The 576716-nt window shown below is 39.8% G+C and overlaps 1 protein-coding gene across 1 annotated transcript; it reads left to right on the forward strand.

Moving 5' to 3' along the window:
- The first annotated feature begins 30679 nt into the window (after positions 1-30679).
- Positions 30680-392604, forward strand: LOC136863040 (uncharacterized). Its single transcript, XM_067139358.2, has 8 exons — positions 30680-31036; positions 68782-68871; positions 197201-197426; positions 305188-305376; positions 312238-312242; positions 364554-364686; positions 374516-374695; positions 390487-392604. The coding sequence occupies exons 1-8, from the start codon at positions 30680-30682 to the stop codon at positions 391719-391721; spliced, it is 2415 nt and encodes an 804-aa protein (XP_066995459.1). The 3' UTR covers positions 391722-392604.
- The last annotated feature ends 184112 nt before the right edge of the window (positions 392605-576716 follow it).

Genomic DNA, 576716 nt, shown 5'->3' on the forward strand with positions numbered 1-576716 from the left:
CGCCTCCTGAACTTAAGATTGTGGAATAGAATGCTGATATGAACAATTGGCATTTAAATGTAGGCTACTTATAGGCGAGAAACCTGCATCATTCAAAAAACCCATTTTCCAGGATTTGTTAAGAAGCGTTGTTAGGTGAAGGGACATCAATTAATTATTATTATTATTATTATTATTATTATTATTATTATTATTATTAGTAGTAGTAGTAGTAGTAGTAGTAGTAGTAGTAGTAGTAGTAGTAGTAGTAGTAGTAATCAATATCCGAATTTTAGTTGAGTTAACAATGTCAGATGAACTCTTCTTAGAGGGATGTGTTAGCCGAGTGGCATAGTCATTGGCTTCTCACCAAGGCGGCCGCATTTCGAATCCCGACCAATGGATGTGGAATTTTTGGAATGAAAACACGTTCCTGTGGGTCGGAATCCACGTAAAATGGAAGTCGTATGGTTATGATCACGGTACCGACAGTCGCGTAAAATTACAAGTTTGCATCGTTAGAATTATGCTTATGATACTTTCTTTATTACTTTTTATCCTACCGGGCGGGTTGGCCGTGCGGTTCGGGGCGCGCAACTGTGATCTCACATCCGGGAGATAGTGGGTTCGAACCCCACTGTCGGCAGCCCTAAAGATGGTTTTCCGTGGTTTCCCATTTTCACATCAAGCAAATGCTGGGGCTGTACCTTAATTAAGGCCACGGCCGCTTCCTTCCCATTCCTAGGCCTTTCCTGTCCCATCGTCGCCATAAGACCTATCTGTGTCGGTGCGACGTAAAGTAAATAGCAAATAGACTATATATCGTCGCTTCACCGGTAAAAGGTTGTAATCCACAAAGCTCTTCCTATTGATTATTCTCCTTAAGACTGGTCACGCCTCCCAGCCACATATGGTTATGCAGTCCATCAGAACAAATTTTGTTGTGTTCATTTTCCTATTCCCATGTGTAAAGGAAAATTAACCTTACTGTACCGTACTACACGAATGTATGCTTGCATTACGGATTTACGCACTCCTATTGTATAATGCATGTTAGGTTCATTTTCGGTTACTCGGCGGCATAGGAAAACAAACACAACGGACATTGTTCTGATGGGCTGCATATCCATATGTGGCTGGGAGGCGTGACCAGTCTTAAGGAGAATAATCGATAGGAAGAGCTTTGTGGATTACAACCTTTTACCGGTGAAGCGACGATATATATACGTCAAATATTGTGTTACGCATAACTCATAACAATATATAACGAGGATATATTGTATGTCCTATACGTCAATATAACTTATATGGAAAATGTCCATATATTTTCCAGAAGATTTTTCTTACCTATATTTTGAGCATTTTCACAATCTTTCATATCGTTTATCCAGTCCTTTTCATTGTATACTGCACTGGCATTATCACATTTTTTAGAAATATCGATTTTAAAACTTTGATACCTACTACTTAAAATCTCGAACCGTGCAGAGCTTCATCTATTCTTAGCTTTTAAGTATTTTACTTCTTCTTCTACGTTATTCCTACCAATCACTTATCTGCAGCTAATGATCTTCATTTCCTTAAACGTATATCTTCAAGCCTCTGTGTAGACTTTCAAATCAACATCGGGCTGTTGAACCAGGTGCTGGAATTTTTATTAGGCCTATCTCCAGATAAAGGGTTTCTCTGTTTGATGTCTCACTCTCCAACCAGAGTATAGTACGTAGGCCTATCTGACCAAAACGTACGCCTTGTTCACTCAGTGCGAGAATTCATTCAATGAAAGACAGGCAATGCCTTTGAGTGCTACAAAGTTAGGATATTAATTATGAGAGGTGGAGTGTGGTATACACTGTTGCTAATCGTCGTGTTCATTTAGATTAGGATTTAACTTCTAATCGCTGTCCGGACCCTTGGATGAATGGTCAGTGTTCTAGTCTTCGGTTTAGAGGGCCCCAAATTCGATTCCCGGCCAGGCCGGTTATTTTATCCGCGTCTGGTTAATTCCACTAACTCGGGGGCTGGGTGTTTGTGTTCGTCTTAATATATATAACACATATCTTCATTCAGCACATTACATTACAAACCGCCGCACAAACATGCAATAATAATAATAATAATAATAATAATAATAATAATAATAATAATAATAATGGCTTTACGTCCCACTGACTACTTCTTCGGTTTTCGGAGAAAAACATGCAATCCTCGACATAGGGTTGGCGTCAGGAAAGGCATCCAGCCATAAAACTGGGCTTAATCCAGACAAAACGCCGACCCCAAGTAATTGGTAAAAGGCCAGAAAGAAGAATTTTATTTATAATATCTCCACAATGTACATAAAAATATCATTGTCTGAGAACGTCTGAATGTTCCTTATTTAGTTTAAGAGGACAGGACCATTAGCACTGCGTGCGAAATCCTTTGCTTTATCACTGTTTGTTACAGTTGATATTTTAGTTTACTATTTCGCTGGGGTAGATATCTCCCTCTGTGGAGTATTGGTGGAGTGCCGGTCTCAACCTAACAGAAGTAGTCGAATTTTTGAAGGTTGACACATAGTCCATTCGACACTCCATGTCGTACGATGACGTATCGTCCAAGAGTGTTTCAGCTTCTCTGCCATCTGGTAGAGTACAATGCAATGTCGAAATTGACACAAGGGCTGTCTAAATGGTATTACATCAAAATCTCTGCAGACAGTAACCAATTTATAACAATAATAATAATAATAATAATAATAATAATGAAATGAAATGGCGTATGGCTTTTAGTGCCGGGAGTGTCCGAGGACATGTTCAGCTCGCCAGATGCAGGTCTTTTGATTTGACACCCGTAGGTGACCTGCGCGTCGTGATGAGGATGAAATGATGATGAAGACGACACACACACCCAGCCCCCGTGCCAGCGAAATTAACCAATTAAGGTTAAAATTCCCGACCCTGCCGGGAATCGAACCCGGGACCCCTGTGACCAAAGGCCAGCACGCTAACCATTTAGCCATGGAGCCGGACATAATAATAATAATAATAATAATAATAGTCTAATAAGAATAATAATTTTACGTCCCACTAATTTAGACGGTATTATTATTATTATTATTATTAATATTATTATTATTATTATTATTATTATTATTATTATTATTATTATTATTATTATTATTATTATTATTATTATTATTACTGGAATGAATGTGAAAAGAAAATAGGGGAGAAAACGTACAGTACTCTCCTACCACGGAGAATGTCTTCGGTGAGTTTCAGTACCTGTATTGGCCATTCATGAAATGGCTTATCGCATTTTTCCCATTTCAACTAAATGAAAAGTAGCATTTTTCTCATGGACCACTACTCTTTCCTTTCCATTCTTGCCATAATCGGTTGCATGTCCACATATCGATGAGGACACTATAACAACACAACCTATAAGAACTGATGATCATACTGTCACAATCCCTTAAATAGAACATCAAAAAGAGATGTTAAGCTGGACAAACTCTGTGTTATTTCAACAGGAGTAGGTCACAAGCCGGTACCAGCAGTCATAACTCAATACAATACTCTTACACACTCATCAAAATTTATAGCCTACCCACTCGCCCATACTAAGTCACACAATTCACAGTGCACTGAACCCGAGGAATAAAAGTGTACGGTGAGAAGAAGTCTAGAAGGAGAATATTTAAGGTATTCTTTCAATTTGCGACACTTGGAACTCACTCCCTGCAGTGCAAGATCTTTCCTCTAAAAGCTACAAACGGGAGACAAAAAAACCTTGCAAGGCAATTTCGCGCACACTGATGTCCACAATGTAAATCAGAGGGTATACGGCGGTTTGGCTAGGAGAACTAAATTTTTTCAACTTAATATAATTTTATTCATTTTTCTTCGAGGAAAAGTTCAAACAATACACTCTGTTTACATGAGCATTGTATAATGATATAAACTTAATGTCAGTAAATTTTCTTTTCTATTGACATTTTTGTATATTTTCAAATTGTGAACATCTAAGTCGGAGGTTATCATTCTTTTATTATTATTATTATTATTATTATTATTATTATTATTGCTAGAACTTGACAGATGGTTGCACTCGTCACTGGCTTCTCACGACGGCTGACGCGGTTCGAATTCCGGCCTAAGTATGATATATTTCTGAAATGTGATATCACGGCTCTTTGATTCGGATTTCACGTGAAACTGGAGTCCCCCTTTCTATAAACACGATATCAAGTATCGCATAAAACAAGCTGTTATTATTATTATTATTATTATTATTATTATTATTATTATTATTATTATTATTATTATTATTATTATTATTATTATTATTATTATTATTATTATTATTATTATTATTATTAGAAGATGAAGAAGAAGAAAAAGCTTCTCTCTTGCTGGACAAGAACAAATTCTATTGCCATAATATTCCTAGTCTCGGTACTAACTGGAATAGAATGGTTAGCTCAATGCTTGGGTGCCTTTCAACACAGAAACTATCTAGCACTGATTTTTGCTGTAGATGGAATGCGCCGCTGGGCATGTACCTCCCCAAATGGAACCTTATGCTGATACATGTAGTTTCCTCGTAAGACTGTAAAAAAATACGCAAACAGACTAAAATATTATACATATATGGGTAATAAAATATTTATCTCTACCAAAAGTAGTCGGTGTTTAATCCTTGTTCATGCTGTCAATAATAATTTAATAATATAAGTCATTAATCATCACAAGTAAACTTGCCTGTTCTTGCATTTATAAGGTTAATATCTAACTTATCTTAACTTAAACGATATTCTAATGCAATTTACCACTTCATCGTCTGATATGTTGTGTATCAATTAATTGGTAAAACAACATGAATTTAGTTTTCGTAGTAAAAATACAGCACATGTAATTATTGCCCGCCACCACCGAGTTGACATAATTTGGTTCTGGAAACTGTATAATTTCCTCTTACATTTCATAAGAACGTAAGTACCTTAGGAGTATGCCAGTCATTCAGAAAGTTTACTTTTGTTTCAGTAATCTTTGTTATAATTTAATTGCTTCCTAATTTATAGGCTGCCATTACGACGAACAAACTATCTTACAGTACATGATTAAGGTTACGGAGAAAATATTCACATTGTGGTTTACATAGTCTACTAATGAAAAGTGTACATATGATTTCTCATTGCCTGAAGGGAGTTCTTCAGCACCGGGAGACTTACATCTTGCATTGCTTGGTTACTTACACCGAAGTGGGCACTAAAGTAACAAAAGAATCTGGGAACTGTCCCTCTGCAATCCCACCAGAAGCCCCATAATGGTAACGTCTGTAAGGTTATAACTTACAATACATGTTCATGAAATGGTACACCATGAGCTCATAAATCTTCTTTCCTTGGTCTCCTAGCAATTGCTGAACTTCGTAAATTTCTAATCCAACTGTGGAATCAGCTATTTGTTGAGCAGTCATCTGTCCAAATAATACACGGACGTCTCGCAGTTCTATCGCCATTCTTTTTCATACCGAATTTTTAAAAATATTCAGTTTCTGTAGTGATTGCAAGTGAACAGCAAACTTTCTTGAGGATCGATGGTTGCCTGAATATTCTGGAAATGTCACAAATGACACAGTTCAGAAAATTTAGCAGGAAGTTTCTGAATACATTGCAGCTATAACATAAATATTACTTTAGGCCTGCTTACCTGAGTGATAAACCAAAAACATCAATCGTAATGTAAGATAATAAACGATTGGTATAAATGTATTTCCTTTAGAAAGGATGCATCCCAAATGTTTTGATAAATGAGGATCATAATTCTCAAAAACAATAAATAATGATAAGTTATCTTCTCCTCACTGGCCTTTTCCCCACTTACTCAGGGTCGGTACTAGCTGTTGATCAAGCTCAGTTTTACGTCCGGATGCCAATCCTGACGCCAAACGTATGTCGAGGGATGTAACTTATTCACTATTGCATGTTTCTCCGGTAGTTTGCAGTGTGATGTTCTGTATGTACATGAAGATGTGCGTTAATATGAACATAAAAATACAGCCCCCCCCCCCCACCGAGTTAGAGAAATTAACAAGACGTAGTTAAAATCCCCAGCCCGGCCGACAACCGAACCTGGGGCCTTCTGAACCGGAGTCCACTATGCCGATCATTAAGTCAAGGAGCCGGATAAGTAATATGATTTTTGTTTTATTTGATTACAAGTTGTGTTACGTCGCACCAACACAGATAGGTTTTATGGCGACGATGGGATAGGAAAGGGCTAGGAATGGGAAAGAAGCGGCCGTGGCCGTAATTAAGGTACAGCCCCAGCATTTGTCTGTGTGAAAATGGGAAGCCACGGAATAAACATCTTCACGGCTGCCGACAGTGGGGTTTGAGGCCACTGAAAAATGAAAACACAGTACAGTCAGCTCGTATTCCGATGGAAATAAGCAAATTTAAGATGTTCAATATTGTGTTTTCGGTGACAGATTTGCTCTGTAAATCTCTTTGTTTTCATACTTAAAGAACTTCTGGTTCAGGTTCTGTACTTAAGATGGTTAGTAACCTTGAAGTCTCGATTTTCTTAGATTGAGTCTGAAAGAAAAATCAAAGGAGTAGGCCTAATGTAATTAACGAAGATACATTGGGATACTGAAAACTGAATTCAAACTATGTTATGGTAATTTAGTAGTACAGCTTTTGTAATAATAATAATAATAATAATAATAATAATAATAATAATAATAATAATAATAATAATGAGAAGAAGAAGAAAAAGAAGAAGAAGAATGCTTATAAACTTATGATCTTTGCGGTAACTCGGCGCTACCAAATGGGTAACCTACTTTATCCTTAGTGGATGTGGGTTTCCCAGATTTCCCAGCAGAGGGGATCTCGTCTTTAGGGAGAAATTGGTTACTGTCTTCCGAAGAAAGGCTGTAGTTCAAGATTACCTTTTACAATGATGCATTTCCGCCACCCGAACCTATTACGGTAATTTGTGAGTGCAGCTGATAGGCGCAGTGCTGCCAGGTAACCTGGATCCGCCGAGTGCGTTAGACTTCAATAGTACTGTACGGTAGAGCGAAACGAAGATGTGTGTGTGTGTGAGAGAGAGAGAGAGACCCTCGGGGCATGAGTGAAAGGGAAGTGGAGGGGCAGGGGAGGCGGGAAAGCAGGAGTGGGGGCGGCGACTTAAGGAGAAGTCCTCCCTGTCTGTTTTTCAAAAGATGTAGCCGTTTTATTATGCAGGTGTTTCTACTACGGAACGGGTGTCTTAAGTACAAGTTTCGATAGAGCGGCGAGGATTTCTGGTGTAATTACAATGTGCGTGTGAATGTGGTTCTTTCCATGGGCCAGGAGCGCCTGTGATTACAATGTTTCGGATAAGGGTGCACACGTGGTTAGGCAAGATAGACTATGCTCTCGTTTGGTGTTGGCATGTGCTGGATTTTATACTAATGATCCCGTAAGTATAAACACTAACACAATATTATTTTTATTGTATAAAGTGGCCTTTAAATGGTGTTGTCTGGGATTTCACTTGTAGTTATCACATGGTATATAAAGGGCATGTATGAAACTAATAACAAGTACATTACTCTTAATTAAACTATTGTACAAACGTAATGCTCCATAAAATGATCTGGTACATTCTACAGTGTCTTAGCCTTCGTGAATCACCTTGACGTTTATGAAAGAGCGCTGCGTCCAAACGTCCGTGCAAGCTCAATACTCGAAGAGATTCTTATTTTAGAAAGACATGGTTATTTTTATCAATTGACCATTGACAGAACGTGTGCCTAAGTGCGTGTTGATAGTGGTAACTATTGTGGTTCGTAAGAAGATTTAAATGACCTCTCGTTTTATGTAACATCATTTAAATGGATAAGCTCAGGTATTTTTCATTAATTGGAATGGCTAACTAGGCACGTGATGCAATAAAATTTATGAACAACATTGTTATTGCCACGTGATAATGAAGCGGTAAATGTTTATTTGCTATTTCCTGCAAGAACAAATTATAGGCTCGTAAAATGGTAACTCTGCTAGCATACACGTCTGTCACGTAACAAAGATTCTTTTAGGCACATTGTTGTTCCGCATTAGGTGTTTATTTATTCTCTGATCGACAGGGAGCCCCCAGTTTGCTCCCTAGCGGGGAATTCAAGGACTCTCTTATTAGTAGAATATATCTCTAATAATTATTTTCCTGAATGAGAGGTTATTCCTTGGCTTTAATAAGAGATTAATCAGCTATTGGTATAATAATAATTCAAATTAATCTTCGTTTTACATTTCAGCCAAAGCTGTGGCAATATTTTCTATAAGTGTTATTTTCGTATATAATTTTATGTCTGAGGAGTGTGCTTCATATGTATATATCGCTTAAATTAAATAGAACTCTTTCCCGTGAACCACTGCGATAAACATAAATTTTGCATTATGCAAATTAGTTTACATTGAAGACTGACGTAGGACCTATTTTTTAAAAAAAGCAGTATGATGCGCATAAATTAATGTACAATGTTTCCTCTTAGATATAAATTGTATTAATCCTGAACATATTCAACTTTTATCTCACATTATTAGTTCTCCACTGGACTGGACCGTAGAGAGAAATATGACAATGTGTATTTCCACGGCAAGGCCTCGAATTAAGTTGCATCACTGCGATGAAGTTAAACACAGACTTGAAAATTACTTTGTCATTGCTCTAGACTTACTTGGTATTTTTCAGTTCGTAGTTCATAGACCCAAACATATATTTAGGATATATGTCAGTGAAATGACTGCCTAGATTCCCTCACCTTGATCCATAGTATGAACTATGCTCACAGGAAAGGGTCATAATTTGCATTGCAAAGGGGGAAATCCTTGAACGTGCATCAGCTCTTTCTAAAAGTGAGAATAGAGAAACAAATTTGATCCAAACCGTAGTTGAAGAATTACATTTCTCAAAATATCTTGTTATCTAGGAGATTAGTGTCCAGTACAGACGAGGTCATAAGTATGTGTTGGAAATGTATAGGCCTATGGCCTTCGTTAGTTCTACAGACCATGAATTAATACGCAGTCACTGTTATCACTGAAATAATTTACCAGCACCTCACAACATTATTTGCTATGATGATCACTTTCCTGTATTAATATATTTCGCTTATGCCACTGTATATTTTCGGCATATTTTCAGTTAACTTTTTTCATGTAGCACTAAACACGCTAGGTTTTATTTATTTATTTATTTATTTATTTATTTATTTATTTATTTATTTATTTATCATGTAAATAGACGGAATTTTGAATCAATTAACTTCATAAAATTTCAAGACTAGTACCTGAAGGGCGAATATATGCTTAATTTAATAATCGTGATTACTATCGCATTCATTAACGTAACTACACGTGTTACATATTATAAATCAATCCGAGAGTTCATGTAGGTCCCTATAAGACCCCAAGCCACAAGGATTCGAAGGTCACTTGAATTAATTATACTATTGCATTCTCCTCACACTTCACTTACAATATTCTTTTTTAAATTCACACTTATAGCCAAAACATAATAAAAAATTACTCTAGGCCTACTTCTAATTCAACCCAACCTATTGGTACAACCCACCCCCATTCACTAAAATATTCTTACCGAAGTAAGGCCTAAATAGGCTTAAATTAAAAACGAGGTTAAATGGTTTGAAAAATTCCTTCAGGCTAGTATAGACTTTGAACTGTAGTTTCGTAGCACCATTATCTCATTTTCCCTCCGAATCAGTCTTACTTTTGTTACTCGGGTCTGCTGTTTTCCGTCGTATTAGTCTATTAAGTTTCCAGGGTCGCCGAGTCTCTTTCCTCAGATGATTTATCATTATAAGCCATACGAAATACTAAGTAGGTGCGGTAAATATATTGGAAAATATTGGGAAATAAATCACGCATCTCCAACAATTCCCCGTTACATTTCTTTATTTGCCGTCCATCAATATTCTCATCTTAAAATATTATTCATGTTTTGGTAATCATACAGCCTTCAACCATCAGAGTAGGCGCTACTGCACATAGGTTGTCTTTCATTGCATCCCTACTTTACATTCTACTTTTAGAGCAGATTCCATATTATTTAAAGACGATAATTAGGTGTCTCCACAATCCTTCATCGTAGATTTGGTCTCTTCTCCATCTATGCATCTTAAATTTAAAACTGGTATCCAGTTTCACCGTTTTCTTCTCCTTCTTCTTCTTCTTCTTCTTCTTCTTCTATGTCGCCCTCTCCACGACCAAATCCACTTGTCCTTTAAACCTTATGTTATCCATTTCCATCAGATTGCTCCTATTCATCAAGCTATTAACAGGGACAGTTTCATCCTACGTGTTCATTCCTTACCTTACCTTTATATATATATATATATATTCCATCATGAGTACTCTTACGAGTATTCCCTCCAATTTATACTTTTAATCACCTTCGTTCTTTTTTATTTCTGATAATGTCATCTTATGAATGAGACGAATTTTATCCAGTCAGATTTAGCTCGGAGCCGAGATTAAAACTAAACAAAGACGTCTTAATCTGTGAACTGACTTCGTTTTTGCAAAACATTATAGATCGTAACTGAAAACCCATCTTCACCACAGCTTGATTATTTTTTAAACTATTATTGTCTTGGGAGAAAACTTAATGTGCTTCAATTCGTCAGATTCTGCCTGTCCCCTTACCTCTGACTTCTAACCTGAGGTTACCTTACCCAAACCCTAATCCTCTGCTAATTATATTAATGTTTGAATCCACTTCATCCCTACATTACCTGTTTATTTCACTATATCTGTCCTAATTTAATCCACCTGTTGTTTTATGACGCTTAGCTTACTTATCATTCTATCTATTTACTCACCCAAAATCCTGCTCAAATTCTCTTTCTCGCCTCATTGAATTGTAATGGGACATTACCTAGGAAGTTACCACTTGAATGAGTCGGTTTTCATATTATTCCCTCATTCTTCCCCTGGGATGTCACTGTAGGTACAGTTTACTTTTCCAAAACGCTGATCATTTACCCTGTCGCTCCATTTTAAGGTTGTTTGCACTCTGAGAAGTTCCCTAACTCTCTGATATAATGCTCCTAATTTATTACCATCGTTTTACAAATGTCTTGTTGATCTGTGTCTTTTCTCTAGGTAGCCTACCAAATCATTTCTTAATTTATGCCACTTTATGAGCATTTTACGTTCCATGCTGTGTTGATTACTGTAGGCCTACTCCACCAGAATGTGCGTAAATTTCAGTCTTTTAGAATGAGATTGAAATGGTACATGCAGCTCACCTGAAAAGAGCTGCACCACCTCGGAATGAGGACACGAGTTTGCTTATTTTACTTTACTAGTTTTAAGACAGTGTGCATGTAAGACATACTCTTACTCTTCAGTATTGCATCCCTGTACGCTGCCTATTCTATTTCAAAGTTCTTAATCCCCTTACATATTTTCCGTGGGGACTTTCTTCTGACCATGTCCACATGACTCTAACAGCTTTGGTATGATGTTCTTCCACCATTATACGCCTACGGGAAGACGTCAATTTATAGTATGTACCCTAGAGCGATACCAAATAAGTCCTTTGAAAATTATCTAATGGTTGATATCGCTGTAACATTGGCCTTCATACCTCCATGGTCCTAACAGATTTCTTGAATTTTAAGTCAGTTATAATATGCTAAAAGTTTGCTACCCAGTATTCTTCAGCGTGCAACAATGAATGGCCATTTGTTTGAAAAATGAATTTGGATGACCTAATCCCATTCTGACAGCGAAATCCAGAAATGTAATCTCTGTCAGCTCCAATATCTTCCCCCAACTTTATCATTATGCTCTCCTACCAATGAATGTCATTTATTTTCTCAACATTAAAATCAGAATTCAGCATGAGACCTAGCATACTTCGTCCTCATCTGTACCTCCGTATAGCGAATGCATTGGAACAATCCTAGCCCATGTTAGCCTATGCCATCTACCTTAATTTACATGGCTAAGAGCAACTACATTGCGTGCAGTAGTTCTTCTTGATAACAATCTCACGCTCCTCTGTGTCCTACTACTTTTAATTCTTTACAATAACAGTCCCATCCTGCGATCTGACCAAGCCAATTAAATATACTTTCCATAAAGCTCACTGACACTGATACCACCCCATTCCATGCCATGCTTCATGGAGTCCCTGCGTTTTGCCAAATGGAAGTGGAACTCAGCAATAACCCTAATTGTTACTTCCACTACACACTTTAGTAAACAATGTAATGTTCCATAGACGCCTTCTTCGGCTCATTCACGAGTTATTCCCAAGTACTGTTCAGACATTGTTTCTGTCTATCTTTAAGTGGTCATGGCTGTCAATATAATGGAAGTAACGTGTGCGACATGTTGCATACGAGAAGAATTTTAGAAGTCATTCGGAATATATGTGGACAGCTACAGAGAAGGTAAGGTAAGGGTGTATTCTGCCCGAAGGCAGGTTCGAACCTCCGCAGAGGTGTGCCTGAGCCGGAGTTTACGCACGGTAGGGTGGCCAGTTCCTTTCCGCTCCTCCATTCCCTTACCCCCACCAACAGCGCGTGGCAACCCATCCAAATCTTGACCACGCCCAATGTTGCTTAACTTCGGAGATCTCACGCGATCCGGTGTTTCAACACGGCTACGGCCGTTGGCCTACAGAGAAGGCAGAGGACAAATATAGGAGAGAGAGAGAAAGGGAAAGAACGAAAAATAGTAATAGTTCGACTCAACTCAACGGTTATGAGTCAAATTTTATATTAAATTTCATTTTCTTTATCAGCAGTCACAATGAATTCTTCTTCTTCTTAACATCCAATATACTGATGTCGAATGAAGTCTGTGGACTATAGACTCTTTGATCATTTGTCTCTTCTTTCTTAATCTGTCGTGCCTACATGTTATACATGTTCTTGTTTGTTCTATGCATCAAGAGCTAGGAGCATTTTTTGGCCTTCATCTTGTCTTCATATAAACTGACGTAGCCAAGATCGCTACTTAATTTCATTTCTCTTACAACACCCGACATGCACACACAGTCGTATCAGCTCTCAAGTACAACAAAAATTACATCCCAATCTCGTCTAAATTCTCCAGTTCACTTAAAATGTTCAGAAGCTGAAGTGTATCTGTGTTAGTATATTACGCAACCTTCTCTCGCCTATATTATTATCTCAAACATCAAAATCTATGACAAATCATTGCTTGCATTTACTGTAGTAAAGGCGAGATTGGATTTTTAATCCTTATACACCCAAAATATTTTTCAGTACGGGTGTTGGAACCCTGCGCGTAGTTCTCACTGCACGAGTTTCAGATTCCAGTAAAACATTGTCTATGTATCTCAGATATATTTATTCTACCTAAATTAGTGAGCCCTTGGGAACTGACAACTATTGAGTACGGGAATGATCTAGGTAGATGAATTCCTTAGCTTGCCCCAACTAGAACTTTGAAATGACTCCTTAATGTAATTTCTTGCTTGGATCTCTTACTCGTAACCGCATTCTTTCTAATCACGAGGCCCTCACTCTTTAAAGATTCATAACATTAATTTCTTCAGGCAGCTAACTCATTTTTATCGTTAAAATCTTCATCATAATCAGCCATAAGAATAAAAGAAGAAAGAGAAACATATATCTGCTCTGACACCAGAAATGCCCAATCACATAAATTCAATGATTCGAGTTTGCACACTGTAACAATAAGATCTCGTTATCCAACTGAGAATGGAAGATATCTAGGCCTAGACAAATAACGAAGTGTGTCTTAATTTAGCCTCGATAAAATTCTTCATTCAATTTATAGCAATCGTGTGTCACTAAGTAATGGAACTAGAAATCAACCTTCGAAAATATGCACATTCACATCGCCGTGGAAGCAGACCTCTGCCAATCATTAGAATGGAAGCAACCTTTTCACTAGATAAATTTCAGTGTAGTCTTATTAGATCTAAGAGCTAATAGATCTTGTTCCTCTCATTGGTCCTACTGTCAACCTCTCATGGTTGACAGGCATTACATAAGGATTTTACAACGATCATGAAAAACATGGGCTACCTTGTACTAAGTAACTTACACACTGTGATGCGCCCTGAAGGTTTATCCCATTCGTGCTCACATGACTCTTCCCTCAGACCAATGAGCTCCAAAATAGTATTACTCTTTCTAAGAATAAAACATGTAGGCCATTCAGTCACCTGGTTCAGCCAGATTATGACCGTTCAGGCAAATTTCTTTCTAACAGGGTAGTAACATGTGAAACTGATATTACAGATAATTCACCTCGGTTGATGTAAGAACTCATGCTCCTAGGCTGTAGGCTGCGTCCATCACAACTCCCTGAATTTGAGACAATCTTCAAAGCCTTACTTTCTCTCGCATTTTTATTACAGCCAGATAGAGAGAGAGGCCTATAGAGTAACACCTATATTCAGTTCAATTCTCGGATCTGCAGCTCAGTTCTCTGAATCGAACTCTATAGTCATGCGTGTGAAATTGAGTACTATGTTTAACAAGAAAGCCATTTTAAATGATCGAATTTTGGCCTAGATTACTTTCAATGGACAGCCTAAATGTGGCTTTAGCCGGGTCCTATTGCTCCCATTCCACATAGATATTGGAAAGGTATCGTGGTTCAAATCCTAATCACCGACAGAGGTAGCTACGTTGACTTGGTCATGTAGCTGTGAGCTTTCATTCGAGAGATGGTGTGATCGAACCCCACTCTTCACAGCCCTTATGATCGTTTTCCGTGGTTTCCCATTTTCATACTAGGCAAACACTGGGCTGTGTCATAATTAAGGCAATGATCGCTTCCTTCTCAGTCCTAGCTTTAATCTACCCCATCGTCTCTTCTCCTTTTCAATGAAAATGAAATGGCGTATGGCTTTTAATGCCAGGAGTGTCCGAGGACAAGTTCGGCTTGCCAGGTGCATGTCTTTTGAATTAACGCCCATAGATGACCTGTGTGACGTGATGAGGATGATATGATGTTGAAGACGACACATACGCCCAGACCCCGTGCCAGCGAAATTAAGCAATCATGGTTAAAATTCCCGACCCTGCCGAGAATCGAACCTGGGACCCCTGTGACCAAACGCCAGCACGCTAACGATTTAGCCTTGGAGCCGGACTCTCCTTTTCAATGTTTACATAGAATAGGCGGTCAAAGAAATCAAAGAGGAATTTGGAAAAAGAGTCACTATCCAAGGAGAGGAAATTAAAACTCTGATATTTGCCGATGATATTGTTATTTTACCTGATTCGGCAAAATATTTGAAGATATTGATGAATGGTTTGGATACGGTTCTGGAGGAGGAGAACAAGATGGAAATAAATCAATCTAAAACACAAGTAACGGTGTGCAGTTGAACGAATTCATGCGATGCAGGAAATATTACATTAGGAAATGAAATCTTAAAGAAAGCAGATGAAAATTGTTATTTGGGTAATAGAAAAGCTAACGATGGCAGAAGTAAGGAGAATATAAAATGCAAACTAGCACAAGCAAATAAAGGACTTACTTACTTAAGAAAAGAAATTTGTTCTCCTCGAACACTGATATAGAAATTAGAAAGATTATTTTGAAGACTTTCGTCTGAAGCGTGGCATTGTATAGAAGTGAAGGATGCATAAAACCTATCTCAGAAAAAAGAGAATGTTAACTTTTGAAATCTGGTGTTACAGAAGAATGCTGATGGTGAAATGGGTAGATCGAATCACGAATCTGGAGATACTGAACTCAATTGGTGAGAGGAGCATTTGTCCAGAAAAGGATACAAAATGATAGGACACATCCTAAGACACCCAGGACTTGTTCAGTTAGTTTTTGAGGGAAGTGTAGGTGGTAAGAACGGTAAGGGTAGTCCAAGGCATGAATATGACAAACAGATTCGAGTAGATTAGAGTAGACAGGATAGGGCGGCATCCAGAGCTACATCAAACCAGTCTATGGACGGGTGACCCCAACAACAACGTCACCATAAAGACCTGTCTGTGTCGGTGTGACGTAAAACAAATTACAAAACGACCTAGCGAGCCCTAACCCTTTCAGCCCCAGTTTCCGTAAAATACTACACAAAACATTGGCATCAAATACTTCGTCCCAGTTCACAACTTTTGAAATGACCTGTATATGATCATGGATTTATCTACTTTTGCTCTTGGTTACAAAGTATCATCTATCAGGACTAGGGACACGTAGAAGAATCAGTGAACAGCAGCGTGCAAGCAAGGCTGAAGATATACCAGTTGAGATAATTCAAATTTCTTCAATTATATGTTCAGGTAAATGTTACTTGGTACAGAACACACATTCTTCGTGGATATACTGTATGTCACCATATGTACAACATATAGTCGTAAGAGGGTGCGTGAAAGTATTCAGTGACAACCTTTAATTAACTTGTCCACTCATTTTGTATCCCCCTAGGAGATTTTTTTTAAATAAAAGTAAATTTTGTAAGTGTTGGAATACTCTAGTCGGAAAGGGCTAAACAATTACAGTCTTTCACTCTGGATTCCACACCACATTATCACGGGGGTCGACCACAACTACTCTGACCCAAGAAATAATAACTTCCTGAGTTGTAGCACAAACGGACCTAAGAAATAGGATACTTGTCCCTGCTTAGAGCATCGCACCAACTCACTAATACTGTCCACACTTTCAATGAGAATGTTGTTCCCGAACTTATGAATGGAATTGGTGTGGTGATGGAAACATAATCGAAAGAATGTGATTATAATCTATAGTTAGTACTTACAACACTTCGTTCTAATCAGCAAGGGAAAGATTCACAGTAAATGTTTCAGTTTTCTAAATTTCAAAAACATCAGTGGAAGAATGTTGAGCTATGGGAAATAAATATATCTTCCTGAAACTTCTGCCATAGCTACCGAAGTTGGTTTGAAGTTCATCTTCCCTCCCCAGACGTCACATAATATTTCATTATTTATTTATTTATTTATTTATTTATTTATTTATTTGACTTTTCCAGAGGCGAAGTTTGGGCTCTTACTTTTGCAAATATTTCTTATTCGAAAAAATTGAATTTCAGGATTTAAGCTTTCAGTAATATTTTACCGCAATTTTTCGAAGTGGTGGTGTATTTAAAATTTATGTTTTGGACAGGTTTGAGAATATGTGAAGGGATTTAGAAATATTCTACGCTCCTATCCACACGAAGGAAGTCCTTACAATTTCCTCTATTGTGTATGACAAACGATATTGAAGGAAATAATTGCTTATTATAGGTTTAGACTGATTTGTTATCATTAAATGACGATGACTTGTTAAGCGACGATTTTGGTGGGAAAATGCGGATGGAATTTTTTTTGCTACTATTGGCTTTACGTCGCACCTACACAGAGGGGTCTTACGGCAACCTTGGGTTAGAAAGGCGCTAGGAGTGGGGAGGAAGCGGTCGTGGCCTTAATTAAGGTACAGTTTCAGACTGGTGTGAAAATAGGAAACCACGGAAAACCATCTTCAGAGCTGCTGACAGTGCGGTTCGAACTCACTATCTCCCGAAAGCAAGCGCCCAACTGTGCCCTTACCGCACGCCCATCTCGCTGGGTAGTATCTCCTTCGTGGCTGTACCGGGAGAGAAATTTGTTTTCAGAATGGCATCTTCTGCAACATCAGCTTACTCAAAATGACAAGGCACACAGATTTACTCACCGCACCTCATTTTATTGTAGGTCCTACTTACACTTCGGCCTATAAAAGAAATCACGTAAGCCAAAATGTCACAATCCACAGCTTCTTTTACATCATTGAACTACTTCCACTACCACAGGTCCCAATGTTACCCAGTTCATCGTATTGTTCCTACACTGCAATTTCACTGAGCTAGAGATCGGATAGGTCAAAAGCACCGAATACTTTCTCAAATGGCAGGCCGTAGTACCCAGGCAGCAGATATGAAACTGAGCTTTACCATTCTAGACTTGATAAAAAATCCCAGTCCTTGTATTGTATAGACTGTATATGCACATCCTATAGGACCTGTGTGTGGCTGTTCGGTCACCAGCCCAGAGGCTGGTTGCATCCCCAAATAGCACCATCAAAGGTTATGTGGTTATAGGGAAACCGCAAAAGCCGATGACGGTACAAAAATGAGATGTACTAGGCAAGATGAGGAGTGAGGTAGTTTGACATTACTTTCCTCTCTGGACCAGAATGTGGTGTTGCAGCACGATTGACCCAATGAGCAACGACCTTCATAACAATCAGACGCACTGGACATGCTCCAAATGTCGTTACTCAGCACTACCTATATCCCAGCAGCGACCATATTGTCACAGGCATGGATGACACTGGAAGTTCGGTGGAAGCTACATTTTGTTCCGGCCTGTGCCAAGGGACAGATGCAAAAGTACGGCATTCATCAAGACATGGCAGTAGGTGGTCTGTAGGACCTAACTTGCAAATAAAGGCAAGAACGAAGGTGCAAGTTCGTGTCTTCTAAAACATCATTGGACTATGCAACGTAGTCTCTTTTTTTTGCTATTTGTTTTACGTCGCACCAAATAAGACAGGTCGTACGGCAACAATTCGATAAGACAAGACTAGAACTAGGACTGGGAAGGACTCGACTGTGGTCTTAATAAGGCACGGCCCCAGTACATGCCTATCTATAGGCCTATCTATTGGTGATCTTCACCTGGAGAAGTTACAAATTTTACACCTAGAATCCTAGTCAAGTACCTTCTTCAACTTGACCCCATTCCTTCTGAATTTATTCAGTAGAGGCTGGTACCTTGTCTTAGCAGGAGCACTGGTTGTAGATTGTGACATGCATGTTCAGTATATGAATTACTGAATCATTGTAGTAGGAAACCTAACCACTAATTTGTAATTTAAATAGAATCAATGAAATATGAATAACTTCTTTGGTCCATGGCATTGTATATACTACACATTATGACAGAATTGTTAATTTTTTATTTCTGTAATTTCATTAAACAATTCTAATTTTAAAATGTAAGTAGGCATATCATTAAACCAACTGTTGAAGGAAATGATACTGGCATAAGCTTAGGAAATTTGACAACAAATATTCAACACACTCCAATACGCAATTACACAAAGAAATAGTCTCATAGACATACTCTTCTAATATTTTCCTTGCCACTTTTTATGTATTTGTTATTTAAAAATATATAGCCTACCTACCTAAATTCCTCTTACAGCCTACTTTCCATTCGAACAATGCAGTTATTTCCGACTGAGTTAGTTTCGTTATGGAGTGCCTCTTTAACGCCATTAGCAGTAATATTGACGTTAAATGAATTCGCTCCCTACAGGTAAAATGTATGAAGATATCTCAGATTCTCGACGATGCCAGTAACGAATATTTCTTACTTGTCTGGCTCCTCAATCCAAAATCATTTGCGTTTGTTATGAGTATCGCTTGTAGTTACACCGTCAGCTAGTACTCCATGTGCTCTGCTACTTAGCATAGTTATCCTTTAACACATTTGACTTTCTGCCACACTTCACGTGTATCAACTGTTAATACTGTTACCATTCATTCTCCGTAATGACATGCAAATATCCTACGAAATACATAACAATAACAGAATCTCCTCGACCGAATTGTCATGGCATTGTTTATTAAATTAACAAGTCTGGAATGTCTACATATTTCTGCTTGCTTTAGAGTCACATAAGATGTAAATTGTATTATAGGCTCTAGTTCTGCTATGGTTCGTGGTATGGGATACTGTAGTCACGTCCTAGGTCGTGAACCATGGACAACGGCTCACTGGCTAAGTGGTCCTAAGGGTCAAGATACCAGTTGCTATAGAATAGGACAGGGTATCTCGAACATATTCTGAGTCATAGCCCTCCTTGTGCTCAGGAGGCTAGGACTATACAATCAATCGATGGTCCCTAACCCGTTAGAGGAGGAATTATTACTAAGACTATGTGTAAATAAGGGTAGGACCTTGTTACACAGAATTTTCCGAGCACAGAACATTTTAAGCAAGCCTCGGACCTTGGGAGAAACGGAGTCCTGCTTCCATCTCTCAGGTGAGAACTTCTTGGAAACAACCTGGTGAAAGAAATGGAATTCGATGAGGAGCTATCAATAGAAATCGGTCTTATGGTAGAAAGGAAGAAGACCTGGCCGAGTCGGCAAAGGGTATAAATCTGGATATGTTAGCAGCGAGCGGAGATAACGAGAAAGAGGTAGGAGACTGTAAAATACTCTTAACACGTGTTAAAAAGGGAAGGGCAGATATGGGGTAGGACTGTTCATCACGAATACTACTGCACGAAATATAGTTTATGTAAATGCGCGAATGATTGGGTAGATTTTGCTGTTGGAGGAATTATGACAAGAATAGTCTCAGGGTATTCACCATATGAGGGTGCAGATGAGGACGAAGTTGGCAAATTTTATGAAGCACTCGGTGACATCGTAGTCAGGGTCAACAGCCAGGACAGGATAGTGCTAATGGGCGATTTCAATAAGAGAGCTGTAAATAGAACTGAAGGATACGAAAAGGAGATGGGTAAATGCGGGGAACATACGGAAGTTAATAGAAATGGGAAGCGTTTACTGAACTTCTATGCTAGCATGGGACTAGCAGTTACGAATACATTCTTCAAACATAAATTCACCGCTACACATGGGAGGGTAGAGGCACTAGATTCATAACAGTCTATATCATAACCGACTTTGAATTCGGAAATCTGTTAGGAATGTGCGCGTATTCCGGATATTTCTTGATGATACCGACCGCTATCTGATCTGTAGTGAACTAAGTATCTCTAGGTCTAGGACAGAGAAAGTGAAATATACCTGCAGACGAATAACGGAAGAAAATCTCCAGGACGAGGAAATTAGACAGAAGTACATGGATATGATTAGTGAAAAATTCCAAACAATGACCAGTAAGCAGGTTCAGGATACAGAAAGAGCATGGGTGGTATACAGGGATTCTGTAGTAGAAACGGCAAGTGAGTGCCTCGGAACAACTGTATGTAAAGATGGGGAAAACTGAACACTCTTGCGGAATGGTGAATTGAGTACAGATTGTAAACGTAAAAGGAAGGCGTATCAGAAATGGCTCCAAACAAGGAATGATGAAGTCGGGGAATTGTATGTAGATAAAGGAAACAGAGAGGAACAAATAATTGTTCATTCCAGGAAGAATTCGAGGGAAGATTTCTGTAATAACCTGGAAAGGCTAAGTCAAGTGGCAGGAAACCTTCCAGGACATTAATAAAGAAGCTTTGAAGGGGACTGTAAAAGGAAATGAATGATTTGGGTAAATCAAAGGAACACATAATAGACTCCATGGAATCACTGGACAGGTGGAAATAATATTGTGCAAATCTTCTCAACGTAAAAGGAAATATTTCCGTTAACGTCGCGAACAACCGAGCTCGCAGGGAGGAGGACAATGATCTTGGAGAAATTAGGCTTGAGGAATTGGAAAGGGTAAATGAACTCCACTGTCATACAGCAGCAGAAGTAGATGAAATTAGACCTGAAATAGTGAAATGTAGTGGGAGGCCAGGGATGCAATGGCTTCATAGAGTAATAAGATTAGCATGGAATGTTAGCAAGGTAACTTCTGGTTGGACGAAAGCAGTAATATTGCACCTGTTCATAGCAAGGGTACATGGAGGATTGCAACAACTATCGAGGTGCTACATTGACCAGTATATCAGGCAAGGTGTTCACTGGCATTTTGGAAGGGAGGGTGCGATCATAAATATAGCACAAATACAAATTTATTCTAAAACATACATATGTTCACCGAAGAATAGACATAGGTAACAATAAACCAAATAAAAATGTAGATGTTACTCATGGGGTAGATTCGGGCGATTCTGCCCTCCCTCGTCGTTAAAATAGTAAGCAACCAATAAGCGGATTTTAAAGAATATTGTTTGGTTTCATGGAAGAGGCGTAGTAATTATGAATGATACATGGAGTAATATGTAAGAGGTGAAATCAGCGTATACTACTTTCCAAGTTTATTGGGTAATTGTGCGTGAAAGAGAGAAGGGACGATAAGATTGCTCAAACGTACGAGTAGGCTACTTCTTACCATTCACGAATGCTCCATTGGACTAAACTCCATTATGTTCATGCAAAAGATAAGATAAACTCATGGAAGGAACTGAAGTATGAACCTTACTGGAACGTGTGTCTAGCAGAACTTACGGATAAGGCTTTTTAATTTATTATTTATAATTTTATTTAGGTCGCACAAACACAGATAGGTATTATGGCGTCGATGGGATAGGTAAAGACTAGGAGTGAGAAGGAAGCGGCCGTGGCCTTAATTATGGTACAGTCCCAGCATTTTTCTGGTGTGAAAATCGGAAACCGAGGAAAAACATTTCCATGGCTGTCGACAATTGGGTTCGAAAGAAAAGGATTAGGCCTGCATAAGTTTTATAATATGTTTGTGCCTTGATTAATGAGCTTTAGACCTCATACCAACTATCCTAAATATTCTTTGTGACATGCCAAGGGTCTCTGAGGTAAGATTTCTCTCAACACATTGGCTGCCAACAGTGTCGTCTTCAATATAAACTACAAAGGGTAACAATACTTGGCTATCGTGTCCTCTGACGTTGACTATGATGTATAATGAAAAGTATTATGGAGCAAGCTGTACGATTAAGGACTTAAAATCTAAATGATGAAAACCAAGCCCAGGGTATGAGTCTCGTATTGAGAATAAAAGGGCAAGAAAGAAGGAAACTCGTCCTCAGAAAATTGACTTGAAACTGAGACGCTGTGAATTTATTACATGTAGACTCAGAAATTTGGTAACGACGTAATGATATTCAAGGTGTCTTTTATTTTAAGGGAAATAATTGATCTCAATACAAACCAGTGCTCTAAGGAAAACCTATTATAATATTTCCCCGAAATATTTCAGGAATATCAAGAAATACTTATCATAGATGAACAAAAATTAATGAAACATCCATTGCATCTGCATTGCATAATTAATTTAGTTAATACAATAATAATAATAATAATAATAATAATAATAATAATAATCATCTTCATCACCATTATCATCATCATCATGTGTTTCACGTCTCTTCAACCACAGCCGGTGTAACAGACTCCAGAGCGCCAGAATTTCATCCTGAAGCAGGGTTACTAAAATGCCAATAAATTTACTAATTCAAGTTTCTCGCAGTTTCTCCTTCCGCCGATTTTCCCACGCCGTGGTGGGGTCGAGGTTGCATACTGTGTAGCACAAGTAGGCTTGGCTTTGTTTTACAGCTGGAAGCCCTTCCTGATGCAAACCCTATACGATATGGAGGGATGTATTCACAGTTGAGTGTTTTTATGCTGGTTGGTGGTGTAATGTATCATGTGCATGTGAAGAGGAGTGTGTTGGGATACCCAGTCCTCGAGCTAGAGGAATTAACCAGACATGGCTAAAATCCCCGACTGGGTCGGGAATCGAGCCCGAGACCCTCTGGAGCGGATGGGAGTCTCTCACAATTAAGCACACTTAAATTCCAGCTGACTTTGCTGAAACATTTCGTAGTGTTATATTTACAGTAATGTATTTTGTCATTTTGCCTCGAAATACCGGTGTGCGACAACGTTGTCGGAGAAATACTGACCCGCAACACATGTGTCACACTTAGAACCAAAATTCGTTGAAAGTAGTTCATACAATAACTTACTGAATCTTATTTGGCAGAATCTTTCGGGTCAGAATTCTAAACTGAAAAATAGCACATAGAGGCTTTTATAGGTGCTACGATGAATTAATAGCTCGAACTGAATCTTGCATTGTCAATCTGGGACTTAAAATAAGAAATTGCACCAGCATATTGCTGCATCGGATCCACACACAGGGTAACCATTGATCTTTGCTGTGTCGATGAGTACGATATTATATTAGAACTTCAGCTTCTAGCCCTATCATGGAACGTATCTAAGTATGGCCAGCTATGGATGTGTATAAATCGAAATAAAGATGCTAGCCTGTGTCATCGAGCCATCAAGTCCAAGCTGCACAAGCTGAAACAAGAGCATTCCTCCCGTCCCACTTCTCGGCTTATTGTTCGTCTTGTCAGGCTCCGAGGTGAAGATAGTGCCAACCCGTCTACTCACTTCATTGAAGGTCCTGTCGCAGCTATTCTATCTGTGGTCATCCTCCCCCAGTACGCTTTTTGACAGCCACAGCCAGACAGGTTAGGTGGGAGAAGGGAACGGGGGTAGGGGGAGGGGGAGGGGGAGGAGGAAGGGGGCGTTGCGCTAAGCGGCAACAACATAAACAACCGCAAGCTGGCACAACTCACACACACACAAATATATACTATATATATGCAAAATTTAGGAGAAATGATCTCAGTGACAGCGGTAACTTTTAGACTCGGCCGTAGGCTCGCTGGCTTTTGTAGCAGAGTGAAGGACTGCTCCAAGCCATGCCTCGGGTATTCCACTTACCTCTTGTTAGCGAATAAGTGAATTGAAATAAGAGGTGAATGCCAGTTGCCCAGGTCTAAAGTTCGTAGAACTCGTTATCTTTAAACCATTTACAGTAATTACAAAAATTTAAATCATGGGTGTTGACCGCCTTTAATAGTTGTTGTTTCTATGTAAAAGGTTGGGGCATTGCAGTCATCAGCCCAGTGTGCTCACAGAGAGTGTGAATTTTGTCTGATAATCTATTTCAGTATGTTTGTTACGGCGGGAGCATTCTTAATTAAGTTGGTCTAGGACAGGGAATAGAGTGGTAGTGGCCTTGAGAATGGTGCTTTGTTAGCCCTTACTAAAAGCTGGAATGAGAGACCATTGAAAAATTATCGACTGAAAAGTTTCGAAGTCATGGGTACACACACTGTTAACAGGAAAACATTGCGAGAAAAGTAGTTAACTCTACTTACCAATAAGTTCTTGTTGCTTCAGTAATTGATCACATGGTAATCTGCAGAAATCTGACTGGTAGATTAAATTATATGTTACTGTTCGCATTCATCAACACTTTTTCTTCCATACTGGTAAAAATGAAATGGCGTATGGCTTCTAGTGCCGGGAGGTGTCCAAGGACTTCGGCTCGCCAGGTGCAGGTCTTTTGTTTGACTCCCGTAGGCGACCTGCGCGTCGTGATTAGGATGAAATAATGATGAAGACGACACATACACCCAGTCCCCGCGTTATGGGAATTACCCAATTATGGTTAAAATTCCCGACCCTACCGGGAGTCTGATAAAGTTTTAGAGCAGTTGTTTGAATGTTCATTAACTCCATTCCTAAGGCCAATAGGATACAGGAATGGCCAAGTATACCTTATGAGAAGTCAATAAATGGGAAGAGAGGTATTTATACTTTTGTAATATCTTAACTTAGTCTTAAATCTGTATATCTCATCGTTTTAAAGGGAACAAACTAATATTTGCATTACATTTCTTAGTTACATGGCTTAGTTATAATTCTCTTCCTTACAGTCGGATTAGACCTAGTGGATGTGTGGAGGCCTCATAATCAAATATACAAATTTTCATTTAATCGCAATTCCCGCTGAACATTCAGCACTTCGCCTCATTTTAGCAGGAGACGTTATCTCAATAGATCTTCCTGACTTTCAACATATCATAACAAAAGGTTGCTTGCAAGATTTTTTCGGACCACACTGCTCCTTTATAGAATGTCATCAGTACTGGACGTTAGTAATTATTAACGACGAGGTTGAGGCAAAACTGAAGTCCTACATTACGTAGTTTTTAAGTACATTCTTTACATTTTTATGGGGAAATATTGGTGTTAAAAGTATATCTTTTCCGAACAACTTCAAGGAGAGATTTCCTGATCGCAAATTATACGAAAACATACTACAGTATAGTGTGTAATGTGTGTAGCATTTTCGGTAGATCAGTATAAAGTACGTGTCATTCTGGTGCAACAAGCTCAAATAGTTCCTACTAAGTTTTGACAGGAATGGCATGAAGTGATCAAACAGATTTCTCCTTGACAGTGTTGAAAAAATTACCGAGGTGTGACGTCAAATATAGGTAACATCTGTGTAGCACACACGTGAAGGCAAGAGGTTTAATGAGGCATTTCCGGAATATATTCCATTAACACTACGAGTAGCACTGATTTAAATACTTAAGGTTAATTCACCCTAAGGAAAAATGAATAAATAATTCTGTGAGGAATATTAGGAGCTGATTGACGTCCCAAGTCCGGATACTGGCGGTGCAGCTTCGGGCCTCCAGGTACGATCCAGACACCTGTTAACATTGCGTATGGGCCTTGTAGGGAGAAGTAAAATCTATTTTAGGGGCAAAAGATCTCTATAGGTCGACGCCCCGAACAAATAGCAGCATTTTAACTCTATTTTCCACTTTTAAAATATTTTAATGAATCAGGCACATTGATTAACGAAAAACTTGGAAGCAAGCTTTTAATATTCCTCTAAGAGCTCATTTTACCTGCCATTCAACCAACATTGAAATATTAAAAACCTCTTTCAGTTAGTTACAGGAACCAACGTTAAAGAAAGGTTTCCAGTACTTACGATCTAATGCTGAGGAACGTAATTATATATGTAACCAGCCAGGTTTTATAGCCTGAAATAAGATTTCTTCTTTCCCTTAAACCAAATTTCTTAAATACATCACCGATCTTTTAATCTCTGAAAATGTATATAGCTCTGCGTGTTTAGTCACGTGAGTACTCGCAACCAAATACAGAGAGATTCGAATTCAGGTCAGTCTAGCTAAATATTTTAATCAAGCCTTAACCCTCTGCAAAATGTGATTCAAAGGTATGTACGAACAATTCACAGTCTCCTGTGAGCTTTGTTCTTCCATTAGCTCAGTATATTTCGTTGACATTTAGACCCACTGTGAACAACGCATTGGTTATAAGTACCTAACACCGTTCATATCAGTTGATATAATATGTACATCATGTATATATTTATATGAATTAAATGAAGTTAATTAAAATTTCACTAAAATAAACCCGCTCCAAGTTCTCTTATGATACCTGAGTTAAGCCCCAGGTTGAAACTGAATAGATTTACATAAATAATTTTTGAAAAGAGAACCTAAACTGTTTGTTCTCCGAAAATAAGCCGTGTTTGGTAACTGAAATTCCCCTTTCAAGCCTTTCCTTTTGTCTTATATTCGATAGTGCATTTCACTTTGAAATGATTGTTGACTGAAATGCAAACACTTTTCATAATTTGCTGCTGGTACTAGTGCTTTATTTGTTATTTCTTATAGAGACAAATTCTTTACTTGTCTGATACATTTCAGGTTGACTACTAACACGGCGTTTTTTTTTATTTAAAGAAAGATTATTGCAATGTTAGTAACCACTTAATCATGCATCAAATGATAAGCTTAATTTGAAACAAACATGTCAAATTTTAAAGAAAACTAGTGTAATATTTTCCTTGAACATTGAGAGAATGATATTGAACAAAGGATGTGTACTTAAATGTAGGCGTACTCAACATTGTGTGCTCATTAACGATTTTGAGAAAATATTTTGTCCTAGCTCATATGATTAATTGGCTGAAACCTAGTAGAAACGTTTATCATATTCCCATTGTTAAAAAGTCCACATAGAAAGTCCGAAACGAGTCACAGTTTCCATTAAAATAAGTGTCTGTGCCTAAAATGGGATTTGGCACGTTTCTCCTGTCTGGAGAAGCATCGTGTAAAATTTCAACGTACACTTACATCTGCAGCTTTGTTAGTCAGGTAGTCAAATATTTTAACCTAGCTTCAAAGACGGTGCGCGCTAAGAGATAATAAATTTGAGAGGTTCGATTCCGGATCACGGTGTCCTTCCACGGCTCTTCTTTCACAGAAATGTAGTTTATTGCAAGGCCTAGAAAACCTATGCCATATAATTAATGTTACCGGTACAACATACAACCATAGACACGATAATGGTACAGGCCATAAGACTGGTTTCACAGACACTAGTCCACGAAACTGATGTTCGAGATGATGCCCTAAGTTACTGTATGTATGAGTAACAACCCACGACTTAAGGAATTACTCTTTCTGAATAGTACAGTACCTGAATATTCAATCTTGGGTTGCTCCGTGTTCTCCATAGCTATGACAAAGGACTAGTCAAGTCCGACCGTGCTCCCATTTTTGTCCACTTCGGGATGAGGAGCACAGTTTATATTTTATTGATTTCTTTACCTCTCACTCTTGGATTTGGTGTCAAAACCCGCTGTCACCACCAAAAGAAATATCACTCACTTTAGCTGTAAATAACGTGGATAAACAATTTGTTAACTTTTCTTATTGAGTGAGCGCAGTGAAGAAGAGCTCCAAGGCATTTATTTGTAAAAGTACGTTAGGAGACGCTGCGTCAAGAATAAGACGCTAGTTGATAGCAATAATGATGAGTGTCAAGTGATGAGGGTGTGAATGGGGAATCATACGGCAGTCTACCTTACTAGCGCCTTCTTTTTTTCTCACTCTCTTTACTGTTGGTCATCTACCGTCGTGGACGTCGCTTAGCGTCTCTCCCTCCTTCCCTCTTATTCCCCTCTTACATACCCCTCTCCTCCCTCTCGCCCATCGCACGATGCTTCCCCTTGCTTTCACTTCCCCCCTCCCGAAACTTGTCTCGGAGTGGGGAAAAGGGGTGAAAAAATCGTAGTATATGCGAAGGCAAGGCAACAAGGGTTTTTTTCTCCCCTTGAGGAAAAGGGAGGGAGAAAGGGGGCAGAGGGGAGGAAAGAGGGTAGAGGAGGGAGAGTAAGCGAAGCGTCGTGGAGAAAACGACGCCGAAGTCTTGTGAGCAACCAGCGCTAGACGCCGGCGCACAAAGTCGTAAGGAAAATATACCAGTGAAGAGGGATGGTGGGAAGGGAGGGGGAGAAAAGATTTTAGAATAGGGAGGGTTTGTCCGCGCACAGCGTCTAAGAGGGAATGGAAAGAGAGAATGAGATTTTGCTTTTCTCTCTCTCTCTCTCTGTCTATCTGTTCGAGCTCGTTTCCTTTCCTCTTCCTTTTGGAAACGAAGAGAGCGCGAAGGTTTCCTCTTCCTTCATCAGTTCGTGTGTCGCTCGCGGAGACGTCGGGCGTCGTTTTCTGGGGGGCGGCGTCGTAGTCGTCGAGCGTAGCGTCTAGTTGTGCGGGTGTAGGGCCAGCTAGCCAGAGGGAGGAAGACTTGTCCTCGCAAGGAATTTGACGGAGTTTGTTATAAGTTAGACGTTTCCTTGGAAGGCCGTATCAGTTGGCTCCTCGAGATCGACCAACGCACACACACCTGTGTGTCGACAATCTCTACCTTGGAACATAATTTCTCATTATTTTCGTAGAGTGCGCTCATTTACGACTTCGAAGATTTCTAAATATTTAGTACGTTTCATCTCATTTCTGAATATTTCGATAGTTTTCAGAAAACTTCTAGTTAATAATTATATCAAGTAATAGTTGAGAAACTTCTGAAATTATTTGACACATCGTGTAATTGTTCCGTATTAGAGTGGTTCTTGAGATATTCGGTGTTGCTATGTCGAATAACTACTTGAGAGTTGAGAGTGTAAACATGTGTTTGTGTGTGTTATATTTATGAATTCAAAACCTAAATGAAGAAAATTTCCCAAAATGTTTATTGCTAAGTGTTTAATATTCAGAGGTCTCTCTGTTATTGCTATTCAGTTTCTTTAGTAGCTTAGTTAACAAGTTTGACAGAACAGGATATTAATTTATTCGTTTCTATTTCACGGAATTAATATCGTTGTGTCTCTTTTCCACGTATTTTTCAGGTCCCTTGCTGTTACTGACATGCGGTGCTTCATCTGAAATCGAAATGATCAACCAGTGTGTTTCAAGAAAGTAAAAACCGGGGGTGACTGCTGTTGTGATTCATAGGAGCGCCGCTAGAGGGACGACCACCAATTGAAAACAGCTGGTCGCTAAGCAGAGGCCGGAAAAAAGGAAGGACAGAGACGGAGGAGTTCTTTTCTTTCCCAACCTGTACCAGTTGTCCTACCATTGTTCTGTTATCCTCGAGTTTATTTCAAGAGAAGATATCGAAGTTGTATTAAATCCTAATACGTAATTATTTTAAACGTGCAACTACATTTCCTAAAACTCGCGAAAGTGAAACTTCGAAGCGCGATATTTCTACATGTGATGCGTCTTCGAACTGAAATAACTGTGGCTTATTAGTGAAGAATGTGATTAGAATAACTAAACAACTCTTTACATCGAATGTGATAAATTATCTATTCATTACACAGCAAACAAAGAATTGTTCACGAACAAAGTTCATCATCTATGTAAATGTCTCGCAGAAGAAAGAGATCCCAAGACACACAGGAATTACCCAGTAATTAAGTCACGTGATCAACTTCTTACCTCTCTTTGAATCAACCTTCTGTCACTTGCCCTTACCATACAACTAACAATCCATTATTTACTTTACATTTCCAAAGGAAAAAATCCAGTTTTCCACATATCCCTATCTTGATAATATTATCTCCCACATACCAAACACAATAACAAAGAGAAGACACAACCAAGAGTAATATATCAAGTCCTATTTTTTAAAAATCCAGCAACAGTTTGTGGCTTTCAAGTCTGTACGAAACGCCTGTCAAGATTACGGACATAAGTTTGAACTCGATCCCAACCCCTTTGGATCTCCGAGCAACACCAGTGCCCGACCCCATGTCGGCCGAGGTCCAGCAGCAGTCAGCCAGAGCAGTGTTCAGAATGAACCCAGACTTCTGGCAACAAGCTCGGGGTCCCCCCGCGCTACCACCGGCACCGAACCTGGGCCACTCCTCGGCAGCAGTGGGCAACGCCGCCTCCGGAAACGGAGCAGCAGCTGGAGCCGGTCCTGGCCCTACACAAGGGGCAGGGCCTGGAGCTGGAGCCACTGGAGGAAACAACGGGCCTACACCAGGGGTCAACAATGACCCCTCCAATCAACTTGTGAACGTGCCCGGCGGTGGAGGAGGAGGTGGAGGACCCGCCTCACCTGATTCTAAGATGATGACAGAGAAACTAGTCAACGAATTACAGGTAAGAGTGCCTTCATCTGCATGCCATCATTGACAATAGTCTTGCTGTAAGAGAAAGACTCACATGTACACTGGTTCACTCTGTGTGTATCATTTACCCTATTGTTATTCTAGTTTATATTAAACAAATCGTGTTAAGATCTCTAGATCGTTAGTGCTGAGTTGTATACCTAACGTTCTGTTTAGAGTGTAGGACAGCGAATTTGTCGCAACTTGTTTCGTTTCTTTGAACACACGAAAGGTGCAAGTGAAATAACTAGTAGGCGTACAATACGACACTTACTAAGTCGTAAAGCTGACAACAGGACTTGGAACTGTAAGTTCAACCTTTCGGTATCAACTTTTTACCATTTTAATGAAATAACTGGGAAGAATACCGTAACATTTCTGAATATTATTTTAGATGAGAAGAAATAGGACTGAATTCGTTGAATGCGCTTGTGTAAACACTATACCCTAAGATGTTAATTCTACTGAATCAAACATTCTTCACGCTTTCTATCAATAATTTATGCGCCACGTGTTGAATAAGAAGCGTTGTGTTTTGCCACTATAGGAACATCTGTTTTTTCTCGGCTTCATGCATGTTACACAATGAATAGCCTACATGAAGTGTGATCGTATCCGCTCTGCAACTACCGAGGGGAAATGCTAAGCTGGTTTTGTTACACAGGGCACCGGGTGGACAACGCGAGTCCCTCGTCTCCGTCAACTCAAAGGAAACGTGCTCATTCTGTTCCGTTGTTCTATTTTAATCGACGTGGTGTAATTGTTTTACATACATACAGTGGCTGGATACCCTATATAATGATATACAAAGTTAATACTCATGTGTTTGTAATTAATCTTACTAGATATATGAAATCGTACTTGAATAATTCGCTGCCCGTACCCGCATTCCTCTTCTACAGCAGTTCACTTCAAACTTACCGCAGTGGAACCATTCCCTATTTATATCTGTTACTTATTAAATCATTATTAATATGAATTACTAGAGTCTTGTTTGTCTTGTATTCTCTATACAGTACACCATTAATCACTAGAAAATTCACTCCCTCCTAAGTCCACCACTACCACTGTTAGCCAATAGCTTTGTTTTCTCTACTTGGCCTATTCATCACTAAGTGAGTTTTAGCACGAAGTATTCTTGCTCGTTGCTGGTCCCGAATTTTTACTTCATTGACCCGGTATTTACTTGTGGACGATCAATTTGAGATTCATAAGCAAATATTTTATCACAGTCAACCGTAAATGAATTGACGAAATATTTCTCATCCTTGCAAGACATATCATCAATATCCTTATACTTATTATTTCAATCTTTCTGTGGTCTTGATAAGATTGCTGTTACGTGTCATTAAATATGTGTCGCATTCACATCCTTTTTCTAAAAACGACTGTTTATTTACCTATCTGTCTATCTATATATAGTTCTATCTTAACTATTCTCCTACCTGCATTATAGTTCTCTAGTGTCAGTGCTAAAATAATATGCTTGCAAATTATTGCAAGAATGTATCGCCGGCATACCGAGCCGTGACAAATTTAACACACGTTGTCATGAATGTGAAGTAATGTGTTATTTCTGTAATTCATAGATATGAATTTGATTGGATGATGCTAATTATTTATTGCTGGGGTAGCATCTCCCTTGCGATATTTTCATTCTCTTCTTTGTATCGTATGTAATTGATTTGCAAGGAACATACGATTTTTGTTCGAACTTTACTTTAATTAACATCGAATAATAGAAATACATTTGGCAAAAATTTGCAGGCTTATTAAATGCTTCCCATTTACGTTCTTAAACTTTCGTTCTAGATACCTGTATTTATTGCCTGTAGGAAAATTTGCTTGATATCCATATCCTATTAAATCTAAATATCGAAGTAGTAGCCATTAAGATACTGAAAGTTATGGTTTATTTACACATTGGTTATATCTCGTCGACTTGAGGGAGTCAAGTATTTTACGACGCATCATACAGACTAATGTAGGATAAAAAATATAGCAATTGATACGTTCGACAATTGTTTGTGCGCTTAATTCATCAGAGCCGGGTAAATATCTAACATTATGTTAATAAATTTACAGTTTCAATAATTTTTTTGCATATAAACTTTTGAAAGAAAGATATTATGTTTCTTATACAATGGACCAGATATATTCTTTGTTGAAAATACTTATGCCTATTTCTCTCCCACACACAAAGGACAATAGTAGGTTTACTCTCATTGTTCAAATGTCTCCCTTTAGTCTAAAAATTACACGTGCATTACACCGAAATCGTGTTTGTATGCTGAACATTAAGTTCATTATGCACTCTGTGACGAAGGAAACAGAATAATTCTTGACGCTAGCCAATATTTCATGTTTGTTACAGATATTTATATATCATAGGCCCTATTTATTTGAATAATTTTAGTCTGATACCCTGAAAGTATTGTGTTCTAAGTAGACATACTTTTGGAACTAAATACGGAATGAAGGCTAGTACGTAACATAACATATCACAGGCAAATATAGGGAAAGTTAGGAAAATCACGCAAGTTTCGGTGAATGACGTATATTTATTGAAATTTTTCACTATTTGAGCATTCTGAATTTGTAAATATCCTAACGTAGCACAGTATCAAGTATTGTTCTATGAAAATTACTGAAGGATGTGATTTGCTTATTTAAATTTTGCCACATAATTGGCCTTTCTACAATAAAGTTCGACGAAACAATGCATGATCTGTATTAGCAGATAATGCAAGACGCTGTCTAACTAAAGAACACTATGAATCGTTATCTCAAATATTTATTAATATTGAAGTGATATTTGAAAAATGATTAGATACAGGTCATAATTTGTAATGACATTGATAAATAATTCTGTTCCCATGCGTTCTTCATTCTACTGAACTGTGAAAGTCGTAGGAAATTGCAAATATTATAAGTTACAATATTACAGATTTCAGAGCAATGATATTCTACTGTAGGCCTACAAGCTTTTTTTTTCCAATCAATACTGATCTGCATTTAGGGCAGTCGCCCAGGTGGCAGATTCCCTATCTGTTGCTTTCCTAGCCTTTTCCGAAATGATTTCAAAGAAAGTGGAAATTTATTGAACATCTCCCTTGGTAAGTTATTCCAATCCCTAACTCCCCTTCCTATAAATGAATATTTGCCCCAGTTTGTCCTCTTGATGTCCAACTTTATCTTCATATTGTGATCTTTCCTACATTTATATTTTCAATTACAACATTTAACAAATCGTGTAACTGATTTATACTTCCATAGAAATTGCTTTAAGTAAAGATATTACTATTTTGCTAAGAACATGATTACATACAGTGTTAAAAGTAGTGTATGTGAATCGTTTTCACTTACGGGAATAATACTTCTTATCGTAATACCATCATGACATATGCGCTGAAACATTGTATAAGATAATATAATAATTCTCTGCTCTGGAACAGACATTCATTCCAGAATTTTTCGGTCGACATGGATGCAAATTTGTTAACTCGTTTGATTATTTGTTTGATTATCCGGATAAAAATTCTAAGAACACATTAGTAAGATCGTCCCAAGGTAGTTTCGTGGATATGTCAAAGCTATCACCGCTCTGATCTACTAAATCACTTATATTAGTGTTATCAAGTTCCATAATAAAATTAGGATTATATTTCTGTTCTTGATAAGAAAGTCGTACATAACCGGAGATAGACATACGGCTAATACTCCTAGAACATTCGTACTTTCACAAGAGGACAAGTAAGTGTAGATTATTTTAAATCATCAAGTATTTTCAAAATCACAGTCTAAACTTGTGTTTTTGTTTTATTTGGGCAGAGAAAACTTAGTTGTTACTTCAATAAATTGCGTGAAATGTTCAGAATTTGGGACACACCGAATCATCTCCCTAGTGTGATCGTGTGAGAAGTGATGTGTAAGATCAAGAAATTGAAGTATATGTATGTATGTATGTATGTATGTATGTATGTATGTATGTATGTATGTATGTATGTATGTATGTATGTATGTGTGTGTGTGTGTGTGTGTGTGTGTATGTGTGTGTGTGTGTGTGTGTGTGTGTGTGTGTGTGTGTGTGTGTGTGTGTGTGTGTGTGTCAATCTATCTATCTATCTATCATTTCATCCTCATCACGACCCGCAGGTCGCCTACGGGAGTCAAATCGAAAGACCTGCACCTGGCGAGCCGAACATGTCCTCGGACACTCCCGGTACAAAAAGCCATACGCCATTTCATTTTTTCAATGAAATAGGCCTATTAATTAAAAGGAAAGTAAGACTCTCTTGATTTTTTAAACGTATAGGCCTACTGTTCGTTGTGTATCATAAATTTGGATTAGTGCTGAACAAACGAGCATAACGAAGTTGGAAACTCACCAATGATCACTGAAGTAAAAGCTCTCTAAACATTCACTGTTTTAGTCAAATCAAGCTTAGAGCCACACTCTTTTAGTCAAACTACAGCCTGCAGCATAAAACAATGCCCCGTGTATATTTTACCTAGGCCTAACTGACTTACTGCATCGGGACTGAAATTCAACTTACCACGTAAAGGCCTTAATGCAACAAAATTTTACGTATCCTAATAATTATAAGTTTAAGAAAGTTACCTTTTAAAAATATTATGCATCATATTATGTTACTATGAACTCCACTAGATAGTCGATAATGTAGTAGGCTATTGTGAAAACTTGAGAGGATTATGTCAGATTTAATGAACCCTGGCAGTCGCAGAATAATATTTGAAGTCCTAAGCCTAAGCTGATAATAAGTCAGTATTTTGAGAGCAATACAAACTATGATAAATAGTCGTGACCTACGCCTAACATAGCAATTTTCTGTCTGTTTCTAATTTCAGCCTCGCCCAAATGGTGTGGTTTAATACACTGTATTAACTTACTGCATATAGTTTACCCTATGTTGTTTCTACTTGTGTATTTCTGTGAATAGTGACTTTCAAAACTGTCGAATTATTGTAGGCCTAATACACAACTACTGTAAGTGGCTTCGTCACCTCTTGTCTTCCTTGCTGTTAGTAACAAGCAGCGAAATGTTCTTATAAGATAAATTATACTCCCATATTCTTTAATTTTGGATTATTTCCCCACATTTCTGCACAAGTTAATTAATTTCTTAGGAATAATTCAGTCCTCAGTATTAGAAAATATTGCAAATACCTATGTTTATATAATAATACTACCCATGCTGGTGACGAGATTTAACACATTTCGAATAAAACATGAATCTGATGACAGCAGGAAAGGCAAAGACGTAAAATCAACAATAATTGGTCTCTGAAATTTAAAGCAATCGTATGGTTCTTCGGTGAATATATCAGTATTGTATTATTGAGATTAGCATCCGCAGACTACAAAGAACAGAGCTAAAACCATGAACTTCGAACTTCTTAGTACCAGTACTCGCAGACTGTCTGTCTCTTAGAATACCCAGTTTAAGGAAAGGGACAACGTTGATAATTCTTGGAGAAGAGTGAAATCATCGCAAAAATTCTGTCATAATTAGGATGTTTAATTAATTTTTATACTATTCATCATCCGTAGATATAACGCTCGTTTAGGTGAATTTTCATTTCGTTTGACTACAAACGGCTGATACAATTTGTCTTCTATTAGCATTAAGGCAAGAGTACAAAACATATAACGAAGATAAATTTAAGCTCGAAAATATACAACTAGTTAAATGGATAGAACATGCATTAGTGGAAATTGGAACTAACGTTACCTAAAACAAATGAATACATCACAGCCACAAGTTTCTTCCAGACTGGTCAGTAACAACATCAGTTCACATGTGTTCATACCACAGGTTTTGCTACCGACATTGAACAATAATTTCTAATGAAACTCGATATTAAAATAATGTTGTCGAAATTTTCCTGCGGACTTCATTCATTTCAATTAGTTACCGTACATTTGCGGCTGCACGGGTGAATTCTAGAGAAATAAATTCTTGGACTCACTGCGTTCAACAACTGTTCGTAACTAAAAAATAATTTCCGATCGTTGACCGTCATCTAACATATTGTGCCCACTTACATTTTTCACGGACATCCTTCACTACCGATGCAACCTTGGATCTAACCCCCCACCCCCACCATAACCCCATGGCACTGCAGCCCCTGAAGGGCCATGGCCTACCAAGCGACCGTTGCTCAGCCCGAAGGGCTGCAGATTACGAGGTGCCGTGTGGTCAGGACGACGAATCCTCTCGGCCGTTATTCTTGGCTTTCTAGACCGGGCCCGCTATCTCACCATCAGTTAGCTCCTCGATTCTAATCACGTAGGCTGAGTGGACCTCGAACCAGTCCTCAGATCCAGGTAAAATCCGTGACCTGGCCAGGAATCGAACCCGGGGCCTCCGGATAAGGGGCAGGCACGCTACATGGGGCCTTGAAAACACGATGTAAAACAGAAAACCTTCTGTACGTTCAGAATAACAATTCGTTCAACAGCAATTCGAAAGTTGTAAATCGCGACAAACAATATTTATTGTCGGAGAATAACAGCTTAAAATTAGTTAGTGAGAGAAAATCGTCTATTTCATAGCAGATAACAACAGCTTTGTGGCATAGAGTGAAGGTAGTGGATTTGAAAGTGACATTCTCCTAACAGGGCTTGAGAATCGTTTATTTGTATTAGGGAGCTAAACTTCTTATTCGCGATCCAAATTTATAGAAGAGTTGTTAAGACATGCACCATAATAGAGCTGGGAAGCAAAAGCTTAACAATTCAGTTCAAGGTTACAGCGACATTGAACGGCAACCTAGTTTAACTTATACACCAATATTTACCATCCTAACTACAGCAAAGTGTGCGGATAAGTCTTTATTTCACTTATTATACTTAAATAATTATAGTTCACATTGACAAGTAGGCCTACTGAGATCCCGCGTACAAAAGGTGCTCACTGGCCTTCAAAGGAATCGGCAATCACCTCATAAAAAGGACAGTCTTTTATTTTCCAGGCACAATTACGGGTTGCTGAGGGATTATTTCGTATTGGAAACGATCAGTTTTACACTGAATTTGAGCACAAAAAGAGTTTCTTCTTTTGTCTGAGGACAGAGTTTAAAAATTCGATTTCGTCATGAAATAATTCTTAATGTTTCTTGTGATAGCTCTCGTGAAGGTCGAGAAATTTTCAGCATAACACAGAAAACAGCAAAGATATCTTACAATATAAAATCAGAACATTTAAAGCAAATTTTGAAGAAGATTATTACTGACAGTTCGACAATACCTACCAAGGTGATCAGGTGTGCTCTGTGTGATAGACAATCAACACTTATTTCGTATTATATCGTCAGGGAAGAGAAGTTCATTGACACTAGTCGTGGATGCCAGAAATAGCTTATTCTTGTTACCTTTGGAACGAGCCTTATCTTCGCTGCAAAATAGAGTATGTTAAGATTCCATCAAATACTGTATAAGATATAATGGCATATTTATCTTTAGTCTTTCAACATCAGACAGTTTAATGGTTCAACACTAATAGGTTGTGGACACAAGTTATAATTACAATCATAGTTAGAATTCTGTACTTCTCTTCCCAAGTTTTCACTTCACCTAGGGATGCGTGTTCTGTAGTTAGGAAGCACTTCAGAAAACTAATCTCTCTCAGAAATCAATGAATCAATAAACTAATCAATTGTATGACAGTCTAAGACTCACGCTTACGACGCCATGATAAAATTAATACTAGAGAATAGTTAGAACAGGTTGTGCAGATAGGGGAGCGCAGCTGTGAGCTTGCATCAGGGAGATAATGGGTTCGAACCCCACTGTTGGTAGCCCTGAAGATGTTTTTCCTTTGTTTCCCAATTTCACACCATGCAAATAATGGGGCTGTACCTTAATTAAGGCCACGGTCACTTCCTTCGCACTCCTAGGCCTTTCCTATCCCATCGTCGCCATAAGACGTATCTATGTCGATGCGACGTAAAACAAATTCTAAAAGAAAAATAGCCAATGTATTCATTGCCAAACATACCAACTTTCTGACATAAATTCGGTGTATCCAAGTACGCTACAAGAGACATGATTACAATAGCATTTAGTTACTACTCCACATATTGAAATATACTTTAAAGAAAGGCTGTAAAAACATTCTTCAAACTGATCAACTTATTTGGATGTTTTAAATTGGCTTAGATTACAGTCATAAAAAATGTATTTTAAGATAACTTATTAGTCAAATATTCCGATATATTAGAATAGTTGCTTCCAAGTGGACACTATGAGCCTACACATTCTCGTTTACAAGGAAGGCCTACATGAGGATTAACTAATATACAAAAGACGGGTCAAAGAAATTTAAAATGAACGTTGAGAAGAGGATATACTTTTTTAAATTTTTTCTCTTTGTTTTACAATGCACAGACACAGACTGGCCTTATGGCTACGATGGGATAGGAGAGGGCTAGGTTTGGGAAAGAAGCGACTCTGGCCTTAATTAAGACCCAACACGAGTATTTGCCTGGTGCGAAATAGGAAACCTCGGAAAACCATCTTCAGAGCTGCTGACAGTGGGGTTCGAACCCACCATCTCCCGAATGCAAGCTCACAACTACGTGACCCAAACCGCATGGCCAACTTACAAGGTGATACATTTATATAATTAGGTTGTTAGCTTGCTATATTTTAATAATAATAATAATAATAATAATAATAATAATAATAATAATAATAATAATAATAATGTTATTGGTTTCACGTTCCACTAACTACGTTATGGTTTTCGAAAACTCCGAGGTGCCAGAACTTTGTCCCGCAGGGGTTCTTTCACGTGTCAGTAAATCGACCGATAAAACGCTGGCGAATTTGAGCAGGAATCGAACTTGCCAGCTTGGCTTGTTAGATTTCATCCATTCCAAATTTCAGTCGTCGTCTTAGGACATGAAGTAAGACTATTGTTGTACTATGTTACTTCTGTTCAATATGTGATCTCTCCGTTGCCTGTAGGTATAGCTGTTACGTCAAATGCAAGGGTTCGAACCCCACTGTCGGCAGCCCTGAAGATGATTTTCCGTGGTTTCCCATTTCCACACCAGGCAAATGCTGGGGCTGTGCCTTAATTAAGGCCACGGCCGCTTCCTTCCCACTCCTAGGCCTTTTCTATCCCATCGTCGCCATAAGACCTATCTGTGTCGGTGCGACGTAAAGCAACTAGCATTTAGCAATACAGGGAATTCATCAATTTCTTTATTTTCACGACAACGTTCGGCACCACTATGCATCACAGACTCAGAATCTCATCATTCTATTTGGATGGATGAAACGGACCTCCTCACACAGTGCTCTGACTTGGCGCCAAGATTTCTTGACCGGTCAGTGCTTTGACGAAGACCGTAAACCTAAAGTTGCAGAGGGGAAACTAACATTTAAATAGTCTATACAAAAGTTGTACAGTAAACAATGAGGATCCTCAGCAGTGCCACTGTCTGTGTGAGAAAGTAATTGATATTTTATAGTGGCTGATAAAAAGCCCATTTCTTATAATATATTTTCAATTTTAAAAATCGAAACGACGTCTAATTTCCAAACGATACTCTTACGTTAAAGTGATTCCGAAATCTTTGTGACTGATGTTTTATAAGATTACGCTAACACATCGCCTTATTGAACATGAAACGACCGAGCTCGATAGCTGCAGTCGCTTAAGTGCGGCCGGTATCCAGTATTCGAGAGGTAGTAGGTTCGAACCCCACTGTCGGCAGCCCTGAAAATGGTTTTCTGTGGTTTCCCATTTTCACACCAAGCAAATGCTGGGGCTGTACCTTAATTAAGGCAACGGCCGCTTCCTTCCCACTCTTGCCCTTCCCTATCCCATCGTCGCCATAAGTCTGTGTCGGTGCGACGAAAAGCAACTAGAACAGAAAACGTTTAAATAGTTCACAAATAAACATAACATTTCTCTTACAGCGGTACCTGGTATACTGTTGCTCAGCCCTGGTTAAACTTAGAAATAAATGTACTGAAGTCGACCTTATGGTTCACTGACTCATAAGGCTGAGCATAGATCCTAGTCGCGAATATAACAGATAGGTGCGCAGCTTCAACACATGTTTACTGAATTGTTTGATATATAGAAGGATCGATGTACGATTTACAAAATTACAATTCTGTTGCGTATATAACCTATATGAACAAACATTTACTGTGTAAAAAATAGAAGCAGGAAATTATATAAAATTTGTTACTTACCTGACAACTTCTGATTTTCTTACTTATTTCATAACAATTTCTTCCAGAATCTACATTTCTTAAATCATAGTAAAATACGACCAATTAAAATACTGTTTTAATCTAAAACGGTGATATTTAATTTGCAATATTATTTGTATGTTTAATCAATGTTATATTTTCATTACAATAAATCTCTGGGAAAAGACTGCTCCCAGTGAGTTTTCCAGATAGATCTTGGCTCCTGAAAATGCTTCTTTATTTTTGACATTCTTAATTTTCAAAAATTATTATTATTATTATTATTATTATTATTATTATTATTATTATTATTATTATTATTATTATTATTATTATTATTATTATTATTCATAATAATAGTGGTGGTGGTGGTGGTGGTGGTGGTGGTGGTGGTGGTGGTGGTGGTGGTGGTGGTGGTGATATTTCATTTTAGGGATAGGAACTTATTTTGGCCATCAGACCGAGCACTTACGTGTTTGAGTTCGGTCTTATAGCCTATATTACCGGGGTGTTTGGAGTAATGGAATTGCCATTAACGCAGGTCTGTGTTTAAAATAGTTGCAAGAAAAGTTTTCTTTTTTTCACAAACCTGGATCAGAAATGATTACCTCATCACTGATCACAGAAATCATATTGCTATTTTAATATCATGTCTGTCTTTTAAAGAACGCTAAGAATAGACGAATATAATTCGTACGCATTTTGTTATAGCTGTCCTAAGAAATGTGTCGAAAAGTTTCGTTGAAGATATTTTATTTGCCGTAGTTACGTTAAAACTAGGATACTTTGTACTAATTTCAATGTTGACAAAAGTTTTAGTCGCTATTGCCTCGTTGAACACCAGCTTACGGAGTGAAAGACCACAAATAATTTAATACTCTGCAACTTCGGTCACCTGGTTAAGGAATATAGTAGGTAAGAATTTGTCAGTTCAAGCCATTCAATGTATAGTCTTCCTGACTATTAAGGTTGAGGAACTGCTTGGATTTTAAAAAAATAGCCAGGTGGTGTACCTATCCGGGTGTTTCATTTGGTAGCTTTTCTTTCAAACTGAGTAGGCCTTAATACGATGGGTTTTAACCAGAATTTTAATGCATACTGTAATTTCACACTACTTTTGAGTGTATACCTTAAATTAGCAAGCCAGGGAGCTCGGACATGTAACATACTTCGTGAGACCAGATCCGGCTGCTATCTATTTTTCAATTATTGTTATTAACAATAATGTTATTGGCTTTACGTCCAACTAACTACTTTTACGGTTTTAGGAAACGCCGCGGTGCCGGAATTTAGTCCCACAGGAGCTCATTCACGTGCCAGTAAATCTATTGACACGAGGCTGACGTATTTGAGCACCTTCAAATACCACCGGACTGAGCCAGGATCGAACCTGCCAAGCTGGGGTCAGAAGGCTAGTGCCTCAACTGTCTGAGCTACTCAGCCCGGCTATTATTATTATTATTATTATTATTATTATTATTATTATTATTATTATTATTATTATTATTAGACTATTAGATGAATAATTAATACGAATTTTATTATGAATAATAATAATAATAATAATAATAATAATAATAATAAAAACCAAACCCCATGGCGCAACAGCCCTGAAGGGCCATGGCCTACTGAGCGACCGCTGCTCATCCCGAAGGCCTGCAGATTGCGAGGTGTCGTGCGGTCAGCACGACGGATCCTCTCGGCCGTTATTCTTGGCTTTCTATACCGGGTCCGCCATCTCACCGTCAGATAGCTCCTCAATTGTAATCACGTAGGCTGAGTGGACTTCGAACCAGCCCTCAGATGCAGGTAAAAAACCCTGACCTGGCCGGGAATCGAACCCGGGGCCTCCGGGTAAGGGACAGGCGACAGACACGCTACCCCTACACCTCGGGGCCGGCAATAATAATAATAATAATAATAATAATAATAATAATATAGGCTGCCTAGTCGAAGGAGTAAAGGCGGGCTCGGTTTACCTGGAAGGAATTTAGAAAAGAGATTTCCACCTGTACAGAGGCGTATGGGCCTGGAGTTCACCCTGTCTATGAAAGTACCGTGCATGGAGCTAACCACATTATACCACTTGTTAGTGTAGAGATTACGGATAATGGAAGATTTTACCTTACATTCCTCCGAGGGCTTTCATGGCCTGTACGCCTTGCTTTGTTATTATTATTTAAACAGTTCAATAGTTATATCATCGCTAAACCTGTGATCAGAAGTCACGAGTCTGTTGCTTTTACGTTTAAATGTTGTGTCTTATGCAGCCAGCCCCGTTGTGTAGAACTGGCAAATCTGCCTCTTACCTGGAAGCCACGGGTTTAATTCGTGGCTCATTTAAATCAATGAAGAACTCCCTGATATAGGAGACTATGCATCAGGTCAAGAAATCCTAGAAATACGACTGAGAAATTCGTTACGCTGACCACCTGAACTTCGATATCCCCAGGCCATCTGATTGGGCAGGAGTCATCTTGAAAGGCGCAAAGCTTTGTATGGGACTGACATTTAGGATATCAGACATGTTTCGCTTCTTAAAGAACTCCATTCAGGAAGTGTTAAGCAATATTGATGAAGTAGATAGGTCTTGATCTTTTCTTAACTTCAGTACTCAAAATAAAACTGAAGTTTTGTAGATGTTATCATTATGTCATGCCATCCCCGCTGTGTAGGGGTAGCGTGCCTGCATCTTAACCGGAAGCCCCGGGTTCGATTCCCAGGCAAGTCAGGGATTTTTACCTGGATCTGAGGGTTTGTTCGAGGTCCACTCAGCGTGATTACAATGGAAGAGCTATCTGACGGTGAGATAGCGGCCCCGGTCTAGAAAGCCAAGAATAACGGCCGAGAGGATTCGTCGTGCCGACCACACGACACCTCGTAATCTACAGGTCTTCGGGCTAATTAGCGGTCGCTTGGTAGGCCGAGGCCTTTCGGGGCTGTTGCACTATGGGGTTTGGTTTTATAATTAGGTAATGTAGCATTTAAAAATAAGAACGATCTTGTACCGCTGCATAGTGAGGTCCAAACATTGCAGAAGAACAAGCCGAGCCTCAGTGGCTCAGGCGGCCGCTCACCGCTGGGTCCCGTGGTTCAAATCCCGGTCACTCCATGTGAGATTTCTGCTGGACAAAGCCGAGGCTGGACAGGTTTTTCTCCGGGTACTCCGGTTTTCCCTGTCGTGTTTCATTCCAGCAACACTCTCCAATATCATTTCAATTCATCTGTCATTCAATAATCATTGCCCCAGAGGAGTGCAGTCTTCGGCAGCCGGCACAATTCCTATCCTTGGCGCTAGATGGGGGCTTCATTCATTCCATTCCTGACCCGGTCGAATGACTGGAAACAGGCTGTGGATTTTCATTTGATGCTATCTTAGATATATGTTGGTTTTTATAAACATTTTAACACGGGTTTTATATTTCTCATGCGGGATGGACATCCGACATCCCGGAGTTTGTCAAGTTTGTTATTATCACGCGTTTCGTGGGAACTTAGACTAATAATTAACTTATGATCTTTGTTCAAACCTAACACCTCTTTCTGCAGGCTGTACTTCTCAGTAATGCCACTGATCGAGAAAGAGTAACTGAATGGTGATGCGGAACACGACAATTTTTTTTTTTAATTTATTTTTTTTTACATTGAGTTGCCTGCCTCAGTAGCGTAACGGTCAACCTTACTACGTGTCATTATCGAATGTTCAGTTTCGATTCCCGGTACTGCCAGAGAGTGGCAGGAGTGCTGGTATGTGGCTCAAATGGTACACGCATCTGATCTTCATTGCGGATGTGCCTAAAAGGAACTGCAACACCTGGGAATAAGGACTCGAACTTAGTTTGTCTGGCTCCATGGCTAAGTTGTTAGCTTGCTGACCTTTGTTTCAAACGGTCCCGGGTTCAATTCCAGGCCGGGTCGGGGATTTTAACCTTCATTGTTTGCTTCCTCTGGCTGGGGGCTGTGTGTTTGTGCCGATTTTAGTATTAGAATTCTTCTTAGGTAGGGCCTCATCATCACAGAAGTTTAGATCGCCTACAGAGCGTCAACTCGAAAGACCTGCACCAGGCCTCTCCGAAAGCCATACGTTATTATTATTATTATTATTATTATTATTATTATTATTATTATTATTATTATTATTATTATTAACACAAACGTTATTCAGCTTATAATAAGTGTTCTGGGGTTACTGGTGCCATCTTGCCTCATTTTAGTTTTGACTGGCCGTTTAAGGCCGAAAGCCCTTCTCGAAGGCACGTGATTTATCTCGTGAAAATTCCAACCTGGAAACGACAGGGATTGAAACTCTTGCCAGCAGCTAAGTCATTCAGCTAATCACGCTAATCATGGTTAGCGTGCTGGCCTTTGGTCCAGAGGGTCCCGGGTTCGATTCCCGACCAGGTCGGGGATTTTAACCTTCATTGGTTAATTCGCTTGGCTCGGGGCTGGGTGTTTGTGCTGTCCCTAACATCCCTGCAACTCACACACCACACATAACACAATCCTCCACCACAATAACACGCAGTTACCTACACATAACAGATGCCGTCCACCCTCATCGGAGGGTCTGCCTTACAAGGGATGCACTCGGCTGGAAATAACCACACGAAATTAACATATTTAGGCCTATACTATTATTATTATTATTATTATTATTATTATTATTATTATTATTATTATTATTATTATTATTATTATTTACTCAGTAACATTGTTGATGATTTTGGTTCTATTTAAAATATTGTTTATCTCCAAATACAAGGATTGTCTTATTTAAATATCATCCATAACATTGTAAATAATTATAATAATTATAATAATTATAATAATAATAATTATTATTATTATTATAATTGTAAATAATTATTATATTATAATATTATAATTAGATGTTAGGCCCCTTTAAACAACAAGCAGCAGCATCGTCATCATCATAAATAATTATCTCTATTAGGGTATGTAGGGAAGGACATATTCGTAAGGTAATGTCAGTAAAATGAAATCAAGAAAAAGTTATCATCTTCTGTTTAGGCCATATTTCTTATGTGGCCCATAAATAATTTATTGTGCAAGCAAATATTAAAGGTGGTAGCTTGGAGAATTGAGTCTACGGTAACATTCCAACTTTCTCCGGAAGTAAGTGTCGAGAATCACAAGGCGAGAATATTTAAATTCCTTTAACTCGGTCCAGCACAGCTCCACTCAACATTAGAGGACACGTGGTTTATTTACATTCAGTATAAGAAGTAATCCTTTCAGATCAAGGGCGTTTATTCAGTATGTGACGAGTAATCGACATTCATTTCATAAAACACATTACTACGTGCTCTTTGCAGGACAAGACTGCTGCGCGGTAAGAAATCGGATTAAAGCTCTTTAAGCACCGCGCTGACGTAATCAATGTATAGTAGAACTGAATCGATTTTCTTTGCGACTGCACTGCTAATTACCTTCGAATATATTAAGAATAGCGACTGCTTCCTGTTAACATTTGAATCTCCTAAAGGAAATATAAGAAGGAAAAAGATATCATTACAAAATCTATAAAACATATAGGCCTAGTCCGGCTCCATGGCTAAATGGTTAGCGTGCTGGCCTTTGGTCCAGAGGGTCCCGGGTTCGATTCCCGACCGGGTCGTGGATTTTAAACCTTCATTGCTTAATTCCAGTGGCCCGGGGGCTGGGTGTTTTGTACTGTCTCCAACATCCCTGCAACTCACACACCACACATAACACTATCCTCCACCACAATAACACGCAGTTACCTACACATAACAGATGCCGTCCACCCTCATCGGAGGGTCTGCCTTACAAGGGCTGCACCCGGCTAGAAATAGCCACACGAAATTAATATATTTAGGCCTATACGTATTACTTATGTTCGAATAAATTACAAATGAAACCTATCATAAAAAGACTATGAATAAGTAGTTTACGAGTTACATCTTTAAAAACTGGTCATCGTATCATTGTCAGCATTCCATTAAGCATGAAAACTATTGAAAATTATTATTATTATTATTATTATTATTATTATTATTATTATTATTATTATTATTATTATTCCTGTACTTTTTCCCAGTTTATCGTAGTCGGCACATGGTATGGATTTGGCTCAGTTTTATGGCCGGTTGCCCGTCCTGACGTTAACCCTATGTGGAGGAATGTATACACTATTGTTTCTTTGCTATTTGTTTTACGTCGCACCGACACAGATATGTCTTATGGCGACGATGGGATAGGAAAGGCCTAGGAAGTGGAAGGAAGCGGTCGTGGCCTTAATTAAGATACAGCCCCGGCATTTGCCTGGTGTGAAAACGGGAAACCACGGAAAACCACAGTCAGGGCTGCCGACAGTGGGGCTCGAACCCACTATCTCCCGAATACTGGATACTGGTCGCACTTAAGCGACTGCAGCTATCGAGCTCGGTTACACTATTGTTTGTTACTGTGGTGATTGAACACAAACACCCAGTCCCCGAGCTAGAGGAATTAACCATACGCAGTTAAAATCCTCGGTCCAGTCAGAAATCGAACCCGGGTCCCTCTGAACTGCATGTCAGGACGATGACGATTCAGCCAAGGACGCGGACAAAATGTTGTAAATTAAGAACCAAAATTAAATTTTGGGAGGTGTCTAATCCACTCTGTTCACATTATCATGTCATCAGAAATGATCCTATCTGAGTTTATAAAGACTGAATCTGTATTAATTAGCTGCCTTTCATTGGCATATCGGCAGTCTAATACGTAGGGCCTACAGTATGTATATCTGCAGTCAGAATTTCTCTTGTTTACGTCGCACCGACACAGATAGGTCTTATGGCGACGATGGAACAGGAGAGGGCTAGGAGTAGGAAGGAAGTGTCCGTGGCCTTAATTAAGGTACAGCCCCATCATTTGCTTGGTGTGAAAATGGGAACCCACGGAAAACCACCTTAGGGCTGCCGACAGTGGATATATATTTGAACATGCATAAAAATCCTTCGTGCGAATACTTTAATTGATTTGAATTAATTAGCATAACACTCAAGTGGTTTTCTACAGAATATTTTAAAACATTTGTGTCTTCCGGATTTAAATTTCTCTTTCTTGGATAAGCTGGACACCCTACTAAGGACAACCCTTGGCTAAGGCTTCCAATACTTGAAATTTATTCTTTCAAATCGGTTACTAATAAAAATATATAAAAAATGCCCGGTAATTCAACTGACTTTTAATCTCACTGACCACTGTATTTACTATATAATTTATGTTCTATGATAAACCGCATAGGCCTATATATGTGTAACGTTTTTTCAGAAACTGCTTCAATTGGAAGTTTCATACTTCAGAGACATTCTTTATTAGTGAGGTTATCTTATTGTAATACCAGACTACGGAAGTATTAATTTTCCCTGAATGTATTACTTCTGATTGTGATGTCTCTCATATTCAAAATGCTGAAATTTACGTAGGATATTCTTTATTCAACATAGCATAGGAAGAATCAAATAATATATAGTCTAATTTATTTGAAATGGCTCAATTAAGGTGTGTGGCCGCCGATAAATATGGTACTTTTGAATGACAGAAATCTCAACTTCAGTTTTCATCCAAAATACAAACGCTAAAGATCAACGACCTTCTTCCCTCAACTGTTACTGTTTCTCTTAAAAACGATAATCGTATTTATTCGTTAATTTTGGAGATCCAAAGCCTATGTAAGAGTTAAATTTCATGTTGCAATAGGACTGTAATAAATGTTCTTAAATATAACCCGAGTCAAATTATGTGTTCCTCCACGGATCATAGAATTCTTCGCAAGTTGAAGTGTTGATGCAATTTACCTAAAAATTATTTTACAGATTACGAAGTGTCATTATTTAACTTAATGATACGCGACTGATCTCAGTGGCAGCAAACGTTAACGAAAATGTAAGTTACGCCTATACGTGTGTAAACAATAAGAAAAAAGACTTACATTGGTATAGGCCTATACTACAAGCCAACCGAAAAACATAGAATATAATAGTGAATCTTAAAGCGACGAATGGCTAGGAAGACCTTAAGACATCAGCTTGTCAGAAAGAGGGAAAGCTGCATTCAGGAGATAGTGGGTTCCAACCCCACTGTCGGCAGCGCTGAAGATCGTTTTCCATGGTTTCCCATTTTCACACCAGGCAAATGCTGGGGATGTATCTTAATGAAGGCTACGGCCACGGGGTTATTGTGAAGGTGACTTGAAATCTTTAAATTATCGTCCTTCTTCGTAGTTGAACCTCGCTATGGAGAAGGTAATGGACAAATATAAACATAATTGGCAAAAGCACATGGAAATATATCACGTGCCATACTTGTGCGGTTTAAGTGAAGAATCTTAATAAGCCTGATGAAGCAATACAATATGTTGCTGTACATTAAGAAGCGATTATATTTGACCGCGCTTGTTTCATTGTAAGTTACATGTGTGTAAGCTTTGTATATTTCACTACTTCCATGCCTTTCAATTATCCTGTGTCAAAAATTCACAAATATCGGTTCGTACTAATATCTGACGTATAATGAGAAAGTGTACAGACTTAGTCCGAGGTGTTCATACTACTTCGTAAAATATCCAGAGTCCACTGCGTTATCAGGGGTAGGCCTATAAAAATGTGACTCTATTCCGACGACCACGAAAGTGTCGTCACATCCATTTATAAAATCGAAGGTACTGTGTTCAAGTCCCATGGGCACCCAATTTTTCCACTCAAATTGATATTGAATGACTAAATTGATGATTACGTAGCATTTTAGACAACGTCGTAGTTCATATGTTCCACCTGTTATAACTTTTCTACCACCTATTTTCTACAAAACAAGTGATTTACACAAACGAAACATATCATTCAGTCTTGTTTTACACGCTGTTCATACAGATGTTCCGTAATGAGGTTCAGTTCACTTACGTTTATGTTCGCCTGTAAAATAGGAGGAATCAAAAAATGGGAAAATGAAACATATTGTTAGTGACAAAATGCTAATCATGTTACCCAAATATCTAGACATATCAGTGGAATAATATCATGCATGCCTTTCTTTTTGTGTCTTCAGATATTATGAGTGTATGTATGTTCAGCCTTCAGCCCTAAGGCTGGTTGGATCCTCAACATCTTCGCCATCAGCTGTCATAGATGGCCTAGGCATTACTAAAAAGGCGCACTAGGGAAATGAGGAGCCAGCAAAGGCATACGAATATATTATGATTATCCAGATATATTATAGCACCATAATGCTAGCGAACTGCTCGCTATGTTATAATAGTTTATTTAAATAGCAGGGAATATTTCAGCGAGTACTATTCTGTTTTTTTTTTTTAGATGTTGTTGCAGGTGTATCGATAATTATTTTTGGTCAGTATTAGAATTGGAGCGGGCCCCGTGGTGTAGGGGTAGCGTGCTTGAATCTACCCCGGAGGCCACGGGTTCGATTCCCGGACAGGTCAGGGATTTTTCTCTTGACCTGACGGCTGGTTCGAGGTCCACTCAGCCTACGTGATTTGAATTGAAGAGCTATCTGACGGTGAGACGGTCTCGAAAGCCCAGAATAACTGCCGAGAGGATGCGTTGTGCTGACCACACGACACCTCGTAATCTGCAGGCCTTCGGGCTGAGCAGCGGTCGCTGGGCAGGTCAAGGCCCTTTCAAAGGCGTTAAGTGCCGTGGGGTTTGGTATTAGAATTGGAGTCTCATCCCTGCAAATAAGGTGTCTAGAGTGAGATAAGAAACATCGCTCAAAAGACAAACATTATGGCTCAGGATCGAACCAGTCAACTTTGGATTAGTAATACTCAATCACCACGTGTCCCGGTTGCACACTTACTAACGTTAGGACCGCACGCGCTCCTGTTGGTACAGGTTCGGGTATAAGTGTAGCCCCTATTAACTTCGCGGATAGTTTCGCTGGAAGAGTGTTATTGCTATATTCTTCTGGTAAATAAAATGGTGTACGGCTTTTAGTACCATGAGGACATGTTCGGCTCGCCAGATGCAGGTCTTTTGATTTGACGCCCGTAGGCGACCTCAGCGTCGTGATGAGGATGAAATGATGATGAAGACGACACATACACCCAGCCCCCGTGCCAGCGGAATTAACCAATTATGGTTAAAATTGATGGGGATCGAACCCAGGACCCCTGTGAGCAAAGGCCAGCACGCCAACCATTTAGCCATGGAACCGGACATTCTTCTGGTAATCCTTGACGACGCAGCGTAAATATGACACTGTCGAGAAGGATGCGTCCCTCTCTGCAAGTTGTTCAAGTATTAGCGGCAAGGTGGCAGTGGTATCATGACAGCCACAGCGCAGGCGCATGTGTGCGTAAGTGCAGGCAAGCTGTAGTGGTAAACTACTTTTTCTGCATATTTTGCGCGGGAGCACTTGCGCAGGAGAAGAGCGCGGCATTGTGCCACTCCTCCGCCTGCATCACAACGCTACCTAGCGGCGAGCTGGTCAGCTGCTAGACGCGCACTGTGGCGTTCTTGGCGTATCCCTGATGCGAGAACACTTCGGCCGAACTGCAAAATAATAATAATAACTCGTATGCAATATAATACCACTGTACGAATATCAGCAGGTTATTATTCAGTTGGTCTGATTCTTTCTTTCTGTGACTGATAAGTGGTTTGCTTTTCTATTCAGATAACCTTAGCGACAATTGCGTGTGGTGTCTCTATCAACGTTACTTATCAATGTACTAAATAAATTAAATTGTAGTATAAAATGACGATAACTAAGTCCAGTTTTGTAGTAATGATGATGATAATTATTATAAATCTCATTGCTGTTTAGAACTGTCAATAATAATGATGATGATGATAATAATAATAATAATAATAATAATAATAATAATAATAATAGCTGGTCTGATAGCCAAGTGACATCACCACTGGCTTCTCACCAATGTAGCCATTGTTCAATCCCTAGCAATGTATGCTTGAATTAAAAAAAATGAATATGCACATCCTTGTAGGTGGGTCCAACTCTTTGGCTAAATGGTAAGCGTACTACCCTTCGGTTCTGAGAGTCTCGGGTTCGATCCCTGGCCGGGTTGGGGATTTTAATCACGTCTGATTAATTCTTCTGGCTCTGGGACTGGATTTTTGTGTCTATCCCAACACTTTCCGCTTCATATTTAGACAACACAACACACTACCAACACCACAGAAACACGCAATAGTGATTACATCACTCCACATAGGGTTGGCGTCAGGAAGGGCATCCGGCATTAAAACAGGACCAAATAACATGTGCGACGTAGTTCCTACCCGCAACCCCACAGGTGTGGGGAAAAGCGGTAGTAGAAGAAGCACATCCTTGTAGGTGGGATTCCCCGTAAAACTGGAAGTCCCGTGGCAGTGGTCAGAACAACAACAGTTTCCTAAAACTACTGGATTTCTTTGCTTCGTTTCTTAATAATAATAATAATAATAATAATAATAATAATAATAATAATAATAATAATAATAATAATAATAATAATAATAATAATAATAATAATAATAGAACTTTCTTCAGCTTATACCGGGCAGACCTATATTTGGGGTCGCTGGAACCACCCAGGCTCACAATGGTTTTGGCCGAGGCTTAAGGTCGGATGCCCTCCTTGAAGCCGCGTGATTCTTGAGGTGAAAATCTCAATGCAAGAATCGACCGGGATTCAAACCTTAGCTTTCCGGTTGGGAAGCCAGCTGCTAAGCCACTGAGCTAATCATTCCTCCAATAATAATCAGAAGAAGAAAAAGAAGAAGAGGTAATACCCGAGAGACATTGCCACTGATTTATCATTCAGGTGGCCGTGGTTCGAAAACGTGTAGAATTTTAAAATGAAACGTCACGTCCTATTGTTCAGAATCCGCATACTGTAATCACGATATTAATAATCGTATAAAATGGGAAGGTAGCTTAATCTGTATGTCTAATAATAATAATAATAATAATAATAATAATAATAATAATAATAATAATAATAATAATAATAATAACAATAATAACCATCATCATCAGAATAGAAGGAAGAAGAAGAAGCGAGGTTGTGATACCCAAGTGACATTTGTCGCTGACTTCTCAGTCAGATGGCGGTGGCTCGAATCCCTCCTAAAGACTCGTCCTACAAAGTCTTATCGTGGAGATATTTTGAAACGGTGTGTTTGAAATTGCCATGCTCACGCAGACTGTAGTTCTGACGTAAGAGAGGTAGTCTATTGATTTGCACTCTTCCAAGATTCAAGATTAGAAACTCAGTACGACAATGGCCATCCTGAGTTTAACACTATTCATAGTTTTCCACACTCATTTCAAATAAATACTGACATGGTACATTACTTCTAGTGCCAGAGTTCATCCCAAAACCTGTTTACAAAATAATTACTATTACACATCGTCGCTCCACCGGTAAAACGTTGTATTCCAAAAAGGAATTCCTATCGATGATTCTCCTGAAGTCTGGTCACGCCTCCCAGCCACGTATGGATATGAACAAATTTTGCTGTGTTCATTTTCCTATGCCCATGTGTAAAGGAAAATTAACCTTACTGAACCGTAGTGTAGGAATGTATGTTTGCATTACGTATTTACGCACTCCTAGTGTATAATGCATCTAAGGTTCATTTCCGTTTACTCATCGGCATAGGAAAACGAACACCACGGACATTGTTCTGGTGGACTGCGTATCCATATGTGGCTGGGAGGCGTGACCAGTCTTAAGGAGAATAATGGATAGGAAGAGCTTTGTGGAATACAACGTTTTACCGGTGGAGCGACGACATGCTTCTACAGGAAAACAATACCACAGTTGACTGGGAACAATTAAGTTATAGGTGTCCCTTGCCTCTAAGTCAATGAACAGAAACGTTACATAACCCAATTAATAACTGGAGATGAAGAAGGTAGGTTGGTTGTATACCCTCTCTTATTACTAGCAGGGCAAACTGTATTCTAGGCTTGTTATTTCCTCTGATTAAATTGTACGTTGCGAGGGGTGGGGGGGTTGAAATTAAATGTTTTAATTACCGGACGAGTTGGCCGTGCGGTTAGAGGCGCGCGTCTGTGAGCTTGCACCCGGGAGATAGTGGGTTTGCATCCTATTGTCGCCAGCCCTGAAGATGTTTTTCCATGGTTTCCCATTTTCACACGAGGCAAATGCTGGGGATGTACCTTAATTCAGGCTACGGCCGCTTCCTTCCAATTCCTAGCCCTTTCCCATCCATCGTCGCCATGTGTCGGTGCGACGTAAAATCCACTAGCAACCAAAAAAATGTTTTAATTAGAGAGCTTTTAACTAATTTGCAATATGTTTTACACCGAATCGACACAGATAGTCTTATGGCGACGATGGGACAGAAGAGGGCGAGGAGAGGAAAGAAATCGACCGTGGTCTTGATTTAAGTAGAGCCCCAGAAGTCGCCTGATGTGGAAATGGGAAACCACGGAAGATATATCTATCTCCCGAATGCAAGCTGACAGCTACGTGACTCAAACCGCGCGGCCATTTGCTCGGTCAGTCTTTTCTTTTTTTAATTGTTATTAATCGACTATGCTTCGCCATTACTTATGTTAATCTGGAATGACAACACCTGAAACTGTCCAAACTCTCAACTGGCCCATAGAGCACTTAAGTGTTTCTACAGAAAGACAAATCAACGCCTGTCACCGTGTTTCTCTCAACAACAACAACCAAGCGACAACCGGAGCTGTTCAAATGAATAGAGCTGGATGTTTACATACAGAGCAGAGTACCCATTACTGAGCATCAATCTCAAAATGTTTTGCCTCCTAAATACTTCGTCCCAATTAAGGAAGTAAGAAAGCAGATTTTCGAGACTTACGCTGCTTCGGCAGATCGGTGGTAGAGCGTCGGACGCCTGTTCGTGCGAGTTCGATCCTGGCTGAGGTAGTCGATTTTTGAAGGACTAGCTGCAACTCTATAGATGAGATTATACAGATTACATTTTTGTCTCTGTATTTTGTCGACGCGAAGGATGGATCTACAGGTTTCATTTTTGTGGAATTCAAACCCGCAGGAAATGACTTCATATTTCAAAATGTCACATATATTGACTGGTATTGGAACCCCGGCTACCTTTCTCAGAATCTTCTGGAATATTTATTGCTAGGCCTATAGTTGCTCCACTTTAGATGTGATAAGATTCATCATCCCCATGTATTTTTTTTTTGCTATTGGCTTTACGTCGCACCGACACAGATAGGTCTTATGGCGACGATTGGGACCGGAAAGGGCTAGGAGTGGGAAGGAAGCGGCCGTGGCCTTAATTAAGGTACAGCCCCAGCATTTGCCTGGTGTGAAAATGCATCCCCATGTATTACGCCGACATCAGTGGTACAGTGAAGTTAGTCATTCGCGAAAACCTTACTGCGATCGGTGGCATTTGAGGGTGGTTCAATGAGACAACATCGTATCGTTGGCTTCAGGCATGTTAAAGAAATTCTGTGAGACAATACTCCGACAACCTAGGATATTTTAAACTCCGAAGCAATTGACGGGAATTTAAACAAATAACTTTTTCTCCATTGGATTACCCACTAACTACTTGTTAATCGGTGTTTTTCTAACGTCTGTACCGGAATGTACTATATCATTAATTAATGGGGGATCATTTTAGAAAAGACTCAAGACTACATGGAACTAGCCCGGAGAGAATACGAGGAGAAAATTTGGGAGTAAGCAGCTTGCCAGTTACCGTGGCCTGGAATCGAACTACTCAACTTCGACTTTCTGGTTCCTTCCTGGAAAGTGTCTTGTAGCTGAATACTTGTCAATAGATTCAAGTAAATAAACACATCGGAAACATTCCTCCCATTGAATTTCATAAATTAATTATTTAAATTCACAAAGTAGTTAGGTCTTAAGTGTGGAATTGATATCGTTCTTTCTACTTTCCATAACTCTTACCTATGTTTTTATTTATGTTTGGCTTTTGGGCTGTAAGGAGCCTTGCAGCTAGCAAACCACAATCATATAGGACATAATAACAGACATACCAAAACTGAAAAAAACTGAAATACACATAAAAGGAAACAATACCTTCGAAAAATCCAACTTGTGAACCACTCATCAACGTAAAGTCTACTGTTAAAAATAGTCCTTGCAACGTTCTGACATCATTAAATAAAAATTAAAAATTTCTCACAAAATTGATTAAAAATGTAAATGAAAACACAACCGTATACAATTACTCATTTTAATACACTTAACAATATTGAAGAAATTTATTTTACAAGTGTAAATAAGACTGCCTTAGGAAAGAAGCAATTGCATTATAAACCTAGAGGTTGTTCGGGGAAAGTAAACCCTGAATGTTAACTGGGAACTGGAATCCCAACACACCCAAACTGTTAAACAACGATCGCCGTTGTTCTCGATAGAGGTTACACAAAATAAAATGTTATTTAAGCCTTGAATTGTCTGATTATCGCATGAATACTAGGGAGAGTCAATAACTCCAATGCGACATCATAAGTAGCTTCTAAAGCTTACGAACTAATATCCATAGGCGTGCGCCAAGTACCACATGCCAAGAAATGGGATGTTTTCCAATATTAGGGACATGTTCTTGAACCAGGTCTGTAGTGAGTGTGGTATTCCCTTAGGTTTTTTCTACTGTCCCAACTATCGCCGAAAAACTCCATTTACAGAATCCGACAGAAACAGTTAGTCCCGCAGTAACGCTACATAGCGAATGTGAAGCAAGAGACTGTTAATTCATTTTGTAGCACAATAACAACACTATGAAAGTCGTTTTATATTCTGAAAATGACTCCAGTTGGGTGGCCACCGTCCCCATAGAGTCGACGAACGAAACTATCTGTTACCTACACCAGCATTTCAGGTGAAATTGCCTTGGCCTCTTCCCTGATGTGGGGATACTTGTTGATAACGCTCCGCTCTTGAAGTACCCCCTACCTCTCTCCACACAGAGAGAGAGAGAGAGAGAGAGAGAGAAGTAGCAGGCAGTCAAATCAGGGAATTCGACACAAAAGCGGGACCCACGAATGTCCAAAGCTCCATTTTTACTAAATGGCATCCTTCCTGCTACAACCTGCCCTCTTCGGTTTCATCATGACAGCGGGGCCGTACGCACTACCGTTGAAAATAGTCGATTGTTTCTGCCAGACCCTATATCTGTACGTCATTACGCGGCTACACAACGTTCCTAATCTGAACTTGACTTATTGTAGGGTGGGCAGTTATTCCTTGCCCATTCCCAGCCACCCAGCAGCCCGACATCATTCGACCGATCATCCAGCCATACTGAACATGTCCAATATTGCTTAATTTCGAACATTGAACAGGAGTTTATGATTCGGAGCAACTCAACTGTAGTACCTTAAGCTTGCCAGTTTATTATTGATATTCACACCAGTACAGATATAAGAAAATAAAGATTATCAGAGATGTTAATACAAAATTCTCTAAGGAGGTAGGCTTGCTCACCACAATGTTCCCTGCCTTCTTCTGAAGTCAAAGTAACAACATCTACACCAATAAGACAACTTACATGACTGAGTTGAACAGATCGACTTGGAGCTCAATCTTACGTGTGGCTTGTCCAAGTTTTCCACACTCATTTGAATAAATTAACTTATTATATATTGTCCCGAGACATTGTTCTTGGTTATATACTGCACTAGCAGCTACCAAGGATTCGCTCACATGGATTTCGTTATTTGTTAAAAGTAAGCGTTATTCGGTACTGTTCTAAGTCATTGTCTGAAAAGCTTTAAAGTATAAAAACTCACCGAAGAATTAAGTTTCATTTACCACAGAAACTCTTTGTAAACCACGTTTGTGGCATTACCTTTTGGGGCTAAGATGACCATGCGACATAGAACTGTACATGTGAGAAACAGTCTTCTCTCAAGCCGAAAAAATACAGAAAATGTTCCTTTATTTTTAAAATAGATTCCAAATACTTATTTCCACGTCTGTAACATGTTAAGTTTATGAGATATCAGTATCCCATAAAAAATATTCAACCCCTGAATATTTCAAGCCCTGAAGATGGGTTTCCGTGGTTTCCCATTTTCACACCAGGCAAATGCTGGGGCTGTACCTTAATTAAGGCCACGGCCGCTTCCTTCCCATTCCTAGGCCTTTCCCGTCACATCGTCGCCATGGGACCTATCTGTGTCGGTGCGACGTAAAGCAAAATAGCAAAAAAAATTAAATACTTCTACAGTTCGGTGAGACGCCAAGGTGTCGGGATTTTGTTCCTCAGATTTTCTTTTGAGTATCAGTAAATCTACTGACACGAGGCTGACGTGTCTGAACACCTTGAAATACCACCGGACTGAAGAGGGTTCGAACTCGCCAATTTCTAAGCCCAGAAGCTCACTAGCTCCTGAACTGACATCACAAGCTAATGAACTGTTAGCCTACGTTACAACTGCAACAGATATTCCATGTGAACGAAACAGCTACAGTATAATAAGCTGTAGTAATGATGTTATTTCTGTGGTATTACGGTAGAACCCGACATGTCGAAAAAAAATTAATTTTCGGTTTTAATGCCAATATGGTAGATTTTGCAACGAAAAGTATAATGGCAAAGCCCGGTATGATTCTGTTGCCCGTAGAATGCGCTGTTCCCGATATAAGGATTCCAATATCTTCAGTAGGCCTACATAGATATTGAGGCAACCGAGTGATTTGTTCCCATAATCTGATGAGTAAATAAGAATAAAACTTGTTCCTTCTCTTTATTATATTCACTAATGTATGCCACTTCAATTTAGAGGTCACTGAAATACAAAATGAATTTCAGCGAGCTCGCCAACATTTAAAAGCGTCTCCTGAAAAATCAAGTTTTTTGACACATCGGGTTCTGCCTTTATACCATAGATTTAGTCTTACATATCAAACAGCTTCATATGGATCTGTTCTAATCAAAGGAATTTAAAGTTGTACTGCGGATACGTGAATCGTGGACGGATGGCACTGAACACAAGTCTAACATTTCAGTCATGCCAGTATATTTCTGCTGGCGGAAGTTACAACGTGTTCTATATTGAGCAGGTCAGGAGACCCCTTGTTGGTGATAAGTAAGAAAGCTAGTGCTGTACTTGCTGATATGATAACAAACTGCACAAAGGCAGGCAAGCTTGGTTCAGCGTTCGGTATAGCGACGGGCTGAAACAGCTAACACTTTATTCTGTCATGCACCGCATTTTATCAGCTTCTATAAAAAGAAACCTATTTTGCTGAATTAGCGAGATGGGACTGCAACTAAAGAAAAAGTTCTAATGAAGTGAACTTTTCATTTCAGGAATTAACACCGCAAGCAGTGGCTCACGCACTGTGTGAACGCTGAACAAATAGTTTTAAAAACACATTGTGTATGAAATTCTGCCATCCATACAAGTTCTCTGCCATAATCCAACGTAAAATCAATACTTTCATCACCCCCTGGCAGCGAACCGCCTCCGCCAGGCTGCTACACCATTTGTGTGATGCATTCAGATAATTATTTTTAACTTCACACTCCCTTTGGGTAGAGTTTTTCGTGCTCACAACAAAGAACAAATTGCGTGTGTTTCCAAACATTTTCCTTAATACTAATTCAATATGATGTCTGAATAAGAGGGTGGACTGGTTAGTTGAGACAGTAAAGATGTGCTTGGCTCAACCGAAAAAAAAAAGAAGTCGGTTCCATTCCCCGTGAGGAAGTCGAGAAATTTAAGAATCAGACTTCCACTTCTGGAGAGCCACATCGCCCTGGGGTTCACTCAACCCACAACAAAAAAGGGCACCAGGTTAATTGTTGGAGGGGAAAAGCAGTCACCCAGAAAAAATCGTGCTGCTTTCCTTTGGATCTTTTCCAGTTCTCGAATCAATTCATCTTGGTGAGGGTCCCATACTCTAATGGGAGTTTTGCGAGTAACTTATATGCCTTCTCCTTTAAATCCTTACTACAAATCCTAAATACCCTCATAACCGTATGTAGAAATCTGTAACTCTTCCTCGTTAATGATGATCTTTCCCTACACTAACGCCTAGTAGGTAGCCTACTTTCCGCAGTCGTTATACATTCACTCCCATCAAAACAATAATTAAAACTGAGGGGAAATTCCCTCTTAGTGAAACTTTTATCGCGACTTTTCACCCTGTCTATGAACAAACCCTTGTCTGCCGTCCATCTCACAATTTCGTCTAGGTCTTTTGGAATTTTGTCTCGCAGAAGTTATTTAACCTGTTGGAAGCCAACGACACGGAGTTTTTGCATTTAAACACCCTTAAATGCCACCGACACCTGTAGTGAGTACCAGAATGCTTACGCACAGTTTATAGGTACTGTTGTTGAGGAATTGTATTGGGTGTTATGCTGCTGGGAGGACGAAATGTAACCAAGGACCATGAAAGTGACTACGGTGTTGCTTCATTCCAAATCAAACCTCAGTACGGTGTTGCTTCATTCAAACTCAAACTTTGAGTAACAGCGCATAAATTTCTCAATTACTTATTCCTTAACTAGGATATATTCAATTGAAACACCTTCGCAGTATTGCACATAAGAGGTTACCTTACGATTTTCAATAAATTGATTGTATCAGAGGCAGAGTGGCCGATGACCTTAGATGTTAGGTCCCTTTGAACTACAAACAATATAACCCTGATTAGGTCTCATGAAATGGTCTAAATGAAAACACAATATTTTCAAAAATGAGTTCACACTTTCGTTTTAAATGATTGAACAAGGAACTCGTAACGAGGAATGATGGCAATGTTGGGTCCAGCGAGTGTTCCGACTACAGGCAGTAAGAACTCGTGCGCGAGCACCAACATCCGTGAGCAACTGCTCCTCAAGGCCGACTGGAGGTGCTGAAGGTGAAACCATCCTGTTGGAATAAGAAAGGGGGAAAGGTCCATTGTTGCCACAAACAGACCTGGTACGTTACCTCGGAAGGCAGTGTATCCCCCTGGATCTTTGAAACCGAAATCTACTTGAAGAATCAGTCTATCTTATAACTGTTGTTTTGGGAACCGGAGACGAGGTGGTCGCCAGGGCCTGAGTATTTGGTATGTGTGTGAATATGTGGGGCGAATAAACACTGAAAGTTTGTACCTGATAACTATATTCGAACAAGTGCCTGGAGTGAATGAGACGGAAACCTAAGGGAAAGAAGGAAGTCTCCAAATTTCGGTAACATTGCGAGAAATCGGGATTCAACCATGGAAATACCGATCAATAGTTCGACATTATTCAGTAAGATTGATATGTAGTTGACGAAAAGGAACAGGGCCATATGACCCTGTGGCATTGATCTCTGACTTTATGATGATGATGATGATGATTATTATTATTATTATTATTATTATTATTATTATTATTATTCGTTTTACATCCGCTCCATGTCTGAATGGTTAGGGTGCTGGCCTTTGATCCAAGGGGCCCGGGCTCGATTCCCGGCAGGGTCGGTGATTTTAGCCTGTATTGGTTAATTCCGATCGCTCGGGGGATGGGTGTGTGTGCCGTGTTGAGCAATAGAGTTCATCATAGTTATGCACCCCCCCCCCCCAATCACAGAGTCGCCTATAAGGGGTCAATTCGAAAGACCTACACCATGGCTTTCCGGAGGCCACACTCCATTATTTGTTTTAAGACCCACTAACTATTTTGTCCGTTTTGGAAGACGCTGAATGCCGAAATTTTCTCCTGCAGTTCCTTTACTGGCTGGTAAATCTGTCGACAAGAGACTGGCATATTTGAGCACAATCAAATACCGGACTGAACCGGGAACGAACCCACCAACGTTGGTTCATAGCGGCCAGGTCTCTACCGTCTGAACCACTAAGCCCGGCTTACATTACTATTATTATTATTATTATTATTATTATTATTATTATTATTATTATTATTATTATTATTATTATTATTATTATTATTATACCCAGGCTTTTTCAATAATTACCTGGGGTCGGTACTAATGTGGATTAATCCCAAGTTTAAGGACGGATGCCCTTTCTGACGCCAACTCTGTGTGGAGGGATGTATTCACTAATGCGTAAATCTCTGCTGGTTGGTAGTGTGGTGTGTTGTATATAAATGAAGATGTGTTGAGACGATCACAAATATACAGTTTCCGAGCCAGAGGAATTAACCAAACGGGACTAAAACCTTCGACTCAGGTGGGAATCGAAACCAGAACCCTATGAACTGAAAATCACTGCTTTGACTATTCAGCCAAGGAGCTGGATTATTATTATTATTATTATTATTATTATTATTATTATTATTATTATTATTATTATTATTTAATTCTTATAGCAGGAGAGAAAGTTATGATCCATTATACGAGGATCGCAAATAAGACACACAGAATGATGTTTAATTCCTGTATGGATGGGAGAAAAAAGGCGCAAGCTTCCTGGAAGGGTAGCCTGCAGACAAACGGACGTCTTTACTATCTTAAAATTCCCCACCGTGGGGCAATCGATCGACCAATCTGAATGCATTGTACAGTTGTTAGTCAGCCGGTTGTTAGTTTACATTATGAAAAAGGGATAGGCCTAATAACCAGTCTCTCGATATTGGCAGAGATCGATACTGAGGTACCGTAGTTCGTATTCTGAGTAAAGTTCTTTTCCCATAGTCGCTAGCTGTTGGCGTTCGATTTCCACCATCAAGCATCACCAGTATGTGATCCTCTTTACATTACTGTTGTTGTCGTGATTATAGCCACAGGACCTCCAGTTTTACATGGAAACCTGCCACAGGAAAATTATTTGTTTCATTTTAAAATTTGCATTTGCATTTGCTGTTATTCGACATACGACCGCCTTAGTGGGAAGGCCGTGCTATGCCACTCGGCTACCGCCCCCCCCCCCACACCCCCACCTTTTTGGAAATGGTTTTCCCATTTCATTTCAGGCATCTTCTGGGAAACTGTCCGCGTCTCGTCGCATCTAGTAGTAAAGTAGCCTATACTCATGAGGGTTTCGTCCAGATTGTGAACAAGTTGGAAATACTAAGTCGCCCAACCCGCTTAACTAGAAATGTTGACTTGGATATGAACAAAATTCTAATTTGACGGGCTGCAGAAAAATTAACCCTCACTTGGTACAAACAATTGGAATACTGGGTAATACACGCAAAAAGTTAAAACATGTAAGAAAAACTCACTTCTTTCCAAATAAAACGATTATTTCACTTATTTTGTATTATTTTGAATAATAATAATAATAATAATAATAACAAAAATAAATGTTCTAAAGGCTAATGCCTTGTCGATGCAACCACTCACTTCTTTCATTGGAATAATAATAATAATAATAATAATAATAATAATAATAATAATAATAGTAATAATACCGGGCCTTTGCTGGCAAGATGTTGTGTTTACACTGCACTATGTCTTCTGGTATGGGTTAGAACAAATTTGTTACTTTCATTGACCAGTCTCAGTCTCATCCTTGGCTTTGACTATATGAAAGTGACCGAGGTATGTGTGATGCTAGTAATACCATTCCTTATGCAGCCAGTCCCTGTTATGAATGGTGTGAAAATGTCACTCATAGGGTCGGTTGGTGCAGGCATTTCAGTGGGCTTGGCAGACTAATATGTAATAGCAACTTCTGGCTCGGTGAGGAAAGCAACGGGAAACTACCTCACTCCTCATTTCCCTAGTATGCCTCTTCAGTGACGCCTAGGCTATCTATGACAGCTGTTGGCGGAACTGTGGAGGATCAAACAAGACTTCGGGCTGAATACCCAACATACATACCGGGCGAATTGGCCGTGCGGTTAGGGGCGTGCGGCTGTGAGCTTGCATCCGGTAGATAGTGGGTTTGAATCCCACTGTCGGCAGCCCTGAAGGTGATTTTCCGTGGTTTCCCATTTTTACACCAGGCAAATGCTGGGGCTGTGCCTTAATTAACGCCACGGCCGCTTCCTTCCAACTCCTGAGCCTTTCCTACCCCTTCGTCCCCATATGACCTATCTGTGTCCGTGCGACGTAAAGCCGCTAGCAAAAAAGAAAATAATAATAATAATAATAATAATAACACTAATAACCTACAACTCTCACTAATCCACTCTAAACAACTACCCCTCTAGTTATGTTATACAGTACAATAAAAAGATAATCTTCTAAATGGTAAGATTAGGCCTACCTCAAACTAAATTATTAAACATTTTCAATAAGAAAATTATTTTTAAAAATATGGTTATGTTATCTAAAACATCCCAATGTACCGGTTAATGTTAATACTACTAGAACAAAAATTACATATGAGACTGTTTTGAAAATTGTATCTGTTTAATGTATCTCACGTCAACACTAATCTCTTGTTCGCAATCTGGACAGGGTGTATTTAGTTGTTCAAATCTGGACGGGTTTTGGCTTGTTCGCAATCTGGACTGTTCGCAATCAAGACAAAACCCTCATGAGAAGCATAAATTAAATTGGCCAAACTATATATCAAAAACTGTAGATCAGGTTGATTCTTAAATGCACCTTTATAGAGCCTAAATGTTATTAATTATTTAACCTTTTAACATTAAAACAGCGGGAAGAAAAAGAGAACCATAAGTTACGAATGTCGATTGAAAAATCTTTATCATATAGAACTTAAATTAAAAGAAATATTATTCTATATGACGTTTAAAATGTGATGGCACAGCCAATAATAATAAGAAGAGTACCGAGCAAGCTGGCTACGCCGTTTGAGGCACGTAGCTGTGAGTTTACATTCGGCTGATAGTGGGTTTGAGCCTTACTGTAGACAGCCCTGAAGATGATTTTCTATGGTTCCCCATTTTCACACCAAGCAGATGTTGGTGCTGAAGATTACTTCAGGCCCCGATCGCTTTCTTCCCAGTCCTAGCCTGTTCCTATCCCATCGTCACCCTAAGTTTGGTCTGCGTTGGTGAGGCGTAAAACGAATAATAATGATAATAATAATAATAATAATAATAATAATAATAATAATAATAATAATAATAATAATAATAATAATAAGTAAACTCGTATCCTCATCCCGAGGGGGTGCAGCTCTTTTCAGGTTCGTTCTTTGGTTGGTTGGTTGGTTGGTTGGTTGGTTGGTTGGTTGGTTGGTTGGTTGGTTGGTTGGTTGGTAGGTTGGTTGGTTGGTTAAGCATAAAAATGGTCCTTGTGAAATTACATGAGGTTAGGAAAAATTTGTTTAGATCTAGTTTCAGAGACGTGTGATTGTTATTTTCTCTCATCATTCCTTGTGTTTCGTTACGGGTTCAGTCCCGGAGAGTGTGCGGGTTGCCAAGATGGTGAAGATTTTATATAACAGTGCAGTACCAAACCTCTATGTAGTTCGTGAATCAGACCTATAGGATTCGTTTCACATCAAACTTCAGACTTTCAACAAATTATTCAGAGATATTCTGGTATTAGGTTACTGTATTTACTACGAAAATAGAGTACAACGCTATGCTCCTCACAATGACAACAAAATATCATCCTAGTAATTATAGGAGAGTGAAGGATTTACTGAATGGTAACCCGCCACGTTACTCTATACGTATTTCTACCTCAATGCGGAAACTAACACGATATTGAAGCTTTGCGTTATTCTAAAGATCTATCGCATTAAGCCACTAAATTTCCGCTGTGTATTTCATTGATGAAGGATAGATAAAAATGTAGAAATACATTACAAGCTAATTTCGTTACGAACTTTGAGCTGGAAATTTAACATTTACGTTCTTGAACATAATATCGTCGCTGCGCAAGCAATACCGAATATCTGACAATACTCTTTATATCCATTATTTTCCTTAATATTGATCACGCCTCCCAGTCACATATGGATATGCAGTCCATTAGAACAATTTTCGTTTTTTCATTTACCAGTGCTACCATGTAGAGGAAAATGAACCTTAAATACATTATAATGTAGGATTGCGTAAATACGTCTAGAAAACATACATTCCTACAGTCCACTACGGTAAGGTTCATTTTCCTTTACACGCCAGCACAGGAAAATAAGCACAACGAGAATTGTTCTGATGGACTGCATCTATATGCGGCTGGGAGGCGTGACCAGTCTTAACGAAAATAATGGATAGGAAGAGCATTGTCACATACACGGTATAGCTCGTGCAGCGACGATATAGTTCTCGTCTGTTTTAATATGATATATTCATATATCGATTGACCCCTAAAGTACAATACTTTGAGCTATTAATTAAGAGTATTCGACATCACCGAATATTTGAAAATTAATTCAATGGTAGTCTGTGAAAATTGAGCTATAATGTGGTGAACTTGTTCCGAATGAGAATTTAGCTTCAACGAACCGTGTTCCAATGATAAGTCACATTTTGATAGGCCTATGTAGTACTGTATATGCAATCAGCGATTTTATAGCTTCATTCCACTGCAATGTACTTTAATCCTAGGGTATTGCTTATTAGTGCCTATGTTAATTTGCAGATATTGGCCCATTTTAATTTATTTAAGAAGGATATTTCTCTTATTATTGATAGGCTAAGTATTTCTCGTGTCAGTGCAAGGTCGTGAACTCACAATATATAGTGGGTATACTGCAAAAAGTGACCAAGTCAAAAATTATTAAAACTTGAGATTAAATGACCATCTGTCTAATAAAGAGTATACCTAGAAAACTGCCCAAGTCAGTATCTCATTCAGCGGACTAGGAATAAATAACATATCCCTATACCGACTAATTCTGAGTAGCCTACCCAGAATATTGTTCAATAAAAATTGACTGAGTCAACTTACTCACTTTTACTTGCAAGTAGTTCTGACCAAGTCACTTCGGTCACTTGTACATGTCTAATACTTCAGTTTCAATAGGTGACTGGCATAACTTGGTCATTTTATGCAGATCTCAAGTGATGTAATGAGGTTGGCATACGTGACTTGTATTGAGCTGTTAGTGTAACGTTATGTGAGAGTTTGCGTGGGTAAGTTGTATTTACAATAACGTTAATAGAAATTGAAGACTAAGAGTCGGGCATAAGAATTGTTGGCACTTGCATTGAAAGAAACACACAACGATACTACTGAATTTAATTTCTACATAAATAATAATGCTACTCTTTTATAAGTTCCTGTTAGGTATTCTTTTGTAAAAGTACAATCATGAAGACCCCGAATTCAGACGTGATCGAACTACTGGTTGAGGTCGTCCTCCAAGTATTCCGGCAGAGTTTCCCAGTTTATACAACAACCACTTACCTATTTCTGCTTCCAAAAACGAAGATCTGTTTCAGTTATGCACAACCAAAGTTATTCCAGCCGAATCCCATGGATGATGCAAGTCCTTAACATTTGACACCCACACGAAAGAACGTGCTTCAGAACCGTCAAGCAACTAACCTCAAACGATTCTGATGAATGATTGTTTTGATTAAGAGTGTTCCATCAAAATGTTGACTGTTTCACTTTTATATTTGTGATAGTATTAGGTACCTTTCAAAATAAAATCTTAAGGGGAATTATATTTTGACAATTATGTTTGTTTAAATTTGACTGAACTTGTATTATTCAGTTGTGTTATGTCTTAGCTCTTGTTTTAGTAATAAGTTCCTTTTTGAAGCAAAAAAAATGTATTATTGAAAAGTTGTTTGTACATAGAAAATTAGACTAAATATGATAATATACATGCCAATATGATTGTATTTTCTCTTTCTCATTTGCATTATTAAACGAATGTATTCAATCACCTCAACTTCTTTTGTTTAGTAAACACTTAAGGAGTAAAATGAGACCAAGTCACATTACCTAAAAAATCAATTCGTGACCAAGTCCTTACCTACACTGTCATCCTTAAACCCATCGTCGAACGAAACGTTTCTTATTTCAGTATTAAAATATGTTATAGAAAAGTTATAAATTAGAAGAAAATATTTAAAACTTGATTTTTGGTATCGTGCGGAATTTTCAAATGCATTTTCTGAAAAAGTACATTATTTGACTCAGTCACTTTTTGTAGTATATGCACGATATGTTTTCCGATGAAGACAGATGAACAGAATTCTGTTAATTAGCATTATAAATTGTAAATTGCCTCTCAAGTTATAACTAAAGATAAATATACAATATTTAAGATGGTTTCCATGAATCATACTCCGTCCAATATTTTGTATCAATTTGAATAAGGTGGATTTTAAACTACTTGTGCCTGAAATAATCTTCATATTCCAAGAAATATTATAAGAGTCTTAATCACATCGTATCTTCCTGTTCTGTCAGCGAATACGAAGATCCTTTTTATATATATATTATAGTTGCTGAAAGGAGACCTACCATTTCGAAATGTGTTACATATTCTCTTTCATGTATTTTTCTCTTGCACATACTCTTCTTTTTCATGTAGCTACTTTGTGTAACTATATATCTATTTTTCAGGTTCTCTGCTCTTTGACTACTGTGGTTGGCCTTTGTAGCTCTGTCTAATGATTGACCGACTTTATTAAAATGATTTTCCTTTTCTCTGTTTTTCTCTTGTGCTTGCTTGGATTCAGCTGTCTCGTTCAAATTCCGCTATAAGCGACCGCACTTTAGAAGAATGCTGGTCGACCCTTCAACGAGTGAGTTGGCATCTCTTCCGTTGTGTATAGTATTCTTCCATTATACATATTACTATTATTATTACTATTAATACGATTATCATTACTCTTAAACCAGTTAGTTATTGTGTTATATAAGAGAGCAATGTTGTATCTGTAAACTTCGCAAACTTCGTTGTTGTGTATAATGTATTGCATGGCATGTGATGTGTGATTTTGTTCTCGTTGTAGTAATTTAGTGACGTTAAGAACTGTAGTAGTAGTTTGAATAGACCTTGAGTTGTTTCAGGGAATAACGAAGTAGAATTGTAGACATTTTTCATACTCAATCTTGTAGAATGTTTTGCTGGAAAAAGGTTTGCTCTACATAGTAAAATGTGATACATTTTTAGAAATGTTACCAATAGTTAATGGATGTCGAGTATATTCTGGACCTAGCTTTCGATAAATCGAGAGAGATTTCCGGAACCTCCACGACATCATTAATTGCATTGTGCGTTCTAATACAATGTATTGTATGAAATGTAGACGGAAAATATGTGGTAGAGCTGAAATATATAGCTTATTTATTTGCTATTAGTAATCAGTAGTGCAGGTGAGTGTGCATGAAAATAACTGTAGATGTCATAATGACATTACTTCGAATGGAAAAGAAAGCCTGTAACCTTGTGAATGGTAATCCTACAGAAAGTACATCAGGGATCGCTGTGGAATGTCACAATATTTATATTCCCTACGCTATACATTTATATCATATTTCTGATAGAATTAGAGAATAGTACTTCCAAGAGCGGTTTTCCTAATGTAATAAACGTTCTGCTGAGTAGATTGAATTTTAGTCGTATTGCTAATAGGTAATAGATACATAGTAATTCTAGATCTAACCCTAACCTAACCCCATGGCACTACAGCCCCGCCCTACCAAGCGACCACTGCTCAGCCCGAAGACCTGCAGATTACGAGGTGTCGTGTGGTCAGCATGACGTATCCTCTCGGCCGTTAATCTTGGCTTTCTGGATAAATCCTGATAGAATCATTATAGAAGAAGCTAGCTACTCAATTGTAATCACGTAGGCTGAGTGAACCCCGAACCAGCCCTCAGATCCATGTAAAAATCCCTGACCTGGCCGGGAATCGAACCCGGGGGCCTCCGGATAAGAGGCATGCACGCTACCCCTACACCACGGGACCAGCAATTCTAGATCTAGTGCTTGATAAAGTGCTAAATATTTTCCGAGTCTAACTGAAGTAGCATATCGCTTGTCTGTCCTCATGTGAGGATGTATGTATGTATGTTTAGTCCTCAGCCCGAAGGATGGTTGGATCATCAACAGCTCTGCCATTAGCTGTCATAGATGGCCTAGGCATCACTGAAGAGGCGTACTAGGGAAATGCATAGTGAGGTAGTTCCCCGTTGCTTTCCTCGCCGAGCCAGAAGTTGCTATTACATATCAGTCTGCCAAGCCCACTGAAATGCATGCACCAACCGACCCTATGAGCAATATTTTCACACCATTCATAACAGGGACTGGCTGCAGAAGGAATGGCAATACTAGCATCACTCATACATCAGTCACATTCATTTTGTCAAAGCCGAGGATAAAGCTGAGACAGATCAATGAAGGTAACAAAATTACTCTAGCCATACCAGAAGACATAGTGCACTGTAAACACTAGGTCCCACCAGCAAAAGGCACCATGTGAGGATTGTGACACGAATGTTTCCATCTCAAAGACATCTTACCGAATAGAAACCATGATTTTTAATGTCGAGTTGTTATATATATTTTTCACATCCCAAAGACATACATATCACCGAAATAAATAACACATTCGAAAGGTTTATCCTTTCTAGCAATAGACTTGGTTTTTAGTAGTACCTCACTATCACACACACAAAAAGCGAAATTCATCTTCAGTTTTTCACATGTCCATGCTAATTTTCTCACTAGATAGGTTTGTAAAGTAAACATGCGTACAAGCAAATACACTGTAAAAATAATATGTGAGACTACCATAATTACAATGTCATTATATGACTATATACATTACATCGCCTTAAGGGATTACTCTAATTTTTATGTATATTTCATGTTATAATTTGTCTTTATCTAACTCTCCATTGCCAGAGATCTGTGTTCGTTGAGTGTTGTTAAGTAGTTAGTCAATATATCCACGAATGTTAATATTTAAATTTTGTTAATTCTATAACTAGTCTATCAATTATTACCGAGTATATAATTATTATTTTGATAAGTGGTGCGAGGAATGGAACGGGTTCCACTCAGCCTCGGGAGGTCAACTGAGTACAGGTGGTTCGATTCCCACCTAAACCATCCACGACGTGGTATTCCGCACTTTTCCACTTCTCCTCCAGGCAAATGCCGGGATGGTTCCTAACTTAAGGCCACGGCCGCTTCCTTCCCTCTTCCTTGTCTATCCCTTCCAAACTTTCCATTTCCCAAAAGTCTTCTTTTCAGCATGGTAGGTGAGGCCACTTGGGCTAGGCACTGGTCCTCCTCCCCGGTTTTATCCCAACCCAATGTCTCACGCTCCAGGTCACTGCCGTTGAGGCGGTAGAGGTGGGATCCTTCGCTGAGTCCGAGGGAAAAATCAACCCTGGAGGGTAAACGGACTAAGACAAGAAAATATAATTATTATAATCAGTTTAACGATAAATCCTGATAGAATCATCATAGAAGAAAGGAAAAGTTTCTGTTAACAGAATGCATGAGAAATTAATTCCTTATTATGGTCAATGCATGGTAGAATAGTTAACTTTTAACTTTAATTTTAGAATGTGAATCTCTTAATGCAAATTTAATCTGGAAAAAGGTAAGTTTCTGTAATTTAATATATACCTAGATTTAAGGCTATGTTTCATTAAGTTATTATACTACTAAACACTTAATTCTGCATATTCCGTAAGCTGTACCTCAAGTTACTTGGCTACATGTAGCCTATAGTAACATTTTGTATGTAACTCATATTGTTAACTTACCACTGAATAGTTAATAACCTTCTTTTTCTACCGCTTTTCCCACTGCGAACTGTGACGCACATGTGGATTTGGCCCTGTTTTAGGGCCGGATGCCCTTCCTGACGCCAACCCTATATGGAGGGATGTGAACGCTCTTGCGTGTTTCTGTGGTGGTTGGTAGTGTAGTGTGTTGTCTGAATATGGAGCGGAAAGTGTTGGGACAAACACGAACACCCAGTGCCCGGGCCAGAAGGATTAATCAGAGGCGATTAAAATCCCCGACCCTGCCGGGAATCGAACCTGGGACCTTCTGACCATTCCGTCAATGAGTCAGACACTAAATAGTTAATAATAATAATAATGTTATTTTGTTTTACGTCCCACTAACTACTTTTACGGTTTTTGGAGACGCCGAGGTGCCGGAATTTAGTCCCGCAGGAATTCTTTTATGTGCCAGTAAATCTATCGACACGTGGCTGACGTATTTGAGCACTTTCAAATACCACCGGACTGAGCCAGGATCAAACCTGCCAAGTTGGGGTCAGAAGGCCAGCGCCTCAACCATCTGAGCCACTCAGCCCGGCTCACTGAATATAAAAGTTTATCAATCTGTTTTAGGAAGCAATCAACATCATCTTCTGCCGCTTTTCCCACACCTGTGAGGTCGCAGGTGCGAGCTGTGTCGCACATGTGGATTTGGCCCTGTTTTACGGCCGGATGCCTTTCCGGACACCTTAAGGACAATAATGGATAGGAAGAGCATTGTGAGATACGAGGTTTTGCACGTGCAGCGATGATAACGTAACGGCTGAGCTAAAACCGCGAATGTGACAATTTTCTTCCTATCCATTATTTCCCTTAAGACTGGTCACGCTTTCCAGCCACATAATTAGCTATTGATATGCAGTCCATCAGAACAATTTTCACTGAGTTCATTTTCCTATCCCAGCACATAAAGAAAAATGAACCGTACTGCACCGTACTGTAGTAATGTATATTTCCATGACCCACTCCTAAAGTACGATGTATTTAAGGTTCATTTTCCTTTGCACACGCGTACAGGAAAATTAACTCAACGAAAGTTATCCTGATGGACTGCATATCAACACGTGGCATGGAGGCGTGACCAGGCTTAGAGGAAATAATGGGTAGGAAGATCATTGTCACATTCGAGGTTTGGCCACAGCAGCGGCGATATGTTGAATACTTACAGTACGACTCCTTGGCAGAATGGTCAGCGTTGAGGCCTTCGATGCAAACAGTCCCGGGTTCAATTCGCGGCTGGATCGGGGATTTTTATCGCATCTGGTTAATGCTTTTGGCTCGGGGGCTGGGTGTTCATGTTTGTCCCAACACTTTCCTCACACAACCGGCATTGGGAGATATGATCATTTGCCCGAATAGCGACGAATTTCCACTGTGTTCATTTTCCTATAGTTGGGCCTACGTGTAAAGGAATATTAACCTAACCGTATAGTACTGTAGAGATGTATGTTTACATGGCGTGTTTACGGACTCCTACAGTATACTGCATATAAGGTTCATTTTCCTTTATACATATGCATACCAAAATAACACAACGGAAATTGTTCTGATGGACTGTAAATCCATACTGGGCTGGGAGGCGTGACCACTCTTAAGGAAAATAATGGACAGCAAGAGCACTGTGAGATACGAGGTATTGCTTCTTAGGCGACGATATGTGAAATGCCCTTCGTTCCTTCATTCGTTAGGGTTCACAAAATTATATATTCTAGTGCTATGATATCGAGGGATTTGAGTAAGGATATAAAGGAGAGGTCGTAGAAGTCACACGTAAAATCCGAACTAGAGTAAGGTTCCAGTGTATAGGACCCACACCAGGATTACTTCGTTCGAGAACTGGAAAATATCACAAGGAATGCAACACGAATATTTCGGGGTGATTTCCGTCAAAAGAGTAGCGTAATGAAAATGTTGCAAACTTTGGGCTGGGAAGACTCGGGAGTAAGGAGACGAGCTGCTCGATTAAGTGGTATATTTGGCGTGGAATGACGTTAGTAAACGAATACACTTGAGTGGTTTAATAATATGAAGATAATGTTGGAATTCAAGAGGACAAAATGGGGCAAATATTCGTTTATAGCAAGAGGAGTTAAGGAGGGAAATAATTTACCAACGGAGACGTTCGATAAAATTCCAACTTCTGTGAAAATATTTAAGGAAAGTCTAGCTAAACAACTGATAGGGAATCTGGCACCTGGGTGGTAGCCTTAAATGTAGTTGATTGATTGATTGATTGATTGATTGATTGATTGATTGATTGATTGATTGATTGATTGATTGATTGATTGATTGATTGATTGATTGATTGATTGATTGATTGATTGATTGATTGATTGGTCTAAATTTACGGGAAGGTGTTTGGTAATAATTTGCGTAGTAAATGATCTAGGTCCAGTGCAGTGCTGACTCATAGAAAGAAGCAGCATCAACAATTTATCACACACACCCTCAGAAGTCACGTTGGACAAACCTGTTTTCCGGAAACATTAATTTATCTTCGAAAACTTGCATATAATAACAATGATGAATAGGTAACCATAAACTATTCTCACATCGAAACACTTTCTGCCGGAAAATTATTTTGAAATCACCTTTCCTCTTTGCTAGTAAAGCAAAAGGAATATGGAATGCTTAAGCAGACGTATTTAAGACAGTAAATCGTGAGTCACACTACACAGACAAAATGATCGACTGACGGAACCATTCTATGACCCATTTCACACATAAAAAGACATAATTGATATGTAAAGGAAAGTTAAAACTAAATATGTTGAAATATGCAAGATATAAGTTACATTCAATTTGATAGGATACGTACAGTGATATATCCCTGAGACATTGAAAGTTACTATCAATATAAGGAGCACAGGATCTGACGGCGATGCTGACTTTTAAATTTTAGGAAGCAAGGCTGTTCTTATTCTGAAATTTCAAAGTGTGCCACATTATAGACACAGGTAGGCCTATTATCAAAATACATTCGGCATACAGGGAATACAGTGACTGTTGTAGGAATCTGTTACCGACTTAGTTCCATTCACCTCCGAATATTTTCGCAAAAATTCTTCCACTGGATTTCATTAGACAAATAGGCCTAATTCACATTGATGTGAACTGGAATCTGGATAAACAGGTTTTACTATTTTTTTGCATATATCATATGTGCTGGGAAAGTGCCTCTAAATGAGCCTTGTCTTCTGATTGAATGATATTGTGAAAAAACGCCAAACTACCTTAACTTATGAGAAAATTAACTCTTCAGCATCGTAAAAAGTATGTCTTCCAAGATGGAGGATATTTAATGGATATTAATGAAAAATATAACAAATTCTACACCTACCCAAATATGGGCTATATGTCTGTGAGAAAAGAACTCACTAGTTATTAACGAGACTAATGAGATTAATAAGACTAATTTCGGGTGTTCTGTACAGAAAAAATCATATCTGACATGAAAAAATTGTACTACATTCATCAACAGGGGCTTCTTTTCACCTGTAGTCTATATAGGTTATACTGTATATCTCGTCTAGTGGCTTATAAATCAAGTACTCGCTTTGAAGTAGGACTAGCTTTAGTAGCCTACATAATAAACGATGATGTATTGTCCTAGAGCAAGTAGGCCTACTGGGTAACAATTGCAGGACATATTACCTAAGATCTAATTTTACAAAAACTTGTAAAATAATGTGCAATGTATCATATCTTCCCATTCAACTTATTCTAGGTGGACTATTTCTGGGGCACTAGAGCCACGTTGATTCATTTTTAGTTTTGGACGGGGAATTAAGGATGAATGCTCATCCCCTGCATCTTATGATTCTTCAGATGAAAACTCCAATCTGGAATTGAAACCTTGACCTTGCAAGTGAAAATCCTACAGCTAAGCCACTGCGTTAACCACGCCCTGAAGATCTCCTTTTTCAGTAATTTTTGCATACAACACAGCCTCTTTACCTATAGTTCAAGTGTTAGATCTACATAAATTAAATGAGTGAAAATTAGTAAAATATTTTCGCTATTGCCACTTATTCAAGTTGTATTGTGACTCCTTGCACATTTTAACAAAAACAATATCCAATCAAGAAGAATTTTCGTTCCTTTGTATTAATTAAAATCGTACTCCCAAGCCAATGATATTAATACTACCACATATCGTACCATTTAATGTTGGTCTCATTCCAACGGTCTTATGCTAGAGTGCCACTGTACTTTCAACTTCCGCTGTCTGTTCTTCACGTGGTGTAGGAGGAGGCTTGTCCAACTCCGCCCCGCGCTTGTTCCCACCCCTTTCCTCACATGACAACCTGACTGTCCCTTTACCGAACAAAGGACGTTTCCCTTTCTTTTCTTCTTTAGTATTGTTTGATTAATAATTACGTCGTAGTTTTCGCTTGTGAAGCCAACCATGGCGAAGGAGGGACTAGAGGTGCAACACATGTGGGGAGGTTACGGCAAGGCGGTTAGGTCTCCTATTGGAAATCCCTACCTAGAAACACTAACACGATATTTCAAAGCAAAAATCTCGGGCTGCATGGTAGTTGCTGAGTCGCGGGCTGCTGTTCTCACGCTTCCAGAATCAAATGCCAGAGCAGATAATTGGCATTTAGAAGTGTTTATATGTGAGAGATAGGTTTAAATAGTAAGTAAATTCACGTTAAAGAATCAATCTTCAAGACAAAATCCTGTACTCCTGCACTTGTAAGGCTGCTGTTCGTGCAAAGGACGTTAATAATATATTATTATTATTATTATTATTATTATTATTATTATTATTATTATTAGTCTATTATTATTATTATTATTATTATTATTATTATTATTATTATTATTATTATTATTATTATTATTTCTGGAACATTGGCTGATTGGTCAGCGTAATGCTGTTCGGTTCAGAGGACCCCTGGTTCGATTTCCGGCAGGGTCGGAGATTTTAACTTTGAATGATTAATTCATTTGGCTGGGGACTAGGTATCAGTGCTGTCCCTAACCACCCTACAACTCACACACCAGATAGGCCTACAACACTATACACGTCAGATGCCGCCCACACTCTTCGGAGGGTCTACCTTACAGGAGTTGCACCTGGCTAGAAATAGGCACATTATTATTATTATTATTATTATTATTATTATTATTATTATTATTATTATTATTATTATTATTATTATTATTATTATTATAGATGAGATTATATTTCCATTTTAATTTAATAAAAGTAAGCTTTTAAAATTGCAGCTGATTAAGTAACAAGCTCGACGAGCAAAAGTTTAGGCCTAATAAGACAAATTACTTCATGGTGATGTACATCTTCCTTACCCTGTCCGTCAATTCTTCATGAGGTAGGCCCATGAGAAAAACAAAAAAAGGGACCGAGCAAGTAGCTGTGTGGATTGGGTCACGTATTATCAGCCTGCATTCGGGAGATAGTAGGTTCGAACCCCACTGTCTGCAGTTCTGAGGATGGTTTTCCGTCGTTTCCCATTTTCACACTGGGCAAATTCTGGGACTGTACCTTAATTAAGGCCACGGCCACTTCCTTCCCACTCCTAGCCCTTTCCTATCCCATTGTCGCCATTAGACCTATCTGTGTCGGTGCGATGTAACGCAGAATGCAAACAAACTTATATTTCAGTTTCTCTATAAGCAGTGTAAACTTTACGTATTATAAGTAACGAAGTCTCTTCGTGATAAGAAGGACTTGAAATTCGAAATCACAATATTCCCGTGCTTTATAGGGAGGATGGACTGGAGAATAGTTGGACAACAGAATGTACATTACTATCTATATCCCGTGGAGAAATTTGCAAGAATTAAAGAAATATCATAAAAAAACATTTCCCTTGTAAAACTGCCGTTGAAATTCACCGAATTAGTAACAGGGACTACACTTTTCATTGTCTTGCTGTTATTAGCATGGCTTAGTATAAATTGTTTTCGGTTTCACTAATTTGTAGTAACTTATCATTTATCACCAAAGTGAAAACTTCGTGCTCTTCATATGATGGACAAAGGACATGGTGCTTTTTTCTTGTGATGGAACTTATTTGGCTTTCGACTTTGGGGAATAGAAGTGTAACCGCTGTGCGGATAAAGAATTATCAAATATTATGTAGGTCTAGCTGTAGGCCTACATACTTGCAACATATATTTTCTATTAATATATAATATTTTGGAATATTAATTAGTTAATTAATATTATTGGCTTTACGTCCCACTAACTACATTTGCGGTTTTCGGAGACGCCGAGGTGCCGGAATTTACTCTCGCATGAGTTCTTTTTCGTGCCAGTAAATCTACCGACACGAGACTGACGTATTTGAACACCTTCAAATACCACCGGACTGAACTCGGATCGAACCTGCCAAGTTGGGGTCAGAAGGCCAGCGCCTCAGCCGTCTGAGTCACTCAGCTCGGCAGGAATATTGTAACAAGCGCTAATGAGTTAGTCTATATGTTCTTGTGAGCAGATGAACAGATATTGCTACGAAAATGCATGACCAAAAGCGAAATACAGTATGCAGAGGCCAAGGATAAAACTAGAGGACCATGATAAAATCCGATTAGTTAGATTTACAGATTTTGAAGGAGAGATTTAACAATGGCTGAGCCCATCCTAAGCTGGATCGTTCCATACATCATTTTCGGGAAGCTTTCCTCTTGAGTTTATTTATTTCGTATGACATGAGGATACATTGTTACAATTTGGTTATTAACTATATTTATACATTTGAGCTCATCAATATCTGCATTGCTGCTAAAGCTGAATGTCCAGTTTTGTTAGCCAACTCACAGCTTCATCACTGGCCTCGTGGATATCCTTTATTGTCCCACTGAATCTTCGGAGTGGGCACTCTGTGACGATATGTTGAACGGTCTGAGGCACATCAGAGCAGTCGCAATAAGGATCGCTGGTAATCTTCCACTTGTGTTTCCAGAAGTTGCATCTGCCATGTTGAGTTCTGATCCGATTAAGTGATGACCAGATTTTTCTGGGTAAGTTGAAACCAGGAGGTTGCATAACTGGATCCGAAATTAGACCTAATCTGTCAGGGTTTGAAGCTGCCCACCCATAGCGCCAGGCAGTGTTAGTATGAAATTCATCTTGGACTAGCCTCTTTCCTAGTAACCAAGAAGGTTTCCTAGATTTCAGCCTGAGATCTTCACGTAGGCAGTCTTGATGTATTGGTAGAAGAGGATTGTCACAGCATTTAACCCATTCTTTCTTCAGTGCCATTTGTCTTCGGAGATGAGGAGGTGGAATATTTGAAAGAACTGGTAACCACTCCAAAGGTGTGGATTGGATGGTTCCTGATATAGCCCTCATTGTATCGTTTAACTGAGTGTCTATCTTCTTTGTATGGGCACTGTTGAGCCATACTGGGCAGCAGTATTCGGCTACTGGGTATACTAACGCAAGTGCTGTAGTTCGGAGGGTGGATGCAGATGGGCCCCAGCTTGTTCCTGTGAGTTTGTGCAGGATGTTATTGCGGGTTTTGATCTTGGCAGATGTTTTGCGTACATGTTCGCTGTAAGTCAAAGATCGATCCAAGGTAACGCCTAGATATTTTGGATGAGGATTGAACTTCAGTATATGACCTCTGAATTGAACCTGAGGGGCATAATTAGCTTGTCTGTTGCTCAAATGAAAGCAGCTGACCTCTGTTTTTGTTATGTTTGGTTTCAGTCGCCAGGTTTTAAAATAATTATCAATTCTGCAGAGATCTTTAGTGAGTGTGGTTTCTGCTCCAGCAAAATCACTAGACTGGGCTGCCAAACAGATGTCGTCAGCGTATATAAACTTCCTAGCATTTGTTGAAGGTAGATCTGCTGTATATACGTTGAAGAGTAATGGGGCCAATACCGATCCCTGTGGTAATCCGTCACTCAGTTTGTAAGTTTTACTTATGTTGCCATGTAGGTGTACTTCAAACATTCTATTAGCCAACATATTATTCAGCAGGGTGGCAAGCGTCTTACAAGGGATTAACTTCAGGAATTTGAGGATCATTCCTTTTCGCCAGACTGTGTCATATGCTGATGACAGATCTACGAACACTGCTACGGTCTTCTTTCGATCTTGAAATCCCCTCTCAATATGGGTGGTTAGGGCTAACACCTGGTCGGTACAGCTGCGGCTTGGTCTGAAGCCAGCTTGTTCAAGTGGTATGTGCTCTAGGATTTTGGCTGAGATTCTGTTGTATATTACTCTCTCCAGTAGTTTGTAGCAGACACTTAAAAGGGCTATGGGTCTGTAATCTTCTGCATTGTCTGGTCGACTTGCTCCTTCGATATTGAGTGTTAACCTATAATATCGACTGTCCTTCATTTCAATGGCGGTAGAAATTAGAATCGAAAAAGATACGAGGCCAAACAGTGTGTTTTGAATGTGTTAGATGCTTGTTAGGAAAGAAGAGAAAGGTATGTAGGAAAAGTGAGGCCTAAAGTGTCCTGTGGATGATATCATGCAAAGACACAGTGGACGTAATTGCTATAGCCTATTAGATACGTCATAAACAACTATATTGGTATTTAGCGACAAATGGAATTACTAGAATAAGCTTCAAGGCTATATTTAACCTACAGCAAATCGAGATTGACCCAAAAGTGACACAATTAAAAGTAAAAGATACACTTCGGTAATTTTGCAGCAAAGCTTCAAATAAAAGTGGCCTATTTTGATGAGACAATATACGGTAAATGACAAAATGTAACAGTTCACTATAACGTACCTATAAATAATGGCAATTTTACAGGTATGTTATAGTGTACTGTTACATTTCATGTTACGACAAACTGAAAAACAAGTTATATTAACTAAGTCGACACTGAAAAAGAATGGCTTCATTCGTAACAAAATAACTCCGAAGAAGAGATGGCAAGAAGGTGTGTGGGATGTCAATGCAGGGTATGAAGGCATGAAGAAAGGATATCTTGGTAAAGAATAAATTAGACTAAAATAACAGAGCTTTTCTTTCAAAAATATATTTCCGAACCAGATTGCATAGACGCTAAGTGAACTGTAACTAGGTCTACTTCCCTACATGAAATCTTGAGCAGAAACCATGGTAAAATGATTATAAGTCCTAATGTAATTTGGGAAGTTACTACGGGATATTTTTAAGGCTGTGGAATATAATATTGAGTATCACATTGCAGTGAGAGGTATGTATGAATGTTGGGTATTCAGCCCGAAGGCTGGTTTGATCCTCTGCAGCTCCACCAACAGCTGTCATAAATAGCCTAGGCGTCACTGAAGAGACGTACTAGGGAAATGAGGGGTGAGGTAGTTTCCCGTTGCTTTTCTCACCGAGCCAGCCGTTGCTATTACAAATCAGTCTGTCAAGCCCACTGAAATGCATGCACCAACCGACCTTATGAGCGATATTTTCACACCATTCATAACAGGGACTGCATGCATAAGCAATGGTATTACTAGCATCGCTCATACCTCAGTCACTTTCATATTGTCAAAGCCAAGGATGAGACTGAGAAAGATCAATGAAAGTAACAAATTTGATATAGCCCATACCAGAAGACATAATGCACTGTAAACATTACATCTCGCCAGCAAAGACATTGAGAGGTATGAAAGTCAAGAAAATGTGTAACTGACAGAAGAGAATTTGCTGAGGTTAAAATCATGCCAGCAGCTTAAAGTGGCATTGTTTATTTTGATGTCTGTTTACAGGGGTTACATTGCAGTCCTATGTACTTACTGTGTAAGAAAGTTTTCTGATGTAGACTTAGTTACTGTAATTCAATTACTAATCCCTGCAAGTATTATTACTTGGTGGTGGAACTGGCCCATGCAGTAGATATGGACTATGCTGAAGACCAGAGTTTAGCGTAGGGATAGACTCTTCTGAAAATAATTTTCATTCGCACTGTTATTGATGTTCTTACGGCCTGTAATAATAATAATAATAATAATAATAATAATAATAATAATAATAATAATAATAATAATAATAATAATAATAATAATAAAACGCAGACGAAAATTATGGCTTTTGAAGGGGAAGAATCAGTGAGATGATAAGGCCTGCAATGAGAACTCAACGTTGGAACAAGTTGGCTCTTTTAAATATTTGGGATGCACAATGACCTACCTAGAAGAATAGGATATGGAGATCAAAATACAAAATTGCAATAGAGCATTGGGAATAGTTAGTCAGGCTTTCAAAACATCGAAAGTGCAAAGGAACTCAAGACTAAAGGTTTTAAAAGTTATGGCGAGACCCGTTCTCACTTACGGCAGCTAGGCTTGAACCATTCAGAAACAGAATGAACGAAGGCTTAGGACAGCTGAAATGAAATTTCTGATAAAAACCGCAGGCTGCAGTTAGATCACAAAAGGAATGACTAGGTAACCAAAGAATTGAAAATAGTTCACATATCAGCCAACATAATGCACCTGAATTGCCTGTTTCCAAGGGTGCAATACTGCTGTACAGATATAACTGCCTTCAACATAACCGTCGAATGGAAAGGTCCCTGAATACTGTGTATCACAAGGCAGGAGATCCATTGGGACACCCTGGAAGAGACGGCAAGAGACCGTAACAAGCCGCTAGGCCTAATATAGGAGAGGATGATGGTTTACGTGAATGCGTATGGCCTCCGGAGAAGCCTGGAGCAGGTCATTCGAAATGACACCTATAGGCGACCTGCGTGTCTGATTGGATGTGGCAATACCTATGATGAATTCTAACGTTGAAGGCGACACATACCTAGGCCACAAGCCAGAGGATTAATTAAGGTTATAAACCCTGTCTCGGCCGGGAATCGAGCCCGTCACCTCTTGACAAAAGACCAGCACGCTAACCTATTAGCCATGAGCCGGACAGAGTAATGATGATGATGATAATAATATTATAGGCTATTATATATTAAGTATAGTATTAATAATAGACCGACTTCCACAGTCGTTCAGGCTAAGATAGCCTACTTAACCTACTAATGAAATGAAATGGCGTATGGCTTTTAGTGCCGGGAGTGTCCAAGGACAAGTTCGGCTCGCCAGATACAGGTCTTTTGATTTGACTCCCGTAGGCGACCTGCGCGTCATGATGAGGATGAAATGATGATGAAGACGACACATACACCCAGCCCCCGTGCCAGCGAAATTAACCAATTAAGGTTAAACTTCCCGACCCTGCCGGGAATCGAACCCGGGACCCCTGTGGCCAAAGGCCAGCACGCTAACCATTTAGCCATGGAGCCGGACACCTACTAATAAAATGTGATCAAGTCAAAAAAACACAAGAGTTCAACTCCGAGCTTTCTGTATGACAGCATGGTGCCTGTTGTACTATGTGTAGAAAAGGATTTGGGCCATAGCCTGTGAGAAGAACATAATCGCATTATCCTGGAAGTGAAGTGGAAAACTGCAAAACCTACTACTACAAGTATGATCGACCAAGAGATTCGAGCACACTTGTGTCCTGAACTGATGTAGCCTACTGTATAGTGGTCACCATGGCTACCACTAAACTTTCTGCTCAAATTACTAAAAAGACGATACTGCTGGGAATTATTTTAATAAAGTTCAAGCACCAAGTCCACCTCATACGGCTAGCATTCTGAATATTGTTAATGGCTGAGAAACGCTCGTGAAGTAGGAAGAGGCGTGTATCGCTGTGATCAGAAACTGAGGTTAACACCTAATTTATAACACTCAAAATTATTCCAAGTGCCAAATATCGATAATAATGCTATGAAATTAAATAGTTAAAAAATAATTTAAGGTTTTACCCATTTCCTAAATTATTTAATATGACTGCAATCTTAGTAGAAGTGCAGGCCTTCTCGTCGTATACAAGCTATATATTACCAAATGAGTTGGAAATGCGGCACGGCTCATGTAACTGCCAGATTGCATTCGAGAGGTAGTGGGTTCGAGCCCCACATTGGTACCCATTAAGATAATTTTTCATGGTTTCCCACTTTCACACCAGGCAAATACCAGGTTATTAAGACCACGGCCACTACATTTTCTGTCCCATCACTTATCCCAACGTCGTCATCATTAAACGAAGAAAAGACAGGCTACTAAAAGCAAAGTCATCTCCACACAGGCCATGGAGATCCCTGGAGGAGTCCATAACCTCAGCACTATGTTAAATAGTGTTCTTAGGTCACCTCTTATCTCAGAAATTATCCTACATAGACTAAGTTGAGTGAATCTCAAGATTATACCCTTCTCCAGGATTGGCAATCACCTATCTGCATTTCTCGAATTGACTGGAATCGAACAAGCGTTGTTTCGAGTAAACCGAGCCTACATTGTCCCTCGTTTTTTGACACATTAATGCTACTATCTTATCTTATCACATATTAATTCAATATTGCAACTGAGACTTTTATAGAATTTATACATTTTTTTTTCAGTTCAGAAGAAGGTGGTCAGTCACCGTCCTCTTCCCAAAACTACTACACCCCCCCCCCCGCCACATGGCACTACAGCCCTGAAGGGCCTTGGACTACCAAGCGACTGCTGATCAGCCCGAAGGCCTGCAGATTACCAGGTGTGTGTGGTCAGCACGGCGAATCCTCTCGGCCGTTATTCTTGGCTTTCTAGACCGGAGTCGCTATCTCACAGTCAGATAGCCCCTCAATTCTAATCACGTAGGCTGAGTGGACCTCGAATCAGTCCTCAGATCGAGGTAAAAATCCCTGACTTGGCAGGGAATCGAGTCCGAGTTCTCGGGGTAAGAGGCAGGCACACTACCCCCTACACCACGGGGCTGGTCCCAATCCCACTACCTCCCCGAAATATACCACTACATGCATCCAAAGCTTGTTGAAGTACATTGACTTCGATGGAATACGTCACTTCTAATGGGAGCTTGATTAAAGAGGCATTTAAACATCCATTAAGCGACCAATTTCTTGAACGCATCGTAAGTCGAAGATTTTTGGCGTATTCCCGTCCTCACGTCCACCCACTCCGTAGCGACCAATAAGCAACTCCAAATATCCCCTCTTTTAGCACTCAGGAAATTAGCGAATGGGCTTTCAGCTTCTTTTATTTCGCTTGCCTGTGTGGAAGTGTCTACAGTGTTTGGGGGTGCAGCACGCGGTGAACTGTCAGCTGTGAAGTGGAGGGTGTGAGCTAACAGACAGAGAAAGTAAATGAGCACAATAACTGGTGGTGGGGAGGTAGTTGGGTGGGAGGAGGTGCAACGCACTGGTAATTTTTACCAAGGGAATGATAATCTGAGGAAACTGACAAGTGATCTCTGTCTTACTGCAAACTCAATTCCATGGCCCTTTTTAACAGCAAAGAAAAGCGAGAATCTTTGTCAAAGGTAATTTCGGTATACTATTATCTCCAAAGAAAAGAAATTATCCTTTCAGAAAACAAGAATTGAAACTCCTCGGTATTAAACATATGACACACTTCTCCTACCGCCTTTCTCACATCTTGGTGGGGTCGCGGAGGCTACGGTTTCGCACACGCAAACTTCGTCCTGCTTTGCGGCCGGATGCCCTTCCTGACGCCAATCCGATCTGGAAGGATATATTCACTATTGCGTATTTGATTGGTAGTGTCGTGAGTAGTGTATAATATAAAGAGGAGTGTATTTGTAATATACTAACACTCCGTCCCCGAATTAGGGCCTATAGGAATTAACCAGGCGCGATTAAAATTCTCGACCCGACCGGAAATCTAAATCGGGTCTTTTTGAACCGAAGGCCTCAACGGAGACCATTCAGCCAAGAAGGTGGACTCATATGGCACTAGACAGATGATAAAATATACCACAATAACGTTGGATAAAATATTCATTGTTTCGAGTAGAAAGTAGGAAGTGATTTCTTATTTCCAGCTCTATTTTCTATTCTCTGCTACGTCCTATGTGCCATATCACTTAAGAATCTATCTGTACACAACGTTTATTGCTTGTAAAAATTTTGAGTTATTTGCTTGTCGCGGCAAACCGGAGGACAAACATCCATTCTACATCCAATGCACCCATCTAGAACCCAATGTGCTGTATTAATTTCGTCGACTACAATTTGCGGTTTGTAGTCAGTGCCTTTGTGTTCTAAATATTCGGATGTCCGATGGAGTTCGAAATGCAACAATACTCCAGAAATAGTGCCTTATACAGGCATGGACGTTGACTTCATGGAATGAATCTACCTCTAAACTAAGAATGTCGCGAATCATCGTGAGGTGGAGTAGCCTTTACATTTCTTCATCGTCTCTGTAGACAAGAGCACATGCTCACCTACCCAAATACTGATTATACTCAGTTTTAACTTCGGAAGTCTGGTGTGAGGGATGGAATGGAGCTCAATCAGCCTCGTTAGATCAACCGAGGAGCTGTCTGATACGAGACTAAAATGTCGTTACGCTAACCACGGGTTTCTACGATATCTGCTGGACACTGGACTGGACAGCAGTCGTCTTGGCAGTCCAAACGTCCTTAGTGGCCTGTATGGCCCAACAGTTTGTTTCTTTTAATATAAGTTTAAAATAATCAGACAATGAAGGACAGAGAAAAGACCAAGACAAAAGTAAGAGGAAGATAGCGATGGCTTACTTCTAAAACCTCGTATCTCACAATGCTCTTCCTATCCATTATATTCCTTAAGGCAGATCACGCCTCCCAGCTGCATATGTGTATGCAGCCCATCAGAACGATTTGCATTGTGTTCATTTTCCTATGCTAGTGTGTAAAGGAAAATGAACCTTAAATACATTATACGGTTGGACTCCATAAATTGGCCATATACACAACATCACTACAATACGGTATGGTCATCATAGAAAAATGAACACAACGAATATTGTTCTGGTGGACTGCATATAAATATCTGGCTGGGAGGCGTGACCAGTCTTAAGGAATATAATGGGTAGGAAGAGCATTGGGACATACGAGGTTTTAGAAGTAAGCCATCGATAGGCTACAGACCTTACTGCGGTGCCTCAGATGCCGTATGACCATGCTAGGAACAGTGCTCTTTGGGTTTAGACTATTTATATCTATCAAGACCGGATCGTTGTAGGAGGAAATATTTCACTTTATAAGTTTACGTGAATGCTAGCCGATAGCCTGAAGAAATGCTACATACACTGGGGACTATTAATCTAAAGGAATGTGTGCCTTCTCTTTAGGTCAGAATTGTCCACGAAAAAGAGTTTTTGTATCTTAGAATTCAGCTGAAATGCGTAGATGAAATATAGGTCAAGAATATTAAAATTAATTGTATTGCTACGTACAGTATTAAGTATAATGTGAGTAGGCTATTATTAGGCTGACTCAGTACAACGGTTTTACTATTGAGCTTTATTTTACCTACAAAATGTGCCCTGCATTGTACCGGGCGAATTGGCTGTGCGTTAAGGGCGCGCAGCTGTGAGCTTCCATTCCGGAGATACTGGGTTCGTACCGCACTGTCAGCAGACCTGAAGATGGTTTTCCGTGATTTACCATTTTCACATCAGGCAAATGCAGGGGCAGTATCTTAATTAAGAACACGGCCGCTTCATTCCTACTCCTATCCCTTTCCTATCCCATCGTCGCCATAAGACCTAAGTTATCTGTGTCGGTCCGACGTAGGTTACAGCAACTTGTCCTGCATTGTCATTTTAATTTCGCGTTCTCTTGTCCTTCGGTATATTTTGATAGGCTGAATAATGATCTTAACTTTTTATATGTTCTATTGAATAACTGTGAATGATTATCGGATGCTTATTTGCACTTTAGAACATTTGAAATCGAACCTGCAGTTCTAAAGTCTATAGAAAGTGCTAAGAGAAGACTATCGAGAGGGCTGGCGAAACAAAAGATATTTAGGCAAGTTATGGATAGATTTCAGAGTTAACTGCTGTAGAAGGACGTAGGCTACAGTCATTTGACAGACCTAATGTTAACGAAAATATTTGAGAATAATCTTCAAATACCAACTCCATGTGATTATCATGACATCATATGTACCTGATAACACAATCCTGAGTGAGTAGATTTCCAAATATAGGCATATAGTTTGTTTGAAATAAGTCCAGCAGTTTTCCACTTTTAGGAATATACAAACACATCGATAACTAGACAGACAGACACTATAGTGAAAATTTCTACCTCATGTTTCCTCGGTGTTCAGTTACATTCGGTGGGGTTAATTTTCAAGCCGTGCGGAATATTATGCATCCTCTGATTTCGTCTTTAAATCAAGGATCTTTCAAATAACTAGGTCTGCGAGGGTGTCCGTCACTGGCTGCAGAGCATGAAACCCGTAGTAAATAGTAATTTTCTCCGTCATTTGAAGTGTAAGCGAAATTATAACAAAAAATATTTAAAATGAAGAGGCATTTCACATATAGTCTACGGATTTTACATATAATAAATATGTAAGAGAAAATTGAAAAAAAAACTCGTCCGGTCTTAGTACGAGCCCCCAGTCTATTCAGTGATTTTTAAATGATATGTGTTGCACCCATCATTTTATCGAAACGTACTCCTGGATGAGTGAAGTTTAAATATGAAGTTTGGTCGAGATCTATTTAGCCGTTTTCCCGTGATGGTGGAAGAAATAAACAAACAAATATACAAATTAAGAGACACGTAAGCTAAAAACTACTGATATGATCTGTAGTTGACCTAAAACGGACAAATATAACAAAATCTGGCGAAATAAATGATATTACAGACGGCGGACCCCTACATCTTTATTTAATTATGAGATGTGATAAGTTTTCGGTTCACCGAGCTCGATAGCTGCAGTCGCTTAAGTGCGGCCAGTATCCAGTATTCGGGAGATAGTGGGTTCGAACCCCACTGTTGGCAGCCCTGAAGATGGTTTTCCGTGGTTTCCCATTTTCACACCAGGCAAATGCTGGGGCTGTACCTTAATTAAGGCCACGGCCGCTTCCTTCCCACTCCAAGCTCCTTCTTGTCCCATCGTCGCCATAAGACCTATCTGTGTCAGTGCGACGTAAAGCAACCTGCAAAAAAAAAAGTTTTCGGTTCAACTGATGGGGCTGTTCTGTAACGCAGAAGACGTGATCAGTTGTCGTTTGAGCAGGAGGGGCTTTTCTCTAATGTAACTTATAAGAAGTGATCAGTTTTCGGCTCATCTCCAGATTCCTTCAAAGACAATATTTTTTGGCTGAGTAAGATAACTGAACAATTTTATAGGTGAATATCAGCAACACACAATGAATACATACGACATGATTAGAGAAAAACGCAACTAGGTACGGCATATGGGGGAGGGAGAGGGGATTGTGTATCGGGGAAGAATGAAATTCCCGATCTACGTCACGCACATACATCCAATACTAGGCTGTGCATGTTACTAAGAAGCTCCGAGCGTATTCCTCGATATTTCGATCGCTAGCAGTTGCAAGTCAACAAAGTAAAGTTCTGTATCGCAGAACTAAATCTCCGTCCTAGACCTGATTTTTTCTCTTTTCACCGCGATGTTTATAATAGTGCAAGATAAAGGTAAACCAAACAGTGTGTTACTTGAGAATATATTATTATTATTATTATTATTATTATTATTATTATTATTATTATTATTATTATTATTATTATTATCTTTTGATAATCTTGAGTCTAAATAACCGTAGAAAAGAGCCACGCTCTTCTCATATTTAAGGAGAGTCCAAACGATCTATGTATCTGCGATCTGTTTGTGCCATGTTAATTGCTTCTTTCTACCATGTGCTGCACACCTACAGTAAGCTTAGCAGTTTATATCGTTCTTGACATGGAATGGTATTCCTCTTCCTTTTTTTTCCTCATTGCCCTATCTTATCATCCCACCTATCCTGTTCTTTCTAGCAGCTGAATAGTTTGATATAAGAACAAAGACCTATGGAGAGACATATGCAAATGGCAGGCGATATTTACATTTCTCTCACTCCGCTGTGGCCCTCTATCCCCATATACTGTTTCTCTGTTCCTATTCTCCTGACAACTTTTGTTCTTATAGTTTTCTCCTTTACCGACGATCCATGTGATACAAACCGGTTTTTCTCTTGAAGCTATCGTCTATCTCGACCAGCAATGGAAGAAAAAAATAGTAGCAATTTTTTTTCTTCCAGACTTGGCATCATTTTTCTGCTTTCAGCTTTAGCATGCTTTATGCACGTGAATACTCTCGTCTGATGTTCCTACAGCAGAAGAGTTATGTTTATTTAAAAATAGAGAAAATGCACGCATTCTAAATCAGAGATCTTCAAAAACCATTTCATGCTTAATGATACACCACAGACAGTTTTTCAGATAGGTGTTGATTTTACAATCTCCTCTCTTTCTTGCCGGTTAACCTGATGGCCGTACTGTAGAAGCAGCTGCTGATGATTATGAAGATGAAGACTAAGTTATTTAGTAGGGTCAACTAAGATATTTCCCATTAATTAACTTATATGCCACTTCATTCAAATGAGTGCATTTCTCGAGTTTAGAATCACTCAATGTAGAGGAAATATATTCGATAATTGAGGAAATCCTATTCTTCGCATGGAAATACTTTATAGGACAACTGCCCGGCTTCTCAGCTGAGGATATTTGCATAAAATATTACATGGTAGTGTATAAAAAACATACTCTAGGCTCTTCCCTGTGATACACGTATTTATTCTTACAATAACAATTAGTGTAAAAATGAGTAGATATTGTAGAGCAAGCTGTTGATAAAACTGTTTAGATAACGTCAAAACAAAAAAACTCCAAGGCGCTGCAGCTCTAATGGACCTTGGTCTACCGGGAGACCACTGCTCAGCCCGAAGGCCTGCAGATTGCGAGGTGCGCATTTTCAGCGCAACTAATGCTCTCGGCCGTTATTCTTGGCTTTTTAGACCGGGGTCACTATCTCACTATCATATAGCTCCTCAATTGCAATCATGTAGGCTGAGTGGACCTCATATCACTCATATCCAGGTAAATTTCCTCACCTAGCCGGGAATCGAGCCCGGGGCCTCCATGTGAGAACCAGGCATGCTATCCATAGACCGTGGTTAGCCTATATAATGTCAGCAAAAGACAAATGAAAATGGTCAGTGAATAGTAACATTTAAAGTGTAAATCCAGACTTGCTGCAGAAATTATAGCCTATGCAAAATGTGTAAAACGTTTGACAAGTAATTAGATCCCACTAAGCTTTTAAAAGTTTGGTCATAGTTTCCTCAACAGTACTGAGTGTATGTTAACTATGCAAAATTTTGTTTAAGTAGCAAATGTCGTTGCTGGGCTGTGGTTCCTGATATTTCAATTTTACAAACATTTAAGGTAATTAAAAATCTCTCCCACATATATCTTCTTCTTGTTGTTGTTTTCCTACCGCTTTTTCCCACACTTGTGGGGTCGCGGATGCGAACTGCGTCGCACATGTGGATATGGCCCTGTTTTACCGCCGGATGCCCTTCCTGACGCCAACCCTATATGGAGGGATGTAATCACTATTGCGTGTTTCTATGGTGGTTGGCAGTATAGTGTGTGTGTTTGAATATGAAGAGGAGAGTGTTGGGGCGGACACAAATACCCAGTCTCCGAGTCAGAAGAATTAATCAGAAGCGATTAAAATCCCCGACCCGGTCGGAAATCGAACCCAGGACCCTCTGAAACGAAGGCAAGTACGCTGACCATTCAGCCTATCTCACATATATCAGGTCCCTGAATTACCATCCATTAGCCCTTTGACATCATTCTCACTGGAGGCAGCTATAGGTCTTTACTCTTTAATTGCCTTACTTTAAAAGAGAAATCCCATAAATGTATTTGAAATTATCATCCACGAGACGGAAAAAGGAGAAAAAAGAGTAGAATGAGAATGTAAGAGAAAAAAAAAGGTTGTACCATGAACTGTGAAGAAATGAATAACTTATATGATGATACTATTCCTCCTGGTCATTTTCTCCCAATTTCTTGGGGCCGAAACTTAGAATTTTGCCCAGTTTTACGGCTGGATGGTCTCCCAGATTCCAGCCTTATGTGGAGGGATGTATTCACTATTGCGTGTTTCTGTGGTGATTTGTAGTGTGATGTGTTGTATGGCAGTGTGTATTAACACAGACACAAACACAGAGCCCCCGAGCTTGAAGAATTAACCAAACACAGTTATATTCCTCGACACGGCCCAGGGTCGAACCCAGAACCCTCTGAATCGAAGGGCACTGAATTGACCATTCAGCCAAGGAGCCGGACACTTCCAAGATGGTAATAATAATAATAATAATAATAATAATAATAATAATAATAATAATAATAATGTCATTGGTTTTACTTCCCATTAACTACTTATACGGTTTTCGGAGACACTGAGGTGCCAGAATTTTGTCCCGCAGGAGTTCTTTTACGTGCCCTTAAATCTCTTTTTTTTTTTTTTTGCTATTGGCTTTACGTCGCACCGACACAGATAGGTCTTATGACGACGATGGGACAGGAAAGGCCTAGGAGTGGGAAGGAAGCGGCCGTGGCCTTAATTAAGGTACACTTGCGTGGTGTGAAAATGGGAAACCACGGAAAACCATCTTCAGGGCTGCCGATAGTGGGGTTCGAACCCACTATCTCCCGAATACTGGATACTGGCAGCACTTAAGCGATTGCAGCTATCGAGCTCGGTCCTTAAATCTCTTGACACGAGCCTGGCGTATTTGAGCACCTTCAAATACCACCTGACTGAGCACTTCTAAGATACCTTTACTGTTAGTAGTCCGAATTCAACGAGACTGAGCAAGAGAGCTGAGATGGGAAATATAAATAAGAGCAACCGACACGCGTAAATGCCAAAACTCCAGACTTCGCTCGGTTTCCGACCCTTTCATCCACGTTCCCCAATTTTCATTTTCATTTTCTCTCGCATTTGAACACTCTCGAATGCAATTGAAGTGCCGGGGTTCCATAAAAGAATAGATAGATAGATAGATAGATAGATAGATAGATAGATAGATAGATAGATAGATAGATAGATAGATAGATAGATAATTTATTTTACTTGGCAACGTTGAGGACTGTCGTCCCCTTAAACTTAACGAGTAAGCCTATTGTAAGCACACAAGTAGGACTAACATGACATCTAACTCAAATTCCTCTACTACTGTAGTCTACTAATCTAACAGGTCTTACACACAAAATATGTAGTACCCTATAACTAATTATTTATAAAGAAATTGGCATATTGGTTCTTACGTCCAATGCCTACGTAGGAAATATCAGAAATAATAACAATGTATTCCTATCCTCGCCGCTAGATGGGGCTTCATTCATTCCATCCCTGACCCGGTCGAATGACTGGAATGAGCCTGTGGATTCTCATTTTCAATAACAATTCAAATTATTTATCATTTAATGTTAAAACTTGGGATAAGGATTATTTCATTAGGGCATCACAGCTAAGTACTACTGCTACGACTTACTTAGGCCTGTAATAATATAAACGTTGATAATAATAATAATAATAATAATAATAATGAGGAGAAGATTGAAACTCAAAAACGCTTGGACGCAAGAAAGACAGCCCCAAAGTGAAAGGATGAGGAAGTTTCGGGAAGATAAGAAGGATGAGAGGATTAAGAAAACAAGTGCTAAGTAATGGTTTTCTACGTGCTCCTTAGAGGGCGAAACTCAACATATGTATAGAAGAATACCTGTTTTCGTTGCACGAGTTCGTCCCATGGAGATATTTTGAGCACGCTCATTTAAAGCTTCCGTTCTTTGATATCCTTATGACCTTTTGCAGAAGAAGGTTCCATTCACAGCTAGCCACAAGAGTGAAGGAATTGTTGGAGATTGAGGATTTATGTTTAGGAATAGCGAGCAGTATCATCTTCAGTGCTCTAATACTTTTTATGGTGTTCTGAAAGGCTGTGAAATATTTCGTATAGGTAGGCTGGGGAATGCAAGTTGAGGGTTCGGTATAATGTGGTCAAGATATAGCGTGCGTCTATCTTAAGATGTAGCCATTCGGGGTCAACGTAATTCTGAGAAACGTGGTCAGAAAATTTCAAATTTCTTATGTATCTACGTAAGCATTCTATGCCCGTTGTAGTTTATCTCAGAGTTCCGTTTTTGCATCTTTATAAACTAGTTCACAGTAGTCGAATATTGGAAGAAGTTGGGTTTTGATTAGTTTCTTCTGCAGACTGAATGAAAAAAGAGATTGAACTAGTTTAATGTATAGCCTATAGGTAATAGCCAAAAATATAAATTATAATTCAGATTTTAAAATGGAAAATAAAAAAGTGGCTTCTCATATGAAACCTACATGTGATTCTTAAGCTACTAAAAGCTACGTGTACCGGGCGAGTTGGCCGTGCAGTTAGGAGCGCGCGGCTGTGAGCTTGCATCCCGGAGATAGTGGGTTTGAACTTTACTGTCGGCAGCCCTGAAGATGGTTTTCCTTGGTTTCCCATTTTCACGCCAGGCAAATGCTGGGGCTGTACCTTAATTAAGGCCACGACCGCTTCTTTCCCATTCCTAGGCCTTTCCTTTCCCATCGTCTCCATAAGACCTATCTGTGTCGGTGCGACGTAAAACAAATAGCAAAAAAAAAAAAGCTGCATGTGGGATTTATGAAATGGAAAGTCACGTTCCATTGATTCGTATTCCATGTAAAACAGGAGGTCCCGTGGCTATGATCACGATATCAACAGTCATGTAAAACTACAAGGTTTTTTTGCGTTTTAATAATAATAATAATAATAATAATAATAATAATAATAATAATAATAATAATAATAATAATAACATTGGCTTGGAAATTCCTCAAAGCAACAAAGTAAATAGCCATTCCAAGCAAAGTTACATTCATACTGCTAGAATTATTATTATTATTATTATTATTATTATTATTATTATTATTATTATTATTATTATTATTATTATTATTATTATTATTATTATTATTATTTGAAGGATCCGGATTCACGCCAAGAAATGCCATTTTGGACACCAGGTTTTTTTTTGAAAATGACATGCAATTCTAAAGTCGTTTAAAGTAAACAAGACCGTACGTACTGACTGCCCTTGGAGACCACCCCCTAAAGGCCCTATGACTGACGAACATGTATGCATATCACCCCGGACTTAACGGGCTTAACGAACAGCTCTTTAGTTTCAAGGTGATAAAAAATGTCTGGGAGTTTCTCGGAACATTGAGGACAAAAGAGGGATCCCCCAACCCCTCCTTCTCCCTCCCTCTCTCTTTCTCTCTCTCTCTCTCTCTCTTACTTACGCTCCGTCATTCTTGCAGACCTATACAAAGTAAGAGAAGTTGTACAAGGGGTATAATTTTCTACTCAAGATATAAGATGTTGCGTCATACTAAAAACGCAGGGGATAAATGAATGAAGTGTTTAAATATTGTGCATATATGCTGAGTACGTCCTGTCCTGGAGATCTTTCTACGGGCTGACTCCAGCTTTTGTCTCAGCTGGCGCAAAAAAGAGTAACCTACCGAGAAGCCTACCCAACATACTTGAATTGTCATTATGAGAAAGCAATTTATTTGTGTAAAATAATGGCATTGACATCATATGCATATGAGCATTGTACACACACAGCATATATGTCCGTAGGAAATATGCAAATGTTTATTCATGACGATAGCAAGACCTTTGTTTTGAATTTTGATAATGTATGAACTGCCAAGACCAAGATAGCAGAAAAACAATTGAAAAAATCACCCTCTCTTTCTTCTATTTTGTGTCGGTCGTTGCACGCTGCATTTCTTTCTCACCCTTTCTAAGTTAGTTTTCTACCTGGCCTGAAACTCGTTTAGGCGGATATACAGGACATACGGGACATAGCAGGAAAAACAACAGACTGGCAATGCGCACAGATCTGACGTTTTTGATCCCACTGTCAGTAACAACCAACCTGGGTACAGTTCATACAGTCTGACTCCAGAAAATTCTGATGGGTGCTTTATTTCTGATCGCGATGAAATGCTTTAAGGTGTCTTAACTACATCGCCTGATGACTACGTCATCCATAACTGTAGAGATAAGCAGCTAATCAGGGTGACGTCCTAATCTTGCCCTTCTCGAGATTCGAACTACTCAACATTGTCTTCTGTCTTGACGCCACCATTACCGTAGAAGCTTCCCTCCCGGTTGGCTCGGATTTTAGGATCCCAACGAGGATGCATTCAGCTTCAAGAAGATAACTGAGAACCGAATTCGGTTAGAATACCACCTTCGGCCATCCTCGAAGTGGTTTTCCGTTGTTACTGCAACGCAAGACGAATGCCAGACTGCCTTCAGGTGCACAGAGCCGTTGACCTAACATTCCGATCTCCATACAGAACGGAGCACAGATTTCATTTCTATCATCCGATACGAAATGAGCGCATTTGTTTTGTTTTTGTTTTAATTTTGATATTTCATTTTATCAATTAAAGGCGCCCTACTAACAAATACATGCAGGTAGTGACCCTATATTCTTGTATATACTAATTGTAGTAATGAACTTAGTCCAACTCCTTGGCTGAATGGTCAGCGTTGTGGCCTTTGGTTCAGAGGGACCCAGGTTCGATTCCCGGCCCGATCGGGGATTTTAATCGCGTCTGATTAATTCTTCTGGCTCGGGGACTGGGTATTTTTGTTTAGCCCCAACACTCTCCTCTTCATATTCACACAACACATCACACTACCAACCATCACAGAAACACGCAATAGTGATTATGTCCCTCCATATAAGGTTGGCGTCAGGAAGGGCATCCGACCGTAATACAGGGCTAAATACACATATGTGTGACACAGTTCGCACCCGCGACCCTACAGATGTGGGAAAAGTAACAGAAGAAGAATAAGAAGAATTGCTGTTATGAACTCTAGACGTAGGCCTACGTTTTTTTAAGTCCTCGATCTCATTTAATCCTATCAGGTCCAACCCCAAAATATTTTCACCATTGTCTTCTCGTAAATTAGGGCGGTACCTTCAAGCTCTAATTCCCAAAGATTGGTTGTAACGAACCCTGTTGAATCACCCACTATCCTTATGACAGAGAAGACCTACCTATATTCTAGCCTTCTCCAGACCAACCCGTAGATTGCAAGTAATTTTGTGTTCTACTCAGCGAAACATGAGTTTTCGAGTTTTACCGGCATCATGGGGATATCATCGAAGAGATGATCTACTAACCACTAAGTTGATGGAAGTACAGGAAGAGGAAGAAGGGACCAATGGTATAAAGACAGACGATTTTCTCTTGAATGACTGGATGTTAACCTTGAAATTAATCTACACCCGTGTCCCTTATTGACCATTGCGGTCCTTCCCCGTGACCCGCTGGATGGCCTACAATTACTGGAGTGTTGCATAGTCAGCGTAACGACTCATTCACCCGAACTATTTGGCTTTCTTGGGCATTCTTCTGCCTCCCATAATAGACAACCCCTTAGCTAACCGCAAGAAACCGAGTGAACCCCGTCCCAACCCCTAGGTCCTGATCACAATTAAAATGCTTGGACGAGCCGGGAATTGAATGAGGAGTCGCCAGATTAGAAGCTACCCTTGCTCCACATGTTTATCATCAATCTTAACATATATGTCCAAAATTCAATAGGTAACTCGACTGAAAGAATTCATGCGAAAATACTTATTATTATTTAGTACGTAACTGACCCTGACGACTCAGGCATCTCCGGAGAACTTCATTTTATAATGCACGTTCTAGCGGCAATTAACAACAAGAAACGAATTCTTGCTCATTCTCATTACATTCTAGAAATTCTATAGTGTATTACATTAAAGAGTACGTAGGTTTGCACCTAGAATGCTACTAACTTTCTCAATCGCAATAGGTCCGTAACTGAGTGTGAGGATGCGATAAAGTACTACTTGTGATGAATAACGAAGTAAACCCTGCATTTTATTAATAATTTGACGCCTTTGTTACCTCATCTACATTTTCAGTATTCATGTACTTGCTATAATTAACTTCTCATCTATTCCTGCTACTTGGCTGGTGTTCTTAACGTTTCCCTTCGTAGTTTATGGGTTTTAGTTTGTTATCGTTTCGTTTTTGGGTTACAGTATCATGATAATCAGTTCCAAGGACTTCCTATGTGGACGAAATCTATCTGATAATCTATGTTGTTGTGGTATATGGACTAGTGCAGTTACTTACCAGAGTTTTAGATAAAAACCATACGGGAGAAAGGCAATGGGTGCTTCCGAATCTATTGAGAGTGGATAGGCTACTGTGGACAGTGATTCCATTCATGAAATGTCATGGTCATTCCTTAAAGATAAGCAAAGGAAATGATTTGAAGGGCTAGGCTGAGTGGCTTAGACGGTTAGAGCTCTGGCCTTCTGAGCCCAAGTTGGCGGATTCGATCCCAGCTCAGTCTAATGGAATTTGAAGGTGCTCAGTTACGACATCCTCGTACCGTTAGATTTACTGTCACATAAAGGAACTCCTGCGGGACAATATTTCGACATCTAGTTGTGTCCAGGAAGTAGTTAGTGGGACGTAAAATCATTATTATTATTATTATTATTATTATTATTATTATTATTATTATTAAGAAGAAGAATTTGAGGAAAATGCAGTGGTAAAAACGTGCTCATTTCCCCTGCAAGGATGTGGGTTCCATTCTCCGTCAGGAAGCCTAAACATTTAGAAATGAGTTTTCCGCTTCCGGTGAGCCCCTGGAGTTCACTTAGCCTACACCAAAAATGAGTATCAGATTAATTCCTGGGAAATAACCATAGCCTTTACCTTCCACTCCTCCAGGATATGGGAATAGCTTTACTTTTATTAACAACTAGGACTTTATGGCACAAGTCTGGCTCCAGTTCAGGCCTATTATTTTAAAACACAGATCCCTACCACAAAGCATCTTAAACATGAATCGTCAAGGAGTCTAGCCTAATTTATCCGTGATAACATTATCGCAGGAGGGCTACAAGCAAAATTTTTCTACTTGTTCCTATAGAAGAGTTCACTTGTATTTATTTATTTATTTATTTATTTATTTATTTATTTATTTATTTATTTATTTATTTATTTATTTATGGTCAGCAACAGCTTAATACAGAATTTAAAATATCTGTAATATCTACAACAGTTATTAATCTAAAATAAATATACTAATACACCTAATATAAACTGTACAATCCTGTATTTTAGATATTTACATAAACACCGATATAAACAAAGAAAAATTCACTTAAATAAAACAGAAGAGACAGGATAGAATAAGAAGGAAAATTAAGTAAAGTTACTGTATGTGAGCCGGCCCCGCGGCGTAGGGGTAGCGTGCCTACCTCATACCCGGAAGCCCCGGGTCCGATTCTCGGCCAGGTCAGGGATTTTTACCCGGATCTGAGGGCTGGTTCGAGGTCTACTCAGTCTGCGTGATTACAATTGAGGAGCTATCTGACGGTGAGATGGTGGCCCCTGTCTAGAAAGCCAAGAATAACGGCCGAGAGGATTCGTCGTGCTGACCACACGACACCTCGAAATCTGCAGGCCTTCGGGCTGAGCAGCGGCCGCTAGGTAGGCCATAACCCTTCGGGGCTGTTGCGCCATGGAGTTTGGTTTTCACTGTATGTGAGAAATAGCATGACAGAAGGAAGGATACGATAGGAAGATATCTAGGTTCCTGTTGAGAGATAAGGTATTAAACATTGCTGGAATACCTTTGGGTAAGAGAAAGGCGGGTGTAGGGAATACCGAAGAGGGTTTTCATTTTGGTACTACGTGAGGGGTTATGGGGGTGGAGAAGTAAACTAATCAGACGACCTAGACAGGGACCCTGGCTCTGACGATTACACAGCAGAAAGATTGTGCACAGTCAATGTGGCTGAGATTTTAAGAAGAAAATAAGAAATGAATCAGACTGGAGAGGCGTATTCGATAAACGGCAAGATACAGGAAACGTAGAATGCTCCGAGGGCACTTAATCTGCGATGTAGAGTAAACCAAGGAGTGAAATAGCACGTGAGGTGACGCATGCCGTGGACGGTGAGGCATACATTATTAAAATGCTCGATGAACACTATAAATTAACTCCCAAAAATGTAACAGATCCACAACTACATTATCGTGGACATGGATAGTGGAACTGTTGTCGAAATGTCATTGTCATCTCCATGTTCTGAGAGGACCATCGAAAGAATACTGCATTAAATTAACGTAGTCAGTGTATCATACGTCATGGCCTTACGTTGTTCCGTAGCATACACTACACTGAGATAAGTCAGTACTTCCTCGCTATGCCATACAAAATGAGTCAGCGGAATAAAGGGAGTAGACTTACAGTATTGTTTTTACCCGAATGCGAACTACAATCATCGGCAACTGCAAATAATTCAAGTAGAGTTTACTTCTTTTTTTTTACAACGACAGGATAACAATGAACGAAATCATGTAAGTCCAGTTTCCAACAGGTAAAGCGACTTGCACCGTTGCGTCCAAGTGTCATTATTAAATTTACCACTACCCACTTGTATGGAGCCAACAGTGTGACATGGAGGATCCAGTAATGTAAAATACCACTGATCGACCAAAAGTGGTATTCCACGGGTTTCTCCTAATCATGTAGATATAATCCATACTATTTATTTCTTACTAAATATAGTCTAAAACACCAGAGTGCGAATAAAATCAGGGTGTATGTAGGTTTTCATTGCCAATGTTCCTAAAATCAACCTTGCCAGGCTGAGTGGTTCAGACGGTTGAGGCGCTGGCCTTCCGAACCCAACTTGGCAGGATCGATCCCGGCTCAGTCCGGTGGTATTTGAAGATGCTCAAATGCGTCAGCCTCGTGTCGATAGATTTACTGGCACGTAAAATAACTCCTGCGGGACAAACTTCCGGCACCTCGGCGTTTCCGAAAACCGAAAAAAGTAGTTAGTGGGACTTTAAGCAAATAACATTATTATTATTATTATTATTATTATTATTATTATTATTATTATTATTATTAAAATCAACCTTAGGCCTATATATGGCTGTCGGTTTTGTAACCGTAAAAATAGACAATCCCCATGTCCGTATTCTCTATTAAAATAGGGCTTACAATACACATTCTTATTTCTTATTTTCCTTCTGAGAATATTTTCTAATTAGAATCGTCTTTTTCGGAGCGATGCTATCTCAGTCAGTGAGATCCGTGAACGTATATCTGCCAAGAGTGTATATTACTCCTGCTAGTGTGATCGCATGTCTTGGAAACGTCAAAGAATGACCGCTGAAGTGAAATTGGTGCTGTGATAGCGCGCCCTTTCCTTTAGACCTCCCTTCTCAGCGCCATTACCCAACTTTGGCTTCTCTTACAGTAATGATACCAGTGTACTTCCCGCCAAACTTTGCCCTAATAGCAGACCTCAAGTTATTTTCTCCTATAATGATATCGAAAGAAGTTTTCATGTCAATAGGTGTATTCTCCATCCAATAGTCTATGAGAAAACATTTCTCGGGAGGTAATCTCCACATATATCTATTATTTTCCTACAATACAAGACTATTTAACTACCGTAGTTGTTCTTCAACATTACATTTTTGCAATGCGTGTTTCTTTTTAATATTATTATAATCTCACAGTCAAGTAACGTGAAAAGAGTTCGAATGAGTGAAGAATTAGATATAAATGTATGTCTGAACACATTCATGCTCTCTGTCGTTTCTGCAAAAAATAAAAGTTGATTTTACTCACATCTTCAGACTCCTGTGGGTTTGAGTGTCTCAGATGGTAGAACACTGTCTTTCTGAACTCAAGTTAGTGGGTTCGATCCCTGAATGTGCTCAGATACACCAGCCTCGTGTCGGCAGACTTACTGTGGAACCAAGCTTTTGGCATCTCGGCGTCTCTGAAAACTAAAAATCAGTATCATTATTTCTTGTAAATAATAATTTGATGATATTTTTATGTCGAAATCAAAATTAATTTCCGAGGGTCTGAAGGTAATATTGCAGTGTTTATCCTCAAAATTGCATTTTTTTCTCTTCCATTTGCTTATCATTTTTGTGTCACATTTTTATCCCTGATACTCCTCTGTGACTTTCATTACCGACCGAGTGACTAGGTTACGTGGTACTAGCCATATGTAGCTGTATGCCTGCATTCGGTAGATGAAGGGTTTCAGTCCCACCGTTGGCAGCACTGAAAATTGTTTTGCGAGGTTTCCCATTTTCATTCCAGAAATACGTTAGGGCTGCGCTTTAGTTAATCATACCTTTTCCATCCTACAGTCGCCGGAAATCCTTGAAGTATCAGTGCGGCGTTAAACCCCTAGAAAAAAAGAAGTGTTTCATTTATATTTTCTTGTGAGTTATTTAAAAAATCACCTATATTAATGATTTGATATGCCGCATATTTTAATTTGGAACTTTAATTAGTGTTAAAGGACTGAAAAGCTCAACTTATTATTATTATTTTTGGAACAGTTACTTGAGTAATTGGCTGGTGAGCTAGATGTTAGGCCCATTTAAACAAAAAACAACTCTTAAGGAACTTCATAAACTAATTTGCACACACTGTACACTTCCTGACACAAACTTCAACTGAAATCTTGTACATAATTAATTCTGTACACTGTATGGACTAGGCCCTACATTTTCCCTTGATATTGTCTTTCTTCAACGACTTATTTGAATGATCAATTTTTGGGACGATGAGATAATGTGGTTTAAGATGTTACCCGTAATAGCTTGGCGCGATTTATTCAACAGTCATGAAAAAATAATTTTAGTGAGAGTAAAATGAATTTTATTAATTTATTTTAAAACGATTTTATGGAAAAGCCATCCAAGTGAATGGTTGTGGGTTAGCATTTCATTGCTCTCTCCCAGAGCCCAGGATGGGCGGATCGATAACTCAGCATTCATAGCAGCCATAAAAATGTAACATGTTATAGCAACTTATATGTGTACGAGATGTGAAATTCAATAGAGGCTGAATCCCATGGAAAATTCGGCAATCACTCGACTAAGGGTACGATAGAAAGAGAATTTAACGGACTTTTGAAGGAACAGATGTATCTTACTTTACTTCATTACGACTCTTTTAATTCGACCAGTTTTTAAATATCTGAAAACTTTCCCATCAGCTATTATCAAGCTTCACCGCACTGAGTAGTTCAGGCAGTAAAACGCTCTCCTTCTGAGTCCATTTTGGCTGGTTCGATCCTGGCTCAGTCCGGTGGTATGTGCTGAAATGTGCTCAGAAAAACTCTAACGTCCAAGATACTCGGCCCGGCATTATTATTATTATTATTATTATTATTATTATTATTATTATTATTATTATTATTATTATTATTATTATTATTGCTAGTTGCTTTACGTCGCCCAGACACAAATAGGTCTTATGGCGACGGTGGGTCAGGAAAGGGCTAGGGCTGGGAAGGAAGCGGCCGTGGCCTTAATTAAGGTACAGCCCCAGCATTTGCCTGGTGTGAAAATAGAAAACCACGGAAAACCATCCTCAGGGCTGCCGACAGTGGGGTACGAACCTACTAACTCCCGAATACTGGATACTGGCCGCACTTAAGCTACTGCAACTATCGAGCTCGGTATTATTATTATTATTATTATTATTATTATTATTATTATTATTATTACCGGCCCCGTGGTGAAGGACTAGTGTGCGTGCTTCTTTCCCGGAGGGCCCGGGTTCCATTCCTGGCCAGGTCAGGGATTTTTCACTCCATCTGAGGGCTGGTTCGAGGTCCACTCAGGCTACGTGATTACAATTGAGGAGCCATCTGACAGTGAGATAGCGGCTCCGGTTTAGAAAAACGAGAATAACGGCCGAGAGGTTTCGTCGTGCTGACCACACGACACCTCATAATCTGCAAGCATTTGGGCTGAGCAGTGGTCTCTTGGTAGGCCAAGGCCCTTCGGGCCTGTTGCATCTTGGTGTTTGGTTTTAAAAATTATTATTATTATTATTATTATTATTATTATTATTATTATTATTATTATTATTATTATTGTTTTTATTTTACTGTTATTAATATTATAATCAAGCTTCTCAAGCTTCGAACTAAGGACTGAAATTACCACAGAGTAAATAACTTACCAAAATAAATATTTAATTAGTTTAAAATAGTTGCCATGGGAACTTGCTTATACTCACATTTCTTGACTCGACAGCACGTCTCTATCCTTGATCTAGGGGTTGACACATTCTGGAAACAAATTTGGCAGTTACTGATTTTCCTAATTTCAGTGAAAAAGAATCAGTTATATTAATTTCAAGTCATCAGCTACGTGCGCCTTTGTACGTATAACTTGAATGGAAACCTTTGTTATAAAAATAAATGTAGTAGGGAATGTAATAGTATAGTAATGTATGGGGATAAGTTTGGATATCCCAGGAATTACCACATTATTTTCCTGGACTTCAATTCAAAAAAACTTGCAGAGAAATCAAATCAGGATAACTGTATAAAATTATTTCCGAAATTCGAATCAATTATCCTTGGAATCACAGTCCTGAGTATCTCCGCAGTGTGTCACGAAAAACGGACAAATTAGTAGACCTACTGATTCCGCCTGTAGCTATTTGCTGGTGGACATAATATCTTCACACTTGTCTCTTGGCACAGACCAGAGAATAATGAAGCTTTCACAGAAGTCTCAGTCTCATTTATGGCTGTGACAGAATGAAAGCTACTGAGGTCTGAATAGTACTAAGTAATGTCATTCGGAACACGACTCGTGACCCAGAGTGTTGCGAAAGGTCCTATTCACAGGACCATTCGTGCCGGACTGAGTGGCTCAGGCGGTTGAGGCGCTGGCCTTCTGACCCCAACTTGGCAGGTTCGACCCTGGCCCAGTCCGGTGGTATTTGAATGTTCCCAAATACGTCAGCCTCGTGTTAGTAGATTTGCTGGCACATAAATGAACTCCAGCGAGACTAAGTTCCGGCACCTCGGCGTCTCCCAAAACCGTAAAAATAGTTAGTGGGACTTAAAGCCAGTAACATTATTTTTATTATTAGGACCATTCGTGCTGCAATAGCACGTTCTGGCCTAGCGAGGAAAGCAGTGGCAAATTATCGTATTCCTCATCATTCCATATACGCCTCATTAGAACACCTAATCGATTTTTGTGGTTTCACTGTAACCGCATAAGCTTTAGTGGTGATTTTTGAGGACACAGCCAACCTTCTAACTGAAGACTTAAAGACACAGATCTACTAATAAGAGTCCTTTACATTTAGAGAACCCCATGGTGCTAGAGCCCTGATTGGCCTTGGTCTACCAAGTGACCGCTGTTCAGCCCGAAGGCCTGTAGATTGCAAGGTGACACATGGTCAATACGACGAATCCTCTCGGCCGTTAATCTTAATTTTCTAGACCGGAGTCGCCATCTTACCGTCAGATACCGCCTTAATTGTAATCACGTAGGCTGAGTGGACCTCCAACCAACCCTCAGGTCCAGGTAAAAGTTCCTGACCTGGCCGGGAATCGAACTCCGGGCTGGCACGCTACCCCTAGACCGTGGGGTGGGCAGAGTTAACTTGTGTCCTCGTCCCGAGGTGGTGTAACTCTTTTCAGGAACACCCACAATGGAGATGAGCTTCATGTAAATACCATTTCAACCATATAGCCTACCAGCCCTCCTGCCATTCTTAAATCTCTGGCAGTACCGGGAATCGAACCCGAACGGGAGCTAATAACACTAACCGGTACGCTACGGAAGTAGACAATAAAGGATACACCATCCCCAAAAGTTGCGAAGGAACCGGTTACCCCGATATACAGGACAGAGAAGGAGTGAGGGAGAGGGTCAGGTTTCGGTCAGTTTGGTCCTTCGTCAGGGACACCACAGAACTTGACATACCTCGCTTATTATTATTATTATTATTATTATTATTATTATTATTATTATTATTATTATTATTATTATTATTATTATTATTATGCTAGTGGTTTAACGTCGCACTAATACATCGAAGGTCTTGTCCGGCTCCATGGCTAAATGGTTAGCTTGCTGGCCTTTGGTCACAGGGGACCCGGGATCGATTCCCGGCAGGGTCGGGAATTTTAACCATCATTGGTTAAATTCACTGGCACTGGGGCTGGGTGTATGTGTCGTCTTCATCATCATTTCACCCTCATCACGACGCGCAGGTCACCTACCGGTGTCAAATCGAAAGACCTGCACCTGGCGAGCCGAACATGTCCTCGGACACTCCCGGCACTAAAAGCCATACGCCATTTCATTTTTTTTCATCGAAGGTCTTCACAAGAATAGGAAGGAACTAGGAATGGATAGGCAGTGGCCGTGACCTTGATTACGGTACAGCATTTGTCCTGTGTGAAAATGGGAGATCTTAGAAAATCTTCATCAGCGCTGCCGGTGCTGGGATTCGAGACCTCAATCTCCCACCGGCAATCTCACTGCTATGCGACCAGAATCGCGTAATGAGATCACTCAGTATTATTATTATTATTATTATTATTATTATTATTATTATTATTATTATTATTAACAAAGCAATGCAAGCAATCAAACAAGTTTGTAATTTTACATGACTGGTGATTTCGTAATCATAGCTACAGGACCTCGAGTTTTACGTGGAATCTGGACAACGGGTAGGCTACATGACTGTTCATAAATAATAATAATAATAATAATAATAATAATAATAATAATAATAATAATAATAATAATAATAATAATAATAATAATAATAATAATATACAAATTTGACTGTTTTCGAGAGTTCTTTTACTGTCAACAAATCCACCGACTAGAGGGTGCCGTATTCGAACACCAAACCCGTCGACGCGAGCTCCGAAGGCCAGCGCTCTACAGTTTGTGATGAAAATGAAATGGCGTACCGCTTTTAGTGCCGGGAGTGTCCGGGGACAAGTTCGGCTCGCCAGATGCAGGTCATTTGATTTGACTCCCGTAGGCGACCTGCGTGTCGTGATGAGGATGAAATGATGATGAAGACGACACATACACCCAGCCCCCGTGCCAGCGAAATGAACTAACTATGGTTAAAATTCCCGACCCTGCGGGGAATCGAACCCGGAACCCCTGGGACCAAAGGACAGCACGCTAGCCATTTAGCCATGGAACCAGACACAGTTTGTGATACTCATTCTATTATTATTATTATTATTATTATTATTATTATTATTATTATTATTATTATTATTATTATTATTATTATTATTATTATTATTATTATTATTTAGGTAACCAATCAAACCTGCGAACACTACGGCTACAAGTTTCAGTTTTCCTACCCGTCAACATCACCAGCCTCATTTATAAGCAAGAAGCAGTGAACCAGGAGAAATCTTTCCGGCACATTCTGCTTGTGGGACACCGTGTGCTGCTCTGTCTCACTTCCGCTGTCGCTTCCCCTCCCCCAACCTTTTTATTCATTTAACTCCTTTCAGAACTCTCGTCTTTTCTTACCGATGGAATGAAAATTGAATTTCATTTTGAAGTGATTCCTTTCGGTTTTCATAAAATTAAGTGGATAATATATTTTTATATTAGCATTCTTGTATCCTCTAATATTCGTGTAGACCGTGGTTTGTGTTTCAAATAGAATTGCCTCTTTGTGTGAGACTAATCTTACAGTTGAAGGCAATTGCTTTCCAGCCTCGCCTTTCTAATTAATACAACATTATGCTCATGAGTTTTCTGTTCCTTCTGACAAATTATTAAATTTGTAAGAGGTCTGTTCCATTTCAGATTTGAATTGTCTACGTCGGAATGACAATGGTTATTCGGCTACAGATTTGCATGTGAAGGAATATATTAATAATCCATCCATATTTGACGAGAACTGAAATATTCGATAGATTTAAAGAATTCTGTTCCCAAACACAGTTCAGGAACACTTGCAGACTACCATATTTTACTTCGTCCAATACGGCAAAAATCAACTGATATCAATGACTTCCCAGGAAATATGGATCAATGATTATTGCTTAAATAAGGGTTTTTCTCAAGATGTTTATACTGCTTTTGTCCGACGCGCGCACACACACACAACGAAAAGGATTATTACGTACCGGTATAATAGTTTTACATGTATACATGCAGTATATCCATATATACATGCATGGACTATTAGGCCTTTCAACATTTAGTCTGTAAGCATCTGTGTATCAATTAGGTGCCTCCACTCGCCAAGTTATTTCCAAGGAATTCCTGGCCTGTCAAATGAAAGTGGGACACCGTCACTCCCATAGGTCCAAGGCTTGCTAAAAAATACTTTTAAGTATGCTCGCTTAATTTCTGTGAAGTAGATTGTCAGCCTTAGTTACACATAGTTTCAGTGAGAATTTTCACTATATCGGTTTAGGGACCACCGGTAGATTGGATAATCCTTGATGTCATAGCGCAAGGAGGGCCACAACTCAGAATATATTCGACATGCTCACTCCTATTCCATAACAACTCTCAGAATCAATTTCTAAGTCACTCAGCCGGTGCCCATGGTTTTTAAAATACAATTTTAGGCTTTGGGAGCCATGCAGCCAGCAATCCACAATCATATACGACATAATAACAGACATAACAAAACTGTAAAACACTGAATACACATGAAAGAAAACAATACCTTCAAAAAAACCTGTGTATCACAGATCAAATTAAAGTCTTCTGTCAAAAATAGTCCTTGCAACGTTCTGACAACATTAAATAAAAATTAAACATTTCACACAAAATTGATTCGCAAATGTAAATTAAAGCACAAACATATAGTCTAAAATTACTCACTGTAACAGACTTAACAATATCGAACAAAATTTATTTTGCAAGTGTAAATAAGACTGTCTTAGGAAAAAAGCAATTGCATTACAAACATGTTGTTCGAGGAAAGCAAACACTGAATGTTAACTGGGACTGGAATCCCAGCACACCCAAACTGTTAAACAACGATCGCCTTTCTTCTCGATAGAGGTCACATCCAAATAAAATGTGATTTAAATCTTGAATTGACCGATTATCGCATGAACAGGAGGGAGAGTCAATAACTCCAATGCAACATAAGAAGCCTTGCTTACGGTTCATGTACTAAGATCGAACACAGAAGACCAGTCACTAATCTACTGAGCCACTGAAGTTTCCATAGCGAACTTCCGTATTGGTAGGGTTGTTTCTTGATGACGTTCTTTGGTCCAATTTGTTTAGGTGGGATAGCCATTAGGCATCGTGCCTAGGATTATAGCTAACGCTATGAATTCCAGCAAATGTTAGAGAAATGTTAATTACGGAAAATTGTGGACTTTACAAGACTCTAGCATATTGGTTCCATACTATTTACTACACTTTATGTAATATAACTTATGTCTGGTTGGTCCCTATCCATATTTTGACCCTGAGGTGGTGCAGCTGCTTTCAGATATATCCCCGATGGAGGCGGCAGCATGTACCTACTTACCAGCCCTCCTGCCAATATTCAATTTCTGGCAGTACCGGGAATCTAACCCGTGTCCCCGGAGGAGGGCAGGTATAGCGATGTCATTACACTACGGAGGTGGACACCCAGAACAATGATCTGGGTGGTGATCACTGGAACGTTCCTAATATGTTACGTTTACTACTACTACTACTACTACTACTACTACTACTACTCCTACTACTACTACTACTAGTCTACTAGTACTACTACAACTACAATTAATACTAATACTAATACTAATACTAATACTAATACTAATACTGATAATCCCACTGTCGGCAGCCCTGAAGATGGTTTTTCGTGCTTTCCCGTTTCCACACCAAGCAAATGCTGGAGCTGTACCTTAATTAAGTCTATGGTCGCTTCCTACCCACCCCTAGCCATTTCCTATCCCATCGTCGCCATAAGACTTATCTGTGTCGGAGCGACGTAAAGCAAATAATAACAATAATAATAATAATAGTAATAATAATAACAACAATAATAATAATAATAATAATAATAATAATAATACAAAATTATTTTCATTACCTACCGAACGACTTGGCTGCGCGGCGCATTTGAATTCGGGAGATGCTGGGTTCACACCTCACTGTGGGAAGACCTGAAGACTATTTTCCGTGGTTTCTCATTTTCGTGTCAGCCTGTCTGTACCGTGTACAGTTCTGGCCAAGAACTGTCTCAGGCGGTGCGACGTATAAAAAAAACTTCGTTTACCTCTCGGCCATCTACACTACATACTGTAGGTATGATATACATCATGCAGTCTTAAAGCAGCTTTAATGTGTAAAAATGACGTTTTCTAACACCAACATGCATCTGTTACGACATGCACATGCACACTTCAATAAATGTGTGTCTTTGTGCCGATTCAGCATCGTGCGGTCGGGAACAAGACCTACATGTGTGCAGTGTAACGCCAAACATCACTCTGTTATCGGTCAACGGCCTTCTTAATAGAATTAAATGTAGTGACGAGTTGACTGGCTGATCGCATAATTTTTGCATTGTGTCTGGGAAAGCGCGTCGCTCAGGGGTGTTAACAGTGACGTTAGTATCATGAACCTAGCAGATTAGATAGTGTAGGCTGCGAATGTATCACAGTCTTGTCATCATGTAGAGTTCTCTACTCAATCCTAACCTACCGCATGCTCTTGTCCGACTGCATAGTTGTTTATGCAGTCACCTTCTATTCTCACGGTTAGTGGACCGTAAATCTGAAAGGCTCATGTCAGTAGATGTACAGGCACGTCAACGATCTCAAATACGTCAGCCTCGTGTTGGTAGATTTACTGACACGTAAAAGATTTCCTGCGGGAATAAATTCCGGCACCTCGGCGTCTCCTAAAACCGTAAAATGCCAATAACATTATTATCTTATCAGAGCACGAATATTCCGGCATTCTCACGAATTATTATTATTATTATTATTATTATTATTATTATTATTATTATTATTATTATTATTATTATTATTATTGCTCGGATTCCCATGTCCTAAATTGGAATTATACTGTACATGCACTTACGTCCTAAAAATACCAAGGTATGACACGAAATTTTTGGAAATATTACGTAGAAGAAATTGAATATTGTCAAAACAAATGCGTAGAAGACACTTTATATTCACCAGTAATGTAATAATAATAATAATAATAATAATAATAATAATAATAATAATAATAATAATAATAATAATAATAATAATAATAATCATGTCTGCACCAGTTCCTATGTCCTTTGTTCAGACAAATATATTTTTTATTGGTCACAGTGGACTATTCACTCTAAAAAAATTCAATTAACTGAATTAATTTTCAGAAAAAATCGGAAATTGCAAAAGAAGACTCTTCCAATGTCATAAATAAGTCATATTTTGTACGAGTAGCCTGACAAAAGTAATACGAAACGCGAGGCTTCGATGATTTCTGCTGGCTCGACGTCTATTCTGTACAAGTTCTCTATTTGACTTCCTCTTGCAAGGTGCTTCTCGAGAGTGTTTCTTTGTTTCAGTGGCTTTTTACTACTACTGCTACTACTACTACTACTACCATCAATACTACTACTAATAATAATAAAAAATAATAATTATAATATTGGCTTTACGACCACTAACTACTTTTACGGTTTTGAGAGACGCCGATTTAACGGAATTTTGTACCACGGGAGTTTTTACGTGCCGGTGAATCTACCGAGATGGGGCTGACGTATTTGAGAACCTTCAAATACCGTCGAACCTGCCAACCTGGGTTCAGAAAGCCAGAGTTTTATCCGCCTGAGTCACTCAGCCTGGCCTTTTTTTTATTTAGCGTATGGCGTTTAGTGCCATGAGTATCCGATGATATATTCGGCTCCTCTGAGCAAGTCTGGATGTGAGATGATGATTGATGATGATGATGACGAGGTAGCGAGAGGGTGAAACCCTGAGTCAGCACATAGCTTACTCCCGTCGAATAACACAAGGCTTTACGTCTCCATCCGACCGACGAATCAACATGTACAGCCTTCACTCAGTATGAATGCTGCAGAGAGGTTTGGAATAAAATCCAAGTTTTTGGCACGAAATCTAGTGATTAGAAATTGTATACTCACAGGATTGAAATTAGTAGCAAAGCCTATCACACATTTCCGAAATGTCACTGAAGAAAGTATCATACTGCAGTCTAATATTAAATTGAGACTGAAACCTTATGTCGAGGCTCGTTTTGACAAACAGATGGCCTGCAGATACTTGAGTGACACTTAACTCCACAGTCTCAGTAGGCCTGCCAGGTTCGCTGCCTCTCATGCCAGGCATCTCCTTAAAAAGCTTTACAAGTTTAATCAGCCACGTTCCAGCTCTCAGACCAGGACTAAAAACATTGGGCAACAGGAGAATCGAACTATGGACAAGAGACGGAAACAGTTCATTACACCACGTGGTCAGCACAGATCACTGAAGAAAATTGAGCCGTAAATAATTAATGAGTTCATTTAAGCTTAAAAAATGTCATCCCTGTTTTCTATTTATTAGTGTTGAGGAATAGCACAGGTTCCTAGCTTAAATATAATCTCAGTCTTGATTGTAGTTCCCCCCGTCCCCCCCCCCAATTCATTCTTGAAAATATACTGAGATGTCGTCTTATATCTAGTCTTTCCCCGTTCCAAAAATCAACATAATTTCACTTCTCACACTCCTGTGGACACCACAGCTCAAACTGTCCGTCCGATTTCTCTGTCAATAAAGATACGATGTCCGTAAATTGAACAACAGAAGCGAGATATGCTGGTACTTCGTCAACTTCAAACGTAACCGGAGACGAAAAAAGGAAAATACTTGCCGACCTATTTCATGTAAGTTAAGAAATCTGTTGAAAATTGTATTATTGAAGATAATCAATCAATCAATCAATCAATCAATCAATCAATCAATCAATCAATCAATCAATCAATCAATCAATCAATCAACATTGATCTGCATTTAGGGCTCTCTCTCCCAGGTGGCAGATACCCTATAAAATTTTCATCTAAATGTAGTATTTTCTTAATGACTTCAAGAACTTATCCCTGATTCCTCTTCCTATAAATGCTTATTTGATCCAGTTTGTCCTTTTGAATTAGAATTTTATCTTCATATTATTATCTTTAATAATAATAATAATAATAATAATAATAATAATAATAATAATAATAATAATAATAATAATAATAATAATGTAATTGACTTGCGGCCCTGCGGCATAATGAACATCTTCATATTCAGAAGTCAGCCTAATTTGGGGAGCGGGGATAGAACCCACGATCTTATTTAGCACTACCATACTGACAGCCAGTCTCATTTATTGATTATATGGGATTTTTATTTGCAAGAAGACATATTTCAGCGTTGTGACATTGTAAGCCACTGATTTTAGGACCGTGTTATCAGTTTATAAAACATTTTTCAAGGTAGCATCCCTAGCGCACAATCGATAGTAAATTACCAAATTAATTTCAGTTTAATAACAGGCAATGGCGGTCAGAATGTGGCGCATCTGGTTGGTCCTGCTTTAGATCCAAGTCTTGTGTAGAATTTGGTGCGAACAAGAAAGAATCACTCCTCAATTCAGCGAGGACATTTTCGTTATTACTCTCGCCTGAAGAATGATCTTGCTTGTAAAAATGCCGGTTTTTCACGTGAGCTGTCGATTAAGGAGCAAAGGAGCCTGACTGTCCTCGACCTGGTCACTGTTCAGAATTATCCAGGTCGGGGAGTCTGGCTCAGCAAAGTTCTCATGGAACTGTCAGCATTTTCTGTTCGATACTTGGTCCTTGGAGTACAAAACTGTGCACTTCATGCAGCAATATATACACAAATAACCCACGATTTTGTGATATGTACAACTCTCAGCCTGTTCCTGTTTAATTGCTAGCAAGAGGAAACCCAGCAAACGACTTTTCCATACAGTACAAATTAATTATTGAGATTAACCAGTTGTGTCTGAGCTCTCAAGCATCACAGACCTTCTCATTTCGGTCTGCTGAGTCATCAGCCCGGAGGGTGGTAGGATCTTCAAACAACACCACCAAAGGTTATGCTGTTATAGGGAAACTGCAAAAACCGAAGAAGGCGACATAACGAGGCATACAAGGCATGATGAGGAGTGAGGTAGTTTGCCGTTGCTTTCCTCACTGAGCCAGATGTGCTATTCCAGCACGACCGGCCCTATGAATAATAGGTAACTTTCATAATATACAGATGCACTAGTCGTGCTCCAAAAGTCATTATGTGCTATTCCAGCACGACCGGCCCTATGAATAATAGGTAACTTTCATAATATACAGATGCACTAGTTGTGCTCCAAAAGTCATTACTCAGCATCATCCATACCTCAGGAGCTTCCATACTATCACAGCCATAGATGAGCATGGCATTTGGACTGAAGCCAAGAGATGGTTGCAAAAATGCTGCATCCATTAAAAAATAACACCATTTAAAATACCTCGTATCCGTAAAAAAAAAATGAGAAATGGCAAGTCTGTTAGGCCATGAAGAGCTATCTCGGGACTTTCCAGATCTGTACCATTCTACTCTGAACTACTGAAATGGAATTTTACGAAAACAGAAAAAAGCACATGTGCTCATTGTATCCATCGGTTCTTGACTGGAGCACGTGAGTAGGAACAATCTGAGGAAATCACACTCAGGACAGCCGCCGAAATTGGTACGACTCGAGATCGAAAAACTTAACCACTTGACTTAGGTAATGGTAAGGTGTGCGCTGAAGGCACGAGTTTGAACAATCGATCCCGACATAGGCCTATACACGTTTCCACTCTGTGTTCTGAGATCTCATCTGCTCCTCTGTAAATATTGTTTTACAGAATTCTTTTAAAAAAAATCGTGTAAATTTGTCAACTAAATTCTGTCCCTTCGGAACCATCCGACCGGTGAGACTCGTCGCAGTCCTCCGAGGCGATGACAGTTGAATGTTTATGGAACATTACCGGAATGCCAGTGATAAAACTCATTTCTACCAAAGAAATTCATATGAATCACAGATAATCGATTTGAACCCGGGATGGAACATTGAAACAATGGAAGTTTGACGCTTTGGTTGGTTCTGCTGAATAATAATAATAATAATAATAATAATAATAATAATAATAATAATAATAATAATAATCAGAAGAAGAAGAAAAATTGCGTATGGCCTTCGATGGGGTCCTACGTAAGGATGAAGTCTAATCTTGAAGGCGGCGCAAACTCTCAGTCCCCGAGCCAAAGAAATTAACCAATGAAGGTTAAAATTCACAATCCAGCCGGGAATTGAACTCGGGGCTCTTTGGTCCAAAAGCATGATGCTAACCAGTTAGCTACGGAGTCGGACAAAACTGATTTCCTCGTCCCAACGGGGTGCAGCTCTTTTCAAGCACATCCTGAATGGTGGTGAGTTGCACGTAGGCCTACCACTTTAACCGCACACCATCCTTCCTGTCATAGTTACATTTCTAGCAGTATCGGGAATCGAACCAGGATCTTCGAGAGCGGCAGCTAATAGTGATAAATGTTATTCTACAGAGGCGAAAAGAATATTAATAATAATAATAATAATAATAATAATAATAATAATAATAATAATAGTAATAATAATAATAATAATAATAATAATAGTAATAATAATAATAATAATAATAATAATAATCTGCTTCCATGCGATGTAACTGGAATGTAACAATTACAATTTTATTTCAAGGAGTAAATAACGAGCACAAAGTAACGATTACAAGTAAAAATTACTAAAAAAAGGATTCACTACAAGTAATTCGGTTACTTTCACTCAGTTCTGTTTATTGTTATTGAAATACGTTTGTAAAGTTATTGGTAGAAGCTAATCATTTATAAATTTGATCTCGAGAGAATGATTTCCTCGATTCACGGCACAACATGACCTGCGCATTAGCAGTCTGTACAACGGGCTGTAGCCGCGACTTTTCTAACGTTAACCTAGTGAGAGATGTCGCATTTGAGGTTCTGAATGTGACAAGTACCTCTCAGCTGAACTTCAGTATGAATGACTTATGCAAAGGTAGAATTTGTGACAGCTTGCTTCCTTGTTCGCCTTTATAAATTAAAAACGAAATACTCTTCGATAATTTCGTAATGTTGTTTATTCTGAGATACTTACATGAGGTTACTGACCCTGGTAGCTTGAATCTTGTACGACTAAACATAACTCGTGTTCTTAAAAGTTCGTCCACCCTCTCACACACTAGCACTCCTACCCTGACCTACCGTAAAGTTGAGGCAGGACCAGGCACTCTGCCTACCGTTTCGGAGGACACTCAGCCACAAAGAATGAAGGATAGAATACGCAAATGAAAGAGGGAAGGGAAGGAAAAAAGAAAGCAAGAAAGAAAGAAAGAAAGAAAGAAAGAAAGAAAGAAAGAAAGATGGTGTGAAAAGAGAAGACGAAAAGTTGGCTGATAAAAAAGCAAGACGTTTGTCACGTGATGTACGCAACTGACTAGCTCCCTCCTCCTAGCCGCGGCCTCTCCTCTGCCCCACGCCTGCATTCCCCCCTCCCCCTCCCCCTCCTCCAACCACTCTCACCGCTTCACATTCTGCAGGGTTAAGGAACATATACAAGGTCACTGCATGTTTGAAAGGCGTTTGAAAAGAGTGCAAGTCCCTACTGCACTTTTCTGCATTGTGTGCATGAATAAGCCAGCTTTTAGTGAAAGTGTGGTTGTTATCGAGCCAACAAGTGTATTAGATTAAAAAAGCTCTGCAACAGTGATTGTTGTCATTGCGGAGGGCTCTAACTTAAAATACCATTCGCATAGGCCTCATTCTATTCAGTGACCGGGTAAGTCATAGAAATAATCAGTGTGATATAATAATACCTATTGTTATGTGTGCAATAAGTTGTGCTAACCGCCGGGCTGAGGGGCTCAGACGGTTGAGGCGCTGGTCTTCTGACCCCAACCTGGCTCAGTCCGATGGTATTTGAAGGTGCTCAAAGACGTCAGCCTGGTGTCGGTAGATTTACTGGTACACGAAAGAACTCCTGCGGGACTTAATACTGGCACCTCAGCGTCTCCGAAAACCGTAAAAGTAGTTAGTGGGACGTGAAGCGAATAACAGTATTTATTAGTTGTGCTAACCTTGCGGAAGCCAGACGTACATCGCGCCCGTCGACTGAATATTCAACGCTCACTATGAATAATTCGTGAGCCAAGGAAACATTAAAGAAGGAAGGCAGTGCCATCATCTTTGCATATATGCAAACCTAAGGTGACACCGAATTACTCTGAGTGATCTTTCTTGTTTCCAATCGACTTCAAGTAAACACTGTTCCATTTAAAGTTATGCCAGGTTTGCAGGACAGTCTCATTGGAAAACATGCTGTGTGCATGTTTTTACCGCGCATAGTAAGCCTTGGCAGACTACGAAATAAGGTACTGACCTGCCTCAAGCGAACCCTGCATACCCAAGATACGAACTGTCTTGGGCTACGCTCTTTTCAGTAAACATTCGAGCACTGTCACGTGTCTAGAGCACGAGCTGAAAAGTGAAGTCATAACGGACCTGGTCGCATTTGCATGCGAATAGACATACGATTGGAAACTTTCTTTTCAAGCTGTCTTATCAGCAACTCACAATTTTATATCAGTCATGTCAGCTGTTGTAATATACTGTAATGAACAAATATCGGACTTTTAACAGACAATAACCATGAGATAGCATACTTATTGAATAATACTTCTACAGACTACAACATTTATTCAGAAAGCTGAAGTTTACCTCGGTTGCCTACTGACTTAGGCCTACTCTCATTTGCCGCATGATGATGCTTATCACAGTAAAATTAAGCTTAATATTTCAGTGTACTAACTCAACTAATTATACAATAAATTAATACATACATTGTCTTTTATTCCACGATTGTATACTTAAAGGTGTGGAAATGAATTTTATCAAACAAGCTTATTTTATGAAACTTCAACCATCAATTTATGAGCTACAGCACTTTATAACGAGATTCGAAATGCACCACCGTAAGTTTTGATTCTGAAACTCTTTCACACTTTCACCAAGATTCGAACCACAGCCACCTTGTTAGAAAAGCTAAAATCATAGTCACTATTTTGTCGTGACCTGAGGAGAAACATATAACCAAACCCCACGGCACATAACGCCCTTGAAAGGGCCTTGGCCTGCCCAGCGACCGCTGCTCAGCCCGAAGGCCTGCAGATTACGAGGGGTCGTGTGGTCAGCACGACGCATCCTCTCGGCCGTTATTCTGGCCTTTCGAGACCGGGGCCTCCATCTCACCGTCAGATAGCTCCTCAATTCTAATCACGTAGGCTGAGTGGACCTCGAACCACAGGTCGAGAGAAAAATCCCTGACCTGGCCGGGAACTGAACCCGGGTCCTCCCGGCGAGAGGCAGGCACGCAACCACTACAACACGGTGCCGGCGAGGAGAAACATATACCTGCCTTAAATGTATTATATATTCAGCTCTTAACAACAGCTGGGGAAGTTAAATCTCGCTGTAATTTACTTAGTTGCTAGTAGAACAAACCCAGATTCTTCACGGAACAGACATGTAGGTCGGTGTGAACAACAAATAACGCTCTTCCGTGTGTGGATTTTAGAGCACAAATTCTGGCAAATACATTTTTCGTCCATCAAGTCCGGCTCCATGGCTAAATGGTTAGCGTGCTGGCCTTTGGTCACAGCGGTCCCGGGTTCGATTCCCGGCAGGGTCGGAAATGTTAACCATCACTGGTTAATTTCGCTGGCCCGGGGGATGGGTGTAGGCCTATGTGTCGTCTTCATCATTTCATCCTCATCACGACGAGCACGTCGCCTACGCGCGTCAAATCAAAAAGACCTGCATCTGGCGAGCCGAACTTGTCCTCGGACACTCCCGGCATACGCCATTTCACTTCGTTTTCATTTCCGTCCATCAAAATAGCCTATTCAGTGTTCTAAGTGAGATCCATTTCTTTCAAATCTGGTCCAGATTTGGAGCCGGTTATGTAATATCATCTAGGATGAACACTGTATTGAAACATTCTATGTGAATTTCTTTAATTAACTATCAGTTTCATTTCCTTTAAATGTAATAGTTACTAAAATCCACCCTGGTTGTGAAAATAGCAGTTTGTATCATATGGCCATAATGAGCAACTCCTATTCAGCCGCTTGCACGCGCTATGTGAGATTATATCTTGTAATCAGAAATCATGGACATAATGCCTTTGATACCAGTGCCCTGTTATCAAAGAATAACAGCAGTTACGTACGTTAAGTAGATATTATTATTATTATTATTATTATTATTATTATTATTATTATTATTATTATTATTATTATTATGATTATTATTATTATTATTGTTGTTAATTATTATTATTATTATTATTATTATTATTATTATTATTATTATTATTATTATTATTATTATTATTATTAACTTCTAAGGGAGTAAACGTCGAGGCTACGGGATGATCATAGTTCTTTCGGAATGTTTCTTAATTGTGTTCTACTGTGGAACTCATTGCCCCCAGATGTAGGCTATACTGTAAATAATTTCAAATAATAGGCTACAACTCATTTTTGTGGAGTTAATTAACTACAATATTTCAGTATCATGGCTATTTACAGACGCACAGGATTGCTCTTTCATTGAGGACGTGTATGGAAATAAGTATTAGGCTAGTAGGTACTGGTACAACGATGTATGGGGTAATAGAAGTATGTTGAAAAATCAGATTTTCAAGCAATTTATTCATATACCGTAAATAAAGGATCTATTCTTTCATGGTATCTATGCGAATAGCCTCTTTTCCCGCAGGAAATATAAACTATACCTATGTATATGCCGGCCCCGTGGTGTAGGGGTAGCGTGCCTGCCTCCTACTCGGAGGCCTCGAGTTCGATTCCCGGCCAGGTCAGGGATTTTTACCTGGACCTGAGGGCTGGTTTGAGTGAGGGCTGGTTCGAGGTCTACTTAGCCTACGTGATTAGAATTGAGGAGCTAGCTGACGGTGAGATAGCGGCCCCGGTCTAGAACGCCAAGAATAACGGCCGAGAGGATTCGTCGTGCTAACGACACGACACCTCGTAATCTGCAGGCCTTCGGGCTGAGCAGCGGTCGCTTGGTAGGCCAAGGCCCTTCAGGGGCTGTAGTGCCGTGGGGTTTGGTTTGGTTTTACCTAGGTATATAAGTCTATATATGTCTCTATATGTCTCTACGGAAGCTTAAGTCTCCAATAATGAACATCTACTTACGAATTTTCTTCTAAAGGCTATCAACAATGATGAGCTAGAGAACGATAAAGTATGTCAACTTTAAAATAAATGAAAAATAGCCTATGTTACACAGATCAGCTGTATTAAAAAATTCATGTATTATAAAATGAAAAATATCTTCAGAAATTTTTAATAAGAAATGAGAGTCCTTTTTATTTAGTGTGACTATTCTAGCCGGGTGCAGCCCTTGTAAGGCAGACCCTCCGATGAGGGTGGGCGGCATCTGCCATGTGTAGGTAACTGCGTGTTATTGTGGTGGAGGATAGTGTCATGTGTGGTGTGTTTCAGGGACAAACACAAGCACAAACACCCAGTCCCCGAGCCAAGGGAATTAACAATTTAAGGTTAAAATCTCCCACCCAGCCGTGAATCGCTAACCAGCACACCAACCATTTAGTCATGAAGCCGGACAAAGGAAACTCGTGTCCTCATCCCGAGGTGGTGCAGCTCTTTTCAGGCACACCCCGAATGGAGGCGAGCTGCATATGGCCTACCCATTTCAACCACATACCAGCCCTCCTGCCATTTTTTGATTTCTGGCAGTACCAGGAATCGAACCCGGGCCTCCGAGGATGACAGCTAATAACACTAACCGTTACGCTACGGAGGCGGAAAAATGAGATTAAATAAATACATAGGCCTACAGAAAAATGTTGTTTCCAATGTGTTGGAGCATATATTAATAACAAAAATCAAACTTAATGGTTGTATATACGTTAAAAATCCTAGTTGGAAAAATGTTGCAACAATATAATTTTCGAATATGTGTATAAGACCGGTAGATATTACCGTTATTGAAAGACGGCAGCTTTTCAACGAAAAGGTTATTTCTGCTTCTGCAAACTATGAAGGCGAAGAGAGATAAAAAGTAACTTCTACATGGGCTTAATTATTCATTGTAGCCTACACACAGTATTTTGTAGCACTGTTGTAATACAACACCTTCTTATTCATTTTAAGTCTACTAGAGTTCTACGTGTTCACTTTCACAGCTACTGACAACTGCACGGGGAGAAGGTTTCCATCGCCCAAGAGTTATTACATGTAATGTTATTTTTCAAGTATTTGAGCATCATCCAAAATTTTACTTCATCCAAAAGAGTACAACTACTAAGGATAATAACTAACGTCCTCTCATTCAGGCTGGTTTCTGAATCAGAGAATTTTCTTCCTTCAACATGTTTGACACACTATTCCCGAGGATTTCTACGCAGAGTTTTCCATATGACATCAGTAGTATATCTCCCTGTTAGCCTAATTAATTCTATAAAGATTAAAGCTGACTAACTTAGAAACCCACTTATCCCCTAGGTACGCGAGAGAGGTTTATAAATCTTAATCCTTCATATTTAACAGGGCATTCTAAGGTCTGAAGTACGGAATGCACAGTATTTTCCATGTGGTAAATAATTAATTACTTGCTAGACTGACTTCGCTTGAGAAAAAGGTAGCCTATTATTTTATCATTTAATGTTTAACTCGTACTGTACTTAAATACTTTACAGTGAGGCTTTCAAGAATGGGTACAATCATTCCTTACGCCTACCTCAAACAAAGTCCGCCACCGTAACTTAACGGTTAGCGCTATTAGCTTCCGTCCTCGGGGGCACGGGTTCGATTTCCGGTACTGCCAGAAATTTCATAGTGGCAAGAGGGCTGGTATGTGGTTAAAAAGGTACATGCAGCTCATCTCCATGGGGACGTCCCGGAAAAGCGCTGCCACACCTCGGGATGAGGGCGCGAGTTTACTTAACTTCATACAAATAAAAGTCTTCTCCATACAGGCCATGAAGGCACTTGGAAGGATGGAAAGAAATCCGGATCCGTAACCTCGGTACTTTGTGGGGTAGAGAGGTTATCTTTAATCCCGGACACATTTGACCCCTGGAATTAACCTTCTACTGATTTTTGGTGTAGGCAGAGTGAATCTCAGGGCCAGGCAGCCCCTGCCCACCTCATACACGAGACTTATATCAAAGAAGAGGGTGAAGAGTAGCAAGCGTGGTTGACTGCTACCTTTGTTGCTCATGGCACCATGTGCGGCTCAGCTTTATTTCTCCTGGTTTGAAGAGTGATTATCCTAGACTCATGTGGAATTATGTGCATTATTGTGAAGGGTAACCACCCCGTTCACAAAAACGGGGACTCACCACATTGATCGAGAAAACACTTATAATAACGTCCGGCTCCAAGGCTAAATGATTAGCCTGCTGGCCTTTGTTCACAGGGGTCTCGGGTTCGATTGGTTAATTTCGCTGGCACGGGGGCTGGGTGTAGGCCTATGTGTCATCTTCATCATCATTTCATCCTCACTACGACGCGCAGGTTGCCTCCGGGAGTCATATCAAAAGACCTGCATCTGGCGAGCCGAACTTGTCCTCGGATACTCCCGGCACTAAAAGCCATACGCCATTTCATTTCATTTCATTTCACTTATAATAACCAACGAAGGAAGCCGTCGGTTAACTGTTCTTGGACCTTGAACACAGTCTAATCTAAGGAGATACCGGGGGAGTTGGCTGTGCGGTTAGGGGCACGCAGCAGCGAGCTTGCATCCGGGAGATATTATTTTATTATTAAAAATACATTGCAAATGGGAAATATCCCGGTGGCAATGGTTACTTACAGTAATGTAATAATAAAGTAAAGTTAACATAATTACCCAACAACAACCAACAAATAAACAAACAAACAAACAAACAAACAAACAACAAGAGTGCAACAAGCAAATCCAAGGAAAGAAAATATTACAAGAATTGCTACTAGTTTAACATTGTAAATCCATCATCATATACAAATTCACACACAACTTAAGTATTTCCAGTGTGTAAAACTACGGCTTACAATAGTGGGTTCGAACCCCACTGTCGGCAGCCCTGAAGATGGTTTTCCGTGGTTTCCCATTTTCACACCAGGCAAATGCCAGGGCTGTACCTTAATTAAGGCCACGGCCGCTTCCTTCCAATTCCTAGGCCTTTCTTATCCCATCGTCGCTATAAGACGTATCTGTGTCGGTGCGACGTAAAAGCAAATAGCTGAATAGCTCTTCTTTTCTCGTTGCAAGTCTTCAGAACTATTAAATCTATCACGTTTACTTTTCCTATCGGTAATTCTCGTGCTAGTTTTAATGATCGGAGAACTGATAATTCAAGACTAAGGGGTCCGTCCTTTGACATCCACGTCCAATGTTGGTTAACTATTTTGGATTCACAGGATCCAGTGCTTCAACATAGCTACCTATTCAATTGGTGCTTCAAATAATAGGCCTAATGAACAATATAACGTAATATTTCATTCTCGTATTTTATATGAAGGTGTGAAAAGTTTCTTGAAGTTTCATTCAACAATATTCTCATGTTGTATATTCAGAAGTTATCTACTTCCATTCCCGTGCGATCCAAGCCAAGCACCACGACAACACGTCGGTAACATTGTGCGAGAAAGGAATCCGAGAGGAGAATTCCTCCGGGTTCTCACATATGCACTCTAAGCAAATGCTGGATGGGAAAACTAAAGCACCATTTGTTCAACTATCTAGTTAAAATTACAGCTATAGGGGTTTTTTTCGTAAGTGCCTTAAAGTAGCACTAACACAACGAAGGTTCTCGACTACGCAAGGATGAGATAGGGTTAGAATTGGGAAGGCAGTGGCCGTGGCCTTAATTAAGGTATGGCGTGGAAATAGGAAACCACTGTAATTCATCTTCAGTGCCATCAATGGTGTGATTCGAAACCACCAATTCCCAAATGAATGCTCATGGCTATATGATCCGAACCGTGCGACAAAATCGCTCGGTGGTTCTCCTTCATAGCCGAGCGTGATAGGAAATTTTGCAAGACAGGATTATGAAGGAAAATTTTAATGGTTCCATCCCTCACTATGCCGACGTTTGGTAGCTAACCTCAAAATTATTTCCCCACACTTTTCCAAATACTAAATCTAGAATATTATTTCAAGTCTCGAGGCACCTATCCTAATCCAAGGTCCACAGAAACGGGAAAAGGATACTACGAAAGAGCTTCTCAGAGAGACTATAGCCAGCATATCAGAACTCAATTTCAGCGACAGAAACGTTGCAATGGGTAGCTATATGCATTACGAGAAAATTCCTCAAACTGCTTGCCAATATGCATTAGTACGTCCTCCTCGAACAGCATTGCAGGCCTGACATTTCTCAAGGGAACAATCATAAAGCTGATCTTTGACATCAATAAAAATGTTCTTCTTCTTCTTTTCTACTACCATTTATGCCACACCCTGTTGGGGTCCGGGTTCCCAACTGTATCCTCTAAAATCAGCAAAGGAAGATGGAAATTCTAACCTTGGCGTCCATCGCTGTGGCGATGATGATGATGATGATGATAATAATAATAATAATAATAATAATAATAATAATAATAATAATAATTCTGTCGTATAGGTTGCCTCGCTTCCGGCAGCACGAATGCAGCTATACTGTTCTATCGGACTTGTGTCACTGGATACGTTTTTTCTCACATAATCCTATCCAGTCATATTGTTTTCTATTATTTTTATTTTAAAGTCCCTTCGACTACTGCCAGCCTTAGTACTGTAGCCACCGTCTTTAGGTGCCAGTAAATCTACCAGAATGGATGTCCTATATTTGAACATACTTAAATAAAACTAAATGCGTTTGGGTTCGATCTCGCAAACTTGAACATAGAAGGCGAGTGCCTTATCATTTAGGCTACTCAGCCCATAAATCTAGCTCTCTGAGGAAAAGTATGGAAATCTACTATAGTGACAGTGGTCTAGTTACATATTTAGCGTGTTGCCGTAACTTTATGATGAACTTCGAGAACTAGAAGATAATATGACTGGATATGTGAGGGGAAAAAACCGTATCCAGTAACACATGTCCAATAGCACAGTAGAGTTGCATTCGTGCTGCCGGAAACGAGGCAACCTATACGACAGACGAGTATTTTGAGATGCATTTTGAAGTTTGTAAATAAACGTGAAACTAACATTCATATGTATGTATGTTGGGTATTCAGCCCGAAGGCTGGTTTGATCCTCTGCAACTCCGCCAACAGCTGTCATAAATAGCCTAGGCGTCACTGAAGAGACGTACTGGGAAAATGAGGAGTGAGGTAGTTTCCCGTTGCTTTCCTCACCGGGTCAGCCGCTGCTATTACATATCAGTCTGCCAAGCCCACTGAAATGCATGCACCAACCGACCCTATGAGCGATATTTTCACACCGTTCATAACAGGGACTGGCTGCATAAGGAACTAACATTCATACATTTTATTATTTTATAAGTTGGAATTCTAAGCGTATATGACGGATGCATTCGGGAGATGGTGGATTCGAACCCCACCGTCCCTGGTGATGGTTTTACATGATTTCTCATTTTCACGCCAGACAAAAACTGGAGCTGTACCTTAATTAAAACCACGGACGCTTCATTCACAGTCCTAGCCCTTTCCTATCCCATCGTCAGCAAAAGACCTAACTGAGTTGGTCTGATGATAAAACACTAGCGAGAATTACCTACATGCATACAACAAAATCAGAAAGGTAAACTTCGCACGCACTAATTTCACAAACTGTTGACCGTGAGGTCTCAAATGCTTTATATGAAGCAACAACAATGACCTTTTGCTTTTTTCTAGGTTTAATTTATTTTAAATTTCAGAGATTCTTCTTTATCTTAGCTGTAATCAGTTATTATTCTTATTCTTCCTAGCCTGTTTCACCAATTTATTGCGGCCGGACCTTGATGTGGATTTGGTCCAGTTCTAAGGCCGGTTGCCCTTCCTGACGATATATTCGCCGTTATGAGTTCTGTAGTGGTTGGTATTGTGCTGCGTTGTGTGTAGATGAAGAGATGTCTGTTAAGACGAACACACACACACACACACACTCCCCACCTAGAGGAATCAACCATTCATACATAACATTTCCAACCTGTCCGGGAACTGAACCCAGCACACTCTGAACTGAAGGCCAGTACGCTAACCATTCAGCCAAGGGGTCGGACAAGCCCTAATCAGTTGCGGGAAGATAATACAGACAGTAATATCGCAACACTAACTACAGTGGCGCAGGTTTCACTCCTAGTAAGCGCATGGAGCTTCAAATCATGAAGTCTATACCTGTAAATGAAACGAAATAGCAAGCAAGCACACTTGCAGTTGTACGCATCTTTAAAAATTATGATAAAATCCACACGACTTTACAGTTATAAGTTACCGAGTGAACTGGCTACATGGTATGAGTCATATAGCTGTAAGATTGTATAAGGAGTGGGTTCAAAACCCACTGTCGGCATCCCTGAATATAGTTTCCGACCTTTATTTCGGGTGAATGTCGAGGTTTTATGTTAATAATTATAACCGCCGTTATCTCCTTCCCTCTCAAAGAACTTTCCCCATCACCACGTCGGCATCGTCGAAAACCTGCAAAGGTTACGATAAACCACTAACCAGAAACAACGCTTTACGTGAACTCTGAACCGCAGAGAAGGGACATTTCAGTGACAATCTCATATTTATTCACCGGAATTTGAGCTACAACCACCTATGTAAAATCTACGGCTGATTAAAGCATTAAACCAATCATAAACAAGCCTGGTCCGCCTCTGTGGTGTAGTGGTTAGCGTGATTAGCTGCCACCCCCGGAGGCCCGGGTTCGATTCCTGGCTCTGCCACGAAATTTGAAAAGTGGTATGAGGGCTGGAACGGGGTCCACTCAGCCTCGTGAGGTCAACTGAGTAGAGGTGGGTTCGATTCCCACCTCAGCCATCCTGGAAGTGGTTTTCCGTGGTTTCCCACTTCTCCTCCAGGCGAATGCCGGGATGGTACCTACCACAAGGCCACGGCCGCTTCCTTCCCTCTTCCTTGTCTATCCCTTCCAATCTTCCCATCCCTCCACAAGGCCCCTGTTCAGCATAGCAGGTGAGGCCGCCTGGGCGAGGTACTGGTCATACTCCCCAGTTGTATCCCCGACCAAGAGTCTGAAGCTCCGGGACACTGCCCTTGAGGCGGTAGAGGTAGGATCCCTCGCTGTGTCCGAGGGAAAAACCGACCCTGGAGGGTAAACAGATGATGATGATGATGATAAACAAGCCTGTATTTTTACGTGACTTTTGATGTCATGTTCTTCATAGCCACATGACCTTCAGTAGGGGCGTGATAGCCGAGTGACTTCGTCGCTGACGTCTTACCATGGCAGACGTTTCGAATCCCAGTCAATGCATGTGGGATTTCTGAAATGAAATGAAGTATCACATCCCAGTAGTTCGGATTCCACACGTAAAACTAGAGGTCCCGTGACTATTAATCACACTGTCGACAGTCAAGTAGAAATGTAAGCATACTTTGTGTGGACATTTAGTTTTATGTAAAATCCGAACCACAGAAAAGGGAAAAGGATTCCCAGGTTGGGAGTATGAGCCCCGCGCTTGTATGGTCATGTGTGCTTAGACTCGAGATTTTATGATTTCAACACAAAATTCTGAAAGCAGGTTGTATCTTAGTATTGGACTGGATATCATCAGGGAGCCTCATACGTATACAGTAGACTAAGAACTGAAAAGTATAAGAGTAAAAAATTGTCATAGGCCTATATGAAATAATATGACATGAAATGTATTGTTCTATAATTTCATTAGACGGAAAGTATAGTCTAAAGACCATGCAAGATGTTTATACATGCTCGATGCCCATAGCAACAAACGAACTAGCCGGTACAGAAAGTATTGTGAGACTGCAGACATAGCCTAGGGGATCAACCGCTGAAGACGTCTGGAGGAGCTGTGCGCATGTGTGTGGAGAGACATAGAACATAAATCGAGAGAAAAAAATGTTCACGCAGTAAAAACGGGATGGAAAGGCTGTGGCTAGGAGTAAAGAGACTAAGAAGGGAGTACAGAAGGAAAGAAAGAATGAAAGAAAAATACAACGGAGGAATCTTACCGAAGGTCAGCCATTACAGACTGAAGAGGGGGCGGCGGGAGGTACAGAGTGAGACGTGAGACGTTCATGTCGCTGTATTGATACATGTAGCCCCAACTCGAAGTATTCAAATGATCTCATAGATCATACTCCCAGACAGTACACGAGTGAAAAAAAATCAATATCAGAATTTTGGCTAGTTCTTACAAACTGATAATGGTCCCGGTAAGCCACCGTATAACTGATTGGTACAAAGATCCCTGTCAATTTATAGTACGAAGCTAAGTAAGTGGGAGGATCGATCTTTAATTTACAGAATTTTCTTCAAGGAAACAGGCATAATACAATATGCTTGCATTCATGTTCTTCTTACTTTTATCAGTAGGCCTATAGGTCTTCTGTGGCGAAGAGAAATTTTTGAATTTATTTTTTTGCCAGGAGCAGGTTGTGTGCAGGCACTGGGGAGAGAGAAGAGCTTGACTGTATAGTAGTTGTTTCTGTAGGATCGATCTAAAAGTTACCTGACTCACTTCAACCTGATATTAGAATCTTCACATAAAATGACGAAGAAGAGAGTTGACTTCGTCCAGGCCATAACTATTTGCAGCAAAATGTGACCCACATTCAGGCGGTATGTTTATTTATATTGGAGAATATTGTAGAATACCATTCTGTGGAAATAGATGAGATTTTAGAATAATTTTATTCGAGCCCTTCATAGGATTGTGTCCTGTGGAGAAAGAAGTTTGTCACGTCATTCAAGGGGGGAAAACTGTGGGCTGTTAAATGTTGAGAATCACTGAGTTATACAGTGTGAAAGAATACACCTATAATCTTTTTCAGACGTTGTTTGTTGCAAGTCATCTACCTTCTGCGTGCAATAGACCTTAGACATACATCTGTTTTCTGTCTGTATTTTGTTTCGAAAGTATACTAAATATCCAGATCAAAATCAAAACCAATCCCACTGTCCATTGGCCTATTGACTGACGGCTGCCTTTCTTGCTACAGAACTGATTATTGTGCGAGGAATGACACAGATGACATGCCGTTTTTGCTAGTTATCGCCTTTGTTGGCGAGATGTAGTGTTAACAGTGCACTATGCCTTCTGGTATGGGCTATAATAAATTTGTTACTTTCATTGACATGCCTCAGTCTTATCTTTCGCTTTGACAATATTAAAGTGACCGAGGTATGGGCGATGGTAATAATACCATTTCTTATGCAGCCAGTCCCTGTTATGAATTATGTGAAAATATCGATAGAGTCGGTTGGTGTATGCATTTCAGTGGGCTTAGCAGATTGATACGTAATGGCAACTTCTGACTCGGTTAGAAAAGCAACGGGAAACTACCTCAATCCTCATTTCCCTAGTATGCCTCTTCAGTGACTCCAGGGTTATCTATGACAGCTGTTGGCGGAGTTGTGGAGGATCAAGCCAGCCTTCGGGCTGATACCCAAGAACAAAAACATTGCTAGTTAGTCTGGCCGGATCTGCTATCTTTCGGATAAGATATCCCCGTAATTAATTATACTCACGAGACTAAGTGAACCACATTCTAGACTTTCAAACTAGTTTTGAAAACGGGATTGTCTCTGGGACCAAACAAGGGGCTTCTTGGTCAGCAGATTACAGGGGAGCTGATCAAGTTTTAGTAGAATATTAGTATTTTACATTGAGTATATCTCAGGTAAAATATCGAGTTAGAGGTATCCCTTGTCTTCCAGTATTCCAATTTGGTCATCAGTCCATAAAGGTACATTGCTGCAAGTAAACACGAGCAACAAATTAAATGATGATGATGACGACGACGACGACGACGACGACGACGACGTTAATGACGATTCTTCTTCTTCTTCTTCTTCTTTTTCTTCTTGTAACGGATGTAACACTTTGATTAACGCTTTACAAATCAAACGAAGCTGTAGAACTTCTCTATGGGTTTTACCACCTGAGTAATTCGCATTCACTCGGAGCTGACTTATGAGATAGTCTGGGTCGAAACTGACCTGCGTGACTTAGTAATAACATTGTTAGCAAATGTGAGCAAAAGATCAGTGAATTGCGTTTTTATGATACAAACAAGGAACTCCCCTCAATCGTCACCCTAGATATCGAGATGAACCTCGGTGGACAAGAAGTACAGTTTATTCATATATTCCATGCAAAATTTCAGCTGCGCATGACTAATGGTTTCGGAGCATGTTCTTTTAATCGTTAAATAATTTGGATTCCTTTTTGTATTTAAAAATATTATTAGAAGCAATCTTAATTTGTTCAAAACTAACAACATATCTAAAACTTTTACAAATAAAGTAATATGTAAAGGAAAATGGACCTTACAATACCGTATTTTAGGGATGTTGTTTGCATGGCGAACTTACCTATTTCTAGAGTATGATGCATTTAAGGTTCATTTTCCTTTACACTTGGGTATAGGAATATGAACACAACGAAAAATGTTCGGATGGACTGCATATGCATATGTGGCTGGGAGGCGTGACCAGTCTTAAGGGATATAATGGGTAGGAAGAACATTGGGACATACGAGGTTTTAAAAGAAAGCCAACGAGTTAGTATTGGCCAGTAGTACATCTTATAGGTCTGACATCACTTCTTTACACTTCATTGGTACTTTCTGCTCCGCACTAGGTTTCTTATAATCTGGTAGAATGCATTTCCCTGTTATTTAATGTGCTAGTAAATTTCTTGCTTGCATTCGAGATATAGTGAGTTCGAACCCCACTGTCGGCAGCCCTGAAGATGTTTTTCTGTGGTTTGCTATTTTCACACCAGGCAAGTGCTGGGCCTGTACCTTAAGTAAGGCTACGGTCGCTTTCTTCCCACTCCTAGCCCTTTCCTATCCCATCGTCGCAATAAGACCTGTCTGTATCGGTAAGACGTAAAGCAGATTGTAACACAAATCTTGCCACGTATGTCTTGTATTTAAGCATTCAGGCCTTGATCCCACAACCTTGAGCGTAGAAGGCTAGTATTATTGTTAATGTTATTGATTTTACGTCCCACTAACAAATTTTATGGTTTTCGGTGACGCTGAGATACCAGAAGTTTGTCCCGCAGGAGTAATTTTACGAGCCAGTAAATGCACTGGCACTAGGCTAATCAAATACCACCGGAGTGAATTAGGAACGAGCCTGCCAACTAGGAGTCAGAATGCCAGCGCTCCACCGTCTGAGCTACTCAGTCCAGCCTAACAAATATGAACCTGCTCATAGCAGTGGTTAGAAAATTCTACTTGTGAATATAATATATTTTACAATACAACATGACTTATATCTCGTTTTGATGAATTTAGCAATAAAACAGAAATTAAGACAAATTTTTAGTCACTTACGGTTCCCATCACTTCACGATATAACCTCGTTGATGAGGCAGGATCACACTGTGTGTGTCTATAACATTTCGTACTTCCTGTGTGTTAACCTACCTAATTACGTTCATTTTTCTTCTTCCTTGTCTGTTTCTTACCAATTATCTGGGTTCGATATTTATATTGTGGATTAAGCCTACCTTACCTGGAGGGACCTTTTCGATAATGTTTCTTTGGCGGTTTATAGTGTGAAATGTTGTATGAAAATGACGATGTGTATTAAGACAATCACAAACATTCATCCCCCGACCTAGAAGATTTAAGCAGATGCGGTTGAAATCCCCGGCCTGGATGGGAATCAAACCTGGGTATTTCTGAACCGAAGACCACTACGCTAACCATTCAGCCAAGGAGCTGCACTGCTTAATTGTGATAATTTCTATTAATTAATTGGAAACTTTAATAATAATAATAATAATAATAATAATAATAATAATAATAATAATAATAATAATAATAATAATAATAATAATAATAATAATAATAATAATTTCGTGTGGCTATTTCTAGCCGAGTGCAGCCCTTGTAAGGCAGACCCTCCGATGAGGGTGGGCGGCATCTGCCATGTGTAGAGAACTGCGTGTTATTGTGGTGGAGGACAGTGTTGTGTGTGGTGTGTGAGTTGCAGGGATGTTGGGGACAGCACGAACACCCAGCCCTCGGGACAATGGAATTAACCAATGAAGGTTAAAATCCCCTACCCGGCCGGGAATCGAACCCGGGACCCTCTGAACCGAAAGCCAGTACGCTGACCATTCAACAAACGAGTCGGAAATAATAATAATAATAATAATAATAATAATAATAATAATAATAATAATAATAATAATAATAATAATAATAATAATAATAATAATTGAATAGTAATTTCATGTGGCTAATGCTACCTTGGTGAGCTGCGTCTTCCGTGTGTAGGAATCTACATGTTTGTGTGGAAGAGGATAGTGTTAAGTGTGGTGTATGAGTTGCAGAAATGTTGTGGACAGCACAAATACCCAGGCCCCGAGCCAAGGGAATTAACGATTTAATAATTCCTTGATCTGGTTGGGAATCGAAACCGGGGCCTGTAGGACCAAAGGCCAAGACGTTGCTCACTTAACTCTGGAGAGGAAATTCGGGGCTGAGAAATATAGAAGTTGCTGCGGTGTATGAAGTAAGGGAACAACTTGATTTTTTTTTTTTTTTTTTAGAGAGTTTTGACGATACTAACTTGGGACTGACCTCAAAATGATGCGAGAAAATCCTGGCATTTGTCTTGAGTGGCTCATTTATTGAAGTAGGTGATAGCGAAGGTCTGAGACGATGCCGAGACCGGTGAACAGTTGAGCAATGACTATATGTGACTGAACACTATCTCACGTGCATTTGCATTCGCATGAGTAATGTCTGCATGTGTGTGCTGGGAGAGCAATAAGCCTAGACTAGGGAAACAAAACATCGTTGCCAAATTGGCTAAACGTCTGGGGGAAAGATACATTCATCAGTGCCACTTCAAATCCCAAATCGATTCTAGCTTAATGCATCGAGTATAAGGTAACATTTTCAATGTATTCTTAACTATTTCATCTTTAGTTTAGTACAGTAATGAAGGGGATATTGCCACTGTTATTTCATTGCAAGAACGCGAGACTTCGCGGTTGACAGTGTGTACGTCATTTGCTAACACCTAAGATGTCTGCACTAGGGAGAATATTTGTTATTAATTCGGCCCGGGGTTGGGAAGAAAGCGACTGAGGGCTGCATGTTAGGTACCATCTCTGCTTTCGTTTAGAGATGAGAAGAGGAAACCTCTCTGCTAGAATGGTCGAAGGTTACCTTTCTACGTGTTGACGCCGATTTTAAATTCGTAGCAGAGCGGTGATTCAAACCCGGGGGGAAATAGGCTAATCACTTCGTAACTGCCGGGCTGAGTGGCTCAGACGGTTAAGGCGCTGGCTTTCTGAGCCCAAGTTGGACGGTTCGACCCTGGCTCAGTCCGGTGGTATTTGAATGTGCTCAAATACGTCATCCCCGTGTCGTTAGATTTACTGGCACGTAAAAGTACCCCTGAGGGACAAAATTCAGGCCCCTCGGCGTCACCGAAAACCGTAAAAGTAGTTATTGGGACGTATAAACAATATCATTACTATTTCGTAACTCTTAAATTGGTCGCGGGCCAAGCGGCACAGACGGTACACCTCTTGGCTTTCTGAACACACGTCTGTGGGGTTTCGATACCAGTTCACTTTAGGGTATTTGAAGGTGGTCAAATACGACAACTTTATGTCGGTAGATTTACCGGCACGTAAAAGAACTCCTATGGGACAAAATTTTGGCATCTCGATGTCTCCGAAAAGCACGCATTGGCCGGGATTCGAACCCCGGTCGCTTTATTGACAAGCCAGCGCCTATACCACTCGGCTACCACGCCCCCTTGACTAGAAGTAAGGTTAGGAAATGTATCGTATTACATGAATAGGACGTAAGAACAACTCTACTCAGGATGGCCGAACACAAGGGAGTAAAACTGACGTAATGGGAAGTATTTGTATTAATTTGTATGGGCATTGCAGAGTTAAAATGTGCAGCAATGGAGGTCAGTAACTGTTCTGTCGATTGCTTATCGCCTTGGTAGGAAAGTTGTCTGCTTTCCTTGGTCAAGGAAATTGTAGTCGGAACTTACCGCCATGACCGTAAGGAATAACTGAACGTACAGTAACTCACGTATTTGTAACGTGTGAATTAACCTAACAAATTTCATTTCAAGTCAAAAACTGCTTTACTAGTTGTCCTGGTTGTGGCGACAGTGTACGCCACATACATCGTCAGCAAGTAGGTGAGAGTTAACATCTGGCAGCTTGAGGAAGGTCAGCACTTTAAAGTGGTACCTGATACCTGTTTGCTGTCTCGAACTCGTGTTGCTCTTTTAGCGGTGGCACCATTCCTTTCCCTTCGCTAGATCTCAGAGACTTAGAACACAGCAGTTGATTTTCTATAGAACCAATTCATTAAGCATTCATAATCCTCCTATAGCCGGTGTCAAATGGAAATCGTTTTGGCCTCGAGAGGCTGCTCATCAGATCTGTCAGAATTGTCAGAATTAGCGGCTGCTAAGTAGTCGCGTTATCCCGCCCATTCAGTGACCTCCTCGGCAGAGTAAAGTTTTTTTTTTTTTTTTTTTTTGCTATTTGCTTTACGTCGCACCAACACAGATAGGTTTTATGGCGACGATGGGATAGGAGGAAAGGGCTAGGCGTGGGAAGGAAGCAGCCTTGGCCTTAATTAAGGTACAGCCCCAGCATTTGCCTGGTGTGAAAAAGGGAAACCACGGAAAACCATCTTCAGGGCTGCCGACAGTGGGGTTCGAACCCACTATCTCCCGGATGCAAGCTCACAGCTGTACGGCCCTAACCGCACGGCTAACTCGCCCAGTCAGAGTAAAGTTTAACGCTATTAGTTGCTGTTCTCGGAGGCTCGTGTTTGATCCACCGTACTGTTAGAAATTTAAGGTTGGCAGGATTGGCATGATCTTGCGTTTAGGGAACTTCTTATAATGAAATGCCGTGGTGCAGGTCTTTTGATTTAACTCCCGTGGGCGACCTGCGCGTCGTGATTAGGATGAAATGATGATGAAGACCGCACATACACCTGCCTAGTCCCCATTGCAAGTGATTTACCAATTATGGTTAAAATTCCAGACCCTGCCGGGAATCGAACCAGGGACCCCTGTGACCAAAAGCCAGCACGCTAACCATGGACTCAGGCACTCCATATAAAATAGTGTAGTGATAATAATAATAATAATAATAATAATAATAATAATAATAATAATAATAATTGAATCCATCATGTTAGTAAGTTGAAGATAATGAAGAAATCGATCTGTGTCGATCTCACTGTTGCAACTAAGATAGTAAGCCTTAGAGGTTGCCTCAAGGCCTTTTCTACAGGAAATCGTCGGCCCAGTTTGTAGGGATGGAATCTGGATGGAAAGTAATTCTCAAGAAATATGTTGCCATGCCGAAAAACTCTCACACGCCTTATGAAAAAGGCGATTGTAATTCTATGGGCATATTCTCAGCATGCGCGAGAATAGAATGGAGAACGGAATTTTCAACCTTGCATTTTCATTCAGAGGACAAATTAGGGCAAATATTCATTTATAGGAAGGGGAGTTAGGGATTGGAATAACTTTCCAAGGGAGGTGTTCAATACATTTCCAATTTCTTTGAAATCATTTAAGAAAAGGCTAAGAAAACAACAGATAGGGAATCTGCCACCTAGGCGACTGCCCTAAATGCAGATCAGTATTGATTGATTGATTGATTGATTGATTGATTGATTGATTGATTGATTGATTTATTGATTGATTGATTACCAAGAACAAGTGGCTTACTGAAATTGAAACAGACCTCCAGGAAATCAAAATCACCGAGGACGTTATATGGGACAGATGCACATTCCGAACATTAATCAAAAATCACCAATTTGCAGACACAACCAACACTAGAACCACTAACACCTGGACAGAAGAACGCAGGAAAGTAATTAGTGAGAGGATGAAGAGATATGGGAGAAGAAGAAAGTAAAACCTTCGGCTAAATTAGTTCAACAGGGCTCCTTAGTCGAGCACAATGATGTAATAAAAAATAAACATATAATAATAATAATAATAATAATCATAATAATAATAATAATAATAATAATGTTCCGCCTCTGTGGTGTAGTGGTTAGCATGATTAGTTGCATTCCCCGGAGGCCCGCGTTCGATTCCCGGCTCTGCCGCGAAATTTGAAAAGTGATACGAGGGCTGGAACGGGGTCCACTCAGCCGCGGGATGTCAGCTGAGTAGACGGGCGTTCGATTCCCACCTCAGCCATCCTCGAAGTGATTTTCCGTGGTTTCTCACTTCTGCAGGAAAGTAGCCTACTTAGTGAGACCTAACTTAACGCCACGGCTGTTTCCTTCCCTCTTCCTTGTATATCCCTTCCAATCGTCCCAACCCCCAACATGGCCCCTGTTTAGCATAGCAGGTACTGGTCCTCCTCTCCAGTTGTATCCCACCGATCCAAAGTTTGAAGCTCCAGGACACTGCTCTTGAGGCGGTAGAGGTGAGATCTCTCGCTGAGTACGAGGGAAAAACCAACCCTGGAGGGTACACGGATTAAGAAAGAAAGAAATAATAATAATCTTTGTTTTACGTCCCCGCTAACTGCCTGTACGGTTTTTGGATACGCCGAGGTCCCATATTTTTCCCCCAGGAGTTCTTTTACATGCCAGTAAATATACCGACACGAGGTAGCACTTTAAAATACCACTGGATTGAGCTGCGATCGAACCGCCAAATGGGCAGAGAAGGCCAGCGCTATATCGTCTGAGTCACCCATTCCGGCAGACGTAAAATAAACATGACGGTCCCGAATTCCCTTATCCTTCCTAGCTCCCTCTTCATACGGCTAAGTAGCCCCCTTGATGTAAACCACACACATTAAATATCTAATCTTAAATTCCAGTCTTTTCGATGTGAATTTTACTGAAACAAGAACCAATTTAAAGATGACGCAATATCATTACACATCCATTTTGTTAATGTAATACATTTTTGAATACAATCTCCCCTTCGGAGAACCATAGCATACCCGACGATTATATGGTCGAAACTTGAAGTAGTTTTCTCTTGTGAGAAATGGCATTATTCAATCAAAACTAGAAGGAGGTTAACTCGACTCAGAGAGAGAAAGAATATTCACTTCCCATGTTGACACAACTCTGCACCTGGCTGCGAGTGCTGCAGCAAACGGGGGGGTTAACGACATTCTATTTACGTTTCAGGGTAAATCGCGAAGGTCTAGGAAGTAATCGAAACATACAGTACGTTATATCGCCTCACTCTATGCTCTCATAATAGTTTATATAAGTAATACTTCGTTAATGAAAGTGGAGTCATTTTCATACAGACAATGAAGTCCCCGGGAGGAGTGGAATATAAAGCCTTACACCATTCTTAACCTTGGCTCTAAGTGAGATGGAGTGGTTAATTCTATGGTCAGAAGTTTTGCACCTAGGAACACCCTGACACTCATTTCTAGTGTAGAGCGAGTGAATTTCAGGGTAATGTGACCCTCCAGAAGTAGGCCTGGGTCTCGTTTCTAAACTGTTCTGTTTCCTAAAGGGAAATCGAAGCCTCGTTCTTCCAGGTGAACCGAGCCCATGTTTTCTGTCTCGGCTGAGTAGTTCCCTCTCAGTCTAATAATAATAATAATAATAATAATAATAATAATAATAATAATAATAATAATAATAATAATAATAATGTAATGTCGTATGGCTTTGAGTGCCGGGATATCCCAGGACGGGTTCGGCTCGCCAGGTGCAGGTCTTTCTATGTGACTCCCGTAGGCGACCTGCGCGTCGTGATGAGGATGAAATGATGATGAAGACAACACATACACCCAGCCCCCGTGCCATTGGAATTAACCAATTAAGGTTAAAATCCCCGACCCGGCCAGGAATCGAACCCGGGACCCTCCAAACCGAAGGCAGTACGGTGACCGTTTAGCCAACGAGTCGGACATAATAATAATAATAATAATAATAATAATAATAATAATAATAATAATAATAATAATAATAATAATAATAATATCCTAATAAAGACAAGGCATAGGTCTATAGTATTTAGAAAAAAGAAGAGGACTTGAATTTATTATTATTATTATTATTATTATTATTATTATTATTATTATTATTATTATTATTCCCAGGATAAATTTGGATAAGGAAACACTGAATTAACAGGAGGAATTCTCAGAACAACTCTGTGTCTGCCTAATAGTCAACTGTAGCCTGTAGTTTCCTATTGTCTATAAATTTTGAATGATTTCCGCATACTTCATTTTTATCCCCATTTAGGCAAACAGAAGTCGAAAATACGTCAAATATTTTTTTGTCTGTTTGTTATAACATCACATGTAAATGACAATGTAATTATAGGAAACTCCGTATTTAGGCCGAGAGATAGAGGGATTGAAATACACACCCGCAATTATTTTGTAAGTACTGGGTGGAGTGGTAGTTTAGAGGGAGATCTGAAACAAAATTCTCAAGTATCTGCATTAACATCAGTCCAATCGGAACGCTGTACAGGACTAAAGTTGTAGATAATTAATATTCTAGCTTTTTCGTCTTAAGTAATCCTTCAAAAGTAGTTATTATTATTATTATTATTATTATTATTATTATTATTATTATTATTATTATTATTATTATTATTATTATTATTATTATTATTATTATTTTACGACTAATACCATTTCCGTGCAGGAGATATCTACGATTTTCGATTTTTGTTAGATATTTTTCTCAAGTGCTTTGTTTTGTATGATTTTCAGCTACAAATGGGGAGTAGCACTGCAAAACATATATATCCACTGAACGAAAGTTTACGAGGGAAACAGGAAACATATTATATCCAAACCAGGCGAGCAATCAAGAAAAAGTAAATGTTCTACCTCATATTTGCACCCAGGAACTACATAAATTGACACAATTTATGAATTGGATTTTACGAAAAGCACTTCGAAATTTATACGAGTTGATCCGCATAGTATGATGATATGATTTTTTACTATTATGCTACATGGAATTTCTTAAATGACCAAAGTTTATTAAAACTGAAGGAAGTTATTACTTTTACAAAAAAACATATCGTCGCTTCACCGGTAAAAGGTTGTAATCCACAAAACTCTTCCTATCGAATATTCTCCTTAAGACTGGTCACGCCTCCCAGCCACATATGGTTATGCAGTCCATCAGAACAAATTTTGCTGTGTTCATTTTCCTATGCCCATGTGTAAAGGAAAATTAACCTTACTGTACCGTACTATACGAATGTATGCTTGCATTACGTATTTACGCACTCCTAGTGTGCAATGCATGTTAGGTTCATTTTCGGTTACTCATCGGCATAGGAAAACGAACACAACGGACGTTGTTCTGATGGGCTGCATATCCATATGTGGTTGGGAGGCGTGACCAGTCTTAAGGAGAATAATCGATAGGAAGAGCTTTGTGAATTACAACCTTTTACCGGTGAAGCGACGATATTGTGTTTTACAGATTTCCTTGGCTGAATGAAAAGCGTACTGGTCTTCATTTCAGAGGGCCTCGGGTTCGAGTCCCGGCCATGTCGGGGATTTAACTCCTTATTGTTGATTCCTCTGGCTCGGTGGCTGGCTGTTTGTTTTCGTCTTAATATTCATCTTCATCTTCGTGTAACATATTACAGTACAAATCAACACAGAAACACGCAATAGTGAATATGTCCCCCCATACAGCGTTTGGCAGTAGGAAAGGCATCCGGCTGTATGACTGGGCTCAATCCAACCATAGTGTCGGCTATAAGTAGTTGGGAAAAGGCCAAGAAGAAGATTGTATATTATAGATAAAAATATGGGTAATAAGTTACTTTTTAAAAATTCTCTAGGTTATAAGTTTACATATATTAAAAAAAAATAATGTGAGTTATGCGCTGTTATTAGAGTAGACGATGTATCGTGGTTAGACTGAGTGAAAGGATGGTGAATGTGAAGTATGAACAGAGAGTGCTGGAGCTGAGGGGTCGGTAATTTATTGTTGGCCAGGACTTCTTCAGGGTTTGTTAAATTGGCTTGGTTAATAGTTGTACAGCCCTAGTTTACATCAGTATGGACGTCTTTCTCTGTTCCGCATCGCAGAGAACTTCAGACATGTTGAAGTGAGAAGGAGAGACTGAGATAGAGGAATAGAGGGTTGACTACCCCCTTCAAGTTAGAAAATATACAAATTAGTTCCATTGCAATACAGTTGGTACTGAGTGCAAGTAATGTACGCAATGAACATTTTTCCCCTTGATCATGTTATATATTATACTCAAATAATTCTTGCTCATAAAGAAATTCGTTACAGTTAAAATGCGAAAGGCGGGGTGCTGTCAACGAGCTAGAACTGTTACCGTGCAAATACCGTCCTACCCGTACAACATTTCTTCTTGACCGGCTCAGTCGTGACTGAGGAATTATTGGGGTATCGGTGACACTAGAGTTAAAACGTATACTGTATTCTTCTTATTAGGTTTATTTCTTCAAAATAATCTTGTGAAGTGTAGTTAAATGTTGTGTAGTGCAGTGCAGAGTGAGGTTTTCGTACAAATCAGTAGCGCCATACTCACATGGTTAGGCTGTGTTTATAATGTTTCTCGAGCTGTCTGTGACTGAAAGTGCATAGAACAATTATTTATGCTAACAGGTTTACATTCCTAAGAATGTAACGATATCCTAGGAGACCGAAACAAACGAGTCTGAAAATCTTCTTGCCACACTCGCTCAACAAAGACATAGTTGTTTCCAACTTTCTCACTAGAGCCAGTATCGTGTCTCTCTTAGGAGGGTCGTGTAATCCATACTCTCTCCCGAACGTTCTTTGGGTGGTTACGATTGACTTCGTAATCCAATCAATTTTCACTAAAAACACGTGCTGAGGCAATGAGCACTGCATCGTCTCCAACTGAAGCTGTTTAATGGCACAAATAATCCGCAACTCGCCAGCATAACCCGTCGAAGACGGATATGAGAGCTAATAGTAAGTAAATACGATGAACATCTTTGAAAGCAGTTAGAGTACTGTATTAAAGATAATGTGTGCTTGGTTTACCTGCACCAGGTACTGACCGACAACTGCCCTCCTTGGCAATTTGATTGGGTCCGTGAGGTTAGCCAGTAGTGCCAGTTTACTACAGGGTGATTTATATAAACCGGCTGGTTTTCAAAATGACCCCATTTCAGTCTGGTAGCAGGGAGAAAGATGCTACTATGTTCCAAATATGAAAAAACTGTGTGAGATTCACTTACCAGCAGCAGATGTTTCCTGAGGACCCTCCATCGGTTCGTGCTTCTGGCAGCTCGCTGCAATATTTTCTTATCTATTCCGTTGATTTCAGTCAATTGGTCGATTTCGATTTCGATACACTTTATCCTTGAGATAACCGCACAAGAAAGAATCTTGTGTCGTTAAGTCCGGTGATCTTGGCGGCCATAAGAAGCTGCTGATCAAAGCAAGAGACTAAACTGACGTATGTCAAATGAAAAAAGCTCAATGCCGTATAGCTGCTCGACAAATTGTAGGAAAATGTCCTTGTACAGGTCTGTGTTCATCATATCCGAGAAGAAGTATGGACCCACTATTCGGTTTGCCGAGACTGCACACCAAATTCCGGCCTTCTGTGGGGGCAAGGTTTTTTCACAAATACTGTCTGCATTATGCGTGGAGCAAATGCCCGTATTTTGAGAATTCACATAACCAGGCAGATGGAACCAGACCTCACCTGTGAACCATGTTATATTCAGAATTTCCGGTAACCGTACAGTAAAATCCAAGAACCATGCGCAAAAATGGACTCGTTTATCATATCCGGCTCCTGCACCTCGTGAATGGCAGTCATCTTGTATGGCCGTAGTTTCTTTATGGAATACGAATATCTTGCCTCCTCAGACAAACGATGTAACGATATCCTAGGAGATTGAAACAAACTAGCCTGGAAATCTTCTTCCACATCTGCCAAACCAGATGCGCGATGCTTGCCAGACTCGCTCAACAAAGACATAGTTGTTTGCAACTTTCTCACTAGAGCCAGTATCATGTCTCTCTTAGGAGAGTCGTGTAAACCATACTCTCACCCGAACGTCTTTTGCGTGGTTACGATTGACTTCGTAATCCAATAAATTTTCACTAAAAACCCGTGCTGAGGAAGTGGGCACTGCATCATGAACGAATGAACAGTGAAACAACAAACAGTAACTTGCGTATTGTCGGCAAATGTTGGTAAGTGAATCTCCCTGAGTTTCTTCACATTTAGAAAGCAAGCGCGTCTTCCTATCTACTATCAGACGGAAATGGGATCGTTTTGATAACAACTAGGTTTTATAATGTTTTTTTTTTCAATTTGCTTTACGTCGCACTGACACAGATAGTTCTTTTGACGGCAATGGGATTGGAATGGGCTAGGAGTGGGAAGGAAGAGACCATGGCCTTAAGTAAGACACAGCCGCGGCATTGGCCTGGAGTGAAAATGGGAAGCCACGGAACACAATCTTCAGGACTACCGACAGTGGGGTTCGAACGCACTATCTCCCGAATGCAAGCTCACAGCAGCGCGACCCTAACCGGACGGCCAACTTGCTCGGTGCCACTTGGTTTATATAAATCACCCTGCATGTTTGATCGGCCACTTTTCCCTCAAATCCAACTTCAGTTTATAGTGGAATAGCGGATCGAATTCGGAGCCTCCCGAACAGAAGGATCACGAGGGTGATCTAAATGTACTCATAAGTATTTGAGGAATATACTCGAAGGGTTCAGAGGTAGAACATTTTGACTCTGTCAAATCATCAGCCGGCAATCCGACTGAATTATTAAAACCACTTTAATGAACATTCACTTCTTTTTTCTCCGATATAAGTAACTTAATGGCTTAATGTTTATACGAACGTAGTGCAATTTTAAAACCGCAAAAAAGAAGTTAGTGGGACGTAAATCCAATAACTTTATTATTATTATTATTATTATTATTATTATTATTATTATTATTATTATTATTATTATTATTATTATTATTATTATTATTATTATTATTATTTTGTTTATTTGCAGCTATCTAAATGCATATAGAGGGTGTAGGAACATTTTCGTCCAATAATAACACGCCATGATGAATAGGATGAAAACAATTAGAGGAACTCCCAATTTCCATCCAGATTTAACTGAGGCAAGTGATGTAATGTCCGAGGTCTCTGTGATCCAAACGCCTCGAAAGGTCCCCACTCCCTGAATGTTTAAACACAGCTATGTTGTGAAAACCACTTTTTCGAAACGACAAGATTCGTCAATAAAACAGATGGCGAATTTTGGCACGAAAACATTGCGGTAGGCCCCACGCACATTGTCGTTCAACAGTCATTCAACCACGTGGCCAGGCTCTATTTGTATTTTTAATTGTTAATACAGCATTTCTGTATATATATTATGCGACTCCCTGTCGTAACGGTCAGCGTTGAGGCCTTCTGTTCAGAGGGTCCCGTGTTCGATTCCCGGTTGGGTCGGTGATTTTAATCGCGTCTAGGTCTAATTAATTATTCTGGATCGGGGACTGGGTGTTTATATTTGTCCCAATAATACTTTCCTCTTCATATTCAGACAACACGACACACCACACTACCAACCACCGCAGAAACACGCAATGGTGAATACATCCCTCCACATAGGATTGGCGTCATAAAGGGCATCCGGTCGTAAAACAGAGCTAAATCCACATATGTGTGACACGGTTCACACCCACAACCCTGCAAGTGTAGGAAAAACGGTACAAGAAGGAGATATATCGACGGCTTACTTCTAAAACCTCATATGTCCCAATGCTCTTCCTACCCATTACATTCCTTAAGACTGGTCAAGCCTCCCAGCCACATATTTATATGCAGTCCATTAGAATAATTTTCGTTGTGTTCATTTTCCTATGATAATGTGTAAAGGAAAATGGACCTTGCCATACGGCACTGTAGGGATGTTGTTTAGATGGCGAATTTGGTACTCATATAGTAGGGCCTATAGCGTAATGTAATTAAAGGTTCATTTTTATTTACACATACGCATAAGAAAATGAACGCAATGAACATTGTTCCGCTGGACTGCGTATCCATATGTGGCTGGGAGGCGTGACCAGTCTTAAGGAATATAATGGATGGGAAGAGCATTGAGACCTACGAGGTTTTAGAAGAAAGCTATTGATACATATGATTATTTTACTACTGTATATAATTTTCTATATTCATTGTGAAGTAACATGCTGAGATGAACTCATGCATGTGAGACGAGTCAGAGGAACCATACACAGTTAAAATCCTTGGCCCAGCTGGAAATAGTACCCGGGGCCCTCTGAACCGAAGACTAGTAGGCTGACCATTCAGCCAAGGAGCCAGACAAATTGGAAGTTATGGGTTGGTTCCTATCCTGATTCCCTGTATTACCAGCAGTGATTATTGGACGCCATTTTTCCTTCATCCTGTAGAGTGTGATGCTAATATTTCATTACAAATTTGTTATTTTTGATAATAATATTACATTAACCAACATAACAAATTAGCTCTTTTTAATTCGGGAAAAATAAATCTCTATTCCAATTTTGATAAACCCTGATACACAAGGTACAATATATATATATACCTACAGTGTATTATGGAATAATGCCTTAAAGCAGTGGCTCTCAAACTGAGGTACGCGTAATCCTAGGGGTACGCCAGAGATTTTAGTGGGGTACGCAAGCAGCCTTCTGGGAAAAACGAAGAAAAACTGAAATATGAAAATAAATAAGAAGAAAAGTATGGATATGTGGTGCCACGCTTCGCTTGAAAATGTCACAAGGACTACCCCAGAAAACTGTGTCACGCCATGTTGGCACACCCATCCCATTGAAATTTTAATGGTTCGCAATTTCCGAACTCCAGAATTAAGATCGAAGATTATTCATCCTTATTCATTCATTTTATTTTGAGGCTAAAATCTAGCGTTTTGTGAAACTTTTGTACAAACAGGGTATCCTGTGTTACTTAATTATTTTTGTGTTATATTTGATCCAGACACAAACTCTATAATTTCTTGTGATGCATTATATATTTCATTTCATAATCTCGTCTTATTTACGATGTATATTTAAAAGAATGGTTTATAATCAATTAAAATCTCTAAATAATTAGCCAAGTACTCATATTTTTTAAACCTGTCAGTTAGGGATATTTTCGTGGGGGTACATTGAACTTTAGCCATGAGTTAGAGATACAATCTCATAATAGTTTGAGACCTCTGCCTTAAAGCAAGGCAGATTCTCGGAAATCTCAACCGAAATCTTGGACTTGTAAGTAGCCAAGCTCGAGGTATGTTCTTGATCGTGCCCTCTGAATTGTACTCCAGATATTAGGAGATCGCACATTACGACATAGCTACACTTTGACTTCCTGGTACTGCTAAAGATGGCGTCCAGCTAAAAATTTAAAAATGGGTGAATTACTGATTTCTTATCGTTTAGAGTGAGAGAGGTACTCAGTGAATGAGCGACCTAAGTCCATGCGCTACACATCGACTCACAGCTAGATTTCATCCTTACTATTCGCGATCTAAATTGAATAGCAGCTAGTTAAAACAGATGCACTTCTCTGAGTAAGTAAACCTGTTCTTCTGTTTCATTAACAGAACCTGAAATTATATCAGTGGATGGCAAATTTTTTTCATGGTGGACGAAGCTGGGATGTAGAAACTTTTACCGAATGTAAAACAAGAAAGGATCAGTGCGTTTAAATGGTTGTCTCTATAGTATATGAATAGGAAAAATGAATGGGCTCGAATCCAGTCGTCTGTCCTACTTCAAATGTTATGTCCCTTATTTTATTTTAATGATGTCCTTTCGTCGTTTTGTTTCCATTTGATACTTTCGGGGATTGATTGAGTGAAAGATTAAATTATTTGCAGCTTTGAGTTACGAGCTCGTAGAGTTTAACTAAAAATGAAACGACAATGATAGTTCTGATAAATTAATAAACCCCTTTACTTTTCCATCTCAACTCACTGCCTTTTACACTGCCGTCCTCCTTCTCATTACTACCAATACCTCTTGACACTGGGGCATGTTTTGTCTACTCACCGACGGCGGCCTTTATTGTTACGTAATCAGTGTAACGGATTCTATAGTCGTTCATCAGGCAAATGGAAATCAGGACCAAACATATCGATGGCTTTCTTTTAAAACCTCGTATGTCCCAATGCTCTTCTTGCCCATTATAATCCTTAAGACTGGACACTTCTCCCAGCCACATATTTATATGCAGTCCATCAGAATAATTTTCCTTGTGTTCGTTTTCCTATGTTAATATGTAAAGGAAAATGGGCCTTACCATACCACATTGTAGGGATGTTGTTTGCATGGCGAATTTACCCATTTCTACAGTATAATGAACTTAAGGTTCATTTTCCTTTACACGTTGGCATAGGAAAATGAACACAACGAAAAATGTTCTGATGGACTGCATACACATATATGGCTGGGAGGCGTGACCAGTCCTAAGGGATATAATGGGTAGGAAGTGCATTGAGACATACGAGGTTTTAAAAGAAAGCCAACGATATGTACTCCAACGAATAATTGTTTCCACTAGCTATTTTAGATTAAATGTAACTTACAATTCATTACTCAACCTTATTGCACTACTTCAATAGACTTCCTTACTAATTAATTTAACTTAGGCCTAATACCACTAGTCTCTATCATAAATTCATTATCAATCATTAAACTGTGGTCGGTACCGGAGATATTTTAAATGAATGTTGTAGTTTTACACAATCATGACAGAGACTACATCACTGCTCCTGCAAGCCAATGAAATCGTATGAATAACCGGAACTAAGAATACGCCGATAGGCGCAGTGGGCACAAAAATGTAATTGAAGTAAAATACAGAAAACCGAGCGTGTTGTCCGTGCGGTTAGGATCGCGCAGCTGTGAACTTGTATTCGGGAGATAGTGGATTCGAATCCCACTGCGGCAGCCCTGAAGATGATTTTTCGTGGTTTCCTATTTTCACACCAGTCAAATGCTGGGGCTGTACCTTAATTAAGGCCACGGCCACTTCCTTCCTACTCCTAGCAATTTCCTATCCCGTCGTCGACACAGATAGGTCTTACTGCGACGTAAAGAAAAATTATAAAATATATCGTCGCTCGACCGGTAAAAACGTTGTATTCCACAAAGCTCTTCCTATCAATTATTCTCCTTAAGACTGGTCACGCCTCCCAGCCACGTATGGATATGCAGTCCATCAGAACAAATTTTGTTGTGTTCATTTTCCTATGCCCATGTGTAAAGGAAAATGAACCTTACAGTACCGTACTGTACGAATGTACGTTTGCATTACGTATTTACGCACTCCTAGTGTACAATACATGTAAGGTTCATTTTCGTTTAATCGCCCACATAGGAAAACGAACACAACTGACATTGTTCTGATGGACTGCGTATCCATATGTGGCTGGGAGGCGTGACCAGTCTTAAGGAGAATGATGGGTAGGAAGAGTATTGTGGGATACAACGTTTTACGGGGAAGCGGCGATATAAAAAATATGCATACCTCTTATTTCCCATTCATCTCAACATTTTTGTGTCTAGCAGTGTCGCTATGCTGCTGGACATTAAAACGCTTTTACTTCCCCGAGCTCTTTAACGCAATTTTTCATTTTTACTGCACTTTCTATAGGTATCCTTATGCCAGCTCTATCACTGTTAATGTAACTACGAAGCCTTGAATACAAGCACCAAGGCAGACTAGAAGATAAGTCTCTGTTGTATTTCTTTGTCTCATACGAAGGGCGACATTCCAGTGGACGTAAGTATCCGCACTGCACGTCTTACTATAAAGGAAGTTTTTCTAAAACTGGTGATGTAAACGCAGATAAGATACAATAAACGTCAACAATTCAGCTTTAAATCCCGAGCTTCGTTTCGTCATAATATCACAAACACATGTGGGCTACATAGGATATCAATTTCAAAGTACAGTATATTTGTCCGTGCAAATTATAACCAAAATATGGCCCTGTTGTATGTATGTATGTTGGGTATTCAGCCCGAAGGCTGGTTTGATCCTCAGGAGCTCCACCGACAGCTGTCATAAATTGCCTAGGCGTCACTGAAGAGGCGTACTAGGGAAATGAGGAGTAAGGTAGTTTCCCATTGCTTTCCTCAATGACCCTAAACACTAAAATGACCAAAATGTGACCAAGACAATAACAAATGGTAAAATATGCATTCGGCCATATGGGTGTAATATGCCCTATAAAATAAAGCTAAACAACCAATTCGTGCTTCATTCCAACAAATAGCCAAAATGGAAGACGGTGAAAAAGAAAAGGCATTTCCTGAACATCCGAACCCTAATTATTAGGCTGATAACCAAGGTCTTTATACGAAAACTCAGCAACAATAATGAGGAAAATGTGTAGAACGTTGATGAGATCGTGCTGAAAATATTTTCATACTAGTAAAAACCAGGTAGGCCTATATCGTCATATTATGAGTACTTTCATCACTGTTGTCGCACATCGTCTTGGCTGAATGGTCAGCGTAGTTGCCTTTGGCTCAGAGTGCCCTGGGCTCAATTCCTGGCTAGGTTGGGATTTTAATCTTAAATGGTTAATTCCCTTGGCTCGAGAATTGGGTGTTAACACTGTCCCCAACTTTCCTGCAACCCATTACACCACACCCAACACTATCCTTCACCACAATAACGGGTCTCGTCGGAGGTTCTGCATTACAACAGCTGCAACCAGACTAGCAATATCCACATTATTATTATTATTATTATTATTATTATTATTATTATTATTATTATTATTATTATTATTAGGCCTATTATTACAATTTTGTACTTCGGACATTGACTGAGTGATAATGTGAAGTATTTGCTGCTTTGAGTTACGAGTTTGTGGATCATAACTAACATCAGAAAGACAAACATTCGTTCCAGTGTTTTCACTGACATTACGTCCGACTCGTTGGCTGAACGGTCAGCGTACTGGCCTTCGGATCAGAGGGTCCCGGGTTCGATTCCCGGCCGGGTCGGGGATTTTAACCTTAATTGGTTAATTCCAATGGCACGGGGGCTGGGTGTATGTGTTGTTTTCATCATCATTTCATCCTCATCACGACGCGCAGGTCACCTACGGGTGTCAAATAGAAAGACCTGCACCTGGCGAGCCGAACCCATCCTGGGATATCCCGGCACTAAAAGCCATACGACATTTCATTTCACTGACATTACATTCCTATTTCCGGGAGGAATACTTCAGTCACTACTGCTAACAACAGGAACAGTTATTGATTAAATACAAAAATGCAAGGAGGGTACGAAAGAAAGGTAGGAAGGAAAGAAAGAAAGAAAGAAAGAAAGAAAGAAAGAAAGAAAGAAAGAAAGAAAGAAAGACTGAAAGAAGTGCAGACTCAGCTGTTATTATGAACTATATGCCACTTTTGCACTTGCTGCTGTTAGATAATCGTTCACAGCATATGACCTTTCAGTATGTACGAGTGTATATGCATGTACGTACTGTATATATAGCCTACGACTCCTTTATCTAGTCGGTCAGCATTTTTGTACAAAGTGGAAAAATCAGAGAGAGCATTGCTTAGTGTGTGTGCTTCACTCGTGTGTGGTTCATTCAGCAGGATCGTAAACAGACGAACAACTAGTCTGTTATTAGCCATTTAACGCGAAGAATCACTTAAGTATCGTAACTCACATAAATTGGTTCTGAAGTCAGTTTCCGAATGGAAGGAAGTAATACTGTACTCTTAGGTTAGCAGTATTATGAACTCTTAAATATTACGTTGCACTGTTTCACTGTGCTAATATGTAAGCCTTGTCCTTGTTGGAACATGGCTGTGTCTCTGTCACTGATGCGTAATTAATATTTTTGTAGAAACTTTGCATTATAAAATTACATTATTACTTTGAGGAAATTATTCATATGAAATTGTCTTTAAACCAAGAAAGATATAAATAAGAAATGACCAATGACAGGAGCAGCTTGTTTTATAGCAGGAGTTTTTTGATAGTTTATTGCGCATAAAATAACAAAATAACGTTCAAATTAAACTTCAGTATAAATGTTGGAGTAAGTACTAATAATTTCGTTTGCGATAAGAGACACGAGAAGAGTCGAGACCCCATCACTTAGTGTAGAGCTTCGTTGTGGTAAAAATGTATGCGGCTGCAGCGGCGGCCGCGGTGGCAGCGGCAGCAGTAAGCGGTGAGATTATGTGGCGGCCTGGCCCGCTTGCCCCGCCATCTACCGACTTCCTACGATACTCACTAGAGAACCACCACGCGTTCTCCCACCACTCTATCGTACCCCCGCCGCCACCACCCCAACAGGTATGACACCGTATAGTAGCATTATTATTATTATTATGATTATTATTATTATTATTATTATTATTATTATTATTATTATTATTATTATTATTATTATTATTATTATTATTTAGGAAATATTTTTTCTTACTGTGTTGTGTTTAGAGAACTCATGCATCTAAGAACTCTTGGTAACAATATTTCGATGGTTTACTTCTAAAACCTCGTATCTCCCAATACAATTCCTATCCATTTTCTTCCTTAAGACTGGTCACGCCTCCCAGCCACAATTGGATATACAGTCCATCAGGACAATTTTCTTTGTGTTCATTTTCCTATGGGGATGTGTAAAGGAAAGTGAACCTTAAATACGTTAAACTGTAGAAGTGCGTAAATACGCCATGAAAACAACATCCCTACAATACGGTATGGTAAGATCCATCTTCCTTTACATATTATCATACGAAAATGACCACAACGAAAATTGTTCTGATGGATTGCATATACAGTAAATATGTGGTTGGGAGGCGTGACCTGTGTTAAGCAATATAATGGGTAGGAAGAACATTGTAACATACGAGGTTTTAGAAGTAAGTCGACGATTTGTATTATTTTGATAACTTTTCTGGTTACTTGATTGGTAGAATATTCAGAAGCCTATATTTCTACAACCTACATAATCTAATTATAACTTAGTTGATTATTATTATTACGGTATTGTTATAATAATAATAATTATCCTCATGTACAGCAGATGAGTACAGTGGATTATCCTTTTATGAGGGTTATTTTCAATTTTTAAGGTTGTTATTTGGTATTTCTAAGTGGTTGTTTTATTTCACTGCCTGTGTACAAAATAATAGAAAATAGTATATCTTGACAAGAATAATAGATGCGCGATAGTTGAGTTACATTTTCAATGGCTTTTCACTAAGATAAATGATGTCTGAAACCCGGCCAATGCATCTAGGAATTTAGAAAAAGAAAGTGATGACCCCGTCATTCGGATTCCATGCACAATTGGTAGCCTTAAAGTCACGTTAAACTAAATGTTGCTTTCGCTTGACAAAATCAATATTTTAAAATTCTAATTTGCAATCACAGACGATTTTTCTTTGACGTTATTTGTATCTTAGGGGTTCACTTTAAGAATTTACGTAAGGAAGAAACAACATGCGTTCAGATGTAAGACGTGAATTTGGAACTGCAGAGATCAGTATATCAACGGCTTACTTCTAAAACCTCGTATGTCTCAATGCTCTTCCTATACATTACTATCCTTAAGACTGGTCACGCCTCCCAGCCAAGTATAGATATGCAGTCCATCAGAACAATGTTCGTTGTGTTAATTTTCCTATGCTATTGTGTAAAGGAAAATGAACTTTAAATACATTATACTGTAGGAGTGTGTAAATTCGCCATGCAAACAACATCGCTACAATACGGTATGGCAAGATCCATTACACATTATCACAGGAAAATGAACACAACGAAAATTATTCTAATGGACTGCATATAAATATGTGGCTGGGAGGCGTGACCAGTCTTAAGGAATGTAATGGGTACTTAGAGCATTGGGACATACGAGGTTTTAGAAGTAAGCCGTCGATATAGTACATGATTTAGTCACACCCATATGTTACTCACATGTCACAAGTAAGACTTCCTAAAAGGAATCAGTCGTATACGGAGCGAAGCGAGTGGCTGCGTGGTTTCGGTTATGTATATGTCAGCTTTCATTCGGGAGATAGTGGGTTCGAATCCACTGCCGGCAGCCCTGAAGATGGTTTTCCGTGGTTTCCCTTTTTCATACCAGGCAAATGCTGGGGATGTACCTTAATTGAGGCCACGGCCACTTCCCTTCCATTCCTAGCCCTTTCCTCTCCCACCGTCGCCATAAGACCTACAATATGTGTGTCGGTGCGATGTAAAGTACGTTGCTAAAGAAATCCAGTCGTATTTCGGTAAATGTCTTACTGGAAAGAAGACCTAACTTCGTGCAACATTGCTTGACGAATTTACAAATGATGTATTTTCAAAGAATTATGTAACTGTTAGACTACAAATAAAAACTTTTAATTCCTTGAATTAATTAGTCTCCCGTAAGCCCTCACAGATGCACGGATGCTAGAAAATATGTTTCCCATAGATATCTGCTTTGAAACGATGAACTGGTATAATCGTTTACAGATAAAAGAATCACGTGAGAAGAATCATAAAAATGGAATTGAAGCCCAGGTTTCAACAAAGAAAACAGTACAGGTACAAAGCGTCGTTTGAGTGTTTCACCATCAGTCATATTAAATACATTCTCTATCATCGGTAACTAAATCAACGTAAAGGATTTTTTCCATCTAAATGGATGCTTCTCAGCCAATTCCGACAATATTATTCAGAAAATCGCTTTTAATAGCGACCCAAGTAATATAACCACCACCGAAATAAGACAAAATCAGACTACACGTAGTTAAAATAATCTCCGTCGTACCGCCTTTCAAATCCACAAATATAAGCCAATACATTTTCTGTAGATAGGACTATCTGCTTTCAAATCGTGAACTGGTATGATTGTTTGCAGATAAGGAAGGAGCCTAGAAAATAAATTAAAGCCTTGCCTCACTATCATACCTTTATTTACAAATAGGTTCTCTAGAAATGTTCCCAAAATTCAGTCATAAACACTTGGAAAAACAAACTACGCAAGAGAAAGATATAGCAGTGACAGATTATATCAGACATATTAACACATCGATTAACCCAGGGTTGATTATGGCACTTATCGTGTCTTCTTTAGAAACTAGTAGTGAAAATAATGAGAACTAGAGTTCGATCGCGGCGCAGTCCAGTGATATTCGAATGTACTCAAATAAATCAGTCCGGTGTCGGTAGATTTACCGGCACGTAAAATTACGAGGCTACGGGACAAATTTACATCATATCGGTATCTCAAACACTTAAATAAAGTAGTCCGTGGGACGTTAGACCAATAATATTATTAACAACAAATATATAAACAGTTGTTCCGATAACGTTAATTTATAGTCTACAAATTCCGGCCACTCAGTGAGGGCGCTAGCGTTCAGAAATAGGAATGAGAACATAATTGTTTAATTCTTTTTACATGAAAGGAGACATTTTCGCTATTTCATGAAAAATTAGCTAACCTATGTTCATTATTATTTAAGTACACAAAAGGAATATTTTCCATTGTACAGCTGGAGATACCACCTCCAGAGCTCCGAGAGTTAGAACGAACAGTGACTACTAGGAATAATTCCCCTTTACAGTTTATCAAACGAACATTTAAGATGAAAACCTGTTCAAGTTATGTGATTTATCAGAATTCTTTAATTTTGATGTCCATAGTCCAAGTGATGATGATGATGATTATTATTATTATTATTATTATTATTATTATTATTATTATTATTATTATTATTATTATTATTATTATTATTATTATTACCAAATTCCTAATACATATGTACATATTTTTTATTTGAAAAGGAATGGATACCGGTAATGAAACTTTTATGTGGTAGTCATCATCATCATCATCTGTTTACCCTCCAGGTTCGGTTTTTCCCTCGGACTTAGCGAGGGATCCCACCTCTACCGCCTCAAGGGCAGTGTCCTAGAGCTTCAGACTCTTGGTCGGGGGATACAACTGGGGAGTATGACCAGTACCTCGCCCAGGCGGCCACACCTGATATGCTGAACAGGGGCCTTGTGGAGGGATGGGAAGATTGGAAGGGATAGGCAAGGAAGAGGGAAGGAAGCGGCCGTGGCCTTAAGTTAGGTACCATCCCGGCATTCGCCTGGAGGAGAAGTGGGAAACCACGGAAAACCACTTCCAGGATGGCTGAGGTGGGAATCGAACCCACCTCTACTCAGTTGACCTCCCGAGGCTGAGTGGACCCCGTTCCAGCCCTCGTACCACTTTTCAAATTTCGTGGCAGAGCCGGGAATCGAACCCGGGCCTCCGGGGGTGGCAGCTAATCACGCTAACCACTACACCACAGAGGCGGACTATGTGGTAGTCAACCAATGAAAATAAGGAACACTTTTAAAAAAATTTCCTTCCAGCTGTAAGTTGCATTAGTTTCATGTAGGCTAATTGTTAAACTTGGTCAAGCAAAATATGCAAATAAATAAATAAATAAATAAATAAATAAATAAATAAATAAATAAATAAATAAATATATCACAGGGTACGGATAGAATTGCCCAATTAAATTTAGATCATAACCAGTGAATAAATAATTTGAGCCATGCTAGGCGTCTCAGGCGGTGGCTGGTTCCAACATTGCTCGGTTCGGTGGCATCTGAAGGTGCAAATATGCCAGCCACTTGTCAGTAGAATTAAATAAATAAATATAAATAAATAAATTAGCCGTATGAATCCCCTAAGGGCTATGGCCTCCTGCAATGCAGGGACAGTGCTCAGTTTAGCTCATCAGGTGAGCAGGTCCTGAAGAGCATTATTATATTGGTTAATCTGTAGTTTTTCATGATAACGTATTACCGCATATTGTACACTTGTGTAGTCTCACCCCCGAGTGAATGCAATTGTGTTTTTCTGGAACAACAATTCGCGAAAACGCACTGTTGCATTAATGACACGTGTACACTTTTATCCCAGGGAGGGTTCAGGTTGTTTCTAGGTAAAAGCGTAAACTTGCACTCTTCGTTCTTGCATAGCTACGGTAAAAAACTTCATAGAAGCATGACTTAGGCACCTCGGCGTCTCCCAAAACCGTAAAAGTAGTTAGTGGGACGAAAACCAATAACATTATTAAGAACTCTACAATCATAGTCAAATTCTCTAAAAATTTATATTGAAATTTGTCAATCCACAGAGAAGATTATGTACATATTTTTTGATCTGAAAAGGAATGGATAATGGAAATTTTATGTGGTACAGTAGTCAACCAATGAAAATAAGGAACACTTTAAAATTGTATGACCGGGCGAGTTGGCCGTGAGATTAGGAGCGCTCAGCTATGAGCTCTTATCCGGGAGATAGTGGGTTCGAAACCCACTGTCGGCAGCCCTGAAGATGGTTTTCCGTGGTTTCCCATTTTCATACCAGGCAAATGCTGGGGCTGTACCCTCATTAAGGCCACGGCCGCTTTCTTCCAATTCCAAGGCCTTTCCTGTCGCATCGTCGCCATAAGACCTATCTGTGTCGGTGCGACGTAAAACTAATAGCAAATAGCAAAAATTGTATGATTTACTACACTTTGAATGCAGAGCCAACAATATTCCATAAACGGTTAGATTTAGTAATATATGTTGGTCAAGTTAGTAATAATTCTTTCGTCTTAGGTTTATTAAGAATAAGATATAGGCCTGTGACAATGAAGGATTACCAAACTGAGGCGGTAATAAAGGCGTGTTCAGTTACTCCGGAAGGGCGTTGGTTCGGTTTCTCGTCAGGAAGTCGAGACATTTAGAAAGGAGATTTCAGCTTCTAAAGATTGAAATGACCCTGAGGTTCACTCAGCCTACACCAAAAATGAGCACCAGGTTAACTCCTGGGAGCAAAGGTGGCGGGGCATAGGGCCAACCGCTCATTTCCACACAGTGCCGAGGCTGTGAATAAGGTAGAAGCCTTTATTTCTACTCCTCCAATGCCTTCAATGACTTCGCTTTCTTTTGCTGTATGACCATGTACTCTCATATTGTTTATCGCTGTTATTAACCAGGTGGTGAGCTTGTCTATTACCAGGAGGACCTGGGTTCGACTCCCGGCCAGATCAGGGATTTTTATTAGGATCTCGGGGCTGGTTCGTCGTCCACTCAGCCTACGTGAGAAATATTGAGGAGGTACCTGACGGTGAGATAGCGGCATATGTCTAGAAAGCCAAGAATAACGGCTGAGGGGATTGATCGCGCTGACAACGAATCACCTCGTGATCTGTCTGCCTACGGGCTGAGCAGCGGTCGCTTGGCACACCAAGATCCATAGCCATGTGCGGCTATTATTATTATTATTATTATTATTATTATTATTATTATTATTATTATTATTATTATTATTATGGGAATACGAAAGTAAAATAAATACTGTTACATCCTCTTCTCTGATGAGAAGTCCGGTGAATTTATTTATCACTAAACATCATAATGTTTCGCAAAATATTCCACATTAGGCCTATTCTCAATATTTTCTTTTTATATTCGTCGTAGTTTACAAATATTCAGTCTGAACGCCTAGGTGCTACTAATGTATCTTCATTTCTGGCCAGGCGTCCTACCTTAATTACGGCAGAGTGATGGTGACCAAGTAACAGAACAGAAGATCCAATATCACAAGTATTTAAACCTAAGAATTTACTGGAAAGACAGTATCGAAGAAAGTATCAAAGTTCATCAGAAGTTGTGGAGGGGGAGAGCAGCTTATAACTGGGAAAGAAAGAATGAGAAAGGGGTAGCAATACATTCCTTTGATATTGGAACGTTTCAAATTATATTTTTTATTCTATTCTTTACTTATTTCTCTTGCCTTCGCTCCTCTCCCTCTGCTTGATATAATGTCTTTCTTTCTTTTTATGGCTATCATTTTAACGAGTTAACCAATGTACTAAACCGAAAGAAATGGGGCTGTCTTTCTTTAGCTCTTTCAGGGGGGAAATATCAAAAGAATTTCTCATGCAGTATCTTAAAAAAATCATAATGAAGACTCGTTGAAACAGGAAGTCATTTCCTTACTGCTTTAGATGCGGGAAATATGAGGCGGTGCAAATTATTTCTTGACTTCGATTAAATACTGGACATTTGTGATGGTTAGATGGAACTGGGATGGGGCGACAGGTGGGTCTGTGAATTGGTAAGTGGGTGGCTGGATGGCTGAGAGACCTACTTCCCCTTTCCACCAGCTCCTCCTCCTACTCCGCCTCTAAAAGCTAGTTATGCAACTTCCGGTCACGGTAAACGCCCATCTGTGCCAGCTTCGTAGATTTTTAAACATTCTCTTACCCGGACAGCAGCGGCACCTACAGCAAAAACAGCATGCAGGTGAATCTGCAGGACAACTGGCCGAGTGGCGAGAACAATAGCGCGATGTTATCGTCTTAGTATTATTTCATTCCCATCATGTCTCTGTCTTTGACATCAAACCATTCGTTCGAGAGTTTCAATTTTTCATTAGCATGAAGACATATATTTTACGGTTTTAGTTCCTTAGTTTCCCAAATAAAAGAAGTTTTAAGCGTGTGCGGGATTCTAAGTCTGTTATTTTTACAATAGGCTAAAGAAAACACCTTGGTAGTTCTCCTTTATTACTGAAACAACATGTGTATCCTAATTACTGACACAGTAGCCAATAAATTAACAGTTAAAATAATGAGAAAAGTACTTGAAATTGGCGGGAGAACTTTTGAAGTTTGTTGAAATTAAATGGCGTATGGCTTTTAGTGCCGGGAGTGTCCGAGGACAATTTCGGCTCGCCAGATGCAGGTCTTTTGATTTGACGTCCATAAGCGACCTGCGCGTCGTGATGAGGATGAAATGATGATGGAGACGACACATACACCCAGCCCCTGTGCCAGCGAAATTAACAAATTAAGGTTAAAATCGAACCCGGGACCCCTGTGACCAAAGGCCAACGCTCTAACCATTTAGCTATGGAGCCGGACTGAAGTTCGTTATTTACTTATCTTTCGGTTGTCTTTGAGTTTCAAAGGCCTTCACACTTCCAAAGGTTAAGGTTCAACTTCTCATAAGTTACAGTCGGTTAAAATCTAAATCTTACCTGTGTATATCATATTTCTCTGGCTCTCTTCCTAAATTATTAGTCACAGAAAAGCTACTGCTTGGGATGTTTGGTTCAATTCCCGTCCAAGTAGGATCATGCATGGAGTGTCCACCTTTTTGAGGACACTTGGTGATGTGGCAGACGGAGGAGCAGAAAGTAACTGGCCCAGCTGCATGTGCATCCACGAACCGGACAATAGCACGGGGATGATGCCAGTTCAGTCAGGATTTGTTTAATAAATGGCGAATTTATCAACATACACTGATATCGTCACTATCGTCTTACCAACGTGTACGCAATTCGAATCTCATTATTCTTATGCGATTTTTGATAGGCCTATAGAAAGTCACATTTCTGCGTTTCACATTTAATTCCGAAAATATCTCACGCTGGGATTCGATTCGAGGTCGTTTAAGTGAGAAGTTAACAGCGACGTCATTGAGCTATTGCAATATTTTTTCAATAAATTTGAACTGTTCTTGTTTTATTTTTATTTTCGAACTAAGTGTTATACCCAGGGGCTGCCTGGCTGTAATTAATCCTGTTGGCTAAACACCAAATGTATCCCCAGAGACTTCTTACGTGCCGACATCGTACGGTGTGGAGGCCTAATGGACTTCTTTCCACTCTTCAAAAATCTAACTACCCCTGCCGGGTTTTGGGATTCGGAGGTCGACACTTCTACAGATCCACAGAAGCTACTAATGCAGTGAAAAATGGGGGATTATTTCAAACCGAATGGCCCAATATTTTTCAAATCTCACAATGTATGTGGTATGTGATTTGCGCCTCTTCAATTCCTTTACAATTTATTAAACGCCGGAGCGCCTTAATTTTGACCTTAAAAGAGGCTTTTTAATTAGCTGCCGCCCTAGGAGGCTCGGATCCGATTCCCGGTGACTTCCTGCCAAACATTTTAGATTGACTGGAGGGCCGGTATGTGGTTTAAAATTTAATTTCGTGTGGCTATTTCTAGCCGAGTGCAGCCCTTGTAAGGCAGACCCTCCGATGGGGGTGGGCGGCATCTGCCATGTCCAGGTAACTGCGTGTTATTGTGGTGGAGGATAGTGTTATGTGTGGTGTGTGAGTTGCAGGGATGTTGGGGACAGCACAAACACCCAGCCCCCGTGCCATTGGAATTGACCAATGAAGGTTAAAATCCCCGACCCGGCCGGGAATCGAACCCGGGACCCTCTGAACCGAAGGCCAGTACGCTGATCATTCAGCCAACGAGCCGGACGGTATGTGGTTAAAGAGGTACAAGCAGCTCCCCTTCATTGGGTGTTTGCCTGGAAAGAGCTGCTCCACCTCGGGACGAGGGCATGAATTTACATTACTTTAGTACTCTTAAATGTCAACCAGCTGTGATGGGATTTGATCTCGTTACCTTGGCTGCAGAAGGTGACCGCATAAACCACCTTGCGCAGTCGGTCTCGGTTATTTCTGGTATGAGTTAACACAAACTTGATGAGTACCAAATTCAAATAGCTCCTGTCAACTTGGTTTGTTAGTCTGACCATTTGAGCTACTTCATGTCATCCCTACTTACAGTATTACTACTCACAATGATAAGACACGAACTGCAAAAGACTGAGCACCCAAAGTTTTTTTTTTTGTTTTTTTTTTTGCTATGGGCTTTACGTCGCACCGACACAGATAGGTCTTATGGCGACGATGGGATAGGAAAGGCCTAGGAGTTGGAAGGAAGGGGCCGTGGCCTTAATTAAGGTACAGCCCCAGCATTTGCCTGGTGTGAAAATGGGAAACCACGGAAAACCATTTTCAGGGCTGCCGATAGTGGGATTCGAACCTACTATCTCCCGGATGCAAGCTCACAGCCGCCCGCCTCTACGCGCACGGCCAACTCGCCCGGTGCACCCAAAGTTTAGTGATCCGATTTCGAGCTAAAACTACTGTAAGTCATTAACTTGACGAACAAGTTGGCCGTGCGGTTAGGGTCGAGCAGCTGCGAACTTGCATTCGGGCGATAGTGAGTTCGAACCCCTGGTCGGCTGTCCTGAATATGGCTTTCCGTAGTTTCCCACTTTCGTAGCAGGCAAATGCTGGGGCTGTACCTTAATTAAGGCTACGGCCGCTATCTTCAAAATCCTAGCCCTTTCCCATACTTCCGTCGCCAAAAACTGTCGATGTGTTAGTGTGACGTTAAATAAGTAGGAAAAAAACACACACATATCCAAATATAGTCCTATGTAGACTATAAAAGAATAAAGGAAGAACAACTCTTACTTACGACAATGAAATGGAAATGGCGTCTGGCTTTTAGTGCCGGGAGTGTTCGAGGACATATTCGGCTCGCCAGATGCAGGTCTTTTGATTTGACTCCCTTAGGCGACCTGCGCGTCTCGATGAGGATGAAATAATGATGAAGACGACACATACACCCAGTCCCCGTGCAAGCGAAATTAGCCAATGATGGTTAAAATTCTCGACCCTGCCGGAAATCCAACCCGGGCCCCTGTGACCAAAGGCCAGCATGCTAACCATTTAGCCATGGAGCCGGACAGGCGGACGATATCGTCATTGAAGGGACAAAACCTCGTATGTCGCAATGCTTTTCCTATTCATTATTTTCTTTAAGACTTGTCACGCCTCCTAGCCACATATGGATGTGCAGTCCATCACAAGAATGTTCGCTGTATTCATTTTCCTATTCAGAAGTATAGAGGAAAATTAACCCTAAATATGCATTCCTTCAGTACGGTACCGTAAGATTCATTTTCCATTAAGTTACACAGAAAAAAATTGTTCTAAGGGACTTCGTATTCATATGTGGCTGGGAGGTGTGACCAGTCTTAAGGAAAATAATGAATAGGAAGTGCATTGTGACATACGAGGTATTGTTTTTCTTATGACGATATAGTAACTGGACGATGAAAAATATGTGTGTTCATTCGTTGAGGAATACAGTGTTCTCAAACTTGTAGGAGGTAATAGAGGGTTGGATAATAGACTACAACCCAAAACAACCCAAATACTCTAGGGTCAGTCGTTTACGAGCTACGCTTGTTTTGGCTATTAGCCGAAATGGGGGGATCGCTCGTATTTAGGATTAATTTTGGAGTCAGGCATGCCGTTATGGACATTGCAGTACTTCGCCAGCGTGTGGAATAAGGTTGTCATCGATGAGGTGCAATGCCTGGAGTCGAATGTGGCGTGTTCAGGAGTGCATTCAGGCGCATGGCGGTTTCCGTGGTTTGCCATTTTCACACCACGCAAATGCTGGGGCTGAACCTTAATTAAAGCTACGGCCGATTCCTTCTCACTCCTAACCATTTCCCGTCCTATCGTCGCCTTAACACCTATCTGTTTCGTTGTGACGTTAAGCCAATTGTAACGGAAAAAAAGGCGCATGGTTGACATTTTTAGCACTTCTTGTATTCGAATGCAGTATCCCTGCTGGTACACCAACATGACGACAGCTACTCGACACAGGATGAGCCAGGTAAGGCTGTTACCAACTCTTCCCGTATAAAGTTGGAAAGTCAGTAAATAGTAAACAATCGACCGTAGAGTATGTGTTTATAGGGATTTATTGTGTTGTTTTGGGGCGTGTTATTCACCCCTGATTACTTCCTACATGTTTGGCGACACGCTGCACATCATCAGATCTTGTAATCACTGTCTTAAAATATGAATCACGAACTCCTAAAGTGAGGATAGTAGTAAGGATCAAAGGATGAACTCGTCATCGGGCATATCTGTAAACTCGATACTTCAGGGAGTTAACCTAAATTAAACTCACTTATCAGTTAATCAAATTAGATTCTGAAAGCTGCCTGGTTATATCGAAGCAACTAATGACCAGTCTCTAAATCGAACTCGATGTCAATATCTTTGCTATCTGGTTACTGAAGCCATTTTATGTAAATACCATTTCCCGCTGAAGATACAAGAAATCATTGCTACTATTTATCTCGTTAGCTGTTTAACTAACACGGATAGGCCTATATATCTGGTGATTCCAGGGTAGGAAAAGGCCTGCACTAGGAAGTAGCGGCTGCGGCTTTAATTAAGGTACAGCTCCACCATGTATATGATAAGAAAACGGAAAATCATGGCTGCCAATAGTAAGGTTGGAACTCATCATCTCCCGAAAGCAAGCTACAGCTACATGACCCGTACGGCGAGAACAACCCACGCGGTCGTTCGTACCATTAGATTTAACTTCAATAGATCCGATACAGAGTTCCATGGCAGGTAGGTTCAGCTTGTGTAAAGCAGAGCAGCTTTAGAAATATCTTACCCATGGGAAGACAGGGAGAAAAGAAGGGAAAGGAAAAGAGTTTTGATAAATGACCAAAGAGAATATTTTGAAGTAGTTATTTTTAAGTTATTCTTTTTATTCCCTGCAGCTTTTAAGGATTCAAAGCAAGATAATGATGAGCATCTCAAGACATCGACAACGAAGGAATTGTACGCTTGGGAAAGTTAGACAAGTGGCTTTTAATTTCGCTGAGAGATTTTTTGCTGCATTCCCCTTCCATTTTATTTCCGTAATGTAAAAATATTTTCTTGAGTGTATTTCCTTTCGGCTCACGTGGTACATGAACAATCTGTTTTTCTACTTTCCTAAACTAATCATTAAACATACAGTAGTTTTAAGGGGCTCACTTTCCTGTATGGGAATGTGCACACACACGCACACGCACACACACACACACACACACACTCACCACACACACACACACACACGCGCGCGCGCGCGCGCGCGTTCTTCCCCGCCCAAAAGGATGGAGCTACACTATGATATAACCAGCGCCCCATAAAGCTTCATCACCGAGATGGACCTTGGTCTATCAAGCGGACGCTACTCAGCTACAAACTACGATATGACGCGTGGTAAACGCGACGAATCCTCTAGGCCGCCTTGTCTTTCTTGGCAGGGACACCGTCAGATAGCTCCTCAATTGTTCTCACGTAGGGTGAGTGGACCTAAAACCAGCTTGAGAACCAGATCTGTCCGGGAATTGATCCAGGAGTCTCAGGGTAAGAGGAAGACTCGCTACCTGTAGGCAGCGGGGCCGGCGAACTGGTTTACCAACCTTAAATCGTCGCTGTTCGGGCAAAAGATTATCTATCTCAGAATGCTCTTCCTATCCATTATTTTCCTTAAGACTTGTCACGTCTCCCACCCACATTATGGATATGCAGTCCATCAGAACAATTTTCGTTGTGTTCAATTTCGTATGCTATCGTGTAAAGGAAAATAAACCTTAAGTACGTTATACTGTAGGAGTGCGTTAATAAGTCATGCAAACATATATTCCTAGAGTGCGGTACGGTAAGGTTCATTTTCCTTTATACACCTCCAAAGGAAAATGAACACAACGAATATTGTTCTGACGGACTAAATATCCATATGTGGCTGGGAGGCGTGACCAGTCTTAAGAAAAATGATGGATGGGAGGAGCATTGTGAGATATAACCTTTTGTCCGAACAGCGACGAAATATTCTTGAAACGGTGTAGTTATTTGCAGCGTTCAACTTCTTCCAGCATAAACATATTTCATTAGGAACTTTTGCAATGCATATAAAACAGTTACTTAATACTTACAGGATGGTTATACTGCGTCACATGAGCGAGTCTTTACTTCTATCGACTGGTTCTTGAATCAAATCGATTCGTTCATGGATGGTGTCAGCTGTTTGAATGGTGGACCCTGAACTATGCGTAATACGTTCACCTTAATATTACTCAAACTAAAATAAATTCAACATAGTATCAAACAAAATGTTATTCGTTACAAAAATGAAAGTGTTTCGTGCATTTCAACTCATACATGAAACCTCACTTTAGGTCCTTGTAAACTAAAGAACCATTTTATCATTTCCCCTTTATCTCACACTTTACCAGTTAACAAGATGTAGATCAAGGAGTGTTCACTAGACTGGCTGCAGATGATATTCTAGTTTCCATTCATGCCTCGGCATCTGACGATGATCGTGATGAGAATGCACTTTCCTCTAGTTTTTCTTCTTTCGCTTCAGGAAGGTCCTAAGGAAACTAAATTGCTCCGTTTCGAAGAGTCCAGAGTCATGTATTAATCACTTCACAGGCGTTTTTTGTGACCGTGTAATTAGTTCAGCTTAAAATACCATTAGTTCATGTATACCGAGGTACGTTACAATTCTACTATAAATTACATTCTTTATAGATCTTCGGAAGAGGGAGACGGTGCCCATTTTACATAAATCTGTTGCTACGATGCGAAGTAAGATCTCTACAAAGTATAACTCAGCGTTACATCTTTCTAGCAAAATGCTAAGATGGATTGAGGGACGCATAGACAAGCAGACAGGCACAGGTCAGCAGATTCCTACAAATAACTCGAGGGAATATGATCATATTTGGTATTTTCAAAGGATCAATAGTATACGGTAATACTGTTTCTAGTTCCGTGAAAAATTGTTAGTTGGATAATTTTCAGACCGCATAAAAAACGCGAGGCGACAGTGGTCTGTGTGGAATTAATTAATGTTACTGACATGAAGGAGTTTACCAATCAAGTTATTTAGTTAGCGTATGCCATTACATGTGGTATGAAGTATAGTGTACACATAAAAATGAGTTTAAATAGAATTAAAGTATAAAAGGCAAATCGTTGCTGCCAGGAAAAACCTCCTATGTGAAATATTTTAACTTAGAACTTTGGCCAGTCAAGTTCTGTCATCTAAGGCATTCTCGCTCTTCATAATATATGTGCTGCGGATCAGTATATCTCCAAAAATATTATCACATAGGAGGTTTGGTCCCGGCAACGACGAAATATTATAGTGAAAAACGAAGGCATTAAATTATATTAAATTGTCATATCTTAATATATTTAGTTCTGCTATCTACTCGAGACTTGGTGGTAATTTTGATTGTCCTCCTCAACGATATGTCGAACGGTTTGATTTCATGGAACCTTTATTTAAAACAATAAAGGGTGGATATTTGTACGTTGTCTTGTTCTTAAAATATATTGTTAGTAGTTCCTACTGTATAAGATATTTTGGTCATCACACTGTATTCTCGCGAAACTGTGCGATAATGGTGGGGATTTCGGTAAATGTATGAATCTGACAATGTTCAGGTAAGGTGCAGAATGGATATTAAAGGATGACAAATGAGGCAATCATCCAGAATTTGCCTGTAGTGAGTGTGTATAAACCAACACACAGAATGACCTCTACCGGGGCGTGAAATGCAATCTACGATATCCTAGCGATGCGGCTTTCCAGTCATACCGTGCAGTGTGATCATCGCGCTCGGTTGTGACGGTGTTTGTGAGAAAATGAAAACCTACAACCTGTTTTGCAGTCTTGACCGGGTCAGGGATGTAACGAATGAACCATATAGGCTATTAATACAATGGGGTCGCCACTCCCAAGGTGATATTAATGCCTGATAAATGCTATGAAATGATAATGGAGAGTGTTGCTGGAATGAAAGATGACAGGGAAAACCGGAGTACCTGGAGAAAATCCTGCCCCACCTCCGCTTTGTCCAGCACAAATCTCACATGGAGTAACCGGGATTTGAATCACGGTATCCAGCGGTGAGAGGCCGACGCGCTGCCGTCTGAGCCACGGAGGCTTGGTGTGTGTGAGACTACTGTCTTAATATCTACGTAAAATGTACCACGAAATAAGAATGGTTTTGAAAGGCAAAGAAAGTGCTTTCCACTCCTAATAATACACCCTTAATTTGATATAAAGGAATTCCAGTTTAATACTGACGTTATTTTGGGAAGGTGTTTTGCATTCTCAAGAATTGAGGGACATCGATCATGGAAAGTTTTTAACAATTATAGTGCAGGAAAACTTACTTCATGTAATCGTATACGTAACTCCAATTATAATACTGTATCCTTAAGTCCAAGATAATAATTTTAAAAGTCTCCACACAACTTCGTTGTACGAAGCGGAATATGAACATTTCCATTACTCTTTACTTTATTCGCCAATCTAGCTATTACTTTCCTTTCCTCAGAATTGAATGAAAACTTTGTTATCTCCCTTTTCGTTTTTGTCATGTTGTACTAAAATTAAATTAGATTTTTATCAGGAAATGTAGTTCTTCTGCGCAGCTTCACATATGAGACAAGTTCCTTAGAAATACACGCGGTATATTAATTTTATTATGTACAGTGACATTAAATATCAATGGCTAGGTATTTTTTAAATAATTTGCTTTACGTCGCACCGACAGAGATATGTCTTATGGCGACGATGGGATAGGAAAGGCCTAGGAGTGGGAAGGAAGCGGCCGTGGCCCTGATTAAGGTAAATCCCCAGCATTTGCCTGGTGTGAAAATGGGAAACCACGGAAAACCATCTTGAGAGCTGCCGACAGTGGGGATCAAACCCACTATCTCCCTGATGTAAGCTCACAGCTGCGCGTCCCTAACCGCACGGCTAACTTCCCCGGTCAATGGCTAGGTACAGTAATGAAATTGGAACTATGTGAAAGTATGATTTATAAAATATATATGACGTAAATTCTGGAATAAGTTTATTTGTGACTTTGTACCGAAATTACCTAGATATCAGTTTCTCAAGCGTAATTCTTGAATATGGGGTAGACGCGCGCGCGCGTGTGTGTGTGTGTGTGTGTGTGTGTTTAGGCTCTTATTGCAGACAGAACTTTCATTTATCTGGAGTGTGTGAGAAATTACTGGCGAGAAAATTTGGCTTAGAATGGGTGCTAAATTTCGTAGTGGTCAAGTTTCATGTCATTCAAATATGACCTTGTGATCTACTCGTACTTGATCGATGAGTACGACAATTACATGAAGTAAGTTTTCCTGCATTATTATTATTATCATTATTATTATTATTATTATTATTATTATTATTATTATTATTATTATTATTATTATTATTATTCGTGTTAAAACAATACGATGAGCTAGTCCGCTCACACCAGGGCTGCTGCATTGCACGCGAGCCCTTCCCTGTTTCTGCTTTATCGCAATCACGTTTAAAGAATGGGAAAATAAGTGGGGACAATAGTTTTACCCCTGTCTCTGGCCACGGAGAAGGAAGACAATATTTTAGCGTTGAAATTTCCTTCCGTTGCAAGACCTGGAAAGCAAGTGCAATTTATGGAATGAGGAAAAAAATGCGGTCCTTATCTTTCCTCTACATTAAAAGCTTGGAAAAAGGAACAATATGCGACCTTATTCATATTAATATTCCTCTTTTATTACTTTGCTCAGAGAATCATTTCATTTAACTACACACGAATGTATGCATGTGGTTGTAAACTTAACTATCCATTGTGTATGAGCATTCTTGTGGTGGAAAAATTTAACTATCGGACATTTCTGTAATTATTTTGATTCTCGTTGCGTATTCCTGAAGTATTTCTCACTGTAGCAGAAGTGTACCGCACTAGTTCTACTATAATACCATACCTTCATTTTCAATTATTTACATCACGTTTTAGAGATTTCCTTAACTAATAGAACTTTATAGGCACAATATGATATCGTTGGCTTTCTTTAAAAACCTCGTATGTCCCAATGCTCTTCCTGCTCATGATAACCCTTAAGACTGTTCGCGCCTCCCTGCCACATGTTGATATGCAGTCCATCAGAACACTTTTCGTTGTGTTCATTTTCCTATGCCAATGTGTAAAGGAAAATGAGCCTTAAATTCGTTATACTGTAGGAATGGGTAAATTCGCCATGCAAACAACATCCCTACAATACGGTATGATAAGGTCCATTTTCCTTTACACACGAATATAGGAAAATGAACACAACGAAAATTATTCGGTTGGACTGCATATAAATATATGGCAGGGAAGAGTGACCAGTCTTTAGGATTATAATGAGCAGGAAGAGCATTGGGACATACGAGGTTTTAAAAGAAAGCCATCGATATATAGTACCTGACTTTAATGGCAGCCTGTATATACAGGAGGTTGATTCCTTAATCAATAGAAATATAATACATATTCGTACAATGCTACTGTAGCAAGTCTTTCCAACGATTTATTGTCTCACTTCTTCTAACTAATATTTTTATAATGTATGAGCTTAGGTAAATGGTTATAATTTAGATATCAAGTCTTCTGCAAAATTCTCTTGCAAATGGGAAAAACTTCAGTGGCATGTTCTCTCAGCAAAAACGAACGTCATTTCTCAGTTAACTCCATCAGAAGAGTTCATGCTCGAATGGGGATGTTACGTCAGAACGAGCGATTTCTGGCTTTGGTAACGTTTCCTTCTTGTTGGTGTAACGACAGTATACATTTTAAATATAAATATCTTACCATTGAGAAGAATTCAGTATAAAGACTCATCTCCCGTAATAGAAGCCAAAAAAGTGTGAAACCTTAACTTCTACATTTCCTAACACAAATAGGCCTACATTATCAGTTTTATTAACATTAATAGCTCTTTACTGGGGGATTTGTAATTTAACTTAAGCGGATGGTGAGTAACGTCAGTTTGAAACATCTGTAATTCTGTTCCACTATATTATCTGGCTTCAATTTCTTGAAAGGGATATTGGGACGGAAGAGATTGGAGCTTTTTGCTTAGAGGGCAATGTAGATTATGTTGTGCAGGACAGGGTCTGGTCAAGATCACTAGGCCACGGTCAAGACCCGCAAGTATCATGGAAATTTTTCAAAAGTGTTCCTCTTCATATATATCACAGTGTGACGACTAGTTCAAAGGTTGTGCGATGACCTCGTGGTTTAACACCATAGAGAAACACTCAGTGATATTTGGAATATAAAAATTTGTATCCTTCTTGGTTTATTTTTCACTTATTGGCTTTCTTATATATTTTGGAATTATCTCCGAGACGCAGTTGGATGTTCGTTCTACAAGACATTATGCAATCGTTCATCAATCATACATAGAGTGTGGGCATGTGAACTCGTGGCAACATGATGCACGGTCCCTACTGCAAGTTGGCATTCAGATGTTTGATGATTTCATTTAACTTTTGTTATTTGGCCTGGAACACAGCTTCTCCATGAACATTACATTCAGGATTTTTGACATTTCAAACCATGGTCAACAGGCATATTTTCAAACTCTGGTAACCTTGACCCGAATCGAAGACTGTAGGATATTCGTTACAAACTGAACACTTTATACGATAACTTCACTTTTAATCTAAATACAATTTGTTCTTAAATTCACAAGTAACTCTTAATCATTGATCTAAATCTGCTACGTTTCTTCTAGCTCTTCAGTTTACTGATGGGGAACTTAGCATTTTAAGGAGAAAGAACCAAGTATTCACATTCTACTTCAATCATTCCATTCTTCTACCTGCCTGCAACATCTTGCTATTTCAGTTTCTGGTGAGAAGAGCTTTTTTTACAACACAAATACAGGGCAAACATTATACAGCCACGAATTTAGGAAAAGTGAAGACAAACCCAGAATAACCTTTGTATTACGTTAAGATATGATGTCGTAATTCAGTCAGAAGAGTAGGATATTCGGGAAATTAAACATTCGAACCGAACTGTTAGCTTTCATTCAGGAAGTGGTGGGTTCGAACTACACTGTCCGCAGCCCTGAGGATGGTCTTCCATTTTCACACCAAGCAAATGATCGGGCTGTACCTTAATTAATGCCACGGCCTCTTCATCCCACTCCTAGCCCTTTCCTATCCCATCGTCGTCATAAGACATATCTGTGTCGGTGCGACGAAAAGCCAATTGTAAAAAAATGATGATGATGATGATGATGATGATGATGATGATGATGATGATGATGATGATGCATGTTGTTTAAAGGGGCCTAACATCTAAGGTCATTGGTCCCTAAATTGTAAAAGAAAAAAGTAAAAATTGGAACATTCAAAGATTCAAAGTCTGAATCCCAAAGCTGATCTCGGTCATCTGAGGTACTTTTACCTCAGATGTTTAAACATTTGCTTAACTGCTATGTTATATGCTTTCCAGTTCAGGGCTCAGTTCCCACGCAACTAGACACCTTCAGATAGTTTCTACGCGTACAGTTTTACAGACCATTTATGTCCTTAATCCAAAAAAATGAACAACAAAAGTATTTCAGAAGCCATGAACGGATAGGATAACTTCATATAACAAGTCAAGGATCACTTCATTTAGCATTTTAATGCTAATTTTTTCACTTCATAATCGTTGCTAACAAAGGAAAAGAACGAGTTCTAGCTCTCGAATTGGAAATTAATTTTACCGAAAATTAGTATATTTCATTACGGATAAATTGAAAATAAATGAATAACTATCAACATGTAGGTTATTTAATTATTCTTCCGGGTTTAACCGTGTTGTTTTCTGTGCATCCCGTACAGTTTGCCGACATTTCGAATACATTACAGTATTTTCTGTCAAGGTGACTGAGATAACCCTGCTCGATCCGAGATAATCAGTCTCCCAGGCAGCTAAATCAACTTGGCCTTTTAATGAAGTATAAAAGATGAGCTAAAACTACTGATCCCACAACTGTAACTAGTCAAATTTTCCCAAGTAAACATGCAGATTAAGACTTCAACATTGCTTCCATTTTCATGAATTTCGATTCATTTTGAGCGTATTTACTTGTAACTGAATAAAAATAATGCGAAAGTAAATATTATTAAATATATTTTTTCTGTAGGTTGATGGACTTTGATCTAGCAAACATTATGCTGACCGGATCTAAGACTGAAAATGTTTGAGAAAATTTGACATAAAGAACTATGTTCATATTCGTTGTTTTAGTATCATTAGTTTTTGATAATGATGATGATGATGATGATGATGTCCTAAGTGACACTGCATCAAGGTTATCGGTCTCAGTAATTTGTGAAAACCAAAGAATTTTGTCTCCTGTAGAGTGCGGAACACCCAAAACTGTTTAAATTGACAGTCTACTTTTTCTGATGAGAGCAATACAATATAGTATTGCCGCATTAGCCTCTATCTTCCATTGAACTTGTAATTTTGTTCAATATAAGACTGAATTCCATGTTAGATAATTAAATAAATGTATATACTAGTTATACCCGATACTAGTGACAGTCATGTATATTATTGGCTGTGCTGGTGAGATTTCATTTTCTCTAATACTAATACTACTACTACTACTACTAATAATAATAATAATAATAATAATAGTAATAATATTTACTGTTGCATTCTTCTCAGTATATTACTCGTATGGATTTTGTTTTCGATTGCATATAATCTTGTCACACATTAGTGGAAATGGATCAAAATTATTAAACTGTTCAGAATAACTTAAAATAAACTTGTTTCGAGGATATGAAGTGATGTTTACGAAAAAACCAGGAAAATTTATCAATTTAAATAGTTTTGAGTGTTCCGTACTCTACAGGAAAGCAAATTTAGTACATGGATTCCTTGATTTCCACAAATTGCCTAGATCGATAACCTTGATGCAACATCCCTTAAGACGTCATCATCCTAAATATTTTCAATAGTTCCAAAGTAATTCCCTCTATTCAACTTACTCAAGCAGAAATTCAAAACTGGAATTTCGAAATCAATGCATGAACAATTTTTAAATTACTTACGTCAAACTTGTGTTTCCTTTCAGCACGAATATCGCGGATAAAATATAAGTTTCTAACATTGCTAATAATCAGTAGTCTGGAATTGATAACGTTGTGTCCATCATTATTATGTATAAGATGTCCGGCTCATTGACTCAATAGTCAGCGCAGTCGCCTTTGGTCCAGACGGCCCCGGGTTCGATTCCCGGCCGGGTTGGAGATTTTAACCTTTCATTGTTATTTCTCCCGGCTCGGGACTGGGTGTTTGTATTGTCTCTAAAATTCCTGCAACTCACAAACCACACACAGCACTATCTTCCACTACAAAAACCCGCAGCTCCCATACCTGGCGGATGCCGCCCTCCCTCGTTGGAGGGTCTGTCTTACAAGAACTGCATCAGGCTAGCCGAACATGTCCACGGACACTCTTGGCACTAAGAAAGCCATAGGACAAATAAATAAATAAATAAATAAATAAATAAATAAATAAATAAATAAATAAATAAATAAATAAATAAATAAATAAATAAATAAATAAATAAATAAATAAATAAATGTATAGGATTGTACTGATAAGTGCATTAACAACCACCGCACTGGACAGCTTTCCTTGCTACATTTAACATTCCACATTGAACACTCTGCATTAAGTAATTTTGGATAAAAATAGGAAATGTTAAATTTATTGATCTCACATCAATCGTCGAAAGACGACGATTGATCAAGTGAGCCACTCACTGGGTCCGTCGGCTTCCACGTGCCTTCAAGACTGCAGAGGTCAGACACTTTCTCTCTCTACCTCCGTTACTTAGCCATGAAAGAAGAATATAACCTAGGTATTATTATTATTATTATTATTATTATTATTATTATTATTATTATTATTATTATTATTATTATTATTATTATTATTATTTCAAGGAGAATAATCTGGATTAAATCTCTCTGATCGAAAAAATTACAAATGCAGCTGTGTCGACATTACAACGAACTAAGTGCTTCCATACTCCTGGATTAACTAAATATACAATATTCGTTGGAGTAGGCTAATATAGTGGACATCTAAAGTGTGAATCACACATGGGTTTCTTTGCAGAATGAATCGATAAAATGATGTTTATTTGCGTTCAGGATGTACTTTACTCCTATATTACGAACTACAGTTCATTTTATGAAAGCACGTAGTATACAAGAGTAAGTAGACGAAAGTGATTAGTTGTATGAGTCCCCACGAAGAAGTTCCGATGTAGATTTTAACAACCTGAATTTAACTGAATGGTATGTATGTTGGGTATTCAGCCCGAAGGCTGGTCTGTTCCTCCACAGCTCCACCAAAGGCTATCATACACAGCCTAAGAGTCACTGAAGAGGCATACTAGGGAAATGAGGAGCGAGGTAGTTTCCCGTTGCTTTCCTCACCGAGCCAGAAGTTGCTATTGCATATCAGTCTGCCACGCCCACTGAAATGTATGCACCAACCGACCCTAGGGGCGATATTTTCACACCAATCACAATAGGGACTGGCTGCATAAGGAATGGTATTACTACAGTAGCATCGCCCATACCTCAGTCACTTTCATATTGTCAAAGCCAAGGATGAGACTGAGATAGGTCAATGAAAGTAACAAATTGCTCTAGCCCATATCAGAAGACATAACGCACTCTAAACACTACATCTTGCCAGCAAGGGCTGAACTGAATGGTACGACAGTAGAATTTGAAAAGGAAAAGACAGCCTAATTTTGTCTAGAAATAATGTACAATTTTGAAATAGAAATCAAACATAATATGGGTTGCCTTTATCATCAGTATTATGTCAATCCAAGGATTGAAGCACCACCGAAATTGAGTATTCTCGTATGCGATGTACTGTATCTTTTCGAAGTATGTCACCGATTTCTTTGCGTTATCGTCAGTGTTAGATGAACCTTATTGGAATCCATTATGCATGAATCGCTAGAATGGAGGAACGTTTTCCGCCCTGGTGATAGAGAAGAACGAAATCACCTTAACTCTGAATATTATTAAAATGTAGTTTTTCTTTGCTTAATCTGGAAGTGTATCCTCGCCATTCCCCCGCTCTTGAGATGGAGAGTTCCCTCTCTACCTTCAAACTCAAGAAAAGAGTCAAATTAAGACGGAAGGAATCTTTGAAGATTGTTCGAATTTCTAATTGCTATTACAGAATAATATCACTTAGAAACGTGAGTTTACTTGATAGAATTTGGAATCGAAAAGAATGTCTGAGTATTTAAGCCAGTTTCATTTCTACCTCATTCCACCCCTTAACTTCCCTTCTCTCCTTATTTTTTTCACCTCTCAATCTCACGAGGCCATTAACGTGTCAGGTGACTCGTCACAGACATATTCTCAGGAAATTTGATTCCTGAATACGTTTATGAATCTCTTAATGGGTTTCACTTTTAGGAGTTTGCGTAACTGTGGCCCTCAGCTTCGTGAACTTCCTGCGTCAGACCTTTGTAATAACCTTTATCATAGTAATACCTGTGTGGGTGTACCCATGTATTTTTAATGTTGAAGGAAGTTGGGAAGGAAATGACTGTGTTCTCTGAGAAACGAACCTTGGAGATGAAATAGGGAAGTACAAAACTAAACGCTTGGATAAGAGTGAACATTAAAGGTGACAAACAAAATGAAACTGTTTTGAAGTAATTTCAGTAAGAATTTGACGACTCTAGACTTGAACAACGCTCTGCTGTCAGGGACATCACCCTGTACTTCTGTTCTGGAGGTGGTAGCCATTCTTTTCAGTGTCAAGTTTTCTAATCTGTTGAACAGAAGATACAAATTATTGAAACAGTAGTACTGAACCCTTGACTTACCGTAGAATTATGGGTTCAGTACATGCCTCAAAAAGAAAACAGTTTATTTAACATAGAATGGCATGTTTCTTTCTATAAGAACATATTCAGATTCATTCAAAATACTTATTTCCGTGCGTATGTACGTGCAAAATTGTTTACGCTGTGTAAAGGTGTCACTGATTATGAATGAATGATATTATTAACCAGTGAAAAAGTTATTTGAATGTTAAAATTCTGTGTCCTACACAGGGAAGGTTGAAGGCTATATCCTCCTCATGCATCTCCTTTAAAGTATGTCATTCATCATCTCTTTGTTTTTTTTTACATTTCAAATCCGTTGTTAAATACTTATTTTATAGGAACGGAAGGCACAATATTCTTAATACAAAATTATTGCAAGTGGTTTAATATTGTACTACCACGTGGTTTTTGCCGACACAAAGATGGAAAAGGCTAGGATTAAAAAGGAAGGGGCCGTGGCCTTAATTAAGATGCAGTCCTAGCATTTGCTGGTGGGAAAATGGGAAACCACCGAAAAGAACTTTCAGGGCTGTCGACGATGGAGGTCGAACCCTTCACTTCCCGACTACAAGTTCACAGTTACGAGGCATAAACTGCGTACCCAACGGTTTCGGTCTTAATATCCCTTCAGCTAATTGTATCTCACTGCATATCCGGGGAAATAGGTTATTTACAGTCTCAAAAAAGCATGTATCACAACATATTACTCATACTATATTGTCACAAAGGTACACAGAAAATTTCCAGTGAGGCTAAACAATAAAACGATATTAATCCTGCTATGCCTCTACCCACTGAGTTCTTTCAGAATTGGGCGGAGCCACCCCGGGGCGATATTTAAAGCCAAGCAGACAGCAGGGAACCTTGCAGGGGGCACAACAGTGTTTACTAAACATCACTGGATCAAAATTTCCGTGAAAAGGCATCAGTGAAAACTATTTATTCACTGTGTTACACAATGTGTTCGCGGAAGATATTGATGAATATGAGAAAAGATAACATTCGTTAAGTTTCTTACAATTCTTAAAATAACTGTAGTTCTCAGCGGAAGCCGGGCTGAGTGGCTCAGACGGTTAAGGCGCTGGCCTTCTAACCCCAACTTGGCAGGTTCGATCCTGGCTCAGTCCGGTGGTATTTTAAGGTGCTCAAATACGACAGCCCCATGTCGGTAGATTTACTGGCACGTAAAAGAACTCCTGCAGGACTAAATTCCGGCACCTCGGAGTCTCCGAACACCTTAAAAAAAAGTAGTTAGTGGGACGTAAAGCAAATAACATTATTATTAGTTCTCAGCGGACATTGCTGGAGGACTATATAGTTGAGGCCTATAACAAAATTCTAAAGCTTATCACGGCCCAAATACTCATCATTCCACGGATTTAATTCTTTTCTCGGTGCCCTGCCTTTTGTTCACTTGTAGCTGAGAGGTCAGTCTGGTGTTATTTCTCTGGATGCTAATTTGGTGCTTCTATGTTCTTCTTGAGATACTCCAGTCTCCTTACTCAAGCATTTATCGTTGATCATCATTCAGCCGCCGTCATTGCCTAGGGGTACCATGGTAGTTCCCATTCTGTTGTCATGGTTCGATTTCTGCTCTGTTGCGAAGTAAAAACTGGTTTGGGAGATTTTGACGGGTGGACTCAGGCCCAGGGACACAGCTAGGAAGAGTTGGAATCCTACTGGTATTCCTTGATTCTCCACTTCTACTCTTGGCAAATATCGGCCTGGTTTATTTTTTCCTAATCTTATCCTCAATTCATTGAAATAAGTGGAGCAGTGCAGTAACATAACTTATCAGCCAGATTTCAAACCTTGTAAGTACAAGGGGATGTTGACAACAATGTCCTCAGCCCTTGTATTGAGCAACACAAGAGCCATAGGGACACTGTTTACGACGGCGTAGTCGAGTTCTAGTACATTTTTGATTTCAGTACGAATGTTAATACTAACTCAGTAACGTAGGTATTTATAAACAATTGTACATTTGTGTACTACATCATCATCAACTGCAAGCATAAGACGTCCACTCAGAGCATTTCTACCTTTCGACGTTCTTTATAGTTTAACTCGCTGCCTCTGTGGATCAGTGGTAAGGTGTCGGCCTCCGGACCCCAAGATAGAGGGTTTAAACCCGGCAGAGGTAGTGGGACTTTTGAAGGGCAGAGAAAGTTCATTCGACGCTCCATGTCGTACGATGCCGGAATGTACAAGCTCTCTCGCGACACATTTCGTATTTACCCGGAAAAAAGCAATAAAATTCAGCCGTAGACGCCCAAGAGTGATCCAGTGTAGGCCTACTCTGCCATGTAGTAGACATAGAGAAAAACGGAACGTCGAAATCGACGAGCAGGCAGCCAGATCGCGCAAAATTATAATACCTGCACACGGTAGCTGAGGCCATACGATTATTATTATTATTATTATTATTATTATTATTATTATTATTATTATTATTATTATTGTGACACATGTGGTGTCAATTCAAGAGATTTACATACGGCAGCAGGGGCCATTCCATATTAGTCGTTTATTTATTTATTTATTTATTTATTTATTTATTTATTTATTTATTTATTTATTTATTTATTTATTTATTTATTCATTTATTTATCTGCGTGATTTGGGCGATTACATGTCACGTCACTTTTCTTAGTTGGGATCCAGATCAAATCTCCGTCAATGCACGGAATATTGGTATCAGGATGTGCTAATTCTTGCAAACGCTTGATTTAAGTGACATGGTAGAATTCCAGTGTTTCAAAACGGTTAGACAGTTGGGCCTTCCTTTTTAAATATGTACGTTGAGTTTACAACCTGGAGGCTGGTCGGAACACCAGCGGCTATCAGTTATTGCCATCAACTGTCATAGGTAATCGAGGTGTCACTGAAGAGGCGTACTAACGAAATGAGTGACGCAACTTCACGTCCCTCGCAGAGCCAAAATATATTATTACATATCAGTCTGCCAGGCCCACTGAAATGTTTAAGTTACACCAGTCGACTTCACAACCAACACTATCGCAGCATTCATGATAGGGACCGAGTGCATTAGCTATTTGCTTTACGTCGCACCGACACAGATATGTCTTATGGCGACGATGGGATTGAAAAGGCCTAGGAAGTGGAAGGAAGCGGCCGTGGCCTTAATTAAGGTACAGCCCCAGCATTTGCCTGGTGTGAAAATGGGAAACCACGGAAAACCATCTTCAGGGCTGCCGACAGTGGGGCTCGAACCCAAGAGTGCATTAGGAATGTCATTACTGGTATCACTCATACCTCTGCTATTTTCATACTCAAGATTGAGATAGAGAGGTCAATAGATCAAGACATAGTGCATTCAATCACTTGCTATCGAGGTAAATCAAACCCATCCAGTCATCTAACATGCATGAATGGTGCTGCATGTGAGAGTCTCTGACTAACCTTGTAATATATTCACCAAGACTGAGCAGTTAGAGGGACAATGGGCACTCTTGGATAATGTGTGATTCAGGCTACCAACTTTCGCTAAAAGTTTCTTGTTTGATTTGCTATCCGACAGTTCACATTGCAGGAGTATTAACACACTTCTTCAGTGAATGTAACATAAAAATCTGAGGTTTCTAGCTCAAATAAATTTAGTAAAGTAAAACCCTTTACCCATTTTTGTGATCCGGTCTAATTCATTATTAGTAAGCCGTCGTGATGGATCGCACTGGCGCGAAAAGCTAGAACCTTATGTCCCTGTGTTATGTATAGGAAAGTAATGGAAACCTGTTCAAAAACTAACCTAGTATTTCTCGATGATGATGATTATGATGATGCTTGTTGTCTAAAGGGGCCTAACACCGACGGTCATCGGCCCCTAGTATTTCTCAACATGAATTATTCTCTATAACATTCATCCTCTTCTTCATATAGTCCACATCATATTTTACTTGGTATATACTGTAATAAGTGAACTAACTCGCAAACCACTGACTGAAGGAAGCGTTTTATTACGAAATCCAAAAACTGACTAAGAAGAAGTGCGCAATGCGCCCTGACCTTACCCACGGCAGGATGCTGCTCATGCGAGCGGCTGGGGTCAAATGACCTAACATGAAGCCAAGTGACTGTGTAAGAGGTTCGCACTTCAGCACCGCTCTCCTGGATGTTATCGGTAGAACACATTAGGAGCCAGGAGTACACGGTAATCAGCCTCGCGTAATTTCTGATGGATATTCGTTAATGATGACGTTCATTCGTTGATTTCATATTAAAAGAACGTAACCAATGTCTGCTCTTCCATTCCCCCGGACATTGAGCTGTTTACTCAAGTTCCTAGGATACATGATTGAACAAGGACGCTAATGGCAAATGACCAGTAAATTTCGTTTGACCACACTGACCGGAGTTTCCTGTGTCTCTTCCACGTTCAATCCAGGAAAATGCTGAGACGGTATGTAGGCTAAATCAAACAAACTAGCAAGATTGTAGCTTTACGTGACTATTGATATTGTGATTAGAGCTACTGGACTTCGTGGAATACGATCCATTGAGACGTGGCACTTGGTTTCAAATATTCCACATACATTGGCCAGGAATCGAACCGCGGTCTCCTTGGCGATAAGCCAGGGACCATGCCACTCCGCTATCACATCTCTAGGAGATTGTGTATTATTCCCTGTCCCAGGAGAATTAATGTCTTAGCTCAAACTATTAATAAGTGGGTTAATTCAAAGTCCTGCATAATAATAATAATAATAATAATAATAATAATAATAATAATAATAATAATAATAATAATAATAATATTTTGATGCCGCTCCTTTCAGCCTGGTGCAGCCCTTGAGAGGCAGACCCTCTGACGAGGGTGGGTGGCACCAGCCGTTTATGCGAACTGCATGTTATTGTGGTGGGCAATAGTGTTGTGTGTGTGTTTGTGTGTGCGTGTATGTGTGCCTTACATGGATGTTGGGGACAGCACTAACATCCAGTCCCCGAGCCAAGATGCTTTACAATTTTTAAGATTTAAATCCTCGACCCGACCGGTAATCGAACTCGAGGCCTTTTTTGGACCGAAGGTTACTATGCTGACCATTCAGCCAAGGATCCAGACACTCGTGGAATCATCAAATTACACTGATTATCAAATATCATCGTTGCGCCTGCGAAAACCGCTATGTGATAATATCGTCGTTCGACCGTTAAAAGGTTGTATTCCACAAAGCTCTTCCTATCAATTATTCTCCTTAAGACTGGTCACGCCTCCCAGCCACGTATGGATATGCAGTCCATCAGAACAAATTTTGTTGTGTTCATTTTTCTATGCCCATGTGTAAAGGAAAATGAACCTCACAGTACCGTACTGTAGGAATGTACGTTTGCATTACGTATTTACGCACGCCTAGTGTACATTGCATGTAAGGTTCATTTTCGTTTAATCGTCGACATAGGAAAACAAACACAGCGGACATTGTTCTGATGGACTGCGTATCTATATGTGGCTGGGAGGCGTGACCAGTCTTAAGGAGAATAATGGATAGGAAGAGTATTGTGGGATACAACGTTTTACCGGTGAAGCGACGATATTATGGGAGAAATACTGACCCGCTGCACATATATCATACGAGCGAGAATTCTTTAAAATTATTCAAGCAGTATTGAATCTTAGATGATAGAAGCTTACCACGCAAAGTTCTACGCTGAAATATTTCACATACAGGTTTTTACAGGCACAACGACAATATGTTCTACTTATTCAAATATACACAGCCGATGACCAAATGTGCCCTAGCCCCTAATTAATTAATGAGCCAATCAGTCTATCTTATACAAAAAAAATCAGGCGATTGCAGCCAGTCACTGATGTGAATGGTGTGAAACTGTTGCTCATAGGATCGGTTGGTGCGTCCATTTTGATGGGCTTGGCAGACTGATATATAACAGCACACTCTGGTACAGTGAGGAAAGCAACAGGAAATTACATCGCTCTTAATTTCCCTTGTACTCAGTTGCAGTGACGCCTAGGGTATCTATGACAGCTGATGGCGGAACTGTTGAAGATCCAACCAACTTTCAGGCTGAGAACTCAGCACATAATAGAATACCGTCCGATGATAAAGGTTAACTCAAATGGTATTTTCAACCTAGGTTCAATGAATGGTGGATAGGTAACACAACATTATCTTAAAGCAGTGTATGCTCTACCCCTTGTAAATTAATACAGGGTGTTTGGTTTAAGGGGTAAAACACTGCCATTTATGTCACGTGGTGGTTAAAAGAAATAGCTGGCGTTACGAGAAGGATATTTTGTTACCGCAAGACCCAGTGCAAAAATAAGTGGTAAAATAGTTGGCTGTGCGACATTCCATGGAAGTCGACGTGACATGGAAGAACAATAAAATCAACAGTAAAAAGCAAGCTAGAATACAGGCACACAAACGAACGATTAAATGCATAAAGGCTCAAATACATCTATTTTGAACGTCCGGCTCCATGGCTAAATGGTTAGCGTGCTGGCATTTGATCCAAGGGGCCTCGGTTTGATTCCTGGCCGGGTCGGGGATTTTAAATTGGGGCCTGCGTCGCCTATCATGCGTCAACACGAAAGACCTGCACCAGGCTTTTCCGGAGGCCACACGCCGTTATAATTATTTTGAATTATCTTGAGGTATTTCAGTAATGCTGCCTGTTATATGCAAATGGAAAATGAAAATCCACAGCCTGTTTCCAGTCATTCGACCGGGTCAGGAATGGAATAAACGAAGCCCCATCTAGTGGCGAGAATAGGAAACGTGCCGGCTGCCGAAGCCTGTCACACTCCTCTGGGGCAATTATAAATGGCTGACAGATGAAATAAAATGTTAATGGAGAGTGTTGCTGGAATGAAAGATGACAGGGAAAACCGGAGTACCCGGAGAAAAACCTGTCAGCCTCCGCTTTGTCCAGCACAAATCTCACATGGAGTGACCGGGATTTGAACCACGGTATCCAGCGGTGAGAGGGCAGCGCGCTGCCGCCTGAGCCACGGAGATTCATATGCAAATGGAATAAACATAATTTTTGACGTATATTTTTGGAGGACATTTCCAAATTATTGTTTTGCAAATTTACTGGGTAGGTTATGGCCAATGTTGCATTTTTTAAAAATGTAGGGGCGGCAAATTATTAAAATAAGCAAAATTGTCACCGCAGTAGGAATGTTTTCCTATTTTATTAATTAACTTAATATCTGTAAAATAAAGCTAGTTGTATAAGTGACTTTCAATACATTTTCAGGCAGCTTTCTTTCATTACAGAATTTCGACTGCTGATTGCAGGTAATGCGCACAAAACTCAACAGATGCCAGTAGAATTCAAATATAGTGAAATAAACAAAATTAAGATTTGTGCCTTACGCTCTTATGAAACTAGTCCTTTGAAATACATTCATGGTCCATGCAGCCCTTTAAGAACGCTATTTTGCCAAGGCGACTACTACTCACCAAAATGAATTATAGCGTGTAAACGTGACACAGCCTCAGTCGTATTCCTTGGCTTTCATGTTCGAGTTGTCCGACTCGTTGGCTGAATGGTCAGTGTCCTGGCCTTCAGAGGGTCCCGGGTTCGATTCCCGGCCGGGTCGGGGATTTTAACCTTAATTGGTTAATTCCATTGGCCCGGGGGCTGGGTGTTTGTGCTGTCCCCAACATCCCTGCAACTCACACACCATACATAACACTATCCTCCACCACAATAACACGCAGTTACCTACACATTGCAGATGCTGCCCACCCTCATCGGAGTGTCTGCCTTACAAGGGCTGCACTCGGCTAGAAATAGCCACACGAAATTATAATTATTATGTTCGAGTTCGCTGTTTCTTGTATCAATCAGCCCTCGTCGAACTCACGAAGGTGACTGAACCCCGTTTCAATCCTCAGACCAGGACTGAAGTCCTTGGACGAGCCAGGGATGGAACCCAGGGTCTCCGGGTGAGTGGTAGAGACGGTAAGAATGAAAAACAAGGGCTACCCTCTGACTTACAATCTCTCCCCCAACCCTGTGTACTTGCCCCTCCTTTGTACTCCATAATTTCTGGAGTCGTTTCTTTATTTTGTCCAGATAAGTTTCAGTCTGATCTTCGTGAATTTTAATAACGAATCAAACTTCTTGGCATCACTACTGACCCACTTCAGAATTAGGGTTACATGACTTCTTTTTATCAATAACACCGACATGAAATCGTTCTGGCCTCGTGAACGTGAACCCTTCCCCTCCACCCTTCAGGTTTTAATCTGACGTAATCAAACCCTTGTGTGTTTGTTTTCCCTAATATTAACCCTCCTCCCCTCCCTCCTTTCCCCAGATCACGAGCCCTTCATCCCCACGCACATACAAAAACTAGTCCTGTCACTAGAACCAGTGTCCATAGTGGTTGACGTTGTTGAGCCGGGGCTGGTGGTATGCGATCTGTTGTCCTTCAGAGAAGTTCCTGGAGTCTGCTATTTCTACGGCGAGCGTTACTGTGCCAAATAGAATATTACGTTCAACGTTAAGAAACGGTCGTACGTGTTGTCTTGATTATCAGGATGAGGGAATGTAACATCATCATTTCTTTTTCCAGTGGCGTAGCATGGTTGAAGATCCGCATCCGATCGTACCTTTGAGGAAATTAACTTGCGTGAGTCACGATAATATTCTGTCTATTGACAGAGTGTGCATGTTAAACAGAGTACTCACCCGGCACAGTGGTTACGCGGCTCGTATTATTACTCCCGTAAGTAGTAGTAGTCTTGCTTGTTACTGCATTAAGAAAGGGACGTTTCCCCTATCACATTAGTATATTTGTTAATTTAAGATATGTTATAGTGTTACTGTAGATTTATTTTAGAAGCTAGGGACATCCGTTATGGAGGATCTATTTGAGAAATTTTAAGCTGGTGTTTGTGGGTGTTTTGGTAGTGTAAGTAGCTGTAATCATTAGGATATTGGATTAGTGCCATTGGCCTGGGACTTGGAATTAAGTGTTACCCCAGCAGCTGCCTCGATTAATTTTTGGAAAATCAAGCTCAGGATATTGGAAATCTGTCGTCGAGTAGAAGAGTACCATTCAAATTTGGCTTTTCTACACCACCATGGAATGCATGTTAATCAAACAGGTTATGGTGATTGACCTAGATCTATAAGGAAGTAAAAAGTTCTGCTGTATCATCTGTTGGAATACTCGTGTAATATTCAGTCTGGAGGATACATTTTTAAAACTCACTGAATAAGGAACAAATGCAATGCTGCACCTAATCCCAACAAATTGTAGAAATGCATCCTAGGTATATACCCAATTTCTTTCTCAATCCATTTAAGAGATAAGTATTAAATTAGTAAAGATCCTGGTACGTTGATAGCGCTAGTGTAGATAACACTGCAGATAATTACATAAACTTACGCGTTCTTTAAAGCAGATACACAAAATCATTTAAGAAATGGTGCAAAGTCCTCAGGTAGGAGAATATTAATTTTTTAACATGTTCCTTAACGTCGCACTGACGTGCTAGGAATGAGAAGGAAGCGGCCGTGGCTTTAATTAAGGTACAGACCCAGCATTTGCCTGGTGTGAATACGGGAAACCAGGGAAAAGCACCTTCAAGGCGACCGACAGTGGGGTTCGAACTATTGAAAATTGAACCCTGCTATAGGTGTGTAACAATCACATTAGTATGCTTTAATACCATATTATATTTGTTCAAATTATTCGCTTAAACCAATACTTTCATTTATTAAAATATAGTTCGTGGTTGTTTCAGTTCGTGTAATATTACTTAAAGTAATATATCGCTAGTTAGAAGCACCTTTAAAAAAATGAAAATTTCAGAATTCGGTAGTCAGTAAATATTATTTGCGTTATACCAAGTTAGATTAGATAAAGAGGTGCCTTTACAGAGCATAAATCTGCACAGCTCAGTTAATTAGGCTCTCACTTCCCATGTTCAAGCTTGAGAAACCAAATCCTGAAGCAGTTGTTTGGCATTTTAGAGCGTTAAAATGTACTGCGCATTTAATGGTACATTAAGGAACGCCTTTTGAGGGCGAAATTCCGACACTCCAGTATCTCTTTAAACCGGCAACTATTAAATAGCATTAAACAAAGCTAAACAAAGCTAACACAAAGTGATCTTTAGAGAAAGAGTACAGCACAGCTGATAAATATATGGCTAGCCAATGTAGTATCAAAGTGGAGAATATGCATTATGTAATACCGGTGTACGAATGAGGACTGAAACACATGCGATCACAGTGAGAGCAGCGGCGAAGACTCACCATTCTTGGTTTACATATGTACGGGATGGAGGGAATGCTGCTCCTTGTTCGACGGATTTCAATACAGCAGATGTGAGCTCGTAAATGAAAACGATGACATGCACTTCGTAATTACGTGGTGACACAGCATCTTCTACCCATGCAGTATTCCGAGGAGCAAAAACATGTGTATCACATCACCAGTTGCGTATGCTAGTACTGAAAGATGCTTGGAGGTAGTTCCCATAGAAGCGAACAGAATGAGTCAGCTGAAGAACATGCAGAGCCAGGTTGTAAGCGCTTGTCCTCTGCATCTTGGACATTGCACATCCCCTTACACGTTTCTTCAACATGATTGGAGTCGGTTTGTGTATGTTTTATCTTGAAAACCGCTTGATAGATTTGCTATGCTGTTTGCAATCAGGTATTACACGATTAGCTAGAATACCGGAAGAAATTCATGTAAAGCAACTAAGTTCACGGAAGGAAAATAGATGGATTCCCCTAGTTGGAACACAAACTACTCAGTAATGGTTTAAACACGCCATATGTTAAGAACAGATAAGTACAGAAAGTAAAGCCTGCATGCATATAGTAAATGCATTGGCATCAAATTTGTATCTATTTATTTTCTAATATGTATTCTGGTTGTTGGGACATAAACTAACCAGTGGTGGTCCAAATGTATCAGATGTTAAGAATAGATTAGTACAAAAATATAAGACCTGCAATCACATTATGGATGTATTGATATCAGATCTAGGGCTTATATAGACTTATTTATTTTCAATATGGATTCTGCTAGTTGAGTCACAAACTGAAACTAGGCGGTGATGGAACGAACACGCCAGAAATTGAGAGCAAATTAGTAATGGAAAGTAAAGCTTGCCTTCAAAAAGTGTTGACATTAAACATATATATAGATTTATTTGTTTTCTAATATGAATTTTGCTAGTTGGGCACAAACTCTCCAATGGTGGTATAAATATATCAGATATTAAGAGGAGATTAGATTTAATTAATAATATCTGCGATTTTTATAAATATGAAAGAGCTAACCAATGATAGATATTAAGAGAAGATTAGTACAGGAAAGTAAAGCTTGTATACACAACATTTACATTGACATTAAATGTGTATAGATAGTTCCTAGAAAATCATTAATGTATATTGTAGCACGACATGGAAGTGAAACTACAACTACTGATACAGAGTCTGTATCGCGGGTTAATGAACAATACCACATATCTGACAATACTCTTCCTATCCATTTTTCCCTTAAGACTGGTCACGCCTCCCTGACACATTTGGCTATACTGGTATGTAAAGGAAAATGAACCTTAAATATATTACAGTATACTGAAGGAGTGCCTAAATACGTCATACAAACATTCATTCTTAGATTACGATACGGTAAGGCTCATTTTCTTGGTGGAGAATCAAATACAGACCTTTTTGGGTAAACGAAACAGAGTTTTTCGCCTTAAATAGCCATCGATAATAATAATAATAATAATAATAATAATAATAATAATAATAATAATAATAATAATAATAATAATAATACCTGCGATTTTTATTATAAAATAACGCACCCATACGCACGTCAAATCGAAGGCAAATGGTCCACTTCCTGCAATGAAGCGAAGTCTAATGTATGATGCTCTCTTCAGCATTTTTCTACACTCACTCCAGGAAAATGCCGAGATAGTGCTTTACTTCAGGTTTGGAGACATCTGTCCCTCTAATTACGTACAATTACACGTACTGCAACACTCACAGTAGTTACACACGTCATCACACAAGTTCTACACACACAAACATACACACGCGAGCGCGCACTCTAGGGCACTGAGATGATGATTAAACAGTCCCGAACCCGTAAATAATCTATACTGATATTATAAAGAGAGAAAGTTTGTGAGTTTGTTTATATATAGACAGGTATTGTCAGGGACCACTCAACCGAATTCAGTAATTAATTTCACCATTAAGAAGATTGTTTATTCCAAATTATTGTAGGCTATGCATAACTTGTCTGGGGAGCAAGCAGTTTAAAAAAAGTAGAGCAGGTCAGAAAAATTGTGCGTCTGAGATCCTTAAAACTGAAAACACTGCCTCAACTGTTAGTCCTATTAAAATAAAGCTCACAGGCTGTACTCTGAATTACATTTTCTATGTATTTTCTTCCTAACTCTTTCCAAGAAAAATACTTTTCATTGTTTCAGTGCATGCTCTATCTGATAAAAACCAAACTAATGGGTAAACTGTAGTGTTATCAAGAAAGAAGCGTAGAGGAATGATTTAGAAATTAATTTCCTATGACAATATGCATATGTATTTTCTTCATAACTAACGTTTTACCAGAAAACTGTACTTTTATGCGGGAAAGGAACATTTTGAGTATGCTGCCCAGAGTACTCGCACGTCGAGTGTGATACAGCTAACAGTCATTATACTGTGTGAAAGAAAGTCTAAGGAGAAAGGCAGAGGCAATGAAAGAACATACGGACCAAGCCAACGGAAACGCGCACTACGTCTAGGACACTTCAAAACAAACCCCATAGCGCAACAGCCCTTGAAGGGCCTTGGCCTACCAAGCGACCGCTGCACAACCCGAAGGCCTGCAGATTACGAGGTGGTCAGCACGACGAATCCTCTCGGCCGTTAATCTTGGCTCTCGAGACCGGGGCCGTTATCTCACCGTCAGATAGCTCCTCAATTGTAATCACTCTGGCTGAGTGGACCTCGAACCAGCCTTCAGATCCAGGTAAAAATCCCTGGCCTCGCCGGGAATCGAACCTGGGGCCTCCGGGTAAGGAAAAGGCACGCTACCCCTACACCACGGGCCCGGATTCTAGGTCACTTCAAGGATAATAAAATGCTTAATCTGTTAGAAGTGCAGGTTCTAGAAAAATGTAATGTTTCTTGGTAACCTACGGTCTTGGACAGGCTAATAGATGCGGAGGCCGAGAGGCGAGATGAAATTAACAGAGGGGTAACTTATAATTCGACTGTTCACTATTGTTACCCAAAAATCGAATTCTGAATTCAACGCGGGCAGATAAAAATAGTAACAGATAAAAACGTAGAAAGAACTGCCAATGGCAGGTGTGAACTGCTCAGAGAGGATTTCCCTGGATACTTTATAATACAATTCCCTCTTTGTTTTATTTGTTCCACTAATCGATAAGTGCACTTATTAGGATGTTCAGTAAAGAAAGCACTTGCCCTTTCTGGACGATGTCGATCAATAACCTCGCTGTGTACATCTCTGGAGACACTGGCGTGGTTCGTTGATTGTAATATCCTCCTTTCTGATTCGTCTATCCCAATGCGACATCCGTGACAGAAAACTCACCATGTTCGACATAGAAAAATACGAATGGTTGGTAAAGAAACGTGAAATAATTTGAAATCATTTCTTTTTGCGCTGAAACTCTCACTTTCTGAATTGGATGCGCTTGTCTTCAGGAGATAGTAGGTTCTAACCTCACGGCCACCAGCCGGTTTAGCGTGATTTCCTATTTTCACACCAGCCAAATGCCTGATGTGTACGCTCATTAAGCCCATGGCCGCTACCTTCATATTCCTAGTTCCTTACTAACTCCGAGACATTCGAAACCAACATGACGACACATAGGAATGAAAATCTCCTATGTCCTATTTAAATAATTCTACAAGAGAAGCAAGAAACAATTTCCTTTAGATTTCAAAGTTACTCTCACGTGGTTTATTGATAATTATATTCCGTAACATCTTTGAAATTTGTATAAACTGCCAAATTAAATAGTTTGTACTTAATACGCCTGTTACTGGACAGTGTTACGAGGTTTCATTATATCTAAATATATTTCCAGAGAATATAGTGTAACCGGCATTACATGTATGGTGGAAAGAATTTATTTTTTACTTTAAAGTATTATTTAATTTAGGTGACACAGCAGCTAATTTGACAACTTGACCTATCATTAGTTATTTTATCAAATAATCTTTAGTACAGACAAGTAAATCTAAAATATTCCATCATTTTCAATGGTCAACGAGCATTTGACAATAAGTTCTGCCTACTCAGATACACGTGGTTTAACTGGTCACTAGAGGGGAGTATAATTCAGTTTCTCTATTTTTCGTCAGTGAGCAATTTTCAATTTTTTGTCCAAATGCCTCAATTTCACAAAAAATCCGACTTCAGAAGTTTCCGTTCTTAGTTATCGATGAGTTAATTTGATATTAAGCAACTAACAAGATATAAATCCGGTTCCATGATATAATATAATTTCTCAATTCAATGGATAGAAGTTTAAATTTTATAAGAATATCTTGCTGTACTTAAGCACATTATATTTTAATGTAAAGAACTGTAGATATTATTATTATTATTATTATTATTATTATTATTATTATTATTATTATTATTATTATTATTATTATTATTATTATTATTCTAGCTTTACATTTTCATTACCGATACGGAGTTGAAATGAACAAGTTTCTACCGTTAATTCGGTACAGAAGTTACATTTCGACGGCGTACTTCTAAAACATCGTATGTCTCAATGCTCTTCCCATTCATTACTATCCTTAAGACTGGTCACGCCTCCCAGCCACGTATAGATATGCAGTCCATCTGAACAATGTTCATTGTGTTCATTTTCCTATGTTTGCGTGTAAAGGAAAATTAACCTTAAATACATTACACTGTAGGAGTGCGTAAATTCGCCATCCAAACAACATCCCTACAATACGGTATGCCAAGATCCATTTTCTTTACACAGCAATATAGGAAAATGAACACAACGAAAATTATTCTAATGGACTGCATATAAATATATGGCTGGGAGGCGTGACCAGTCTTAAGGATTGTAATGGGTACGTAGAGCATTGGGACATACGAGGTTTTAGAAGTAAGCCGTCGATTTCCACATTTTCACGTTTCAACTAGGAATTGCAACTAGATGATGATAGATGTTTCACCTAACGCGTGTAATATCTCTGCTGATGTCAGTTTCTAAGATTTATTCAACATTCGTCTGTAACCCGTACAGGATATAATTAGAGAAAAATCCGCACACTCTAGATTTATTTCAAGTGTGTATATATATATATAAATGCTATTTGTTCGCGGCGTAGACCTAGAGAGATCTTTTGCCCCTACTTGCACCATGTGATATGGACCTGTGTGTAATTGGAATGGAGGAAGTGTAGAGTGTTGAATGTGAGGAAAGGAACGTTAAGGACAACACAAACACCCAGTCCCCAGGCCAGGGATATTAATCATTTACAATCAAAAACCCCTGACCCAGCCGGGAATAGAACCCGGGGCCGCCGGGTTTATTTCAAGTAAATGCAGTCATAATGTTTAACTGCCCTTTCAAAGTGGAAATTTCAACATGTTTTCTATTCCGAGTTGAAGCAACAGAGACAGGAAGTGAGGTTACTATAAAAAATAATGCGAAACCCGACTACTGAAAATCAGTTTTCGCGATTCTACAGTCAGTTGTTCCTGGATTAGCATAATCTGAACTACCATAAAACAGAAATCTCTTTGCCCGATTACTCAGCCATTAACTTTTGGGGCAAAAACAATCCTACTGCAAAACTTTACCTTTAGAGAAAAAATTTAAATACATTCAGTTGTGTACATAAGTCAGCCTTTATTGAGACAAGAGCATATCGATGGCTTTCTTTTAAAACTTCGTTATGTCCCAAAGCGCTTCCTACCAATTATATTCCTTAAGAATGCTCACGTCTTCCAGCCACATATTTATATGCAGTACATCAGAATAATTTTCGTTGTGTTCATTTTCCTATGCTACTGTGTAAAGGAAAATGGACCTTACCATACCGTGTTGTAGGGATGTTGTTTGCATGGCGAATTTACGCACTCATAATGCATTTAAGATTTATTTTCCTTTATACCCCAGCACAGGAAAATGGACACAACGAAAATTATTATGATAAATAAGCGGCTGGGTGGGGGGCCGTGACCAGTCTTAAGGAACATAATGGGTAGGAAGATCATTGGGACATATGAAGTTTTTTATAAGATAGCCATCGATATGAAACATATGAGATCTTAATACTGTATGTTTTTGTCGTATTGAACGATATATGACAATATGTAGCCATAAACCACCAAAACGACGTCGAACCAGGACGGTGGTATTCGACTGACTTACCGATTTAACTGACATGCAGCCTGCTTCCTCTGCTTCTTCTTTCTTGCTTCATGTATGTTACCAAGAGGTGAAACGCCACAGAAGTTCACCTTTCTCGCTTAGAAAAGGATAATTATAAAAGCTACTACTGAACATGTGGAGCAAATAGAGTAATTTAAAAACAGTATGTAGCGGAAATGTTTATTCTCAAAATAAGTCACTTTAAGAGAGAAGAAACCGAGGATGAGAGAGAAACTATGCCGCTGTCACTACGCTCCTATCGAAAACCGAGAAACAGAATAACACGTGATTCACGTACACAGTAACACTATCCCCTTCCCTAAGAACTCAACAGACTCCGGAAGCACGCTCCTAAAAGCCTTGTATCAGTTAACACTAACTAAACATAAGAGATGAAATTTAATTGGTTTCTTCTCTTAAAACAAAGTCTGTATTCTGGGGTGGAGGACCATAAAGTCTACTAAACGAGGGGCGATGATTGATACTTTCATCAACCTGTCTCTGGGAAAATAAATAAATAAACAAATATATAATCATTTAAGTGAAAAGGAACAATAACATAATATTTAACCTAGAATTAGGAGGGATAACGCCAAAATTAAAATTACATTCAATTACTATGAAATGTTCATGCAATCTTCACCGGTACAGCCTCCCGGTCCAACTACAGTAGTGATTCCAACAGTAATGTTAGTTGTGGCAATGGTGGTGGTGGTGGTAGTTGCGCCACTGATGGCTGTGGTGGTGGTGGTTGTTGTATAAAAAACCGATTATTTTGCTGTTGTATGGTATCATCTAAAATATTTCATTCTTTGAATTCCCAAACTATCCTATAAGGACAAAGAATATATAATTATAGCCTATCTAATTCTACATACTTGTGGTGATGATCCTTCATTGATCATCTGCCCCGTGTACTTGGGTTACTAGTGCATGTGAATATTTTGGTCGATAACCGCACGTGTCAACGCGCTACGCCTACGGAGCGACGCTCTGCATCCGGGAGACGCGTAGGTTCGAGCCCCAACGTCGTCTGTCCTGGGAACGGTTTCCTGATGATTTTCCATTTTCACTTCCAGGCAAATGCTGGGACAGTTCTCATTCACAAGCCACAGTCGATTCCTCCCACCTCCTTACTCAGTTTCATTCACCATCATTCATTTCATCTTCGTTAACTCCTCAACTGCGGTTGGCGTCAGGAAAGGCATCCGACCTTAAAACACACCATATCAATTCATCTTATCCCCGACACCGTGTCAAGAAATGGGACTAAGTAAGGGTTAGACATACATACATATTCTGAAAATGTCTTCTGGTTCTATTATGCTTTTAGTGAGGTTGTATTATCTTTGTAACTAAGGGATTATTGACAGATTCGGATTAAGTTCTCAAAACCTAAGAAATATTTTAACTGTTTCCTGTAGCTATATCGTCGGCTTACTTCTAAAACCTCGTATGTTATAATGTTCTTCCTACCCATTATATTCCTTAAGACTGGTCACGCCTCCCAGCCACATATTTATATGCAATCCATCAGAACCTTTTTTGTAGTGTTCATTTTCCTATGCTGTTCTGTAAAGGAAAATGGAACTTACCACACCGTATTGTAGGGATGTTGTTTTCAAGGCGAATTTAAGCACTCCTACAGTTTAATGTATGTAAGGTTCATTTTCCTTTCACTCTTCCACAGGAAAATGAACACAACGAAAATTGTTCTGATGGACTGCACACCCATATGTGGCTGGGAGGCGTGACCAGTCTTAAGGAAGAAAATGGATAGGAAGTGCATTGAGAGATACGATGTTTTAGAAGTAAGCCACCGACATGTTGTATTTAACTTCAAAGTTAGTGAATTTCCAGTTCCTTCCTTGAAGAGATCCCGTCATCGTTGCCAGCTGCAGCAATGTCAACATCAATTTTTTATCTTACAGGAAAGCGTCATGATAGCATTATTTTACTTTGGAGACGTTATGATCACCAACCGTTTAGGTTTATTTCATTTGTATGTAATATCCGGTGTTATTGTGATTTATGGCGTCGTGTGATCGATTAGAAACCATCGGACTACTTTTAAGTATAGTCTTTATGACACTGAAAATGTGGGGGAGAAAATCTAGTCAGTCGAATACACTTTATTATAAACGAATATGTAAGTAATTGACGCTGAATGTACTGGTGTGTTGAATTGGAAATATTGGAGATGAAGGATCGTTTAAGAGTGTCCACGGTTCTGAAATGTCACAAGATATAACTTATTTTGTATGAGAAAATTTCAGAGAATAACTACATTCACACTGACCCCGACCCGTATCTAGAAACGAGACTCTGGGGGTAGACTTACACATACAACTTACAATGAGAGGTAAGAGTGAGGGTCATATTTGGACCACCCAAATTTAGCGACTGAGTCTCTTCTTGGTCTATGACGAAGCAATATGCTAGTATCAATATATTAAAAAACAAATAACTAGGTTACAGTTTCTCCTCACATTTCCGCTTTCGGTTAAGCTTTTCTCTCCCTGTTATCTCCTGATGTTCCCCATTCCATTTTATCCCCTCGGAAAGCTGTCATATGGTGTACTGCTATTTCGTCTCTATAGGCCTACATTCAGTCTGGAGACTAATTAACAAAGCACTTCTTCACTTATTATTCATTCCATGGATAATTATATTTTAGACTCAACGTTAAATGTCGCTATTCAATGTATCACTGCGTATTATGCTCAATTTCTTGGACTACATCCTTATTTTTTAATCCAATTAGCTTGCAAAAAATATGAACTGAATTCCAAAGTTTAACATTTTTCCGCAAGAAGGAAGAATATTCATGGCAACTAAAACTAGTAGGTTTGTAATTTAAGAGAATCGTCATCAAAAACTATCATAATTAAAACAAAAAAGTACATTTGCTCGGTGTGAGAATGGTAGCCCATAGTACACCACCACTTGAATTTGCTTCAATCAGGTGTACAGACGTACAGACATTGTAGTTCGGTCTGTATGAGATTGTTTGACTCTAAAATAATCTACTAATTCAGTTTACAAGGTGTAAGAAAAATTAAGGCAATTCGCACCGTGGATCAATGACCGCATACGTTGTAAGCGACGATTATACTATGTTTATTGTTTTTGTGAACTGATGACAGTTTAATTTGTAATACATGAGCTTTGATTAGACCTACCATTTTCTTATTGTCTACTAGAAGTGTTAGGTACATTACTGTTAAGCGAAGCCATATTTCGCTATAATTTCATTTTCCATTAGATTAATGTGATGGGAATGTATGTCCGAGATAATAGACGGCTTCTTCTCGCTGTAAGCAAAGAAAGATCCATGGTACGAAAGGAGAAGCACATTAGGGTAAGTTTTGGGACAATTTGTACTCCTCAGAAATGACTTTGGATATTCATGTCCTGAGAGATAATTTCTCAAGTATCATATTTCGTGACGAGAATCTTCTTTCTTTCTCTTTAGAAAATTGGAAAATAACATTTTCCCTTCACATTTTGACAATAAGAGATGTAATTTGAACCAACGATGAAAGTTTTTGACCTATCCTGGGTTTAAATTATTATTTGGCACCAGGATACGGAAATATTTGCAGAAATGGTATAAGATAGCTATGTTTACTCAACATCTATGCTAGTTTAGTCATTTCATTTTCACTTCGAGTACAATATTTTACCATTGATGAAAAGTTAGCGAAGCATGTTCTGATTTGTGCCTGGTAGAATCTCAATTTCATTGGTTTATGGCAAACTTTTAAATCAGTTACACCGTATGAGTGGAAGAATAAAATTCAACTATTCCTTTAGTACCTGGAATATCTATTCTGAGTAGTACTGATGACGTTTTGTCTGAATATTTCACTTTCAAGCTATCGACTAGTCTATGGTTGTGCAATGCTGTTAGAAGTACTTCTCAATTACGATGCTCTTGAACAGTGGACGTCCAACATTATATGCCACGTTCTTCCTTCTGGAAATTAAAATTCCTTGTTATCCCTTTATTCTTCCTTCCTTCCTTCCTTCCTTCCTTCCTTCCTTCCTTCCTTCCTTCCTTCGCACTACTCGCACTTTGCACAAAACGCCGCCTTACGAGACCTTCTGTTTGGGCCTAACTACCTAAATAATAATAATAATAATAATAATAATAATAATAATAATAATAATAATAATAATAATAATAAATGAACGAATATGTAATGTATTTCTGCATGATCATAAAACAAAATGATACACGCGACGATGAAAAGAGAAAATTCAAACTTTCACTTACACTAAAACGAAACAATTTCCTTAAGCACACAAACTTTCAACAGTCATATCGTCGGCTTACTTCTAAAACCTCGTATGTTACAATGTTCTTCCTACCCATTATATTCATTAAGACTGGTCATGCCTCCCAGCCACATATTTATATGCAATCCATCAGAACCTTTTTTGTAGTGTTCATTTTCCTATGCTATTATGTAAAGGAAAATGGAACTTAACACACCGTATTGTAGGGATGTTGTTTTCAAGGCGAATTTAAGCACTCCTATAGTTTAATGTATGTAAGGTTCATTTTCCTTTCACAACCCCACAGGAAAATGAACACAACGAAAATTGTTCTGATGGACTGTACATCCATATGTGGCTGGGAGGCGTGACCAGTCCTAAGGAAGAAAATGGATAGGAAGTGCATTGAGAGATACGAGGTTTTAGAAGTAAGCCGTCTATATGTAAAATAATCCTTTATTTGTGTTATCAAAAGTACTGACGATTTAATATTACATCTATCTCGGAAATATTAATGGTTGCATGTAGGTTACAGTACACTGCCCGTAGGTATCACAGGCTTCAAGTAGTCTTTGGTTAAAATATCCAATCTCTTCAGCCGATCCTGGTTATTCACAAGAATGTACGTAAAGCCTAATTTCAGACGATAGTCTTGGTATGTACGTGCTTTGGGTTTGTTTTACACTTAACTTTAATGGTGAGAGCAGAAGCAGAAGTGGAAGATGATCGTACATCGATTAAATTCGTATCTTGTTGTTTATTTATTCGGTATTTTCAATTAGGATCGGCAATCAACGAATCTATTTCACGGGACTGAAGTTTACCAATGGGAACCAGCCACTTATCCATGATTGTGATGTGACATGTATTAATAAGAAGGATTAATTACTCTCACTCAGTGAGGACAATAATCCACCTACACTGTGTTCTGTTCACTGTCTTTGCACTGATTACCAGACTCAGAAAGAAAATTCCCTGTCTGAGTTTACTTTACTGAGAATCTGAGAACAGCAATAACTGTTCACGAAAGAGATTACATTTTTAACATTATATGAAATTTCGATCATAGCCGCGCCTCCTTACGTTAGTCTCCACTGACCACTGCTCTAGAATATATTCTTCATTTTCTCCCATTTTTTCACATTGGTTCACTAGCAAAGTAGTTTTATGACCAAATCTCCACTAGGCTTATTTGATCTTATGTGAATATTATGCATTTCTTGCCGGATAACCTTAATTAAAACATGAACCATCCCTCCTGTTTAAGATATAGCTTCCGAAACTCCTATGTACCTTTAAATAGTATCTCATTTTCTCGTATATGGAAATTTCTTAGCTTCCCTCTTATTTCACAGACTACTGATACTTTTTTCATAATTTTCTATAATTTCTAGTTTATCCATCATTTTAGACCTGAGACTTTATGCCATTTTTACAACTATGATCGTCATATTGTAATGAGATTTCTGGAGCAAGCAGTGTTTTACCATTCTATAGGCTAGTATTTCCTTTCAGTAGATATTCTCGATTCCACCGGTGCGTGTTTTTCTCTGGTTACCTTCAATGTATTGTAAGGAGATAATTAATACACATTGATTCTGAGTAAATGTGTTAGCTGATTGAAATTTTTAATATGTAAATGGCTGCTCCATGCTACAAGACATACACCAACAACAAATAATAATTGATTAAAATTCTGCTTGTTCTTCAGGTTTACTAGATCTTGAAACAGATTTATTCTGGGCATGACACGGTTATTTTTATGACATTATAATTGTTTATTATTCTACCCCGTACATGGGGTTATTGAACATAATTATACTGTACTATTAAGATATATGCCTATTCCTAGTACTAATAAGAATATTTTGCAATAATGTGGTACTTCTGTGTACTTTAGAGGTTGCTAGATTTTAGATGATAATGTTTTAATTTAGGTTAATTGTTTAGTGACATACATGTTAAAATTATTTTAATACCCTTAAGTTATCTATAGTAATAGTTAATAGATAAGTTCAAAACTGTGGCAGGGTGATTAATCTGTTTGGTCCGCTTTTCTCTCCCTCGTCTCGTCTTGCCCGTGCCTGGTCGTCTCCAAAACAGATCTTCATGCACAAGTCTGCAATGCAGATGCACGCCAGAGATGTGGTCCATCGGAGTGAGGTGAAGCCCCACCAATGTCAGCAGTGCCTCAAGTCTTTCTCGTCCAACCATCAGTTGGTCCAGCACATCCGAGTACACACGGGAGAAAAACCCTACAAGTGCTCGTATTGTGACCGCCGCTTCAAACAACTGAGCCACGTGCAGCAGCACACCCGCCTCCACACTGGTAAGTACAATCACTTCTCATCTTATTGAGAGCAGAAAATCTACCTACGTACCTCTTGGTAAGCTTCTTATCGAAAAACCACATCCATATTAGTGAGTCTATATGACTATTTCAAATTACCCTTGCCACACACAGGAGAGACAGCTGATTGTGACGCGCAGTTGCTGGAGAGAAACTACTTGTTTCTTAACCAATCAATGTAAATAGCTCCCTAATATTATGTTACCCTTACCACACACTTGGTTGTTAATAGCTATGGCACTGAGACACTCCCGCCTTCTTGACCATTGAATGTAAATAACTCCTTAATATTAAGTTACCTTTGCCACATACTTGGCTGTCCGTAGCTAAGATTCTGACGCACTCCCACCTTCTTAACAAGCGAATGTAAATTACTCCTTAATATTAAGTTACCGTTACCGCACACTTCGCTGTTTACAGCTGAGACGCCACTGCTGCGCCGCTTTCCTACCAGGAAGTGTATATAGTTCTTTAATGGTAAGTTACCCTTACCACATGCTTCACTTTGCACAGCTGAGATACGGAGAAACAACTTTCTTCTTACCAAGGAATGTATATTATATTAAGTTACCCTTACCGCACACTTGCAGTTCGTTGCTGAAACATGAGACAGAGCCTTCTTTTACCAATTAGTGGATTTAGCTCTTTACTATTAAGTTACCCTCAAGGCACAATTCACTGTTTTTAGATGAGACGCAAAGACACAGCCGCTTCTTTTTCTGCCGAGGAGTGTACATAGCTCTTTGTTATTAAGTAACCATTGCCGCACACTTCGCTGTTCCCAGTTAAGACATGGGAACATAGACGCCAATGAACGCGTATCTTCGCTGCACCGGAAAAAGCTCGTATCCCACAATGCCCTCCCTATCCATTATTGTCCTTAAGACTGGTCACGCCTCCCAGCCACATATGGACATGCACTCCCTCATCAGAATAATTTTCGTTGTGTTCACTTTCCTATGATAACGGGCTAACGAAAATGAAAATTAAATGCATTATACCGTAGGAGTGCGTAAACGCGTCATGCAAACATACATTCCTACAGCGCGGTGCAGTAAGGTTCAATTTCCTTTACAGAGTGGCATACTTAAATGAACATAACGAAAATTGTTCTCATGGACTGCATAGCCATATGTGGCTGGGAGGCATGACCAGTTTTAAGGAGAATAATGGATAGGCAGGGCATTGTGGGATACGAAGTTTTTCCAGTGCAGTGAAGATATAATTTACTTTATCTATACCAGTTTTTGTCCTGAATCAACGAGAGATAGTCTCCATATCATATCCTTAACATTACCTTTGTCGCTGTCTTCAGAAAGATCAGCATTACGGTGGCTCTCTTTTAAAACCTCGTATGTCCAATGCTCTTCCTACCCATTATAATCCTTAAGACTGTTCACGTCTCCCAGCCGCATATTTATATGCAGTCCCGTCAAAATAATTTTCGTTGTGTTCATTTTCCTATGTTAATATGTAAAGGAAAATGGACCTTACCATACCATATTTTAGGGATGTTGTTTGCATGGCGAATTTACCCATTCCTACAGTATAATGTATTTAAGGTTCATTTTCCTTTACACATCGGGATAGGAAAATGAAAACAACGAAAAATGTTCTGATGGAATGCATATACATATGTGGTTGGCAGGTGTGACCAGTCTTAAGGGATATAATGGGTAGGAAGAGCATTGGGACATACGGGGTTTTAAAACAAAGCCAATGATTAGTCGGATTAGTTTCTGTCGACTTGCGTCGTCAGTAGAGGCCATATTAATAAATTCTTAATTGAACCAAAGGAATAAAAATAAACATAGCAATCCGTTGTGCGACATTGTATTTTGAAACGTACTGGATGCTCCTCTTTTTTATTTAACGGTATGGATTGAGAAATCGTTAGATGGCCCGATATGAAGCCAAACGTCAAACGGTGTTGTTCCCTGGTCAGTGATCAACATGTTCCTTCTTTCTCTGCACGTTGGTTCATAAATTGCTTGTTGTAGGACTCTCAAGGGTTTGGCGATGTCTCGTAGCTGTTTTATGGTAAAGAATGCGGCGACTTGTGATACTTGCTTTCATATTCGTATGTTATTTTTTATACCAGACGTACGCTTGCAATGTTTTGTCCTGTCCGCATTTGAAGTTAAATTTAAAAGGGATATGGGGGCATCACAATAAACTGAACATGCGTTCTTCGATAAGTCAGGAGATGTGCAGCAAGTCAATTACCTCTTAATATTGTTCATGAATATGGCTTTGCAGATTGCATTCCTTGTAGGCCCACTAATACCATCTTATTATAAACAAATATGTCGTAATACCTTGACGTTTGGTGAGCGCCAATTGTGAGAAAATACGACGCCGTCACGTAGTCCCCCCCTCTCTCAGAACTAGGGTATGTTAAACTATTTATCAGAAACTGTAACACCTATGCACAAATTCAACCTGTCTAAATGTTAAACTCTGCAGTGACGAACGATATATTGAAACCGAATAAAACCCTTCAAAAATATCGCTTGCTTGTCCAATTATATTATATTCATGAAAAGCTCTCAGTGGAACTCTGTATGAGTATCTCGTTCATTTAAATTTATTATAATTGTGCTATAATTGAAATAAGGTCATATGAAAATACAGTATACGGTACGTTTACACAATGGAATAAACAAAAGACCTTAATATTTATAAAAAATAGTCTAAGGTATAGACCATTTCGTGTAGAAATATGATGTCTGCGTGTGTATACGCAGGAAACCGTCGAATATGGGGAACTCAACCACTCGTGATTCTTGAATTTCTGTTATTAGAGTGTGCTCCTGCTGACTATGGAATGCAGTAAAGCATACTTGAACATCGAGATTTTTAGCTCATTTTGTGATCTTTTGTAACTTCGTGTTGCTGCCAACGAACGTCCGGTTGGTTAGGCTGGTATTATGGCTCTTACGCTGCTGGGAAGGTTTCACTTTTATGACTGGAGAGTACGATACATTTCTTTCACCTTGCATAGTAGTTTCCTGGTGTCCTCTATAAGAATACTTGCGTATAAAAGATGTCCATTAAATTACTACGATAATGGGGATCTACAAAGATTGATCGAATAAATCTTTAAAATAAGATTTTTAAAATGATTCCCGTGGTAATTTTGCCAAAAGAGTAAAATCATTCACGGATTTATGTTTACTTTCACTAATAAATATCACGCGATCGCTAGATTATTGAGAAATTTCACGTTAATCTGGATGAAGTACCTTTTGGAAGGTCGTAGTGTTCATCGCATCTTTTTTTAATTACTCTTGACGATGTCAACAGTCTTTGATCCGTTTCTTAACTTTAGAAACACTGCGTATTTATGCCATGAAAGGATATGCTTCTTCGTTTACTACCCTTGAGTTAGCTGCACTGTAAACAAAATAACTTACTACAACCGCATAACTATCAGGAAGGTGTTGGGTGTACGTCACAGAGGCCTGTTTGGTACAGTGAGTCGCTACTTTCTCTTCCAAACGAATATATTTCTTGAAACACACAATTTGACGACCTACACAGTAATGATTAAATCTTGGGCGACGCTCTGAAAGCATCCAAAAATATTCTCAATGACGCATATTATTACTTCTTCTTTCAACTTATCCCAGTTATGTCTGCGGTCGCTGCAGCCTGCTAGGCTCCTTTTTTCTGCCGGTGATTTAATGCTGGATGTCCCTTCTGACTCCACGTGAAACTTGAGATGAAAATATGAACCCAGGATCGATCTGCATTCGAGACTCATCCTTCCGGGTGGGAAGCCAGCTGCTATTCTCAATGACAAATGTTTTAACATAAATACCTTCAACATCCCGACACCGCTGTAACCATGGCAAGTAGTGTTCATCATCTCTGTAGTGTTAGCTATCAGAACGTAAGCTCTTTGTTACATGTTTAACTCACTCTCACGTCTTCTAAGCCAAGAAAATCCACTATTCTACGCCTTTCGCTAAAGCAGAGACAAACATAGCGTGCTTTTAAAAAATGTACTGTCAGTGAAATGAAATGTCGTATGGCTTTTAGTGCCGGGATATCCCAGGACGGGTTCGGCTCGCCAGGTGCAGGTCTTTCTATTCGAACGCTGTAGGCGACCTACGCGTCGTGATGAGGATGAAATGATGATGAAGACAACACATACACCCAGCCCCCGGGCCATTGGAATCAACCAATTAAGGTTAAAATCCCCGACCCGGCCGGGAATCGAACCCGGGACCCTCTGAATACTGTCAGTGATTTAAGTGATTTGCTTATTTTTGTGGTATGCAGGCCTGCTGCAGAAATGTGTGTATGATTCCAGCCTACAGTATAATTCATGTAAGATTCATTTTCCTGTACACACAGGCATAGGAATGTGAACACAAGGACAATTGTTCTGATGGACTGCATATCCGTACGTGGCTGAGAGGCGTGACCAGTCTTAAGGAAAATAATGTTTAGAGGAAGTACATCGACAGTTACCCGGTTTTTCACAATCGTTACAGATATGTAAATGAAAATGGACCTTACTATACAGTCTTATAGGGATGTTGTTTGCATGGCGAATTTACGCATTCCTACAGTATAATGTAGGCCTGATTAAGGTTCATTTTCCTTTACACATTAGCATGAGAAAATGAATAGAAATAAAATTATTCTGATGGACTGCATATAAATAAGTGGCTGGGAGGCGTGACCAGTCTTAAAGAATATCGTCGCTGCCGGGACAAAACCTCCTATGTGAAATATTTTAACTTAGAACTTTGGCCGGTAAGGTTCTGTCACCTAAGGTGCAATATTGTGTGAATGCTGTCAAGGTATTCTCGCGCATCATAATGTATGTGCTGCGGGTCAGTATATCTCCAAAAATATTATAGGATAGGAAGAGCATTGGGACATACGAGGTTTTAAAAGAAAGCCATATTAATGTACAAGTCTTTTAGTCACTTTAGGCCCATCTTCAATGATAAGTGCGTTATGCCACGCTTCTCTAGAGGTCGGGAAAGACATAATTGAAGAGTTAGGTCACCGAGCCACGGTGATTTTAAGTGTCTCTTCGTAATGTGATTTATCCTTAGTTACTCCAAACAAAGGTTAAGGTAGGCATTAATTTCTGGGTCTCGGAACACCTACAGCATCGGTCGAAAGTTTTGGACCACATTTAAAAAAAACAGGAAATGTCATATAGAACCTAAAATTGTGCTACTAGACCTCTGTATTTTTTTGTTCCTGAGCTTTCGCATCTAATATGATATACGTCGCCTGATTTCATTGAGTTAGGCCAAGTATTGTAGAAGTTTTACATTTTAAACTGTTGCAAGGTCACATCAGAAAGTCAATTTTTTTTTTAAATATTGCGTAGCCTACTATATACTGTAATTGGTTTCGTGTATCGCCACCAAAATTCTTTTGTAGACTTAGCAATAGGTGGGGGTCATTTTAGTATAAATATAAAAATTCCGAAAAAATGCGGCACGGATTTTTGTGCGTTTATTTTATTTTTTCAAACCAGCACTAAGATGATCAGTTCTTCTTTATTCTTGTTAGGTCTCAAGTGTGAGCTGTCGGCATCAGAAATGTGTTCTTGGAGGCCATCTGCAGAGTGCAAGTGAAACTATCAGGGCAGGTAAGTCTGATGCCGATAGCTCGCCCCGAGACCTTGGGCCATACATGACAAAGACAAAGAAAAATTAGCCATCTTGGCGTTGCTTCGAACAAAAATAAAACACGCAAAAAAAATGGTGCCCCATATTTCGAAATTTTTATATTTATATCAAAATGGCCCCCACCTATTGCTAAGTCTACAAAAAAATCTTGGTGGAGATACTTGCAACTACTTAGAGTGTACAATACATTATATTATCAACATTTTTGATTTCTTGGTGTGACCTTCCAGGAGTTAAAATTTTGTAACTTCTACAATTCTTAGACTAACTCAATGAAATCAGGCGACATATATACTATAGGATGTGAGAACTCAAGAAGAAAATTACAGAGGTCAAGTGGCACAATTTTGGGTTCTAGATGACATTTCGTGATTTCTTTATGTGGTTCTAAACATTTGACGGTACTGTAAACCAATCCTAAACGAAAAGGAAATATAATTACATCAGTTAAAAGATAGTCATGCATGTTATCACATCTTTACATACACAAATGTACGGGGCTGATATCCTGTAGCCACAGAATTGAATCTACAACAACATAGCTATTTTTAAATTTTCGACGGATAAGGACAGAAGCTGCTATAATTTTATGAAGACAATTTTATGTTGATAATGTGGGTTTTTCTTAGCCAGTAGCGACTGATCTATTTGAACAGCCCTACATCCGTATAATTCTGTGTTACCTTCTATTTCCACGAGGAGATCTGTCGCTATATTCATAGGACGTTACTCCTGCAGCTGTAGGCCTATAATATACCCATTGTCAAAGTTGCCATCATCAGTGAACCAGGCGATATTAAAATTAATGCAAAGAATAGTGGGTATATAATGAACTCAGGACACTTGGTACACTTGAGAATTAATTCCATGCTGACAGAACTATTAGAGAGATTCTCACTTTAGTTGCACCATGGAATATAAAAATTACGAGCTATAGCCTATATTTAACATATTATTTTAGAATCAACTTGATGTTATGTATTCGTCAGTGTCTGATGTTGAGTATGCACATGCTTTTAAGTGGCAGGTTGTCATCGGATGCGAATACATCTGTGATACTTTGGGAGCCGCAGTTTTCCTAAAATAAACAGAAAATATAAAAATTAATCAGGCAAAAATATTTGTCAATAGGAAAGAATTACGCATTTACTTAAGAGAGCAATTTGCTATAACTGAGCGTGTGATTTCAAAGATGGCTTGCTGTCAATGGGAGGGTGCGAGTTCGAATCCCGCCCATGCGGAGCGTCCCCTCTCTGCCACATAGCTTAGAGTGGGAGAAGGGGTATCGAGGAGGGGGTTGGTGCAAACAATAACATCCGCTGGACCAACATGGCCGACCATGCTGATGACTCCTAGAGCCAATCACAATGATTCTGATGATGTCAATGACGTCCAACCAATGCGAATGATTTCAATTTTTCCCCGTATAACCCGTGGTTGTGCTATGTTTCTCTCTCTATACATCAATTCCCTTCGCTTGCGCTATCCTTTACGCACATTATTACGTTTTAGCAATCGAACCCAGTACCACACCACGGAGTCCGACCGGGATACTAATAGCATATAACTCCTCCCACAAAACACCATACTTCTATTCACAGAAAAATAACTCAATGTACATCCTAAAAAATCTATATAAATGATGAAATGGCCAGTGATGGCTGGGGAAGAAGCATTTGAATTATATTGGCATATGGCTCTCCAATAGAATGATTATTATTATTATTATTATTATTATTATTATTATTATTATTATTATTATTATTATTATTATTATTATTATTATTATTATTATCATTTACTCGTCTACAAGAAAGTAATATGGTGCAGTATAACTAAATTCAATAAATGTTGCGATCAATACAACCCATCAGTTCGACCCGTGTACAGAAGGTATCCCCGCAGTATCTTCACGAATATAGGTTTGTTTCACATAATTTAGCCTACTATTGTTCTTAATGACTTAACCACGAAAACAGACTGTCTCAAAAATATAGAAACACTCACCGGTTGTATACTGTGTTGGTTAACTACTCAGGCTGTTTTTATTTTTACTTTTCCCTCAAAATTGTCATCATCACGGTTAAGAATTATATCAGTTGTAATGTATTTATTCTTGAAGGAGTTAATTCGATTATGATACTTTTCGATATATAGCACTCTCATATCTCCTCTGTATGGTCAGTGGAATCGGCAGGATTTGCTTTATCAAGTCTGCAATACCAGTAAAACGTACCATTTCCTCAAATTCATTCAGAAAGCTGAAAATTGATAGTGGTCAACAGTAGGCTGCAGATGATGCTCACCCGCCAAGCCTCTATAAATAACGATGACTGTCTTAGGTTGCAAAACAATTCAGATAATAATAATAATAATAATAATAATAATAATAATAATAATAATAATAATAATAATAATAAAATAATAATAATAATAATAATAATAATAATAATAATAATCAATGTCCCACTCAAGTCGCCCTGGTGTGGTTATTTCAGATATAATAATAATAATAATAATAATAATAATAATAATAATAATAATAATAATAATAATAATAATAATAATAATAATAATAATAGACCCCGAGGTGCCGAAATTGTTTCCAGCAGGAATTATTTTTCCTGCCGGTGTATCTATCGACACGAGGCTGATGTTTTTGAGAACCTTCATATAACACCAGACAGATTTGGAATCGAACCCGTCAAATAAGGATCAGAAAGCCATCACTCTACCGTCTGAACCACTCAACCCGGCCCAGACATAATGTTAGTCAACATTATTTTCAGGATACTGACGGTACGATTGACTTCCTTCTGAGGCAGACGTCATCAAGTTGATTTTCTAAGACTTTCTGTTCAGTGAGATCGATTGTTCCAGTAGGTCTACATTTTCTGGCACGACAAAATAACAATGATTTCAATTTTTTCCCCGTACAACCCGTGATTGTGCTGTGTTTCTCTCTATATACAGCCCTTGCGTTATCCTTAACGCAAATTATTACGTTTTAGCAATCGAACCCATTATTGCTTATTATTTTAATGCTGCTCATCAGTCACGTGTTATGCATTTACTTACGGGCCTACTTTTCAATCTCCGAGAAATAAGAGTTGCGGGTCAGTATCTGCAAACATCCTAGGCGATTAGTGATCACTTGTGTATTATATCACTGTATAAGATTGGATTTTCTAGACATTTTCTCGACAGTAGCTAGGACTGGTTTTACATCGTCATTATCGATTGTTTAGAATGACTGAGTATTAAGAAATTTGTATAAATATACAGTATACCACTGCATTTCCACACCAACGCTTTATGCTATCAACTTTTAGGATCACGTTTGATATCTTCAGTCATAAAATCACTTCCTTTTTACCGAATTGCTGACTTATTTTTGCAGAATTAATGTCCCTATTCCTGCTTCTGTTTGGCAATGAACATATATTTTTAACAATGGTGAGATTAAAATATCCATCAAAACAAATTAATTTTCCAGCGAGAATATACACTTTTGAAAATCTACAAAATTCATTTTACTTTAACGACTCTAAATTTTCTAGCCTACTGTAAAACTATTCCAAAATCCTCCACACCTTATCGTTACTAAAAAACCACAATACAGCCTATACTCACCTTTACTCTCAGCTCCATGGCTAAATGGTTAGCGTGCTGGTCTTTGGTCACAGAGGCACCGGGTTCGACTCCAGGCAGGGTCGGGAATTTTAAGCATAATTGGTTAATTCTCCTGGCACGGGGACTGGGTGTATGTGCCGTCTTCAACATAATTTCATCCTCATCACGACGCGCAGGTCACCTCCGGGGGTCATATCAAATGACCTGCACCAGGCCTCTCCGGAGCCACACGCCATTTCATTTTTTATCACCTTTACTATCATAGAATTATAGACATTAAATAGCTTACAATAATCGTTTTGACTTACAAGATATGACATTTTTAAACAAAATAGCATTTAACTGCACAAAAATATTACAAAAAGCGTTAAAAATGATTAAATGTGTAATAATCTTACAACTAATAATCTGAAGTATGTGTGAAAATTTTTTACCGGGTATAAAAATGGAAGAAAATATATCTTTTCTTTCTGTTCATTTTCAGTTTTGCAAATAATCTCCCATTCTTGCAATTTAAGGAATAAATTATTATACTCAATCAAAATAAAGGACGAATATTTTTGTACTCTTTGGCAACCTATTATCACAGTGGTGCCAGATTTCGTTATTTGGACCTTTAAATTTTCCTTTTTACTCACAATCTAAGAATACAAAAACACTTTACCACACAGAGCCAATCCCAGCTACTTTTATTCCAGCAGTCTTAATCCTCACATCATAAGAAATAGAATCCAAAATAGGAAGGAGAGTTGTTGTAGAAGATTCATAGAGGAGAAGGGAAGCATGAATATACAGGGGTGTAAGCCTAAATGTACGATTAAAAGTATTCTTATGAATTTTGCGCCCTTGATTTTAAAATGTTTAAAGGTGCATGCTATATTGTAAATTGCCAGGAATAACGAAATTGTCTAGTGATCACTCGTCAGACGTTTGTCAAAACTGGGTTGCTTTTCACATAATAGGCTATTAAACCCCTGATATGTACGATTTAAAAAAAATAGATCTACCTAGAGGAGTGTCCTATCCAGGTCATAACTAGTTTGAATCGTTGGTCTGAAGTCGTAAGTTGTGCAATTACTGCAATTGCTTTTGCAAGTGACAGCGTAAGCTAATCTCAGAATCTCTCACCGATATAGTAAATACATTGTGATAGAGCGCAAATGTTTTGAACATCACGTAATATGTGTGTTATCGGTGTGGGAATAATATATATGGTTCGTAGGATGTTTGAATAAAACGAGAGAGCAGGGCATGAGATGAAAGATATGAAATGATGAAGTACAGAGACACAAAAAAATATTCTTCTCTACTCTTTCGGTTGACCTCTCTTATGAGGGAAACAGTCTTTCACTGCAAAATTAATCGTTTCTCATTCTTCACAATTCAAAAGAGTAGGAGTGTAACGGAGAAGGGATGGGGAGAGAAGGCAGGAGTTAAAAATTATGAAAGAATGGAAGAAGAAAAGTTTAAATTCATTTTAGTTTTGGATCGTTGCCTTCATTTATACGATGTTCTTTCTTCTTCCTAGTTTTGTTAGCCTCACCGTGATTCCCGATACGGTCTCACATTTCTTTGTAATTCTTTTATTCCGACTTCGTGCTTGGCTCATTCGTGAAATGTCGCAGTCTGATCCCCTTCTTCCTGTTTTCAGGAACATTAGTATGCACATATCTTGGAGCGCATCTTAAGGACATTGACTACTATATCGTCGCTTCACCGGTAAAAGGTTGTAATCCACAAAGCTCTTCCTATCGATTATTCTCCTTAATACTGGTCACGCCTCCCAGCCACATATGGATATGCAGTCCATCAGAACAATGTCCGTTGTGTTCGTTTTCCTATGCCGACGAGTAACCGAAAATGAACCTAACATCCATTATACAATAGGAGTGCGTAAATACGTAATGCAAGCATACATTCGTATAGTACGGTACAGTAAGGTTAATTTTCCTTTACACATGGGCATAGGAAAATGAACACAACAAAACTTGTTCTGATGGACTGCATAACCGTATGTGGCTGGGGAGCGTGACCAGTCTTAAGGAGAATAATCGATAGGAAGAGCTTTGTGGATTACAACCTTTTACCGGTGAAGCGACGATATATTTTCAAAGATAAATCATCTATGCTTTAAAACGTAGAAATCGTCGGCTTACTTCTAAAACCTCGTATGTTACAATGTTCTTCCTACCCATTATATTCCTTAAGACTGGTCACGGCTCCCAGCCACGTATTTCTATGCAATCCATCAGAACATTTTTGTAACGTTCATTTTCCTATGCTGTTACGTAAAGGAAAATGGACCTTACCACACCGTATTGTAGGGATGTTATTTTCATGGCGAATATAAGCACTCCTACAGTTTAATGTATGTAAGGTTCATTTTCCTTTCACTCTCCCACAGGAAAATGAACACAACGAAAATTGTTCTGATGGACTGTACATCCATATGTGGCTGGGAGGCGTGACCAGTCTTAAGGAAGAAAATGGATAGGAAGTGCATTGAGAGATGCGAGGTTTTAGAAGTAAGCCGTAGAAATGTTGGGTTGTTGAGAGAAAGGTATAATTTTCTATTAATTTCCCCGAGTGCTTCGTGCGTGACTATGGTGTACACAAACAAGACCCAAGAAATAGTTTCTAAATGTTGGTCGCTAGAGTAAAGTTCTAAGCCGTAGTTATTTTGTTAGATATCGTCGCTGCTGTGCCAAAACTGCGAATGTCCTCTCAATTATTTCCCTTAAGACTGGTCACGCCTCCCAGCCACATATTAATATACAGTCCGTCAGAACAATTTCTTTGAGTTCATTTTCCTATACGAGTGTGTGAAGGGAAGTGAACTTTAAATACATCATACCTTCGGTAGGAGTGGGTAAATTTGTCGTGCAAACAAACATTCCTACAGTACGGTACAGTAAGGTGCATTTTCCTTTACACACGCATAGGCCCGAAAATGAACTCGACGAAGATTTTTCTGGTGGACAGCATATCAATACGTGGCTGGGAGGCGTGATCAGCCATAAGGGGAATAATGGCTAGGAAGACCATTGTCAAATTCGCGGTTTTGACATAGCAGCGACGATATGGTCATTTAAAATGGTACTTTCTTACAAATATTATTGTTTTGCGACACAATTGTACACTGAAATATGCAAAGATACATCAGATAGAGAAAGGTAGCGCACTTGGTAAAATATAATATTGCTCTTCAAGTAGGGAACTATCCAAAGGAACGCAACTTCAAGATTCCTAGTATTACTCTTCGCTTTACATTGAGGTAAATACGAAGCATCATCATTTCTCCAGTATTGGTTTGTTTACCAATACATATATTTGTGAAGACGGTTACAGTGTACTTATACAACGTGTAAAAGTCAACATGACATATAATAATAGTATATTCAGGACAGTTTATTGATCATTACTAAAAATCTTCGATAAGTACTGTAAATGATTAAACATTTTCATTATTTAATGAATGCTATTCAATTATACTCTCTATCGGAGCGCACTCCTTAATGGTATGCAGTTATTTAGAGTAACTAAACGTGGTATATAGGCCCTACATTCTTAGCGTATGCGTGAGTATTAAAATGATCATGTGACTTCATATCGCTCGTTAAGAAACAATACCACGTATCTGAAAATGCTCTTCTTATCTATTATTTTCCTTAAGACTTCTCACGCCTCCCATCCACGTATGAATATGCAGTCCATCAGAACAATTTTCGTTGTGCTCATTTTCCTATGCCCGTGTGTAAAGGAAAATGAACCTTGAATACATAATACTGTCGGAGTGCGTAAGTACGTCATGCATACATTCCTACAGTACGCTAAGGTTCACTTTTCTTTACACGTATGCATACGAAAATGAACACAACGAAAATTTTTCTAATGGACTGTATATCGATACGTGGTTGGGAAGCGTGACCAGTCTTAAGGAAAATGATGGATAAGAAGAGCATTGTCAGACACGCGGCATTGTTTCTTAACCCGCGATATAGGATTAGCAATTGAAAGGGTAGAATAGATAAAATACTAATTCTCGCCACTTGAAATTGACAAAGGAGAGCATTATTACTCTACTACACTGCTACGAGTAAACAATTTTTTTCTTTGCCCCTTTAATTAAATATGCCACAATCTGGACTTGTTGCAGTTCATTCATAAACTACAAAATTGAATCACTTGACTCGTTTCTTGTTCATTTCTCCTGTCGGAAGGGGCTTCTTTGAAGGTTTGTGAACATTCCTCCCACGTGCTGGAAGTCTGCGGCGAACATCACTGATGTGCACATTTGTTTCCTTGTCGCCCAATTCACAAATGAAGTCTACAGCAGTGAGCCTGCGATTTAATTGGCTTCTCCTGAAGGAAAAACAGTCATCGCTCGGCACAGTTTTCTTTATTCCTATCAGAGTGTGTGAAACTGATTCAGTCTGTTTGTGCCGGTGAATAATTCAATCTGCATTGCCTAGGGGCAATCTCTCCTTGTGTCAAAGAAGTATTCTGCGATGATTATATGATCGTACTGAGCTTCCTGGGAGTCGTATCCACTGAAAACAGATATTATGAGTCTCATAAAGCAACCCCAGCATTTCTCAAAAGTACAACATATGAAAATAAATAAACTTTTAACCTAAAACAATCGTCACACAGAGCAACTACTGTTCACTCAACAGACAAACAATGCTTAGAACACGCGAGATCTAAAAATAAGCAGAGTGTAGCACACTGCTGGTAATCATTTGGAATCATATAGAAAATAAAACCTTGTTTCGATTAATTCGTACGGGACTGTGTGTATTATTCAGTAGTCTAGTATTCCCGATTCCAGTTTCGTGGATCTTGTATGTTATCTTACACAATCAATAAAAAATACTAGAGTAGCATCTTTTAAAAAATTCAATAACTACCCAATAAATAGATAGAGCAAATTTTAAGCAAACAGTGGATAGGACAGTAACAAGAACTTCTTCATTTTAAATCCACTTCACAGGTTTTCAAAACTATTGCTTTCCCATGGCAGTAACAATTCATTGCTGTTCGGGCAAAAGGTTATATCTCACAATGCTCTCTCATCCTATCCATTATTTTCCTAAAGACTTGTTACACCTCCCATGGACGTAAGGATATGCAGTCCATCCGAACAATTTTCGTTGTATTCATTTTCGTATGCTGACGTGTAAAGGAAAATGAACCTTAAGTACATTATACTTCAGAGGTGGATAAATAAGTCACGCGAACATACATTGCTAGAGTGCGGTACCGTAAGGTTCATTTTTCTTTATACATAAGTGCTACTGCCACTACCAGGAAATCTTCACCATCCCGCCCTGAACTTATATTTGTCTTCGCGCCAAGACCTATTAACTGTCAATTCCAACGTATCATTTAACTTTAGGAAGGAAAACTTTGAACAACTTTACTCTGGACTGAGATGCTTTAACTGGGAATCGGTTTATGAATGTTCGGATGTAGATATAGGCTAGCTGTAGATAGATTTTGTGGTCATATTTACTCAGTATTAAAAGAAGCAATACCCAAAACTAAGCCATGTACAGGCAGAAAATATCCTCTTTGATTATCTCCCAAAATAAAGCAAAATTTTAAGGAGAAAGTGTATCATAGGAAGAGGCAATTCTATCTGACTCTAAGAAGGGATGATTTAGAGATTTAAGAGCTGAGATTAGGATAAAATTGTGGACAACAATCATATTCGAAATATAGACCAGGATACTGATAGGAACACGAATAAATTTTGGATATTAATTACAAATAAAACACACAATAGTGATAAGTGTTACACGTTCACCGCTGACAACAAGGCCTTAGATAGTGTAGGAACGATTGCTGAAGGCTTCGCGCAAAACGAATCAGTGTACAGCTCAAACAAAGCATGATGCAGTATACCAACTTGCCCTTTCAATACTTCAGACACATGTAGAATAAGTTATATACCAACAGATGAAGTAGAAGCGGCATCAAAACGATTACAACCGTAAACTTTTATCAGGACCTGATCAAACTCCTCATTACGTAATAAAAGGCTGCTCTAGTATTCTCAGAGAACCCTTATGCTTCATTTTCTACCTGATAACAAAATCACTTAAATTTCATTCAGTTGGGAAAATAACATGTGTATGGCCAATTCTAATCTCTGGAAATTCATCTTTCATTATCAACTATCGGCTCTTAGAAATATTGTCATCTGTAGCAAAACTATTAGATGTTATATCACACAGTAAAATCTCTGCATTTCTCAGACTACTCGTTACAGTAAATCAACACGGATTTCTTACTCAACGACCTACGGTTACAAAGTTAGTTAACCTAACACAAGAAGTTTCCAGACAGCTAGACGAACACGGTCATATGGATATTTTTTGTATCCAATGATTTTAAAGGATTTTTGACACAACTGATCACGATATACTTTTAAAATATGCTATGCGTCTTAGGATTTCCCAACCCGTTAGTTCAGTTTTTCAGCACATACTTGAATGACAGGAGAAAGTACCTAACTTATCAACGATTTCTCTCTCGTGAATGGATTGTTAATGCTGGAGATCCACAGGGTTAAAACCTGCTATTTTCGGCTTTTAGAAATGACTTCCGTAAAACATTACGTGCTCCCAAAGCCTACTATATGCTGATGATTTCAAAATATTTAGGCCTATGCCCTTTCACTCGATTGCAGACTGTTCTCAGCACCGACCTGATCTAGACAAAGTAATAAAATAATGTTAATGGGTTTACGTCCCACTAAGTACGTTTACGGTTTTCGGAGAAGCCGAGGTGCCGGAATTTAGTTCCGCAGGAGTTCCTTTACGTGCCAGTAAATCTACTGACACGAGGCTGACGTATTTGAGCACCTTCAAATACCACCGGACTGTGCCAGGACCGAACCTGCCAAGTTGGGGTCAGAAGGCCAGCGCATCAACCTTCTGAGCCACTCAGCCCGGTGATCTAGACAAAGTAACGCAATGAACCTTAGAAAATAAACTTCATTGTAACGTACCCAAGTGCACGTCGATGTCTTTTACTCGTAACAAAAATCCTAGCAGGTATTCGTACAAATTAGGAGTGGAATCTCTACAACCAATAACGGAGAAAGGAGATCTTGGAGCAATGTTTGGCCAAGATCTTACCTTCGTCCCTCACGTAAATAAGACCATTAGAATTTCTAATGAGATATGTCAAGTATTTAATTAAAATTAATATATGCATTTATTTATACAATGATATTGTACGGCCAAAACTTGTATATGCGAGCCAAATTTGGAATCCGAGCTGCAAAATTCACATTTAAAGCACAGAAAAATTTCAGGAGCGCTTTCTCGGATTCGTGCATCTCAAACCAACAGGCACTTAACTCCTTCGTGGGAAGGTATTGTATTATATCCGACAGACATATTACCAGATAATAAGCCATGTTGCATACGATGGATAAAGTAATTAAATAAAGAACTGAAAATTCATCCAAATAGGATTCAGGGGTAATTCAATGTGATCTACACTTGTGTTGTATCAGGCCAACAGAATCCGAATTTATGAGGACGATAACTTTCAAATGATAAACAAGGTACTTTCGCCTGAGACACTGATACGACTGATATGGGAAGGATATACATGAAATATTACCTTTGAAATGCAATTTATATACTGTTTCGCGGAAATTTCCTTAGGATACGACGGAAATTATTTTGTCTGAAAATGGAGAGACATTTTAAAACAAATATGTACAGAACTTGACAAAGGAAATTTAAGACGTTCAGACTCGAGTGACTCAATAATTGACAAATGAAGACATACTATCTCTAGAGCAGTTGTTGTAACTACTGCAGATGTGGTGTTACTGAATTCAGATTAATATTAGCAGAATGTAGCAGGTTACCGTCGTAATACAATTATTTTCATTATTATTACTAATTAATATAAACAATTATTACCAGACAGCATTAGAAAATTTTTCATCTTCATCCCGTAACAGACTGTCACACATACGTTATTTAGACCCTCAAATAACGGCTTGACTTCTACCAAAATTCCTTAACAATGGGAAATCGTGAGCGATCGCTATCTGGAACCTATGCAAAGAAGGTATCCTCAGGCCCATTTCTCTGCTTATTCACCTGTTTAAGGAAAATCTGCACAGCGCAAGCGTGGAATGAAGGTGGTCAAAATACTAAAAATGTGTTTTAGCCGGTCTCTCTTCTGCGTACAAACCTGCATCAAACTCTGTTGTTAAAATTCTAAATCTTCAGCAAAGAGTAACCATCGTTCTTATACTTCTCATGGAGATGTTCAGCGGCACGTTCAAAAATGCCAGGCTCTAACATCCCTCTGTCTTGTCACAAGATGAGATTCCATTCACGAAAAACTACAGGAATAGCCCGAGAATCTGCGCATAGACGTTGAAAGAAGCGCCATCCATTCATTTTGAATTTATTTGTTGAGTTGATTCAGAAGAGCAGTGTACGGTACTAGACATCTTAATAAACTGTTTTCAATGTAGTAACTGACAAACATCCTAGTTATTAGGAGCTGGAATTAAGTTTTTCTATCGCATATCTCGCTGCTTTGCCAAAACCACGAATGTGATAATGCTCTTCTTACCCATTATTTCCCTCAAGACTGGTCATGCCTCCCAGCCACATATTGATATGCAGTTCATCAGAAGAATTTTCGTTGTCCACTTTCCTATGCGCGTGTGTACAGGAAAATAAACCTTACTGTAGGAATATATGAATTGCTTCATTCCAACGTATCCAAGTGCACGTCGATGTCATTTATTCGTAACAAAAATCTTGGCAGGTATTCGTGCAATTTATTTATTTATTTATTTATTTATTTATTTATTTATTTATTTATTTATTTATTGTAAAAAATGAAATGGCGTATGGCTTTTAGTGCCAGGAGTATCCGATGACATGTTCGGCTCACCAGCTGAAGGTCTTTGGATTTGACTCCCTTAAGCGACATGCGCGTCATGATGAGGATGAAATGATGATGAAGACGACACATACACTCAGTCCCCGAACCAGAGAAATTAACCAATGATTGTTAAAATTCCCGACCCTGCCGGTAATCGAACCCGGGACCTCTGTGACAAAAGGCCAGCACGCTAACCATTTAGCCATGGAGCCGGACTACTTATTGTACAAGCATATTACTGAACTAAATGATTCCAATTCTATAACTGTACAAAGTAGTCTACAATTGAGGAATATGTTAGAGAAATTACCCACTCCTAGAGTATGATGTGTTTAAGGCTCATTTTCCTTTACACGTTAGCATAGGACAATGAACACAACGAAAATGTTCTGATGGACTGCATATCAATATGTGGCTGGGAGGCGTGACCAGTCTTAAGGAAAATAATGGAGCGGAAGAGCATTGTCACATTCGCGGTTTTGGTACTGCAGCGACGATATGGTTTTAGTAAGGTATTCCAAGCTGACCTCTGTCTGCTAAATGGTTAGCGTGCTGGCCTTTGGCCCAGAGGGTCCCGGGCTCGATTCCAGGCCGGGTCCGGGATTTTAACCTTCATTGGTTAATTCCAATGGCTCGGGAGCTGGGAGTATGTGCTGTCCCCAACATCCCTGCAACTCACACACCATACATAACACTACCCTCCACCGCAATAACACGCAGTTACCTACACTTGGCAGATGCCGCCCACCCTCATCGGAGGGTCTACCTTACAAGGGCTGCACTCGGCTAGAAATAGCCACACGAAATTTTTGTTAGTTAGAGCTGACCTCTCATGTAAATGGAATGGCCTCACAATGGGAGAACAGAGGTCTCATGCTATCTTAACTGGGTATTTTATTTAAGTTTTCATCAGAAAGCGTCGTTATGTGTTGAGTGATCTCAAATTAGGGCTGTGCTTCGAAAGTAGGAGTACGAGCACAAGATATCGTCGTTGCGCCTGCGAAAACCGCTATGTGATAATATTTTTGGAGAAATACTGACCTGCAACACATACATTATGAAGAGCGAGAATTCCTTGACAATATTCGCTCAATATTGCACCTTAGATGACAGAACCTTACCGGCCAAAGTTCTATGCTAAAATATTTCACGTAGGAGGTTCTGTCCCGGCAGCGACGATGTGCTAAATATGCCTCACATTTATTTATTTATTTATTTATTTATTTATTTATTTATTTATTTATTTATTTATTTATTTATTTATTTATTTATTTATTTATTTAATTTATTTATTTATTCTACAAGCATATTACTGAACTAAATGGTTCCAATTCATTAACTATACACGATACAGTTGGGAATATATGATATGTTATATGGTTATTCGCTGTGACTGTCCAATATGTCCACTTCAATCATATTGTGGGAAATAACAGCACTAGCCTCGATTAATATCAGTAGTGTAAGTGTATAAAGGCGATAACGTTCCTAATATTGGAACGTTTCCCATTCTGATCTACATAGATACTACGCCCAATACTCAGACTTAATTCCCTTGTTATTTTCTGGTCAAGTTTCACGCAGCCAACTTTTATCCCTAATGAGACTATGCCACTATTTCATATTACATTTCTGTTGAAATCTGTCACGCATTTCATTTCCTTATATGCTTGCCTACAGTTTACTCAAGGCACAATTACGCTACTGGCAGAAGAATTATCCAATGATACAGCGTGGAAATCAAAATACTGGACATAAGAATTTAACATGGGAAACCAGTTTCTTTCAAATACTCTTTCCCTGTTCATTTCAAAAAATAAATTTACAAGGCCATCATTTCAAGAGTTAAAAATTGAATCAGAATACAATAACATATTTCTTTTTATTTACTATTAGATAAAATAGAAATGTTACAACTTACGTTAATTCTTTACATCAGCAATGAATCACAAAGATGTTCCAAAACATATCGAAGGCCTACTTCTAATACCACGTATCTGAAAATGCTGTTCCTACCCATTGTTACCCTTAAGACTGGTCACGCCTTCCAGCCACATATCGATGGCTTTTTTTTAAAACCTCGTACGTCCCAATGCTCTTCTTGCCCATTATAATCCTTAAGACTGGACACTTCTCCCAGACACATATTTATATGCAGTCCATCAGAATAATTTTCCTTGTGTTCGTTTTCCTATCTTAATATGTAAAGGAAAATGGGCCTTACCATACCATATTGTAGGGATATTGTTTGCATGGCGAATTTACCCATTCCTACAGTATAATGAACTTAAGGTTCATTTTCCTATACACGACGGCATAGGAAAATGAACACAACGAAAAATGTTCTGATGGGCTGCATATACATATATGGCTGGGAGGCGTGACCTGTCTTAAGGGATATAATGGGTAGGAAGAGCATTGGGACATACGAGGCTTTAAAAGAAAGCCAACGATATGGATATGCAGTCCATCAGAACAATTTTCGTTGCGTCCATCCTCCTGTGTTTACGAGTAAAGTGAAATGAACCTTAAATACATTATTCTGTAGGATTGCGTAAATGGGTCATACAAAGAACATTCCTACAGTACAGTACGGTAAGGTTCGTTTTTCTTTACAGAATAGCATAAGGAAATGAACAGAACGAAAATTGTGAATGACTGCATATCCATATGTGGCTGGGAGGTGTGACCAGTCTTAAGGAATATAATGGACAAGAACAGCATTGTGAGATACGTGGTATTAGAACTAGGCCGTCAATATAAAGTCCATGAGATGAAAAACGAATTATTAGAGTTTCTGCTATTAATAGTTTTGGTTAATATAAAAATTGAAATGCGTTTTTTGTTACAATTTGCTTTACGTCGCAATAATACAGATACGTTTTAGGGCGACGACGGGACAGGAAAGTGCTAGGAGTGGGAACAAAGCGGCCATGGCCTTAATTATGGTACAGCACCAACATTTGCCTGGTGTGAATATAGGAAACCATGGGAAACATCTTCAGGGCTGCCGACACTAGTGTTCGAACCATCTCCCGGATTCAAGCTCACAGCTGTGCGCCCCTAACCGCACGGCCAAAAAATGAGTTGATGTTGTTGTTATGGTATGGAAGTAAAGGTAATGTTGGTGATATGGTATTTTGGTGGGAATTACATGGAGCAAGTAAGAAATATATTTTCTGTTATATCACTTGACGACCATGTGCCATCAAAGAAGACTATCAATAACATAATAAAATCTTTGAAGAAAGTGGAAATGTAAATAAACAACTTAGATCTAATAACCCAGTCCCAAATAGAAACAATGAAACTGTAGACAATGTAACCGTTAAAGTTGTGGAAAATAAGAATAATTCCTTTGGCAGCACCGCCTATGCTGTAATCACAACACAACAAGAACTTATGGCTGATAAAAGAATTGGGTGCACTTTCCTACATCAAAACAAATTTTGGGCTCCTTTCCGATGCCGTAACTGCTCTTCAAGAACGGCAGGTAGAACTAGTGAATGAACTGCAAGTTGTAGGTAGAGTTGTCAATGATTTGAATAGTGTGAGTGGTAAAAGGGGTGAATCAGTTGCACTGAAAATGAAGAAGGTGTTGGAGAAGAACTGTGGTTAAAAAACAATACGTTCATTCGGAAAAGCTTTGTCAAGTGAATTTTTTCTCTTGCTAACTGTGAGTTAAATCCAGGAGACATTGAATGCTTTGAGTATGCTCCAATCATTTCTGTTGAAATGGAGATAATTTTTTCCGTGTATAAGTCTGTACTAGCAGATAACAGACAATCATTTTCCCATGAGAATCTCCAACAAGTTTTCGTTGAACACTAATTCATACATGTTGTAAAAATATCATAGAAACACTTCAATATATTTCAATTGCTATTAATTAAATTATATGTAGCCTACTCTGTGACATTAATTCAAGTTGAAATATATTTTAATAACAAATTAACAATAATAAACTCATTAAACTCTGTTAATCACTAATAAAAGAGCAGTGTCATACAATGAATTCACATGTTTATTGTCATTTTTACATTTTTTTATTTTGCATCTATAGTGAAATTATAGGTAATACGATGCCTTTCCCTAGTAAGGCCTATCAGATTATTGGTCCATATTTTATTGATGGTATCCTAAATTAATACAAATATGTTGAATTACATAAAAATCGGTTCGCCGACCTGCCAGCACTGGAGATCAAGATCATTGATACCAGCATGATTGCTGCCTAGGACACAGTATTTCACTGATGTACTTCCTTGGCGAAGATGGGGTCTTGCTCCCTGGCCTGCTCGTTCACTGGACGTTTTCCTTAATGAATTTACAAACAAAGGGTACTCAACCGTGAGTGATCTACAATATCGAGAATGTAACATTATTAGCTATCATGAACTGATGAATGTCAAAAATGTATTTTATAACAGATTAGTTTGGCTTCTGAAGGAGATTTTTTGGAACATAAACTTAAAAATCATTACTTATAGTGTTGCTGAAGTGTTGTTAGTTATACCGATCGAGTGCCTGCGTGGTTTCGTTTATCTTGTATTCGGTAGATAGTAGGTTCGATCCCCACTGACGGCAGCCTTGAAAATGGTTTTCCGTGGATTACCATTTTCACACCAGGCAAATGCTAGGGCTGTACCTCAATTATGGCCACGGTCGCTTCCTTCCCACTCTTAGCCCTATCTGTGTCGGTGCGACATAAAGCAAATCGTATTATTATAAACTTTTCTTGTGGAGCTGAGTTTATATTACACACATGTCTATCACAGAATTTTAACGTTGTTATAATTTATTGCTGATATAAAGAATTAATACAATCTACATTAATTCTCTTTTTCTGTAATAGTCAATAAAATATAAAATTTGTTACTATATTTCAATTCATTTTTCAAATCTTAAAATAATGGACTTGTAAAATTATTCTTTGAAGTGAACAAGGAAGAAGTATTTGAGAAAAACGAATTTCTCACATTAAATTCCTATATCCGGTATTTTGATTCCCACACTGTATATACTGTATGTCTATTATATGGTCCGATAACCTGTGTTATGGTACGCTTCTTGTTGGAATATTTACCTGAGTTTTGGAATTCTGAAGTGCTCCAGTATGTTCCTGGAATGAGTGTGGGAGGACAAGGAAATACACCGTCGGGAATCTGCTTTCACCCTCGAACCGTGATTTGCTGAACGGTGAAGCTTCTAAGTTCAGTCGTAGAACATGTCTTAACGCGCTTGGATACAAATAGAAATTTAAATATAGAACCGTGCTATCTTAAGCTATATTACTTATGTGTTTAGATAGTAATGTAAATCAAAATTTCCCCCAAACATTTGAAGGTACTTGCATTCATTGGCACAGAATTAAACTTACCACATACATATCTAAAGGTAATACATTTCTTTGATTTCGCGAATACATAGCCTGTGTATTATAAGATAAACTCATAAATATGTGTCTGAGTATGAACAAAATGTATTTATTTATTTATTCATTCATTTATTTATTTATTTATTTATTTATTTATTTATTTATTTATTTATTTATTTATTTATTTATTTAAAGTATTTAAAGCAGATTTTTGCCTGTTGAACACTTTACACATAATGATGGTGTAAGATTACGAAGGCATTACAGAATTCCATTACGTTTAGTATCACTTTCAGACTGCATGAATGTAGTTATAGTTTTTATGGCTTAATTGAAGGGCTTTGGGCACTATGGTCAAACTCCTCATGCACTTAGACACTGTGTAGATCATGTCTAATAAGCACTGTACTCACTGTACTACACTAACCTGGAGTACTTAATTTTTATCGGAGCTAGGATCGGGAAGAAACTGGCCATTCTTCACATGCTAGATATCACAACTTTTGGTTGTAGCTGAACATGGAACTGTGAAAAAAACACTTCTTGTATACATGAGGGAGGTGTTTTAATTTTTTATCTACTTTTGTTCTCAATTCTGTTTCTTGAGGTTGAGTGCACTCCGTTTCAGTATCCAAAACCATACTAAATGCACGAGAGAGCCGGGAATCGAATCTGGATCAACCAGCAAGGGACCTGCAATGTTACTGTACCTATACCGCACGGCGCAATTGATATCGAGGCTAATACGTGAAATGCACAATACTTCAGCACTTATCATTCTTTCCATATTTCCTAAATAAATAATTGATGAACTGAAATATTCATGAAAGCAGTGAAACTCTTTGTTTCTATTACTTTTCTGCTATGTCTTCAGACAAAATTCAATACGGAGGGGCTGGAATTCACGGCCACTGTGTTTGCCTTATACAGCAGTTTCCGTCTTTAAACTCATCAAATCAATCGTATGACGCGAACTCATATTTGGTCTTAATTGAGCTTAAATAACGACATTCCGGCTGTAGATGACTCGTTTACGATCTTCTCTCCGGCAAAATTCCATTACTGTCCAAAATTAATCTTGTACTGCCTACTATTTGGAAGCTCATCTGGGAAGAAAACACCTTACACTCCCTTCCTCAGCATGTGTGGCGTTGTGTCTGAATATGATCGTGATGAATATGTAAGTCCATACCTAAAGTAGTAGTAATAATAATAATAATAATAATAATAATAATAATAATAATAATAATAATAATAATGAATTCAGTAAACTGCAAAAGAACTATTTTGTCATTATTTTCTGTCTGGATCTTCATGACATGTGGTATACACGCCCAGTGTCTAGCTTGGTTAGATTTCTCATTCCTTCATCAACACAGAACTTAATCTAAATATTTCTCAGAGAATTTCTTATCATTTAATGACTTATGCGAGCAGAATCTTTTGATCTATAAATAGACACTCGATTAATTTTGATTGACGGAGCATTTGAGGTCTTCAAGTGACACGGAAAAACAGCCGGCCAATATATTGCCATTAACACATTGTTTGTTCTTCGGACAGTAGTAGGACTATTATTGCATGTGTGATACCATAGGTCATACGCTCTGCTCTGTATCTAAATGCTGCTTTCTTTTGTTGTTTTTATCTTTTCTCGCAGTAGGTAAGGGGACACAGTTTACTTTAAGAGGCTTGTCTACATTCCTGGTCTTTCATAATCTGTTCAGGTTCTGTGGAAAATAAAGTATAAATGTATATCTCTCTAACTAAATAAACATACATACATCTTCATTTAGTTTCATATCAGTCATTCTTTTAAACCATTAGAAACTGAGTTTAACTGTCGTCGCCTTAGTCTCCCTCTACTTCTCTTACCCTACATGACCGAGTCCATTATTTTCCTATGTCTTACCGAGCTCGATAGCTGTAGTCGCTTAAAGTGCGGCCAATATCCAGTATTCGTTGGACAGTGGGTTCGAACCGCATTGTCGACAGCCCTAAAGATGGTTTTCCGTGGCTACGCGTTTTCACATCAGTCAAATGCTGGGGATGTACCTTATGAAGGCCACGGCTGCTTCCTTCCCACTTCTGGCCCTTTCCTGTCCCATCGTCGTCATGAGACCTATCTCTTTCGGTGCGACGTAAAGTAACTTGTAACAAAAAGAATCCTAGGTAACCTATCCTCATCCATTCACCACCAACTGCTTACCAGTCTTCGAAGTAAATAAATGGAAAGTCAAAGCAAAAACATTCTCCGTACAGTCCATGAAGGCCCTCGGAGGAGTGGAAGACAAAGGATTCCACTCTCGGCACTAAATGGAGTAGAGTGGTTAGTCATAGCCGCCTTTAACCCCAGGAAATACATCCGGAACTGCATGAAACTCGCAGTCATGTGCCTCTTCAGAAGTGGAAACTGTATTTCTAACGTTTTAGACTTCCTGACGGGGAACTGAACCCACGCCCTTCCTGGTGAACAGAGCACGCCTTTACCAACTCGTCTAGGCAGCCCCTTTAGTTACCCCTAAGCACACAACCTCCAAATTCCCACTCTAGGAGGGGGTAAATATGTCATGCAAACACACGTTCCTACGGTACGGTACAGTAAGGTTCATTTTCCTTCACACACGTGTATAGGAAAATGAACTCTACGAAGCTTTTTTTCTGATGGACTGCATATCAGTATGTGGCTGGGAGGCGTGATCAGTCTTAAGGTAAATAACGGATAAGAAGAGCATCGTCACTTCGCGGTTTTGGCATAGGAGCAACGATATATCAAATCCACATACCTTCACCATAATGTACGGCACATCATAGAGTGCCGGTGGAGCGAATGATTCCTATTCATACAAACGTTGACTTAGCCACTAGACTCTCGGCCGTCTACAGTGGACGACGTTTCACTCGAAATTCAACTAAAGACGCGTCTCTTTTCCATCAAGGGGAAGATAGATGTAGATGGCACTGTCTAACCAGAGGCTAATGACTAGAAGTAGGTGGGTTAGTAAGGACTTGATTGTTCCCAGGATCATTCGTGATATCTTATTGTACTTTTTTATACATTTCCTTGACTGAGACCTAAGAGATACTTTCGATTCAGAGGGTCCTGGGTATGATTCCCGGCCGGGCACTCAGTGCCAATAGTAGAGTGCATAGAATCGCACTCCGTTTCCCTATGGCCGGGTGTCAAGAACTTTAGATCAATGACATCGCAACTGACCCTTCCTCCTTGGCCTTCAAGCCAGATGAAACAATACCCCTGATTGACCAAAAATATTGTTGCAACATTGTATACAGAAAACTTGTAGGTGGGTCAGCGTTTGTAGAACAGTGTATTATTAGTTGTATCACTAGGACAAAGTAAAACTTGCTGTAAATACAAACTGCAACTGAGAATGTTATCACTTGCCCCTGCGATCTCTTTTTCGTTTCTTTTTGCCACCCGACCTTCTCCTTTACTTCGAAGGAGTAATTCATCTTCCGTCTTTATCTCTTCACTAGGATCGGCAGTGTTGACAAAGGCCGCGCACAGACGACAATGGTCTTTTTTGGCCTATGAAATCCAACACTGAAACAGTTGTTAAAGGTCTTTCGGTATGAGGATGATTTTGCCTTTGGATAGTAATAATGCAATAGTGAGGTGGTACTCACAGAAAAGTCATAGCGTGGGTCGTAATATCCTCAATTAGTGCAGGATATAAGGTCAAGATATTTCCATTTCCCTTTCCCTTTCCATTAGAACCAAACCAAACCCCATGGCACTACAGCCCTCGAAGAAGGGCCTTGGCCTACCAAGCGACCGCTGCTCAGCCCGAAGGAATGCAGATTACGAGGTGTCGTGTGGTCAGCACGACGAATCCTCTCGGCCGTTATTCTTGGCTTCCTAGACCGGGGCCGCCATCTCACCGTCAGATAGCTCCTCAATTCTAATCACGTAGGCTTAGTGGACCTCGAACCAGCCCTCTAGTCCAGGTAAAAATCCCTGACCTGGCCGGGAATCGAACCCGGGGCCTCCGGTTAAGAGGCAGTCACGCCACCCCTACACCACGGGGCCGGCCTTTCCATTAGAGGCAGCAATATTTTTCATAGCAATGTCTACGACACCCTTTTTTGATTCCTAAAGTCTTTAGAAACATACATTAACACACCTTTTCTTCTTGCACCATCGATGGGCTTGAAGATGTCGATTGAATACTTTCTTCTTGATTCTTTTTGGGTTCTCCTTGCGTTCTTGATCCGTTTCTTCATATTTCCATGTACAAAATCTCGCTTGCGGGATTAGTCAGTCAAAGCATAATAAGCTTTTAAAATACGTATTATCTGCTATTCAGGTATCATGAAACATTTCATCCTATAGGTTTCCTTGCAAGGCTCTTCGTCTCAGCCGCTGGTACTATCATGCCTTTTGTTGATACATACTCTCCCTTAAAGTTTCTTTTGCTTTCTCATATTTCTCGGCCCTTTGTCAGGGTGCCGTTGTCTTCTTCGAGGACTGTCAGTTAATTTTGGATTCCCCTTAATTCCAGACCATTCTTCATTCACACCACTCGAATCAGATGAGCTAATTGTACCTGGATATACTCAGATTAATCTGCGGAAAAATCACAATCAGTACTTGAACACGGATGTACTAGCTCAGCACTGACACTCTTAGAACTCTCTTCAATTTCATCCTGGCCCCGCGCAACTGTACTACTGGTGGGATTTAAAAATGAAATAATTATGTTCTTACCAAATTGTCATGACGTAAAGTAAAATAAAGATGGCCATAGACTGAAGGCTTGGATAGCCTAATTACACTTCTCATGTAATACAAATATAACAGCACATGGAGTAATGTATGTAGGAAGGTTGTATCAATACACAATAGCTTCATAATTCATCTCCCCTACTTGGCATTCACTAAAGACTACAAACGTTATTACACTATAGTATGGGCACTTTTTAGTGATAGATTTTTGTACTCGTTGGAGAAGTAAGAAGGGTTCCGTTAATACTGCCAACTGAATGGAAATGAAATCTGAATTGAATCGATAATATGATCGATCGATATGAATTTTATAAACCTTTATTATTTTAAGCAAACAACTGTGTCACACACACAATATATAATACTATATAACATTCCCCGTTGCGAAACGTGTTCCTAGCATGAATTCTATAGTTTGGCTTTGCTGTGTAAACAACAACAGTACTAGTACTTAAAGTGTACGCCAGATGTCACACAGCGATGATAAGCGATTCTTAGTTTGTGTTTCAAAGGTTGCCAATACGAATCTCGAAGATAACCGAAGTCGACCACTTCAGCACTAGGGTGTAAATCTATCACTAAAAAGTGCGCAGATAGTATAATACCTCTCAATATCTCGAAATGATTACATTTGCTGGCCAAAAGAGAGGAACATTCCAGAAATTAACAATATGACATAAGTAACCTCATACTAAACCAATGAAATCACTATATCTTTATACGAAAGTAAGTGAAAAATAATGATATTACAAAATTAACTAACCTCCTGTCTCTGGTATTATTCTAAATGACAATTGCACTACGACGGTGTCAATGTCATACCTCGTATCTGACAATGCACTTTCTATCCATTATTCCCCGTAAGACTGGTAACGCCTCTCAGGCACATACGGATATGCAGTCCGTCAGTACCTTTTCCGTTGGGCTCATTTTCCTTTACACACTAGCATAGGAAGATATCTTACGTTATCCACGGTAGTCAGCTAAACCATAAAACACAAATCACTAGAGAGAACAAAACAGATAGCCTTGCTTGAAGTACCACCATCAGCAGGAGTGCCCAGCTACAAGAGGAAATGTGTAGTGAGCTGTAGTTGTTGTGTGTCAAATTAGGGTTTTTATATCGCGTCAAGAACCCGTGAGATTTTATCTACTTATCTACGTTATTATAATGTTCTTATAAATAAGTCATTATAATCGTTTCACTGGCTGGTGCTTTTAATGCACCGAGATTTAAGAGTGAAATATTATAATTAAATTGCACTTAATTAGGGGCGACTATTAGGAAGGAAGTGGTCTTTTATCTTTAGAAACGTGCCAAAGTCTTATTTGCTAGGATATGACGTGAGGAAAAACTACATAAGCCCATTTCAAGGATGGACGACGTTGGGATTCGAAATTCGTCTCCTGAATTTGTAGGCCGTCGTTTTATGAGTCAACAGTGTCAACAGAATGAATATATCACTCACCGGAAACAAACTAAAAGATCGAAGCTCAATTTCCTACCTTGCATTTATGCCATGATTTATCTATCACCAACAACGGACTGTCTTAGTTAAGAATATTACTTGCTAGTCATTCGTACCATAGGTCCCACACACAACCATTGAGCCTGCGTTAACACAGTTTATCACACAAATGCACAAATTTCGTGACGATAACGGTTCAGGTTTCTTGAAGTTAACTAGGTACAACAACTCTGAAAAATAAACTAAATCACACTGCCGGAAATAAAACATGCAACATCCTCAAGGACAAGGTCATTTTATTCGCAAGCGATATGACAGGTAGTTCATCATTGCAAAAGTATATGTTTAGAAATTCAGAACAAATGAAAGACATGTCACAGAAAATGGTGCCAAAACAGTCGCATCAATGCACGGTGTACCCCTCCATGACAGCAATGCAGGCGTGTATTCGCGCATGCGAACGATCATAAAAGTGCTGAATGGCATCCTGCGATAGATAGTCCCAAGCGTCTTGCACCTTTTGATGCAATTCGGCAATGGCTCTTGCAGGCTCTGGAGAACGCGTAAGTTCCCACTTCATCATGTCCTATACGTGTTCAATTAGTGAGAGATCCGGTGATCTTGCTGGCCAGGACAGTTTTTGTACACCACGCAGAGCACGTCGCATTGCAGCATTTGTACCTGGAACGTGTATTGTCCTGCTGAAAAAGCACATCAGTTTCCTGTCGAAGAAATAGCAGTAGCACGGGGACAACAACCTGTGCAATGTAGCGGGCACTGGTTACGTTACTCTGCAGAAACACCAACTGAAACCGCGAGTGGTAACGGTTGGCCCCCCACACCGTGAAGCCTGGGGTGGGATCTGGTTGTCGTGGGCAAATGCACTTTGGAATACGCCGCTCATAGGTCTGCGTTGTACACGTATACGTCCATCACAGAACCTACACTCGTCACTGCAGCCAACAGAGTGCCAATCCTCTCTCCAGTCGACTTTTTTACGACACCAGAGTAGCCGTGCTTGGCGGTGTCGTGGTTTCAGTAGTAGCCTGGCCAGATACACATGTGATCGTAATCCTGCTGCAAGCAGACGGTTCCCAATGGTCCTTGGTGACACAGCAGGTGCAACATGTGACTGGATTTCGTTCCTGGATGATGTTCGGTCGACCACCGCTGCTCGAAAAATGCGTCGATCTTGATGTGCGTCTGTACTACGCGATCGTACGGAGCCTGGTCTACGGGTTTTGGAATGTTCCACAGACCATTGCTGAAAGCAGCGACACACCACCGATACATGTGCAGCAATCCGTCGGTACGTCCATCCAGCTTCCCGCAGGCCAACAATTCGACCCCGTTCAAATGGCTGCAGTTGTTCAACAGGAGCACGAACTCGTCGGTGGGGCATGGTTGTACCCTAGAATGAATGTTGCAAACACTGTTCGCCTCTAACCTCAGCATAGTTACTGCCTGCAGAGTCAAAATAGAGTGCGCACGGACAAGCCTCCTGAGTGCCATTTGATAGCCGATGTCCGTAACAAATGAATCACTAACACAACAAGCCCTCAGTATGCACGTATTATTCCCTGGTGCCACTGAACAGAATTCTTGAGGATGTTTTGTTTTTGTTTTTCTCGGCAGCGTAGAACTCATGAATTCCGCGCTACACTGTTCCTTGAAGGTAAAACAATATCTGTGCATACGTCTGAAAGGCCACTTTACCTTTCTGTTGTTGACCGGAAACTAGGGACACACGTGACTCCGTAGGAATGGGAGCCTCTCTTCTAAATTTCACGAACTTGATAGGGAATCGAAACCACACCCCTCCAGGTGAATTGTGCGCATCATAAGCCAGAAGATATTAGTAAGTGCTTCATATATGTTTCATATGTGTAGTAAATAGATTTTATTACAGATACAGAACGAGTGTGTGTGTGTGTGTGTGTGTGTGTGTGTGAGAGAGAGAGAGAGAGAGAGAAGGAATGGGGAGGGAGCAAGACAGAGAAATGGGGAGACTGATTTTCATTAAATATTATCCTAAAGGCTATTTTTTATGGTCAGCCATTTTCCAAATGACTGGCCAAATCTTCTAAATTAAAAAGTCTCCCTTTTTTTCGATCATCCTCTCCTCCCCCACCCCCTCTCAACTCTTGTGATATATAAAAGGAATTCTATATAGGCCAATAATAAGAAGCTAGCCCAGTGGACCGAGGGATGAGGGGCTGCCCTGCGGCACCATCCCGTCCCGTCCCGATATCTCAATCTCAGCCGCTGCATGCAGAGCGAGGGGCGAAAGAGCCACGGTCACTTCTAACACTGCAATTAGAGGATCTGTTAACTGGTATTCTGAAATAAAATTACTTCACATTCAAAATACACTAGCAGAAATCTCATCCGTATTCGCAACACGCCTTCTTCTCCTTCTTCTTCATCTTCTTCTTCTTATTCATATTATTATGATTATTATTATTATTATTATTATTATTATTATTATTATTGACCATCCCCGTGGTGTACGAGTAGTGCGCCTCCTTCTTAACAGGGGGCCGATGACCTTCGATGTCAGGCCGCTTAAAACAACAAGCATCATCACCTTCTTAACAGGAAGCTGCGTGTTCGATTCCCGGCCATTCCAGGGATTTTATTTCTGTACTGAAGGATGGAATGGAGTTCACCCGGTCTCATGAGAGCAACTGAGGTGCTGCTCATACGAGAGGGAGCGGACTTAGTTGCAGAAGCCAAGAAATTCGATTGAGGATATCTTCACGCTGATCACGTGACAGGTATCTGGCTAGGCAGCAGTCGTCTTGACAGGCCAAGGGCCTTAATGGCCTGAGTGTGCCATGTGTTTCTTCTTATTGTTACTATTATTTAATAATAATAATAATAATAATAATAATAATAATAATAATAATAATAATAATAATAATAATAATAATTACTGTTATGACTAATTGAGTGGGTTCGCTATACGGCTACAAGGTGACTGTCCGTAATATCGAGCGATAGTGAGATCAATCTCACCATTAGCTTCCGATGTCAGTTTTAGATAAGCGCTGATGCAGATCAATTCTCATATGCTCCAGTCGCTGTCCTGCTGTTATCATTCTAAATTCCAGACACAACAGCACAAACAGTGCCATTGCACAGACCACCACATAGATGGTATACTGAGATGATAAAGGCGATCTTGTTCCCTGCCAGGAAGTTGATACATTTGGAAACGAGACTACAAGTTCTGGGATGACACATGACCCTGAAGTTCACTCACTTTATGACAGACATGAAACCAAGTTATTTTCTGAGGGCACGACTGGCTGAACATAGAGCTCTCTATTCCATTCTCTGCCCACAGTAGGTTAGAGCATGGGAGGCATTTACCAGGAGCCTTCATGATTTGTAAGTAGATGGCTTAAATTTCCTCTCAAGGATTTCAATAATCACTGCCCAAGTATTGATTAGTTTCGTGATTCCCTTATCCAACACTATACAAGCGTCTGTTTTCGAAATGTGCTTGCATTTGTATTCTAGCGATCTAAAGCTGGACGAGTTTGTCTGCAAACCAAAACACATAAAAGATTTTCATATCGTCATTGAAGAAACAATACCTCGTAGGTCAGAATTCTCTTCCTATCCATTATTTTCCTTAAGACTTGACACACCTCTCAGCCACATATGGATATGCAGCCCATCAGAATCATGTTCGTTGTGTTCATTTTCCTATGTGAACTTATAAACGAAAATGAACCTTAAATACATTATATTGTAGGAGTGCGTAAATACGTCACGCAAATATACATTCCTCAGATTAATTAATTAAGATTAATTTTCCTGTACATATATGTGGCTGGGAGATGTGTCATGTCTTAAAGAAAATAATGGATCGGAAGAGCATTGTAACATACGAGGTGTTGTTTCTTCAACGACGATAATATTGTAAATTGGAGTGATGATTTTGTGTATTTTTTCTGGATGTTCCGTGCTTTCAAATGTATAAATGACTCAAAGATGCTGTTGAAACCATCCCAGGAATCTTTGACCGCGTGTGACACAACTTCTTAAATGGATTTTTAGTGTCAGCAACCTTGTCGATGGCTACTACTTCCACAGTTGCAGGAGCGACGAAGCAGAAAGAAAAACAGCTAATGAAGACAATAAAACTAACAAACTGAAAATAAAATAACGAACAGGAAAAATCTTAACACAAGTAGGGGTCTTAAGCTCCCAGCCCAAAACTAGTTCCAGCAGCTTTGATAAGAGACACGTGTGTGGGGTTGCTTGCCGGACGGGCGTGCCACAGGTTGATGCATAACGCCATTGGCGCCCTCGAGGGTCTTTATTAGGCTTTCTTGGCCACTGTTGCCCCCATGCAATATTGCATGTTTCGACGTTTTCTAACACCCTGAGACAGGCTGATTTTGTGATTGATCAGTTTCCTATATATTCATGTGTCCGGCTCCATGGCTAAATGGTTAGCGTGCTGGCCTTTGGTCACAGGGGTCCCGGGTTCGATTCCCGGCAGGGTCGGGAATTTTAACTTTAATTGATTAATTTCGCTGGCACGGGGCTGGGTGGATGTGTCGTCTTCAACATCATTTCATCCTCATCACGACGCGCAGGTCACCTACGGGTGTCAAATCAAAAGACCTGCATCTGGCGAGCCGAACATGTCCTCGGACACTCCCGGCACTAAAAGCCATACGCCATTTCATTTCATATATTCATGTAAAGTGCAGAAACTTCATTGGAATTCTGGAAGTATCTTAACAAATACCAGAAATGAACGTTTGTATTGTTTCCCTTCTAGTGCACGTTTGGTCTGGTAGCGCCTGTTCCAATGCTTAAGTTTATGTAACTGCCAGTTTCTTATTTGCAATGGATACAAACCCAGCCCAGATCTGTTAGACAGAATCGATAGGCAAAATAGGAAAGATTAGTTAGGACAAGGATGTTGTACCAATGGGACTGATAAAATTAGCTCATATTATGTACTGAATAAGTTGTTAACAACGCAGATACTGGATAAGAACTGCCACACAATAACGCGTGACGCGAATGTTCCTAATATGAAGGAACTATAAAGGGTGATAAACTGATGGTTAATTCTTTAGAACACCGGGCGAGTTGGCCGTGCTCGTAGAGGCGCGCGGCTGTGAGCTTGCATCCGGGAGATAGTAGGTTCGAATCCCACTATCGGCAGCCCTGAAGATGGTTTTCCGTGGTTTCCCATTTTCACACCAGGCAAATGCTGGGGCTGTACCTTAATTAAGGCCACGGCCGCTTCCTTCCAACTCCTAGGCCTTTCCTCTCCCATCGTCGCCATAAGACCTATCTGTGTCGGTGCGACGTAAAGCCCCTAGCAAAAAAAAAAAAAATTCTTTAGAACACACTATACAAATTTAGTGTTTATTCGTATTTTGATAAAGATGTTGTTATGGAAGTGGGGCTCTAAATTGATACTTTTAGTATCGTTGTTAAAATCAAATTATGTGATTATTTCCTATCATTAATACAAGAGAAAATAAGGTCTAAAACATAATAATAAGCTAATATGAATATGTTCGCTCCATTGTTTTATGGCATACACTATATTCATTATTAGCAGTAGTGCTGCTAGTTGTAAAACTACTTGTTCCAGTAGACAATAGGTACATAAAATATGTTTATGATGTTCCTGGTGTAGGCTACGGGTCCAAACGGATTGTCTTAGCCTCATCAGGTTGTTAAAAGAAAAAACGCGGTAGTTTGAGGTTAAAATATTCAAATCTGAGTCCTTGGTCTTGGGATCAGCACCCAATTGGTCTGTATTCCATTCCCGGCCACCCACGATTTCCCATTTCAAGTGAAATTTTGGACAGCAGCTAGCATACAAGCCGCAACCGATCCATTCTGCAACCTAGCTGCTGTGAATAAGGCATAGACATCATAGCACATTTACCACATCAGCACAGGTTATCAGCTCCATCTGTGCATCAGTGGCCTCGGGATCCCAAGATCGTGAGTTCAAACTCAGCTCGTATTTTTGAAGAGCTGAAGGAAGTCCGTTCGACATTCCATGTCATACGATCTGTGGTGGCACATTTGGTGTTTACTCGAGAAAATGAATCAAGACCCAACCACAGACCACCCAATAGATATCCATTTCTCTGTTACCTAGTAGAGTAAAGCAGAACTTCGAAATTGACAAGCAGGCAGCCAGAATGGCATCATAACAAAATACCTGCACGTGGTAGCAGAAGCAATAAGAATATTATTATTATTATTATTATTATTATTATTATTATTATTATTATTATTATTATTATTATTATTATTATTATTATTATTGAGTTAGTTTTCATTTTTAACCAATTAAAACGATGCGAAGAGCGCCCGACAATAGTAGATTATTAAGCTACTTCGTTGTGGTGTTTTGAAATAATTGATTCATTTTTTGTGAGTCTGTGATATCTGAGGACATCTCTTTTCAGTTTCGAATCAGTTAATTTATAACTGTTAGGTTCTTCAGTCTGCCGAAACTAATTTTGAATAAATGTATGGTAACAGAATATACCTGAAAAAGTCCGACTCGTTGGCTGAACGGCCAGTGTACTTGCCTTCGGTTCAGAGGGTCCCGGGTTCGATTCCCGGCTGGGTCGGGGATTTTAACCTTAATTGGTTAATTCGTACGGCACGGGGGCTGGGTGTTTGTGTTGTCTTCATCATCATTTCATCCTCATCACGACGCGCAGGTCGCCTACGGGAGTCAAATGGAAAGACCTGCACCTTGGCGAGCCGAACCCGTCCTAGGATATCCCGGCACTAAAAAGCCATACGACATTTCATACCTGAAAAAGAAACAAATTAATGAATGTATTTTCTTTTTTCAGGTAGTTTCTACATTTATTCAGTCAAAATTAGTTTTGGCAGCCTGAAGAACCTAACAGTTATACTTCAAATAGGACAACATCAAAAATAGTTTCTGACAATTTTATGTTCATTACTTAAAGAACTCCTTTCACATCATTCCAAGCGTCTTTTTTTGTTTTTTGTTTTTGGGTTCAATAAAGTCATCCTGGATCATTTTGAAATGGTTCATGGGTTTAATACCAGATGCACTTCTTGAACCCACAACCTAATAATTCTTACAGCAATTCTATAGTTTCTAGATATCACAGGGAAACATGGATTCTGTAGGAACTAGCAACATTAAATCTATTTTTATGAAAACTTTGCTTTAATGAGCGTATTAGTACGTTCTGCGTCAAGGATAGACCATGTCCAAGTGTTATGAACACAATTGGACATAAAATCTGGTGGGATCTTAAATGCATTTTGTACCACAGTCAGTGTTAAAAGAAAAATACGTTTAGGCTCTATCCGAGCAAAATCGCGCATCATGACGGTTTTTCGTAATTAAATGTCTCTTCTCTTGTACTGTCCGCGGTAATTAAAAAATTATGTTGCTCAACTTTTGTGTCGAAAAGCGTGTGTAGCATTCCGGCATGAGCCAAGGTCATGAAAGAAGACCCCACTCAACAAATTTCTCCAAATCCGCTGACATTTAGTACTTTTTCGAATTAGGTACATAGAGGAGTTAAGAATGTGCTAACTTTTCCCCAGTTGAGGAACGGGCACAGAGTAGGTCTTAGATAGATATCAGAAAGAAGTTCTATACATTTCTACAAGGAGAAAGAACTGGTAAGAAAGGACGCGTGGAAGTCAAGAAAGTCTCATATTTAATTAATAGTGGGGAGGTGCTGCATGCCGGTATCGAGGAAGGGGATGAAATAGAGATATACAGTTGGGAATAGAATACACAGGCGCCTAAACTACAGAGGGAATTATGGAACACAATCGATAAAAATGTCTCTAGTGACGGCTGGCTTTTTTCCCTAGTGTTCTGCCACGCCGAACCTGTAAGGTCAACCGTGGATGTTTTCTTCTACATGAACAAATTCATCTCTCAATTACTACCCATGTCTTTCATCCGCAGGAGCAGGTGAAAGCTGGTCTGTTCCCAGGTGGACTAGGCTTGCCTCTCTCAGGGGAGGTGGGGAGCCTTGATTTACTGTTTGTTTACGTCTCTCAGACCCACATGATCAAACACCATCAATTCAATGTACACGCGGGGAGGTATTATAGGAAAGCCAAAAGACACCTACACCGAGTGCCATAAAAACCAAACATTTCGATACAAATGTCTCTACTGACGGTTGACTTTTTCCACCCAGTCTTTTGCCACGCCCGACGGTTGACTTTTTCCACCCAGTCTTTTGCCACGCCCAGCATTTAAGGGCGAGTATTTCCGGCCCCGCGGTGTAGGGGGCAACGCGTCCGCCTGTCAACTGGCGGCCCCGGGTTCGATTCCCGGCCGGGTCAGGGTTTTTTTAATTGTAATGATTAATATCCCGGGACTGGATGTTTGTGACGCCCTTAAACTTCCTTTCCTCACACACAACATTCCACACTACCACCATTCCAATTACACGCAGGTTCATACAATATGGTGCCAGTAGGGGCAAAAGATCCACATGGGTCGGCGCCCCGAACAAATAGCATTTTTTTTAAAAAAAAAGGTCGCCCATGGATGTTTTCTTCAAAATGAATAAATTCATCTCCCGGAGAGGAAGGACACACGTTTTCTTGTCATGCTAGGTTAGTTTATTTACAAGTTCCAAAGCCGGGCAGAAAGGCTCAGACGAGGTGTTAGAATCCCACCTTCGGCAGCCCTGAAGATGGTTTTTCCGTGGTTTCGCATTTTAACAACAGACAAATGCCGAGGCTGTACCTTATTTAATGCCACAGCCGCTACCTTCCTAATCCTAAACCTTCCCCATCCTAGCGTCACCGAGACGTTAGTTAGTGAGACGTTAAACCACTATCAACAAACAAAATCATCTTTTTACAAACAACTTTAAAAGTACAGGTTTCGAAAATTTCGAGGGGACGGATATACTCCAAGATATCGTCCCGTCTACGCACCTGTAATTAAGACTGGCAAATGTGTTCCTGCGAATAATTAAAATTTATCCGTCTTAGGTCTATATCATGAATTTTGGAGGAATTATAGGCAGACATACCAGTCTCATCCACTTTTAGATAAACGTCTCCTTTACGATATGGGAAGCTTGCTTTGAGTCTGTCCTATTATAAGGTGAACAGAATCTATAGTGGTTGGTTCCTTAGCCATGTACTGTGAGGCTCTGATAGAACCGAGGAACCAGTGGTTCTGCTCCGAACGAAAAGCTAGTTATTACGACCATGGTTTTCCCTACTAATTCCAAGCAAATTGTGGGGTCCCCAGACACCTATCCCAATTCCACCATGCAGTCCGGTGGTGTGGAGGTAGCGTGCTTATGCGTTACCCTGGGGGCCCTGAGTTTGATTTCCGTCCAGTTCAAAGGCTGTAACGGGTTACCTCAGCCTCGTGAGACCAAATAATGTATAGTCTGAAATGAGAGGCAGCGAGTTTGGTTGCGTGAACATAGCAAATATGGCTGAGGATGCCGTCATGCTGACCATGTAGAATTTAAATATCTGCAGGTCACCTGCCTGAGTAACAATCGTCTTGGCAGGGTTATTGATCCACGGGGAAAGCATATTACACCAGACACCACAATAATGAAGTTATTGGAGAGTTTACGAGACTGAGATCCCAAACATGATAAATAAAGTAACAACACAGCAACATATTCGAATAAGATACGTAGGATAGACTTGTTTTATCCATTCCGTTAACAACAAAACAATCTTAATGCCTTTATTCTCCTTGAACGTATGTAAATACCCTCTCTGAAGTTCCAGTTCATCTCATTTAAAAGATGTATATACAACCAAAATGTTTGCGATCTGAAGTTTAATAAACTTGAACAGTTGTGGGAAGAAAATATCATGTAAGACAGAAAGAGCAAGCAATAAAAAAGCATGGAAGTATCTAGTACGGAAAAGATTTTTACTTGAAGAGCTTACGGCGGGGAGGGCGAAGCGGGGAAGAGATTGTGGGTGATTGAGAAAGGGCTGTTCTCGAACTTTTTCCTCGGCGCAGACTACATTAATTTTACTGCCGAATCATTTCAGTTGTTTTTTCATGTCCCTCACTCTCTTTTATTTAAGAATATACTTTACTCTAAAATAATGAAGGGGAAAAACTGAAACTAAAAGCATATCAACAATCACGACGAGAATGAGGAGCAAAACACATAAAACAAATGTTATTATCTCAGAAGAAGCAAGGAATTTCTCAAAAGTATTTTTGGCCTCAAAAGTTTATGTACATTTCCCAGAATCTTCCACCGACATGCAATTTTATGTTGGGTAATAATACTGTGGTGTAGGACTACATGGAACATGTGGCCAACTTCGTGGTGTAGGGATAGAGTTCCTGCACCTTTCCCCCGGGTTCGATTCTTAGCCAGTCCAAGGATTTTATTTGTGGACTCACGGCTGGAATGAGGTTCACTCGCCCTTGTGATACCAACTGACGAGCTGTCTGATAAGAGACCTACTCACGAAAGCCAAGCAATACGACTGGGAATATCGTTAAATTGATCACATAGCTGCAGGCCGTTCGGTTGGGCAGGTCAAAGCCTAATTTGGCTGATTTTATATTGGCTGTTTTTATAAGAAACCTGCGGCTATGCTCATGTTAGTGCACACCTTGTCAAGTGACCTATAGTGAATATTAATTTCTGTTTTGTGAACACACCACACGCCTATATAAAGGATTGAAGTATGTAACAAAAGTAAATCGCTTCTGTCAGCATATCATCGATGTCATTGTTGTCTTCTGAAAAGTATGTTAGGGAACATGAATACCATGTATTAATTGCCATATTATTAGTTTCTGAAGGAAATTGTGTTAATGAGGCCGCAGTGTGATGTAACTGTTTACGACTGAAGTGTCGAAAACCGCTGAGATCAACTGAAGTTACAGAGCGCATGCTAGATTCAGAAACACGGTAAATTAGTTCCAGGGTTCAAATCTTGGTCCTACCCATGCTAAAATATAATGCGCCTTTCCCATTTAGTGATAAAGTTTCGGAAGTTCAGTTATTTTGTCATTCTTCTTCTAAGTCGGTCACTCGATTCTAATTGGGCCTATCATGATCTCGTGGACAACTTTGCAATGGCGCCAGTTATTTCTCGATATCAAGTCCTGTTTTCTGCTATCGCCATTCATCGCTGAAGTGGAGCATTTGTGATGTGTTTAATCTGATCGACGTACATCGCTGGAGCTCAAACTCGGCTTTTCTTTCTTTAAAGCATCCCTTAAATTATACATTTTTCTCTCCCATCTTGCTTTATAATTTACCGAATAACTTAGCAAGGCGCTGCTGTACTATTGTAACTTAAAGTACTTTCAGTCTGAGATCGTTTATTATTCACTGATTGGTTTTCGTACCAGTCCAACGGATTCTCAGCTTCTTTTTTTACAAGTTGCTTTACGTCGCGCCGACACAGATAGGTCGTATGGTTGCGATCGGATAGAAAAGGGCTGGGCATGGGAAGGAAGCGGCCGTGGTCTTAATTAAGGTACATCCCCAGCATTTTCCTGGTGTGAAAATGGAAAACCACGGAAAACCATCTTAAGGACTGCCGACAGTGCGGATCGAACCCACTATGTCCCGAATACTGGATACTGGCTGCACTTAAGCGACTGCAGCTATCGAGCTCGGTCTCAGCTTCTGCCTCCAGCAATACATTTAGAAGTCATCAATGTGATTCAGGCCTATTTTTTAATTAAACGAACATTCTGATGCATACAGGAATTCAGAGAACACGTATTTTTATGCCGTTGGTGATATCATAGTTTTTCCAGATCTTGGCGAGTTGTGCCGTCGGAGCTTTAGCTGTCGTAATTATCGTAGCACCCACATTTTTTTGTTATTAATGATGCCAGGTATATTACAGTATGTGATCAACAGCCTACACATTTTAAAAAAATAAGCCGTTTAGGACTTTCCAATCGTGAAATTACCAGCGTTTCGCCCCAGTGTAGCAGTGGGATGATCAGATGGATTGCTACACCTTTCCAAGACGTTGGTGGCTAATTTGTCGTTGAGACACCACTACGAGCCTCTTATGCAGAACAATGCAGTGACTATGCACTAGGGGAAGCATGTGTCTTCACTTGTATAAATGCCTGCCTTTGGCCTTTATATCAATAGTCAAGTTCCGGGAACTTAATTTTTGAGCCTGCAAGTTGTTCACGTTTCTCGTGATTTCACTGGTGTATTGTCTATCGATGAACGTTTTATTCTATTGGTTTTATCCCTATTTACTTTTAGTCCCACTTTGTTACTAATATCTTCAAAACGATTTAATAAATTTATAATTTCCTCCTCTGAAGAAGCAAGTAATGTGGTGTCCACAGCATATCTCAGATTGTGGTGGTTGGTAGTGTTATGTGTTGGACGTGAATGATGTATATTAAAACTATCACACCTATCCAATCCCCGAGCTAGATGAATCAAGGAAATGCGGTTAAATCCCCGTCCCGGTTGGGAATCGGAGTTGGGACCCGTTGGACCGAAAGTCAGCATGCTAACCACATAACCATGGAACCGGACCATTTTACAGTTATAGCCATTATGATACATTTCATAGTAGTGTCAGTATATTAAACTTAACTATAGAACGAAATGTGTCGTTGCATTGATTTACGGAAGTAGGCTAATACTTTAATTTTGTATTCAGTGAAATATATTAACAAAACGTAGTCTGTGATCAATTCAAATTTCTTGTCATGCTGAGATTAATTTATAATACTAACAATACTATCGCAGAAGAATCAAGCGCACAGAATTCGCCTCTGTTCAGTTGAAGCTTACCAGTTCTTCACTGCCGTCACTATGCACAAGGTCTGAGCACAGAGCACGGCTACCTTGACGTATTACTCCACAGAGCACGGAACACGCCGACCGCTGGTCCGAACGATTCACAGGGGTAAATGTAAAATCGTGTCCTCATATTCTTTGACGCGGTGCAGCTCTATTTAGGCATACCCCCAGTGTAGAAAATTGCACGTATCTTTTAAACTACAAACTAGCCATCCTGCCAATCTCAAATTTCTGGTGATGACGAGAATTAAGCCTGGGCCTCCGAGGATGGCAGATAATAGCGCTGTTACATATTTACATGGGTTAATATGGTATAGTTACAATTATTTAGCGATATTTGTTTTCGAGTAATATACAGGATCCGTTAACAGAAGCGAGCAGAAGAGAAGCTTGACAAACCTCGGTTAACTTAAATTAGAGTTAATTTTATACGTTCGAATGTTTCGTCCAGAAAGTGCAACCACTAAGATATGATTTTTAGACACTTGTAACTAATTCTGTTCGTTGATTGTAGAACAACACAGGGCAATATCTGACTTCAACCACTTAATCTGGATCAAATCTCAAGTCTGTCTTGACCTCTCGAGAGGAGTCAGGTAAACCACTTCCCCTCAACACGCCTTCACCATGAGGTCAATATCCGTTCCCCAGATGGCAAGGGGTTTCTCACAACAGTCTCCATACGCAGCAGACGAACTGAACCATTCATGTTGTTAGGTATGCACACGTTGAACTGCACTTTCCAGCACCCAGTCATATGTACATTCATTAACGAGTACTTGGGATTTAAGATTGAAGGCGAAGGTGTGGATAAGAAATGTTTAAATTACGATATAGGAAAGCTCGATGACTGGAAACACAGCTGGTATATAGGCTGCATATTAATCTCTCACAAGCCACTGGTTCCAGAGAAGGAAGTAAATCTCCTCTCTCACTCTTTAGCATTTTATGTGAAAATACCCACGGGATCTCCAGTTTTATTTGAAATCCGAACCACAAGGACATGACTTTGCATTTTAAATATTCCACATACATTGGCCGGGATTCGGACCGCAGTTGCCTTGGTGATAACCAAGCAAAAAATGTAACTCGGCTATCTCTCCCCTAATAAGTCTGCTATTTCACTGAGCAGCTGAGTATTTCTTACAAAGCGTGCTTGTCTTTTGTTCAGCTTCTCGAAACGGTTGCAAGAGACTGTAAGAAAGATTGATGTTATTAAAATTGCATAGCAATAGGATCAAGGAATTGATTATTCTTTATATATTTTCTTTGGAATCTCTGGTATGTTGCATACTGTCCATCTGAAGCAATCATATTATCATACAATACAACTCATTACCGGATTTACATCAAGGTTTTGCTTTCCGTTTTCGTGTGTTTACTGTACATTCTACCTATTTAATACAAATAAATAATACAAAGGAAATGAACGTACTCTTCGCTCCAAGAAAGTTCTAATGTATATCTCCCTTGAAAATACAGGGTGTACCAAAACTCGACGGGAAAAGTTTAGCAGTGGATTCCTTACATAGAGAGAAAAAAGTGGTTATGACAACATAGGTCCGGAAACGTATACTTACAGATTTATTCAAACTTTATGACACAAATTAATTTTAGTGATAACTTACATGTCCTCATGCAATCATCCAATCGTCTCATCAACGGAGGTTCGCCATTAACATCTGGGCAGGCATTGTTGGTGATTCTTTGCTGGGACAGTACGTTCTCCGAATAGGCTTATTGGACAGAACTACACGAATTTCTTGCGTACTGCATTGCCTGATTACTTGGAAGACATGCCACTTGCATCTCGTCGACAAATCGTCGTTGTCGGGACGAAACCTCCTATGTGAAAAATTTTAGCTTAGAACTTTGGCCGGTACGGTTCTGTCATCTAAGGCGCAAAATTGTGTGAATGTTGTCAAGGCATTCTCGCTCTTCACGATGTATGAGCTGCGGGTCAGTATATCTCCAAAAATATTATAACATAGGAGGTTTTGTCCCGGCAACGACGAAATGTTTTTCATGCAAGATAATGATCCCGCACATTTCAGTCTGTTGCCCGCAGGTACCTGAATACCCATTTTCCTGAGCGCTGGATAGGTGGAGGAGGACCGACTGCTTGGCCACCACCACGCTCTCCTGACTTGAATCCCCTGGACTTCTACCTGTGGGGACACGTTAAGTCTCTCGTGTACGCGACTCCTGTTCCTAATGAAGCAACATTATGTGAGCGCATTTTGACAACCTCTCAGGCGGTGCGCACTACACCAGGCATTTTTGATCGCGTGCGTAACTCTATGCGACGACGAGCAGAGGCTTGTATTCAAGCTGAAGCAACAAATATGTAGGTGGATGGTCCGCCTTGTCAATATTAAATATTATTTATATTTATTTACATAAGTCTAGTACATGTTTCGGGAATCTATATACATTCCCCTCATCAGCTAGTCAAATTAAAATTAAAATTCTTGTACACAAAAAGACCTAATAAAAAAGGGGGCATTAAGGAATCCAAAACTATTGCCAAAATTAATTAATTAATTAATTAATTAATTATTGCTAAAATTGCTAAAATTAATAACTACTGTACACTACACTGAATGCAGGAACTCCGAGGAAAACATTTTTAAACTGGAATATACCATAGTTGTCACACTGAAATCAGTCTTCATTTGGAGGATGAACATAGTTTTTCTTCACACACGGGACATGCAGAATTTTCTTGTTGCCGATTATGGCCACATTTAGATATGAAGCCCAACTGCTTGGCTACTTTCCTTCTCTGGGTTTTACATTCTTGCTCTTTCTTCAGCATTTCTCTTTGCAGTAGCATGTCCTTCATGGGTGTGCTGGTTATGATGGATGCTGATCTCATGCTCTTTTCCTCGTTGCCTTTGAGCGTGCGGTAGTGGTAGAATATCATATATCGTTGTCGTTGACGTTCCCGTCTGTGGTGATTTTGACACTTCGGTTTGTAGTGTGTTATAAGAATGACTGCTCATAGCCGTATCTTCTTCTAAAATTGAAGTATCAGGTACCGAAGGTAAATCTGCATGTCCATTACGCTCATCGTGTGCTCCTGAGGTAGAAGGTTGGTGCTGTTCTTCACAATCTCTTCCTGTAGTCACTGCTGGAGAGCAATCTTCCTCATCAAATATTTGAGGGTTAAATGGCTCAATTCCACATGCTTCAAATCAGTTAATGGCGTTGTTCATAGTTGCTGCATTTGTATAGGTTCTGCCAAAGGGTTTTCCCACGATTCTGTCAGTTACCCGCTGGCCAGGATTCGACACAAGGAAGTTATCACATGCTTGTGAATAAAATGATTTCAAAGGGCCAAAGAATGCCACATTTGAGGGCTACAATTTGTGTGATGTGTGTGGTGGTAAGCCAACCATCACAATACCCTTCTCTCGGCAAAAAGTTACAGCGGCTAGTGTAATGTGGGAAGCTTGATTGTCGACAATGAGCAGAACCGAATCTTCTTTACTAGGCTTGCCATGTTCAGAAAAATGCTCTAAGAATGACACAGAGAGTTCAGAATTTATCCAGCCTGTCTCTTGAAGGTGATCGACAGAGCCTGGTGGCGTACCGGATAATAGCTTTGGCTTCATACGTTTTCTGGGAAATATGAGAAATGGAGGAACATAAAAACCTGTAGCGCTTATGCAGCATACGACAGTGATATTCTATCCCCTCTCAGCGGACACAAGTTTTGAAACCCTTTTAGTTCCCTTTGGCGAGATGATCTTAGGCAGCTTAGTTGGAACAGTCGATAATCCTGACTCATCGGCATTGAAAATTCTTGCTGCCTTAAACTTCTTTTTCTCTTGAACTTCTTTAACAATATTAAAATATGTACCCACTTCCAATTTTTTAAAACCCATCATACGCCCTATGGATGTGGCCTCAGGACTTATCATACAAACATTGTACGTCTTCATAAATTTGAACAGCCAGTCTTCTCCAGCCATTTGGCTACCTTTTTTAAAAGTATATTCCATTCCTTTCTTCTCCGCAAACTCGTAAACATTTTTTCTACAATGAATCGTAGGAAGTCCAAAAAAACCGTTCATTGAGCTCATTAATATAACGCCGCAGTTCTTCGAGTTGCTCATTTGTGAAAACGTTGCGGAACCTCCCACCATGCACTGGCAAGTCCTGCGAAGAAATAAAGAGAACTTCTGAATAGGCTATATTCCAAAACGTGCTATCTAGATTAGTTACTGGTCGAATTCCTTACACTCAATACACTACAGGCTTACCTCTTCCGGCTTCTTCAAATAACGCCTTAAAGTCGCTTCAGGAATATCATACTGTGCCGCGGCTGCGTTACAAGACATCCGAGATTCTTCGACTACATGCATTGCGGCTATCATGCTTACTTCATCCCAGTCTCGTCTATCTGTCTTCCGCTGATAAGTTCTAGGCATTTCCGTAACTTGCGTACCGAGCTCGATAGCTGCAGTCGCTTAAGTCCGGCCAGTATCCAGTACTCGGGAGATAGTAGGTTCGAACCCCACTGTCGGCAGCCTTGAAAATGGTTTTCCGTGGTTTCCCATTTTCACACCAGGCAAATGCTGGGGCTGTACCTTAATTAAGGCCACGGCCGCTTCCTTCCCACTCATAGCCCTTTCCTGTCCCATCGTCGCCGTAAGACCTATCTGTGTCGGTGCGACGTAAAACAACTAGCAAAAATGTAACTTACGTAAGGGTATGGTGACTAAGTGTAGCCCATACCTGGCCTGGGATAAGATTACGAATTCGTCAACTTGCCCCAGGTTGCATAGGAAGCAGTTTGCCCTCGACAGATGTCTTAAAATCAAGATTCAGTTAACATTGAAATAAGTAAGAAATACTTTGACATTTAAAGAAAAGAAAATGTTTAATTCGTACCGTTAGCACACTAGTAGCAGAAGCTTCTTGCACATACCTCATATATTTTAGTGCGACAACGCCAGACACCCCCTACCACTGCATGTCTCAGACTGAAAGGAATTTCCTTCTATGGGTAAATTATACGTGTGAGATATCGGGCCCAAGGTCACATGGTAGCCAACTTAGTGAACAGAATATGCTACTACAAAAGTTATGGTTGGTTCGTCATCTTGCCCCGTCTCCCCTATTATTATTATTATTATTATTATTATTATTATTATTATTATTATTAGACTTATTAGACTTATTATTATTATTATTATTATTATTATTATTATTATTATTATTATTATTATTATTATTATTATTATTATTATTATTATTATTATTATCGGAATAAGGAGATAAAAGCTAAGTGGGAATAAACTCGATGGATGAAGCCGTTGGTATCAACCGGCTGCAGTGGTGGGATAATGTGAGGAAGGTAGGATACCTAGAAGAATTATGGACTCGATCCTGGAAGATTGAGAGAAGTAGAGAAGACAAATGATGGCTCGAGTCAGTTTTTAATGATTTTATGACAAGAGATTTGGAATTAAATGAGCCCACTTCTGCTACTAGGAATGTTTTCATTCCACCCCTGAAGGGGCAGGCGGGCCTTTAAATGATGACACCGTCTCTCAGGCCGGGAGATTTGTTACGGTGAAGGAGATGCTCGGAGAAGGTGAGGGGGTTGGCGGCCGTGGCCTATACTAGGAACTGTCCCGGCATTCGCCTTAGTACAGGAGAATGGAAAACTATGGAAAACCATTGTCAGGACAGCCGACGGTTGGGGCCAGCCGCGAGGTTCAGCCCTGTCCCTTCTCCCGAATGCAGAGGCGTAGAGCCACGGTAGAGCAGTGGCCACCCCTCCCCTGCTCGGTTGGCCGGTCAGAGTGCAGAGCTGTTGGACCACGGACCTGCCGTGAGGCCACAGAGCTACTGTATTTGCATGTGTATACTATTGTGGAGGCGTTTAATTAATACACACGGACATGCAGACTGGAACGCTGAACTTTGCAAGGCATAATATAATATAATGAAGACGTATGTATGTATGTATGTATGTATGTATGTATGTATGTATGTTATTTAAACATTAGTTGGTGGATATAATCATCCTTGCCGCTCTTGCGTGTCCCATAAAGAAGAGCGCGTCATCACCGATCGCAGCACGTGGTCAGAATTCAACGCACCATCTGCCTCTTTTCCTCGTCACTTCACTTCCCTCCGCTAGAAAACGTGCTGTGCATTAAAATTGGGTTTGTTTCCCAAGAAGAATAAAAATCAAACAGGATATGGAAGTCGAGTAACTTTTTAACAGTTTGATAAAGTGTTTCTTAAAAATCTGAAAGCTTATTTCGTTGCCATCTTAGTTATAGTCAATTATTCAAAGTGAAGTAGATGCGAAAAGTGTGGTTTAATTTTTCACACTAATGTATGTATGCCGAGCAAGTGCTTGAACGTTTGGGTCACGTGACTATCAGCTTGCATTCGGGAGATAGGGGGTTCGAGCCTCACTCTCGGCAGCCCTGAATATGGTTTAACTTGGTTTCCCATTTTCAAACTTGGCAAATGCTGGGAGTGTAGGTTAATTGAGGCCACGGTGCTTTCCTTCTCAGCCTTATCATTTTTCTATCCCATCGTCGCCATAGGACCGTTTGTGCCGGTGTGACGTAAAACAAATAACGAAAAATTTCATACATACATATATACATACTCAAACAATATGCGCTGATCCCGTATGAGGTAGTGAACCTAAGACAAAATTAATTCCTAAGAGAGAATACTCTAATCGTAAGTAATTATATTGGAAAAAGTAGTAATAAGCATAACACATAAAAATCAAGAGAGGTTCATCTGATATTTATATAATATGGTGAAAATGAATGCGAGGACTCGTAAAAAGGAGAGAGTATCAGTTGGTCTAGGGAGACGTGCCATGTCATACGGACGGATGAGTGATTAATTACGAAGGAGACTAGGAGAATCAGGTAGGGTAGATCCAGAAGGCACTGATTCAGTTCGATGATCAGAGATTTCAAGAGGAGCGCTAACTGGTTTCTTCTGTAACACATATTGGACGTTGAAATTGCACAACAGACTAACAGGTGGCGTATGGCCAGTGCCCTACCGCCTGAGATACCCAGCCCGTCGTATTAAATAATAATAATAATAATAATAATAATAATAATAATAATAATAATAATAATAATAATAATAATAATAATAATAATAAATTTACATCGCATTGTTTTCAGTCCGACTTTGCTGTACGAGAGTGAAACTTAAAAAGGGTTCAGGATAGTTCACTCATAGCTTGGAGGTAACGGACACGAAGGTAATGAGAATGTCTGCTGGTACAAACAGGTGGGAACAATGGAGACAAACGCTAAGTTAGCAATGAACTCTATGGATGAAGCTGTACGCATACTGTAAACCGGAATCGGAGTCATATGAAGCGAATAATGCACTTGGCCGCGGAGGGTAAGAAAAGCAGGGGAAAACAGGTGGTAATGGCTAGACTCGGTGGTTTTTTTATGATTTAATGATATGAGGTGTGGAAATAAAGAGGTCACAACGCTAGATACAAATAGAAAGCTGTGGAGGTGCTTAGTTAATTTTTTTTTGCTAGGGGCTTTACGTCGCACCGACGCAGATAGGTCTTCTGGCGACGATGGGATAGGAAAGGCCTAGGAGTAGGAAGGAAGCGGCCGTGACCTTAATTAAGGTACAGCCCCAGCATTTGCCTCGTGTAAAAATGGGGCTTAGTTAATTAACAGAGGCTTGCAGAATGATCGCTGAGCCTTGAAAGGTGTAAAAAGTCTACCATTGAAGATGTACGGATGTACAAGATGTGTCTAAAAAGTATGGTGGATGAACCGATATTGCGGTAACACTGCATGTGAATAGGGAGACATCTCAAGAAGCGCCATGTAACGTTGAACATATGGAGCTGAAGTGCTCCTATGGCCTGTCGAACGTAATGCGTGTGAAGATTCGTGCCTAGTGCAATGGAGTAACGCATAATCATCAAATTTTGTTACAAATTGAGAAAAATGACGGCGGAGACGTATGCGATGTTGGTGCAAGTCTACCGAACAGAAGCTGTAAGCAGAAAATGTGTTTACGTCTGGTTCAAACGCTTTGGGATGGACAGGAAACTCTTGATGATGCGCCAAATGCGGGTCGGCAGTCAACAAGCAGAGGTGCAGAAAACATCGTGTAACTGTGACAGATGTTGGCATAAAATCGGCTATTGTCTCTGAGAAGGATATCAGAGGAATTACGGCTTTGCAAGGACAGTGTTAATGCCACCATTCACAACAATTTGGGTTAGCAGAGGATCTGTTCTGCATTTGTGCCGCGCACATTGACTGTCGAGCAGAAGGCACCACGGATGGAAATTGCTGGAGATTTCATTGGCACCTGTAACCGAAATCTATTTTTTCTGAGAGCTAGTACTACCAGTACGATCCGAAGACCAAGCGACAATCGATGGCGCGGTGTTCATCGGATTCTACCATGTCAAAAAAAGCTTCCGAAAGTACAGGATCAAGACTGTTGATTGCCTTTATTGACAGCAATGGCATCATCCACCAGGAATTCGTACCGGAGGGTCAAACTGTCAACGCTGCTTTTTACGAGAAGGTTTTGAAGCGGTTGCTGCTACGCATCCGGTGTATTGGGCCGGAGTTTTACAGGACTGGAAATTGGAGTCTCCTCCACAACACCCGCACACATACTGCGATCCGTGTGCACAACTTCTTGACTAAACGGCGCATAACTGTTCTCGAACATCCACGGTATTTCCTGGATTGGCGCCTGCAGGCTTCGTTTTGTTTCCCAGCGTCAATAGAATCCTCAAAGGCACGCACGTGCTAGCATACCGGACATATAAAGACAGGTGGCATCAGTGCTCCGATCGATTCCAAAAGACGCCTTCGCTACCAGTTCCTAGCAGTTGTATACAGGATCTCTCTTATAAATCCAGACCGAGCGCATGGTGTTTGTACTCCGCGCTACAGCAGCTGCCTCAGTCCAACTCACGTCGCGCACGGCCGCCCTGCTTTAAGCGTGTATACAATCTTATATGAAATCTTACCTTATCAAAGCTTCTGGAAGTGTCATCCTTCATAACGAGGGACTTCATAAACACCAATAGGATTTTCTGCACGCCAGTAGCGAGAGTTATGACTGTTCGCACGACCATTAAGATGAAATCAGGCCTCCTCCGAAAAGAACACAAGCTGTGGGTCGAATAAACGATCATTCAATGATGCAAGATACCACTCACAACATCTCACACGTGTGGCTGGATCAGGAGGTTTTAAACAATGGGCCCATGTAAACCTGTACGGTTTGATGTATAGCTCTGTGTGCAGAAGAAACCGAAACCCCTACTTGTTGTGCTAATTTTGTGAGTGATTTATTCGGTGACCGTTCAAGATTCGCACCAATGTCATGATAACTTTTCCTCTGGTAAAACTTTTCGTATGCGTTCATGTTTTTTATTGAGCACGGAACCCATAGTTTCAAATGTATTTACAATTACGTGAATCTGTGCTCATGAAGGTTGCATTTCACCGAGAAATTGCTGGACAAATGCTTCGCGTACCCGTCAAGCCGACTCGTACTTACAATAACTTCTATGTACGAAAACACGCTGTTGCAATGACAACTGTCTCATCATGTTAACAGCTGAGATTCAGACTAGCTGTTGATGCTAGGTCGAACACGTGCATGCTCCTTGCAAGGTCGAGCACTATGCGCATGCCCCCCATACAGCTGCTTAGGTCTCGGAGAGTAGAAACGCCGCTGGACGGTCTGGGTTTATAAGACAGGCCCTGTACACGTGTCCAAAAGTATGTTATGGCCAATAGAGAGTACTTGAAGGCGACTACTGTTACTTCTGTTTTCTTTGTGTTATGATATCATTAATGGAACTCTTTAGACGCACCTTCTATGTATGTATGTATGTATGTATGTATGCATTATTATTATTATTATTATTATTATTATTATTATTATTATTATTATTATTATTATTATTATTATTATTATTATTATTATCTTAAGGATAGGTTTATGTTCAGTCTCGCAGTGGATGGAAGTCGCGTTCAGAAGAGCAGAAGTTAGGAAAAATGGAGCATTGCAGTGAGGGTGAAGAAAAAGAGAAGGACGGAAGTTGGAGTGGGTGGGGAAGGCTGAAGAGGATTTTTGTGGTCGCGTATAATTTGCATTAAATCACAATCAGGAATGCAGGCGGGAGTCTGCAAGCTATCTTTCTTCACTATTATTACATCCCTTTATTGGCCATATCTTGTGTTCGGGTCTACCTCTACACTCCATTTACGTCTGTACACTTGGAGGGGAGACATGGCGTCACAATAAACGTTATGTTTACCTGCACTTGCATTTCCTTCACACCTAGACGATAATCACCCAGCAGACCAATTGAGATGTTTCGTCACTCAGAAATCAGAAGAAAGGCAAAAAAGAAATGACTAGAAGAAAATAAATACTTGTATTCGGTGAGTATGAAGATTTCTAGCACGGAAAATATTATTCAAAATGCGAGTTCGAGACCTTGTGATTAACGTGGAATTTTGGGAATAAAAAGACACATACTTGCATGTGTTTCGTGCTGGTTTTAATTTCATCATGTTCTTACTTTTTACTTTTCACATGCAAGTGACTTTATAATCATAGTCCAGCTCCTTTGTTGAATGGTCAGCGTCCGAGCATTTGGTTCAGAGAGTCCTGGGTTCGATTCGTGGCCGGGTCGTGGATTTGAATCGCTTCTGGTTAATTTCTCTCACTCGGAAAGTGGATGTTTGTGTTTGTCCCAACTCACTCCTCTTCATACACACGCAAAACTAAACACCACCCTACTAACCACCACAGAAATACGGAATAGTGAATACTGTACATTCACCTACATAGGGTTGGAGTCAGGTAGGGCATCCGTATGTGAAACAGAACTAAGTTCACATGTAAGAGTTCGCACCCGCGATCCCACCAGGATGTGGGAAGATCGGCAGAAGAAGGAGAAGAAGAAGCAACTGGTGTGAAAATGAGAAACCACGGAAAACAATCTTCAGGGCTGCCGACAGTGGGGCTCGAACCCACTATCTCCCGATTTCAAAGGTTTTGGGCGACGGAAGGAAGGAAAAGGGCTAGGATTGGGAACGTAGACGTGGCCTTGATTCAGATACAGTCCCAGAATTTGCCTCGTGTGAAAATGAGGAAACCACAGAAAACCATCTTCAGGGTTGCCGAAGGAGGGAAGCGACTGTGGCCTTTATTTATTTATTTATTTATTTATTTATTTATTTATTTATTTATTTATTTATTTATTTATTTATTTATTTATTTATTTATTTGCCTGCTCCCGATGGTGGGTTTGAATCCATCATATCTTGAACGCAAACTTTCAGCGATCGGTCAGCTCATTGTATGTATTTTTTAACACTTCGAAAAGTGAATAAAAGTGTATTTTGTCATTTGTATCTCCGGGAATTCATGCATTTCTCGAATTCGATAGACTTAAAAAACTGTAACGTATAGAATATTTTAATAGGATATAGCAATTGATAGAATTTAAAATAGCTATAATTATTGTTGTAATTCAGTTTTAAATGATAGAATGTTCACGTGTAAAATGATTTGATGCATGCATTATTACGCCAAATAATGGAGCATGCTGTAAAAGTGTGTGTGTGTATGTATGTATGTATGTATGTATGTATGTATGTATGTATGTATGTATGTATGTATGTATGTATGTGTGTATGTATGTACGTACGTACGTATTGGTAGTTGACCCCATTATTCCTATTGCACGAATCTTACGGATATTTGTCAAGACGTCTGCTATTAACATCATAGAGTTTACGTGATATAATCCAGTTAGTTTCGTTCTTCCATCTGTACCCTCACCCCATTGTGAAATTACATTCCCGAAAGCGTGCCTAGGAGCTGGTCTCGAACCTCAGTCTTATAGTAGCTAATAGTGAGACACGGTGGATTTACACTGGGCGATATACCCACCACACGTAGGCTTATGCTCGAGAGTTCCCAAGTACTTCTTATTTTATGTAATCATATTTGAAGTCTAATTGTTGAATTTCATTCAATCATTACTAATCCCATCTGTAACTCTGGTGCCCTTCTTTTCATCCCAGTGATTGCCTTTTGTAAAGATTTTTGTTTAAAAGTAAAAAAAAGAAAAATCCAATAATAGGGCTAACTGGAGACGGGTGGAAAAGAGGCAGGGGGATGGAAAGAAGTGAAGATAATTTCCTTCATTCTTTCCTTCCTTAATTTAAAAAAGGAAAAAAAGCTGTTCTAAACCAATTTTATCCCCTCTTTCATTATATTGGAATTGTGCTCTGATTTTCTTCGAATAATGGATTTATTCTATTGAAAGATTTTGTCAGTCGTGTTGGTGTGGAAATAGTGAGTAGGGGAGGGCGAGGGATGGGCTGTGAAAGACAGGATTACGAAGAGAAAGAAGGAGAAGAAGGAAGTTTGATGTTTTTGGCGAGCAGTACAAGTCCGGCTTATCCTCTGCTGTATATACCATACTTTGTCCAGAAAAAATTGACCTTTTTAATGCTGAAGTTAAGGAGGAGGACATCGATCCTGTGTTCATTCTCGGCCGAGGTAGCAGGATCTTTTCAAAACGGAAAAGTCTGCAGTTCTCAACGTGGTGCATGCAAATCTCCATGGTGGCGCATGGCAAGACCATCCAGCATTATTTAACTCAGGGACTCACCTCGTCGTCTCTTCAAGATAGGGATAAGACTGAGATGGAAGTGACCGAGGCCTTACTTAAGGTACAACCCCAGCATTTGTCTGGTGTGAAAATAGAAGACCATGGAAATACTCACTTCTAGGGATCCACGTTCGGTAGCTGCAATTATTATTATTATTATTATTATTATTATTATTATTATTATTATTATTATTATTATTATTATTATTATTATTATTATTATTGAGGCGTGATTACTTCATTGTCTTAGCTGCTGGCTCCCCACCAAGATGGCTGAGTTTAGAATCCCGGTCGATTCCTGGGTTGAGATTTTCTTCTCAAAAATCGCGTGGCGTCAGGAAGGGCATCCGGCCTTAAACTTCCGGCCAAATCCAAAATGAGCCTGAATGGCTCTAGCGACCCCTGAAAAATCTCGCATAAGCTGAAGTATTATTATTATTATTATTATTATTATTAGTAGTAGTAGTAGTAGTAGTAGTAGTAGTAGTAGTAGTAGTAGTAGTAGTATTAGTAGTACTAGTTAGGGGAAAGAATATACCTGTAGGTAACTTGCTACCGAGCGAGCTGACTATGCACTTCGGACGGTGTAGCTGTTAGCTTGTATCCGAGAAATGGCGGATTTCACTCTTACTTTCGGCAGCCCTGAAGGTGCTTTCCATGATTTTTCATTTTTACAGCAGCAAATGCTGGGGCTGTACCTTAATTAAGACTTCGGTCGCTTCGTTCTCAGTACTATACCTACGTCGCCATACGACCACTTTGAATCGGTACAGCCCCAGCATTTGCCTGGTGTGAAAATGGGAAACCACGGAGAAATATCTTCGTGGCTGTCGACAGTGGGGTTCGAACCCACTATCTTCCGAATGGCAGCTGGCAGCTATGTGACCCAAACAGCACTCGCTCGGTCAAAAACTAACTATAACACATAGAGTACTACACTATAGCTGTAAAAAGTAAAAAGTAACTATGATCGGTGGAAAACGGTAAATAAAAATGTAAACAGACTCTGGGATGGGTTTAAAGAAATTGTTGAGGAATGCGAAAACAGGTTTGTACCTTTAAGGGTGGTAAGGAATGGTAAAGACCCACCTTATTATAATAGAGAAATAAAGAGACTAAGAAGGAGGTGCAGACTGGAAAGAAATAGAGTTAGAAATGGCTGTGGAAAATTGAATCTAGCAAAGAAGGCAGCTAAGGATAACATGATGGCAAGCATAATTGGCAGTCATACAAATTTTAGTGAAAAATGGAAGGGTATGTATAGGTATTTTAAGGCAGAAACAGGTTCCAAGAAGGACATTCCAGGAATAATTAATGAACAAGGGGAGTGTGTATGTGAGGATCTTCAAAAGGCAGAAGTATTCAGTCAGCAGTATGTAAAGATTGTTGGTTACAAGGATAATGTCGAGATAGAGGAAGAGACTAAGGCCAAAGAAGTAATAAAATTTACGTATGATAACAATGACATTTACAATAAGATACAAAAGTTGAAAACTAGAAAAGCGGCTGGAATTGATCAGATTTCTGGGGATATACTAAAGACAATGGGTTGGGATATAGTACCATATCTGAAGTACTTATTTGATTATTGTTTGGCCGAAGGAGCTATACCAGATGAATGGAGAGTTGCTATAGTAGCCCCTGTGTATAAAGAAAAGGGTGATAGACATAAAGCTGAAAATTACAGGCCAGTAAGTTTGACATGCATTGTATGTAAGCTTTGGGAAGGCATTCTTTCTGATTATATTAGACATGTTTGTGAAATTAATAACTGGTTCGATAGAAGGCAATTCGGTTTTAGGAAAGGTTATTCCACTGACGCTCAACTTGTAGGATTCCAGCAAGATATAGCAGATATCTTGGATTCTGGAGGTCAAATGGACTGTATCGCGATTGACATGTCTAAAGCATTTGATAGGGTGGATCATGGGAGACTACGGGCAAAAATGAGTGCAATTGGACTAGACAAAAGAGTGACTGAATGGGTTGCTATATTTCTAGAAAATAGATCTCAGAGAGTTAGAGTAGGTGAAGCTTTGTCTGACCCTGTAATAGTTGAGAGGGGAGTTCCTCAGGGCAGTGTTATCGGACCTTTATGTTTTCTTATATATATAAATGATATGAGTAAAGGAGTGGAATCGGAGCTAAGTGCTTTTTGCGGATGATGTTATTCTCTATAGAGTGATAAATAAGTTACAAGATTGTGAGCAACTGCAACGTGACCTCGAAAATATTGTGAGATGGACAGCAGGCAATGGTATGTTGATAAATGGGGCTAAAAGTCAGGTTGTGAGTTTTACAAATAGGAAAAGTCCTCTCAGTTTTAATTACTGCGTTGATGGGGTGAAAGTTCCTTTTGGGGATCATTGTAAGTATCTAGGTGTTAATATAAGGAAAGATCTTCACTGGGGTAATCACATAAATGGGATTGTAAATAAAGGGTACAGATCTCTGCACATGGTTATGAGGGTGTTTAGGGGTTGTAGTAAGGATGTAAAGGAGAATGCATATAAGTCTCTGGTAAGACCCCAACTAGAGTATGGTTCCAGTGTATGGGGCCCTCACCAGGATTACCTGATTCAAGAACTGGAAAAAATCCAAAGAAAAGCAGCTCGATTTGTTCTGGGTGATTTCCGACAAAAGAGTAGCGTTACAAAAATGTTGCAATGTTTGGGTTGGGAAGAATTGAGAGAAAGAAGAAGAGCTGCTCGACTAAGTGGTATGTTCCGAGCTGTCAGCGGAGAGATGGCGTGGAATGACATTAGTAGACGAATAGGTTTGAATGGCGTCTATAAAAGTAGGAAAGATCACAATATGAAGATAAAGTTGGAATTCAAGAGGACAAACTGGGGCAAATATTCATTTATAGGAAGGGGAGTTAGGGATTGGAATAACTTACCAAGGGAGATGTTCAATAAATTTCCAATTTCTTTGAAATCATTTCGGAAGAGGCTAGGAAAGCAACAGATAGGGAATCTGCCACCTGGGCGACTGCCCTAAATGCAGATCAGTATTGATTGAAAAAAATAAAACTCACGCTTATTACAGACTGAATGACACGTCCCGTTCCACAAGAACATCCTCAGTTTCTACCAAATCAGTTTTAACCATGTGTATAGGGTATACAGGGTGGACCAATTAAGTTGAGACGGTAAAATATCTCAAAAACTAAGCGTTTTATAAGGAACTGTATAGAATTGAAGTTGCTTAATATTAAGGGGGAAAGAACATGCTATTTGTTGTTTTATTTGGAGAACGTTTGGATGGTTATTTGAAGGTCAGGTGACCTTTTTTTAAATGGGAACCAACAGTTTTTATTTTGTTTTCGCATTTCTCATACAAAACCAAACAGTTTTCCATACATCATTTTTATATGTACATGGTCCGGTCCCTGGTGTAGTCAATGCAACATTGATGACATGTAGGTACACAGAGTATTACCAGTTATTGCATACGCATCGGACCTTGGCGTAATAAATGTTCTAAACGATGCCCTTCTAACCCGATGAATTTACCAACTCTGTGAATGATGTGTCCGTAAAAACATGTCTCTGTCAATACTGGCACAAGCATTTCGTATGCGCTCCTGCATGCTGTCCGGAGTCGTTGGTTTTCACAATACACTCAATCTTTCAGGTACCCCATAAGAAAACGTCCGGGGATGTAAGGTCAGGAGACCGAGCAGGCCAATTCATGGGACCTGCATGTCCTATCCAACGATCATGGTAATTGTTATTTAAAACATCCCGAGCAGTATGTGCATAGTGCGCAGGGCATCCGTCGTGCTGATACCACATTTGCTTTCTGGTTTCTAATGGTACATCTTCCAACAATAACGGCAACACATCCGTTAAAAAGTGTCTGTACTTTGCATCTGTGAAGGTGCCATCAATGAAGTACGGTCCAATTACCTTGGCATCCAAAATCCCACACCACACATTAACCGACCAGGGTCTCTGATGTTTGATTTCTCGTAACCAATGTGGATTGTCCACAGCCCAATAGTGCACATTGTGCCGATTGACTTCACCATGATTTGTGAATGCACACTCGTCACTAAACAATACTACCTGGAAAATGTTATTATTCCGCCATCTGTCCTGTGCCCACCTACAGAACGTTAGTCTATTCACAAAATCATCACAATGTAGTTCTTGATGTAATGACGTGTGGTAGAGATGGAATTTATGCCATTTCAATATTCTGATGACGCTGCTTCTGGACATTCCTGCATTGGTAGCTACTGCGCGAGAACTGACCTATTCCTATTCTGTGCTATAATGTGTTAACCTCTTCAATATATTTTAACGGATGAACTTCCTGAACACTAGCTACCGATGTAAATACCAATCCTTTCGCTGTTTCTAAAGGTTAATTAGGAGTCACGCGATATTTTACTCCTGCCATTTTAATAATTCAAAAATCTGTATATATTACTGAAAGGGAATATGAAGGGGTCACAAGATGAAAGAATGTGGAAATAAGGGTGAAACTGGATTGAAGGAGGGACAGAAAACTGTCAAGTACACTCATTGAAGTGGAGATTCTTTCTTCACTTTTAAAGTCACTTTTTCCTTTTCTGCTCGTTTTTTCCTCCTTAAAAGAGTGACAGATAGACAGGAGGTGTCACTCGCCTCCCTCTTCCATTCGTGATATTTTAATTATTCTTTTAACAAAATGCAAATCGCTCTTCTTTCGCCTCTCCAAAGCTCCATGCCATATTCAGTCGTTTTGGTCTGATTATCTACAGTTCCGTCATTACCAGGGAGCTTGATCACTCTTTACCTTCAAACTGTTTGCTCTGCTGAGAGTACTTAAAGTATAGGAATACAGTTCTTATAAATTATTCAGCAAATCATTCATCTCACATTGTAGGTTGTCTAATATACTGCACATTAAACAGCCCATCAGATTGTTACCAAACAAAACATGTCTTTAGCATTTTTGTATATAATGACTTCTTTGAGGTTGATCATTCGATCACTACGCCGCTGTTGCTTGAGGTCGTCAGCTCAACTCTAGACTACGTCAGAGATATAAGTAGGTTGTTTTGCTGTTTATTTTTAGGACCAAGTACATCAGGGTGAATAGCTTCATGTTCGATTATGCATTTGAAAATTTGTCTGATAATATTTGTTTTACTTTGAAAGGCAGTTGCTTGTATAATGGAAATAATGTCGGTGTTGTAGTAAGAAAAATTGATTAGGTATTACAAGAACACTTGAGAATACAGAATGAGTGTGGTAAACCCTTGAAAAAAATACATGTGAAGCTTGTTTTTTTAAAAATCACAATCAGAATTCAAATCTCGAACCACATGTTATTTCAGATTCTTTGTCTTACCATTAAAGATATGCCAGTTCTAATTTTACCCTGATACTTCACGCAGTTTAGAAAACAATGAATAAAATATTTTTTTCCACCCAAGTAACAATGTCTCATCATTTTTAAATACTTTTTAAGTAACTATTACGGTCTTCATTCTGCCGAAACTAACTTTGAGTAAATACATTTATAAACTACCTGAAAGAGAAAACATACTGTAACAGTACTACGCCTGAAAAAGAAACAATTCAAATGAAATAGAATTGTTTCATCTTACAAAAGATGTAACGACAACATCACTTATACCTTAAATAAGGTGTCTATTTACTTTTTATCAGTTTTCTATGTTCCTCTGCAGTCTCTCCAAGATATTGCCATATTTGAATTTATTAGTTGAGAATTTCCCAAAACTAGTCCCCAGTTATTTAATACAATGTTCCAAACTCAGTAATACAGTAGTACAGACTCTAAGCCATTAAGCGCACTGGACTAATGATCACTAAGTCTATCCTCTTAAAAGAAACGCTAATACAAATAAGAACCACAGTGCTTTGTCAAACAATGTGAAGCTCCATCTTTACGACAGGATAAACCAGTGTAGCCGGCTATTAAACTTCTTAACATTTTATTATTTCGTTCTAAGGTGTTCGTTTCCGGGTTTGATTCCAGGCAGGGCTGGGGATTTTAAACACGTGTGGGTAATTCCTCTAGCTCGGTGGCTGGGCTTTAATGACCATCTCAATACACACATTCGTTTACCTACAACACATGACTCTACTAACCAACACAGAAACGTCTTATAGTGAATATATCACTCCACATACGGTTGGCGTCAGGAATGATATGCGGCCGTAAAAGTGGCTTAATTCACATTAATGCCGTCGCCAGATAATTAGGAGAAGTCCAGGAAAGAAGAAAAAATGTTCTAAGAAGTTTGTTAAACAAAATGGAGATTGGCTGGGTCCTTTTCAAAAAATAACATATTATATTAACAAAGAGAATTATGTATTTCAAAACTGTAAGCTAGAGTCGAGTCCGAGCCTTACAGCAGCGAAGCCGGTCAGCGACAGGACCAGCCTCATTTAAATGACAGTGTTTTATTGATTGAATGATGGCATCATGTACACAATGTGGGACTGAACTCACATAAATAAAACTGAAGCTATTCTTCATTTGATATAAATTGCTTTAAGAAGAATGGACGCTTTTTATAAAGTTGAGAGCACGTGTACGTTGAACCAGATACCCTCTTGCTGATCTAATGAGGGACGGGAAGAGGGGTGGAAGGGTGTAAGCGGGAGTCGGACGTAGGGTGATGGGGTAATTGCATTGGTCACTGCATTTATTGAACCGAGTTCTTTTGCTGACTGCAACTGTAATATAAATTGTGCAAGTTCTGTAGTTACCCTTGCACTTTTGTCGTTGCAAACGCGGTCTCTTTACGTCAGGAAAACTCGGTGGAATGGACACTCGCTACACAACACTGCCGCCTTGAAATAAAGATTCCCATGTTGTGACTCTCATTAGAATATCAGCAGTTCTCGATTATAACTTCAACTACCAGAACAGACGGAGAGTGGGACAGAACACGCACACAAACATCTCACTTTGGCTTCATCTTCGACTTCGGTGAGAATATTTCCTTTGAGCCGATACACTCTATTCGAAGTACAAGTGGGATTAGTCTACTCCCTCAAGCAGTCTCACTAGCTCTGGAGAAAAAGGAGAAAGAAAGGAGGATGAGTTGCACGAGCAATTAGGAAGAAAGTAAACATGTATTTTCTCAAGAATTTCCCATTTTTGTTATTGACCTTGGCTCTTAGATAGACCAGACAGCCGGCCTGGTGAATAAACACTACACAACTACACACTCATTCTATCTGTTAATTCATCAGCCCAGAGACTGCCCGGCTCCATGGCTAAATGGTTAGCGTACTGGCCTTTGGTTACAGGCGTCCCGGGTTCGATTACAGGCAGGGTCGGGAAATTTAACCATAATTGGTTAATTTCTCTGGCACGGGGGCTGGATGTACGTGTCGTCTTCCTCATCATTTCATTCTCATCACGACGCGCGGGTCGCCTACGGGAGTCATATCAAAAGACCTGCATCTGGCGAGCCGAACTTGTCCTCGGACATTCCCGGCACTAAAAGCCATACGCCATTTAATTTCAGCCCAGAGACCGGTTGGATCCTCAAATAGCACCACCAAAGGTTATGCGGTTATAGGGAAAACGCAAAAACGAATGGCAGTACCAAAATGAGGCGTACTAGGTGAGACGAGGAGTGGGATAGTTTGCCATTGCTTTCCTCACAAGGCCAGAAAATGCTATTCTAGCGCTACTGACCCTGCGAGCAACACCTTTCATAACAGTCAGAAACACTAGTCGTGTTCTGAATGTCATTACTCAGCAGCTTCCATATTGTCACTTCCATGGATGAGACTGGGACTTCGGTGGCAGTTATAGCCTACTTTGCTCTGGTCTGTGCCAAGGGACGGATGCAAAAGTACCGCATCCGTCAAGAAATGGCAACAGGTGAATATATCCATTACTTATTGATTAACCGAGCTAGATGACCTTGCAGTTAGGGCCGCGTAGCTCTTAGCTTTCATTCAGGAGACGGTGAGTTCAAATCCCACCGTCGGCAGCACTGAAGATGACTTTCGTGGTTTCCCATTTCCACACCAGGCAAATGCTGGGGAGTACCTTTGTTAAGACCATGGCCGCTACCTCCCCTCACTCCCAATCTTTGCCCATTCTTACCCCTGCCTCGTAGTAAACTGTCGATGTGTTAGTGCAACGTTAAACCTCTAATAAAACAAAAAAGTATTGGTTAAACACACACACACACATACTCCAATTTTAATTTCCGTTTGTTTACGAATGGTTTTAATGATATGGTACATGCCACTGTTACCTGCAAGAAGCACGATTCAGCTCCTCGGTAGTTGTTGATTAACGTTTACTAAGAGATGATATCACTGTACTTTGCTGTTAGTTATATTGTGGACAGGTGAAGATGAGACGGTTTAAGCCTTATATGGACTGTCCATCGTATGTGTAGTTCGGCGTATTCACAACGTTGATTTGGTACAAATAGCTTTCGAAGCTTCCATGGTTGAACCTCATCCCTATGATGGATGTGATGAACCATCTTGTTGTATGGGGGAATAACATCTACCTATATAAGTCAGTTGTTTCCTATCTAGTTGACCATTGATCATAAACACGCTTGGCCATGGTTGCTACATAATCCAAACGACTGTTAGGAGTGTTCACGGTTTCCGTATGCTTCTGGCTAAAGTATTCGCGTACTCATAATGATGTGGGATCATGTGTGCGCGTGTATTCTAATTATGTGTACCTAGGGCCCAAGTCGGTGGAGTTCGACCTTCTTTTGGATGATGCTGATGTAGTATATAATTGGTTTCTGTAATATGACGCGTGTAACGTTAAGGGTAGGATTATCTCTGAGAATGATGATGTTCCTACGAGAAAATCGTCTAGCATAGCTGAGGGCTTCAATTATGGCGATATGTTGGGCGGAATATACTGGCAGGTGTAGAGGGAGTCGAGAACATTAAGCTTTGCGGGTATCTGGGCAATAAAATGGAATTTTAGAACCATCGGTGAACACGTGAATAAATGATGGCCACCGAACTGGCAAATACTCCAGACAAATTTGAGCAAGTGATTGACCGCTTCGTGGATAATTTCTGCTGACTGACAAAGGGCTCACTCTATGCTGAAGTGGGATGTCACGGATTGTTGCTGTTATTATTTATTGATATCGAGGCAGTAATGTTGATAGATATATAAAACGTTGCAACAAAAGGTACGTCTGGTTCATCGTAACACCCACGTTCTTCTCTCTGTCTGTTCCTTCCAGTTTGATGATGAAAACTGTGACATTAAAATTGTACCGTTTGCTTTCGAACAATCAGTTCCAATAAAGTACTCGGAAATATGAAATGACTCAGATTCCTTTCATATTGCGTTCTAGCATGGCTCTAGCCCGATCACCTAAATGTTAGGCCCCTTAGAAGAACAGTCATCAACATCATCATCTTCATCCAGCATGTCTGTGAGCTCCAAGATCCATGTCATGGGAAAATTCGGACTCTAATAATAGCACATGGTTTGTATCCAAAGAAGCTCCAAGACTTGATCATAGGCTTGAAGTGAAAGAGGACCAAACGCCTAAAATAAGATACTTCCGAGAAATGGTTTGGCACTCAGATTTGAATTCCCAATCTTCTAATTGTACTTACAGCTATGTATGGAGATGTTTTGAATGGGTTACGTGTTGCTAACTTCGACAATGTTACGTCCCTACTACCGTCAAAGAGGGGACAACGGACAGGACACAATTTCTGCATACAAGACGGTCGTTACAAAGCAACGTTAGAGTACGGCGCGGCTGTCCGACCAAGAACAGATCCTCTCATGATGCAGACTATTCAGTTGCTGACGCTGGCAATGCTATTCCGAATCCCTGGGACATGCGATAGCCCAGTGTCTTACAGACAGGGACTAAATTCTTTCTCTGCAGACGTCCATTTGTGGGCTTCCCTCGATAAAACCAAAACAAACAAAAAACGGACGAGAGAGCTGCGCTGTACCGGTCATGTGGCTGTGGAGACCAAAGGGATGGAGTCTGTCTGGAGCCCCTCAGCTCTGTACCAGTACCCACCCACCTCTATAGCCGGATATAATTAAAGAACCAGGAACCAAAGTTGACCGCTTCATTTCCAAACCACACTATCTTCGAAATATACCTCTGGTGCTAATCATCATCATTAGTCGTTGTGCTCATTACTGAGCGTCGTGACCTCATAACTCCATCATTTCCTTGTTGCAACCTTGACAAGATGTCTCCATCCAGAGCGGTTTTCACATTTCGTTAGTATGACCTGAAGTGGTAGCCCAGTGATCTTCTTCGCCTGATCTATCCATCTGCTTGCTGTTCTTCCTCGTGGTCTACTGCCTTCAATTTTGCCTTGTAAAATTACCTTTTCCAAGTTCTCTCCGTCTCGTCTCAAAATGTGGCCAAGGAACTGGAGGTAACGTTCACTCACACGGGAAGATAGACGTTTCTTGATGCAGAGTTCTTCCAGAATGGAAACATTAGTTCTTTTTACTGTCCAGGATACACGTAGCATTCTCCGCCAACACCACATCTCAAAGGCATCAATGCGCTTTCTGTCTTTAGCATTCACGGTCCAGGTCTCACAGCCGTACAAAAAGACGGAGAACACTAGTGATTCTACCAAGCGCATCTTCGTGGCTTTTGATATTGCCCGGTTCTGCCAGATCTTAGTAAGTTTAACCATTGCAGCACGACCTAAGACAATACGTCTTTTTACCTCTTTCTGGTGCTAATAATGTTCAGTTAATACTTTTCCCAGTTCTCTATTCTTACCCTAAATAATTCCGGTCAAATACCACATTAACACAGGGCATAATAATGTTATTTACTTAACGTCCTTTCCATTGGAATAGAGATTTCGGAGACACCAGGGTGTCGGAATTTTATCCCTCAGGAGTTCCTTAACATGCCTGAAGACAACGACCGCTTCAAATACCAGCGACTTTAGCCACAATCTTCGGATCAGGAGGACAATTATTAACCGGCTGTACCGCAGAGACCGGCTTATAAATGTTACCCATAAACCGAATAATATTTGGCGCTATCGACCTAAAGATAGCCTTCGTAATTTACCGAAACAGAAAACTTGATATCTGCACCAATATCTTGGTGTGGTTAGCCTCGATCAAGGTCAGCTGTGATCTTCCGCGAGTGGGCAAACCTGCTGATCGGGCGCAAGAGAGGGGTAGCATACATATCTCAAAGAGGAGCAGAGAAATCAACTACACACTCGGAATGTCTTGTGTATATCTCACAAGGTCTAAAGATAATCTAATGACTCTTGTTATAGAATAATGAATTAGTTGAAAGCGGAAACGTGTTCAGCATAAAATTTATTGTATTCGAGTACTCGAGAAGGTCTCATTGCCTCAAGAGCCTAGATTACTGAGATAAGGACGAAGGCCAGAGCCCGACCCTAACTATTGCGACTGACACACAAGAGAGACAGACCTGCACTGTTGCCAGTTGCTCAACAAAGAATCCCACGTGTTTTTTTTTTTTTTGCTTGTAGACTTGGCCACTATCCACTTTGGGGAGGGGAGTACCCCGAGTATGCGATGGTGAGTTGTATAATAGTGTAGATGGTACTGTACTTAGTAATGAAAAGTACACGTGACCTCATCTCTTCAAGTGTGTAGGCTGTGTAGGAAGGGAGTCAAAGCGCACCAGTGTGTCCTGCACAGAATATGAGTTCGGATATTATTTTTATTTACTAGTGGTTTAACGTCGTATTAAATCAGTTTTTGGCGACCATAGGATAGGAGAGAGTAGGAAACGATTGTGGCCTTAGTTAAGGTACACCCTAGTGTGAAAATAGGAAAACCCGAGCCAGATTCTATACGGATTGGTTTCATGAAGCTGTTAGCTTTTATTCGAGGGATGGTGGGTTCGAACCCCAATGTCAGCAACCCTGAAGATAGTTTTGCATGATTTCCTATTTACACACCATGCAAATTATTGGACTGTACCTCCATTAAGGCTACGGTCGCTTCCTTCCCTGTCGTGTACCATCGTCGCCATAAGAACTGTTTGAGTCGGTGCGACGTAAAACAAATAAAAAGTAGGAAAACGTGGGCTGATTGTGAAGTTCGAACCCACCATATAATGAATGTAAGCTTACAGAGCAACCCACTCAATGAGTTCGTGCATATATGTCGAAAATGGAGAAGCACCATGTGATCGGTTTATCGGGAAGGACGTAGGTTCAATACCCTACCGGAAATTGGAGGAAAAAGAGAAATAAGACTAACGCAAGATCCTAGGGTTCACTCAGTCAACACTAGAAATGAGTAGGCCTACCAGGTTAATTCCGAGGCAATGCGGAGCTACGCACTCAATCTCAGTCATCCATGGACTGGACTGGACACAGATGGCTCTGCTTCTCCTTTTAGTCCTACTTTGAAAATAGATCTACTGAGCCGTCCTAGTCTAGTGGTTAGGACCACGTAGCCCAGGGTTCTATTTCCATTCTACTTACGGAATTTTATTTGGTATAAGATTATGGGCTGGGGCAGATAAAAAGCAATTAGATTGGAAAGGTGAGACTATGTTCGGAAAAACTGACCCTAATGGCAATAGGAGCTGGTACGTTGATAGTAGTACTGCCCTTTACCGCGAGTTGACTTCCGGTACCGTCCGCGTACCTGTAAGCTTGCCTTTGGGAGATGGTTGGTTCGACCCCCACTGCCAGCACCCCTGTAGATGGTTTTCCGTCATTTTCCATTTTCGTCTCCCTTAATTAAGGTCACGGACGCGTCCTTTCCAGTCCTAACTCACTCCTATCCCATAGTCACCGAAAACTTATCTGAATTAGTGCGACGTTAAAACCGCTAGCAAAAAATCTCCATTCATTTAACTTCAGACTCAGAAGGCTGCTGTGTATGTCTTGTTCGCATCGAGCACGATCAGACCAGAATGGTATAGTATCATTCTGTGTCCTTTTGGACGCCGGAGACAACTTTGGTCATTACTGCGTAGCCTACCCGTGTCGTTAATAATAATTTCGTGTGGCTATTTCTAGCCGAGTGCAGCCCTTGTAAGGCAGACCCTCCGATGAGGGTGGGCGGCATCTGCCATGTGTAGGTAACTGCGTGTTATTGTGGTGGAGGATAGTGTTATGTGTGGTGTGTGAGTTGCAGGGATGTTGGGAACATCACAAACACCCAGCCCCCGTGCCATAGGGTGCCGGCTTCGATCCCTGGCCGGATCGGCGAATTCAACCTCGTTTGATTAATTCCTCTAGATCGGGGACTGGGTCTTTGTGATCGTCCTAATACACAACTTCATTTGCCTACGATGCATCACACTACCGACCATCAAAAAACACACGCTAGTGAACACATTTTCAATATAACGTTGGCATTAGGAAATTTATCCAGGCGTCAAAGTGGGCTTAACCTACAGCAATGCCGACCCAACACAACTGGGAATAAGATTGCGAAGAAGAAAAGGAAGAAGAAGAAGAAGAACAATACGAAGTTGTTTTGCCTGTGTTGATGCACGTATCGGCAATTTAGACAGAGAATAAAGCTCCGTATCCCGTAAGGAAGGTACCATTTCCTGAGGAAGTAAGGGAGAAACCACTGGAAATCACAACAAGGAAGACCGATGGCGGGGTTCGAAGCCACTCTACCTTATAATGGAACATATTATCGTTGAAAGGAAAAGAAAATTTTGACGACATCAAGAAGCTCACACTCCAGTTTAGAGCGCATGGCTGTGCGTTTGTGTCCTGTGTTGTGTTTCTTAAGTCAATGAAAAGGAAAGTCCCTAGTTCTTTGATGTAAGATCGCCTTTAACAGTACAATTATATAATGATGACTGTGCCTACAGATGACCGTTATAATATTGATTAGATCAATAGTGATGACGCATTCATCCTGTCCTGTACTCTGGCTCGCTCCCTCGCCCGCCGTTCAAAAGGCGTTACCCCTCTTCTCCCCCACCCCCAACACAAATGCCATGGCTCGTGATTTTTTCAATGATGAGTGGTGGGTATGAGGGGCTGGGTGTTTGAGGGGTGGCGATGTGGGCGTGGTTTGCAGGGGGTGACAATAAACCGCAGTAGTATAATGGCTGACACAAACCGGTGTTCGAACTGGAGACCACTATGTTGTCAGGAAGTATCATGAGTCCTCAACGAGAGCTATATATTGGCTATTTAGATCTCACTCCATTATGAAACTTCTTCATACTTGCAGCACATTCCAGAGATTCTTAAGTCCGTGAGATCCTTAATATTTTGCATTATACATCTCCAGAAAAATCGAGATTTCTTATTTTTTTTATTATTTTTCTTTTACAATTCGCTTTAGGTCGCACCAGCACGGAAAGGTCTTATGGCCACGAGGAGACAGGAAAGGGCTAAGAGTGGGAAAAAAGCGACCGTGGCCTTAATTAAGGTACAGCACCAGCATTTGCCTGGTGCGAAAACCAAAATATTCTAGAAGGGAGTGCTAAAAATAGACAAGTAAACAAGTTTGCAATAACGATAAAAATATGAATTTCAATATCCACGATGTCATCATCTGATCGGAAGAAAGGCAATTTACTCTAGGGATGAGACATGTGATAACAGATTTCCTCCATGGAATTAGATCATCATCATCATCATCATCTGTTTACCCTCCAGGTTCGGTTTTTCCCTCGGACGTAGCGAGGGATCCCACCTCTACCACCTCAAGGGCAGTGTCCTGGAGCTTCAGACTCTTGGTCGCGGGGTACAACTGGGGAGTATGACCAGTACCTCGCCCCAGGCGGCCTCACCTGCTATGCTGAACAGGGGCCTTGTGGAGGGATGGGAAGATTGGAAGGGATAGGCAAGGAAGAGGGAAGGAAGCGGCCGTGGCCTTAAGTTAGGTACCATCCCGGCATTCGCCTGGAGGAGAAGTGGGAAACCACGGAAAACCACTTCCAGGATGGCTGAGGTGGGAATCGAACCCACCGCTACTCAGTTGACCTCCCGAGGACCCCGTTCCAGCCCTCGTACCACTTTTCAAATTTCGTGGCAGAGCCGGGAATCGAACCCGGGCCTCCGGGGGTGGCAGTTAATCACGCTAACCACTGCACCACAGAGGCAGACATGAAATTAGATATTGGTAAATATTGTAGCTCCGGGGAACAAATGCAAATGTCCTATGAAAGTGTATGCATTAATTAGATTTTACATATACTCTAGGTACTGTTTTTCCTTTTTACTTTTAACTTTAACATCTTTGTTGCTCGACAAATGTTAAATGTGTAAATATTCGCTGTCAATTTTTTTTAAATATTTGGAACAGCATTCAATATTGTAAACACAAAAAAATAGGCCTAACATAGAAATTCAACAATATTGCATAATTAATTCTGAAGTCCACTAAACCTCAAACTGTGATTTGCAGAATGTGGTAACTCAGTATTATTATTATTATTATTATTATTATTATTATTATTATTATTATTATTATTATTATTCATCTGTTTACCCTCCAGGTTCGGCTTTTTCCCTCGGACTCAGCGAGGGATCCCACCTCTACCGCCTCAATGGCAGTGTCCTGGAGCTTCAGACTCTTGGTCAGGGGATACAACTGGGGAGAATGACCAGTACCTCGCCCAGGCGGCCTCACCTGCTATGCTGAGCAGGGGCCTTGTGGAGGGATGGGAAGATTGGAAGGGATAGACAAGGAAGAGGGAAGGGAGCGGCCGTGGCCTTAAGTTAGGTACCATCCCGGCATTCGCCTGGAGGAGAAGTGGGAAACCACGGAAAACCACTTCGAGGATGGCTGAGGTGGGAATCGAACCCACCTCTACTCAGTTGACCTCCCGAGGCTGAGTGAACCCCGTTCCAGCCCTCGTACCACTTTTCAAATTTTCGTGGCAGAGCCGGGAATCGAACCCCGACCTCCGGGGGTGGCAGCAAATCACGCTAACCACTACACCACAGAGGCGGACCATTATTATTATTATTATTATTATTATTATTATTATTATTATTATTATTATTATTATTATTATTATTATTATTATTATTATTATTATTATTATTATTATTAGGGGCTGCCTGGCCGAGGCGGTAAAGGCGTGCTCGGTTCGCCCGGAAGGACGTGGGTTCGAATCCCCGTCAGGAAGTCTCAAAATTTTAGAAACGAGATTTCCACTTCCGGAGGTGCATATGGCCCTGAAGTTCACTCAGCCTACACCAAAAATGAGTACCAGGTTAATTCCTGGGGGCAAAGGCGGCCGGGCGTAGAGCTAACCACTCCACCCCATCACGTGCCGAGGTTAACAATGGTGGAAGCCTTTACCTTCCACTCCTCCAAGGGCCTTCATGGCCTGTACAGAGGTGACTTTGCTTTGCTATTATTATTATTATTATTATTATTATTATTATTATTATTATTATTATTATTATTATTATTATTATTATTATTATTATTATTATAAATGACGTTCAAACGTGAAACAAACAGAAAGTACTTCCTTAGATAATAACGAACACATAAATATGAAGTTAGTGACTCTAGCTCTTTGTGGAAACTAGGACATAGTGTGATTCCTTTCTTCATTCAGTCTATGCCTGTGTTTTGGTGGCTTTCTGGAAAGTAAACCTAGTTCTTACACAACAACAACGGGTGATATCAGCATATGGAACACAGTAAATCGTAAACCAAGCAAGTAAGCGGTACTTTTACGTGACTGCTCATGTGACATGACGTCCCAACATTTACGCGGAATCCGAACCACAGGGATATGAATTCTCACTTTAATAATCCCATATGAATTGGCATGGATTCGAACCATGACAGTCTTTGTGAGAAGCCAGTCACGATGTCACTCGGCTATCACGTTCCATAGGCTACAATAAATCTAGAGACCTCAAGAAATCTCTAGGAGCATTTTTACACCTAGTATAGAAAAATAGTAAGCTATTTAACAGAAACTAGACGGAAGAATTTCTAATTAGATTATGCAGTGTCATGTTTGGTTTCGTAATGTGTTACGGTAAATGTTAAGCTAGACACCTACTGGGTTATCTTTTAAATTGTCTTAAGATATTGGACAAACGGTGAAAAGTAAATGCGAGGCTGGGTTTGGTCTAGAGTACCTTGTACGGTCAGGTGAAAGAAGGATTCATTACAAGAGTTAAAACAATTTTTAGTGTGTAGATTTTTCGTGATGATTACATTAAGACGGAAGGGCTTATTAGTCAATCCTGTGGGTTTATTTATTTATTTATTTATTTATTTATTTATTTATTTATTTATTCATTCATGGTGACTCCGTAGTCTAGGATGTAGCTTCCAACGGAATGATTGGAGCTCACTTCTCGGCTATGCGACGAATTTGAGACTAGACTGAAACAAATAGCTTTCAATTTTTCAGTCAGTCGAACTCTAGATACAAATGTATATGTATATATCTGGAAAAAATATAGTTTATTAATAACAGAATGAATTGTTTCGTTCCATAAGAACTTCCTGAGATCCTTTTAAACCTCTTATTTGCGTACGTATAGCCTGTACTGTACCAGCAAGGTACCCGTGTCAAAGTTTTAAATTTTGTAGAGTCCTCTGTCAGCTGAGCCTGTAAAATAAGCTCTCAGTTCGTACGTCAAAAGGTTTTAGGGAATAATGATTTATTTTCTGATCTAACACTCATTTTCCCCCCATACAGAAGAATTTGAATGTTTTAAACCCTATCTTACTTAACATCTAGGATGTAAAAGCGAGCATCCTGTGAAATTTTGATTTTATACGTCGAAGAGTAATGGAAGAATGAATACATTTTAAGAGGTGAATGTTTTAGGATGTAGAAGACCACCCTACATAAACAAAATTATGTTCGTGCTGAAACTCTATTGGAAGAATGGATATTGTGTTTTTGAGGATCAACCACCATCTGCACCCCTTAAGAGGGAAATGTTTTAAACTATACGATATTTTTCACCTAGGACATAAAAGAAGACCCTTCTCGTAAAATTACAACTTTGTACGTCAAACGGTTTTGGAGGGATGAATAATTTCGTTTACGGAGCTAACATCATTTGACACTTTAGGGGTGAAACGCTTAAAAATATTTCCTATTTTATACTTAGGATATAAAATATATATACCGCTAATTGGAATTTTGTATTCCTACGTTAAACCGTTAAGGAAATTTTAACTTCGTAATTCAAACGGTTTCATGTAAGTGCATATTTTTGTCATCATTCCTCACCCCACAGTCAAAACCCCTTAGGAGTGTATTGTTTTAAGTCCACTTCTTATTTGTATCCTCATAAAAATAACGAAACTCCTCTTACGCTCCCCTTAAGTTGATATCCCCCACCCCCATGTATGCGTTTGTATATTTTTTAAAGGAGATTCCAAATACAGATTTTCATGTCCGTAACATCCATCGTTTTTGAGATCTAAGTATCCTCATTCAAAGAATTCAACTCATGTTTTCAATTCGTTTAACCCTCCTTAATTGGATTTTCCGAAAACAAAAGAATACGTGTTTCTTTATTTTTAAAATAGATCCCAAATACAAATTTTCATGTCTGTAACTTCTTCAGTTTTTGAGATATAATTATCCTCATAAAAATAATTCAACCCCTTTTTCAGTCCTTTTTACAATCCCCCCCCCCCCCCACGCGGATTTTCCGTAAACAAAAAAGGGATACTTTATTTTTAAAAGAGATTAAAAATACCATTTTTCACATCTGTAATATATTAAACTTTCGAGATCTTATTTTAAAAATTCACCCCTTTAATACTTCCCTCTAAGTGGACTTTCATAAATTATGCGTGTTCCATTACTTATGCAGCAGATTCCAAGTAACAAATTTCATGTCTATAACATGTTACGTTTTTGAGTCGTACTGTAGATATACTGATTTAAAAATTTCACCCCCTTTGTCACTCCTGTTCACTTCTCATTAAGTAGATTTTCCAAAAACATAAACAAATACATGTTTCTTTATTTTTAAAGGAGATTCCAAATACCAATTTTCTTGACTGTACTGTAACATCTTTAGTTTTTGAGATATAAGTACCCTCATAAAAGGTATTCAACCCGTTTTTAATCTTTTTCACCCCCCTCCTTAAGAGGATTTTCCGAAAAAGTGTATCCTTATTTTCAAAGGAGATTCTATATACCAATTTTCACGTCTTTAAACTGCTAGGTTTTTGAGATATAGATACACTCATTTTAAACATTCACACCCATATTCACCCCCTTAGTGACGGAATACCAAAAAATACTCCCTTAGTGAGCACCTACATTGTAATAAAAATGTATCCCCAAAATTCCATTTCCTTATGTCCAGTAATTTTGGCTCGGCGATGATGAATCAGTCAAGTCAGTCAGTCAGTCAGTCAGTCAGTCAGTCAGTCAGTCAGTCAGTCAGTCAGTCAGTCAGGACATGTTATTTTATATATATATGGATGTACAAGATTGTTTGCGTTGTACAAACTTGTTGCTGATTGTTATTGATTGAGAATCAAGAACTGGATACACGAGCCTTTAGAACACATCTCCGATGATGAGAAGATTATCATATCACTCATGACCAGTGTAGAATTGTATTTCTATGAATATATTTCCATAAAAATGTCGATACTTTAACTAAAGTTATATGCAAAGTAACACAGGTCAATAGCCAGTAATGATGTGTAATTTTAATTTTTCAAGGACCAAAAATAACACTTTTGAACTGAACTTTGAAACCCCGGCTGAAAATCACATTCAGAATAGCTGCCGTTTGCTCTGGAATTCGAACTTTGTATCTATTTTCCAGCCTACAAATGTGGGGGTTTCGGATGAAGGAAGTGTAAGTTATGTTCAATAAATTCACCATTCTATTCTAATGATATCATACCTCATCATTGCGTAAATAATATTTTTGTCTTTTGTTCACCCTTTTTTTCGTTATTATTTTACTTTAATTTTCGTTGGCCATATTTAAAGTGAAGACGGAGAATGAGCAAGCTGTAAACATTGCAGTATATATCTTGATATAAAAAAGAGAGAGACAGAGAGAGACCAAAAAAGAGCATTTACACATTTATAAGTTCTATATGTGCTTCTTTAAGTATGCCACTTATTATAGGGAAGGCAGAAAAAGGGAGAGAAGAGAAACGTTTTAATATTTCCGTTCTTGCAACTAAATCAAGACTCGGTTCTCTTTTTCTTTTTTTTCGCGTGCTGGTTTCCTTCCCTTAGCTGGGCCCGACCCAACCCTTTTAGATACCCCACATTCTTCTTAATTTATTGATAAAACATCCCTGCATAGTGATAAATGTCTTAAATGAAACAATTGCTGGCAAAACCTTCAACATATAGGAATACACTCAAACGACATCTCTAATGGCCGTTTCTAACTGTACAAGGTCGAGCAAATCTGTGTTATGTGTCACGTCTGACTGTATGGTTCCCACATATACTGGTAACGAGAACTTTTATTTGTTGACACAAAAAAAGAAGCCGAGGTTAAACCATTAAAGAGTACCCATGCATAGGATGATACCAGAGCACGTGTCCTAAGCTTTTAGTACGGTAATCTGTGAGCTCCCAGGCATCTTCTCTTTAATATCACAAAATGTCCTTCTTACTCCCAAAAAATGTTGTTATGTTCAAAGCTTTCCTCTTATCGTCTCACTCAACCATAATTCTGATCACAATTTATTATTATTATTATTATTATTATTATTATTATTATTATTATTATTATTATTATTATTATTATTATTATCATATCCCCTCATTTACTTACCTAGCAGTATAAAAGGGATATGACATGAGAACTCATATTGTACTCCATTTCTTCCAGCATTGAGGATAATGGACTTCCCTGAATAGCTGGAGGTAGGTTTGTTTCTATGGTGTCTCTTAATTCCGGGGACAGGCAGTTAATACAGAAGTTGTGCCGAGAAGACCAATGCTTTCAGTTTAAAAATGCTATTTCATTCCTGAGAATAGATTTATAAATAAATGAGTGTCTACCAAATGCTTTCTACACTACCACGGTTTAACCTTTCTCATCTCACCCACGAGTTAACTAGAAAGTTACCACATCTCTTCCTCTGTCCCAACCACAAGTTAACTCGGATTTCAAACGTCGGTCTCCCTCACAACACCGAGATTAGTCTGACGCTGCATTTCTTTTGTTCAACATGAGGTAGTATCATCTGACGGTGCCCTGTGAAGATGACAGTCGATTCGATATATCACTGTACCGTAATATTACGATAATTCTATTCCACGTGTTTTGCTTCACAACTGTCTTCAGTCTTCCAACATGGCTGTGACGAGGTGTAAAGGAAGAATAACGAAGGATGAAGTTTTAAGGATGAATCTGATAAGGATGGTGAAAATAATAATAATAATAATAATAATAATAATAATAATAATAATAATAATAATAATAATAATAATAATAATAATAATAATAAACAATTTGCTTTACATTGCACCGACACATCATATGGCGACGATGGGATAGGAAATGCCTAGGAGTGGGCAGGAAGCGATCGTAGCCTTAATTAAGATACAGCCCCAGCATTTGCCTGGTGTGAAAATGGGAAACCACGGAAAGCCATCTTCAGAGCAGCCGACAGTGGGGTTCGAAACCACTATCTCCCGGATGCAAGCTGACAGCTGTGCGCTCCTAACCGCACGGCCAACTCGCCCTGAGGTAAAAATGAGTTTTCATTGAATTAAATTTCTGTGGAAGTTTATCTCACAGTTTTTATGTTCTAGTAAAGGATCCAAGAAATAACTATTGGTAATGTTTTTTTTTGTTAGTTGCTTTAGGCTACGTCGCACCGACACAGATAGGTCTTATGGCGACTATGGGACAGGGAAGGGCTAGGAGTGGGAAGGAAGCGGCCGTAGCCTTAATTAAGGTACATCCCCAGCATTTGCCTGGTGTGAAAATGGGAAACCACGGAAAACCATTTTCAGGGCTGCCGACAGTGGGGTTCGAACCTACTATCTCCAGAATTCTGGGTACTGGCCGCATTTAAGCGACTGCAGCTATCGAGCCCGGTGGTAATGTTTTCTTTCCGTGACCGTCCAGTAACTTCGTAAATATAAACAATTCATAAGCCTGCATCAGTCATTGTCAAAACATGCAAAAAACAACAACAAAAGATGAGACATGCGTAAGAGTGGATAACACTTCTGAATGAAGAGGATAAAATGGTGACGTTATTGAACGTAAAATAAAATCTACTCTATATCTGCTAAAATATATCGTGCCATTTCCTGTAGTTAATAATCTCAAGGAAAATAGTTTTCAAAATTTCTTCCTTTTCGTTCCTTCTTTTCAAATGAACACATTTTGATGCAATATTAAAACTTTCTAATGAATTCTTGGTATACCTATATATTCTGCCTATCAATAGTCATCATTATTAGCATAGAAAATGGGGCGTTGTACTATTGCAGCCATGTGTTCCAGTATCCCTTAATCACTCAAACTTGCAAGATACAAAATTTAGAAGTTACAATCTTCTTACTCGCTAAGAGATACATTGGGACTTGTTTGAAGTTCCAAAGTTGAATTGGGAAAGAATATAAGATCTGGCATTATATCATCGTTGAAGAAACAAAACCTCGTATGTCACAATGTTCTATTTATCCATTACTTTCCTTAAGACTGGTCACGCCTCCCAGCCGCATATGGATATGCAGTCCATCAGAACAATTTTCGCTGTGTTCATTTTCCTGTGCTAATGACAAAGGAAAATGAAAACCCTTACCGTACCATATTGTAGGAATGTATGTTTGCATGACTTATTTACGAACTCATACAGTATAATGTATTTAAGGCTCATTTTCATTTATACCTATATATATAAATGATGCCTTTGCTGGCTGGACCTAGTGTTTACACTGCACTAAGTCTCCTGTAATGGGCTAGAGCAATTTTGTTACTTTCATTGATCTGTCTCTGTCTTATCCTTGGCTTTGGCAATATGAAAGTGACTAAGGTATGAGCGATGCTAGTAATGCCATTCCTTACGCAGCCAGTCCCTGCTATGAATGGTGTGAAACTGTTGCTCATAGGGTCGGTTGGTGCATGCATTTCAGTGGGCTTGGCGGACTGATATGTAGTAGCAACTTCTGGCTCGGTGAGGAAAGCAACGGGAAATTACCTCACTCCTCATTTCCCTAGTACGGCTCTTTAGTGTTGCCTAGGCCATCTATGACGGCTCATGCCGGAACTGTTGAGGATCCAGCCAGCCTTCGGGCTGATGACTAAACATACACACATATAAAAATGAACACAACGAACATTGTTCTGATAGACCCCATATCCGTATGTGGCTGGGAGGAGTGACCAGTCTTAAGAAAAATAACGGATAACGAGATCATTGTGACATACGAGGTATTGTTTCTTCACCGACGATATTTGCCATCACAAATGTCAACGTACTTCACTAACAGGAAAAGTTACTTGTCTAGAAATTCTGAAAATTTTCCAAGCTTAACTATATCGAAGCTATGGAATTTCGTTTACAATGTACATAAATTTCATGTGACGATTGGGAGGACTGTAATCTTCAAATTTCGAAATACAAAGCGTTCTTCATTTTCAGCTGCTACAAGGTTCTTTTAAAGGATAGTTAAATAGACTGATAATGGCTGATTTAAATCTAACGTTCTTTTTTCCTTTCGGGGTCAGTCCATGTTCAGTCATAAAGTTCCCATTAATGTTGAAACGTACAGTAAGTTTGTAACTTTTTCTATGAGCATTTATTTATTTATTTATTTATTTATTTATTTATTTATTTATTTATTTATTTATTTATTTATTTTACGTGGGCGAAAATACATAAATACCGTCTTCATTAATGAGCCAAAAATACATTCTTCTGCACTGTTTTCTGCACTGATCTTCTGACACGTTTTAGATTATACAACAGCAGAAATGAAGTAAAGAAATGGAGGTACAAAGTTCGTCCAGCCAATGTTGAATATTTTTTTCCTATAGAAGTTCAGTCGTTCCTTTCTTTTCTTCATATTAATATAACGGCATCATTTTTCATCACTTTTATAACAATCTAGAACGAAAATGATCCATGTCTTTATACCAGGGGCTCAATGACGAGCTAGAAAGGAGCACAAATGGTAACGAGCTGATTCATATAGTTTTCGATAAAAACATAAGGAGCTTAGTCCCAGTTTTTTAACCTAGCCCATGGAAGGCAAATGTACGATGGTCACAACTAATCATATCGATCAAGTGTTTAGTTATCCGACAAGGAACTTCGTGGACTAAAGCTTTCGAACGGTCTTTAATCAAAATTGGGCAGTCTTCTTGAACAATGGGAATTCTTCACATCAAACTGCCCCTTTCATGCCTTGCTTTCTCTGGTGTCGTTCTCTCCATAAATAGCGCAAGTGTTTCTAGCAGCCTCTATTGTCTTTGTTCTTCTGTTAAACTCAAGCAAGAGGGCAGGTTGGGCATGATATTCCTTGTTACGCTTTTCGTTCACAAACTTTACCACATAAAAATACTAACTTTCTTAAAACCTGGAAAATAATTGAGAACCTAACACAGCAGTACTTCAGTGGTAGTGACTGCGGCAGTGACTACTTCCCAATAAGTGCTGTCCAGAGCTCTGTCGTTATGGAAAGCAAAAGCGTCATAAATTTATGTCAGTCTTATATGTATAACTAGCAAGATATCCGTGATTCGCTACGGTTTTAAACGGAAAGTCATTATTCAAAGTTTTACATTTTGGAGAGTCCACTTTCAACTAAGCCTGTGAAATACGCCCTCACTTCGTACGTCAAACGGTTTTGGAGGAATTATTATGTATTTTCTGATTTAACACTCATTTGAACCCCGTACTGAAGAATTTGAATGTTTTAAACCCTATGTTATTTAACATCTGGGATGTAAAAACGACCAACCTCTGAAATTTTGATTTTGTGCATCGAATGAATACGTTTTAAGGGGTGAATGTTTTTCAGGATATAGAAGACCACCCTACATAAACAAAATTATATTCGTGCTGAAACTGTATTAGAAGAATGGATATTATGTTTTTAAGCGTCAACCACCATTTAACCCCTTTAGGAGAGAAATATTTTAAAATGCGATATTTTACACCTAGGACATAAAAAGAAGACCCTTCTCGTAAAATTACAACTTTGTACGTCAAACAGTTTTTGAGGGATGAATAATTTCGTTTACGGAAATAACCGCATCTAACACTTTAGGGGTGGAGAGCTAAAACATATTTCCTATTTCACACCTACGATTTAAAATATATACCGCTATTTGGAATTTTGTATTCGTACGTTAAACCGTTTCGGAGGAAGGAATGAATATATTCGTTTCCGGATCATAACCCCCATTTAAAATTCTGAGCGGTTAAATTTGTTTCAAATCTTCTGCTATTTAATACGTAGGATATCATTTGAAATTTCAACTTCATAATTCAAACGGTTTTATATAAATGCATATTTTTGTCATCATTCCTCACCCCCAGATAAAACCCCCTTACGGGTGTATTGCTTTAAGTCCACTTCTTTTTTGTATCCTCATAAAAAGAATTCAACTCCTTTTACATCCCCCTTAAGTTGATTCTACTCCCAATCCCACGCCACAAAATACGTGTGTCTTTATTTTTAAAGGAGAATCCAAATACAAATGTTCATGTCTGTTACATCTACAGTTTTTGAGATACAAGTACCCTCGAAAAAAGAATTCAACCCCTTGTACAGTCCATTTTACAACCCCCACCCCTTAAGTTCTTTCCGAAACAAAATTGCGTGTTACTTAATTTTTAAAAATTAAAAATGCCAGTTTTTACGTCTGTAATATGTTGATTTTTTATTTATACTGTAGATATGCTCATTTTAAAAATTCACCCACTTTAACATTTCCTCTTAAATGGATTTTCAGAAAACAAATTATGTGTGTTCCTTTACTTTTACAAGAGGAGATTCCAAATACCAACTTTCACGTCTGTAACATCTTCAGTTTTTGAGATAAACGTAACCTTTAAAATACGATGTTTTACACCTAGATATAGATATAGATACATTCATTTTAAAAATTCGCTCCCATTTTCACTCCCTTGTCGACGGAATATCCAAAAATCTTCCCTTAGTGAGCACCTACGTTGTAATATAAATGCAACATCAAAATTGTATTTCTTTATGCCCAATAGTTTTGGCTCGGCGATGATGAATCAGTCAGTAAGAACATGTTATTTTATATACAGGGTGGTTCCCCAGCCCCTTATTTTTTTCGGAGGAAGGTAACCCAACTAACGCGTATATCATAGTCATCCGAAAACATTAGTACCTGCTTCTTTATGGCCTTAGTACAACCATAGCGTTTATATAATGCTCGCGAATATGGTATAAATCATTAACGGCAGTGTTGTTTCTATTACTTAAACTATACTGAATGTGGAAAACGTTAACAACTGCGAATACTACTATCTTACGTTCGGTCAGGAAATGTCTAATAACGACTACAACGTGCTTGTAGTGCACCAAGGCTCGTGGTAGCTAAGGTGGATAAAGCACACGCCATTGCTGCTGCGTCATTGTAGGTTCGAAACCCAGGCTGGTACACTCTTTCTTCGATTAACGCCGTTTACAGTGACTGTAATACGGCCGCATATCAACTTTTTCCAAAGAGTGAATTTTTATTTGGTCCTGAAAAAGACCGTTTATATCCGATGTTACGTAACCAGGTTGGACTACGACGTGATGGTCTGTACGTAGGAAGTAGAGTACCATGCATATTCAGAGTAACAAGTTTACTGTGTTCATTTAACTTTTTACCAATACGGAACACATGGCATACATTTTAATTCGACCGTACTTTCTCTCTAAATTAGCAACATACTATTTATAGGAATACATCGTGATGAAATGAATAAGTGCTGTGATGTGACCTGGTAGGTATGGATTATTACTTTTGTGCGTTGGATTCGGTAGATTGCGGATTCGAATTCCGTGTTGGCCATTCTGAAAACGGTTTTCCACTGTTATCCATTTTCACCACCAGGGGAATGCCGGGACGGTACCTTAATAAAAGACCAAGGCCGATTTCCTTCCCAACCCTTCACCCACCCATCCTTAGGGAGGGACAGCAAATCAGAGCGCACCTCTTAAAACCAATAGAAGAAAGATATTGATTATTATTGTATCCCCGCTGAATTGGAGCACCTCTGTCGTTCAAAACAGTGATTTATGCTGGATTCGAACCACTACGCTACCGATACTCACACATCGTCTGCTATACACTTTAACCGATTCAGCTTGCTAATTATGTACAGCCGTTCAACCTCAAAAGTTAACATACGTTTTAAAGTCATCAATGGAAGTGTACAGTGTTCATTTAAGTTCCTTACGTTACAGAGCACGTGGCATAACCTATTAATTCCATCGTATTACAGTTAACTGTTTTATTTCAAGGCGCAATAAATCACATCTTTCCAGAATAGTCCTTAGTATTTGGCGCGGAATTGTTCACAGTAGTTTTTCCTTTGCTAGGTCTATGGATCAGTTTACAGTGATGACACACATGTAGGGGAGAGCCTTTTTTTGCTAGTTGTTTTACGTCGCACCGACACAGATAGGTCTTACGGCGACGATGGGACAGGAAAGGGCTAGGAGTGGGAAGGAAGCGGCCGTGGCCTTAATTAAGGTACAGCCCCAGCATTTTCCTGGTGTGAAAATGGGAAACCACGGAAAACCATTTTCAGGGCTGCCGACAGTGCGGTTCGAACCTACTATCTCCCGAATACTGGATACTGGCCGCACTTAAGCGAATGCAGCTATCGAGCTCGGTGGAGAGCCTTTTTTCACCATAAGGAGAAATGATAAAGATGTTGATTCCCATGGGGAACCTGAAATATTTGTTGCAAATGGGTAAATTTATAATATCAATATAGTTGGTCCGTTATTGGACATTTTCCAGCTAACTCATTCCTGATTGCCAGCGTTTCGCCCCAGTGTGCTTGTGGCCGGTGGCTCTAAGTAGCCTACGCAGTGGCCTCCACGGTATGCACTAGCCATGCGTCTTGGTAGGTGTGCTACGTATTTACCAACTTATGAGCCCAACTTAGCACACTGGAGCGAAACGCTGGCAACCAGGAATGAGTTAGCTGGAAATTTTATAATGTCCAATAACGGACCAACTATATTGGTATTATAAGGAGAAATTTCAAGTTATTTGGTGCTCATAAAACTAAATTATAAGGATCTTTTTGTTATACGCGTTATTTGGGTTGCATGTCTCCGAAAAACAAGGGGCTGGTGAACATCGGGCTGAGTAGCTCAACAACAGAGGCTTTCTCCGCCAGGTTGGTGGGTTCAACCCCCACTCGGTCCGGTACTATTTCAAAGTGCTTAAATACATTAGCCTTGTGTTGGTAGATTTACTGGAGTGTAAAAGTACTCTTGCGGGACTGAATTCTTGCACCACAGCGTTTCCGAAAACCGTACAAGTAGTTAGTGGGATGTACAAGCATTATTATTATTATTATTATTATTATTATTATTATTATTATTATTATTATTATTATTATTATTATTATTATTATTATTATTATTATTCGATGACGGTATTCTAGACACAGTATAATTATAGACCGTATCTTTAAACTCTTGAAACTTGTTATGGGACACTAATCAACTTAAGAATTCTAGAGTGAGTGTTGAGTGTTCATGGAGGTGACACACGATGGCGGCGTTATTTAAATATTTCTTAGTAATTATCAGATAATCGAGCGAGTAGCTGCGTGGTTTGGGTCACGTAGCTGTCAGCTTGCATTCGGAAGATAGTGGGTTCGAACTCCACTGTCGGCAGCCCTGAAGATGTTTCTCCGTGGTTTCTCATGTTCACACCAGGCAAATGCTGCGGCTGTAACTTAACCAAGGCCACGGTCTATGTCCTTTCCTATCCCATCGTCGCCATAAGTCCTATATGTCAGCCCGACGTAAAGCAAATTGAAAAAATCAGATTTTGTGTGGAAATGCTCAACCCCTTTATTCTTCATACCATAGTTATGAAAATTGCTTTATTTTTTTACAGTAGCTCTAAGGGAAAATGCTAAAATTGAACCTTGATTATAATAATAATAATAATAATAATAATAATAATAATAATAATAATAATAATAATAATAATAATAATAATAATAATAATAGTTATTATTAGTTGTATTATTTTAATTGTTTTACGTCCCACTGACTATTTCTGCTGTTTACAGAGAAGCCGGGGTTCCGGAATTTAGTTCCGCAGGAGTTCCTTCATGTAACGGTAAATCTACCAATGTATTTACGTTCCTTCAAATAACATGGGATTGAGCCGGGATCGAATACTCCAACTCGTGTTCAGGAGGCCAGCGCTTTACCGTTTGAGCCATTCAGCCCGCCAAGATGTATGACAATTTCATTTTTTTCTATTGGCTTTACGTCGCACCAACACAGATAGGTCTTATGGCGACGATGGGGCAGGAAAGGGCTAGGGCTGGGAAGGAAGCGGCCGTGGCCTTAATTAAGGTACAGCCCCAGCATTTGCCTGGTGTGAAAATGGGAAACCACGGAAAACCATCTTCAGGGCTGCCGACAGTAGGGTTCGTACCCACTATCTCCCGAATACTAGATACTGGCCGCACTTAAGCGACTGCAGCTTCGGGCTGGGTGATTTCAATTCTAAGACGCTTTTCCAATCATTACACACACTGTATCATAAGTTAGTTATACAGTAGGCCTATATCATTCAAGAGCAAAAAAGTGTAAGCATCTCCATACACGCCATAAAGGCCCTTGGAGGATTGGAAGGTAAAGTTTTCCACACCCGTAATCTTAGCGCTAAACGGATAGAATGATAAGATCTAGGTTTGCCTCCAGGAGTAAACCCTCGGGGCCATGTGCCTCTCTAGAAGCGAGGATCTCGTTTCTAAATTGTTCGTCTTCATGACAGGAAATCGAACCCACATCCTTCCAAGGGAACCGAGTATGTCTCTACCGCTTATACAAGGCAGGCCCTCAGTACATTATTAACATATTTTCAATGCAAGGCGATAATGGTCGCTTTGTTCCTAAATTCTAAAACATGACAGCAGAGGCAGTGAGGTCCAGTTTCAGATTACCAGCCAAGTGACTGAGGGTTCTCATACTCCCACCTTGTACTGGCTGTGCAGCGCCTTAGTGCATGAGCTACTAAAGGTGCTGCGAAAGAGTGAGAGTACTGTAAATGAAACAACATTCTAGCCAACGTTACATTTTCAGCTCAAGAGTTAACCCACTCTCGGGAAATGTGACGTACTGCTGTATTTAAGTAGTTCCTTTCTACCGAGACGCATTGGCTGAATGGTCCAGAAGGTCCCGGGTTCGATCCCGGCCGGTTCGGTGATTCTAAACGCGGCTGATTGATGGCTCTGACCCGGGGACTGGGTGTTTGTGTTCATTCCAACACTCTCCTCTTCATATTCAGACAAGACACTACACTACCAACCACCACAGAGAAACGCAATAGTGATTACATCCCTACACATATGGTTGGCGTCAGGAAGGGCATCCGGCCAGAAACAGGGCCAAATCCATATGTGCGCCACAGTTCGCACCCGCGACCCCACAGATGTAGGAAAAGCGGTAGAAAAATAAGAAGATTTCTACCGAGACAAAAGAGAATTGTTCAACTAGAAGCGACAAAACATTTATTTGTTAACCACCCTGAACTATCCATGAAATGAGGAAGTTCAATTGTCAGTGTTGGTAAGGTAGTTCTCGCTAACTGTCTGGATGACTTGTATTACAGCACGAACGCTACTACCCACCGTCTGCCCAGAAAATCATGTACTGAAAGCCCTCCCTTCCTTGATTCTCAGTTTGATTGATGAAACTTCATACTTCGGTGTCATTAAGAACTTCTTTCTAGATCTGTCCCTTTTTCCCCTGCTGCGTTTATGTGCACTTTTAAGCTTGGTTTTTTTTATTTGTATCCCTGCTTTTCGCTCTTTCGCTGTTGTTTTTGCCCCGCCCCCTTCGCCCGCACATTCACGGACTAAAGGAATGTTAGCGAGGACAGAAGAGAGATGAGAATTGTAGAAGGAGCAAATGAAGAATTGCTAATGATATGACGAAAAATATTCCAGCGCGTGGAACAACCCGTGACCAGGACATCATAACCACTACCATATTTATTAAATATCACCTAGACATATTTTGTTTTAGGATCTTGGCAATAATGCGTGTAGGAATATTACCTGATATTCTTTATTGCGTAAGTGCCTGGTTGCAAATAGAGTAAACCCTCCCTATTCGTACTAAGGGGGAGAGGTTCAAACCTAGTCGGAATTAATGAGAGATTATATTTTAGAATATTCTTAAAATATACACTCTGCAAAACTATAATAGAATAGACTGAAATACATCCAGTCATTATGTAGGCTATGTTACATGCAATAGACGTCGTCAAATAAAATAACACCTTAAATGTACTCTTACGAGCAGGTAGGTCCAAATAGTGTTTTCCTTCCTGCATTTACCTACCAAGGGGGGTACCCGGTTCCACCTAGCCCTTACTGCTTCTCTCTATGGATGACTTGAAGTACTCGTAAATCCGGAGAAACAAATGTGAACCATTGAACGATGTCACATTGGGTGTAAAATGATGGATGGGTCAGAAATAGCCTCCCTTAATGAAATTTACTATTTATTTATTTATTTATTTATTTATTTATTTATTTATTTATTTATTTATTTATTTATTTATTTATTTATTTATAAGACTCTCCCAAGTACTGAGGCGGTACTGATGGACCGAGTATACCATCCTTATTAAAATATATACCCTGAGTGGCCAAAAGTCATGGGAAGGAGTGTCCAATTAGAAAATGTGCCGTGTATCATCCCTCAGCGTTGCGGCTAGCTGCGGCGTAGCTGAGCAGTCTGTCACAGACACCAGTGTCGTGAAGATGGCAACACGTCACGAGTTAACCGACTTTGAACGTGGAATGTCATCGGCGCACGCCGCATGGGGCATAGGGCATAGCATTGCGGAGATTGCACGGGAATTCGGGTTTCCGAGGTCAAAATGTCGAGATTGAATCATCAATATAGTAGAGAGAATGTTACCACCCTCGTAAACCGCCACTACGGAAGACCACAAGTCTTTAACGAACAGACATCACGTCTCCTCCGCAGAACCATACTTGTTGATCGGTGGGTTACTGTGAGGCAGATGACCGGCCAGATGAATGTTGGGAGTCAGGAACCCATTTCTACCAGAGCTGTAAGGAGGCAACTGCACCGTATACGCCTCACCAGGCGACGAACTACTCGTGTCCGTTTGCTGACAACTCGACACAGAGCTCAACGACGTGCATGGGGCCGCGAACATCGGTAATGGACCATGGAACAGTGGCAGCGTGTGGTCCGATGAATCCCGGTTCCAGTTGTATCGAGCTGATGGGCGCGTGAGAGTGTGGCGATGTTCCTTGAAACTATGGATCCTGCGCGTCAACAAGGTTGTGTCCAGGCGGGAGGTGGCTCAGTTCTGGTCTGGGCGGCGTTCTTATGGTCGCCATTAGGCCCAATTGTCCGCTTCAGGGAGCGCTGACAGGTGCACGTTATGTGGACATTCTTTCAGACCATCTGCATCCCTTTCTGGCCCTAGGGTACTCTGATGGAGATGCCATGTTTTATCAGGGCAATGCGCCATGTCACCGCTCTGTGGTGGCGCGCAGGTGGTTGGAAGGGCACTGCAGTGAAGTTACGACCATGGATTGGCCTTCCAGATCCCCCATCTTAATCCAATTGAGCATTTATGGGATGCTGTCGATGATGGTGTACGTTCCATAAACCCCGCACCAACTACACAAGACCAATTGTGGGTAGCAGTACAAGATGCGTGGGTCCAGATCCCTCCAGAACGATTCCAACATCTTGCAGAGTCGATGCCTCGCCGTATTGTTGCCATTTTGAGGGTTCGCGGAGGAGCAACTCGTTATTAACATCACATTCAGTGACTTCCCATGACGTTTGGCCACTCAGTGTATCCTATACATGATATGATTATATGATAGCAGACTTATTCATGAACACCGGATATGCAATCTTGTAACGTCCTTTATTAGGATATTATCTAGTCCCGACTGTCGGCAGAACTGGACAAATGGATGGGTAATGGTTCCTCTAGGCCTCACTATGAGGGCAATTACCGTATACCTCACAGTTGGTACTTTCCTTAGTATTAAATAATTGCAGCAATGTAGATGCTACCCTTGCAGTCGTCTACTTCACCTAGTTGTTTGCGTGGGTCTCGGTACTTACTGCAGGATCAGTTATCTATCTCATCCTGTTGTCTCGGAAGTCTATCACATCTATTCTCCTAGTGATGCCATTTTCGGAGATACCGTGGGCAAGTTCATACACGGAACAATTCTTCTTCCGCAGGGCTTCTGCAATTGGCGATCGCATTCGATGATGTCTGATGTTGCGGTCATTGATATCACCATTTTCTGTGATTATGTCCTTGCTCTTATGGATTTTGAGATTCTGCTGGTATTCTAGGACCTCGTGTCCATAATTCCGCGTATTATTAACATAAATATCGTTAACATTCTTTTGCTCCTGGCAGGAGTTTCTTTTTTTTTTTGCTAGTTTTACGTCGCACCGACACAGATAGGTCTTACGGCGGCGATGGGACAGGAAAGGGCTAGGAGTGGGAAGGAAGCGGCCGTGGCCTTAATTAAGGTACAGCCCCAGCATTTGCCTGGTGTGAAAATGGGAAACCACGGAAAACCATTTTCAGGGCTGCCGACAGTGGGGTTCGAACCTACTATCTCCCGAATACTGGATACTGGCCGCACTTAAGCGACTGCAGCTATCGAGCTCGGTGGAGTTTCTTTTCTGGAGGAACGCTTCCCATCTTGTTATAAACATTTTTATGGATATATCATACCGTCTGATGTATCTTTTGGAAGCTGTAAAACATCCTTAAGGGCACTCTTTTTCAGGATATCAGCATCATTTAGAAAACAAGTGGGTATCTTATTTATTCGAGTGGTTCTGGAAATCGTACGTTCAAGGAGGACAAACGAAGCAAAATATCACAGTACATTTTTGAAAAGGTTGCAGAAGGGGAGAAGATGTAAGAAGACTTAACTTTGTTTTGAGATCATTCATAATTTGCTTCGGAACGAAAACCGTTTCCTCGTAGAATGTTCTACCCAGGTAACGAATTGTTTCGTTCGCTTCAATGCTGGGTATTTCGTCCTTGGCACTCAGACTCAGCGACACGTATCCTAAGCCAGTTTTCGCTGAGACAATGATATGCATTTTGACCTGCCAAGGTTATATTCGATTCCAATTTCATGAAGTCTATTAATCACTAACGTGGTAAGTGCTACTGCCGATTGTCTTTTCCAACTATTAATGTATCATCTGCGAAACCAAGAACGGATTAATGAGGCTTTCCAGGAAGCAGTGAATACCCATATTCTTCCAAAACTTCTAACCCGGGAAATTGTCGGAGGATATGAACCGTAACTAGATTATAAACAGCCGGAGAGAGAGGGAATTCTTGCATTAACCCACGACGTATGGCGATGGGACTGGTCTTTCCACCGTTTGTTTCGACTTACGTTGTGTTCCCAACTTGTAAATCTTGTGTGATGCCCGCAAGATTTTTGGGTACATCCAAGGGGAGTATAGTTTTTCTGCACATGGTTGTGGCCTATGTTATCGAAGGCCTTGCGTATATCCACGAAAACCAGGGTGGGATTAATCTGAGAACTTTAGAAGTGGAAAGGATAACATTCAACAGTGACATGTTGACTGATGTTCCACGTAAGTTTTGTGAAACCTCTCTGAAATTCATTAAATTTAACTTGCTTACGAAGCCCTTTATCAAGGATCCTCTCAATAACAGAGCAGATACAATTAGGTCTCCAGTTAAATGGATCGTTGATGTCACCATTCTTATAAACGAGTACTGTCCTAGCAGCCTTGAAGCACTCGGGAACATGTCCTGATCGGAACATTCTAGAAACTATCAGGGCCATTATTTCAAAGCAGGCGTCGCCTTTGACAGCTCTCATAAGGACATGATCAAGACCCGATGCTGAGTCAACAGTAATACGCTTAGATTATATAATATAAGGAGAAATGTGCTAGCCCAATGTAATGTGATTTCGATTAGACATTCGAACTTGCAGAGGGAGGGAGAGGGAGGGAGGGATGAGTGTTACCCTCCACTCATCTTTTGTTGCGGAGGTAAGTAACTTGTCAGTCACGTTGCTAGAAGCATGCAGTAGAAGAAAGGAGGTTGGAACTGAGGAATGTACGACTGTTAAACGTTTCAATACAACCTACAGCAAACACCTCGTGTCGGTAGATTTACTGGCATAAATTCCGGCACCTCGGTGCCTCCGAAAACCGCAGTAATAGTTAGTGGGACGTAAAGCCAGTAACATTATTATTACTGTGACATTATGAAAATAAACCTTTTTTGGGGGGGGATTTGAATATCTATTCTATTTAGGTAACATTTTCAAGTTTTCTTAATTGGAGCCATATTAATCTACTCCTAAACTTTCATGTAAATCGAACTAAAATTACAGAAAATATCAATATTCTTTTTTACATCTTGCTTTACGTCGCACCGACACAGATAGGTCTTATGGCGACGATGGGACAGGAAAGAACTAGGAGTAGGAAAGAAGCGACCGTGGCCTTAATTAGGGTACAGCCCCAGCATTTGCCTGGTGTGAAAATGGGAAACCACGGAAAACCATCTTCAGGGCTGCCGACAGTGGGGTTGGAACCCATTATCTCTCGAATACTGGATACTTCGGAGTGTCGGAACGTTGCTCTTGCAGTGCGGCAGAGAAACTCGACACACTGACCCCTATCCTCCAATATCAATGAATAAATAAATAAATAAATAAATAAATAAATAAATAAATAAATAAATAAATAAATAAATAAATAAATAAACGTATTTCAGTACCTTCAAATACCAGCGGACTGAGCCAAGATCGAACCTGCCATAGTTGGGGTCAGAAGGCCACCGTCTCAACTGTCTGAACCACTCGGCCCGGCAATTTGACAGTAGAACACTAATTGGTCATTATTTGTTGGTTGGAGAAGTTCTGGAAATAAATTTTAGTAGGGTTACTTATTAGCCTATTTTTCGGTTTCAGTGCAATCTGTATGTTGTAATTGATATGTAGTATTATAACGTAGAAAAACGAGTTTCTCGTATTTTAACACAAAATAATTATGTAAGTGACCAACTTTATTAAAATGGATAATATAAATTGTACAAATGCTACCAATCAAATTAAAACCGTTGCACGAGGATCAATTTTAATTCAAAAAAGACTGAGGCCTACGTTCGAGTAACTTGCATCAATATTAATTTCTAATTGAGAGTTAAGATTACTGAAGTTAGATGCCTAATCTCATCGTTTGCGTATATCTGAGTAATTTCATTAATTTTAGTTTCTCTGCCCCTGTACATTTTCCAGCTATTTCAGTATACCTAGAGTGCATTTTACTTAGATTATGTGCTTCATACTAATAATAATAATAATTATTATTATTATTATAATAATATTGTGTGCCTATTTCCAGCCTGGTGAAGTCCTTGTTAAGCAGACCCTCCGTCGAGGGTGTGTGGAATCTGCCGTGTATAGGAAATTTCGTGTTGTTGTACTGGATTGTAGTGTTGTGTAGGGATGTTGGGAGCAGTACAAACACACACACCCCGAGCCAAAGGAATTAACCATATAAGGTTAAAATCTTCGACCCGACTGGGAATCAAACTCGGGGCCTCTGAACCAAAGAACACTACGCAGAACAATCATCCAAGGATACGTGTGTTTCATTATACAGTATATAGCCTAACTCTGAAAACTTCCAATCTACTGGTGTGATTAAAACGTCTTTGGGGCCATTTAAAAACGTCCACACAGGAAAAGAAGTGATTTCAGCGTGTGCCTCAAAGTTTCAAGTATCTACTAGCACCAAAATCTCATTTTCGGTTTCTAGAAAATCTCGGGGCCTACTAGCCTTCCCGCCACCTCGACCCTTTAACACCGTCACCTCTTGAAAGCACTTTAAAACCACATCACACTATTATTGTTCGTCTCTATGGTTAAATGGTTAGCATACCGGCTTTTGGTCGAAGGGGTCCCGGTCCACTCAGGGATTTTAACTTTCATTAGATAATTCCTCTGGCTCGAGGTCTGGGCGCATGTGCCGTCCTCATCATTATCATTCGTTTCAGGTTGGAATCATCACAGACTCGCAGGTCCTCTGTAAGGCGTCAACTCGAAAGACCTGACGTCATTATTATTAGGAATGAATGCAGCGAATAGTCCCAGTCGCAAGGTCGCAATATCTCGAACTCCTCACTGAATCTCACTAGCACCGACCGATAGCTGCCTGAGTATTTTTTTAATATCCACCCTATGTACGAAGAGTTTCTGGTGCCACCCCTATATGACGGGCGTTTATTACAACCATATCCGGTTAAAAAAAGAGGTTGTTCCCATTGAGAATTGTGAGCAGAACAAAGCCAGAAAACTGGTCTGAATCGCCGCGCAGGTCATTCACCGCTCTGTACTGCATTTGTGCATCATTCAGTTGCATCTATCAAAGCATTTACTGTTTGCAGTGAAATGCAATGCAACGGTAGCGTCTTGAAAACTGGTTTCCGATCTCTGCTGCTGTAGATGTGGCATTATGTGGACGAGGGACTCTTCTAAAGCCGTCACATTATTCAGAGGTCATGGGCATTTCTCACTGCGGCAAAACAGGAAGACGTCCAGACTATGGAAAACAGATCACGTCTGGACACCCCTTATTATCAGTAGTCAAGAAACAAACATTGATTGAAATTTACTTAGCAATTTCCCACCACTCCTCACATGAGCCTTACTCAGCAAGTTCTAGTCCGGCTCAATGGCTAAATGGTTAGCGTGCTGACCTTTCGTCACAGGGATACCGGGTGCGATTCCCGACAGGATCGGGAATTTTAACCATCATTGGTCAATTTCGCTGGCACGGGTGCTGGGTGTGTGTGTTGTCTTCATCATAATTTCATTCTCATCACGACGCGCAGATCACCTACGGGTGTCAAATCAAAAGACCTGCACCTGGCGAGCAGAACATGTCCCCGGACACTCCCGGCACTAAAAGCCATACGCCATTTCATTTCAGCCAGTTCTAAAGGCGGCCAATAAATTACATAAATTTCGCGTGATGGCTACAAGACATCGTTACAGACCTCACACCAAGGTGAGCCGTAGTTCGAATTCCCACCAAATAATGTGAGATATCTCGAAGAAAACTTCTAAAAATCGGTGTGATTGTGGAGTCTGTGGCAGTATAACTGAAACTATTTGGCCTACAATACTGATAGATCTCCTGATACTTCAAATGAGGTATTACCAGCCATTTTTATGAAATCAGTACTGAAAATCTAGATAGTTATTGATGGCTCCAGATTAGAACTTTGGATCTCTGAATCGTGAAGTTTTCCTGTTCTGTAGTGAGTGTAATAACTCGCCTGGCTTTAGAGCAACATTGTGTTTTTTAATAATAATAGTAATAATAATAATAATAATAATAATAATAATAATAATAATAATAATAGCATAGCAGGTCAGATCGCCTGCCGAGGTACTGGTCCTCCTGCCAGTTGTATCCCCGACCCAAAGTCTTCGCGCTCCAGGACACTGCCCTTGAGGTGGCAGAGGTGGGATGCCTTGCTGAGTCTGAGGGAAAATCCAACCCTGGAAGTTAAACGGGTAATGAAATAAAAATGAAATAATAATAATAATAATAATAATAATAATAATAATAATAATAATAATAATAATAATAATAATAATAATAATAATAATGAAGCAAAGTCATCTCCGTACAGAGTGGAAGAAGGTAAAGGCTTCCACCATCCTTAACCTCGGCATTTGGTGGAGCAGAGTGGTTAGCTCTACGCCCAGCCGCCTTTGCCCCCAGGAATGAACCTGGTACTCGGTGCAAGCTGAGTGAACATCAAGGCCATGCACACCTCCGGATGTGGAAATCTCGTTCCTTAAATTTTTCGACTTTCTGAAGGGGAATCGTTCCCACATCTTTCCGAATGAACCGAGTACGTCTTTACCGCCTCGACCAGGCTGCCAATAATATTAATAACCCGGCTCCTTGGTTGAAAGGTAAGCATACAGGTCTTTGGTTTGGAGGACCCTGTGTTCGATTTCTGACCCCGTCTGGTAATTTCTATGGCTCGAGGACTGGGTGCACATGTGTTCGACTTAATACACGCATCTTCATCCACTAACAATTCATCACACTACCAGACACTACAGAAACACACAATAGTGAATAGCCTGCCTTCCTCTACATGCCGTAAAATTGGCGTCAGGAGAGACGTCCGGCCGAAAAGCGGAGCTCAATCCACATGAAGTTTTGACCCCAAGTAATTGAGAGAGACCTGGATTAATAATAATAATAATAATAATAATAATAATAATAATAATAATAATAATAATAATAATAATAATAATAATAATAATAATAATAAGGGCATGATTAGCTCAATGACTTAGCTGCTGGCAAGATCTTGAATCCTGGTCGTTTCCGGGTTGGAATATTTACGAGATAAATCACGTGGCTTCGAGAAGTGCATTCAGCCTTAAACCCCCAGTCAAAACTAAAATGAGAGAAAGGTGGCACCAGTAACCGCAGAACACTTGGTATAAGCTTAAGAACGTGTTTGTTATTAATAATAATAATAATAATAATAATAATAATAATAATAATAATAATAATAATAATAATTTTTCCATTGCACTACAGCCCTTGAAGGGCCTTGGCCTGCCAAGCGACCGCTGCTCAGCCCGAAGGCCTGCAGATTACGAGGTGTCATGTGGTCAGCACGACGAATCTTCTCGGCCATTATTCTTTGGCTTTCTAGACCGGGGCTGCTATCTCACCGTCAGATAGCTCCTCAATTCTAATCACGTAAGCTGAGTGGACTTCGAACCAGCCCTCAGGTCCAGGTAAAAATACCTGACCTGGCCGGGAATCGAACCCGGGGCCTACGGGTAAGAGTCAGGCATTCTACCTCTACACCACGGGGCCGGAAATAATAATAATAATAATAATAATAATAATAATAATAATAATAATACCGAGCTCGATAGCTGCAGTCGCTTAAGTGCGGCCAGTATCCAGTATTCGGGAGATAGTAGGTTCGAACCCCACTGTCGGCAGCCCTGAAAATGGTTTTCCGTGGTTTCCCATTTTCACACCAGGCAAATGCTGGGGCTGTACCTTAATTAAGACCACGGCCGCTTCCTACCTACTCCTAGCCCTTTCATGTCCCATCGTCGCCATAAGACCTATCCGTGTCGGTGCGACGTAAAGCAACTAGCATAATAATAATAATAATAATAATAATAATAATAATAATAATAATAATAATAATAATAATAATAATAATAATAATAATAATAAGTGTTCGGTCGCATGTATTATTTCTTATTAATTTTATTTCATAACTTCCCTAATTATAGGGTTGCCACTAGGACAAAGTATACTTCATTTTTCAGGACACAACCTACAATCGCTGCTTAAAAGGTTATACAAAAACTATGTAATAAATCATATGAGCATGGAATATGAAATGTCTTTCACATACAGTACAAAACGGAACTAAGACGCAAAAATTATGCACGCGATGCTACTGACTGTATAAATGGTTTCTCAAAATTGAACCGCGGATTGCAGTTACCGCTATGTTTGTCAACAAATGTTTTTCTAAACCTAATGAAGACGAAAACTGCAATGGCTAATAACGTCATAGTGAATCAGAAATTGACAAGGTGAAGTAGCTGACAGCAGCAGTTCTTTCCGGGTAAGCCATGCTGGTGATCAGCACTCGTGAGCTTAGGAGTCAACAGCCTGTTTCTCTGCAGCCATTCTTCTTCAGAGGCTTCAGTATAAAAAGAGAACATCTTTCTCTCACACATTCCTTCGCGGCATTGGTTAGTTGAAAAAAATGCTGGCCAATCTATTGTATACAGTTACCATGTAGAGTAGTCAAGCCTAACTGAAAGTCGCATGAATAAACTGAAGGAAGAACATTCTTGCTTGGATGATAGTCCTATATGTTACTATTGAAACGTATTGTGCGAATCTCTCGTTTGTTTGGATGGTTATGCACTCCTGTTTCAGACGGATTTTGCTTGGTATCTCGAAAGATGTTCTTCCTATCTTATTCTTGGCCATTTTTCAATAGGAACTACGATATAACCAGCTTATTGATAATCCATCGAACTTCATTTATAATCCTTCCTGTTGCTTTATTTATATTTGTCAAATAACTACTTCTTTAGAATAGACCGGCTCCTTGGATGAATGGTCAGCGTACTGGCCTACGGTTCAGAAGTCCCAGGTTCGATTCACAACCGGGTCCAGAAATTTAATTTCTCTGACTCACTTCTCAATACATGTACACCACACACACTGCCAACCACCACAATACTGTAGTGAATGCATCCCTATACATGAGATTGGTGTCAGAATGGGCATCCGGCAGCAAATGTGGGCCAACTCCAAACAAAATACCGACCCCAAATGTTTGGAAATAGGCCAGGAAAAAAAATTACTTCTTTAGAATAGGTGTTATGGACTGGATTTTCAAATATATAGTCACTCAAAAGAAAGAATGAGCGCATAGTATTGTATGTTCCTCGCATTTAATATTTTATCAGACTTAACTTTAATTATTATCAAAATATGATTCACCTTCCTTGTAGAAATAAATTCTGTGGATACCCACAACAAACATTATATATTATCTGTAGGTTTATTGTTTATGAAAAAAGTGTTGCTGCGAGGAAATTATACAATACCACACGCTCATTCTGTTTTGAGCGAAGGCACAAATACTTTCGAGGCAGATTGTACATTACATAATTTATCGAATATAAGATATATTAAGAAACATAGGCTCTACGGTCCTTAGCGTGCATTCTAGCAACAAATCCTCACGAGTCACTTCTCGAACTATGAACTGTTTCCATATCTTTTGCTTGGATTTCAAACTGCACCAAGTCATATACGCCGGGATTCAATGTTTTCCTTCATTTAGAGGATAGTATCGTCACAGTTTACCCAAGATAAGGGGTTCAAATCCGACAGGGGTAGTCGAATTTTTGATGACGGAAAAAATCCTTCATGTCGTACGATATTGGCACGTAAAAGATCTCTGGAGACACACTTCGTGTTTACCCGACAACATTAATTAAAACTCAGTCATGGAACGCCCTTGAAAGATCTGGCTCATTCTACTATCTGAAAGAGTAAAATGGAACATCGAAATTGACGCGCAGGCTGCACGTGATGGCTGAGGCCATTCCGTTATTATTATTATTATTATTATTATTATTATTATTATTATTATTATTATTATTATTATTATTATTATTATTATTATTATTATCCTGCGTTATGTGATGTCTATCACAGTGTAGTTACAAATTCCTAGGTTTGGGGAAATTCGTACAAGACTTGAAATATCGTAGACTTACTTTATAGTCGTTGTGTTTGGTAAGACCGCTACTTGCCGAATATGTCAGAAGAATACTGACCCGCAGCACATACTGTAACTTTTAAGAATGATAGATCTTTAATTTGCCTTTGCTGGCAAGACCTAGTGTTTACAGTGCACTATGTCTTCTGGTATGGGCTAGAGTAATTTTGTTACTTTCATTGATCTGTCTCTGTCTTATACTTGGCTTTGACAATATGAAAGTGACTGAGGTATGAGCAATGCTAGTAATGCCATTCCTTCCGCAGCCAGTCCCTGCTATGAATGGTGTGAAAATTTTGCTCGTAGGGTCGGTTGGTGCATGCATTTCAGTGGGCTTGGCAGACTGATATGTAATAGCAACTTCTGGCTCAGTGAGGAAAGCAATGGGAAATTACCTCACTCCTCATTTCCCTAGTACACCTCTTCAGTGATGCCTAGGCCATCTATGACAGCTGACGGCGGAGCTGTTGAGGATCCAACCAGCCTTAGGGCTGAAGACTGAACATACATACAGATCTTTAATAAACATTCATAACATATTGGCAGAATATTTCCAGCCAGAGTTCTAAACTGAAATATTCCACATAGCTAATTTTACAGGTTCAATGACGATATGTGATGATTGTGGAAATTATCGGATGAAACAACCTTCAGCATGAACGTTAAAGTTGCAGTGGTCTGGTATCGAGCCATGTCTTCTCATGGTACGTGAGTAGCAGTATAGTCACGCAGCTCGATTAGTGATACCGTGATAATATAGATTCTCCTCTGTGAATGACCTAACGAAGTCCAAATCATCATTCAGTAAGAGCTGCTCGGTGGTGTGTAAGAAGTCCTCTCTCCATGAAGTGGAGCCCTATATAGTCTGAGAAAGCCAATCAATGCTCCCCGTCCCTTCTTCAACCTCATCTCTTCTCCTCTTAAGTTCTTACCATTTCAGTTTTGTTTTAGAAGAGATGTGTTGTAACTTTAAAATATTTTTCTTCTTTTTCGTTCCCCTCCCCTCCCGCTCGAACTGCGACTACCCCCACCCCCTCCTTCTTCCACTCCCCCTAACCCCACAACTCTCTCTCATCTCCTCGAAGTCTCACAAAATGAAGTACTACTATGATCGTGATTAGCTACCGTTGTTTCTCCCAAGAAGTAAAATAAATTCTCCTGACTTTCCAGTTTCTTAATGTGAACTTAAAAGACGATACATACTTTCTAAATGGTGTTTCAAGACTGAACTCTTCGCTGCATGGAAGAACGGCACACTCTTAAGAAGTCAGAGGACTTTCAAAGATAACAAAACAAAAAAAAAGTTTTCTCTTCTTTTCCAGATGAAATTTTTAGCTCAAAGTGGTTGGTCGCTTCTTTTATTTTATATATATTCCTGTATATTTTCTATTTACTTCTCCGCGAGTCCTTAGATACGATTCAACTCACACTTCTAAACAGAATTCACAGTGCTCGTATATTCTCTTGTCAACTTGCGCCTGTGGAGGGTAATGAAGCATCAGGAAGTCGAAACAGATCTAATTTAAGTAGCTTAATATAAAAGTACCTCAAGCTTAGTTCTTCAACCATATCCTATATTTTACAATGAGTGCCAGTTTTTCTAACCTTCTTACCTAATAAGGCTGTGTGGGAAGCATACTGACTTATGTCTATCTTCCTAAGGACAGTACAAGTGGTCAACAAAGCAAATGTTACCAATAACACAACAGCGAAAAAATCTTACATGCTAACCAAATGCCCATTTAGTGGGATATATATTCTGCAGCTATGCCTCTGCTGGCGATACCTAGTGTTTACAGAGCACTAGTCTTCTGATACGGGCTAGATCAATTTTGTTACCTTCATTGATTTTTCTCAGTCTTACCCTTGGCTTTGACAATATATAAGCGACAGAGGGTATGAGCGATACTAGTAATGCCATTACTCATGCAGCCAGTCCCGTCTATGAATGGTTTGAAAATGTTGCTTATCGGGTCAGTTGGTGCATGCGTTTCAGTGGGTATAGCAGACTGATATGTAATAGAAAATTCTGGGTCATTGAGGAAAGCAATGGTAAACTACCTCAGTCCTCATTTCCCAAGTGATGCCTAGGCCATCTATGGCAGCTAATGGTACAGGTGTTGAGGATCCAACCAGCCTTCGGGCTAAGGACCGAACATAGACTACATACATAGGCCTACATACTGTACATACATATTCTGCAGCTAAAGGTACTGTTATATAACGCAGATATTTAGCTCTGTACGAGTTAGTAATAGGATACGCTTAAAAGAGAAAATCTAGGCCTATGCATAGTGTTTCTGTAGGAAAGAAATTATTTTATCTAGTGGTTTAATGACCCACTACCGCAGATAGATTTTACCGACGATAGGATAGAAAAATGCTAGACAGGGAAGGAAGCGGCCGTGGTCGTAATTAAGGCACAGTCCCAACAGTTGCCTCGAGTGAAAATAGGAAACGACGGAAAACCATATTCAGGGCTGCCGACAGGGGCGACCCTAACCACACGGCCAACTCGTCTGGTGTTATTATTATTATTATTATTATTATTATTATTATTATTATTATTATTATTATTATTATTATTATTATTATTATTATTATTATTATTATTACTATAGGTATTCTAAAACAAAAAATAAATTAGATGAACATATGTGAGATACATTTACATCAAAGACGGTCAAAGACTTTTGAGCACTTGGTCGTATAGTCCTGACAGTCCTCAACCATTAATTTCATTTAGTATTTTTTTTTACATCCTGTTTGTTCGTATGCGGCTGCAATCCGTACCCTACAAGCCCCTCTGTGTTTTTGTGGAGTTGGCTATACCGGCTAGTATGTAAATGATCTTCCATTAAGGAAGAAGTACTCATATGCTAATGAAAATGATGACCCAGTCCTTTGTCCGGTCTGTGGAGCGCTTCACTCGGGGTGAGAGGTACAGGGGCGCTGGAGACTCAGTGTGTTCTCGTGTGGAGACAGTTAGACCTTCTTGTCCTGTGTTCACAAACACGAACTTCTTCTGTCCTAACTAGTGGTGTAACCTTCCTTTAATCTCAAGTTTCTGTACTGTCTATGGTTGTTGTTGCTTCCTGTAAGGGACTTGGGAGTGTATAATTGATGTGTGCGAAGTTTTGCCTGATAACTTATGATAATGCGATGTCCGTACTGGAGTGTTTATGTCTGGGACAATGACTGGGAAGTCGCCGTGACCTGAATGTAACGTTACAATTGAATTACGAAACCACGGATGAGAGGCTGAGGACACTCGGTTCCAGTCCCTGAAACCAGTCTTAAATTCATGACAGTGCTAGGAACGGAATCGAGGCCAGCCAGGCGAGAAGTTTACCCCTAGATCACAGCCGCGCGACGTTGGTTCTGATCCTCAATGTACTGATTGTTGTTGTTGTTGTTTTTTTAAATATTTTCGACTGCTCTAAACTCGATTAAAAGGTTGGGACTTCCTTATTCATCATCCTCATCTACTGACTTATATAGGAACGGTTTAAAACTTGTTTTATTATGATGTGTCTTATAGTATCCAAAACTGTATCTAGACCTGACTATGGAATAATTGGTTTTGGATTTGAGTCAGGGTACTAAGCCATCATTTTCTCTGAATGACTGTAAAATAAACTGCTCTCAAGATTGTCATTGAAATACTGCTCATTTGGCTGTGTAGCATGTCCTTCCTCAGCCAATATTTTGCTGCTACACGTTAAAGCATAGAATGCGCAGCAAACTGTAAACATTGGTAGAGCCTCCACCATGAGATCCTCAGTGTGAATGCAGTTTTGATCATTTTTTAAATCCCAATAATTTGATGATAGCTGCTACCCATTTACTGATGAACATTTTTAAAGAAGGAAATTACAAACTTGTAAAATCTCGTGTTTAAATATTTAAACCACGTGTCTTCATTGAAAAATGATGAATTATTCAGGAATAAAAGTTCATTACTAATAATTCTATACATTAAAGCATTTAATCCCCAATAGCAGAAGAGCGCTGTGTTGTATGTTGTTTCTCTATCGAAGTGAACTAAATGGAGACACACTGTTCTAAAATCAGAGTGAGGCTTTGTATCTACTACTGCCTCTCATTACAACCGATGAAACATTTGAAACGTTTTAAATGAATATTCTTCCCTGGCGTATACAGAGGGACATAGGAATACCACTGTTAATTTATATATGACCTAATGTAGCTACCTTATCTCCAGTGTCTAAGTAATACTATTTCATTCTTCGTCAAAGAACTCTCCCTACAACTTGGGAGGAGGGAGGTAGGCTAGTTCATTGACCTTCCTTTACTCTGTTGTGTTTTTATTCTATTACCTGTGGACCTAGATCCCGTGTGAGGTAGAGGTCATCACACTGATATGTTATAAGAAGATGATTACACGGTGCACTCTGCGGTTGACGGGAGAGCGGTGTGGAGGGTCAGTCTAAGACACCTCGCTCCCCAGCTGTCGTTTATCTTAACCCTTCAACTCACTCTTACCCTTCGTATTTCCTGCCGCTAGTTAGGGTGTTCACTTCCTTGGTGATTTGCAAGTGCTCAGAGGTTATTCCACTCTCCGAGACTCACCCGGATGATTGGACTCTCAGCGCAACGGTAAATATCCAATCAAACTGACTTCTCTAAACTTAGATTCATTCACCTTAACGTGGCTCTAAACCACGTCAATACTTTACTTCTAAGTAATAATAACACACACTGCATTCATTCCATTATTTTTTGTAGGTGCCTTCAATTAAACGAATGTATTGAGCAGTTTAGAGTTCGTGTATACCCATTGCCAGTATGAACTAAAGATATGTTTAGGCCTATGTGAAAAGTAGAGCTTTCTCCAGTTTTCCGTTTAAAATTAATTCCAGCAGATGTATTCGATCACTCTTTTGTACTCGTTGTGAAGCTCATCAGTCACCTTCGTGCGTAATGAGTATGTCAATGTGACTCGTGATCGTTTGCACATCGTCCATTGTGGACTGTGAACTTTAACTTTCAACTGCGAACGTTGCACGTCCTAGTCAAACACAGTACAAGGCTATGGATGGGATATCAACCAAGTATGTCATACGGATAAGCAAACAGCACAATGTGAACCTTGTATTCCTTTCCTCAGTGAAAAATATAATATCTCTATTATCATTAGTTGGTAGTAGCTTTCTCTTCACCGCTAAAAATCCATTACATCCATTGGTTAAAAGAAAATAAATAAATAATATACAGTCAATCAATCAATTTAGTTTTACATGATGCCCTACAGCTTTCAAATTCCTAGTGTCATATAAGGTTGAAACTTGTTTTTCAACTGTTTGGGTTCTCGTAGCGTATACTTGTTTCATTTCTTTACAAGTTGCTTTATGCCGCACCGACACAGATAGGTCTTATGGTGACGATGGGACAGGAAACGGCTAGGAGTGGGAAAGAAGTGGCCGTGGCCTTAAGTGACGTACAGCCTCAGCATTTTCCTGGTGTGAAAATGAGAAACCACGAAAAAAGATCTTCAGGGCTGCCGACAGTGGGGTTCGAACCCACTATCTCTCGAATACTGGATACTGGCCGCACTTAACACTTGTTTCATTGTGATGATCTTTAGTTACATAATCATGATTTTATTACAAGTTTACAAACTATTCACTTACAACCTGATCCATGTTTCTGGAACAATTATAAACATAAGTACTTTAATGTAGATTTAACACGTTCTATACCGAATTTGACTTATTCATTTACTGGAAAAAATATCCTAAAATGATTATATTCCAGCATACACTATACGTTACATAAATGGTGATATAAACGTTTTAGTTGAAATGTGTAGGCCTAATATTCTCACGAGTGCTGTTCATATAACCTTCACGTTTGAGAAAATTCCACAGTCTGATTGTGAACAAAACTATTCTGCACAATAGAATATGATAATTGGTAGAAACGCATTAGTATGCCTATATCACTTATGTAACTCAATGTAATACCTTGGTGAGACTAAATTTACCTTATATCATCAGTGAAGAATTATTTTGTGCCAGCCTTTAGAATTAGGATTACATGTTAGTATGCTCTAAATTCTAATGTATTAATATTATCTTCTGGAAATAACTTTATAATTCCCTCTCCAGCCCAAATTTATTTGATACATGAAAAAGAAAATTCTTGAAAATCCCCTTCAAATAGGTATGAATAAAGTTTCTGTGAAAAATTCATTAAATTTTAGGAAAAATGGGACAGAGATTACAAATGGAATAATTGAGCAATACGAAAGAGTTACTGAGCGAACTCACAGAAAACATAGAAGTTAATGATTCAAATCGTAATCATTGGACTGCAGAGGATTTTGAAGTTACATGATTTAAAACGAGAAAGTACTTAAATTATTTCTAAATTACTCGTGTTTCTATAGTTCAATTCGGAAGCTTTCTCTTGCAATCTACTCTGAACTATTTTTGTGGAAGGTGCTTGTTATCCTGGTCTTAAGATTTTGCCTAATGAGAACAATAAAATATCATTACACCGCATGCTCTTTCATTATACTGAGATTGGTTTAAGGTATCTGTGCTTTTTAACACCAAGCAAAGAATGAGTCTTTACTGTACACAACAGACCTTACAAGAGGCATATGTTGAGAGTTGATCATTGTTAGAACCTATTCAAGCATATTAAAATAGCCTCTCTTCAGGATTCCTAAGAACCTATCTTTCAACGATCAGAAAGGGAAATATGAACTCTAGTTGTTGGACGAGTCGAGGTTTGAAACGCAATATTAACAGAGGATTGCCATTTGTTTCCAAGAATGTGAATCACTTGAATTTGAAATTTATGAAATTTCTTCTCCACCAATAGTTCAGACATTATAAATTAAACACTTTCTAAATATGTCAGAAACTTTAATTTTCCTGAAAAATTCTTAAAAATTACGAAATAAACAGTGAAAAGCATCCAGTGTGAAAGTAAACTAAAATACTGTACAAGAAATATCTCTAAATAGTCACATTTCAGATGTGATGAAATGTTAACCTCGATTAACTCAGAGCCTGAACATCTGAAGCTAAGTTATACCAATGATTCTAAGTACGTGCCTTAACCTAGTCTTGGTGTTACTGCAGCAACAAAGTCTTCACCAAAGTTGCCAAAAGTTGAGTTCAATTCTCAGCGGCCGATGCCTCGATATTATGGCCATTAAAATAGCATTCATCACTATCAATATCCCTTCTAACGAATGTTACTATTTTCTACTTGCAATTGAATTAGGTTCACGTCCTTTCGGACAGGTGCATCATAATTAATCTTATTTTCTTTAATAAAATAATTCATTCTTAAATATATAGTTAAATTTGTGATGACCATCCAAACACTAACTCTATCAGGAGTTCACATGTCCATCAGTAATATTTCGTTTGCAATTATGAACTTCAGAAAAGTATGACATTTTGGTTTGTTACTTTGGACAATTTTGAACGTTTTCTTACTCACAATTCTGACATAAATACAATTTTCAGATCGACGTTACGCAAAAATAATGAATGTAGGTTTTATTCTACTGTAATCTCTCCGGTTCCTTGGCTGAATGGTCAGCGTAGTGCTCTTCGGTTCAGCAGTTGTACTGTACAAAGCCGGAAGTCAGGTTATTGGTATCGTGATTACTCGGGACTCACCCAGATTTAAAAGTACATAACACTTAGAAGAGGGCACTGTTCAGTACAAATTGACCATGAGATTACGACAGGGCCCGGCTTGTGATTCTTACTTCTCTAGCCTTCACTTAAAACTCGAGAGGCCCAAGTAGCCTTTTACTGTAGTTTAAATAGCAATGTGTTGTCCACATCACTTTTCTCTCTCTTTCTCTCGCTCTCTCTCTCTCTCTCTCTCTCTCTCCCCGTCTCATTTCTTTTCCCCCGCCGTTGTGGAATATAGCAACTTCCAATCCAATTGATCCAGGTTTGATTTCCACTTCTGTCACTAATTTTAGACTAACTTAAGGGATGCACTCAGCCTCAGGTAACAAAGTTGAACAGACAAGTGCTTCTTCAATTATTTCTCACATTAAAACCAAGGGAATCTCGAGGTGGTACCCAACATAGTGGACACGACCGCCTTCTTCGAATATATACAGACATCACACACACTAATAACACCGGATCGGTGACCCAGAAGTCCCAAACCCTTTACATGATAGAATAGTAACAATAATTCATATTCTACGCTGGTATTTCTGCAAATTTGCAACTCTCTCAAACTTGAGAGGTTGACTAAAAGAGGAAAGTGTTTCTTTGACACATTCTAAATAGTAAGATCTTTCTACATTGTCTTTAGGGCCCTATATTTGGAAATTAAAACTTAATTTCGATATAAAAAGATGTGTACGTTATTGAAATCTTTAAACTTTGTTTGTCCATGTTACTTCACTGCGTCCAACAAGTGTATTATCTGTCATTTGAGTGCCATTTGTTTCACCTCACAAGGTATTATCTTCTCAGTGATTAGCTTCATTCACTCGTTTTATCGGAATTAATGACATTGATTTTATCCGTTTCATTTGTTAGTTCTTTTCATTCCTAACTCAATTTGTCAAAAACTGTTTTTCCTATGAGAAAAAGTGCACAAAGTGATTATGCAGATACTTTCCTATATATAAAAGATGCTGTCCACTGTAAGAACAAAGAAATTGAAATGAGGTTTCATCTTTACTCGTGCCTATTAGCATATGGGCAGGCTATATGGAATCGGGTTTATGTTCTCAGGTATGAAGTTTCCTGGGACAATAAAGCCTCAGGAACCGTTAGAACAAAAAGAACGGTGAAGTTGAAACCCTCTGATGAGACCTAAGCTACGAATTGGATTCATATGTAAATTGACCATGTGCATACAATTAAAGAAATCCAAGGTGAAAATTTGAACGCGTCCTCTGCAGGAAGGAAGTGCAGTGACAAAAGTAGTCACCCTTAGGAAAACAATGAACTGATCTAATTAAAGTTAAAACAGTTGTAAGCTTTGTTCCACTCTAGACTTCCGGTGGTACATACAGCAACTGGAAGACGCTTCCGGCTACTGTAATTCCCTCCCATTTTTGTTTCTGCATGACAATATTAGTCAATAATAGCATACCGCTGTTCTCCGGGAACAAACTGTGTAACTATTCCTCGTCTAACTAGAGTGGCAGTGGTCACTCATCATGCCTTTAGTGCCCGAGAGGCTTAACTTTTCCTGCTAATGATGTCTGATCTCTCATTCCCTAATACCTTGTTTTAAGTAATTGGGAAACGAGTAGTCTACGTTTCTCAGGCTCCATTGTCAAAGACATTCCACTGTATTTATAAATGGTAAGTAACTTACGTAACTAGGCGACTTTATTTATCTTCATTTTGGATGGGAAAAAATTCTAGATTCTCTTCTTCTTCTTTATCAGTTTAGCTGTGCCCTTTATTTTTACCTAGTTCCTCCCTGGAGCATATGCTGAGCATATACTAGACCATTCTGAAAAGGATAATGATAACCGAGTAACCAAGTTTATCGTACACTCCTGAGGTGACGAGTGTCATCGTTATGAGATACAAATTGAATATTAGTAGAAAGAAAATGTATGTTTTTGTCAGAATAGTTTTCGCAAGCTTTTATGAGAATTCCATCAACGAGTCATACCAAATCACTTCACACAAATGATTTTTCTGCTTAAATATAGGAAGAAAATGTTTGTGGAAAAGTATATCCATAAATCAGAATGGGCTCTCTGAGGTGATAAATTTTTTCCCCACTTTGATGGGAAATTTCAAGTATTTCTGGTTTACTTTTATGAATTTTTCCTGACAATGATGTATATATTTGTTATGTATTAATAATGTGACTTATGTCCTGTGTGCTTACAGGAGAGCGGCCTTACAAGTGCCACCTTCCCGAATGTGGTCGAGCATTCATCCAGCTGTCCAACCTTCAACAACATTTGCGCAACCACGATGCGCAAGTGGAACGCGCTAAGAACCGTCCTTTTCATTGTAATATCTGCGGCAAAGGGTTCGCCACGGAATCAAGCCTTCGGACTCATACGTCCAAGGTAGGTGAAAGTATATATTTTGTTTTGACTATGGGGGTGCGAAGAGCTAGGAGGTTAGCTGCTGGCTCTCTCACAAAGACCACCATGGTGATCAGATGTGAGATTTTCTTAGTGAAAAATCACGCTCCCATGGTTGATAATTACACACAGGCTAACCATATACTGTACGTCGTCTAGCTGTTGAAACAGCACGACGTGGCCTCCTTTCCCTCTGTAGTGGTACCTCTGTTTGTCAGGAGGTAGCACTAGTGGAGGAGAATGGGCAATGATAAATGCATCTGTGATGAGTGCGCAAAGTGTGGTAGCTTTTGTCGGTTTTGAGCAGTGAAGTCAAATTATTAGCTATACGATATTTTATATTTATCTAAAAGTGATCACTATTTGGATGGATTTATTTACTTATCTTTTAGATGATATTCAAATTCCAAATAACATTTACTGCAAAATAAAATATGGAATATGTTGTATTCAATACAAAGACTTAGTGGGGCAGGTTCATCTGTAATTGAAACAATGATTTTTCATTTCAACATAATAGACTCTGTATGAAATATAGTAATTTGTTCCCAACTAATATCGTAAAGCGTTGCACGAAGGGAGATTCCACTCTCAACCCGGGAGAAGTTTCTTGCTGCTATGATAGCATTGTGTCTTTCCTGGCGAGTCCTAGTGTTTACAGTGCACTGTGTCTTCTGATGTGGGCAATAACAAATCTAATACTTTCATTGACCTATCTTTCTTATTCTTGACTTTGACGACATGAAAGTGACTGAGGTATGAGCGATGCCAGTAATACCTACCATTCTTTATGCAGCCAGGTCCTGTTATGTACAATGGTGTGAATGCGTGTGAATTCAAGTGGTCTTCGCAGACTGATATGTAATACCAACTCCTGGGTCAACGAGGAAAGCAACGGGGAACTGCCTCACCCCTCTAGTGTAGCTCTTCATTGACGCCTAGGTCATCTATGACAGCTGATGGTGGAGTTGTTGAGGATCAAACCAGCCTTCGGGCTGAATACTCAACGTAGTTATATAATATCACTTAAAAACGTAAACACGTGTTCTCATATTCCCTCAGTGGAGGTAAACTTCATGTATATTTCTAACATCATACCAGCCCTCTTGTCAATCTTAAATCTTTGCCTGTATCGGGAATTGAACCAGGCCCTATAATGACGACGGCTAACAGCGCTAACTGTTACACTGCGGAGATGGACAACGCTGTTATTGAAAATCTACTGTAAGATACAAACTGACATTATCTGGCTCTCTCTGTACCACTGCCAATTAGAAAATTTGTCATTGAGATGTAAGACTAACTGAAACTAATTAAAATGATACCCAGGCCTTCGTAGCTGACGTATTTTAGAAGTCACTAAATAATATATTAAGAAGTTGTATTTGACTCTGGAAGACCTAACCCGATTGATTCTGAGTAACGTAATGAAACTGGGAAAAATCTTAAGAATTGTCCACAAACCAAAAGTCCTCGATATTGATATACATGTATATGGTGCACTTTAAACGAAGCATTGAATCCTATGTTCAATACTCTGTTCACTTTTAAGATATATCGTGCACATTTCTCATACACGGAGAAAAGTGACATAGAATGAAATTATAAACGGACAGACGGCCTATCGTACGCTTTGGCAGATGATAGGAAGACCAGTTTACCCAAATGTCTGCAGACAAACTACATAACGGGAAATCTACATTACGGGCGGTAAGATGAATGGAGTTTGTGTTTATGGGTAGTGGCCTGGGCATACCGCTTATGTGAACCAAAAGATTGGCGTATAATGTCACAAGATCGAAAATTAAACTTGATTTTATTTACGTTGTCTGGATTCTACTCAAAAATAAACTAACGTGATGATTCAAATAGTGTTCTCTCCTTAATTTTAAATGAATGCTAGGAAGCGTAAGATTTCTCTTTATTTATTGGAACTATGAATGAAATATTTATTACATCTGAGAACAGTATTTCTAATTACTTGCATGTATACAATATCGTCTTTAAATGTGACATCATCGTAAGTCAGTGTAAATTGAATTGAAATATATATCCTACTACCAGTTTCTCAATTTGCCTGTCCATATTATATTGTAATCTAGCTGGCCAATTGGTGCACATAAATCCTATCCCTGCAATCACTAACTCACATTCTATTAGCGCCGAGTTCAGAGTCAACATGGCACACAAGCCCAGTGGAGTCCACCTAATTTTCCAGGGCAGAACTCGAGCAAGTCGTATCAAGATTGAAGTTTTACTGAAACCTTTAGGCTATAGTTCAGAGATTGCTATCACACACACACATCGTATTTCTTCAGATTTATGCAACCCGCAGTTTATAATCTAACTTCAAACCATCTCCTCAGTCGTCCGGTAAGTTCTTGGAATGAACGCATAGAACCACGAAAGGAACTCTCCGTGTTGATCAAAAACTGCGTTGACAGTGAAATGTTATGCTCTAACAGCAGCTGCGAGCCACTTCTCTGTGGCTGAGGGCGTTAACGGGTCAGTACTAAGCAGTGTGTTCTTTTAATTAACAACTTGCTTTATGTCCCTCCGACACAGATAGGTCTTATAGCGACCATGGCATAGGAAAGGGCTAAGAGTGGGAAGGTCGCGGCTGCGGCCTTAATTAAGGTACAGACCCAGCATTTGTCTGGTGGAAAGTGGGAAACCATGGAAACCCATATTCAGGGCTGCCGCCAAAATTAAGATCAACAGTAATTATGATTACATACCTATATTCGACGTACACGATTTATTCCGATGCAATATGCGCAGCACATATGTCCACCTGATGTTCAGATCAGCTTACGAGGTGGTGTGCATTGTGCACAGCTAACTCGTTATCATCAGACGTAACTGGCAAATCCCGAACAGGCCCCTTCCGAAGGACATCGTTTCACGCAGCCCTCTCTGAACCCTTCGAAACGTATCCGAAGCCAGTAGACTTCGTCCAGGAAATCGTTCATGGTATAAGCATCGTTCTACTCATGTGTTACAGTACGTGTTCCTCCATAGAGTAATATATTCACGTACTCACATAGTGGTTGCCTATACATGAACTATCTTCTTAAGCCCTGATAGTGGTAACTATTCCCACTGAGTGGAGTATGTACGTAGGCACTCCTTGTGTCACCGAAAACCTTTTACGTGTAAGGGCGACGTTACACCACCAGCAAACATACACCATACATCTTCATTATAGATTGTTATTCCTTTCAGCGTTAAGTCTGCAAGCCTCTGTGAATTTACTAAACCACGCCATAATCCTCTAATTGCAACTAGGAAAAATAAAATGTATAGGCAAACTTGCCTGCTCCAACGACCAAAGAGGGTTGCATCCATGCCCTTTATAAGCCAGTGTTTAGGTTGCGATATTTATTACGTATATCTACTTTATTCATTATAAATTCGTTATACGGTTATTTGACACTTCAGGAATGTCAAATCTTCATAAACAATGGCTTCATAGATATTTACAAAATAGTGAATAAAGGAGTATTCGAATCCTCTTTGTTCTGAGAAGCCTGGTTTATCCACCGTGCATAATAATCCACATAGCTACCTCAAATCTGTATTTGCTAGGAGACCGGAAATTCTTACTTCGAAAATTGCTTATGTTTTATGGCATCATGGTCCTGTTTTAAGCCTTTATTCAACGCTCAAACAGTTGTAATTGCACGGCGTAAGCTATCTCGTCTGATACATGCAATTTACGTTCCATACTTCATACTATAATTTGAAAAATCTATCAACTGCGATGAGATCAGACTGTCCAATATAGTAGTGAATAGGCATATCTATAATTGGTCGCAAACTGTCTTCTGTGATAACACACCATCATTTTCTTTTAAAAATAAATGGGTGCTTAAACCAACCAGATACGTAATTCTTCAGTGACAGCTTTAGGGGTGGATATAGTTTGTACAGTGCAGTAACATTTCATAAACATGATTAGAAAAGCTCAACACAAGAGGGCACAGTGTTTTTAAGATGGGCCTCACTACTGCCTCTTGCATGGCTTTTGCATTGTATGGGGAAGCCTACATCCTACCATATCGTCGCTGGAAAGGTAAAAGGTTGTATTCCACAAAGCTCCTCCTATCAATTATTCTCCTTAAGACTGGTCACGCCTCCCAGCCACGTATGGATATGCAGTCCATCAGAACAAATTTTGTTGTGTTCATTTTCTATGCCCATGTGTAAAGGAAAATGAACCTTACAGTACCGTACTGTAGGAATGTACGTTTGCATTACGTATTTGCGCACTCCTAGTGTACAATGCATGTAAGGTTCATTTTCGTTTAATCGTCGACATAGGAAAACGAACACAACGGACATTGTTCTGATGGACTGCGTACCCATATGTGGCTGGGAGGCGTGACCAGTCTTAAGGAGAATAATTGATAGGAAGAGCTTTGTGGAATACAACCTTTTACCTTTCCAGCGACGATATGTTCCCAAAATTGCAGTAAAATATCGCGCAGGATGCGACTAAAGGACATTTTATTCATAGCAATTTGCATTATGTTCAAGAAAAGAGAGGCGAAAATGATTCACCCAGTATAATCGCTTTTATCTTCTAAACGGCTGAGTATAGTTCGTGCTTTTCAAATCCATGTTCAGAACATCTGTCCTTCCTACTGCTTAAATGTTTATCATGAACGCAGTACCTAACAAAATGTTATTTGGAACGGTATACGTCTTAACACTCCTACCTCGAAGCAGTTCTGCTCGGACTCGTTACGCCAAAGCTAGACACTTCAAGTAGTGCCGTTTAAATATGGTTACATATATGGTGAAATACAGAGGGTTTTGAGGAGGAATAGAAAATATTTCGAGAGGCAGTAGATGGACTATTTCAAGTAAGAAAGGTCATATAAACATGTGTACAATTTGTGTCGAATTACAGCTGTTTGTATGGTAAGTATCAGAACAACTTTTCAAAAAATATTAAAAGCACAAAAATGAATTATTGACACATTTATGCACGAATTGGTTGCTGGTATTATGTTTAGTTCTGCCCTCGTAAAAGGACGCCAAGACGACCTCCGACGAACTACGCGTACAATTGCCAAGAGAACTGAAAAGTGGATTGAATTCGTAGGTGGGAATTTTAGACAAGCTCTGTGAACTATTCCAAAAAGATTCGTGCATCATAAATGCATCGTTAAGATATTTGTGTACAACTATTCTGTTACACAAATATATTTTTGCATCAAGAAGATATTTAAGACGAATTGTTGCACATTGTGTATGGTTTAATTATCAATGAATACATCAGTAAATTATTTGTGTGTCTTTAATACTTTTTGTAAAGGTGTTCTTATGCATACCATACAAATAGCTGTTATTCCACACACATTGCTCATTAGACAGTTCTTTATATGGCCTTTCGTACTTGAAATAGTCCGTATTACTGTCTCTCGAAATATTTACCATATCTCTTAGAACACTCTGTATGTCTTACAAACGATATAATGACTCAGAATGGGATTTTAGTTGCATAGTGAAAATAATATTGCAGCCAAAACTATTTTGAAAGTAAAGTGCCGCAAGCAGAATTATATAAATATCAAACTCCTTATTCAGTATGTCCTAGAAGTTTTCCAGTGATTTATGTTGAAATCCGGAATACTTTTACGTCAATTTAATTACAACTCGAGTATAATGTTGGAGTGAGTATTTTGACGCGTTTCAATCTTTGAGACACCTCCTCATAATATGGTTTATAAGTAGTTTCTTCTTAGTTTACCAACCATTCACTTGAGTAACATTATATTTATGTTATGCATCAATGTAAGATCCCATGGGTATTAAGCCTATTTTGAAAGTAAAGTGCCGCAAGCAGAATTATATAAATATCAAACTCCTTATTCAGTATGTCCTAGAAGTTTCCCAGTGATTTATGTTGAAATCCGGAATACTTTTACGTCAATTTAATTACAACTCGAGTATAATGTTGGAGTGAGTATTTTGACGCGTTTCAATCTTTGAGACACCTCCTCATAATATGGTTTATAGGTAGTTTCTTCTTAGTTTACCAACCATTCACTTGAGTAACATTATATTTATGTTATGCATCAATGTAAGATCCCATGGGTATTAAGCCTAATTACACCACTGATACCTACCTGCGGTGCTAACTTGAACTGTGACACCCTAGAAAGTTCTACTTTAACTTTCTAATCATTCATTGCTTGGTATAGTACTGGGAGAGATATCTAGGAAATTAGTGTTGAACAATGTCCAGTGGAAGATAACTCTCAAGGAAGTAGAAGAAAACCTGTCACGTAACGTAATGGAAATGAAAAAATACTGGTGTAATATAGCATATTTATATTCCTGCTATGTTGAAGTTCTGTTTACAAGAAACGTGTGTCGACGTATAAGCCCAGATTTTGTAATTTAAGTATATATTATCCTAGATTTACTTGAATTACTTCAAAGTAATAGTTGTAATAGTTTCAATGAGGTTTTTAGCATGGTGGTCATTATATTGTAGCCGTGAAATATGATAATACGATAGAATACTACAAGACCCTACCATGATGTCTGATGGATATACAATAAACGGATCCAAATAATTCCGCTTAAGAATGTTTCCTAAATTGTCTAAAAGAAAACATATAGTTCTTATAAGAGACATTACAAATAAGATTTATGAGTGTATTCATTTATTGACAATTATTGTCAGTATATAAATTCGAGGAGGTAAAACACAACATGAATTGATTTCAGTTTGTATACTCATGGAGAGTCTAAATGTCATATTGTGGCCAAATGGAATTTCCTCTGGACAGTATCATAAGTAGGGATAATTGACTTACCAGTATAATTATAGGTACTGTAAACGGCTTACCTGCCTCAAGTTACTGTGAATTACATTTCCAAGTTCAATCTCAAAAGTTTCTTAAGTAAGAAAAATTTGTTAAACTAAAATGAACATAAACCTGGACACATCAAAAGGTGAGAGGTTGGTCAACAGAATACTACTTCTACAAGGAAAATGGAAACCACAGTGTGGGTGGCTTGCACGGATGTACAAAGGCCTAGAAGAAGTGGATATCAAGGAGGAAGATATAAAACACAGAACAACATTTAGGAAAAAGTTAGCGGAAATGGGGGATGCACCCAAAATGCCACGGAAGAACTGGAAAGAGGAGTACAAAGACTTACTGTAAGGATCTTTGGCAAGAGTGAAAAGAGAAAAATATTAGTCTGCGTGACAAGAGGGCAGATAGATTGTGTAACTTGAGCCAAAGTTGGCTGTATCGATGATGTATGTATGTTTGTTGGGTACTCAGCCCGTAGGCTGGTTTGATCCTCAACAGCTCCACCATCAGCTGTCATAGATGGCTTAGGCGTCACTGAAGAGGCGTACTAGAGAAACGAGGAGTGAGGTAGTTTCCCGTTGCTTTCCTGACTGAGCCAGAAGTTGCTATTAGGTATCAGCCTGCCAAGCCCATTGAAATGCATGCGCCAACCGACCCTATGAGTGACATTTTCACACCATTCATTACAGGGACTGGCTGCATAAGGAATGGGATTACTGGCATCGCTTATAATACCTCAGTCACTTTCATATTGTCAAAGCCAAGGATGAGACTGAGACAGGTCAATGAAAGTAACAAATTAAATCTAGCCCATACCAGAAGACATAGTGCACTGTAAACACTACATCCTGCCAGCAAAGGCATGAACATAAAATTATTTAGATGACAGCAGACTAGTCGTTGGAGGTTCTACTTCTTTCTACTGTATTAAATGAGGAGGTGGCATGAATCTTCGAGAAATTGGATAACAACTAAACTATGACCAGAAAGGCCGTCAAATGTTAAAAGACTTAATCAAGAACCAACAGATTTTCCACACAATTTTGAAGTTTATTGCAGCCTAAATAATCAGTCCGGATGCTAGTCTCAAACAAAATGTGACAATTCCTTGCCTCCAACCGACAAATATTTTTCTACATATGACCCGTCTTCGAGGAATAGAATAGTTAAATGCAAAAAAAAAGGGTAATATATATAAATGTATCATTTTTACCTGAACTCTTTCGAAACGTAAATCAATTTAATTTAATTTAAATCAATTTAAGTCATAAAGACACTATCAAAAACTGCTATGTATATAATCTAAATTAAAAAAGAAAGCATATTTTCCTCCTTTACAACAAGTGTTCCTTTGAGGACATGATACCTTTTGTACGAGTCTTCAACATGGTCACCCCAGCTTGAAACTTAACTAAACATCCACTGGAAGAAAACTGATTATTCTGTAGGAAAGGTCAATTTTCCACTAGCTTTATCTGAATGCAATCTGTAATTTCCGCCCAATTAACACAGAACAGAAATTCAGGAATTCATAATACAATAAGCAATTAGACCCCTTATTTGTTGACTCGCCATAAAGCTTTCAGTAGTGTAGTCTGGACTGAATGGGACTACAGTCTTTTAACTAAAGTAACGTATTAGAACATACCACGGTAATGCAATTGTTTTTCTACTTGCTTTACGTCGCACCGACACAGATAGGTCTTATGGCGACGAGTAATGCAATTTATAAGGAAATAATAACTATACAGGTAATAATAGTAATCTCGCTGTAGTTAGAAAGTACTCTTGTGGAACAATCAGATGTTACATATGTAAGTAATCCGTAGTCCCATTTATTTAAAAAATTAAACAAATATCCATTGAGGAATGGTTCGTGTACTTTTACATCACATTTCTATTAAAAGAATGCTTTCCACCGCCTATATTTCTATACGTACGGAATTAACTTTCTAACTTCTACTGCAATTAACTCAATACAAATGGCTATCACGCTTTGTGCACTCGTGTTCGTATTTTGTGTATGTGTCATTTATGTCAACTTGTATGTTATTAGTTTTAAAGACTTCCTCCAGGTTCATGCAGATTCCATTATATCACACCAACTATAAGTTATATCTACCTCTGTTAGCTGTATTTTCATCTAAATTAGTCATGGTCTGTAGAAAGTATGAGAACCTGCTGAACTCTTTGAGACTAGTAAGATTTGCATGAAGAAGTCTGTCTGTGATACTGTTCTGTTCATTGTACTCTTCCTCATTCCCTGCCCTTTAATTTGGCTTCACTTCACAAATTATTGTACTTAATTTCTAAATCATAAGAAAATAATTGTATTATCACGCTGCGATGAACTGATCTTGTATCCACTTACCCGATATATCTCCATTGGTTTCAAGCCCACAGTAAACTGACGCTGATCTGACGGGGTGCCTTCTAATAAAACACTGTTCTTGTGTTTTAAACCTCGAACGACATTAAAAGAAATACCGATATTAATCTTGCGAATGACTTGAATAAAATATGCGATATAATAATAATAATAATAATAATAACAAAGATACGAAGAAGAAGTAGAATAAGAAAAGGAAAATATGTGTTGGACCGCCATTAAATTGTTATGGAATTTAAGAGACACCGGGCCGTCATAATTTTGCCCTACTTTTAACGTAATGAAAGGTTCTTAAAGACCAGCCAATTGTGCTGGAATTCGATGCCACGACCTGGGGCATAGAAGGCGATCACATAATCAAATAAGTTACGCAGACAGTCAGCATGAAGGAATTTATGGGTTGATTACATACTATTTTAAGAGCAAGCAATACAGATAGATTTCATTCAATGTGCATTGTTCGAATTAGTTGTTTTGCGATTCCATGAAAATTGTACAATTAATGACACGATGTACTATTTAGAAAATGTGTAAATGGAGTCAAACTCAAGTCTGGATGTTTCTCAACCGATAATCAACGCTCACAAATAAGGAGTGCGAAGTTAATTTGTAATCTTTGGTAGAAATCATGTGGCCGGCAATTGACTACGTACTTGTATGTTTCTAACTAAGGGAAGAGCTACAGGGTGTTGGGGGATCTTCCATTACTTTAATAACGAGTGATACTTGTAAGGAGCCTGTCTTTTACCTGACGTCTCCTCCGGTATCTAATTAGGTGGTGAGCATTATGGTTATTATAATAATAGTAGTAATTTGAACTCTTTATCCCCACTTCAGTATCGGCGAAGTTTTCCGAAATGTACATCGAAGTGTTTTGTAATCAGATAATGAAAATGGTGCAAAATATCGTTTACCCTATTTAAAAAATTTATTTTCGGGATGGTCATTGAATGCAGAATACAGTATAATGCGTTGTTTCCTTCTAAATGAAGTTATAAATTATGTCCGTTGCCTTAAGGTAATTTTAAGCGCATATAACTTCGGACAAAAAACTTGAACATTTTGAAGGGTAATTTCTATCTTCTCTTGTTTTGAGGATACTGTAGATGTTCCAAGGTTCACACTCGTTCATGAGAGAAATTCATCCATTGTTGCTAGTAGCACTCATCTTTTCTATTTCATTTCATGTCAGGTTTTTCTGTGGATTCAAATATTAGAAAATGCGAAACCGAGCAAGCTTTTAGTTTCACGTGACGATAATCTTCATCATTACCACGGAACCTCATGTTTTATGTAGAATGTGAAGGACGTACATTTTAATTTCAAAACTCGCACATGCATTGGCTGGGATTCGAACTGCGATCGACTTGGTGAAAGGCCAGTGGAATTTTAATTTGGCTATCATGTTCTACCCAAATTATAAGAAGAGTGATCAGCAATTTGAAAGCCAATTAATCCTCTCAGGACCAGTTTCAAACATCTGGAATTTGCTCCTCTCCTGAGGTATTTTTCACGTTTTGTGAAACTAATTTCTGTATGCGTAAACATCTTGTAATTCGGTACACATGGTCACTCACTATATCTATATTCTGAAAAAGACATAAAATTAGATTTCCAGTGTTACTGTCCGAAATTTCACTACTATTTGCTAACAAAGAGTCATCCTCTAATATACCGGTGTCATTTTAATCGATATCTGGATCAGCACTAGTAGTAGCCCGTAATACTTCTTCATTATGCGAACGATATCACCCCCACCATTATTGTCTACGAGTACAAACCACGACACTTGAGATTGGTCACCAATACTGTCATGGAGATACAAAACTATTCTTCAGTCTGTATCGATGAATAACATGAACTCGGGGCATAGTTGAAAAGCAGAAAGACGGATGTCACAAGTTCGTATTGTAGAAGGATATTTCATGCACGTGCATAGTAACTGAGGCTACCGGATGAATTCATAGTCAGCACTTATACATAAGTGGAACCCTTAAGTAATGAGGGATCACTTATAATAAGTATTCACTTATATGAGTTTACATTTCATAGACAGCACTTAAAGAGCACACACACTGATACAGTAAGTATCACTGGAGATGTGGCAATGCTGTATATTATGCCCATGCTTCCTGGATTGTGTAGTTCTGGCTACCGAATAGTGGGATGATCTATTGTGTTTTGTTTATCGAAGGACATCGCGCGACCGCGCGCGACATTTTTGAGGTTAAAAGATCGTCTATATTGTATTTGGTTATCAGAATGGATAATAAAACAGCGAGCTGAGACGGCCCCTGCAAGAACATGCGCATAATATAGAACAAGCAGACCGACACATTTTCTCATCAGAATATGCATGACGTGGGAAAAACTTGTGGACAGTGCAAACTACGAAAATGCCCAGAGTCTAATTTTCTTCTTATAATATGTTTATAGTTATTCAGGCGCTCGAACCTACACAAATATTCATCCCAATGTAGAATATCTAGCCTTACAACTGATTTAATGATTTGACAAATATATCCGTAGCCATTACGTTGTGATAGGCCTAATTGCTTCTCCAATAAATTGTAAATAGTATGTTTTGATGTGCGATGCCATAATTTCAGAAACTCCTGATATAATCCGGCAAACGATTGGTTGACTAACCTGATATAATTAGCACAAATTAATAATAATAATAATAATAATAATAATAATAACAATAATAATAATAATAATAATAATAATAATAATAATAATAATAATAATAATAATAATAATAATAACAATAATAATAACAAACTGAATTTAAGAGGTGGCATAAAATCTCAAAACAATATCTTCATTAATGGTGAGATGGTGAGTCCTCTAGAGGTTATGTTCACTCTCTCACACAAAGGAATAAGAATATTCATAACTCTCACTTTACTAAAACGAAACCTCCTTTAAATTGTTGGTCACATTACATTTCGACAGGATGTACCATCTCTACTGCGTGCACGGAAAGCATTCTGTGATGAAATGTAATATATTCAGCAAAATCATTATGCTCCACCTTGCTGCAACATAAGTGAGTCACTTAAGTGTGTGTGGGAGGACCACTTATAGCAATAAGTGGGACATTTAAGTAGGTAATATGAAATGAAACCTGGCTTATAAGTGGGGTCTATGAATTCGGCCCTACGTGCATTATTGACAGTGAACGAACCACCTAACGACGGTAAAATAGTTCAGATCGCTGTTTCTTGACTTGTCACTGATCAATACATAAATAAAATATAAAAAATCAATATTACAGTCGACATTTTGTTTTGCGTTCCCCAAATGAAACACATTTTGTAAAGGTTTAAAAGGTTGCCAACCCGTGCTCTAGTCTGTAGATACCATAATATTTTTAGAGGCTGTTTGAAAACAAGAGCTCAGATAGGAAGTATTAAGCCGGACTGAGAAGCTTAGACGATAGAGTGCTGGCATTCTGACTCCGAGTTGGTAGATTCGATTCTGGTTCACTCCGATGGTATTTGAAGGTGCTTAAATACGTCAGCCTCGATTTGGTACATTTACCGGCACGCAAAAGAACTCCTGCGGGAAAAATTCCGGCACCTCAGCGCCTCCGTATGCCTTAATATTAGCCAGTGGGACACAAAACCAATATTATTATTATTAGGAAGTATTAAAAACAGAAACTCGGAGTAAATGAATGAAAACACCAATGGACTCAGCCCATGGCTCCGTGATTGCAAACCACACCTATGAGGAAGAGGGTGATAATCTAGACATTAGACTCGTGGTCCAGTAATTAGGTTGTCCTCGTGACACTGGAGTTGACGGACTTAGTCAAGAACCGAAACGAAATAAAAGCCCACTTGATCCCCCGTTTCTTCTTCAGCACTTGAATTTACCAATCCACAAAATATCTTGTACAACCTTTAACCAATGCGTGCCTGCACTGAATACTTAGACACTAGTCTCCGACGTGAAAGGTTCATCAATTTGAATACCTAACTCTTCTGGGATTGTAAAGACCCAAGTTAAGAAGTAGAGGAGATGATTAGACTCCTCCTACATCGAATTCAAAGGCTATGTGGGTGGCTACACTCGACATCATTTAAGATTACCAATGTTCACCTCTGGACATGTGGACACAGTTTGTAAGTGAGAGTTGAGATTGCTGAGGACATAGTGGTACACGTGAAGTGTTCAACTGTTAATTAATGCTGAGGACAACCGTGATTACCTGGAAAGTTGTATTCCCTATGTACCATCTGTTTCTCCCCCACTTAATTGGACACACTTATATTAGTCATCCTGTCAACCAAATAGGTGCCTCTTCCGTGACAAGGCAAGGTAACTAACTGCTGGCAACTGAAATCTTCAAAGCCTGTTCCAATAAAACACAATTAACGGATTGTATAGCTTATTTCGTTGACACACTTTCCCAGCAACCATACTCCGGATTTTGTATAATTATACGCACGCCAGGTGAAACGAAAGTCTTTGCTAAGTGTGCTATTATTTCTTAAGAAATATAAAGGATTCTCTTAATAGTTTATTCATATTTTAGGAAAGAAGGGGGAACTGTACAATTTAGTGACATATTAGTCATATCCGACATAATCAACTGAGTATAATTAGATGCATTTCCATGTTTCCTAATTTTAGGTTACAAGGGATGTATTTACCTGGCATTGGACCAGAGATCCTCATCTGATCTATTAATGTTTTCTTCTACCAAATGTTCTCCTAGAAGTGTCCTTAAGCGTGCGTGACAGATATAGAATCATTTAACGTAATCATCCAGGAAACACTTTTTCTTCTTTCATTCCCCAGATTTTTTATTATTTCAGAAGCTGCGTTTTCCAAATGGTGCCGACTATTGGCCTACTTTCTGAGATACAAGATGAAAGGGTTAAAGAAGAAAGAGAAGAGGGCAGCAAGGAAGATCAGATTTTCATTAATGATACCTGACTACAAAAAAGAACTTTTACATTAAGCATCTGCTTCCGCATCAATCTTTCCGGTACAGTATGTTCTATGTAGGTTGAAAAGAAACACTATCTTCGTGGGATGAACTAATTAGACATGCTTTATTGAATTCTTATCGCTGGTGCCTAAATCGTTGTCCGACAAGTTACTCCAAACTAATGCTGGGATTGTTGCTGTCTTGATGAACCAAATTTCAGACCGAAATTCTACTATTGGCAAAGTGATTCGACCACATCCATATTATATAGAATACTATACACTATTATTATTAAAGAATATCCCTGCAATTGTCATTAATTGTCGTTTACAAATACCATTATAAAACACGCCCTCGGATGATCCAAGACTCCTTTCTTCACTTCTGTGAGGGTTTACAATGGCTATTATGATGATGATAATAATAATAATAATAATAATAATAATAATAATAATAATCACTTATGGTCCAAATATCTTCCAAGTATAATAACTGTTTAACGTCTTCAATTTTCTTCCAACATAATACTAACAATTCTTCTCACCCTCACGAGATTATTCCTCCTAGCAACACTAACAACAGTTTATAAAGTTTCTATATATGAACGCAAAGAACTGACAATTTTGAAGAAAACATGAAGAAATAAGACTTTTAAATCTTCCATAAAACCAATGATTTGACTGTGATTGGTTAATAGTTTGGAATACAAACTGTTCGTCTTTTTCCAGCTCTGTGATTTTTTACAATTTGTTTTACGTCGCACCGACACAGAGAGGTCTTATGACGACGATGGGATAGGAAAGGGCTAGGAGTGGGAAGGAAATGGCCGTGGCCTTAATTAAGGTACAGCCCCAGCATTTGCCTGGTGTGAAACTGGGAAACCACGGAAAACCACCTTCAGGGCTGCCGACAGTGGGGTTCGAACTCACTGTCTCCCGGATGCGAGCTCAGAGCTGCGCGCACCTAACCGCACGGCTAACTCGCCCAGTGTTCTAGAAATGAGCTTGCTATGTATCCCCTGGCACAAGAATAGTCAAGCAGCACCATTTGTTCTGGGTGATATCCGGCAAAGGAGTAGTGATATGAAAATGATGCAAACTTTGAGCAGGGAAGACTTGGGAGTCAAGAGACGATCGACTCGATTCGGCGGTATGTTCCGAACTGTCAGAGATTGATTGATGTTAATTCTTAGTGATTTATTCATAGTTTAAACTCATGGATACGCCATGCCCTTTGTTAGTTTTAGCCTACTGTATGTTACATTCTGGAGTCACAATTGCAAAGTATGAATGATGTTACAACAATCGTTCACAACACTCTAACATCTGAGAGACGTAAAGAAGTATTTATGAACTCAGTACCCTGAAACGTTCTTACTTGGCAATCATCTGAATCATCGTAACGAGCCCTAATATTTATGGCTAGTCTTAAAACATGTTTAACGGGTTTGTTGGGGAGCCTTGATTTATAAGTGAAGCTTCAGCCTTTCACCAATTTAACTGAAGGGATAAACAGGGATTAAATCAGTTACAGAAAGTAAAGTGTATAGAGGTCGACATTGTTGCAGGACTAAAGACAACAAACCAGGCGTTAGTGAGACTTGACGCATCGCAACCTGGTAGCACTAATGTACACTCTTTTCTTCTTCTTAATCTTCTTCTGCTTCTCCTTTCCCTTTTTTCTGTTTCTTGGGTCGTCATGGATATACGCATTTAAGAATCTCGATTGCACTTTTATGTTGCTTCTCTCGCACGTGTATTTTGTCACACTTAACAATTTGTAATATTGTGTAAGAAACACACTGCATTATTGAATGTGTAATATTATTCCGTACTTCTCCCACGACAACATATTATACTATGCTAGACACACGTGTTCATTCATGTTCTAGACTAGGCTGTAGGCTGACTAAGTGGTCGTCATCGCACTGTAGCTCCGAGCTTGGCCGCTTAGCTGTCCAAATTGGAGTTATAGTTTCATTTGAATTCTTGAACATCTTCTGCCAAATATCCTGCAGCGATGGTCATGTTCCATGGTGTAACTCCACAACTCTCGTAAAGTATTTTCCTACGGCCGATGCAGTGCCAACAGCTTAACCATTAACGTAGGGTTCCATGGAATCTTCCAAACTAAGTAACATCGGACATGATGAGTAGACTACTTACTTGGAAGACCGTGCTAGGAGGAAGCAGCGAAGAGATGAACTAAGTTACCCATTTCTTAACATGAAATACATTCTGCTCATTGTAGCTGCCTATTGTTCGGATGGATATAAGGGAACTGATTTAAGAGACATTATTGTGACTGCAGTCACCATATCACATCTCATGTAGCAGCTTTTTCAACAGAAATGAATATTCGCTTTGAAGTCATAGAAGCATGTATTAAGGTATTTCTTAGGTTTTAAGTACCGTATATAGTTGTATGCTTAATTTAAAATGAATCTTAGATGGTATTCAATTCTGTTTAAATATGTGTTGCTTTTAGAATTCTAATTCTGTTTTGCATTCCAGAATTGTTATAGCATCAGTCGATGTTATACAGCGTTATCGTCGGATTTATATGCATCAATAGGCTAGGTTGTCATAGTGTGTACAGAGGTTGGCTCGTAGGGAAATGTGATAATGTATCTTAACATTCAGTCAAAGCACTTCTTGAAAACAACTTATGTTCTATAATTTAAAAATTAATTTTAGGAGCCACAGTTTTGTGTTCTTTTGGATTACATAGCTTTCTATAGTTCTCTCACGAGGAGAGGACTCGAAAGCCAGCACGTAGACACCATTCTTCCACACAGTAAGTACACGAGCCTGAAATATGCGTTTTCCTTAGCCGTGATGGACTGCTTAAAAAGATGCGAAAAAGGTAGGCAATTACGTTATATTGGATGCAATATTTTTCCAGCCTAATATACATGTTGTCATTGCAGCCAAAGAAACAGTTCTGCATTTAGTAGCCTCCATTAACCTTCAGTCTACCCTATTAGTGCATATAATTCCGGCCGCGAGTTATCAGGAAAATACCACAACCACTTTCATACGAAATCCCTGTCGATCAGAGCATCCGTCTTCTCTCATACACAATGGTTCTTTTTATATGACTTCAGATACAGTCCGTAACATCCTGTGCTTATCAACTGAAGTTCCTGCACTTCCCTAGACAGTCAAAGGTTAGTTATAGTTTTAGTTTGGTAGCTCTATTTAACAAGGATGTGAAACATCATTAATAAGAAGGAGGCGGGAGGGAATAACGGTGAAAAAATCGGATTATGGATTTGCTACTAGCCACTCTGTTAATGCTTGGGTCAACATTCCATAGAGTGGTTTGATGCAGCTCTCCATGCCACTCTATTTTGTGCTAAACCTTTTCATTTCTACGTAACGACTGCATCCTACAACTACTCTAACATGCATGCCTTGTTCTAACCCTGCTGTCCTCAACCCCTACACTTCCCACAAAATCTAGCTGAACAAGTCTTGGAGTTCTCAAGATGTGTCTATCTCTTCTTCTGGGCAAATTCCACCAAATTCTCCTCCTTTCACCAACTTGATTCAGTATCTCTTCATTTGTGATCCGATTTACACATCTCACCTTCAGCGTTCTCTGTAGCACAACATTTCAAAAGCTTCTTTTCTTTTTCTGTATGCGTTAGTTATTGTCCATGTTCCACTTCCATAATGCCAAGCTCCACACAAGTATTTTTAATATGCATATCTGTTCTTGACGTCAGCAAATGTCCCTGCTTATGCTAGCCTGCATTATGTGTCCTTATTACGGCCATTGTTAGTTATTTTACTACCCAAGTAACACATTCATCTACTTTTTTAAGACTTCATTTCCTAATCTGACTTCATTCGACTGTATTCCATTACTCTTGTTTAGGATGTATTTATTTTCATCGTGTAATCCTTCTCCAAGACTGTATCTATGTCATTCAGCAATTTCTCCAGGTCTTTTGCAGGCCTGGCCTACCACTAGTAAATATACGAGTTTCGATTTCTCCTTGAATTATTCTCCTTCAGCTTATCTCAATTATTTTCTGGGTCACTGGAGCCACCCAGACCCATTGTGGTTTTGGCCGGGGATTTAAGGCCGGATGCTCTTTCTGACGCCACGTGATTTTTGAGATGAAGATCTCAACACAGAATCGAGCGGGATTCGAACCTCAGCCTTCCGGGGTAGAGGCCAGCAGCTAAGCCACAGAGCTAATCACGCCCCCCACTCCTTAAACTGTGATTTCATGCCTGAATTCGTCTTTGAATTACCATTGAAAAGAGGGGCTATACTATAATAAAGATGTTTTAAGAGGTAAGGTAAGGATGTATTCTGCCCGAAGGCAGGTCCGAACCTCCGCAGAGGTGTGCCTGAGCCGAAGTTTACGTACAGTAGGGTGGCCACTTCCTTTCCGCTCCTCCATTCCCTTACCCCCACCAACAGCGCGTAGCAACCCATCCAAATCTTGACCACGCCCAATGTCGCTTAACTTCGGAGATCTCATGGGATCCGGTGTTTCAACACGGCTGCGGCCGTTGGCATGTTTTAAGAAATTGGGAGATTTTCTGTGTGGTTCAAATTCCTGATAAAATGGTAAGTTCAATGGCGTATGATCGAAATAATCCAGTGTACATAACTGCAAGCTATTATTCTATCAGACAACAATAAAAGTTCTTGATTGAGAACCTCGTGTTGTGTGTGAGATCCATGATTCAACTCGCGCTATTCGCAACTAGAGCAGGCCGTTATGAATGAGCTTTCTTTTCAAGCTTTCTTCTTGTAAACAGACGTCAGAATGGAATTTTGAGTTAAGTCTGCATACACACCACACATGGCACAAATGACTCCCTCCATACTGATGATGTCTCAAGACGCTGTGGATTACACAGAGTAAGTTATCGCTATTCCGCTTGCGCCAAAAGTGAAATAGCGATGATAATTTTTGAGTGTGAAAATATTTCAAAATGGAAGCTAAGTTCGAATAAAATATATGCCTTGCAGTCAGCGACCAAACTGAGTGCAACAAACGCCATGGGGTTTAATATAGAGTCATACTAGAATGAATGTAGCGAGGAAGATCTTAGATCACAGAGACAACCTCTCCCACCCGGATTTGTCCAGCATAAATTTGGACATGAACTGACCGGGATTTGAACTTGAGCTACAGCGGTGTCAGGTTAAGGTCTGGCCATGGAGAGACTATTAAGGAAGGATAATTAGTCAGATAATGTAAATTGTATAATCTTCTCTTTCGTCAAAGCTGGAGTGAGTCGTCGCATGCAAGGAACATAGCATGATGATTCTGAAAAGGGTAGTATCGTATATCGTATTCTTCCCCTGGACGTAAACAGCCCGATATGTGTCGTCCAAATGAGCGAAGGTATCGCTGGCAGTCATCCTTGGCTAGAGCTTACTAGTGAGAGTGGTTCTGTGGTTTGGGGTAGTAACTTCCAGCTCATTTGTCCCAGATTCGACTTCTGATCCTGCCATGAATTTAAGACTGGATTAAGGATCCGAGACAGCGTGAACTCAGCCTCAGGAAAGAGACGTAGTTTGAAATCGTAATCTCAGGCAAACTAGAAGCGATTTCCCCCAGAATTCTCTGGTTTTCCCCTTTAAAAACAAGCAACCATGTTTATAGTTTAATGTGACGATTGACATCACGGGACCTCCAGGTTTGCGAAGAATTCTAACCACAACAAGATGCATTTCATTTCAAAAATCCCATGTGCTTTGAACGGGACTCGAACTGTGACTGCCTAAGTGAGAATGAAGAATCCAGTTGCAGTATCACTCGGCTACCACGCCCCATTCCCCCCTCTCCAATTCAGCTCCTTACAAATGCTGGGATGGTACCTAACATATAACTTTCCACTGCTAGTCGCAATTAATAACAAGTGCACTCAGCAGTAGGACACTCCTGGCTTAGTCCAGTGATATTTGAAGGTGTTAAAATACGTCAGCCTCGTGTCAGTAGATTTACTGGCACTTCAAAGATTCCCACGGGACAATATTCGGCACCTCAGCGTCTCCGAAAACCGTTAGAGTAGTTAGTATGGTCCCATAAGACATTCAGGCCATGCGACAAATTACAAACATACTACCTCCACAGGGTGTTTCTGTAAAACGGTTACACAAATTAAACATAAAATAGAGGATGCTCTACAGATTATTTTCAGGTTAAGAACCTAGGGTTCGAGAAGCCACCTTAAGGAGATATGGGTTTAACAAATATGCAACTATTATTATTTTCTGCATTATTTACAGCTTCTTTTAACATTATTTACAGTTATTACTGAACGGTACCATCATCCATATCCTTGGCTGAATGGTCAGCGTTGAGTCCTTCGGTTGACAACGCCTCGGCTTCAATTTTTTCGGCCGGATATAGGGTTTTAACCACGTCTGGTTAATTCCTCCAGCTCGAGGGCTGGATGTTTTGTGTTCGTCTTAACACACATGCAATACACCACATCACACCACACCACACAACCAACCACTATAGAAACACGCAATAGTGAATATATTCCTACTCATAGGGGTAACGTCAGGAAGGGCGTCCGACTGTAAAACTGGGCTTAGTCCAAATTAGTACTAACCCCAGATAATTGGGAAGAAGGTCAGGAAAGAAGAAGAAGAAGACCGAACAGCACCATATCACCGACAAACGTGACCTAATGTACCAATGTTGCTCAAAATGACTGCCACCAGCTTCAATATAAAAATTAGCTCTAATTAATCCGGAAAACAGTAATATTGATAGGCATGGTTAAGCCTATATTTCCTTAATCTGGCTTCTCAGACCCTAGGTTACCTATTTCAAAATGTTTATAAGAGCAGCCCCTATATCCTGCTTAATTTGTGTAAGCTTTTTACAGTAATACCCTGCGTAGGTAGTACGCGTGTATGCAGTAAAGGCGTGCTCGGTTCACTGGGAAGGATGTGGGTTCTACCTCCGCGTCAGAAAATCGAAAAGTTTAAGAAACAAGATTTCCACTTCCAGAGGTGCACATGGCCCTGAGGTTCACTCGACCTACACCAAAAATGAGTACCGGGTTAATTCCTGGGGGCAAATGCGGCTGGGCGTAGAGCTAACCACTCTACCCCAATAAGTGCCCAGGTTATGGATAATTACCTTCCACCCCTCCATGGCCCTTCATGGCCTGTTCGGAGATGGCCTTGCTTTGCCTTGCTTGGCTTTGCGTTGCTTTTATTTTACTGAAACAGACTGTATATTGGTCTCCAAATCCAAAACCTCTTGCATGAAATAACACCAACTTGACCCCAATTGAATTTAAGTTGTTGATAAGTTCATTTATAGTTTATTAATACAAATGCATCAAGAGTCAGACTCACTTGCGACTAAGGCTGTAATTAGCCAAAAGCCGAACATTCAAGTCAAGCTTTGATCAGAAATCGCATGTTGCAGCGCTGGTCTTGATAAAATGGGACGAGACACTGGCTCAAACGCCTGTTTCTTATTATTTAAAGAACTTTGTCGTCATAATGGAGAGATGGACTTCGGTTTCCCTTTCTCTAATATAGCCTTTTATTTTCAGTAAATCTCTTGCCTGAAACTCGGAAACACCTACACTAACCACATGTTTCCACGTCCCTTTCAAAAATAACAAACAAAACTATTCGTAATTATAGAGGAGGCTTAACACTTTTTGCCTTGAGGAACCCATCTGCTAAAAGATTTTCTCCTAAGCCTTGCTTTGGTGAATGGTGTGCGTGAGCAAGCCTCTCCATACAATTATTATAGGCGGGAAGTGGGAGAGGGAAGGGCGAACTACGTGGGGTGGGGAGCGGGAGATGAGGACGAAGACAGTAACGAATGGAAATTTAAGATACGTTCGTTTCTTCAACATTACACAAAACTTGAACATTATGGATCAAACGTCTGGTCAGATAGTCCTGGGTTCATTAATCCAACTTAAAGTGACCATCAGGTCTAGTTCGGTGCGACGTAAAAACCCCTAGCATCAGGTCTAGTTTTGTGTGTCTTCATTTAAGCCGCACTAGGTCGTGAAATTTTTCTTGACACATTTCATGAGCTTAGGCATCTTTGGTCGCCGGCCCCTTGCACTTTTGTGACCTTTTTTCTTTACAAGTTGCTTTTCGTCGCACCGACACAGATAGGTCTTATGGCGACGATGGGAGAGTAAGGGGCTAGGACTAGGAAGAAAGCAGCCATGGCCTTAATTAAGGTACAGCCCCAGCATTTGTCTGGTGTGAAAATGGGAAACCACGGAAAACCATCTTCAGGGCTGCCGACAGTGGGGTTCGAACCCACTATCTCCCGAATACTGGACACTGGCACTTTTGTGACTGAACCTGTGTTAATCTTGAGTGTGTAACAAACAAACAAACAAACAACAAACAAACAAACCCATAACGCTGCAGCCTTGCTTGGCCTGGCTCCAGATATTGAACTACCATGTGGTCAACGTATCGACATTCTCAGCCGTAGTTTCTCGGCTTTCTTGACGGGATCCCTACTTCTCCTATCAACAGCAGCTCAGTTCGCTTCACAATAATGAGTAAACCTCTTTCAAGCCCTCAGTCGAGAATTAAAATCCCTCACTTGCTGGGAATAGAACACGGGGCCTCTGAATAAGAGGCAGGCACGTTGCCCCTCCACCACGGGACTGACTTTGAGACTGTAACAACTGAAATAATTTTGACCTAGATATTCCAAGAAATGATACGAGGTACTACTCAGAATTTTTCTGGTCGAAGGTAATCTCAGCACTAGGTGGGATGGAGTGGTTAGCTCTATGCCGCCCGCCTTTGCCCCCACGAATTAAAATGGTACTAATTTCTGGTGGAGGCTGGGTGAACCTCAGGGTAACGTGCATCTCCAGAAGTGAAAATCTCGTTTCTAAATTTTTACACTTCCTGATGGGGAATCGAACCCACCTCCGTTTTGGTGTACCGAGCATGTCTTTATCGCCTCGGCTAGGCAGCACCTCATCCTGTTAGTGAGGAGAGAGAACAATAATGTTATTGTATTTACGCCCTACTAACTACTTTCTCGGTTTTCAGAGACGCAAAGATGCCGGAATTTTGTCCCATATGAGTTCTTTATGTAATTATATCGACACGAGGCTGGAGTATTTGACTTCCTTCAAATGCCAATGGACTGAACCGGGAATAATCCCACCAATTTGAGTTCATAAAACCATCGCTCTACTGTCTGAGGCATTCCACCCGCATCGAGGCGAGAAGCGGAAGAGATAAGCAACATCATATTATTATTATTATTATTATTATTATTATTATTATTATTATTATTTATTGTGGCAGTTCCTAGCCTGCTGCAAACCTTGTAAGACAGGCCTTCTGACAAGGGTGGGCGACAATTTTCTTGTATGGGAAACTGCGTTTTATTGTGGTGGAAGATAGTATTGTGTGCGGTGTGTGAGCTGCATGGATGTTGGGAATAGCACAAGTACCCAGTCCCCGGCCTAAGGGAATTAATTATTTACGATAAAAATCCCTGTTGAGGCCGGGAATCGAACCTGGGAACCGAAAGCCACTGCGCTGAACATTCAGCCAAGGAGCCGAACGATAAGCTACATGAGCTCGACTGGATCTGGAATGGGCGAAGAACGTGGGACAGAGAAAATCAGTCGTTTCATATTGACTCTGGATGGTTGGACCTTGTTGCTGGTAATTGATGACTAGAGAACAAAATTCATGTGCGCCGGAGAAGAAAGACCTTTAGCGACTAGCCTGTATTAGAAATGAATGAGATCTGCAACACATCGATTGCAGTAATCGAATTCCAATGTAGTCTCATTAATGTAAGAGTGGAGACCCTAGCTTTCAAATATATGGAGGTCACTTGAAAATAAACAAGTCACCGATTCACAAAACATCACTTCTCATTTCATTAAAGTTTTACACGCATAGGCCTTGGTTTTCGTTCTTTGCGCCCCAACTAATCATCAAGTGAGGATCTCCTGAAATCTGATTATTCACGTACAGATGAAAATGTTGACATAGTAAAATGACATGAATTATATTTTGTTTGTTTGTCCACATTATTTGATTTTCCAGTACATTTTAAATTCGTTTGAATAATGTCAGGAGCGTGAGGAATATTTTTCTTGATTTATCACCATGTAATAATGGTGTATGGCTTTCAGAAAGGTCTTGTGCAAGGCTTTCGAGTTAACCTCCATCTCCATAGGCGATCTGCACGTTTATGAGTTGCGGCCCTACATACGACGAAATGTAATGTTGAAGACGGGACACACACACACACACAGCCCTAGTCTCCGAGCCCGAGGAATTAACCAATGATGGTTGGACCAAAAGGCTGGTAACCCGTTAGCCACCGAGTCAGACGATCAACGCCATGCTACGGTTATTAATGTTTACTGCTTTCAAATTAGATAAGCAGCAGAGATCTTTACACTGTTTTAAAGTACCGACTTGTGTTATCAGGGAAGATACGTATATGGCACATGCATTTATTGGCATCTAAAATATCTCCTGCGCGACGAAATTCTGTTACCTCGGTGCCTCCGAAAACCGTAAAAATAGCTAATGAGACGACAAACCAATTCACGCAATGAAATAGACTCTGCGAGAATTTTCTCTCAGTGCAGAACGACCTGTCAGACGAGTTACTTTGCAATGTCTTGTGAAAGAAGTAAGTCATATACCTAATTACATACGGTAAATACGGTAAGGCGGTAAATGCGTGCTTGGTGCACCTGGGAGGACTTGGGCCCGATTCACCGTCAGGGAACAGGAACATTTAGAAACGAGATTTCCACTTCTGGAGACACGCATGGCTCTGTAGTTCACTAAGTCTGCACAACAAGTTAGTAGGCCCTACCAGGTTAATTCCTGGAAGCAGGCAGCCGCGCATCGGGATGACTATTCTATTCCAATCGTGCGAGTAGCTGTCGGCTTGCATTTGAGAGATAGTGGGTTCGAACCCCACTGCCCGCAGCCCTGAAGATTTTGTTCCGTGGTTTCCCATTTTTATGCCAAGAAAATGCTGGCGCTATACCTTCATTAAGGCCACGGTCGCTTCCTTCCCACTCCTAGCCCTTTCCTATCCCATCGTCGCCATAAGACCTATCTGTGTCTGTGCGACGTATAGCAAATTGTAAGAAATAAAATAAATTCTATCTCATTCTGAATCGAAGTTACGGATTGTGGAAACTCTTCATAGGGCTTTGCTTTTACGTACAATAATTGTCTGGTGTATGGGGATTCATTTTCATTATGTTCCTCGTAACGACTGCGGCGAACAACACTACCGGTACTCTAAGCCATCGAAGGATGTCGCGCGGAGTTATGCCTCGTGAGACTGTGTTTATCACTGTACCCATGACCAGACAGGAATTTCGTAAACACTACGTCATTGTGGCTTTCGGTTTGTTGTTCACTTGTTGGAAATAAAGGAACAGAAATCCAATTAACATTCAATTCATATACATAATAGAAAAGGCAAGAATCGGCTTTAAGTTAAAACGACAGGACTTTTTACAGAATAGCCCCTTCGGCCGGCTGGTGGAAGGCCATTGTGAGGACGCCACCTATTGCTAGCCACTCGTTTGAGCTTTCCTATTCAACACAAGAACTTGAGGTGGAGATACAAACATATTTTCGCCCATCAAATACTAAATTTAGCTCCAATGTAAGAGTTTTCGATTTAGAAATGAGTTCTGTAAGCCCAAGTTATTCATTCATCGCGCACATACGGAAGAAAAGCCTTGGGCAGTTCTTTCAAAGCCGTGGAGTGGGGGAGGCAGCCGCAGCTCTCATGCGAAGCACTCGCACTCACTCCAATAGGCATTCGAATTAAAAAAGGGGACGTCGGAGGGAGGGTGAAGTCAGGACAGGCGGAAGGAGGAGAAGAATAAAAGAAGAAGATGATGATGATGAAGAACTCCCCTCCCTCTCAATTGCTATTGGAATTCAAAAATCACTCTTTTTCCTCTTAATTCCTTAGCACACAGTTCTTGTTTGGTCAATAGTTAAGAACACGTGCTGCAATATGGTTCACCTCGAGAATATTTCCAATGACAGTCAGCACACGTACTTATGTAACCCGTAGAAGTGCATGCAGCCAATTCAGACAACTGTAAATCCAATGATCACCAGTTTCAGGTGAAATTCCAGCCCCTGGAAACAAACTGATTAAAAGTTAGAAGCAGCTAATATATAGTCAATAAATACAACTTCAGTAATAAATTCCAGAGCTTGGATAACATTTGTGCTAAACATGTGAAGTAAAATGGATAGAAATGTGTGTTCACATCTGACGACAGAAATTCCTCAGGAATCCGATGTAGGTCCACCTGGCAAAAAAAGTCTGGGGTGAACTCATTCAGCTCTTCCATTAACCATGAGAACCACATTTCTGCAGAATTTAAGGTTGTCTGACTTTCTGCAAGAATTTTTTGTTTATCGTCCCTTGTTTTCGTTTATATGTTGCCATTTTATGTTGCTGATGGAGTTTTCACCTCATTTAAGGTGACAGTCTGGAGATAAAAATCGAGATTTTGGTGATTTTGGCGAAAAAAGAATTTTCGGCTGAAATTGAAAGGATTGAGGTTTTCTTTCTTATTCCGTTGATTTCAAACAATCTGCACACAGCAGAAATGGTCGTGGCATCTGATTTTCTTTCATTTTCCCACCAATGAAAATTGTATATATTATTAACTTTTCTCCCAGAATACGCTGTCAAATGTAACAAAATTTATATGATATATATATATCAGAGCTATATTAGGAAACCTGTATATGGAATGTTTGATTGCAGAATTCTTTCAAGTAGATATCTTTAAATCCAAAATCTTAGAACAGAAATTACACAAACTTTAGTACAATATATCTCCGTATATAAATTATGTACAGAAAAATAAATACACAGTGCTTTTTAAAGAAGTATTATCTACCTCATACAAAGTGTTCATTAACATCTCAATTAAATTTTATGAACAAATGCAATAAAAATGTTCAAAAAATAGTTTCAAAAACAATTTTGTACCGGGCGAGCTGGCCGTGTGGTTAGAGGCGCGCGGCTGTGAGCTTGCTTCCGGGAGATAGTGGGTTCGAATCCCACTGTCGGCAGCCCTGAAGATGGTTTTCCGTGGTTTCCCATTTTCAGACCAGGCAAATGCTGGGGCTGTACCTTAATTCAGGCCACGGCCGCTTCCTTCCAGCTCCTAGGCCTTTCCTATCCCATCGTCGCCATAAAACCTATCTGCGTCGGTGCGACGTAAAGCCACTAGCAAAACAAACAATTTTGTTTGGAAAACTATGAATTGTATATGGAATAAATTTTCGTGATATCCCTACCTTTATTTAGGTGACATTCCCACGAAGTTTCGTGAAAATCTATACATTAGGTAAAAATATCTGTTGATCTCCAGATTGTCCCCATAATTGAACCGCTGGCTTTCGTACCACACGTCGGCGGGTTCAGTATCCTACCTCTGTCCGACTGTATTTGTGTCAGCAGATTTATCGGCAAGTAAGAGAACACCTGTGGGACAAAATTCTAGCTACTCAGCGTTTCCGTCTTTTCTTCTTTTTCTTTCGTTTATAGTTTTACGTCGCACCGACTCAGACTGTCTTATGGTGACGATGCTATAGGATGGGGCCTGGTAAGGAAGTAACCGTGGCCTTAAATAAGGCACAGCTACAGCATTTGACTGTTTTTAAAATGGTAAGCCACTGTAAACCATCTTCAGGGCTGCTGACAGTGGGGTTCGAACTCACCACCTTCCGAATGCAAGCTCAACGGTACGTGACATGAACCACGCAGCCGTCTCATTCGATCATCTCCGAGAAGCGTAAAAGTAGTGATTGGGACGTAAAATTAGTATTATTACTATTATTATTTAAAGATCAGTTTATTATGATTGTCTCGAGCATACTGTGAAAACAAAACAGGTTAGCCATTGAACATAAGTTCGGCTCGCAATAGAACCTACAGTGGAGCGTCTTGTTGTGCCCTGAGGTAATAAGGATCATTACCACACACCATCCAGCGGCAGGGTTTAAATCATCCACCCCCATCCACTCAGTGGTCAGACCATTCCAAGTGGGCAGCCCCCGTATTGGCCCGAGGTAGCCCCGGACTCTCAGGGATGACACCAAGGCTGAAAGGGGAGAGAACGCGGGATAGACGGAGGGGCGTGAGGTGTATGGACAGCACATTTTATGAGACGTGGAAAGAATTCAAGAATGATAAAAATCAGCCTTTAAAAAATAATACAACAGAATAAAACCGTGCTTCTTTCTGTATTTAGGGCGACACCTGACATTTCTTTGATTTCACAAGCTTAGTGATGTCAGGGAAAATTATTTGAGCAGAATGAATGCGTACAACTTTCAACGTGGCGTCGGACAAACATGACCTAGTTTTACTTTTATTCACGTTCATGACTGAGAATATGTATTCGCAAAGATATGTAGAGCCAAATAATTTACATGCCAATGCGTCGATATGCGGACACTCTTTTATTTTCAAGATTCTATAAAATGTAATAAGGCCGCCTGTGTTACGTTGAAGCCTTATCAGTTCGCTTTTAAATTTGACTGGAATCTGCTCGAAATTTACAAGAAAGGGCCTAATAAAAATGTTTAATTCAGGTGACATTTCTTCGATATTTCTAAAACATTGCCAAATTAATTTCTAAAAGGCTTCACATTAACTGCCAGTGTTACAGTCAGACCAATTACATGGTTTTGCTGATGAGAATTCTTCAAAATCTTTCTCCAGTAATTGTTTTTCGAACAATGAAAGTTCCATATTAAAAAGCACTAGGCCTAATTCTGCCCTTCATAGCTCCAATCAACACATTTTTCCCTTGCAAATAAGCATTTAAATCACTCAAATGGTTTGTAATGCCAACTAAGAAGGCAAGGTGAACAACCCAGGACGTGCGTTCTTACATCATCACAGCCACAGCGATATAGGTTCAGCCCTTGACAGACACATCGCAGCATCATGGCTCCCGAGCCCTCAAACGCTCTATTGGAATGGCCTGCCTTACATCAGCTTCAGTAACTAGAATGATGACGCTCTTAAGGTCACTGGTCTTTTCCTTCGCAATCACACACACACACACATTTACCATCACCACGTTCTTCTTCTCCCTGGCCTTTTCCCAAATTGCAAATTATTGAAGGTTTGCACTGAATGTGGCTTAAGCCCAGTTTTACAGCCGGATACCCTTCCTGACGTCAACCCCTGTGGAGGATGTATTCACTATTGTGTGTTTGTCTGGTGGTTAAAAGTGTGATGTTTTGAATGTAAATGAAGATGTGTATTAAGATGAGCACAAACACCCATTCCCCGAGTCAGAGGAGTTAACCAGATGAGGCTAAATATCCCAAACCGGGCGAGAATCGAACCCGGGGCCCTCTGAACCGACGGCTAGTACACTGATCATTCGACCAAGGAGCTGGATACCGTCACTATACTGAAAACCTACAACCTGTTTTCCAGTCTTCGACCTGGTCAGAGATGTAATGAATGAACCATATATAGGCTATTAGTACAATGGGGTCGCCACTCCCAAGGTGATTTAGTAATGACTGATAAATACTATGAAATGATAATGGAGAGTGTTGCTGGAATGAAAGATGACAGGGAAAACCGGAGTAGCCGGAGAAAAACCTGTCCCGCCTCCGCTTTGTCCAGCACAAATCTCACATGGAATGACCGGGATTTGAACCACGGTATCCAGCGGTGAGAGGTCGATGCGCTGGCATCTGAACCACGGAGGCTTTACCATCACTATATTGTCTGACAAAATTCACACAGGGTGTACGTTCACAGGACTTTATGCTACGATCTCCAGTTTCGTAAATGTAACAACAAGAATCAAGAAGTAAGACAAGATAGCCTTGTGACAGTAAGCCATATGACCTGCAGTTTAGCAAGCGATTCAAACCTCCATGTTTTGATTTTCTACTTCGAAAATCTTATGCGTGTCGACCTTGATTCCAACAGAGGTGAAAATGAAATAACATTTCACTGACATACCTTGCATTTTAAAGGCCAGGAACAAGGACTGAATATTGCAAACATCTTTTGATTGTTATGAGCGCCACGTAATCATCAAAAGCCATAGGTCCTGCAATGGAGATATTCTTTGGTGCCGGTTCGCATCGACTCTTTGTACACTCACTCTTGAAGAATGCTGCTGTAGTGTCTTATTTTAAATCCCAGAACATTTTGCCAAGTCGTAGTTCCAATCCGTTACTTCTACACATAGGCTACCGACACAGACATCGTAAAAGCGTAGAATATCAGGCGTGTTATACAAACAGTAGCCTAAGTAAGCAAGTATGATGACTGTAGGATAGCAGCCTTCGATACAAAGAGCCACGGGCCTGGGGTTTTAGACACGTCTTGTTCATTCCTCTGGCTCGAGGACTCGGTATTTGGATTCGTCTTAATATAAGTTCATTTATCTCCTACACTGTTTCAGAGGTAGTAAACTAAGTTTATAGTGTATAGTTCCTTGGATGAATGGCCAAGGTCGAGCCTTCGGTTCAGAGGCCGCGGGTTCGATTCCTGGCTAGGTCGGGGATTTTAACTGTGTCTGGCTAATGCATCTAACTCGGGGACTGGGTTTTAGTGTTTATCCCAATGCATACCTATTCGTATACACACCACACTACCAATCACCACAGAAACATACAATGCATCCCAGGTCCTCTACCGTGACCCAACTGAGGTGTGAGAAAAGCGGCGGGAGAAGCAGAAACTAAGTTAAATGTGAGTTTAATCAATATTGGCAATATTACCAATTGAGTCGGCTGAATGATCCGACAAGAGTGTAATCCAAATAGCGCAACAGCCTGGAAGGACAATGGCCTGCAGATTACGGGGTATCATAGGCCTATGGTCAGCACGATCAATCTTCTCGGCCGTTATTCTCTGCTTTCTAGAACAGGGCCGCCATCTCACCGTCAGACAGCTCCTCAATTGTAATCTCGTAGTCTGATTGGACCTCGAACTAACCCTCAGATCGAGGTATAAGTCCCTAACCTGGCCGGGAATCCAACCGGGATCTCTCGGTAAGATGCGAGCACGCCACCCCTGCGCCGCGGCGCCAGCAAGACTGAAAACCAAAATTTGTAATATTACCCGTAGATAGCGAATAGAATAGTTTGATGACCGTGATGGCCTTCGTCCTTCAAGAAAGCAAGGACGACAACAAGATGAACAGAAAGTAGACTGAGGGAGTTGGCCATACGTCTGTTAGCTTGCATTCAGGAGATCGTGGGTTCGAACTCGACAGTCAGCATCCCTGGTTTTCCAGGCGGATGCTGGGGCTGTACCTTAATTTAGGCCATGGTCGCTTCCTTCCCAATCATATCCCTGTCCTCTCCTATCGTCGCCATATGACCTGTCTGAGGCGGTGCGACGTAAAACCAAGAGAAAAGCAAAAGACCAGAAGGTACAAGGTTCACTCCGATTAGTTGAAGTGTGAGATGCTGTAGGGTGACTGAACTTCAGGGGAACCTACCACCACATCGCATGTTGAGGGCGTATCGTCAGCTTTGAGCGGATGAGACAAGGAGGGATGCTTTGAAAGAATGATTTCTACAACGAGCACAATAAACCACAGTACAAAACGAAAGGATGGAGCGCCAAAGGATTTCGTGAACATATAAAAGTAGCGAAGGAAAAGAGGGGGAAAAAAGCATGGCCCAGAAATGAGCGCGATAAGATGGAAGAATATGTGGCTGTTCTTTCTTCTCCAACCCTCTTAGCTATTAACACTAATTCATCTTTAAGCTATATAGAAAAGTTTCCTCCCGGCCCAACCCAACCCGCTGCTCCCGTCTTCTCTCCTCACTCCCCCACCTTCTTCTTAAACCATCTGTTAATCTCCGATAATTTGATTGGTATATCTTCACCGTGGCTATACCGTCTGCTAACACTTTAAAGCTTCGAAGGAAAAAGGAAATCTATTTTAAGACGATGGTGAGAAATTACCAAGTGATAATTGTACCTGCTAATATATATTTAAACTTCAACTACTTGAATAGTCCCTAAGGAACCTCGTTCAAAGCGAGAACTATATGTAGTATAATCGGGGAAAATCAATAACGTGAGCTTAATCGATATAGTTCACTCTGATCTACGTGACCTGAGTTTCTGATGCATCGACCTGACGACCCTACTTTGCTGTACACAATCTATTTAATCTGATTCCAGTAGAAAATCGGGTCAGGTGATGTAGCCACAACTAGCGCCAAGGCAAAGGGAAACGTACCGGCTGACGGGGTCTGTCGCTCATCTCTGCGTGGCTCAAACGGTAGAGCACTGACCTTCTGAGCCCATGTTGGCTAGTTCGATCTTGCCTCCGTTCGTGGTATTTGAAGGTGCTGAAATACTTCAGCCTCGTGCCGGTAGATTTACCAGCACGCAAAAGAGCTCCTGCGGGGCAAAATTACAACACCACGGCATCTCTGAAAATCGTAAATGTAGATAGTAGGACGTAAACGTATTATTATTATTAATATTATTATTATTACTATTACTATTATGATGATTATTATTATTATTATTATTATTATTATTATTATCATTATTGGCCTTTTCTCACTTATCTGAAATCAGTACTAATGTAGATTAATCCTAGTTTTATGGCCGGATGCCTCTCCTGACACCAAACTTATGCGGAAGGATGTATTCACTATTGCCTGTTCCTGTGGGAGTTCGTTGTGTGATGTATAAGTAAATAAAGATATGTAGTCTATTAAGAAGAAAGATACTCAGCCCCCGGGCTAGATGAATTAACCTGACGTGGTTAAAATTCCCAGCCCGTCCGGAAATTGAACCCGGGACTTTCCGAACTGAAGGCCAGCCAAGGAACCGAACTGGCATCATTATGATGATGATTATTATTACTATTATTATTATTATTATTATTATTATTAATTATTTTTAATCGTTATGCCCTACTCAGGAGCACGGTTGAACTTGCTTAGCCGATGTGTTGGCCTTCTTTTCCTCCCAAAATCTCTTCATCTTCTCGCTGAACTTCTTCCTTCGTTCTTCTGTCCAAGTTATAGTAGCTCTGGTGTTGGGTTTGTCTTCAAAGTGGTGATTGTCGATTTTGGTTCTGAATTTACATCTGTCCTGTACAATGTCTTCTGAGATGTTGATTTCCTGGAGATCTGTTTCAATTTCACGAAGCCAGCTGTTCTTAGTTTTAGACGAAAGGGCCAGGTTGAAAATTCTTTTAGTTAGCCTGTTAGTGTTCATTCTGATAATGTGTCCATAAAATTTCAATCGTCTTCCGAAAAGTGTGAGAATTTTTTTCAGAATGACTATATCTCCTGGGATGATTTTTTTTTCTCCACATTCCATCTATACAAACTGGGCCAAAAATTTTTCGTAAAATTTTCCTTTCTTGTTTCTCAATGTCTGGTTAAAGTTTCGCCACCAATGATTAAGGTTTCTGAGGCATACAACGCTTCAGGTTTGATCACTGTATTATAGTGTCTAAATTTTGCATTCCGAGATATTAATTTTTTATTATACCTGTTCCAAGTGATCCTGTATTCTTTCTGTAATTTAGAAATTCTTTCTTTATTTGCTTCGCGGTTTAAACCAGTGAGCTGAATAATTTCTCCCAAACATTTAAATTGGTTCACTTGAACAATTTTGACGAATTTAATTATTATTATTATTATTATTATTATTATTATTATTATTATTATTATTATTATTATTATTATTATTATTATTATTACACCTCTTGTACGTTATGCTGCTAGCAACATTAGATTGAGTGGTTTCTGTTGTAGATAATGGGCCATCATGGTTAACAATCCCGTTAAGCTCTTCCAGATATGAATTCACATTCGGCCAGATATTCCTTGTATTTGTGACGTAGATAACCTCTGATAATCTGTGTTAGTAATTATCTGGATCTGGAATTGGAATAGGTCAGTAGGAAAATGTTCTGAAATTAGCGTGCATGGGGGAACCACCTTCTGGATAGCCGCTCTCACCAATGAAGAGTGCGACTACGAAGTCAGGTAGTGAATAAACTTTGATGGTTTTGAGAAAACTAGTTTTTCTTTAAAATTTTCATTTTATCTTGAAAGAGCGCTTTTTTAATTATTTCATCGTCCACGTCGCACGCCTTCCTTGAAAAGCATGAAGTAATATTCGCAGCCTGAACAGGTGCCATATTCTAATCCTGCTAGGCTAATGCATGGAAATAACTTAAATTTCCTTAAACTCCAGCCATGAATATTGCAAAGACAAGCCTGGCAAGCGTCCTAGGTAATACAGAATAATTACTGCCCACTCGTATGAGCTGCTAAAGAAGAGTATGAGGCTTTTAAAGGGAGAGGCATCGGGGTCTTCTCGTTCATGTAGCGGTTCTTTTCAATCCTTTAAGAACCGAATGAAGCGGATCTGCAATTTTGTAGGATATTTCTGCTCTCGGACTTGAGCTGTACAGATTCTTGTGCGTCAGAAAAGTGGTTACGTGCGATGGGAAAGGCTTTCATTTAGGATACATTAAGAGGGTTCTTTTTTTCCTTGCAGGTGTGTGTGTGTGTATGTGTGTGTGTAAATAGGGGAAGGGTGAAGGGAAGAAGTATTTACGAAGATGGAAGATGAAGTGGGAGAATGAGGTGAAGCAGAAGAATTGTGTAACATGACTCATGTACGGGGTTGAAGTTTTGAAACGCAACTTATAGTACATTAACGTGCACAGCTGATTTTCGAGAGGAAACATTTTCATGCTTTAAGAATACTTTAAATTCATATCACAAGATAAACTTATCATTACTGAACCTTCAAAGCAGAAGAATATTCACATTATTTTAACAGGACATATCGTGATCTGTACAACTACGTTAAAGCTTAGAACACCGAGCTCGATAGCTGCAGTCGCTTAAGTGCGGCCAGTATCCAGTATTCGGGAGATAGTAGGTTCGAACCCCACTGTCGGCAGCCCTGAAGATAGTTTTCCGTGGTTTCCCATTTTCACACCAGGCAAATGCTGGGGCTGTACCTTAATTAAGGCCACGGCCGCTTTCTTCCCACTCCTAGCCCCGTTCCTGTACCATCGTCGCCATAAGACCTATCTGTGTCGGTGCGACGTAAAGCAAATAGCAAACAAAGAAAAAGCTTAGAACATTGTTAGGGTTACCAGATGAAATGTTCACGGCCGAAAACAAGGACACTCTAGGAACCTAGATTAAATAATAAAACTTTGTCGTACGGTATAAACATACTTAGTTCCTGAAACACTGTCACTATTCTAACGGTTTTTGGAGTCGCTGAGGTGCCAGAATTTTGTATCGCGGGAGTTCTTGTACATGCCGCTAAATGTACAGACACGAAGATGATTTTTCTGAGCACTTCCAAATACCACCGATCTGAGTCAGAATGGAACCCGCCAATTTCGGCTCAGAAGGTCTGCACTCTACCATCTCACCCACTCAGCTCGGCAAGAAGAAGAAGAAGAAGAAGAAGAAGAAGAAGAAGAAGAATTTACCATTATGAGGTACTGAAGTAAGGAATGCCTCAGTTACTCAAGTGAATGTGTGATGTAGAATGACACGAAAGATATGTCTGTAAGGCCTCCTTTAAGAACAGTGCCAAGTGGTCCTTCCCGACGCTCGAACCACGAGTCTAACACTACCAAGCTCCCCTCAAGTCTGTTCTGGCTTTTTGTGGAGAAAGTTACACTGACAGCGTCTAGTCTGCTTTTCCTTCTTGTTCTCATCTATACCTCATTATGCATCTGTTGGGAGCGTCGTAATTGTCAATCTGAAGAGAAAACTTATAAAGCAAATGATGTCATTTTGTTTGCAGATATTTCTCATCAAGAAGGTGATGAAGGGTAGACCCGGCCTCCTTCGCAATTCCTTTTTTTATATTATTTTTAATTTCATCCTCCTTATTTCTTCTTCAACTTAGGAATCGTATCTAATATTGTCATTTCTCTGGACATATTGGAGTCTTATTAACAAGTTACCATACACGTTGCTGCCAGCAGCAAGCATAACTTGTCGATATCACCCACTACCAGAACTTCAAGAAAATTATTTAGTCTACGTAGAACCCTTCCTCCTTCCAGACCATTCCTTAATTCGTACTGTGACATCAGAAACCTTCAAACCAAAAGCAAGAAGTAAAGTGTATAAAATTCGAGAACCACGATAAGCAAAAAGGCTTACAATATTACATAAATGGAACACAAAAACTATTTATTCTTCGACATGTCAAAGGAGAGGTCAGTTATGAATTAGAATGTGCGGATTATTTACCAAGTGCTATAATCCAATAAATAATACTTTGATGAATGAAACGAAAACGAAAGTGTCCTGGCACTTGAAACTGATCACAAGAATTATCGTTCAAAACCTTCAAGAACATCCCGAAATAAAATCAGCATCGTTGTCCATGGTACGATTTTTGATGCCTGTACCACCAATATATATGAAATCTGCAACTCTTTCCAAGATATTTCAACAGTTTAGGAGCATAATATTTTGAAGATTAGAGTTCGGCAGACCGACACTTTATTAAGATAATAACAAGATTCGGCCGTATAATTATTTTTCATTGGGTGTAGCCTAAATAGATCCAACTCCACAGAAGCGCAGATTCCTTCCCTGGTCTAGGGACTGTAGTAATTTAAGTTCGAATCTCTACGCTACCAAACGTAAAAGCCTTGAAAGGATCTCGTACGGCGTTGCTCATTGGGAGCCTGTATGATGCTGTGGCCGATGGAGGAGTAGAAAATAACGCTTACTCTACCCACGTAAAAAGTTTACTAATTGCAGCTTCACACACATTCACAGACGTTCTAGGATAGTGGACAATTTCCACACACGCGAAAGTACGCATGTCCCTAGAGCCTAAAAACAATCAACAACAACCGTGTGGGTTATTTTATAATCAAGGGTAGAAATGGGTCCAAAACTGAGTTCAGCGACTCCGCGATTTTCGTCAGTCATCATGATTGTGACTTAATCCGTTTTCTTTTTAAAATAATTCTGGAACGATACCTTATTGAGTTCAATCCAGCTCAGTCCGGTGGTATTTGAAGCTGCTCAAATACGCCAGCCTCATGTCGGTAGATTTACTGGCAAATAAAAGGACTTCTGCGGGACGAAATTCTGGCGCCTCGGTGTCTCCAAAAACCGTAGACGTAGTTAATAGACGTAAAATAATAAATAAGCAAACAATTGCTTTGCTCATTTTAATTACAAAATGGATGAACCAGGGATAACCTTTGGCTAGGAATGCCCAGGCCTATGTTTTAGCCTTTGCCAAGATATAAGTCTGATTGAACATGAAGAAGCCTATTCTTAAGAATGACATTTATTGTTCGCTGGTTTTTACTCTTTTTAACAATTGGCTTTACGTCGCACCGACACAGATATGTGTTACGGTGACGATAGGATAAGAAAGGCCTAGGAGTGGGTAGGAAGCGGCCATGGCCTTAATTAAGGTACAGCCTGGTGTGAAAATGGGAAATTACGGAAAACCATCTTCAGAGCTGCCGACAGTGGGGTTCTAACTCACTATCTCCCGGTTGCAAGCTGTCTACTGCGCGCCCCTAACCGCACGGCCAACTCGCCCGGTGTTTTTATTTGCGAACATAAACGAATGCCTATACAGAGATGAACGTAAAGTGTGCAAAGCGTCACTTTAAGTATAATACTGGAAGTTCTCTCAGCTCATTGGATATTAACCAGCTCATTACGTGCAACTAGACTTGAGAGATGTCGTTACTTCTTAGTGATTACAAAAAAATAACTACAGAAACAAGTTCCCTTTTTTTGTGATAGCTTTTGCTTGAGCCGGGCATTAATAATTTAATTGACGAGAATGCAACAGGGATAGACTCTTAAATAGCGTTGAATAATTCGTCGGGCAGTGGAATATTTCACGATTCTATTGGAGAAATATAAATTATCTGCTCTGGACATTTTAAAAACACCAGTTCTTCCTCTTACAGACTTGAAACTTGTCTTTTAATTGTATCCCAGATTAATATTATTGCTTAATAAATAATGAGCTGAATGACGTCCCGTCCTTCCCAGAGTCTTATAAAGGACACATCGTTAAGTACTTCAAAGATACATTGACACAGATCAAGTTTGTCTTCCTTGCAGCCTCCGCAGTGCGGAAAGGCTGAGTTTATTTTTGTCGAGAGTTCTGCTTATGCAACAATTTATAGTACTACACATTAATTTAAGATGTTTCAATATGTTTTAAACATAATGGGCTTATAACCAAAGAGAAGTCGCAAAAAAAAAAAACGAGATTTACATTTTCGGAGGTGGACATGGCCCTGCGGTTCACTCAGCGCCTCAGTATGACCACCAGATTCATTCCTGGGGGCAAAGGCGGCCGGGCGTGGAGCTAACCACTCTACCTCAACAAATGCCGAGGGTACCTTCCACTCCCCCAAGAGCCTTCATGGCCTGTATAGAGATGCCTTTGCTTATTTTACTGTTAGACTTACAGTATAATGTTTGCTTAATTACAGTAACCTACATTATTACAAATGTTGTAAAGATGGAAAAATTATATAAGGGTATAGTGCGTTCTTCCCCGTCAGGAAGTCGAAAAAAACATTAAGAAACGATATTTCCACTTCCAGAGGTGCATATGGCCCTGAGGTTCACTCAGCCTACGCCAAAAAATGAGTAGCCTGCCGGGCGTAGGGCTAACCACTCCACCCCATCAAGTTTCGAGGTTATAGATAGTGGAAGCCTTTACCTTCCACCCCTCCAAGGGCCTTCATGGCCTGTGCGGGGATGACTTCACATTTTTTTGCTTTCTGTGTACTTACCAAAGTGATTATCTGACATGATACGAAATGTTAGATCTGTTCATGGCCCAAGAGCTGCATTTTTCAACTCACAATAAAATCACTTATTCGCTAAAGTAAACTTTTGAAAAAAAAATATTTTAATACCGGTAAATTGAACTTAACATATGAAACTGAATTTAGCCTACTTCAAGTAAACTGAAATGTTTCTTTTTGTGTCCAGTGCCTTTTCTGAAGGTGAAGTCGTGCCGTTTCCTCAAACTTAACGTCTCTTTGGTGTTCAACATATTCCTTACTCGCGACAGTGGGGAACCGCCAGCGATATTATCACCTCGTCGGCCTTTTATTCCGACGGCCGGTTAACCCGAGGACGGTTAAGAGGGCGACCACTATATAGATAGTTGCTGTTGATGTTTAATGGTCTGGGAACATCTCTGAAGAACGTCTCCACATATCGGATTGCACTAACCTGTGTCATTATGGTGCCTATAGACGCACAACCCTATTTTAGGGCTAGAATAGGAATAGGTGTCCATGAACTTGAAATAAATAATTATCCCAGAATTTATCTGGAGTAAATATGGAAAACCTGTTGGAGAAGAATATACTCAGGATAACTGCTGATAACCGCCGTGGTACGTGTTCGAACCACTCAGCATTGCCTCCATTGTTCTCACTGTGTACTATATGCGCACGATTACGAAAAAGGAACATAAATTCCTTGTAGACAGGAGATGGGATATGTAATGATTGAAACGGTTGGTATGCAAAGCAGCATCACAAAAACTACAGAATATTGCAGAAAATGGAGTTTAAAAATTATAAGAAAACAAAAGTAATCGTATGTACTGTAAGAAGGGAAATGAAGGAAAAAGAGAGGTGGTGGTTAGAAGGCGCAGAAATAGTAGTGAATAAAATATAATACTTAGGAATTACAGTATACTAGCATCTACGGGTAAGTGGAATGAACAAATCAGACGAGCAAAAATGAAAGGGCTGGCAGTTCTATCTAGCACGGGATGGTTGGAGAGGAAAATGCCAAATACTGAGTATAAATTGCATAAAAATATTGTAAATTCGCTTGTAAAATCCAGAGCATTTACGAGGCGTTGAAGAAGGCAGTAATTAACTAGCTGTAATAGGTAATAAGTTTTGCATAATAATAATAATAATAATAATAATAATAATAATAATAATAATAATAATAATAATAATAATAATAATGGCTCTAGCAGAATGTGTAGCTAATGGTGGAGTGAAGATATAAGTATACAATTTTCTTTACTTCGCATCGACACAGGTATGATAGGTTTTATGGCGACCACAAGGGATAGGAAAGGCTAGAAGTGGGAAGGAAGTGACCGTGGCTTTAACTGACGTACAGCCCCAGGATTTGCCTGGTGTGAAAATGGGAAACCACCGAAAAACATCTTCAGGGCTGCCGACAGTGGGGTTCGAACCCATGATCTCCCGAATGCAAGCTGATAGCTACGTGATCCAAACCGCGCAGCCACTTGCTCGTTAGATATAAGTATACAAGCAGATAGAGTTAGAACATCCAGGACAGAAAGGAAAAAGTAATATTCTTCTTCTTTCGCTACCGTTTTTCCCACAACTGCGTCGCGCATGTTGATTTGGCCCTGTTTTACGGCCGGATGCTCTTCCTGACGCCAACCCTATACGGAGGGATGTAATCACTATTGGTTAAGATCAAGAAGGGGAAACGGAAGGGTAATATTGAATTTAGTTCACCAACGAATCTGTTGAGATAGAGAGACTCAGAACAAAGATACGAAGATGAGTAAGAAAGTAACTATTGATTGCTTGTTATTTAAAGGGGCCTAACATCGAAGGTCATAGGCCCTAAATTAACTATTAGAGTGAAATATATTGAGGAGCAGATGATCATGACAGAATGTAAGACCAAAAGAACATTATTAGAAAGCTTCGAAATTATCCTAAAGTTGTCAATAAAGAAAGAAAAGCTTGCGAATAGAGAAAGAAGTAGGAGGTATGGTGTGGTGGCTAATGAGCATATTCATAAGAGTAAGAGTCAAAGAGGAAAATACGACGAAAATCGCTATTTGTTCTGCGGAGAGACAATTGAAGAGGCTCATATAGAGAGATTGATTCACTTAGGGTTAAATATCTGGGTAGTGAAAATAAAGCAAAAATAGAGAGACAGAATTCCATACAATTGTAACATTATTAAATAAAGAGGGGTTTGCTCCGGAAAGAACAGCAATTTTTTCGGTATTTAAAAAATGTGGCAAAAGAAATGAAGAGAAAACAAATCAAGGACTAGCTTAACCAATGAATGGAAGGATACATTCTTGTGCTAGAATATATAACATCTAGGACAGAAAGGGAAAAGCAATATTCTTCTTCTTTCGCTACCGTTTTTCCCACAACTGCGTCGCACATGTTGATTTGGCCCTGTTTTACGGCCGGATGCTCTTCCTGACGCCAACCCTATACGGAGGGATGTAATCACTATTGCGTGTTTCTGTGATGGTTGGTAGTGTTGTATGTTGTCTGAATATGATGAGGAAAGTGTTGGGACGGACACATACACCCAATCCTCGAGCCAGAAGTATTAATCAGAAGCGATTAAAATCCCAGATCCGGTCTGGAATCGAACCCGGGACCCTCTGAACCGAAGTCCAGTACGCTGACCATTCAGCCAACGAGTCGGATAGAAAGGGAAAAGTCATAATTTGTAGAATAGGCTGGAAACACTATTAGGATTAAGTATAATTTAATGTAGAAATAGACGAAATATTTGTAATAAGGAAAATCAATGCATGTATGTAAAAATGGATTACAGTAAATGAATACTCACTCTCCAGTTTCAGGTGATCCGAAACTAGGAGATGGAAGTATTCTATTCTATTCAATTCAATTCAATTCAATTCTATTCTATTCTATTCTATTCTATTCTATTCTATTCTATTCTATTCTATTCTATTCTATTCTAGTGACTGAAATTGCTTCAATGCTTGTTTAAAAATGCCGTCTGATAATCCACTAATTACTGGATTTTTCTCATGAATACTTTCCGTTTGACTAACAATAACACAATAACAAAGCAAGCGCATTATTTCAAAAGCTTGTGATGTCATAGGAAATACAGTTTAATGGTTAATTCAAAACCTACAGGGCTGTTTCAATTCGTTTTCTCCCATGTATCGATAGGAATCTGAATCTGAGATTCAGGTAGGAAACAAATTCATTATCATGTAACTGCTAGGCGAACATTAGCAATAAGTTAATAGTAATATTATTCGTTTAACGTCTCTTCAATTGCTCAAAGATTTAAGCGGTGGTGGAGGAAATTTGTCCCTCAGTAGCTCGTTAAGATTTCAGAAACCAACAACAGGGAGTATTTTTATTTAAACATCCTAAAATGCCACCGACCTCAGCCGGAATCAAATTCACCATCTTGGAAACAAAACAACGAATAAGTGGCTGTACTACTGAGGTCAGCAATCATTTAAACCTCTGGCTATAAGAAGTTAATAAAACATCAAATCGATATGCACACAGGTTGAATTATAATAAATGAAGTATTGTCGAAATTTGCTTGACTCAAAGAAAGGCAATAGGCCTATCATTATGTTTACTCGGATATAAGTTATTCGTATTTGCATTCGGAGGGAACGCTGCATATATTGTTATTGATAATACCTTATGAACATTTATGTGCATTCATTCGTTCATTTGACTATAATAATAATAATAATAATAATAATAATAATAATAATAATAATAATAATAATAATAATAATAATAATGTCCGCCTCCGTGGTGTAGTGGTTAGTGTGATTAGCTGCCACCCCCGGAGGTCCGGGTTCAATTCCCGGCTTTACCACGAAATTTGAAAAGTGGTACGAGGGCTGGAACGGGATCCACTCAGCCTCGGGAGGTCAACTGAGTAGAGGTGGGTTCGATTCCCACCTCAGCCATCCTGGAAGTGGTTTTCCGTGGTTTCCCACTTCTCCTCCAGGCGAATGCCGGGATGGTACCTAACTTAAGGCCACGGCCGCTTCCTTCCCTATTCTTTGCCTATCCCTTCCAATCTTCCCATCCCTCCACAAGGCCCCTGTTCAGCATAGCAGGTGAGGCCGCCTGGGCGAGGTACTGGTCATTCTCCCCAGTTGTATCCCCGACCAAGAGTCCGAAGCTCCAGGACACTGCCCTTGAGGCGGTAGAGGTGGGATCCCTCGCTGAGTCCGAGGGAAAAGCCGAACCTGGAGGGTAAACAGATGATGATGATGATGATTATAATAATAATAATAATAATAATAATAATAATAATAATATGGTCAGCTACTGCCTGTCAATTTAGACATTCTGTATTACTCTACCAGACGACTGAGAAATCAGAACTTTGTTGGGCAACCTTAGGATGAGTTTTAATTCTTTTTTATGGTAAAGACCAAATCTGCCCTTCATAAATGTAACTAAAAATAATTTCGTGTGGCTATTTCTAGCCGAGTGCAACCCTTGTACGGCAGACCTTCCGATGAGGGTGGGCGGCATCTGCCATGTGTAGGTAACTGCGTGTTATTGTGGTGGAGGATAGTGTTATGTGTGATGTGTGAGTTGCAGGGATGTTGGGGACAGCACGAACACCCAGCCCCCGGACCATTGGAATTAACCAATGAAGGTTAAAATCCCCGACCTGGCCAGGAATCGAACCCGGGACCCTCTGAACCGAAGATCAGTACGCTGACCATTCAGCCAACGAGTCGGACATAAATGTAACTGCCTGCGTTGTATTTGAACCCACGGGCTTGGATCTGGTTGCCAACACCCTGTAATTGCTCCACAGAGGGAGCTGATTGAGTGCAGCCCGCTTAGATGTGCCTGCTAAGTCCGGCTCTATGGCTAAATGGTAGCGTGCTGACCTTTGGCTCAAGGGGCCCCGAGTTCGATTCCTGGCCGGGTCGGGGAATTCATCCTTAATTGGTTACTTCCACTGGCTCGGATACTGTGTGTGTGTATCGTCCTTAACTAGAAAAAAGGGATAATGAGAAAAGTAAGAAACAATATCGGTAATTAAAAAAGAAAAGTAGTAAACATATATAGTTTTTAAATGTTGACTAATTTAAAACATGCATTTTACAATTTTAACATTCGGGATATTTCATAGTACATGTCCCCTCTGCTCTAAATAATTCCTTTACACTTGCACTATCTTGTTGGTTCCTGAACATTCTTACACTGTTACGACAATAATTTATTGCCGGTAATTGCTTGTCCACGGGTAAAAACAGTTAATAATTTGTGTGCCTAATCATCCGCTCAACTGTTTTCTTATTCATATTAAACTAACTCCTGCATTTCTCCTTTTTGATTTCGTGTAGATCATTCTATAGTCCCCCGACCAAAAATACTGCTCTTCCTGCCAACGTACTTCACTTATACCAGCTACATCTATCTTTAGTCTATCCATTCCACTTTTCAAATTCTCTAACCTACCGCAACATTTCAAACTTTTAACATTCCACGCTCCGACTCACAGAATCTCGGTATTCATCCCCCTGATGATGGCCCCCTCTCGTGCAGTCCCTATTCGAAGATCCGAATGGGGAATGATTTTTACCTCCGGAATATTTTACCCGTATAGAAGCCATCATATATACACGAGAGCTGCATGTCCCCGGGATTTAGTTACTGATGTAGTTGCCCGTTTCTTTCAGCCATATAGCAGTATCATCATAGCGAGACTGCCGCCCTTGTAACTTCCAAAAGCCTGCTACCCCACTTTTGACGAACCGTTCGTAAATCTGGTCTTTCGACAGACGCCCATCCAATATGGTTGTATGTACAGTTCGGCTACATGCTCATTGGGACCCACAAGCCTTCACAACGAGGCAAGGTCACATGGTTCACAGAGGAGGCTTCCCTATATAGCTGACGTAAACACTTATAAAAGTTCGGATTTTTTAATTTATTGGCCGAGTATATTCAGCTCTAAATAGTTTCGTGAGTTTGATTACATTTGGCTCAGAGTCTCCAGTATGTTTTCTCCATAACTGTCACTGCACAGCAATTGTTCCTTCAGTCCTCAATGTCGAGAATATTCGTATTTGGTTTCCATACACCCATCCCTCGAGCTACTCCCAGCTCTGGCTGCATTATTTTATATATACCAGGCGGCCCGCCAGCGCCGTACTTTCTACTATATGGGTCCCGCAGGCACAAATCATGAATAGGATGTCTAATAACTGATTTTCACAGGGGTATTTCTGCCAGGTAGGCTACGACAGAACATGTACAGATAACAACCGGACGGCCACTCTTTGCATGTTCCTCAGCGCTACCCGTCAAATGCGCACCCTTGCGTTAGCAAGGCTCGTTTACGAACGCTCAGTAGTAGGCTGGTATGTGGTACAGTAGCACTACAGTTGCTGTCAACATATCGGCAATGGCTGGTGGGTTCAGCAACGACAGATGCACAGACATAATTTTAATCTATGGAGAATCTGGTCGGAATGCAGCAGAAACTCGCAAACGGTTTGCGCATTAATTTTCAAATAGCCGCCTGCCTTCTATAAAAGTATTTCGCTGAGAAAAGTTACAATTAAGAACTAATGGATCGTTCAAGGCATATATAAGCAACGTTTTGGTAGAGTGGAATGCCTGTACGTGTATCCATTAATGAGTTATTAAACTTTATTTTGTACATCTTTGGCATATTTACAAATGTGCCCTTTTACAGAACATGTGTAGTAAAATGATTGTTCTTTAATTCGCAACATCCGACAAATAGTACGTTGTAGTGCTCCTTTGTAAACCAGTGACTAGGCATCCCATTCATCATTAGTGTATGCGGGACATGAGAAGAAAGTACGGAGCTGATGAGCCAACTCGTATAGTATATGCTGCATGGTCCGAAAATTCGACATGGCACACATCAACATTCCTAACATGCCCTTGTAGACTTTGACTGTCATATAAATACAGTCTAATCTCCGTGATCCAGTAGGTCAAAAATATGTGTAACCTGGGTCGTGTCTATCAGTTTGAGCCCTTTTGTTAGCATGGATAACGCTACACAATTCGGAAAACTCCCGCCCTGATCTCTGACGTTGATGACTGCATTAAAATCCCCTCCAATATTCATTCGATCTCTATGATTTTTATTAAATGTATGATGCCACTCATATAGAACTGATTATGTTCGGATCTTGCCTGAAAACTAGAAGGCACATACATATTTACAATTACAATTCCTTTTATGTTGACACTTACACCACGGGAACAAAGAAGGTATATGGGATCTGTATATATAGCTTCCCCACTTTTTTTCATCGATATTCACTATTCTTTAATACTGTAATATATAGTATTAATTAAATCATCTGTAGCAACTTCCTGTAACAGTGCTATATCAACATCTTGGTCGCGAATTAATTTTTTTGAGAAGCTGCTGCTTACTAGCTGTCAGTATACAGTTAATGCTTAAGGTCACTATAGTGTACGTTAATGGCACGACGTATGTAACATTCATGAAAAATCCACAGCCTGTTTCCAGTCACTTGACTGGATCAGGAATGGAATGAATGAAGCCCCCATGTAGCGGCGAGGATAGGAATTGTGCCGGCTGCCGAAGCCTGACGCACTCCTCTGGGGCAATGAGATGAAATGATATTGGAGAGTGTTCCTGAAATGAAAGATGGCGGGGATAACCTGAGTACCCGGAGAAAAACCCGTCCAACGTCCTCTTTGTCCAGCACAAATCTCACATGGAGTGACCGGGATTTGAACCACAGAACCAAGCTGTGAGAGGCCGCCTGACCCACAGAGGCTACTATGCAGCATTCATCTTGATACGGAACTTAATTGTCGAGTCCTTTGACCTGATAGACATTACCATTCTACAGTTTCTCGCATACCCTCGCTCCTTGTCTTCTAGGGTCCTTAGAAGTTAGAATACCCATCAGTAGTCACTATTGTCGGGATATCACTATTCAATGCGCATAGCTCTAATTCCACTATATACATTACATGTGTACGTAGAAGACCATTTTTCGTAACGAATTTCCTTAATTTTTCCATATTTACTGAAATAGATTGCTAAGTGTTATTGACCATTTCAATAGGAAAATTCATTATACGCACTAGTTTTGTGTCCATATCAGCACATGTTCCAACTACTTCCGACCGAAGTCGATAGCTGCAGTCGCTTAAGTGCGGCCAGTATCCAGTAATCGGGAGATAGTGGGTTCGAGCCCCACTGTCGGCAGCCCTGAAGATGGTTTTCCGTGGTTTCCCATTTTCACACCAGGCAAATGCCGGGGCTGTACCTTAATTAAGGCCACGGCTGCTTCCTTCCAATTCCTAGGCCTTTCCTATCCCACCGTCGACATAAGACCTATCTGTGTCGGTGCGACGTAAAGCAAATAGCAAAAAAAAAAAAAAAACCTTCCGAAAGTTAACCATTGAATTTATTTACCTGTTAATTTTATGTGCACTGCCGTTTCCAAATTATCTAATTGTATTGTTTTAACTTGATCCATATTTCATTTTAAAACTGTTTCAGTCCATTCATAAATCTTTGCTGGTCCGGGTTTGTTTAGTTTATCAGGAAAAGCACATTTTATTGTATTTTTCCTCATGTTGAAGCTTGCATTTTACTTTCACTTTGTACCAACAACACTCGAAACACTACCTTACAACACACAACAGGACTGCATGCTCAATGTTTACGCTTGCACGTCTCACAGCGAACTCGACCATGAGAAGCCTATAAACACAAATATGAGTCACTCGATACCAGACCAAGACGATTTTCTGTGATTGTCCTGAATTTACGTAGCTGTTGCCCATGTTTGTCTGAGGGTCCCAGGTTCGATTCCCGGCCGGGTCGGGGATTTTAACCTTCATTGGTTAATTCCAATGACCCGGGTGCTGGCTATTTGTTCTGTCCCCAACATCCCTGCAACTCACACACACCACACATAACACTATCCTCCACCACAATAACACGCAGTTACGTACACATGGGAGATGCCGCCCACCCTCATCGGAGAGTCTGCCTTACAAGGGCTGCACTCGGCTAGAAATAGCCACACGAAAGTAGCCAAAATAACTAACTTCACACGTCCCTAAAGAAAACTCAGCAGCACAGTCTATCAAAACAAGTACACTCAAATATACACAAGGGGTTGATGATCAAATCTGTTTCCAGTTCTTGAGTAAACGACAAACCTGGTACCTAAATTCGTAAGAATTTTTATTTTCTTGTTATGCTCTAGACACGGTGCTGTACACGCCTCGTATTAAGGTCCCTCCAAACACAATCTGTCTTAGAAGACCGGATGTTTTGCCTGAAGAGGGATCTTTACCGTCCGGGTAAATTTCGTTATTCTTATCGCTCGTATTTAATTCCAACTAATTATGCTGAAATTCGATCCCACCTCCTCGAAAATAGGTGCTGAGTGTGCTACCAACTAACATGCACACTGCCGACTTATCAGGTAGTCGTCCTGGGGGCTACGCTAAATGTCCCTGTTTCTCTTGATTCCTCTACTCCATGGTGTGACAGCTGGGTGACCAGATCCCTGCTACTAAGCTGTCACATTTTAAATCCATCCTGTCAAAACAACCACCTGTTGCCTAGAGGAAGGATCACAAACGTGGTTTTATATCACATTCAGGAGGAAAGTCACGCTCAGTGACCGATTCCAAAACAAACGATTTTCCTTCGCGTGGTAGAAAACACGGCAAATTCTAAAACACAGATTCCGTATGTCTGAATGCCGAATCTTAGAAATGCTATTTCGTTAAAAGTTGGACACCTATTTCGTGTAATCTCTACGGTCGGCGTGTCATCTTCTGCTTGTCTGAAACGGGTGAATCGGCTACACGGTATGGGTCGTGTAGCTGTAATTTTTGATTCAAAGAATGGTTCCATAGTTTTCTATTTTCACACTTTGGAAAATGTCAGGGCTGTAACTTAATTAAGGCTACGGTCGCTTCATTCCCAGACCTCCCTATACCAGCGTTGCCCAAAATGTATTTGCATTAGTGCGACGTTAAACTGCTGGCAAATAATATAACCTTCATTTCTGGTAGTATGTTCCCTTTCCTCTCTATTCATACTATATTATTATTATTATTATTATTATTATTATTATTATTATTATTATTATTATTACTCACCCGTCACCAAAGTATGACTACCGGGCAAGTTGGCCGTGCGGTTGGAGGCGCGCGGCTGTGAGCTTGCATCCGGGAGATAGTGGGTTCGAATCCCACTGTCGGCAGCCCTGAAGATGGTTTTCCGTGGTTTCCCGTTTTAACACCGGGCAAATGCTGGGGCTGAACCTTAATTAAGGCTACGGCCGCTTCCTTTCAACTCGTAGGCCTTTCCTATTCCATCGTCGCCATAAGACCTATCTGTGTCGGTGCGACGTAAAGCCACTACAAAAAAAAAAGAATGTATGACTAATAGAGTTGTTAACATCATACTGCAGTAGCCACAACCACTTAGCCGATATACTCATCATTTTCCTGTCCTTGATCAAATGTTTGAGTTTTAAGTTACTACCAGAAAAAGTCAGTAAAGGAAGGAACCTCTGAATACAAAAGGGTTTTTATTTTCGTCTGAAATATTGATACGACATTAGAAATCAGCAGATCCGTATTCTCTTCCTCTAGTTCACAGTACAAGGTTATGTTCTCGTCTGTTGTATTCTATAGTGCTACATCCGAGATCACTTTTCTCCTATCATAGTCCACAACACAAGATTATATTCTCGTCTACTCTATTAGAGGCGCGTTATTGGTCACTATTCACCTATCCTAGTTCATAGATATATAGTCTACATATTTAGAATTGGATTTACGTCGCACCAACACAGATAGGTCTTATGGCAACAAAAGGATTGGAGTGGCGTAGGAGTGGAAAGAAAGCGGCCGTGGCCACGGAAAACCATCTTAAGGACTGCCGACAATGGGATTCGAACCCACTATCTCCCGGATGCAAGCACACACCTGCGCACGCCTAACCGCACGGTCAATTCGCCCGGTCCTAGTTCACAATACAATATTATGTTCTCATCTGCTGCATAGTGCTACATTACAGATCACTATTCTCCTATCCTAGTCCACAACACAAGGTTGCATTCTCGTCTGCTCTGTTAGAGCCGCGTTTGTGATCCCAATTCTTCACTAGTTCACTATACAAGGTTTTGTTCTCATCTACTAGTGCTACGTTAAAGATCCTTATTCTCCTATGCTACAGTAGTTCATAACACAATAGTATTGTTTTGCTTATTGTATAGTGATACGCTAGACATCACTGTTCTTCTATCCTAATTTACAAGAGGTTATGTCCTCGTCTACTGTATTAGACCTAGAGCCGCGTTAGACATACGAGGTTATGTTCTTGTCTGCTATATAGTGCTATGATAAACATCACTATCTTTTTACTCTAGTTACAATACGAAGTTATTGTATTTTCTGTTGTATTGGAGTGACGTTAGAGATCACTATTCTAATTCACAACGTGAGATTATGTCCATGTCTGCTCGTTTAGTGCGGCGCTGTCCCAGAGTGCTTCTCTATGCCACATATGCCTTCGTATACTTTTTGCTCGATGTTTATGGCTGCAGTTTATTTTTGTTCTTCGGCGTTTTTATAGGTTCGCGTTTGTGTTGCGGTAGGTCGTTGACTTTCTCCTTGGGGTACAAAGAAGTCGTACAGCCTTGTCCTGCCACAATCAACAGCGGGTTGAGCTGCTCAGGCTAGAAAGGCAAAACCAGTTTTCTTAATGCTTTGCTAATGCATTTCAACTCGAGTAGTGGTTTGGGTAGCGATATAACTATGGTAACAGTAGCTTCAGATTAATCTTGCATATATCAAAAGTGAATCGTACAGTCTTCATTTCATACAAGTACAAGTTTTCACGGCTTTAATGTTCGTCGGTGAACAACTAAACGGAAGATGATGAGTTGGGAAATTAATATAATCGTTAAGTAGGGTAAAACTTGCTAAATGACCTATATCTATGGCAAACAGGTTGACTTGTGTTATCTATGAATGTTTTCTGTTCATTTAATCCAGTAAAATACCCCCCCCCCAAAAGCTCTGCTCGAAATCATCACGTGGTTAGGAATATAACGGTCATGTTTCATTCGTATATTTGGGACGATTATTGACTGCGATTAAGGCAATCTTACTGTTCACCGCTGAAACCGAGTACATTCGCCTTAAAAATAATGTCTCAATTTCTACTCAGAGCTTTTAACATATCTACATAAATATCATCCTATTCCTAAGAGTACACGTACAATCATTCTTATAAGACGAATGGAACTCAGTTAAAAAATAGATATATTGACGTATTGTTTGATTGCAATGTGATCATTTTAGCTTTATAACGGCCATATATTATATAAGAGAATATCCTGTAGAAAATAATAATAATAATAATAATAATAATAATAATAATAATAATAATACTTGCTTTACGTCCCACTAACAACTTTTACGGTTTTCGGAGACGCCGAGGTGCCGGAATTTTGTCCCGCAGGAGTTCTTTTACGTGCGAGTAAATCTACCGACACGAGGCTGACATATTTGAGTACCTTCAAATATCACCGGACTGAGCCAGGATAGAACCTGCCAAGTTGGGGTCAGAAAGCCAGCGCCTTAACCGTCTGAGCCACTCAGCCCGGCTGTACAATATTAAGAACTGTTTGGTTCACTTTTGTACATTTTCTGACAAAACAGGACCAAAAAGGCTCATTCAAATTGTTTCCGTTAGATTTAGAATAGAGGATTCTAGGCTACACTCCTCTCGATGGGAAATGAACTGTGAGTCAGAAGGGTAACAATTGTGTTTCAAAAGAACCTGCTTCTTTCGTTTTACTCCAAGGAGTAATTCACTTATCTACTCACTTTTAAACGAACACGTAGACATCGCAAATTACTTTTTCCATTTTGTTTCTTTTATTGTATAAAAATCTTTGAATGTCTCCCTTGAGTCTTGTAGTATGGCATAACAGTTTCATGGAAGAGGCGCTAGAGAGAATCTGAAATGTGCCCGGAATTCTAAATACTAAAACAGCATCAGAAATGATCATTCCTCCGCGGACATACATTTCCTGGCAATAAATAGCTGTATTTAATATGTAATATTAAACGATTATACCAGTAAGTAAAATATATTATCATTATTTTTCCGAAAGTATCTCCATTTCCCACCATTAGCCTTCAAAGATGTGAATTTTAAATCACTTATAGTGAGAATATCTGGAACAAAAGATGGGTGGGTCAATTCTTACTTTCGATGTATGTGCGTGGTTATACCCCTATACTCAGGACTTTACTCTATTCAATTCAGAAAAATTACAATATGGAGCCTTATGTCAGGTCAAGGGGCATCCATCCTCCCCAACAGCTCCGAAGGACCATGGCCTGCCAAGCGACCGCTGTTCAGCCCAAAGGCCTACAGATTACGAGGTGTCGTGTGGTCAGCACGACAGATCCTCTCGGCCGATATTCTTGGCTTTTTAGACCGGGGCCGCTATCTTACGGTCAGATAGCTCCTCAATGTTAATCGCGAAGGCTGAGTGAACTTCGAACCAGCCCTCAGATGCAGGTAAAATTCCCTGACATGGCCGGGAATCGAACCCGGGGCTTCCGGGTAAGAGGCAGGCACGCTACCCCTACACCGCGGGGCCGGCTCTTTCTTCCATCAACCGCATTAATACTGATAGCTCCCAATCGAATTCCGGTTTATTCGCGAAGTTGTTTCGAAGGCGTCCCTCGCCTGTCAAAAACGAGTGGGGCTACGTTACTCCCATAGCTCCGAGGCTTGCTTAAAACGTTCTAAGCGTGCTCGGTGATAATTCTGTGAAGCAAGATTCTATCCTTACTTACAAATTGTCCCAGTGAGGATCTCCCCCTAACGGGTTAGAGACCACGGTTCCATTCACATAGTCCAGCCGCCTGAGCACAAGGAGGGCCATGACTCAGAATATGTTCGAGATGCCCTCTCCCATTCCATAGCTACTGATATCTCTACTCTCAGGACCACTTACTAGGCCACTCAGCCGTTGCCTATGGTTCACGAACTAGGACGTGACTACAGTAACACACACCACGAGCAGAATAATAATAATAATAATAATAATAATAATAATAATAATAATAATAATAATAATAATAACTTAAAGTTTTTAGAGTCCGAAGGGTGACACAATTACTTCCTGGTTGCAGTTGTCGATAATCAGTGAAGAGGAGTCTGCCATCCTCAAATACGATCGACCTCGCTATGTTGGACTTAGAAGTTCTCTGCATTTGAAGTCAAACAGGAGAGAGTTGCAGATACTCAAATTATTTAACGTCACCTATATAAAATAGCTCCTCCCACGCCCCTTTATTTCTCACCAAAGTATAAGTATATATTTAGCGTGTGAAGTATTGCTTGATGCAACTCGTTAGAGACCATTACGGAGTAAGCATGTCTCGTGTAATCAAATTTAGTAAATGAGAAGAACAACGTTGATTATGACCAGTGAAATCCGCTGAAGCCAGGATTTGAACCATCCACCTTTGTTTCCAAGTGCTCTAACAGGATACGAGTTCCCATGTATGTAGTGCTGCAGACGCCATTATAAGGTTGCCAAATATACGCTTTCACTCGCCAATACGGCTTTTTCTCATTTTGTTCTGCGTACGGTGCGCCCTTCAAACCGCACCCTCAATGTTCCGTTTTTCAGAAAATGAATTCTCTGCTTTTAAATCTCGCGCTTTACACCATAGTACAGTTGGTTCTGTGCTCTTTGGGGTTCTGACCATGGTTCACCCATCGCTACCGGTTCCAATTACAAGTCAGAATGAGTAGGGTCAATGGTGACATACTACTGTTAGTTTGTAATGAAGAGTTTACACTAGTATATTATTTTTTAATAATTAATCTATACTTGATGTATTCTTTGCCAACGGCCGTAGCCGTGTTGAAACACCGGATCCCGTGTGATCTCCGAAGTTAAGCAACATTGGGCGTGGTCAGGAGTTGGATGGGTTGCCAAGCGCTGTTGGTGGGGGGTAAGGGAATGGAGGAGCGGAAAGGAACTGGCCACCCTACCGCACGTAAACTCCGGCTCAGGAACACCTCTGCGGAGGTTCGGACCTGCCTTCGGGTAGAATAACCCTTACCTACCTACTGATGTATTCTTTCACTCATTAAATGGCTGTGGTTTTTCGTTATAGCACTATAAAGTAAATAAATCGAAGTATTCCTTGTTTGTTATCCTGAAATCTGGCAATCCTATGCTAGAATGACAAGGGCACCCTACAACAAAGAGGGTGCCGTATTGTTAATGTGTCGTTTTATTAATGTGTATCTGTTTAACATAGCACTAAATCAGATAGTTTTCTGCGACGCTGGGACAGAAAGATTGGAAACGAAAGTGACTTAAAAAAACAGCCCTGCCATTTGTCTGTTGTGTAAGTGCGAAACTGTAGAAAACCATCTTCAAAGTTGTCAGTTACGGGGTTCGAAACTACCACCTTCCTAATGTAAGCTCACAGCCATCTCAACAGTACATCTATTGATTAGATTATTTTTCATATCAGTCTAAATATTATCCTTTTCTTCTTAGTCTTTCTCCCAATTTATTGCGGTCGACAAGATCAATCTAAAGATTATTCTTCTAAGTTAATGGTATTATTATTATTATTATTATTATTATTATTATTATTATTATTATTATTATTGTTATTATTATTATTATTATTATTATTATTATTATTATTGTTATTATTATTATTATTATTATTATTATTATTATTATTATCATCATTCATGTAAGCAGTGAGAATTTCTATCTGCAGTGGATACAAGTATCAATATTCATTCCGTAATTACCCCACAACTATGACCCAGATATGCAACTACCTACTATAGACCAGTCATTCCTCCTAATTAACTGCATATGACAAGAATTATTTCTGTACAATTTTTTGCCCTCTATCATATCTAAAGTTGATAACAAAATAATCCACTCTTGTTTGAATGCCTTAAAGGTGGAGAAATGGCTGGTTTTCAGTTGTATGCTTGGACCATAGTTTAGGAAAATTACAACAGCAATTGAGTTTAAATTATTCGCTCATTTTACACATACACGTAGCGTAAATCAGTGTTTACTTTTAAATAGTCTACCCTTATTTCATTGCTGACTATTTCATCCAAAACACCTTATCCGTAAAATTTACCATTCTTGTTTCATTTATGGGAGTGGGAGCTTGCAGTTATTTAATCCGTGTAATAAATGTCCAAATTAATTCAGTCTGTTAAATTAGTGTCTGTATTTGTAACCGCTTGTGTATAGGATTGGGTGGGAAGCGGTAATAATATTTAGAATATACCCTCAGAATTTCACTGGAATTCAAATGAAAAACTACGGAAAAACATTATACGGACGGCTGATGTTATTGGATATAATGCATTACTCTAGCAAGATCGGATAGCGAATGGACTAACGCATTTATTTCATAAGCTCATAATCACTTTTCAATCAAGGGAGAGATATTCAACCAATGAACCTACTACTAGCGTCACACAGTGCCCGTCTGGCCAACTCAAATGAGTTTTATTTTCTTGAATTGCAAATTAAACTGAAATATCTTCTATGTTACATGCCACGTTAACCCTATAAGGTGCATTCCTCGCGGATATCGCAAGACATAATTATACCATTATGGTTTGAAGAATGCCATCAGAACTTCACAATGATACGACAGGTGATGAGTTGCTCAGAATACTAAATAAATTTAGGAGAGAGAAGTGGCAGAGAACTACTGCAGAGATGGACTTCACATACTCTAGCCGTAAAGCCTTGAACCTCAAAAGAAAACTTGGTAGTGATCCTACCTCGAAAAACAGAAGTTTGCAAATGAACCCAAACACCATTGCCTCCAGACTGACATAAATATCTAAAGCGAAGGTGGATAAAGTACACACAAGCAACTAAGAAAGTGAAGATCACAGCCGACATCCCATCCGGAGTATTACCGCGACTTCAGTACTGAAGAGCTGGACAAACCCCTAGCCATGATAAATAGATAAATATCCTGGTCTTGTTGATATCTGTCATGAGATTATGAAGGCAACAGGGCCTATAACGAAACATTGCTGGTCAACATCTTCACTGAAATTTTACGAACTGGTAAATTACCTAAGTTGCTGAAACAGACTAAAGTAATTGCAGTCTTGAAACCGAGAAAATAAGGAACTGATGCGTCACATTTCGACCAATTTTACTCCTTAGTATAATCTACTAGATGTTAGAAAGAATGATACTAAACCGTATCCAGCAAGCAATTGAAAGGGCCATCCCAGTCGAACAAGGGGTTTTCAGAAAGAATTGTAGTTGTTTCGATCAGGAATTAACACTGCCAACAGAAATTGAAGTAAAATTACAGAAAATACTGCAGCAGCACCTTTTGTCGACCTTACATCAGCCTATGACACGATCTGGAGACAGGGACTGTTGCTCAAGTTTGTTCAAGTAATTTCTTGTCAGAAGATAGTATGCTTACTGAACAACATGTTATCTAACCACAACCCTGCATAATTTCTGAACGGAGAAATAACGGTTTACCTCAAGGATCGGTGTTAGCTCCCGTTCTATTCAATCTGTACATCCATGATCTGCCAAGATCAACTTCAAAGAAGATTCAGTTTGCAGAAGATCTAGCTTTAATCACTCAGGGTACGGATTTGGCGCGTTGTGAGGAAATACAATACTTACTGTGTAATAATTAGCTCTCCACAAATGGAGACTCCAGCCAAATCCAAGTAAAACAGAAGTGACACCACTACACCTGCATAATGTGGAAGGTAATCAAAAGCTTCATGTGGTTCTTAACAGAACTGAATTCTTCCATAACTTCTTCCCCAAATATCTGGACCGATCCTTGTCGTTCAAACAGCATTGCCTGAACCTACCAAAGCTGAATACAAGAGTAAATCTTCTGTATAAACTATCGGAGAGCAACTGGGGTGCAGATGTAAACACTCTTCGCACTGCTTCACTTTCTCTTGCATACTGAGCTGGTAAGTACTATGCTCCTGTGTGGAAAAACAAGATTGACGTGCAGCTCAATGAAGCCATTGGAGTCGCCGCCGGCACAGTGAGTTCCGCTCCTACTCAGTGGCTGTCTCTTCTAACACGCATTTCTCGTCCAGATCTGAGGAGAAAAGCAGTGAAAGCACAGTTGCTCAAGAAGATCCTAGCACATAGAAACTCACTTGTGCAACGCTTTACGAGATCCACCCAGCGACGCAGTAAAATTCCCAGAACCCACTCTGGATTAATCTAGTATATATGTACTTGAAATATTCAGCGGAACATCAGGATGGAGACAGCGAAGGAACAATGCCTAACCACCAACGCTTTTCTGATCAAGGACCATACGAAGAAAGTGTCAGGTTTCCATCTACCCGACACGAGTTGTCAAAACTCAACCGGATCAGAACAGACCATGGTAGGTGCCGGTATATAAAGAAAAAGTGGGGATAACGTGAAAATGATACGTGTGAGTGTGGTGCTGACGAGAAGACATTGCTTCGTATTGTTGAGAACTGTCCGCTTTCAGCCTTTAAGGATAGAAAAGAGGCTCTGCATGAAGTGGCACGAAGGGCAGTGGAGTGGATATCGAAGCTGAACGCTCCAGTTTAACTAGCTAGGTATTTCTGAAAATATTTTTCCTCGAACATCCAAATCCTGTGTCCAGTCAATCGACCGGGTCAAGAACTGAATGAATGAATCCCTCATATAACGGCGAGGATAGGAATTGTGCCGGCTGCCGAAGCCTGTCGCACTCCTCTGGGGCAATAATTAACGACTGACAGATGAAATGAAATGATATTGGAGAGTGTTTCTGGAATGAAAGATGACAGGTAAAACTGGAGTACCCGGAGAAAAACCTGTCCCGCCTCCGCTTTGTCCAGCACAAACCTTACATGGAGTGACCGGGATTTGAACCACGGAACCCAGCGGTGAGAAATCTGCGAACTGCCGCCTGAGCCACGGAGGCACTATATTTTTCCTTATATTTATATTTATCGTATATTATTATATGATTATGCCTTCAAATGCCTCACGATAATAATAATAATAATAATAATAATAATAATAATAATAATAATAATAATAATAATAATAATAATAATAATAATAATAATTTCAAAATCCTTCCAAGAAATGACTAGGTTACGAAACATATTGTACCTGTCATACTCTTGCCATGCTCCTCCTACGGAATTTCTAAATTTAAAATAAAGGAACAATATGCGTATATGTGATACTGAGTCGTCTGCCCAAAGGCTGGTTGCATCCTCAACAGTCCATATTCAGCTGTCATAAGTAGCGTAGGTGTCACCGAAGAGGCGTACTAGGGAAATGACGAGTGAGGTAATTTCTCGTTGGTTTCGTCACAAGGATCAACATTGTTTAGGAAATTTATAAGCCTAAGTTAAATTGAGAAACCGTAAAGAGATGGCCAAGTTGTTAAGGTAATGGTGATATAAGGCGTGTTTCTTTTCCGGAAAATATATCTGGTATTTGAGCAATAAATCTGCCAATTTCTTAAATATGTGGTGTAATGTGTAGTGATCTGTCAAACAAGTCTTTGTAGTATCGGTTTCCTTCAGAGATCTATCCTTGTATTACTCGTAACATCTACGATTAGGTTTTACAATAAGAACATGTGATTTTTCTCCCGAACGACTAAAACATGTTTAGAAGTACTATAAATACATGTCTTAGTAAATGGCGTTAACATCAGTTAGATCGCTTAAATACAAAGACTATATTGGTGTTTCAGATTATTTAAATGGTTTCAGACACTCCACATGACCTCAAGCATATTCTCAATTTGTATAACCATGAAGAATTTCCTTTGAAAATTGTGAATTCAAAAGTAGAAACACAGCTGTGCTGCATAATTTGGCCATCTTTCTATGTATTTCTTGAGAAGAAGGGGTTGGCTACGTCCAAGTCATATTCATCATCATCACCATCATGTGTGTGTCTGTGTTTGTAGCTAGTCGGTGTTGTGTTCGTGTAATGACTAGTGTCGAACCCACGCACGAGCTCGACCACATCATGTGTTCTCTCACAGGAGCTTCAGCTCCGTGTCCCTGTGTTGCAGCAACATGCAGCGCTGATAGGAGGCCCGAATGCTACCTCCTGTCCCATCTGCCACAAGCTGTTCCTGGGCGGCGAGGCTCTCATGGAGCACATGAAACACACCCATAAAGATCCTAATGCTTCTGGAGTGGCAAGTAAGTTCCCAGCATTTGATATTATGTCGTCTAACAAGTTGTTCATTTACAAGTATATAGGCAAATCAGTCCTTCTTTCATAATAATAATAATAATCTGTAATTTTTACTATTTTAGAATGTCTGAATAAGTAATATAGTACGTCAGAAAAATGTATTCTCATTTTATTATTATTATTATTATTATTATTATTATTATTATTATTATTATTATTATTATGGATAGCTTCTGTAATCTTCACTAGCTTAGAAAGTCTGTATAAGTAATATAGTACGTCAGAAAAATAGACTTATTCTCATTTTATTGATACTTGTTGAATGGACAAATACTGTTTAGTATGAAATTTAAAAATAAACTGAATTCAAATTTCATTTTAAAGCTATTTTTCTGGTAAATACAGCGTCCTGATTATGTCAAAAATACTCTAAGTATAGTTTTAGCATTTTGAACTTATGATTGTTACGATAATAATATTTACATTATATAGCCGTTTATACTTGCTCTTGGCTCTATGAAAATAGCTCTCACCTAGCATATATTATCAATGTTTGTTATTGGAAAGAATTAAGTATTTGGCCATTCAATGCTGAAGATATGATCCGTGGATTCGATGGAATGTGTTACCACACATGTGTGTTTCCACATTATTAAACATGTATATCATATAATCTCGAAATGTATTTCTTTACAATGACTTAAAAGTTAGAAAAGTGCTGTGTCCCCCTAAAGGACGGTGGGTTTATTCGTGTCTCGGTGGTGATGGTGCATGATATATTGATTAGCTGAAGAAATTGCAGTTGCTTCCAAGTATTCATATTTGATTTACGTACAGCAGTAAAGGGAACGTCAGCGCCCATGACTGAGAGAAATCCGGTGGGTGAGAAGTTCTTAGAGTTTTTTGTTCAAATAGATCATACTTTAACAACATATGACGACATAAAAATACGGCTGTGTAGAAAAGGATGTTCTTGTGTTCTTGTTAATTTTTGAGAGTAAGTCAGTCGCTTTAGTTTCTTTGAGACCAATAGTTGGTTCAAGAATAATTCTTCATATTCTTGAGCAGGTAACGTGTGTTACAAATGTGGAACTTCCCTTGCTGAAATTCCGAAGTAACTATCCCAACAGTTTCGGACTAGAATTCATCAAATTGATACAGCCGTTTCCCATGGTCTGTGCTGTTATTATCCTCAACACTACTTCGTACTTGTTGAAACGAAAATTATAAGTTCCACTCGGAATACTTCAATTCATAAGAATTACAACACAGTATTAACAATACTTAACTCGAAAATTCTATCTCAAATCGGGAAGCGTCTTGAAGTAAATCCATTAATTATGTCGATTTCTATTTCGTGTTCTGTGGGGCTTACTTTACAAGAAATTGGAAAGATTTCACCAGTAAAGTTAATTGTACTCATATCTTATGTTTAATGATTTCAGAACTATTGTCGGAGTCATGGTGGCTCAGTGGCTCAGCTACTGGCCTCTCACCAAGGTGGCCGTGGTTCGATTCCCGGCGTTCCTGTGGCTCAGCGATCTAAATCTACGTGCAAGACTCACTGCTATAAAGTAATGTATTTAGGATAGCGTCAATCGGTGTGGCCAGAGCGGTGCTTGGAATATGCGTACTGTAGTTGGTAGAGCAATTTCGTACGGCAATAGCTAGATTTAATTTTGAGCAGACTACTAGTTTCGATATTGCATGTTGTTTGAAACAACTTACGCAGAAGCTTGCTATATTCAATAAGGTCAGGTTAAAATCAGTTACAGTACAAACTAAATGGCCGAACGGGCTAAAAGCTAATATAGTCCATGTCATCTCGGGAATTTTACATTTCTTTCATTAGATTACTTATTTTTTCCTAGAGATAAAGGAAAATAGTGAATTCTTTTACGTGCTGAAATACAGCTGATTGAGAACTTGAGTATTGTTGAATGTTTTATTTTGTCATCTATCTTGTGCGAAAAATCTGGGATAAAACCTTCCTTCCAGATTTATCATCGTGTTATTTAGCTACATTGTGTTCGACTCTTCTGCAGCCCGTGGGAATTAAGCTCGACCTGTGAGTATAAAGCCCAAGATATATTAAAGGTTAGTATGTCATGTTTATTTCACTGATAGAGATCTACCTTATAATATAACTGGGTTCTATTCCACCAGCTTTCAACTATGGTTAACAGGTCGAAAGTTCATATTCGGGCGGAATTCAAGAAAATGTGAATGAATATTCAGCCTGATGAGCTCCTATCCAATTGAACACGCAATTGAGAGGCGCATGAAGGTCAGTATGAAGCCTGCATTACAAATTTCAACTGAAAGAAGTATTACAAGAACTGTTAGTGGATTTAAGATAAGTGCCGTTATAACTTCGGGAACAAGAAACAGACAATCAGAACAGTAATCCTCAAATCACTGAACAGGTGAGCAGGTTTTTGGCAATTTCTGGCAGACATGGAGAAACTGAATGAAAGTGACTTAACGTGAGGAATAATGAAGCATAGTGGGTGACTACCATGGCTGATGATGATAAGGAGGAGTTGAAGAGGAAGAAGATTATGTTTACTTGTTCTACGTTTCTGATCGTGATAAATCTTCTCCCAGAACATGGTGATTGTTGTTTTCAGAACCAAAACAACAATATTATCGGCTTCACACGGTGATTTTCTTCACAGTATTCTATCCAAAACAAATAAATAATTGAAGTTGTGATCATTTTGGAGGCTAGATATTTTCTGGCATCAGTCTTATGAACTTGTAAACGGAGTTTGACAACCTTAACTATTACAGCGACAGGCGATATATCGACGGCTTACTTCTAAAACCTCGTATGTCCCAATGCTCTTCCTACCCATCATATTCCTTAAGACTGGTCACGCCTCCCAGCCACATATTTATATGCAGTCCATTAGAATAATTTTCGTTGTGTTCATTTTCCTATGATACTGTGTAAAGGAAACTGGATCTTGCCATACCGTATTGTATGGATGTTGTTTGCATGGCGAATTTACGCACTCCTACAGTATAATGTAAGTTATTTAAGGTTCATTTTCCTTTACACGTTAGCATAGAAAAATGAACACAACGAACAATTGTTCTGATGGACTGCACATCTATACGTGGCTGGGAGGCGTGACCAGCCTTAAGGATAATAATGGATAGGAAGAGCATTGAGACATACGAGGTTTTAGATGTAAGCCGTCGATATGCAGGATCAATTTACAATTTGCTTTACGACGCACCGACACAGGTAGGTCTTATGGCGACGATGGGGTAGGAAAGGGCTAGCAGTAGGAAGGAAGCTATCGTGGCCTTAATTAAGGTACAGCCCCATCATTTGCCTGCTGTGAAAATGGGAATTCATGGTAAAACACCTTCAGGGCTGCCGACAGTGGGGTTCGAACCCACTATCTGCCGAATGCAAGCTAATAGCTACGTGACCAAACCACGCAGCCACTTGTGCGGTGTATATGGAGGATTGGGGACTATTTCAACCGTATCCTGGCATGAATATGAAAAATTCCAAGGGACGCTACAGTGAGGCTGGCTAACGAAAGTTACCGTAACCTGGAATCAAAACACCCTACAAATTTGGCTTCCCAGTCGTATTACGCAGAGTGTCTCAGCACGATCTGCTACGAAGATGGGTAAACAGTAACATTTCACCGTTTATTTTGTAGTTTCTGGATATCAAGCAGTTGTTATTGTTGTTGTTGTTGCCCCAGTCTGATGCTAGCAATATTGTGTTCTTTTCATTTCAAATTACATACAGCTTGTTGGAGTTCTTCTTTCACGCAGACCTTCTGGAAGCCTGCGCTACGTATTCGGTGGCTGGAGTACGTTAAGTTTGATTTATGAAGTGTATAGGTGGATAATTTTAGGAATAAAAGTTAAGTCATGACAATCACTAGCGACTCATCAAGGTGCTCGTGGTTCGAAATCTGGTCAATGTAAGTGAGATTTGTCAAAGTGATATACCACGTCCTAGTCGTTCGGATTCCCTATCAAACTGTAAACCCCTTAATCTATGACATAAGATCAATAGTCACATAAAGAAAAATTATTCGGTGCCCCAGGACAATGCAGAAGGCATATTTTCAGGTTTTGTGGAACGAGAGAAGAAAATCCGGGAGGAAACCACACTCAGGGTAGTCGCCGAAAGCTTCCGTGACGCGAAATCTATCCACCGAAGTATACAGCTCTAATGATTTGATTTACATTTTATGCGGGCCTTTCGAATGCCTAGAAGTAAAGAAGCTGTGCTAGACGGATAGAGCATGTGGACGCTAGTGGCCTCTGTGATCGCCTAAAGTACTTGCAATCATTTGGTTATAATTCTGCATAGCAGAGGGCAGCACATGGTAGCTCTCTTGCTCCCTAAGTTATTTATAGACCGCTCTAGCTTAAGAGCGTGTGTTGATAATCGTAAGAGTAATGTTAATGAGCCCACCTTTTAGGATAACATAGTATTTTTTATTACAGTCAGAAAATAAAAGCAACGTTTGTAAAGATTTATTCCAACAACTGGAACAGATGAGAGGATAATCTGCTTACGATTTACTGTTAAATTATGGGGAGTCGGAAAACTGTTACGTTTAATAATTGGCAGATTCACAGCAATGTATGTAGAGTGCTCACTACTCCAAAAACTATTTGAAGACCAGTTCCCGTTATTCAGGAGTGTCTGAAACAGTTCTTGTTCGTTTCTCTCCTCCGCTGCTATGGCTAAGGACACAGTTCATTTCGGGGTAGAACGTAATTTTTCTCCTCCTTCCTTTACTACCTGATAGGTAGTGCCACACCATCCCATCATTGACCAGGCCTGGAGTTTTTTAACTGGAAAATCTCATGAATTCTGTTGTTTCTTTATAATGAAGTTTAATTGTCTATACTGAAATATTTCCATAACGGTATTATTGCTCGTTTTATTTCAATTTTTTAAAGAAAATTTGTTAATTTACAACTAGCCGATGTTTGATCCGTACGATCCTCCAGAGAAGAGGAAAACTGCCGACTTTCAAGCTTTCAATTAGCTTAACGTCTTCTATTCCAAAAACTTGAATATCCTGTGTAATTCTAAGCTCATAAAACCTTTTTTAAATCAATACATTTTTAAACGAAAAATTATCATATCCAGTTCATATGGATCAGAATATTATTATATACATCAGTCAAAACGAAATATTCACCGGTAATCCAAAATTATCAATAAGATAGACATACTAATAAACCATATTCTCTAACAACCCCTACAAGTGGACAATTCTTGGATGAGTGACGGCATGGTAATGGTGGTTGAAATTGTAGAAAGTAACTCTCCAAGATATCATAGTTAAAGTACTGCTCTGAAATCCTTCCTCGGGGGACTAATTCGGATCCTCGGATCAGATAGTGATATTCCTTACAACTGCAGCGCTCTAAAACTTCGTACTGTATAAAGATGATACCACTCGGATCTCAAAGAATATCCAAACCACCCATTGGCTTGTTAGGAAAATCATCATTGCCTCAGGGACATTCAATTGAAAAAAAACAGTGGCAAGTAAGGCAGTTTGCAAATTATTGTCCACCAAGAAAATAAAGTATCAACTGCTGATGGACAATCAAACGAATTATACGTAACAACATTGCGGCTTATGACAGCTGTTCTCATGCATGTATTTACAATAATGAGAAAAGGCTTGTTTTGTGTAATTCTATATACAAGTCCGTGAATAACAGTTAAAAAATTCGTAGCCGCTCGCCGAACATGCATAAATTAAACTAGAACAACGCAGCCATCCACTTGCACTCTTCAGAAGCGAAATTCCTTACGATTAGCAAGCATTGCCAATCTCGTGTTCAGTAGGTACACGATGAAGCCTCTCATCGTAGCTTTCCACCCACTGTGAACGTGTTCAGTTTCCAGCTCTATGAATTTAAAGGATGGAAAGAAAACGAGCCTGTTTCGAGAACACAACTGAGACGTGGATAAGGAAAACTTAACTTTGGACCATCCTATACGTATATTTTCGTGATCCGCCACATTATATCAGGGCAAATGATGAAAAATTGTGTAGTATGTTAACCATAGTAGCTTCCCTCACAATCCTAGCTCCATTTAATTAGAAATTTTCACACTTTTGAAGGGTCATTCCGTGCTGAGTGGAAGAATGTTAATATGCCAATTATTCATAGAAAATGCATTGTGCTTATACATTTTCGGGTGTCATAATCGACTGCGTGTGCATTAAGTTACCTATATTCAAAATTTAAAATAGAAAGCATAATACAAGACACGCTGAGAAGCCAAGACTACTGACCGACTGCTGCCAGTAATAAGTGTCACGCTATGGCTGATGCGAATCCTATTGCTACTAGTGTCGATTTCGCAGCCATGATTTGGTAAATTCTGGCAAGTACAGAGAACCATGGGATCTACATTTCCAGTTTGTTGGGGTATAGGAGATTAATGAACGAATGTGCATTAGGAACTAAGGGAACAGCAAGTTCGTATCCTAGACTGTGTGGCCCAAAGTTTGCTATGCCGTGGCTTGCTGATACCGTGTGCAGTTTTTGAATGACGATGATGATGATGATGTGATGAGTATTGCTGTTTTAAGAGATTATAAAGTTCGAGGTTATCAGTCCTATAATGGGATGAAATTAGCTTACGCAGTGGGAAGGAACCAATCCTTGTGATGCTGTTAGAGGTCGATGATTCAAGAAGTAATTAACAGGGATTTTCATCGGAATTAGGGCTTGTCTCAAACTTTAAATAGGCCTACTCACCTATTTCAACCAGTTATTTCGTATGTTATGTATTTTGGCAATCTCTGTTAATTATTCAGCCTCAGGGATGCGCATTCTATTAAGCAAAGCAATACTGAGACAACATCTTATCATTTGCTTGACTTACTCGGGAGCCGAACACAAATTTTCGCTGTTGCTTATCTGGCACGTGTGCTAATGAGTATATGTATATAACATTCTGTCTTAACTGATATATTTTTTAAAATCATCTGACGCTTATGATCATGAATGGCTAAGATGATTCGACAGAAAATTAACGTAGGCCTAGTTCAAGTGACGACACAAACTACATTCGATCCGCCTGGCTTTATAAAGCCTCACAAATTGACCCTAAGTCACGCCTCCCGTCTTTGTTGTGTTTTGTCTCGTTAAATTGAATCCCGAATGCTACTTGTTTGCAAATAGCTTGCAATCATAATTTCTTAAATATTTTATTGTAGAATGAAGAATTTGAACCGAATGGTCTATATTGCCCCTCGTTGACGATACTCATGTGTACAGACGGTTTCAAAATTAAACCACCTTGTTCTGGTGTAGACTACATCACCCATGTAATATGAAAATAGCGACGTCCGATCTTTGTTTGTCATTCTCGGTCAAGAGACTGCTTTACGAATTAGTGTAAATTGAAATAAGAAGTGAATGAAATCCCTTTTCCACTTCTACGTCCAAGTAACTGCTCCATAAAGTTAACGAATACCGATATACTGCCCGTTCAGAAATTTCATGTTCTGTAAACATGACTAATGATTCCTTTAAGAAAGCAGGGAATAAGACGAGGTAGTCTCAAAACTTGTTGAATCCACACTCAGTGTTCCCACTAATAGTTATGAGCTTCCTCTTTCAGAGATGTACACCTCACTAGACCAATTATAGCTCTCTAATAGATTTCACCTGTTGTTATTATAACATCGTGCCCATTACTGTCTTACTGTGGTATCTCATTTTGTGTCCGTATTTTTCTAACAATGACACGCCCACATTCTAAGTTTCAAAACTTGCTTAATTCTCTAATCTGTGAGGAAGGGGATGATGTTTCCTTAGAGTGCAATCGTTTCGTTACCCGCTTAGCGCCTATCCCTTTTCAAAGCCAACGCGTATTGGTGGAGTTTAATGACAGTTAGTTAAGGAACTAAACCAATCTACCAACCAACCAACTAACCAATGGGTTTAATGGTAAGTATACTTTAAATGGCATTACTTTGAAAAATTTTAAATCATGCATATTTGCCGTCGTTTGACAGCACAGATATGCCGCCATTTGTGTTACAGATAACTTGAAATTAAGTTCTATACTTCAAATCTTAACCATTCCATCGAATCCGAAGATCGATCATATTGGTATAAAATAAATTTGTAGTGAGCAAAATTGAGATTCTGATTGCCTTTTTTCTGTTATTCATGTTCATCAAGTCAATAATGTAAAATGTGTTGAAATTTTACCCCATTACTGAAATATTATATTATATTATATTATATTATATTATATTATATTATATTATATTATATTATATTATATTATATTATATTATATTATATTATATTATATTATATTATATTATATTATATTCAAGGGCACAAGGAACTGGTGTGATTTCAGCAATAACATCTAGAAAGAAGATGTCAGCTGAAGCCAACAAGCTGGCGAATGCTTGTTTGTGCTCAAGACAAGTTTAGTTTATTGGTTAGATAAGAGAAATGCACAACTTATCCCTAAGGTAAATGTGTATCCACCAATCCAACATGACTTTATTACTATAAATATAGGCCTATGATCTGACACTCACTGAGAGATTGGTCTATGTCAGAGTTACCTGTAACTGAAAATATTATGAAGTGTCTGTTTAATTGGGAAGTTTTTTTAAACTCATGTTAATATGTGTGCTATAATTTGCCAGTTGAAGGCACATATTTTAAACTATTTATGAGAATTATTATTTCCAGAACACATAGTTAAGTTGGTTTCCCTTGTAAAGAAACAACATAACAATATTTCAATGCATTTTTTATATAAGGTGGTCTGTATCCTTAATTTTTGCTAGTTCAGATAAGCAGACATATTTAAAAATACATCATTTTAAAATCAGACAGGTATTTAGTCAGTTTGTCTGTGTTCCCTTTATTTCAACGTCTACTCGATCACTTTCCCGCCATTCCTTATGGCGAAAGTGATTTACGAATAATAATAATAATAATAATAATAATAATAATAATAATAATAATAATAATAATAATAATAATAATAACTAACGGGAAAGCCCCCGTGGCTCAGGAGGCAGTGCGCCGGTCTCTCGCCTCTGAGTTCCGTGGTTCAAATGCCGGTCACTCTATGTGAGATTTGTGCTGGACAAAGAGGAGGCAGGACAGGTTTTTCTCCGGGAGTCCGGTTTTCCCTGTCATCTTTCATTCCAGCAACACTCTCCAATATTATTTCATCTATCAGTCATTAATCATTGCCCCAGTGGAGTGTGACAGGTTTCGGCAGCCGGCACAGCTTCTATCCTCGTCGCTAGATGGGGGCTTCATTTATTCATTCCATTCCTGACCCAGCTGGAACTGGAAACAGTCTATGGATTTTCATTTTCAACAGCTAAAAGATGATGGGTATGGAGTACGTGGAAATCTAAAATATTTTATTCATGAAGACTTTACTTCACAAGCCACACTAAAATCAGCAACTCAAGATTGAAAATGTTCTGGCATAGCCCACTCTCTCACCTCAGTTACTGTAAATTTGAAACACGTATCTGATTCATTTTTGTCTACTTTCTCATTTCGTTTGTTCTATGAAGGAACGGCCATTTTAAGAGGTTAGGTAGATGTGCATTTACCTTTGAGGCAAATGATGTATTATTTTCGCCACTTGGGCAAATGTTCATGAAATTCTAGCGTCATAATTTTACAAATAATGCATTTTATTTTATTCGGCCGTCAGTAGATAATGCGTGAAGTCCTCCAGTTCCTTCTAATATTTTGTTGCTATGTTTGGACAAGTTCTTATGCATTGACCAATGGTTTTTTCCGCTTCTCCCCGTGCCGATCCGTATTTAGCGAAGCGGAGGACCGCGAACCACCCGTGCCCAGTGTGCGGGAAGCATTACGTGAACGAAGGGAGCCTGCGGAAACACCTGGCCTGCCACCCGGAGACCTCGCAACTCACCACGTCATTCCGCATGTGGCCCTGTTCAGTGTGCCAAGCTGTCTTCACGCACGAGTCAGGTGAGTGAAACTAGGAAACATTGACCTGACCCAAACTATGCTGGAAAGGATCACCTCGGAATGACTTACAACTTGAGAGAGTAAGATATAAGTTGTAGATGATGAATAGGTATTTAATAATTTCCTTCGTGTACTTAGAGGTGTGGAAATAGCCTGATAGCCTATTTTATTGCGATATTTGTGGAAGTGATTTAAGTGTGAGTAGCCGTATTGAGCCAGAGTGCACTTGCGATGGAGTAACCAGGTTCGATCGCTTCCTCATTCTGCTGGGCTCCTAAATGGTCTCAGAAACAGAAATAGGCTTTTATAAGGTCTTGGCAGAGGCGGGAATTGAACCCGAGATCTTCCATCTGTAGATTTACAATAACCGTCAGACAAGGGAAGGGGTCTAAGGTTTAGTGGAAAATATATTAATAATAATGATCTACGTTAAACGTCCCTTAAATTTCTATCGTTTGGAAGATACACCGGACTGCTGGAATGCCGTTCTGGAAAGAGAATAATTAACTTGCTGGTGAATGTACTAATAAGTCTCTTGAATTTATGCACACTTAAAAGTTAACCAACTGCGATCGTGCAACCTGGAGCACAGTAGCAAGAAAGCTAAGTCATCTCCGTACAGAACATCAAGGTACTTGGACAAGTGAAAGGTAAAGGCTTTCACTTTTCTTAACCTCGGCACTGTTGGATAGGGTGGATAGCCCGGCCACCTTTTCCCCCAAGAATTAACTTAGTACTCATGTTTGATGTAGGCTTAGTGAACCTCAGGGCCATGTGCTGCTCCAGAAGTGGAAATTTCGTTTCTCATATTTTTCGACTTCCTAACGGGGAATCGAGCCCACGTTCTTCCAGGTGAACGGAGCACGCCTTTACTGCCTCAACTAGGCAGCCTCTTGGAGCATAGTAGGCGAATAATAATGTTATTGGTTTAAAGTAAAACGAACTATTTTACGGCCTTTAGAGATGCAGAGGTGCCGGAAAATTGTCCCACATGAGTTATTCTACATGCCAGTAAGTCTGCCAACACGGGGCTGACGTAGCTGAGCACATTGAAATACCACCGGACTGAGCTGGAATTGAACCAGCCAACTTGAGCTCAGAAGGCAAGCGCTCTACTGTCTGAGCTGCTCAGATCGACAATCGTAGTTTGAATGGTACAGTGATTGTGATAAGGGATTTGTGCCTAAAATATCCTGTCAGAAAACAATAACAGAAGAGTTTTAATCAACCTCATTTATTTATACGGACGAAGTTCCAGTCTCCTGGTTGTTAAGAGGCTGAAGTGTATGTAGGGTGAAGTAAAGCTCCATTCCTGTTATCACAGATAGAGAGACGCGTGTCACGGCAGAAATTCGCGCCTATCCGGGAGATAGTGGGTTCAAACCCCACTGTCGGCAGCTCTGAATATGTTTTTCCGTGGTTTCCCATTCTCACACCAGGCAAATGTTGGAGCTGTGCCTTAATTAAGGCCACGGCCGTTTTTTCCCACTCCTAGGCCTCTTCCATCTCGTCGTGGCCATGAGACCTATCTGTGTCGGTGCGACGTAAAGCAAGTTGTAAAAAAAAATCGCGCCTACTTCTGTTTTTATTGATTCCTTTTAAGGGTTTAGAACATTCTTGATCATCAGCGCTGAGCAGTTAGATGTGAAGAGACCGTTTGATAACCTAGAACCTATAATACTGATCTCGACTCGCACGCGGCAAACGAGAGCGCGCTCGTCATAGTAAAAACACCGCGCGCCGGAGTAAAGCATATCTGATCACCCTGTACCATGGTGAATTTATTAGACTACTATTTGGAAGAAAAATTGGGAGTAGAAATTTAGGATTTGAAATAAAACACTATCACAACATTCGCTCGAAAGAAATGTGAGAAAACCGCACAAAAATATCTCACTCATAATCACCTTCGTCCGAGCCAGGAATCAAACCTTAGCTTCCCAGCCAGTGGAGTGCGAATTAACATGCCAAGCTACAAAATATCCTTTTCTTATAGCGCACCAACACCCTGTGCCATAAAACCTACACATCTGCCTAGTTCGTGGTTAGCTTATGGGTATCTCGTAGCACAGCACTTCTTTCATATGACTGGTGAGTCAGCCAATGACGTAAATTGATGTGGCTTAACCGTCCGTGTAACTAAGTTTGCAGAATGCCGGACAATGAAGTGGCTGGATACTTTAATCGCAACTGAACAGTCTACATTAGCTTAATGTCCTCATTGCATTTCCAAAACGATACAACTATCCTGGAAAAATCCATCCGCAGTAAAGAGTTTGAGGTGACCAGTCTGTCCTGTTAAAAACACCGCACCCATACTACAGTCCTTAGGTATCTGCTGCAGTTATTATACTTTCACTGTACACTTCAACAACCTGCGCCAGTCAAACTTCATTTTCCCCGTGCAGAATCACATCCTCCATTCCGTTCCAGTAATTCACTACAATCATATCCTCAATATAAATTATTTGCTTTCTTAAATGAAATTTGAACTTGATACCACCCTTCAAAACAACAAACTGAGTTAGGCTACATACAGCTTCAGAATTTGTCACTCGACCCATGGCGCTACAGCCCTGATGGATCTTGATTTACCAAGCGAATGCTCCCCAGCTCGAAGTTGTGTTGATTACGAGGTGACGCGTCGTCGGCGCGACGAATCCTTTCGGCCGTTATTCTTGGCTTTTTAGACAGGGACTGCTATCTCACCTTCAGGCAGCTCCTAAATTGTCCTCACTTAGGGCGAGTGGACCTATATCCGGCTCTCAGATCCAAGTAAAAGTTCCTGACCTAGCCCGGAATCGAACACAGGGCTTCCGGTAAAGAGGGATGCTCGCTGCGGCTCACACACGTTTAGTCCTTACGGAAATGGTATCCTGGCAACTTCCTTATGGTTCGAATTCTCACTGCTTATCATAGAACTTATTCACTATCGCCGAACTCAGGAACAGAGTATCACGAACTCTATCCCACCCTACCGGGCAAGTTGGCCGTGCGGTTAGGGGCGTGCAACTGTGAGCTTGCATCCGCGAGATAGTGGGTTCAAACCCCACTGTCGACAGCCCTGAAGATGGTTTTCCCATTTTCACACCTGGCAAACGCCGGAGATGTACCTTAATTAAGGCCACAGCTGCTTCCTTCCCATTCCTAGGCCTTTCCTATCCCATCGTCTCCATAAGACCTACCTGTGTCGGTACGACGTAAAGGCAATTAAAAAAATCAACATGTGCAACTGAAGCAGCGTTGCCAACCCACCGAAGCAAAAATCACGTAAGTCTGCTATTACCGAAACCATTCTGCTACTTCCCGTTAGAGTAGAATATTGAAAATGTGGTAAATGACAGTTTATTTGAATTATAATTAATTGAGTTACCTTCCATGCGTTTTTAACTGTCTTTAAATGCTATAAGGAGCTGAATAATCACACGTATTCACTGGATAATGCAATGCACATACCAGTCATTCATTTATTTACCAAAGGATGAATCCAATATAGACTCAGCAGGGATAGCTTCGGTTCGAGAAATAATTCACTTACAGAGTGGAGTATCAAACCATTTCATTTCCTTTACAACTGAATTGTTAAGACAAGTTGATTCAAACTAAGCTGAACATTTACTCTCGAGAATGTCTGCCTTACAAGGGCTGCACCCGGCTAGAAATAGCCACACGAAATTATTACCTTCAGCATTCTTCTGCAACACCATATTTCAAAATCTTCTATTATCTTTCTTTTTGAGCTAGTTATCGTCCATATTTCACTTCCGTACAATGCCACGCTCCAGACGAAAGTCTTCAAAAACATCTTTCTAATTTCTATATCAATGTTCAAATACGACAGCCCCGTGTCGGTAGATTTACTGGCACGTAAAAGAACTCCTGCGGGACTAAATTCCGGCACCTCGGCGTCTCCGAAGACCGTAAAAGTAGTTAGTGGGACGTAAAGCAAATAGTATTATTATTATATCAATGTTCGAAGTGAGCAGATTTATTTACTTAACAAAGGCTTTCCTTGCTTGTGCTAGTCGGCATTTATGTCCTCCTTACTTCTTCCATCGTTAGTCATTGTACTACGCAAGTAATGTACTTCTTTAAGACTTCATTTCACCGGGCGAGTTGGCCGTGCGGTTAGGAGCGCGCAGCTGTGAGCTCGCAACCGGGAGATAGTGAGTTCGAACTCCACTGTCGGCAGCCCTGAAGCTGGTTTTCCGTGGTTTCCCATTTTCACACCAGGCAAATGCTGGGGCTGTACTATAATTACGGCCATGGCCGCTTCCTTCCCATTCCTAGGCCTTTTCTGTCCCATCGTCGCCATAAGACCTATCTGTGTCGGTGCGACGTAAAGCCACTAGAAAAAAAAAGGACTTCATTTCCTAATCTAATATTTCCTGCACCACCTGACTTCATTCGACTGCACTCCGTTACCTTTGTTTTGGCCTTATTTGTTTTACATCTTGTACTCCTTCCCCAGACTGTCCATACCATTCAGCAATTTCTCCAGATCTTCTGCAGAAAAATAACAATATCATCCGCGAATCTCAGGGATTTGATTTCCTCTCATTGGATTGTGATTCCCTTTCCAAATTCCTCTTTGATTTCCTTAACCACCTTTTCTATATACAAATATTGAAAAGGATGGGGCACAAACTGCCTCACTTCTTTCCGGATTGTTGCTTCTTTTTCAAGCCCTCGATTCTCATCACCACTGACTGGTGTTTGTACAGATTGTAAATAATTCTTCTTTCTTGGTATCTGATCCAAACCACTTTTAGAATCTCAAACAGCTTGGTCCAATCGACGTTATTAAATGCCTTTCCTAGATCTGAGAAAGCCATGTACGTGAGCTTGTCCTTCTTAATTCGATCCTCTAAGATCAGAAGTAAAGTCAGGATTGCCTGCCTTTCTTCTGAAGCCAAATTGATCTCCTCCCAACTCACTCTCAACTTGTCTGTCCATTCTTCTGTAAATAATTCCTAATAAAATTTTGCAGACGTGAGATACTAAACTAATGGTAGGTAGTTTTCACACCTGTCAGCACCTGCTTTCGCCGCCTATAATCGGATGGCACTTCTCTTGCATCATACATCTTATACACTAAATGGAATGTCCACGACATGCTGGTTTCTCCTAAGGCAGTCAGTAATTCTGAGGCTATGTCATCAATTCAAGGCGCCTTGTTCCTATTTAGGTTTGTCAAAATTCTGTAAAATGCTGACCTCAAAATTGGGTCTTCTATTTCATCAGCAACAACAGCCTCTTCTTATTTCAGAATCATTACATACACTTCCTCACCTTGATAACTTGATGGATACGTTCCTGCCATCTTTCTGCCTTATCTTTTTTCCCTACAAATGGTCTTCCATCTGCGTCTTTAATATGCATAAGCAAAGTTTCTCTTACTCCAAAGGCTTCCTTGATTTTCCTGTATTGCAGCATCTATTCAACATCCTTGCACCTCTCTTTCAGCCATTCTTCCTTAGCGGTTCTGCACGTTTTACCTACTTCATTCTTTAATCGCCCATATTGTCCAGCTCCATGGCTAAATAGTTAGCGTGCTGGCCTTTGGTCACAGGGGTCCCGGGTTCGATTCTGGCAGGGACTGGAATTTTAACATAATTGGTTAATTCCGCTGGCACGGGGGCTGGGTGTATGTGTCGTCTACGTCATCATTTCATCCTCATCACGACGCGCAGGTCGGCTACGGCCGTTAATTCAAAAGATCTGCATCTGGCGAGCCGAACTTGGTCCTCCGACACTCCTGGCATTAACAGCTATTCTCCATTTCATTTTTCATCGCCTACATTATTTTCTTCCCTCCTCATTTTTGGCTTTCCTGTTCTTTCGTTGTTCGTCAATTAGGTTTAGTATCTCCTGAGTTATTCGTTGATTCTTAGTTGATCATTCCTTTCTTCCTAAACCTTCTTCAGCCGCCCTGCTGACCTCAAGCTTCACGACTGTCCATTCTGTATTGTATTTCCTTCAGCCATTTAATTTAGTTCTTGTGCAACACGTTACTTGAAACAAGTCCTCATACGCTTTTGTTTCAACTGGTCTAGATTCCATCTCCTTGCATTTCTTCCTGTTTTCAATTTCTTCAACTTCAGATGGCATTTCATTGTGGTCAGAGTCCATGTCTTTTCCCGGGAAAGTCTTGTAATAAAACACCTGGTTTCTGAATCTCTGCCTAATCATAATAAAGTCTATTTGATACCTTCCTGTGTCTTCAGGTCTCGTCCACGTATACAGCCATCGTTTGTGATGTTTGAAGGAAGTATTTATTGAGGACTAAATTATGATCGGTGCAGAATTCAACCAGCCGACTTTCTCCTTCATTCCTTTGTCCCAATCGGAACGCTCCCCGGTTAGGTGAGTGCAGCTGTGAGCTTGTATCCGGGAGATAGTGAGATCGAACCACACTGCCGGGAGCCCTGATCTCTTCAATTCCTTTGATTTCTTCATCATCCGCTGTACTAGTAAGTATATAGGCCTGCACTATTGTGATGGGCATTGCCTTGGTGTCTATATTGACAACAATAGTTCTTTCACTATGCTGATCGTAGTAACTTACCCGCTGCCCTATTTTCTTACTCATTATTAAACCAACTCCGGCATTTCCCCTGTTTGATTTTGTGTTGATAATTCTGTAGTCGCCTAACCAAACATTCTGCTCTTTCTGCCAACGTACTTCACTTATACCAGCTACATCTAACTTTAGTCTATCCATCTCCCTTTTCAGATTCTCTAACCTACCACTAAGGTTCAAGCTTCTAACATTCCACGCTCAGACTCGCAGAATGTCAGTAACCTTTTTCCTGATAATTGCCCCCTCTCGTGTAGTCCCCACCCGGAGATCCGAATGGGGGACTTTTTTTTTACCTCGGGTGTATTTTACCCTGAAGGAAGCTAACATCAATACATCATTCATTCATACGGAGAGAGAGAGAGCTGTATGTCCTCGAAAATTAGTTACGGCTGTGGTTTCCCTTTGCCTTCAGCCGTGTAGCGGTATCAACATAGCTAAGCCATGTTAAGTATTCTTACAAGGCCATATCAGTCAACCATGTAAACTGCCGCCATTGCAGTTTCCAAAAGGCTGTTACCCCCCTTTCGATCAACCATGCGTTAATCTGGTCTTTCGACAGATTCCCATCTGATATGCTTGCACCTACGGCTCGGCACGAGCCTCTCCATCTCGGCAAGGTCACATGGTTCGCAGGGAAGGGATGGCATTTGATGGTCAGTCTCATGTCGGTCGATTTACCGGTACGTGAAAGAACTCGTCCGGGACCAAATTCCGGCACCTTGGTGTCTCCAAAACCTGTAGTCAATGGGACGCAAAAACCTATATGTCCGCCTCTGTGGTATAGTGGTTAGTGTGATTAGCTGCCACCTCCGGAGGCCCGGGTTCGATTCCCGGCTCTGTCATGAAATTTGAAAAGGGGTACGAGGGCTGGAACGGGGTCCACTCAGCCTCGGGAGATCAACTGAGTAGAGAGGAGTTCGATTCCGTCCTCAGCCATCCTGGAAGTGGTTTTCCGTGGTTTCCCACTTCTCCTCCGGGCAAATGCCTGGATGGTACCTAACTTAAGGCCACGGCCGCTTCCTTCCCTCTTCCTTGTCTATCCCTTCCAGTCTTCCCATCCCCTCACAAGTCCCCTGTTCACCATAGCAGGTGAGGCCGCCTGGGTGAGGTACTTGTCATCCTCCCCAGTTGTATCCTCGACCCAAATTCTCAAGCTCCATGACACCGCCCTTGAGGCGGTATAGGTGGGATCCCTCGCTGAGTGCGAAGGAAAAACCAACCCTGCACGGTAAACAGATTAAGAAAGAAGGAAAAACCTGTACATTATTATTATTATAATACAGGCTTACTGAAATATTCCTAGTTCTAGAAGTACTCATGTTAATCATTTACTTATTTAACACCGACTACTGTACGTCTAGTGGTCTTCCTAATTGCTCATACAAACTTATAACATTGCTTATGCCTTAAAACAATTTACAACACAATGTACCTTACAGCGTCGACACTTTACAGTCATCTACTGTATCTTTGCGTGAATATCATACCTACCTTCCACAGCCACCGGCTCACCCAGTCACTTATGTAAGTGAGGTCTTTACCGCGGTCCGCCTCCGTAGCGCGCTGGCCTCTCACTACTGGTTTCCGTGGTTCAAATCCCGGTCACTCCATGTAAGATTTGTGCTGGACAAAGCGGAGGCGAGACAGGTTTTTCTCAGGGCACTCCGGTTTTCCCTGTCATATTTCATTCCAGCAACACTCTCCAATATCATTTCATCTGTCATTTATTGTGCGACTCGTTGGCAGAATGGTCAGCGTGCTGGCCTTCGGTTCAGAGAGTCCCGGGTTCGATTCCGGGCCGGGTTGGGGATTTTAACCTTCATTGGTTAATTCCAGTGGCCCGGAGGGCCTGCAACTCACACACCACACATAACACTATCCTCCACCACAATAACACGCAGTTACCTACACATGGCAGATGCCGCCCACTCTCATCGGAGGGTCTGCCTTACAAGGGCTGCACTCGGCTAGTAATAGCCACACGAAATTATCTGTCATTCATTAATAATTGCCCCAGAGGAGTGAGACAGGCTTCGGCAGCCGGCACAATTCCTAGCCTCGCGGCTAGTGGGGGCTTCATTAATTCCATTCCTGACCCAGTCGAATGACTGGAAACAGGCTGTGGATTTTCATGTTCAGTTTAGCAAAAGCATGAATACAGGTCATCAGACAGATACCACTCGTGAAGAAAGTAAAAGCGGGTTGATGACCACTTTGTCCGAGTTCATGAATGAAACCACGGAAACGCCGTTTAGAACATAGCCTACTATTCTACACCAACCACCTGCTTTTCGTTAATTGACCACTGTAACAATACGAACACCCTATTCTACTCCCTTTTCACAATCGGTTCCAGAATTCCCTTGTCTCTCGAATGGAAGTAGGATTCCCTGCCAACTTAAATTACTTTCCTCCCGATTGGGAAAACACTCACGAATCAGGTTGCCAACATTGTACAGTCATATTCCAGCAAATTGTAAACCTGATTGTTGTGGAATAAACGGTTGAATTCTAGATTTAGCTGACGGAGTTCAAGCTATCCAGTGATTTAGACTATTGTCCAAGATTCCGTAGGCGCTAGTAGGGTGTTGGTATCATTATTATTGGGATACCCAGTCGTATTTCGTCAATTGGAACGCGCCTAGAGGCGCTCAGTCCATGAGTAACACATAATAGCAAAAAGTTCCGCCTAGTAAGTATTCCAGGTTGGAAAATCAGTGCAATCTTGTATTTTCACGAAAAGTCGAAATGTTACGGCTCAATATTTTTCTTCTTCAATTACAATAACATGTCTTAGCATAAGCATAATGGGTCCATTTTCATTTAAAATATCTATATTTTACAAAGTGATTCTTGTAATTGTAGAACCTTTTATTGCGCACCTTTCTCATGGATGGTTCTGACTAGAGCATCTCATCTTTTACACTAGTATTTCCCGGCATGACATAGCGCAGCAAACAGGATGCACGGGAATGTTCGTGTGTGGAGTAGAAATAATGATCGCGTCAGAATGATTCCTTTCAACTGGCTCGTATTCTCAACATGACAATTTATTACGAATTCCTCAATTTCTCTGTACACACATTTGTTATCAAAGATTAACAGTAAAATTATAATATTACAATATTCCTTCTCATCCCAAATAGGCCAAGATGGCTCCAGTGACCCGAAAAATAACTACAATGAGCAGAGGAATGCCCCTTTCTACTCTGTTACAAGAACAATCGTTGTATCTGAAGTTTAGTGCTTGAACTTGCAGAGTTAACGAAACGTTTTCAAAATGCCACTATGTGTTTCGATATACTTGACTGCTCCCTTCAGAACTGTACACGTCCACCTGCAGACGGCCCTTTATTAATTTTGTGGCGTTATACGTTTCCAGTTAAAACATAATTTTTTCTTAAAGTTATTTTTTTAATTTCTGTTTTTCCTTTATTGTTCGACTTAGACAAACTACTTCAGTCAAAATTAATAATATGTCTTCAAAAATGAGTTCCAGAAGTGGAAGTAACTCCTCGCGAGTCATTGTGTATCACCAAAATATTGGAAAGTAAGTTAGGCCTAGCCTGGGCGAGGTACTGGTCTCCCCAGCTGTATCCCCCGACCCAAAGTCTGAAGCTCCAGGACACTGCCCTTGAGGCGGTAGAGGTGGGATCCCTCGCTGAGCCCGAGGGAAAAGCCGACCCTGGAGGGTAAACAGATGAAGAAGAAGAAGAAGAAGTTAGGCCTAATTCTGGAATTTAGATAACCGGGTACTGAAACCTCGGGTATCTAAAATGTATAGATTCAGAGACCACCTAAGGAGTAGGCTTAACCGCCCAACTATGAAAACACATAGTGGCTTCAGATTTTAATTGTTTAACATTTCCTGATTTTTTTAGCTTATACATATTCATTCATTCATTTTAAATATAATTAAGAGTGGGAAGAAACTAATATTCATACACACATTATTACATGACGTCTTTAAAATACCAAACCCCATGGCACTACAGCCCTTGAAGGGCCTTGGCCTACCAAGCGACCGCTGCTCAGCCCGAAAGCCTGCAGATTACGAGGTGTCGTGTGGTCAACACGACGAATCCTCTCGGCCGTTATTCTTGGCTTTCTAGACCGGGGCCGCTATCTCACCGTCAGATAGCTCCTCAATTCTAATCACGTAGGCTGAGTAGACCTCGAACCAGCCCTCAGGTCCAGGTAAAAATCCCTGACCTGGCCGGGAATCGAACCCGGGGCCTCCGGGTAAGAGGCAGGCACGCTACCCCTACACCACGGGGGCCGGCTCTTTAAAATACACTCTCCCTAAATAATCCAGAAATGAAATCAAGCCTTACCTGTAAGATTCAAACTACTTGGTTAGATTCAGAACCTACATTTTTTAAATACACAAGGTTTCACTATCGACGCTGACAGTGGCTGTCCTACAGACCCTGCAGATTATCTAAATTCCGGTATTAGAAAGTACTCTATTCGAAAACCCACCTTGCCAGGAAACAAACTTCATGGGGAAATTTTCAGTCATTAATATGAATAAAAGCTTTACAGATAATGAAGTTTACTAATTGATAATGGCTTAAATTCGTTAGTCATTAGTTTGAGAAATATATCCATTCTAGAGGGAAATGCTCAATTAGACTAATATATGACTTAGAAGAAACACAGTTTCTTGGCACTTTTTTTGGCGTAATGCTAATATTTTCTAAATGTTAGGATATCATAATGGTATACTTTAGTGATTTAGCCTCTTTGTGGTTTATGTCATCAGTCTATGGACTGGTTTGATGCAGCTTTCCATGCCATTTTATACTGTCTTAATATTTCCAAGTAATTCTATTTTAAGTCCGCCTTTGTGGTGTAGTGGTTAGCGTGATTAGCTGCCACCCCCGGAGGCCCGGGTTCGATTCCCGGCTCTGCCACGAAATTTGAAAAGTAGTACGAGGGCTGGAACGGGGTCCACTCAGGGAGGTCAACTGAGTAGAGGTGGGTTCGATTCCCACCTCAGCCATCCTGGAAGTGGTTTTCCGTGGTTTCCCACTTCTCCTCCAGGCGAATGCCGGGATGGTACCTAACTTAAGGCCACGGCCGCTTCCTTCCCTCTTCCTTGCCTATCCCTTCCAATCTTCCCATCCCTCCACAAGGCCCCTGTTCAGCATAGCAGGTGAGGCCGCCTGGGCGAGGTACTGGTCATACTCCCCAGTTGTATCCCCCGACCAAGAGTCTGAAGCTCCAGGACACTGCCCTTGAGGCGGTAGAGGTGGGATCCCTCGCTAAGTCCGAGGGAAAAACCGAACCTGGAGGGTAAACAGATGATGATGATGATGAATTCTACTTTAATCTCTTTGTCATATTCATGCCTTATTTTTCTCACCCCCAACATTTCCCTTATAAACCAATTGAAGAAGTGCTGGATGTATCAAGATGTGTCTATCTCTTCTTCTGGCCCAATCGTTCTCGTCTTACCACATCGATTCAGGATCTCATCATTTGTGATACGATCTGCCCATCTCACCTTTAGCGTTCTTCTGCAACACCCCAAGTCGAACGCTTCTAAGCCAACTCGATAGCTGCAGTCGTTTAAGTGCGACTAGTATCCAGTAATCGGGATATAGTGTGTTCGAGCCCCACTGTCGGCCGCCCTGAAGATTGTTTTCCGTGGTTTCCAATTTTACACCAGGCAAATGCCGGGACTGTACCTTAATTAAGGCCACGGCCGCTTCCTTCCAATTCCTAGGCCTTTCCTATCCCATCGTCGCGATAAGACGTACCTGTGTCGGTGCGACGTAAAGCAAAATAGCAAAAAAAACGCGTCTAATGCCTGCCTGCCTTCCTTCCTTCCTTCCTTCCTTCCTTCCTTCCTTCCATGTTTCACTTCTATACAATGCCACACTACAGTCTTGAAAGACATCTTCCTAATATGCATACCAATGTTTGATGTGAGCAAATTCCTTTTCTTGAGAAAGACCTTCCCGCCTCTGTGGTGTAGTGGTTAGCGTGATTAGCTGCCACCCCCGGAGGCCCGGGTTCGATTCCCGGCTCTGCCACGAAATTTGAAAAGTGGTACGAGGGCTGGAACGGGGTCCACTCAGCCTCGGGAGGTCAACTGAATAGAGGTGGGTTCGATTCCCACCTCAGCCATCCTGGAAGTGGTTTTCCGTGGTTTCCCACTTCTCCTCCAGGCGAATGCCGGGATGGTACCTAACTTAAGGCCACGGCCGCTTCCTTCCCTCGTCCTTGCCTGTCCCATCCAATCTTCCCATCCCTCCACAGGGCCCCTGTTCAGCATAGCAGGTGAGGCCGCCTGGGCGAGGTACTGGTCATACTCCCCAGTTGTATCCCCCGACCAAGAGTCTGAAGCTCCAGGACACTGCCCTTGAGGCGGTAGAGGTGGGATCCCTCGCTAAGTCCGAGGGAAAAACCGAACCTAGAGGGTAAACAGATGATGATGATGATGATGAGAAAGACCTTCCTTGTGTTAGTCTGCGTTTTATGTCTTCCTTACTTTTGCCATCATTAATTATTCTAATGTCCAAGTAACAATATTCATCTACATCCTTATAACTACATATCCTAATGTAATATTTCCTGCTTCAATTGACTTTATTCGCCTGAATTACATCACCAAGGCCGCCTCTGTGGTGTAGTGGTTACCGTGATTAGCTGCCACCCCCGGAGGTCCGGGTTCGATTCCCAGCTCTGCCACGAAATTTGAAAAGTGGTACGAGGGCTGGAACGGGGTCCACTCAGCCTCGGGAGGTCAACTGAGTAGAGGTGGGTTCGATTCCCACCTCAGCCATCCTGGAAGTGGTTTTCCGTGGTTTCCCACTTCTCCTCCAGGCGAATGCCGGGATGGTACCTAACTTAAGGCCACGGCCGCTTCCTTCCCTCTTCCTTGCCTATCCATTCCAATCTTCCCATCCCTCCACAAGGCCCCTGTTCAGCATAGCAGGTGAGGCCGCCTGGGCGAGGTACTGGTCATACTCCCCAGTTGTATCCCCCGACCAAGAGTCTGAAGCTCCAGGACACTGCCCTTGAGGCGGTAGAGGTGGGATCCCTCGCTAAGTCCGAGGGAAAAACCGAACCTGGAGGGTAAACTGATGATGATGATGATGATGATTACATCACCTTTGTATTAGATTTGTTTATTTTCATCCTGTGCTCTTCACACAAAACGGCGTCCATATCATACATACTAAGTATACCATACACAGAACTACCTGGCAAAGGACATCAATCCTGCACATAGTTCAAAACACGAGGGAAAGGCTACTAGAATTACGAAATCCGTTAGTTAATGATCTTAAATCAACCAAAGTGTCCAAGGCTCCATAGCTAAAACGTTAGCGTGCTTGAATTCGGTTCAAGGGGTCTCTGGTTCGATCCACGACGGGGTCGGGAATTTTAACTTCCGTTGGTTAATTTCTCTGGCTTGGAGGCTGGGAGTTAGTGCCATCTTAACCATTAGAATTAATCATAGGTAGAGCCCTATCCACAGACGCGCAAGTCGCCTATTAGCGCGTTGAATCCAAAGACCTGCATTATTATTATTATTATTATTATTATTAACTAAAGTGTCAAGTTAATGCCAAATTTGCGCTTTCTTCCCCGTGGTGCAAGGGGTAGCGTGCCTGTCTCTTACTTGGAAACACTGGTTTCGATTCTCGGCTCGTCTAATAATAATATTATTAATGAAGAGAGAATGTTTGTGAGTTTGTGCAGGGCGAATCCTGAAAGAGTTGCCGTCACACTGTTCCCGTACGTCCACAGAAAATCCATCAGTTTCGATGAATGGTTAATCAGATTGAAAAAACAATAAAACTTACCCCATTAAAGCAAGTGCAGAAGATGCTCTCCCTCAGTTTATAGACAAGCGTTGTAGCGTGTGATGATATTCCAGTTCACTCTCTACAATATATTACTCCCCGTGAATCTCAAAATGTCAGTGCGAATTGCATTTTATAACCCGCAAAACACAAGAATACCCTGCTCAACATTTAATTCAGAAGACTTGAAACGCACTAAACCGATCAGTTATTGCTGGACAAGAAACAATCAAGCTGTACGGAAGCTTATCGCAGACTAGCTGTGACCATGACACATTCGGTGATGAATCTATTGAGTAACTTCTTTATAAATGCGATCGAAAAGGGAAATCAATATCATTCCTTACATTGACAGCATAACATCGTAGATAGCGCATTTTCTCGTCACTTAAATTAGTTTTTGCAATGAAATGAAATGGCGTATGGCTTTTAGTCCCGGGAGATCCCAGGACGGGTTCGGCTCGCCAGGTGCAGGTCTTTTGATTTGACTACCGTAGGCGACCTGCGCGTCGTGATGAGGATGAAATGATGATGAAGACAACACATACACCCAGCCCCCGTGCCAGGAAAATTAACCAATGATGGTTTAAATTCCCGACCTTACCAGGAATCGAACCCGGGACCCCTATGGCCAAAGGCCAGCACGCTAACCATTTAGCCATGGAGCAGGACAGTTTTTGCAATATTGCACCTGTTATATGATGATATTAACGGAAGTTACGTTTCCCAGGAATAGAGTAATAATGTATAATACTTCTCTTTATTTCAACATTTTGGTTGAAACTTTGATTCGTTCATAAGTTTGACTTTTACAACATAGTCTATATGTGCTTTTATCGGTAAATACTTCTCACTTCCTTTTCAAGAGACTTGATATGAAACTTCATTGGTCGCCAAACATCTGTTTGAGTTAGAGCGACGTTAAACTACCGAAACTTTATAGGAGGAAAGTTCACTTACCTCTAAAGATGAATACTTTCTGATGATGAATTGATGAATTTTCTAATAGAAATAAAAATAGATAGACTTTATGGAAACATATGATGCTCGTTAGCAATTGACAGGGCTATTTTTAGTACAGTAGATATGCATTTCTATGGATGTATCGAAGTAGTATTGAAAAACATTTGAAAATCGCGCTGTAGTTTGCAGTCAATTGCTGCTGATGCAGGAATGACATCCACTAATATCAATGGACATGAGTGCCCCGACCATGAATAATCGGCCTTTCAGCATTTGAACATGTCATGAGAACCATCATGATTTCCATTGCAATTTTATCAAAATTCACTCTAGCCCTTTTAGAGCTTTACAATTTAATAATTCAGAAATGTGGTCTTTAGATGCTGTTCAGCATTTTTTAATTCGATTGTGTTCTATTTTTTCAGGGCTGCTGAGCCACATGGAGCACATGCGGATGGACCCCAAGCATCAGTTCGCAGCACAGTACGTACTGAGTCGAGCTGCTGCAGAACGTCGAGAGCGAGAGTCGCTGTTGGCGGCGGCGGTAGCAGCGTCCTCAGCTGGGGGCCTGGCAGGTCTCAGTGGAGGAGGAGGGCCCTCTTCTATGTGTGCCAGTCCCTCCGCCCACTCTGATAGTTCCTCTGGAGGAGGTCGGCTTTCCAGTACTGGATCTGAACCTGGTGGCATAATGAACAACAATAACAACAACAATAACAACAACAACAAGCTTGGTGACATCCTCGGAGGACGAGGAAGTAATAATGGAATGCACCAGCAGTACGGAGCAGAGGATCTCCATAATGCCAGTCGCATGGCGGCCATGGCAGCCATCGTTGGTCAGTCATCGGCAGGTGTTTCCGGAGGATTAGGAAGTCCTTCTTCGGGTGCTGTAGCTGTGCAGGCAGCTGCTGTTAATCTAGCTGCTGCAATGCGTATGGGAGCATCGGGCCTTGGGGGTGTGTCGTCACCGGGAGGAAATAATGGTAACAACAGCTCCGCGGGTGGACCAGGTACATCGTCGACACCACCAGCTTCGGGAGACGGAGGAGTGTCTGCAGCCCAAGCTCAGGCAGCTATGAATGCCGCGCGACGAGCGGCATCCATGGCAGACTCAATGCGGGCGGCTTCTATGGCGGACTCGATGCGGTCAATGGATGTAGCAATGAGGTCGTCAATGGTAGTCGACTCAGCAATGAGACTGGATTCGATGGCGGGCCATCACCATGGTGGCCATCAGAGTCACCACAACCACCAGCAATCCTCGTCAGAAGCGGCAGCATTAAGAATGCATCAAGCAGAAGCTTTATTACGGTCTCAAGCAGAAGCTGCTTTGAGATTAGCTGTAAGTCAGGCAGCGGCTGTTGCGGCCTCAAGCAATAACAGCGCCTCCGGTAGTGCAGATGGCAACTCCTCGCTCCGTCATCATAATATGGGATCGGCAGCTCACAACGGTGGTAGTAACAATGGAAGCGGAATGAACCATCACCACGCTCATCACAATCAAGTTTCTCCTGATTTAAGTGAAGCGTTAAGGCTACAAGAGCAAAGATTGGAGCAAGCGTTACGCTTACATGGTGGGGATCCGCGAACGCTTGGATTTCCTTTGTCGTCTGGCAGTTCCGGGAATTCTCAAAGCCAACAGCAGAATAATAACCCATGAAAACTTTACCAATCATATGGCTTCACGGAGGAGTTATAAGTGCACATAGAACTCGGTACATAAATACTGCATGTGAATTTATATGAGAAGTGTTAAGACACTGTAGTTTTCCAAATAGAAGAGATTATATAAATAGGTGTGAATTTTGCTGTCAGATACGAATATTTAAATGAAATAACCGTGATTTTTTAAGACAGCAAGTAGTTTATTATATCCTTTAACGTTAGAAGAATATCAAGCTGTAGTCTTGAATAACACTTGTACATGACAAAATATCATAGCATGTTATAATTGATGTGAGTGCTTATATATATATAAATATATATATATGAAGAACATGTGTGATTGTGGACTTACGGATTTTTTGCGGAGATAAATTTGCAAAAGTAGAATGAAATACACAATTTAAACTATTTCAATTGGCTTAAATTCACGATATATCTGCATTGGTGTCAAAATTGTGGCAACTGTAGGAAAAGCGTTTTCTATAATTGGTATTTCATTTATATTTAAGAAAACAGAACATCTAGTTATTTTAAAGAATCACCAGACAGCCAGTGGAATTAGTATATACATTCAGTTATTATAAGACTGCGCAATTTACTTTGGAAAGAAATCATTGGCTGTGAACGCATATTCTTAATTTAGAGTAGATCCAAAACACCAGAGTTGTTATGAGACACAATTGATAATTTCACTCACTTTAGTTACTTTAGTTCCTTTGTGTTTACAGTATATACACATATACTGTAACATTATTTTGGTGGCTTTAATATTTCCTCTAAGGTTTATAAGATTAAAAAAGAAACGGCCATGAGACGGACAAGAAAGAGATTGAAGCAATATCTTAATATTTAGTCATAAAATATATGTCACATTCATATATAGATATATTGTTTTATAATACGGTACCATTTGTTTCAGAAAGCATATGCGATCTCTTTCTTTTCTTTCCTTTTTTATACTTGCGCAGCTTCAAGAGAATTTAATAAAATATGTTTGGATTTCGAAGGGTGCTTGGTTATGTGTAATGTGATAAGAGTGAATGTTCCGCAAATATTTCCTAGTTACACTAGATTATTATAAGAAAAGTGTTGTCAGACTATGTTATTAGTATCCAACATCAACTCCGTTACGACATTACTCTCTTTTTACAAATATCTGACAATAGCTCAATACGAATCTCTTTGTATGATAATTGCCCAAAACAAAACACAAAAGATGATGATTATTCCCGTTATACTATTAGGTTTACTATCATCAATATCATTACTTTTAGTTTTACCGTTATCGTTTATCATCATCTTCACCTCTCCAGTCGGTATTAGGGTACAGCATAATATGGTGTACTTCAGGATTCGTTTTGTATTTGTTCAGATTTTTCAACAAAACGGAAATATGGCAACAATAGTTGAATTCTCGATTTAATCTCCGTCGCGATCATATGTTCATAGTTCTCGTAATAAATGTTAACAGTATCACTTTTTATAATCAACGCCACAATATCAATTCCCTATATATATACAAACAATAGTTATTACAGTACAGTTTTGTATTATCATGACCGTTTTGTAAACAATATATGCAGTACAAAACTCTAGCATAGTAATGTTTCAGAGGGCCTTGGTATTACAACATCAAATCATGGGTTGCATGCGTTATTTACATGGTCAATAGAGAAATTACCTTCAAAGTGCGCTCTAATTTTGTAAAAAAATACAACTTCAACAATAGAAATGGACATGCACCAGCCAAAGCAACATTCTTACGCTGCAGTCCAGCAATAGCACCACCACACGTTATTCTCATCGAGTTACAATTGCATTCAAATGAAATAAACCTCCATATGTAATCGAGTACTTATGTAAGTTTAGCTAATTGATTACAGCACAAATCGAGTAATGTATCAAAAGATAACACATTTTTCTTTCATATAAATTTTTAAGAAATTATTTCCTTCTATTGTAACTTAAATGTCTGACATAATCCAATACTACTAAGTCTTTCAAAGTCTATAAAAGATAGTAATGAAATAGTGAATAACTTGATGGGATTTGTGGTTGTTCTATTGTGAAATTCATTTCTATATGTCATTACTTTCCTATTTTGATTCTTCGTTTATAACTAAGCTTGGGAAGATGTCATTTCAATGCAGTGGTAGCAGTATTTCAATATTACTCTTAAATTTCCGAACAGGTCTGCTTGGTCAGTTTCGCTGAACGCGATAAAAAAATTCTCCGTGAGAAAAGACACCTTTAATGTCATACAATAAAAGAGTTGCGCACATTTGGACGGACGACGGATGACCTGGTGTCCCATTAGTTAAGCAGGAGAAAGGAAAGAGTACAAGGCATATTCAACAAGCATGGGTCAGAAAGTAACTTGGGAAGCCTATGGTTTTAGTTATTGTAGAAAACACTATCATTTTGTATGCAAATCTTTGTGCAGGTGGAGAATGGGATACAAGTGATAACTGTTTCTTCCAGTTTGAATACAGTGAATACCGAATTCTCTGCAATATGGTACCTTGTAATATGTTCACCTGACTGAACTTCCCTTGTATTTTAAGAGGATGTAAAGGAATGACATTGGAATTCATATGGGGACAACTTCCATTCGTTCTTCTGCAAAACCTTTTCTTCATATTTTACCCCAGTTTCCCACCCAATTAATATTTATTTACACTCGTAACATAATGCTCACTACAGGCATGTTGTTTCTCTTTATGATGTTTTAAATACCTCAAGCTCGTACTAAATATATGGTACCACACTCGTGAAGTCGTTGTATTTCTGCACCCATTTGTTAATAGCTATGCACATTTCGTCTTTTATCTTTGTCTAATAATTCAATTACGTAGTTTGATTAATTTTGTTATAATGTCACGTAATGTCCCTTGCAGTAACAAAGTAATACGGTACTCATTTATTGCTGCTTAATTTTATGAGCACTTTCGGATACATGGTCATTTAAGTTCATGTTTACGTTCACTTTACAACTTTTTTATCTCTCCCGTAATTTACACATTGATATGATTATCATTTTTTATTCATTCATACATTCAGACGTTTATTGTCTCGAATAATTACAATTCTATCTTCACTTCGTCTCGGGCTTAATATTGGTAGAGATTATCATATATATTTCTAGACTGAGTTTAAGGGACAAGTCCTACCCCCCTCGAATTCATTCCTTTGCTCTCTACTACAACACACTAATCTCCTTTCCATCGCAGTTTGAGATACACAGCTGCCACTGCATTGCTTCTCAAGAAATACTAATACATTATTAGTAACGGATTGCAGTAAAATATCTTAATTTACAGCTTTGAAAGTAACATTATCAAATATCCTCCAATAGTAAGCAAATACATTCTGAGTCACACACTCATGTTATGTATTATATATTACAGTTATCATGAAACAATATGATTTACAATAGCCCAAATACATTTTGAGCCCGATGCTCAGATGTACCATACTACATTATAAGAATATATGAAATACATTTTTCAAATAATTTACAATAGCCCAAATACATTCTGAGTCAGACACTCGAATGTACCACATACACAGACGTTTTACTGTAAAATTATTCTGCAATAACCCAAATACATAGCTGAGTCCTGCACTCGTTATGTACCACAATGCACTACATAACTCTCTTGTAAAAAGTTACAAATATATAATATAGAGTGTAATACTCTAAATGTATATGTATCACATTATCAGATCTGAACAGTTTAACATGACATAATGTACAATAGCCCAACTACGTTTGAGTACATACACTCTTTCGTAGATTCACTATACATGCAGCTAAATAGCATGCAAATACATAAGAAGTCTGCTACTTTATGTATCAACATATATTACAATATTGCCCGTATAATGTATAGATATATAAAACATATATGGATACATATACGTTCAGAATTTACAATAGCCCAAATACACGATAGAGTCGCACACTCTTCGTGTACCACATTACACAAATGGAGGTTGTCCATAACTGATGCCACACTTGTTGAGAACATGGGATAAGTACGGCAAAAGGAATCACACAAACAGTTTACTGTTAGAAAAGTGTGTCATAATTTATGGTTGACCCACAGCAAAATGATCACAGTTTACAATAGCCCAAATATATAGCAGGTACACTGCCTGCTGTATATCATACAGTTTATCTGAACACTACTGAGTGTTCCCAATTTTCTGCTATAGCTCACATTGAAATAAGCTTACACATTTTAAATGTGCAAGTCTCATTATGAATAAAGAATTGAATGTAAAGTATATATGTATAAATATATACATGTTTCAAGAAAATCTTTAACCAATAGCCATCAAATACATAGAGTTGGAAACTTTTTATGTAATATAATTAATAGCCTAATGCATACATTCAAGTGATTTTCATATTACTGAGCAGTGTATGTACCACATTAAATAATTCACAGTTTGCAATAGCAACATGAACAGTTATCTACAAATTGCTGCAATGAATATTTTAAGGTAATTAAAGTATAACAATTTTTTAAACAATAGAATCCTTTTGAAATGAAATTTTGGTGCATTAATGAAGGGTACAGACATGTACAAAAAGGGTGCACTACTCCTCATTCAATGCATTCAGAAACAAAATTACTGAAATGGTTTCGTTTTATGTTACAATTGGAACCATGTATTGTATATAATAGGCCTACATGTGTATCAAAATTTCTGACATGTGAAAACACTTCAAAATTACACATCCAGTTACTACGTTCTTAAATCGTGGATTCGTTGCGCGATTTTCTTGTGTTAATTGTTGTTTGTTTTCTGTTTATCCATCGTGAGGAATGTTAATTAACCTGTACCCAGTTTTCACTGACTAATATAAGATATCCGCTTTCAACTTGCGAGAGTAACAAAAAAATATAAAAACAGATTAAAACACAAAAAAATTGACAAATCCGTTTCCATTGTGTTTTTAAAGCATGTGATAGAAGGAATGAGGATCCATGAAGAAGATGATGCTAGTAGTACTTCATCAGAAAATATATGCATGCGTATCAGAGACTGCACAACAGTTTAAAGGCCATTTGTAGAGATATGAAGAAATGAATTCTCTACCCTCGAACTATTATTTTACCGACTTCAGTCATAGTTCGATTTGCTGATTGTATATGTCCGATTTTAGAAAGTAGTTCAGGGCGAAAATACGCACTCTCACACGTAAATTGTGCTGAAGGAATTATGTGTATTATACCATTTTCCCGTTCAGTGCCAATTCAGAGAGGATATGCCTTAGTCACTATAATTTGCTCATTATGTATTACCTAAGAAACGAGAGCACGATGTAATGTTAATCTTCAAGAAATGCCACCCAAGCTTTCTTTCTTTGTCTGGTATATTCCGCTCATTTACGAGTTTGTAGCTAGAGCAGCAACAATTACTAATGTTCTGGTATATATATATATATGACCCGTGCTCATTTTATAGTATTGTAACGAGCAACTCAATCTTCTTTTTACAAAAACTAATTATCGATTTGCTAACGAGTGTAGTATTAGATATGCTTACTCATGGAACATAGATTTCTAAAAACATAACAATCAGTGTAAATTTAACGTGCTATGTATAGGAGGCATTGTGTTTAACCTTTAAACATAACTATTACTGGAGAAGGATAACTCAGGAATTGAGTAACGGCAAACAAGGACGCACGTAAATGTGTATTATTACTTAATATATGAGGTTTGGAAACTTTTGATACTAATCTAACCTCCATAATTCTCTCTCAAATCGCCGGCTTTAAAAATATATTTTAAATATCACAGATTTTTCTTCACATTTTTATATGAGTATCAAGTTATATTTCGGTTGCACTACTTTAAAATTATTGTGCAAATATCATGCAATCATGCGACTGAGCAAATAATCTTTATCCAATTAATTTACTGGCAATTATTAACGCACGTCAATAACACTCGGAATTATACTGACCGGGCTATATTCGAAGCGCTATTATTCTAAGTTTACTTCTTTCGTAATCATATCTAAGATAAGCTTAGCCATACTTCAACCCGTGGCTATGATAAAAATATCAACTGTCTCGTAAAACTACAAGCTTGATCTTACTTCAAACATAGCGAGGGGAAACAAAACCGCAGTTTCTGTACTGATTGTAATTAATTACTTAGCATAAATTCTTCTGTGAGATTCATTCCTTCATTCAATGTGTTGTCGAGTTTTTTCCGATTGCAGTCATGCATATTATGTTCATTCGCTAAAATAACCATTTCAAAAGATCAAGGTAACATTGAGCTTTTTCTATTACGTAATATATTACGAATGAATCCAGAACTTTGTTTTTGAAATATGAGCCACAGTATGTACAACACAACTGAAACTTCGTTAATAGGTTTACACTTCGTCAAGCTAACGGAAATAGGCAATAATAAATCTTAAACAAAGTTAGCTTATTCACTGGAGGAAATTCATCTTATGAATATGATGAAATTTTTCGTAAGTCATAAAACTATTTCACATGGACATTGCTATGGTTACAGCGTGTCTGAAGTTGGAACTGTGGATAAATAAGAATTTGTTTTTCAGAATGTTAGGATTTATTTATAAATATCAACACAAAATATCACTTCAAATAAATTTAAAATTCCATATCATTTTTAGATCGACTTTTGCCACGACTACTATCGAGGTATAATAAAAATTAGTATAGAAAACATAGCTTAATTGTTGTATATGATTTTCAACTATGTGAGATCCTACATGTATAGTCGCAGGAAGGGGAATTCAGAGCTCCTTAAGGGGTTATACTTCTCCTTGCAATTCAAAGTTTTACTAACATTTGATACATCACAGGAGATCCGAATAAAGCAATGTAACAATAGCTCGTATCGTTACTCATATACAACCTGATTTGACCTCTAACTTTACAAAGCGATTGCCTTTTCCGACTTTACAAATCAAGAAACATATTCGGTTGAATTCGACATATTAATAAATTTTATTTAGATAAAAGTTCTTTATTACTTCGTATTAAATTATATCTCTGATCTGGAAATGGTGAGTCATAGCAACTTGTAAATTAAAAGAAACGAAACCGGTAAACTTACATGAGTGTCTTTGAAATGTCCAATTGAAGTATATCAATCGGTACATCCATGTATTACAATATTTCTCTTACATTTTAACGCATATTTCAGTTTACTTGTTGAATGTCCATAAGCCATGCGTTACGCAGGTGAGAAAATAGTTCAATAGTCAGACTATATGTACACATAATGCACACAGCTATTTCAATATTGCTATTAACATTATATATATAGAGTAGATTTTAAATGCATGTTATATCAAAGTAGATACATAAGTAGTACAGGTTAAATGGTGTTTCCGTTTTCTTTCTTCACAGTTTGCGTAAGACTGATGTGCTATTTTTCTTCTGAGATTCCTTCCTTTCGATTTATTTTGTTACTTTTAAAGTTCTGACGGAATGAAAAGCAGGACGCCCTAGGCCCTAGAACACAAAACTACGCTCTATCTAGAACAAGTTTTATTCTCATTTTCTTCCGTATCTCTGTTATAATTATTTGGAGCATTACTATAACCCTTAAAAGGCTTAATTCACCTAATGATTATCGCAAGAATCTGAAGTAAAAGAGGAATTTACGTATTTTTGGTTAATTGTTAAGAGCTAATTTTTACAAATTAATACATCTTAGAGGAGTGAGTATAATTGTAAAATAAAAGAATGTGGCTACATAAGAGAAATATATTGTCCTTTTGTACTGAAGCATAGAGATAAACACAATGGTCTATGTTCTCAAACTGGAGGATTACGTTCTTAGCTTGGTTCTAAAATTATGACCAGTTGGTATGCTTGCACAAACAATGGATATAAATTCACTACGAGTAAATTTTGACCCCTAATTAAAAGATTCAAGATTGTCGTCGATCGCCTTACCGAATCCTGCTATTAATTAGATCCATATCGTTGTGGGCTCTATCTAACTTTCAGATATCTGGAACACAAAATCCTGTAAGCAATTAGCATTAAGCAAGAAAAATGTATTTTCTCACTCTTATTGCAGAAATAATTTCTTACTGCAATTATTTTCCAAAAGCTAATTGATTATTTTCTTTTAATTACTTCAGTCCATCCGCAAACTGAAAGTATTTGTCCAGAAATTCAAGTGGAAGAATATAATTTCCATAGTCATGAAACGGTAGCCCGATGTTAAACTGACTAATATTAATTTAGTATAAATAGCATGATCGACTTATGCAAACTGAAAATTGTACAAGTTACACTTTGACTCCCAAGAACTTCGAAAATGTTCAATGTTACCTAGATTACAGTTGCAAATCATCATTGTAAAGCCCAAGTTAAAATAATTTTATACTTTCAAGGTTTTTAATATACCGTAACCATAATTATAGTTTACAGAATGTTGTAGTCAATAGTTTTAATTAATATATGATAAGCTCATTATTACACATTATAAAGTTGGACCCTTCTGAGAAAATACATAAAAATAACCGTATACTGTTAGTTAATTGTTCGACGTTATAGACACATCACACTAAACAAAGCCAGATAGTTAACTTCACTGTATAATATTCAGTTTTATTTATTATTGTGAGTATTACTACTTATGTTGAAATTGTTAAACTAATATTATTACTCTCTTGTTGTTATTACAGTGATCTTTTAATACAATGTAGTTGCGTTCTGCTATTATTAATTGTGTTCATTTAAATATTGGTATAGTTTGATAATGCCGTATTTTTTCCGTATAAGTGTAATTGATACACATGTGTTAGCAATGTAATAACTTTCGTAACTCGAGAAAATACAATTTTGTGCGTCAATATAGTACGAAATATTTGGTGTCAAAAGTATAAAATCAATAAAGTATCAATTATATTATATAGGATACAGAATGGTTACATAAACAAACGGCTGTAAAGCAGTTGTAATATCTTCCAATGATATGCAGTTTATATAACAATGCTATTTTTAATTTAAAAGGACTAAAATTTGTTTACGGCCATTAACCTCACAACTAGGGGAGACAATTTTAGGGAATTCTTAAAAAAGTATGAGATGACAAATTTAACGTGAAGGAAAGTATCTTCAGTGAGTCTGTCACATGCGGTTATTCAGAAAAACGAAAAATGATTTTAAACTTAATTTGAATGTACAGTAATCATTTTAAGGATTATTTCTCCCCAAATTAGAAGTAAATGTATATCATCTAAGAGAATACAACCGTCTTCTTCCTTTTGATTGTATTTCGACAAATTGTACCAATTTCATGAATGAACATAATACAGTTACATTTTCTGTTCTGTTATCAGTTCCTATTATGATTATATGAATAGTTGTGATTGTGATAATATCATTCAACAATCATTTTATTATTATTATTATTATTATTATTATTATTATTAATATTATCTCATTGTGATTAGAACACAAACTTATTTGGTTATTAATATTTATATTACCTTTTACATATTAGGTATACTTGTTTTAGATTGTAAGGTTAACAAGTATGTGTGTGTTTGTGTGTGTATGTTGTGCACAAAATGAGTGTTGGCAGAAAGTCGTATTTATTTTTGTCATTCAAGTAAATACACTGATTTAGGATTTAATTTTAATAACATGTTATTATCCTATACTCTGATATTAGAGCAACTTTGCCATGCAGTGTTGCCGAAGTAAACTAAATACTATTTATATGATATTTAAAAATGTACTTATGATTTGAACAAGTATAATTTGGTGCTGGTATGCAGGCATTTGTGAGCCAAAAAAATGAATGAGATGGCGTTTGTTTCCATTGTGGGCATCCTGTTTTACTTGTCAAACTGTCTTGGACTAATATTTTAGATATACTTGTAAATTAATGCTAGTTACTTGATAACGCGTGGAGTGTTTTGTTTCTTTGAACCGTAAGTAGTGTTTTGTCCAGTTCATATGGGGAATTACATTATCTGTTGTTACACAGTAAGTGAACAATATTAGCTATAATATACTTACTTGGGAATTTCGAGGAGGTAGCGAATTATTAATTTATATGTACTGTGGAAACTAAATTGTCTAGTCATAAAAGTAGTGAGTATAGGTGCTTTATAATAAATAACGGATATGTATTTCCCCAGAAACATGAAGGAAAACTGAAACGCGAAGATATTACCAATTTGAAAATGCATTTTTATGCACGTGTCCTCATGGTTTCTGATTGACCAATGATTCTGCGCTGTAAAGTACTTGGAACTGCCTTAACATTTGTGGCACTTAAATACACACGTTACCTCATTAAAATTTTTCATAATATTTATGGACAAAAATCTGTTCATAAAATGTGATGCAAGGCAAAAGCCTTGAAAATAGCCTCACGCTTCCTTAAAATGTACCTGATCTCCCTTATATAAGATAAAAAATGGCTAGAAGACCTTGTAATTAGCGTATATATCCTTATCTTATATCCATTCGATTTCGTTGTAACGTCAGTCCACAGAGTAGAATTACCGCTATATATGAGGCATGATCTACATTGAACACAGACTTGTAAATATTTGCAAGTAATGGACTATTATGGATAACAGGCCTGCCAATGATTTTAAAAGGAGCGACAGATATTTATTCTAAACGAAGTATCATATTCCCAAATTAAAATCTTAAAAGATACCATCACCAACTTATATTTTCTGAGACTTCATGGTTAATAAATGAGGTCAACATACATGACAAATTCTTCAATAAGTCTTCGCGTCTCAGTGTGTAAATATAAATCGACAAAGAGTAAATTTATCACCTACAAGAAATAAGACACTCCATCCTATTTGGTCAACTGCCATATCATGTACATCTATATTTTTGCTTCGATATTTTTATCCATTTGTATAAACAACAATCATTTAGGGTGTGATAGCCCATTATCGCATACATGATATTTGTGTATGCGTAAGTAAAAGAAGTATAGGCGACAGTGCAAACCAAATAAAATGCGAAACAAACGCATGTAGTTTAAAGATTGTAAATCAATTGAACAGGTTCCTACTAGTTCCTTCATTTTGAAAGGGTGAAAAGAAATCGTTGGAAATGTTTGAGATATTTCTGTTACAGTGTGCATTTTGTCAAGTCACTGCATTTATTTTAACCTTTGTCAATAAAGATTTATAATCACTATAGCTTTTGAAAAGTAGCAACTCCAGTGTATAATTATTATTTGTTGATAGGAGTCATTAATCAATAATGATTGTGTGGTTTGTTTGAATTTTTCTATGGAAATTATTTTTTTTAACAATTACAGTTACGGGAGTTTGCAAATAAAATTTTGTGAAATTAAGAGTAAGACATGTTTTATCTTGTGCTGTTGTGTGTGTGTGTCTTTAAATGTAATAAAGTTTAATAGAAACTTTGAAATTGTATAGTGATGCAAAACATATATTTGAAAAATTTTGTTCGTGTTCCGTCACTTATTTAAGAATCTCCGTGCCTTTCATTCTTCCTAGCTTCATACCGAAGTCATGCATTCCCCACATGCTTGAAAACGAATAGTTCCCTTTATCCCATACATCCTCCATGTTGCTCCAAAATGAAAAAATTATGATCCAGGAGTATGCTCATGGGTACCCATAGAATATTCTGTGGTATGGTTTACACGAGATTCTTACGCCTTTCCGCCTCCCACACCCAAATATTCAAAGATAAATACATTAACGAGTTTTTGGACATATTGCTGATTCAATTTTTAATAGAAATCGGTTCCAAAAATAAATTCCTTCAGAACCTGGATATTGGGGACGTGGATGTGTGAGAAATGTAGGATCAAATGAAGTATAGAAGAAAGACACAGACTGGAATACTTGTACCATAATCACAGGAAAGGGTGAGAACTGATGCAGCTTGTAATTCACTAGAAATCGATTCCCTCATATGGTACTCCAGCCGTGACCACCATCTGACATAATCGTCTAGTCCCTAGTCATTGTTCAAAGAAATGAGCTTTGGACAGCTTTTGCGGGTAGAAGGCGCCATGAATATGTTCAAAGTCATCCTCTCAGAGAGACTTGTCTTGGAGGAAATATGATAAGCGATCCTTTCAGCTCTATGTTGTGGAATAACATCTATACTAAACAAATTGTCTAGAAACGCTTCCTAACTCACCAAGACGACTGTAAAATGGTGAAGAGTCCCTTAGAGTTAAACATCTAATCTTCACTGCAGCCTTGGTAAATGGCCACAAAGAGCAAAGATGATACTGCTAGTACCTTTCTGCGGGCACTCACACTGTAGGTACTGTAGCCTGCAGGCCATTCATTCACTAATGATATAAAACATCTCATTTCCTCTTAAATACGCACCGTAATTATTAGGTTCAAGAAGCTCTACAGTTCAAATATCTCCGTAGACACCATTTACGGCAGTATTTAGATTGTTTCCTGCAACCAGAGTTTACAGTTACATGTCTACAAGTATGAAGATTAGGTCTGTATTTCATTTTGGACCCACCGTCCATGTTAAACTATAAATTTATAAGATGCGGAATTATGTTACGAAGTAACGAAATAATATTGTTTATCCTCTTCATCAACAAAGTTCGAATCCGACGCTCAACCTTTACGAAGAAAAGACGTAAAAATCGGCTACTTAGCTACATAAGATATGTGTATTTTCTTAACTTGGAGGGCCAATCTCCTTTGTACAGCATTTACCTTTTTACGAAAGTAGTATCTGTCTGGCCATAATGGGCAAGTATATTGTTCAAACAGTCAACGTAACCCGTGTTATCACAACCGCAGCAGTACCCATTGCCATGGAAGGACTGTGTAACAGTAACATAAGGGTCCGCCTCTGTGGTGTAGTGGTTAGCGAAATTTGAAAAGTGATACTAGGGCTGGAACGGGGCCCACTCAGCCTCGGGAAGTCAAGTGAATACAGGTGAGTTCGATTCCCACCTCAGCCATTCAAGAAATGGTTTTCCTAAATTAAGATCACGGCCGCTTCCTTACCTCTTCCTTGTCTGTCCCTTCCTATCTTCCCATCCCTCCACAAGGCCCCTGTTCAGCATAGCAGATGAGGTCGCCTGGGCGAGGTACTGGTCATCCTTCCCAGTTCACACCCTCGACCCTCGAGGTGGGATCTCTCGTTGAGTCCGAGGGAAAAACCGACCATAGAGGGTAAACAGATTAAGGAAGAAGAAAGAAAGAGCAATAGCATAATGTTTTTGATTTAAATACCTTCGTACTTCTCGTATAGGATATACGCTATGAACTATAGAGCACACTGACTATGAAAAAATTATTATCAGGGCCTGAGGCTTGGGTTCGAACCGCACTGTCGGCAGCCTTGAAGATGGCTTTATGTGGTTTCCCATGTTGACACCAGGCAAATGCTGGGGCGGTACATTAATTAACGTTTCACCGTAAACTGCGCCCAACATTCTCAAGGAATCTGCTCTTTCCAAAGGTTAGAAATCTAACCCGATTCGACCGTGGCCTACAAGCCTCCGAAATTAATTCCGTCTATTCATTCAAACGCCGGCCGTGAAATTCTAATCTCACATACAGAATGGATCAAAATTCAATACCCAAATTTCTAGGGATGATAGAAGAGACGAAAACCTATATTTTTATAGGTCGGATATCAATAATTGAAGTTTATTTTGAGGTGATTGAGAATAAAAATTTTACATGTCAATTTCATTGTAATCTTTTACAAAAATCTGTTCAAAGGTGTGTCCTCCTGCTTCAATACACGCTCTGCAACGACGTTCCATTGCCTGTCGTATACGTTGAAAGAACCCAGGGTTTTACTGTACTGCTGCAAGCTCTCCTGCTCCTGGGATTCAACTGGAGTCTCGTACACTATCCTGCTGTGATCCACCGAACGAGCTGGTCGTGCGATTAGGGGCGCGCAGCTGTGAGCTGCTTTCGTTCGGGAGATAGTGGGTTCGAACCCCACTGCAGAAAGCCCTGAAGATGGTTTCCAATTTTCCCACCAGGCAAATGCTGGGGCTGTACATTAATTAAGGTCACAGCAGCTTCGTCCCCACTCCCAGCCCTTTCCTATCCCATCGTAGCCATAAGACCTATCTGTATCGATGCGACGTACGAATAAATCAAATTGTAGAAAGAAAAAAACATTTCTCTCTGCTCCAAAGGAACGGAACGAAAACTTACTGCTTGTTGTCACGGAACAGGAATTGCATTTTGATGTCATGGCATGTTTAACAGATTGTGTAATAATCGTTTTGCAGAATGAGTCATAATTAATGTATACCGTTACAGTACAGTTTCTTATTTTATCTGACAATATATATTTTCTTAGACCCACGGTTATTTCAGTCTCTTCCATCATCCCTAGAAGTTGGAGTATTACATTTTGACACATCCTGTATAAGATGAAGGATCAACAGCTTCAGATTTACTGATCACACCACCTTGATAGCATCATCTGAAGAGGAGTCGACAGAGGAAACAAGCCTACAAATTGGGTTACATCTAAATTGACAGTGAACCGAGGTTATGATTGCTAACCGTAAGAACAACAACAGTCCACATATCCAGCAGATTACATGATGTGAAGTTGAAAATCAGTACTATACTTAGGCTCCTTATTGTCCAATTCTGGTGATTCCAAAGATGAAATAAAACGAAGGATCGAAACACCAAAGATAGCAATGATCCGTCTGCGGAATATTTGGAAAGCAGATGACATTATCAATAATAATAAAAATCTCCTTGATTCTTCAGTCTTCTCAGAGTCCTTGTATGGTCCAGACCATCCTACAACGTGATTGTGCACGAACAGAAAGTTTCAAAATGTGGTGGTGGAGGAAAATGCTGAGGAATATTTTGACAGCTCATTGCGTGAACATGTTGATTCTGAACCAACTTCAGATAAAATTTCGTCTGTCATGCAAGATCTGTCAGCGGATCATACACTACGTTGGTCATAATATGCGACGAGAAGGTAGTCTTCAAAAGTTGATTGTTGAGGGTCAAGTCCAAGCAACCAGACCACTGCGATGAGTACCAACACGATGGATATACAGGCGAATGGTCAGTGTGGTCTTTGGGTCTGCAAAAAATATGGACAGCATTCGGCAACTGATTGAACACTGTTCGGTGTAGAGAGCACTAAGTTGACAAGAACCACATGCAGTATCCATTGGATACGCCAACATTCTGTGTTAGTCATTTCAAATATCAGTGCAATAACGCATAACACAGAACGATGCCACACCATGGTTACCATATCGTCGCTTCACCGGTAAAAGGTTGTGTTCCACAAAGCTCTTCCTATCGATTATTCTCCTTAAGACTGGTCACGCCTCCCAGCCACATATGGATATGCAGCCCATCAGAACAATGTCCGTTGTGTTCGTTTTCCCATGCCGACGAGTAACCGAAAATGAACCTAACATGCATTATACAGTAGGAGTGCGTAAATACGTAATGCAAGCATACATTCGTATAGTACGGCACAGTAAGGTTAATTTTCCTTTACACAAGGGCATAGGAAAATGAACACAACGAAATTTGTTCTGATGAACTGCATAACCATATGTTGCTGGGAGGCGTGACCAGTCTTAAGGCGAATAATCGATAGGAACAGCTTTGTGGATTACAACCTTTTACCGGTGAAGCGACGATATGAAAGCGAAGAGAGTAAAGTAAAATGTTAGAACAATGCTTCGGAGATTTATTTTATTAATTTAAAAACTTTCGAAGAATTACCCGAGAAAATCATACCACTTCCAGAAGTATGGAAATGATGCAAGCCCTCAGACATATAGAAAAATTACCCTAATATACACTGACTGACAGTGACAATGCAACACCAAGGAGGAGTGGTTCGAAAGGGATGAAAGTTGGGGAAAAAACAGAGACGGCACGGATGAATAATTGATGTTTATTTCAAACCGATATGCAGGTTACACAATGCGCACGGCATCGACTCAGTAGGATGTAGGACCACCGCGAGCGGCGATGCACGCAGAAACACGTCGAGGTACAGAGTCAATAAGAGTGCGGATGGTGTCCTGAGGGATGGTTCTCCATTCTCTGTCAACCATTTGCCACAGTTGGTCGTCCGTACGAGGCTGGGGCAGAGTTTGCAAACGGCGTCCAATGAGATCCCACACGTGTTCGATTGGTGAGAGATCCGGAGAGTACGCTGGCCACGGAAGCATCTGTACACCTCGTAGAGCCTGTTGGGAGATGCGAGCAGTGTGTGGGCGGGCATTATCCTGCTGAAACAGAGCATTGGGCAGCCCCTGAAGGTACGGGAGTGCCACCGGCCGCAGCACATGCTGCACGTAGCGGTGGGCATTTAACGTGCCTTGAATACGCACTAGAGGTGACGTGGAATCATACGCAATAGCGCCCCAAACCATGATGCCGCGTTGTCTAGCGGTAGGGCGCTCCACAGTTACTGCCGGATTTGACCTTTCTCCACGCCGACGCCACACTCGTCTGCGGTGACTATCACTGACAGAACAGAAGCGTGACTCATCGGAGAACACGACGTTCCGCCATTCCCTCATCCAAGTCGCTCTAGCCCGGCACCATGCCAGGCGTGCACGTCTATGCTGTGGAGTCAATGGTAGTCTTCTGAGCGGGCACCGGGAGTGCAGGCCTCCTTCAACCAATCGACGGGAAATTGTTCTGGTCGATATTGGAACAGCCAGGGTGTCTTGCACATGCTGAAGAATGGCGGTTGACGTGGCGTGCGGGGCTGCCACCGCTTGGCGGCGGATGCGCCGATCCTCGCGTGCTGACGTCACTCGGGCTGCGCCTGGACCCCTCGCACGTGCCACATGTCCCTGCGCCAACCATCTTCGCCACAGGCGCTGCACCGTGGACACATCCCTATGGGTATCGGCTGCGATTTGACGAAGCGACCAACCTGCCCTTCTCAGCCCGATCACCATACCCCTCGTAAAGTCGTCTGTCTGCTGGAAATGCCTCCGTTGACGGCGGCCTGGCATTCTTAGCTATACACGTGTCCTGTGGCACACGACAACACGTTCTACAATGACTGTCGGCTGAGAAATCACGGTACGAAGTGGGCCATTCGCCAACGCCGTGTCCCATTTATCGTTCGCTATGTGCGCAGCACAGCGGCGCATTTCACATCATGAGCATACCTCAGTGACGTCAGTCTACCCTGCAATTGACATCAAGTTCTGACCACTCCTTCTTGGTGTTGCATTTGCTCTGTCAGTCAGTGTATTTCTCAGTCCATTAGTGACTCAGGACCTCATCCGTAGGATTTAATATGACGTATCACACATAAAGTGCAATGTAAAATTCTACTTTCGTTTGGTCGACGACATAGTGAAAGTGAAGGTGCCTTAGTTCAGATTTGATACCATCACTCCATGTGACGTAGTGATTATTTCTTCCAACATATAGTATCACTTTCCGAAGTCAGAAAGACCTTTCTTTCTAAACAAGAATAGCCTATTAAGGTTCTTGGAATGCCCAGACGGCTGTTGCCCAGTGAGACGGGCTGAATTTTTTAGGAGTGCCAGGTGCTCAGCGTGGCGATATCCTCAGTCGCACTGCTTGCTTTTCGTGACCGGGAACTTCCTTTCTTTCTTTCTTTCTTTCTTTCTTTCTTTCTTTCTTTCTTTCTTTCTTTCTTTCATTTTCCTTATTCTTCTACTTATTCTTCTTCCCGGTCCTCCCCCCAGTTTATTGCGGTCGGCACTTAATGTGGATTTGGACCATTTTTAAGACCGGATGTCCTTCTTGACACCAACCTTCTATAGAGGAAACTTAACTCAGGATACCACAAATATTTCTGGGGTTACTGGAGCCACCCAGGCTCATTTTGATTTCGGTCCGGTGTTTAAGGAGGTATGTCCTTCCTGAAGCCACGTGACTTTTGGGGTGAAAATTTCAACTCAGGATCGACTGGTATTAGAACTGTGAGCTAAGCACACCCTCCGATAACTTTATTTCTACATGCTTAAAAACACACATCATTTTTGTTGCAGGACTTGCATCAAGTAGGAAACATAAGTTTTACACACATCACTAAATTATTTGACACCAAGCGAGTTGGCCGTGCGCTTAGTGGCGCGCAGCTGTGAGCTTGCATTCGGGAGATAGTGGGTTCGAACCCCACTGTCGGTAGCCCTGAAGATGGCTTTCCGTGGTTTCCTATTTTCACACCGGGTAAATGCTGGGGCTGTACTTTAATTAAATCCACGGCCGCTTTCTTCCCACTCCTAGGCCTTTACTATCCCATCGTCGCCATAAATCCTACATGTGTCGGTGCGATGTAAAGCCAATTACAAAAAAATATTTGACGATCTAGAAATCTTAGAATAAAGGCCGAGAGGATTTGTCGCGCTGGCCATGCGTAACCATGTAATTTGCATCCCTTCGGACTGAGCAGCGGTTGCTTGGTAGGCGAAGGCCGTACCGCCATGGGGTTTGAATTTTATTAAATTGTTTTAGTATCTATGATATGCCATGTACTTTGTTCTCTTCCGAAGTTAGAATAAATGTTTCTAAAAAACAAAAGAACGTGGCACAAGAGCCTGTTAAAGGCCTCATTTCCAGTCAGAGTCCATATCTAATATTTTTGCTTGGTTGGTATTCACACCTTAAGAGATGCTGGACCGGATAGTTTATTTCTTACCGGACTAGTTGGCCGTACGGTTAGGGGTGCGCACTGTCGGCAGCCCTGAAGATGGTTTTCCGTGGTTTCCCATTTTCACACCAGCCCTTTTCTATTCCATCGTCACCATAAGACCAATCTGTGTCGGTGCGACGTAAAGCCACTAGCAAAAAAGAAGAAAAAGAAAAAAGTTTATTTCTTACCCGACCATACGGGCGGTCGTGCGAGTCTGTAGGCCACGCTCAAACCTCACACGAGACCTCTGAGTGCTTTCAGATGGACCACATCAATTATAACGAAACGCGCAACTCGGTTTAGGATATATTCAATTTAATGGTCATTTTAATTTTGCCTCCAAATCGACAGTAATATTTCAGTCACCGAAATTTACTGAAATGTTGTACACCTGTTGCTGTTCGGGCAGAAATTATACTATCACTTCTGAGGAGGTGATGTAGTATGTCCTTGATCTCCCAGTCAAATCGATTAGTTCATAACCACGTTTCCTTTTGCTGTTGGATGAAGACAAACTACTAGCAGTAAGGGGACTTGTCTACGGATCGTACAGTTTAAAATAGTGTTTAATGTCCTGCATTTGCAAGAAGACGTAGTATAACGAGGCAGGCCATTCTAAATCTTTTTTTTTTTTGCTAGGGGCTTTACGTCGCACCGACACAGATAGGTCTTATGGCGACGATGGGATAGGAAAGGCCTAGGAATTGGAAGGAAGCGGCCGTGGCCTTAATTAAGGTACAGCCCCAGCATTTGCCTGGTGTGAAAATGGGAAACCACGGAAAACCATTTTCAGGCCTGCCGATAGTGGGATTCGAACCTATTATCTCCCGGATGCAAGCTCACAGCCGCGCGCCTCTACACGCACGCCAACTAGCCCAGTCTAAATCATATTAGTTAGGCTATTATAAAATATTCACTTCAGAACAATATTGAGCAAAAGGTACAGTAGATAACAAGAGATTCAACTCGCCGTGAAGGATGTGGAATTGAATGACTACAACTATCGAATAAAATAAGCAAAGTTTCATTAAAGTTCACAAGTCAACTTCAGTAAACTTGTCAGAGATAAGACGCAAACGAAATATAACGTACCAGTGACATAAATATACTACCCAGCAAGACAGATGCCATTTGCGTAACTATCCCCCACAAAAAACTCTGAAAGATCCTGTGACGAAAATCTCGACAATACTTATGAAGGGCCTAAACCGTATTGACAGATTCCCAAAAGAAAGGCGTATCCATTGCTAATACCCAAAACACGAAGAATGTTTTATCTAATGGATAAGCAAAGTGAATGCAGGGTTCGTAACAAAATATAGTCAGTGAAACTAAATCAATACAAATAAAGCAGTATATAATACGAAAATTTCTCAGTGATCAACATGTCGATAATTTAGTTATTCTTATTCCTGGAATTTTCCCAATTTATTGTAGTCGGCACTTGATTTTACATTGGCCCAGTTTGACAGCCGTATGCCCTTCCTAATGACAACCCTGTGTGGAGCGATGTATTCACTATTGCGTGTTTCTGTGATTGTTAGTAGTGTTGAGTATAAATACGCTGCATGCAACATCCTCAAGGACTTAATTCAGTAGGACCATGGAATAATATGTGCATACTGAGGGACTGTTGTGTTAGTGATTCATTTGTCACAAATATCGGCGATCAGCTGGCGCACAGAAGGCCTATCTGTTTGCACTCGGTTTTGACTCTGCAGGCAGTAACTATGCTGAGGTTAGAGGCGAACAGTGTTTGCAACATTCATTCTAGGGTACAACCATGCCCCACTGACGAGTTCGTGCTCCTGTTGAACAAGTGCAGCCTTTTGAACGGGGTCGAATTGTTGGCCTGCGGGAAGCTGGATGGACGTACCGACGGATTGCTGCACATGTTGGGCACAATGTATCGGTGGTGTGTCGCTGCTTTCAGCAATGGTCTGTGGAACATTCCCACACCCGTAGAGCAGGCTCCAGACGACCGCGTAGTACAGAAGCACGTCAAAATCGACGCATTTTTCGAGCAGCGGTGGTCGACCGAATATCATCCAGGAATGAAATCCGGTCACATGTTACACCTGCTGTGTCACCAAGGACCACTGGGGACCGTGCTGCTGGTGAGGCTACTACTGACACCACGACACCGCCAAGCACGGCTACTCCTTGTTGTTTAAAGGGGCCTAACATCGATGGTCATCGGGCCAAGCTACTCTGGTGTCGTGGAAGAGTCGACTGGAGAGGGGAATGTGGCTCTGTTGACTTCATTGACGAGAGAGGGTTCTGTTTGTATGCAAGTGATGGACGTACACGTGTACGGCGTAAACCTGGTGAACAGCCAATTCCGAGTAGATTCATCCACGGCACTCAGCTCCCACCCCAGGCTCCGTGGTGTAACTCGCGGTCACAGTCGGTGTTTCTGCAGAGTAACGTAACCAGTGCCCACTACACTGCATAGGTTGTTGTCACCGTGCTACTGCCATTTCTTCGACAGTAATTTGATGTGCTTTTTCAGCAGGACAATGCACGTCCACATATAGCTGCTGTGACGCAACGTGCAGTACGTTGTATACGACAACTGCCCTGGCCAGCAAGGTCACCGGATCTCTCGCCAATTGAACACGTATGGGACATGATAAAGCGGAAACTCAAGCGTTCTCCAGTGCCTGCAAGAAAGATTGCCGAATTGCATCAAAAGCTGCAAGATGCTTGGGACAATCTACCCCAGGATGTCCTTCGGCACTTTTATGATCGCTTGCATGCGCGAATACACGCCTGCATTGCCGCCATAGAGGGGTACGCTGTGTGTTGGTGCGACTGTTTGTGCACCCTTCACTGTGACATGTGTGATTCATTTGGTCTGAATTTGTGATCATATATCCCTGCAATGATGAACTACCTGCCACATCGCTTGTGAATAAAATGACCTTATCCTTGAGAATGTTGCTTATTTCTTTCCGGCAGTGTAGAAAGAAGTGTATTAAGGCGAACACAAACACTCGGTCCCCGAGCCACGTGAATGAAACATACGCAGCTACAATTCCTGACAAGACGGGGAATCGTACCTGGGACTCTCTGGACTGAATACTAGTGCGCTGACCATTCAACCGAGGAGGAGAACTTCCGTCATTAAAACAACAAGATAGGATATTTCCAAAGTTAGGCGCGCAGATTGTCACCATCAAGAAAGTGCATAATCAAAGGTATTGTAGAAGAAGATCTATTTTTACAAGAAAGAAATCGATTCAGCAAGGATAACAGAGCACTGAAGAACTTGCATACGACCTTACGACTAGAGTCAACCGAGCGAGTTGGCCGTGCAGTTAGGGTCGCGTAACTGTAAGCTTGATTTCGGGAGATGGTGGGTTCGAATCCCACCGTCGGCAGCCCTGAATATCGTTTTTCAGGGTTCCCTATTTTCATACCAGGTAAATTCTGGGGCTATACCTTAATTAAAGCCACCGCCGCTACCTTCCCAATCCTTGCCATTTCCCATCCTTGCATCTCCGAAAATCTTCGACGTGTTAGTGCGACGTTAAACCACTAGCAAAAATAAATAAATAAATAAATAAATAAATAAATAAATAAATAAATAAATAAATCAGAGTCTATTCAAACATAACATAGCTGCAGATCGCACACTTTCCGACGGAGAAAGTGAACGTCCCCTGGAAGGCATGGTTGCCCGCAACACGTAGAGAGGGTAGAATAGAACATGCAACATGGCCTTGCCGAGTTACGATCTATTTCGTTGTCCTTATATGGCCAAAGGACATGACTTGTTACCTCTATCGGCCTGGACATAATACACTCGTCCAGTGGCAACATTAGTGGTAATATATGCACTATATTTATGCAGGCGGTCATGTTATAGTTTTGTGAAGTGGCTCTGAATGCGGAGGCTCTGTCAGTCATGGCGGTACCTGTGCGCCCTAAATCGTGAGTTCTGTCACTCGCCTCTGGTGACAAGAGTTTGAGTCTCGGTAGGGTAAAACATTTTAATGTTCATTTTCCTTCCTACACTGACTCATATGGCGAGCCACGTAACATTCTTTCTTTTGTCATGCCATTATTGACTGTGAGTGGGATTATTTATGGTTCTGGAAAGGATTGTCGAGTGGTCCTCTCAGTAAGAGGACTACGCACTGCCGTCTTCCAGGCTTGTGACCATGGAATCGATTAGCGCAGAAGCATACGTATTGTCGTCATCTGCCACATCGTCCCAGGCCACACTAACAACATCCCAGGTCCCCACCATTTCCTCGGCCCACATGATCCCGATGGGACTCATGTCTGCCCCACTACCAGGAGGACAGTCGATAAGCTCAAGGCTTACGAGCCGCCCCAGAACTAATCGGGACGTGTGGATCGAAGAGAAGTCCCGTTGAAGTTGATAACACCGGCGGGACGACGCACTCGCGCGGAAGGAACCATAATAATCTCTGAAATGTGCACACATTGCCCAGCGGTGAGACGTTGCTCGATTTTGTGCACCATTCCTATCACGCGAGAGCTCACCCAACCCCAACACGTAACACGTTTTTCTCAGCAAACGTAAGGCGGAACACCCTCAGCTCAACAGTGGGCTTTTTGTTCTTTAGCCGCTCGCTGGGATTTTAACCCTTCAGCATTCAGGCTTTTCAAGGCCGTTCTCGAGCTGCCGGGAAAACGCGCGCCCTGCCGCAGCTGTACGGCGTTTGAATGGGCCTCAACGATCAAGCAATCGTTCTATTCCCTATTCGAGACCCACCACGAACCCGACCCAACACGTCGCCCTGCGTCTCCAGATTCTCGAAAATATCTTATCCAACGCGTCGCCTTACTTTCTAGGATGCCATAACGTCGTCCAGCCTTTGTTGTGGTTAAATTTCCTTGTTCAGCTAGAGCAACTACCCGCCCATGGATGTGAGGTCTTAGCGTGCCATAGTTGCCGGTAGAATGACCTGCCTGTCTGTAATACGTGTCCTGGTGGCATCCTGCAATCAGACTGGTTTTCCCGATGTTGCTGCCAGCGGAGTGGAAAGAAAACAACCCCAATGGATTCGAAGCAGCCACTTTCCCGCTGTAAACCTGAGTCCGTACCCACTAGAGGCGTGCACTGTACGAAATTTAGACGGGTAACCAAGACGGAGCAACATGTGCCTTGCTGCATATGTAACCTCCATCACGTATGAATGGAGCATAGCTAAAATACCCGAGTTTCTTCCAATTCGTTCGACAGGGCATGTTCGAAGCGAAGTTTGCTGACTAGGGAGGATGACCATGCTTGCTTTACTGACGTCGCTATCAATGTGGTCCATCCAGAGATGAGTAAGCCCTTGTTTAAAAAATGCAAAAGACGGGAATTCGGAGGTATAAAAGGGTGATGGAATGGTTGAGTTATGAGTCGGTGGATGCAGAGTGGGTTTCGGCCCACAAGTGGCCACGGCTGGTCCGTGGTCCAACAGTTCTGTACCCCGACCGACCAACCGAGCAGAGGAGGGGCGGTCACGGCTCTACCGTGGCTCTACGCCTCTGTATTCGGGAGACTGGACAGGGCTGGTCCCCGCCGTCGGCTGTCATGAGAATGGTTTTCCATTATCCTGCATTAAAGCGATGCCGGGACAGCTCCTAATATATTCCACGGCCACTAACCCTCTCACCTTCTCCGATACAAATCTCCCGGTCTGAGAGACGGCGTCACCGTCCAGAAGGCCCGCCTCCCCCTTCAGGGAGAAATGAAAATAGTCGTAGTGGTAGTAGTAGTAGTAGTAGTAGTAGTAGTAGTAGTAGTAGTAGTAGTAGTAGTAGTAGTAGTAGTAGTAGTAGGTAGTGGAACTGAGCCTATTTCTATTGATTAGTTTATTTTCACTGCTTTGAATTTTAGCCATAACGCTGTCCGTCGACTAACGTGGCATGGCGAACTTCAGCTCAAAACTAATGGTTAGCTCAACAACTACTACTACAGTTTCACGCCCAGTTATGAGTCAACCATTGTAGCAAAAGCGTAATGTTTCGGGAGATAAAGGCACGCGAGGCAAACTTAGGCGAGTACGGCTAAACAAAGACGGAGAAGGGCGAGCACTTCTACCTGTGAGATAGCGCGTGAAGGAGCGAGTATCAAGAGGCAAGGTCGAACAAACATAGCTCAATCAGTCAATCAATCAATCAATACTGATCTGCATTTAGGGCAGTCGTCCAGGTGGCAGATTCCGTATCTGTTGTTTTCCTAACCTTTTCTTAAATGATCGCAAAGAAATCAGAAAGTTATTGAACATCTCACTTGGTAAGTTATTCCAACCCCTAACTCCCCTTCCTACAAACGAATATTGGCCCCAATTTATCCTCTTGAATTCCAACTTTATGTTCATATTGTGAACTTTCCTACTTTTAAAGACACCACTCAATTTATTCGTCTACTGATGTCATTCCACGTCCACGCCATCTCTCCACTGACAGCTCGGAACATACCACTTAGTCCAGCAGCTCGTCTTCTTTCTCCCAAGTCTTCCCAGCCCAAACTTTGCAACATTTTTGTAACGTTACTTTTTTGTCGAAAATCACCCAGAACAAATCGAGCTACTTTTCTTTGAATTGTTTCCACTTCTTGAATCAAGTAATCCTGGTGAGGGTCCCATACACTGGAACCATACTCTAGTTGGGATCATACCAGAGACTTATATGCCCTCTCCTTTACATCCTTACGACGACCCTTAAATACCCGCATAACCATGTTCAGAGATCTGTACCCTTTATTTACAATCATATTTATGTGTTTTCCCCAATGAAGATCTTTCTTTATATTAACACCTAGGTACTTACAATGATCCCCAAAAGGAACTTTCACCCCATTAACGCAGTAATTAACACTGAGAAGACTTTTCCTATTTGTGAAACTCACAACCTGACTTTTAACCCCGTTTATCATCATACCATTGCGTACTGTCCATCTCACAACACTATCGAGGTCATTTTGGAGTTGCTCACAATCTTGTAACTTATTTATTACTCTACAGAATAACATCATCTGCAGAAAGCCCTATCTCTGATTCCACTTCTTGCCTCGCCTCTGAGAAGTAACCTTCGGTCATGACCATATTCGACAAATAGAGAGTATTTTGCATGATACTAGTACCCACTAGGCTATGAAGCTTCCCGAACAAGCATGTATAATAAGGCTGTGGTTACGGAATATCTCGCTTCTACTTGCGCGTTAACATGCTAGTTGCTAGTAGACTCTTTCCCGCTTGTTCTCGATAGTTGACTGGATGCCAGTCTGAGCGAGTTCTCTACAAGCGATGGAGTTCTCTGTAGGTGAAGAGTTATCTTTAAATGGAAATAGTTTTCTGAAATCTAGATATTTACATAGACGAAGGTATTCAGTGCACCCAGTTTATGAAAATTGACGTGAACTCGGTGAATACCATCATTTGCATAGAATGCTTAAAGACGACGAACAAATATTTCTCGAATATTCTCGAATGAGGCCGGTAACATTTTACTATATTTTAGATAATATAAAGGACCCCATTAAAAGGCACAGAAAAGCATCCCATTTCAGCAGAAGAGAAACTTTCAGTAACACTGAGATAAGGGAATTGATGAAATTGCAATATTTTGGAATATCTTCTTTCTTTCTTTCTTTCTTTCTTTCTTTCTTTCTTTCTTTCTTTCTTAATCCGTTTACCCTCCAGGGTTGGTTTTTCCCTCGGACTCAGCGAGGGATCACACGTCTACCACCTCAAGGTCAGTGTCCTAGAGCGTGGGACTTTGGGTCGGGGGATACAACTGGGAAGGAAGACCAGTACCTCTCCCAGGCGGCCTCACTTGCTATGCTGAACAACAGCCTTGTGGTGTATGGGAAGATTGGAAGGGATAGGAAAGGAAGAGGGAAGGAAGCGGCCGCGGCCTTAAGTTAGGTAACTTCCCGGCATTTGCCCGGGGAGGAAGTGGGAAACCACGGAAAACCACTTCGAGGATTGCTCAGTTGGAAATCTAACGCCCATCTACTCAGTTCACCTCCCGAAGCTAAGCGGACCCCGTTCCAGCCCTCGTACCACTTTCAAATTTCGTGGCAGAGCCGGGAATCGAACCCGGGCCTCCGGGGGTGGCAGCTAATCACATTAACCACTACATCACAGAGGCGGACATGCAGGAATATTTTATTTTCAATATTTTTTTCATATTATACATAATTCTCTTAACATGTTAAAATCTGAGTGGTATGGAATTAAACCAAATTGTCTTCATTTATTAATTTTTCGCAATCCATGATTACCACTCTCCTGACAAGCTTTAACTGGCGCGAGGAAACCGCCGGCGGACCCTTTCACAGCGCCAGATCGCGCGTGATAAAAAGTGAATTTCAAACGCTTCAACACGGAGTAATGTTCTTAAAATGTAGCGCTAGCTCGCGCGAGTAACCGCAAGTTGTTCTGTAACCGCAGCCTAATACACCTACTAGTCTGCCTACTTCCTTCCATCTCGCTCGTATGTGAGGCCTGTAACACGAAACAGGGCTATCTAATTGCTTCCCACTAAAGATGGTCTCCTGTGGTTTCCCATTTTCACACCAGGAAAATGCTGGGGTTGTGCCTTAATAAAGGCCACGGCCGCTTCCTTTCGACACCTAGCCCTTTCCTATCCCATCGTCGCCATAAGACCTGTCTGTGTCGGTGCGACGTAAAGCCACCAGCAAAGAAAATTGCTTCCCACACACGTAGATACTCCAGTTGTGACGGCAACTCCTGTCTGAGTAATGATTTTTTTGCCCCTGAGTAACGGACTAGGAACCACAACATCATGGTTGCATGTAACAACGGTCGTTCGTGTAGCCTGCAAGGACTTGGGATTTTTCAGCGCGCTCACTTGCTGTATCAGCAAGTGTACATTATCAAGAAAAGGAGAGAAGCAGATTATGGCGACATTCCATTTACAACATATTCATACTGTACCAGGAAATGATAGTGGGTTTTGGGCATGAGAAGGATCTCAGGTAGTGTACGGTGTTTTTGGAGCCGATACAGAGAAGGATAGAATCGCAGGGCGAATAATAGATGGTTATACTTTTTCTATAAAATTTATTAATAGTATTCAAAGATATATCACCCTGCAATCTTAATGTAGAACTCAAATCTATCATCAATATTTGTCAAAATCAAAGATTTATATCGTGACCTCCTTGAAGTCAGTTTGAAAATAAATATCACTCCTTTATGGGATATTAATATCCTACAGTCTTTCTACATCTCGTGAAAACATAAGATATCAATTTTACACCTAGAGTCTTTCTAAGTTTTAAATCACACAAAAATGAACACACACATTTATCATGAAAAAGTTGAGTAAAATATTTAAACTCTTGTTGAGTGTCTCTCAGTTTGTTTGGATTGTAAGAAGTGACAATAAAGCACTTGAAAACCCTAACGTTTATCTAGGTAACATGAATTTGAATTACTTATTAATTTTGAAATAAATTTATCACAGAATGTGAACTTCTTTGATATGACGAGAAAATTATGGAATACTTTTCACACGAAGCACTGATAATATCACTGTATTGGATTGACTTTTTGGTAAAAGTCAGTCAGTTTGTAATTACTCACTCAGAATAGAAATATCTGCTTACGAATGTTGAAGTTGGAGACTCGGTGTCTGGAACATTCCGCGGAGTGCGGAAGACGACTCGAACTCGGCGATGTTCCGTGAAGAGACCACGTCGACGTCCCTCGATGGGTACCATAGATGAAGAAATTATGTCCGACGTAGCAGGATGTAGTATTTCGCCAAAGTTTCCGTCACTCTTGGAGGTGATATTAGCACACGGAAAGTTCAATTGGCACTATTTAATTCAGTAATCACGGAGATTATTACCACTCACTGTCGTGATACACAGTTCTGTTCTAACTCTAATTTTACGATATTAAATTAATATTTACAGTCCTTGTGGCACAAAACACAGTTCATAACGTCACTGATTAAGTCTGAAATTTGCGAAGTAATAAGCACAGTTCAAACACTTGAAAATGTAATTTGCAATAATTTCTATCACAGTCTCTGAACAATTGTTGTTGGCAGATTAAGGTGATTTTATGGTCGTGTTTATATAACACTAGTCTGAATTATTATTTTAATATAACCATAAAAAATGCTTAATGTTCTCTGAGTTTATTATAGTGTTGATCGAAAGATCGAGAAAGTTCACTGAGAAAAATAGCAAAGTCTTGTCCTGTTATGGAACAAATGTTAAGAATATAAGGTTACACACAGTTCACTGTTATACTGTCTTAAAGGAATGTGTCTTAGAATGGTTAAAATTGTCGTAAATTATGAGTTCCGTTTTGCCACACACGATAATTTAAGATATCGTCATAGTTCACAATTACACGAAATTAGTGAAGTGTACCAATCCGTAAAACCTCAGATACTTGAATTCTCACTCCAAATTATGGTCTTATTCTGTTAATAATTTCACAAATGTTATATTACGGAAACGTCTAGAATTTTACCGTCAACACGGCGTGTTGGAACTTCACGTACGGTACTAGTTCAACGGCGTTCGATCATGGCCATAACCACGTCCTCGCGAATCGCGACGGAGCATACATTCTTCACTGACGATACCGCACTGACAGACTGTACTCGCCACACAAGTCAGACTGCTCTCTCCCTGGCCTTGGGCCAGTGGCATATATATACACGCCAGGTGGGAGGTGCGATGAATCAGCTGAAGAAGTGGTGTTCATTCTTCCCAAATTTTAAATCGTTATATTTCGAAAACTACTGGATGGATTGATTTCAAATTTTCAGGGCATTACTTCCATAATGTTAGCTATAATTTAGCGTTGGTCTCATTTTAATCGGTCCAGGCGTTAAAAATGAAAAAACGTCTAGAAATATCTGTAGGGGAAGCGAGCTGTAAACGGCGGTGACGTCACTTGACCTTGCTTGACTTGCCCGTGAAGTGTAGTAGGTACTAGAACATTATTTCACACAGCTGCTCACGTATCGGAATGGAATTGTATGCTGAAAATAAAGTTTTGTGCCAGGACCTAGGCCTTCCTGGTACAATACTCAACGTATTTATTCCTTTGTCTGTCCGTGAAAGCCAATATATCTAATTTCCTAAAAATATAAGAAACAGTTTCAGCCTTAAAGAAGAAAAGAAAATCTAAGAAAGTCCCTCTCAGATCACATGACTGCAGCTCTAAAAGAAAAGTGACGACATATTTTTCTTTCCTGTACGAGACTGTGCTCCCAAATTCTCTCTACTCTCTACTCTATTTATTTTCTTAGGTTTAGTATGGCCTCTGTGGTTTAGTGGTTAGTGTGATTAGCTACCACGAAATTTGAAGAGTGGTACAAAGACTGGAACTTTGGTCCACTCAGCCTCGGGAAATCAGCTGAGAAGAGGGGGTTCAATTTCCACCTCAGCTACCCTCGAAATGGTTTTCCGAGGTTTCCCACTTCTATAGGCAAATGCCAGGATGGTAATTAACTTGCTTGTTGTTTTAAGGGGCCTAACACCGAAGGTCCCATGGTAATTAACTTAAGGCCACGGACGCTCCCCTCCCTCATCCTTGCCTATCCCTTCCAGTCTTTCCATTCCCCGCAAGACCCCTGTTCAGCATAGCAGGTGAGGCCGCCTGGGCGAGGTACTGGTCTTCCTTCCCAATTGTATCCCCGACCAAATGTCTCACGCTACAGGCGGTAGAGCTGGGATCCCTCGCTGAGTCCGGGGGAAAATCCAACCCTGGAAGGTAAATGGATTAAAAATGGTTTAATATGTTCCAGTTTGCGTTAATGTTTATTAAAACAATTTAAGTCAAAATTTTACCAACACTATTAATTTTACTTGTAAATAAATAGATAATAAATAAATAAAAACAAATAATTAAATATCTAATAAGATAACTTTGAAACCACTCTGACGACTCAAAGAAATTTCACGGACTGACTGCCAGCGGTAGACAAGCCAATGCTCTGTTAAAAAACATGGGAAATTTCTACTTTTGATTTAATTTGCCTTTACTCAGAACGTGACTCATTATGAAAGACCCTACAGCCCAGCAGTGTGGCCTACGAAGTTGTAAAATCAGTGAAGAACAGGACACGAAGTTGTACGATCTTTTAGAACTGAATATAAAAATAAAACAATATTGCTCAGTCACTGCCGGGGGGTAGCAGAGTTGACAAGGAAAGGCAACAATCGGGCGAAAATTGGCGGTGGGAATAAAGCTCAACTTGAAACTGTCACAGCACTACAAACCTAGGAGTACAATGCTGTTTTCTGTTATTGATATACTAGAGCAAGGGAGAGAAACCAGGTTTCAAGGAAATAACTTGGATGTATTCAACAATTTAAGTCAAGTTGTAAATGGAAGCGAAATAGACCTGGTCAGTATAAAATATGTTATGATGGTGAGTTCTACACTTTTGACAAGAAACTTCTTCTGAATGAGCTGTTGTGTTTTTCAAATTTACAAAATGGAAGAATAAAAAAACAGATATATCTAAGAAAGAGCTGCTGTTATAGAGAAGTATTTGAAAAGTGTATTCACTTGACGTGGAATGACATCAGTAGACGAATAAGTTTGAGTGGTGTTTTGAAAAGTAGGGAAGATCACAATATGAAGATAAGGTTGGAATTCAAGAGGACAAATTGGGGTAAATATTAGTTTATAGAAAGGCGAGTTAGGAATTGGAATACCTTACCAAGGGGGATATTCAATACATTTCCAATTTCTTTGCGATCATTTAAGAACAGGCTAGGAAAACAACAGATAGGGAATCTGCTACCTGGGCGACTGCCCTAAATGCAGATCAGTAGTGAATGATTTGATTTTGACTCCAGTGGTGCCGACTTTGGGGGAGTAAGGCGTTTTCTGCCCCCCTCCCCAAATAATGATCTTAGGAGCAGAGTACCCTTTTGCCCTCACTAAAAAAAAATTTCCTCCTAGATGTTAAGTCCCCTTAAGACGCGGAGTTCGGTAATCTTCGGAGTCCCGAGTCGAGAATTACAGTGTAACAGGATTTAAAAAGAAAGTCCTAAGTCTGGTTCTCTCATATCTACTGCGGAATGGGTTGAACTGCACTGATGGGACTATACCCAGAGAGTCCGGTGAGCTCTCGCTAATGGGTTTGGGAAGAAAGTGGGATACATCCCTTGAAACGTTGATTGAGCGATGAGATGACGGGTGACTCGAGTCGACTGACAGCTAGACCGCTACCTGAACTTCCTGGAGTTTCCGTAGAAGTAATCAGTGCAATTAACATGTTATCAATGTACATTCTAAAGAGGTGCCGAATTGCGAGTTTTTGCTGTTGAGAACTAGTGTTTATAGTGATGTCTTTTGGTATGGGCTAGAAAAATTTTATTACTGTCAGTGATCTGTCGCTGTCCTATCCTTGGCTTTGACAATATGAAAGTGACTGAGGTATGAGTGATGCTAGTAATGCCATTCCTTGTGCAGCCAGTAACTGCTATGAATGGTGTGAAAATGTTGCTCATAGGGTCGGTTCGTGCATGCATTTCAGGGGGCTTGGCAGACTGGTATGTAATAGCAACTTCTGGCTCCGCACAACGGGAAACTACCTAACTCCTCATTTCCCTAGTACGCCTCTTGAGTGATGCCTACGCCATCTATGATATCTAATGCTGGAGTTGTTGACGATCCAACCAGCCTTCGGGCTGAGGACTGAACATACAGGACAATGCAAATATCGGAAATGTGAGTTCCCTGAACATACAGGACAACGCAAATATCGGAAATGTGAGTTAACACAATGCTGTCTGAAGTGGAAGTATTCGAGTAGGACATGATCAATGGTAGTAACTTTCTGTTTTGTGGATCTCACGATCACAAACCATGTCGTACGATCAATCGAGAATTCATTTCGAACAGTGTAAAAAGGAAGATGCGTAACGAGATATGTGAACTGCCATTGAAGTTGCAGAAGTTCAGGCACCTACTCTGCCCAGAAGGAGAAAGATTCCCAAACGGTATGACGATTCTGAAGATAATTCAGCAGAACACCTTGATTCACTTAAATAAAGATGCAAGTGTCCATTCTTTGCAACCATAGATTACTAATAATAATGTTATTTGTTTTACGTCCCACTAACTACTCTTTTACGGTTTTTGGAGACGCCGAGGTGCCAGAAATTAGTCCCGCAGGAGTTCTTTTACGTGCCCGTAAATCTACCGACACGAGGCTGTCGTATTTGAGCATCTTCAAATACCACCGGACTAAGCCAGGATCGAACCTGCCAAGTTGGGGTCAGAAGGCCAGCGCCTTAACAGTCTGAGCCACTTAGCCCGGCTATAGATTACTTACATTATGTATTTACTTAATCCGTTTACCATCCAGTGTTGGTCCACCCCCCCCCCCGCCGGAATCAGTGAGGGCAGTGTCCTGGAGCGTGAGACATTTGTCGGGAATTCAACTGGGAAGGAGGACCAGTAACTCGCCCAGGTGGCCTCACCTGCTATGTGGACTTAAGTTAGGTATCATCCCAGCATTTGCCTGGAGAAGAAGTTAGAAACCACGGAAAACCACTTCAAGGATGGTTGAGCTGGTGATCAACCACCGCCCCTCTCCCTCTACTCAGTTGACATCCCGAGGCTGAGTGGATTTTTCAAATTTCGTGGCAGAGCTGGGAATCAAACCCGGAGGTGGTGGCAGCTAATCACACTAACCACTACACCACCGAGGCAGACTGCAAACATAGATACCAATGTTATTTGTTTGGCTCCCCGTCTTGACAAATTTTCTTAGAAATTCTTACTTGAATCCGAGCAGTTTCTACTTGGGAGTGATGCAAACAGATACAAAATTTGACAACTCCATGAAAATGATGTGGACTTGGATCGTCTCTTGGTTCACAGAGGAATGTTTCATGAGTTGTTGCTAAATGAAGGAAACATACTTGATAACTCACAGGACATTGCCATCATATCAAGAAAGTACTTCGTCGTAAGGATGTCCGGCTCAATAGCGAAATGGTTAGCGTTATGGCATTTGGTCAAAAGTCACGGGTTCGATTCTCGCCCTGGTCAGGAATTTTAACCTTAATTTGTTAATTCGCCTGGCTCGGGGACTGGGTATGTGTGACGTCTTCATCATTAGAAATCATCTTAGGTAGACCCCGATCCTCACAGATATGCAGATCCCTATAGGCTGTCTATTAGAAAATGAACTGTGCCAGGCCTCTCTGGAGGCCATACGAAATTATTATCTTAGGGATTTGCTCTCAGATCTGCTCATTTTTTTTAAAAAGAGTGACGACAATTCCCGAGACAACTTCAACAGATCGTCGCCATAAAACCTATCTGTGTTGGTGCGACGTAAAACAAATAGAAAAAAAACTTCAACGGTAGAGGTTTGTTCTCAGGCCTTAAAAGACTAGAAGCTTATTTCCGTACAACTGCAGGGCAGAAGAGATTTGTTTAGTGGCTTTACGTCGCACCGACACAGATAGGTCTTGTGGCGACGATGGGATAGGAAAGGGCTAGGTGTCGAAAGGAAGCGGTACAGAGGTACAGTCCCAGCATTTGCTTGGTGTAAAAATGGGGAACCACGGAAAAACATCTTCAGGGCTGCCGACAGTGGGATTCGAACCCACTATTTCCCGGATGCAAGCTCACCGCACGGCCAACTCTCCCGAACTACATTTCAGGCGGAACATCTGGTGGTAGAGAATTTGTTTTAATTTTACATTTCGTATCATGAAATGATTAATATACCGTACAGTAATAGGACATTTATTCAGAAAATGTATTTATGAAGCAAGTTTTAATTTTTTACTTGTGAACAGTTTTGATACCTTCTTACATAAGACATTCCTTCAAAATATTTAATTATGGATCAAGTTCTATTGTTCTGTTTACTTGTGAATATTATTAAAACCTCCGTACATAAGACTCGTTCAGATATATTTGATTATTGTTTGCATGAAGGAGCTATACCAAATGAATAGAGAGTTGCTATAGTAGCTCCTGTATGTAAAGAAAAGGGCGATAGACATAAAGCTGAAAATTACAGGCCAGTCAGTTTGATATACATGTAACCTTTGGGAAAGCATTCTTTCTGATTATATTAGACATGTTTGCAAAATTAATAACTGGTTCCATAGAAGGCAGTTCGGGTTTAGGAAAGGTTATTCCACTGAAGCTCAACTTGTAGGATTCCAGCAAGATATAGCAGATATCTTGGATTCAGGAGGTCAAATGGACTGTATCGCGATTGACCTGTCTAAAGCATTTGATAGGGTAGATCATGGGAGACTACTGGCAAAAATGAGTGCAATTTGACTAGACAAAAGAGTAGCTGAATGGGTTGCTATACTTCTAGAAAAAATATCTCAGAGAATAAGAGTAGGCGAAGGTTTATCTGACCCTGTAATAATTAAGAGGGGAATTCCTCAAGGCAGTATTATTGGATCTTTATGTTTTCTAATATTTATAAACTAGCAGTTTTCCGCGGCTTTGCTCGCTTGGATTTTGTAATTTGTTAAAAGTAATTGTTCCTCGGCACTGTACTAAGATTATCTGAAAATCCCTAAAGTATAAAAACTCACCGACAAAATGAGTTTCATTTTTACCCCAAAACCTGTTTGTAAACCACGTTTGTGGTATTGCCTTTTGGGGCTAAGATTACCATGCGACATAGAACTGTACATGTGAGAAATAGTCTTCTCTCAAGTCGAAAAATCTCCAGCATGTTTCTTTATTTTTGAAAGAGATTGAAAATACCTATTTCCAAGTTTTTAACATCTTCAGTTTTTGAGATATAAATATTACCATAAAAATAATTCAACCCATTCGTCAGTCCTTCCACCACCCGCACCCACACATAACTTAAGTGGATTTTCCGAAAATAAAGAAATAAAAGTTTCCTTAATTTTTAAAGGAGATTGCAAACACCAGTTTTCACGTCTGTAACATCTTCAGGTTTTTAGATATAAGCATCCTCATAAAAAGAACTCAACTTCTTCACTTCTTTCCATCCCTCTTTCCCCTTATGTGGGTATTCCTAAAACAATAAATACGTGTTTCTTTATTATTAACTAGCAAGATACCCATGCTTCGCTACGGTATTATACTGAAATTTATAATTGAATGCTTAACGTTTTATATATAACCCGCCGATATTCGCGATCTGACTCGTTTACTGAGAGATTACGGCAAAGTTCCTCCCATTTTTCAATCGTTTTTCCAGCAATCGATTTCGTATTTCCCGGGCTAGGTCCAGGTATTCCACCCGGTCAGTTGGGTCCCTAAATCTTAGCCATGCTTTCCTATAAGCATTTCTAATGTGGATCAAATTCTTAAGGAGATCCGGCGTGGTGTCCTCTTAGGTGCCTTGGCAGTACTGAACCGGCGGCCGGACTGCAATCGTAGTCATTACCCGTCCAGGACCCGTTTCCAGCACGGTCCGCACATTTTGACGACGGTCCAGAACATTATTATTATTAATAATATGATTATTATTATTATTATTAGGGTGGGTGAAATTAGTTGAATTTAGGTATTATTATTATTATTATTATTATTATTATTATTATTATTATTATTATTATTATTATTATTATTATTATTATTATTATTATTATTATTATTATTATTATTGATGTTCTGGACCCCACAGCAAGATGCAAGACTTCTACTTGGCGGTAAATTACATCTGCTGCCATTGTCATTGATGACAGTATGACCAGCACCATTGTCGCCTGTAGGCAAGTGCGCAGGACTTCTGGCGATACGAATGACATACTTCCGTGTATTTTTGACCTTATTAGAGAAGTGAACAATTGCACGGTCAATCTTATACCTATCGTTTATTTCAAATGTGTTTAAATTTCTATTTATATGCCAGAAGAATCTACTGTAATCTAAGAAGGTTCTCCAAAGGAAAAGATGGCTCTTGAAAACGAACCCAGGAAAGATTAAGAATGATCGGTTTATGATCAGAATAAGTCCATTGAAAATCAACAGTCATTCAACCGGGTCAGGAATGGAATTAATAAAGCCCCCAGCTAGCGGTGAGGATAGGAATTGTGCCGGCTGCCGAAGCCTGTAGCACTCCTCTGGAGCAAAGATTAGTGAATGACAAATGAAATTAAATGATATTGGAGAGTGTTGCTGGAATGAATGATGACGGGGAAAACCGGAGTACCCGGAAAAAAAACATGTCCCGCCTCCGCTTTGTCCAGCACAAATCTCATATGGAGTGACCTGGATTTGAACCACGAAACCCAGCGGTGAGAGGCCAGCGCGCTGCCGCCTGAGCCACGGAGGCTCCTTATAAGTACATTAGGAACAGTAAAATCAATTGGTCTCACCTCCGTCTTCACCCCACCGCGGTTAAAAAGAAGGCGTGTTTCTTTATGATTAAAGGAGATTCCAAATACCAATGTTTACGTGTGTTACCTTCAGTTTTGAGATATAAGTATTCCCATAAAAATAATTAACTTTTTTCACTTACTTTCACACTGCCCCCCACCCCCTTAAGTAAATTTTCCGGCAAAGAATATTTGTTTCTTTAATAGTAAAGGATCTTCAAAATACCGATTATCTTCAGATTTTGAGATATGTGTCCTCAGGAAACGAATTCAGCTCCTTTTCACATCCGCCCCCAAAGATGATTCCCCGATCCCCCCTCCCCCAAAACGCGTCGTCTTATTTTTAAAGAAGATCTAAATACCACTTTTTACGTCTGTAACAGCTTTAGATTTTATTAGATGTAAGTATCCTCTTACAATTAATTCAATTAATTTTTCAATTTTTCACCCCCCCCCCCCCCACACACACACCACCCACCCTCCCTTCATTGGATTTTCCGAGAATACCTGTTTGTTTACTTTAACAGGAGATTCCAAATACCAGTTTTTACACCTGTAACATTTTACGTTTCTGAGATATACTGTAGATATAGTGTTTCTAAAAATTCACCCCAATTTGTCACTCCTGTTTAACCCCCATTAATTAGATTTTCCAAAAAACAAAATAATACATGTTTCTGTGTTTTGAAAGAAGATTCCATATACTAACTGTCTGGTCTGTAATGTCTTCAGTTTCTGAGATATAAGTATCCTCATTAAACACATTCAACAACTTATTCACACTTTTCACCCCTCCTATTGGGATTTTCCGAAACAAAAAAATACGTGTTTCTTTATTTTGAAAGGACATTCTAAGTACCAATTTTTACATCTGTAAACTTTTCAAATTTTTGAGATATAGATACACTCATTTTAAAAGTTCACCCCCCTTTCAACCCTCCACTATTTCGATTTTCCAAAAACGAAAAGTACATGTTTCTTTATTTATAAAGGAGATCCCAAATACCGATTTTCAGGTCTCTGACATCTTCAGTTTCTGAAATATAAGGATCCATATTAAAGGAATTCAACCATTTTTTACCCCTTTTCACCCCTCCTATTGGGATATTCCGAAAACAAAAAATGCGCGTTTCTTTATTTTGGAAGTAGATTCTATGTACCAATTTCTACATCTGTAAAGTTTGAAAGTTTTGAGATATAGATACATTCATTTTTAAAATTCACCCCCTTTTCACACCCCCATTAATTCGATTTTCCAAAAACAAAAAAATACTTGTTCCTTAATTTTTAAAGGAGATCCCAAACACCAATTTTCAAGTCAGTAATATCTTCAGTTTCTGAGATATAAGTATCCTCATTAAAGGCATCCACCAATTTTTCACCCCTTTTCACCCCTCCTATTGGGATTTTCCGAAAAAAAAAATACGAATTTTGAAAGTAGATTCTATGTACCAATTTTTAGATCTGTAAACTTTCAAAGTTTTGCGATATAGATACAGTCACTTTAAAAATTCACCCCCCTTCCCACCCTCCCAGTAATTGGATTTTCCAAAAACAAAAAAAAACACGTGTTTCTTTATTTTTAAAAGAGATCAAAAGTACCAATTTTCAGGTCTGTAATATCTTCAGTTTCTGAGATATAAGTACCGGTATCCTGATTAAAGGCATTCAACCCCTTTTTCACCCTTTTCCCCCCCTCCTATTGGGATTTTCTGAAAAAGAAAAAATGCGTATTTCCTCATTTTTAGAGAAGAATTTAAATACCAATTTTTATGTCAGTAAACTTTGCAAGTTTGGAGATATAGATACACTCATTTTAAAATTTCACCCCCCTTTTCACCCCCTTAGCGACGGAATTTCCAAAAATCCTCTCTTAGCGAGCACCTGCATCTTAATATGAATGTATTTCCAAAATTTCATTTCTTTTTGTCCAGTAGTTTTGGCTCGGCGATGATGAATCAGTCAGTCAGTCAGTCAGTCAGTCAGTCAGGACAAGTTATTTTATATATATACTAGCAAGATACCCGTGCTTCGCTACGGTATTATACTGAAATTTACAATTGAATGCTTATTGTTTTAGATATATAATCCGCCAAAATTCGCGATCTGACTCGTTTTCTGCGAGAATCCGCCAAAATTCGCAATATGACTCGTTTTCTAATAGATTACGGTATTTTTCCTCCCATTTTTCAATTTTTCTTTCCAGCAATCGATTTCGTACTTCCCGGGCTAGGTCCAGATTTTCCTCCCGGTCAGTTGGGTCCCTAAATCTTTGCCATCGTTTCCTATAAGCGTTTTTAATATGGATTAAATCCTTCAGGAGATCCGGCGTGGTGTCGTCTTGGGTGCCTTGGCGGTACCGAACCCGCAGCCGCACAGCATTCTTAGTCATTACCCGTCCACGACCCGTTTCCAGGATGGTCCGCACATTTGACAACGGTCCAGAACATTATTATTATTATTATTATTATTATTATTATTATTATTATTATTATTATTATTATTATTATTATTATTATTATTATTATTAAAAGATGATCTGGACCCCACAGCAAGATGCAAGACCACTACTTGGCGGTAAATTAGATCTGCTGCCATTGTCATTTTTGACAATGAGACCTTATTATAGAGGTGAACAATTTGACGGTCCATCTCATTCCTATCGTTTATTTCAAATGTGTTTGCATTTTTATTTATATGCCAGGAGAATTTACTGTAATCTAAGAACGTTCTCCATATGAAAAGATGGCTGTTGAAAATAAACCCAGGAAAGATTAAAAAATGATCGGTTTATGATCAGAATAAGTACATCGAAACTATATAGCCTGTTTCCAGTCATTCGACAGGGTCAGGAATGGAATGAATAAAGCCCCATCTAGCGGCGACAATAGGAATTGTGCCGGCTGCCGAAGCACACCTCTGGGGCAATGATCGATGAATGACAAATGAAATGAAATTTGGACGGTGTTGCTGGAATGAATGATGACAGGGAAAATCGGAGTATCCGGAGAAAAACCTGTCCCGCCTCCGTTTTGTCCAGCACGGATGTCACATGGAGTGACCGGGATTTGAACCACGGAACCCAGCTGTGAGAGGTCGGCGCGCTGCCGCCTGAGCAACGGAGGATCCTTATAAGTACATTATGAACAGTAAAATCAATTGGTCTCACCTCCTTTTACACCCCACCGCCGTTAAGTTTATATACACCCCCCAAAAAAAATTAACAGAAGGCGTGTTTCTTTATGTTTAAAGGAGATTCCAAACACCAATGTTCACGTCTGTTACCTTCAGTTTTGAGATATAAGTATCCCCATAAAAATAATTCACTTTTTTCACTTCCTTTCACACTACCCCCACCCCCGTAAGTGAATTTTCCGGCAAAAAATACTTGTTTCTTTAATAGTGAAGAATCTTCTAAATACCAATTATCACGACTCTAACTTCTTCAGTTTTTGATTTATGTGCCTTCATGAAAGGAATTCAACTCCTTTTCACTCCCACCCTCCAAGATAGTCCCCCCCCCCCCCACTCAAACGCATTTTTCTTTGATTAAGGAGATTCAAATACCAATTTTCACGTCCGAAACAACTTTAGTTTTTATTACATGTATGTATTCTCATACAATTAAGTCAATTAATTTTTCAATTCTTTCACCCCCCCCCCCCCCCTTCATTGGATTTCCCGAGAATACGTGTTTCTTTACTTTTGAAGCAGATTCCAAATGGCTAATTTCACCTCTGTAATATCTTCATTTTTGAGATATCAGTAGCCTAATTAAAAGAATTCAACACCATTTTCAGTCACTTTTACCCCCCCCCTTCCACCCAAGTGGTATTTCCGAAAGCTAAAAAATACACGTTCCTTTATTTTAAATAGAGATAAAAAATACAATTTTTCACTTCTGTAACATATTAAGTTTTTGAGATATACTGTAGAAATTCTCTTTTTAAAATTTCACCCCTTTTTAGTTCTCCTTAAGTGGAGTTTCCAAGAACAAATCACCTATCTTTCTTTACATTTACAGGAGATTCCAAATACCTACATTTTACGTCTGTAACATTTACGTTTCTGAGATATTCTGTAGATATAGTCTTTCAAAAAATTCACCCCAGTTTGTCACTCCTGATTAACCGCCATTAATTGGATTTTCCAAAAACAAAAAAATACGTGTTTCTTTATTTTTAAAGGAGCTCCCATATACAAATTTTCAGTTCTGTAATATCTTCAGTTTCTGAGATATATGTATCCTCATTAGAGGCATTCAACCCATTATTCACCGTTTTACACCCCTCCTATCAGGATTCAAAGGAAGCAAAAATACGTGTTCTTGTATTTTTAAAGGAGATTCTAAATAACGATTCTTTACATCTGTAAACTTTTAAAGTTTTAAGATGTAGACACACTCATTTTAAAAATTCACTCCCCTTTTCACCCCCCATTAATTGGATTTTCCAAAAACAAAAAAATACGTATTTCTTTATTATTAAAGGAGATCCCAAACACCAATTTTCAGGTCTGTAATATGTTCAGTTTATGAGATATAAGTATCCTCATTAAAGTCATTCAACCCGTTTTTCACCCCTTTTCACCCGTCCTATTGGGATTTTTCGAAAACAAAAAAATACGTGTTTCTTTGTTTCCAATGAAGATTCTAAGTACCAATTTTTACATCTATAAACTTTAAATGTTTTGAGATATAGATGCACTCATTTTCAAAATTCACCCCCCTTTTCACCCTCCCATTAATTGGATTTCCCAAAAACAAAAAAATTGTGCTTCTTTATTTTTAAAAGAGATCAAAAGTACCAATTTTCAGGTCTGTAATATCTTCAGTTTCCGAGATAAAAGTACCGGTATCCTGATTAAAGGCATTCAACCCCTTTTTCACCCCTTTTCGCCCCTTCTATTGGGATTTTCTGAAAACAAAAAAATACGTGTTTCCTTATTTTTAAAGAAGTTTCTAAATACCAATTTTTACATTTGTAAACTTTAAAAGTTTAGAGATATAGATACACTCATTTTAAAATTTCACCGCCCTTTTCACCCCCTTATCGACGGAATATCCAAAAATCCTCTCTTAGCGAGCACCTACATCTTAATATGAATATATCCCCAAAATTTCATTTCTTTGTGTCCAGTAGTTTTGGCTCGGCGATGATGAATCAGTCAGTCAGTCAGGACAAGTTATTTTATATATATATATAGACTAGCTGATGTACCCGTGCTTCGCTACGGGATTCTACATTGTATCCAGAATTCTAGGTTGGGTAGTGTACATGTTGTCAGCAAGATTATCTTAAATTGTATAGCTCTTAACGTTACCTTAGAAACGCGACGGGAGGTCACCAAACATCTTTTCTCAAATGAAGATAGAGGGAATTTTCACTGTAATGGTAGATCCAATTTCATACCATCAGTAACAATCAGGTTATTTTCATTATAATGCCTTTTTACATCCTCAGAAAAACTGTCTTAGTGGTTTTCCGAGCCGACGTCAATAGGGATGGCGCGATTAAAAGCAATGCTTTCATATTATGAAATACTCGTTCAAATGAAACACGACACTTTTTCTCACTTTTAACGAACAGGACTACACTGCCTATCTAACAGTCCAAAGTTCCAGACCTGGAATGACCAAACCGCAGACAGCCGTGATCCGCGAACACTCTTCGGCTTTCTTCAGCGGAGGGAGGGTCGAATAGTGTAGACTCCCAGGGCAAAAGCTATGCCCAATTAATATTCTGTTTCCTAGGAGTACCCGATGAGTCGGAACATATCAATTTACTACACTGGCGGCAGAAATATATATCTGACTTGAAGGCAAATTTTTCCTCCAAGCCAGAAGAGAAACCCCCTCTTCACTGCTAGTTTCGAATAAATTGAATATAGAATTTAATAAAGGTGAAGAGAAAGAAGCTTTTCTTAAGAAACGGCTCTTTTCAGAGTTGATTTTGAGTTATTTGGTGAATATTGTGGTGCTATAATTTGGAAAAGGCCTAAATTGTTATTCTAGACCAGGCCATACTACTACTACTACCACTACTAAGTGAGGCTCTGCCTCAAGTATGCACACTGCTCATTCAAAACAGCGCGTCAGAGTAGGGATCGAATATCTGAAATACTATGAAGATCCAGTGTGTTACGTACCAACTGTATCAGAAAATGTATGAACCAGAGGAATGATTTGCTAAAGAATAAAGTTTTCTAACTCCCCGGCTATTTCCCACCAATATTCAGTCAGGCTGTTATACTCGGTACGCAGCAGTAATCCCATCTATCGGAGTTGAGAGGCAGCATAAGAGACAAAGAACATTACAATAAACAATGGTCAATGTAATGTTATTGTTGATCAATGTTATGCACTTTCGATATTATAGGCTTTCACATTTTGTTTTCTTCCGACTCTGAAATACCACTCTTATCATAGTCGGTACAGTAAAAGTGAATAAAAGATAAATGATCGGAAATTGTATTCTCTATAACTTTTTTATATAGTACTTTTCGATAGGACCAATATATTGGTATTTAAAAATTACATTTTAGGCACCTTCCCTTAAACTACAATTTCATCCAGGATGACTAAAATTGTTTATAGCTTAGACTGTAGTTTCTTATTCCCCGACTCTATATACCGATTTTCATGTAATTCTGTTGACCAATTTTCTCGTGGCTCGGCGTTGATATGGACTTAGCAACAAAAATACAAATTCATGAATATCTGTGTTGTCGTAGCCGGTACAGTAAAAATGTATAAGACATAAATGGTCTGAAATTTAATTCTCTATAACTTTGGTCATGTAGTATTTTTCGATACGACAACTAATAATATAAATATTTGAGGATTACATTTAGGCCTTCCCCTAAACTGCCATTTCACTCAGTGTAAATAAAATTACTTATAGCTTAAATTGTAGTGGCTCATTATCCGACGTTTCATACCAATTTTTTCAATGAAGTAGGACCACTAATAACGTAAATATTTAAAAATTAAATTTTAGGCCTTCCCCTAAACTACCATTTCACTCAGCGTGAATAAAATTATTCTTAAGCTAGATTGTAGCGACGTATTCCTCGACTTTTCGTACCATTTTTTATGAAGATAGGACTACTAAAAACATAAATACTTGAAAATTAAATTTTAGGCCCTCCCCTAAACTACCATTTCTATTAGCGTGAATAAAATTATTTATAGCCTAGATTGTAGCGACTTATTTCCCAACTTTGCATACCGATTTTTATTAAATTCTCTTTGGCCGTTTTCTAGTGATGCGTGTACATACATACAGACAGACAAACAGACAGACAGACAGAAATTACGGAAAAGTAAAAAATGCATTTCTTGGTTACTGTGGACATGACCGATACAGAAATACCATTATTTTCAAATTCTGAGCAATGTACAGACAAAACTCTTATTTTATATATATAGATAGATAGATGGAGATTCAAAATAATAACTTTCACGTCTGTAACATCCTCATTTTCTGAGACGTAAGTATCCTCATAATCAGAATTTAACTCCTTCTTTACTTATTTTCACACTCCGCCTTAAGTCGACTTTCCGAAAACAAAAAAAATACGTGTTCGTTTATTTTTAAAAGATTTTCAAATACCAATTTTCACGTCTGTAACATATTTAGTTTTTAGATATAAGTATCTTCATACAAATATATAACTACTTTATCAATTTTTTACCCCTCCCCCAAGTAATTTTCCGAAAACAAAAGACTGCGCGCTTCTTTATTTTTTAAAGGAGATTCCAAATGCAAATTTTCACGTTTATAACATATTTAGTGTTTGATATATAAGTACCCTCATACAAAGAATTCAACGAAATATTCAATTCATACTCCCCCCTCCCCCACAAGTGGGTTTTACAAAATCAAAAGAATACGTGTTTCTTTACTTTGAAAGAAGATTCGAAATACAATTTTTCATGTCAGTAACAACTTCAACTTTTGAGATATAAGTACCCTGATTAAAAGTATTCAACTCCATTTTCACCCTCAAGCCCCTTAAGTTGTTCCCCGCCAAAATGCGTCTTTAGTTCTGAGATATAAGTATCCTCGTACAAAGAATTCAACAAATTTTTCAGTTCTTCCCCATCCCCTTAAGACGATTTTCCTAAAACAAAGAAATATGTCTTTTTTATTTTTAAAGGAGACTCCAAATACCAATTTTCACCTCTGAAACATCTTTTTTTCAGATATCACTATCGTAATAAAAAGATTTCAACCCCCTTTTCAATCCTTTATAAGCCCCTCTCCCCTAAGTTCTTCCGGGAACAAAGGCCACTCAGTCACTAATTTAAAAATGTGAAACTGAATTAAAATTAAAACAATATTAAAATATTCATGAAATAAAATACTCAATCGTCGGACTATGTACTCACACTTAGTATTTACCTGGTTACTTACACATACAATTGTTGATGGGCGCCAGCTACAAATCAATGGAACGATAATAGAATAAGAGTCTTGAATATCTCTAGGGCGTGAGGTAATAAGCTTACTTTGACAACATCACATATAGATTCTGGGAAAAGGAGATTGGCGTTCGGTTTCCCCATTAAAATTTGAGGTTATCTGATCTACTATTGAAATAAAACAATAAATTGTATTTGATTCTAAACGAAATATATTACTAGTGGAGCAGTGATGGTTCTAAATTCGCTGAATCAGCACTTCTTCTGTTGCGTCAGCACTCTTTCTGCTGCGTCAGCACCGGAGGTCATTGACTCCGGCCAAACGTCATTGACTCCGGCCAAACGTCACTGACTCCGGCCAAACGTCATTGACCTCGTAACGTCATGACCACGTGCTCTTGTTTGTAAACAAAGCCACGTGCTTGGCCACGTGCTTTTTGGACAGCTGTCAAGCTGACAGCTACCATCTTTAAACAAGAGCGCATCGCTAACCTCAGTGCTGCCATTTTTACTGCACTAAACCTCATAACTGCCACCTTATGCACGTGGTGGAGGGCAATTTGAAATTCCACGTGCTTTTTGACAGCTGTCAGGGTGACAGCTGCCATCTTTAAACAACAGACTATCGCTAACTTCAGTGCTGGCATCTTGACGGGGCTAAAACTTCATGGCTGCTACCTTATGCACGAGGGCGCGCGATATTTGAAATTCTACGTGCTTTTTTGACAGATGTCAAGTTGGCAGCTGCCATCATTAAACAACAGACTATTGCTAACTTCAGTGCTGGCATCTTGATGGGGCTAAAACTTCATGGCTGCACACTTATGCACGTGGCGTGGGCAATTTGAAATTCCACGTGCTTTTTTGTCAGCTGTCAAGTTGACAGCTGCCATCTTTAAACAACAGACTATCGCTAACTTCAGTGCTGGCATCTTGACGGGGCTAAAACTTCATGCCTGCCACATTGTGCACTTAGTGGCGGGCAATTTGAAATTTCACGTGCTTTTTTTCTGACAGCTGTCATCTCTTAACTACGCGGGCATGGACTTTAAACATGGCTAACTTCAGTGCTGCTATGCTAACAAACCTAAACCTTTATTGCTGCTACCTTATCCATGTGGTTTAGCGGGCAATTTGAAATTCTACATGCTTTTCTTAACATCTGTCAAGATGACAGCCGCGGGAAGTTTAGTACGATAATCGATGCATGCATAAATAATCAATAGGTGCGCGCGCACACCTGCGATCGTTGCATGCTCCGGCGGAAGAAGATTAGTATGATAGTCGATGCATGCATAATCGATAGGTGCGCGCACACACATGGCATCGTTGCAGCTCTATCGGAAAAAGTTAAGTACGATAGTCGATGCAAGCATAATCGTTAGGTGATGCGTACACGCTTTTAAACATCGCTATTTTTATTGCTGCTATGTTCACAAGATTTTAAACATCGCTATTCTTTTTGTGGCTATCTCGACAGATTCTAACCTTATTGCTGCAATGTTAAATACTCGAGTCGTTACCTACAACACGTGTTCAGAACACTGGTTGTTGTTTTCAGATCACTAAACAAGTGATTAAAACATAACAAGACTAGAATCGAACACTATACTCGATGTGGTTACCTACAACACGTGTTCAGAACACTGGTTGTTGTTTTCAGATCACTAAACAAGTGATTAAAACATAACAAGACTAGAATCGAAGACTATACTCGATGTGGTTACCTACAACACGTGTTCAGAACACTGGTTGTTGTTTTCAGATCACTAAACAAGTGATTAAAACATAACAAGACTAGAATCGAACACTATACTCGATGTGGTTACCTACAACACGTGTTCAGAACACTGGTTGTTGTTTTCAGATCACTAAACAAGTGATTAAAACATAACAAGACTAGAATCGAACACTATACTCGATGTGGTTACCTACAACACGTGTTCAGAACACTGGTTGTTGTTTTCAGATCACTAAACAAGTGATTAAAACATAACAAGACTAGAATCGAAGACTATACTCGATGTGGTTACCTACAACACGTGTTCAAAACACTGATTGTTGTGTTCTGATCACTAAATAACTGATTAAAACATGTTTACTGCTTAGCAGGGAATACTACAGGTAGCGTACATCTTCTATCATTTGCAAAGTGCGAAAGTCAGAAACTATGGAGGCACATAGTGCACATACCGCGTAGCCAACTCACTCGGTAAACGCTAATTTTCAAAATATGTACACAGGTAAAGTACATCTTCTATCATTTGCTAAGTGCGAAAATCAGGAACTGCGGAAAGACATAGTGCACATACCGCGTAGCCAACTCGCTCGGTAAACGCTAATTTACAAAATATTAATACAGCAAACGTACAACTTCTATCATTTGCCTAGTGCAAAAATCAGAAACACATAGTGCATAAACCGCGTAGCCACCTCGCTCGGTAAACGCTAATTTACAAAACATGAATACAACAAACGCACAATTTCTATCGTTCGCTAAGTGCGAAAAATAAGAAACCGCGGAAACACATATTGCGCATTAGCCAACTCGCTCGGTAAACGCTAATTTACAAAGTATGAATACAGGTAACGTACATCTTCTATCATTTGCTAAGTGTGAAAATCATAAACTGCGGAAACACATATTGCACATACCGCGTAGCTAACTCGCTCGGTAAACGCTAATTTACAACATATTAATACAGCAAAAGTACAACTTCTTCTATCATTTGCCTAGTGCGAAAATAGAAAACCGCGATGCACATACAGCACAGCTAACACGCTCAGTGATTGCAAATTTACAAAATATGAATACGTCACAACATGGGTTATAGAGCAGAACACTGATATACGCAAACACACATCACTCCTTTTTCGAAAAACGGAACAGACGGACAAGAATGTTGCGAGATAGCTCTTACACTTACACACGATTTTTAATTTACTCTACACACAGATATATGAATTACCTAAGATACTTACATGTAAAAAAGGGGGGGAAAAGATCAAATAATAATTTTTTTGTATGTATGCGTGTAGTCTGCGCCAAGTCATAGCAGCAAATGAGAGCGAATACTGTGAGGTTCTGCTACTGCTTGCAAAAACGTGAACGGAAGTCACATGACAACTCAAAAAAATACACATCACCTTCTTCGAGCATAGAGAAGTAAGACACACACGCGCGCATATAAAATGATGGATACTGCGGTTCAAGTCCCGGTGACATAATGTCCTGTTACTTGATAGACCTTAGGCGTTAGGAAGGGCATCCGGCCGTAAAACAGATTCTTGTGTTTGTTTCTGTTACTTGATAGACTTAGTTTCTAGTAATTACATCTTTGCGTTGTTGTCAGGAAGGCTATCCGGCGGTAAAACAGTATCTTTGATTCTGGCTAAAAGCTCATACAACAAACAGGGCACACTATGTTTGTTATTCAACTACTATGTTATATACACACGTCTGTTAATGCCTCTTACTCGAAAACGCCGAGTTTGATTCTACAGGACTAAGCGCCCAGCTCAGAGCCCTAAGGTCGCTAACTCACACTCCCAAGTTAAGAGCCCTTAGAGCCCCTCTTAGTCACCTCTTACGGTGGGGAAGAGATACTGTGGGTGTTATTCTACTGCCCCTACCCATAGGGGGATGTGTTTGTGTTGGAAAGGAACAAGAGCTGACCAAGGCAGGTCGGATAGATTAGATAAAAGTGAGGAGCCTGCTACAAGTAAGTAGAAGCAATGTCAGGACCCAGCTAAGAGCCCTAGGTTCGCTAACTCACGCTCTCAAGTTAAGAACCCCTGAGGCCGCTCTTAGTCTCCTCTTACGGCAGGTAGGGGATATCGTAGGTGTTGTTAAGAGCCCCTGGATCTTCTCTTAGTCGCCTCTTATGGCAGGTAGGGGATACTATACGTGTTATTCTACCGCCCTTACCAATAGAGGGATCTTCATTAAGACTCTAATATATATAAATGCTTTTTTTAAATTATGTTCTGCATTATTTGAAGTACCAGTAATTATTTATTTTCCTGATACATGATGATTGCATACGACATTGGTGATGGTGGTGCTGATTATTGTTCTAAGAGGAAGTACAACTAGGCAACTATCATCTATATATAACACTAGTCAGGGGGAAAAATAGAAGGGATCAGTCACTTCAAAAAATGAAGATATCAGCTAAAGGAAGACAAGGGCTATGAAGGGCATGAAAATGAAAGACTCTCTAGGTTTCACAACCTAATATCGTCGGAGTTGAAAAGAACAAGAGTTGACTGAGGGCAGGGGCGGTGTGTGGTACTGTTGCAGGGTTGCACAACTCCCAATAATTTTGCACTTCATTTGACGTCTTTTCTTCTAATGTTATAGATTAATAAACCCAACATGTATTCCAAAACGTGTTAAAATCAACCATCTTCGCTCGTTCGTTGTACTAATGTTTTGTAATGGACCAGCAATTGCTGCTGGCTTCGAATCAAACTCAGGGGTTTGCTTTCCTACGGCAACTCCCTAGCGGACAACACACTGCACCTCAGCAAGGACAAGCCTAAGCCTGCATAGCATCAGGTAGCATGCTTGCCAGTATCGGTCTCAGGGAGTTGCACGGGACTAGCAAGTCCCCTGCCGAGAAACAATTCTAAATGTCCCCGTTAGATTGCACCTCTCTGCTCAGATTACATCATTCCTACTTTCTCTCCTCTCGCAAAGGTAATACAATTCCATTTTTTAAATTTACAAATTTCATTTATGTTGCACTGACGTAGATAGGTCTTACGGCGACGATGGGATAGGAAAGAAGGGCTAGGAGTGGGAAGGAAGTGACCATGGCCTTAATTAATGCACAGCCACAGCATTTGCCTGGTGTGAAAATGTAAAAATTGCAGAAAACCATCTTCAGGGCTTCCGACAGTGGTGTTCGAACCTACTATACCCCGAACGCAAGCTCACAGCTACACGACCCTAACCACACGGTCAACTTGCTGGGTAATTTCTTTCCCAAACCATACCAGACCACCCGCAATATTACCAACATCTTGCTTCAATGAAAAACAGGACGGCGAATTTTCAATTCAAATGAGGCAAAAGTAACTGTGCCAGGCTGAGTGGCCCAGATGGTTGAGGCGCTGGTCTTCTGACCCTAACATGGCAGGTTCAATCCTGGCTCAGTCCGGTTATTTTTGAAGGTGCTCAAATACATCAGCCTCGTGTCAGTAGATTTACTGGCATGTAAAAGAACTCTGGCACCTCGGAGTCTCCAAAAACAGTAAAAAGTCGTTAGTGGGACGTAAAGCCAATAACATTATTATTATGAAGTGTAACATAATTAGAGTAAATAATAATAATAAGAGTAACATAATTAGCCTCTTACTTCCTGGGTTGTAATTGCCAGATATATTACAGTTTTAGTAGGAATGTAGTTCATTACTTAACGATAATAGTTTCTTGTTATTTCTGTAAGCTATAAAAATGTGACACTGAAAATGTTGGTGCAACACACAGCTTCAGATACTACTAGCGGCCACTGACTAAGGGAGGAAGCAATCTTCATTCCTTTCCTCTGTTACAAGTCTATTTACCGGTATCTCCTTCAAACTCACTATCTCATTTCTCATCTTCCTTAGTTCCTGTTCTTTCATTGTCCCTTTTGCAACACCCTTACTATACACAGGCTTCCCTACACAATTTGTAAAATATCATCATCCGTGCTGTGGTTGATGGGCAAGTGTGATAGATGTTTGCATTTTTCAAATCTCCCTTAACCAATTTTTTCATATACATAGTTGCTCAAAACGAGTGTTAAGCATTGGTGTCTATATGCAGGCAAAGAATGTATCCCAGGTTTAGAATTTTAGAATCAGTGTAATGGTTGGTTGCCAACAACTAAAATAGTTTTCTATACAGAATACAAAATCATTCCAACAGGAATATCAAGACCAAAAACCTCTTAATCTATGTAACTTTACTCTGTTTTAGACAATCGTTCATGGTGTGGGTTACTGTAGTCACGTCCCAGTTCGTGAACCACAGGCAATGGCTGAGTGGCCTAGTAAGGGGTCCTGAGAGTCAGGATACCAGTTGCTATGGAATGGGAGTGGGCATCTCGGACATATTCTGAGTCATGGCCCTCCTTGTGCTCAGGCGGCTAGGACTATACAATTCGCCGGTGGTCCATAACCCGTTAGAGGAGAGATACTCACTTGGACTATGTGCAAGTAGGGTAGCATCCTGCTTCATGAATTTACCGAGCTCAGAACATTTTAAGCAAGTCTCGGACCTATGGGAGTAACGGAGTCCCACTCCCATTTGACAGGCAAGGGACTCCTTGGAAACAACTTGGCGAATGAAATTGAATTCGATGGGGAGCTATCAATATTGATGGGGCTTATAGAAGAAAGAAAGTAGAACTGGCTGAGTCAGCAAAGGGGATGAATTTGGATGTGCTAGGAGTAAGTGATATTCGGGTAAGGGAAGATAACGAGGAAGAGATAGGAGATTATAAAGTGTACTTGACGGGTGTTAGAAAGGGAAGGGCAGAGTCTGGGGTAGGGCTCTTCATCAGCAATACCATTGCACGCAACATAGTTTCTGTTAGGCACGTAAATGAGTGAATGATGTGGGCAGCAAGGATAGAATAGTGCTAATGGGCGATTTTGATGCGAGAGTTGGGAATAGAACTGAAGGATATGAAAGGGTGTTTGGTAAACGTGGGGAAGATATGGAAGCTAATGGGAATGGGAAGCGTTTGCTGGACTTCTGTGCTAGTATGGGTTTAGCAGTTACGAATACATTCTTCAAGCATAAGGCAATTCACCACTACACATGGGAGGCTAGGGGTACCAGATCTATAATAGACTATATCTTAACTGACTTCGAATTCAGGAAATCTGTTAGGAATGTACGAGTTTTCTGGGGATTTTTTGATGATACAGACCACTATCTGATCTGTAGTGAACTAAGTATCTCTAGGCCTAGGGTAAAGAAAGTAAAATCTGCCTGCAAACCAATAAGGTTAGAAAATCTCCAGGACGAGGAAATTAGACAGAAGTACATGGATATGATTAGTGAGAAGTTTCGAACAGTGGACAGTAAGCAGGTTCAGGATATAGAAAGAGAATGGGTGGCATACAGGGATGCTGTAGTAGAAACAGGAACAACTGTGTGTAAAGATAGGAAAAGGCGAACGTCTTAGTGGAATGATGAAGTGAGAGCAGCTTGTAAACGTAAAACGAAGGCTTATCAGAAATGGCTCCAAACAAGGGCCGAGGCAGACAGGGATTTGTACATATGAAAGATACAGAGCGAAACAAATAGTTGTTGAATCCAAAAGAAGTCGTGGGAAGATTTTGGTAATAACCTGGAAAGGCTAGGTCAAGCAGCAGGGGAACCTTTCTGGACAGTAATAGAGAATCATAGGAAGGGAGGGAAAAAGGAAATGAACAGTGTTTTGAGTAATTTAGGTGAATTCATAATAGATCCCAGGGAATCACTGGAGAGGTGGAGGGAATATTTTGAACATCTTCTCAATGTAAAAGGAAATCATCCTGGTGGTGGTGCGAACAGTCAAGCTCATGGGGAGGAGGAAAATGATGTTGGTGAAATTACGCTTGAGGAAGTGGAAAGGATGGTAAATCAACTCCATTGTCCCATTGTCATAAAGCAGCAGGAATAGATGAAATTAGACCTGAAATGGTGAAGTATAGTGGGAAGGCAGGGATGAAATGGCTTCATAGAATAGTAAAATTAGCATGGGGTGTTGGTAAGGTACCTTCAGATTGGACAAAAGCAGTAATTGCACCTATCTATAAGCAAGGGAACAAGAAGGTTTGCAACAACTATCGAGGTATCTCATTGATTAGTATACCAGGCAAAGTATTCACTGGCATCTTGGAAGGGAGGGTGCGATCAGTCGTTGAGAGGAAGTTGGATGAAAACCAGTATGGTTTCAGACCACAGAGAGGCTGTCAGGATCAGATTTTCAGTATGCGCCAGGTAATTGAAAAATGCTACGAGAGGAATAGGCAGTTGTGTTTATGTTTCGTAGATCTAGAGAAAGCATATGACAGGGTACCGAGGGAAAAGATGTTCGCTATACTGGGGGACTATGGAATTAAAGATAGTTTATTAAAATCATTCAAAGGCATTTATGTTGACAATTGGGCTTCAGTGAGAATTGATGGTAGAATGAGTTCTTGGTTCAGGGTACTTACAGGGGTTAGACAAGGCTGCAATCATTCACCTTTGCTGTTTGTAGTTTACATGGATCATCTGCTGAAAGATATAAAATGGCAGGGAGGGATTCAGTTAGGTGGAAATTTGGTAAACAGTCTGGCCTATGCTGACGACTTGGTCTTAATGGCAGATTGTGCCGAAAGCCTGCAGTCTAATATCTTGGAACATGAAAATAGGTGCAATGAGTATGGTATGGAAATTAGCCTCTCAAAGACTAAATTGATGTCAGTAGGTAAGAAACTCAACAGAACTGAATGCCAGATTGGTGATACAAAGCTAGAACAGGTCGATAATTTCAAGTATTTAGGTTGTGTGTTCTCCCAGGATGGTAATATAGCAAGTGAGAATGAATCAAGGTGTCGTAAAGCTAATGCAGTGAGCTCGCAGTTGCGATCAACAGTATTCTGTAAGAAGGAAGTCAGCTCCCAGACGAAACTATCTTTACATCGGTCTGTTTTCAGACCAACTTTGCTTTACGGGAGTGAAAGCTGGGTGAACTCAGGATATCTTATTCATAAGTTATAAGTAACAGACATGAAAGTAGGAAGAATGATTGCTGGTACAAACGGGTGGGAACAATGGCAGGAGGGTACTCGGAATGAGGAGATAAAGGCTAATTTAGGAATGAACTCGATGGATGAAGCTGTACTCATAAACCGGCTTCAGTGGTGGGGTCATGTGAGGCGTATGGAGGAGGATAGGTTACCTAGGAAAATAATGGGCTCTGTTATGGAGGGTAAGAGAAGTAGAGGTAGACCAAGACCACGATGGTCAGACTCAGTTTCTAACTATTTAAAGATAAGAGGTATAGAACTAAATGAGGCCACAACACTAGTTGCAAATCAAGGATTGTGGCGGCATTTAGTAAATTCACAGAGGCTTGCAGACTGAACGATGAAAGGCATAACAGTCTATAATGATAATGTATGTATGTATGTATGTACGTATGTATGTATGTATGTATGTATGTATGTATGTATGTATGTATGTAAGTATGTATGTATGTACGTTAGACAATGTTTATGCAAACACTATGGGCTTCTCAATGATGTCTGTAATCAATCACTACTGATCTGCTTTTAGGGCAGTCGCCCAGGTAGCAGATACTCTATCTGTTGTTTTCCTAGCCTTTTCTTAAATGATTGCAAAGAAATTGGAAATTTATTGAACATCTCCCTTGGTAAGTTATTCCAATCCCTAACTCCCCTTCCTATAACAAATATTTTCCCCAATTTGTCCTCTTGAATTCCAACTTTACCTTCATATTGTGATCTTTCCTACTTTTAAAGACACCATCCAAACTTATTCGTCTACTGATGTCCTCCCACGCCATCTCTCCACTGACAGCTCGGAACATACCACTTAATTGAAATAATAACATTAAGTTATTTATTAGACCACCTAATCAATACAACCACATACCACATACCACTTAGTCGAGCAGCTCGTCTCCTTTCTCCCAAGTCTTCCCAGCCCAAACTTTGCAACACATTTGTAACGCTACTCTTTTGTCGGCAATCGCCCAGAACAAACCGACCTGCTTTTCTTTGGATTTTTTCCACTTCTTGAATCAAGTAATCCTGGTGAGGGTCCCATACACTGGAACCATACTCTAGTTGGGGTCTTACCAGAGAATTATATGCCCTCGCCTTTACATGCTTACTACAACCCTTAAATACCCGCATAACCATGTTCAGAGATCTGTACCCTTACAATCATATTTATGTGTTTTCCCCAATTAAGATATTTCCTTATATTAACACCTAGGTACTTACAATGATCCCCAAAAGGAACTTTCACCCCACTAACGCAGTAATTAACACTGAGAGGACTTTTCCTATTTGTGAAACTCACAACCTGACTCTTAACCCCGTTTATCATCATACCATTGCCTACTGTCCATCTCACAACATTATCGAGGTCATTTTGCAGTTGCTCACAATCTTGTAACTTATTTATTACTCTGTACAGAATAACATCATCTGCGAAAAGCCTTATCTCTGATTCCACTTCTTTACACATATCATTGATATATATAAGAAAACATAAAGGTCCAATAATACTGCCTTGAGGAATTCCCCTCTTAATTTTTACAGGGACAGATAAAGCTTCACCTACTCTAATTCTCTGAGTTCTATTTTCTAAAAACAGAGCCACCCATTCAGTCCAATTGCACTCATTTTTGCCAGTAGTATCCCATGATCTACCCTATCAAATGCCTTAGATAAGTCAATCGCAATACAGTCCAATTGACCTCCTGAATTCAGGATATCTGCTATATCTTGCTGGAATCCTACAAGTTGGGCTTCAGTGGAATAACCTTTCCTAAACCCAAACTGCCTTCTGTCAAACCAGTTATTAATTTTTTAAACATGCCTTATATAATCAGAAAGAATGTTTTCCCAAAGCTTACATACAATGCATGCCAAACTGACTGGCCTATAATTTTCAGCTTTATGCCTATCACCCTTTCCTTTATATAGAGGGGCTACTATAGCAACTCTCCATTCATTTGGTAAAGTTCCTTCATGCAAACAAAAATCAAACAAGTACTTCAGATATGGTACTATATCCCAACCCATTGTCTTTAGTATATCCCCCGAAACCTTATCAATTCCAGCTGCTTTCCTAGTTTTCAACTTTTGTATCTTACTGTTAATGTCATTGCTGTCATACGTAAATTTTAATACTTCTTTAGTATTAGTCACCTCCTCTATCTGGACATTATCCATATAACCAACAATCTTTACATACTGCTGACTGAATACTTCTGCCTTTTGAAGATCCTCGCATACACACTCCCCTTGTTCATTAATTATTCCTGGAATGTCCTTCTTGGAACCTCTTTCTGCCTTAAATTACCTATACATACTCTTTCATTTTTCACTAAAATTAGTGTGGCCACCAATTATGCTTGCCATCATGTTATCCTTAGCTGACTTCTTTGCTAGATTCAATTTCCTAGTAAGTTCCTTCAATTTCTCCTTACTTCCACAGCCATTTTTAACTCTATTTCTTTCCAACCTGCAACTCCTTCTAAGTCTCTTTACTTCCCTGTTATAACATAGCGGATATTTACCATTCCTTACCACCTTTAAAGGTACAAACCTATTTTCACATTCCTCAACAATTGCTTTAAACCCATCCCAGAGTCTGTTTACATTTTTATTTACCGTTTTCCACTGATCATAGTTGCTTATTAAAAACTCCCTCATGCCTGTTTTATCAGCCATATTTTACTGCCTGTCAGTCCTAATTTTAATCTATTCCCTTCTTTCACATTTATTTTTAATTACCACGGGAACAGCTTCGTGATCACTAATACCATCTATTACTTCGGTTTCTCTATAGAGCTCATCTGGTTTTACCAGCACCACATCCAGAATATTCTTCCCTCTAGTTGGTTCCATCACTTTCTGAATCAGGTGCCCTTCCCATATTAACTTATGTGCCATTTGTTGGTCATGCTTCCTCTCATTCGATTTACCTTCCCAATTGATATTTGGTAAATTGAGATCACCCACTACGATCACGTTCCTTTCCTTATCGTTTCCCACATATCAAATAATTCTGAATCAGCATCTGCGCTACCCTTTCCTGGTCTGTACACTCCAAAGACATCTAGTTGCCTATTATCTTTAGAAATGAGCCTTACCCCTAGAATTTCGTGCTTGTCATCTTTAACATTTTCGTAGCTTACAAATTTTTCTTTCACCAGAATGAATACTTCCCCTCCTACCTTTCCTATCCTATCTCTACGATACACCCTCCAGTTCAGTGAGAAAATTTCTGCATCCATTATATCATTTCTCAGCCATGATTCAACTCCTATTACAATATCTGGTAAGTATATATCTATTAAATTACTTAATTCTATTCCTTTCTTTACAATACTTCTACAGTTGAGCACTAACAGTTTTATGTCATCCCTACTTGATTTCCAGTTCCCTGTTCCCTTAACACCACTCCCTAGCGCACCCTGTTTCCCTGAATGTACCTCCCTATAACCCTTCTAAACAAATTTCCTAACTTATATGTACCACTGCAGTTTAAGTGAAGGCCATCTGAGCGCAGATCCCTATTTCCTACCCACCCATTAGGATCTAGAAATTTCACTCCCAGTTTCCAGTACTAGACCATATATAGACACTAATACTGTCAGTATCAGGAAACACTGACAGTAATATTAATCGTGCATGGAAGGGAATGCCAAAGAAGATTAAAAGTATTTTGATATTGGAACATCAGTTTTGGTAATACTGACATTAAGTACGCAAGAATCAGAATTATTTTTTTTTCAGTATCATGCTTGTCGTGGACCAAGGAACACACATCTACTATCACACAGCATTCATCTGTTAACAGTTTGGTGCTAGGCATGTCACAACACGATGTCCATGAGGTTTTGCATGGTTGTAGAGAAAAAGAATAAACTCTTCCAGAACTGTGGGATTCACCTCATCTTTCATATATGAATAAATTAAACAAAATACAGGACTGGACAAATTGTAAAATCTCGAAACCCCTTCCAATGACAAGGTATCTCAGAGTCGCTACTAGTCTCTCTTCAACCAGTACACATGCCTGTGTGTTTGTATTCTGTCCTGATACAAAGTGCTCCACCATGCCCAGAAGCTCATCGAAGTAGTCCGCACTTACTCCATAATATTTCCTATAAACATCTGCTTCAGAAAGTCATATTTCTGTCAGAGTATTTTTGCTGCTTGAACCACTTTTTATGTTTTCAGTTGTATGTTACTATAGTTATAGCTATACACACTTTTGACTGATCTGAATCCATTACAATAAGCACCTCAGTACTGAACAGAAATACTAACTGTGTGGGGTCTACTTATAATGTGGCTTGGGTTGAAATACTGTATTAAAATGTTCAAAATCCAGGACATGAAAAAAATATTTTGAACAAAAATATGTGTAAGTGAAACTGAATGGTAGCCTGTATTCGACAGATAATTAAAAAAAATACTTTCTTTGCCTCAGAATTCTGCTAATTTAATAATAATAATAATAATAATAATAATAATAATAATAATAAATGTAGCATATCAATCAATAATCAATCAGTAACCACTGATCTGCATTTAGAGCGGTCGCCCAACTGGCAGATTCCCTGTATGTTAGGAGACATTTGTCCCTGATTCATCTGATGTCCTCTCTGTTACTTCTCATGCACACTCGGTGTGATAGAACATCTTAATTAGAGCTTAATGTTGTTATCAGCTCCCGCTTGGAGCGCTGTGCCAGCATAGAGCGAGCCGCCTGGTGACGAACAAGCGTACCACTACAGCTCCAACGGTAAAGTATTCTTGAATTCAAACCCTTATTACTGTAGAAGAACAGTTGAGATGTTCTTCTGAAGACCTGGAGCAAAGTTCTCTGCGAAACGTAAAGAGTTTCTCCTTGTTTTCCTGACACAGCACCAGCCCGAAAGTCCATATTATGTCTACAAGTATGGGCCAGGAAAATGTTAATGGTAACATTCCTATCTGTTGTTTACCTAGTCTTTTCTTAAATAACTGCAAAGAATTTGGGGAAATTCATGGAAAATCTCCCTTGGTAAACTATTCCAATCCCTAACTCCTCTTCCTACAAATGAATATTTGCTCCAATTTTTCCTCTTGAATTCCAGCTTTATCTTCATTATTGTGATCATTCCTACTTTTAAAAACACCACTCAAACTTATTCATCTACTAATGTCATTCCATGCCATCTCTCAACTGACAGCTTGAAATGTACCACTTAACGTAATTTATTAGTTTCAGCTCTGTGTTGATAACTTACGATGATAATGAAAATTGAAAAGATTGCTCCTCTTAATCAACACAAAATATACTTTAAACAATTATCTTTTATTGAGGACTAGTTTTGGCCCCTTTCGTTGGGCCATCTTCAGCTTTATAGATAAACTTAATGTACAAATTAGCACACAATATTATTATTATTATTATTATTATTATTATTATTATTATTATTATTATTATTATTATTATTATTATTATTATTATTATTATTATTATTCCATTCCCTTTTCCAGATTCTCTCTGGGTAGGGTAGTGTACCATAGCCCTCCACCTTACTCGATCTTTCGACCATTCCTCTTCTAGTACTTTATTGTTATCAACTCCTCTATTTGAAGTACAGTACACAACAGGGCTCCTCCATCTCATTCCAGGATGTCCCTTAGGCCTCTTTCCAGTCTCTGTATCCATGAATGTTCTCTTTGGTATTCTCTCTCCTGGCATTTTCATCATGTGCACAAATCCCCCACCGGGATTTTCTGTTACCTCTTGCCGTGATCAAAGTCTTACTTCTCACAGTACTAATTTTCATTCCAAAATTTTGTATCTCCTCATTCCATGAATCACACACTCCCACGCTTCTCCTTATTTCCCCATTTTGTATTCTATCTTATCTTGTCTTTCCCTGCATGCTCCTCAAGAACCTCATTTCAGCTGCTTGTATCTCACTTTGGTTCTGTTTAGTTAACGTCCAGGCTGCTGAAGCATAGGTCAGTATAGGTTTATAATACGGCGAGTATAAAACCTTCTTGCACTTCATTGGCACATCTTTGTTCCATACTATGTCTCTCACACACTGGTAGAAACTCGCAGACTGCTGTATTCTTAAATCAATTTCTCCATCCAAATTTCCATCTTGTGATATCACACTGCCCAAATATTAAAAATGTTTCACTACTTCAAGAGGTTCGTTTCCTATTTTTATCACACACACACCCCCCCACCGGGATTTTCTGTTACCTCTTGCCGTGATCAAAGTCTTACTTCTCACAGTACTAATTTTCATTCCAAAATTTTGTATCTCCTCATTCCATGAATCAACTTGTGTCTGTACTTCCTCATTATCTCCCCAAACTACAATGTCATCAGTAAAGAGCATATACTTTACTTGCTCACCCATCATCTTCTCCTTGATATTATGTAGAATTCTATCCATGATGATAATGAAGAGTAAGGGAGACAATACACTTCCCTGTCTGAAGCCTGTCTCAACTCTGAACCATTCAGTTTGACCCACTTTGGTTCTAACACAGCTTTTGCAATTTTGATACAATGCTATTACCATCTGTATTGTTTCATTCCCAATCTGTACCTCTGTCAACGTTTTCCAAACCAAATTCCTTGGGACACTGTCATATGCCTTTTCAATATCTAGAAACGTTACTACCACATCCTTTCCATATTACCAATACCTTTCCATCATTTGACGCAATGTAAATATTGGGTCAAATGTGGACCTGCCTCTTCTGAATCCATACTGGTGTTCTCTCAATTTTCCCTCTACTCTGTCTCTTATTCGTCTACCCAAGATTCTTTCAAGGATCTTAGCTGTATGAGGTATCAGTGTCAATCCTCTGTAATTTTCACATTGCTTCCTGTCTCCTTTCTTGAAAATTGTTAGAATGACCCCTTTCATCCACTCTTTTCTCTCCATATCACTCAAAAATCAAATCAAAATCTCTTTATTTGCAAATGAGGTGTCTACCTCGGTGGCAAATGGTACACTAAAATACATTATTGTCAAGCACTAAATTTTAAATTAACAAGAGAAGAAGAAAATTTTCCTAGAATACAATATTGTACAATTTACGCTAACAATTTTTTCTATTAAACACACAGCTCATCCTTAATAAATTTATATTGTTTACAAAATTCTACTTATAATATCTCCTGTACTTACAAACATAGTCAACTCATATACAGTATGTGGAATTACTTCAAACAATACCATACAACTGGAATAAGATTAAAATTTACATTGCATTTATTTACTTATTTACTTTTTTACCCATTTTGGAACCTAAATAGCATAACGACCTGCTGTGTCTTAACCAGAGCCCCTTTTGCCACCACTTTTCAGAGTTCCTGAAGGGCCTTCACAGCTACCATAGCGGTCCCAGGGCCCTCGAAGTCCCCACTGTACTTCACCCCTACAGGAAGTCCCCTACATTGGCTGTCCAAACTCCATAGACCAGGGGATGGAATTCCAGTGAAACTCTGTTAAGAAGTTTTTCAAGGGACTGCAAAAAAAACTTCTTAAGCAGAAAACTTAAAAGGGGTAATGCCCAAAAACTTATTCTGTACTTTGAAATACATGTGAAACACACAGACAACAGATTTCCTTGTTTGTGAACAATACCGAAATAGGCCAATATATAAGAGCTGCTAACAGAAAGCCACAATATAAAAATTCATATCATGACAATATTTTTGGAGATAAAGTAAAATAACTGAACATACCACATTATAAATACTGTATATTTGATAAGAGAAGGGAACATATTATATAAAAACATTGCAAGGTTTGCTTATTTTAGCAGGCAGAACCATTTCCTTCCACGCTTCCCTTTCCTCCGCACTTACACTGTCTGTTTCGCCACAAATTGTCTTGTAAACGATGCCGGCTCGATTTTTAAAGTGGTCCAGCCACCCGTTCGACGCGGTAAAAGGTACCCTTAATTTGCATGCGGCTTTCTCCTGCACAATAGTCCCACTGAAAGGTATATTTAAACTTCGCTGCTGTTTAAACCGTATTAGCAGAGCTTGTTCTATTTCATCGTACTTTTCAGATTTAACTTCCTTACAATTTGCTGAAGTATTCCCTGCAGAAGCAAAGATCTCTTCTTTCTTCGCTATAATGCCGTTCAAAGTAGACGGCGGCATCCCCAGCTCCTTTGCCAAAGCAACACGGGAAATTGTAGATGACACCACTTTCCTTGTATTCTCCACTTTGTCTTTTATTGTTAGTGCCTTTTGCTTGATCTCTTTCCTCTGAGTTCCGCTCATTTTCACTTAAAAAGTCTGAACGTAGATATTACAAGTACAAGTAACTTAACCGACTCCTATTCATACTAATTACGACATTACACTATGCTTGGCAATCCGCAGCTTAGGCTTACAAGACGCAAAGACAAGACGTGTACTACAGTTTATTAGCATGTGCTTTCTATCTTCCTCACACCCCCCGACACCTGCTTCAGGGATAACGGCAGCAAATGGGAAATCTGGCAACTTATTCTTAGGGATTCTTAGCACCTAGGCCTAAATCGCCCCTGCATTCTTATCGGTTGTCACGGCAACGGGCGTAGTTTCTGGCTGTTTCAAAAGTACCGCATGGCCAAGCCAGTATTGAGTTTATTTTCCCGCTTCAACCCTCTTCATGCTATAGGTAATGAAGAAAAGAAACACAGGTTCAAAGTTGCAGAAATGAGTGCATGGAAAACTATCTGGGGTATTACCTGGGAGTGATATAGGCGCAGTAGCAACGCTAGCACATCTAAACGTAAACAGTTTCTTTCCCCGCGAGAATTTTATTTCGTGTCTCCTCATCCTTGTGCAACGTTCTAATAATGCGATGTAATAATTACGAGTGACATGATAATACAATGTTTAGCTCATATAAAGGTAAAATTAAAAATAACTTTCAATTTTATGCCAACACGTGGTATTGCAATGCCTCTGTGTGCCTCCCACCAACACCCAGTTGGCTATCAACATTCGTTCAACTTCGTAAACAATTGGGATCTTTCGGCCGGCTGTTTGGTGGCATGTGTATCAGCTGGCTGCTGGCAAGTCGGCTATTTCCTGCATAGAGTCGGGAAGTTATTTTTATTCACCTCACTAATAATGGACATGGAAAATCTTATCAGTTTACTTCAAAAACGTAATTTCCTCTACGGCAAGACCCATAAGTATTATTGCAACAACAACGTAAAAGAGAATGCCTGGAAGGAAATAAGCAAGGGAATGAAAAATCAAACAGGTTAGAATATTCAGTTTTGTGGTAGATTAACAGTAATGTTGTGGACAAATACATTTTACGGTTTTTAATTAATGTTTAGGCCACCTCGATTAATGACTTCACCCTGTCGCGGCCTGCAAATTACTGCATTAAAGTTTTATCAAACCATCCATTGCGTGCTTTATGTTTCCAACTCCAATGTAGAATCCCGTTCGATTCTATTCCGCTAGATGGAACGGTGGAGTGGAGATTTTGACTGATGGGTTCGATTCAATTACACAAGGTGAGAGTGAGCATCTGGTGTCTGTGTTGTCATAGTGTGACGTCGTATAGCCTTGGCAAGCCCGCACAGGTTCTGTGACACCAGAGACACAGTGTGAGCGCACGAACGGTCTAATACAGGGTGCAACTTGCGCGGACGCTGGAGGGTTCTAACCATGGACTGCTTTGAGCCGACGTTTTCTATCTCAAGGGGCTCTAAAATATGAACTGTTTAACTGGGAAATATATTTACAACACAACACTTTAAACAGGAAAAATATACATATATCTTAATGCAACCGATTAAGGGGCCAAGAATATCACACTTCTTAGGAGGGAAAACTTCTTACACGGGAACTTCTTGACCGAGTTTCACTGTAATTTATTCACACACATTTTTTATTTACAGTAACCTGCACTGGTTGAATGCCCTCTAACATTCCATTTATTTTCCCTCTTGCTGTTTATTCTCTTCTTGAATATCTGTACAGATTTTGGAAAAGGATCAAACACTACCCCTGGTAAAGTGTTCCACTCCTTCACACCCTTTCCAATGAATGAAAATTTACCCCAATCGCTTCTGCTAAAATTCCTTCTAATTTTATACTTGTGGTCAGTTCTGCTGATATAATTATTTTACAACTGAAGCCTCTCACAGATTTCTCCTCATGCTTCTTCTGAAGAGTCTATACAACCACTGCAGACCAACTACTCCTGCTGCTATTATCATTTCTATGGTGACCTCGTCAATTCCAGCTGCTTTGCCTCGTTTCATTCTTTCAGTAGCCCACTCAGTCTTTGCCATGGACACCTTGTTTTCCTTATTTTCCATCTGCACTAAATCTGGTTCTTCAATTTCTCCTTGTACCAAGGTATTTTCCACATTGTAAAGCTGTTCAAAGTATTTTCCACACCCCTGCAATATATCCTGCTTCTGTGTCATCATTTTCTCCTGTTCATTTTTAATGAAGTTAGCACCTTCTGGATATTTCTTCTTTTTAACCCACTGGAATAAGATCTTTTTTGTTTCCGGTTTATCTTCTTGCAGAGATTCAGTGAATTTTTGCCAGCATTTCTTTTTCTCTTCTTCAACCACCTTGGAGCACTCCTTCTTGCAGTGCCTGTATTCTGTTTTGCATTCTGTTGTTCTGTTTCTCAGTCATCTTTTCCAAGCTTGTTTCTTCCTTTTAACTGTATCTTTTACCCTGTCACTCCACCAGGGCATTTCTTGATATTTCTTGTTTCCTGATACTCTTCCGCAGGTCTTTTCTCAGACTCGACTATGACTGTTTTAAAGTATGCCCATTCTTCTTCGACCCTTTCGATTTCTTCCTTAGGTATACTTGTTTTAATGTGTGTCTGGAACTCTTCATTTATTTCCTTCTCCTGCAATTTCCACAACCTTAGCTTTCTCTGCCTAATCTCAGTCATCTTTTGTATCCTTCCCATCTTTAACTTAGCTATCACAACTCTGCGATCTCCTTCGAAAGATTCACTTGGGAGGGCTGTTACATCTACCAACATTTTCCTGTCACCTTTCTCAACCAAAATTTAATCTATCAGAGTTTTTATTTTGTTATCCCAACTATATCTTGTTATCTTCTGACTGTTTTTCTTTCAAAACCATGTGTTACCAATGATCAGTTCATTTCTTCTACAAAAGTCTACCAAAATATCTCCAGCTTTGTTTCTCTTCCCAAATCCAAATGGACCTATAATCTCCTCATCTCCTTTTCTTTCCTGACCTACTCGGGCATTCATGTCTCCTATGATCACAACTTGTTTGTCCTGTTTATGGCCTTCAAGATATTGAAGGTATTCCTCTAGATCTGTATCTGTATTTCCTGTTTGTGGAGCATACCCTTGAATTATATCTGTAACACCAGTTTCAAGTCTCAACCTGTCATTTATGTTTTCCACCAATTCTAGATATTCCTTTAGGTCATTTCTAATTATGAGACCTACACCATTTTTGCCTTCTCTTCTCCACTATAGTATAAGGTTTATCCTTTCTTTAGTTTCCTCTCACCTTTTCCTTTCCATTTGGTCTCACTGATTCCCAGCAATGCTATGTCTTTGTCAACCATAAAATCTACAATTTCTTCCACTTTCCCTGTTAGTGTCACTACATTTATGGTGGCTATCTTGATGTATTTGGTTGCTGGTTGCCCATTTCTCACATTTCTCCCAGCATCACAAGAATTGCACGTCGCTTGTGGGGAGCACCCCAGCATTTTGCACGTCGTTTTTGGGGAATGCCCTAGCATTTTCCGAGGCTTCTTGTCATCATATAGGCTTTTATTATGATGGGTTCACCACTCCCAAAGGCATTTTAGAGCTACTGCCACCCGAAACTTTTCTTTGGAAAATCCATTTAAGGGGGGTGAATTAATTGAAAAATTAGTTGAATACTTTGTATGAAGATACTTGTATCTAAAAAACTAAAGATGTTACAGACATGAAAATTAGTATTTGGAATCTCTTTTAAAAATAAAGAAACACGCATTTTAGGGGGCAGAATCAACTTGGGGCGGGGGCGGTGAAAAAGGAGTTTAATTCCTTTTTATGAGGATACATATACCTCAAAACTGAAGATGTTACAGTCATGATAATTGGCATTTGGAACTCCTTTATAAATGAAGAAACAAGTTTTTTTGGTTTTCGGAAAATTCACTTAAGGGGGAGGGTGAAGGGAAGTGAAAAAATGTAATTCTTTTTATCTCAAAAACTTAAGGTTACAACGTGAAAATTTGTATTTGGATTCACCTTAAAAAAATAAAGAAACACGCAATTTTTGGAGAGGGGGGGGAATCAACTTAACGGGCTGGGGTGAAAAAGGAGTTGAATTCTTTTTATGAGGTTACTTATATTTCAAAAATTGAAGATGTTAGATGCACGAACATTTGTAACTGAAATCTTCTTTCAAAGTAAAGAAACATGTGTTCTTTTGTCTTCGGAAAATCCATTTAAGGAGGGTAAATGAATAGAAAAATTAGTTGAATTCTTTGTGTGAGGATACTTATATCTCAAAAACAAAAGATGTTAAAGACGTGAAAATTAGTATTTGGAATCTCCTTTAAAAATAAAGAAACACGCACTTTTGGGGAGGAAGAATCAACTTAACGGGTAGGAAGTGGGGGGAAGGAGTTGTATTACTTTTATGAGTAAACTTATATCTCAAAAACTGAGGATGTTACAGACGTGTAAATTAGTATTTGCAATCTTCTTTTAAAATGAAGAAACAAGCATTTGGTTTTTTTTTCTCGGAAAATCGACGTAAGGGGTGTGGGGTTGAAAATAAGTAAATAAGGAGTTGAAATACGTTTATGAGGATACTTTATCTTAAAAACTGAAGCTGTTACAGACGTGAAAGTTGGTATTTTGAATTTCCTTTCAAAATAAACAAACACGTATTATTTTGTTTTCTGAAAGACCACTTAAGGCGGGAGAGGGGTAGAGAGAAGTGAAGAAGAAAAAGGCATGAAAACTGGTATTTGGAATCTCCTTTAAAAATAATGAAACATGTATTTTTGTGTTTTTAGAAAATCCAGTTATGGGGCTGAAATGAATTCGAAAAGCGGGTGAACTTTTAAAATGAGTACCGGTATAACTACATTACATGTCAAAAACTTAACATGTTAGAGAGAAGAAACTTGGTATCTGGAAAGTCCTTTAAAAATACAGGAACCTGTACCTTTATCTTTTCGGAGAAGGCACTTAACAGGGGGTGAAAAGAAGTGAAAAAAAGAGTTCAATTATTTTTAATGAGGATACTTATATCTTAGAAACTGAAGATGTTACAGATGTAAAAATTGGTATTTGAAATCTCCTTTAAAACAAAAGAAACATATACTGTATTTTTGTTTTCAGAAAATACACTTAGATGGAGTTGAGGGTGGGGGAAGGACTGATCAAGGGGTTGAATTCTTTTTATGGGGATACTTATGTATATCTCAAAAACTGAAGATGTTACAGATGTGGAAATAGGTATTTGGAATCTCCTTAAAAAGTAAAGAAACTTGTATTTATTTTTTCGACTTGAGACAAGACTGTTTCTCACATGTACAGTTCTATGTCGCATCGTCGTCTTAGCCCCAAAAGGTAATACCACAAACATTGTTTGGAAAGTATTTCTGGGGTAAATGAAACTCAGTTTTTGGGTGAGTTTTTATACTTTAGGAATTTTCAGATAATGTCTTAGTACAATGCCGAGGAATGATTACTTTGATTAAATTACAAAATCCAGGTGAGCGAAGCCGTGGGTAATTGCTAGCCTATATATGTAAAAGAAAATGTCCTGACTGACTGACTGACTGACTGACTGACTGACTGACTGACTGACTGACTGACTGACTGACTGACTGACTGACTGACTGACTGATTCATCATCGCCCAGCCAAAACTACTGGACATAAAGAAATGAAATTTTGGGGATACATTTATATTAGGGTGTAGATGCTCACTAAGGAAAGATTTTTGGATATTCCATCGCTAAGAAGGTGAAAAGGGGGGTGAATTCTTTAAATGTGGATATCTATGTCTCAAAAACTGAAAAGTTTACAGACGTAAACATTGGTACATGGAATCTCCTTTAAAAATAAAGAAACACATATTTTTTGTTTTTGGAAAATTGAATTAAGGGGTTGAAAGAAGGGGGAAAAGGTTTTTGAAAATATTTTATGAGGATACATATATCTCAAAAACTGAAGATGTTACAGACATGAAAATTAAAATTCAGAATCTCCTTTGAAAATAAAGAAATAGGTATTTTTGTGTTTTTGGAAAATCCAATGAAAAGGGTGTGAACAGGAGAGACAAATGGGGTGAATTTTTAAAAAGACTATATCTGTAAATTACCTCAGACACAAAACATATTACAGACTTGAAAATTGGTATTTGGAATCTCATGTAAAAGTAAAGAAACATAGATATTTTGTTTTTGAAAAATCCACTTAAGGGAACTGAAAAAAAGGGGGAGAATTTTTAAAATGAGCATATCTACAGTATATTTCAAGAACTTAAGATGTTACAGACATGAAAATTGGTAATTTGAATATCTTTTAAAAATAAAGAAATGCGCTTTTTGTTGTTTTCAGAAAATCCACTTAAGAAAAGAAAAATTAGTTGAAATATTTCCATGAGACTACTTATATGTAAAAAATTTTAGATGTTACAAATGTGAAAATTGGTATTTGGAATCTGCTATAAAAATAAAGGAACATGCATTTTTTTGTGACGAAATTAATTTTGTGTGGGGGAGATGAAAACGAGTTGAATTCTTTTTACGAAGATACATATATCTCAAAAACTGAAGGTGTTACAGTCGTGGTAACTGGTATTTGGAAGCTCCTTTATGCATAAAAAAACACATGTTATTGTTTTCGCAAAATTCACTTAAGGAGGAAGTGTGAAAGGAAGTGAAAAAATTGAATTATTTTTGTGGAGAAACTTACATCTCAAAAAATGAAGGTTACAGACGTGAAAATTGGTATTTTCGTTTGTGGAAAAGGCACTTAATGGGGGTGAAAAGAAGTGAAAAAAGAGTTCAATTATTTTTTATGAGAATACTCATACCTCAAAAAATGAAGATATTACAGACATGAAAATTAGTACAGTATTTGGAATCTCCTTTAAAAATAAAGAAAAATGTATTTTTTTTTATTTTTGCAAAATCTACTTAGATTGAGTTGGGGTAGGGGAAGGACTGATAAAATTTTATGGGAATACTTATATCTTAAAAGCTGCAGATATTAAAGATGTGAAAATAGATATTTCGAATCTCCTTTAAAAGCAAGGAAACATGTATTTATTTTTCAACTTGAGAGAAGACTGTTTCTCACATGTACAGCTCAATGTCGCATGGTCGTCTTAGCCCCAAAAGGTAATACCACAAACGTAGTTTACAAAGAGTTTCTAGGGTAAATGAAACTCAATTTTTTGGTAAGTTTTTATACTTTAGAGATTTTCAGATAATGTCTCAGTGCAATACTGAGGAATGATTACTTTTATAAAATTACAAAATCCATGCGAGCGAAGCTGCAGGTAACTGCTAGTTTATATATATATATGAAGAAAACATAAAGGTCCAATAATACTGCCTTGAGTAATTCTCCTTTTAATGATTACAGGATCAGATAATGCTTTGCCTACTCTAATTCTGTGAGTTCTATTTTCTAGAAATATAGCCACCCATTCATTTACTTTTTTGTTAAATCCAATTGAACTCATTTTTTCCAGTAGTCTCCCATGATCTATCCGATCAAATGCATTAGATAGGTCATTCGCGATACCGTCCATTTGACTTCCTGAATCTAAGATATCTGCTATATCTTGCTGGAATCCTACAAGCTGGGCTTCCATGGAATAACCTTTCCTTAAACCGAACTACCTCCTATTGAACCAGTCTAATATGTGTAATATAATCAGAAATAATGCTCTCCCAAAGCTTACATGCAACACATGTCAAACTGACTGGCTTGTAATTTTTGGCTTCATGTTCATCACCCTTTCCTTTATACCCAGAGGCTACTACAGCAACTCTCCATTCAACATTACCAGAAAACACTCACATTCTTTTGGCTAGAGTGAGCAATTGTCACCACTTTGGTTCCTGCAATATGAGTAGGGCCTGCTTGCTGGAACTGTGGATTTCATCAAATTATATATATATATATATCTTAGGAACTTGTGGTAACCTTCCACACACAAAAAGGTTGAAAACAGATTTTTAAGTATTACACTCAAATGGCCATGTCGACATCTAGCCCAGGCCTGGCCAAACAGCACTCAACGGGTGCGAGCACTCCACCAGGGCTGCTGCCTTGCGCACTGAGCACAGATGTGATGTGGAATCGAGGGGAGAGGAGAAGGAAAAGGCTAGCAGTTTGCCTGTGTGCAAGCAATACACTCACCTAGCTAGCCTGTCAATCAGTCTGTTTCAAAACTTTGAATGGCTAAGAATGACTTTGATTTATTTTTCAAAACTTCTTCACTTTTAACTGAGAATGTTCACCCATCACTTCCAACTTCATCTGATACATCTGCAATGCAACACTAGGCTCAAGGACATATATATCTGTAATCACAAAGCATGCACAATTTTTATGAATTACTTCCTCAATAGTAATAGGTATATTTGATCGCACAGGCAAGCTGATCAAGTTTCATTCAGTGCTCAGTTCCATATATGTATGTGATACTATATAATAAATAAAAGAAAGGACCAAGGTGAAGAAGGAAATGGATAAGGAAAAACAAAAAACGTATCAGAGGGATGAGAATAAGATAGAAAGGTTACAGGTGGAATACAAAAGATTGAAACTACAAGTAAAGAGGAGTATCAAGGAAGAAACGGACAAATGTTGGGGAGAGTTTATGAACAAAATTGAGCAAGATAGTCAAGGAAATCAGAAAATATTATACAGAGTAATAAAATCAAAAAGAATAAATCAAGAAAAAATCAAGGCATTAGAGAGAGAAGAAGGATCCATAGTACATGACGAAAAGGGTCTTCAGAAGGTGATGGCAAAATATTTTGAAAAACTTTATAATGAGGATGACTTCTCAGAGGAAGAAAGAGATAAGAAAATGGAAATAATAGAAGGAGAAAAAGAAGAGAACCCAATAACATGGTTTGAACTTGAAAGGGCAGTGAAAGCAATGACCAAAGGAAAAGAAAGTGGAAAAGACTAATTCAATGCTGATATAATTAAGGCAGCAGGAAGCAGTGGACTACAGTGGCTATACCAAGCCCTCAATGCCATATAGAAGGATGAAAGATACCTGAAGATTGGCAACAAGGAAGCATTGTACCATTGTTCAAAAAAGGAATAGGAAGAAATGTGAAAATTATAGTGGTATAACCCTATTATCACAGGGGCTAAAAATAATGGAGAAAGTCATAGACAAAAGACTGAGGGATATAATAGAAACACAGTTAGAGGAAGAACAATATGGCTTTAGACCAAATAGATCAACAATAGACTTGATATTTACAGTGCAAATGATAATGGAAGAACACCTGATAAGGAACAAGGAAATCATCTTTGTAGTTTTGGATTTGGAAAAAGCTTATGATGCAGTTAAAAGAAAACATGTGTGAGAATGCCTACAGAAAAGGAATGTACCAAAATAATTAATTAACAAGATATAAATGTTGTATTATGAGAGTAAAAGCAGTGTAAAAGTGGGGAGTGGTGACTCTGAAACATTTTATACAAAGAAAGGTCTCAAGCAAGGAAGTGCACTCTCGCCATTATTGTTTATTATATTGATGGATGAAATCATAAAACGTGTAAAACAGAGTATCAGTAGTGATGAAGTGAATGCTTTGGTATTTGCAGATATGTGGTGATTTGGGGAAAGAAGGAAAAGGAAGTACAAAGGAGACTGAACATTTGGAATGGTAATTAGTAAAAAGAAAACTATATCAAAAATGGCTTTCACGGCCTCAGATCTTATAATCACAGGAATAGAACCAGCTTTTGGGTGGTTAGTCCGTGTGCGTTTGCAGAGTTTCGCCCAGACGTGCCATTTGGGCTCATCAGCTGGATTGGCACACCCCTCCAGGACTCTGCTTAGCAGTGGCAGACCAAGCGCATGATCCCGCCGTGTTAGCAAATAGGGATTGCCAACCTGCTAAAGGAGAAGTGAATTCTCCATTTAAAAATAAGTACTCTCCATGGAGTCACAATTTCAAAAATGGCTTTCACGGCTGGAGATCTTATAATCACAGGAATAGAACCAGATTTTGGGTGGTTAGGCCATGTGCGTTTGCAGAGTTTCGCCCAGACGTGCCATTTGGGCTCATCAGCTGGATTGGTGCGCCCCTCCAGGACTCTGCTTAGTAGTAGAAGACCAAGCACATGGTCCCACCTTGTTAGCAAATAGGGATTGCTAACCTGCTAAAGGAGAAGTGAATTCTCCGTTTAAAAATACGTACTCCTCATGGAGTCACAATATTCAGTCAGATTAACTAATATTCATCTTGAAAAATGAAATGAAATGTCGTATGGCGTTTAGTGCCGGGATATCCCAGGACGGGTTCAGCTCGCCAGGTGCAGGTCTTTCTATTTGACACCCGTAGGTGACCTGCGTGTCGTGATGAGGATGAAATGATGATGAAGACAACACGTACACCCAGCCCCCGTACCATTGGAATTAACCAATTAAGGTTAAAAACCTCGTCCCAGCCGGAAATCGAACCCGGGACCCTCTGAACTGAAGGCCAGTACACTGACCATTCAGCCAACAAGTCGGACAATATTCATCTTGATAACTGTTTACATACAGCGATCTCTAGTTATGTTCCTGACTGCAACAAGTTGGCTGACGCTATGGAGTGCCAACTTTCACATTATTAGATGGATGATTACAGCATGGTGAGTTTTAGTGAGTTTTAATATTTATGCTCATTCCAATTGTTTATCATTAAGTGAGACCATCATAATAAATAAGTTCTTAGGCCTTTAAAAATGACATTTTCCTTATCACTCACATAGTGAACCTCATTTTTTAAATACACTAGGTTAAAAGATTGCAGACCCCTGCTTTAAAGGACTTGGCCTCACATGTTCCCACCACGCACCTGGCTTGTTTTGTTAATTCATTTAACTCTAGATGAGTAATTCCCTTGCCTGCACACTTGAAATTGAAGTAGGGTCTCTAACCTTAGACATCACCTAATGTGCTTTGGGGGAAAATACCTAATCTAACTGTAGACATAGAATATCTGAGTGGTAAACCACATCCTACTATTATACAACTCATATTACACAAACAAATGGTCAAACTGTGGATCAAAACCACATACACACACAAATAAATCACATGAAAAGAAACAAATATTTACACAAATCAAAGAGCATAACACGTTGTCACATTTTCCATTCCCATATAATTGTTTCTTAGTTTTAACTGTATCAATATGGATCTATATGATGAAGTTTGTAAACTGTACATACCACTTAGTCGAGCAACTCGTCTCCTTTCTCCAAGTCTTCCCAGCCTAAATTTTGCAACATTTTTGTAATGCTACTCTTTTGTTGGAAATCACCCAGAATAAATTAAGCTGCTTTTCTTTGGATTTTTTCCAGTTCTCAAATCAAGTAATCCTGGTGACGGTCCCATACACTGGAACCATACTCTAGTTGGGGTCTTACCAGGGACTTATATGGCCTCTCCTTTACATCCTTACTACAACCCCTAAATACCATCTTAACTATGTGCAGAGGTCTGTTCCCCTTTATCCCACACACACACACAATTATGGTGGAAAAGGAATCACAGTAAACAAATAACAACTTACACAATTCACTCCCTAATCAACGCTTTCTCCTGGAAAAGAGTACATGATACAAACAGAGCGGACTTTAACTGCAAACACTTAATTCAACGTTGGCCTCTGGAAAAAAGTACATGACACAAATTCAAATCAACACCGATATTATAACATCAGGATGACTCAGAAATGAAAACACCGTGCTATATAAAGATGTTATCTACAGCAGTCCGACTCGTTGGCTGAACGGTCAGCATACTGGCCTTCGGTTCAGAGGGTCCCGGGTTCGATTCCCGGCCGGATCGCGGATTTTAACCTTAATTGGTTAATTCCAATGGCACGGGGGCTGGGTGTATGTGTTGTCTTCATCATCATTTCATCCTCATCATGACGCGCAGGTCGCCTACGGGTGTCAAATAGAAAGACCTGCACCTGGCAAGCCGAACCCGTCCTGGGATATCCCGGCACTAAAAGCCATATGACATTTCATTTTTCATCTGCAGCAATACCGAAATGACATGGAGAAAATACAAAACTAAATCAGCCACTTCCAAAAACCCTCCTCGGCAGATGCATATAAATTACCCTCGCCTATCACAGGGCGGAATAAAACAAAATAACGGAGATTCAGACTCCCAAAAACAGCAAAATCCTCACAGGATCCAAGCCTTAGCCACTAGCTCAAACAAATCTACCCGAAGCAAGTTACACTAAAAACATCAATAAATCAGGCCTTAAGTGATGAACGCGTCCCCTTAAATTCAACAAAATATAGTCCTATATCCAAAAGATTGCTAAAATCTGACAACACAATAGATGACGCTATCCTATTCTTCCACTCTCTTCACAAGTCTGCGCTAGTCACATCAAAACCTACCCATGATCTTTAAATTAAATTTAAATAAATGAGTAACTCTGCTATGATAAAAAATTGTTGAAGACTGAAATAATATCAAATTTTATGTAAATTCATTCCTAAAAATCCAGAAAGTTACTGAACTAACTCATTTTTATTATTATTATTATTATTATTATTATTATTATTATTATTATTATTATTATTATTATTATTATTAATATTACATTCATTTATGGTCGTTTGAGACCACGTTAAGCAACATCACACATCTTTGTATTCTTCCTCTGGCAGCCTGTCTTCTTTCTCCTGTCCATCCCCTATTCATTTTCTGTTCATCCTGGAAGCCTCTGAAGTTGTCGATCAATGATCTATACTTTGTTCGGTCTTCCTGATTTAATCCAAACTGCTCAAGAATCTTTCTTACCTTCCTGAACCTTTTGTTGGAAATTTTAGGTCTACTGTCAAGTGTTTTAAAAATCTGTTTTTCAGCCTCTTCTCATCCATTCTAAACAGATGTATTAATGATGATGATGATAATAATAATAATAATAATAATAATAATAATAATAATAATAATAATAATAATAATAATAATAATGTTTACATAACTGAGAACTCCCACACTCATGACCTGAAACAAGAGACTGCCATAGCAAAATAGTTAACCAACAATAACTTTGCACTAATTTGTGGCAACGTGCCCTTATCATCATCATCATCGTCATCTTCATTTCCTCTTTCCAGCTTCCCGGGTCAGGTTGTGAATCAAGGACCTCCATCGCTGCTTGTCTCTCCACCACTCTTCCCCTTTTTAAAGTACATCTTCTGGTTTTCCTCCCCTTTTCTCGATGCACTTCCACACATGCCAATCAATCGCTACTGATCTGCATTTAGGGCAGTCACCCAGGTGGCAGATTCCCTATCTGTTGTTTTCCTAGACTTTTTTTAAATGATTGCAAAGAAATTGGAAATTTACTGAACATCTCCCTTGGTAAGTTATTCCAATCCCTAACTACCCTTCCTATAAACAAATATTTGCCCCAATTTGTCCTCTTGTCTGAATCTGTCCACCTCTTTTGGGGTCTTCCTCATGGTCTCTTTCCTGTTAACTTTTCTGAAAAAAGATTATTTTTTTTTAGCACTCTCTCTTATCCCATTCTCATCATATGCCCACACCCCTTTAGTTTTGTTGTTTCTATCCTGTCTTGAAGTTTCAAAATTCCTGTCCTTTTCCTTATCTCTTCCTTTCTAATTCTATCCTTTCTGGTCTTGCCCTTGGTACATCTTAGGAATTTCATCTCTGCTGCATGTATTCTATTCTCCTCTTGTTTTTTTGTAGTCCACGATCCAGACTCTGGTACAAGCTGTCCGCTTCTTGTATTCTTTTCCCAATTTCCTCGGTTATCTTTCCATCTTCTGTGATCACACTTCAAAAGTACTTGAAACTTTTAACCACATCCAGAATTTTACCATTCAGTTTTATCTTCCATCCTTCCTTCCTTCCTTCCTTCCTTCCTTCCTTCCTTCCTTCCTTCCTTCCTTCCTTCCTTCCTTCCTTCCTTCCCCTTGTCATCACTATAGTTTTACTTTTCTATGTGCTTAGTTTAATCCCAAATGTTTCTATCTCTTGATTCCATACATCTATTTGTTTTTGCACTTCCGTTTCATCCTCACCCCATATCATTATATCATATGCAAACAACATGGCTTTTGTTGCCTGTCTTCCCAATCTCTGTTTAATGTTCTTATGTATTTCATACATGACTATGATGAATAGTATGGAGGATAGTACACTTCCCTGTCAGAGACCAGTCTCAACTTAAACCATTTTGTTTTTCCTATACTAGTCTTCACACTACTAATGCAATTTTTGTACATAGCTTTTATCATTTGCACCTCCACTCTGTTAACTTGTTTTTTCCTTAATGTATCTCATACCAACTGTTTGGGCACACTGTCATAAGCTTTCTCGATGTCAATAAATGTCATCACTATGTCTTTTCCAAACATTGATCTGTCTTTCCTAAAACCATACTCTTCTTATTCCATTTCTCCTTCTAGCTTCCTCCTCAGTCTTCCTTCCAATACTCTCTCAAATATCTTAGCTACATGGGCAATAAGGGTGATCCCTCTGTAGTTATTACATTCGTTTTTTCACCTTTTTAAAATATCATGATAATTAAACCCTTTCTCCACTCTTCTGGGATCTCTTTCATCCTCCAGATTATTTTTAATAATCTATACAGCCACTGTAGCCCTATTGCTCCTGCTGCTTTTATCATTTCTGTAGTTACCTCATCCACTCATCTTTTGTATGGTTTCCTCTATTTCAATATCTCCTTTTCTTGTTCTTCTTCTTTCTCCATTGTTTCTTCTTGCTCCTCCTCATATACCAGTTCATTGTATTTAATATTTAGCAATTCTGTATTCATCCCATCTTTTTAGTATGTCATCTTTGCGTCAATATCTGCACTGTTTCAATTTTTACAAATTTTGTATCTTCCCTATTTTGTAAACTATTCTTCACCAAACCATACAAAACCTTTTTACTTCCCTTTATATAATCCCGTAAAGTTTCTGTGAAACTTTCCCAGCTATTCCATTTCTCTTCTTGTACTATTTTCTTACATACCTTCTTGGCTTCTTTATATTTCTGCCAATTCTCTGTACTATTGCTGCCTATCCACTTCCTCCAAGTCATTTGTTTCTCTTTAACTGCTTCCTTTACCCTGCTGTTCCACCAAGGAGTCTCCTTTTCCTTTTTCCTCCCTGATAGTTTTTCACACTTGCACACTTTACAAAACCATTTCTGAAACATATCCATTCCTCTTCCACACTGTTCTCTGTCATTTTTTGAGAATTTCTTTCTTCAGATCCTTTTGAAACTTTTCCCTTATTTCTTTCTCTTTTAACTTCCATCCCTTTAATTTTCTTTCCATTTTTTCTGTAAACTTTGTTATTTTACCAAGTCTTAATTTGGCTACCACCACTTTATGGTCTCCTTCGAAATCTGCTCTTGGCATTGCTGTCACATTTTCCAGTTGTCTGTGTTTCTTCTTCTGCACCAGAATAAGATCAATCATTGTCTTTGTCTTTCTATCTCCCCAACCATATCTAGTTCTTTTTGTGAGTTCTTTTTTCTAAACCATGTATTGCCAACAATGAATCCATTCCTTCTACAAAAATCTATTACCAAATCCCCTTCTTCATCTTGGTTTTCATAACTATAGGGGCCAATTATCTCTTCATTTCCCTGTCTGTCTGTTTCAAAATGTGCATTCATGTTCCCCATTATTATAACCTCTTTGTCTTCAATACAACTTTCCAGTTCTTCTAGAAACTCTTCTAAACATTCACCTGCATTCCCCAATTGGGGTGCATAAACCTGTATAAAATTCTTGATTCCACTCTCAAGTCCAGCTTTAATTATCCTGTCACTAATCTGGTCAATTTTGTCCACATGTAGTGCTAGGTCTTCTCTCAATATACACACACACTCACACTTCATGCTCATAACTAGGGAAATGTGACTGCATGTTCTTATGCCCTTTAATTCCTGTTATCACTGGGTGAGTAGGCCGTGCGGTTAGGGGCGCGCAGCTGTGAGCTTTCATCTTGGAGATAGTGGGTTCGATCCCCACTGTCGGCAGCCCTGAAGATGGTTTTCCGTGGTTTCCCATTTTCACACCAGGAAAATGCTGGAGCTGTACCTTAATTAAGGCCACAGCCGATTTCCTCCCACTCCTAGGCGGTTCCCATCCCATCGTCGCCATAAAACCTATCTGTGTCGGTGCGATATAAAGCAAGTTGTAAAAAAAAAAAAAAAAAAAAAAAAAAAATCCTGTTAACTAACTCTTTACCTTTTACTGAGTCAAATCTTATTCCCTTTTTAAGTTACACCTTTACCCCGAGACGTGCATTGAATCTCAATATCAAAGGAAATGTAAAAGCAAGAAACACTAATAAAAGTTAGAAATTTTATTTATAAAATTCATGCTAACCATTCAGCTACAAAAATAAAATAAATGGCAAACTGTGACTCAACGCATTAGTCAACACGTACTTTACAATCATGTCAGCGTTTTCCGGGCTTGTAGGCCGTGGTCCAGGAGCGAGTGAATGTCCCGACGTTTCACCGAAGACTGCGTTCGGCATTGTCAAGGGTTCCGACTGACTTCGATAGCAGCGAAGCTCTCAGTGGAATGAAGTGCTGTTGTAATTCCACCTACTTATATAGTGCAGGATACGGTACGCTGCTCGCCTATTGGCCGCTATGGTGGGGGGCGGTTACTGATTGGCTGTTCTTCGGCCAATGGTTGAAACGTTAGGGAGCCCGATGTACACTGACCTACCTTGGCGGAGACAGTCAGCTGATCACCCATTGCTTTCTTCTGGTCTGCCGCCTGGTGTCCTTCAGGGTTAGAACTTTCAAGACTGGAAACCAGGCTTTGTTTACCCGTTCAGATTACTTCTTATGGTTGAAGCTGTTGGTGTGCTTTAGGATTTCAAGGTATTATAGAAGCTATTCTACATCTTATTGAAAACTTTCAGGACACAGTTGTATTGAAACAAAATTTTAAGCCCATTGAATTTACATGACAAAACTAACCTATCCCTTCAGCAACATTAGACAATGATATCACAGTCATAATTTCATCAAAAATTTGGTACTCATCTGTTTAGAAGATCCATCGCATCTTCCTCTGGCCAGGCTTCTCCCAGCCTTTTAGTGACCTCCCATGGTCATGGTGATGTCCTCAATGATGAAGTTGAAATCTCCGTAGGTCTCTATCCTCACTGAAAAACACGTTCCTTGGGTCATTTGCTTTTTACTTGCTGTGTTGACTTCTATTATGACATACCATTCATTCACTTATTAGAAAATGGGACAGGGAATTTTCACTAGTTGTGCTACTAATGCTGACACACAGCCTGCCCTTGAACGAGAAACCAGTTTTCATTCACAAGCAGGCTGTGCACTTGACACCCCAAAGTTGTTTTGCCATCCCCCTCACTCTAACTGAAGCAGTGTTATTCCCCAAAATGTTCTGACAAACTTAGTTTATAATTCTGGATTAAATGTACATGACCTTCCCATTACTCATGTCCCACGAAAGGAATTAATTTATTTTACACAATTAGCTAATTTGTTACCATACTTTGTTACCATAAATGCTCACTCTTGCAAATGTTTATCCTGCATAACATTTGGCAGTCTCTAGGCATGGAACTAGCTACAAATCTAACTTTCCTAACAACCATGTGCACACAATGGACCCATTTCTAAGTGCCAAGTTTGTTCCTGTAGGCTCCCACGCCTATGAAAATTTACAAAGTTCAGCTCTCCCCATTGGGCTATAATTATCTAAGTCTGACCATATGTGTAGAAAGATAACAGTACTACAACACATGAAGTGACTTCGGATGCCTTCTCTCCTCGAACACACGATGAATAGACAATAGTGTACACCTGAGGATGACCGTATGTAAAAAGGTCGAAACCGGTACTGTAGATTGAATTTTTATATAAATAAATTTGTATTGAAATGGTGGAAATTTTCTTGTCTATAACATAAAATTTAGCCAAATCGATCTCCTCTCACCAATTCGATTCAGTATCTCTTCATTTGTGATTCGATCTATCCATCTCACCTTCAGCATTCTTCTATAACACCACATTTCAAAAGCTTCTATTCTCTTTATTTCTGAGCTAATTATCATCCATGTTTCACTTCCATACAATGACACGCTCCACACGAAAGTCTTCAAAAACATCTTTCTAATTCCTATATCAATGTTTGAAGTGAGCAAATTTCTTTTCTTAAGAAAGCTCTTCCTTGTGTGTGCTAGTCTGCATCTTATGTCCTCCTTACTTCTGCCATCGTTAGTTATTTTACTACCCAAGTAACAATATTCATCCACTTCCTTTAAGATTTCATTTCCTAATCTAATATTTCCTGCATCACCTGCCTTCATTCGACTGCACTCCATTACTTTTGTTTTGGACTTATTTATTTTCATCTTGTACTTCTTACCCAAGACTTCATCCATACCATTCAGCAGCTTCTCAAGATCCTCTGCAGTCTCAGATAAAATAACAATATCATCGGCAAATCTCAAGGTTTTGATTTCCTCTCCTTGGATTGTGATTCCCTTTCCAAATTCCCCTTTGATTTCCTTTACTGCCTGTTCTATGTAAACATTGAAAAGGAGGGGGGACAAACTGCAGCCTTGCCTCACTCCTTTCTGGATTGCTGCTTCTTTTTCAAAGCCCTCGATTCATATCACTGCAGACTGATTTTTATACAAATTGTAGATTATTCTTCGTTCTCGGTATCTGATCCCAATCACCTTCAGAATCTTAAATAGTTTGGTCCAGTCAACATTGTCAAATGCCTTTTCTAGATCTACAAATACCATGTACGTAGGCTTGTCCTTCTTGATTCGATCCTCTAAGATCAGACGTAAAGTCAGGATTGCTTCACGTGTTCCTACATTTCTTCTGAAGCCAAATTGATCTTCTCCCAACTCAGCTTCAACTTGTTTTTCCATTCTTTTGTAAGTAATACATGTTAAAATTTTGCATGCATGAGATACTAAACTAATGGTGCAGGAGTTTTCACACCTGTCAGGACTGGCTTTCTTGGGAATAGGTATAACAACATTCTGCTGAAAATTGGATGGGACTTCTCCTGTCTCGTACATCTTGCACACTAAATGGAATAACCTTTCCATGCTGGTTTCTCCTAAGGCAGTCAGTAATTTAGAGGGAATGTCATCAATTCCAGGTGCCTTGTTCCTATTTAGGTCACTCACAGCTCTGTCAAACTCTGACCTCAAAATTGGGTCTCCCATTTCATCAGCATCAACAGCCTCTTCTTGTTCCAGAACCAAATTATCTACATCTTTACCTTGATACAACTATTGGATATGTTCCTGCCATCTTTCTGCTTTGTCTTCTTTCCCTAAAAGTGGCTTTCCATCTGAGCTCTTAATATTCATACACCTAGATTTCCTTTCTCCAAAGGTTTCCTTGATTTTCCTGTATGCAGTATCTACCTTTCCTAGAACCATACAACCTTCGACATCCTTGCACTTCTCCTTCAGCCATTCTTCCTTAGCTACCTTGCACTTTCTATCCACTTCATTCTTTAATTGCCTGTATTCTTTTCTGCCCTCTTCATTTCTAGCATTCTTGTATTTTTGTCGTTCATCAAACAGGTCTAGTATCTCCTGAGTTATCCACTGATTCCTAGTTGATCTTTTCTTCCTTCCTAAAATTTCTTCAGCAGCCCTACTGACTTCATTTTTCATGACTATCTGCTCTTCCTATATTGTGTTTCCTTCAGCCTTTTCATTTAGAAATTGTGCAACATATTCCTTGAGACAATCCCTCACACTCTTTTCTTTCAACTTGTCTAGATCCCATCTTTTTGCATTCTTTCCTTTCTTCAATTTCTTCAACTTCAGATGGCATTTCATGACCAACAAGTTGTAGTCAGAGACCACGTCTGCTCCTGGGAAAGTTTTGCAATCCAACACCTGGTTTCTGAATCTCTGCCTAATCATAGTGAAGTCTATTTGATACCTCCCCATGTCTCCAGGTCTTATCCACGTGTACAGCTGTTGTTTGTGGTGTTTGAACCAAGTATTGGCAAGGACTAAATTATGATCGGTGCAGAATTCAACCAGCTGACTTCCTCTTTTGTTCCTTTGTCCCAATCCGAATTCTCCTACTGTATTACCTTCTCTTCCTTGGCCTACCACTGCATTCCAGTCTCCCATCACAATTAGATTCTCGTCACCTTTTACATATTGTATTAAATCTTCTACCTCTTCATATATTCTTTCCATTTTCCTCATCATCCGCTGAACTAGTAGGCATATAGACCTGCACTATTGTGGTGGGCATTGGTTTGGTGTCTATCTTGACAACAATAATTCTTTCACTATGCTGGTTGTAGTAGCTTACCCACTGCCCTACTTTCTTATTCATTATTAAACCAACTCCTGCATTACCCCTGTTTGATTTTGTGTTGATAATTTGGTAGTCGCCTGACCAAAAATCCTGTTCTTCCTGCCAACGTACTTCACTTATACCAACTACATCTAACTTTAGCCTATCCATCTCCATTTTCAGATTCTCTAACCTACCACAACGATTCAAACTTCTAACATTCCACACTCCGACTCGCAGAATGTCAGTATCCATCTTCCTGATGATTGCCCCCTCTCATGTAGTCCCCACCCGGAGATCCGAATGAGGGACTAGTTTACCTCCGGAATATTTTACCCGGGAGGAAGCCATCATCAGTACATCATTCATACAGAGAGAGCTGTATGTCCTCGAGAGTTAGTTACGGCTGTAGTTTCCCGTTGCTTTCAGCCGTGTAACAGTATCAACACAGCTAAGCCATGTTGAGTGTTGTAACAAGGCTATATCAGTCAATCATCTAGACTGCCGTCCTTGCAACTTCCGAAAGGCTGCTACTCCCCTTTCGATTAACCATTCCTTAGTCTGGTCTCTCAACAAATACCCATCTGATATGGTTGCACGTGCGGCTCGGCTATCTGCTTCATTGGGACACGCAAGCCTCCCTTCCGCGGCAAGGTCACATGGTTCACAGGGGAGGACCCTTTATTTACAATTCCATTTACGTGATTACCCCAATGAAGATCTTTCCTTACATTAACACCTAGATACTTACAATGAACACCAAAAGGATTTTTCACCCCATCAACGCAGTAATTAAAACTCAGAGGACTTTTCCTATTTGTGAAACTCACAACCTGACTTTTAACCCCGTTTATCAACATACCATTGCCTGCTGTCCATCTCACAACATTATCGAGGTCATGTTGCAGTTGCTCACAATCTTGTAACTTATTTATTACTCTATACAGAATAACATCATCTGCAAAAAGCCTTACGTCTGATTCCACTTCTTTACTCATATCATTTATATATATAAGGAAACATAAGGGTCCAACTCGCCATTCATTTGGTATAGCTCCTTCAACCAAACAATAATCAAATAAGTACTTCAGATATGGTACCATATCCCAACCCATTGTCTTTAGTATATCCGCAGAAATCTTATCAATTCCAGCCACTTTTCTAGTTTTCAACTTTTGTACCTTATTGTAAATGTCATTGTTATCATATGTAAATGTTAATGCTTCTTTAGCATTAGTCTCCTCCTCTATCTGGACACTATCCTTGTAACCAACAATCTTTACATACTGCTGACTGAATACTTCTGCCTTTTGAAGATACTCACATACACACTCCCCTTGTTCATTAATTAATCCTGGAATGTTGTTCTTGGAGTCTGTTTCTGCCTTAAAATACCTATACATACCCTTCCATTTTATGAGAAAGGTCTTCTTTTATGTCCCAGGTGTAAAATATTGTATACTTCAAAATATTTCTCCCCTAAGGGGCTTAGATGATGGTTGACTCTCAAAAACACAATATCCATTCTTTTGCAACCGTTTTGGGCACAACATTAATTTTTTTTATGAAGGGTAGTCTTCTATATCCTAGATGTGAATACATATTTAAAAACATTCACCCCTTAAAAAAGCATTCATTTCTCCAGTATGGTTCGATGTATAAAATAAAAATTTTTACACGTTGGTCGCTTTTACATCCTAGATGTTAAATAAGATAGGGTTACAACATTCAAATTCTTCCGTATGGGGTTCAAATGAGTGTTAGATCAGAAAATAAATAATCATTCCCCCAGAACTGTTTGACATACAAACTGAGGGCATATTTTACAGGCTCGGCTGACAGTGGACTCTCCAAAATGTAAAAGTTTGAATAATAACTTTCAGTTTAAAACCATAGTGAAGCACAGGTATCTTGCTAGAACAGTATCGGATAAGGCCCCAATGGTAAATAATCATTCATTAATGTGTGTGAATCATCTTCTAAAATACTTATATCACAGGTAACAATATTTAATTCCTTCTGGTAGGGGAGATTTCATAAGATTTACCTGTTTTGCACATGCTTATTGCCAAACAATTATTTATTTATTGTATTAAATATGCTCCTCTTCGACCCTTCTTCAAAATATGCCACTTACATAAAATATGCAGGCAAAAACCACAAAAAAAAATATAATGGAAATTGATGTTTTGCAAGAAATTAGTAATGGTGACTACCCCTCTGTAGATGGTGAAGGATCAAATGTTATTGAATTACCAGCCACAATTTTAGCACACAATGATATTGTGATAGAAATTTATTGCAAAACGTTCACTTCTGCGAAAGATGTCAATTTATTGCAAAATGTTCACTTCTGCGAGAGATGTCGTAATTTTCTCGAAAATTGCCATTCTTAGTTAATTTGAAAGCAATTGGGCTTATACCCATTAGTTCAAAACCATACACTAGCATCAACAGATAAATATTGAAGATGAAATCTAGCCACTTCAATTTCCTACATACGGTAATTCTTGAATTCCTTGGAATTAATGGTTTGCATCCACATATTCTTATTCTAAAAATTGAAGCCATACTTATGGTCCTTAGAAATCTGAGCATTTCCCAACGGCTCCTAAACGGAACCAGGTTAGGGCCTAATTGTAAGAAGTACATACAAAATTGTTTAGATTTAGAAATAATAAGTGAGATAAAGCTGTACAGAGAGCTCTAATCTCTTGAATTGACTTAACAACATCCAATGAAACAGTTCCATTTTCTTTCAAGAGGCACTAATTTCCAATTCACTGGCATATTGTATTACAATCAATAAACCTCAAAGGACATGAAGGTCTCTGTTTACCTCAGCCAGTTTTAAGCCATGGTCATTTAAATGTTGCGTTGCAATGTCAAGAGAGCGCTATTTTAAAGTTGCAATTTTACTAAACGGTGATTGCATAAGGAATGCACTGAGCAAGTGACTGAGCGGTTTGGGTCATGGAGCTATCACCTTGAATTCGGGAGGTAGTGAGTTCGAACTTCACTGTTCGCAGCCTTGAAAGTGGTTTTCCATTGTTTCCCACTTTCAAACCAAGCAAATACTGGTGCTGTACTTTAATTAAGGCCACGGTCGCTTCCTTCTCATTTCTAGCTATTTCCTGTACCATCGTCACTGTAAGACCTACCTGTGTCAGTACGATGTAAAGAAGATTATAAAAAAATAAGGTACAAGGAATGTCGTATATACAGAAATCCCTCAATAAATATTTACCCCATTGACTGCCATGTCTTGACGAGTTTCAGCTAGGAATGGGTTAAAATTATATTTTATTTCACTTATTGCTCACTAAGCACAAACGCTTTTTGGCAACATGCACGCCTACAAATTTTCTACAAAATTTAACTATCTTCTGACAAGACTTTGGGTTAACATTTTTAGGTTTTCAGCAGTTTAATATCACTGCAGGCCTTAAGTCTAAATATTTAACTGAAGAGTCATGAAAAACACTATATTGCCATTAATAACCAGACACCCCTGAAAGGAAAGTAGACTGATCTCATACATTACTCAATCAAGCATGTCATGAGACTATATAAGACCGTGAGTGATTGGTAGAAATGTTTACTAACTATAGCACTTGAAATGGATATACGATGAGAGCTGAGTGAGGCTGAAAGTTGGCGTGATAATCGGTGCCCCCCAATTGGGTCATTTCATCCACGAGATTTCTGGCAAGTTTTAGATACCATGTTTAACACTGAATGATGTGGTGCTGAAATGGAAATGCCAGAGATTTTTAAAACCCCACCTCAAACAGGGAAGCCAAAGCAATAACAACATAGGACCCTCGATGCCTTCGATTTATGCTGAAGTCAAACGTAGAAGCTTCATTAGAAGCTGTGGTCACAGACTTTCCAATGGTATCCGGAAGTGATACCAGTACTCACACCTTTAGTCGGGAAGTGTTTACGGTTGGATTCCACAGGTGAGCTGCAGTACAGTAACCAAAGTGAACGATCATTGCTGATTACAGTGGTGCAAAATACATCCTATGTGTACTTTAGAACAACAGAAGAGCATCATGTGGAGCAACAGATCATGTCACAAGTTGTGGCAATCGATGGTCATATATGGACGTGACATATCCCAGGTAAACTTACTTAATGGAGTGCATTGTTCCCACCGTGAAATTTTGCAATGGAGGCATTATGGTATGGGCCAGTTCATTTCTGGCTTGGTTTTAGTCGAACAGTTTTAGTTCCTCAAATCATGAATGCCGAAGCCTATCAGGCAATGTTGGTCAATTCTATGATACCATGATTGCGGCAGCAATTTGGAACTGCTCCTTTTCATTTTCAACATGTCAATGAAACTGTTCTTAAAGCGAAGGCCATAATGGCGTGGTTTGTCAAAATAGGAGTGAATTAAACTGAATGGTTGATGTAAAGCCCTGATCTAAACCCAGTTGAGTAACTCTGAGATGAGTTACCGGTACAGCACTAGTTGAGAGTAAAATCAGACCACCTCTAAACAACTACAGAAATGTTTGCTCTGTTGCAGGAGGAATGGAAGAAAACACCTACAGATATCAATTGAAACTTAGTGGAAAGCCTTCCTTGAAGAGTAGAGACTGTGATAGCACGAACAGTGAATCTACATCATACTTGCACCATAGTAACTCCAGTAAAGCGCCATTATCTACAGATGTCTGGTTCAAAATAATTCTGTGTTATCATTATTTTCAAAAATAATAGTATTCATCACACCAGGACAAAAGATCACATACCTAAGTGGTTACTGAAAAAATAGAAATGAGAGTCCTAAAGTATGTGAAGGGAAAAAATACAGTTGGCTCTTTTCATAAATGTTTTTTTTTTGCTAGGGGCTTTATGTCGCACCGACACAGATAGGTCTTAGGGCAACGATGGGATAGGAAAGGCCTAGGAGTTGGAAGGAAGCGGCCGTGGCCTTAATTAAGGCACAGCCCCAGCATTTGCCTGATGTGAAAATGGGAAACCACGGAAAACCATCTTCAGGGCCATAAATGTGTTAATGATGTTATCGATGATACAGAATTTCTGGGAATTAATAGTGTGTACGGTATATATTCCTTGTTTAATAATGTGTTTCTTACAAGAATTTGTTACAGTGTAATATTTACATTGAGATTGTGTGTTCGCAGACTGGAAAGCTTTTAAGTTTACATTTCATTGTACTCATCCATGTACATTGCGTGTAAGAATCAAACAGTCAATACTGATCTGCATTTAGGGCAGACACCCAGGTGGCAAATTCCCTATCTGTTGTTTCCTAGCCCTAAAGGATTGCAAAGAAATTGGAAATTTATTGAACATCTCCCTTGATAAGTTATTCCAATCCCTAACTCACCGTCCTATAAACGAATATTTGCCCAAATTTGTCCCCTTGAATTCCAACTTTATCTTCATATTGTGATCTTTCCTACTTTTAAAGACAACAGTCAAACTTTTTCATTTACTAATGTCATTCCACACCATCTCTCCACAGACAGCTCGGAGCATACCACTTATTGTTACAATTCTTGTCTTACTTTCCACCTAATTCAATGTTATTCTGTGTAGAGTAATAAATATGTAACACGATTGTGAGCAATTGCAAAGTGACCTCGATAAAGTTGTGAGATGAACAGCAGGCAATGGTATGATGATAAACGGGGTTAAATGACATAGAATTAGGTGGAAAATAAAACAAGAATTGTTACAATTGGCATTAAGTTCAATACGGGTATGCAACATACCACTTAGTCGAGCACCTCATCTTCTTTCTCCCAAGTCTTCCCAGCCCAAATATTGCAACATTTTTGTAATGCTACTCTTCTGTCAGAAATCACCCAGAACAAATTGAGCTGCATTTCTTTGGAATTTTTCCAGTTCATGAATGAAGTAATCCTGGTGAGGGTCACATACACTTTAACCATACTCTAGTTTGGGTCTTACCAGAGACTTCTTTACATCCTTGCTACCACCCCTAAACATCCTCATAACTATGTCCAGAGATCTGTAACCTTTATTTACCATGCCATTTATGCAATCACCCCAATGAAGATCTTTCCTCATATTAACACCTAGATACATACAATGATCCCCAAAAGGAACTTTCACCCCATCAAAGCAGTAATTAAAACAGAGAGGATTTTTCCTACTTGTGAAAATCACAACCTGACTTTTTACCCCATTTATCATCATACCATTCCCTGCTGTCCATCTCACAACATTATCGAGGTCACTTTGCAGTTGCTCACATTCTTGTACGGTAACTTGTTTATTATTCTATACAGAATAACATCATCCACAAAAAGCCTCATCTCTGATTCCACTTCTTTAGTCATATATATATATATATATATATATATATATATATATATTGTACCAGGAAAATATGTTGTAGTCCAATTCACAATTTGCTTTACGTCGCACCGACACAGATAAGTCTTACGGCGACGATGGGGCAGGGAAGGGCTAGGAGTGGGAAGGAAGCGGCCGTGACCTTAAGTAAGGTACAGCCCCAGCATTTGCCTGGTATGAAAATGGGAAACCATGGAAAACCATCTCCAGGGGCTGCCGACAGTGGGATCGAACCCACTATCTCCCGAATACTGGATACTGGCCACACTTAAGCGACTGCCGCTGTCGAGCTTGGTAAAATTTGTTGGGCTCTTGAGCATGGGAAAGGTCTCAGGTAGTGGGCGGTACTTAGGAGCCGGTACAGAGAAGGGATTTTGCAGGGTGAATGACAAATAACTCTTTTTCTTATCTCGCATTTAAACTCTTGGAATTATCTTAAAAATGTATTCTTTCATTGATATAATCAACTCAAAATTGAAATGCAGAAAGTCTCTGATGCAAATAAAGTTAAACATAAATTTATCCTTTCATAAAATTCATACGTCGAATGTGTTTTCATGAGTCTTTAGAAAGTTCCAAATTAACACTTGTTCTCGATAATCACACTCATATAAATCCTACAGTTTGTCTAGATTGATGCCTAGAGTCTATTTAAAATATTGAACTGAAATTCATAGGTTGAATGTGGCTCAAAAACAAACACTTGTTTCATGAATCACTCATAAGAAACCCTGCAGTTTGTCTACATTCATTATTAATTTGAATTTCTTAAATTGAATATGGCTTCAGAAGTTCAAAAATAAACACGGGTTTTCATAAATCACTCATATGAAATCCTATAGTCTTTCTAAATTGAAATTCATAAAATGAATATAGTTTCAGAAAGATAAACACTGGTTTCAAAAACACTAAAGTCCTTCTAAATTAATTAGGTATTAAAATGAATGTTGATTTCATAAACACTTGTTCTCATAAATAGACACCTACACCCTGTCTAAATTGATTCCTACAGTTTGTTTAAATTGTTGAATTGAAATTCACATGAGAACTAAACTTTCATTAATTTGGCACTTGTAATTAATTAACGGAACACTAAAAAAAAATGTTTGGAAAAATGCCTCTTCAATAAGTCAATGTGTAGGAATAAGCCTAAGACTTGTATAATATTGATTATTTTCAACTGTGTGTATGTGTAGAATATCTTTGGATTGGGTGGTGGTGGTGGTGGTGTTGTTGTTGTTGTTGTTCACAAGATGGCTTCCATGTGTGTGTGTGTGTGTGTGTGTGTGTGTGTGTGTGTGTGTGTGTGTGTGTGCGTGTGTGCGTGTGTGCGTGTGTGTGTGTGTGTTAAAATAAATATGTTCGATTATTGAGGAATTGTACCCGTGTTTTATCATTTTCGAAGTGCATTCCCAACATTTGGCGACCGCGACAGGATATTAGACAGTTATATAATCATATAAACAGTTTCATAAGTAGTATTTCAAGCATGGAAGTGAATATGGCTGTGACAAAGAAATCAAGAGCGGCATTACGGCGATCAATAACCAAGATCTACAATGAGCTCGACGCGTTACTACAGATGCCGGAGGAAGATACGGAAAGTATTAGTGCACATATGGATCTATTAGAAACGAAATTTCATGAATTAACAGGTATGAATACTCTTATCTTCACTAATATGATTGAGAACGTGGAGGTTAGGGATGACGAGTTAGACAAAGAAATCAGTATGGCTGAGGAGTATAAGTTCAAATTTTATAAGGTTAAAACTGTTGTTACGAAATTATTAAATGAAGACCGGAACTCAGAAGCTACTGCAGTATCAGTTAATTCTAACTCGTCACTCCAAGTTAAGCGTTCATACAAACTACCTTTGTTGGAATTGAAGAAGTTCGGAGGTGAACTAAAAGATTGGCTTCCTTTCTGGTCACAATTTAAGAAAATTGACGAGGACCCTCTTTTAGACCCTAGTGATAAATTCCAATACCTCATACAGGCCACCACTTCTGGATCCAGAGCAAGAGATTTAGTTGAGGGCTTTCCTGCTACCGGAGAAAATTATTGCAAAGCAATATCAAGTCGCAAAGCACGCTATGGGAAGGCTGATTTGCTGGTAGAAGTGTACATTAGGGAGTTGTTAAGTTTAATCTTACAGAATGCTGTGAGCCCTAATAAGGTGTGTTTATCATCCCTCTATGATAAGCTTCAGAGCCACATAGGAGCCCTAGGAACCTTAGGTGCCACGGCGGACAAGTGTAATTCCATGCTTTTACCACTAGTAGAGTCATGTTTGCCCGAGGACATTCTAAGAACTTGGGAGAGAACTTCTTCAATCGCGCTCATTGGCCAGTCTTCTTCAAATGCAGCTGTTGAACGAGGGTGCGCTAGTGTCGGTGACCAGAGTGTGAATTCTAAGAATCGTTTAGACAGTTTGATGCAATTTCTTAGATGTGAAGTAGAACAGGAACAGAAGATTACTTTGGCTTTGTCAGGGTTTGGTGTTTTGTCTTCGGTAGCTGTCAAGGGAGGTCTAAAGAAGAAGCAAAAGAGCTTGAATTACACCACTAATCCGAATGAGAACGTTCCTACAGCGGCAGGTCTCCTTACTGCATCTGATAGAGAAACAACAGGGTGTGTATTTTGTTCGTCTAATCATAAGTCTCAAGACTGTATTAAGGCCCAGAAGATGACTTTGCAGGAACGTCGTCTTGCAGTTGAGACTAAAAGATGCTGTTTTTCTTGTCTCAAGGTCGGACATCCAGCGAAGAAATGTAGAAATAGGCCTAGGTGCATCATTTGTGGTCGAGAACACTTTGTGGTTATGTGTAATAAGTTGCCACAAACCCAGGTAGACTCAGCCGTACAGAGACCGAACTCAATAGGAGACAGATGGCTTCTAGTGCGCAAGTCCAGAAAGATGAGGCTTTAGCTAGTTTGTCGAACCATTGTGGGGTGCTGATGCAAATACTAGTTGTCAAGGTTCGGGGCCAAGGAGTTGAGCGGACTGCAAGAGCATTAATTGATTCAGCATCGCAACGTTCCTACATTTTGAAGAGTACAGCCACGGAAATGGGATATCAAACTGACAGACAGGAAAATATCCAACACTCGCTATTTGGAGGTACAACCACTGGAGTATACCATCATTGTGTGTACACTATTTATCTCTCTAGTCTGGATGGTAGCTACAACTGTCACTTTGAAGCATTAGACCAAACAAGAATTTGTGGTACCATACCTTCAGTACATCAAAGTCCTTTGATTGAAGAACTAAGTAGTCAGGACATTGTTTTGAGTGACATCGAATCTTATGGACCAATAGAAATATGAATTGGAGCTGATGTTGCAGGCAAATTTTTACAGGAGGCCAGAAGATACTAAGTACAGGACTAGTGGCCATGGAAACTCGTTTGGGATGGATTTTAATGGACAAAGTACCTTCAGAACATGGTAATGAAGAAAGTATGGCTATGGTGGTGACCGCTATGCTAACAAGAGAAGCCCGTGTATCAGATTTGTGGACTCTGGATGCCCTTGGCATTATGGACCCTGCTGAGAAGAAGAGTAAATTAGAACTTCAAGAGACTGCTCATCAACATTTCTTGAATACAGTAAAGATCAAGGAGGATGATAGATTTGAGTGCTGCCTACCCTGGATAGAAAATCATCCTCCACTACCTAACAACTACAATATGGCTGTAAAGAGAGTCCATTCCACAGTTAAAAGATTAAAATCCGAAGGCTACTATGATGCATATCAGTCTGTACTGGATGAGTGGATACAGGAAGGTGTAATTGAAGAAGTACCTGAAGAAACAACGGATTCTCCCTGTCATTATTTGCCGCATCGCCACGTCGTGAAGCACAATAGTACCACGCCTGTCCGTCCAGTGTTTGATGCATCTGCATGTGAAAATAAGAATCCCAGTGTTAACAGTTGTGTTGAAAAGGGACCGAATCTCATAGAACTACTTCCTTAAGTATTGGCTCGTTTCCGGTTGAAGAGAATTGGAGTAATGGCCGACATCCGGCGTGCTTTCCTGCAGATCAGCATCTCTAAAGGGGACCGGCCATTTTTGAGATTCTTGTGGATCGACCGTCAGGGTACCTTGAAGATCTATCAACACTGTCGTGCAGTGTTTGGGGTGACATGTAGCCCATATCTTCTTGAAGCAATAATCAAGTACCACCTGCAGACTGTACTAGACCAGTGTAAAGAAGGTACATCATCTTATTCTCAAGATTTGGTAGAACTGTTAGCTCAGAGTTTTTATGTTGACAATTGTTTGACCAGTGTAGATGATATAAGACAGTTGCAGCAGCTGATTGACGAAGCAACTTCCATCATGAGTGAAAGAAAGTTCTAGATTCGAGGGTGGGAGTTCACAAACACTTCTCTGCCATCAGCAAAGCCTACTAATGTCTTAGGATTGCTGTGGGATAAATCAGAAGATACCCTATACATAAATGTAGAAAAGGTAAATTCCCTTTGCCTGGAGAAAATCACCAAGAAAATATTTTTGACCCCATTGGAGTAGCTTGTAGTGTCACCTTGCCTCCCAAACTTCTATTGCAGCAAACATGGGAATCAGGTATAGGTTGGGATCAGGAAGTGAATGAGGAACTTAAATCACAATTCTTGACCTGGATGAGGGATTTGCCATACTTAGAAGAAATAAAAATTCCCAGATGGCTACCGGGTTCAGATTTGCAAGAAAACTGGACACTTCATATCTTCTGCGACGCAAGTCAACTCTCGTATGCAGCTGTGGCTTACCTACGTGTTGAACATCAGGATCAGGTTCATGTCCAGCTCATCCTCGCTAAAGCAAGAGTATCTCCAATTAGTAAGCCTAACAAGAAAATGACAATCCCGAGGTTGGAGTTGTTAGCGGCAACAATAGCTTCTAGGATGTACTCTAATATTGTTCATGATTTCAACATTCCGGGTGTTAAGACAATATTTTGGAGTGATGCAACTACGGTCTTAGCGTGGATTCAAAGAGAAGATCAATGGGATGTGTTCATATCCAATCGAGTTAAAGAAATCAAGGAACTGACTGAAGGACAGGAATGGAGGCACGTTCCAGGCACCATGAATCCTGCAGACCTGCCGTCCCGTGGCACTACTGCTAAGAAGTTGTTAATATCAAGATGGTGGGAGGGACCTAACTGGCTACGAGAACAACCAAGTACTTGGCCCAAGGTAGACGTACAGTTTGACGAAGAAGAGATTACCCGCGGCAAGAAGAAAAGTGTTGTTTCCTCCATGCTCTCAGCTACACTTGAATCCGATTGGCTTTTTGCCCGCTTCTCTACTTTTAGGCAAAGCGTACGTTTAATTGGTCGGTTATATCGCTTTGTGAAGAATTGTCGTATGAAAGAACATGACAGATTCCATAGTAACTTGACAACAAAAGAATTAGTGGTGGCTGAGCTTAAAATTATAAATATGGTTCAGAAACAAGCTTTCTCTGGAGTGAAAGACCCTAAGTTGTCTAATTTGGTCCCATTCATTGATAGGCGTGGTACGCCTAATGACAAAAGTCTCTCATAGGAAGGATATAAACGATTTTTGTCAACCAGCTGTTCTGCCTAGTTCTGAGCATCCTGTGGTATTTCGCCTGATAAAGGATTTACATAAAGAATCATGTCACGCACGTCCACAGATGATGATGACGCTCCTTAGAGAAAATTTTTGGATCCTTCGTGGAAGACTAACTGTTCGATCAGTTCTGGATAAATGTCTTTAGTGTAAGAAGCAAACAGTCAAGCATTTAGAAGTTAACCCGGCACCTTTTCCTGAAGATAGAGTGCGAAATGCTAAGATATTTGAAGTTACTGGTGTTGATTTAGCAGGGCCACTATACCTCAAGATGGAAAAGGGCAGTATTAAAAAGGCATGGGTGTGTTTGTATACTTGTGGAGTGTATCGAGCAGTGTATTTGGAGCTTATATCTTCCCTCTCAACTGACAGCTTCATTCAGAGTTTTAGGAGATTCATTAGTAGAAGAGGTCGACCATCTCTTGTCTATAGTGACAATGGTACTAACTTTTCTGGCACTGATAATGCATGTAAGAAATTGGACTGGGATGCTATTAGCCTTTACAGCACTGCCAGAAGAATTAAATGGAAGTTTAATCCTCCAACTGCATCCTGGTGGGGTGGTTGGTAGGAGCGGCTTATCGGAATATTGAAGAGACTACTGCGTCGTACTCGTGTCCTAGGACGAACATCAGTTGATTACGAGGAGATGCAAACAATTTTGTGCGACTGTGAGGCTGTCATCAATACTCGTCCCCTAACGTATGTGTCTCAAAATCCGAGTGATGTGACTCCTCTAACACCCAGTATGTTTCTACAGGAACTTGAAGAGATAGGTGTTCCAGATTTTGATTTAGTTGAATACACTGATCGAAATAAGAGACTTCGCTACCGGCAAAAGCTGCGAAAAGACCTCCGACGCAGATTTCGTTCTGAATACTTGGGACAGTTGAGGTTGTTAACCAATAAACAGCAGCATAGACCAATTTCAGTTGGTGAAATAGTGTTGGTGGGAAACGACAACACAAAACGTATAGAGTGGCCTTTGGCAAGAGTTGTTGAACTCCTAAAGGGAACTGATGGTGAAACCAGGCTGGTCAGAGTGAAGACCTCAGGTGGCTTGCTTCTGAGACCAGTGCAGAGAATCTACCCGTTGGAACTGGAACTTGGCCAACAGAGTGAAAGTGCAGTCATCGGCAGAAGACTTCGAGAGGAAGTTGCTGAACAACCCCAAGAGGAAACCGTGACCATCACCGAAGAGCCTCCCAGTGAACTGGTGGAAACAAGATCTGGAAGGGCAGTTCGTAAACCTCTAAAACTGAACCTTTGATTGTGTGGTGTAAGTTATCGTTTGAGTGACCACCGTTAACTTAGGTGGAAGAAGATGTAGGAATAAGCCTAAGACTTGTATAATATTGATTATTTTCAACTGTGTATGTGTAGAATATCTTTGGATTGAGTGCTTTTATTGCTGTTGTTCGCAAGATGGCTTCCATGTGTGTGTGTGTGTGTGTGTGTGTGTGTGTGTGTGTTAAAATAAATATGTTCGATTATTGAGGAATTGTATCCGTGTTTTATCGTTTTCGAAGTGCATTCCCAACACAATGATTGTCTAGTGCAATAGTTTTAAATTATTTACTTGCTTTACCAGAGTAAAAATGCTAAGTGCACTCATATCACTTGAGTTCTGTAGACTGGAACTGATGGAATGCGGCTCCACAAGTCGGCGATTGGAACTCCAACGATGTTATCAGCACGAAGTCGAACCAAGCACCACCAACGTCGTACCATGTTCCATATCCCTCGATGTACCACGAATTATACCCCTCGATGAACCACGGATCACATCCAACGTCGTAATATGTCCCACGTTGAATTAGATGTTCGAGTTAATATGAGACTTAACACTTGATCAAGATTTCCGGTGTCGTATGATATAGCTGACACACGAGAAAGTTCAATTGACACGGTAGGTAGCATGAGTATGAAAATGTAGCCCTGTCTGTTAACTGGATATTTGCAAGTCAGAAATAAATATTATTGCACTTAGAATTACGTGAGTCTTAAATCACAGTTCATAATCTGCACTCCGTAATACAGTCCTTGTCTTACTTCAACGTAATATTCAAAATAGCAATGGCTTTTAGCACAGTCCAAAGTGTTATAAACACCCGTCACAGATCGAATTATTTACAGTAAAATATTTCCACTTCTTAAATCACAAGTGTTTTTTAAAGGCACAGTTCATGTAATGTGAGATATTTACACGGAACACAGTTCATGACGTTTTAGAACACGTTGTATTAAGTTCGGAATGGAAATGTCAAGTTCACAGTTCATGGAAATATCGAGCATTAATTCAGTCCATACACGACGTGTTTAACAGTCTCTAGAAATCACAAACACAAATCTTAAGCAAGTTTTCAGTGTTAATGAGTTTAACTTGCGTCTGTACATCCTGTAAATGACATAAAATGTCCTTAAGGTTCACTCAATTGCCTAATAGCACTATTCAAATACTCGTTAAATATGTGAAAATGGTCCACATTCGACTATATTAATCATAGAGTTTCTGACGATCACAACACACTAAATTATGCCAAGTCACAGTTCAAATGTAAGAACATACGTAGGAATGTCATTAAATTTGGAAATGCATTGACAATGACAAAGTTCAAATGGTCACATGCAGCTTTTCAATGTCCGTAACGCTATACCTGAGAATGACAGGGTTCGAATTATATGCACATTGAGAATTCTACAAATCCACAACATGGTAGGAATTTATAAGTCACGTACTGTACAGAGATCGACTTAAATGCACTTTGAAAAATTTTACAAGTCCACAACACGGCTGAAATATATTAGTCTCGTCTTACACAGCGATCGACTTAAATACACCTTGAAAACTATACAAGTCCACGACACGGCAAAAACTTATAAGTCTCGCCTTATTGTACGCCGAATGTTTCTAAGTCTTTTCGTACGGCACGACTTTCATTACTCCGACTTCGCGTAGCGCGACACGACGATATCACCACCTCACATGGTCGAGTTGCATATTTCAACTGCCTGTATCAGACCACAATTCTCATTGGTCAGGGGTGACCGATGAGGGATTATAGCCCGTCGGCCTATTAAGACCTTGAGTGCTATTTCGTAATAATTAGTTTCTGTAACTGCATTGCTGTGGTAAGTGTGTGGACTATTGTTGGGGGGGTCAGATTGGCCAGAATGTGGCCTGCACCCATTGAGGGTGAAGAGTGGTTTTAAGCTGTTATGTTGAGGACGTCCTTGGGTCTACGGTAGCGTAGACCTTCGGTGTCGTAGTTCCCCAGGCTGGAGATGAGGGGGTTGGTGCTTAGGTGGAGTTTACTGTAGAATTTAGTGGCTGCTCGGTCAATCCTTCTCTAGACGGTGGTGAGTTGGTACCTTTCGTGCAGGTCAACGTTTCTTTCGAACCATTGAGCACCTGTCAGGTAGCGCAGCACGCGATTCTGTACGCGCTGCACCGCTGACAGATGAGCGTAGCAGCGATGCCCCATATACATACATACATATCTTTATTGCCCACCCTAGTGTAGACCATCGGCTTACAGGCAATAAAGACAGACAGAGCGAAACAAAGGAAAACAAGCAATAATAGCAACTACATCTCTCTTAAAACTACTTAACTGCATTAACTACCTCTACATCTACTCAGTATCATCCCACACGTACGCGGATAGCCAGCACACATGCAGGACGATACCGCACTACTAACTACCCTAAGCCCAACCCCTAACTACCACCTTAAAAAAATAAATTAGACTGGTCGCTGCAACAGCCCTGGTATGGAACACACGCCCACCAACCCGTCTACAGCAGCCACCAGCCTTGCCACGTGAGAACTGGTATCGTATCTCACCGACACTCGCTGACAAACACTGTGTTCCTTCCCTTATCATGTGTTACAAGCCACCCTGGCTGAAACCAGACCCAACAGGTGGCCTGCCACACACTTCCGCTATGTACGTCACACATACTCTTGTCCATTGTCAGCACACTACCTTCTCTTTCCTTTTCCTTTCCGTGCAGACATGCTCAAGTCTAACTTCTTTGGAGTGGGGTCAAGTCCCCACCCCTCCCTCATCCCTTGATACGTCACCCTCACCTCTCACGCACTACTCCCGCTCACTACATCTCACCTTATAAAACTTAAGACTTAAACATCAGCTAACAACCATTTAACATTCCTCATCAACGCACCTAAAACAATTAACTTTTTTTACACAGACACACAGTTTTCATTCGTAGTCCATTAGTTCACTCAGTCTTCTCCTCCTACCGCACCACACTTCACATATCAAACCGTCTCACCTTATTAAGATTCAGACTAAAACATCAACTAACAATCATTTTACATCCCTCATCCTCACACTTAAAACAATTTAACTTTTTTTAACATTTCACTTACACACAAACAAACAGTTTCCATTCCAAATCCATTAGCTCACTCCGTCTTCTCAGTCTACAGCACCTCAATTACATCAAACAGTTAGACTTATCCCATTTCTTCCATCCTATTAAACTTAATACATAAACATCAAGAATCCCTCAATTTTACACCCCTCATCAAGGCATCTACACCATTTAACATTTTTTTCATATGACCTACTTTCATAATTTCCATACTGCCAACATTTTCTCCTTAACTACATTCCCACTTAATCTATCTCAATTCTATCACATACACCTCCTTTATACTCCCTCCTCGCACAAATACACTTATACAATCCATTTTTTCCACTCTTCATTTACACACCAACAGACAGTACTCCATTCCAAGTCCATTAGTTCACTCAGTCAAATCACTTTTTTTTGCTTCCACCTAAGCTTCATTTCAACTATCCACGATAAACTTAAACTATATACCAACGTCTTAAATTTACACTACCCTCAAACCTACTCAACCTCCCCTTTTCTCAACTCTTACCTAATTTTCTCAGGCTTTCCCTTGGCCCCAGGTGGATCACCTTTCCACAAGGCAAGGTGCTCTCCCCCTTTCCCCTAACACTACAGCCCCCTCTTCTGATATCATGATTACCATGATACCCTTCCCGCATCTGCTCAGGGCGGAGATCCATTCCTCTGAGCAGAATGCCTTACCCCTTTCTCCCTCGGCACGAACCACATTATCTGTACAACCCCTGTTACTCCCTCAATTTCTTTATAAATATAGCTCTGGCCACATTTAAGAATTTCGCTATATTCGTTCCTTTCTCCCATTCTCTGCATAACCAAGATGTTATCTTATAGCTTTCCCCTACCATATGCAGCTTCTTCTTACTTAGTAGTTTGATCTTTATCTCCGCCAATGGTCGGCATTGATTAAAAATATGCAGGTCCTCCCACTTCTCTCCACATAACACACATCTACCCCTATTCTCATTACCTACCCATCCCCTATTCCTCGGAACACCCAATACCTACCAATACAAACCTCTCTTATACCTTCTACCCTCAAACTCCGTTTTCGGGTTTATTACTTCCACCAATTTATTTAATACTGATAAAGAGACTCTTTCTCTACATTCCCCTATTAAGCTCTGTCTTTCAATATCTAGTAGTCTTCCCTTTATCCTTTCCCATACCCATTTATTCCTACCATCCCCCCAGACCTCTCCATATACCACCAATCCAATCTTTTGTAACCATTTTTTGCACTTATTCACCCAGTAACCTTCATTCGTCATACCTTTCTGAAAACTGAACGTTTCTTGTACTAACGCCCCACCCTTCCCTTCCTCCAATCTAATCCAGTACTTGAACACCCTCTTAGCTATTTCAACCTCTATCGATTCTTTACAGACTAATCTGGCCCCGGCATTGGCTGTACAATTCGGGAGGTCCATCACGATCTTACTAAATTTCGCCACCACCTGGTTTAGTTCACTCCTGCCCTCCTCCATTCCCCATACTTCTACCCCAAATAGCATTTTGCCCATTACCAGTGATTTAAACACCGTTTTCTGAATTATGTATTTAACGTCTGGAAATTTCTTTTCAAATACCACCACTGCCGCAAGCGCTCCTCTTCCTTTAAATTTTGCACTCTTACACTGATTTTTCCAAGAAGCATTCTTACTAATCATTACACCTAGGTACTCAATTTTTCCCCCTGGTTTAATTTCTTCCTGATCTAGCCTCCAGACTTCATTATTCTTTCTCCCACCCCTTTTCCTACGCACCATTATCTGAGTCTTTCTTACATTTACTCTGAGAGACCATTTCCTAGTATATTCAACTACCTTGTCCAACCCTTTTTGCAACCCAATTGCCGTCAAAGCCAAAATCAATAGGTCATCCGCGAATAGCAACCCCGTAACCTACATTTTCCCTACCCAAGGGCATTGCCATGCGTCTCAACCATGACCCTCTAAAATATTATTTATAAATAATAAAATAATATCGGGGATACCTTACATCCCTGTCAGTAGTATAATAGGAGAGTTCGGCCGCCACCACCTCCTCCGGGCTCCCAGGGCTCCCTCCACCACCCGCGGGAAATTTGAATTTTTGCGGGAAATTTGAATTTTGGCGCGAGATTTGAATTTGTAAACAAAGCCACGTGCTTTTTGACAGCTGTCATCGACAACAACGCATCGCTAACCTCACTGCTGCCATCTTGACGGGCCTAAACCTCAGTAGTGCCAACTTAACCTAACTAGCGTGAGGTAAACAAAGCCACGTGTTTTTTGACAGCCACGTGCTTTTTGACAGACAACAACGCATCGCTAACCTCAGTACTGCCATCTTGACGGGCCTAAACCTCAGTAGTGCCAACTTAACCTAACTAGCGCGAGGTAAACAAAGCCACGTGTTTTTTGACAGCCACGTGCTTTTTGACAGACAGCAACGCATCGCTAACCTCAGTACTGCCATCTTGACGGGCCTAAACCTCAGTAGTGCCAGCTTAACCTAACTAGCGCGTGGTAAACAAAGCCACGTGCTTTTTGACAGCCACGTGCTTTTTTGACAGCTGTCATCCGCCATCTTTAAACCACAGAGCACTGTGCTGTCCTCTTTATCGTAGTAGATGTAAAATTCGTCACCTGTCATCGGCAGTGCTGCCATCTTGGCGGGCCTAAACCTTAGTGCTACAAACTTAACCTCACTAGCGTGAGATAAACAAATCCACGTGCAGCTGTCATCCGCCATCTTTAATCTATAGAGCACAGTGCTGCCCTCTTTAGCTACTTACCTTTGAAATGTGGTACGTCACAGCTGTCATCCGCCATCTTGCATCCGAAACCTCAGTGCTGCACTCTTTAGCTAGATACCTTTGAAATGTAGTGGTGGCAAATTCTTTATGCTCTTGTTTGGAAACAAAGCCACGTGCAGCTGTCATCCGCCATCTTTAATCCAGAGAGCACCGTGCTGCCCTCTTTAGCTACTTACCTTTGAAATGTGGTACGTCACAGCAGTCATCCGCCATCTTGCATCGCAAACCTCAGTGCTGCACTCTTTAGCTAGATACCTTTGAAATGTAGTGGCGGCAAATTCTTTATGCTCTTGTTTGGAAACAAAGCCACGTGCTTTTTTGACAGCTGTCATCCGCCATCTTTAATCCATAGAGAACCGTACTGCCCTCTTTAGCTACTTACCTTTGAAATGTGGTACGTCACAGCTGTCATCCGCCATCTTGCATCGCAAACCTCAGTGCTGCACTCTTTAGCTAGATACCTTTGAAATGTAGTGGCGGCAAATTCCACGTGCTCTTGTTTGGAAACAAAGCCACGTGCAGCTGTCAACCGCTATCTTTAATCCAGAAAGCACCGTGCTGCGCTCTTTAGCTACTTACCTTTGAAATGTGGTACGTCACAGCTGTCATCGCAAACCTCAGTGCTGCACTCTTTAGCTAGATACCTTTGAAATGTAGTGGCGGCAATTTGAAAAAAATTCTTTATGCTCCTGTTTGGAAACAAACCTATGCGCTTTTTTGTCAGCTATCATCTGCCATCTTTAATCTAGAGAGCACCGTGCTGCCCTCTATGTGGTGGTGGTAAATTCTACACGCTCTTGTTTGGAAACAAACCCATGTGCTTTTCTGACAGCTTTCAACCGCCAGAGAGCACCGTGCTGCCCTCTTTATGCCGGTGGCAAATTCTACGTGCTTTTTGACAGCTGTCATCCGCCATCTTTAATCAAGAGAGCACCGTGCTGCCATCTTTAGCTAGATACCTTTGAAATGTGGTGGCAGCAAATTCCACGTGCTCTTGTTTAGTAAACAAAGCCACGTGCTTTTTTGACAGCTATCATCCGCCATATTTAATCAATAGAGCACTGTGCTGCTATCATGCGGGTAATTTCGTCAGCTGTCATCCACCATCTTTAATCTACAGAGCGCCGTGCTGCTCTCTGTAGTAGCGGGCAATTTGAAAAGTTCTGTTACTTGTCATCCGTCATCTTTAATCAACAAAGCTTCGTACTGCTATCTTTAGCTACATACATTTAACATGTGGTGGCGGATAATTTGAAAATAAAAAACCTTCCGTTAGTTATCATCCGCCATCTTTATTCAACAGAGCATCGTGCTGCTATCTCTAGCTACATACATTTAACATGTGGTGACGGCAATTTGAAATTCTATCTAGATGCCATCTTTAATCAACAGAGCACCGTGCTGCTATCCCTTTGAATTGTGGTGACGGATAATTTGAAATTCCGTTAGCTATCATCATTAAACATTAGTGCATTCGCTAACCTAACCTCTCATCTACTATCTTGAAGGAGATTATACGACACCTCCTCTACCTCCTGCTCTTCCTCCTCCTCCTCCTCCCCTACCACCTCCGCCTCCTCTGTCAAGGCATAACTTTATCGAACACGCATCGCGAAGGCAAGAGTGTGCAGCGATATGCATGTTTAGACTTGCGGATTACGAAAGAAACATAACAAGACTTGAATCGAACACTGCACTCGATGTCGTTAACTTCAACATGTGATTAAAACATTGTCTGGTGTGTCCAGAACACTACATAAGTAGAATCGAACGCTGTACAACAGGTTAGGGGATACCTTTGTTCTAAGAAGATCAGATTGAAACATAACAAGACTAGAATCGAACACTGCACTCGATGTCGTTAACCTTAACATGTGATCAGAACATTGATTGATGTGTTCAGATCACTAAACAAGTAGAACCGAACACTGTACAACATGTTAGGGGATACCTTTGTTCTAAGAAAATTAGATTGCAAAATAACAAGACTAGAATCGAACACTACACTCGATGTCGTTAACCTTAACATGTGATCAGAACATTGATCGATGTGTTCAGATCACTAAACAAGTAGAACCGAACACTGTACAACATGTCAGGGGATATCTTTGTTCTAAGAAGATCAGATTGAAACATAACAAGACTAGAATTGAACACTGCACTCGATACAACATGTGATCAGAACATTGATTGATGTGTTCAGATCACTAAACAAGTAGAACCGAACACTGTACAACATGTTAGGGGATACCTTTGTTCTAAGAAGATCAGATTGAAACATAACAAGACTAGAATCGAACACTGCACTCGATGTCGTTAACCTTAACATGTGATCCGATACAACATGTTAGGGGATACCTTTGTTCTAAGAAAATTAGATTGAAACATAGCAAGACTAGAATCGAACACTGTAAGAACATTGTTTGATGTGTTCAGAGCAAAAGTACAACTTCAATGATTTACCTAGTGTAAAAATAAAAAACACACACTGTGCACATATCGCATAGCTATCTCGCCTATCACTTACCTAGTATGAAAATCCAAAACACACTGTGCACATATCGCATAGCTAACTCGGCAACACTTCAAATGATTTGCTTAGTACGAAAATAAAAAATCTATACCGCGTAGCTAACTCGTTCATCGCACTGCTAAGACGCTTAGTAATTGCAAATACACTGATATATGTCATACGAAAATCAAGAAAGCACACTGCGTAGCCAACTCGCTCGGGTCACTCGCTTAGTAATTGCAACACGACTAGAACACTGATACACGTTACTCTTTTTTTTCTCGAAACACACACACACACACACACAGATAAGAATGTTCCGAGATACTACGTACTTACATGGTTTTTTAAAAAAAAAATAGGGGGATGAAGGATCATAAATTATATGTACACATGTTGTCTCCTCCAAGTTGTAAGACGTAATAGACGCAGTACTGCGAGTTTCCGCTCTAGCTGGCGAACGGAAGTAGCATGATATCTCAGCAAAAAAATACGCGTGAGCTTGCATACACGCAAGTCAGACACAATGATGGATACCGCGATTCAAATCCTGGCAACTTATGCCGTCAGGAAGGGCATCCGGCGAGCATCTAGCTGTAGATCACCGATTCTCGTGTTAAAAAGAGCATCTAGTTGTAAAACAGATTCTTAATCCGAGTTCTTTGACGTCAGGAAGGGCAACCGGCCGAAAAAATAGTGTATGATGTAAGAGGCTAGATACTGCCATTTTTGCGTCAGGAACGGCAACTAGTCTTAAAACAAATTCTTGTGATTTAAAATCTTAGTTTTGCGTCAGGAAGGGCATCCGGCTGTAAAACAATAGTTCGTGATACAGCGATTTAAAATCTAAGAAGTGCATCTAGCTGTAGATCCCCGATTCTCGTGTTAAAAAGAGCATCTAGTTGTAAAACAGATTCTTAATCCTAGTTCTTTGACATCAGGAAGGGCAACCGGTCGAAAACAATAGTGTATGATGTAAGAGGCTAGATACTGTCAGTTTTGCATCAGGAAGGGCAACTTGTCTTAAAACAAATTCTTGGGATTTAAAAATCTTAGTTTTGCGTCAGGAAGGGCATCCGGCTGTAAAACAATAGTTCGTGATACAGCGATTTAAAATCTAAGAAGTGCATCTAGCTGTAAATCCCCTATTCTCGTGTTAGAAAGTGCAAGTAGTTGTAAAACAGATTCTTAATCCGAGTTCTTTGACGTCAGGAAGGGCAACCGTTCGAAAACAATAGTGTATGATGTAAGAGGCTAGATACTGGCTGTTTTGCGTTAGGAAGGGTAACTAGTCTTAAAACAAATTATTGCGATTTAAAAATCTTAGTTTTGCGTCAGGAAGGGCATCCGGCTGTAAAACAATAGTTCGTGATACAGCGATTTAAAATCTAAGAAGTGCATCTAGCTGTAAATCCCCGATTCTCGTGTTAGAATGTGCAAGTAGTTGTAAAACAGATTCTTAATCCGAGTTCTATGACGTCAGGAAGGGCAACCGGTCGAAAACAATAGTGTATGATGTAAGAGGCTAGATACCGCCAGTTTTGCGTAAGGAAGGGCAACTAGTCTTAAAACAAAACAGATTCTTAATCCTAGTTCTTTGACGTCAGGAAGGGCAACCTGTTGAAAACAGTAGTATATGATGTAAGAGGCTAGATACTGCTGGTTTTGTGACAGGAAGGGTAACTAGTCTTAAAAACAAATTCTTGCGATTTCTTTGACGTCAGGAAGGGCAACCGGTCGAAAACAATAGTATATGATGTAAGAGGCTAGATACTGCTAGTTTTGTGTCAGGAAGGGTAACTAGTCTTAAAACAAATTCTTGCGATTTAAAATCATAGTTTTGTGTCAGGAAGGGCATCCGGCTGTAAAACAATAGTTCGTGATACAGCGATTTAAAATCTAAGAAGAGCATCTAGCTGTAAAACCCCGATTCTCGTGTTAAAAAGAGCATCTAGTTGAAAAACAGATTCTTAATCCGAGTTCTTTGACGTCAGGAAGGGCAACCGGTCGAAAACAATAGTGTATGATGTAAGAGGCTAGATACGGCCAGTTTTGCGTCAGGAAGGGCAACTAGTCTTAAAACAAATTCTTGCGATTTAAAAATCTTAGTTTTGCGTCAGGAAGGGCATCCGGCTGTAAAACAATAGTTCGTGATACAGCGATTTAAAATCTAAGAAGTGCATCTAGCTGTAAATCCCCGATTCTCGTGTTAGAAAGTGCAAGTAGTTGTAAAACAGATTCTTAATCCGAGTTCTTTGACGTCAGGAAGGGCAACCGGTTGAAAACAATAGTGTATGATGTAAGAGGCTAGATACTGCCAGTTTTGCGTCAGGAAGGGCAACTAGTCTTAAAACAAAACAGATTCTTAATCCTAGTTCTTTGACGTCAGGAAGGGCAACCGGTCGAAAACAATAGTATATGATGTAAGAGGCTAGATACTGCTAGTTTTGTGTCAGGAAGGGTAACTAGTCATAAAACAAATTCTTGCGATTTAAAATCTTAGTTTTGCGTCAGGAAGGGCATCCGGCTGTAAAACAACAGTTCGTGATGCAGCGATTTAAAATCTAAGAAGAGCATCTAGCTGTAAATCCCCGATTCTCGTGTTAAAAAGAGCATATAGTTGTAAAACAGATTCTTAATCCGAGTTCTTTGACGTCAGGAAGGGCAACCGGTCGAAACCAATAGTGTGTGATGTAAGAGGCTAGATACTGCTAGTTTTGCGTCAGGAAGGGCAACTAGTCTTAAAACAAATTCTTGCGATTTAAAAATCTTAGTTTTGCGTCAGGAAGGGCATCCGGCTGTAAAACAATTGTTCGTGATACAGCGATTTAAAATCTAAGAAGTACATCTAGCTGTAAATCCCCTATTCTCGTGTTAGAAAGTGCAAGTAGTTGTAAAACAGATTCTTAATCCGAGTTCATTGACGTCAGGAAGGGCAACCGGTCGAAAACAATAGTGTATGATGTAAGAGGCTAGATACTGCCAGTTTTGCGTCAGGAACGGCAACTGGTCTTAAAACAAATTCTTGCGATTTAAAATCTGTAAAACATATTTTTATTCCCAAGAGAATGGAACCCGAGACTACCGGGTGAGAGGCAAGCACACTAAACCAAACTGTAGGCTATAGGTTACATTTTTTTGTTCCACAGTCTTTGAAGTTGTATCGGCGCAGTCATTCAGAGCGAGGTGCGGAATGTATGTGTTGGCTGAAATTGTACACTCATCTTCCGGCTGTAGTAACCTTGAACGAAGACACTGTGTGCTGATAAGCCACTTGTAACTCACGTAGCTCGTGTAAGTTCCTAACATAAAATATCATGATTGTACGGAGAGGTTAAAACACAGTGCCAGCATATAGCCCACTCCTATCGAAAGAGCCTGCACGACGCCGGCATGTAGGCTACTCCTGTTGAAGGAGCCTGTACAAGGTTTAACACCCCTCCATCAACAGCCCTTACTTAATGCTGGCTGTTTGCAAGCCCTCGAAACTACCTAAGAATGTAATATACAATAGTAGGGAAAGGGTAAAACCCGGTGCCGGCACATAGCCTACTCCTACCGAAGAAGCCTGCACACAGCTTAACGCCTCCATCCGACAAATGAATCACCCTCAACACTCTTGTACTCACAATAATTTTCGAAGGAGTCTGCATAAGGTTTAACGTCCTCATCAACAGCCCTTACTTAATGCTAGCTTTTTTGCACACCCCGCCTCTTAGATCATACACCATAGTTTTACGACCGGTTAGCCTTCCTGACTAGGATTTTAAATCGCAGTATACGCGATAAATTTGTTATAGCGGGTTTTATAACTAGATATCCCGGTACCGGCACATAGCCTACTCCTACCGAAGAAGCCTGCACAAGGCTTATTGCCTCCATCCGACAGATGAATCACCATCAACGTCTTGTACACAAAATCATATTCGAACGAGTCTGCACAAGGTTTAACGCCCCCTATCAACAGCCCTTACTTAATGCTGGCTTTTTTGCACACCCCGCCTCTTAGATCATACAGCATAGTTTTACGACCTGTTACCCTTCCTGACTAGGATTTTAAATCGCAGTATACGCGATAAAATTGTTGTAGCGGGTTTTATAACTAGATATCCCAGTGCCGGCACATAGCCTACTCCTACCGAAGAAGCCTGCACACAGCTTAACGCCTCCATCCGACAAATGAATCACCCTCAACCCTCTTCAATCATTCCCGCTACTTCGGGAGATAGCAGGTTCGAACTCCTACTGTCGGAAGCCGTAAAAAATAGCAAATGCTAGGCGAGGGACCTGCGCGATCGTCATAACATGATCTAGCCGGATGCCCTTCCTGACGGCATAAGTTGCCAGGATTTGAATCGCGGTATCCATCATTGTGTCTGACTTGCGTGTATGCAAGCTCGCGCGTATTTTTTGCTGAGATATCATGCTACTTCCGTTCGCCAGCTAGAGCGGAAACTCGCAGTACTGCGTCTATTTCGTCTTACAACTTGGAGGAGACAACATGTGTACATATAATTTATGATCTTTCATCCCCCTATTTTAAAAAAAAAACATGTAAGTATGTAGTATCTCGGAACATTCTTATCTGTGTGTGTGTGTGTTTCGAGAAAAAAAGAGTAACGTGTATACGTGTTCTAGTCGTGTTGCAATTACTAAGCGAGTGACCCGAGCGAGTTGGCTACGCAGTGTACTTTCTTGATTTTCGTATGACATATATCAGTGTATTTGCAACTACTAAGCGTCTTAGCAGTGCGATGAACGAGTTAGCTGCGCGGTATAGATTTTTTTATTTTCGTACTAAGCAAATCATTTGAAGTGTTGCCGAGTTAGCTATGCGATATGTGCACAGTGTGTTTTGGATTTTCATACTAGGTAAGTGATAGGCGAGATAGCTATGCGATATGTGCACAGTGTGTGTTTTTTATTTTTACACTAGGTAAATCATTGAAGTTGTACTTTTGCTCTGAACACATCAAACAATGTTCTTACAGTGTTCGATTCTAGTCTTGCTATGTTTCAATCTAATTTTCTTAGAAAAAAGGTATCCCCTAACATGTTGTATCGGATCACATGTTAAGGTTAACGACATCGAGTGCAGTGTTCGATTCTAGTCTTGTTATGTTTCAATCTGATCTTCTTAGAACAAAGGTATCCCCTAACATGTTGTACAGTGTTCGGTTCTACTTGTTTAGTGATCTGAACACATCAATCAATGTTCTGATCACATGTTGTATCGAGTGCAGTGTTCAATTCTAGTCTTGTTATGTTTCAATCTGATCTTCTTAGAACAAAGATATCCCCTAACATGTTGTACAGTGTTCGGTTCTAGTCTTGTTATGTTTCAATCTAATTTTCTTAGAACAAAGGTATCCCCTGACATGTTGTACAGTGTTCGGTTCTACTTGTTTAGTGATCTGAACACATCGATCAATGTTCTGATCACATGTTAAGGTTAACGACATCGAGTGTAGTGTTCGATTCTAGTCTTGTTATTTTGCAATCTAATTTTCTTAGAACAAAGGTATCCCCTAACATGTTGTACAGTGTTCGGTTCTACTTGTTTAGTGATCTGAACACATCAATCAATGTTCTGATCACATGTTAAGGTTAACGACATCGAGTGCAGTGTTCGATTCTAGTCTTGTTATGTTTCAATCTGATCTTCTTAGAACAAAGGTATCCCCTAACATGTTGTACAGCGTTCGATTCTACTTATGTAGTGTTCTGGACACACCAGACAATGTTTTAATCACATGTTGAAGTTAACGACATCGAGTGCAGTGTTCGATTCAAGTCTTGTTATGTTTCTTTCGTAATCCGCAAGTCTAAACATGCATATCGCTGCACACTCTTGCCTTCGCGATGCGTGTTCGATAAAGTTATGCCTTGACAGAGGAGGCGGAGGTGGTAGGGGAGGAGGAGGAGGAGGAAGAGCAGGAGGTAGAGGAGGTGTCGTATAATCTCCTTCAAGATAGTAGATGAGAGGTTAGGTTAGCGAATGCACTAATGTTTAATGATGATAGCTAACGGAATTTCAAATTATCCGTCACCACAATTCAAAGGGATAGCAGCACGGTGCTCTGTTGATTAAAGATGGCATCTAGATAGAATTTCAAATTGCCGTCACCACATGTTAAATGTATGTAGCTAGAGATAGCAGCACGATGCTCTGTTGAATAAAGATGGCGGATGATAACTAACGGAAGGTTTTTTATTTTCAAATTATCCGCCACCACATGTTAAATGTATGTAGCTAAAGATAGCAGTACGAAGCTTTGTTGATTAAAGATGACGGATGACAAGTAACAGAACTTTTCAAATTGCCCGCTACTACAGAGAGCAGCACGGTGCTCTGTAGATTAAAGATGGTGGATGACAGCTGACGAAATTACCCGCATGATAGCAGCACAGTGCTCTATTGATTAAATATGGCGGATGATAGCTGTCAAAAAAGCACGTGGCTTTGTTTACTAAACAAGAGCACGTGGAATTTGCTGCCACCACATTTCAAAGGTATCTAGCTAAAGATGGCAGCACGGTGCTCTCTTGATTAAAGATGGCGGATGACAGCTGTCAAAAAGCACGTAGAATTTGCCACCGGCATAAAGAGGGCAGCACGGTGCTCTCTGGCGGTTGACAGCTGTCAGAAACGCACATGGGTTTGTTTCCAAACAAGAGCGTGTAGAATTTACCACCACCACATAGAGGGCAGCACGGTGCTCTCTAGATTAAAGATGGCAGATGATAGCTGACAAAAAAGCGCATAGGTTTGTTTCCAAACAGGAGCATAAAGAATTTTTTTCAAATTGCCGCCACTACATTTCAAAGGTATCTAGCTAAAGAGTGCAGCACTGAGGTTTGCGATGACAGCTGTGACGTACCACATTTCAAAGGTAAGTAGCTAAAGAGCGCAGCACGGTGCTTTCTGGATTAAAGATAGCGGTTGACAGCTGCACGTGGCTTTGTTTCCAAACAAGAGCACGTGGAATTTGCCGCCACTACATTTCAAAGGTATCTAGCTAAAGAGTGCAGCACTGAGGTTTGCGATGCAAGATGGCGGATGACAGCTGTGACGTACCACATTTCAAAGGTAAGTAGCTAAAGAGGGCAGTACGGTGCTCTATGGATTAAAGATGGCGGATGACAGCTGTCAAAAAAGCACGTGGCTTTGTTTCCAAACAAGAGCATAAAGAATTTGCCGCCACTACATTTCAAAGGTATCTAGCTAAAGAGTGCAGCACTGAGGTTTGCGATGCAAGATGGCGGATGACTGCTGTGACGTACCACATTTCAAAGGTAAGTAGCTAAAGAGGGCAGCACGGTGCTCTCTGGATTAAAGATGGCGGATGACAGCTGCACGTGGCTTTGTTTCCAAACAAGAGCATAAAGAATTTGCCACCACTACATTTCAAAGGTATCTAGCTAAAGAGTGCAGCACTGAGGTTTCGGATGCAAGATGGCGGATGACAGCTGTGACGTACCACGTTTCAAAGATAAGTAGCTAAAGAGGGCAGCACTGTGCTCTATAGATTAAAGATGGCGGATGACAGCTGCACGTGGATTTGTTTATCTCACGCTAGTGAGGTTAAGTTGGTAGCACTGAGGTTTAGGCCCGCCAAGATGGCAGCACTGCCGATGACAGGTGACGAATTTTACATCTACTACGATAAAGAGGGCAGCACAGTGCTCTGTGGTTTAAAGATGGCGGATGACAGCTGTCAAAAAAGCACGTGGCTGTCAAAAAGCACGTGGCTTTGTTTACCACGCGCTAGTTAGGTTAAGTTGGCACTACTGAGGTTTAGGCCCGTCAAGATGGTAGTACTGAGGTTAGCGATGCGTTGCTGCCTGTCAAAAAGCACGTGGCTGTCAAAAAACACTTGGCTTTGTTTACCTCGCGCTAGTTAGGTTAAGTTGGCACTACTGAGGTTTAGGCCCGTCAAGATGGCAGCAGTGAGGTTAGCGATGCGTTGTTGTCGATGACAGCTGTCAAAAAGCACGTGGCTTTGTTTACAAATTCAAATCTCGCGCCAAAATTCAAATTTCCCGCCAAAATTCAAATTTCCCGCGGGTGGTGGAGGGAGCCCTGGGAGCCTGGAGGAGGTGGTGGCGGCCGAACTCTCCTATTATACTACTCCTGTCTCACCCTGCTTTTCGATTCAAAACACTTACTCAACCTTCCATCCTGCAATTTAATCATCACAAACACTTCCTCATAAATAGTTTTTATGCCACCCTCATTTTTTCGACATTCCAACCTCCCCTATTCTAAAAAATAGCGCCTCCCTACTGACCGTATCAAAGGCTTTTTCGAAGTCAATCGCTGCTACAAATAATTTACGCCCTGCTATCCTCACATACTTTGTAATCAAAGTGTCCAGAATCCAAACACTATCGACTGTATTACGTCCTGTCCTAAATCCATTTTGGAACTCAGATATCCTAACGTACTGTTCCGCCCAATTTGTTATCCTATTCGCCAAAACCCCTATGTACAACTTTGACAGCGAGTCTAGGAGTGTAATTCCTCTATAGTTGTTTTGATCACTACTAGCTCCTTTATTTTTATAAATAGGGCATAATACCCCCTTCCTCCAATCTCTAGGAAATTTCCCCGTTTCCAGCATCCTATTAAAGAATTTCACAATCCCTCTCAACATCGGTTCATTTGCCCCAACCTCCTTCCATACACTATTGAAAATACCATTCACACCTCCTGCAGCCTTGGGTCTAGCATTTTTTAATACTGTAATTACCTCCTACCTTGTTATCTCCCTATCCAATATTGTAATGCCTACTTCCATTTCCCTTCCAATTTGTGACTTGTCTATTTCTCTATCCTATTTCCCCTCTCCTCTAAAAGCCTTTTAAAATGTCTAACCCACTCGTTTTCTCCTATTTTATCCCCCTTCCCCACCGGTTTCGTTCTTCTGATCTTGTTTATTGACTCCCAAATCCTCTCAAATTTCTTCTCTCTACAATATATATTTATTTTTTCAGCTTCCGCCTCCTTCCATCCTCTTTTCTTCTTATTCAATACCTCCTTATATTCCCTTCTCAATTTACAATATTCCTTCCTTTTTCTTGCACACCCTCCTTCCTAAACTCCGCTAGGGCTCTCATTACAACCTCACGTTTTCTCCTACAGTCTTCATCAAACCATCCATTCATTTTATTCTTTTTTCCCTCTACCCTTCTCCTCACTTTCTTCCCCACCCTCCATACAGGGAGTTCTATTAATTTTAGCACGTTATCCATATCATTCCCTTCTACCGCTCTTTCAATTCCTACCCTTAATATATCTCCCTCCTCTTTCAAATGCCGTCTTAATTTCTCTTTAGTATTATCATCCCATACATACTTCCATCCTCCATTCCTATATCTCTCCTTACTTTCCTCCATCTTTCCCTTCTCATCAGCAACCAAAGTTCTCAATTTTATTTTGATAGGCCTATGTTCCGTCAACCCACATTCTAACACCTCAAAACTCATTATTCTCCTTAACGCTATCTCTGAGCTTATTCCTATATCCACTACACTCCCTCCATTTATTGTAATGTACGTCAAATCTCCCACACTATCCCCCTTCATCCACCCATTTAAAATAAATAAATGTTCTATAGCACATGACTCTAATAACCTTTCTCCATAACTATTTACAACATTATCCTTACTCTTCCTTTGCAGTACCCCGTCTACTTTTACTTCTTTCCCGTACACCGGTACTCTATTGCTCACTCTCGCATTCCAATCCCCCAATAAAATCATCCCATCTTCTACATACATTCCTTCAATTGTGTTTATTTCTTCAATCAGTTCGTCAAAAAATGTTTATTTGCATAAACTGAATCGCTCGGATGGTTATAAAGCAGTGCCAGACAAATTGCTTCCGCTGCCCCCTTCCCCATTTTTACTCTCAACCACACTACTCCTTCTACCCTAGTCTGTAACGTCTCCACCCATTCAGCTATCTCATTAAAACTACTATGCCCCCTGGGTTTCGGCCCCTCTTCCCTATTTTTTTCCTTAACACGTTAACTACTCTATAACCGTCCCATGTAATTTCAACCCCCTTCCCTAACCACGTCTCTACTAGAGCAATAATCTCAAAATCTTTCACTAAATCCACAATTTCCTTATTCCCTAACTTCCCCATCAACCCCTCAATATTCAGCATCCCTATCACCATATCTAGTTATTTATTTCCTCCCCCTCCCTCCCTATACTTCTGCATTTCACCACTTCCCCCTTACTTCTCGTGATTCTTCCTTTTGACTCCACCCCATCCCTCTCTTTCTTCTCTCCCCCCCATCCTTCCCCTTTTCCGTGCCAGAGTCTTTTTTCCCACCCCTTAACTTAACGATCTCCCCTTATTTAACGCCTGCTTTCTCTCCAGGTTTATTTCAGCATTTCACCTATTCGGGGAGGTTGAGTCACTACCCTGACTCCTTTCCCTTCCCGTCCCCTCTTCACTACCTGTATCCACTTCACTTCGGTCTAGTGTCCTACTTGTTGATTCACTCCTTCCTGAGCTGTTCTGACTCACCAAGGACTCTGCTGTCTTCGCTACCTGCCCGCTGACACCGCAGTCCCGTCTTCTCTCTTCCTTCTCAGTACTGATGTCGCCCTGTTCTCGATTTCTGCAACTCATTTCCTCCTCACATTTTTCCATCCTCAGCAGTTCCTCCTGTGTCCACGATCGCGACCAATTTCTGCCTGAAGTTACCAGACACCTCCCCACTATCTTGACTCGCAATCCCTGCGCTCTAGCACGCCACATATGCCGCTTATAGACATCCAACCGCATCCTGTCTTCTTTCTCTATCTCAGCCTTCAAATAAATGTTCGATCCTTTCAAATTTCCAGCATTCCTCAGAATTATATCAGCCATCAGGGTTGATATTAATCTTAACTTCACCGGCCTATGTCCCTTGTTCCTTCCCACTCTATATACATCACCTATATCAACTTCAGAAACGTTTATCTTCATTTTGCTCGAAACTAAATCCACCACTTTCAATACTAATTCCACTTTTGATTCTGTTCCTTCCTCAGTTACACCATACACAAACACATTTTTCCTTGCTGATTCGTTCCTTGCTAACCTCACTTCTCTCTTCATTGCTGTTAATTCCTCTTCCAGTACCACCACCTTCTTTTTCAAGCTCCCTACTTCATCTTCTATCTCCGCTAACTTGTCATTTACACGTCCAATTTCTTCTTTTATAAAAATTTTTAAGTCCTTCATCTCCTTCATTTGGGTTGCCCGGTGTTCCTGCATCATTTCCTTAATTTCTTCTCCTTTGCTTGTTTCCTTCACCACTCTCTTGATCTCTTCAAGCTCCTCCCAACCGAACGGTCCCTGGTTTGGACCCGGGTTCTTTTCTATACCTCCTACCACCAGCAGCGTCGCAATAATCGTCGCACACAACATAATCTCCAACAGTCCTTTATAACCACTAATTTCTCTTCCTCTCTCAACTCCACCTTCCTTCCAACACTGCCTTGCACCATGCCATCTTCCAATTCTTAGCCTGTATTGCTGTAGCGTTATTCCCATATTGCGCACCTCAGCTCACTCACACGTCCGCACTTTCCGATGTCTCGCTCGTGACTGCGATGCCCCATATAGGGCTGGCATATTCTAGGATGGGTCTAACAATCGACTTGTACAGCAGGAGCCGGTTTTCTATTGCCCATTATCGGCTTTTATCAATGGTATAATTTGGAAAAGGCGCACTTTGACTTGCGCAAAAATACTTTTAATATGGTCAGCAAACGTGAGTCCTCTGTCTAGGGTGACACCTAGATACATTGTTTTATTGGTCCACCTGATGACTTCGCCAAAAGCATCAGGGGTTGGGGGTCAGGACGGCGTTTTGTAAAGAGTGTAGCACTGCTTTTTGTCTAGGTTAATTTTGATCCTCCAATTCTCGAGCCAGGGCTCGAGGGTGGAGAGTGCGTCTTGGAGGTAATCTTTGATTTTAGGTGCCTGCCACGAGACAGGGGAAATTGCTGTGTCATCTGCGTACAAATACAGTTTCCCATGCGTAGGTTTAGGCATGTCAGTCATAAATGGATTGAAAATTACTGGTGAGATCACGCTGCTCTGCGGTACCCCCGCCTCGATGGGGCGCGGGTCCTACAGCGCAGCGCCAACCTGGACCTGAAATATTCTGTCAGCTAGGTAGCTCGTCAGTAGACGTACAACGTAGGGGGAAATCCTAGTGTCCTTAATTTGTATATGAGTCCATCGTGCCAAAACTTGTCGAACGCACGAGAAATATCGAGGAAACAGACTCCTGTGTGTCGTCGATGGTTGAAATTCTTAGTAATTTTCTCCGTTAGGCAAGTTAGCTGGTGGACAGTGGAATGGCCTCGCCGGAAGCCGAACTGTTCCTCGTTCATAAGTTTATTATCGTCAATAATGGTGTTTAGTCTGGTTAAGAACAGGATTTCGAACAATTTGGAAATAATGTTGAGAAGAGAGATAGGCCGATAATTTTGAGGAAATGTCTTATCTTTTTTTGGGTTTTGGGTATCATAATTACTTTCGGGACCTTCCAGCAGGCCGGAAAGTGACCGTACCGGAAGATCGCGTTGAAAAGTGTGGTCAAACATGTAAGAGCCTTTCTAGGAAGATTCTTAAAGAAAGGACGCTGACACGTTGTCGAGGCCGGGATATTTCCTGTTCTTAAGATGTTTTATGGCGGCGAACAGTTCGGATGGCGTTACGAATTTAAAGTCTGGGGGGAGGTTAGTCTCGTCAGTAGCGTGAAGTTCGTTTTCGACAAATTCAACGAAATTATCGTCGCAAGGCTCGACGTTGGGCGTGCACGTGCTCTTGAAAGTGTCAGCCAAGGCGTCGGCCTTTTCTTTGTCGGAATAGGCCATTCCATTCCTACCATGGAGGGTGGGTATGCCAGTTCTATTGTTAGTGAATTTGCGTGCCAACCTATAAAGGGAGTTATCTGTAACGCTCAGGTCCGCCAACCTGGACCGCCACGCTTCTCTCCTGCAGTTTAGTATCATAATCTGGAGGTTCCTTTTTGACCGGTTCCATTTGCTCTTGAGATACGGATCCCTGGTTATTCGCCACAACCTTCGTGTTTTGTTCTTAATTTTGATCTGCCCCAGGATCTCCGAGGGGAGCGTGTCTTTCTTGCACTGGACAACGCTGGGGCCCTCTGTGGCAGCGTGGGCAGCGTTAATAATAGTAGTGGAGATCTGGAGGGCTAAGTTATCGATATCATCCGGTCCTTTCACACTGGGGTTGCCATTTAGGTTAGCGGAAAGTTCGGTACGGAAGGTGGTCCAATTAATTTTTCGGTTGTAGATAGGGATGAAGAAGGGGGTGTATTCAAGAGATGAGTCTATGGTCATTAGGACTGGCTTGTGGTCTGAATCGAAAAGGTCCAAGGTAGTGAGTTCGAGGATTTGGTGTATTCTATGAGAAATGGCAATATCCAGTGTGTCAGGCCGGTGGTTGGGGTTATCGGCGAGGCCATGATCTTTTATACCTGTAGCTGTCCGGCTCGATGCTCGAAGTGAAGAAAATGTGGTTTTATTTCTACCTAGATATATCTGAAACTAGTGGATGGATTTCTTTCAAACTTTGGCTACTTTCCTTATAAAATGCGGGATTCGCGCTGGTGTACCTCATATTTTTGTAGCTCACGTTGTTTAGCAGATATTAAAAAGTTTCCAGACCATTCCAGACAGGTGGGTCTACAGCACGTGGCGATTACGTCACCCAGCCGGTTCCTTGCCCTGTGACGTCGCGTTGCCTCTCTCACTCCTATAGCGAGCAGCTGAGTCTAGAATATTCCTCCGGCGCGCTGTTTCCAAATGTTAGAGCTTAGCAATTCTTTAATAAATTATGAGTTATAAATATGATTTGCCAGGCCGTAGGCATTCCTGGTATAATATTTATATATATATAAAAACATAAAGGCCCAATAATACTGCCTTTAGGAATTTCCCTCTTAACTATTACACCGTCAGATAAAGCATCACCTACTCTAATTCTCTGAGATCTATTTTCTAGAAATATAGCAACCCATTCAGTCACTCTTTTGTCTAATCCAATTGCACTCATTTTTGCCAGTAGTCTCCCATGATCCACCCTACCAAATGCTTTAGGCAGGTCAATCGCGATACAGTCCATTTGATCTCCTGAATCCAAGATATCTGCTTGTTTGAATCCTACAAGTTGAGCTTCAGTGGAATAACCTTTCCTAAACCCGAACTGCCTTCTATCGAACCCGTTATTAATTTCGCAAACATGTCTAACATAATCAGAAAGAATGCCTTCCCAAAGCTTACATGCAGCGCATGTGAAACTTACTGGCCTGTAATTTTCAGCTTTATGTCTATCACCCTTTCCTTTATACACCGGGGCTACTATATCAACTCTCCATTCATTTGGTATAGCTCCTTCATGCAAACAATGATCAAATAAGTACTTCAGAATTGTTACTATATCCCAACCCATTGTCTTTAGTATATCCCCAGAAATCTTATCAATTCCAGCCGATTTTCTAGTTTTCAACTTTTGTAACTTATTGTAAATGCCATTGTTATCATATGTAAATTTTAATACTTCTTTAGCATTAGTCACAGCCTCTATCTGGACATTATCCTTGTAACCATCAATCAACTCACTTTTATTAAGAATGCGCGAGACTTGTAATAGGTTAGCCTCATCTGGGAATCTGGTAGACTTGGCTTTACTATCGAAGAATCTACTGGTTTGCATAGGTATTATTTACTTATATTTATTAATGTACATCATTACTAGCAGTTACCCGCAGCTTCGCTCGCGCGGATTTCGTAATTTGTTAAAAGTAATTTTTCCTCAGTACCTACCGTACAATGATATTATCATAAAATCCCTAAAGTACGATATCTCGCCGAAAAAATGAATTTCATTTACCCCCAGAAACTCTTTTTAAACCACGTTTGTGGTATTGCCTTTTGGGGGTAAGATGAAGTTGCCACATGTGAGAAATAGTCTTCCCTCAAGTCGAAAAAATCCCTAGCATGTTTCTTTATTTTTGAAAGATTCCAAATACCTATTTCCATTTCTGTAACATATTCAGTATTTGATATATAAGTATTCCCATAAAAAGAATTCAACCCATTTATCAGTCCTTCCCCCACACGCACCCACACTTAACTTAATTGGATTTTCCGGAAATAAAGAAATTCATGCTTCTTTATTTTTAAAGGAGATTCCAAACACAAGTTTTCACGTCTGTAACATCTTCAGTTTTTGAGATATAAGTATCCTCATAAAAAATTCAACTTCTTCTTCATTTCTTTTCATCCCTCTCCCCCGTTTAGTGGGTATTCCTAAAACAATAAATACGTGTTTCTTAATTTTTAGTGGAGATTGAAATTACCAACTTTCACATCTGTAACATCTTCAGTTTCTGAGATATAAGTATCGTCATAAACAGAATTCAACTCCTTCTTTACGTATTTTCACCCCCCACCTTAAGTCAATTTTCCGAAAACTAAAAAATATATGTTCCTTTATTTTTAAAAGAAATTCCAAATACCAATTTTCACGTCTGTAACATCTTAATTTTTAGATATAAGTATCGTCATACAAATAGTTCAACTAAATTTTTAAATTTTTCAACCCGCCTGTTTGTGATTGACCAGAGCGCCACTGCATTGGCGCTGCGCCACTTCCTGGGGTATTTTTTATGTCGGAAGTGGTCGGGCACCTTCGTGTGCAATCGAGTGATTGAGTGACGAGGGAAAGCAACATGGCTGCCGGACTATGTTAAAATGTGCTATGTGGACAAATTCTGTAAATATCTAAACCATCGCGTGAGCGACAATTTAAACAAATGTATCACCATGTGTATATAGTGTAATAAACCTAGTATATGTATAATTAAGTACATTTCATCTTTCTCAGGGACCTGTCCGTATGAGATTGGAACATGGTCATACCGGGCCGGATTTGTGAAAGTGTCGTAATGCTGTAATATTACGTGGTCCTCCGGCGTTTATGAGTGTATGTTTCGAGTGCTGACAACCTGTGGAGAGAATATTGAAGCACGTGTATCATCATCCCTGCGGCATGCTGAACTAGACGAGGCGGACAAAGGATAAGTACACATCAGAGGTCAATCATTTCTTTAATTTTTCCTGTCTTTCCTAACTCGTATCATGGAGTCTAATGAGAAAAACCTATTAGTGAAACAACGAGCGGTTATTAAAGGGTCACTGACACGTTATCAGAAAATATGTAGACAAGTTTGTGGCAGGCTCTGATACTAATGCATTACGTAACAGGTTGAAACAATTGCCTTCATTCTAGGAAGAATATAAGCATGTTCAGTGTAAACTCGAGATTAATGACGACGAGATCTACGAAAATCATGAACGGGATAGGGAACAGTTCGAAGAAAACTATTACGATTTAGAGGCGAGAATGACTACACTGATAGAAAAGAGCACAACCTCCGAGCTGAATATCGATCAGTTATCTCAGCATTCTTGTGGTAAATCGCAACAGAATTCCATGGAGATACGATTGCCCGTCATTAACCTCCCTACATTTCATGGGCAGTATGAGACTTGGACTCATTTTCAAGACACTTTTCAGGCTTTAATTGTTGATAATTTAAAACTATCAAACGTTCAGCGTGTTAATTATCTTCATTCTGCACTCCAGGGTGAGCCTCATCAATTAACCCATTAGCGCCCAGAAAAAAAATGTTCCTACTTTAATTATATTTTCATTAATTTGTGATGGTTGGGGTATACAAATTGGGAAAATAACACAATATTTTCAAACAAGAATTCATTTTACGAGATATTAGCTGATACCATATGGTATCACTGGGCGGTTACACTGCTATCATTGTACAGGGTACAATAAATTGTTAATATTGTTCCAACCTGTTGACACAGCTCACTGAGTATGGTATGTAGCAAAACATGTTACGCAAAAGCCTACATTACACTTCAGACACATTGTTCTGCCGAATGACTTGCACTCTTCATTGGCACATCATCTCCTATTGCAGTTTGCAACAAAGTGATTGAGTCCATCAAATCTCAAAGCTGGCATTGTATTTCGGCCAACACTTATTCTCCCAGGAATCTTTTGTGGGAAACAATAGCGTTTTAGATACACTTGAACAACTTCTCTACGGAAGTCAAGTTGTGATGTGCCCTTGCAGTCAGGAGGAGGGTAGGGAACATCAACACGTTCTAAGTCACCGTCATTCCATTCATAAATAGCTGGATTGGCTAATCTTTCTAGAATCCACTCAGGAGCTTGTTTTTCAGGTTGTTGTTGTTGTTGTTGTTGTTGTTGTCGCTGCTGCTGCTGCTGCTGCTGCTGCTGCTGCTGTTGATTTTCCTCCGTAGGCTGCATGGATGGTGAGAAAGTACTAGAGGAAATATCAAGGGGTTCAAAATCTCCTCCAATACGTTCGTTGTTTGCTAAGCGTGTTTCAGCTGCAGCACGCAGCTGACGTCCAGTTAGGTTATGAACCATTCCTCCTTCATCTTCATTGGCTGAATCTTCATCTGTGTCAACATTACCATCAGGTGGTTCAATGAAAATATCCTCAGTCTGATGTCCTAACTCATCGTCTGCTTCCAATATATCCATCACTTCTGATAAGGCCAGTCGACCCCTCGAATAATAAAAGGTAAATATGTAATCAACTACATTTAGCACATAAGTAACATTCGAATGTACGATATAAAATTTTAAAAATTACTGTGTCAACGGCTTGATATCATAAACGCCCAGTGATACCATATGGTATCACGCACTTAGAGGCATTGCTGTGTTGTCACAAATAACATTGTTGAAATTCAAATGTCACAGAAGGTTTCTTTGATTCATCGTCAATGTTCTAATATACTGATTAGAAAGGAATAATAGATAATAAGGGCAATATTATACTTACACATATTGAACGTGCATGATTTTCACTCCAGAGAATCACACCTGAATTCATGCAAGCGCTCCCGCCAACAAACCACTCGTAAGTGTCGGAAGCTTCTTCAGGCGCATGCGTCACTTCAAGCCGAAGAACGTATAAAGCTCCAACTAAACCCCTCTTGCGACTCAAGCCAGTACCAGCTCAGTTAAACTTCTACTGTCTCCTGATACCATGTGGTATCAGTGGGCGCTAATGGGTTTGCAGAGAACATTCCTGTGTCTAACCCTAACTTTTTAGTAGCTTGGGAAATCGTATGCATGAGGTACGATACAACAACAGAAAACTGAGAGCAACACAACATATCAAGGCTCTATTGTCATTACCTGCATGTCACGAAGATACAGCATCAGACCTTAGGAAGTTGAACAACCACTTAGTAAGCAATTTAAACGCAATTCAAAACCTCAACCTTTCAGTGCATTTACACGAAGCCTTACTCCAGCAGCTGATGTTAGACAAGTTAATAATCAAGTTCCTACATTCCAATAACTGCAATTCAAGTCCCTGGCGTAGTTTAGACAGAAATACTTTTGAGAAATTATTGTAAACAGCCTCCTATTTTACACCATTTAAGGACACTTTTATTCTCCGTCCCGTGGAGTAGGGAAAATATTAGTAATCCACTATCTGTAAAGATCACATAACCGCATTTCAGTTGAGAATTGTACTGTAGATACAGTATATTAGATAGTATCTTGCCTGTTAAATTCGTGCGTATTTTTGTGCAAACGGCAGGTTTCATTTCTATTACAGCATAGTAGGACAAAGTAGCACTAATTTTAATCTGTATACGTCTTTAACTTTGTTGGAAACTTTCCGAATCCAAGTGGGTGGCATTAGTGGTTTGACATGCTGAATTATGTTTATTTATAGGCTGATTCATGTACTTTGTGGCGTATTGAGGTGTATAGTGCCCCAGTTGATGTTATCTATCATACCTATGCTCCCATTATAGACAATTTTTATTAAATAAGTGTGCTGACTTTTTGCCAAGACGACAGCCATTTTGATTTATATTGTTCGGCGTTGATTTATATATCCAGTAGCTTTAAGTGTATATAGAGAAGCTAAAGATAAATCAACGACATCCAGGCGGTAATTCCAACATATCACTAAGGTAGCCACTTGTTATCATATAAGTGTTCTGTGTCCATTAATCATTCAACGTCTGAATTAGGCTATGTTCTCAATATTTTTGTTTCTCTCTTCTTGCCATCTTTAACTCTCTTTAAATATCCGACTATAATACCTTCAATTCATGGTTTGCATTTACAAGACGAAATAATTTACACATCCATACTTTCTGATATATTCTACAGTTTCATAGTAATAATGTCTATGGGCCTAATCAATTATCATCATTGACAAATATAATCTGTAACTATATTATCGAGGTTATACATCCTGTACTATGGCTGCAAATGACACCAATAAGAGTACCACTGATAACAAAACACAATGTAAATTTTGCGGGCAAATGTGTAAAGGCCTTAAGATACATGTAAGTAAATCACACCCAGAGCAATACAGAGCCTGCTTGTTGAATCCATCTATGACTACACCTAGCCAGTCTAAAATTCCACCTTCAGATCATATTCCTATTTCTAGTAAAAATGGTCAGTCAACGAAGTTGGAAATAACCTCTGATCAAAGAGAGCAAAAAAATAAACCTTACCACGACGAACTGAGTAAATGGCTAGGTATTTTTCAGCATGAATTGAGTGATGCTGAATTCAATGAACAAGTTACTAATTTTGTAAACTTCCTTGCCACAGCTACAGACCTACTGCCAGGTCCAAAGAGTCCAGTTACTAGATGTATTGAAGCTCGTAAACGTGGCACTTACAAAAATAACAACCGACAGTATAAAACCTCCAGTAACCCACAGAGATCCTCTAGGAATGATCGTGAACGTCGGGAGGCTAAATTCGAGTATGAGCTGACTCAATATGAATATTTTTACCAAAGGAGGAAAGCAATTAGAAACATTTTAAGTGGCAAAAGAACTAATAATTTGAAACTAGAGAAAGATGTTGCTGAAGAAGGATATTTTAGGAACAGATTTCAAACTCCTAATGATTGCATGAGAGACTCCTATATTGATTATACGAATGAAACCTTAGATGATACAATTTCAATATCTCAAGAGTTAGTTTTCTCTATTATCAAGGGCATAGCAATTGACACTAGCCCAGGTCCGGATAAAGGTTTTATTGAAATCTGTTTATGATCCACTTGCTGCTAATATTTTAGCCCACATCATCAGACGAATATTTGAAAGTGGGTTCATTCCTGAGGTTCTTAAGGCAGCGAGGACTGTTCTTATACATAAAGGCGGTGAAGAGAATGATCTGTCCAAATGGAGACCGATTAGTATTTGCTCCACATGTTAAGTAAGATCCTTGATAAAATTGTAAGGGAATACATCCCTTTGAACCAGTTCCAAGGAGGTTTTGTCATGACCCCTGGCTCTTTCATTAACGTGAATATTGTTGATGGCATTTTACGAACAGCTGTAATGAAAAAGATTTCAGGCTGCGTAGTATTCCTCGACATCAGCAAAGCGTTCGATAGTATTGGAAACAATCACTTAAAGGCGACAATAGAGAACTCTATACTACCCAGATCCATTAAGTTACTAGTCAACCTTCTCACAGAAAACACAACACAAGTTCAAACTGCTCGTGGTCATACAGATAAGATAAACATCAAATGTGGAGTGATGCAAGGAGATCCCATTTCACCTTTCTTATTTAACTGGGGTATAAACCACATCCTTGATGAACTCACAGACATCAAAGTATCAGAAATGTATGATTTTCAATTGAGTCCTAACACTGTACCTTTAACATCCCTATGCTTTGCCGACGATCTGGTGATCATAGCTAAAGACCAAGCAGCAGTTTCAATCCTAGTCACTTCTGTCATAAATCTGCTTCAAGAAATAGGTTTGCATATAAATACAGACAAATCAAATGCCATTATTATAGAAAATGGTAAACTTCATTCTGATGATATCGTGACGGTCTCTGGAAACATTAGAAGTATAAATGATAGTGAAGAAATAAAATATTTAGGGTCAACTTTCAGACAGACTTTAGTCTTCAATGAACATCAGGTACTTGAAAAATTGAAAGCTAACTTAGATCAGATTACCAGGACTCACTTAATCCAACCGCATCAAAAATTGACTGTAATAAATCAGTTTATTGGCCCTACACTGATATACCCCTTCCAGACTGTTTCGGTTGAGAAAATTCCCAAATCAAGTCTGTTAAAAGCCGACAACATGATCAGAAGCGCACTTAAAGAAATTCTACAACTTCCGAGTGACACACCGACAAGTATGATCCATTCGAGCCACAAATATAAAGGGTTAGAACTAATGCGCGCTACTTGGGAAGCGTACCTTCAACAGCTGAACATCAATCTTAAGCTAGAAGCTGTGAATGATTCGCAGGTAAATGCTGTTCGAAATTTCACAGCAATAAAAACTCGCTGCCTATCTGAACTTCAACTCAATGAAGAGACATCAACGAAATCTGTTAGACAACTGCGCGATATACATAGAACACGCGAATTTGAAGCTTGGTGTGCATATCCACAAAAAGGAAGAAGTGTTGAGTTATTTGCTCAAGTTCCTGCTGCTAATTCTTGGGTTACCAGAAGAGATGGTTTAACTTGTTCGGAATGGAGGGAGATGTTGAAGATGACCGCGATAGACACTGCAGTGAGTATGAATCCTTACCACATGTGCTGGGGAGTTGCCCTCAAGGAGAACTGCTTAGGATCAAACGCCATAACATCATCAGAAACCTGATTGCTAATGCTCTTCGTCTCAAAAATCTAGAAGTGTACGAAGAAGTCCACTGCATCGCCGAAGGAGGCAGCACTCGCAGGATTGATATTATAGCGATTGACAGACGGAGGAACGAAGCAGAAATTACTGATCCTACGGTACGCTTTGAATCTTCAGCCTCTCAGCCGACTGACGTAGACAATGAGAAAAAGGATATCTATTATCCAACCATCCCTTTCTTTCTTGAGTCGTATAACCTTAAAAAATTACGGTGACTGGAATTTTCTTTGGCGCGAGGGGAACAATTCTCAATCTTTCGTCACATGGCGACAAAAATATAAACTAGCGAGAAGCCTACAAGATGAGATAGTCGTCTCACTTATCAAATACTCCGTTTCGATTCTTCCTCACCATTTATATGGAGTTCATGCCATTTAACATGGTTTTTTAAACATTAATCTTTTTATCTTCCCTCAAAATTGTTATTGTGTATTATTCTGTGTCTTGTGGCAAATCTAGGGTGTCCTGGATCAGACTAAATAAATAAATAAATAAATACGTCTGAACGTAGTTTAAAATTATTGTAGTGTATTGTAGTATCTGTACTTAGTCTGAACGTAGTTTAAAATTATTGTAGTGTATTAAGTTATAGCATCTTATTAGAAAGTACCGGTAGTGTGTTTATTCTATTACTCTGAAATATTTGTATAGTATAGTACCGTTTTTGTGGTATCTGTAGTAACTCTCTTACTAAAAATTATGTTGTTGTAATTAGGGTAGACTTAACTGCAGTAAAGAATTGGGTAATTCTTGTGTATTATTCTCTGTTTCCAGTAATTAACAGCAATTTTCATCGTGTTAGCGTGTTATAGGAATAAAAATAGTGCAATTAAGTAGTATTGTAGTGTAGTAGTAGACTATATTAAATAATTTACCGTCGTGTGTTTTTTGTGAACTAACCTAGACAATATTTCTTTCCTTTCATTTTTGTTTTGCACAGAATATGTTATCTTATTTTCCTTTTCTTATCATTGTTTAGTAAAAAATGCCTAAGCAGTGCGATTGTAGGAACTGTGGGCGTGGCCAGGCATTAAGGAGTATGAGGGAGGAGTTGGAGAGCTTGAGGGAGATAATTAGGATACTCTCAGAGGACAGGAAGGAAAGTAGGCCTCTAAACAATGTACAGGATACAGTAGGTGTAATAGAGGGACTGGAAGGAAATGGGGGAATTGTGGAAGACAGGTGGCCTAATGTTTTAAGGGGAAGGAGATTGCAGACTAAGAGCTCCATTCAGGATCAAAATTGAGGACAGGTGTCGGTGAGAAATCGGTACGAGTCACTGCAGGTAGAACAACCGAGGGAAGATGAGGAACAGGGAAATGTTGCCGAGAAGTTTGGAAGTAGGAAAAAGGGAAGAGGTAGAAAAGGGAAATGTGGAGTAGTGGATAGGAAAAGACAGGTGGAACAGGGTCATGGGTTGGAGAAGAGGGAGGAGGAAGTAGCTTCTACAGCTGTCAGGAAAGATAGGACTGACCACGAGGGGAGGGGATCAAATGAGGTGGGTAGGTTTGAGGGTCTGGTCATGGGGGATTCTATCGTTAGACATCTCGGGAAAGTATGTGGAGGAAAGGGTACCAGGGTAGAGTGTTATCCAGGAATTAGGTTAAGGCAGATGTTGAAGAAAGTAGAAGAGAAGGAGGAGGGAAAGGAGAAGGTGGTAGTGTTTCACGTTGGTACTAACAACGTAAGACAAGCAGGTATAAGTACCAACATAGTTGGGGATGTGTGGGATCTGGTAAATGCAGCACGGTTGAAGTTTAAGGAAGCGGAGATTGTTATCAGTGGAATACTGTGTAGGAGGGATACTGACTGGAAGGTGATTGGGGATTTAAATGAGACTATGGAGTGGGTATGTGGGAAACAGGGAGTTATATTTCTAGATCCTAATGGGTGGGTAGGAGATAGGGATCTGCGCTCAGATGACCTTCACTTAAACCGCAGTGGTACATATAAGTTAGGAAATTTGTTTAGAAGGGTTATAGGGAGGTACATTCAGGGAAACAGAGTGCGCTAGGCAGCGATGTTAAGGGAACAGGGAACTGGAAATCAAGTAGGTATGACATAAAACTGTTAGTGCTCAACTGTAGAAGTATTGTAAAGAAAGGAATAGAATTAAGTAATTTAATAGATACACTGACTGACAGAGCAAATGCAACACCAAGAAGGAGTGGTTCGAAAGGGATGAAAGTTGGGGAAAAAACAGAGACGGCACGGACGAATAATTGATGTTTATTTCAAACCGATATGCAGGTTACACAATGCGCACGACATCGACTCAGTAGGATGTAGGACCACCGCGAGCGGCGATGCACGCAGAAACACGTCGAGGTACAGAGTCAATAAGAGTGCGGATGGTGTCCTGAGGGATGGTTCTCCATTCTCTGTCAACCATTTGCCACAGTTGGTCGTCCGTACGAGGCTGGGGCAGAGTTTGCAAACGGCGTCCAATGAGATCCCACACGTGTTCGATTGGTGAGAGATCCGGAGAGTACGCTGGCCACGGAAGCATCTGTACACCTCGTAGAGCCTGTTGGGAGATGCGAGCAGTGTGTGGGCGGGTATTATCCTGCTGAAACAGAGCATTGGGCAGCCCCTGAAGGTACGGGAGTGCCACCGGCCGCAGCACATGCTGCACGTAGAGGTGGGCATTTAACGTGCCTTGAATACGTACTAGAGGTGACGTGAAATCATACGCAATAGCACCCCAAACCATGATGCCGCGTTGTCTAGCGGTAGGGCGCTCCACAGTTACTGCCGGATTTGACCTTTCTCCACGCCGACGCCACACTCGTCTGCGGTGACTATCACTGACAGAACAGAAGCGTGACTCATCGGAGAACACGACGTTCCGCCATTCCCTCATCCAAGTCGCTCTAGCCCGGCACCATGCCAGGCGTGCACGTTATGCTGTGGAGTCAACGGTAGTCTTCTGAGCGGACGCCGGGAGTGCAGGCCTCCTTCAACCAATCGACGGGAAATTGTTCTGGTCGATATTGGAACAGCCAGGGTGTCTTGCACATGCTGAAGAATGGCGGTTGACGTGGCGTGCGGGGCTGCCACCGCTTGGCGGCGGATGCGCCGATCCTCGCGTGCTGACGTCACTCGGGCTACGCCTGGACCCCTCGCACGTGCCACATGTCCCTGCGCCAACCATCTTCGCCACAGGCTGCGATTTGACGAAGCGACCAACCTGCCCTTCTCAGCCCGATCACCATACCCCTCGTAAAGTCGTCTGTCTGCTGGAAATGCCTCCGTTGACGGCGGCCTGGCATTCTTAGCTATACACATGTCCTGTGGCACACGACAACACGTTCTACAATGACTGTCGGCTGAGAAATCACGGTACGAAGTGGGCCATTCGCCAACGCCGTGTCCCATTTATCGTTCGCTACGTGCGCAGCACAGCGGCGCATTTCACATCATGAGCATACCTCAGTGACGTCAGTCTACCCTGCAATTGGCATAAAGTTCTGACCACTCCTTCTTGGTGTTGCATTTGCTCTGTCAGTCAGTGTATATACTTACCAGATATTGTAATAGGAGTTGAATCATGGCTGAGAAATGATATAATGGATGCAGAAATTTTCTCACGGAACTGGAGGGTGTATCGTAGAGATAGGATAGGAAAGGTAGGAGTGGGAGTATTCATTCTGGTGAAAGAGGAATTTGTAAGTTACGAAAAAGTTAAAGATGACAAGCACGAAATTCTAGGGGTAAGGCTCATTTCTAAAGATAATAGGCAACTAGATGTCTTTGGAGTGTACAGACCAGGAAAGGGTAGTGCAGATGCTGATTCAGAATTATTTGATAAGATAATCAGCTATGTGGGAAACGATAAGGAAAGGAACGTGATCGTAGTGGGTGATCTCAATTTACCAAATGTCAATTGGGAAGGTAAATCGAATGACAGGAAACATGACCAACAAATGGCACATAAGTTAATATGGGAAGGGCACCTGATTCAGAAAGTGATGGAACCAACTAGAGGGAAGAATATTCTGAATGTGGTGCTGGTAAAACCAGATGAGCTCTATAGAGAAACCGAAGTAATAGATGGTATTGGTGATCACGAAGCTGTTTTTGTGGTAATTAAAAATAAATGTGAAAGAAAGGAAGGTCTTAAAAGTAGGACTGTTAGGCAGTACCATATTGCTGATAAAACAGGCATGAGGGTGTTTTAATAAGCAACTATGATCGGTGGAAAACGGTAAATAAAAATGTAAACAGACTCTGGGATGGGTTTAAAGCAATTGTTGAGGAATGTGAAAATAGGTTTGTACCTTTAAAGGTGGTAAGGAATGGTAAAGATCCACTATATTATAATAGGGAAGTAAAGAGAATAAAAAGGAGGTGCAGGTTGGAAAGAAATAGAGTTAAAATGGCTGTGGAAGTAAGGAGAAATAGAAAGAACTTACTAGGAAATTGAATCTAGCAAAGAAGTCAGCTAAGGATAACATGATGGCAAGCGTAATTGGTGGCCACACTAATTTTAGTGAAAAATGGAAGAGTATGTATAGGTACTTTAAGACAGAAAGAGGTTCCAAGAAGGACATTCCAGGAATAATTAATGAACAAGGGGAGTGTGTATGCGAGGATCTTCAAAAGGCAGAAGTATTCAGTCAGCAGTATGTAAAGATTGTTGTTTACAAGGATAATGTCCAGATAGAGGAGGTGACTAATACTAAGGAAGTATTAAAATTTACGTATCACAGCAATGACATTTACAGTAAGATACAAACGTTGAAAACTAGAAACGCAGCTGGAATTTATAAGGTTTCGGGGGATATACTAAAGACAATGGGTTGGGATATAGTACCATATCTGAAGTACTAGTTTGATATTTGTTTGCGTGAAGGAGCTTTACCAAATGAATGGAGAGTTGCTATAGAAGCCCCTGTATATAAAGGAAAGGGTGATAGGCATAAAGCTGAAAATTACAGGCCAGTCAGTTTGGCATGCATTGTATGTAAACTTTGGGAAAACATTCTTTCTGATTATATAAGACATGTTTGCAAAATTAATAAATGGTTTGACAGAAGGCAGTTTGGGTTTAGGAAAGGTTATTCGACTTAAGCCCAACTTGTAGGATTCCAGCAAGGTATAGCAGATATCCTGGATTCAGGAGGTCAATTGGACTGTATTGCGATTGATTTATCTAAGGCATTTGATAGGGTAGATCATGGGAGACTACTGGCAAAAATGAGTGCAATTGGACTTGACAAAAGAGTAACGAATGGGTGGCTCTGTTTCTAGAAAATAGAACTCAGAGAATTAGAGTAGGTGAAGCTTTGTCTGTCCCTGTAAAATTTAAGAGGGGTATTCCTCAAGGCAGTATTATTGGACCTTTATGTTTTCTTATATATATCAATGATATGTGTAAAGAAGTGGAATCAGAGATAAGGCTGTTTGCAGATGATGTTATTCTGTACAGAGTAATAAATAGGTTACAAGATTGTGAGCAACTGCAAAATGACCTTCTTTTAAAAATAATGAAACATGTATTTATTTATTTCGACTTAGGACAAGACTGTTTCTCATATGTACATTTCTGTGTCACATGGTCGCCTTAGCCCCATAAGGCAAATACTACAAACGTGGTTTACAAATATTTTCTGGGATATATAAATATATATAAAACTAGCAGTTACCCGCTGCTTCGCTCGCATGGATTTCGTAATTTTGTTAAAAGTAATTGTTCCTCGGTACTATAGTAAGACATTATCTGAAAAACCTTAAAGTAAATAACCTCACCGAAAAATTGAGTTTCATTTACCCTAGAAACTCTTTGTAAACCACGTTTGTGGTATTGCCTTTTGGGGCTAATTGTAAGATGACCATGCGACATTGAACTGTACATGTGAGGAATAGTCTCTCAAATCGAAAAATCCCTAGCATGTTTCTTTACATTTGAAAGAGATTCCAAATACCTATTTCCACGTCTGTAACATCTTCCGTTTTTGAGATAAAAGTGAAAATGAAAACCTACAACCTGTTTTCCAGTCTTTGACCGGCTCAGGGATGTAATGAATGAATCATATACAGGCTGTTATTACGATGGGGTCGCCACTCCCAAAGTGATATATTAATGAATGATAGATGCTACGAAATGAGAATGGTGAGTGTTGCTGGAATGAAAGATGACAGGGGAAACCGGAGTACCCGGAGAAAAACCTGTCCCGCCTCCGCTTTGTCCAGCACAAATTTCACATGGAATGACCGGGATTTGAAGCACGGTATCCAGCGGTGAGAGGCCGACGCGCTGCCGTCTGAGCCACGGAGGCTCTGAGATATAAGTACACTGACTGACAGAGCAAATGCAACACCAAGAAGGAGTGGTCAGAACTTTATGCCAATTGCAGGGTAGACTGACGTCACTGAGGTAGGCTCATGATGTGAAATGCGCCGCTGTGCTGCGCACGTAGCGAACGATAAATGGGACACGGCGTTGGCGAATGGCCCACTTCGTACCGTGATTTCTCAGCCGACAGTCATTGTAGAACGTGTTGTCGTGTGCCACAGGACATGTGTATAGCTAAGAATGCCAGGCCGCCGTCAACGGAGGCATTTCCAGCAGACAGACGACTTTACGAGGGGTATGGTGATCGGGCTGAGAAGGGCAGGTTGGTCGCTTCGTCAAATCGCAGCCTGTGGCGAAGATGGTTGGCGCAGGGACATGTGGCACGTGCGAGGGGTCCAGGCGCAGCCCGAGTGACGTCAGCACGCGAGGATCGGCGCATCCGCCGCCAAGCGGTGGCAGCCCCGCACGCCACGTCAACTGCCATTCTTCAGCATGTGCAAGACACCCTGGCTGTTCCAATATCGACCAGAACAATTTCCCGTCGATTGGTTGAAGGAGGCCTGCACTCCCGGCGTCCGCTCAGAAGACTACCATTGACTCCACAGCATAGACGTGCACGCCTGGCATGGTGCCGGGCTAGAGCGACTTGGATGAGGGAATGGCGGAACGTCGTGTTCTCCGATGAGTCACGCTTCTGTTCTGTCAGTGATAGTCATCGCAGACGAGTGTGGCGTCGGCGTGGAGAAAGGTCAAATCCGGCAGTAACTGTGGAGCGCCCTACCGCTAGACAACGAGGCATCATGGTTTGGGGCGCTATTGCGTATGATTCCACGTCACCTCTAGTGCGTATTCAAGGCACGTTAAATGCCCACCGCTACGTGCAGCATGTGCTGCGGCCGGTGGCACTCCCGTACCTTCAGGGACTGCCCAATGCTCTGTTTCAGCAGGATAATGCCCGCCCACCCACACACTGCTCGCATCTCCCAACAGGCTCTACGAGGTGTACAGATGCTTCCGTGGCCAGCGTACTCTCCGGATCTCTCACCAATCGAACACGTGTGGGATCTCATTGGACGCCGTTTGCAAACTCTGCCCCAGCCTCGTACGGACGACCAACTGTGGCAAATGGTTGGCAGAGAATGGAGAACCATCCCTCAGGACACCATCTGCACTCTTATTGACTCTGTACCTCGACGTGTTTCTGCGTGCATCGCCGCTCGCGGTGGTCCTACATCCTACTGAGTCGATGCCGTGCGCATTGTGTAACCTGCATATCGGTTTGAAATAAACATCAATTATTCGTCCGTGCCGTCTCTGTTTTTTCCCCAACTTTCATCCCTTTCGAACCACTCCTTCTTGGTGTTGCATTTGCTCTGTCAGTCAGTGTATTTCATAAAAATAATTTAACCCATTTATAAGTCCTTCCCTCACCCCCGCCCCCATTTAAGTGGATTTTTCGAAAATATTGAAATACATGTTTCTTTATTTCTAAAGGAGATTCCAAACACCAGTTTTTACGTCTGAAACATCTTCAGTTTTTGAGATATAAGTTTCCTCATAAGAAGAAAACTTCTTCTTCACTTCTCTCCATCTCTTTCCCCTCTCATATGGTTATTCCTGTGACAATAAATAAGCGTTTCTTTATTTTTAATGGAGATTCAAAGTACCAACTTTCGTGTCTGTAACATTTTCAGTTTCTGAGATATAAGTATCCCCTTAAACAAATTCAACTCCTTCTTTACTTATATTGACCCCCACCTTAAGTCGATTTTCCGAAAACAAAAAAATACGTGTTCCTTTATTTTAAAAAGAGATTCCAAAAACCAACTTTTACGTCGTAACATCTTTCGTTTTTTACATACACAAACATACAAATAGTTCAACTAATTTTTCAACCCCTCTTAAGCAATTTTCAAAAAGCAAAAGAATAAGTGTTACTTTATTTTTAAAGGAGATTCCAAATACCAATTTTCACGTATATAGCAGATTCATTTTTGAGATATAAATACCCTCATACTGTACCCGCTCAAAGCCTGAGTCCAAACCAGCATTTATCTCAGGGGTGTTACGGTCCAAATCTATCGCAACTAAATAAACAATAAAAATATTATGAAGATATAAGATCTCCAATAAAATGTATGGGCGCCATCCAATTAGTACTACAGGGTTGAACGGGACACTCTAATCATTAAGGCTCATCATAAAAACCACACAAAAATAAATTTTATTAAATCAGATCAAAGGGAAAAATATGAGGGCTCCGTCCTAGGAATGGGGACGGATATGTAAACGGTCACCAAGGGTTTACTATGCTACAAGAACAAGAACCTGGAACTGTTTCCTTGCAAATACTAAAGGAGCATTTTATTTAAGTTGAAAAATTTTACACAAACAAAATTCGTTGACCCTTAATTTGCCGGTAATTTGGCAAATCCTTCCTGAATATTTTACATTTTTGACGACCCATACACTTGGATGGTGGAACCGTTTATTTCTGAGGGTTTCAATTCGACCCTCGTGAACACAATGACCATTGATGGTCATGGACCAATTACCTGTTGGCCAAGTGGGTGCGATCACATGAATCATGTCATCGCCTCCACTTTTATTGAGATGAGACCAACCCAGGATACTACAAAACTCTCCCTGGGTTCCTAACCAAGATATGATAATCGTTAACTGAAGGAAACGACAAAGCGACTCTAACCTAATGGTCCAGATGTAGGGATTTGCCATCACTTTACAAATAACCAACTTAACTTATTATTTAAAACCACTCGACACTATTACGTTATTTCGCCAGCTGACTTCCCTAGTATCATTCAACATCATCATCCGAAATAAAAAAAAAATATTTTGATTTTATTTTTATTATCAGCGAAGATCAAGATTATCGTAACACGTCATCAACATTGATTTAATATTTCAATTTCAATCGTTCACTGTTATTATTATTATTCTCAGGAATAATCTAATAAATTCTTCTTCTTATCCTTCTTCAAATTATTATTACTATTATTATTATTATTATTATTATTAGGTTGAAAAGTTTATATTTTAATTTCAATTCCCACCATTATTATATTTCTCAGAACTAATATAATAAATGCTTATTCTTCTTCTTATTATTATTACTATTATTATGATCAATTAATTTCACTTGTTACACAGCAGTTACGTATTATTGTGTTTAAGTGCATAACCCTTGACAACTCCGATCTAGTTTGGCACTAATCAATCAATTAAAACATGATTCACTTGGAAATTTATTATTATTATTATTATTATTATTATTATTATTATTATTATTATTACTATTATTATTATTATTTTATTAATATTATTTCGGAAATTTATATTTTAATTTCAATCTTTAGAACTTAGTCGCATATGTTAACTCCCAAATATGAACCACCAAGATCCGATTTCATATCGGTTGGGACATAATAACGGTATTCGAAACCGCAACCTTATTTTCATACTGTCGTTAATTTATTGGAACACCATGTCCTCCCAAGACAAATCTCAAATCCCATGTCACCTCGCAGTTGGGCAAATACATCCAATCTCTGCAAGTGCTAAATTATTCCTTCCATTTCATTTTGAAGTCAATTTATTCCACTGGAATTCTTCAAACATTTAATTCGCTAATTAATTTCGGTGCGTGGACTCCTGCCATTCATGACACCGGAATCGGTATATTATATCGACGTAGATCCCAAGATCCATCTATTTCTTCATCAACATCAGTACGATTCATTTTCATCTCATGCCGGAGTTTTGTCCCACACGACTTCCAACATCAAAATTTGGCTCAAGCTACTCTGGGCTTTCAACATAGCGTGACCATCATATACAAGTGCCTCTATCGCTTTTAAAGAAATATTTATAATTATTATGGAGTTCAAACACGTTAAATCAACAATTAAGGTTAAAATCAAATTTACTGTCTGAATTAAAGTCTTCCACGCCATATGTTATCTCCACATTGAAATTACTTTAACTTGCAATCATTCCATCAAACTAGACCCGTGCCGTTATTCACAAAGCACTATTATTAAACACGCATTTACACATTACCCATGTTCATTTATCAGTCCGATACTTCTACTGATTATTATATTTCTGTCCACTGGCGAAACTTTGCGGGACAAATAATCATCGATATTTGCAGGCAATTCAATGGACTCCATTCCGTCCCACAACAATTAACATCACTTGGCAACCTTCTACCCCTGGATAATATTACAACATGCCTTAATATCTATAAAGATTCCGACAACTGAAACAAACCACATTTGAGCACTTCTAAAATGAATACTAATCTTATCTTTACGGGAAACGTGCTGCTATATAATCACAAACTATTCAAGCATTTGAATAAACAAATCAACCCTACTCTACTCTATTAAATAATCAAAATTATGATGAGTGCTTGATCTAATTATGTACATATTAATTTGTCCCTTTGTCTATCTATCTCTGAATTTATACGAGCCAAAAACAGCTCGTTTCACAATCAAGTTATCATAATGAAAGAATATGATTTCCTCCCGCTAACGATAGCAATCTACAAATATATATTAAGAGGTACTCATCTCAGCCTTGTAGTTTGCTAAACTGGACGAGAAGCATCGCCCCCATCCAGTGTTTAGCACTGCATCCTACTGGTATTCATGCCAGCTTGAAGAGGTAATCCTTGACACTTTTAATTATTACACATTTTAAATCTTATAAAAAACAAATAACTTGTTGCACTTGGAATATTTTCCACTCTAAATTTAACACATAAATTTTACCCTATCGGCTTTTTATCTAGCCCACTTAATGTACATATATATTCTTCGTTCCTTCCCCGGACACTAGGAACATGTGATATAACGGTATCCTCTTTAACGGCCAGACGCGCACTCGCAATTCCGTCTCACGTCCGCGAGGCTAACCAGGTATCAGTAATTGACCGTTCGCTTGGTGAAATTACGTCGAACACCCGCGACCGTTCTCGCGTAACATTCTCCCTATTCTTGATATATATCTCACACTCCTATCCGTAGGTTTTGATTTAATGAGTTCTGTGAATATTCGAACTCCTGATAGTAGACTGTTCAAGACTGTAATACGAACTACTTCACATCATGGATCACTGTGCTACGTAACATTATAACACCTCAAACAGTCCTCCACGAGTGAATACACACACGTACTTGCGTGCTAACGGCTCCGACAATTCTCCACGAGTATGTACGCACCCTGGCGTAGTAATGGCTTGAACAATTCTTCACAAGTAAGTTACTTCCGTCCCCACAACCATGTATTTATATTCGTCTCACCTCCCCTCCGAGTTCACGTGAGGTCGTCTTAGGGCATGCAGTTCCAATATCCTCATACGACTATTTCGGCCCTGCCAGTGGCTTAAACTTGGGATCCACTGATGTAATTACGTTATCATAGGCTCTATGCCAATTTTCAAATAATATCGTTCGCTGGTAATTAATATAATTGTGAATTCAGCTCCTGTATCCCAGGCAGGATATTTCGCGCCGTTTTTAGCGTCTCTTGCCTGTAGCCAATCAACGGATAGCATCCATGAATTCTCAGAATTACGCCAGTCAATCTCCCTCAATTAATAACGTCTAATAATATTTATTATATGGTTTGGCTTCTAAATTTCACCTTATCTCGAATTTATAAATAACTTCCTTCTATAAATTTAATCCGTGGAGTTAACGTTGATAGTGTTTCTTACAATACGAAGTTGTCGTGACTGCTTCTGCCCTGCGAATTTTACGATTGGTCCAAGCTTACACGGGACTGAGAAGTTTCATATTTTTTCTTTAAGTACCAACCTTGCGTTCAGCCCTCGCTAGTACATTGGAGATCCCCTGATGTCATTTCTAGGAATTCTGCACTCGGCCCATCCGGTGTTTAGCACTATAACTTCGCCTGCGGCTCTGAAACTTTTCCACCGACTCGGAAATAACTCTTGCCTTTCTCTTTCCCCTCGTCACAGTTTCTGAGAATACTACTTCTGCTGGCCATTGTATTTCTTATTCTTAGGTGAGACAACAGTCTGTGGCAGGTTTCACAATACCATCTCGGCCTGGCCTGTACTTAGAATATATAAAGTAAGATATTCTTGCTTCTGAAAATGAAATATATATTCCTCAATAATTAATTACAATTGAATGACGCCTGTCATACCCCCACCAGGACGCAATGCAAAGAATTCAACGAATTTTTCAATTCATTCAACCCCCTTAATTGGGTTTTACAAAAACAAAAGAATACGTGTTTCTTTACTTTGAAAGAAGATTTCAAATACAAATTTTCATGTCTGTAACATCTTCAGCTTTTGAGATATAAGTACCCTCATAAAAAGAATTCAACTCCATTTTCACCCCCACCCCCGTTAAGTTGATCCCGCCCTCAGACTATAAAGGTGCTTCCAAATACCAATTATTATGACTGTAACATCTTCAGTTTTTGGGATATATGTATCCTCATAAAAATAATTCGACTAGTTTTTCACCCTCACCCTCAAGCTGAATTCCCCCCCCCCAATGCGCGTTTCTTGATATTTAAATGAGATTCCAAATACCAATTTTCACGTCTGCAGCATGTTTAGTTTTTTGAGATTTAAGTATCCTCGTACAAATAATTAAAATTATTTCTCAGATCTCTCCCACCACCACTTCAGAGGATTTTCCGAAAACAAAGAAATACGGTATGTGGCTGTTATTCGTACAGGATTCAATTGTTATCAAGTCCCGTATATTCACATTAACGGTTGAAAAATTAAAATAAAAGGTACATTAGGGTAAAGACATGGTTTTTCAATGATATTTCGTTAGTTAAAACCATAGTTATTTACATACAGGCAGGAAGATTTGATATGAATGTGCCGGCAACGACAAACGGGTGTACCAGTTCTATTCGTACATATGGGCACACCGTTTGTTTGCGATGCACGGTAAAGTCTCAGTGACAACATACGACTGATCAAGTGCATTAGTATTCTTCCTAGTATACTCGTATCTGTGGTGGGCATGGGTAGGAGTGTAGAGTTAAGTGCGAAGCTTAAGAACACCATACTTAAACTGGCACTTAAAGGATTTTCATTACGAAAGATTGGGCAGCTTGTCAATAGAACACGTTCTACGATGCAATATGTGGTTGATAAATGTAAATACTAAGGCACTATAAAGACCACGACCAGGAAACCCAGAAGAAAGTGTTTAACTGAAAGGGAAGAACGGCTTGTTGTTGGGCTGATAAAGTCGGATTCCAAATTAAATGCACCAGTATTGAGACGACTAACAGAGGAACGAAATGGAAAGAAGATCAGCAAGTCCACCATCCGTCGGAACCTGTATCGGCATGGGTACTATGGAAGAATCACTCGGAAAGGGACATAATCAGTAGAAAAACATGCGGCATAGACTGACATTCGCTAAGGAACATGTAAGTAAGGAGAAAGAATTCTGGAATTATGTTATCTGGTCTGATAAGACAAAAATAAACCTTTTCGGATCAGATGGCATCCACAGAATATGGAGAAAAATTGGTACGGACAGTGATGTGGCAAATATACTCCCAACTGTAAAATACGGTGGAGGGTCTGTAATGCTTTTGGGTTGTATGTCAGCCAGAGGTGTGGGTAACATACATTTCATTGACGGAAGTAATGAACAAGGAGGGCTATAATGCAATCCTGAGGGCAAATGTGAACCACAGTGCCAAAAAAATGGGAGCGGCACCTGTATATATGTTTCAGCTGACACAAAACACACTGCTGATATTAATAAGACATGGTTCATCTGGAACGTTCTTAAACAGCTTAGAACACCCCCCCAGTCTCCGGATTTAAATCCCATCGAACATCTTTGGGCTACGTTGAAGAGAAATATCCGTAGGCAAAGTGTGCTTCCGAAGGAGGAACTTAAAAGTGTGATTGTTCAGGAATGGCAAAAAATCAGCCCGGACATGTGCAAGAAATTAATGTATTCAATGCGGTGACGATGTCAGGCAGTTATAAAGGCTAGGGGACTTTCCACTAGATACTAACATGTTCCGCGAACCCTTAATTTTTTGTTCACTTCATGTGCTTGTACGAATAGGAATGATACAATATTATGGGCGCGCTTTTCTTTATTAGAAGCTGTATGTTTTGTAAACGTGTTTGTAAACATATATAGTAGATATATGTTTTCTGAAGGCTTTGTTGAATATATGTTCAGTGATTAAAATCCTTTTCAATTTATTACTTTCTGGCAGTGCGTTGAGGTACTAACGCTAACAGCCTGTACGAATAGAACAGGTACATAGTGTATGTACCATTTCTTTATTTTTAAAGGAGACTCCAAATACCAATTTTCACCTCTGAAACATTTTCAGTTCTTCAGATATAAATATCGTAATAAAAAATTGCAACCCCCTCTTCAGCCCTTTTTACTTACCCGTCCCCCTAAGTTTTTCCGGAAACTACAGGTTTCTTTATTTTTAAAAGAGATAAGAATACCAATTTTCACGTCTGTATCATGTTTAGTTTATGAGATGTTCTGTTTTTTTAAAAAATTCACCCCATTTTCAGTTCCCTTAAGTAGATTTTCCGAAAATCAATTATCAATGATTCCTGAATTTTCAAGCCTGTAACAATTTACGTTTCTGAGATATACTGCAGATATAGTCTTTTTTAAATTCAATTTCTTTGTCATTTTTGTTCACGCCCATTGATTGGATTTTCCAAAAACAAAAAATACGTGTTTCTTTATTTTTAAAGGAGATTCCAAATACCAATTTTCATGCCTGTAACATTTTCAGTTTTTGAGATATAAGTATCTTCATAAAAGGTACTTAACCACGTTTTCATCTTCACGATACAGACGTGAAAATTGGTATTTGGAATCTCCATTAAAAATAAAGAAATAAGTCTTCTTTTGTTTTCGAAAAAATCACTTAAGGGAGTGAAGGAATTGAAAAATTAGTTGAATTATTTGTATGAGGATACTTACGTCTAAAAAAATAAAGGTGTTACAGACGTGAAAATTGGTATTTGGAATCTCCTTTTAAAATAAGGAAATACGTATTTTTGATTTCGCAAAATTGACTTAAGGCGGTGGGGTGGGTGAAAATAAGTAAAGAAGCAGCTGAATTCTGTTTATGAGGATACTTATATCTCAAAACTGAAGAAGTTACAGTCAAAATCGGCTTAAGGCGGTGGGGTGGGTGAAAATAAGTAAAGAAACAGTTGAATTCTGTTTATGGGGATACTTATATCTCAAAACTGAAGAAGTTACAGTCAAAATCGGCTTAAGGCGGTGGGGTGGGTAAAATAAGTAAAGAAGCAGTTGAATTCTGTTTATGAGGATACTTATATCTCAAAAACTGAAGAAGCTACAGTCGTGAAAGTAGGTAATTTGAATCTTATTTAAAAATAAAGAAACACGTATTTTTTTCGGAAAGTCCACTTAAGTTGGGGAGGAGAATGGAAAGAAGTGGAAAGTTGAATTCCTTTTATGAGGATGCTTATATCTCAAAAACTAAAGATGTTACGGACGTGGAAAACTGGTATTTGGAATCTCCTTATTAATAAAGAAACACATACTTTTATTTTCGGAAAAGGTACGTAACAGGGGTTAAAAAGAGTTGAATTATTTTTATGAGGGTACTTATATCTCAAAAACTGAGTATATTACAGACGTAGAAATTGGTATTTGGAACCTCATTTAAAAATAAAGAAACATCGTTTTATCGACTTGGGAGAAGACTGTTTCTTACATGTACAGTTCTATGTCGCATGGTCATTTTTTTGGGGGGGGGAGCGAAGCTCGCTCCCCCCCCGCGTGGCAATCACCTCAATCTACATTGCCTCTAACATACTATTAATTTCTAAGGAGAAAAGAGATGCCAGGGAAGAGTGGGAAGTGATACAAGGAGTACCTACCTGTTTCCATGTCAAACATGCTACCAAGGCCAGAGTTTGTGTTGGGTGTGTGGTGTTGGAGCGTGGTATTAAGTGTCAAGGAAAACCACATAGGTAGAAAGAGAAAGAGCCTACATGTAAAACCTGACATCTTTTGATAGCACATGCAAGGATGTGGGCTGGAAAAGTCCAGAGGTTGTGTTAGTTAGGAATATGTGTCATGCATTCATAACCATTATTTGCCATTGCCAATTATTATGGGGATCAGTCCTTCTTGTCACTGCCGGATGTGGCTCGGAGCCACTAGCGTCTGGGCTTTGGGCCACAGAATTGTCCCATTTTCCAGTTGCTAGCGGTCCCTGGTTCCAAGTTTCCGTTTGGAGAAGGGGATTAAAAGCCAAGCCTTACGTGGAGTAAGGAGCTATCTTCCTCCGCCTGGCGATGTCCCTCTCGTACGGTGTTGCTGGAACACACTTGTCATTGCAGAGCTGCAACTATGCTAAGGTTATTAGGTACAATATATTTACATATATACAGACGTCCGTTAGAGTGCAGGCTTCCTTGTCTGCTCCAGTGTCCAGCAGTCTACCTATGTATAGAATAAAATAACACAAATAACCATCTAAATCGGTACTGCTGTCTTCGTTATAGGGCGCGGGCTGGTTTTCCGCTCCCATGTCTCTGCCGGGGGGCGGTGGTGGATTGATTCTTCCTTGGCCGTCTGGCTGCGCTGCCATCGTCTTCTTGTGTTGTGTTTCTTATCAAACTTTCTTCGTCTGGGTCCCTTGGGATGAAGACAGCTGTAATCATATGATCATATTTACACATTTACAAGGTGTCTGTTTCTAGTGGGTTGATCTTGTTACCCCATGACTTGGTGTATACTCGAAGTTTTTGTTTACTAATACGATGTATTATCGTGCGGGCGTTCGCTATTTTGTAGAGATGCCGTAATGGTGCGTCTCTCGGTAGTTTAGCCGCTGCTCGAATGCATTTGCGTTGTATGTCTTCCGGCTTATCCGGGTTCGTCATCGCAGTGAACCCCGACGCAGGGGCTGCATACATGATTATTGGCCTAATTAAGGCCTTGTACATGTTTACAACTACCTGTATGTTTATACTGGTCTTTTTGTTCAGTATTGGATACAGCTGGCTGAGTCTTATTTGTGCTTTTCTCGGGATGGCTTTAATGTGGTATAGCATGGTAAACTTTCTATCCGGCTGTGAGCTTGCATCCGGGAGATAGTAGGTTCGAATCCCACTATCGGCAGCCCTGAAGATGGTTTCCCGTGGTTTCCCATTTTCACACCAGGCAAATGCTGGGGCTGTACTTTAATTAAGGCCACGGCCGCTTCCTTCCAACTCCTAGGCCTTTCCCATCCCATCGTCGCCATAAGACCTATCTGTGTCGGTGCGACGTAAAGCCCCTAGCAAATAAAACTTTCTATCTAGGACTACTCCCAGATATTTGGCTTTGTCATGCCATGCTATATCCTGATTAAACAGCTTTAATGGTTTAATGTTGGCTGGCCTGCGTGTGAGTCTGTTCTTTCTTGTGAACAGCACAGCTTGGCACTTTTTGACATTGACCTTGATGCGCCATTTCGTTAGCCAGGACTTGAGAGTTTGTAGTGTAACTTGTAAGCCTCTTCCGAGTGCACACTAGCTGTGGGTGTTGAACTGTAATAGCAATATCGTCAGCGAAGAGATGTGTGGTAGTAAGTTCCGCTCTTGGCATGTCATTTGTGTATAGGAGGAAGAGGATTGGGCCAGTAAGGGACCCTTGGGCTACGCCCGCTCTAATCCTTCGCATGCTTGACAGCGTGTTGTGTAGGTCAGCTTGGAACTCCTGGCCCTCCAGATAAGATTTTATTAGTCTTATATAGCCTGGGTGGAATTCTAGGTCTATTAGTTTTGCTAGTAGGCCTTCGTGCCAGACGTTGTCGAATGCTTTCTGGATATCAAGGAAAACCGAACCCGTATCCCTTCGTTTATTCAAACCGATGGTAGCTTGTTCTACGAATCGTGTGAGTAGTTGAGGGGCAGAGTGCCCGTTCCTGAAGCCAACGTTGTGAATTATTCCTTTTTCCTTGATATGCCCCATAAACCGTTTCAGTAATATGTTCCCGAATACTTTACTGAGGGCGTCCAGAAGGCTGATGGGTCTGTAATTGTTTGGGTCTGACTTGTCTTTGCCTGGTTTCCCAAATACGAGTATCCTAGCCCTCTTCCACTGTTCAGGGTAGTACTGGAGTCTGAACATTGCATTGAATGTGTTGGTAAGTAGGGTAAGGACTTTGTGGGTTAATTCCTTAATTATAATGTTCTGGATTTCGTCCGGGCCAGGTGCCTTCTTGGGGTCAAGATGATCTATTATCCACTTGATTTCGTGTATATTGGTCCTCTTAACCTCCGAATTACGTGCGTTTTCGAGGAACTCTGCTACCTTAGCCTCAGTTTGCCTGGTGAAGGCGGGGTCAGATGGTACTTCGTTCGGGGTGAATGCCGCCTCGAGCGAGTCCGCTATGATTTCCGCTTTATCACGGTTCTCGTATACCGGGCCGTTGGGTCCCTTAATAGTAGGGATGATGTGTGGTTCTCGTGTGAGCTGTCTCGTTAAGTTCCACATAAGCCTGGTATTTGTATCGAATAGACGCAGTTTATTGTTCCATTCGCGTGATCCGTATTTTTGTAATTGTGTTTGTATTTCTGTGTTAAGTTCGTTTTTCGTTTCGCGGTCACAATCTCGATGGTATCGTGCCCATTTTCGTCTGTGGTTGTTGCGCCTCCGTATTAGTTCTTTTATGTGGGCTGGAATTTCGGAATGAGGGTAGTCCTTATTTTTGTGTACTGGTATGCGCGCTGTTACTGCTGCCTGGATTGCTTCTACTAGCGTTTTGACTGTTTCGTCTATTTGGACTGTGTTTTCTAATAGCATGGCTTCTTTTCCCTGTAGAAGTGTGTCTAGTTTGTGTTCGAACTTGCCCCATTTGGCGGCTATGTAGTTAAGCCTTCGCTTGGGGTTGTGTTCGTATTTCTCGGGTTTATCGTCCAATGTAATAGCACAGGTTGGTGCCTCGACCCTAGGTCGTTTATTGTGGTGATAGTATGCCTCTGAGGAATGTGTTATAATAGGGCTATGTCGAGAATGTTGGAGACCTGTTCGGCGAATGCAAGGAGCGTGGGTTCGGCTGGGGCTGTTACCATGTATTCCTGGCATATCATATGGTTATACAGTTTTGTACCTTCAGTGTTAGGCTCCAGGAACCCCAGCTATCATGCTTCGAGTTAAAGTCCCCTCCGAGTATTGTGTTTCTGTTTATCCCTAATACAGTTTCGATATCTTGCGTGTTTAAGCTTCTGGGTCTGGCGTAGGCTGCGACGACATTAATTAGTGTCCCTCGCACTGGCATGCTGATTCCACATGCTAGATCTACGAGTTCTCGTAAGTCTAGGTCCATTTGTTTGATGTCTTTCCTTACCAGAACTGCCAACCCTCCGATTCGATTAGCCTTGTCGCTTCTATGTACGTTGTAGCCTCTCATGGTGAATTTCTTCCCCAGTGGGAGGGAGGTTTCTGCGAGGAGTGCTACATGTGTGGTGTTCGCGGCTAGGAAGACTTCAAGTTCGTATCTCCTGGACCTGACGCCCTGGCAGTTCCATATTAGTACTCGAAGCCCCTGCGTGTTATTATTATTATTATTATTATTATTATTATTATTATTATTATTATTATTATTATTATTTTATTATTACGGGGTTACCCTGGAGCAGAAAGGGGTTAAAGAAGGTGCCGGGGTGAATGGGTCTAACTAAAATGTCAAAAATTAAATTTAAAACTTAAACTGAAGTTTATATTTTCAAAAACTTCAAACTTAACAATTTTTACAGGTACAAGTAGCAATCATTAAACAAGATGGGGAAAAATCCAAGATACAGAATCGTAACACTTTGGGGCTTTAAATCCCTAGCTTTACATTTGCTGAGCTACTAGCTCAAATTTACCAAAGAGCACAAATTTATACCAGGGCAGAAATCCCCTAATTCAAAAAACACTTGCTCCCAACATTACAACATCTAGCCTTAAGGAGGCATTCATTAATCATACAAAAAATTTGAAAAAGAGCTAACAGGCTCTCCGTTTCTCAAGCCTACTCAAGGCAACATTGCATGAAAATCTGATAATCTCTGGACTTACAAGGCACTATTTACAAATAGAAATATTATTACACAGAGGTATCTAGTACCCAAACTACAGGGCCTTAGTGAAAAAGAACAGATTAAATAAACGGCCCGAGTACAATTTGAATGGAGGCGAAGACTGAGCTCCAAAAATTTTAAACTTATAGGGCGCTTGGCCGACGAAACAGGGGCTATTCCCAAACTACTGAGGTAGCACGCATGAAAATCACTTTAATACATTGCAGGTACGAAAGGTTACAAAAACGTGGCACCTCAAACCAAGCTGAAGGGAAGCTCGAGAGGGTACTTCACTCTCTATCCCCGATTTACAATTAAAGATTTTATGAAGTTTTTACCTTAGCCGGCAGAAAGTTACATTTTTAGGAAAACTAGGTTACATAGTTAATGATTCGGACCTTTCCCTCGGGTTAAACTGCAAAGCTAGCAAGAAATAAAGATGTTATGTGGCCATTACCTTGTCGATGTACCGCTGCCTCATGAAAGAGGTCGCCCGCCTCCTGCTTTGACACACACTCTTAGTAAGATGACGATCAATTGGCCAAGAAACGAGAAAATCCGCAGTTTATAAACCCTCGGGGAAAGTTCGAGATCATTCAAGATTAAACTAGCCACACCCTCTCATGTTTATTGGTCAGTTTAAAAGTTACACTCAAATCGAAGAAGAAGAAGAAGAAGAAGAAGACTGTGATAGGTGGAAAATTAATTACAGAAATTAGTGATTGGTTGGATTCAAACCTGGCGGAAAGGAAAGGTAAATATTGCCAACCCAAAAATAAATGAACATCAATTAGTTAAAAAAAACTAAAAATACAAAACTTCTTTAAATTATAGTTTCTTTCATTTCGCACCAGGGTGCATGATCATAGTTTTAAGTGGTGTCATCTGTGGAAGAGTGTCCAAACTTCTTGGCGAATGTCAAACAAAACAAGTAGAAATTCACTCAGGTTAGGAAACTGCATAATAACAAAATTACAAAATATTTCGGTGGTGACATCTTCTGATTAAAGTTCCAACTTGTTGTATTATTGGTTTCACATTTGATTGATAGAGGAGTTATTTTAGGCGTTCATTTTGAATGCACGGCGTAGAGGTGTACCTCCTAGTACAATTATTATTATTATTATTATTATTATTATTATTATTATTATTATTATTATTATTATTATTATTATTATTAATTTTATTATTGCTGGATTGTTTAGGCATCTTGAGTCAGGAGGTCAGAGATCGCATTATCCAGGTCCCTTAGCCAGGGCAATGAGAGTGCTGCGGCCAGCATATTGACAATCATAACTCCAGAGGTTATAATTGCAGTGAGGTTCATGTTCGGGAAGACGTTTTTCAGAATTTCGCTTATCCTTTCCTTGAACGCCCTTCCTGCCAAGTTGCCTGAGGGCTGCTGTACCTGGTTATGTGTGTCAGGTGCAGGTGATGTGATGTGATGGTTGAGGCTGGTATGGTGCGTGGGGCGGGCGTTGTGGGCATTGTCGCAGATGCCAGAGGTTTCTTGCGGGGGGTGAAGGTGGCCAGGGGGGAGACCTAGGGCAGCTTGGGGGCAGCTTGCGTGAACTTTACCTGCCTTCTGTTTGTTATTGGGGCTGGGCCTTCTTATTTCTATTTTTTGGAGTTCTTACTTTGGACGGGGGTGGGGGTGGCTAGGCTGAGGGCCCTGGGTGGGTTTGCCCTCCGTCCGTGGGGGTTGCAGATTGAGTCTGCCTTCGCCTGAAGGGCCTGGTTTGCCTGATGGGCGTTGTTTTTGGCTCCTTTTGCCTGAAGGGCTTGCGGGACCTGATGGGTCCTTTTTGCTCGAGGGCCTGATTCCTTTTCGCCTGAAGGGCCTTTGTTTGAGGGGCCTCCTTGGGCTTTAGGGTCGCCACGCTTGTCACCCTTTGGCCCTTAGCCTTGAGAGGCGGCTTCGAATTCCCTGCGGCTGGGACATTCCTTATAGTTAGCCGCATGCCCCCCCCCCCCCGCAGTTAGCGCACTTAGAGTACGCGAGGTCGCTGCCGTCGCGGCAGTCGCGAGAAATGTGGGAGGCGGCGCATCTGCGGCATCTGGGATCCAGTTGGCAGGCCGCCCATCAATGCCCGTGGCTCTGACACACTCCACATTGTGGGCCAGTGGCTGGGGCGGGGGGGGGGGGGCGGTACGGCTCGACCGACATCAGTATATTCGAGAGCATCCGCATTCTCCGCAAGTTGTCCGCTCCTGGGGTGTCCACCACGGCAACCAGGAAGAGGCAGGCTTTGGTTGGCCTATTTCCTGTTCACATCAGCGACACTGTTAGAGCGTGGATACCCTGGGCTTGCATCGCAAACTCGATATCCTCCGAATCATATGTGGTGATGGGCGTTCTCACTACAAGTCGCTTCACTGTGGCGTTGGGCAATATCCTTACACATTTGATATTTAGCCCTTCAGCACTCTGATAGCGATTTCGTAGCTGTCATAGCTGGGCATGTGTAGTCGAACTGCTTCATGCGCATCTACTCTCGGTCTGGAGAAGTAGTAATTTCTCTGTTCATGTGTCAGCTTTTTGAGAAGCTCCATTTCGATTGGTTTTGTGTTGTTAAGAGTATACCGTAATTGGTAAGGGTTGACCCCTTACGGGTGGTTGTTTTTGTTGGTTGTGGTGGTTGAGGTAGTTTCTGCTGTGTCTGCCTCGTGTGTGTTGTGTTCTGTGGCTTGGTGGGTGGTGGCTGAATGGAGCCGATAGATGTGTCGGTAGAACTATCGGCTCGGGTACCCGGTTTTTGAGCCCCGCCTTTCTGGGCCTTGCGGCTCATGGACTTGGTGTCTTTTCTTTCCCCCTTCCTCCTCCCTTGGCCTCCCTGCAGCCGTCGCCCTGGTTTCCCGGCTGGGTGGCTGGGTCCAAGGGTCGGTCAACCCGTGCGCGCGTAGCTCCTCTCCTTCAGGACTTTCAGAGTCGGCCTCCCGGGATATGCCTGACAGGTCCATCACCAGTTGAGCCTCGTCCGAGTCTAAGTCTGAGTTGCCTGCTCGCTCAAGGTGGGGTTGGACTTTAGGTGGCACCATCCGCCGAGTCCGTTCTTTTTTCCCCCTTCCCTTCCCAGGCGCGCCGCCTTTTCGCTCGGTTTGGTGGAACTAGGTCCCACTTTCCCGGCGTCCGGCAGGCTGACCACTAGGTTGAGTGGGAGGGGTTGGTTTGTATTTTGGGGAGAGGTAGTCTCCTGTTGTGTTTCTCGTTCTCAGTCACTGGTTCAAGGGAGTCATGTGACTGCTCCTTCCCATGTGCGAGTTCCGGCGCTTCGGGGCTTGGCTCCTGTTGCCGTTCACTCGCACGTAAAGTCATGCCTTCCGGTTCGCTTTCCCAGTGCGGCGTGCTCGTTTCGGCGCTCAGCCCGAGAGCTGGCCGGCCGAGTGGGCAGCGGCTGCACTGGTATATGCTTCTCAGTGGCCATTGACGGGGTGGTTGCAGGAGTGTTGTGGTGGTGGTGGTTGTGTTGGTAGAGGTGGCGAGCGAAAAATGCCGTATGGCGCACCCCGTTACGTAAACTTCCTGCGTCAGGTTTACTTGCAGATAATCAGAGGTTACGTCTGCTCTCGGCTCCTCTGGCGCATTTCGTTCACTGCTCCACCCTAAAATACCTAGGTATCATCTTCGACCAACACCTCACCTTCCGCCTCCACTTCCAGTACCTAAAAACCAAGACTACCGCCCGAGCCCGGCTAGTGCGCCGCCTAGCCGGGACCCGGTGGGGTCTCAAATCATCACTACTCCTTCACACCTACAAATCCTTCGTACGTCCCCAAATTGCCTACGGCCTCATCACCTGGTCGGTCGTTGCCAAATCCCACCCGAACCTATACCACCCCCTACTATCTATTGAACGCCGCACAGTCCGCCACGCACTCCGACTCCCCTTTCGATACCCCACGACAGACCTACTAGCAATATTCCCCTTCCCACCCCTAGACTTCTACGTCCTCACACAATTCCAACGATCCTACCGTCGAGCCCTAGATGATAACCCAGCCCTCAACCAATTCCCACGAGGAGACCCACCCCCCAACCCCCACTTCACCCAAACACCGTTCCATCTTTTCCGATCCCTCGCCCCACCCGAGGGGATTGCCACATAAGGATATAGGAAGCTGTAACGCAAATCCCCATCACTCTAATTCCCATAACCCTACAACCCCTTGAAAATCCCACCCCCAATCCACCCCAAGTAAAACAACCAAAATACCCAGTGAGCCCTCGGCGATCTCCTCCCCTCCATCATATTTTTAAGTTAAAATACAAGCCCATGTGTTAATGTACCTCTTGTATGTTTCAGAAGCAGTGAATAACATCCAAACTAGTAGAGGACCTATAAGTAAAATACGTTTCAAGCAAAACCAAGAAGTTCAGCCCTAGAAACCATGTAAGCAATTCTGTCACCAACTAAAAACAATGTAAATAATTTTGTAACCAACAGCAAAAACAGCAAATATTGTAAATGTCGCAAATAACTAATAATTGAAAATACCCTTAAACCAACTTTTTTTGCTATGGGCTTTACGTCGCACCGACACAGATAGGTCTTATGGCGACGATGGGATAGGAAAGACCTAGGAGTTGGAAGGAAGCGGCCGTGGCCTTAATTAAGGTACAGCCCCAGCATTTGCTTGGTGTGAAAATGGGAAACCACGGAAAACTATCTTCAGGGCTGCCGACAGTGGGATTCGAACCCACTCTCTCCCGGATGCAAGCTCACAGCCGCGCGCCTCTACGCGCACGGCCAACTCGCCCGGTCTTAAACCAACTGTAAATAATGTAAAAATCTCTGTAACCGAATATAAACAATGTAAAAAATGTAAAAGTCTCTGTAACCTAATGTAAACAATGTAAACAATTTGGTAATGAACAACTGTAAATATTGTAAATAATTTTGTAATCAACAAATGTATTGTAAATAACTGGTAACTACCCCATTGTAAATATCCTTATAACCCCCATAAAAACGAGGGTAAGGGATATACTTCAAAATATCACGAGACATCAAATAATCAAGAAAATGATGAAAAATGAAACAATTATTGTTGTAAAACCAGAATATAAAAACACATGTAAATTGCAATATGAATGTATAAATTGAAAAAATCAATAAACACTTAGCCAAGAGGTCGGGACCCCCTGCCAACTCCTTCAACAAAACAAATCGCCATCCCTCTCTTCCAACTCCATCAAATCCACCAAACCCGCCAAATCTCCTGGCCAGAGAGAAGGCGTAACCTCCTAGGTGGCCCCCTTGGTCCTTGGTCACGGAACACGTGCGACGGTGAGTCACAACCGGTCCCCGCTTGGCCGGGTCATTGACCGTAGCGGGAACCGTTAGCGATAAGCTATGCGTTCGTGCAGCTTGTGTGGGGCTCCCTTGGGGCATATTAAGGAAGTTATCCCTAAACAAGTTCCAGTGTTATGGTACGGGCTGGTCAGCCCTGCCATCTTGGGAGTGGTTGGCGGGGGGGGGGGGGGAGCGCAGTGAGAATTGCGCTGTGCCCTCCGCTGATGGGCTGATGGGCGCTGGGTGGTCAGAGTGCCGTAATAACGGCAGCTCATCACTGTCCGTCAGTTCTCGAAGTTCTTGCTGTCCGTCGAGTGTCTGTGAGGTACCAGGCTCATTGACAAATTGCTCTTTCGAAAGATTGCTCTTTTGGAAAGAATGAGCCTGGTCCTGTGCGTGTAATTGTGGGGATGAGCTAGTTCGAACTAGTGAGCAGGAGCTGGTCAAACACGAATGGGGCCCTGACTTACAGCATTCCCTATGTAATCCTAGGTACCGAGAAGCAGTAACCGGCTGGGACGAGTGTGTGTCCATCTTGAGGTTCTTGATGATCTCGTAGCAGGGCGAGTAGTGCAAGCACTACCCGCATTCGTTGAGAGGAAAGAGAGCGCGGAGTGAGGCACGCACGCACCTTTCACATCGACAGTCGAGCTGCTCCTTATCGCATGGTATTCTTAGCCCCAAAAGGCTACAAACCGGGTTTACACAGAGGTTCTGGAGTAAATGAAACTCAATTTTTCGGTGAGTTTTTATACTTAAGTAGGGATTTTCTGATGATGTCTTAGTACAGTACCGATGAACGATTACTTTTATCAAATTACGAAACCCACGCGAGCGAAGCGCGGCTAACTGCTGGTTATATTAGCAAGATACCCGTGCTTCACTACGGTATTATAATGAAATTTATAAATGAATGCTTAAGGTTTTATATATAATCCGCCGGAATTACGGATCTAACTCGTTTTCTGACAGAATCCGCCGAAATAAGTGATCTGACTCGTTTTCCGAGGGATTACGGCAATGTTCCTCCCATTTCGTACTTACCGGGCTAGGTCCAGGTATTCCACCCGGTCAGTTGGGTCCCTAAATCTTTGTTATCTTTCCTATAAGCATTTTAATACGGATCAAATCCCTGAGGAAATCTGGCGTGGTGTCGTCTTGGGTGCCTCGGCGGTACTGAACCCGTGGCGGGACTGCAAGCGTAGCCATTACCCGGCCAGGACCCGTTTCCAGCGCGGTCCGCACATTTTGACGACGGTCCAGAATATTATTATTATTATTATTATTATTATTGGTATGGAACCCACAGCAAGATACAAGACCGCTACTTGGCGGTAAATTACATCCTCTGCCATTGGCATTGCTCACAATGTGACCACCACAATCGTCGCGTGTAGGCAAGTGCGCGAGATTTCTAGCGACACGAATGATATACTTCCGTAAATTATTGACCTTATTATAGAGGTGAACAACTGCAGGGTCAATATCATTCAAATCGTTTATTCAAAAATGCGTTTAAATTTGTATGTATATGCCAGGACAATATACTGTGCTCTAACTTCATGTACTCCAAAGGAAAAGATGGTTCTTGAAAACGAACCCAGGAAACATTAAAAATGATCAGTTTATGATCAGAATAAGTACATTATGAACAGTAAAATCAATTGGTCTCTACTCCTGTTTCACCCACTGCCGTTAAATTGATTTACCACCCCCAACCCCCAAAAAGAAGGCGTGTTTCCTTATGTTTAAAGGAGATTCCAAATACCAATGTTCACGTCTGGTACCTACAGTTCTGAGATATAAGTATCCCCATAAATCAAATTCACTTTTTCACTTCCTTTCACACTCAACCCCTTACGTGAATATCCCGTTAAAAATACTTGTCTCTTTAACAGTAAAGGATCTTCTAAATACCAATCATCACGACTCTAACATCTTCAGTTTTTGAGATGTGTCCATGTAAAAGGAATTCAACTCATTTTCACACCCGCCCCCAAAATGATTTCGCCCCAAAACGCTTTTTTCTTGTTTTTAAAGGAGATCCAAATATTAATTCTTACGTCTGTAACAACTTTAGTTTTTATTAGATGTCAGTATCCTTATACAATTAATTAAATTAATTTTTCAATTTTTTACCTCCCAAACCCTCCATTGGATTTTCCGAGAATGCGTGTTTTATTTTAAAGAAGATTCCAAATACCAATTTTCACGTCTGAAAATCTTTCGTTTTTGAGATAATAGTGTGCCATATCATATATGCCCCAAATAGTAATTATGCAATATGGTGTAATATTGTGCATTTAATACAAGAAGGAGTCAGGGTGCAATACAGAAGTTGCGCAATGCAGTATCCCTGCAGCACGTGGCTTCAGAAATGACTTATTTTCTTTCATAGCAACAGCGAACAGTTCGGGTAATCCATATGAGTCGATCGGGGAATTTACGAGAGTGCCTGAGAGCGGCCGATTCAAAAGAGATCAATCATAGCCCTGGAAGCGAAGTTGCGGAATGATAGGAATATACAGAACAAATGAAGCCAGTCCTACCAACTTCGAGATTTATAGTGCTGTACTTTTCCTGATTTTATTAGGCAATCTGTTATAAAGCCATACTCCACGTTTTTGATATGAAATAGAAGCAAGTTAGACGTTAAAAACTACCTGTTACAGTACAGTACAGTTACAGTACTTAATTCTGAACTAATTATGTAACTAATATATTTCCATTGAGTCAGCGCTTTGCCGAGCAAGCGGCTGAGCCATGGCTTCATCGCATCAGTGAAATCCCCGATGATATTACTAATACCGGAAGTTTGGTGAACGCAGCAGTTTTCTGGATATGGAAAGCTCACTCTGCCTTGAAGTTGCTAACCGCGGGTCTGTGTTTCTTATATTAAGCCAGTGTTATATGAAAGTAACTTTTACAGTGACGATTTTTAATCAAACAAATATACATATTTGTGGTGAAAGCTGAAACGTTATATTATGAGAAAACAATACCTAAATGCAAGTGATATAATGTAATTACGAAAGTGTCTTGTACAGTAACAAAACAATTACTCTTGATATATATATATATATATATATAAGTACCAGGAACCGCCAGCGGTCTGGAACATAATTTATTTCAGCGTGAGGTACTACGAAGTAAACAAAGTCACAACTGGAACTTTCGAGAGAGAGCGAGTAACTACGTCCCGAGCTTCACGCAAGGAAGTGACATTACTATGACGCGCCGATCACGTGTACAGCGCGTGAGGGCATGGAAGGGAATGGTATAAAAGGACAGGGATTCGCCAAGTAAGTCAGTTCATAACTCGCAGCTGAAGGAACAACACGATGTTGTACGCGAGTGACTACGCCGAGGTTCGAACATAGCCGCTACGAGCGAGGTTCGCCGGTAAGAACTCTGCCGTAATTGTCGTCAAAAGACTTGTATTCAAAGTGCTACTTTTGGACTTACAAATTTTCGAAAATTAAAATACGGACTTAGTTTTCACGAACTACTAGGACTATTTCGAGAATGTGTGACAGTAACTTAAACTGTGGTATTATGTGTTTGAACTTCAACTCAGTCGAAAGCAAGTGTGTAGAACTTGTACTCACACCAGATTTATCTTTAACTTGGAACATTTATAATTTAAAATCGGGTGCATATTAACGCAATTTTCCAGTGAAATACATAAATACTTAGTCTTTTAAAGCAAGTAACGCAACGAAAGTGTTTAATTGATATTTAATACAAGTGTGGTTAACTCTAAACAGCATTAAAGCATTCGTCTCGGGTGAACAAGACAGTGCCGCATTAGACTTCTCCAAAACACTGTAGCTGTTTGAACATACAAACATGCATGTGTTTAGAACACTTCTACTGTTGTAAATATACCTTTTATACATACCAACGATTATATTAGAACTGTGTTTTTCCTCCGAACAGTTATTCCAATAAATGAGCTTTCGTAATTTTGCTGCTAGTGTTAAGAACAGTGAACAAGTGCACATAACAAAATACCGTGCATACATTTATGAAGTGCAAATACGACTTATTTTGAATGGGACACTACCTAGCAATCACAGTCAGTTGAACTTTCTCGTGTTCGCTACATTACACAGTGACGCGCGAAATCCTGACAAATGCCTATTTCTCGTAATTATCATATCTGCCTGCCGCTATACGAACTGAATCTCGAGTCGACTTGGGACGTGTCAACAAGGGAATGGAAATGCAGTATCAACATGGGATATGGAGCGTGGTGCTATGGTGATGACTTCACGACACCGGCTGGCTATGGTGACCACTTGCTGTTCGCTGACCAGCAGCTGTCAACATTCCAGTCCTGAGTTCCAGTAAAAACAGGTGATATGAAGTGTATTTTAAACCACTTTCAATACAAGTGCATAAAATTCCACAAAACAAACTTTCTTCTTGCCAAGTGGAATAGTTAAATCAGTGACTTCGTTTAGCGGCTTTACGAACAATTATTACAACGCTCATTGGAAACTAGACTTTTACTAAATTCTAGTTTACGTTATTTTCGAAGTGTTAAATTTTTCATACGTATAAAAAACTTTTAGGGAGAACTTCACAAACTTTGAAAGTGAAAGGGTATTTATTTTAAAGTGATATTTATTATTTAAAAAGACTGTAGGAAACAAGTGATATTTATTATTTAAAAAGACTTTAGGAAAGAAGAGAAATTTATTATTTAAAAAGACTGTAGGGAAACAATTCATTATTTGGAATTTGATCTTCTGGTGAAAGACAATCATTTCAGTTAGTTTATGGTGACTTACGTAGAAATAAATTATTTTCAAAACCTCAAGATAAAGGCAATCTTTTGTGGATATCATGTTTTTTAAAATCAGGCAAACATTGCATTACGAAAATTTTGTAAAAATAACTTGCTTTAATGTTTAAATAATTTGCCAACGAAACAAATATTTCGTGAAAAGGAGCAGAAATTATACAGTAGGAAACATTGCCCATAAATACATGATAACGAATAAATTGAGCTTTAAGCCCAACTATTATTTGGCTCTGCGTACGCCTCTCTGTACCTGCTCCCTAAGAGCCGTCCACCCCTACGTAAAGATTCTCATGCCCAGATCCCTAATCATTTCCCGGTACAATATATATATATATAAGATCACGTATGATGATGTAGTATGCCAGAGTGCGGTTGTGGTACGGGATTGAATAATTAAGACGATAGTTACTATCGATATTTCCAAACCCGTATATGTAATTTACATCCGTATAGTGCAAATACTGTGATTGGTACGCGTCCGGTAACGCGAAGAACGTGTGCGAATTGTCGTTATCGTTTCGGTTCAATTTAATGGTGTGTGCGAAGCACCACATTTCAAAGATGATGGAAGAAGAAAGGACCTGCAGTGTATTTGGTAACGCCATGCAGTTTGTTGCTATAATGGCGTAAATTTTGCAGACACAGCGGCCTGAAACCATGAAGAAGCTGAGACGATACCAAATAAGTTCATTTTAAAACATTTTAGACAGGCTTAGATAGAAGAAATTAGGCTAATTCGATCCCATAGTAGTTTAACTGTAAACGTCAGTCCTTTTGTGGCTGAGCTATGTTTTCATTTTATAGAGTAATGTCATGTTTCAGGGAAGATGCATGTTTGAACCCTGACGTTTGTTTATTATTTTATTTCCTTTTTATTAGATGGGAAAGAGGGGAAATGTTAAGTGTAGATGAGGATATGTATGTCAAGAGGTAACTTGTATTCCATTTTTTGTAACAAGATGTAGACTCTTTTATTAAGAAGGCTGCACAGCCTAAAGCTTGTTTGGGAATAAATTTCAGTAGGGAACATTTTTTTAAACATGGAGTATATTTACAGGAGTTTATGGCAGTTGTAACCAGCGTGAAAGTGCACCGTTGAACTAGTATCTTTTAGATCGGCAAAGAAGACTAGCTAATTGGTACTGTGTTATGAATTTACGAGAAAAAGGCAAGATTATCCTGATACTGAGTTTACAATGTGTGTTAATACAGGACAGGGGTGCCTGGTATATAATAAAGGGGAAAATATAATGGTGTTAGCTGCATGATAAGCGAGAGAGGCTTGATTTGCCTTGAGTGTTCATTAATACTATAAGAGTCGATCTCATGGACTCCGAACTGTTAGGCCAGATGTGCCGTATGTCGTATCATAGCCGTGTTAAATTGGAATATGTATTTAAGGCCATATGAATGTGTATTGTGATGCCTTACGTTGAGTTCAAGACCTTGTGTTAGTTCAATGAACAGAGAAGTGAATGGCAGCGTTAATTTATGTCCCCAGATATATTAGAATCTCTCAAGCAGGAATTACCAATCCAATTAGTTAGTGTCTTTCTTGCGAGGCAGGATGCTTCATAGCTGGATCATTAGGAGTGTCACATGAGTTATAATATAGCGTGCTAACTGATAGACCAACACATGGGCAGCTGAGCCAGGAGTTCCGTGTTCCTTTTAATATGAAGAAGTTTAGCATCTAATTGCTTGTATTTCAGATGACGGATACACAGATGTTTTGTTTATTTTATTTGCATTAATTTTACAGGTTTCATTGGAGTGTTTATCTTATATTAATTTGTGTTACATGTATTATTGCTGATCATTTCATTGTCATCGTTGATAAAGACTTGTTCTTAAATATGAGTTCGGAGCTCATTTTATTGGGAAGTAGGCTTTCAAGCCATCCAATTTGTAACAGAGCGGTCTGTTAGTAAACTCAGTGTAGCTATAAGTTAGGTACCCTGGAATATTGATTTGTTGATAAGTGCTGTACATATAATTTTAATTATGGATCGGATTTAGCATAATTTTGTTCTGTCGCGGTATGTCCTATAACCGTAAATTGAACGATATCCGTCAGGATTCGATAAGATGAACTTAACTGCGTTGACTCCATGCGAAGTGTGTATTTCTTCCCCAGGCTGTTGTTTTTATTTTGTAAATATATTTTATTTTAAAACGGGACATTGCCTGTCTTTTTGTGACATGTAATAATTTTTGTGCTAATCGCGTGCACGGCACATATTGGAATTTCTGGCATTTATTTGAGCCATATTTTAATCGTTTTCATATTAGTTTATTTTCGAGTTTCAATAATGTTTTCTTAGATAAAAAATTCATTTTATCCCTTACTTTGTATTTTATTTCGGAATTATGTTACTGTTTCCCGTTCACATACCCATGGTATAGTTTATCCTGAGATTTTTAACTTATTTTATCCTGATCATATTTTTACGAACCGAACACGCAGCTCTCCAAAGGCGCCGGTAGAATATTATTTTAGGCGGGAACGGTACATAATTATCTTGGCTTCCGTACGTGGGGCTTGTTATCATGTTGATCGGGTAAGCTCCATAGCCATAATAGCATTGTTATCGCCCATTATCATTGCTATGTCCGGATATTGTTATTCAGGGACGGAGTAGTAAATTATTTAAATTTGCATTGGTAACCCTGAATGTGCGGTTTAATTTTGAAGTAGGCAGACGTTATATATTTTTGTTAAGGCTATTATAATAGTGTTGAAACCATAAATAGTGAAAAGACCTCGTACTTATTTTTGAGCCAATAGAATGATGCTCTTCGCACACATAGCAAGTGGTTATATAGGCTTTTATAGAATTTTGAAATTTGAAATTTTTGGAATGTCCGTGATGGATACCTGAGCTTAAATATTTATAAATTTAGATAGGCAGAGATAATTTCGAATGGGCGAATGATAGATGATGAAGTCTGAGATTATTATTCGATACCCAGACGGAGGCATGTGAACTGGCAACCTAACGTAGTAGACAATTGAGTCTAAGGTCCTGTGTTCAATTAACCTCTTGGTATGAGAATACAGGAAGACAAAATATATTTGGAAAAAGTTAGTAATTACTGAATATATTAAATTACGTTGGGTGAATATCGGCTTTTATATTTTTTTATATAGTAGATATCGTGGATAGAACATGTTAGCCGATGAGAAAGGCATGTCAAATATTAAATGATTCCATTGGAATTCGTGAACAATAAAATGATTTCACGTGAGGCAGATGCTGTTATATCCTTCAGATATAATTGATCGGAGACATAGCCTGAAGAATTTGTTTGTATAACAAATTTTATATAGCCAGTGAGTTAGTAGATTTTGTTATTTAGATTCAGTTAGGGACACGAGATAGCCTCAATCTCGGATGGAAAGAGATGACTATATTGGCATTGTTATCGAAGGTTGATTGTGTATGGACCATTGTAACGGGAAATATTATCCTTTAGCTGGAGATAATATGCAAATATAGTTAAGCATTGTTGTCTAATGCATAGTTTTGAGCCCATATTAGGAAAAGCCTATATTTAATTAAATATTTTGGGCTATGATTTAAATTATTTTTAAAATTACTTGAATACGAGTGGATTTTATAGTGATTGTGCGTTATAAGAACATTATTGATATTCGATAGGCAGTTTCTGCACGGCGGATTGTAAAGCCATATTGTTTGTTGTTTGAGTAATGTAAATCGCAGAAACTGATGAAATTAATTTATAAACCTGGGGAACACACTTGAAGATTTCGTAATGGATTCTAGGCCGCGTAGTCGTAGTTTGATTTTGTATTATGGCAGTAACCTTAGCTGACCTGTTGGCTAAGATGGACTTGGCGGAGAAAGAGGCGAAAGAGCATGAACAAGCAGCTGAAAGGCGTGAACAAGTGGTGCAGAAACGCGGACAGGAACGTATGCAACAGATTAAGGAGAAAATAGACTTTGTGACTGCGGAAGTAGACAGAAGCACGACAGGGATCATGGAGACAATGAAGTTAGCAGCGGTTGAAGATGAGAAACGTGAAAAGGAGCGTATGCAGCAGATTACGGAGAAAATACACTTGGTGTCTGCGGAAGCGGAAAAACGTGAAATGGAACGTGAGCAGGAAGCAATACATCGCGAATTTAAAAACATTAATGACATTTCTGATAAGATAGCAGAGGGGAATGGTAAACTGGAGGAAAATATTGACATTGTTCAAAAGTGCTGTGAGGAAGGAATGATAGGTTTAGAGAAGCGTATGGATGATATAGAGAATAGAAACGAGGAACAGGTACGCCGGATTAGAAAAACCGTTGAGGAGTTAACTGGCAAAATAACAGATGGAGCCGTAAAGACTGAAAAACAATTGGAGGAAATGACAAATAGCTTAGAGGAGGCGCGAACTGAGATAGGCTAGAATCGAAGTGCGATCGACTACTTAAGCGAGGCTACAGAAGAAAGATTTTATAATATTACGGAGGAAAGAAGTACCCAGATAGCCGAAGTACAACGGAAGAATGAGGATAGGCTGGAAGCGAAGTTATCTGGAAAACAACGGGAAACTGAGTAGAAGATGAAGACTATGGAAGAAGAATTCAACAAGAGGTTACAGATTAAATTGCAGGCAAGGGTGAAGAAATCAAAAAGATGATTTTGGTAGATAGAGAGAATGCTAGAGTCAATATACAAGAAGTAGGTGCAAGTATCGAGGCATGGGCTGAATCTTCGAAGAAAAATACGAATAAATTGATATCTGTAGAAAAGGAAGTGCAGCATTTGAAGGATAAAATAGAATAACTGACTTAAGAACAATAAAGGAGATGGATAAGCTGAAGTGTTCAATGCAGCATAATAGTATTGTAAGAGAAGCTAGACAAGCTAGTGAACCAGCTCTGCTTAGCGACCTTTTAAATTTACCAACACCGGAAGAAAGATCATCTACGCCAAGAACGACGAACGGAGGCCAAATCCACAATATATTTCGCACTTCTTCAGAAGCCAAACACCGTAAATTTAGTGGATTAGATGATAGAACACCACGTGAATTTCTTCGGGAGATGGAAGATTATATGACAGATAATAGGGTACCAGCTGATAAGGAGGTTACTTACAATTGGCAAATTCTTATCTGATACAGCCTTAGAATGGATGATGACATTCCAATATACGTTTAGTAAGTATGAGGAATTTAAGGTAGCATTCTTAAAAAAATTCTGGGACATATCTATACAGTAATCGTTACGTATGGAACTATATTCAAGAAAATATCCTGCCACTATCACAACGAGGTTTTCTAATTATTTCATTTCCCAAATTATGAAATTCAGAGATCTGGATACACCACCTTCCGAGTCCGAGATGATAGTAGCGATATCTAAACAATTACCGTTGGAAGTAGAGAGAACTCTAATAGCAGCAAATGTTATAACAGCGACTGAAGCGGAGATGACTTTACGTTAGTTGGATTTAACTTCTACACAAAATCAACCAAGGATGAGACATGCGGAGGCATTACATACGATTGATTTAACGGAAGATAGTAGTCCACCACCTTAAATTAGGAAAGGAGGTAGAGTCCAAAGTTCAGGAACGCAGACGACATCACAGCAAGATAGACAGATTGAAAATGAGCAATGACGGAGAGGTGAAAGGAATTTCAATAATTATCCAGATAATAGGAGAGGGAGAGGATAAACCAATGACAGGAATGATACTAGAGGATATAATTATTCATACGGAAGGAATGGACGAACATTCAGACATCGATACAGAGGTTATGCAGGACAGCGACGACCTTATAATAGATGGGAGAACAGAAGGAATAAAGATGGTCGGAATAATTTCAGACAAAGACCTGATTATCAACAAAGAAATGCTGAGTCACAGAGGTACGTGACGGAGTTGAGAAATAGACGACAGGAGGGAGATCAATGGCAACAGGCGATAAAGGAAAACTTACGTAACCAAAACCATGGTGCAGAGAGCGTCAATTACTGTAATTTTAAGGAAGCAAAACAGAATGGATTGAACCCACAGGCAGCAGATTACGATATGAGTCATACTAGAGCTATTAGAAAAAGGACTGAATTATAGCAGTTGGAGGAAGTACAAGAAGATGATGAGTTAGGAGATGATGAATATGATGATGACATTGACGAAGAAGACGACCCAGTAGAAGAAGATGTGGATCGAGAAGACGATGAAGAACCTATAGAGGAAGTAAACATGGCAAATATAGAAGATACAGACAAATTACCATAAGAAATTTGTCAACAGAGTGACGGAAATGAACGCAAGTTCCAAGCTCTTTTGGAAATATTTTATGAAGCTCGGAAAGAGAAGGAGAGATTGCTAGCTGAACGTGAACTATTATTGTCCGGAAAAGTAACAGAAGTGAAGCCACAGTAGCGAACCATGAGATAAAATGAGAGAACAAATACGTGGTCACATATTTTTTCTACGGGGTATGGGAAGAATGTGACATATCATATTTGCCCCAAATAGTAATTATGTAATATGGTGTAATATTGTGCATTTAATACAAGAAGGAGTCAGGGTGCAATACAGAAGTTGCGTAATGCAGTATCTCGGCAGCGCGTGGCTTCAGAAATAACTTATTATCTTTCATAGCAACAGCGAGCAGTTCGGGTGATCCATATGAGTCAATCGGGGAATTTACGAGAGTGTTTGAGAGCGGCCGATTCAAAAGAGACCAATCATAGCCCTGGAAGCGAAGTTGCGGAATGATAGGAATATACAGAACAAATGAAGCCAGTCCTACCAACTTCGAGATTTACAGTGCTGTACTATTCCTGATTTTATTAGGCAATCTGTTATAAAGTCATACTACACGTTTTTGATATGAAATAGAAGCAAGTTAGACGTTAAAAACTACCTGTAGACAGTTACAGTACTTAATTCTGAACTAATTATGTAACTAATATATTTCCATTGATTCAGCGCTTTGCCGAGCAAGCGGCTGAACCATGGCGTCATCACATCAGTGAAATCCCCGATGATATTACTAATACCGGAAGTTTGGTGAACGCAGCAGTTTTCAGGATATGGGAAGCTCACTCTGCCTTGAAGTTGCTAACCGCGGGTCGGTGTTTCTTATATTAAGCCAGTGTTATATGAAAGCAAATTTTACAGTGAAGATTTTTAATCAAACAAGTATACATATTTGTGGTGAATGCTGAAACGTTACTTTATGAGAATACAATACCTAAATGCAAGTGATATAATGTAATTACGAAAGTGTATTGTACAGTAACAAAACAATTACTTTTGCTATATATATAAGATCACGTATGATGATGTAGTATGCCAGAGTGCGGTTGTGGTACGGGATTGAATAATTAAGACGATAGTTACTATCGATATTTCCAAACCCGTATATGTAATTTACATCCGTATAGTGCAAATACTGTGATTGGTACGCGTCCGGTAACGCGAAGAACATGTGCGAATTGTCGTTATCGTTTCGGTTCAATTTAATGGTGTGTGCGAAGCACCACATTTCAAAGATGATGGAAGAAGAAAGGACCTGCAGTGTATTTGGTAACGCCATGCAGTTTGTTGCTATAATGGCGTAAATTTTGCAGACACAGCGGCCTGAAACCATGAAGAAGCTGAGACGATACCAAATAAGTTCATTTTAAAACATTTTAGACAGGCTTAGATAGAAGAAATTAGGCTAATTCGATCCTATAGTAGTTTAACTCTAAACGTCAGTCCTTTTGTGGCTGAGCTGTTTTCTTTTTATAGAGTAATGTCATGTTTCAGGGAAGATGCATGTTTGAACCCTGACGTTTGTTTATTATTTTATTTCCTTTTTATTAGATGGGAAAGAGGGAAATGTTAAGTGTAGATGAGGATATGTATGTCAAGAGGTAACTTGTATTCCATTTTTTGTAACAAGATGTAGACTCTTTTATTAAGAAGGCTGCACAGCCTAAAGCTTGTTTGGGAATAAATTTCAGTAGGGAACATTTTTTTAAACATGGAGTATATTTACAGGAGTTTATGGCAGTTGTAACCAGCGTGAAAGTGCACCGTTGAACTAGTATCTTTTAGATCGGCAAAGAAGACTAGCTAATTGGTACTGTGTTATGAATTTACGAGAAAAAGGCAAGATTATCCTGATACTGAGTTTACAATGTGTGTTAATACAGGACAGGGGTGCCTGGTATATAATAAAGGGGAAAATATAATGGTGTTAGCTGCATGATAAGCGAGAGAGGCTTGATTTGCCTTGAGTGTTCATTAATACTATAAGAGTCGATCTCATGGACTCCGAACTGTTAGGCCAGATGTGCCGTATGTCGTATCATAGCCGTGTTAAATTGGAATATGTATTTAAGGCCATATGAATGTGTATTGTGATGCCTTACGTTGAGTTCAAGACCTTGTGTTAGTTCAATGAACAGAGAAGTGAATGGCAGCGTTAATTTATGTCCCCAGATATATTAGAATCTCTCAAGCAGGAATTACCAATCCAATTAGTTAGTGTCTTTCTTGCGGGGCAGGATGCTTCATAGTTGGATCATTAGAAGTGTCACTTGAGTTATAACATAGCGTGCTAACTGATAGACCAACACATGGACGGCTGAGCCAGGAGTTCCGTGTTCCTTTTAATATGAAGGAGTTTAGCATCTAATTGCTTGTATTTCAGATAACGGATACACAGATGTTTTGTTTATTTTATTTGCATTAATTTTACAGTTTTTTTGTGTTAATCTTATATTAATTTGTGTTACATGTATTATTGCTGATCATTTCATTGTCATCGTTGATAAAGACTTGTTCTTAAATATGAGTTCGGAGCTCATTTTATTGGGAAGTAGGCTTTCAAGCCATCCAATATGTAACAGAGCGGTCTGTTAGTAAACCCAGTGTAGCTATAAGTTAGGTACCCTGGAATATTGATTTGTTGATAAGTGCTGTACATATAATTTTAATTATGGATCGGGTTTAGCATAATTTTATTCTGTCGCTGTATGTCCTATAACCGTAAATTGAACGATATCCGTCAGGATTCGATAAGATGAACTTAACTGCGTTGACTCCATGCGAAGTGTGTATTTCTTCCCCAGGCTGTTGTTTTTATTTTGTAAATATTTTTTATTTTAAAACGGGACATTGCCTGTCTTTTTGTGACATGTAATAATTTTTGTGCTAATTATGTGCACGGCACATATTGGAATTTCTGGCATTTATTTGAGCCATATTTTAAATCGTTTTCATATTAGTTTGTCTCTCCGTCGTGTCCGGGAACTGGAGTGCTTCATGTTGGCGAGGAAGTGAGATGTGATATCTGAGTGAAATAAGAGCTAATTCGAGTGAGGGTGTAAGATTTGGACGACTGACGAGATGCAATCAAACGTTCTGAATATGAGGAAGTGTTAGCAAGTGCTACAGAATGGAGTAAGTGGGGTAAGAATCGAAATAGTGGCTACATGTGGATACGGGCAGACTATGAGGTTAAGCACGAAGATCTGCAAATCGACCACCTGAACTAAGATCCTGATAATGACTAGCAATTCACTTATGTGATACCAGTAAATGTCTTGTCGCACACATTACGACTGTGGATCTTCTCTTCAGGATGAATGTATGCCTGCTAATATTGCAGCTGTGTATCTCCTTTCCAAAGTGAGCCATCGCATGCAATGTCGATGAAAGTCTATCAGCACTTATTATAACTCACTCTGTCCGACTCGTTGGCTGAACGGTCAGCGTACTAGCCTTCGGTTCAGAGGGTCCCGGGTCGATTCCCGGCCGGGTCGGGGATTTTAACCTTAATTGGTTAATTCCAATGACACGGGGACTGGGTGTATGTGTTGTCTTCATCATCATTTCATCCTCATCACGACGCGCAGGTCGCCTACGGGAGTCAAATAGAAAGACCTGCATCTGGCGAGTCGAACCCGTCCTGGGATATCTCGGCACTAAAGGCCATACTACATTTCATAACTCACTCTAACGCAAACTACCGAAGGAAGCGGATGTGCTGAGTGAAGTGTGCAGAACAATGATTGGCGTGGAGCAGTACCGAGCAGCGATAGGAAGGTGGCTTCGGAGAATGAAATGGAGAAAAACTGAGAAGAGAGTGCATAAGACTGACTTATGGAAGATAGAGAGATGATGCTGGTGGCTGTGGTGGTCTCGACGCTGTTAATGGTTGGGGACGTGGAACTTAATCCAGGTCCGAATGAGAACGGCAATATGAGTTGGGACGACATAGAGGTTATTAAAGGAATAGTAAGAGAAGAGGTGAAGGATATCTGTACAACAGAATAACTAAAGCAGATGTTCCAGAACCAGTCATGTAAGTTCGAAGAGTTGGAGAGATGGATAAAGGGAAAAACCGAAGACGTAGCTATAAAGTCAGGAAAGAATGATGAAGAAATCAGGAAATTGAAGGAAAAAGTCAAAAATCTGGAAGAAGTAACGTAATTGAAGAAAGAAAAGGCTAATAGTGGACGGGAACGAGTGAAGATCAACTTTAGCGAAGCCGATATCGACGATGTGGAATGGGTTGGATAAGTGAGAGGGAGCAGACCGATCAGAGTGAAATTGATATCAACACTCATGGCGGAAATTATAGTAAGAAATGCGAACAATCTTGAAGGTGAGAAGGTATGGGTGAGAAGAGACATGTGAAGGGAAGGTAGCAAGTGCTTCAATACATTAAGAGCAAACCTATTTAGATATTAGTTTGTCTATTTTCGAGTTTCGATAATGTTTTCTTAGATAATAAATTCATCTTATCCCTTATTTTTTAAATTTTATTTCGGAATTATATTATTGTTTCCCGTTCACATACCCATGATATATTTTATCCTGATATTTTAAATTTATTTTTGCCCTGATCATACTTTTACGAACCGAACACGCAGCTCTCCGAAGGCGCCGGTAGAATATTGTTTTAGACGGGAACGGTACAATAGTATCATCATACAAATAATTCAACTAATTTTTCAATTTTCCTCCTCCCTTTAGGTGGATTTCCGAAAACAAAAATACGTATTCCTTGATTTTTAAAGGAAATTCCATATACCATCTTCAGCTTTTGAAATATCAGTATCCTAAATAAAAGAATTCAACCCCATTTTCAGTCACTTTTACACATCCACCCAAGTGGTTTTTCAGAAAACAAAAACTACATGTTTCTTTATTTTCAATAGAGGTAAAAATATTATTTTTCACTTCGGTAACATGTTAAGTTTTTGAGATATACTGTAGAAATGCTCATTTTAGAATTTCACCCCTTTATAGTTCCCCGTAAGTGGAGTTTCCAAAAACAAATCACCTACGTTTCTTTACTTTTACGGGAAATTTCAAATACCAATTATTACATCTGTAACATTTTACGTTTCTGATATATGGTGTAGATATAGTCTTTCTAAAAATTCACCCCAGTTTGTCACTTCCGTTTAACCCCCATTAATCAGATTTTCCAAAAATAAAAAAATACGTGTATCTTTATTTTCAAAGGAGGTCACAAATACCAATTTTCAGGTCTGTAATATCTTCTGTTTCTGAGATATAAGTATCCTCATTAAAGGCATTCAACCCATTTTACCCCCTTTCACCCCTCATATTGGGATCTTCCGAAAACAAAAAATACGTGCTTCCTTATTTTTTTACGAAGATTCTATGTACCAATTTTTACATCTGGAATCTTTTAAAGTTTTGAGATATAGATACACTCATTTTAAAATTTCACCCCCTTAGTGACGGAATATCCAAAAATCCTCTCTTAGCGAGCATCTACATCTTAATAGGAATGTATCCCCAAAATTTCATTCCTTTATGTCCAGTAGTTTTGGCTCGGCGATGATGAATCAGTCAGTCCGTCAGGACAAGTTATTTTATATATAGACTAGCAAGATACCCGTGCTTCGCTACGGTATTATACTGAAATTTATACTTGAATGCTTATTGTTTTAAATATAATCCGCCGAAATTCGCGATCTAACTCTTTTTCTGAGAGAATCCGCCAAAATTCACGATCTGAATCGTTTTCTAATAGATTACGGCAAGTTTACTCCCATTTTCAATCTTTCTCTCCAGCAATCGATTTTGTACTTCCCGGGCTAGGTATAGGTATTCCACCCGATCAGTTGGGTCCCTAAATCTTTGCCATCAATCAATCAATCAATCAATCAATCAATCAAATACTGATCTGCATTTAGGGCAGTCGCCCAGGTGGCAGATTCCCTATCTGTTGCTTTCCTAGCCTTTTTCGAAATGATTTCAAAGAAATTGGAAATTTATTGAACATCTCCCTTATTAAGTTATTCCAATCCCTAACTCCCCTTGCTGTAAATGAATATTTGCCCCAGTTTGTCCTCTTGAATTCCAACTTTATCTTCATATTGTGATCTTTCCTACTTTTATAAACGCCATTAAAACTTATTCGTCTACTAATGTCATTCCACGCCATCTCTCCGCTGACAGCTCGGAACATAGCACTTAGTCGAGCAGCTCTTCTTCTTTCTCTCAATTCTTCCCAGTCCAAACTTTGCAACATTTTTGTAACGCTACTCTTTTGTCGGAAATCACCCAGAACAAATCGAGCTGCTTTTCTTTGGATTTTTTCCAGTTCTTGAATCAAGTAATCCTGGTGAGGGTCCCATACACTGGAACCATACTCTAGTTGGGGTCTTACCAGAGACTTATATGCCCTCTCCTTTACATCCTTACTACAACCCCTAAACACTCTCATAACCATGTGCAGAGAACTGTACCCTTTATTTACAATCCCATTTATGTGACTACCCCAATGAAGATCTTTTCTTATATTAACACCTAGATACTTACAATGATCCCCAAAAGGAACTTTCACCCCATCAACACAGTAATTAAAAACTGAGAGGACTTTTCCTATTTGTGAAACTCACAACCTGACTTTAAACCACGTTTATCAACATACCATTGCCTGCTGTCCATCTCACAAAATTTTCGAGGTCACGTTGCAGTTGCTCACAATCTTGTAACTTATTTATCACTCTATAGAGAATAACATCATCCGCAAAAAGCCTTACCTCCGATTCCACTCCTTTACTCATATCATTTATATATATAAGAAAACATAAAGGTCCGATAATACTGCCTTGAGGAATTCCCCTCTTAATTATTACAGGGTCAGATAAAGCTTCACCTACTCTAATTCTCTGAGATGTATTTTCTAGAAATATAGCAACCCATTCAGTCACTCTTTTGTCAAGTCCAATTGCACTCATTTTTGCCGGCAGCCTCCCATGATCCACCCTATCAAATGCTTTAGACAGGTCAATCGCGATACAGTCCATTTGACCTCCTGAATCCAAGATATCTGCTGTATCTTGCTGGAATCCTACAAGTTGAGCTTCAGTGGAATAACCTTTCCTAAAACCGAACTGCCTTCTATCAAACCAGTCGTTAATTTCACAAACATGTCTAATATAATCAGAAAGAATGCCTTCCCAAAGCTTACATACAATGCATGTCAAACTTACTGGCCTGTAATTTTCAGCTTTATGTTTACCACCCTTTCCTTTATACACAGGAGTTACTATAGCAACTCTCCATTCATCTGGTATAGCTCCTCCGACCAAACAATAATCAAATAAGTACTTCAGATATGGTACTATATCCCAACCCATTGTCTTTAGTATATCCCCAGAAATCTTACCAATTCCAGCTGGTTTCCTAGTTTTCAACTTTTGTATCTTATTGTAAATGTCATTGTTATATATATGTAAATTTTAATACTCCTTTAACCTTAGTCTTCTCCTCTGTCTGGACTTTATCCTCGTAACCAACAATCTTTACATATTGCTGACCGAATACTTCTGCCTTTTGAGGATCCTCACATACACACTCCCTTTGTTCATTAATTATTCCTGGTATGTCCTTCTTGGAACCTGTTTCTGCCTTAAAATACCTATACACACCCTTCCATTTTTCACTAAAATTTGTATGACTGCCAATTATACTTGCCGTCATGTTATCCTTAGCTGCCTTCTTTGCTAGATTCCATTTTCTAGTAAGTTCCTTCAATTTCTGCTTACTTCCACAGCCATTTCTAACTCTTTTTCTTTCCAGTCTGCACCTCCTTCTTAGTCTCTTTATTTCTCTATTATAATAGGGTGGGTCTTTACCATTCCTTACCACCCTTAAAGGTATAAACCTGTTTTCACATTCCTCAACAATTGCTTTAAACCCATCCCAGTCTGTTTACATTTTTATTTACCGTTTTCCAACGATCAGTTACTTTTTAGAAACTGCCTCAAGCCTGCTTTATCAGCCATATGGTACTGCCTAATAGTCCTACTTTCTATCACATTTATTTTTAACTACGACAAAAACAGCTTCATGATCACTAATACGATCTATTACTTCAGTTTCTCTATAGAGCTCATCTGGTTTTATCAGCACCACATCCAGGATATTTTTCCCTCTGGTTGGTTCCATCACTTTCTAAATCAGCTGTCCTTCCCATATTAACTTATTTGCCATTTGTTGGTCATGCTTCCTGTCGTTCGCATTTCCTTCCCAATTGACATCTGGTAAATTGAGATCTCCCGCTATAATCACATTTTTTTCCATGTCGTTTCCTACATAGCTGATTATCTTATCAAATAATTCTGGATCCGTGTCAGTGCTACCCTTTACCTGTCTGTACACTCCAAATATATCAAGTTGCCTATTATCTTTAGAAATGAGCCGTACACCTAGAATTTCATGTGTCTCATCTTCAACTTTTTCGTAGCTTACAAATTATTCTTTCACCAGAATGAATACTCCCCCTCCCACCATTCCTATCCTATCTCTACGATACACACTACAGTTCCGTGAGAAAATTTCTGTACCCATTATATCATTTCTCAGCCATGATTCAACTCCTATTACAATATCTGGTAAGTATATATCTATTAAATTACTTAATTCTATTCCTTTCTTTACAATACTTCTACTGTTCAACACTAACAATTTCATGTCATCCCTACTTGATTTCCAGTTCCCTGTTCCCTTATCACCGCTCCCTAGGCCATCCCGTTTCCCTGATACCTCTCCATCACCCTTCCAAACAAATTTCCCAACTTATATGTACCACTGCGGTTTAAGTGAAGGCCATCTGAGCGCAGATCCCTATCTCCTACCCACCCATTAGGATCTAGAAATTTCACTCCCAGTTTCCCACATAGCTACTCCATAGTCTCATTTAAATCCCCAATTACCCTCCAGTCAGTATCCCTCCTACACAGTATTCCACTAATAACAATCTCTGCTTTCTTAAACTTCACCCGTGCTGCATTTACCAGATCCCACACATCTCCAACTACGTTGGTACTTATATCAGCTTGCCTTACGTTGTTGTCTCCAACGTGAAACACTACCACCTTCTCCGTCCCCTCCTCCCTCTCTTCTACTTTCCTCAACCTAATTCCTGGATAGCACTCTACCCTGGTTCCCTTTCCTCCACGCACTTTCCCCACGTGTCTAACGATGGGATCCCCCATGAACAGAGCCTCCACCCTACCCACCTCATTTGATCCTCTCCCCTCCTGGTCAGCCCTGTCTTTCCTGATAGCTGCAGAAGCTACTTCCTCCTCACTTTTCTCCTTCCCATGACCCTGTTCCACCTGTCTACTATGTGTGTACTACATAGAGAATGAAGTAAAAAGTAAGATTGAGGTAAAAATTAAATAATTGAAAAGGAGGTTCAACCTATTCAATACTTAAAAGAAGGAAATGCAGTAATTACATTCCTATTTAAATGGGACCGGTTTCGACCTTAGTCCAGGTCATCATCAGCCGTAAAAAGATGTACAATGTTTATGAATATTGGAGGTCAGTTTCACACTTTGATAGGCACAAAGACACGACACCACATTCCGTATGCACAAAGTCACAACACTATCAACTAATAAACGAAGATCAAAAATAACTAGAAGTCGCAGACGAATAGATTTGTAGTAGAAAGCCGCCAGCTCCTGGTGATCAGCGCTTTCTACTACAAATCTATTCGTCTGCGACTTCTAGTTATTTTTGATCTTCGTTTATTAGTTGATAGTGTTGTGACTTTGTGCATACGGAATGTGGTGTCGTGTCTTTGTGCCTATCAAAGTGTGAAACTGACCTCCAATATTCATAAACATTGTACATCTTTTTACGGCTGATGATGACCTGGACTAAGGTCGAAACCGGTCCCATTTAAATAGGAATGTAATTACTGCATTTCCTTCTTTTAAGTATTGAATAGGTTGAACCTCCTTTTCAATTATTTAATTTTTAACATCAATAATTTCAATACGGAACAATGAAGTTTTTATCTTTAAGATTGAGGTATGTAGGCAGAACTTTCTGGACATCTTGGGGATTACTAAACATCGAGTTGGAGGAGTTTTTCAACGATTTAAAAAGAATGACTCACTGAATGAGAAGAATGTCTCGATTTACACATGGGGAGGAACATGAAAATCAAAAGTCATCGAATTGGGTAGCATCTGCTATTTTTAATGAACTTACAGAGAAGAAAACCTCAGGACAGCTCACAGGAATTTCAACCATCAGACCAGTGGCCAACTGGTTGCGCTGGTCAAAACAAAAATGTTATTATTATGACTATGGTAGCTGCATGGTTGCAGAATAATGCTCCTGAAAATGTGCGAACTGTCCCGATGATTTTCCCGGTTTCAGGCCATTCCTTCCTGCTGATCGTGTGTTCGGTGTGTTGGAAAAAGAACTTAATAAAAAGAATACAATTGTAAAAATGGAGGAGTACCATGAAGTTTTTTGCTCGACATGGATCACTGAAAGTTCTTGGTAAGCACTGGAATGCTTACAACTGGAAACACGAAGCACAGGAAGTGGTAAAGGCAACTCGGAGTCTCATTTTCCCCTGTCCAAGTGTAAAAGTTTCATCTTTCAGAAAACAAGAAATGGACAATCTGTTATCGTTTGCGGGGAGATCACCTACAATGTAGATGCAAGTGTGGCAAGATCAATTTTGAAGAGAGGAAAGTCATTTGCTATGGTTCATACTATTCCAATACCAGTTGGGTGTGAAGTTAACCCAAAGAAATTGGAAGACATAAGAAACCTGCTAAAAGCTCATTTTGGAGAAAAGTGGGAAGAAATCGAAGAAATGGCTTGGTATACTAAAATTATGAACAATGCTACTTCAGTGGTAGAATGTATGGAAGCAGTGTGAATGTGAAAGTAGTAATTGTGCTAGTGACGAAGAAATCTTGGTTGCAGAGAGCACAACTTGAACATATAAAACTATTTTCTGATTGATTTTGTTCCCACATGGTTGTTTTTCCAAAGTTTGTTTTAAGGTTTGTCCCTGTTTAATTTTGTACTTTTCAATTTTTTCCATTCTTCAGTTAAGTAACATGAGACACGACGTACTGACAGCTTATTCTTTTATTTTTATGATAAACAGTTTTACTTGTCAAATGTTTCTGTACTGAGTTTTTTGAGTACTATAGAGTATATTAAAATTTAAATGAAGAAAGTTTTGTAAATTTTCTTTTCTTTCCCTAATCTTCTCCTCTATTTCCTCAATAGTCCATTTCTGAAGCTGAACTCCTATAAGTTAGTTTCGAAAACAGACAGCATGAAAATCAAGATGGAAGGCACTTGGTTTCAAAACCAGCCAAGTCCAAATATTGGTAAAAGAAAAGAAACGGCCAAGTCCACTTTTTAAACACTTTTTTTTTACATAAATATCAAATGTTATCATTAAAATCCAATCCTGAAGGCCTAACACACACCAAGAAAAATTTCCAATACTGTTTCTAATCCAGAAACCCCTCAACCAGTTTTTCGTCTCTCCTGGAAAAAAAAAAAAAAAAAAATCGAAATGTGACACGTCCGACTTTGATACTACCCTACTCATATGTTGGATGCCTCATGTACTGGCATCTTTGAGTGGTTAGTGCAAGTATGTATCTTTTTTCATACACACTATCTGACCCTACCTCTCTCTCAAAGTACTACTCGCTGTGTGTGACTCGCATATTGTCTACATATCAAGTCTTGCTCATCATTCCTTTTTGATCCAGTCTTACAAAGGTTAATTTTGACATGACATTTTCTGAAACCAAATTTTGCGAACTGAATTTGTGTTCCATCTTCAAGGGTAAATGTTTAATTTTCTTCTGATTGGTCTTCACTTCCATTTCAATCCTGCTCAGTACTGGTGCTAGTTACATTATCTGGAGTATCTACATTGGGTCACTAGGTCATGATTCATGTGGTGCTGTAATACTCTGTCCCGGTTTTATATTCCGACAACTTCTTTTCTCACAGATGGCTGCAGTGTACTTTGTTGCAATTGGAGAAACTGTGTCAAAGCATTGTTTACTTCATGGCACACTAGTGACAGTTTTTAAAGAACTTTGTTTTCATTCAGACGAAATATTCCTACAGACATGAATAACAGATCAAATTTTTACTGATGTTGGTGACAGAGCTTCTATTCATATCCATAAGAGTATTTTCCAGGTGTGTAGGTAATCTCTTTTGGTAGTACTCCACATCTTGGGTATTTTTCTTTCCATTGCAAAAAGTTGCCTCCTCCATACTCCCTTCATAGAATGGATCAAAAATTAATCAATTTTACCCCATTAAATAAAAACTGCAGAAACATCTTAAACATGCATTACTGAAGGCATGCAGAAATTAATACTTTTAGATCAAATGTCACTTTATATAATAACATAGTTAGCACGAATTAGTATTTAAACAATGTAATGCAAATACCCACAATTTTCAACTCAATTAAGATGATGTGGAAAACAATATGTGACAATATTCATGGTTTCGCTAACGATGGAAACAGATGTTAATCCTTAATTTTTCCCAGCTGCTTCTAACAGACTAAAAAGCCAGAAAATGGCTTCATCATTTCTTTACAACTAAATGTAAATGATCAAAGTCGCCCCATTTTACGGTACTCAAATAATAACACTGTGTATTTTAACATTTCTTTCAGCTGCCATTAGTCTCAAGATAGACACTAAACAATGTAATACAAATACTCATAATTTTAAACTCAATTAAGATGATGTAGAAAACACTTTCTTCACAAGGATAATATGCCTATATGCTTGCGTCATATAAGGATAAAAGGACTGAGAAAGTAAACAACAGGCAGGAATTTAGAAAGCATGAAATGATTTTGAAAATATAACTTTATTTTCATACATAACTTATCATGAATTTGATACACAGAATGTTCTGTAATTCTTTAGGTTTTCATTTTCAATATTCACTTTCCAGCAAGTTCACATTCTATTTACCCATGAGTTGCCCTGTGCTGGAGAGGATTTGCAACAGTAAACAGAAGGATTAAAACAACCGTACAAACTTAAATATTTGCATACTCTTAATAAAATTAACAGAAAAAAATCAAAGAACAATTGATTAAGATGTAATTACAAGAGTCAAGGTCTTCAACATAGCTATTTTGATATTAGCTTTGGTAAATCTATAAACTTTATACATGTCGTCCGAGAATTAAAAATAAATCACTGAAAGATTACGTTAGTCATTATGGTAACCTCTAATAAAAGCTTACCATCTTACACACAAACATTTCGTCGATATAAACTGTCTCTCTTGAGGGGGGGAGGAGGAATCTGATTATGAATGATTTCATCCTATACCTACTAGAAAATATTGAACAAGTACTTTTCATAATACAGTTTTATCATCTTCAACAAATAAGGGAAAGTGTGTATTATACTTACTTTCAGATTCTATCACAACAGCACAAATCGCATACTTTAAGCCTACTCAAACACAAAATTTCCGTAAATTAAAAGTTCTTAAAAGCATGACTTATATGTACAGTTATCATAATATAAAATAAATCTTTTACACAGGCTGTGAGGGTGGTTATGGGAGATATATTTATATATATATACACACACACACAATTGTGGCTTACAACTGGGGTACAGTATGGCACAACACATGCCACACATGAGATTTCCATAAAAATATGTGAGATTTGTTCCCAGTATGACATCAGTAAATGAATGCTGAAAGAGCAGTCGCCTTTTATCCCCCTCTTCCTTTACTATATATATACATATATATTTAAAAGTAAACATTTATAACCAAACTTAAGCCGATGGTTAAGAGTAAACACACATCATCAGTGTATATCACATTTATCTTATGGTGATACCAACATTAACATACTCCAAATGTAACAAAGATGTATAAAAAAAATGGAACTAGAGAAATGGAATAGCAAACCATAATACGAAAAAGTTCATATCACACACACACACACACACACACGCGCGCGCGCGCGCGCGCACGCACACACACACAGTAACGGTGAAGCTGCTCCAGTATAGAGCAAGAAAAAGCAGTAATGAATTTAAAAATAATAATCCCTTACATTGTTGCTTAAGTACTTGAAGACGATGACTACACTAACTGGAAGCACACACAAGAAATTTACGAGTACATGCAATGTGTTTTAAACTAAATATTCCGATATACACAAACTGATAGAGGAAGGAATGAATCTTGATCTTGGCTCTAAATTAATTTGGTCTACATGTTAAAGCATGTCCCTTGACACAGAGAATTAACGTGTATTCCTTACTAACACTCAACCACAATACTTCCTATCATATCTAAGATATACATTTCTCGAAAATTGAACACAAATATTATTCCTTATTTCGAAACCTATAGCACAGGTTATAAACCTTTATTTAACACCTGTACTCATAATTTTTAACAGTACTGTTTCACCGATTGGCTATGGACAAGCTATTCAATATGCACCCAAAATATGTTCCACTGAAAATTTTTCACTTCATATTTGGTGAACTAACAAAAAACACATCCCTCACAATAAGAATACTACCGTAGATGATGCAGCATCACTTCTCTTGTGATTCTTTACCATTAGATATACTGGGTTTTGCATGCAGGAACAGAAATGTTCAGAGAAACTTACAGAAATTAATACAAAATTTAATTCAACATAATTTTAAGTTTTTTTAAAAATAGTGACAGATTAAAACTGCAGAAAAATACTGCAAAGCATTATCTTTTATTCATTCCTTTGGAGGAGAAGGCTATTTGCTACAAGGCATAACAAAATACAAACAGGGCTTGCAGGTCTTTCCTGAATGGATAATACAGATAAATAGCATCTGTACAATGCAGTGTCACAGTAGAGCAGAACAAATGAGGCGCCTAGTTCCAAAAGTCAACATCTGCTTTTTTTAATTTGAGAAAAAGGAAATTTAAAAAAATTAATTGCAACAGAGAAATTCAGGAAATTTTATGTGATTTTACTTACAAACTATAACATAAACATAAAAAATAAGGACGGAGGTAGATTCAGCATAGCCTTTAGGAGATATTTAGCATTTAAAATAGCAGATGTTGAATTCTGGAAGTAAGTTTAATAGAAAATCGTGTTTTGGAACAAACTTCTAGCATATGTCGAGTTGAGGAACAAAAAATTGGATTTTTCTTAACAAAGATTATTTTAGCCACATGTTCTTATGCACTCCTAATTTAATAAACACACAAAATTTAATGTATACAATGATTATAGCAAATTGGATGAAGAATAGTATGTTGTAACATAATTAAACACAAGGAGCAGTAAGTCACATGGATTAGATTTCAAATTGTAATCCTCCTCCCATGGCTCAGAAATGAGGTTGTCTGCCATGTCACCTTTTATCATGTTATCTGGATCCATGACCTTTTGTAATATTGCTTTTTCTCACTCTTCCCCGCAGTGAAGTGTCAACAGCTTATTCACACCATTCATCTTTTTTTCTTTGATGGCTACTTCAATAGGCAACTGAATTTTCTCAAAAGTTATTGTTTTTCCCTTTTTATTTATCCCTTAAATCACTCCTATAATTTACCTCTCCACGAAGAAGAGTAGAGGTTTTCCTTTCCTAAATACGAATCTCTTGCAGGATTTGTTCTGAAATGCCATGACGCTGGTGCTTTAAAAGAAGACTGGAAGCTATCTTTCCAGTCATGCACTGGACAATCAATACCAAATGTGTTCACTGTGCCAAACTGAATGAAAATTCGAGTGTAGGTCTCTAGGTCTCTGGTTTTACAACAGTGTCTCGCATCTTAATCTCCATTTCAGTTCTCCCGATGACTTAGTCTGGAGGTGACCTACAACAGGAAATACCATTTCCACTTCTTTGATTTGTGCAGGGGAATTGTTATACAGCTAACAGGAAACCACTCCAATCATGATACTACTATTATTTTGAACCCCGCAGCCGTCAAGAGACCAGGTGTGTGACATCTGTATGATTCAGGTGATTAGGTCTGTTATAAACACAGGAAGCTATTTTGTTAGATCCTTTCAGATGAAATGATTCCAACCACTGGTATTTTTGTTCAGTTTGACATTCACATGATGTTCCTACACAGACTGTAGGCCTAAAATTGTACTTGCCTGGTATAATATGTCGCTTGGTCTGATAATTTTTATTGGGGTACATATTTTGGCAGTCAAACAGTATCAGTTAAGTATTTTGTTGATTAATTGGAATGAAGTTAATTAGCTTGAACATTATTAAGTACTACAATATCAAACGTGCACAGGAAGAACTGCCTAAGAATAACGCAACATGAATGTCGAGTTTTGGTACACATTTTGAAAGTTACATGAACAATCTTACAAAAAATGTTGGATTTAGGAAAGAAATGCAAATGGTGGATTATGGAAACAAATTAATAAAGCTGATGTTTAGTTTTGGAAGTAAAGTTAAACATTAATATTGAATTTTAACCACAAATAGTGTTCTGGAATATCTTACGCCATTCATTTGTTGTGTTTTTCCAAAAGAAATTAGAAATTGGCAAAATCTTTGATTTGTAAAAATGTCAGATGTTGACTTTTGGAACTAGGCACCTCAAATACACTATCTGGTCAAAAGTATCCGGGCACACCTTTGTACATGTAAACTAGAGCCTAGATATCACAACTGTTGTTGCTGCTACAAAAGAAAGCTGAGGGTTTGATGTTCAGTGCCAAGAGATACCTGCATAAAGGGTGGGGCAAGGGAGTTTAGTGACCTTGAACATCAAATGGTAATCAGTTGCCACCTCAGAAACGAATCAAGTCAGCGCCATTTCCATCGTCCTCAAGTTGCCTTAAGTCAACTGTAGGGGATGCGATTCTGAAGAGGAAACGGGAAGACAACACAAAACAATGGCCAGATACGCCAAGAGTAATGACCGACAGCGACCATCGAGGATCAAAGCTGGAGCTATGGGGAAATCTAACAACATTGCATACCTTCACCTGTGAATGCCTGTGTTCTGGGAGATAAGAAGGCAATGAGTGGGTGCCCGAGCCATGAACCAAACACGTATTTTGCTGGAATGCTACACTGCATTTGGACGTGTAAAAGAACCAGTTCGGAGGTGATCACTGTGTGTTTCAGCATTATAATGCTCCCTGCCATAAAGTACGTCTGTATGTGAATGGTTCACGAACGATAAGGTTCTGGAAATGGGCTTTTGATTGTATAGCGAGTGTAGGAGAACAACAAACGACTTTGCTCTTTACAGTTCTAATGAGAAAATGGCAAAAACAGAACACTAACATGTCTGAACATCATAACTGTTAACAATTTTGATAGTTCACAAAAGGTTAAAATTGATTTGCTTTCGAAGTGCTCATGTTCTTTTTTCTTGTTCTGAAATACACCTTCATTCCCTCCTCACAGAGACTCAGCAGTCAATAATTTGGGACATTATGCATCGTCATATTTAGCACAACAGAAACTTGATAAGTAACTAATTTACACAGAACAAAAATTTTGCAGTCCTAAAATTAGAGGGTAAGTAAATAAAATGTTGTTGCAGTCGCAGAACACTAGCTCTCTTCTAAGTAACTAGATTGCTATTCCATGTCTCTCATCACAAAATGTGATTTTACTATACACAAACTGTACATATACTTGCCATTGATGCTTTCACGGCCCGTACTTATAGACATGATATAGGCTTTTGGGCTTATGCCGTGTCAAGAAAATGAGGTCAAATTCTTTACGTTTCACAAGGACAAATTGTCCCCACTTTTACATCCTGGGGTATACGAAATTCCTGTACATGTGGCAAAGTATACATTGGTACTCGTATCAAGGAACATGAACAAAATATTCGTCTCAACCAGCCAGACAAATCAGCAACAACTGAGTACGCTCTATCGTCTGATCATGATGTCGTGTTCCAAGATGCTCGAGCTCTTACCTACACTAGACACTACGGGCCGATTGCAGAGACGTTATTTATCACTTAGTCACTGTCTAAAACCGATGTTCAACCGATCATGTTTAAACACTGCCGAGAGCACTGTTTAACCTCAAATGAGAGGAGTGAATCACAATCAGTGGTTATGTACCATGAAATATGTAATTTGTATTATCATGTTGAGACGCTTCTGAGAAGAAAGGTTAGTCCGACGGCCTCACTGTGGGTCGCCCGCTGCCAAATCGCAGCAATTCTTTTGACATGCACGGGGAGATAATCATAAAATAAGGTTTTGCTTTACGAGAGACTTGTTTCTTGAGACTGACAAAGTGACAGTCTGGTAACTATCAACATGAATACAATTCTTGGCAACCGATATATTTTATTATGTACATGGGGTAATTAATTTCCATGGAATTATAGGTCACTTCGACTACATATATAATTACGTGTCCCAATCGCCTGAGGGCTGTCACATACATCAACCGGGAGGGATTCACTTATATTTACTGCCAAGTAAACATACATAATAGTGAAAACTAAAAAAGTAGGTTGTATGGGATTTTTATATATATAATCGTATAAGTTTTTGGCAACTATCAGATAGGAAATAACAGCCCTAGTATTTGCCTGGTGTAAAAATAGGGAAACTACAGAAAACAGTCTTCACGGCTGCCGATGATACATTTCGAACCTACGATCTCCAGAATGCAAGCTACATCTATATGGCCCATACAACACACTCGGTTACACATTACTATTGCTTCATCTTCCCTTTGTCGAAGCTACCGTATTTATGAGTAGATTACACTCACTGTAACAACGCTATAATGAAAGCTACACTTCCCCGTACAGTGGCGTGTCGCTTTAGTGTTGATAATATTATGAGATTTAATTTCCACCGAAAGCGATACTCTTATCTGTGGGCAGGTCATGCTCAGACATATATGAGTAATGTGTAGGAAGACAAACAGCTGACTGGCGTTTGGCGTGTGCACCGACGAATTTCATTGGTTGCGACAAAATTGAAACTTTAAGGGATGTCTAGTTAAACATCGACTGAACATTGTTTATGCAATGGAAGATTGTGAACGATTTAGACATTGTTTAGATAGACGATGTCTAAGGCTTAAAACTAGTCATCGTTTCCGCAATCGGCCCTACCGGTCCAGGATTATATGGGAAGTTGTGGAAATACGCAGAAATCCTAACAATTTCAACAGGGACACTGGCTATCAATTAAGTAATACGTGGTTGCCAGCAATTAAGGATTTTAGTTCCCTTCCCTGTCCCTTCAATACTGTTATTTCCTTTTGGTGTTTTCCAAATGTGTACGTTCTTCATCGCCAGATGTTTTATTCCAGGCTTGTATCAATGTCATACTTTCATATGTGCGTACATGTGTTATGTGACCCTCTCAGACTGATTCTGACAGTTCCGTCAGCTTCCGTTTTGAACGCTAGCACTGTACCGCGTCCGGGGAGCCATCTGGTGACGAATGAACGTACCTCTTCCACTTCTATTATAACGTCTAAATTCAAACCTCATTGTTTGAGAAGCCTTTCTCGTAGACAGTCGAGATTTTCTTCTGAAGACGCAGAGCAAAGTTCTTTGCGAAACTTAAAGAATTTAACCTTATTTTCTTGACACGGCAAAAGCCCAAAAGCTTATACCATATCTGCACATATACTTGCTTGTATCTGAAAAGTTAACTCAAGCATTATTTCAATGTATAGCCCCCTCAGAAATTGCAAATTGTTAGATATAAACAAAAGTCTCCTGCTTTATTTACAACAGTTGTCTATAATAATTCTAACTTGGATTCATACAGAAACTAAAATCAATTTACAAAGCCTAGCATGTACACAAATAATATTAAACATACCAACAGCAGAATGAATTTTTAAAAGCTCCCCAATGCAAGTATTCTTTTTACAAAAACAGCAGCCCACTTTTATCATAATCTGTCATATATCATCCCTTGATGGAACGAATACTTACATTAACCTTGAAGTGCACAGTTTTCACAGATTGAATGCAACACAATCTCATATATGCACTCAGGATATTTACATAATGCATAATAACTTCATTGAATATGGCTTGTATTGGATTTAAAACTGGTAGGCATTTAATATACCATCAAAACGCATACACTATATATGTATATATACATACACTGCTGAGCAAAAAAAGGTACACCTCAAGATATTTGAGAAATTGTGATTAAATATAAATTTTAACATTCCCCGTACCCTATGAAACTTTTTACTATGCAATGGATCTTGGGAAATGTTATCAAAGATTGTTGAATGGAATGAACTCAACAATAGGCAATAATAGCAAACAATAGACCAACCCAAAGGTATAGTGCTCTGCAGGTGAAAGTTACTGCCTATCACAAGAATGTACAACTTTGTTTCCATACCTTCATTGTTACCTCCAAGTGTGATGGCCGGAATTCTCTGACCTTCTAATCAGTATTAGACAGCACTTACACTACTTACAGTAGACTGCTACTGTGTGAAGATGCTGCCGAGTTCAGAAGATGCCGCTAGGGCAGTAGCATTCGTAGAGGATGGGCGCAGCTTGCGTTACGTGGCTGCGTTGTTACACTGCGCTCCATCAACCATTTCACGTACCATTCAGAGGTATTGGGAAGTGGGTTCATACACTCACAGGCCAGGATCTGGTTGGAGCAGGTCGACTTCTGCAATGGATGACCGGATCTTGCGCCTTCAATTTCTACGTGACCGGCATAGTACTACGGTTCAAGCCAGAAGTAGGCTTGAACAGGTACGAGGTGGAATGTCAGTGAGTGGACAGTGAGGAGGAGGTTACGTGATGCTCAACTCTACTCCAGAAGACCTTCTAATGGCCCAGATCTTACGCGCCAGCATCAAGAGAATCGCTTACGTTTCGCGAGATCATCAGGATTGGGTTGATGAACAGTGGGGGACAGTTCTCTTCACAGACGAATCTCCGTTTAGCCTCAGATCCCCAGATGGATGAGAAAGGGTGTGGGGGAGACGTGGAGAAAGGTATTCCCAATGCAACTTTTCTTCATGGATGCCTTTCATGGCAGTTCTGTAATGGTGTGGAGAGGCATCTCCTTGGTTGCTTGAACAGAACTCATCTTCGCGGAAGACGGGTCACTTACGGCCCATCGCTACATTGAAGAAATCTTAAGAACGTGTTGTTCCTTCTGCACCTTTCATTGGTGACGATTTCATGCTAATGCAGGACAATGCGCGTCCTAATGTTGCAAAATGTGTCCTTCCGTACCTCGAGGAAGTAGGAATCCAACTGATGCAATGGCCTGCACGTAGTCTGGATCTCAACCCAACTGAGCATTTATGCAACATTTTGGGAAGAAAAGTGTGTAGTAATTGTCTAGGGACTATGCAGGAGCTGCGGGAAGTCCTTCAAGAAGAATGGGAGCTTATTCCTCAAGAGGACATTACGGCACTCATCAGGAGTATGCCTCAAAGGATGGAAGCTGTGATTCGTACCAGAGGTGGCAATACACCTTTCTGAAAGTGTATGTTATGGTGCAGAAATAAAGTTCAATAATAACTGTAACTTTTGAGTGAAAGGAAATTAAAATTAACTGTCCTTAAACAATATTAAATTTTGATACACACAAGGGTGATGTTAGCAATTTCTGTATCCTTGTGAATAATTTGTTGTAAAATCTAATTTTTCTCAATGAAAATTGCTCTGGATATTAGTAGTGTGTTAAATGACAGTGATAAAGATAACAACAACCCACACAAGTTAGTTATTGATTATAAAAAAACAAATCACTATATTTGAAAATTCTGAAGTGTTGCGTTCTTTTGCTTGGCAGTGTATAATATTATTATATTATACTATATTATATTATATGAGATTATA

The sequence above is a fragment of the Anabrus simplex genome, chromosome 2, assembly GCF_040414725.1.
Source record: "Anabrus simplex isolate iqAnaSimp1 chromosome 2, ASM4041472v1, whole genome shotgun sequence".
Classification (NCBI taxonomy): domain Eukaryota; kingdom Metazoa; phylum Arthropoda; class Insecta; order Orthoptera; family Tettigoniidae; genus Anabrus; species Anabrus simplex.

Bases quoted from the DNA above. Each gene is read 5' to 3' on its own strand.
- LOC136863040 (XM_067139358.2), top strand. From the start codon at position 30,680: ATGTCGGCCGAGGTCCAGCAGCAGTCAGCCAGAGCAGTGTTCAGAATG. The intron at 364,687-374,515 runs GTAAGTTCCCAG...CTCCCCGTGCCG, and splicing joins TAATGCTTCTGGAGTGGCAA to ATCCGTATTTAGCGAAGCGG. The intron at 374,696-390,486 runs GTGAGTGAAACT...CTATTTTTTCAG, and splicing joins TGTCTTCACGCACGAGTCAG to GGCTGCTGAGCCACATGGAG.